The 576,716-nt window shown below is 43.6% G+C and overlaps 6 protein-coding genes, 1 long non-coding RNA gene and 2 other non-coding genes across 50 annotated transcripts in view; 5 read left to right on the top strand and 4 right to left on the bottom strand.

Moving 5' to 3' along the window:
- The window catches only part of SKA1 (spindle and kinetochore associated complex subunit 1), a 15,843-nt gene extending 5,805 nt beyond the window's left edge, over nt 1-10,038 (bottom strand). The window contains exons 1-5 of the mRNA XM_057504184.1: nt 9,909-10,038; nt 9,289-9,382; nt 3,026-3,150; nt 1,377-1,474; nt 387-524 (exon numbers count right to left, since the gene is read on the bottom strand). Coding sequence (XP_057360167.1) covers nt 387-524; nt 1,377-1,474; nt 3,026-3,150; nt 9,289-9,373 — 446 coding nt within the window. The 5' untranslated portion in view covers nt 9,374-9,382; nt 9,909-10,038. The remainder of the gene's footprint in view (nt 1-386; nt 525-1,376; nt 1,475-3,025; nt 3,151-9,288; nt 9,383-9,908) is intronic.
- Nucleotides 10,039-81,131: 71,093 nt separating this feature from the next.
- On the top strand, nt 81,132-86,593 carry CXXC1 (CXXC finger protein 1). Of its 4 annotated transcripts, none has more exons than XM_036918596.2 (15): nt 81,132-81,273; nt 82,096-82,214; nt 82,316-82,416; nt 82,702-82,937; nt 83,025-83,201; nt 83,609-83,635; nt 83,718-83,963; nt 84,128-84,235; nt 84,396-84,580; nt 84,831-85,038; nt 85,117-85,227; nt 85,342-85,391; nt 85,533-85,629; nt 85,930-86,082; nt 86,162-86,593. In XM_036918596.2, the coding sequence occupies exons 1-15, from the start codon at nt 81,271-81,273 to the stop codon at nt 86,306-86,308; spliced, it is 1,968 nt and encodes a 655-aa protein (XP_036774491.1). In that variant the 5' UTR covers nt 81,132-81,270; the 3' UTR covers nt 86,309-86,593. The 4 variants fall into 4 exon arrangements, with proteins under 4 accessions (XP_036774491.1, XP_036774490.1, XP_036774489.1 ...); XM_036918595.2 differs by having other exon boundaries at nt 81,143-81,273; nt 81,996-82,214; nt 84,399-84,580; XM_036918594.2 differs by having other exon boundaries at nt 81,143-81,273; nt 81,996-82,214.
- Nucleotides 86,594-88,113: 1,520 nt separating this feature from the next.
- MBD1 (methyl-CpG binding domain protein 1) lies at nt 88,114-101,536 on the top strand. Of its 38 annotated transcripts, none has more exons than XR_008998347.1 (18): nt 88,114-88,278; nt 89,602-89,736; nt 92,183-92,297; nt 92,394-92,560; nt 92,635-92,717; nt 92,893-92,933; nt 93,312-93,458; nt 93,554-93,682; nt 93,861-93,935; nt 94,064-94,180; nt 94,264-94,332; nt 94,930-95,097; nt 95,422-95,718; nt 95,807-95,944; nt 96,306-96,437; nt 96,523-96,584; nt 97,726-99,764; nt 101,262-101,536. XR_008998347.1 is itself a non-coding variant. In XM_036918602.2 (17 exons), the coding sequence occupies exons 2-17, from the start codon at nt 89,627-89,629 to the stop codon at nt 101,332-101,334; spliced, it is 1,926 nt and encodes a 641-aa protein (XP_036774497.2). In that variant the 5' UTR covers nt 88,114-88,278; nt 89,602-89,626; the 3' UTR covers nt 101,335-101,536. The 38 variants fall into 38 exon arrangements, 22 of the variants coding, with proteins under 22 accessions (XP_036774497.2, XP_057360157.1, XP_057360158.1 ...); XR_008998346.1 differs by having other exon boundaries at nt 88,115-88,278; nt 94,933-95,097; nt 95,419-95,718; XR_008998348.1 differs by having other exon boundaries at nt 88,115-88,278; nt 95,419-95,718; nt 95,852-95,944.
- Nucleotides 101,537-101,743: 207 nt separating this feature from the next.
- CFAP53 (cilia and flagella associated protein 53) lies at nt 101,744-159,530 on the top strand. Its single transcript, XM_036918613.2, has 8 exons — nt 101,744-102,674; nt 106,174-106,403; nt 106,869-107,042; nt 119,044-119,347; nt 122,918-123,136; nt 151,646-151,862; nt 153,554-153,656; nt 156,367-159,530. The coding sequence occupies exons 1-8, from the start codon at nt 102,606-102,608 to the stop codon at nt 156,593-156,595; spliced, it is 1,545 nt and encodes a 514-aa protein (XP_036774508.2). The 5' UTR covers nt 101,744-102,605; the 3' UTR covers nt 156,596-159,530.
- A 28,578-nt stretch (nt 159,531-188,108) lies between these two features.
- Nucleotides 188,109-538,555, top strand: MYO5B (myosin VB). Of its 2 annotated transcripts, XM_036918614.2 has the most exons (40): nt 188,109-188,519; nt 317,500-317,610; nt 327,444-327,615; nt 331,976-332,120; nt 374,276-374,432; nt 382,653-382,796; nt 384,284-384,365; nt 389,004-389,111; nt 392,952-393,061; nt 398,393-398,658; nt 407,369-407,450; nt 407,936-408,076; nt 415,277-415,399; nt 416,140-416,223; nt 428,275-428,430; nt 429,262-429,359; nt 443,259-443,345; nt 462,427-462,538; nt 466,483-466,694; nt 468,139-468,295; nt 470,104-470,343; nt 477,687-477,920; nt 486,122-486,206; nt 487,546-487,691; nt 489,156-489,275; nt 491,567-491,707; nt 495,192-495,257; nt 498,684-498,923; nt 499,681-499,781; nt 505,566-505,643; nt 508,351-508,549; nt 520,288-520,381; nt 520,634-520,777; nt 523,522-523,673; nt 525,385-525,474; nt 527,382-527,532; nt 528,961-529,246; nt 529,926-530,100; nt 531,664-531,744; nt 534,790-538,555. In XM_036918614.2, the coding sequence occupies exons 1-40, from the start codon at nt 188,493-188,495 to the stop codon at nt 534,940-534,942; spliced, it is 5,550 nt and encodes a 1,849-aa protein (XP_036774509.2). In that variant the 5' UTR covers nt 188,109-188,492; the 3' UTR covers nt 534,943-538,555. The 2 variants fall into 2 exon arrangements, with proteins under 2 accessions (XP_036774509.2, XP_057360151.1); XM_057504168.1 differs by lacking the exon at nt 505,566-505,643.
- A 5,031-nt stretch (nt 538,556-543,586) lies between these two features.
- Nucleotides 543,587-545,330, bottom strand: LOC130684150 (uncharacterized). The gene is made up of 2 exons (XR_008998344.1): nt 545,192-545,330; nt 543,587-544,209 (listed from the first exon to the last, which is right to left on the bottom strand). It is a non-coding gene; the product is annotated as an uncharacterized LOC130684150 (long non-coding RNA).
- On the bottom strand, nt 544,596-544,678 carry LOC118929013 (small Cajal body-specific RNA 18). Its single transcript, XR_005031439.2, has one exon. It is a non-coding gene; the product is annotated as a small Cajal body-specific RNA 18 (non-coding RNA).
- Nucleotides 544,745-544,874, bottom strand: LOC118929014 (small Cajal body-specific RNA 17). The gene has a single exon (XR_005031440.2). It is a non-coding gene; the product is annotated as a small Cajal body-specific RNA 17 (non-coding RNA).
- Nucleotides 545,144-567,163, top strand: ACAA2 (acetyl-CoA acyltransferase 2). The gene is made up of 10 exons (XM_036918615.2): nt 545,144-545,597; nt 549,944-550,110; nt 553,244-553,372; nt 554,206-554,322; nt 555,615-555,762; nt 557,809-557,984; nt 558,517-558,646; nt 563,304-563,374; nt 565,386-565,540; nt 566,793-567,163. The coding sequence occupies exons 1-10, from the start codon at nt 545,582-545,584 to the stop codon at nt 566,875-566,877; spliced, it is 1,194 nt and encodes a 397-aa protein (XP_036774510.1). The 5' UTR covers nt 545,144-545,581; the 3' UTR covers nt 566,878-567,163.
- The last annotated feature ends 9,553 nt before the right edge of the window (nt 567,164-576,716 follow it).

Here is a 576,716-nt window from a genome sequence, read left to right as displayed (position 1 = left end):
ATGGAAACCAAACAAACGAAGCATTCTCTAATTCTCAAATCTATACAACATGCCTTCTTTAACATTACAACAAAACTTAAGGCTACTTCTAAAAAGTAACTGGATAAATCTGTGTCACAGAATTGGTCCTGGAGAGGACTCAGCAATAAACGGTCCATCTCCAGATCACTCTATGGAAAGAGGTTTTACAACTAAATAAAAATTATGGCTTTAATCATCTTCAATAAACGACTTCCTACATTTTCATAATACAGTGTAAAACTATTTTAGAAGAGATCAATATTTGAACACAGCATATTATGAATATAATCAAGCTTTGTAATTTAAACAGTCATGTATGTTGATTATTAAAGAGTTGAACATTTAAAATTATCTTAAATACTTACGCAGGAATGCCATTAAACTCATCAGATGTTATAAACGGCATTTCTTTAATAGCTCTTTGTTCTTTTGGGGGCTTCTTTGTGGGTGGGGGTTCCTCACTTTTGCCTGGTTCTTCAGGGTCATGATCTGATACATTAACGCTACAGAATAGAGATGCACAGATGTCTAGGTAATCATCAGAATTTGCAGCATACTAGAAAGTTTTCCCAATTGAGTAAGTTTCAAACATATGACTCATCCTGTTATAATTTTACAGCCAGTATTTTTCTCTATATCTACCCTTTTTATTCAGGAAGATCTAAATAGTGAAGAGAATGATGAAAACTTAAGACCTTAAATTTTCAGTAATATAATTGTACTTACATACCCACAACATGGTGTACATAGTACATATGCTAATATCTTTGACACCTATCCCATTGGCTCCTCAAAGTCAGTATATATAAAGGTGAATTTATCTTAACCTCTGAACATCTTCTCTTCCTGACTTCCTATTTCTGGACATGGAAACATCAATCATTGTATACTTTTATTTTTCTAATTTATCTTTTGATTGACTATCAGTTCCTGTTTGTTGCAGACTCATTTTAGTTGCCGGCAATGAACACGGATCACCCTTGCCCAATTTTTGGAGTCAGCAGATAGATCAAGGATGCTACTAAATGTCCTCGTCTCCCAGCAAAAATGATCTGGCCTAAAACATCAATAGAGCTCAAGTTAACAAACTCTCCTCTAAGGGAAAGAAATGAGGAAAAGTGGGAAGAGAGCCTGACGGAGACTCACCCTTGGGAAAAAGGGGCTCCAAGGCAGTGGAGTAAGAAAACTGGTGAAGACAGGGAAACATTCTTTCTAGTGTAAGTGAAAAAAGAGTAATAAATACTAACATAATCACTAATAAAACTGCAAGTACCTGAAAAAGCAAAAAGATGTGAGGTGTTTGTCTTAATAGTTTTATAAATCCAGAAAGTAAGAATAATTAAAAATACACTTACAAATTCTGGGTTACTGTTACTTGAGGCAAATAGGTTGGAATGTTTTCTTTGAGATGTTCCACATCTTTATAATCTTCTTCAAGGGATTCATAGAGTTCCTAAAATTTTAAAAATGCTCAGAAATAAGCATAGGTCCAGGCTGTGTGTTTTTAAGATGTTATAAAGAGCATAGAAGACTATGAGTGTTCAGAATGCAGAAGGAGAGAAAAAGCACTGAAGGCAGTATTTTTAACAGTGCCCTTTGGTTTCTGGAGCTCTTTTTAGATGGCAATAGAGTATTTTTCTCCACTGGATTTTTTTCAGAGAGGAATTCTTATAATCACATTATAACAGACCAAGTTGACATTTGTCATTCTAAACTACTCTAACCTTGGGAAGCAACTTAAAAAGAAATACTGGAAGATTAATGTTTGTCACTCTTGTAAATTGCTTTTGTTGACTTAGCAAATACTCCTCCTCAGTGTTATTTGTATAACAGCACCAGAGTGATAATGCATGCCTAGAATGCAAGTATGAGATGCAGTTCGGAATGACTTCTATTGCTGACATGCATATATGCCAGTTTAATGAATATTTCCACTGGATCATAATTGCTTGTTTAGGTTTTACATTGTCTTAACTTTCACTAGAATTTCAGGCTATGAACTTATGCAAATTTAATAAGAAAAATATTGCACCTTTGAATTCTTGTCATCTGACTCTCAATTATAAAATGAACAAAAATTCCAAATAGCCTTCAATTCTGAGTTGAACATTCTCTAGGCCCACATCTAACCTTGGGCATTCTTGGGCAGGTTAGAATTGAAACCAATATTGGTTTCTATTTTGAATTTATATGATATCTTTCTTTTAAAGAGCTGAATGATGTTCACAGATAGTAATTTCAACTAATAGGATAGGCATAATCATGCTCATTCCTACAGTTGAAAAATCTTTACAGACTTCAAGGATTATAAGCCTGAAAGGGACAGTAGAAGTCACCTTGTCCAATCCCACTGAATACATCAATGGCGCTAACGGCACGAGTTAATTATGATACAGCCTGAGTTATTTTCCCAACAGGTAGTATACAAACTCTGCTATTAGCTGAATTCAATTAGAAGGCTTATTTAGAACAAAATGTGTGGGTGAATGAGGCTCATGTTTTTCTTTACTTGAGAATCCTTATATTGAATTTTATAGAAATAGAGAAATGCAGGAGACCTATGAAACAGTTCAGTGTGACCCAATGTTTTCCAAATGAGGATCTTGATACCCCAAGAAGTAAAATGACTTTCTCAAGGTAGCAGAGGGTACAAAGGGCAACCAGGGAGAGATTCCACATCTCCTCCCCCTAAAGCCAGTGTTCCCTCCACGCTGCTCTACCAGGATGTCATTTGTTTAAATTAAACCTTCCAAGAATTATTTAGGAGATCTTCCTTTTCAGTAAAAGTTAATTCCATTGGCTACCAGCATGAAGAAATATCTTTGGAGCTTTACAGTCCTTTATACTAAGAAAATAAAATGTAAATGGCACTATCTACCATTAATAATAATTTACAAAGCTAAGAACATTGTAAACTTAAAGAATCCTCAAGAATTCCCTGGGGATCATGGAGTTTGTATTTAATGCCTTTTTATTATTTTTCTTCACTATAGAAAAGCATTACCTTGAGAGAACTGTTGGTTTGTTCTTGATACTGAATTTCAAGTTCCAACTTATTTAGAAGGTCATTTACTACAATGATCTCATCTCCTATTTTATTTAATATAGTCTTCAAGGTAGGTTCTTGACCTATTAATAAACAAAGATGAAATGATAATTAAAATGTATAGAAAAGCAGTAATACATGTAGTCAACTGAACTCTTGGAACAGAGTGTTACCATAGAGGGACATCTGGGGGTGGAGAAAGGACTAGTGTTTCCACCCCTAGGACCTGACTTCATAGCTAATCTTAAGACCTCATTTCTAAATAGTATGGAAGAGAAGGGAGAGGTAAGTACAAAGTGTTTCTGGCAAATTCCACCTTTATATTAGAACACCTAGAAATGCTGGACAAAATAAACACCCTTCTGCATGCATAGCTGAGCTTTCATGAGAATAAGGTAAATCCCCAAGGGCTCAAACACGGAGAGAGAAGCACAGACCAGGCAGTACATGTAAACTGATGCTGCAGCAGCCCTCATCTGGGAGGTGGGGAGGAAAGCTAGACAGAGGAGGTGGTCAGTCTCAGCAACCTCAAGCATTTGGTGTTAATCGGGACAAGAGCCAAGGCTTTGAGACTTCAAATCACCAGGCATTGGAAGTGAGAATCCCAAATGAGGCCAAGACCCTTCTTTACCGGATGTATCTTCAGTGAAAGTGCAAACCTCAAAATTCCTAAAAATTGCCAGGGAGACAAGCTTATCTCTTGGATTGGTCCTCTGGTGTGGGTGTGAGGTGGGGGACAGTTCCCCTTCAGAATCTGTCTAACAGAAGTTTGGGATTCACCTGGGTTTAGGATTCATATTTATACTATCCACACTATTCATGATCCCTAAGCAGAAAAAAAGGTAACATAAAAAGTGGCAGGCTTGAGTTTCAAGATGGCGGCGCAAGAGGTGAGATGGAGAACTCCTCCCAAAACCACAAATAGTATGAAAATATAGTTAATTAACACAACTAACCCTAAAACAGCAACAAGAAAGAAAGCTGAACCAGACTGCATGTAGATCTCACTAAAGAGCAGACCTCATGAAACAGGGTAATGGACAAAAGCCTTAATCCAGTGGGACCCAGGCGCTTCCGCACCCCAGCTCACTGGCAGGAGGAAGAGAAACGGAGTGGGGAGGGAGTGGAAGCCTAGAACTGCTGAACACCTAGTGCTGGAGATTTGCTTTGTGAGCAGAAACTGATATTGTGTGGTGCTCTGGATGTTGGGGAGCTCAGATAGGTGGAGTGCTTGAGAGATTGAGATTCTGGCCGTTTGTGGGGGAATGGATCCACATCTGACCGCTCTGTGTCAGAGGAAAGGCAGGCAGTCTGAGAGGCTTCCTAGCACCAAGAGGGCTTGCTGCACAGGGGAGGGGAGTGCTGGACAAGGTTGTCTGGGTGTGCTCTGCACAGCTGGTAGGGAACTTTGAGGAGCTTCAGGTGCTCCAACCCCCTGGCTGCCTACTCAGCTCTGAGGCCCCCCACTGCGACACACAGCCTGCTGCGCCTTCCTCCTAGCCTGCTGGCACCAGGTCGCAAACCGGCAGTCACTGTGCTGGTGTCAGCTAGCCAGAGAGAGGCCCCACCTACAACAGCTAAGACGCAAAGCACAAAGGCTTACACCTGTGTGCTTGGTTCACTGGCTCTGACACTGGAGACAGGCAGTGCATACAGGACCCAGGAAACAGATCTTTCCTCCCCCCAGGCACCAGCTCTGCTCCCCTATGATCCCCAACCTCACTCTAGGGGCGGAGCAGCTCCAGAGACTGGAGCTTCTGGGCACTAGTGGGCACCACACAAAAATATGAAACGTCAAAAGAACATGGTTCAGACCAAAATCTCACAAACCCCAGAAAAAGGCCCAAATGAAACTGAACTCACCAATCTTCCTGAAAGATTTATTCCAGGGATGCAAGGATGGTAAAACATTCAAAAATCCATCAACATCATCCACCACATCAACAAAAAGAAAGACAAAAACCACATGATCATCTCCATAGATGCTGAAAAAGCATTTGTCAAAATTCAACATCCATTTATGATAAAAACTATCAATAAAATGGGTATAGAGGGCAAGTACCTCAACATAATAAAGGCCATATATGGCAAACCCACAGCCAACATTATACTTAACAGCAAGAAGCTGAAAGCTTTTTCTTTTAAGATCTGGAACAAGACAAGGATGCCCACTCTCCCCACTTCTATTCAACATAGTACTGGGGGTCCATAGTACTGTGACAAATTTGTTACGGCAATCAGACAAAACAAAGAAATACAAGGCATCCAGATTCGCAAGGAAGAAGTTAAACTGTCCCTGTTTGCAGATGACATGATATTGTACATAAAAAACCCTAAAGAATCCACTCCAAAACTACTAGATCTAATATCTGAATGCAGCAAAGTTGCAGGATACCAAATTAATACACAGAAATCTGCTGCAATGAACTAGCAGAAAGAGAAATCAGGAAAACAATTCCATTCACAATTGCATCAAAAAGAATAAAATACCTAGGAATAAACCTAACCAAGGAAGTGAAAGACCTATACCCTGAAAACTACAAGACGCTCTTAGGAGAAATTAAAGAGGACACTAATAAATGGAAATTCATTCCATGCTCTTGGCTAGGAAGAATTAATATTGTCAAAATGGCCATCCTGCCTAAAGCAATCTACACATTCAATGCAATCCCTATCAAAATACCGAAAGCATTCTTCAATGAACTGGAGCAAATAGTTCTAAAATTCTTATGGAACAACAAAAGACCCCAAATAGCCAAAGCAATCTTGAGAAGGAAGAATAAAGCAGGGGAAATTACGCTCCCTGACTTCAAGCTCTACTACAAAGTCACAGTAATCAAGACAATTTGGTACTGGTACAAGAACAGATCCATAGACCAGTGGAACAGAATAGAGAGCACAGATATAAACCCAAGCATATATGGTGAATTAATATACGATAAAGGAGCCATGGATATACAATGGGGAAATGACAGCCTCTTCACCAGCTGGTGTTGGCCAAACTGGACAGCTACATGTAAGAGAATGAAATTGGATTATTGTCTAACCCCATATACAAAAGTAAACTCAAAATGGATCAAAGACCTGAATGTAAGTCATGAAACCATTAAACTCTCAGAAAAAAATATAGGCAAAAATCTCTGGGACATAAACATGAGCAACTTCTTCATGAACATATCTCCCTGGGGCAAGGGAAACAAAAGCAAAAATGAACAAGTGGGACTATATTAAACTAAAAAGCTTCTGTACAGCAAAGGACAACATCAGTAGAACAAAAAGACATCCTACAGTATGGGAGAATATATTCATAAATGGCATATCCGATAAGGGGTTGACATCCAAATTATATAAAGAGCTCACACACCTCAACAAACAAAAAGTAAATAAGCCAATTAAAAAATGGGCAGAGCAGGTGAACAGACAGTTCCCCAAAGATGAAATTCAGATGGCCAACAGGCACATGAAAAGATGTTCCACATCACTAATCATCAGAGAAATGTAAATTAAAACCACAATGACATATCACCTCACACCAGTAAGGATGGCCACCGTCCAAAAGACAAACAACAACAAATGTTGGCAAAGATGTGGAAAAAGGGGAACCCTCCTACACTGCTGGTGGGAATGTAAACTAGTTTAGCCATTGTGGAAAGCAGTATGGAGGTTCCTCCAAAAACTCAAAATAGAAATACCATTTGACCCAGGAATTCCACTCCTAGGAATTTACCCTAAGAATGCAGCAGCCCAGTTTGAAAAAGACATATATATCCCTATGTTTATCACAGCACTATTTACAATAGCCAAGAAATGGAAGCAACCTAAGTGTCCATCAGTAGATGAATGGATAAAGAAGATGTGGTACATATACACAATAGAATATTATTCAGCCATAAGAAGAAAACAAATCCTACCATTTGCAACAACATGGATGGAGCTAGAGGGTATTATGCTAAGTGAAATAAGCCAGGTGGAGAAGGACAGGTATCAAATGATTTCACTCATCTGTGGAGTATAGGAACAAGGAAAAAACTGAAGGAACAAAACAGCAGCAGACTCACAGAACCCAAGAATGGACTAACAGTTACCAAAGGGAAATGGACTAGGGAGGATGGGTGGGAAGGGAGTGATAAGGGGGAAAAGGGGGCATTATGATTATCATACATAATGTAGTGGGGGGGGACACAGGAAAGGCAGTATATACAAAGAAGACAAGTAATGATTCTATAGCATCTTAGTATGCTGATGGACAGTGACTGCAATGGGGTATGTGGGGGGACTTGATAATAGGGGGAGTCTAGTAATCATAATGTTCAAGTAATTGTACATTAACGATATAAAAAAAAAAGTGACAGGCTTGTGATGACCCTGGGGTGCCTGACAGAAATGAACACAAGCAGCATGCTGTCATACTCCCAACCTCTCCTTCTGGAACCTCTCTTTAGCTTCAGAGATTTGAGGATGGGAAAACCAGTCTCCTCATCCTTAGAAAAAAAAATAATAATAATAAACAATATTCAAAGAGCAGTTCAAAAGCACAAATGAAAAACTAGCCTTCTCATCAAATCTTTCCATCTTCACTTCTAGTCACCAAACAATGAAATTACACATAAATAAAAGCACAGTTTGACCAAATCCACACATTGAAGAAGCTGTAGAGTGAAATGGCTAGAAGCTCCAGGCCTGCAGTCAGAGACACCACTACCTACCTCAAGGTTACCGGAATAAGTGAAAAAGTACATATAAATCGGGTTTAGCACTGTATCTGCAACACTGTAAAGCACTCAGTAAAGGCTACCTACTATTCAGCATCAAAATGAGAAGCTGTATATTAATTCTAACAGAGAATTGCTAATTGCATTTTCACTAAGTTAATAACAACTAAAACAAATTGATAAGTAAAAGAGAGTATTGCTATCTCTACTGAGATAAATTTCAGGGGGTTAAATAACTAGTACTAGATAACTGGCATCTCAAATAACTATTAGTCACCTAAATTTTAGGGTCTCGTTTGCTGACTTGTAGTAATATACTGACTTGTAGTAATATAATCAATTAAGCTAATCCACTACTTTTGATAGTAGGGATCTAGTAAATTACAGCAGCCATATGGCAAACAAATTACTGGGCTTTATGAAATAGGCTATGGAACCAGACAAATTATTATTGCCACATACAAATAAGTTACCCTATGTGCAGTAATCTAATAGGTCAGACTGCTTCAGGTAGACCTTCTGCTTTGGTGGGGTCATTTGAATTCACGGTTTGATAGTTTTACAGATCTCCAAATTATACCCGTGTATCCAACACTCATCATGCCCTCAGAAAGAGAATCTAACTAAGACTAATTATTAAAAATTTAAATGTCCTTTTAGTATTTATCAATAAAAGCGGCATAGAAGTAGTCCTAGACTGGAAATCAAGACAGAAAAACTGTAGTCCTAACTGATTACCTCTGAGCTGAGGGACCTGGGCAAACCACTTGACTTCTGAGAGTCATGGGTGAAATGTGGGGTCTGGAGAAGATGAACCCACATAAAGTTGAACCTTCAGCTTTAATTTTCTACAGAGAATGGGAGCCATGAACTACAAAATGTATGATGCTCCTTTATTAGAGGCTCTCAACAAGAGATGGGGAACACCAAAGTCCCTAGGAGGACATGTATAATTTGAAAGGGTATTCTAAGACTACAATTTCATATTTGAAAATTTTTTTAAAATGACTAATTCCTAACATAAACCACAGTAAAGTTCAACATGATCTTCCCAGAAAATGAAATTCTATCAATAAATCTTTAGCTCTGATACATAGGGCTGGGGAGCGCATCATTTTTGTAAACAACATTTTCCCAGACTTGATAAGGATCACCTATGTCTGTACTTTCATTGCATCATCTTCTTTTAGCACTTCAAAATATTTTGGAAGACAGTTATCTCTACAACCACAAGTGCCACATAACCATCAAATCTCACTATAGTGCCTTGTGTGTCTCTGAAAAACTTAAGTAAATAAATCTAACATTCTAGTTCATTGTTTAATGTAACTTACATTTTAGTATCCTCTGCACTATTCAAAATACTGATGCTGAAGTGCTTTAAAAATCACTATCAGAAACTTAAAGTTACCAACGGTACATTCACTTAACCAGGCATAAGGTATTCAAAGTGGAACAATAATCAAAATGCATTGCGTAGGTACAGTCGGTGGAATCTGTTCTACTTACCACAGTTTCTTAATGACAGCATTTTTTTAATATTGCCAATCTTTTCATTAATATGAGAGCATAATTGTTCTAGATCTGAGGACATCCTTTAAGCCTGTGAAGGAAAAGATACACACGCATTTACAAAAAAAGAAAAGCCAAATTTCAGTTCACTTTCAAAATTCAAGAATGCTTAATACCCAGTAAATCACATCTTGAAAGGAAAATACAAAAACTCAAGAGCAATTTCTTTTGATTGTACAAAATTCAGTTTGTAAGCAAAGTCCAGTACTGATTTGTTTTACAACTTCCTGTAGGCAGTGCATCCAAACCAGGCTGCAGGGGATAAGCCTGCGTCATTTCTTTATGGAAATAAATGAACTATTTATAAAGACATTGATATTTTCTTCAAACACGCAAAATACACTGACCTTTAAGGAAAAATACAATTTAAGTGCAAAGAAAGGGGGCCAGGTAAGCATTCTCCTATGCTGCGGGCGATTGGGGACTAGGGTGAGGAACGGGGCCGAGGTCTAAAGCACCCATTAAAGCCGACCGAGCGGAAGTTCCATCCCCGCTCCTCCGCCCCGCGCGGCCGCGCGCCCCCCTTCCCACCCAGGGCGGAATGCCCAACTCCGGACTTCAGCCTCGCGCGGGTCCGGGAGCACAGGGTCCACTCGTCTTCGACCGCCAGCCGTGGACACCAGCGTCTCGGCCGAAGGATGACGCGCGACTCTGTGAGCGAAATTCAAACCGCCCGCCAGGACTCAGCGCCGCGCAGGCGCACATCGTCACTCTTCGGCGACTGCGCGCGTCCCCGCGTTATCTGGGGCCTCGGCTGGGCGGAGCCGGGGCGGGGAAGAGGCCGGGCTCGGTGGGCTTGGGCTGGGAAATCTTCCGCGGCTGCTGGCAGTCCTGCTCCGGGTACCCGACCGCCGCTCAGCCGGAGTCAATGGCGCTCCCAGGATCCAATGGCGAGCTAAAACAGAGGGTATCCAAATTGGCTGCACATTGGAATCACCGAAGGCAGCTCTTACAGATTCCAGTGGCTAGACTGTACCCCGAATCGTTGAAATCAGCTACTCTGGACGTGGGGCCCAAGCCTTAATATTTTTAAAAACACCGCAGGTAGTTCCAGAAAGCAGCCAAGTTCTTGAACTAAAACACAGGAAATCATTCTTCGTGGAGTTTACAGCCTCTCTAAGGGAAAATGCAAATGGAGCTCCACAGTCATCAGGTATCCAGGTTTTTTCCTTCTTGTACTGCTGTCACATCAGGTATTCTTGTCTTCAGGTTGCCTGTGGTGGAAGATGACCCTGCCAGTGCCTGCCTAGTTTCTTTCCTAGTTTCTTGTAAAAATAAAACTTTATTGAATTCCTCTAGTAAGAACAAAGCCTTTCATTGTAGGACTAGATATAAGGCTTAAAATATAAATATTCTAGGAAAAATAATACAGTAACAGAAATTTACCCTGTAGCATCAAGGACAAACATTACAGATTATTTCGCTGAAAAAATACAAAGGAAGAAGAAAGCATAAAGGTACTGAATGCAAGAGCAAAGGGAGAAAATGTGGAAAAAAATATAAAAATCATCAATTAGATCACACTGCCTACTTTATATTATTCTCTAGGACTGGTTTATTTGTCAGGACTCCTTCAGTTGCAATGACAGGAACTCGATCCAAACTGACTTAAGGAAAAGGGACTTTATGTGGCTTATAAAACCGGTGTGTGTGTGTGTGTGTGGTCTTCAGGTACAACTGAACTAAGGTACTCAAACATACTATTAGGAAACCATCTCCATCTATGAGTTCTGCATTTCTCTGTGTTCATTACATCCTCAGGCAGGCTTAGCCCCATGGTGACCTCTGGTACCACCAGACTTAGACCATTAAGGGTAAGCAGTTCTCACTTTCCTAAGAGACTTAGCAAAAACCCTAGGATTACATCTCATTGGTCTGACTTGGGTGATCTGCCCATTCCTGAACCAATATTTACAGGGGTGGAATGGTCTGATTGGCTAGCCACCTTGGACCTGGGGGCCAGCCAGGTCAGCCATACCCAAAACATGAGCTCTGGGAGTAGGACGGAGGTGGTTTCTCAAGGGAAAATCTAGCTGCTTTTATGAGACAATGGGGAGAGGGAGATGTACTGGAGGCACATAAAAATGAAACAAAAACAAACTGATTCCTTTAGTGTTGCAACCACATATATACAAAAGTGAAAAGTACAAGATGTAAGAAATTGCTGAACTGTTCCTTGCAGAAGTACGAGCAAGAGTAAAAGTAAGATGAACTCTAGTCCTCAAGGAAAAATAGTAACAATAACACTTATTGAGGACTTACTCTAATTCAGGTGTTTTACTTAACCAGTTTAGTCTTTGTAGTAAACTGATGAATAGTTACTTACAATCATGATTTGCACTTTACAGAAGAAGAAACTGAAGCTTATAATTAAATTGCTCAAGCCAATAAATGACAAAGTGGGTCCCTGACCTCAGAGCCTGTCCTCTTTATCTTGATCCTCTGCCACCTCCTAGGATCAAGGAGTCATTTGCTCCCATGCTTTGTGTTTCTGAACCTAAAGAATTCTGAATTGTTTAATTCCTTCATGTCACATCTCCACAGAACAATTCTAGATTGTTTATGAATTCCAAGTTTTTGCTACCCAACTGACTTTGATAGAAAATACTCTATCCACACTTGTAGTACTTTTCTTTGTCTTCCGCTTGCAGCTGGGTGTCAAGTTTAGCTTCTGGATATACCCAAGTCAGTATTGACCAAGGGCCCTATTGTACAATAGGATCAGGATCTCTCTAATAGCAACAGGACTCTGCATTTCTGGACAGCTTCAGAAATAATTATTTCCGTGGTTTTTGTCCAATGACTAGTGGCCAGTTGGTCCAATAAGTTTGAGGATAGCTCCATAGCTTTCTGATGCTGACAGGTCTTCCTTTCAGAAAAGGGGAAGCCTATTCTAAGAGATGGAGCATATTCTGAGATGCCTCAATGATCATGTGGGATGGGTCTGACCCTTAGGGGAATTATCACATCCAAGGCAGATTATGTTTTTACATTTCCTACTAAATTACATTCCTTTGGCTTATTTTTAAAAGCCATTATCCAACTGACAAAATTAAAACCCAAGGCATTTACTTGTAGTACAATTCCCATAGGGATCACTTCTCAATTCTCATTAGCTGACACAGCAGCCAGGGGGAATCACCCAGAAAATGCAATCCTTTATTTTTACAATGTCCCATATCTAAAATGATTTACAGTTCTGGTGAATTTTTTAAAAACCAGTGAGGAGAGGGAAAAGAAAAAAGCCTTTACTTACCCCTTGTGTTCTTTCTTCATTTTACTGAGCCTTTATCCAGTGTGTACTTTTTTAGTGTTATAGTCAGATCCCCAATTTTATGCCACCAGGCTACCCTTAACAAAGGCCTAGAGGTAGGTAGTATGCCTAGAGGCAGGAAGGGAAGGTCCCCAAAATAAAGCGTACTCTCTCCCTCTCCCTCTCTCTTGTTCTCTGATATCTAAACCTCCACCCATTAGTGAGACAGAGGAAAATGGAAAAAAATACCAGGAGTCCTTTTTATAGTCCCATCCCAGTTATTAATTGGCTCTGTGAACTTAAAGTGGATGACTTATGAGAATGCTTCCAGCCCAAAGCATTAGGTTCTTTTCTTATGAAATTTATTTCCCCTTCCTGTAGCCTGCTTTTAAAATAAAATATGACCAGTAGCAGATAATAGACTTTTAAGTTAAAAAGGAGAATTAATACTGCCCCACAGATTTTCCCTTCCCCTACTTAACAAAAGTGCACCCAAAATAAGTATTTTTTTAAAAAACCCTCTCAAAAAAACTTACTAGTAATTGCCAGCATGGAAAGGAAGATAATGTAGGCTAATAAAACCTTAAAAACTGATGTCAAGGAGGAAAACAGAACTTCTTGGAGCAGAGAGTGGAAGAGCATAGCCTGTCTCCTAACCAGCTCACTGCCCCTGAAATCATATTGGAGAGACCAAAAATCTGAGAATTGAAGGAAATCTGAAATTTTCTGACTGAGGGATAGCCTTTCTTTTTTTACCCTACCCTTGGCCATGTCTCTTTCTCTCTGTCTAATTTGCCATTGAAAAATGACCTAGAGATTGAGAATATCCCCCAAAGAAATGGGCTACTCTTTGAAATTGTGAAAATCAGAACATTGGTTCAAGGCATTTAACAATCAAATAAAATGAAAGAAAAAAAAACTAGATAAAGGGAGGCAGGCAAGAAAGGAAGAAATTATGCAAAGATTAATAAGGAAAGTGACAGGAATACATAACTAAATGAATAGCAAGAAATTTTTCTACATGAATTATATATACATTAATTAAAAATGGGACCTCAAAAAAGGGAATAAAGAGAAACAGAAGACAGAGATAAAAGGAGAGCATCAGACCTAAATATATAAATTGATGGTCCAAACAACACCATTACAGAACAAATGCATTGAAGTACAAGTAAAAAGGAATAGAAAAGACACCATTGAAAATCAAATTAAAATAAAAGCTTAAAGTGATTATAGTACATGCAGTTGAGAAAAAAACCGCAAATACAGAGAAGCCCACAGAAACAGAAGATAGAAATGATCCAACATGAGCATAATTGGTCCTAAATGCAGAGTTCCCCAAAACTTACCAGAAGAATCCAGAAAATGTGACAAATGTGATTACCTAGAAAAAAATACTGAGCCTCTAGATGTGGGTGCATGTTGTATTCCAGGAAAATTCACTAAGAGACAGTCTACAACTAGAAATATCCAAGTTAAGTTATTCAATGTTGAGGATGAAGAAAGAAATCTTCAAGGATTCAGGTGAAAAGCAAATTGGCTATAATAAAGGAAAAAATTCAGGCTGTCTGGCCTGGCCTTAGACAACAGCACACAGCTTTTTCATATATAAAAATGGAAAGAGTTGAACAATAAAAACTCGCATACACTTCACTTAAATTCCTCAAATGTTAACATTTTGCAGTATTGTGCTTCCTATATATCTTTATGTATATAGTGGTGGGTTTAAAACTTCACAAATATTATAGTATATTGCAAATCTAGGGAAACCACTAAAATTTTAAAATGAGTATAATTGTTTACTAATAAAAAGTCCTCAACTGAAATCAGAGAGGATAGAAAAGAAGCCTCTGGCAACAAATAGAGGATAGTTACAAACATGGTTAATAGTAACCTAAAAATGTCAATTATTACTTTGAATGTGAGTCACTGATCACACAATTAAAAGACAAAGCTTGTCAAAGTGGATTAAAAAAAAAAGACCCTACTATGTGCTGTCTATAAGACCACTTTCAATATAAGGAATATGATTAAAAAGTAAAGAGGAGGGGATGGAGCCAAGATGGCGGCTTGAGTAGAGCAGCCGAAATCTCCTCCCAAAACCACATATATTTATGAAAATATAATAAAGACAACTCTTCCTAGAATAGAGACCAGAGGACACAGGACAATATCCAGACCACATCCACACCTGCGAGAACCCAGCGCCTCGCGAAGGGGGTAAGATACAAGCCCCGGCCCGGCGGGACCTGAGCGCCCCTCCCCCCAGCTCCCGGCGGGAAGAGAGGAGTTGAGGCAGGGAGGGAGACGGAGCCCAGGACTGGTGAACACCCAGCCCCAGCCATCCGGACCAGAGTGCAGACACAGTGCATGTGTGGGGTGCTCAAAACTAGGGAAACAGGACAGCAAGACCGGTGAGTGGGTCCCCAAGGTCGGCGCGGGGACAAAGAAAAGTGAGCGGCTTTTATTTTGTTGTTGTTGTTGCAAGTGCTTTTTGGAAGTTTTAAAGGGACAGGGACCCCAAAACCGGATGGAAGCGTCCCGGGACACTTAGTCTGGGGATCTCTGGGCACTCTAACCCCCTGGCAGCAGGGAGCATGGAGGCCCCTCACGGAGATAAATAGCCTCCCGGCCACTCCCCTTTCAACACGGCTCCACCATATCAGAGCAGAAGCCCGAGGCAAGCCACGCCCACAGCAACAGCGGAGATGAACTCCATACCAGCCGGGCAGGAATCAGAAGCCCTGTCTGTGCGCAGATGCCCAGCACAAGTCACTAGAGGTCGCTGTTCTCCCAGGAGAGGAGGGCCACAAACCAACAAGAAAGAAAGTTCTTCCAGCCATCACTTGTGCCAGCTCTGCAAACTATCTCTATCATCATGAAAAGGCAAAATTACAGGCAGACAAAGATCACAGAGTCAACACCTGAGAAGGAGACAGACCTAACCAGTCTTCCTGAAAAAAAATTCAAAATAAAAATCATAAACATGCTGACGGAGATGCAGAGAAATATGCAAGAGCTAAGGGATGAAGTCCAAGGGAGATCACAGATGCCAGGAAGGAGATTACAGAAGTGAAACAAACTCTGGAAGGATTTATAAGCAGAATGGATAAGATGCAAGAGGCCATTGATGGAATACAAACCAGAGAACAGGAACGCATAGAAGCTGATGCAGAGAGAGATAAAAGGATCTCCAGGAATGAAACAATATTAAGAGAACTGTGTGGCCAATCTAAAAGGAACAATATGCATATTATAGGGGTACCAGAAGAAGAAGAGAGAGAAGAAGGGATAGAAAGTGTCTTTGAAGAAATAATTGCTGAAAACTTCCCCAAACTGGGGGAGGAAATAATCGGACAGATCACGGAAATACACAGAACTCCCAACAGAAAGGACCCAAGGAGGACAACACCAAGACACATAATAATTAAAATGGCAAAGATCAAGGACAAGGAAAGAGTTTTAATGGCAGCTAGAGAGAAAAAGGTCACCTATAAAGGAAAACCCATCAGGCTATCATCAGACTTCTCGACAGAAACCTTACAGGCCAGAAGAGAATAGCATGATATATTTAATGCAATGAAACAGAAGGGCCTTGAACCAAGGATACTGTATCCAGCACGATTATCATTTAAGTATGATGGAGGGATTAAACAATTCCCAGACAAGCAAAAGTTGAGGGAATTTGCCTCCCACAAACCACCTCTACAGGGCATCTTACAGGGACTGCTCTAGATGGGAGCACTCCTAAAAAGAGCACAGAACAAAACACCCAACATATGAAGAATGGAGGAGGAGGAATAAGAAGGGAGAGAAGAAAAGAATCTCCAGACAGTGTATATAACAGCTCAATAGGCGAGCTAAGTTAGGCAGGAAGACTAAAGAGGCTAACCTTGAACCTTTGGTAACCACGAATCTAAAGCCTGCAATGGCAATAAGTACATATATTTCAATAGTCACCCTAAATGTAAATGGACTGAATACACCAATCAAAAGACACAGAGTAATAGAATGGATAAAAAAGCAAGACCCATCTATATGCTGCTTACAAGAAACTCACCTCAAACCCAAAGACATGCACAGACTAAAAGTCAAGGGATGGAAAAACATATTTCAGGCAAACAACAGAGAAGAAAGCAGGGGTTGCAGTACTAATATCAGACAAAATAGACTTCAAAACAAAGAAAGTTACAAGAGATAAAGAAGGACACTACATAATGATAAAGGGCTCAGTCCAAAAAGAGGATATAACCATCATAATTATATATGCACCCAACACAGGAGCACCAGCATATGTGAAATAAATACTAACAGAACTAAAGGAGGAAATAGAATGCAATGCATTCATTTTAGGTGACTTCACCACACCGTTCACTCCAAAGGACAGATCCACCAGACAGAAAATCAGTAAGGACACAGAGGCACTGAACAACACACTAGAACAGATGGACCTAATAGACATCTATAGAACTCTACATCCAAAAGCAACAGGATATACATTCTTCTCAAGTGCACATGGAACATTATCCAGAATAGACCACATACTAGCCCACAAAAAGAGCCTCAGTAAATTCCAAAATATTGAAATTCTACCAACCAACTTTTCAGACCACAAAGGTATAAAACTAGAAATAAATTCTACAAAGAAAACAAAAAGGCTCACAAACACATGGAGGCTTAACAACATACTCCTAAATAATCGATGGATCAATGAACAAATTAAAATAGAGATCATGGAATATATGGAAACAAACGACAACAACAACACAAAGCCCCAACTTCCATGGGACGCAGCGAAAGCAGTCTTAAGAGGAAAGTATATAGCGATCCAAGCACACTTGAAGAAGAAAGAACAATCCCAAATGAATAGTCTAACATCACAATTATCAAAACTGGAAAAAGAAGAACAAATGAGGCCTAAAGTCAGCAGAAGGAGGGACATAATAAAGATCAGAGAACAAAATTAACAAAATTGAGAAGAATAAAACAATAGCAAAAATCAATGAAACCAAGAACTGGTTCTTTGAGAAAATAAACAAAATAGATAAGCCTCTAGCCAAACTTATTAAGAGAAAAAGAAAATTAACACAAATCAACAGAATCAGAAATGAGAATGGAAAAATCACGACAGACACCACAGAAATACAAAGAATTATTAAAGACTACTATGAAAACCTATATGCCAACAAGCTGGAAAACCTAGAAGAAATGGACAACTTCCTAGAAAAATACAACCTTCCAAGACTGACCAAGGAAGAAAAACAAAAGTTAAACAAACCAATTATGAGCAAAGAAATTGAAACGGTAATAAAAAAACTACCCAAGAACAAAACCCCCAGGCCAGATGGATTTACCTCGGAATTTTATCAGACACACAGAGAAGACATAATACCCATTCTCCTTAAAGTTTTCCAAAAAATAGAAGAGGAGGGAATACTCCCAAACTCATTCTATGAAGCCAACATCACCCGAATACCAAAACCAGGCAAAGACCCCACCAAAAAAGAAAATTACAGACCAATATCCCTGATGAATGTAGATGCAAAAATACTCACTCAATAAAATATTAACAAACTGAATTCAAAAATATATCAAAAGGATCATACACCATGACCAAGTGGGATTCATACCAGGGATGCAAGGATGGTACAACATTCGAAAATCCATCACCATCATCCACCACATCAACAAAAAGAAAGACAAAAACCACATGATCATCTCCATAGATGCTGAAAAAGCATTTGACAAAATTCAACATCCATTCATGATAAAAACTCTCAGCAAAATGGGAATAGAGGGCAAGCACCTCAACATAATAAAGGCCATATATGATAAACCCACAGCCAACATTATACTGAACAGCGAGAAGCTGAAAGCTTTTCCTCTGAGATCGGGAACAAGACAGGGATGCGCACTGTCCCCACTGTTATTTAACATAGTACTGGAGGTCCTAGCCACGGCAATCAGACAAAACAAAGAAATACAAGGAATCCAGATTGGTAAAGAAGAAGTTAAACTGTCACTATTTGCAGATGACATGATACTGTACATAAAAAAAACCCTAAAAACTCCACTCCAAAACTACTAGAACTGATATCGGAATACAGCAAAGTTACAGGACACAAAATTAACACACAGAAATCTGTGGCTGTCCTATACACTAACAATGAACCAAAAAAAGAGAAATCAGGAAAACAACTCCATTCACAATTGCATCAAAAAGAATAAAATACCTAGGATTAAACCTAACCAAAGAAGTGAAAAACCTATACCCTGAAAACTACAAGTCACTCTTATGAGAAATTAAAGGGGACACTAACAAATGGAAACTCATCCCATGCTCATGGCTAGGAAGAATTAATATTGTCAAAATGGCCATCCTGCCCAAAGCAATATACAGATTTGATGCAATCCCTATCAAATTACCAGCAACATTCTTCAACGAACTGGAACAAATAGTTCAAAAATTCATATGGAAACACCAAAGACCCCGAATAGCCAAAGCAATCATGAGAAAGAAGAATAAAGTAGGGGGGATCTCACTCCCCAACTTCAAGCTCTACTACAGAGCCATAGTAATCAAGACAATTTGGTACTGTCACAAGAACAGAGCCACAGACCAGTGGAACAGATTAGAGACTCCAGACATTAACCCAAACATATATGGTCAATTAATATTTGATAAAGGAGCCATGGACATACAATGGCGAAATGACAGTCTCTTCAACAGGTGGTGCTGGCAAAACTGGACAGCTACATGTAGGAGAATGAAACTGGACCATTGTCTAACCCCATACACAAAAGTAAATTCAAAATGGATCAAAGAACTGAATGTAAGTCATGAAACCATTAAAGTCTTGGAAGAAAACATAGGCAAAAACCTCTTAGACATAAATATGAGTGATCTCTTCTTGAACATATCTCCCTGGGCAAGGAAAACAACAGCAAAAATGAATAAGTGGGACTATATTAAGCTGAAAAGCTTCTGTACAGCAAAAGACACCATCAATAGAACAAAAAGGATCCCTACAGTATGGGAGAATATATTTGAAAATGACACATCCGATAAAGGCTTGACGTCCAGAATATATAAGGAGCTCACACTCCTCAACAAACAAAAAACAAATAACCCAAGTAAAAAATGGGCAGAGGAACTGAACAGACAGTTCTCCAAAAAAGAAATACAGATGGCCAACAGACACATGAAAAGATGCTCCACATCGCTAATTATCAGAGAAATGCAAATTAAAACCACAATGAGGTATCACCTCACACCAGTAAGGATGGCGAACATCCAAAAGACAAACAACAACAAATGTTGGTGAGGCTGTGGAGAAAGGGGAACCCTCCTACACTGCTGGTGGGAATGTAAGCTAGTTCAACCATTGTGGAAAGCAGTATGGAGGTTCCTCAAAATGCTCAAAATAGACTTACCATTTGACCCAGGAATTCCACTCCTAGGAATTTACCCTAAGAATGCAGCACTCAAGTTTGAAAAAGACAGATGCACCCCTATGTTTATCATAGCACTATTTACAATAGCCAAGAATTGGAAGCAACCTAAGTATCCATCAGTAGATGAATGGATAAAGAAGATGTGGTACATATACACAATGGAATATTATTCACCCATAAGAAGGAAACAAATCCTACCATTTGCAGCAACATGGATGGAGCTAGAGAGTGTTATGCTCAGTGAAATAAGCCAAGCAGAGAAAGAGAAATACCAAATGATTCCACTCATCTGTGGAGTATAAGAACAAAGGAAAAACTGAAGGAACAAAACAGCAGCAGACTCACAGAACCCAAGAATGGACTAACAGGTACCAAAGGGAAAGGGACTGGGTAGGATGGGTGGGTAGGGAGGGATAAGGGGGGGGGAAGAAGAAAGGGGATATTATGATTAGTGTGCATAATGAGGGGGTGGGAGAAAGGGGAGGGCTGTACAACACAGAGAAGACAAGTAGTGATTATACAACATTTTGCTATGCTGATGGACAGTGACTGTAAGGGGGTTTGTGGGGGGGACCTGGTATAGGGGAGAGCCTAGTAAACATAGTGTTCTTCATGTAATTGTAGATTAATGATAAAAAAAAATAAAGAAATGGGGGAGTGTTCCCTGATAGGATAAAACTAACTGCAAATCACCAATTAATGCATGCTTTAAATATCCTTAATTTTGATCATTTAAAGGGTGTCAGATGATCAGCTATGGAAGTACATATTTCTGATAATATTCCTTTTTCTTAAAAAAAGAAAAAACAAAAAAAGGCAGTTCCTTTGTGGTGATCTCCAATAAGTTCTTCACAATGGTACAAAGGGCATATCAAAGTGTGGGCAGGGGGTTTGTTTGTGTTTATACAGAGGATTGAAGCCTAATTTGGCTACCCAGAAAATGAACTAAGATACGATATGAAAAGAACTTCCAACATCAACATTCTCTGGAAGAGTCATTCCAGAAGATGATCATCAAAAAACTTCAACAAAGATCCTGGTGCTGTTGCAGTTGTAGCTGCATTCATCCCACCGGTTCCTGGACTTGCCATTGGAATGAAGAAGGAGATATCTAAGCTGGCCTGTGCATACAGTAAAACAACAAATTTGACTGGATCTATACTGTTGGAACTCAACCAAGAATTAGGAGAAGTGCAAGTTGCAGCGCTCCAAAATCTTGCGACTACAGACTGTCTACTGTTAAAAGAACATATGGGATGTGAACAGTTCCCAGGAATATGTTGTTTTAATTTGTCTGATTTTTCTCAAAATATTCAAATTCAGTTAGACAATGTCCATCATATCACTGATAAGTTTTCACAAATGCCTAGGGTGCCTAACTGGTTTTCTTGGTTTCACTGGATATGGCTGGTAATTATAGGTCTGCTTTGGTTATGTAGGTGTATTTCTATTATGTTAATGTGTGCACGCAATTTAATTAGTAATTTAAAACCTATACATGCTTATGTTACACTACAAGAAGATATGTCAAAGAAATAATCAATCTTCCCATGTTTTCTTCCATCTGCTACTTCTATAGCTTCTCTTCTTCCTTCATAATTACAACCCCTAAGTAGAATTCGTGCCTCATATAGAAATTACCGAGTATCATAATTCTTCCAAGTGGTAAAGATACCTCAAGACAAATGCTGGGCATAGAAGCCACAGGGCATAAATCTGCAAAAAAGTAAAAAGCTAACCTTTTCAAACAATATTGCTTCTCTCTCATTTGCCAACTTTACATTTCCCTGTATGGCCCCGGAAGATGACTGGTTAGCCAGAGACGGGTAAGATTCCTCAAGGGAGGAACAACCTAAGACAGGCACAGTCGCAGGGGGGCCATCAGGTGAGAAATTGGGGACCAACAGAGGTGAGGCTTAGAACCTCACCCCCGCTGTTTTGAGAGAAATCTTCTGCATCAGTGGATGTTTTGTTGCCCTTGTCTAGCTTGGATTAATACTTAGTCTACAGGCACACACCTGATCATCTACATTTGCCCTCTTACAGCACTAAACTATGTTTTCTACCTTTATCTTGCATCTACCTACCACTTCAGCATTTTATTAAAAATAAAAATAATAATAATAATAATAAGGGAGAAATGTGGGATTCACATATAAATCAAGTATAAAAATCAAACAAATAATCATAATTGACCTGATTGTTTATAGTTCATGATGCGTGATCAAAACCCAAAGTTTCTGTGATGACTGCCCTTGCACTGTTCACCATGTAAGAACTTATTCAGTATGTAAGAACTTGTTCACCATGTAAAAACTTGTTCGTTATGCTTCGGAAGATTGGAGACTGTTGAGAATTAGGCATGGGGTTGATTAATGATTGTGCATTGAGTCCCCTATACAGAATTTTATTGTTGTTAACAACCATATGATCAATAAATATGAGAGAGGCCCTCAGAAGAAAAAAAAAAGTAAAGGGGAGAAAGATACACAGTGATAACACCTATGGGTCTTCTGCTGATAGCCTCTACTCCCATTGGCTGGATCCAACTTGAAGCCAGAAGGCAAAGGAGACTCTTGGTAGTCCATAAGGTCAGGCCTTCTGGGTCCAGGGCTGGATGGAAAACCGTTGAGAGTGGATCTTGAGAGGCAAGCAGAAGACATCACATAAACCTAGACTATGGCATTCACATAATGACATACTTTGTGAGATTGGTAAAATATTTCTTAGAACAGGCGTCCATACTTTATATATAAATATTTGAAATAAATTACTGTAAGTTACATAATGATCTTCTATTTGATTGAGACCTCTCCTGTAGCATTTAAGGTACTTGAAGCATGTTGGTCTTTACAAACTGAGAAGGTGTCCAGTTTTTGAGGCAAAGAAGAGTAAGGTTTGCCAAATTTTCCATAATCAGTTAATTGTGGAAACAACTACCAATCAGATCTTTGATAAAAGGTCACAGGAAAGCCAGAAAGGAGCATTTGTATATCATTTATATCAGTGTGCTAATTTTGCTGAATATATCCCAATTTCTTGGAACCCAGATCTTTTTCTTGCTTACCTTCTGAAAGTTCTCTTTCTTAAGGAAAACTTAGCAGTAAAGAGGAAAACTCAGAATTTAATTTTATTAACTGTCATTATGATGTCGAAGTCTATAAAATGAGGTAATTTCCATGCTTTGGAAAACCTCTGTGTGGACATGACCAAGCACACTGAAGTACATTCTGTATAAGAGAGTGCAGTTATAAATACTGTGCAAGCTTTATATGGTATAAAGCTAAATTGATAGTAACTCATATATTTCAAAGATGCTTATAATAAATTACAAGATTTCAGCTCTTTACATCATAGAGTTATCAAACATTAGAATACACTAAAGATTTCCCGCATTCCCCAAACCTCCAAATAAACTTCCCAGACAATCTAGGAAATGTCAAATTACATCAGGAAATCTCTCACATAATGTTGCAATGCTGTTACAGCAGAGGGGATAAACCCAAGCACAGCAGATTTACCTACCCAGTTGCTATTGATACTTGAAAGAAGCTGAGGCCTCCCAGAAGGAGTGTGAACTGCAGAAAGCTCTTCCTACCCCCCTCCCCACCATGAGCCTGGCCACACTCATAGGGAGCAGCCCAATCATGCCAGCTCATGTGCACCCATACCACTGTGGTGCGTAGAGCAGCAAGGCTCAGCCCCCATCCCCCACCCGACCATGTACAGCTTAGGGGTTGCATGCACATTCTGCAGTCGAGTGGCTCAGCTCTTCCTCACCAGACATCAGCGAAGCTGCTCCCAGGACCTTCATTAGCTCAGATTTCCCCTCTGCCTTTTCCCTTATACCCAGAATGGGTGCCTACACCCCACTGCCAGACCATGTACCTCCCCTCAATGCCTGGATGCACCTGTTCACCTCCCCTCCCTACTCCACACAGTGCATTTCTACATTATCTGTCCAGTTGTTTGTCTGACCTCCCCACCACCTATGGTGCTTCATGGGTCTTGCCCAGCTCCTGGTCCTGACCCTCCGTTCCAACCTGGCCCACTGCCATCCATGGCAGCTTTGAAGTTGGTAACAGCATCTTTCTTCCTGTTGATCAACTTACACTTGGTTACTGTTTGCCAAAGTAGAATCAGAATTGTGATTCAGCTGAGAGGAGGGCAGCCAATCAGGGAAGCAGGACAGAATGGTCAGGATTGAGCTCAGTGATCACCCTAAGTCTCAAGACTCCCTTTCTGAAATGCTGAAATTGATGCCCAGACCCCTTAGCATGATGCACAAGTCCACCCTTGACCTGGCCCAGCCTACCTCCTCAGCTTTATCTCCCAGTACCTCTTGCCTGGAAATTTATCCCAGCAGCCTGTAGGGATGACCCCTGCAAAGACACAAAAGCCCTGCCAGCCCATGCCTCTACATCTTTGTTCATGATGTTCTTCTGTCTTTATTCCTCTTTATTTTCCATCCCAGTCATTTCCATTCATTTTTCAAAATTCAGCCAATGAGTCTTCTCCCATTTGAAACTGTCCTTGGTTCCTCCTTCTTGGAGGTTTCCCTGCAAATTTCCTTCAGCAAATCTGATTCAGTTGGTTTAGGGGTGGGGCCCAGGATTAGAAATTTTTTTAATTCCTCAGAGAATTCTAATGCGCATCAACATTGAAAACTATTTGGGGGTCAAAAAAGGAAGATGGGAAGAAATAAGGAGGTAGGGTTTTGCAGGTGTCAACTTGAGGAGGACCAGTCTCTTTCTGATACGTAACCTCAGGAGGTATTATGGGTTGGATGGGCACTGCCTCCTCCCCTCCAATTAGTCAGTGGTAGTCCTCACCCCACTGCCTCAGAATGTGACCTTATTTGGAGATAGGATCTTTACAGAGGGAATCAAGGTAAACTTAGCTCATTAGGTGGGCACTAACCCAATGACTGGTGTCTTCATTAAAAGGGGAAATTAGGACACAGAGATACATATAAATGTAAGATGAGGTGAAGAGGCAGAGGTAGATGGCCATCCACAAGCCAAGGGGAGAGGCGTGGAACAGTTTCCTTTCTTCACATCTCTCAGGAAGAACTGATCCTGCCGACACCCTGATTTTGGACTTCTAGTCTCCAGAACTGAGACGGTAGAAGTCTGTTGCTTAAGCCACCCAGGCTGTGGCACTTTGTTATGGCAGCCTTAGCAAACTAATACAAGGTGTAACAGTAAGAAATGGCCACGTCATGTCCTGGATGTACTGATTAGCTACAACTAAGCCTGGGATCTTCCTAGTGATGGAGTTACTGTTTAGAAAGACCATGAGCTCTGAAGGAAAGGTGGTTGTGTTCAATATACTCTGTTTAAGAGAGAGGTAAGAATGTCCTTTTAATTTTTATGTACTTTCTTCAAAGAGAGTTAAGCTTTGAGTGGAGAAACTGCATACCTTGATGATGCCAAAAGGATGAGATATTACCATAAAACAAAATAGTTTATTTAAGTTTGATGTCAATAAGGCTCCAAGCAAATAAAAGTTTTACCTAGAACAGTGTATATTTGTTGTCTTATTCAAACGTGAAACAGATTTTTCTGTATTGAAATGCTGGTAGGAACGTTTCCTTGCCATATAGCCACTAGATGGCAGGTCAGCACCACTCTTCTTGATGGCAAACGCTAAAAAAAAAAAAACCTCAGGAATGTGTGGCCAGAGAGGAAGTCCACCTGCTCTAAAAGTTTTGAAGCTAAAGTGCACTGTCTTCTCTTTGAGTACTCACTTTTTCTATTATAAAATGAGCATAGTTGTTGGGGTCTGGGGGTTGCCGTTGAGGTCTTGGGGCGACACAAAGAGCAAAGAAGGCGGCGGGAGTCGTCATGGAAGGTGCTCACAAGAAGCCACTTTATTCTGCATAAAGCTGTACTTTTTATACTGCTATAGTGCTGATTCATGGTTGCACGCGTGTGGCCAGGTGTCTGCCTTTCAAAGCCCTTATCTAGCTCCTTACTCGTGTGTACAACATGCTGTTTTTTCAAGGTTTCATGGACAAGGCCAGACATATCTGTCTCCATACAAGGCCAGACATATCTGGAGTCAAGCAACAGATAGTGTCCTCATAGAACAGTAGGGAAAGTTGGGGGGCAGGGGGCTTCCCTACATCCCACCCCTTTCTATAGGACAGCAGCCATCTGCTTCTTCCTTGCACACAAAGTAGAGCTCTGTGCCCAGAGCCCACAGAAACAATATAAAGAGCAACAACAAGGAGGCCACATGCCCCAGTGGCCACTATGGTTAGGAACCACCGCCAAGTGGGACCAAGCTGTGACCACCAAGTAGACAGAGGGGTCTTGGGGTAAAGCTTGTATCTGAGGCACTTCATCATCCACTTCCTGGAGTGCAGCTTGTATTTGCTGCTGGTGGTTGGAGATATACACACAGCAGTCAATGTGCAGTAAAGCACAAGTGCCCACTTGTGCAGCTGTGAGTATAACCAGAGCCATTCTGTTTTTTTTCTTTTTTTGGGGGGGGTACCATTAATCTACAATTACATGAGGAATATTATGTTTACTAGACTCCCCCCATCAACAAGTTCCCCCCACATACCCCATTACAGTCACTGTCCTTCACTGTAGTAAGATGCTATAGAATCACTACTTGTCTTCTCTGTGTTGCACAGCCCTCCCTGTGCCCCCCCCCCACATTATGCATGCTAATCGTAACGCCCCCTTTCTTTTTACCCCCCCTTATCCCTCCCTTACCACACATCCTCTCCGGTCCCTTTCCCTTTGGTAACTGTTAGTCCATTCTTGGGTTCTGTGAGTCTGCTGCTGTTTTGCTCCTTCAGTTTTTTCTTTGTTCTTATACTCCACAGATGAGTGAAATTATTTGATACTTGTCTTTCTCCACCTGGCTTATTTCACTGAGCATAATACCCTCTAGCTCCATCAATGTTGTTGCAAATGGTAGGCTTTGTTTTCTTCTTATGGCTGAATAATATTCCATTGTGTATATATACCACATCTTCTTTATCCATTCATCTACTGATGGACACTTAGGTTGCTTTCATTTCTTGGCTATTGTAAATAGTGCTGTGATAAACATAGAGGTACATATGTCTTTTTCAAACTGGGCTGCTGCATTCTTAGGGTAAATTCCTAGGAGTGGAATTCCTGGGTCACATGGTATTTCTATTTTGAGTTTTTTCAGGAATCTCCATACTGCCTTCCACAATGGTTGAATTAATTCACATTCCCACCAGCAGTGTAGGAGGGTTCCCCTTTCTCCACAGCCTTGCCAACAACATTTGTTGTTTGTCTTTTGGATGGTGGCGATCCTTACTGGTGTGAGGTGATATCTCATTGTGGTTTTAATTTGCATTCCTCTTATAACTAGTGATGTGGAGCATCTTTTCATGTGTCTGTTGGCCATCTGAATTTCTTCTTTGGGGAAGTGTCTGTTCAGTTCCTCTGACCATTTTTTGATTGGGTTATTTGCTTTTTGTTTGTTGAGATGCATGATCTCTTTATATATTTTGGATGTCAATCCTTTATTGGATCTGTAATTTATGAATATATTCTCCCATACTGTAGGATGCCTTTTTGTTCTATTGGTGGTGTCCTTTGCTGTACAGAAGCTTTTCAGTTTGATGTAGTCCCACCTGTACATTTTTGCTTTTGTTTCCCTTGCCCGGGGAGATATGTTCATGAAGAAGTCACTCATGTTTATGTCCAAGAGATTTTTGCCTATGTTTTTTCTAAGAGCTTTATGGTTTCATGGCTTACATTCAGGTCTTTAATCCATTTCAAATTTACTTTTGTGTATGGTGTTAGACAATGATCCAGTTTCATTCTCTTACATGTAGCTGTCCAGTTTTGCCAGCACCATCTGTTGAAGAGGCTGTCATTTCCCCATTGTATGTCCATGGCTCCTTTATCATATATTAATTGACCGTATATGTGTGGGTTAATATCTGGACTCTCTATTCTGTTCCACGGGTCTGTGGCTCTGTTCTTTTGCCAGTACCAAATTGTCTTGATTACTGTGGCTTTGTAGTAGAGCTTGAAGTTTGGAAGCGAGATCCCCCCTGCTTTTTTCTTCCTTCTCAGGATTGCTGTGGCTATTCGGGGTCTTTTGCTGTTCCATATGAATTTTAAAACTATTTCTTCCAGTTCATTGAAGAATGCTGTTGGTATTTTGATAGGCATTGCATTGAATCTGTAAATTGCTTTAGGCAGGATGGCCATTTTGACAATATTAATTCTTCCTAGCCAAGAGCATGGGATGAGTTTCCATTTGTTAGTGCCCTCTTTAATTTCTCTCATGAGTGCCTTGTAGTTTTCAGAGTATAGGCCTTTTACTTCCTTTGTTAGGTTTATTTCTAGGTATTTTATTCTTTCTGATGCAATTGTGAATGGGATTTTTTCCCTGATTTCTCTGTTAGTTCATTGTTAGTGTATAGCAGAGCCATTCTGTTTTGTAAAAACCACCTTCTGCATTTGGGTGACTTCATCTAGCAATAAGGCCAGCAAGGACCTTGTTATATTCAAGGCATGAACAACATGCTGTGCCAGGGCTTCTATTTGTAATTCCTTATCTATAGTGCCAGCTCCTGGAAGGAAGATAGCCCAGGGGTAAAACCACCATTTGGGATGATGCCAACGGAAATATACAGCATCCCAATTATGTGTAGGCTATGGCAAGGTTTGTATTACCTGTCCTGATAAGTATGGGTGGTCCCAAGTACAACTGCCTGTCCAGTTTTCAGGGAGATAGGATCAGCCATATTCCCCACATATCCAAATGTTTTCTCCCAGCAGGGCGTCTGTTGGCACAATGCCCACATGGGCATGACCGTCCCACCAGTGCTGAGGGATGTGATTAACACTGACATTGACACACACATGGTTCTCTGAGTAACCAGCCAACCATGCGATTGCATATGGAAACCTGCTGTTCAGTGCAGAGCAGAGCTATGGTTTGCAAAGTTACACATCCATCCCCGCCCATTATACATGGTACCCCCCTTGGGTGGAGTGTGTACTGACTGTCAGATCAACTGCTTGGTTGCGCATTGTTTTGCTTCACCTTTGGCATCACCATGATTCCCCGTGCTCAAAGGCGTTCCCGTGTGGACAGGTTGGCAGGAGCAATTTTCGATGGCAATCCGTTAGTGATTCCAGTAGACAGCCCCATACACACCCAGCAGTGGGAGACATTATGTACGTGGGCAAAAGTATGGGCCCATGCCTCCATACTATTGCTCTCTATCAACCTCGGTGGAAAGACAGAGCAGACAAAGACACCATCAGTGGCAAGTCCAGGTTATCTGGGAGGATGCAATTGACCTTGTCATCTTGCAACAAAACAGGGGCTACCAGGGGTGGTTTTCCTGGACTGTCATAGTAGATCATAGCACCCAGAGACAGTGGCAGAGTATCAGGTTCAGCCTTCAACAGAAATTGTCATATTGGCCACATCTGCATGACCAGAGTCCCTGTCAATATGGCTGTTGCCCTCTCCGGCAAGGAGGCAGTCAGTTTAAAAGGCCACTCTCCTATCCATGGGGTAATGTGTAGCCCATGGGTCAGCCCCTCCGCCCATACCTCATACAATGTGATCCATGGATGTTCATGGCCACGCCCACTCCTCTGTGCAGCCAGGAGACAGCATACATGGAGCAGGAAGGAGCAATGTTTCTTCCAGCAACTGTGGCTGCAAGTCACCAGGCCTTGTTTTAAATACTTCAAGACATATGGATGAGACACCACCGACCTCTCTATGGGACTTTCCCCAGTTTTCCTTGGTTGCTCATTCAGCAAGCATACTGCTATGGGTAGTACTTCACCCCCTGCATCTATCCTAAATGTTTCAATTTGTCCTTTAACAGCCTGTTATACCTTTCTATAATTCCAGCCACTTGGGGTCGATATGGCACATGTAATTGCCATACAATGTCCTGTTGTCGAGCCCATTTTTGTATTTCCTGTTCTGTAAAGTGCCTCCCTCAGTCACTGTTGACTGTTAGCAGATGCCCATAAATGGCACATAAGTGCTCCAAGGCCAGTTTAGTAGCCTGTGGAGTAGCCTGGGTCATGGGATGGGCAAAACCCAATCCCATAACCATGTCCACTGCTGTTAACACATATTTTCATTCCTGATCACTAGGCAAGAGCCCTGTGTAATCTACTTGCCACACCTATAAGGGTTCTAGTGGGTGGGGGAGCTGTCCCTCTTGCATGAGTACCTGATGACGATGCAGGTAAAAGTGAGCACACTGAGCACATGCTTGCACTGCTTGTTTTGCATCAGCAAACATCAGCAGAATATGCCATGTCTGGGTGACTTTACACATGGTTCTAGGGCCTACATGCCCTAGTTTCTTTTTTTTTAATTTATTATTAAGGTATTATTGATATACACTCCTGTGAAGGTTTCACATGAAAAAACAATGTGGTTACTACATTTACCCTTATCATCAAGTCCCCACCCACACCCCAATGCAGTCACTGTCCATCAGTGCAGCAAGTTGCCAGAGATCCACTACGTGCCTTCTCTGTGCTGCACTGTTCTCCCCGTGATCCCCAACACCATGTGTACTAAACATAATACCCCTCAATCCCCTTCTCTCTCCCTCCCCACCCACCCTCCCACACCCCTCCCCTTTGGTAACCACTAGTCCCTTCTTGGAGTCTCTGAGTCTGCTGCTATTTTGTTCCTTCAGTTTTGCTTCATTGTTAATACTCCACAAATGAGGGAAATCATTTGGCACTTATCTTTCTCCGGCTGGCTTATGTCACTGAGCATAATGTCCTCCAGCTCCATCCATGTTGTTGCAAATGGTAGGATTTGTTTCTCTCTTATGGCTGAATATTATTCCATTGTGTACATGTACCACCTCTTCTTTATCCATTCATGTACTGATGGACACTTAGGTTGCTTCCATACCTTGGCTATTGTAAAAAGTGCTGCGATACACATAGGAGTCCATATGTCTTTTTGAATCTGAGAAGTTGTATTCTTTGGGTAAATTCCAAGGAGTCGGATTCCCGGGTCAAATGGTATTTCTATTTTGAGTTTTTTGAGGAACCTCCATATTGCTTTCCACAGTGGTTGAACTAGCTTACATTCCCACCAGCAGTGTAGGAGGGTTCCCCTTTCTCTGCATCCTTGCCAGCATTTGTTGTTCTTAGTCTTTTCGATTCTTTTACTGGTGTGAGGTGATATCTCATTGTTGTTTTAATTTGCATTTCCCTGATGATTAGTGATGTGGAGCATCTTTTCATCTGTCTGTTGGACATCTGAATTTCTTTTTGGAGAACTGTCTCTTCATGTCCTTTGCCCATTTGTTAATTGGGTTATTTGCTTTTTAGGTGTTGAGGCATGTAAGTTCTTTATATATTTTGGATGTTAATCCCTTGTCAAATATGTCATTTACAAATATATTCTCCCATAATGTAGGGTTCCTTTTTGTTCTGTTGATGGTGTCCTTTGCCATACAGAAACTTTTTAGTCTGATTTAGTCCCATTTTTGCTTTTGTTTCCCTTGCTCAAGGAGATGTGTTCAGGAAGAAGTTGCTCATGCTTATATTCAGGATATTTTTGCCTGTGTTGTCTTCTAAGAGTTTTATGGTTTCATGACTTACATTCATGTCTTTGATCCATTTTGAGTTTACTTTTGTGTATGGGGTTAAACAATAATCCAGTTTCATTCTCTTGCATGTAGCTGTCCAATGTTGCCTACACCAGCTGTTGAAGAGGCTGTCATTTCCCCATTGTATGTCCATGGATCCTTTATCATATATTAATTGACCATATATGGTTGGGTTTATATCAGGGCTCTCTAGTCTGTTCCATTGGTCTATGGGTCTGTTCTTGTGCCAGTACCAAATTGTCTTGATTACTGTGGCTTTGTAGTAGAGCTTGAAGTTGGGGAGCATAATCCCCCCAGCTTTATTCTTCCTTCTCAGGATTGCTTTGGCTATTTGGGGTCTTTTGTGGTTTCATATGAATTTTAGAACGATTTTCTCTAGTTTGTTGAAGAATGATGTTGGAATTTTGATAGGAATTGAATTGAATCTGTAGATTGCTTTGGGCAGGATGGCCATTTTGACAATATTAATTCTTCCTATCCTGACCATGGGATGTGTTACCATTTATTGGCATCTTCTGTAATTTCTCTCATGAGTGTCTTGTAATTTTCAGAGTATAGGTCTTTCACTTCCTTGGTTAAGTTTATTCCTAGGTATTTTATTCTTTTTGATGCAACTGTGAATGGAATTCTTTTCCTGATTTCTCTCTCTGTTAGTTAATTGTTAGTGTATAGGAATGCCACAGATATCTGCATATTAATTTTGTATCCTGCAACTTTGCTGAATTCAGATATTAGATCTACTAGTTCCAGAGTCGATTCTTTAGGGTTTTTTAATGTACAATATCATGTCATCTGCAAACAGGGACAGTTTGACTTCTTCCTTGCCAATCTGGATGCCTTTTATTTCTTTGTGTTGTCTGATTGCCGTGTGTAGGACCTCCAGTACTATGTTGAATAGAAGTGGGGAGAGTGGGCATCCTTGCTTGTTCCCGATCTTGAAGGAAAAGCTTTCAGCTTCTCACTGTTAAGTATAATGTTCGCTGTGGGTTTGTCATATATGGCCTTTGTCACGTTGAAGTACTTGCCTTCTATACCCATTCTGTTGAGAGTTTTTATCATGAATGGGTGTTGAATTTTGTCAAATGCTTTTTAAGCATCTATGGAGATAATCATGTTGTTTTTGTCTTTTTTGTTGATGTGGTGGATGATGTTGATGGATTTTCAAATGTTTTACCATTCTTGCGTCCCTGGAATAAATCCTGCTTGATCATGATGGATGATCTTTTTGATGTATTTTTGAATTCTGTTTGCTAATATTTTGTTGACTATTTTTGCATCTATGTTCATCAGGGATATTGGTCTGTAATTTTCTTTTTTTGTGGCGTCTTTGCCTGATTTTTGTATAAGAGTGATGCTGGCTTCATAAAATGAGTTTGGAAGTTTTCCCTCCTCTTCTATTCTTTGAAAAGTTCAAGGAGGATGGGTATTAGGTCTTCACTAAATGTTTGATAAAATTCAGCAGTGAAGCCATCTGGTCCAGTTGTTTTGTTCTTAGGTAGTTTTTTGGTTACCAATTCAATTTTATTGCTAGTATTTGGTCTATTCAGATTTATGTTTCATCCTGGATCAGCCTTGGAAGGTTGTATTTTTCTAGAAAGTTGTCCATTTCTTTTAGGTTATCCAGTTTGCATATAATTTGTCATAGTATTCTCTAATCATTGTTTGTATTTCTGTGGTGTCCATAGTGATTTTTCCTTTATGATTTCTGATTTTGTTTATGTGTGTAGACTCTCTTTTTATCTTGATACATCTGGCTAGGGGTTTATCTATTTTGTTTATTTTCTCAACGAACCAGCTCTTACTTTCATTGATTCTTTCTATTGTTTTATTCTTCTCAATTTTATTTTATTTTTTATTTATTTATTATTTTTAAATAATTATTTTTTATTGAAGGGTAGTTGACGCACAGTATTACATTACATTAGTTTCAAGTGTACAACACAGTGGTAGAACATTTATATACATAATTCTAGGTTCCAGCTATCACCCAACCAAGCTGTTACAATATCTTGACTATATTCCTTATGCTATACATTACATCCCGGTTACTTATTTGTTTTACCATTGGAAGTCTGTCCTTTTTTTTTTTTTTTTTTTGTGAGGGCATCTCTCATATTTATTGATCAAATAGTTGTTAACGACAATAAAATTCTGTATAGGGGAGTCAATGCTCAATGCACAATCATTAATCCACCCCAAGCCTAATTTTCGTCAGTCTCCAATCTTCTGAGGCAAAACAAACAAGTTCTTACATGGAGAACAAATTCTTACATAATGAATAAGTTACATAGTGAACAGTACAAGGGGAGTCATCACAGAAACTTTCGGTTTTGCTCATGCATTATGAACTCTAAACAGTCAGTTCAAATATGAATACTCATTTGGTTTTTATACTTGATTTATATGTGGATGCCACATTTCTCTCTTTATTATTATTATTTTTAATAAAATGCTGAAGTGGTAGGTAGATACAAGATAAAGGTAGAAAACATAGTTTAGTGTTGTAAGAGAGCAAATGTAGATGATCAGGTGTGTGCCTGCAGACTATGTGTTAATCCAAGCTAGACGAGGGCAATAAAACATCCACGGATGCAGATTTCTCTCAGAACAGTGGGGGTGAGGTTCTAAGCCTCACCTCTGTTGATCCCCAATTTCTCACCTGATGGCCCCCCTGCGACTGTGCCTGTCTTAGGTTGTTCCTCCCTTGAGGAATCTTACCCGTCTCTGGCTAACCAGTCATCTTCCGGAGCCATACAGGGAAATGTGAAGTTGGTAAGTGAGAGAGAAGCCTTATTGTTTGAAAAGGTTAGCTTTTTACTTCTTTGCATATTTATGCCCTATGGCTTCTATGCCCAGCATTTGTCTTGAGGTATCTTTACCACTTGGAGGAGTTATGATACTCAGTAAATTTGATATGAGGCACGAATTCTATTTAAGGGTTGTAATTAGGAAGGAAGAAGAAAAGCTATAGAAGTAGCAGACGGAAGAAAACATGGGAAGATTGATTATTTCTTTGACATATCTTCTTGTAGAGTAACTTCAGCATATATAGGTTTTAAGCTACTACTTAAATTGCACACACACATTAACATAATAGGAGTATAGTTACATAACCAAAGTATATCTGTAATTACCAGCCATCTCCAGTGAAACCACGAAAACCATTAAGGCACCTTAGGCATTTGTGAAAACTTATCTATGATATGGTGGATATTGTCCAACTGAACTTGAACAGTCTGAGAGAAATCAGACAAATTAAAACAACCCATTCCTGGGGACTGTTCACATGCCATATGTTCTTTTAACAGTAAATAGTCTGTAGTTGTAAGATTTTGGAGCGCTACAATTTGCACTTCTCCAAATTCTTGGTTGAGTTCCAACAGTATAGATCCAGTCAAATTTGTTGTTTTACTGTATGCACAGGCCAGCTTAGATATCTCCTTCCTCATTCCCATGGCAAGTGCAGGAACTAGTGGGATGAGTGCATCTACAGCTGTAGCAGTGCGTGGATCTTTGTTGGGGTTTTTTGATGATCATCTTCTGGCATGAGTCTTCCAGAGAGTGCAGATGTTGGAAGTTCTTTTTCATATCGTATCTTAGTTCATTTTCGGGGTAGCCCAATTAGGCTTTGATCCTCTGTATAAACACAAACAGACCCTTTGCTTACACTTTTATATGCCCTTTATACCCTTGTGTAGAACTCGTTGGAGGTTACCACACAGGAACTGCCCTTTTTTTTTTTTTTGCTTTGTTTTTGGTATCACTAATCTACACTTACATGACAAATATTATGTTTACTAGGCTCTCCCCTATACCAGGTCTCCCCTATAAACCCCTTTACAGTCACTGTCCATCAGCATAGCAAAATGTTGTAGAATCACTACTTGCCTTCTCTGTGTTGTACAGCCCTCCCTTTTCTCCTACCCCCCCATGTATGTTAATCTTAATACCCCCCTACTTCTCCCCCCCTTATCCCTCCCTACCCACCCATCCTCCCCAGTCCCTTTCCCTTTGGTACCTGTTAGTCCATTCTTGAGTTCTGTGATTCTGCTGCTGTTTTGTTCCTTCAGTTTTTCCTTTGTTCTTATATTCCACAGATAAGTGAAATCATTTGGTATTTCTCTTTCTCCGCTTGGCTTGTTTCACTGAGCATAATACCCTCCAGCTCCATCCATGTTGCTGCAAATGATTGGATTTGCCCTTTTCTTATGGCTGAGTAGTATTCCATTGTGTATATGTACCACATCTTCTTTATCCATTCATCTATTGATGGACATTTAGGTTGCTTCCAATTCTTGGCTATTGTAAATAGTGCTGCAATAAACATAGGGGTGCATCTGTCTTTCTCAAACTTGATTGCTGCGTTCTTAGGGTAAATTCCTAGGAGTGCAATTCCTGGGTCAAATGGTAAGTCTGTTTTGAGCATTTTGATATACCTCCATACTGCTTTCCACAATGGTTGAACTAGTTTACATTCCCACCAGCAGTGTAGGAGGGTTCCCCTTTCTCCACAGCCTCGCCAACATTTGTTGTTGTTTGTCTTTTGGATGGCAGCCATCCTTACTGGTGTGAGGTGATACCTCATTGTAGTTTTAATTTGCATTTCTCTGATAATTAGCGATGTGGAGCATCTTTTCATGTGTCTGTTGGCCATCTGTATTTCTTTTTTGGAGAACTGTCTGTTCAGTTCCTCTGCCCATTTTTTAATTGGGTTATTTGTTTTTTGTTTGTTGAGGCGTGTGAGCTCCTTATATATTCTGGACGTCAAGCCTTTATCGGATGTGTCATTTTCAAATATATTCTCCCATACTGTAGGGATCCTTCTTGTTCTATTGATGGTGTCTTTTGCTGTACAGAAGCTTTTCAGCTTAATATAGTCCCACTTACTCATTTTTGCTGTTGTTTTCCTTGCCCGGGGAGATATGTTCAAGAAGAGGTCACTCATGTTTATGTCTAAGAGGTTTTCGCCTATGTTTTCTTCCAAGAGTTTAATGGTTTCATGGCTTATATTCAGGTCTTTGATCCATTTTGAGTTTACTTTTGTATATGGGGTTAGACAATGGTCCAGTTTCATTCTCCTACATGTAGCTGTCCAGTTTTGCCAGCACCACCTGTTGAAGAGACTGTCATTTCGCCATTGTATGTCCATGGCTCCTTTATCAAATATTAATTGACCATATATGTCTGGGTTAATGTCTGGATTCTCTAGTCTGTTCCATTGGTCTGTGGCTCTGCTCTTGTGCCAGTACCAAATTGTCTTGATTACTATGGCTTTATAGTAGAGCTTGAAGTTGGGGAGTGAGATCCCCCCTACTTTATTCTTCTTTCTCAGGATTGCTTTGGCTATTCGGGGTCTTTGGTGTTTCCATATGAATTTTTGAATTATTTGTTCCAGTTCATTGAAGAATGTTGCTGGTAGTTTCATAGGGATTGCATCAAATCTGTATATTGCTTTGGGCAGGATGGCCATTTTAACGATATTAATTCTTCCTAGCCACGAGCATGGGATGAGTTTCCATCTGTTAGTGTCCCCTTTAATTTCTCTTAAGAGTGACTTGTAGTTTTCAGAGTATAAGTCTTTCACTTCTTTGGTTAGGTTTATTCCTAGGTATTTTATTTTTTTTGATGCAATTGTGAATGGAGTTGTTTTCCTGATTCCTCTTTCTGTTGGTTCATTGTTAGTATATAGGAAAGCCACAGATTTCTGTGTGTTGATTTTGTATCCTGCAACTTTGCTGTATTCCGATATCAGTTCTAGTAGTTTTGGGGTGGAGTCTTTAGGTTTTTTATGTACAGTATCATGTCATCTGTAAATAGTGACATTTTAACTTCTTCTTTACCAATCTGGATTCCTTGTATTTCTTTATTTTGTCTGATTGCCGTGGCTAGGACCTCCAGTACTATGTTAAATAACAGTGGGGAGAGTGGGCATCCCTGTCTAGTTCCCGATCTCAGAGGAAATGCTTTCAGCTTCTCGCTGTTCAATATAATGTTGGCTGTGGGTTTATCATAGATGGCCTTTATTATGTTGAGGTACTTGCCCTCTATTCCCATTTTGCTGAGAGTTTTTAACATGAATGGATGTTGAACTTTGTCAAATGCTTTTTCAGCATCTATGGAGATGATTATGTGGTTTTTGTCTTTCTTTTTGTTGATGTGGTGGATGATGTTGATGGACTTTCGAATGTTGTACCATCCTTGCATCCCTGGTATGAATCCCACTTGGTCATGGTGTATGATCCTTTTGATGTATTTTTGAATTCGGTTTGCTAATATTTTGTTGAGTATTTTTGCATCTACGTTCATCAGGGATATTGGTCTGTAGTTTTCTTTTTTGGTGGGGTCTTTGCCTGGTTTTGGTATTAGGGTGATGTTAGCTTCATAGAATGAGTTTGGGACTATCCCCTCCTCCTCTATTTTTTGGAAAACTTTAAGGAGAATGGGTATTATGTCTTCCCTGTATGTCTGATAAAATTCCGAGGTAAATCCATCTGGCCCGGGGGTTTTGTTCTTTGGTAGTTTTTTGATTACCGCTTCAATTTCGTTGCTGGTAATTGGTCTGTTTAGATTTTCTGTTTCTTCCTGGGTCAATCTTGGAAGGTTATATTTTTCTAGGAAGTTGTCCATTTCTCCTAGGTTTCCCATCTTGTTAGCATATAGGTTTTCATAGTATTCTCCAATAATTCTTTGCATTTCCGTGGGGTCCGTCGTGATTTTTCCTTTCTCGTTTCTGATACTGTTGATTTGTGTTGACTCTCTTTTCTTCTTAATAAGTCTGGCTAGAGGCTTTTCTATTTTGTTTATTTTCTCGAAGAACCAGTTCTTGGTTTCATTGATTTTTGCTATTGTTTTATTCTTCTCAATTTTATTTATTTCTTCTCTGATCTTTATTATGTCCCTCCTTCTGCTGACCTTAGGCCTCATCTGTTCTTCTTTTTCCAATTTCGATAATTGTGACATTAGACCATTCATTTGGGATTGCTCTTCCTTTTTTAAATATGCTTGGATTGCTATATACTTTCCTCTTAAGACTGCTTTTGCTGTGTCCCACAGAAGTTGGGGCTTAGTGTTGTTGTTGTCATTTGTTTCCATATATTGCTGGATCTCCATTTTGATTTGGTCATTGATCCATTGATTATTTAGGAGCGTGTTGTTAAGCCTCCATGTGTTTGTGAGCCTCTTTGCTTTCTTTGTACAGTTTATTTCTAGTTTTATGCCTTTGTGGTCTGAAAAGTTGGTTGGTAGGATTTCAATCTTTTCAAATTTTCTGAGGCTCTTTTTGTGGCCTAGTATGTGGTCTATTCTGGAGAATGTTCCATGTGCACTTGAGAAGAATGTATATCCCGCTGCTTTTGGATGTAGAGTTCTATAGATGTCTATTAGGTCCATCTGCTCTACTGTGTTGTTCAGTGCTTCCGTGTCCTTACTTATTTTCTGCCCGGTGGATCTATCCTTTGGGGTGAGTGGTGTGTTGAAGTCTCCTAGAATGAATGCATTGCAGTCTATATCCCCCTTTAGTTCTATTAGTATTTGTTTCACATATGCTGGTGCTCCTGTGTTCGGTGCATATATATTTAGAATGGTTATATCCTCTTGTTTGACTGAGCCCTTTATCATTATGTAGTGTCCTTCTTTATCTCTTGTTATTTTCTTTGTTTTGAAGTCTATTTTGTCTGATATTAGTACTGCAACCCCTGCTTTCTTCTCACTGTTGTTTGCTTGACATATGTTTTTCCATCCCTTGACTTTTAGTCTGTACATGTCTTTGGGTTTGAGGTGAGTTTCTTGTAAGCAGCATATAGATGGGTCTTGCTTTTTTATCCATTCTGTTACTCTGTGTCTTTTGATTGGTGCATTCAACCCATTAACATTTAGGGTGACTATTGAAAGATATGTACTTATTGCCATTGCAGTCTTTCAATTCGTGGTTACCAAAGGTTCAAGGTTAGCCTCTTTAGTATCTTACTGCCTAACTTAGCTCGCTTATTGAGCTGTTGTATACACTATCTGGAGATTCGTTTCTTCTCTCCCTTCTTGTTCCTCCTCCTCGATTCTTCATATGTTGGGTGTTTTGTGCTGTGCTCTTCCTAGGAGTGCTCCCATCTAGAGCAGTCCCTGTAAGATGTTCTGTAGAGGCGTTTGTGGAAAGCAAATTCCCTCAGCTTTTGTTTGTCTGGGAATTGTTTAATCCCACTGTCATATTTGAATGATAGTCGTGCTGGATACAGTATCCTTGGTTCAAGGCCCTTCTGTTTCACTGTATTAAATATATCATGCCATTCTCTTCTGGCCTGTAGGGTTTCTGTTGAGAAATCTGACGTTAGCCTGATGGGTTTCCCTTTATAGGTGACCTTTTTCTCTCTAGCTGCCTTTAACACTCTTTCTTTGTCCTTGATCTTTGCCATTTTAATTATTATGTGTCTTGGTGTTGCCCTTCTTGGATCCTTTCTGTTGGGGGTTCTGTGTATTTCTGTGGTCTGTTCGATACCTTCCTCCCCCAGTGTGGGGAAGTTTTCAGCAATTATTTCTTCTAAGATACTTTCCATCTCTTTTCCTCTCTCTTCTTCTTCTGGGACCCCTATAATACGGATATTGTTCCTTTTGGATTTGTCACACAGTTCTCTTAATATTGTTTCATTCCTGGAGATCCTTTTGTCTCTCTCTATGTCAGCTTCAATGCGTTCCTGTTCTCTGATTTCAATTCCATCAATGGCCTCTTGCATCCTATCCATTCTGCTTATAAACCCTTCCAGAGTTTGTTTCGTTTCTGTGATCTCCTTTCTGGCATCTGTGATCTCCCTCCGGACTTCATCCCATTTCTCTTGCGTATTTCTCTGCATCTCTGTCAGCATGTTTATGATTCTTATTTTGAATTCTTTTTCAGGGAGACTGGTTAGGTCTGTCTCCTTCTCTGGTGTTGTCTCTGTGATCTTTGTCTGCCTGTAGCTTTGCCTTTTCATGGTGATAGGAATAGTCTGCAGAACTGGGACGAGTGACGGCTGGAAGGACTTCCTTTCTTGTTGGTTTGTGGCCCTCCTCTCCTGGGAGAACAGCGGCCTCTAGTGGCTTGTGCTGCGCAGCTGTGCGCAGACAGGGTTTCTGCTTCCTGCCTGGCTGCTATGGAGTTAATCTCCGCTGTTGCTGTGGGCGTGGCCTGGCTCGGGCAGCTACTCCAAAATGGTGGAGTCGCGTTGGAGCAGGAGCTGCTGGGAGGCTATTTATCTCCGTAAGGGGCCTCCCTGCTCCCTGCAGCCCAGGGGTTAGGGTGCCCAGAGATCCCGGATTCCCTACCTCTGGATTAAGTGACCCGCCCTGCCCCTTTAAGACTTCCAAAAAGCACCTGCCAAAACAAAACAACGCCCACCAAAAAAAAAAAGAAAAAAAAATTTTTTTTAATTCAAAAAGAAAAAAAAATTTTTTTAATTAAAAAAAAAAAAAAAAAAAAGGTGGTCGTTCGTTTTTCTTTATTCTGCGGTGCCAGCCTCAGGCCTCTGCTCACCGGTCTTTCTGCCCTGTTTCCCTAGTATTGGGGTCCCTATCCCTTTAAGACTTCCAAAAAGCGCTCGCCAAAACAAAACAGCAAAAAAGCAAAAAAAAATGGTCGCGCGCTTTTCTTATGCCCTCTGTCGCCCAGCCTCCAGTGCCTGCTCACTGTTCTTGCTGCCCTGTTTTCCTAGTATCGAGCGCCCTGCACTCTGGCCCGGATGGCTGGGGCTGAGTGTTCGGCAGTCCTGGGCTCCGTCTACCTCCCGCTCTGCCTGCTCTTCTCCCTCCGGGAGCTGGGGGGGAGGGGCGCTCGGCTCCCGTGGGGCCGGGGCTTGTATCTTACCCCCTTCGCGAGGCGCTGGGTTCTCTCAGGTGTGGATGTGGTCTGGATATTGTCCTGTGTCCTCTGGTCTTTATTCTAGGAAGGGTTGTCTTTGTTATATTTTCATAGATATATGTTGTTTTGGGAGGAGATTTCCGCTGCTCTACTCACGCCGCCATCTTCTGCCCCTCCTCCGACTTCTCCCTTCTCAATTTTATTTATTTCTGCTCTAATCTTTATTATGTCTCTCCTTCTACTGACTTTGGGCCTCGTTTGTTCTTCTTTTTCTAATCTATCCTATCCTTCTATTTCTAATCTAGTCTGTGAGTTTAGACTGCTTATATGGGATTGTTCTTCTTTCCTGAGGTAGGCCTGTATTGCAATATACTTTTCTCTTAGCACGGCCTTCGCTGCTTCCCACAGATTTTGCGGTGTTGAATTATTGTTGTCATTTGTCTCCATACATTGCTTGATCTCTGTTTTTATTTGGTCATTGATCCATTGGTTATTTAGGAGCATATTGTGAAGCCTCCATGTGTTTGTGGGATTTTTCATTTTCTTTGTGTAATTTATTTCTAGTTTCATACCTTTGTGGTCTGAGAAACTGGTTGGTAAATTTCAATCTTTTTAAATTTACTGAGGCTCTTTTTATGGCCTAGTATATTATCTATTCTTGAAAATGTTCCATGTGCACTTGAGAAGAATGTGTATTCTGCTGCTTTTGGGTGTAGACTTCTGTAGATGTATGTTAGGTCCATCTGTTCTAATGTGTTGTTCAGTGCTTCTGTGTCCTTACTTATTTTCTTTCTGGTTGATATGTCCTTCAGAGTGAGTGGAGTGTTGAAATCTCCTAGAATGAAAGCATTGCATTCTATTTCTCCTTTTTTTAAATTTATTTTTTATTTTTTATATTCACTTTATTATCATTAATCTACAATTACATGAAGAACATTATAGTTACAAGACTCCACCCTTCACCAAGTCCTCCCCCACAAACCCCATTACAGTCACTGTCAATCAGCGTAATAAGATGCTGTAGACTCACTACTTGTCTTCTCTGTGTTGCACATCCCTCCCTATGCACCCCCCACATTATACATGCTAATTGTAATGACCCCTTTCTTTTTCCCTGCCCTAATCCCTCCCTTCCCGCCCCTCCTGCCCAGTCCCTTTCCCTTTGGTAACCATTAGTCCATTCTTGGGTTCTGTGAGTCTGCTGCTGTTTTGTTCCTTCAGTTTTTCTTTGTTCTTATACTCCACATATGAGTGAAATCATGCGGTACTTGTCTTTCTCTGCCTGGCTTATTTCACTGAGCATAATACCCTCTAGCTCCTTCCATGTTGTTGCAAATGGTAGAACCTGTTTTTTTCTTATGGCTGAGTAATATTCCATTGTGTATACATACCACATCTTCTTTATCTATTCATCTACTGATGGGCATTTAGGTTGCTTCCATTTCTTGGCTATTGTAAATAGTGCTGCGATAAACATAGGGGTGCACCTGTCTTTTTCAAACTGGAGTGCTGCATTCTTAGGGTAAATTCCTAGAAGTGGAATTCCCGGGTCAAATGGTATTTCTATTTTGAGCTTTTTGAGGAACCTCCATACTGCTTTCCACAATGGTTGAACTAATTTGGATTCCCACCAGCAGTGTAAGAGGGTTGCCCTTTCTCCACAACCTCACCAACATTTGTTGTTATTTTGGATGGTGGCAATCCTTACTGGTGTGAGGTGATATCTCATTGTGGTTTTAATTTGCATTTCTCTGATGACAAGTGATGTGGAGCATCTTTTCATGTGTCAGTTGGCCATCTGAATTTCTTCTTTGGAGAAGTGTCTGTTCAGCTTCTCTGTCCATTTTTTAATTGGATTATTTTCTTTTTGTTTGTTGAGGTGTGTGAGCTCTTTATATATTTTGGATGTCAACCCTTTATCGGATCTGTAATTTATAATATATTCTCCCATACTGTAGGATGCCTTTTTGTTCTGTTGGTGGTGTCCTTTGCTGTACAAAAGCTTTTCAGCCTGATATAGTCCCACTTGTTCATTTTTGCTTTTGTTTCTCTTGCCCAGGGAGATATGTTCATGAAGAAGTCGCTCATATTTATGTCCAAGAGATTTTTGCCTATGTTTTTTTTCTGAGAGTTTTATGGTTTCATGACTTACGTTCATGTCTTTGATCCATTTTGAATTTACTTTTGTGTATGGGGTTAGACAGTGATCCAGTTTCATTCTCTTACATGTAGCTGTCCAGTTTTGCCAGCACCATCTGTTGAAGAGACTGTCATTTCCCCATTGTATGCCCATGGCTCCTTTACCATATATTAATTGACCATAATTGTTTGGGTTAATATCTGGAGTCTCTATTCTGTTCCACTGGTCTGTGGCTCTGTTCTTGTGCCAGTAACAAACTGTCTTGATTAATGTGGCTTTGTAGTAGAGCTTGAAGTTGGGGAGTGAGATCCCACCCACTTTATTCTTCCTTCTCAGAGTTGCTTTGGCTATTCGGGGTCTTTGGTGGTCCCATATTAATTTTTGAACTATTTGTTCCAGTTCATTGAAGAATGCTGTTGGTAATTTGATAAGGATTGCATCAAATCTGTATATTGCTTTGGACAGGATGACCATTTTGACGATATTAATTCTTCCAAGCCAGGAGCATGGGACGCATTTCCATTTGTTAGTGTCCCCTTTAATTTCTCTTAAGAGTGACTTGTAGTTTTCAGTGTATAGGTCTTTCACTTCCTTGGTAAGGTGTATTCCTAGGTATTTTATTCTTTTTGATGCAATTGTGAATGGAGTTGTTTTCCTGATTTCTCTTTCTGTTGGTTCATTGTTAGTGTATAGGAAAGCCACAGATTTCTGTGTGTTAATTTTGTGTCCTGCAACTTTGCTGTATCCTGATATCAGTTCTAGTAGTTTTGGAGTGGAGTCTTTAGGGTTTTTTATGTACAATATCATGTCATCTGCAAATAGTGATAGTTTGACTTCTTCTTTACCAATCTGGATTCCTTGTATTTCTTTGTTTTATCTGATTGCCATGGCTAGGACCTCCAGTACTATGTTGAATAACAGTGGGGAGAGTGGGCATCCCTGTCTTGTTCCCGATCACAGAGGAAAAGTTTTCAGCTTTTCACTGTTCAATATGATGTTGGCTGTGGGTTTATCATATATGGCCTTTATTATGTTGTGGTACCTGCCCTCTATCCCCATTTTGTTGAGAGTTTTTATCATGAATGGATGTTGAATTTTGTCAGATGCCTTTTCAGCATCTATGGAGATGATCATGTGGTTTTTTTTTCCTTCTTTTTGTTTATGTGGTGGATGATTTTGATGGATTTTCAGATTTTGTACCATCCTTGCATCCCTGGGATGAATCCCACTTGGTCATGGTGTATGATCTTTTGATTTTGTTTTTGAATTTGCTTTGCTAATATTTTGTTGAGTATTTTTGCATCTACGTCTGTCAGGGATATTGGTCTGTAATTTTCTTTTTTGGTGGGGTCTTTGCCTGGTTTTGGTATTACAGTGATGTTGGCTTCATAGAATGAGTTTGGGAGTATTCCCTCCTCTTCTATTTTTTGGAAAACTTAAAGAAGAATGGGTATTATGTCTTCTCTGTATGTCAGGTAAAATTCTGAGGTAAATCCATCTGGCCCGGGGGTTTTGTTCTTGGGTAGTTTTTTGATTACCACTTCAATTTCTTTGCTGGTAATTGGTTTGTTTAGATTTTGTGTTTCTTCCTTGGTCAGTCTTGGAAGGTTGTATTTTTCTAGGAAGTTGTCCATTTCTTCTAGGTTTTCCAGCTTCTTAGCATATAGGTTTTCATAGTAGTCTCTAATAATTCTTTGTATTTCTGTTGGGTCCATTGTGATGTTTCCTTTCTCATTTCTGATTCTGTTGATGTGTGTTGATTCTCTTTTTCTCTTAATAAGTCTGGCTAGAGGCTTATCTATTTTGTTTATTTTCTCAAAGAACCAGCTCTTAGTTTCATTGATTTTTTTCTATTGTTTTATTCTTCTCACTTTTATTTATTTCTTCTCTGATCTTTATTATGTCCCTCCTTCTGCTGACTTTAGGCCTCATTTGTTTTTCTTTTTCCAATTTTGATTATTGTGATGTTAGACTATTCATTTGGGATTGTTCTTCCTTCTTTAAATATGCCTGGATTCCTATATACTTTCCTCTTAAGACTGCTTTCGCTGTGTCCCACAGAAGTTGGGGCTTTGTGTTGTTGTTTTCATTTATTTCCGTATATTTCTGGATCTCCATTTTAATTTGGTCATTGATCCATTGACTATTTAGGAGCGTGTTGTTAAGCCTCCATGTGTTTGTGAGCCTTATTACTTTCTTTGTACAATTTATTTCTAGTTTTATACCTTTGTAGTCTAAAAAGTTGGTTGGTAGAATTTCAATGTTTTTGAATTTACTGAGGCTCTTTTTGTGGCCTAGTATGTGGTCTATTCTGGAGAATGTTCCATGTGCACTTGAGAAGAGTGTGTTTCCTGTTGCTTTTGAGTGTAGAGTTCTATAGATGTCTATTAGGTCCATCTGTTCTAGTGTGTTGTTCAGTGCCTCTGTGTCCTTACTGATTTTCTGTCTGGTGGATCTGTCCTTTGGAGTGAACGGTGTGGTGAAGTCTCCTAAAATGAATGCATTGCATTCTATTTCCTCCTTTAGTTCTGTTAGTATTTATTTCACATATGCTGGTGCTCCTGTGTTGGGTGCATATATATTTATGATGGTTATATCCTCTTTTTGGACTGAGCCCTTTATCATTATGTAATGTCCTTCTTTATCTCTTGTTACTTTCTTTGTTTTGAAGTCTATTTTGTCTGATACTAGTACTGCAACACCTGGTTTTTTCTCCCTATTGTTTGCATGAAATATCTTTTTCCATCCCTTGACTTTTAGTGTGTGTATGTCTTTGGGTTTGAGGTGAGGCTCTTGTAAGCAGCATATAGATGGGTCTTGTTTTTTCATCAATTCTGTGACTCTATGTCTTTTGATTGGTGCATTCAGTCCATTTACATTTAGGGTTATTATCAATAGGTAAGTACTTATTGCCATTTCAGGCTTTAGATTCATGGTTACCAAAGGTTCCAGGTTACTTTCCTTACTATCTAAGAGTCTAACTTAACTCACTTATTATGCTGTTACAAACACAATCTAAAGGTTCTTTTCTATTTCTCCTACTTTTTCTTCCTCCTTCATTCTTTATATATTAGGCATCAAATTCTGTACTTTTTGTCTATCCTTTGATTGACTTTGAGGATAGTTAATTTAATTTTGCATTTGCTTCGTAATTAGCTGTTCTACTTTCTTCACTGTGGTTTTATTACCTCTGGTGACAGCTATTCAACCTTAGGAACACTTCCATCTATAGCAGTCCCTCCAAAATACACTGTAGAGATGGTTTGTGGGAGGTAAATTCTCTTAGCTTTTGCTTATCTGGAAATTGTTTAATCCCTCCTTCAAATTTAAATGATAATCTTGCTGGATAAAGTAATCTTGGTTCCAGGCCCTTCTGCTTCATGGCATTAAATACATCATGCCACTCCCTTCTGGCCTGTAAGGTGTCTTCTGAGAAGTCTGATGTTAACCTGATGGGCTTTCCTTTGTATGTGATCTTATTTCTCTCTGTGTCTGCTTTTAGCAGTCTGTCCTTATCCTTGATCTTTCCCATTTTAATTACTATGTGTCTTGGTGTTGTCTTCCTTGGGTCCCTTGTGTTGGGAGATCTGTGGATCTCCATGGCCTGAGAGACTATCTCCTTCCCCAGATTGGGGAAGTTTTCAGTAATTACCTCCTCAAAGACACTTTATATCCCTTTTTCTCTCTCTTCAGGTTCCCCTATAATGCAAATATTGTTTCATTTGGATTGGTCACACAGTTCTCTCAATATTCTTTCATTCTTAGCAATCCTTTTTTCTCTCTGTGCCTCAGCTTCTGTGTATTCCTCTTCTGTAGTTTCTATTTCATTTATCATCACCTCCACTGTATCTAATCTGCTTTTAATACCATCCATTGTGCTCTTCAATGATTGGATTTCTGACTGGAATTCATTCCTGAGTTCTTGAATATCTTTCCATACCTCCATGAGCATGTTAATGATTTTTATTTTGAACTCCCTTTCAGGAAGATACATGAAGTCAATGTCATCTTTCTCAGGAGTTGCATTAATAATTTTACTTTGAACCAGGTTCATTTGGTGTTTCATATTTGTATATGGTGCCCTCTAGTGTCCAGAAGCTCTACTCTCTGGAGCTGCTCAGCCTCTGAAGCAATGTTGGGGGTCGCAGGGGAGTAGTATTGGTGCCTGGGGGGAGGGAAGAGCTGTCTCGTGCTTCCCAGCTGCTATGCCTGTCTCCATTGCCTGAACCATTGGGCCAAGCACACAGGTATAAGCCTCTATGATTTGTGTCTGTAGTTGCTGTAGACAGATCTTCCCTCTGGCTGGCCTTACGCCAGGGTAGGGTTTGCTGGTTTGCGAGCCAGGTGGGGCTGGCTGGGAGAAAGGCGCAATAGGCTGCATATCACAGAGGGTGTCCTTGGAGTTGTGTAACCTGCCAGGGAGCTGGAGCACCTGAAAATCGTGAAAGCTCCCAACCTTCTCGGCAGAGTGCACCCGGACAATTTTGTCTACCTGTCCTTTCTCCTGAGCAGTAACCTCTGTGCAATTCTTTCCCCTTTAGCAGCTCTCTTCCTAAGGGCTTCCTTGTTAGGAATTCTCTCAGACTGCCCACCTTTCTTTTTTCCCAGAGCAGCCAGATCCCTGCTTTCCACAAGTGGCTGGAATCTCAGTCTCTCCTGGAATTCTGCCTGTCTTAGCTTTCCAACCCCCTAATCATGAGAGTCTCATGAAAGCACCATGAAATATAGGTTTGTGCTCCCAGAGCAGATCTCCAGAGTACGGTATTCAGCAGTGCCAGGCCTCCACTTCCTCCCCACTCTGTTTCTCTTCCTCCCGCCAGTGATCTGGGGTGGGGGAAGGGCTTGGGTCCTGCTGGGCCACAGCTTTGGTACGTTACCCTGTTCCATGAGGTCTGCTCTTTTCTCCAGGTATATGCAGTCTGGCCCAGTCCTCTTTCCTGTTGCTCTTTCAGGATTAGTTTTATTAATTATATTTGTGTATTGTATGTGGTTTTAGGAGGAAGCCTCTGTCTCACGTGTCATGCCGCCATCTTTAATCCCCTAGTTTCTTATACAACCATGGTCCCATGTCCATAGGAGGCAGCTCCTGATGCATACAAGCCCTGGACAGGGAGTTGGCCATGTGATTCCCAGGGCTTAATGCTGGGCAATGTCCTGAGATGTGATATATCAAGGCACCTTCCTTTAACTCACAATTCCAGTGGTCTTTCCATATCGTTTGTCCCCACAGTGGGCAATGGCTAGTTTCCCAGTCCTGTCTGTGCCCTGAGGCAACCAGACAGTGAGGCCATGAAACACAGCCCAGATATCAGTACAAATGGTTTTCTGACCTGATTCACTAGTCAAAACAAGCCATACTGCCTGTAATTCAGCCCATTGGCTGAATTGCCCTACCCCAGAGTCATACCAGAACTCTTCCTGTAAGGGCTGAGTGTCAGCTTGTCTGTGGGTGGCCCTTTGAGGATCCATCTGTATACCAGGCTTCTGCTGGTGATGTCCCTGACCCCTCCTCACAGGGGCTTACCGTTGGCACTTCCACACTTGGTAAGTTGGATGCAGATTCAACCACAAAGGTTAGTAGTCCCAAGACTTGTGCAATTCTTGTGAGAGAGGGCTTTTGGAGAATCTAGCCCATTGTTCTAAATAAGCTCCCCAGTTGGTTAGGGTGGGTGTCTGGGAAACCTCAGTTTGGGGACCTGTAGCCCAGACTCGCACCCACCCCTCAATCGGGAGGGCAGTAATGACCTGTACTGCTTGTATTCCTGTGATTCCTTCAGTAGTCAGTAAGGCGGCATACACTGCTGCCAGCTGTTTTTCCCACAACGAATAGCAAATCTCTGCTGCCTTCCACAACTGAGGCCAAAACCCTATTGGGACTTTACGGGCTCCATGCTTCTCCCATAATCCCCATCCAAACCCTTCCATGCTGACAGACACCATCAGCAGGAATGGTATAGAGGGGTCAGTGACTTGCAGTGTCTGGGCCTGAGCCACTGCTCTTTTTGTCTCAGCAAAAGCCCTTTCCACCTCTGGCCTCTAGTCCCATGTTTCCCCTCACTTTATAAGGTGATCCAGTGGTTTCACCAGCATGGCTGAATGAGGGATAAAAGTTCTCCAATACCCTAACAAGCCCACATATTTGTACCTGTTTAACAGTTTCTGGGCAGGGGTACTGTTCTATTTTATCAATAATTGCTTCAGGTAACACTTTTGTCTTACTTGACCAGACAACACCCAAGAACTTGACAGAATAACCAGGTCCCTGCACCTTGTCTTGGTTGATGGCCCATCCCTACCCCTGGTGGGCCTGGTGCAAAGTATGAGCCTCAGCTTCTAGGTCTGGAAGAAAATCAGACGTTAACAATATATAATTGATATAACGGAACACTGGAACCGAGGGCAGATGGGACCAGGTGGCCAGGTCACTAGGTACTAAGCCATCACACAAAGTAGGACTGTGCAAGTATCCTTGTGGGAGGACCACAAACTTCCATTGGCAACCCTCCCATGTGAAAGTGAATTGATCCTGGCTTTCCTGTGCAATGTCCATGGAAAAGAAGGCATTAGCCAAGTCCAACACAAAGTGATAAGTCCCCAAAGTCACAGTCAGTTTATCCAACAGGTCAGTAATGTTTGGTACTGCAGCATGCAGTGGGGGAGCCACTTTGTCCCTATAGTCCACTGTCATTCTCCAAGTGCTGTCTGGCTTCTTCACAGGCCACACAGGTAAATTAAAAGGGCTATGTGCCGGTGGATGATGTGTGCTTCCTCTAACTGCAAAATGGTTTGGCCAATTTCCTCCTGTCCACCAGGCAGCAGGTATTGTTTAATGTTCACTATACGATGGCTTGTGGCAACATCAAAGGTGTGTGGTGGGGGTGACTTCATCGCTCCATTTTCATGGCACACACATGCAACCAAAACTTCCCAAAACTTTGGCATCATTCAACCGTGCAGTACATCCACCCCTAGAATATATTCCGCTATCAGAGATACATAAACAGCATACTGATATGGGGGCAAGTATCCAGTTCCCAAAGTCAGAGTCACTTGCCACACCCACACTATTTGTCCACCATACCCCTCTATGACTAGAGAGGGGCCCTGGAACCTATCCAGGTTTCCATAAAGGAGAGTTGAGTCAGCACCTGTATCCCCAGCACCAACACCTGCTGTACATTCTGTGGGGAACAGTGACCAGCAAGTTCAACAAATGGCCTCCGGTCCTCCAGTGTCCCAATATGCTGGGTACCTCAGCCCCACCCCTAGTCAGGGAGGAAATCAGTCAGCGTGTAAGGCCCGAGTTCCTGGTCTGCCACAGTATTCACCTGCACCTGCTAAGGGGGCAGTGGGCAATATTGTTGGTCAGGATGCAACTGTTTCCATAACCCCATCAAGATCTCTAAAGGCTGTCCGTCAAGCTTTTCACGAGCCAAATCAGCAACCAAAGGGTTGGTTCATACCTGTCTGTGGCTTACTTTCAGTGGTCCAACTGTGGCCATCTCTGGTGCTGTTTTCGCTGCTGTCATTTTCTCTTTTCCCTTGTGCTTCTTCACTGTGGTAGTTCTCACCTTGGTCACTTGAGGTCACTTTACTTCTGCATCTCTCAAGCGAGCTAACGCCGACGCTGCTTTGTATATTGGGTGGTCAGCACACATGGCGCTAGCAATGCAGCGACAGTTATAAAGGTACCTGCAGGACTGTTGGCTAGGACAAGATCTTTCATACAAGACATTAACAGTTTTTCATCTGGACTACGGTTATGGGGAACAAACATCATCTGCCTCATACCCATTTCACGAAGTACGCACACCAACTCCAGATACGCGCTCCACTTTGTTATATGTTCTGGCATGTCCCCTGGGGTATCCCACACCACCTTTGCTGCAGTCATTAACTAATTTATCAAGGTCTTATTGTCAGCTGTGGGTATGTGCCCCTAGTGCACTGCAATATGCGTTGCATAGAGGGCACGACTGTTATGATGGCAAGTTGTGACACCTCAGAGGGTGAGAACTCAGTATTCTCAGTGCCTCATCCCACAGCTGCAACAGCCAAGCAAGCACAGATTCCCCCAAACGCTGCTTACACTGCTTGGCCAAATCCCGCAATTCCATGGCCATATATGTCGCTTACATTGTTTGCTGGGTAGCTATCAAGGGCCACCCAGCTGTCTCCCTGCAGCTATGGGTTCTTGTATCTCCACGTGTTGCTGCACATTGGGCGAGCATGCAAAACCAATGGTGATGTGCCACACTTGGGGCTTTCAGCCCGCAATGACAGGACAGTACTCACTGATCCCCATAATACGTTCAGCGGCCACCAGCCATTGCTCCAAGTCTTCTTCCTTCTATTGTAGACTCTGCATTTGCTGCTGCAGCTGCACAATTTCGCAGGCAGCATGGCAGAAGACCATCAGGAACATCCACACCACTCGCCCAGCCAATTCCCGGTGGGCCAGAGGAACTAGGGATTCTAGCGTCTCCAATGCCGTCAGTATAGCCTCTGGGATCAGCTGTATGGACTCCCAATCCCCCTGGCGCTGCCCAAGCGGTCAAATACATTGCCACCAGGTGCCAAATAGAGGCTGGGGGCCACATCTCTTCCACCAGCCCCTCCGTGTCCAGGGAAGCTGAAGGACCATTGCTCTCATGATCACCTACCTCATCTTGCTCGCAGCACCAAGTGTTGGGGTCCAGGGGTTGACATTGAGGTGTTGGGGCAACATGAAGAGCAAAGAAGGCGGTGGGAGTCATCATAGAGGGAGCTTAAAAGAAGCCACTTTATTCTGCATAAAGCTGTACTTTTTATACTGCTGTAGTGGTGATTCAAGGTTGCACAAGTATTGAAGACACACATGTGTGTGGCCAGGTTTCTGGCCTTCAAGGCCCCTACCTAGCTCCTTACTCATGGGTACAGCGAGCTGTGTTTTCAAGGTTTCATGGACAAGGCCAGACATATCTGTCTCCATACAAGGCCAGACATATCTGGAGTGAAGCAACGGACAGCTCTCCTCATAGAACAGTAAGGAAAGTTGGGGAGTGGGGAGCCTTCCCTACAATACTTTAATTGAACATTTGAGCAACATAGAAAAGTATAAAGAATAAATGAAAATTGTCATTGTTTTACTAGTCAGAAACAAACACAGGGCCCAAGTCCTACTCCTGAGGATAAAATGGCTAAGTGTGAACCATTTGCAGCATTCTCTGGAAACACCACCCACTCAGGGTCTCCTCCCCTCTCATTCACTATGAGTTTCACCCAAACCTAGCCCTAATCCCAACTCCAATCTAGTCCTACCCCAACCCATAATCTCCCTTTTTAAAATGTGTAGTGGCTGCTTTTTGAAATTTGTAACCACTCTTGATGACCATCACAGGGTTCACAGTGATCACCATGAATACCAAGTCTTGTGACACCTGCAGTCCAGTATAGGTAAAATTGATCAGCTCTGTCATTTTTAGAGATGGCTAGAACACTGACACCTGAAGAGACATCACAGAGGAATTAGATTTCAGTTAAAGAAACAAATATATGTCACCTTTGGTGGTCAGACATAGTGGGTTTACTTAAATTTTAATTTAATTGAAAAATGCATATTTTTCAATTAAGTTAAAATACAATAAAATAGACTTTTTACAGGTTTAACACAGGTACTGACTTGTGTAAATTCTATCACAGTCAAGATCCAGAAGTTGCATCACCCCAAAACAATTCTTTTGTCTCTGTCATCACACCCTAATGGCTAGTGATGTAGAGCATCAAGCATCTTTTCATGAGCATATTGGTGAAATATCTGCTCACATCTATTGCCTGTTTTTGAAATGGAGTTGTTTCATTTTCTTACTGTTGAGTTTTGAAAGTTCTCTGTATATTCTAAATAGTTGTCCTTTGTTGGATATGTTTTTCAAATATATTTTTCAGCGTTTATCTTGCCTTTTTATTCTTTAAACAGCGTCATTTACAGAGCAAATATTTTGGATTTTGATGAAGTCCAGTTAATTTTTTCTTTAGTGGATCTTACTGTTGATGTCATGTCTAAAGAACTCTGCTTAAATCCAGGTCATCAAAATTCTCTCCTTTGTTTTCTTCTAGAAGCTTCATAGTTCTATGTTTTACATTTAGATGTATGGTTCATTTTCAGTAACTGTGTAAGGTGTGAGGTTGGGTTGAGGTTCTTCTTTTTTCTTTTGCACATGGATCTCCAGCTGTTTTAACATAATTTGTTGAAAATACTATCCTTTGTCCATTGAGTTTCTTTGTTTCTTTGCAAAAAGTCAATTTTCTACATTTGAATGGGTCTGTTTTTGGACTTTCTATTATGTTGCCTTGATGTATATGCTTATCCCTTCACTAATACCCTACTGTCTTGATTACTATAGTTTTATGTCTTAAAACCAAGTCATGTGAATCCACCAAATTTCTTCTTCTCTTAAAAATTGTTTTGGCTATTCTAGTTCCTTTGTTTCCATATGAATTTTAAAATCAACTTGTGTGTATATACACCAAAATCCTGAGGATATTTTTACTGGAATTGTGTTAAATCTGTAGCTCAACTTGGGAATGATTTACATCTTAATATACTTAGTCATCCAATCCATGTACCTGACATGTCTCTCCATTTAAGTAGATCTTCTTTGATTTTTCTCATTGAAATCTTGTAGATTTCAGCATACCAATACAGCACATATTTTGGTAGATTTATACTTATGTGTTTCATTATTTTGAAGTTATTATATATGGTATTATTTAAAATTTTTTAGTTTCAAGTTGATATGATGTCCGTGTAAGTGTATAATTGATTTTGTGTGTTGACCCTTTATCCTGTGACATTACAAAGGTATTTAAAAGCTTTAGGAGCCTCTTTTAAAGAAGATTCCTTTGGATTCTCTATGTAGAAAATCATATTATTTGAAAATAGAGGACGTTTTATTTCTTCTTTTTCAATCTGTATGCCTTTTACTTCTTTCTATTGTCTCATTTTACTAAGTTGTAAGTATGATGTTGAACAGGAGTAGAGAGAGTAGATGTTAAGCAAATGGCACCCGTTACTTAGGAGCAACAATCCCAGGATGTCAACCTGGGTTTGCATGAAAATATTATCCTTTCTCCACTGCTGGTTTGCAGGTGTCAGAGTAGCCAAGAAAGACATGACTTATATAGACAATTGATAGAACAGTGCTTTACTTATGTGGAGAAGAAACAGAGCAAGAGCAGCTTCAATAGAGAGTGTCTATCTGTCATGGCCAGCAGGGCTTGAACCACAGCTGACACAGGATATGGTCTGCATGTACCACTCCTGTGCTGCAAAGACCCCATTACCTCCCTTCCAGGAGATATAGCAGTGGGGTTGGCTGGGTGCCATATGACACAAAACACTTAAGCAGAACAAAGAGGTACACATTAAGCCTGAAACAGGGAAAGATATTCCCAAAGACGTATGCCCAGCATACCTCTTTTTGCAAAATATATCTTTTTGCAAGGAAATATTAGAGATATTAGTGCTCAGTTTTATTTCCCTGTGATGTCTTTGTCTACTTTGGTATCAAGTCTGTTGGCCTCATAAAATGCGTTAATAAGTTGCTGTAGACTGAATGCTGTGTCATAGCCCATATTCATATGTTGAAACCTAATTCCCAATGTAATGGTATTTGGAGGTGGAGCCTTTGGGCAGTTATATCATGAAGGTGAAGCTTTCTGAATAGGATTAGTGTCCTTAGAAAGAGAATCTCAGGATCTCCCTTGTTCCTTCTGCTATGTGAGGACACAGTGGGGTGACAACCTTCTATGAACAAGGAATCAGCCTTTCACCAGACACAGAATCTCCTGGTGCCCTGATCTTGAGCTTCTTAGTTTCCAGAAATGTGAGAAATAAATATCTTGTTTATAAGCTACTAGGTCTGTGATATTCTGTTATAGTAGTTCATATAACCAAGAAGTGTTCACTCTTCAATTTTTGAAAAAGTTGGGAAAGAATTAATGTCAAATTTTTAACGTGTGGTAAAATTCACCAGTGAAACCATCTGGTCCTGGATTTTTCTTTGTTGGGAGTTTTATTTTTTTTTAAGAATTTTTAACTTGGGAAATATACTTCTTTGTGTGGTAAAATATGCATAACATACACTTTACCATGTCAACCAGTTTAAAATATATAGTTCAGTGGTGTTAAATACATACACATTTTTCTGTGACTATTACCATCATCCATCTCCAGAACTTTTCCATCTTTCTAAACTGAAACTCTACTCATGAAGAAACAACTCCCACTCATCTGTTTCCCCTGCCCCTGGCAACTACCTGGGAGATATTTTTCTTATTCATTCCATCTTTTTACTTGATATAGGTCTGTTTAGATTTTCTATTTCTTCTTGAGTCAGTTTTGGTAAATTTTGTGTTTCTAGGTGTTTGTTCATTTCATCTAGGTTATCTAATTTGTTGGTGTATAATTGTTTATAGTATTCTCTTAGAGTCCTTTTATGTCTGCAAGATTGGAGGTAAGGTCTCCACTTTCATTTATGATTTAGTTATTTGTGTCCTCTCTCTCACACACACACTCTTTCTCTCTCTCTCAGTCTACCTAAATTTTGTCAATTTGGTTGAACTTTTCTAAGAACTAATTTTTGTTTTTGGAGATTTTCTCTATTTTTCTATTCTCTATTTCATTTATCTCCACTCTAAGCTTGATGATGTCCTTCCTTCTGCTAACTGCAGGTTTAGTTTGCCCTTCTTTTTTCTGGTATGTTAAAATATAAAGTTAAGTTACTGTTTGAGGTTTTTTAAAATGTAGGCATTTATAACTATAAATTTCCCTTTGAGCCCTGCTTTTGCTGCATACCATAAGTTTTGGTATGCTGTATTTTCATTTTCAACTTACCTACAGAGGCACAAGGATAAGACTTCGACTAGACTTCTCTTCAGAAACTGTGCAAGCAGGAAGAGAGTGGAGTGAAATATTTAAGGTTTGAAAGAAAAATATTGCCAATCTATAATTTTGTATCCAGTGAAATGATTGTTCATTGTGAAGGATAAATAGTTTCTTAGACAAACAGAATTTAAGGAAATGTTTTGCCAGTAGACCTCCCTTGCAAGAAATGATAAAAGAAAGTTTGTCAGAAAGAAGGAAAATTACACAGGTTAAAAATTCATATCTATGCAAAGAAAGGAAGAGTAAATAATGTACATAAATAAATGAATGTAAAATAAAACTTATTTTTCTTATTCTTAATTGGTCTAACATAAATTTGTTCAAAATAAAAGAACAACAATGATGTATTTGGTAATTACAGCTTCTGCATAGGTGAAATGAATGATAACAATGTTATAGGGGTGGGGGGATTGGGATTATTTTGTTACTATAAGGCACTTGGCACTACCCATTAAGTGGCAGTGTGTTATTTGAAAGTGGACTTGGATTAGTTGTAACTTTATATTGCAAATTCAAGAGGAACCACCAGAAAAGAAACGTAATTGATACATAAAGAGAGAAGAGAAAGTACAATCATAACATTCTCACTTAAAACCAGAGAAAGCAGAAGAGTGGAAGATTTAAAAAAAAAGAAAGAACAAGGGCTACAAATAGAAAATAGCAACAAATATAGTCAATATTAGTCCAACTGTATCAATAATGACTTTAAATGGCAAGGGTCTAAATACACCAATGAAAAGACAGACACTATCAGAATGACTAGAGAACTGAGAACCAACTATATGTTGTCTTCAAGAAATCCACTTTAAATATAAGGAGATAGATTAAAAGTAAAGGGATGGAGATTTACTATGTGGACACTAATCAAAATAAAGCTATAGTAATTTCAGTCAGCAAACTTCAAAGCAAGGAAAATTATTATGGATAAAGGGGCATTGCATAATGATGAAAGTGTCATGAAGACATAACAATCCTTAGTGTGTACACATCTGCCACATGCTGTTGGTAGGAAGTACCTGGACCTTAAAGGCAAGAAGCTGGAGGAAAGGGAACCCTTGTTATGTCCTGGTTGAAATTAAAGCAAAATAGTTACCTGCCATCATGTGGAAAATAGGCATTTTAATCTAATGCAATGAGATGATTTAGTAAGGGGATTTTGAGATGCATTGCCAAAATCTTGTCCTCAGCCTTGCCAGATGACAAAGGCAAAATTAAGAAATGGCTTCTAAGTATATACCAAGTCCACAGTATTGTCAGAAAAACCTCCCCTAAAGTTGAATGCAGGTGCATGACTGTTGTAAACCCCTTTGTGATGACCTCAGGAATATTTAAGTTGATCCGCCCAAGAGACAAAAGCTTTTCTAGGAATCTCTTTAGGGTTTCCTAAACTCACTTCCAATGTTGGAGGGTCTCCCTCCCTTCTAACACCAAATGATTCTTGGGAAGCAACAGGGTGTGTTAGAATTCAACTCAATTCTGACACTGTCTACCTGGAGATAGCATCAGATTCCATAGGTTAATGTGTCAGTCCTGCAAAACTGCCCTGTTACCTGTCCTGCTACCTGTGCTTCTGACCAAGAGGCTACAGATTGGAGGTTCTAGTTATCTCCACCTTAGGTTCCATTAATTTTCTAGAGTGGCTCATGGAACTCAGGGAAACACTTACCTGTTTACCAGTTTATTAAAGGACATGGTAAGGATAAAAATCAAGAGCCAGATGAAGAGATAGAAAGGGCAAGGGCCTGAACAACAGAGCTTCTGTCCTCATGGAGCTTGGGGCATAGCTTGGAAGCATCCTCAAGCAGGAGAGTTGGGGGATGGTGGAGCTGTTCTCTTGGGTTTTTATAGGTGCTTCATTAGGTAGACATGATTGACTAAGTCACTGGCCATTGGTTGATTCAGTCTCTAGCCCCTCTCCCCTCCTCAGAGGTCAGGAGGTGGGGATGAAAGTTCCAACCATCTAATCACATGGTGGTAACCAGCCCTTGTCCTTGGGTAGAGTACACAAGTCACTATTAATAAAAAGACGCCCATTTCACCTTTATGAATCTGAAGCATTTTTAAGAACTTTGAATGAAGATCAAATATATTTCTTAAAAGTCATTATACTGCAGAATCTTAAGGGTATGGCTTGTAGGCCCTTTCTGTTAAACATTAGGTTTCAATGTCCCACAGCCCTCTTAAATGAAGCCCACAATGGAAAAGGGCTTATTGACAAGATTTGTGTTTGTAGCCTCTTTTCTAATGGAGGGAAGCCCAAAAATCCTAAAGTAATTGAATTAGTAATTGAATATGTACTATGATGATTTTCTTTTGCAATAGCAGTTAAAGTTAGTTACTGGAGTGAAGAGATACCACTTACAGAGCAATGTAAATTTTCATCATAGATTCTGTGATACAAATACATTTACCTTTAATAAAGATTTTCACACTTCATATATTCAATTGGGAGCCATTAAAATATTGTATAAATTGTCCATTCAATACAATTTTATCACTTCTCTTTCAGACAATGTAATTTTTCTTAAAACGTATGCATAGTCTTCATAAGTTTTTGAAACCAGATCTGGATTTAGGTTTTCTGTTCCTGATGACTCATATGCGTTCCTAGACGAGGGCCATGGGATGGAGTTTACATTCAGCAGCACCTTAATTTCATGCTTAAATTTTTCCAACTCTCTTGGACCCATTGGCAAGTAGGTCTCCATGCTATCTGGAAATGAGGAGCCATTGGCTTGCGGTTGGAACCCCTGAGTTTCTCTACAGAATATGATTTATATTAAGTACTCAACTGTCATGAAGATTTCAAACCCGAGGATCCTACCTGGCCTTCTAGCAATAGAGCTGAGTAAGGCCTGTTCTGTAGATTGTTGATGAGGAATCTGGCCCTGATCTCTGCCTGTCTCTCACCAGTCAGGCTTAGTTTAATTGACGATGATTTTATAACTTTTAACACTTCAAGTTGGGTTGCTTATATTTCTCCAATTTTGATTTGTTGGAATCTTTGTGGAAAATTCTAATTCTGGAGAGCTCAGATTTGAGAGCTTTTATTCTTATTTCCATGTTCATATTGAAACCGTGATGCTCCAAAGTGGGGAGTCAGAGCCCAGGAGAAGTGGGGCATCCAAGTTGTGGGAGAGATCCAGCATGGGGTGTCAGAGACCAAGTACAGTGAGAAGGGTGTCCACAAAGAGAATGACCCAGAATGGGGAATCAAACCCTGACCAGAGTGAGTAGGGCATCTGTGTGGAAGGACAGCCTAGCAGGGTCAGAACGTGAGTAGAGTTGGGAGTGATTTCCTTTGGGAACAGTGGCATATATGGAAGAGTGGTTACATACAACAGCTTGATGAAACGAACATAGTAAGGATAATAGGTATGAGTCTCCCAGTCAGAAAAGGGAACTACGAATATGGAAAGGGAAAAAAGTGGAATGACCTCATGATGTTGGGCTGAAGCTGGAGATATCTGTACGAACTCACAGTTTTTGAAAGGGTGACAGATACGTAAATAGATTTAGATTTTAATGTGTATATGTGTAAATACATACTATGTTTATGGGTAATAATCACGTATATACATACATAGTATTGCCAAACTCTTTCTGTGCCTGGGTGCTAGTATACCCCAGTTGCAATGAACACGTGTAACACCTAGATTTTGGCTTCCACATAGCATTTTCATTAAAAAGAGCCAGGACATATTGGAAAAGTGTCTGATTCTAAGGCTGCAGCAAGGCAAATGCAAGTAAAGCCTGTAACATTGTGTTGCCCCATAAAGCATTGTGTCCCTCCAACAATGGTGGGAATGTGTCAGAAGCACATGAAGCCATCTTAATAAGGGCCCCATTAGTCAAACTGGGAACAATTTGGACATCAAAATAAATAATAATAGATAATAACCCGTGAAGTAAAATACCATGGGTTTTTGCAAAACATTTTACATTCCCAGTATCAATGTTTGAGAGTTGCTTTTGCTTTTTGCATCCTCTTCAACACTTGATATTTCAGTCTTTCTATTTATTTCTATTCTAGTGAGTGTGTAGTGCTAGCTCATTGTGGATTAATTTTTATTTCCCTGATAAACTGACAAAATGTCTTTTCATGCACTTACTTGCTCTTTGAAAGCACATATTCCTTTATGAACTGTCTGTTCACATCTCTTGCCTATTTCTTTTATTGTTCTGTTCTTATTCTTGAATTGTAGCTTATCCTCTGAATGCAAGTGCTTTGTCAGACATATGTATTCCAAGTTTTCTCCTGGAGTGTGGTTTGCAGTTTCATCTTCTTAATAGGGTTGTTAAAAAATCAGGCTTTTCAAATTATGCTGATGTCTTTTTATCTATTTTTCCCTGTATGGCTCATGTTTATACTATCCTAAGATGTAAGATGTATTTGCCTGTTCTGAAGTCCCTAAAGCTATCTGCTATGTTTTCTTCTTGTAGTTTTATAATTTCAACGTTACATTTAGGTGTATACATTTTCAGCTCATGTTTGTGTATGGTTCAAAGGCCAAAGTTCTTTTCTTTTTTTCTTTTCTAATGGATAGTCAGTTGTTTCAGTATTATTTGTTGAAAAGACTTCTTTCTTTAATAAATAACTTTGGCATATTTACTGAAAACCACTTACCCATATATTTTAAAGTGTTTTTCTGGACTTTCTGTTCTCTTGATCTATGTCTAACCTTACACCAATATAGTCTTGAAGTCAGAGTTTGAAGAATTTTCTAATGTTCTTTTTAAAAAATGTCTTGGCTAGTCCGGGGTTTTTGTGTTCTCATAGAAAGATTAAAATCTGTTTGCTAACTCCCCTTTTTAAAAAGGCCTCCTGAGACTATGGACTGGACTTGTTTTCATTCTACATTTTAAAAATATTTGTTCACTCCCTTTCAACATCGGTTTTTTAATGAGAAGTAAGTAGTCATATAAATTGCCTTAATGCTATACAATGTGTCGTTTTTCTCTGGCAATGTTGAAGGTTTTCTGTTTGCTTTGGCACACTGACTATGATGTGCTGATGTGTGGCTTTTTAAATATATATATTTAGTTTGCTTTAGGATTGCCGAATTTCTTGAATCTCAATGTGTTTTTTCACCAAATTTGGGAAATTTTTGCCATTATTTTGTCAAATAGTGTTTTATGCTCTTATCTCTATCCTAGTTCCCCTTATAAAATTCCAGTTATATGTATATTTGACTCTTTGATATTGTTCTAAGGACTGTGGCTCTGTTCAGCTTTTAAAGATATTTTTGTTTTAAGATTGGATGATTTTTATTGCTCTAGTTTCAAACATCTTTTCATATTTTGAATTTTGCTACATATTCCCTTCAAGAAAACTTAAGATGAATGCAGAAATGAAAAAAATAGGATTAAAAAAATTGGTTACCAAGTTTTGGTTTTTGCTTCTGCAGCAGTGCTGATAGATCCATATTCAACAAGTTATTTAAAAATATTGCTGTGAGAATTAAATGAGTTAAATATGTACAGAGAGTTTAGAACAGTGCTTAGCATGGGCAAAGTGCCTGGAATACAGCAAGTGATTATTATTGAGAGGGTCACACCAAGCAATTTGAATACAATTCAAACACTTACTGGCTCAATTATTTAAGCAAGTTAATTTTCAGTGACTCAGTTACCTGATTCTTTTGTTGGATAACAATAGTACTTGTCTCATAAGATTTTTTTAGGGGTGAATTAATACGCTTCAGAGTTCAGAACTATAAACATTTAATAATGATTAAATTGTTATAGTTCATTATCAATTGCAATGTTTCAAATGTAAAAACTATATATGAAGCTGAGTTGAGTAAGATATAGTGGGATTAAATCCTGGTAAGGGCCATTATCTGTATAGAGAAAATTATTTTGTGGTATGACCAAATATGGGAACAGGCTGCAGCAGTCAGATTTCCCAGGAAATGTCTGCTCCAGGAAGCCTCAGGTCGCCTGCCTAAGGGGGCTGGTGACAGAGGTCCCTTGCTCCAGCCAACCCACAAGGAGGGTTTTCTCAGCCTCATGCTGTCCCTTGTGAACAGGACTCCAGAGGCTTGCTGTGCCCTTCCTGGCTTCCCTGAAATCAATCCCATTCCCACTGGGGGTGCCCCTTGTCCCACCTGTCCTCAAACCTGAACGGGCTGGGCCCAGGGCCCTGGCTCCATGCTCTGCCTCTCCCTTCCCGATGCGGAGGTGGAGGAGTCCTCCAGACATACCCGGGTTTCCTGATGAGAGCAAAAGGCAGCCGCTGGCTGGCTGCACACCCCAGCCTAGGAAGGCACACGGCCCCCACAGCACCCCAGGCTGTGGGCAGTACATAGGGGTCTCCCTGGGACACTGCTGGCTCAGGGACAGCCCAGCATCTCCTGTCGCTGAGTCAAGGCCCCTCCTGATCCTGGTGCGCCAACCGTCCAGGGATGCAGGATTTGCATTATGGAAACTTACTCGCCCAGGAGCAGGCTCAGAGGTTAGACAAACCTGCACACAGCCACTGACTCCACCTGGGACCAGATTTTTGGGGAGCTCCTCTGTGGGATGCAGAATTCATGGAGTGCCCACAGTCTCCGGGTGGGGTGCTCCCACTGATGCCATAATGGAGGCAATGACCTGCAGCACACTGGCCAGCGAACGGCAGGGCTACAGCTGCTAGGGTATCTGGGGGGACCATCGTGGCTGCCACCTTGACCTCCGCACGTTCCTGCCCGCTCCAATATGGCACTCCTGCCCACCTGCTCCCTTTAAAGCAGGTGCAATAAATAGCAAAACAACAAAAGCATCCTTGGGTGCGATGAAAGACTTTTCAACTAGATGCAATCTACCTAGGACTTTACAGTTATTGTAGTGTATAAATTGCAGGTTATAAAGGAATTGTGATTAGAGCCTCTACTTTTCTTTTTCTGGTTAAGAAAACTCTACCTGCCTTTGGTTGAAGTGATGGGAGGAACAAAAATAGTGCGAAGATTGCACAGACTCAGCACCTTCTGCAGGAGAAAATGTTACCAGTTCCTGTGTTCTTGGTTTCCATGGTGACAGGGCACCTTCCCTCTATGCCTAGCAGGATACACACATCATGGCAACCAGAACTTCATGTCATAGTGGCTCCCTTGGCCCCACAGGTTGCTTGGATTGTGGGATTGCCCCCTTCAGAGGGGACTTGGATAGCAGGCAGTGGGAGGCAAAGTGATGACTCCCTGTGTAGTGATCATGTTGTAGCACGTGTCTGGGACACTAAGAACCCCCACTCCCAGCCTATCCAGTCCAACTGGTCCCACAGTGAGAATTTCCCTACAAGAGCATGGCCTATAATGTCATGTTGAGGAAGAAGTAAGTATAATCCCTGCCTCCCCCCACCCACACACCACAAAATCTCCATGCAGCTCCATAATCTATATTTATGAGGATCTATATTGAGAGCTATATGAGATCTATATGTAAAGAATCAGGAGGAGGAGCCAAGATGGCGGCATGAGTAGGGCGGCAGCAATCTCCTCCCAAAACCATATATATTGTTGAAAATACAACAAATACAACTATGCCTAACAGAGAGACCAGAAGATATAGTACAATAAATAGCCAGACTACATCTACATCTGCAAGAACTCAGCATCCCACAAAAAGGGTAAGATACAAAGCCACGACCCGGTGGGACCTAAGCACTCCCTCCACCCCAGCTCACTGCCGGGAGGAAAGGAGTCAGAATGGGGAGTGAGTGGAAGCACAGAACTGCTAAATAACCAGCCCCAGTAATCTGCACCAGAAGCACAGACAAACATTGCATGGTGTGCAGGATATTAGAGAAACAGAAAAGTAAAATATGCGAGTAGGTCCCCACAGCAGGCTCCCCTGGGGCAAAAGAAAAGCAAGTGCTTTTTGAAAGTCTTAAAGGGACAGGGGCTTAACAGCTGGACGGAAGCATCCAGGCACACTCAGCCCAGCAGGCTGGGAATCCTGAGGAACTTTAGATGCCCTAACCCCCTGGGTGGCAACGCAGCTTTGAAGCCCCACATGGGGATAAGCAGCCTGCCATTTGTTCCCCTGGCTGTTGCTGCCCCACCACAGTGGCGGAGCAGCTGGAGAGTGGCCCAGCCCACAGCAACCACCCAGAGTCTCCTCCCAGCGTGCAGCTGCCTGGGCCAGACCCAGAGGCTGCCGCCGGCATGTAGGTGCCCGGCACAGACAGAGGAAGCCTGGGTAAGGCATGGAGGGGCGCTGTTCTTGCAGGAGAGCACACCTGGCATGCCTGCTGCTCCCCGCACAGGCTCTGGGCTACTCCAAGGGCTGTCCCACCCACAGCAGCTCAGGAGATTAACCTGGAGGCTGCTCCTTGTGTGTGGGTAACCCACACAGGCAGCAGAGAAAGGCGAGGTGACCAGCAAGCAGGAAGGGACTTTGTTCTCCCAGCTGAAACATGTACCCCTGCCTATGACTACCTCTATCACCATGAAAAGGCAGAAGAATCTGGTCCTGTCAAGAATCACCCAGACAACCCCAGAGAGAGGGCCTGGGGAGATAGAGACAACCAATCTTCCTGAAAAAGAATTCAAAATAAAGGTCATAATCATGCTGATGGATCTGCAGAGAAATATGCAAGAGCTAAGGGATGAAGTCAGGAGAGAGATTACAGAAATGAAACAATCTCTGGAAAGACGTAAGAGCAGAGTGGATAAGGTGCAAAAGACTGTTAATGGAATACAAATCAGGGAACAGGAATACAGAGAAGCTGAGGCAGAGAGAGATAAAAGGATTTCCAGGAATGAAAGAATATTAAGAGAACGGTGTGACCAATTGAAACGGAACAATATTCGCATTATAGGGTTACCAGAAGAAGAAGAGAGAGAAAAAGAGATAGGAAGTTTCTTTGAAGAAATAATTGCTGAAAACTTCCCTAAACTGGGGGAGGAAATAGTCTCTCAGACCATGGAAGCCCACAGATCTCCCAACACAAAGGACCCCAGGAGGACAACACCAAGACATATAATAATTAAAATGACAAAGATCAAAGACAAAGACAGAGTATTAAAGGCAGCTAGAGAGAGAAAAAAGATCACCTACAAAGGAAAACCCATCACGCTGTCATCAGACTTCTCAACAGAAACCTTACAGGCCAGAAGAGAATGGCATGATATACTTAATGCAATGAAACAGAAGGGCCTTGAACCAAGAATACTGTATCCAGCACGATTATCATTTAAATATGAAGGAGGGATTAAGCAATTCCCAGAAAAGCAAAAGTTGAGGGAATTTGCCTCCCACAAACCACCTCTACAGGATATTATAAAGGGAATGCTCTAGAGGGAAGCACTCCTAAGGCTAAATAGATGTCACCAGAGAAAATAAAACCACACCAAAGAAAGCAGACCAACCAAATACTAACTAAAGGCAAAAAATAAAATCAACTATTCATAAAAGCAGTCAAAGGAAACACAAAAGAGTATAGAATAAAACACCTAACATATAAAGAATGGAGGAGGAAGAATAAGAAGGGAGTGAAATAAAGATCATCAGCCTGTGTTTATAATAGCTTCATAAGTGAGTTAAGTTAGACAGTTAGATAGTAAAGAAGCTATCCTTGAACCTTTGGTAAACACGAATCTAAAGCCTGCAATGGCAAGAAGTACATATATCTCAATAATCAGATGTATAAAATAGCAAGACCCATCTATATGCTGATTACAAGAGACTCACCTCAAACCCAAAGACATACATAGACTAAAAGTGAAGGGATGGAAAAAGATATTTCATGCAAACAATTGGGAAAAAAAAGCAGGTGTTGCAGTACTTGTATCAGACAAAATATACTTCAAAACAAAGAAAGTAACAAGAGATAAAGAAGGACATTACATAATGATAAAGGGGTCAGTCCAACAATAGGATATAACCATTATAAATATATATGCACCCAATACAGGAGCACCGACATATGTGAAACAAATACTAACAGAATTAAAGGAGGAAATAGAATGCAATGCATTCATTCTAGGAGACTTCAACACACCACTGACTCCAAAGGACAGGTCCACTAGACAGAAAATAAGTAAGGACACAGAGGCACTGAACAATACACTAGAACAGATGGACCTAACAGACATCTACAGAAGTCTACACCCAAAAGCAGCAGGATACACATTCTTCTCAAGTGCACATGGAACATTTTCCAGAATAGATCACAACACATACTAGGCCACAAAAAGAGCCTCAGTAAATTCAAAAAGATTGAAATTCTACCAACCAGTTTCTCAGACCACAAAGGTATAAAGCTAGAAATAAATTGTACAAAGAAAAAAAAACACATGGAGGCTTAACAACACGCTCCTAAATAATCAATGGTTCAATGAACAAATTAAAACAGACATCAAGCAACATATGGAGACAATTGCCAACAGCAGCACCAAGCCCCAACTTCTGTGGGATGCAGTGAAGGCAGTTCTAAGGGGAAAGTATATAGCAATCCAGGTCTATTTAAAGAAGGAAGAACAATCCAAGAATAGTCTAAAGTCACAATTATTGAAATTGGAAAAAGAAGAACAAATAGGCCCAAAGTCAGCAGGAGGGACATAATAAAGATCAGAGGAAATAAATAAAATTGAGAAGAATTAAACAATAGAAAAAAATCAATGGAACCAAGAGCTGGTTCGTTGAGAAAACAAACAAAATAGATAAACTGCTAGCTATACTTAAGAGAATAAGAGAATATACACACATAAACAAAATCAGAAATGAGAAAGGAAAAATCAAAAAAAAAAAAAGAAAAGAAATACAAAGAATTATTAGAGAATACTATGAAAATCTATATGCTAACAAGCTGGAAAACCTAGAAGAAATGGACAACTTCCTAGAAAAATACAACCTTCCAAGACTGACCAAGGAAGATACAGAAAATCTAAACAGACCAATTACCAGCAACTAAATTAAATCGGTAATGAAAAAAATTACCCAAGAACAAAACCCCTAGGCTAGAAGGATTCACTGCTGAATTTTATCAGACATATAGAGAAGAGATAATACCCATTCTCCTTAAAGTTTTCCAAAAAATAGAAGAGGAGGGAATACTTCCAAACTCATTCTATGAAGCCAGCATCACTCTAATACCAAAACCAGGTGAAGACCCCACTAAAAAAGAAAACTACAGACCAATATCCCTGATGAACATAGATGCAAAAATACTCAACAAAATATTAGCAAACTGAATTCAAAAATACATTGAGGTTATACACCATGATGAAGTGGGATTCATCTCAGGGATGCAAGGATGGTACAACATTCAAAAATCTATCAACATCATCCACCACATCAACATAAAGAAGGACAAAAACCACATGATCACCTCCATAGATGCTGAAAAAGCATTCGACAAAATTCAACATCCATTCATGATAAAAACTCTCAACAAAATGGCTATAGAGGGCAAGTACCTCAACATAACAAAGGCCATATATGACAAACCCACAGCCAACATCATACTTAACAGCAAGAAACTGAAAGCCTTTCCTCTAAGATCGGGAACAAGACAGGGATGCCCACTCTCCCTACTGTTATTCAACATAGTTCTGGAGGTCCTACCCATGGCAATCAGACAAAACAAAGAAATATAAGGCATCCAGATTCATAAAGAAGAAGTCAAAACTGTCACTATTTGCAGATGACATGACATTGTACATAAAAAAACCTAAAGACTCCATTCCAAAACTACCAGAACCAAAATCTGAATTTAGCAAAGTTGCAGGATACCAAATTAATACACAGAAATCTGTTGCTTTCCTATAGACTAACAATGAACTAGCAGACAGAAATCAGGAAAGCAATTCCATTCACAATTGCATAAAAAAGAATAAAATACCTAGCAATAAAACTAATCAAGTAAGTGAAAGATCTGTACCCTGAAAACTATGAGACACTCTTAAAAGAAATTAAAGAGGACACTAACAAATGGAAACTCATCCCATGCTCTTGGCTAGGAAGAATTAATATTGTCAAAATGGTCATCCTGCCTAAAGCAATCTACAGATTCAGTGCAATCCCTATCAAAATACCAACAGCACTCTTCAACGAATGGGAACAAATAGTTCTAAAATACATATGGAACCACAAAAGACCCTGAATAGCCAAAGCAATCCTGAGAAAGAAGAATAATGTGGGGGGATCTCGCTCCCCAACTTCAAGCTCTACTACAAAGTCACAGTCAGTAATCAAGACAATTTGGTACTGGCACAAGAACAGACCCACAGACGAGTGGAACAGAATAGAGAGTCCAGGTATTAACCCAAACATATATGGTCAATTAATATATGATAAAGGAGCCATGGACATACAATGGGGAAATGACAGCCTCTTCAACAGCTGGTGTTGGCAAAATTGGACAGCTAAATATAAGAGAATGAAACTGATCATTGTCTAACCTCATACACAAAAGTAAATTCAAAGTGGATCAAAGACCTGAATGTAAGTCATGAAACCATAAAACTCTTAGAAAAAAACATAGGCAAAAATCTCTTGGACAGGCTGCTCTCTCTGCTCTCTCTGTTCTCTCTGTCTCTCTGTCCCCCTGCTCCCCACCCCTCTCTCTCTGTCTCTCTCTCTCTTCCTCTGTGGCAGCCACTTTCTCTTTCAGATAATAAAAACTCTTGCATGGGAAAAAAAAATCTCTTGGACATAAACACGAGCAATTTCTTCATGGACATATCTCCCCAGGCAAGGGAAACAAAAGCAAAACTGAACAAGTGGGACTATATAAAGCTGAAAAGCTTCTGTACAGCAAAGGACACATCAATAGAACAAAAAGGCATCCTACAGTATGGGAGAATATATTCATAAATGACATATCCGATAAAGAGTTGACATCCAAAATATGTAAAGAACTCACACACCTCAACAAACAAAAAGCAAATAATCCAATTAAAAAATGAGCACAGGATCTGAACAGACACTTCTCCAAAGAAGAAATTCAGATTGTTAGCAGGCACATGAAAAGATGCTCCACATCGCTAATCATCAGAGAAATGCAAATTAAAACCACAATAAGATATCATCTCACAGCAGTAAGGATTGGCACCGTCCAAAAGACAGACAACAACAAATGTTGGTGAGGTTGTGGAGAAAGGGGAACCCTTCTACACTGCTAGTGGGAATGTAAATTAGTTTAACCATAGTGAAAAGCAGTTTGGAGCTTCCTCCAAAAACTAAAAATAGAAATACCATGTGACCCAGGAATTCCACTCCTAGGAATTTACCCTAAGAATGCAGCAGTCCAGTTTGAAAAAGACATATGCACCCCTATGTTTATTGCAGCACTATTTACAATATTCAAGAAATGGAAGCAACCTAAGTGTCCATCAGTAGATGAATGGATAAAGAAGATGTGGTACATATACACAATGGAATGTTATTCAGCTGTAAGAAGAAAACAAATCCTACCATTTGCAACAGCGTGGATGGAGCTAGACGGTATTATGGACAGTGAAATAAGCCAAGTGGACAAAGACAAGTATCAAATGATTTCACTCATCTGTGGAATATAAGAACAAAGAAAAAACTGAAGGAACAAAACAGCAGCAGACTCACAGAACCCAAGAATGGACTAACAGTTACCAAAGGGAAAGGGACTGGGGAGGATGGGTGGGAAGGGAGGGATAAGGGGGGAAAAACGGGGGCATTACTATTAGCATACATAATGTGTGTGGGGGCATGGGGAGAGCTGTACAACACAGAGAAGACAAGTAGTGATTCTATAGCATCTTACTATGCTGATGGACAGTGACTGTAATGGGGTATGTTGGGGGGACTTGGTGATGAGGAGATTCTGGTAAACATAATGTTCCTCATGTAATTGTAGATTAATGATCCCCCCCCCAAAAGGATCATAACCTGAGCATCTTAAAGGTCCTTCACTCTAAGGTACACCTGGAAAGGCCTTGAGATGGGGAGCAGATGTCACCTGTGCTGGGTGAAGAGGTCTGGGTCCTGAGGAGATCTGGCCTTTATGCGCCTGTGTGATCTCTACTGTCCTGCACTTCCTGGAGCATCCTCTGTGGAAGGGATAGAGATGTGAATGTTTCTCAAGCCTTTTTCTGAGTTTGCTTGAATTTATTAACAAAAGCTGCGCAGAACTGTCCCTGCGGGCCTAGCAGTAGACAAAAGGTAAGTGCCTTGTGAGGACTGGGATGGTGGGAGGAGGATTGGGGAATGCTGATAGGAGGGGAACCAGATCAGGATGGTTTGAGACACAATGGCCAGGAGTAAGCTGGGTAATTGTGGCAGGACTCCGCACTTCCCTGACAAAAAGACCTTCAGGGCTCCCTTAGGAAAGCCCAGGTTCCTTCAAACCTTGGCAGAAGACCTACCTCACTAGTGTCAGCAACTAGCCCCAGTTCTCTGGCAGTTGATCTCACAGGAACAGCTGTGGTCGTTGCTGCTTGTGTGTGCCTCCCAACCCCACTCCACCTATCTACATGCTGTTTGAAAACTCTATGTATTTGTTCATGATATTCTTCTATCTAGAATATCTTTCAACCCATAAATTATTTTAGTCCTCTCTGAAAATTTCTGAATCATCTTTCAAAATTTAGCTCAATAATTACTTCTGCAAGAGATCTTCCTTGAGCCCTTCAGAATGGGTCAGATTTCCTGAAATTTGCATTCCTCTATTATTAATAGTGATTTTTTAAAATTACTGAAATTGTTAAGTTTATATCATCTAACTACATTGTGAGTTAGTTTCTCATGGGAAAGGATGAGGCATTCACCACAATCCATTGCCTGAGTCTCCACTTTCAGTCTAAACCAGAAAGCACGCAAAACCCGTAGACTGGGGGCGTGACCAATGAAGAGGCGAGGACTGCGCAGACTCAGCAATTCAACCCCAATAGGAAGTTGCGGATCTTGGCGTCTCCGGTTCCTACGGAGATATATTCTACTTCCGGTCTCTTACCACAAGAGTATCCCTTCCGATCGTGGGGCGCAGAAATGTATAAGGCCAGCTGTTTGACATCGCCGCGGGAGACTAAGAGTCTCAGTCCCAACACGGCCACCTAGGTAAAACGCAGGAGTTGGAGTACGCAAGATCCTGTGATTTCTTCGGCTTTCCCCGCCCCCAGGCCCAGCCCAGCTAGACTGCAGTCAGGGCTTTGCTTAAGAGGGGAGTGTGCTCTGGTGTAGTAAGGAGACTTGAGAGTGAGTTCACCACACTATCTCCAAGAAATATCCTCCACGCGTCAGCTTTAATATGTAAATTATGTCCCTGGAAAATTCTCTAAGACACACAGGAGGGCTGTCACCTTGTGATAGGGTATATATATCCCAAGAGAGACACAGGGCGGGGAAGCAGGAGATCTGGGCGATAAGCTGGCTGTCACCAGCCTGAAATCTGGAACTAGTTATGCATCTCATGGAGTGTGGTCAGTGGGATGACACTGAGAGTGTCACGCCCATGTCTCCTAGACTTCTATGGCTGCTTCAATGTGATCATTTCAACCCTGACAGCTGCTTAGCCGAACTGATTCTACAGAGCTAGAAACTGGAGGTAGGATAGATGACTGGAAGGACTGTGGTTGAAGGAAGAGACCAAGGGAATGCTGCTTGCCATAGAATATTGATAGGTCCAGCAGAGCACTGAAGACTGTTGGTATAAGCATCCGAATTCCTTTGTTTCTGTGTAGTCCATACAGTATACTTAAGAAACCCCTCCATCTGCACTTATGCAATTACAGAGATATTGATTTAGTCCTGTAGTATGTACAGCATAATGGAAAAAGCAGGTGGTTACAATTATCCTATACATTACTAGTGGAACTGTAAAATGATGTAGCCACTTTGGAAAACAGCCTTGCAGTTCAACAAAGGATTAAATATAGAGTTACCATTTGATCCAACAATTCCTTTCCCAGGTATATACCCAAAATAATGAAAAATATATCCATGTAAAAACATGTACACAAATGTTCTTAGCAGCATTATTTTTAATTGTCAAAAAAGTGGAAATGACCCAAATGTCTGTTAATGAATCAATGGATAAAATTTGGTATAAATTTAGTATATCTAAGAATGGAGTATTATTTGGCCATAAAAAAGATGAAGTACTAATACATGCTACCACCTGAATGAAGCTTGAAATTATGCTAAGAAACCAGGCACAAAAGACTACATATTTATTGTGTGATTCCATTAATAAGAAATATCCAGTCAAAACAAATCTATAGAAACAGAAGTAGATTTTGGATTGCCTAGAATTGGAGAGGTTGAAGGGAAATGAGGAGTGTCTACTAATGTACAGAATGTCTTTTTTGAGGTGATGGAAATGTTCTAAATTGATGGTGGTAATCATTGCACAATTCTATGAATATACTAAAAACCACTGATTTGTATGCTTTAAATGGATGAATTTTATGACATGCAAATTATATCTCAAAGTTTTTTTAAAATGAGACAGACAAAATACATTGCTGGTGAAACTGCTACAGCAACTTTTGAAAAGTTTGGCAGCTTAAAAATGTTAAACATATACTTACCATATCACCCTGCTATCCCATGTAGACATTTACTCAAAAAAAAGAGAAAATTTATATTCACCCCAAAAAATTTTAAGCAAATATTTACCGTAAATTTGTTCATAACCACCAAAACACGAAAACAACCTAAATGCCATTCAATAGATAAAACATGGTCCATCCTTACAGAGAATACCACAATTAAAACGAAGGAACTACTGATATATGCAGTAACTTGAATGAATTTCAAAAATATTAACCCATGTAAAAGTGGCCTACGTAAAGGGTTCCTTTTACATGACATTTTGGAAAAGGCAAAATTATAGGAAAAGAAAACAGTGGTTTCCCGGTGCTAAGGATTAAGGAAGAAGTTGACCACAATGAGGTAGCACAAGGGAGTTTCCTGGGGAAAGGAGAGTTCTGTGTCTTGTGGTGGTTGTTTTACAATTGTGTGCATTTATTAAAATTCATGGAACTGTACACTAGAAGGAGCAAATGTTATTGTATGTAAATTAAAATAAATGAACTAAAAATATATTTAGTTGGGAGTATGGGATAGTGCTCCCATCTTTGTAAATGAAGGGAAGCAGTTTAAGAGACACAACAAGGATTTGCAGTGTTACTTTCAATATAAGTACAGCTCATGGGCTGAAGAGTAGGGAGGGCTGGTAGAGAGCTAGGAAAATGAAATGTGAATTGGGGTCAAGTTGTCTGCTATCTCAGAATGTGGTCAATAAGGAAGAAGCAGGGACATCCTTGGGACCAAGATGTTGTCTTGTAAGCATGGTGCAGCAACTAGAGAGATGGGACGGTCACTGCATAGAAGAGGAAGCTACATTTTCAGAAATAGTAAGAGTTGAGTCTCAAGATATAATCACAACCAAGAAAAATGACATATTTTAAAAATCCAATTTATGAAGTGCAGAAGAACAAATTACAGTGGTCCTTTTCTCCTCTTTAAGACAAGAAGAAAAAATAAGTTCCAACTGTCCTCCCAAGAACCACCTGCATTGTCTCCATTGCCAGCATGAGGGAGATAGCTTAAAGCCAATTAACAAAGTGCCTGTAGGATCTCAGAATGTGGTCAGTGACAAGCTCGAGCTTTTAGCAGCTTTGCTCCTCTCCATGTGAGTAAAGCCTTGCTCTGTCCAGTGCTTTTGTGAGTCACAGCTGTATTAGTGACCCTGATTCTGACAAACTATGGAGTGTGTTGACATCCTGAGACTGCTACTGCTGCTGGTGAGCATTTTTGTGCTATATGCTGTCCTCCATGCAGTAGACTCTTCCTCTGGAAGTGGCAACAGATGCCATTTGCTTGACATCATCAGACTGTAGGACTCAAGGAGAGACTGGCTTTATGAGGGATAGAAGATTACCTACTCAGAGGCTTGACCATAGACTGGTTGCTAGGAATTGTGTGGCAATCAACAGTAACTCACGTCTTCCACTAAACCAGAGAAGCAGGCCTTTGTGCTTTTAGAGGAAGTAAGTAGAAAAAGAAGAGAAGATCAGAGTGAAAATTGATGAATCCACTCCTCCCCAGGAATCCAAATGTGATAAGAGGGTTGAGAGAGCTGGAGGCAAGGATGGGCATTTATGCAGGATACAAATTAAAATAACTACAAAGGTCATTTATGAAAGATCAACCCCATAAATGTTTTTAAATGACTGGTTCATGACACTTAGCAGCGTCTCTAAACATCTCAGGGAAACAGTAGTTCGAAAACATAGTATCTAAAGGAAAAAGATACTTGACCCCAAGACCACCCTTAGGTTCAATGATTTCAAGGACTCACTGAACACAGAAAAGCTGTTAAACTCACAGTTATGGCTTATTACAACTAAAGGATACAAATGAAAATCAGCAAAGACAAAAGGCCCATAGGGCAGAGTCCAGGAAGACCATGCTTCCAGTTGTCCTCATCCAGTGGATTCACATGCACAGTACTTAGGAGTGTCATAGGAGTCTTTGATAGAGACCTCTCCTGTTCTGCGGTCTCAGCTTGCACTGAGGCCCCGTACTTGGTTGCTCATTCCACGATGCTTGTTTCTCTAAGATCCTGATCCCTGGGGTCTAATCACCTGGACTCTGATCCATTTCCTGTCATAGATCGTCTGTGATTCTCAGCTTTCAGAACTCACTCCATTCTGTGGCTGTCTCCTCAGCCTTTTCATCTAGTTTTTCCCATCACGGTCCCTCAGGCTATGCCTATTTCAGCCCCCTGACAGCACTCAAAGTAGGGAGATTTTATTAATATATCAGTTCATTATTATTGACTGTGTGGCCCAGTGAGAAATTTAGGCTACTTGAGTCTTTAATTGCTTTCACTGTAAAGCGGGGCTAGTAATCCTTGCTTTCAGGGATTTAAAAAAATACTGAAATTACTTTAGGAATTAATTTAAAAATATTTAAAGACATGAAAAAGTATTCCTCAAAATATGTTGGATCAAAACATCAGAATATAGGGTTAGACATGCCATACAACCCTAAATCAATTTTTTAAAATGTTCATGTACATATATGTACACATGTAAATACATTAGCAAGTTAACCATGCTTATCTTTAATGATAGGATTATTGGTAATTTTTGTTTCATGTACTCAGATTTCCTAGATTTTCTGCAGCATATTAATGTCATAAGTAGAAAAGAAGCAAAGGTAAGTATCACAGATACTTTCTTTTCTTTATGTTTTAGGCCTTTGTGTCCAGTCCTTTGGTGGTTGGTGCAGTGCAGTGAGTGCACTCTTGATCAGCAGCTTAATTACAGTCAATTTCATTAGAGAATAGTCTCTTACGTTGACATCTACGTGAGTGACCAGATGATCTGATAAGCAGCTGCAGTTTGTATAATTCACAGTACCAAAAAAGAGTGTCCTACTTTGCCAGTTGGTACTCTTAATGGCAGAGCAACAGCCCAGGGATCAGTTAAAAAAAAAACCCCATAGGTTCATGAAGCAGGGAGTATTGACTGGGACTATGTGAATGGCTGGAGTTCCTTCCCACAAAGCACAACCAGCACACCTGCTTTTGATTTTTGTAGCTAACAGTGAGGTTTAACAGTGGTGGTAGAGTAGCTGGCACCCTTTCATGCAAAACCAAGATGACAATAAGAGTCGTCCAACTACACTCAGCAAGATCTGCTTATCTGACATGACACCCTCTCTCTGGGAAAGAGGGAGCAGTTTTTTCTTGACTGCCAGGTATATTAAGTAGTGTGAGCACATAAATCCCAAAATCTTAGCAAATAGTTCCCTGAATTTGGTTTATCAGCCATCCCAATGAGTAGTGGGATGATAATAGCTTTGGTCATTGACTTGCCGTTATCATCTAGTAACAGGTTGGATAATGGGGGACCCTTACTCCCCCATCATCTACCACTAAGACAAGAGCATTTGCTACTGGTTCCCAGGGAGTCTTAATGTTTGCTGTCCCAAACTGTCAACTGAACAAGCAGTTCCTAAGCAGTAATGTGGTGGCTAGTGAGGCTACATGTGTCATTATAACAGCTGTTCAGTTGGCTTACCATGCTTCCATAGACCTAGTTGGTTAGGAGACAAGCCCAATACATTGTTTATCACATTTAGCAAAGCAAGATCATCATGGTATCAATTTTTTTGCATCCCTTGTCCCCCATCCCCACCCCCCTCCACATACACAAAATAAGAGGAGCCATATGATGGGTATGACAGGTGGTGGTCACTCTTTTGCTGAAGATCAGCTCTAAGCTTCAATCAAGTGCTTCTATAACCTGCAGCCATATCCAAACTGGAGGTGAAGTGGAAAGTCTTACGCTGAACTTCAGTGCAGCTGGGGAGGTGGATGAGAGATGGTCTTTTGGCTATTTCTCATATGACTGTCTCTTTTTTCTCCTTGTTTCCACGGGAATCCAGGGTATTCCACCAAGACTCAGTATGACTGCAATTAAGCTTTGCTTAGTTGGCCTACATGGAGATGTATGAAGTAAACAGGGTGCCATGGTCTAACTATTCCCCTGCAGTATTTCAAATCTTAAACCAATCTTGCATTCCTCAGATCACTCCTGGCATAAATACACTTGCTCACAGCAATTTTATAAATTATCAAAGATTCAGTTTATTTGTATCTTCTTAAAGACTTTTGTATTTGTGCAGTAAAAAATTTAACTTTGCCCAAAGAGAGGTCTGGCCTTTGCCCTCCTTGGCTTCTGGGAGGTAATCTCTAAGTCCATTATCATTCCTGACAGGAGGGTCTTTGGGAGTCTTCAGTCACTGTATGAGCTAACAGTGTATTTAGAGCGAGGACTTCGTGTCACATGGTACTAGCTCCACCTCCTGAGGGGATAGATGAGCAGTCAGCAGTGCCTGCGTAATGGGGCTCCAATAAAGGCTGGACACCAAGGCTCAGGTAGGCTTCCCTGGTTGACAGTTCTTTGTGTGTATTGTTACATATTGTCACTGGAAACAGCAAACTCTGTCAATAATTCCTCAGAAGATACCTGGAAGCTCTGTATTTGGAACCCTTCTGGACTCTGTTCTATGGCTGGTTTAATCCGTGTCATCTCCTTTTTTATTTTTGAGAGGGCATCTCTCATATTTATTGATCAAATGGTTGTTAACAACAATAAAATTCTGTATAGGGGACTCAATGCACAATCATTAATCAACCCCAAGCCTAATTCTCAACAGTCTCCAATCTCCTGAAGCATAACGAACAAGTTCTTACATGGTGAACAAGTTCTTACATAGTGAGTAAGTTCTTACATGGTGAACAGTGCAAGGGCAGTCATCACAGAAACTTTCGGTTTTGATCACGCATCATGAACTATAAACAATCAAGTCAGATATGATTATTCATTTGATTTTTATACTTGATTTATATGTGAATCCCACATTTCTCCCTTATTTTTTTAATAAAATGCTGAAGTGGTAGGTAGATGCAAGATAAAGGTAGAAAACATAATTTAGTGCTGTAAGAGGGCAAATGTAGATGATCAGGTCTGTGCCTATAGACTAAGTATTAATCCAAGCTAGACAAGGGCAACAAAACATCCACGGATGCAGAAGATTTCTCTCAAAACAGGGGGGGTGAGGTTCTAAGCCTCACCTCTGTTGATCCCCAATTTCTCACCTGATGGCCCCCCTGCGACTGTGCCTGTCTTAGGTTGTTCCTCCCTTGAGGAATCTTACCCGTCTCTGGCTAACCAGTCATCTTCCGGGGCCATACAGGGAAATGTGAAGTTGGTAAGTGAGAGATAAGCCTTATTGTTTGAAATGGTTAGCTTTTTATTTCTTTGCATATTTATGCCCTGTGGCTTCTATGCCCAGCATTTGTCTTGAGGTATCTTTACCATCTGGAAGAATTATGATATTTGGTAATTTTCGATATGAGGCACGAATTCTACTAAAGGGTTGTAATTAGGAAGAAAGAAGAAAAGCTATAGAAGTAGCAGACAGAAGAAAACGGGAAGATTGATTATTTCTTTGACATAACTTCTTGTAGAGTAACATAAGCATGTATAGGTTTTAACAAACTACTAATTAAATTGCGTACACACATTAACAGAATAGGAATACAGATACTTAACAAAGGCAGCCGTGTTATCTCCTTTTAATAATTGTGAGTAATAACAGTTCTGTGAGTCCTTCTAGCAATTAGTTGTGGACCCCTGAACTTGCAATTGGTGTCAGAAGTTAAGCATGGTCTTGGGGACCCAGTTTACAGTGATGCCAGAAGTAAAGGTATTCTTTTGGAGATTCCCTTAAACTTTGCAGCATCTATGCTCATGGGCTATATTGGTCTAACATTTCCTTTTCTTGTAATGTTTTTGTCTGGTTTGGTATCAGGGAAGTGATTCCCAAAATGAATTGGGCAGTACTCTTCCTTCCTCTATTTTCCTGAAGACCATATAGAATTTTCTTTTTTCCTCCTTAAATATTTGACAGAATTTACTAGTGAAGCATCTGGGCTTGGAGCATTCTTTGTAAGAAAGTTTTTAATTGGAAATACAAATAACTATATAGCTATATATATAGCTGCTCAAATGTTCTATTTCTTCATGTGTTGTAAGTTGTCTTTTTCAAGGGATTTGTCCATTTTATTGAGGTAGGCAAATATATTGCATTAGGTTGGTATAAATGTGTGAACAATATTCTCTTTTTAACATTTGAACAGTCTGTACTGATGGCTCTTTTTTCATTCATGATGTGGGTAATTTGTGTTTTCTGGTTTTTAAAAATCATTTTTAATCTTTATTTTAAAATATAGTAATCGAATATAAATTTAGTTAAGTCAGTGTAATTATGTGACATTAAAATTTAGTTTAATGAGTTAAGGTGAATGTGAATTAAAATTTAAATGTTAAATTGTTGAGTGACCTGTATTACAACTAAATAAGATGTAATATAATAAACTAAAATTAAATGATACACAATGATATTGAATTTAATAGGTTACTAAATAATTATAAAACAAATTTAACAAGCCAAAAATCAATTATGTTGAAGTTAATTTGAGTAATTAAAGTTAAACTTGACTATATTCTCTTAAACTTGTTTTCATATATCAAATTGTAATCAAATTGAAATTGAATTATATATAAAATTCATTCATTGATGTTAAATTTAAGTACCCTATCAACATATTCAGTTAAACTAGTTAAATTAATACACTAAATAGAAAACTAAATTTAAAGGATTAAATTATGCTAACTAAAATAAATAACAATCAGATTAAGGTTAATTAAACATTAATATTAAAAACGAGGCAAGCCTTATCTGAAGGCCTGTTTCTGTTTTGTGGATTAAAAACCACTTTTAGGAGGAGAGGATCACAGAACTCATGTTTTGGCTCTTGTGTTTTAGTGTCTGTTACAGTGTGGAGGGCACTGGGAGTAAAAATATTTAGGAAAGGTATAAAGATCAGACCTGATAAACCAAGAGCAGCAGAATCACCAGTAACAGGTTGCCACTACATCCAAAGCCCAGAAATCTAGAAAAATTGTCAGCAGAGGGTTGAAATCTCATTTTTCCCAGGCCCCTCTCTGCAGCTCGAAATCAAGTCATTCTGTCTTTAAATGTGGACATGTGGACATTTACTACGGCCACGACTGCCCCATGGGGGCGGGGTGGGCACTGGCACGTTGTATCTCATTTGACTTCTGTGGTGGCCCAGGTTAGATCACTACCCGGAGAGGTCTAGCTGATCTGTACCTTGTTTTAATTGTACAAGACATACATTTAAAAAATAATTTTATAGGAAAGATTATTGAATATATATGAAACCAAATACGAGAACCAAAGTGGACATCACCAGGCACCGGGCAAAATCTACACTCTAGTGGTGGCGGGGTCGGGAAGACTGGAAACCGTTTGTGTCGCATTTCAAATCTTTGGTCCGGTAAAAATCTAATTTCCCACCGAAGACGGTCAGGCCACCATCCTCTATGGCCTTCCCTCGTTGTTGAGACTAATTCCGAGGTATGAGAGTGAGCGCTCCTGCCAAGGCCCGGAAGCTGAACCGTGCCAGGCCTGGCTGAGGAACTGCTCTGAGCGAAAGCGGGAAAGTGGTGGGCGGTGATGTCAGAGACATTACGGGGGGGTTGGTTTCCTTCACAGCGCCAAGCGCAGTCTGGCCGCACCACATTAAATACATGTGGAACAGAAAATGATTCTGTAGAAGAAGGAGCGGAACTTGATTCAAGCAGTGTTGCGGGAGCGACCGATTTCTCTTCCAACTTCTCTAAAGGTGTCGGCTTACGGAATGAGCCGTCAGGACGGCTGCACCTACGCGGAAACCGAAGTAGGACGCTGCCGTGCGTTGCCTGTGAACGTACGGACTCGGCCATCTTACGGAATCATATTCCAAGATGACGGCGTCTGCGTGGAAATCGCGCGGTAGGCGCAGCCATGTTGCTTGTAACGTCGAAACCGTACAAGTGGTCACCGTACAAAGTGGCGGCGCCCACGGGAGAGCAGCGACATAGGCGCGGCCATGTTTCCTGGAACTGTATGCATTGGGCCGCCGTACGGTCTCGGGAGTCAAGATGGCGGCACCTGGGAGAGTCGGAGCTCGGGAATATACGTATTTGCCGTGAAGCTGACGCATTGGGCCTGCGCAGTGGGAGTGTCCGGGAAGCGCGATTAGAAAGGGAAGTAGTTGCGGGCGCCTCACAACCGCCGCGGAGCCCCTGAGTGGTCTGTGTAGTTTCGCGGGTCGCTGGCGGGGCTTGCCAGGGCGTGCGCCGTGAGCAGAGAGATGGTGAGTAAGAGGTCTTGGAAGGGCGTCGGCGGCAGAGATCAGTGAGTTGGTCTTGGAGGGGTCTGTCTGCTGACGTTTGGCGGTCTGTGGTGAACCGTAACGGGACTTTGTGGGCGGAATGGTGGGGGGCTTGTTATGAGCTTTAACAGGGGGGTCTATGGGCAGAAAGATGGGGGTCTGATGAGCTGATTTTTTCTGATGTGCGAACCATCTGGGTGTTCCGTGATGGGCCATTATGGGGGTCCGTAGCGGAAGTTTGGTGGGGATCCCGGATAGCTGTTCCGTGGGTTCCGGATGGGGGCTTCTCTGGGCAGAGTGGTAAGGGGCTCGTGAGGAGCGGTACTGGGCAGTCCGTAGTGAGCCGTGTTCGGCCTGTTCGGGGGTTCCGTGGCGAACTGTGAGGGGGGCGGGGCTGTCTGTGGAGTTAAGAACGGGAATCTGTGGGGAACCGTGATGGGAAACTTGGGGAATAAATCACATGGTGTAAGTGAGAACCTGTGATGGGGGCCTGAGAGGAGCCATCATGTGGGCTGTGTTTGGTGAGTGGTAGAGTGTTTGTAATGAACCATTGTGTGTGTGAGAAATGATGGGAGGTCTGGGGCAGAGTGATGGGGATTTATAAACAGAGTACTGCGGTGTCCAGGGTGACTGATGAGGGGAGAGTCTGTGGGGACTGGAATGGAGAGATATATAAGGAGCCATGACGAGAGGTCTATTGGCAGAATATTGGGGTCTCTGGTGAGCCATGATGGGGTTGCAATGGAAAAATGAGGCACCATGACGGCGGTTCTCTGAGGAGCCATGATCGGGGGGATTCCACAGGAGGGGGATGGTTCAGACCTGGAGCCTCCAGATGCTGGGGAGGACAGCAAGTCGGAGAATGGGGAGAATGCACCCATCTACTGCATCTGCCGAAAGCCGGACATCAACTGCTTCATGATGTGAGCCGGGGAGAGGTGGCTGGGGCTGACACCTGGCAAGTTTGGATGAGGTGAATAGGCCCAGCCCCTCACATCTCCACCACTCACCCCATTCTCTGCAGCGGGTGTGACAACTGCAATGAGTGGTTCCATGGGGACTGCATCCGGATCACTGAGAAGATGGCCAAGGCCATCCGAGAGTGGTACTGTCGGGATTGTCGAGGTGAGGGGGATGGAATGGACATGGAGGCAGATGGGGCTTCGCAGGAGAAGGAACTAATGGGAGGTCGGGTCATGGGGAGAAGTTAAATATGTCTGTGGGCAGAGTGATTGTTGGTCTGTGGTGAGCTGACATAGAGAGTCCCACCAGAGAGGGCAGTTCTGCCCTGGAGTAGGGGGACAGAGGAGGTGGGTGCAACAGAAAAAGGAGAGAAGAGGAAGAAAGAGTTCTGGGACCATCCAAATTCCCCAGTGCCAACGCACCTCGGGCCCTCTTTCTGCCCCACAGAGAAAGACCCAAAGCTGGAGATCCGCTATCGGCACAAGAAGTCACGAGAGCGGGACAGCAATGAACGAGATGGCAGTGAACCCCGGGATGAGAGTGGAGGGCGCAAGCGACTGGCCCCGGATCCGGACCTGCAGCGCCGGGCAGGGTCAGGGACAGGGGTTGGGGCCATGCTTGCTCGGGGCTCTGCTTCACCCCACAAATCCTCTCCACAGCCCTTGGTGGCCACATCCAGCCAGGTGAGTGGCTGCAGTGGCCGGGAAGGCAAGGTGGCCCTATCTCGGGTCTGCTTGGTTCCTGATAGCTGTTTGGGTTCTTCGCCTCAGCATCACCAGCAGCAGCAGCAGATCAAACGGTCGGCCCGCATGTGTGGTGAGTGTGAGGCCTGCCGACGCACTGAGGACTGTGGCCACTGTGACTTCTGCCGGGACATGAAGAAATTTGGGGGCCCCAACAAGATCCGGCAGAAGTGCCGGCTACGCCAGTGCCAGCTTCGGGCTCGGGTGAGCATGGACAGAGCTGGGCAGGGTTGGTGTGGGGTGTGCCAGTGTGTCCAGAAAGAGCTGATTGAAGCTAGGATGGGTGGGCCAGGCAGGGCAGGGCCTAATTATATACAGTTGGGTGGGAAGGTGCCTGTCCTGTCCAGATGAATGGGGCATGACCAGGTGTGCTTGGCTAGCAGAGGAGCCCTCCAATCCCAGGTGGGCTGGGCAGGGCCAGAGGTTTCTAGATGGTCATGGGCAGGTGGAGAAGAGCTGAGCATGTCCTGGTGATGAGGGTGGGGGAGCAGGTGTGTCTGGGGACGCAAGGCTGGGCTCGTTGGTGGGACCAGGCACTTGAGGGAGGGGCTAGGGCAGGGCCACCCTCCATCCACCTGGGGCTGACCTGGGCCTTCCTCCTGCCGGCACAGGAATCGTACAAGTACTTCCCTTCCTCGGTGAGTCCAGTCCCCCAGGGCAGGGCGGGGTGGGGCATGCGGGCAGGATGGTCAGGGCCAGTCCTGAGATTCTGCCCCGCAGCTCTCGCCAGTGACGCCCTCAGAGTCCCTGCCAAGGCCTCGCAGGCCACTGCCCACCCAGCAGCAGCCACAGCCATCACAGAAGCTGGGGCGCATCCGTGACGACGAGGGGGCAATGGCATCTTCAGCAGTCAAGGAGCCACCTGAGGCTATGGCCACACCTGAGCCACTCTCAGATGAGGACCTACCACTGGACCCTGACCTGTACCAGGACTTCTGTGCAGGGGCTTTTGATGACCATGGCCTGGTGAGCAGGCAGAGTGTCCTCTAGTGGAAGGGTGGAGATTACAGCAGCAGAGAGGAGTATCCATAAAGAGAGAGAAGACAGAGTATGGAAGACTGACTTGGGCCTGAGTAGGTGGTGGGGAGTCATGAGCAGGGCGGGTAGGTCACTGTGTGTTTCACTTGCAGCCCTGGATGAGTGACACAGAGGAGTCCCCATTCCTGGACCCTGCACTGCGAAAGAGGGCAGTGAAAGTGAAACACGTGAAACGTCGGGAGAAGAAGTCTGAGAAGAAGGTGATAGAGAGTGAAATGGGTGTGGGAAAGCAGAGGGCAGGGTGGGGAAGAAGCCAAGATCGGGCTGAGCATGGCAAGAGCTAGAAGAGGGTGGAATGCAGGGGACATGGGTCTACGGCTGACTTCAGCTCCTCCTGATCTGACTTGCCTTGTCCCATAGAAGGAGGAGAGATACAAACGGCATCGACAGAAGCAGAAGCACAAGGACAAGTGGAAACACCCGGAGCGCGCTGATGCCAAGGACCCTGCATCACTACCACAGTGCCTGGGGCCTGGCTGCGTGCGCCCTGCCCAGCCCGGCTCCAAGTATTGCTCAGATGACTGTGGCATGAAACTGGCAGCCAAGTAAGTTCTTCCTAGAGGATTTATGGGTGTACAGGGTAAGGCATGACCAGAGCCCATTGTATATCCTGTATGACAGGACAGTCACCACCTGTTCACCACACACTCAACTAAGCACCCACCCACCCATTCATCTCTCGATCCCCTCATCCATCACCCATCCATTCTGCCATCCTTGGATCACCCCATTTAATCAATCATCTTATTGCTTGCCACCTTCCCTGCCTACACCTATCTCATTGCCTCCCTGCAGTCGCATCTACGAGATCCTCCCCCAGCGCATCCAGCAGTGGCAGCAGAGCCCCTGCATTGCTGAGGAGCACGGCAAGAAGCTGCTTGAACGCATTCGCCGTGAGCAGCAGAGTGCCCGCACCCGCCTTCAGGAGATGGAGCGCCGATTTCATGAGCTGGAGGCCATCATTCTGCGTGCCAAGCAGCAGGCTGTGCGCGAGGATGAGGAAGTAAGCTAGCGTGTGTGCAGTAGTGTGGGGCCCAGGACCTGGGCCTGCCCGGCTCATCTTTCCTTCCACCCCATGCAGAGCAATGAGGGTGACAGTGATGACACGGACCTGCAGATTTTCTGCGTCTCCTGTGGGCACCCCATCAACCCACGTGTTGCCTTACGCCACATGGAGCGCTGCTATGCCAAGGTCAGGGTGTCAGCCTGAGGGGGCGTTGGGCAACAAATGTGTTGTCTGGGTGTTGTCTTGGGAGGGCATGCAGCACACATCCACAGTTCCCTCCATTTGTGCTCTTCCCTCCAGTATGAGAGCCAGACGTCCTTTGGGTCCATGTACCCCACACGCATTGAAGGGTGAGTGTGCATGCTATGTGCAGTTAGAGCAGGGAGATTGAGGAGGAGTCAGAAGTGGAGTGCTGGGGCAGGATATGGTTATGGCTAAGGGTAAATGGGCTCCTCCTCTCCCTCCACTACCCTCTGTACTCCAAACCCCAGGGCCACACGACTTTTCTGTGATGTCTACAATCCTCAGAGCAAGACATACTGTAAACGGCTCCAGGTGCTGTGCCCTGAGCACTCACGGGACCCCAAAGTAAGGTTTTTTCCTCAATTCCCCCCATTCTGTCCTTCTCTTCCTCACTGCCCCACATTATTTCCTTCCATCCCATCTTTCCTGCCCCCTACCTGACCACTTCTGTACTCTCACTTCCCCTGCCTTCTCATCCTCCATTCCTTGCCTTTGTCCTGTCTCATCACCTCCTATTCTTCCCCTTTGCCATTCCTCTCCACTCTCCTCAGCTATCCATTTCTTGCCTCCTCCCTGACCACTCCCCATTCCCATCTTCCTTCCTGCCTCCGAACCCTTCTTCATCCCCATCTCTGGTCTCTGCAGGTGCCAGCTGATGAGGTATGTGGGTGCCCCCTTGTACGTGATGTCTTTGAGCTCACAGGTGACTTCTGCCGCCTGCCCAAGCGCCAGTGTAACCGCCATTACTGCTGGGAGAAGTTGAGGCGTGCTGAAGTGGACTTGGAGCGTGTGCGCGTGGTAGGTTTGGGTGCAGGATTGGGCCATGGTCAGGTGGATTCTGGAACCCTTTCTCATGGGTCTTTCTGCTCCCCTGCAGTGGTACAAGTTGGATGAGCTGTTTGAGCAGGAGCGCAATGTACGCACAGCCATGACAAACCGGGCAGGATTACTGGCCCTGATGCTGCACCAGACAATCCAGCACGATCCACTCACAACGGACCTGCGCTCCAGTGCTGACCGTTGAGTCTCACTTGCCCAAACATCCTCACACCCTGCATTCCAGGCTGGGGAGCTACCCTAAATCCCCAGTTTTTTTCATTTTGTCATTTATCTGTTTCTCTATTGGTTCCCGAATTCCTCCCTCTGCTCATCCACCATTTGACTGCCTGTCTGCCCTGGCAGAGGGTGTCAGAATTTTCTCCTGTCCTTCACTATTTCTCTGTGCCTGGTGGGAGTATGGAACCTGCTCAACCTTGTATTCTCCCTCACTGGTTTTGTTAATAAAATTTTGAAGAACCAAGAAAGATAACTACTAATGGTCTCCAAACTTCATCCAGTTGCAACTGCATTCCAAAACTCCTGAGGTAGATAAGAAGCTGTGGCACATCTGTATCCAGCAGTGGCTGTAGTACATGCATGGGTTTTGATTTAACAATTGGCTCCTGCTGTGTGGTCTGTAGTGCCTCCTCACCACTGCCACCACCATCCCCCTCCTTGGGCTGTGTGGATATGACCTGCTGAGGGTGATGTTGGAGTTCTCCTGAGCCTGATTTAAGGGCCAGGTTCCTGTCTTTGCTGTAATAGAGAATTCAGAGACAAAGGGCAATAAGCCAAGCAGCAAGGTTTTATTTAAAGTGAAAAGTACATACTCAGGAGTGCAGGCAATCTCAGAGGAGAGGTGTGTTTAAAGGTTTTAAGGTTTTTTTTATAGGGTCTTTTGAGTACAGGTCAGTATAAGGCAAGATTTATATTCATTTATATATTTGAAGTTTATATATTTATATACATTAATATTTGAAGTTTAGTATTAGTAGTCCAGGTGACCATGTTGATTACTGTCTTGGTGACCTTTATTCAATCAAAGTTGACACTCCAGAGATCTGTTCTTTATCCTGGATATAACATTAATTGGTTAATATGACAGGAAGAAGGAAAAACATTAAAGATCATGTTAACAAACTAGGCTTTTGTTCATAGGTCAAAAAATATTTTATAGTCAGCTGACGCTTGTCCCACATCCCTGCCTTTAACTCGACAGAAAGCCCAATAATTTACATTCTCAGCCTCATATTTTGAGACTGGGCATACAACCCGCACTCAGCATATGGCTGATACACCACTCCTGTGTGAGCATTAATCTCCAGAGCTGGAAAGATGTATTCAGTGTTGGACATAAGGCCCCCCTCTCCTCACAAGCCCCTCTTTTGGGACAGGAGCCCACTGAGTTAGTACCGGGAAACCCCAACCCGCCTTCCCTCAATGTCGGGTCCACTAGGCCCCCACGGCCTTTTCAGAAGTTCCCGCGGAAGGAGCTGGGCCAGCGCGCGGCATGACTTGTCTACGTGCGCTCCTGCCACTGTTCAGCAAGACGGAGAGCGGGACGTAATAGCTCTGGAGATATTCGGTAGAACAGCAGAGCACAGTCGGGATTTGGACAAGAAGTAGGACAAGAGTGCTCCGGCACAACTCCAGCCTTCCCTCCCCGCTACTCCTTGAGGAGACCGTCAAGAACATAGTACAGGACCAACCCCAACCCTCTACAGCCCCTTAGTCTGGGATTTGAGAGTGCCGGCGCAAACGAGGTGGGCGGAGTAGGGAGAACGCGTCGATTGGCGAAGCGAGGAGCTCTGGCGCTGCAGGTCTCCGGTTGAGCGTGAGCCGAAGTTGGATGTCAGCGCGCAAGCGCTGGTTCTCAACAAGGGGGGCGGGTAGCTGCGGTACTCAGCACGCAGGCGCGGGGTCCTCCCCACTAAGGGCAGGCGCCGGTGGGGTTTTAGCGCGCAGGCGTCTCTCGCCGGGGGCGGGGCCCGAGAGGCGGGCAGCGGATTTCCGATTCCGGGAGTAACGAACGGCCGCGGCGGCGACAGCTCTAGCTTCGGAGGAGCGGTTGCGGAGGAGGAAGAAGAGCAGGGAAAGGCGGGAGTCACAGGCGGGACCCCAGCCATGGGTCCGCGGATTTAGAGCAGCGGAAGCCACCGGCCCTGTGCCGAGCTGGTGAGACAGTCTTGGGGGTGGAAGTGAAGTGCGCTTAGACGGACTATGGGGAAGAATTGAGGCTCCGAACGCTGACGGAGAGGAATGAAGGGCCCTCAGGCCGATGAGTGGGAGGAATGGCGGCTTGGGAATATTGAAGGAGAGGAATGGGGAGGTTTAGGCGAAGGGCGGAGAGGAATGGGGCTCAGAACTCTGACAGGTGGAAGTGTCGGGATCCTGGACGTGGACGGAGAGGAATAGGGGAAGGTTCCAACGCCGAACGGAGACATCTTAGGCTAGAGAGAGAGTAACGGGGGTTCGGAAGGCCAAGGGGAAGACATGAGGGCCTTCAGGCTAACGACGGGGAGAAATGGGGGCGTTGGGGTGCTGGAAGGGAGGGGTGGGGAACTCACATGGAGGAGGAGAAATAGGGATGTCAGAACGGTGTTAAGTATGGCATGATACTGGGACGAGAACGGAGAGGAATGGGGGGTTCAGAATGCTGAGGGGAAAAATCAGGATCTCAGACTGCATAGAGGAATGCAAGATGAGGGTGCTGAAGGAAAGTAGTGAGGGAACTTTTAAGCTGCAGAGGAGAGGAATGGGGGAGTTTGGAGGCTGAGGTTGGTGAGGAATTATGGCTCAGAACACTGACAGGGAAAACAGGGGAAGGAGGCTTTCAGATTGAGGAATAGAATGAATGAGGGGCTGTTCAGGTCAAGGATATGAAGAGTTGAGGGTTCTTTGGGAAGAGGACACAGAAAATGGAGGCAGTAACACTGAGGTAGTAGGGTCCGAGGACATCAGACAAGGTAGGAATGAAAAAGTTGGACGACTGAAAGAAATTGGGGGGACTCCTGGGTCAAGGAAGGGAGTGAATGGGAGGTCAGAACTCTGAGGTAGAATACAGGGATCTTGGTCTGAGGATGAGTGGAATGGGGGCCTCTTGGGCTGATGGGAAGAATGAGGCCTCTCCAGCTGAGGCTGGGGAGTATAGAGGTCTCAGAGTGACAGGGGAGGAAAGGAGCCAACAGGTCAAAGACAGAGTGTCTCCTCCCCTCCTGAGGTGCAGAAGAATAGAAGAATAGAAGAGCGAGGACATGAGAATTCTTGGGTTGAGGATGGGGCTACCAGGTCAAAGAGGAGGAATTACAAGACTCTAGGCCCTGGACAAGGAAGAGTGGGGTGGGAATGGGGGTTTTTCTCTTCCTTATATCTGCCAGTTGCCTGTAGCTGGTCCCAGGTCTTGGATGAGCATTAATAGATAACAGTAGTTTGGGTGGCCTGGAGCACATGCCGACTCCTAGAGCTTCAGTTTCCCCCATTGTTTCTTCCCTGTGGCAGGCTGCTGTTCCTTCCTGTGGCCCCCATGGCTGAGGACTGGCTGGACTGCCCAGCCCTGGGCCCAGGCTGGAAGCGTCGTGAGGTCTTTCGAAAGTCAGGAGCCACCTGCGGACGCTCAGATACCTATTACCAAAGGTATTGCGTGGTTTATGGATAGAGTCAGGGATAGGGTTAAGCCGAGTTAGGCAGGGTGAAATCGGGGTGTGGTTAAATTTGTGGGTGGGGTTAAAATGCAGATACAGTTGACCTTCATTATAGATTCCATATTTGCAAATTCACCTACTCACTAAAATTTGTGCTACCAAAGTCATTACTCACTGTGCTTTCATTGTCAGTTGTGGACATATACAGAGCTGCAAAAAGTGTAAGTCACCTAATACACCCATTCCACCTGAGGTTGAATGAGACCTTCTTATTTCAGTTCTTGTATTATAAATAGTGTCCTTTTAGCAGTCTACTTAGTGTTTGGTGTTTTTTTTTGTATTTTTTGCAGATGTTTTTCACATTTTTGTACTTTCTATTGGTGATTTTGGTATTTACAGTGGCCTCCAAGCATTGTGCTGAAGTGCTGTCTAGCATTATAAGTGCAAGAAGTCTGTGGTGTGCCATATGGAGCAAATACATGTTAAATAAGCTTTGTTCAGGTGTGAGTTGCATTGTAGTTGGTTGTAATTTCAATGCTAATGAATCAAAAGTGCAGTACATCTAGAAAAATAAGAGGAAATTTGCCAATTTGTACATGAGGCTGCCCTGAAAAGTACTAAAGTAACATCTATAGTATGTGAGGAAACTAAGAAAAGGGTAGAAAAATGACTAAATTTGTGGGTTCGTGAAATGATGACCAATAAAGTGTAGTGGACAGCTTGTGAGGCTGAAAGCCAAGGACATTGATGGTTGTATTACCCAAAGTTAGGAAAAAGTTAAGCTTATCTCAACTAGTGCTGGCTGGCTCACACATTTCAAAAGGTGTTATATTGTGAAAAATGTTAAATTTGCATACAAGGCAGGTCATTCAGATAAAGAGTCTTCCAAGGGATCGTAAAGTATTTTCTAAGTGTTATATGGGAAAAAAGCTACATAGAAGAGTGGGTTTTCAATGTTGATGAGACTGGCTTATCTTTACAAGGACATTGACAAAGGAACCTATACACAGATGGCCTCCAAAGCTCCTGGCTTTGAACCATTCAAAGGCCATATACTTAATTACCTGTAAGAACAATATGTTAAGTAGGTTATCTTTAAAGAGAACCACCTGTAAAACAAGGTTGCATATTGATCATTTAACAAAAATGTCGTGACCAGAGGCTCTCAGGAACCTAATCTGTAGTTTCACTAGGAGCAGTAGTTCTGTATTTATTAGTTCAGTGTTCAGAGTAACTTTATAGAAAGTAACTACTGCAAATAACGAGAATCAACTCTAAATGTATAAATGTGTTTGTAAACAGCTTCCATTTAAAGCTTTAAGGTGTTATAGGGTATATTAGTGATACTACATTTTCTACACTCTTCCTGAATTTATCTTTTCCTAATTTGCTGTTTTTCTGGAGGCATATAGTAAAATTATAAATACAATGCATTTATTTATGTTTAGTTGTACACTTACATATTTACAACTTGTATAAAACTTCTAAAACTACTAGGGGTAATTATCAAGAACTCTAAAAGATCAGACTTTATCCTAATTAGGGAAGATAACAAGTGAGTATGTCACAGTTGTGAGGATGTTGTTAGGAGATATGAGACTCTTGGGTCAGAGATGAAAGACGGTTTATTACTCACAGCAGTAGCAGTATGGAGAATGTCATTTTTGTGCCAGCTCTCCCTGTGGCAATTCCCGCAGGGTGATGTGAAGAGGGTAAACTAGTACCCTCATATGCTCTTGGTTGTGTTGTAGGAAAGGAACCCAGAGCTTAAGGAATCCAATCTTTTATGTTAGGACAGTAAGGATGCCTTCCTTTTGCTCTGGAAGGAAACCCTATCTTTTATCTTCCAAGGCTGTTGGCTGTACAAACATCCTTGAAAAGATAGTTTATAACAAAGAACAATCAGTATGCCTCTTGCAAGACATGCAGAATTGCAAGAGATCTGTGGAGCATTGTCTTCCAACATTAGTTACTTTTATTTTATATGTAGTTGCATTTGCTAATTTACGCACATATTTGTACATGTTTGTATGTATATATGTACATTTTTAAATGTTTGGTTCTTATATAAGTTTTCTTTTTTGTGTATTTAGTATGTAATGGTAACACATTTATGTATTATTTAATGTATTTGTTTCTATTTGTGCTTATTTTCATTTCTATGGAATATCACTAGTAACATATAAATATGTGCATATCCCTTTATGTTTGGATTATTTACTAATGTTTGCATGCGTGCTGCTATTTATACACCTCTTATATTCTTACAACTCAGGGTTAGTTGGGCTAAGGCCTGATCAGGGCTCACAGGCCAGTCCCAGGGTGCCTCCTGTATCTCCCCAGCCCTGCAGGCCTGGTCACCAGCCCAGTAGGTGGATTCTGTGGGTGGAGTGGCAGTGGTTCCACCTGGGTACCAACCCATCCTGGCCCACCCTCAGCCCCACAGGAGATAGGATCCGAAGCAAAGTTGAACTGACCCGATACCTCGGCCCTGCGTGCGACCTCACCCTCTTCGACTTCAAACAAGGCATCTTGTGCTATCCAGCTCCCAAGGTACTACACAGTATGGGGTACCCAGGCAGGGATAGCTGAGCCACCTAACCCCCACCCACTGACCTATATTCTTCCTGCCATTACTCTCATCTTCAGACCAGTTCCTTGGCCATCCCCAGCAAGAAGCGTAAGAAGGCTTCAAGGCCAGCCAAGTCTCGGAAACGTCAGGTTGGATCCCCGAGGGATGAGATCAGGAAGGAGGCCCCAAAGGATGAAACCAAGGCTGATGCTGACACAGCCCCAGCTTCACTCCCTGCGCCTGGGTGAGTATTGTCCTAAAGTAAGCCAAGTGGTTGGGGGAGCACTCAGGGCCCCACACCCATGTTTCCCATCACAGGTGCTGTGAAAATTGTGGAATCAGCTTCTCAGGGGATGGTACCCAAAGGCAGCGGCTCAAGACACTCTGCAAGGACTGCCGAGGTCAGTGGCCTGTGGGGCACTGGGAGATAGTTGCTGGAGCAGGCCTGGAGTCAGGCTAGGACACTAGTGTTTGGCTGAAGGCTGAATGGTGGATGTCAGGGCAGAGGCAGTGAATGAGGTCCAGTATCTGATGCTCTCTTTCCACTTCTCTTTTTCTCTCTCTCCCTCCTCGCAGCACAGCGAATTGCTTTCAACCGGGAGCAGAGGATGTTTAAGGTAAGCATGACCTGCCTCCTCCACATAAGTGTGCGGTGGGAACAGGATGTGGTGGGGTCTGGTGGAAGGTCTAAAGAAATAGTGATGGATCCATAGGGTGTCAGTCGTCTTGTAGGGAGCCAGCTGTGGTCAGCAGACAGTAATGGGAGTTAATGGGGTATCAGGAGATACAGTGGTGAGGTTAACGGGGGCTAGTAGACATTTGTGATGGCCTCAGCGATGGTGGCTAATCAATAATTATCAGATATATTGATGAGGCAAATGAGGGACTAACAGACGTAGTGATGGGGACTAATGTGGGGTCAGCAGACGTGTGAGTGGCAGTACTCCTGGAGCCACTCTGCCTGGATCTCATCTTGCCCCATTCACTCCTGGCAGCGTGTGGGCTGCGGGGAGTGTACAGCCTGCCTGGTAACTGCGGACTGCGGAGCCTGTTCCACCTGCCTTCTGCAGCTGCCCCATGATGTGGCCTCGGGGCTGTTCTGCAAGTGTGAGAGGAGACGGTGCCTCCGGATTGTGGAAAGGGTGAGTCAGGCAGGTGGGGTGGTCCCAAGGCTCACTCTGGCCCCCTAATCCTCCTAGCCCTGTCTCCATGCGTCACACCTCCGGCTCCCCAACAGAGCCGAGGGTGTGGAGTATGCCGGGGCTGTCAGACCCGAGAGGACTGTGGCCGTTGCCGAGTCTGCCTTCGCCCTCCACGCCCTGGTCTCAGGCGCCAGTGGAAGTGTATCCAGCGGCGCTGCCTAAGGGTGAGTCAGGCTGAAGGGGCCAGTTCTGGCATAGCCAGGGCTGGGGCAGAGGTCATTCTGCTGTCAAAGTTGCTGTGGCTGCTGGTTCCTCCCAACCTGGCCTTGCCCAGCTCATGTCTTTTTTTCTCCCCCACACCATGCTCACCTTCCTGGCCTACGTACCTGCCCTGTCTGCCAGCACCTTGCCCACCGGCTTCGTCGCCACCATCAGCGATGTCAACGACACCCTCCCCTACCTGTGGCTCCCCCCGCTGTGAGTGCCCTATCCCACACTCTGCCTGCCTGTCTCATGCATGCTTTCTGCACTCTCTGGGAGTGACGGGGGAGCCTGCGTCTGTCTGATGCCACCAAGCATAAACTACCCTTTCGGCTGTCTCCCAGGGTAAACGTGGCCACCACAGGGGAGGCTGTGACACCAAGATGACTGCCAGGGAGCGTCCCCAAACCCAGCCCCCACCTCCAATTCCTCCATCGCAGCCTCCAGAGTCACCAGAGCTGGTGAGTCCCTGGTGGGCAGGGGGAAGGCACAACCCTAACCTTACCAGTACCTGCCCTGACCCCACCCCCATTTGCCTCTGCAGCACCCCAGAGCCCTGGCCCCCTCGCCACCTGCCGAGTTCATCTATTACTGTGTAGACGAGGACGAGCTAGTGAGTGGCCCTACCCTACCTGGATGATTATAGACTGTCCCAGAGCACTTGGTTGACCCCAAAGAAATAAATTCTGCAATGGGCCTAATAGGGGAACAGCAAGGCACAGTAATGAGTACTAGTATGAGATGAGCAGACAATGGGGGAAAGGCTAATATGGGATCAACAGGTGCAGTGGAAGTGCCTAAAGTCACATGAATGAACACTCTGGTGGGGCTAATAGAGGAAAAGCTGGCACAGTGACTGTAGTTCACATAGAATAAGGAGACATAGATGCAGTGATGGGAGGTAATAGAAGATTAGCAAAATCCTGCTAGAGGTGGGGGTCAAAGACATTGTCTTGGTAGCTAGTGGGAGACTAGCAGATAGGGTGGTGGATACTATGTTGGAGCAGCTACAATCCTAATGATATCCTAATGGTATACATCTGGTAAAATGATAGTGCCTGATGTTGGACTAGCAGACACTGAGGTGTGACTGGGGGCATTCAGGCTGACTGGTATGCAGCCAGTTCCCTGCAATGGGGCTAGTGGAGGAGCCAAAGGAAGAGCACTGTAATAGTTCCAGTGACCGCTCCCTATACCCCCTGTTGCCCAGCAGCCTTACACGAATCGCCGACAGAACCGCAAGTGTGGGGCCTGTGCAGCCTGCCTACGGCGGATGGACTGTGGCCACTGCGACTTCTGCTGTGACAAGCCCAAATTTGGGGGCAGCAACCAGAAGCGCCAGAAGTGTCGTTGGCGCCAGTGCCTGCAGTTTGCCATGGTGAGTGGGGCAGGAGGGGAATGTGAGTGGGATAAGTTGGGCCAGCCTCCCAGTGCCTGGAAGTGGTGGGCAGTCCTGATATGGGGTGGGTAGGGCATTGGGTTTGGCCACAGATTAACAGACATTGTACTGGGGTAAATGAAGAATTTGGGTGGCACTGGCATTGCTAACAGGAGACTGACAGACTCAGTGATGAGGGCCTCACATGTAAGTAGATTCTCTGCTAGGACTAATGGGGGATTTGTAGGCACATTGATCAGGGCAGTGTAGTGTGGTTGGTCATGGCACCAGGTGGCCATAAAACCCCGTCTTTTCTCACAGAAGCGGCTGCTGCCAAGTGTCCAGGCAGGGTCTGAGGAAGGGGCAGGGCCACCCCCACCTTGCCCTCATCGAAAGAGACCTGGCTCTACTCATCAGCTCCGTCTGGGCCAGACCCTGAAGCCCCCCTTGGCCACACCCACAGTCCTGCCAGACCATGCTCAGACTCCAGTGAAGCAGGAAACAGACAGTGGCTTTGTGCTGCCCCCACCTGGCACTGACCTTGTGTTTTTACGGGAAGGTGCAAGCAGTCCCGTGCAGGTGCCTGGCCCTGCCCCAGCTTCCACAGAAGCCCTGCTGCAGGTGAGGGCCCCATCTTATTCTGCCCCTCCCAACCCAGTCTCATGCCTAGAAGCTCGGACCAAGTCTGCTGCAATCCTCCTTCACACAGGAGGCGCAGTGCCCTGGCCTGACTTGGGTTGTGGCCTTACCTCAGGTGAAGCAAGAGAAGGCGGATGCCCAGGATGACTGGACACCGGGCACAGCCAGCCTGACTTCTCCTGTATTGCTGCCTGGCTGCCCCAGCAAGGTGGGGGTCAACGATGGGTGGTCTATGAGTGATGGTGAGCCATGACTGTGGTTCTTGAGCAGAACAGTAGGTGTGCTGATTGCAGCCTGTCCACAGAATTATGCTTCCTGTCTGTCAGATGCCTCACCTCCCAGGCAACTAGATTTACCTGCCTTGCTTGCAGCAGGGTTTACTTGCCCAACTAACAGAAAAAATGGAAATCTATGAGGAACAGGAAAGGTTTATAGGCAGAGAGATGGTTTTTCTGAGCTGACATGTGATAGAAGTGGGACTTGTCAGCACAGTGACAGGCTGGCTGATAGAGGCTCTTTTCTGGGCCAGCCATCCCTTCTGACTGCTGCCCATTTCCCACCTCTTCCAGGCAGTAAACCCAGGCCTGCCACCTGTGAAGCAAGAGCCACCTGACCCTGAGGAGGACAAGGAAGAGAGCAAGGATGACTCTGCCTCCGATTCAGCCCCAGAGGAGGAGGCAGGAGGGACTGGCACGCCTGTGGTCAGTGCTGGGGGACACCTCACCCTGCTCTGACCCTGCTTAGCCCCACAGGCCATGTTGATGCATGATGTTAATTCTTCTCCAGATCACGGAGATTTTCAGCCTGGGTGGAACCCGCCTCCGGGACACAGCAGTCTGGTTGCCAAGGTGGGCCCCGCACAGTGAGGGGTGGGGATGGGGTAGGTGCTGGTCAGAGTTTTGAAAGTACAACCAGCAAGTTGGCGTGGTGCAGTGGGAGGTAAAGACCCACACCACTGCGCTCATCATGATCAATGAGGGGGTGTGTATAGGACCCTAGAGATTTCTCCTGAGGTGCAGGTCAGGACCCCTCTCTCCTTGGGATGAGGTGGGGGGTAGGGTGCAGGGGGGAGGGGAAAGGACTTGGTGTCCTGTGTTGAGGTTTGAAAAAAAAAGGGTAGGAATGCCTGATCCCTATTCTAAGAAAATCCAGCAGGAGTCAGACATAAACTCTTACTTAGAGAAGCATCATTTGGGGTCTTGAAGGCCTTTGGTATCTCCAGGAGATGACCAGGTGGGCTGGGAAGTCGTGGGTGGGCAGGAAATCTCGGTGCTGAGATAGCGCTATGATCTGGGACTATACACAACTGTGATCCTGGGCTAGTGCTGCGCCTCCTGCATTATCCTTTGTGCAACGGGTTAGGGTGTGTTTCTTGAGCTTTTCCTGAGCCTTTTGAGGTTATTAACAGTTTCAGCTTTTGGACAGAATTGTCCCTGCAGGTCTGGCAGTAGGACAAAGGAGAGGTGCCCATAAGGACTCAGATATTGGGAGGAGAACAGAAATGCCATCTCCTGCAGAATGATGATGCGCTCTGCATAGAGCCTAAGGCATAGGCAACATTAACTATTAGCCTAAGCATCTGGATTCCTTTGTTCCTACAAACTAGTTTTCTGCAGGCCAGAAACTTGCATTTGCGTTTGGGCAATTACAGTGGTACTAATTGAGCCTCTACTGGGTACACTGCAGTGAGAGATTCAGTGGTTTGAATACAGTGAGCCTGGAAGGCTTCTGGAGACACAGGATTCCTACCTTCAGGGAACATGTCATCTAACTGGGGCAACAATTTTCCTATGTGTAAAATCATTACATATTAACTAAAAAGGTAATGATGTGCTTTGTTTTTTGTAATGGAACATTACAGGAGAGAGATAAGGGATAATTATGGGAAAGTGGATGGGGGACACAGAACAGTAGGAAATTGTTTTGTGATGCTCCATTTTGCACATAGTGAACCTCATTCAACATATAGACCTGCTCCCTCTTCTCTAGGTCCAAGGACCTTAAAAAACCTGGAGCTAGAAAGCAGTAGACTGGAGGCTTCTGCAGACTATAGGATTCAAGGTGATATTTACAGACCGGCTTTATGAGAGAACACTGATCTACTCAGAGGCTGGACCATAGATCCAGAGGCTTATGTAGGAGTCAGTAGGAACTGGGAAAACCTACCACCAAACCAGACAAGCAGTACTCTGATCAGTACTTTGAGCTTATAGAGGAAGTAAGCAGAAAAGGAAGAGAAAGAATAGAAATGTGGTGTATCTGCTCCAACTGGTCCAATCCCAAGGAGCTTGAGTGTGATAAGTGTGGACTTTAGGGGTGGGGGAGGGGACGTATTTAAAGCCCCAACAGAAGAGTCTAAACAAGCCATCTTCATAAATGATTTTAAATGGCTTCTGGATGAGACCTGGCAGTGTGTCTAGTCATTTTCTCAGGGAGACAGCAGTTGAAAATGTAATGTGAATAAATGAGGATCTGCTGTTTATTGAGTTCCTCCTATTGACTATTTAATCCTCAAAACAGTTTTTATAGGAGACATTGATTTTGCCCATTTTCACAGATGGGAAAACAGACTTAAAGACATTAAATAACTTGTCCATTGTCACACGGCTAGTATGGACAGAGCTTAGAATCAAACCCAAGTTGTAAAAACCTTTTCTTTAATCAGTCACTAAATTGTAAACTGTAATCTTGTATTCAATAATGTATAATAATATAGTAATAGAATTTTCCAGTGACCTTTTAAACAAGGTGGATTACTCTAAGCGATTCTTTACACTGCTGCCTATAGCATGGTTTAGGGAGGCCCAAGGATGGGGATGGGGTGGATGGGGTCACCTTATCAGAACACCTGTGCATCCAGAGAGTGGGTTCTTCCCAGACCTCTGGCCCTGTGTTAGGATTCCTCAAATCCTAAAGAGCATCCTTCTTTACTGGTTGCTGTCCATTTTGCTTGTTACCCTCCCTCCCTCCTCCTCAGCCAAAGTAGCCTGCAGAAGTAAAGCTGTTAGCCTAGCTCATCTTTGCTGACAACTTGTGTCCTCTGCCCCTTGATGACCCTTGTGCTTGGTTTCTGCTCTCAGCCCCTGTCTGCTAAGTCTGAGTTCTTGCTTCAGATCCTCCCAAAGGGCCGGTCATGGCCCAGCCCTCACATCCCAGTTCTTCTTAAAACGATTAAGACTTGTGATTCATTACTTAGCTATCTTTATAGGGCCTGGACTGAGTAGGTGCCTCCTTAAATCTTGTAGCCTATGTGCCTCCCTTGCCTTATGCTAGTCCTAGCTCTGCAGTTTTAGGTAATTCATATGTAGATTGGCCACTTCCTAACCATTAGTTCAATAGAGCCCTCTGCCACTTCCCCTGTCTTTTCTTTCGCCCTGTCCTACCTACTTCAGTTAAAGTCAAGACTGGTTAATTTTCTCATATTGTTTTGCTCCCCCCAGGATCCATCTACGCAACCCAAGTATTCTGTGATGTCCTAAGTGAAACTGATTGGCATTCTGATCCATGATAAGATCTGGTTCCTATGTGTATCAGGGTACAATCAGAAAAGCAGCATCACTATAAGATTATATATATATATATATGTATATGTATATGTATAGATGTGTGTATGTGTGTGTGTGTGTGTGTGTGTGTGTGTATTAAGGGATTTGTTATAGGGATTTGACTTAATGAAATTGTGGGAGCTGGTTAAACAGTCACTGTAAGGCTGTTGTCTTTGCATCTAATGCTGGAGCTTGAAGTCTGCAGGGCAGGCAATCGGGAAGGGAAGATGGATATAAAGTGTGGGAGACCGAGGATATGTTGGCGCCCAAGAGCACAAGCTGGAACCCACAAGGATGGCCTCGAACCCATGTCAGTCTCTCACCACCTTCAACTTCGATGATGTGGGTGTCCTGCAGAAGAAGCTGGTGCCCTTCATCACAGAGTTAAATATGCATCTGGCCCAGGAATTAGAGAAGATCCCGGGGAAGGTGGAGCAGCTGCAGGCCTGGCTGCAGGCCTGACTGCTGCCCCACACCAACGAGGTGAGCCAGCAGATAAGTGACAACATGTGTGACCTGCAACAGTGCCTGGTGCCCCTGCACCAATCTTCCAAGTGTAAAAACAATGTGCTGCTGCTTCACTTCTGCCCTCCAGTTATGACGCAGAATGTCTCTTGTGGCCCATTCCAGCCGGAATCATACGGGGAAGGGAGTTCTGGGAAACGTAGCCTAGTCAAGGGACACATAACAAAGCCACCCTGCCATGAATCAGCTCCCAAGGGTCTCACTACTCACCTGAGGATAACTTGATAAAGCTACGTTGCTGAAAATGCAAAGCTGAAGACCATGGATTTCATGGTGACCCCAGCAAGTACAGAAATTCTGACAAGCCTACCCAGAAAAAACTTGCTGGTCTCGGCTATTTTTGTGTCATTCATTCAAGTATTGAGAACCTGGCCCATGGTAGGCACTGTACTTAATACTGGGATACAGGAATGAAAAGAGATAGTCCATGCAATTTTATTAAATACATCAATATGTATTACAGATGGTGAATGGATTTCCAACTTTATCATGGAATTTAATGGTGAAAATAGAGAACTCAGGAACTATCGGGAGGACAGCCCTTGTGTGAGCCTTGTTGGGACACAATAGGAATTGGAAATAATATAAATAGTTTTTATCTCTAAGCTGTTCTATTTTAAAGTTATTTTAAAATGATTTTTATCGTCCCATTACTCATTCATATACTTAGTGTTTCTTTCGGGAGTGCCTTGATGGTGGTAACAATGTTGACCGTCTCCGAGAAAGTGAGGAAGTGGGTGGCAAGATCAAGGTCAGGTTCTGGACAAGGACCTTAGTCGAAATCACTTCTCTGTCGGGGGGCGGAAAGGGGCGGGGTGGGGAGGGGTGGCCGAAGGCGGGGGTTCACCGCGCTGGCGTCCTGGCATCGTCCCTCCAATACTCCGAGTAGGCCCGCCAGGGGGCGCCGAAACCGCGGTCATCCAACTGGGCTTGCGAGTCCCTGCACTTCGCCTTTGGCCTGGGCGGCCTGGGGCGTGGCCTCCGCCCGGCGGAGACGTCAGTCCGTGACTGGACGGGAGGAAAGCGTACTTTCTCCTTTGTGTAGTGGTAAAACAGGCAAAATGGAGCCGCAGTTAAATTACGGGGCTCGCCAGGGGTGAGGGCGAGGCACGACGAGCTCAGGACCGGCGCTGGGACGTTCGAGGGCAGCCGGGTGTCGCCAGGGGTCGGTTTACCCTGTCGTCAAACAGTTCAGCGGGACCCTACGGGCTGTACGACCTCCGGGGTCCCCGACGGGTGCTCCTGAATCTCAGAGGCTTTTCCCAAATCCCAAGCCTGACTGAGGGCTTTCTCATTGCCTCCCTTCTTCCCAAGGGGTGTGGTATGAGGGGTGGTTCCACCCGACCAACCGGCAGGCCAGGCACCCTTGGGACTCGAAGATCAAGGAACTGGCCCTCAGGACTGTCCAGGGAACTGGGACGACCATCTAATTTCTTTCTCTTTTGTTTGTTTCAGGCTACGTAAACTCTTAACAGTAAATGAAAATGAGTATTTTGCCGAACTGCAATTGAAAGAAGAAGCATTATAGGAGAAAAAAACAAAATAAGAGTTATTAAAAGAGATTATTAAAAGAGAAGAAAGAGACATTATTTTGTGGCTGAAAAGCTGAACCAGCAATTCAGGAAATGGAATCCAAATCTAGAAACTTAACACATACAAAACCCGAAGTGGGTGGATTACAAATGATTAAGGAATGCTACTTTACAGTAAATTGCGGCCTTAATGTGGTATACACAGTAGTTGTACTTTGGTTATTATTACAGTTTAGTTACTGACTAGGTACTGATTTTTTCCTTTGCTCTATATCGTGTTCTATGTTTGCCCCCCCACTTAAGGAGAGTACCAAAGTGTCATTATTAACTGGCTCTTATGTATTAACTACCACCTGGCTCTTGACTGGAAGTATAGCTGTGATCTACACCTGTGCTGAGGGCCCCTTCTAGGTTCCCTGATCTGTGTTGCCTGTTCCCTTGCCTGGGATCCAGATTCTCAGGGCCTTATCACCTACACTTATCTGTGTCCTGACCCTGGTCCACTGTGACCCTTGACTCAGACTCTTAGTCTTTATTTTGCCCAGCCAGATTGTGTCACTGCCCTACCAGCCCATCTGATCTGCCTCCACCCTAGGGTACCTCAAGTCAAAGCCCTAGTTTCTGCCCAGTGCAGTAGGAAGATTTTAACATTTATCATTCCTGGTTGGGTGGACTGACAAGGCACTTAGGCTGTCTGAGCCCTAATTGCCCCAGCTGTGAAACGAGGGTATTATCTGCCATTCTTCCACCTCTCTAATATATTTTGAGGTTCAAAGTTTTTATGTGATAGTATCTTGCAAACTATTGTAAAAGACTACACAGATACAAGGTCCTGTGATGATGATTACTGTCATTATCAAGATTAACCTAGAGATGGCCACAAAATTTAACTTTCCTTCAAAATGTCCACTAACCTTTCTCATTCTTTTAGACAAATTACAGGATATAAATGGCAAAGTCAGTTGGAATGTAATTAGATTCCCTTCACTTGTGGTTAAGGAGGCTTTTTTCTGCCATTGTGATGAACCCTAGAGGAAGGGAGTGAGGTCAGCTGGAGGCCTGAACAAGGGTGGGGTGAGGGCCGCGCAAGAGGAAGTCTCGAGTGCTGCGTCTACTGTCACCATGGTGACGGGACCAGCTTTGGCCCCACCCACCTGCCCCTTCGCACCATGGCAACCAGAACTCTGTAACGCACAAGCCTGTCTCACAGGTCGCCGCGGTTGAGCAACCGCGGTAGAGGCGTCCCCCGTCCCGAGGGGACTCGAAAATGTACAGCCAGCGGTTTGGCATCCTACAGCGGGAGGTTAAAGGCCCCACTCCCAAAGTGGTGATCGTGGTAAGCAAGGGATGTGTGTGCAGGCTCTACTGCTTTCGGTATTTCCCAGCACTGCAGGCCCAGTCGAGCCCATACTGGTACGCAACCTGTCCCCTGTTGGGGTTTTCTCAAAGGGAGCAGGTGCCTGATGCAGTGTGTTAAATTTTGAAAGAAGGAAGGATAGAGTTGCTCACCTAGCTCCCGTATTCTATTCCTCCAGCCCAGCCTTGCACAAGTTACAATACTTAGATTCTGTATTGGTGGGGAGGTGGGCAGGAAATCTGGGGTCTGGCCTGGCAGTGTTTCAGCTATGTGATCTTGGGCTGGTCCTGCAGTTTTAGAAAAATTGTATGTAGGCTGTGAGTGGTGCCAATTCAGTTTTAACAGAAAAGTTCCTGCAGGCCTGGAAATAGGACAGTTGGTTGCCTCTAAGCTGGGTTGGTGGTTTAGAATCCAGGGGAATGCTGTGTGCTGCAAAATTTGATGGGTCCTGCTCAGAACCCCAAGGCAGTTGGCCCATGTACTTCTACAGGCTAGAAAACCTCCCTGTGTCATTAGTGAATTACAGAGGTATTATGTGAACGTCTGCTGTGTGCACAGCACCATAGAAGATACAGGGATGAATACAATGACCCTGGGAGGTTTACTCTTCGTTAGAAGTCTGATCCCTACCTTCGAGTTGCTTATTATTTAACTGCAGAAGGATTTGCTTATGCATAAAACCATTAAAGATTAACGCAGTAGATAATTATGTGCTGTATTGTCTGTGATGCTACTTTATGGAAGAAAGATGAGGGGTAATGGGGGATCCAATTTTATTATGTTCAACGATGCACATAGCAATTCTTGGTCACCTTACAGACCAGCTCCCTCTTCTTTAGGATCTTCTGTAGGATCTGGGTCTGGAAATCAGTTGACTGGAGGCTTCTATACACTATAGGGTTCAAAGTGAATTACAGACATTTTTCATGAGGGACAGAAACCTGGGTATTTCGGGTTCTGTATCCAAACAGAGCTCAGGGGCTGGGATATTAGTTATGTGCCATTTCTTGTGTTGGGAACCAATAAGGAACAGGAGAAAAAAGTTACCACCAAGTCAGAGAGGCAGGCTTATTGAATAATTTGAGCTTCTAGAAGAATAAAGAGAAAAAGGGAAAGGTCAGAATTGGTGCATCTCAGATGTCAGAGTGTGATAAAAAGTGTGGATGTTAGAGGCTGCAGTATTGTGGTGGGGGAAGAATTAAAGCCACCAGAGATGAGACTTGTACTCTAAACAATTAGAAGGAAAAAATAAAAAATGTAATGTGCTAAGTAATGGAGAAGCAAAAGGAGCAGTTACTTGGTGAATGTTGCCTAGGGAACCAATTATATAATTCTCAAAATACTTTTTTTTAGGATATTTATTTTGCTCAGTTTGACAGGTGAGAAAACAGACTCAGAAGAGTCTGCTCAAGATCATATAGTTAGTAATGGGTAGAGGCCAGAATTAAACCTAGACTGTAAGACATTGTTCTTTAAGACATAAAAATTGTACAGTGTAGTTCTAGAAACTAATTTGAGACATTACAGTAACAAAAGCCTTCAGTGACCTTGAAAACACAAGGTAGTTATTAAATCCTGCATTCTCCTGCCTTTAGCATGGTTTAGAGTTGCGATGTCTAGTACGGTGACCACTAGCCACATATGGCTTTTGAGCACTTGAAATGTGCCTCGTCACATGTTGAAATGACAATATTTTGGATATATCAGCTAAATAAAATATATTATTAAAATTAATTCCCCCTGGTTCTTTTTACTTTGTAAAATGCAGCTACTAGAAAATGTTAAAATTACAGATCTGTTTTACATTCTATGTCTGTTAAATAGCCATTTTTGAGTAATGCTGTGACAGTGTGTGGATTGGCATCACCTTGTTAGAGAACTTCAGGTCAAGCCTTATTCATCCGGAGACTAGGTGCTTCCTGACAACAGAGTCCCACACAGGATGCTCTGTACCTTGAGGGGCTTCCTGACCCTCTGGCTACTGCTCAGGTTGTTCTCTTTACCCCATTCCCCTCTTCAGTCAAAACGTACCTCGGAGCCTGGTTCCTGCCCTGACAATACAAGACAATTGATTCTTGATGACCATGATGCTTGGCTTTTATTCTCAATCCATGTGTCTCCTAGGAGCCTATGTATCCTGCCTTCAGTGTAGTTTTGACTCTGTTCTGCTTCATTGCTGTTCATATTAAGAGAACAGTAGTTTGTTAATTAACTGGCTCTAGTCTCTAAATAATTCTGGCTTGGATTAGCTACTTCCCATGCTATAATCCCCAACGTCATCTATTTACAATCCACCTCAGCCCTGCCTTATCTTGTTCAACTAAATCTAGGTACCTGTATGTGTACACTGAACTCTGAATCTTTTCATCAAGCAATCTTTAAATATTGATTTTTCTTTACCCAGGAGACTCCTTTACCAAGAACCAACCCTAGTGTTCTGGTAATTGACTCAGTCACCTGAGTTAAGAGTTTTGTTACTGTGAATCAGCACCCTAGAGTCCCGCTCTTCACCTAAGGCTGACTTGATAAAAAACTGTCTGGAAATACAAAGGTCAAGACTATGGATTTCATGGCTGTTCCATGAGGAGCAGAAATTACATCAAGCCCACCCAAACACACTGTTTAATTTGTTAACTCATTCACTCATTAATACTGAGAAACTGACAGTGGTCAGCATTATGCTCAATATTAGGAATACAGAAATAAGATAGTCCATGTGATTTATTAAATGTATGAATATATATTCAAAATGGTGTATGCATTTCCACCTTTTTAGTGGAAGTTTGTATAAAAAGAATATGTTTACCAAAATTCAGGTTACCCTAAAATGTCAGGAGCACAGCCCTTGCCTTAAATTTCTGGGCACAATAGAGACAGGAATACAGTTTTACTATGAGTTTTCTTTCTCTTTTTTCCCTTTCTTTACCTCCATTCCATCCCTCCACCACCACTCTTCAACCCCCTCACCCCCCACCTTCTGTCTTCTTAGTAAAGGCTTTTTCATTGTCACAACTCATTATATATATCCTATACACTGAAATAGTAGCCTCTTTGAACTGAAAGTATTTTCCTGGGCATAACTATGCTAGTCTGCTCCTGAGAAACAATGTGGGATAGTGGGTGACAAGATAAAGGCCAGGAATTAGAATGCCTATAATTCTATCCAGGTCTCCCCTAAGTATTTCAAGCAGTTTGGACAAATCACTTAATATCTCCTGGTTTGATTGGGTAATCGCTATTGTTCCATTCATACTTTGAACTTTTATTCAAATGGCACAAGACAGATTTGGTAATATCTTGGTATAGGCTCAAAGAATCAACCTTAGGCACTAGACACCTAAAACATTTGCAGTTGTAACAGGATGTATTTGTTTCATATACCCAGTTTAATTAGCGTGAGTATTGGTGGAAGTCATGATTAATTGAAAATATGCAATTGATTCTGGGTCTATCATAAATGATAGTTACTTGTTTTCAGAGAGCCAAGACACCCAGAGGCCAAGGGGCTGAGCAACATCTGGAAAGAATCCAACACAGTGGTCAAAAACGTCATGCTATTTTGGCTTCCATTAAGTCAAAGGAGAGGGATTGCTTTAAGGTTGAGTGGGACCAGCACAATGACCGCAAGTTTATGGACAGTCTTGTGAAAGCAAGAATCAAGGATGCCATGCAAGGGTATATCATCAATACTGAAGAAAGACGAAATAAGTAAGACTCACAAACCTGAACTATGAAATATTACTAAAACCACAGCTTGAGAAATCAAGTGAACTCTTAATAGTAAGGATCATGGCTGAGATACTCATATTCCTATCAAATCAGTAGCTCTTGCTTGTTTATATTTGTACTTATGATAGCTCATGTTTGATAGAAAGCAAAAGAATATATTGGTTTGTATTTTGTTACTATAACTAAAATGTGTTCATTTTACTTCTTTTGTTGAAGAAATACATTATATATCTTATCTATATTTCATCAAATAAAATGTGGCACAGATCAGTTTATTGCTTTAAATGGTAACTAGACTTATTTTATAGAAGACTCTAATGATCTTTTTCTTGCAAAATTTATGATTAAACATGCTTCTGGAATTGAATATAACAAAATAAAAAATCACTTAGTAAAATGATGCATGTGGCATGACAAGTTTAATTATTTTTCATTTTGTTTTAGGCTACGTGAACTTCTAGCATCAGAGGAAAATGAGTATTTTACTGAAATGCAATTGAAAGAAGAAACAATTGAGGAGAAAATAGATAGAATGAGAGAGAAAACCAGATTATTAAAAGAGAAGAAAGAAAAAGAGAGACAGGATTTTGTGGCTGAAAAGCTAGAACAGCAATTCAGGTAATTATGTCAAAAACACACACAGAATCTGAAGTTGGGGTATGAAAAAAAGATTTAGGAATGCTAATTTACAGTAAAGTATAGCTTTAAAGGTATACACGGCAGTTGTAGCTTTAAGTCTTGTTCATTTTATATATATATATATATAATTGAATAATGTAGATAATGAGTTTTGTGGTAAGAATGCTGAAGGTCTACTATCTTAGCAAATTTCAAGTATACAATATAGTGTTATTGCTTATAGTTACCATACTGTACATTAGGCCTCCAGAACTTATTCATCTAAATAAAATTTTGTATCCTTTTATTAACATCTCTGTGTGAGGTCATATAGTATTTGTCTTTTTCTGGCTTACTTCATTTAGTATATTCCCCAGATTTATCCATATTATGGCAGTATTTCCTTCTTTTTTACACTGAATAATATTCCATTGTATATATGTATATAGCACATTTTCTTTAACCATTCATACATCACTGGAAACTAAGGTTGTTTCCATATCTTGGCTATTGTGAATAATGCTTCAGTGAACGTGGGAGTACAGATATCAAGATACTGAGTTCCTTTGGATGTATACCCAGAAATGGGATTGCTGGATTATATGGTAGTTCTATTTTTAACTTGTTGAGGAACCTCCATACTGTTTTAATGGCTACACCAATTCACATTCCCACCAATAGTGTACAGGGCTTCCTTTTCTCTGCATCTTTGCCATCTCTTGTCATTTGGATAATAACCATCCTAATAGGTAGTGATATCCCACTATAGTTTTGATTTGTATCTCTCTGATGATTAGTGATATTGAACACCTTTTCCTGTACTTGTTACCATTTGTATGTCTTCTTTGGAAAAATGTCTATTCAGGTCCTTTGTTCATTTTTTAATCGGATTATTTATTTTTTTGCTATTGAGCTGTATGAGTTCCTTATATATTTCAGATGTTAACTCTTCAATAGATATATGGTTTAAAAATATTCTGTAGGTTGTCTTTTCATTTTGTCAACTGTGTCCTTTGCTTTGCAGCAGTTTTTAAACATGATATTTTCCCACTTCTTTATTTTTGCTTTTGTTGCCTTTGTTTTTGATATCATATCCAAAAAGTCATCATCAAGACCAATGGCAAGGAGTTTTTCCCTATGTGTTTCTTCTATGTGTTTCACAGTTTCAGGTCTTATATTTAAGTCTTCAGTTCATCTTGAGTTAATTTTCATAAATGGTGTGTATAGACATCCAATTTCATTCTTTTTCAGGTGGATATCCAGTTTTCCTAAAACTATTGAAGAGACGATCCTCTCCCCATTGTGTGTCCTTGGCCTCCTTGTAAAAGATTAGTTGACCTTATATGTACAGGTTTACTTCTGGACCCTCTATTTCATTGCACTGGTCTATGCTTCTGTTTTCATGCCAGTATCATCTTTTTTGATTACTATAGCTTTGTAATATAGTTTGAAATCAAATCTGATGCTTCCAGCTTTGTTTTTCTTTCTCAAGATTGCTTTGGCTATTTGGAATCTTTTCTGGCTACATCTGAATTTTAGGATTGTTTTTCTATTTCTGTGAAAAATGCCATTGGAATTTTGAAGGGGATTGCATTGAATCTGTAGATCATTTCAGTTAGTATGGACATTTTAACAATATTAATTCCTTCAATTCAAGGACAAAGGATATCTTTCCACTTATTTGTCTTCAATTTCTTTCATTAGCATCTTATAGTTTTCAGTGTATGGACATTTAACCTCCCTGGTTAAGTTATTCCTATTTTATTGTTTTTGATGTTGTAAATAGGATTGTAAATAGGCTAAATTTAAACAGGATTGCTTTCTAATTTTTCTTTCAGATAGTTTTTAGTGTATAGAAATGCACCCGATTTCTGTGTGTGAATTTCATATCCTGCAATTTTACTGTATTTCTTGATTAGTTCTAACAGATTTTGGTAGAATCTTTAGGGTTTTCAGTATATAAGATCATGTCATGTGCAAGGACAGTTTTACTTCTTCTATTTTATCTTGGATGCCTTTTATTTCTTTTTCTTTCCTAACTACTCTGGCTAGAACTTCCAGTGCTATGTTGAATAAATGTGGTGAGAGTGGATGCCATTGTTTTGTTCCTGATTTTGGAGGAAAAGCCTTCAGCTTTCCACCATTAAGCATGATATGAGCTGTGGGCTTTTTCTATATGGCCTTTATTAAGGAGTTACGTTCCTTCTGTACCTAATTTGTTGAGATTTTTTACCATGAAAATGTGTTAAATTTTTGTCAAATGCTTTTTCTGCCTTTATCAAGATGATCATATAATTTGTATCATTCATTTTGTTAATGTGGTGTATCACATATATCCTTGTATCCCAGGAATAAATACCACTTGAATATGGTATAGGATCCTTTTAATGTGATGTTAAATTTGATTTGCTAATATTATTTGAGTATTTTTGCATCTGTGTTTATTAGGGATATAATTTTCTTGTACTGTCCTTGTCTGGCTTTGGTGTCAGGGTAATGCTAGCCTTGTAAAATAAGTTTGGAAGTGTTCTTTCTCCTTCAATTTTTTGTAAGCACTTGAGAAGGATTTGTATTATTTCTTCTTTTAATGTTTGGTAGAATTCACCAGTGAAGCAATCTAGTAATGGTAATTTCTTGTTGGGAGACTTTTTTATTGCTGATTCAACCTACTAACTCAAGATTGGTCTTTCTGATTTTGTATTTCTTTGTGATTCAGTCTTAGTAGGTTGTATGTGCCTAGGAATTTATCCATTTCTTCTAGGTTATCCAATATGTTGGCATATAATTGTTCATAGTAGTCTTTATGGTTCTTTGTATTTCTGCATATCAGTTGTAATGTCTCCCCTTTAATTTCTAATTTATTTAGTCTTCTCTCTTTTTTCCTTGTTAGTCCAGCTAAAGGTTTGCCAATTTCATCTTTTCAAGAAAGCAACTCTTAGTTTCATTGATCTGTGCTATTTTATTATGTTTCTTGTCTCTATTCATTTATTTCTGCCCTGACCTCTGTTATTTCCTTCCTTCTACCAAGTTTGGGCATGGTTTGTTCTTTTTCTAGTTCCTTGAGTTAAAGTTAGGTTGTTTGAAATCTTTCTTTTCTCTTAAAATGGGTGTTTTTTGCTGGGAAATTCCCTTTTAAAACTGCTTTTTTGCATCCCTTAAATCTGTATATGTTGTGTTTCCATTTTTATATGTTTCAATGTATTTTTTATTTCCTTTTTTATTTCTTTCTTGATCCATTAGTTGTTCAGGAGTGAGTTGTTTAATTTCTACATATTTGATAACTTTTCAGCTTTCTTTCTGTTATTGATTTCTAGTTCCATATCATTGTGGTTGGAAAAGATTCTTGATGTGATTTCAATCTTCTTAAATTTGTTAATCCTTCTTTTTTTTGTAACCTAACAGATGATCTGTCCTGGAGAATGTTTTTTGTGTGCTTGAGAAGAATATATATTCTGAGGCTATTGGATGGAATGTTCTGTGTATGTGTGTTAGGTACATTTGATCTAAAGTGTACTTCAAGTGCAGTGTTTCCTTATTGATTTTCTGTGTGGATTATCTGTGTACTCTTAAAAGTGGAGTATTGAAGTCCCTACTATTACTGCATTGCCATTTATTTATCCCTTCAGATATATTAATATTTGCTTAACATAGTTAGGTGCCCTGATGTTGGGTGCATATATTTTTGTAATTATTATATCCTCTCGATAACTTGTTCCCTTTATCATTAAATAAGGACCTTCTTTGTCTCTTATTACAGCTTTGGAGTTAGTCTGTTTTGTCTGATGGAAGTATATCTACCCCTGCTCTCTTTTGGTTTCCACTTGCATGGGGTATCTTTTTCTATCCCTTTACTTTCAGCCTATGTGTGTCCTTAAAGCCAAAGTGAATCTTTTGCAAGCAGCATATAGTTGGATACATATGGTTACTTGCAAATTTCCTATCTTTGAGTTCTAATATTTTTTCTTCCACTTCATCAACTCTGATGTTGATCCTCTCTCTTGTGCTTTTCATTTTCACTTAGTGTATTCTTTAGCTCCTGAATTTCTGTTTGGTTCTTTTAATGATTTCTAACTCTCTGTTGAATGTCTCATTTTGTTTATGGGTTGTTTTCCTTTTTTATTTAGTTATATATCTGTGTTCTCTTGTAGCTCACTGGCTTCATTAAAACAATTAATTTGGATTCTTTGTTAGGTAATTCATAGGTTTCCATTTCTTTAGGATCAGTAAATGGAAAATTACTGTATTCCTTTGGTGGTGTTATGTTTCTTTGATTTCTCATGTTCCTTGAAGTCTTACTTTACTTTCTTCCTATTCAAAGAAGCAATATCCTCCTCCAGTCTTTACTTCATGGCTTCAGGAAATAAATACCTCCACAAGTCAGCCCTCCTAGAAATTCTGAGGCTTTCTCAGACCTTTTTATGATGTGTCTCCCCACACTTCTTTTTTTCTTTTGAGGAGGGGATTCTTAAGATTGTATGCCTTCTCTTGGTCCTATAAAGCCAGACCAGATACTGAGAGCCTCCCATTCTTTTCCCTAGTGTGGTCCCTGAAATGTTCAAGTATGTGCCTTCTCCCAGTCACACAGTCAGGCCAGCTTTCCGTGCATTCTTGCTAGCCACCTGCAAAGGCTCACACACTCACTGTTCACTGGAGCACATGCAGGGAGCCAACCACAGGGCACATGATGTGGAGTGTTGGGCGTGCCTGTGTTCCAGCTGGCAGGTCTGCAGGCAAGGCATCCCCAGTGGCTCATGGGTGGGCTTTCTGATGGAGTCCATGCAGTTAGATGGATCCACAACCCTTGATGAGTACCAGTCCCTGGTTGCTGTGCTCCCAGCATCTTCCAACCCCTCAGCCACAAAGATCACCTCACTATTTTGGGTGGGGCAAGAAAGAAGTAGGCCACTTGGGAAGCTGGGGGAGCCCAATGCTCATTTATGTCACATTCTTTCACTTTCCTCCACGAAAGAGATCACAGGCCAAGGAAGTCTTTTTTGGCACTGAACTGTACCACTTTTGGGGCAGGATAAAGTGAAGCTGTTCTTACCCTCTTCAGTGTGTCTATTCTCAGATTTTTGCCTCCAATAATATACTGTAACTTCTTCACTGGACTCCTAGACCCCCACAAAGGTACTCTCATCCATGGGCAACTATCAAAATCAATGTTCCATGTCGGGGTAGATAATGGTAGAAAACTAGTCTGCCATATTGCTGATGTACACCCATGCAGGTACTGAGTTTGTGTGAATACTGTACTCTAATGTTCTGTGCTTGCCTCACAATTAGAATGCAAGTACCAAGTGAGATTCTGTTATGGAATTTTAGGTATTAACCTCAACCTTGCTGTGGAGAGCAAGTTCCTATCCCAAGACATCTTCGGTAGTGTTGGGTTCTGCCCTAGTGATACAGTCTCCACCTGGGCTCAGTGTGTGCTTGATTCTGTTCTTTATTTTTCCTCACCTGGTGTCCTGATCCTTGGATTCTGATCACCTGAACTTCTGATTCATTTCCCAGCCCAGAGCCATGGTGACTGTCAGTTTTCAGATTCCTGGTCTTTACTGTACTCAGTCCAGTCTTGGGGTTGCCTCCATCAGCACTTTTCATTTTATTTTTTCCATCTGGAGATATCCTGAGTCTGTGCTCTCACTTCAGTTCAATACGTGACTTACAAGAGAAAAGATTTGTATAGAAGTACCAAAGGGTGATCCTCTGTGATGATCTATAGGGTTACATCATCAAGAGTTTGGCAAATGTTTTTAATTTCACAAACTGTGAGGCATTTCTTACCTCTAAAGCAAAGGTATACTAAAGATTCTCGATGTGTTATATTCCTTCTTAGATCTATAATTCTTAAGAGCAAGAAAATATTTACATACTTATAATTTCATTATATATTTAATTCCTCAGTTACATTTTCAGTGTCTCTGTACTACTTTCTAAGAGTGTGAACATCAATAATGGCTATCATACATCTCAAGATAATTTGTTCCTTTTGCCCCTTTTTTTATTCATGTCTCTCAATGCAGTGATGGTCACATAATGTGACCCATGAAGTGCCCCAGATCATCTACCTTATCAGTCTCTTAGTTTTAGAGTACTGATTAAGATTTTTATCTTCAGAAGGGATTTTTAAAGTTAAAATATTACCTGGAAATGTTTAAAACATAGCCATTACATTTATTCATTCAATAAATATTGTTGAGCCCCGACTTGGTGCCAGACACTGTGACTGTTTAATAGATTGATTGGCTTAATAATAAAATGTCACTTAGGCTGTCAAGTCACCATGTGTGAGTGGGGTAGGTTGTCTAACGTGCCACTATGGATTCAAGAATATAATGGTCCAAGATAAAGTAAATGTAACCTCTGAGTTCAAGAGTACAGAAGGAATACAAGAGCTCATTTTTCAGTGTGTGAAATTTGAGTAGGTGAGAAATCCAAAGGTCAGCAGGTATGGGAAAGTGGTAAAACTGGACATGTGGAGGAAATAAGGCATGGTTCAGAGACAAAGCTTTTAACATCTCCTCTCTCTCTGCCATGAAGTTGCTATTCATCATATAGATTATCCTAGTAGAGACCCAAAGGAGAAGTATGCTAAAGAAGTTCATAAAGTAAGCAAAGTTTGTAAAGTTAACTAAAGAATTTTTCAGTGGGTAGTGCATACAAATTGTAGATACAGCTGCTACAAGAGTAAATTAAACTGCTAAAACTGGAGGGAATGGGAAGTTTCAGAGCTTGGGAGCTGCTGAAGGAGGACAGTAAAGAAAGCCAGTGTAGAATGCATATGGCCAGAAGGAACATGCCACTCTCCTCATCTTGCAGATGGGAAACTGGAGTTCCACAGATATTAATTTTCCTGGGTCTTCAAGCTTGTAGTAAGCAGGACAGGATTAGACTTGGATTTTTCTAGCCTATGTTAAGTAGAGCCTCACTCCTTTTCCCCATGAGGACTTGGACACTCCCTACTGGCTGCTAGTGAGAAGATGCTGTGAGGGGCAAAGGGGACACTAGCAAGTGAATTTCAATGGGCTGGTCATATATTTTCCACTCCATTTCCCAGTCAGCACAGTAAGAAATGTGAAGTTTAATAAGTGGTTTGTGCTCTTAAAATATTTAGTAACTTGGTAACATTTTACAGATTTCATAGATAAATTTCATATAACTGACTATCTTGTATAACTCATAGAGAAGTTGTAACTTGCTAGTTAGATGAATTGTTAGAAGCTTTGAAGAAACATATCTTACAGAAATATAATTAATCAGAACACAAATTGTTTTCAGTGTTTTTAATGCAATACTGCCAATTCTTCAATACAGAGCAGCAAACAGTTTTAATTCATTATGAAAGTCAAAGATTAGGGTTAAATACCAAGGATACTAAATCAGGCCCATTACTGAAAATACAGTTGAAGCTTTAATACATTTATAAAGCAGAATGAAATTATTTCTCCTCTTTCTCTTCCTCCCCCATTCCTTTTGGTATTCCATCGTATGTATATATCATAATGTATTTATTCTTTCTCCAGGTGATAGGCATTTCAGTTATCGCCAGTTTGGGATTCTTATGAATAAAACTGCTATGAATGTTCTCATACATGTCTTTTGGGGGACATATGCATTTACTTCTGTTAGGTATATACAGGATCACACCTAGAATATTTGATACCTGGAATTCATCATTTTTAGTGCTCCTAGTCCTCTAAAGAGCAAAATTACTTCCAGTAATGAAAATGAAGTGAAATGAATAATAATGACTGGATAGCCAGTGATTGCTATTTTTTCAATTTTTGATTTTTAGATAATTATATATTCACAGAAATTGCAAAAATAATACAGAGATCCCATGTACCCTTATCCAAGTTTCTTCCAATGGTTCTATTTCACATTAACTAGACTACAGTATTAAATAAGAAAGTTGACATTAGTACCATATGTATGGATAGTTCTGTGCCATTTTACCACATGTGTAGATCCATCTAACCCACCACGACAATCAAGATACAGAGTATTCCATCTCCACAAAGATTTCTCTCATGCTGCCCCTTATTTTCACAGCCACCACTCTCACCCCATCTTCTCTAACCTCTGGCAACCACTAATCTTTTCTCCATCTCCATAATTTCATCATTTCAAGAATGTTATGTAAATGGTGTCATACAGTATGGGATCTTGTGAGACTGGCTTTTTTCAGTCAGCCTGGTGCCTGTGAGGTCAATGCAAGTTGCTGCATACATCAGTCGTTTTTCCTTTGTATTGCATTGTATGGATGTACTTAAGTTTGTGAAAAGCGTTCACTCAATGAAGAACATACATGTCTAGTATTTAGCTATTACAAATGAATCTGATATGAACATTTGTGTATGGGTTTTTGTATGAACACAAATTTTCATTTCTCTACGGTAATTGTCATATGTTTGTGCTGGGTTTTGTATTTATGCTTCACTTTTATAGAAACTGCCAAATTGTTCTCCACTGTGGCTGTAATGTTTTATATTCCCACCAGTAATGCATAAGAAATCAGGTTTTTACTTATTCTTGCCAGACTTTGATATTGTCAGTATTAGCAGAGGTATGTAGTAGTATAATGGTCTTAATTGGCATTTCCCTAATGACTGGTGATGTTGAACATCTTTTCATGTGCTTTTTTGCCAGTTATATATCCTCTTTGGTGAAATGCCTCTTCTTGTCTTTTGCTTATTTTCTAATTGGATTAGCTGTTAAGTTTTAAGAGTTTTTTCAATATATTCTAGACATCAGTCCTTTGTGTAAGATACATGGTTTGGAAATAGTTTTTCCTAGTCTATAGCTTGTTTTCTTAAAATTCTTTTAACTGGCTTTTCACAGAGAAAAAATTTTTGAGTTTGATGATTCCAATTTATCAATACTTCTTTTATGGATCGTGCTTTGAAACATTGTGTAATTTCTTTTTAAGTGTCCTATATTTATACACAATTAATGATTTAATTCCAGATTAAGGTAGGCATTTTGGGACTTTATTTTGTTTTGGGGTGTTTTATTAAACAAATACCCTTGGATGTGTTGTCAGGACACTTGAGGGTAGTCTTGCCTCTGTCAATTTCTGGCAGAAGTGATACAATGAAGTACCAAAGAACCCAAACTCCAGGGCCAGACTTTGAGGTCTTCAATCCCAGCTCTACCACCTATGAGATATATGATCTTACCTAAGATGCTTAATGCTCTGTGCCTCCATTTTCTTATCTGAAAACTAGGAATAATGGTAAAAATGAACTTGCAATAATGCTCACTGCAACATCAGTTATTAAGAAGATTATAACATTTCATATATGTAAAGTGCTTAAATAGTGCCTGGCAAATAATAACCACTCAATAACTGTTGCTAATATTATTACTACTACTGGCTGTGTGTCTTGGGAAGACACTTAGGCCCCTTGAGTTTCAATCACTTTAATTTTAAAATGGGGATAATACTTGCTGCTCCATCCAAGTTATAAAATACTTGTGAGCATAAAATAAGATTTTATGTGTGAAAGTACCATGTAAAGTATTCACAAACAAGAAGCTTTTCTCTCATTAAAATTAATGTCAAATTATAAATCATTAAAATTAGATAGATGTTCTATCTATCTGTAGATAGAAAGGAGCACCCCTAAATTGAGAGTTCCTAAGGTCAAGTAATTAGGTGAATCATTAGGATATAGGGGGAAAATATTTGATATTTATTTTTTATCTCATCTTTAAAATTTTCACTTTTCCATATATTTAATAATTTACATGGTGTAGCAACATAGTAATAACTGCATACAATTTATAAATAATCATATTTGTTATTGGGTGCTGAGAACTTTTTGACTGAAAGGCATACATAATCAAAAAGTTTGAAGACTTACCAATGTAAAGAAATCTTGATGTGGGCACCCTCATGCTGTGTTAACTCAGGCCCTCTTGGCACCATGCATCATCATCTACCTTCACAACATTTCTGTATTCTGACTTTATATTAAGGAAGGGAATTATCTTAAGGAAATCATCAGAGATAAGTAGAAAAAGCTGTTTACTCATACTCATTGCAACATTATAATCAAAGTGAGAAGTAACCTATATGTTCATCAAGCAGGGAAATGTTTAAATAAACAGTGCTATATTTATAGGCTCTAGCCTCTATTACACAGATCAGTAAACTATAATAAAGTTTTGAAGTTAGGAATTATTTTTAAGAATATTCCACAAGGAAGAATTCCCAGTATGTTAGGTGGAAAAAATCAAGATATAAGGAGATATCTAAATAGATACATAGATATGAAAAATGACCCTAATTCTTATAAAAATGCACATGCACAGACTGAAAAGAAATACACTAATATTTCTGATAATTTCAGTTATCTCTTGCTAGTGGGAGTAAGCATATTTTCAGTGTCTTTATCCTTTTCTATATTTTCCAGTTTCTCTGCAATGAATATATATTAGTTTCATTATTAGGAAGAGTTTCTAATTTTTAAAGAAAAAAATGTCATAAGCCCTAATTGTTGTTATTTAGGTTTCAGACTTTCACTATTTGAAAAACTTTCCTAGAGTATAAACATAGTATTAGGAAAGACTTTAATAACTTTTCATGGCCAATTCTTGTAGAATTTCAGACAGATGAATTCATTTGTCAATGATAAAGTGTTTTGTTATGATAACCTAGAAATTTCAGTTTCTGTTATCTTTTTGAGCCTTCCACAGAATATGAGTAACTGCTGGTTGTTTATGTTGCTAATAAGCATGATTATAATAAATGAAAACAACATTATTTACTGGGCATTCTGTGGGTAGTATGGGGCAAATATTTCCGAGTCCCCACCCTCAAAGAGATTCCAGGTTAGGGAAATGAGACTAACCCTTGTCAAATGTTGAATAGTACTCAACAGTATTTGATAAATGTCAATTTGTGTGGTATTAACTACTCTTGAATAAGAGTTTAGACCTCACCCTTTCTTTCAGTTTCAACACCTAAAATTTCTTCAAATGTCCTCTTTTGAGCCCATTCTCAACATCAGCTTCTAGGTGCTGAATTTTATTTAGAAATCAAGAATACTTAATATTTATGAATATTGGCATCAGTTAGACGTTCTCAAATGTGACTGTATGCCACAATCTCCTGAGGAGCTCTGAAAAAATACAGTTGCCAGGGTCCTGCCCCCAGATATTCTGATTTAACTGGTCTGGTCTGGGAGTAGGGGAGGAAAGAAGTGGGAAATTGGAATTTGCAAATATCCCTAAGTAATTCAAAGTGCAGTCAGTGCTGACTATCAGAGCCCTGAAACTGAAAATGGGCTCAATGAAGAACTGTTGAAGAAATCTGAACTACTAAGACTTAGAAAGGATGAGGCCTAAACACTTACTGAAAGTGCACTTCTTTTTGAATGGTAACATAGGCCTGGGTGTGAAAAGGTAACAACAAGGGCTGTTTTCTCACCTCTGGCAGAAACACCTTCAGTGGACTTCTGCCCTGCCAGGAACCCAGGGGTAAAGGGAAGCTAGCTTTACCATGATTTGCTGACTCTACCCTTGGATCTTTCCTTGGATGTGCACGTAGGGTCCCTTCTTACCAAAGTCTTAATCCACTTTACTATCACAAGGACCTGTCTCTTGTCTATTTCCTTGTAACCATTTATTGAGCTCCTACTATCTGTCAGATATTTATATCCATTATCTCTAATCTTAACCAGAATCCTGAAAAATGGTTATTTTATAGATAAAGAAACAGGCTCAGATAGCCTGAGTTTTTGAATCCATGGTCACCCAGAAGTGTCAAAATCAAGATTCAAAGCCTGCTCGGACTGACTTCAGTGCCTTATCTTTTCTGTGACATCTTGGTGCTAGCCTCCCTGCTGCTCCCTCACATTTCCTTTGGCTCAGACAGCCTACATCCAAACCTTTTATTTTTCTCACTTCAGTGTCTGACTATGCAGATATGTGCCCAAATAGAGCAGTGTCTTATGAAAGGCTGGGTCTTGCCTTTTAAAAATTCTCCTTTTAGGGAATGCTGTGAGGAGCTCCGTGCTGAATTGTTCTGTATCCATCAGAAGAAAGTGTGCGAGGAGCGGAAAGCACAGATAGCATTTAATGAGGAGCTGAAAAGGCAAAAACTGGTGGAAGAGCAGATGTTCTCAAAGCTCTGGGAGGAAGACCGACTAGCCAAGGAAAAGCGAGAAGCCGAACAAGCAAAGAGACAGAAAGAGCTGGTGGAGAACACACGGCTGGGGCTGAATGCCCAGATCACCAGCATCTGGGCACAAAGGCAGGCCGCACAGCAGCTGAAGGAAGAGGAGGCGCGCTTTGTGGTAGGCTTTTTACAATGCTTGTCACAGGATGACCAACTCCATGGGTGTGGTGCACACTTTACAGGCTGGTTCCTGGGAAGTTTGCCTAATGGTCTGGCTGCTTCACACGTCAACAGAGCATGGTCAGAGCCTTGGATTTCAAGGCCCAGCTAACAGTGCTGTCCCATTGTATAGGGCAAATTATTTCACTACTGTGATTCAGTTTCTTCATCTGAAAAATGAGACAAAAGACACTTGTCTTTGTTGTGAAGATGGAATAGGATAACCATTGCCAGTGGCATGGAGGGCTAGTGACAGTTCGGCAACATCCCCCAATCTTTGATATGGAGAATTGACAGTTTCTACACCCTATGTAGAGTGCTAGACAACAGCTATAGTGGCCCCCCCTTCCTCTGCCCCAAGCCACCAACATCAGTAATTCTGTTCCAACAAGATCACTGTTCCTATTATGTAGAAATTATAGCTGTTGCTTGAAATGTGTGAAGGTACTCAAAACAGGAGCAATTTTATATGTATATAAAGATTTCAGCATCTGTTACTTTACTCCCACTAAATTTAGGAAAAAGGTATTGTTTTCCCAGGAAATCCCAAGTACTGAAACTTGGAGCCATAAGAAATGTTAAATGTAAGCTATTTCAGAACCCTAGAAACCCCTGGATTTATGACTGTTTTCTTGTGGGAAGTTTAGTAGAAGATATCTAAATATTTTGGCTCTTCTAAGAAAATAAAAATGGTGGCCTCTGCACTGCCTTATATATACCCATCCTCTGATGTAAGATACCTAATGAGCCATTTTTACTTAAACACAGCTGACACCAAGTGTGTGTGCTTTTTTCTCACATCGAACAATTCTCTGATTCTCTGTGGACACCCAACTTGATGAACAACAATTCAGTTCCAATCTGACACTAATTACCCAGAGATAGCCTCATTCTCCATGAGTTTAAAGCCTCCGTTTCACAGAACTGCCCAGACTTCAGATGCCAGTCAGTAACAGTGGGTCCCCAGGTTACCTACATTCTGTCCAACTTGGATGCCAAGTCAGAGGTTCACATGACCCCCCTCAGGTTCGATAATTCACTAAAACAACTTGTAGAACTCAGGAAAGTGCTTTACTTACTAATTTGTTGTAAAAGATGTGGTTCAGAACAGCCAAATGGAAGAGATGCATAGGGCAAGGTGTCGGGTGGCACCCAGAGCTTCCATGCCCTCTCTGGGTACATCATGTTCCCGGCACCTCAATGTGTTTACCATCCCTCAAGTTCTCCAAACCCTTAGGGTTTTTATGGCAGTTTCGTTATGTAGGCACGATTGATTAAATCTTGGGCATTACTGATTGAACTCAATCTCTGGCCCCTTTCCAGGGATAGAGCTGAAAGTTCCAACCCTTTAATCACATGGTTTGGTCTTTTTGGTTACCAACCCCATCCTGAAGCTACCTAGAGCAGCCAGCCACCAGTCGTCTCATTAGGATACAAAAGGTAGTCCTTTTACCTTGGATTCCAAGAGTTTTCAAAGCTCTGAACCAGGAGCTGAAGATAAAAACCGAATATGTATTTTATCATACCACACCTAGCCATCTCTGTTTCTACCTTCCTTTAAAAAAATATTTTGGAAATTAAAAAATAATGATTTTAGACTCACAAGAAGTTGCAAAAATAGTAGAGAGTTCCTGGTGCCCTTATATAACCAATATTATATATACTATAAAAACCAGGAAATTGACATTGGTGTTATACTTTCATCTAAACTTATTCCTTATGTAACTAAATTAACACCTCCTTTGGATTTCACCAGTTTTTATATGCACTCTTTTGGGGAAGGAGGGTATGATCTATGAAACTTTATCACATGTATAGATTTCTGTAACCAGTGCCAAAATCAGGATATAGAACTATTCCATCACCCAAAGAAACTCCTTCCAGCTATAATGTATAGTTATATTCTCCCTCAACCCTAGCCCCTGGTGGCCACTGGTATATTCTTTATCACTACTGTTTTGTAATTTTGAGAATGTTATGTAAATTCCACCCTTTTAAATGTTTTATTATGAACACTTTCAAATGCACAGAACTGGAGAGTACAGTGAACCTGTGTACCCATCCCCCGGTTTCAGCAGCTGTTACATTTTGCCATATTTATTTCCTCCATCCTCCCCCACTTCACTTCATTTTTATGTTTTAAAACAAATCCCAAAAATGTCATTTGCCCCTTAAATATATCTCAAGTATTCGTCTCAACAACATAATTGACATTTTCTTTCAAATGCCACTATCTAACCTAAAAAAATTAATGGTAATTCCTTTTTATCATAAAAAATCAGCATCTAATTTTCCATCACTGTCTAAATTATTTGATAGTTAAATCAGAATCCAAACATGATTATGAGTCTCTTAAATATGACTGTTTATTATCAAACCAGGGCACATTTGAGATTGAAAGGTATACAATAAATTCATTACATTAGCATAATAGGTATAAAATCAGAACTGTCTTGGTGAAACCAAGACATGGTAAGCTACTTTTAGGTCTCTTAATTTTGTACAGTTCTCCCCTGTACCATCTCTACTTATCTCACAGTCTGGATTTGGCTGATGTCTACCTTCTGGTGTAGTCAACCTTCCTTTTAAAGTATGACCTGATCTTTCACTAACTTTCATGTTTGATACCCATTGCTTTTCCTTAGATACTGCAGAGCATTTTCAACTTACACTATCTCATTTGACCCTCACAATTCAGGATTTACTGCTCATGACATTAATGGAAAAATCTAACACATAACTACCCTCTCACAAATCAGTAATCATGGTAATAATCATGGCTGATGTGAGTCTCGTTTAAATCAAGTCAATGGGGATTTATTCTGTGCTCACTATTGGCTATGTCATCTCCTGTTCCAGATGGGCAAGTACTTATCTCTCCAGGAGAGTTCAGCTGCCTCTAGCAGGAGAACTAATGCCCCAGTTTATACCATACCCAGATTTTCTACCAAACCCACAATGCCCAACAGCATTGGTGCCCCAGGAAAAACTGCTTAGTTGGCCACACGATTAAACTCAGCCAGGAGGGTCAGGAAGACAAGAAAATGAGAGGAATCAAGAATGCTTTTAAAGGAAAAAATGCTCAAAACGTTATTTTGTATATGTAGCTGATGTGCACATTTCTGCTTTGGGACTTAGTTGCTGCTTAACAATGTATCCAAATCTAGATGTGCAGCTGTGCATGAAGAGTGAAGTCTAGGAGGCCAATACACTGAAATGTTCTCAGTAGTAGGGGGTGATGGGTACTAGGAGTAAAGGTGATTTCTCTTTATACTTTTCTGCATTTTGAACTCCACAACTACTTATTTTATAGATACACACACACACACACACACACACACAAACAGCAATTTCACAAAGCCTTATTGCTGACTCAGGAATGAAAAGGCAAGTTTATTTCTTATAGTTCCTCTCAATTCAGGTCTGTGTATTCCCAAGAAATCCTTTATTCTCATCTCTTAAATGAAATGCATTAACTTGTTTTGTCTACCTATACTGGTGTTTTTTCTTTACAATTGTTTTTCCATAGGAAAATGAGAAAGCACAGGTGAAACTTGAGAATGAACAGGATAAGCTAAAGAAACAGAAAACAAAACAGGATATTAGGACCACTTTGCAAAAAGCCCTCCAAGAGAAGATAGAGCATATTCAGCAGGAATACAGAGAAGAGCAGGACTTAAACATGAAGCTTGTACAAAGGGCCCTTCAAGACTTACAGGAAGAGGCTGATAAAAAGAAGAAAAAAAGAGTAAGATGGTTATTCATTGCTTACTATGTGCTGAATGAGAACCTTTGTTGAGCTCTCAGTTTTTTTTTATTGAAGTATCATTGATGTACAATCTTATATTGGTTTCAAGTATACAACAGAGTGGTTCAACAATTACCCATATTATTAAATCCTCAACCCCACTAGTGCAGCTACTATCTGTGAACATAGCAAGATGTTACAGAATCATTGGCTATATTCTCCATACTGTACTACAATTCCAATGGCCAACTTACATTATAATTGAGAATTTTTGTGCCTTTTATTCCCCTCACCTTCCCCACCCACCCAACCTAACCTCTCCTCCATGGTAACTACCAACCACTTCTCAGTGTCTATGAATCTACTGCTGTTTTCTTCATTTTGGTTTTATATTCTACAAATAAGTAAATCATATGATACTTCTCTTTCTCTGCCTGGCCTATTTCACATAGCATAAGGCACTAGGTCCATCAATGTTGTTACAAATGTCAGGGTTTCTTTTTTATGGCTGAATAATATTCCACTGTGTATTTATCAATTCATCTATTGGTGGACACTTTGGTTGTTTCCATGTCTTGGCTATTGTAAATAATGTGATGATAAACATAGGTATGTGTATATCTTTTTGAGTCAGGGATTTTGTTTTCTTTGGATAAAGTCCTAAAAGTGGAATTACTGGGTCTTATGGTATTTCTATTTTTAGTTTTTTGAGTAAGCTCCATACAGCTTTCCATAGTGGCTGCACCAATTGACATTCCCATCAACAGTGAAGGAAGATTCCCTTTTCTCTACATTCTTGCCAACACTTGTTATTTCTTGTCTTTGGATAGTAGTCATTTTAACTGGTGTGAGGTGATATTTCATTATGGTTTTTATTTGCATTTCCCTGATTGTTAGCAATGTGGAGCATCTTTCCATATGCCTATTGGCCATCTGTATTCATTCCTTTTTTGGAGAAATATCTGTTCAGGTCCTCCACCTATTTTGTAATCATGTTATTTGTTTCTTTGGTGTTGAAGTGGATGAGGCCTTTATATATTTTGGATGTTAACTCCTTTTTGGATGAATTGTTTATGAATATATTCTCCCATACTATAGGTTGCCTTTTTGTGCTGCTGATTGCTGTACAGAAGCTTTTTGATTTGATGTAGTCCCACTTGTTGCTTTTTGATTTTGTTTCCCTTGCCTGAGATACATCCAGGAGAAAATTACTCATGCTTGTTATGTTCAAGAGATTTTTGTCTATGTCTTCTAAGAGTTTTATGGTTTCATATCTTGCATTTAGGTCTTTGATCCATTTTGAGTTTACTTTTGTGTATGGAGTTAGTAATCCAGTTTCATTCTCTTGCATGCAGCTGTCCAGATTCCCAACACCAGTTATTGAAGAGACTCTTTTACCCATTGTATATTCAGGGCTTCTTTATTGTATATAAATTGACCATATATACATGGGTTTACATCCAGGCTCTCTACTCTGTTTCATTGATCTATAGACCTGTTCTTGTGCCAGTACCATACTGTTTTGAGTACTGTACTTTTGTAATATACCTTGAGGTCAGGGAGCATGATACCCCCAGCTTTATTGTTCTTTCTCAGGATTGCTTTGGCTATTTGGGGTCTTTTGTAGTTCCATATGAATTTTAGGATTATTTTCTGTAGTTCATTGAAAAATGCCATTGGTATTTTGATAGAGATTACATTGACTCTCTAAATTGCTCTGGGCAGCATGGCCATTTTGACAGTATTTATTCCTTATTTATTCTCTGTCTGGCAGATTTATTGATGTAAGTGATGTGTTAAAGTCTTCTAATATATGAATGAGTTCCAGCCTATTTTTCTCTTTAATTCTGCTAGGATTTTACATATTTACATGCTCCTATGTTGGGTGCATAGATATTTATAATGGTTATATCCCCTTGTTGGACTGATCCCTTTTTCAATATGAAATGGCCTTCTTTGTCTCTTCTTTGTTTTGAAATCTATTTTGTCTGATATAAGTACTGCTACTCCTGCTTATTTCTCCTTATTGTTTGCATGAAATATCTTTTTCCATGCTTTCACTTTTAGTCTGTGTATGTATTTGGGTCTGAAATGAGTCTCGTATAGGCAGCATATAGATGAGTGTTGTTTTTTTATCCATTCTGCCACTCTATATCTCTTGATTGATGCATTCACATCAGTTACATTTAAGGTAATTATTGATAAGTAGTTAATACCATTTTTTATTAAGGTATTGCTGATATACAATCTTATGCTCAGGTTTCACATGAGCAACATTGTGGTTACTACATTCCCCCTGTTATCAAGTCCCCGCCACATACCCCATTACAGTCACTGTCCATCAGCATAGTAAGATGCTATAGAGTCACTACTTGTCTTCTCTGTGCTATACTTCCTTCCACTTGCCCCTCCTAAATTACATGTGCTAATCATAATAACCCTTAATCTCTTATCCCTCCCTTCCCACCCACCCTCCCCAGTCCATTTTCCTTTAGTAACTGTTAGTCCTTTCTTGGATCCTGTGAGTCTGCTGCCATTCTGTTCCTTCAGTTTTTGTTTTGTGGTTATACTCCATAAATGAGTGAATCATTTGGTATTTGTCTTTCTCCACCTGACTTATTTCATTGAGCATAATACCCTCTAGCTCCATCCATGTTGTTGCAAATGTTAGGATTTGTTTTCTTCTTATGGCTGAATAATATTCCATTGTGTATATGTACTACATCTTCTTTATCCATTCATTTACTAATTGACACTTAGGTTGCTTCCATATCTTGGCTGCTGTAAATAGTGCTGCTATAAACATAGGGGTGCATATGCCTTTTTGAATCTGGGATCCTGCATTCTTAGGGTAAATTCCTAGGAGTGGAATTGCTGGGTCAAACGGTATTTTTATTTTGAGTTTTTTGAGGAACATCCATTCTACTTTCCACAATGGTTGAACTAATTTACATTCCCACCAGCAGTGTAGGAGGGTTCCCCTTTCTCCACATCCTCGCCAACATTTGTTGTTGTCTGTCTTTTGGATGTTGGCCATCCTAACTGGTGTGAGGTGACATCTCATTGTGGTTTTAATTTGCATTTCCCTGATAGGTAGTGATGTGTAGTATCTTTTCATGTGCCTTCTGGCCATCTGACTTTCTTCTTTGGAGAAGTGTCTGTTCAGATCCTCTGCCCATTTTTTAATTGGATTATTTCCTTTTTGGTTGTTGAGGCATGTGAGCTCTTTATATATTTTGGATGTCAACCACTTATCAGATATGTCATTTATGAATATATTCCCCCATATGGTAGGATGCCTTTTTGTTCTACTTATGGTGTCTTTTGCCATACAGAAGCTTTTTAGTTTGATATAGTCACTCGTGTTCATTTTTGGTTTTGTTTCCCGTGCCTGAGGAGATATATTCATGAAAAAGTTGCTCATGTTTATGTTCAAGAGATTTTTGCCTATGTTTTCTTATAAGAATTTTATAGTTTCATGACTTACATTCAGGTCTTTGATACATTTTGAGTTTACTTTTGTGTATGGAGTTAGACAATAATCCAGGTTTATTCTCTTTAGTTTTGCCAACACCTGCTGGTGAAGAGGCTGTCATTTCTCCATTGTATGTCCATGGCTCCTTTATCATATATTAATTGGCCATATATGTGTGAGTTTATATCTGGGTTCTCTATTCTGTTCCATTGGTCTAGGAGTCTGTTCTTGTACCAGTACCAAATTGTGTTGATTACTGTGGCTTTGTAGTAGAGCTTGAAGTTGGGGAGCATAATCTCCCCTGCTTTATTCTCCCTTTTCAGGATTGCTTTGGCTATTCAGGTTCTATGGTTCCATATGAACTTTAGAACTATTTGTTCCAGTTCATTGAAGAATGCTTTAGGTATTTTGATATGGATTGCATTGAATCTGTAAATTGCTTTAGGCAGGATGGCCATTTTTACAATTCTTCCTACCCAAGAGCATGGGATGAATTTCCTACCCAAGAGCATGGGATGAATTTCCATTTATTAGTGTGCTCTTTAATTTCTTGTAGTTTTCAGGGTATAGGTCTTTCACTTCCTTGGTTAGGTTTATTCCTAGGTATTTTATTCCTTTTGATGCAATTGTGAATGGAATTGTTTTCCTGATTTCTCTGTCTGCTAGTTCATTGTTAATCTATAGGAAAGCAACAGATTTCTGTGTATTAATTTTGTATCCTGAAACTTTGCTGAATTCAGATATTAGTTCTAGTAGTTTTGGAGTGGAGTCTTTAGGGTTTTTTATGTATAATATCATGTCATCTGTAAATAGTGACAGTTTGACTTCTTTACCAATCTGGATGCCTTGTATATCTTTGTTTTGTCTGATTGCTGTGGCTAGGACCTCCAGTACTATGTTGAATAGCAGTGGGGAGAGTGGGCATCCCTGTCTTGTTCCTGATCTTAGAGGAAAAGCTTTCGGCTTCTCACTGTTAAGTATGATGTTGGCTGTGGGTTTGTCATATACAGCCTTTATTAGGTTGAGGTACATTCCCTCTATACCCATTTTGTTGAGAGTTTTTATCATGAATGGATGTTGAATTTTGTCAAGTGCTTTTTCAGCATTTATGGAGATGATCATGTGGTTTTTGTTCTTCTTTTTGTTGATGTGTTGGATGATGTTGATGTATTTTCAAATGTTGTACCATCCTTGCATCCCTGGAATAAATCCTACTTGATCATGATGGATGATCTTTTTGATGTATTTTTGAATTTGGTTTGCTAATATTTTGTTAAGTATTTTTGCATCTATTTTCATGAGGGATATTGGTCTGTAATTTTCTTTTTTTGTGGTGTCTTCACCTGATTTTGGTATTAGAGTGATGCTGGCTTCATAGAAGGAGTTTGGGAGTATTCCCACCACTTGTATTTTTTTGGAAATCTTTAAGGAGAATGGGTATTATGTCTTCACTAAATGTCTGATAAAATTCAGCAGTGAAGCTGTCTGTTCTGGGAGTTTTGTTCCTGTAGATTTTTGATTACCTATTCAATTTCATTCCTGGTAATTGGTCTGTTCAGATTTCCTGTTTCTTCCAGGGTCAGTCTTGGAAGGTTGTATTTTTCTAAAAAGTTGTCCATTTCTTCTAGGTTATTCAGTTTGTTAGCATATAATTTTTCATAGTATTCTGTAATAATTCTTTGTATTTCAGTGGTATCCGTAGTGATTTTTCCTTTCACATTTCTGATTCTGTTTATATGTGTAAATTCTCTTTTTTTCTTGATAAGTCTGGCTAGCAGTTTATCTATTTTGTTTATTTTCTCACAAAACCAGCTCTTGGTTTCATTAATTTTTTCTATTGTTTTATTCTACTTAGTTTTATTTATTTCTTCTCTGATCTTTATTATGTCCCTCCTTCTACTGACTTTGGGCCTCATTTGTTCTTCTTTCTCCAGTTTCTATAATTGTGAAGTTATACTGTTCATTTGGGATTTTTCTTCCTTCTCTCAAAAAGCCTGGATTGGTATATACTTTCCTCTTAGAAGTGCCTTCACTGCACCCACAGAAGTCGGGGCATTGAGGTGTTGTTTTAATTTGTCTCCATATATTGTTTGATCTTTGTTTTAATTTTGGTCATTGATCCATTGATTATTTAGGAGTATGTTGTTAAGCCTCCATGTGTTTGTGAGCCTTTTTGTTTTCTTTGTACAATTTATTTCTGGTTTCATACCTTTATGATCTGAGAAGTTGGTTGGTACAGTTTCAATCTTTTTGAATTTGCTGAGGCTCTTTTTGTGGCCTAGTATGTGTCTATTCTGGAAAATGTTCCATGTGCACTTGAGAAGAATGTGTATCCTGCTGCTTTTGGGTGAAGTGTTCTATAGATGTCTGTTAGGACCATCTTTTCTAATATGTTGTTCAGTGCCTCTGTCTCCTTACTTATTTTTTGTCTGGTTGATCTCTCGTTTAGAGTGAGCAGTGTATTGAAGTCTCCTAAAATGAATGCGTTGCATTCTATTTCCCTCTTTATTTCTGTTAGTATTTGTTTTACATATGTAGGTGCTCTTGTGTTGTGTGCATAGATATTTATAATGGTTATGTCCTCTTGTTGGAATGACCCCTTTATCATTATGTAATGTCCTTGTTTGTCTCTTGTTACTTTCTTTGTTTTGAGGTCTATTTTCTCCAATACAAGTACTTCAACTCCGGTTTTTTCTCCCTATTGTTTGCATGAAATATATTTTTCCATCCCTTTACTTTTAGTCCATGTATGTCTTTGGGTTTGAAGTGAGTGTCTTTTAGGGAGCATATAGGTGGCAGATGGGTCTTGCTTTTTTATCCATTCTGTAACTCTGTGTCTTTTGATTGACGCATGCAGTCCATTTACATTTAGGGTGATTATTGATAGGTATGTACTTATTGCCATTGCAGCCTTTCTATTCGTGGTCACTAAAGGTTCAAAGGAAGCTTCTTTACTAACAGTCTACCTTAACTCACTTATTATGCTATTATAAACAGTCTGAAGATTCTTTTTTCTCTCCCTTCTGTTTCTTCCCCCTCCACTCTTTATATGTTAGGTGTCATATTCTGTACTCTTTGTGTATCCCTTGACTGACCTGGTGGGTAGCTGATTTAATTTTGCATTTGGTTAGTATTTAGTTGGTCTACTTTCTTTGCTGTTGTTTTATTTTCTCTGATGACAGCTATTTAGCCTCAGGCATACTTCCATCTAGAGTAGTCCCTTTAAAATACACTGTAGAGATAGTTTGTGGGAGGTAAATTCCCTCAACTTTTGCTTATCTGGGAATTGTTTAATCCCTCCCTCAAATTTAAATGATTATCTTGCTGGGTAGATTATTCTTGCTTCAAGACCCTTCTGTTTCATTGCATTGACTATATCATGCCACTGCCTTCTGGCCTGGAAGGTTTCTGCTGAGAAATCTGATGATAGCTTGATAGGTTTTCCTTCATAGGGGATCTTTTTTTTCTCTGGCTGCCTTTAATGCTCTGTCATTGTCCTTGATCTTTGCCATTTAAATTATTGTATGTCTTAGTGTTGTCCTCTTTGGGTCCCTTGTGTTGGGAGATCTGTGGACTTCCATGGCCTGAGAGACTACTTCCTTTCCCAGATTGGGGAAGTTTTCAGCAATTATTTCTTCAAAGACATTTTACATCCCTTTTTCTCTCTTCTTCTTCTTCTGTTACCCCTATAATGAGAATATTGTTCTGTTTGGATTGGTCACACAGTTCTCTTAATATTCTTTCATTCCTAGAGATCCTTTTTTCTCTTTCTCAGCTTCTCTGTATTCCTGTTTTCTCATTTCAATTCTATTCACTCTCTCTTCTACCTTACCTAGTTTGGTTTTAAATTTCTCCATTGTTTGTTTCTTTTCAGTTATCTCTCCCTTAGCTCTTGAATATTTTTCTGTAGCTCCATGAGCATGCTTATGACTTTTATTTTGAATTCCTTTTCAGGAAAATTGGTGATTTCACTTTCACCATGCTCTCTTTCTCATGTTTGAGGGATTTTGGATTGAACAGGTTCTTCTGCCGTTTCATAGTCCTGGAGCAATGGGAGTGGTCACAGGAAAGTTGTGTGGGCATCAGCTGGGAGTGATGCTGGGGTTCTTGTTCATAGAATCAAAGAATCAACTTTGTAAAGACTCAAGATAGGAGAGCAAGTGACAGGCTTTTATTTAGGGATAAAGCAAGAGGACAGAGCCCCTGGCTTATGCCAGGAAGGGACAAGAGAGCCTCCAGGTGGTACATTGTCTAGGGGTTTTATAGATGGTTGAGAGACAACGCACTAGGAATGCAGACCTCGTAAGTGGTCCCAAAATGTTTATCTTTGAAGAGACATTAAGTTTCCTATTAGTCTTCCTGATTATTTACAAGAAATTTACTGCTCTATTTTCCTCCCAGGATAGCACCTTCCTAGTCTGGGAGCATATCACTCAAGACTGCCTGCTTTGCTCCCAAGGTGGGCTGAGTTATTGTTTGTGTGTTAAAGAGTACGTGAAGAAAGTTAGTTTTTAACAAATTGGGCTTTAAAATGCAATCTTATTTTCAAGATGGAATCCTTCATGTTTGTTTTGGGCTTGCTTGTTAAATTGCTCAGGTGGCAAATCAGTTGACTAGGGCTGGAGGAAGAAAAGCAACACTGGGTAAATTCAGAAAAATAAGCTGAGCCCTCCAGCAGGCCAAAGCAAATCCCACAATGGATTATCTTGCTTTGTTTTTCCCAGAGGCCCTCACCGTACTCTGTCTAAGCCCATGGTCTGTGTCTCAGGAGGAGAAAGTTCCTTCCCGCTTCCCGGTCACAGTGCCTGTCTCTGCTGTCTGTGCCAGTTAACCACACAGGGAATGGCCTCTGGGTTAATCTCCTAAACTTCTGTGGGTGGGGTGGCCCTAACGATGGCCTAGGTTGATGGCACGGGTCGCAGGCAAGCGGTGCGGGTTCTGCCTTGCGGACAAAGCCCTTTTGTGCTTCCCAGTTGCAGTGCCTGTCTCCACTGTCTGAGCTGGTTAGCCATGCTGCAGGGAGTGGCCTCTGCGTTAATCCTCTAAACTGCCATGGGCAGGGCTGCCCTCCTGCTGTCCTAGGAGATGGTGGCCATCCATCTAGCAATGCAGGTATTTGCAGGGAGGACAAAGCCCTTTCATGCTTCCTGGTTGCCATGCCTGTCTCTGCTGCCTGGGCCGGTTAGCTGCTTGAAGGGAGAAGCCTTTGCATTAAGTTGTGTAGTTGCTGTAGGTGGGGCTGCTCTCTGGCTGGTCTGCAGCTATGGCAGGGACAGTGGGTTTGTGCACAGGTACCGGCGGGGAGGAAGGCATGGTAGGGGGGAAGGAGCGGCAGGCTGCTTATTGTGGTGAGGGACCCTGGAGCTGCATTGCCAACCAGGCAAATAGGGTGCCTGAAGCTCCTGAAAGGTCCCAACCTGCTGGGCTGAGTGTGCCAGGACAATTTTGTCAACATGTTCTGTAAGAATGAGAATAAATTAGCATAAGAGTAGCCATCTTAAGGGCCTAGAAGCAGTTTTCTGAAGTTGTGACTTAAAAGAGAAAAAAAAAACTGGAACTGAGTAAGGCCTTGGAAAACAAGTTAATCATGAACACCGGGATGGGGGCAGCTGTGGCCTTCGGTCAGCTAACCTTGGTCAGTTAATCTTACATACTAAGCTTATCGTGCAGAACTTCTTTAACAATTGAAGAGTGGTCTTATCTTGCTCTCGCTTAACCCCAGGATGTATGTCTTGCAAAGATAATGTGCAGCTGTGGAAAATTACTAAGAGTTAAGTGTTTTGAAAATGCCATATAAACTCTTGGTTTTGAGTGCTCGGGGTCCTTGTTGAGACCCGCTGCGTCGGGCTAACTTGGACCCCAGCTAGCTGGTTCCTGAATAAATTCCTCTTGCTTGTTGCATCAAGAGACACTTTTCGTGAGTGATTTGGGGCGGCGTCCTCCTCTGGGAGAATCCAACATTTGGGGGCTCGTCCGGGATCTGCGCTCACCCCGCTTCACTCCCGAAGTCGCTCTTGGAGGAAGAGGTAAGATTAGTAGCGCCTTGGGTTGTCTGTGTTCTGTTTTCTGTTTTTCAGTGAGACCGGTCAGAATTCTGAAAGGGTACCCGTGGTCTGGCAGCTGTCTCGATCCCGTAAAGGGGTCGAGACTGCGGTCGGTAGACGTACTAGGAGCACCGCAGGCTGCAACCCTGGGGGATGCCTCGGGGAGGTTGGGGGTCCAGGAACGCCTGGTAGCCTCCCATCTGTTTTTCCGGCAAAGTGAACCTGATGAGATAGAATTGATTTTTGGGCGCCGAGAGTATCAACCCTCTGATTCCTTTTGGTTTCTGTTTGAGACTCTGAGGAGAACTAAACGCGGCCGCTGTGTGTCTAATTTGTGTGTGTCTTTGTTTTTTGTGTCTTTTACGTGTCTAATTATTGTTATACTGACAATGGGACAGGCAGTGACGACCCCCCTTAGCCTGACGTTAGATCATTGGACGGAAGTCAGAGCGAGGGCACATAACTTGTCAGTAGAAGTGAAAAAGGGACCTTGGCAGACTTTCTGTACCTCCGAATGGCCCACCTTCAATGTTGGGTGGCCCTCGGAGGGGACTTTTGATCTCCCCACTTTATTAGCAGTAAAAGCTGTTGTCTTCCAAGATTTGTCTCAAGGACACCCGCCCGGATCAGCAACCCTACATTGTAGTCTGGCAAGAGTTGGTAGAGAACCTCCCACCCTGAGTAAATCCCTGAGTACAAAAGAAAATGGGTCCTCGAGTTTTAACTGCCCAGACTCAACCTCAGAAAAAAGAAAAAGAAACTACCAAAGTTTACCCCGATACTCAAGATTTGCTTATAGTTGATGATCCCCCTCCCCCTCCTTACCCTCCCGCCCCTACAGCACCCCCGGCGCCCCCAGCCCTGGCACTCCCAGCACCGCCAGCCCTGGCACCCTCAGTCCCTGATGCTGAGGCAGTGGGGCCAGCTCCAGGACCTGCCCAGAGAACTCGGCGCCGCCGAGGGGCCACCTTAGACCCACCGGGTATTTTTCCTCTCCGGTCTTATAGAGTTCCCATCCTTGGGGAAGAAGGGGACCCGCCTTTCCAACCTCTGCAATATTAGCCCTTCTCCTCTGCTGATTTGTATAATTAGAAAGCTAACCACCCGCCCTTTTCAGAGGAACCGCAGAAACTAACTAGTCTGGTAGAGTCCCTGATGTTTTACCACCAGCCCACCTGGGATGACTGTCAGCAGCTTTTGCAGGTGCTCTTCACCATGGAAGAGAGAGAGAAGATTCTCCTGGAGGCACGAAGGAATGTGCCTGGAACCGACGGGCGACCTTCGCAACTCCCTCATGACATAGAGAGGGGGTTCCCGTTGACTAGACCCAACTGGGACTTTAATTCTCCAGAAAGTAGGGAGCAACTAACCATCTATCGTCAGGCTCTAGTGGCAGGTCTCCGTGGGGCTGCAAGACGCCCCACCAATTTAGCCAAAGTAAGAGAAGTCAGCCAGGGAGCCACTGAAGCACCTGCAGTATTCTTAGAGCGCCTGATAGAAGCCTTCAGGTGGTATACTCCCTTTGATCCCACTTCTGAGGGGCATAGTGCTTCAGTGGCCCTTGCTTTTATCGGACAGTCGGCACCCAACATTAGAAAAAAACTTCAGAGATTAGAAGGCTTACAAGATTTGTCGCTGAGAAATTTAGTGAAAGAAGCAGAGAAAGTTTATCATAAGAGAGAGACTGAGGAAGAAAAGGAGTTAAGGAAGGAAAAGGAAAGGGAAAGTAAAGAAGAAAAGAGGGATAGGAAGTATGAGAGAAATTTAACAAAAATCTTGGCCGCAGTAGTAAAAAGTAAAAGACGCCCGCCCTCTAGTAGTAAAACTAGTAAGGCAGGGTTCCTGGGCAACAGACCTCCTTTAGATAAAGATCAGTGTGCGTACTGCAAGGAGAAGGGGCATTGAGTGAAAGAATGCCCTAAGAAACCACCGCGGGGACCTCCAAAGAAGGTGTTGTCTCTGCTAGAAGATGAGGATTAGAGAAGACGGGGCTCGGAGCCCCTCCCCGAGCCTAGGGTAACTCTGAAAGTAGAGGGGCAACCCGTTGAGTTTCTGGTAGATACCGGTGCTCAACATTCAGTACTGACCCAAGCTAGAGGCCCCCTTTCTAGCAAGAAGTCTTGGGTGTTCGGGGCCACGGGTCAGAGACAATATGCATGGACTACCCAAAGAACAGTGGACTTAGGAGTGGGACAAGTAAACCACTCATTCCTTGTTATACCAGAATGCCCTACACCCTTGTTAAGAAGAGACATCTTGACCAAAGTCGAGGCCCAAATATCCTTTCAGGCTGAAGATACCCGAGTGACTGATAGAGAGAAGAAACCTTTGAGCCTAAGTATTCTGTCCATAAGATTAGAAGACGAGTACCGCCTTTTTAAAGAACCAGAACCCTCCCGAGTTAATCAAAGGTAGCTCAACCAGTTTTCAGGGGCCTGGGCGGAGACGGCAAGTATAGAGCTTGCTGTAAATCAGCCCCTGGTGGTCATAGAATTGAAAGCCTCAGCCTCACCAGTAACTGTGAGACAATATCCAATGAGTAAAGAAGCCAGAGATAGAATTAAGCCCCATATCCAGAGGCTCATAGAGCAGGGAATATTAGTAAAATGTAAATCCCCATAGAACACTCCCTTGCTGCCTGTAAAGAAAGCGGGAACAAGAGATTATCAACCAGTGCAAGATTTAAGAGAAGTTAATAAGAAAACACAGGACATTCATCCCACTGTGCCGAATCCTTATAACCTGCTAAGCTCTCTAGCCCCAGAAAACACTTGGTATACAGTCTTAGATTTAAAAGACGCCTTCTTTTGTTTGCGCCTGCACCAGAGTAGCCAACCGCTGTTTGCTTTTGAGTAGAAAGACCCCTCCACAAGAACTACTAGACAATTGACCTAGACTCGCTTGCCACAAAGATTCAAGAATTCACCTACCCTCTTCGACGAGGCTTTACACCAGGACTTGGCCTTTTACCGAGCCTCCAACCCACAGGTAACCTTGTTACAATATGTTGATGACTTGCTGATAGCCGCCCCTACACAAGAAGTCTGCCAAGAAGCCACTGAAGCCCTTTTGACTGAACTTGCTAAGCTGGGGTATAGAGCATCTGCCAAAAAAGCACAGATCTGCCAACAACAAGTGACTTATTTAGGGTATTCCCTGAGAGAAGAGAAAAAGTGGCTTACTGAAGCCCGGAAGCAGACTGTGACGCAGATCCCGGTCCCTACTACTCCGCGCCAAGTCCGCGAATTTCTGGGAACAGCAGGGTTCTGTAGATTATAGATACCCGGATATGCCACCTTAGCCGCCCCCCTGTACCCCCTAACCAAAGGGGCAGCCCCGTTTGTTTAGAGACCTGAACAGCAACAGGCCTTTGATGAGATCAAGAAAGCCCTCCTGTCGGCACCCGCTCTGGCCTTGCCAGCCATGACTAAGCCGTTCGTCCTTTTTGTAGATGAACGGAGTAGAGTGGCTCGGAGAGTGTTGACCCAGCAATGGAGACCTTAGAAGAGACCTGTCGCCTATTTGTCAAAAAAATTAGACCCAGTAAGTAGCGGATAGCCTGCCTGTTTGAGAGTAGTGGTGGCCGTGGCCCTCCTAGTTAAAGATTCTGACAAACTGACACTGGGACAGAAACTTACTGTAGTTGCTCCGCATGCATTGGAGAGTGTAATTTGGCAGCCACCCGAGAGATAGATGTCGAATGCCAGAATGACTCACTACCAAACCTTACTCCTGAATCGTGATCGTGTAGAGTTTGCCCCCCCTGCCATTCTAAACCCGGCCACTCTGCTTCCCGATTTGGGGAAGGAAGTGCTTCATACCTGCCAGAAAATCCTGGCTGAAGAGACAGGCACCCGCCAAGACTTGCAAGATCAGCCCTTAGAAAGACCGGGACTCCTGACTTAGTATACGGACGAGAGCAGTTACATCATAGATAGTAAGAGAATGACTAGAGCTGCAGTAGTAGATGATAACCGGATTATATGGGCCAGTAGACTCCCAACGGGCACCTCTGCACAGCGAGCAGAACTCATCGCCCTGACTCAGGCCCTAAAGATGGCAGAAAGTAAGAGACTTAACGTCTACACTGACAGCAGATACGCCTTTGCCACTGCTCATATACACGGGGCTATTTATAGCAGAGAGGGCTGTTAACTTCTGCCGAGAAAGATGTTAAAAACAAACAAGAGATTTTAGATTTGCTAGAAGCCATCCATAGGCCTAAAAAAGTAGCAATAATACATTGCCCTGGACATCAGAAAGATGACTCTCCAATAGCTCGAGGAAACCGGAGGGCAGACCAAGCCGCAAAGCAAGCGGCTCAGGGAATGAACATTTTGCCCCTCCAAGTGTGTCCGGAAGCCACCCACATTAAGAGCTTCCAGTATACACCTGAAGATCTCGTTTGTATAAACAAATTAGAGTTCAAAAATTTCTTGCCCCAAGAGATATACAAGTCTGAAGAAGGGAAAGTTGTCCTGCCCCAGAGAGAGGCAGAAGAATACTTAAGGCAATTACATCAATTGACACATCTGAGAGCAAAAAATCTAAAAACCTTAGTTCGAGACTCCCCTTATCATGTTATTAGATTTAAAAAATTGGCTGACGAGGTTGTAAAAAATTGTGTACCCTGTCAATTAGTAAACGTGAGCAAAAATCAAGCAATATCTAGAAAAAGACTTCGAAGAGATCGCCCAGGAGCTTATTGAGAAGTTGACTTCACTGAAATTAAGCCTGCTAAGTATAGATATAAGTACCTTCTAGTTTTCCTAGACACATTTTCAGGATGGACAGAGGCGTTCCCCACAAAAACTGAGACAGCCCAGACAGTGTCTAAAAAGATCCTTGAAAAGATATTTCCCAGATTTAAGATCCCAAAAGTAATCGGCTCCGACAACGGCCCTGCCTTTGTTGCCCAGGTAAGTCAGAGATTAGCCAAGATCCTAGGGACGGATTAGAAATTGCATTGTGCATACAGGCCCCAGAGCTCAAGACAGGTAGAAAAAATAAACAGAACTCTAAAAGAGACCTTGACTAAATTGTCCATAGAGACTGGCTTATGTAATTAGTTAGTCCTCCTTCCCTTTGCCCTGTTTAGAGTCAAGAACACTCCCGGCTGCTTTAAACTAACGCCTTTTGAAATAATGTTTAGGGCCCCGGCCCCGCTTCAGTCAGCACATCTTCATACATTCACTGAGTGTGCAACTAATAAGTTTTTGCTTGAAAAGTTACGAGCCTTAGAGGCTGTGCAGAAAGAGGTGTGGGCCTCCATCAAGGAAGCCTATCAGCCAGAAGACCTCTCAGTGCCTCACCAGTTCCAGGTGGGAGACCCCGTCTACGTGAGAAGACACCGGACAGGAAACCTCGAGCCACGGTAGAAGGGACCTTTCATCGTCCTCCTGACTACTCCCACAGCTGTGAAAGTAGACGGCGTCTCTTCCTGGATACACGCTTCACATCTAAAGAAGGCACCCCCGTCGGACTCGGACTGGCGAGTAACTCGGACTGATAATCCTCTTAAGCTTCGCTTGTGTAAAAAAAACTATGTTGTTAGTAATTCTAATGCTCCTGCTGTTTCCAACCCCCCAGAGCCTTAATCCTCATGTCCCTTATCTGCTTACCTAGAAAGTAAGAAATAGGCAGACCCAAGAAAAGTATAATCACACCACCCATATTGCCCCTTTGGGCACTTAGTTCCCGGACTTATATTTTAATTTAGATAAAGTAGCTGACATAGATGGGATAGAAGGAGGAGACTGGCAGAAAAAGCAATGCCGAGTCTCTGTAAGTAGGAATGGATTTTATGCATGCCCAGGGTTTCGGACGGGAGCAGAAAGACAGAAGTGTAGAGGAATTGAGTCCCTCTACTGTGCACAATAGAGCTGTGTCACTTCCAATGACGGAGAAAAAAAATGGGATGTGAGCCCGCAGCTTATCCACCTTTCCTTTGTTAGACCATGCACTCGAGTGAAGTACAGCCCCAATTGTAACTTACTTAGACTCAAATTTACAGAACAGGGAAAGAAAGACCCCCGATGGGGAACAGGAGAGTTGACTTGAGGACTGTATCTCCACCAGACACCCCCGAGTGGAATCCTTCTACGAGTGCGACTCAGCGTCCAGGCCCTCCCAGCCGCTCCGATAGGACCTAATACTGTCCTACGAGATCAGCTGCGTCTTCCAACCCCTACTCCAAAGCAGTATCCCATCATTACGACTACTCACTCCCAGCCCTCTGTATCCCCTCCTAACCAGGTGGTTCCTTTTATTGGTACCGGACAGCGCCTCCTCAACCTCGTCGAGGGGGCGTTCTTAGTTCTTAATGTCTCCAACCCTAAAGTTGCCGACTCCTGTTAGTTATGTTTTTCTTCTGGACCTCCTTATTATGAAGGGTTGGGACTGTCAGGAAGTTTCAATAATACAACTAGCCATGAAGTCTGTAGTTGGGGAAGCCACAAGAAGTTAACCCTAACTGAAGTAACTGGGAAAGGTAAATGTTTAGGAACAGTTCCCTCAACCCATAAGAGTTTGTGTAATGAAACCATACCCATAGTTTCCTCAGGTGAAAACAGATATCTAGTCCCTCCCCGTCAGGGATGGTGGGCTTGTAACACTGGACTAACCCCATGTGTTTCCACCTCTGCTTTTGATTCCTCCCATGATTTCTGTATTATGGTCCAACTAGTGCCTAGACTAATGTATCATGATGATCTCTCATTTGTAACCGAGTTCGACCCTAGACATAGGTATAAAAGAGAATTAGTCTCGTTGACTCTAGCCATGTTATTAGGAATAAGAGTTGCAGCAGGAGTAGGAACAGGGACAGCTGCCATCATCCAAGGGAACCAACACTATGAAGGACTGAGGGCAGCTATTGATGACGATTTAAGAACCATAGAACAATCCATTACCAAACTTGAAGAATCTCTGACTTCCCTTTCTGAAGTCGTCTTGCAGAATAGATGGGGGCTAGATCTGCTGTTCCTAAAAGAAGGAGGACTGTGTGCAGCTTTAAGAGAAGAATGCTGCTTTTATGCAGACCACTCCGGAATAGTAAGAGATTCAATGTCAAAGCTTAGGGAAAGGCTAGACCAGAGAAAGAGAGAGCGAGAGGCTGGCCAGGGTCTATTTGAGTCCTGGTTCACTAAGTCCCCATGGCTCACAGCTCTGATATCCACTTTAGCCGGACCCTTGCTCATTCTTGTTCTGCTTCTTACTTTTGGTCCCTGTGTTTTGAACCGGCTAATATCTTTTGTTAGAGAGAGAGTAAGTGCTGTTCAAGTACTAATGCTAAGACAACAGTATCACTCGCTCACACATCGAGAAAAAACAAACATTCCATGATTGGAATGCCCCAAAAAGAGAAGTGGGGAATGTAAGAATGAGAATAAGTTAGCATAAGAGTAGCCATCTTAAGGGCCTAGAAGCAGTTTTCTGAAGTTGTGACTTAAAAGAGAAAAAAAAAAACTGGAACTGAGTAAGGCCTTGGAAAACAAGTTAATCATGAACACCGGGATGGGGGCAGCTGTGGCCTTCGGTCAGCTAACCTTGGTCAGTTAATCCTACATACCAAGCTTATCGTGCAGAACCTCCCTAACAATTGAAGAGTGGTCTTATCTTGCTCTCGCTTAACCCCAGGATGTATGTCTTGCAAAGATAATGTGCAGCTGTGGAAAATTACTAAGAGTTAAGTGTTTTGAAAATGCCATATAAACCCTTGGTTTTGAGTGCTCGGGGTCCTTGTTGAGACCTGCTGCGTCAGGCTAACTTGGACCCCAGCTAGCTGGTTCCTGAATAAATTCCTCTTGCTTGTTGCATCAAGAGACGCCTTTCGTGAGTGATTTGGGGCGGCGTCCTCCTCTGGGAGAATCCAACAGTTCCTTCTCCTAAACTCTTGCTCTTTTAGCAGCCTTGTGACTGTTGAGAAGTCTTTTTAAATGCCTGCTGTTTTTTTGTCCCAGGGCAGCCGGTTGTGGGAACCTGTTCACAGTCTTAGTCTCTGACTTTGGTTTTCAGCCCCTCAAATCTCCAGAGCACCATGCAATGTGGGTCTGTGCTCCCGGGGTAGATTTTTAGGGCTGGGTATTTAGCAGTCCTATGCTTCTGCTCCCTCCCCACTCTGATTCTCTTCCTCCTGCCAGTGAGCTGAGGTGGGGGGAGTGCTCGAGTCCCACTGGGTCGTGGCTTTTCACTTTACCCTTTTCCGTGAGATGTTCACTTCTCTCAGATGTAGACTGGCTGGTGTACTCTTACTTCTGGTCACTCTTTTAGAAATAGTTGTATTTGCTGTATTTTCAAAACATATGTGGTTTTGGGAGATTTCCACCACACTTCTCATGCTGCTATCTTTTCCCTTCTCAGGTAATTATTGCCATTGTATTGTTTCCTGGTTGTTTTGTAGTTCCTCTCTGTTTCTTTCTTCCTCTCTTATGCTCTTCTTTTGTTATTTGATGTTTTTTTAAGTGTTGTGATTGGATTTCTCTCTTTCAATTTTTTGTGTATGTACTATAGGCTTTAGCTTTGTGGTCACCATAAGGTTCATAGATAGCTTCCTGACTATTTAACAGTCTATATTAAGTTGATGATTGCTCTGTTTCAAACACAATCTAAAATTACTTCCTATTTATTCTTCTTCCTCCTTCATAATTTATGTATTAGATGTCATAATCTGCATTTTGTATATAGTTGCCTTATCTGATTTTGTATATAGTTGGTTTTACTACTTTTGTTTTAATTTCATACTTGGTAAGTAATTGGTCTACATTTACTGTGGGTTTATTTTCACTGTTGAAAACTATTTAGGCTTAAGAACATTTCTATCTACAGAAGTCCTTTTTACATACCTGTAATGCCAGTTTAGTGGTTAAAAATTCCATCAGCCTTCGTTTATCTGGGAAACTTTTAATCCTTTCTTCAAATTGAAATGATAATCCTGCTGGGCAGAGGATTCTTGGTTGAAGGTCCTTCTTTTTCAATACATTAAATACTTCATGCCACTCCCTCTGGCTTGTAAAGTTTCTGCTGAGAAGTCTGCTGATAGCCTGAGGGTTTCCCTTATAAGTAATGTTTTGTCTCTCTCTGGCTGCTTTCAGTACCCTCCCTTACCCTTAGTCTTTGTCATTTTGGTGTTTGTAAGTCCGGGGAGAGGAAATCCCAGGGCAAAATACCTCTAAAAACCAAAATCAGTCAAAGGGAGAAATAATGTTTAAAACCCGTTTATTGCTCACAAACTGCAGTCCAGAGCCATCTCTCTCCTCTGCTCCTGAAAAAGCCCACAAGCCGGCCAGCCCCCTCCCCTTAACCTCTCAGGCTCAGATATGCCCTCAGTTGCCCAGGTAATTATCCATTGATATGGAGATGAACTTCTCTTCACCCCTGAGGATATGCAAATGCACTGAAGCCAGGCGAGATATTCTGGAAATGTTACAATTTTACCCACAGTGTCATCTTCCTGGGGTTCCTTTTGGTAGGGGTTCTCTGTACTTCCATGACCTGGCTGTCTATTTCCTTCCCCAAATTGGGGAAATTTTCAACCATTATTTCTTAAAAGAGACTTTCTATCCCTTTGTTTCTTCTTCTGGTACCCCCATCATGTGAATATTGTTTCATTTGGATTGGTCACACAGCTCTATTATCATTCTTTCATTCCTAGAAATTCTTTTTTCTCTCTGTTCCTCAGCTTCACTGTTTTCCTGTTCTCTAATTTCCATCTCATTGTCTCCAATCTATTGTTCATTCCCTCCATTGTATATTTCATTTCAGTTACTGTATTCTTCACCTCTGAGTGTCTCTTTTTCAACTTTTCTCTTTGTTGAAGTCATATCTGAGATTGTCAATACTTTTCCACAATGAGTGAGCATATTTATGACTGTTACTTTGAAATCTTTATCAAGAAGATTGGTGATCTCTATTTTTTGTTAGGAAACTCATCTGGGGAGGTCTGTCCCTGTACACTAGGTGAAACATCAACCTTGGACAGGGGAGGGTTCATGACTCTGATTGAGATAGAATTCTCAAACAGTTGAACAAGTGTATGTAAGGAAGGAATTCATTAAAGTGAGAGCATTAGTGAGCAGCAGCTGTGTAGGCTGCAGAGAGCAAGGAAGAACAGAGTGAGGAAAGGGAAGCTCATTGATCTCTGCTTGGCATAGGACAAATCTCTTGCCAACTCCTGAAGCCAGAGTCACCTGGAATCCAGTGTCCACTTGAATCTGCATGGCAGGGAACTAAGCCCCTACCACCCCAGGATTTGGGGGAACCATGGAACACTGAATGGAGTGAGACTATGTTCTGAGAATTTCCCAAAGCAAAGAAAGATTTTTGGGCAGGTTATTAAAGAGCATGATTGTACAGCTGCAGTCCTGTCTGGGTCACCCAGGTGTCAGGAACTTGCAAGCCCAAATCAGAGATCTCAGTAGCTCTTGACTAAAGTAGAACACACAGAGAGAAGACTAGTGCTTAAGTCTAGAAAATTGAATGGCATAGCAAACAAAGACACCACTGGAAGAATGCAGAGACAAAATGCAGTAAGTTGAGCAGTGAGAAGGCTTTATTTAAGGCAAAGTGGGCACTTGATGAAAGGGGAGTGTGGGCAAAGAGGAAGCATGCTTAAAGGCTTAGGATTCTGTTTTTGAAGAATTTCAGGGATGGGGCAAAGGGCCACAGATGGGGCATAGGCTTAACATGTGGTCTCATGATGTCTATCTCTGGTGACTGATGTTATGTCACCATCCATAGTCTTCTAGATATTCTATAAGATGAACTCAACACAATAAATTTCTTAATCCTGTTCTTCTCCAAGATAGTGGTTACCCTCAAGCAGTGGGAACATATTTAGGACTGCTTGCCCTGCCTTAAGACAGGGTCAGTTGTTGGCTTATTACCACAAAATATGTTAGGAACCTTACATCCTAACTCCTTGGTTTTTAAAATGAATCTTAGCCTTAAGATGGAGTCCCTCCTGTTCTTACTGTACTATTTATATCTTGGCATTTTTCATCATAGGCAGGAAAAGTTAATCATGATGCTTGTCCCATGTCCCTGCTCCACCTCAGTTTCATTTAGTCCTCTTTCTGGTGTCTTATACTATAGTTTTGTTTGGAACATATTCCTCTGACTCTTCATTTTGTTAGGATTTCTGTGTTTCTTCCTTTGTATTAGATGGATCTACTATGCTTCCTGGTCTAGAGAGTAATGACTTTACAAAGAAGGTGTCCTATAGTGTCCAGAAGCTCAGGACTCTGTATTCTCCAATTCCTGGTTCTCCCTTTCAGTGGAGCCCTAGTTGCTGTTGGTGGGCTATGGGTGGAGCTGCTTTTCCGTCTGTCTGCCAGCAATGGTCTATCACAGTCCACTATGGTCGGCAGTTTGCCTCAGCTGGTGTAGGCATAGCAGTGGCATGGCTCTGGGGAAGTTGCACAGCGGTGGAGGCATGTGTGGCACCAGGCTGGGTGGCTTGCAAGGAGGAAGGAGCACTTGGAGCTAGCTCCCTCAGGTGTCTCCTAAGTTGGGCTGAGACATGGCCAAGAAAGCTGGGAATACCTACCTCTGCCTACCAGACAGCAAAGTCTCCTTCTGGCTGCCAGGCAGTAAAGTCTGATATGCTGGGCTGAGCAGGCTTGGCGGGTACACAGGGAAGTGCCTCTAGGCTGAGCTTCCAGCAAAGGGAGATGGAGTGTTTGGGGCACCCATGAGTGCCCTACCTTTTGGGCTAAGATAGGGCTTGGGAAGTGTCATTCACCTGACCTTTCTCCTGTGGAGAACACTCCATCCATCCTTCACCTGCTGGCAAATCTTTCAAACTGCCCCTTCCGTTTTGGGTCTTAGTGGGCTAGGCAGAGCGTTGCCTGTCATCCACAAGTAGCTGGAGTCTCAGCCTCCCAGAGTGATCCAACTCTCTCTTGTGTCTAGCCCCACTAATCACCAAAACCCAGTGACCCCAGAGCAGATTCCCAGGGCCAGGTGTGCAAGAGTTCTGAGTGCCTATCCCCTCCTCCCTCCATTCTTCTTCTAACTGCCTGTGGACTGGGACTTGGAAAGGCTGGGGTCTTGACTGATCATGACTCTGCCACTTTACCCTTCTCTGTGTGGTCTTCTCTTCTTCACCAGGTGTAGGTGGTCTGTTTTTTATTCTTCAGGTCATTGTCAGGTCTAGTTGTATTTGCTGTAGTTGCTACCTTGGTGTGTGTGGGAGGAGGTTTCTTCCTTGCCTTCCTACTCTGCCATCTCTCCCCACCCAGCTCTCAGTCTGGGGCCAGCCGTATGTATAATAAATTGTAACAGTGTTATACTCTAAGTGTGGTCCACCAACCAGCAGCAGCAGCAGCATCTGGGAGGTTGTTAGAAAGTCTTAAGCTCCAAAACAGAATTTCCAAGTCTAGATCTTGGCACACACAAGAAATGTATGTTTTAGCATGCTCTCCCAGGTGATTCTGATGCTCGCTGAATTTTTAGAAATCTTATTCTATAACATTGTGTTAGTACTGTGATAGTAGGATGGGATCTCAGGAAATAGTGATAAACTATGCCTGGAAGTTGGTATAGGTACAATGTTTTTTTAAAAAAAAACACTTTATTTTTTAGAGTAGTTTTAGTTTCACAGAAAAACAGAGCAGAAGATACAGAAATTTCCTATATGCTTTCTGCCTCCCAGTGCATAGACTACCCCATTACCAATATCCCTACTAGAGTGGTATATTTATTACAGTTGATGAACCTACTTGACATATCATTATCCCCCAAAGTCCATAGTTTATATTAAGGCTCACTTTTGGTGATGTACATTCTATGGGCTTGCACAAATGTATAATGACATGTGTTTCCCATAAGAGTATCATACAGAGTAATTTTACCAGCCTAAAAGTCCACTGTACTCCACCTGGTCATTCCTGTCCCCCAACTCTAAACCCCTAGAAACCACTGATCTTTTTTACTGTCTCTATAGTTTTGTCATACAGTTGGAATCACATAGTATGTAGCCTTTCCAGATTGACTTATTTCGCTGATTCATATTCATTTAAGTTTCTTCCATATCTTTTCATGACTTGGTAGCTCATTTTCTATTAGTGCTGAATAATATTCCACTGTATGGCTATACCACAGTTTATTTATCCATTCACCTACTAAAGGACATCCTTGGTTGCTTCTGAGTTTTGGCAATTATGAATAAAGTTGCTGTACACATTCATGTGCAGGTTTTAGTGTGGCATAAGTTTTCAACTCATTTGGGTAAATACCAAGGAGTGTGACTGATAGATCATATGGTAAGAGTATATTTAGTTTTGTAAGAAATTGCCAAACTATCTTCCAAGGTGGCTATACCATTTTGCATTCCCACCAGTATGAATAAGAGTTCCTGTTGATCCATATCCTTGTCAGCATTTGGTGGTGTCAGTGTTTTGCTATTCTAGATGTAGTAATATCTTATTGTTTAAATTTTCATTTCCATGATGACATATGATGTGGAGCAGTAAGGGTTCTGAACCCAATTCCAGTGTGTGGAAGGGGAGTTTTCCCCTCACACCAGCAAGCAATGCTCAGGACACCCACCAGCTGGGCCTCCCACAATTCAACTCAATTCTGACACTTATCTATCCAGAGATAGCATCAGATTCCACAAGTAAAGGGCTCAGTCCCACAAGACTTCCCTGCATTTCAGACTCCAGTCATAAGCCCAGGTTGTTACCTGGGCTTCTGACCAAACCCCTACAAACTGGAGCTTCCAACAACACCCTCCAACTTGGGATGCCAATTACAAGTACAGGTTTTTACCTGCATTTTTGACCAACTGGTTATAAATCAGAGGTTCCCATGATTCTCTCCTTGGGTTCACTTAATTTGCTAGAGCAGCTTACAGTACTCAGGAAACCCAATTACTGGGTTACCAGTTTATTACAAAGGATATTAAAAGGTATGGATCCACAGCCAGATGAAGAGCTACATAGGTTAAAGGCCTTGAAAAAAGGAACTTTTGTCCTTGTGGAGTTTGGGACCTGGCACAGTAACAGAAAATTGTTCTGGTTCCCCAAACTGGAAGCTCTCCAAACCCTTTCCTTTTGGACTTTTACAGAGGCTTCATTACATAGATAATTGATTAAATAATTGGCCACTGGCGATTTATTCACCCTCCAGCCCCTCTCAGCTCCCCGAAAGTCAGGTGGATGGGACTAAAAGTACCAGCCTTCTAATCATACAGTTAGTTCTCCCTGTCAACCAGCCCCCAATTATACGTGCTGCCCAAAAGTCATCCATTAACATAACAAAAGAAACCATTGTCATTATTAGCATTTGGGAAAGTCTAAGGATTTTAGGAGCTCTGTGCCAGAAGTAGATAAAGACCAAGTCACAATATCACAGGCATTTTTTTCATGTGTTTATTTGCTGTCTTATCTGGTGAGGTTTTTGGCTCATTAAAAAAAATAATCAGGTTGTTTGTTTTCTTATTATCGAATATTAAGAGTTCTTTGTATGTTTTAGGTAACGATCCTTTATTAGGTATGTCTTAAAAATGTTTTCTCCTAATCTGTGGCTTGTCTTTTCATTCTCCTGATAATATCTTTTACAGAGCAAAATTTTTTAATTTTAATGAAGACCAGCTTATCAATTTCTTTTATGGATTATGCCTTTGGTGTTGTATCTAAAAACTCATCTCCAAACCCAAGGGCGTATAGATTTTCTCCTGTTATATTCCAAGAGTTTTTAATTTTGTGCTTTACATTTAGGTCTATGATCCAAGTTAATTTTTGTGAAGGATGTAAGGTCTATTCCTAGATTCATTTTTTTTTTCATGTTGATATAGAGCTGTGCCATCACCATTTGTTGAAGAGACCCTCTTAACTCCATTTGTTGTCTTTGCTTCTCTGTCAAAGATCAGTTGACTATATTTGTGTAGGTCTATTTCTGGGCTCTCTATTCTTTTCTATTGATCTATTATTTGTCTGTTTTTTTTACCAACACTATACTGTCTTGATTAATTTAGCTTTAAAGTAAGTCTTGGAGTTGGGTATGTCAGTCTTCTGACTTTGTTCTTGTCCTTCAATATTGAGTTGGCAATTCTGGGTCTTTTGCCTCTCCATATAAACTTTGGAATCATTTTGTCCACAAAATAACTTGCTGGGATTTTGTTTATAACCACAAAATAACTTGCTGGGATTTTAATTGTTATTGTACTTAATCTATAGATCAAGTTGGGAAGAACTGACATATTGACAATATTGAGTCTTCCTATCCATGAACATGGAACATCTCCCTATTCTGTAGTTCTTCAATTTTTTAAATCAGTTTTGTACTTCTCCTTATATAGCTCTAATATTATATAAATATAAAATTCATATAAATTTATAAACATAAATATTATATAAATCATAAATATTATATAAAATATATAAATATTATTTAAATCTAATATTTTATTAGATTTTCATGTATGTATTTCACTTTTGAGGGTACTAATGTAAATGGTACTGTGTTTTTAATTTCAAATGCCACTTTTTCATTGCTGGCATACAGAAGGGCAATAGACTTATATATTAACCTTGTATCCTGCAATCTTACTATAATTAGTAGTTCCAGGAGTTTCAGATTTTCTACATAGATAATTGTATTATTTTTTTAACAAAGATAATTGTATTTCTTTCTTCACAATAAATGTACCTTTTATTTCCTTTTCTTCTCTTATTGCATTAGTTATGACTTCCAGTACAATGTTAAAAAGGACTACTGAGAGGGGTCTTCCTTGCCTTATTCCTGATTTTAGTTGAAAAAGCTGCCAATTTCTTACCAGTAAGTATGATGTTAGTTGTAGGATTTTTGTAGCTATTTTTTGTCAAGTTGAGGAAGTTCCCCTCTTTTCCTAGTTCACTGAAAGTTTTTAACATGAATAGATGTTGGATTTTGTCAAATTTTTTTCTCCATCTATTGATATGACCTTATGATTTTTCTTCTTTAGCTGAATGTGATAGATTACATTAATTGATTTTTGAACGTTGAATCAGTCTTGCATATATAGATTAAATCCTACTTGGTTGTAATATATAATTCTTTGTATACATTGCTGGATTTGACTTACTATTTTGTTGAGGATTTTTGCATCTATGTTCACAAGAGATATTAGTATATCATTTTCTTGTAATGTCTTTGTCTTCTTTGGGTATTAAGATCATTTTGGCTTCCTAGAATGAGTTAGGATGTATTCCTTCTGCTTCTATCTTGGGAAAGAGATTACAGAGAATTGGAATAATTTCTTCCTTAAATGTTTTGTAGAATTCATCAGTGAACTCATCTGGACCTGTTTTTTTTTCCTGCTTGAGAAGATTATTAATTAATAATTAAGTTTATTTAATAATAAATATAAGCCTATTCAGATTATACTCTCCTTCTGGTGTGAATGTTGGCAGATTCTGTCTTTCAAAGAATTGGTCCATTTTCTCTGGGTTATTATTCTTATGAACATAATGTTGTTCACAGTATTTCTTCCTTATCCTTTTAATGTCAGTTGGATCTATAAGGGTGTCTCCTCTCTCATTTCTGATATTAGTGATTTTTGTCCCTCTCCCCTTCTTTTAGTCTAGTTAGAGGTTTACTGATATTTTTAAATAACTAACTTTTGTTTCCATTGATTTTCTCTTGATTTCCTGTTTTCAATTTCAGTGACTTCTGCTGCTATTTTAATTAATTAATTAATTTTTTGCTTGCTTTGGATTTAATTTGATCTTCTTTTTAAATTTCCCAAGCTGGAATTTTAGGTTATTTTATATCTTTGTTCTTTCCTTATATATGTTAGGAAATATACATATATTACATATATATTCACTGCTATAAATTTCCTTCTAAACATTGCTTTTGTTGTATATGGTATAAATTTGTCAAGTTAACACTTATTAAGTGTAGCACAGGGTGCTGAATGGTAAGCCTGTGGTTCAACAACACACCATAAGATAAATTGAAATAGAACAGTTTATTACTCACAGGCCCTGGGGGAGTATACGGTATGTCTCCAAGGGCCACACAGGGAAGTCAAGACAGAGTACAGACAAAGAGAGGCAGGACCTGGGCACATGCCTTTAATAGGATTCATGGATGAAGCTCTTTGGTTTCCCAGGCTAAGGCCAGATTTGTCAGTCTAAACCAAAAGAGCAGGGTTTTAGTAAGCTTCACGGGGGTTTTATCTAAGAAGCACATAAGGGGAAGGCATTGGGAGGTAGGGAAAACTATTGATCACAGGGGCTATTGGGGAAGTCATATCAGGAACTTATATTTGCTTATGACTGTGGTTGCTCTCTAGGGCATGAATGTGCATGAGAGGCCAGTGTCAATTTCAGGTCACTTCAGGCTCCTTGACCAAACCAAATGGATGCCAAGACAGCAACACTGTACAGTAGTTTAGCTAAACTCTTGACAATCTATCCTGTGATTCATCAGCATCAGGAATAGCAATCACTTGTATAGGGAATATGTTAAAGGCATAGGTATATTTACATATTAAATATATAGTTATTTACAAAGCTATTGTAAAGTGTATTTAACCAAAGCAATAATGATGAAGCCTGTAATGAATAGACTTACTATTGTTTGGAATCCAGTTCTTAGCCATTGCCCTCAAGTGCATGCCGAGAGTCAGGAAAAGAAAAGGTCAGATACCTTGGAGTGTGAGAATTTGTTGAAATACTTTAATTACAATTTGTGTGGTCTGTATCTCTTGAGATATCTTCTGGAGTTTGGACTGTGCCTGTCCTGAGTGTTAATGTACATGAAGTGAGAAGTGCCCTGTATAGAACAGATTGTACCCTGTTCAGTCAGTAGGAAATCTAACACCAGTCGACTATCCATTGCCATTTGTGCTAGTGAGTCATGCTGTTATTGTACCAGTTATGTGCTCTGGTGTGTTTCAGAGTGGTTCCTTTCCCCGTCTACCTTCTGGAACCATGAGCAGATTGTTCTCTGATACTCACTGTGGGAACCTGGTAGAGCTCCAGGAGGTAGAACTCATAGAAATGTGCCTCACTACCACCACCCCATGACTGGGCCTTTTTAGAGTTTTTGACTCTTAAGAGTTGTCCACACTGAACTTCCATCAATTTATTAATTTAAGTTCAGATTTTCCTGTACAGCACTGGTTCCCAATAAGTTTCTGCTCATGGGTTTCTACTATGGTAAATTGTGATTCTCTATATTCACCTGTCTGGCTCTACAACTCTGGGGTCTGTGGTTTGCCCTAAGACCTCACCTCTGTGGATCGAAGATAGTTGTTACTTTTTCAGATTGTTCATCTTCTTACTTATTATGACAGAGTAACAACTTCTAAGCCCCTTTCATGCCAGACTGGAAATCATAAGTCTGCTACTATGTTCTTTAATTAAATATTTTATTTTAGAATAACTGTAGATTCACATACAGTTGTAAGAAATAATACAGAGAGATCCCATGTGCCCTTCACTCAGCATCTCTCAATGACACCACCTTGCAAAATGATCATATAAATCAGAGCCAGGATGTTGACACTGATGCAGCCATGATACAGAACATATCCATCACTACAAGGATCCTTCATATTTCCCTTTTATAGACACACCAACTTTCCTCTTGTCCCTACCCTCTTCTTAACCCTTGGCAACAACTAATCTGTTCTCCATTTCTAAAATTGAGAACTGCCTTGAGAAACACTTTGGGAAAGTGGATTAACTTATTCAAAACTATACTATGAAACATTTCAACAGATCCAAAGAGTACATGAGTTCCCATGTGTCCATCACCTTGCCTCAATAGCCATCAACTAGTAACCATTTTTGTTTCATCTATACTCCCATTCATTCCATACCACCATACCTGAATATTTTGAAGTAAACTCTAGACATAGTATTTCATATGTAAAAGTTTCTGTATGTAGTTCTTAAAGACTGGGATTATAGCTCTAAAAGATTGTTTTTAAACCTCTCCATATCATTATCACACCTAGAAGTTATAACAATGTGAGGTAATTTTTATGTTATGTAGGAAGATTTGATAAGAGAACAGAAGATATATCGTCAGTATTTGGCACAACAATGGGAGGAAGAAAAAGCTCAGGAGAAAGAATTGGACAGAATATTAGAGGAAGAGAAGGAAAAGAAGTTGGCTGAGAAGGACAAGGAGCTGAGACTTGAAAAGGAGGCAAGGAAACAACTTGTGAATGAGGTCATGTGTACAAGAAAACTTCAAGTTCAAGAAAAGTGTAAGGAAATGCATTATAATTATATTATAGTTGGATCGTAATTCAACAAGTAGCAAACAAAATATTTATTAAGTTTATAATATTATGTGTGAAATAATGAGAGATATAAAAAAGATTAAGGCAAGATCCCCACTTGGCAGAACTTACATAATTGAGTATGAGACATATAAGCTTGAAGAGTTTTATATCCCAGCAGATTTGGTGCAGTCATGCAGGAGATGTTCTCAAGGTTAAAGGAACAGTATGTCCTTTGAACCATCTGTGAGCATTAGTGATTATAAAGGAGAGTGAGAAGATGTGACAGACACACATTTCCCCCCTCGTCCCTTTTATCTGTCCCTCTTTTCTTTCCGCAGGTATCTCTACACCTGCATACCTTTGCTAGGGTAGAACCTATGATGCTTTTGATCTTGAGAAATTCTGGACATCCTTTAAGCTAGCTCACATGTCTCCTTTCTTGTTCCCCTGTTCATAATAAATCTTCTTTCTGAGGCTTTCACTGTGGCTTGCTCACATATCTGTTAGCACACCATTGTATTCCCTCAGCTTCAAACAGTGTTTGGTCATAAAAGGAAATATTTGTTGAGGGGATGAACTGCCACCTCCAAGATTTCCACCATTCTATGTGTGGTCCAGTGAACTGAAGAGGCAATTGATTTATTATTAGGATACGGTTAGACTTCACACTAGTTGTCTTTGCAAGAGAAAGCTTAACTTGGTTCTATTGATTGATTCTCCACTCCAGGAATTATAACAGTAGTTGAAAATTGTCAAGTCATTATTAGATGAAGTTTTAAGAAAATGAGAAGAAAACTTACAAGCTAAAAAGATTTCTGTGTTAACCCACACAGATAAATATTTTAGAATATATTAAGAAAACATGGAAAATTTAAGTTTTGGAACTATTTGTAAACAAAGAAACTAAATGAACCATAATTCTAACCCCCAGGAATAGCTACTATTCACAACTTCATATATATCCTTCCAGTATTTTACTATGTACATAATTTCCCCTCACAAATTAGGATCATATTGTATACATTGTTTTACAGCCTGCATTTTCCACTTATCATAAACATTTTCCAGGTCATTTTTCTTCAGTTATAGGATTTGTAATGCTGTCTAAATGTCCATTATAAAAATGGACCATAATTTATTTCATCTAAACACAAGTAATGGAGTTTCAGATTGTTTTGAATATTTTTACTACTATTTTAGCATTGCAGATTACTATCTCTATAGCTATTATTTGGCTCATATATAATTGTTTAAATAAGTTCCTATAAATGGATTTTGGGACCAAAGATATGTACATTTCAGATGTATATTTCCCAGTTGTATTTATTCTTTTGTGAACTTAATTTTCTTTGTTATTTTTTTCTACTAGAATGCTTAAGTTCTCCTTATATAATTTATAAATACCTTCTATACTAATGCTTTTTCCAGTGTTTATTTTTTAATAAATAAACTCTTACTAACATAAAGTGTCAATAGAACTGTCCTCAAAAAGAGGAAGGTGAGAAGTGTTTTAATAGTGGTAATTTGGCTTGAAAACGGCCAATGATACATTGTCAATGCAAAATGACAAAGAGAAAATCTATGTCAATCACAGCACATAAGAACCTACAGCTTATTCTTTTCTGAATGGAGACGACTATATGACTAGTAAAAATAGCTTTTGTCTTTCTTAGTGCAGCGAAAAGCCAAAGAACAGGAAGAATGCTCTATGGAAAAGGAACGCATAAATGAAGGTCTTAAAGAGCTTAACCGTGAAGAGGAGGAGAATTTTGCAAGGTATGATATTGTTTTCTTTATTATTATTTACTAACTTAAAAAAAAAGAGATTTTTAACATTGAGAATAAGGTGTCATAATACATGCATTATTGAGATTATTTTATATCAGTACTACATTTGTCCTAAAAGCTCAAGTCAGTTTATAGAATTTCATATAAAAATGAGCACCAACCATCTTGGCAACATTAAATTCTATTGCTATTGTGTACGTTATGATTATACACAATAGGTATTAAACTGGACGAATGTCTTAGGAAATAAAACAAATTGGAAACAATTAAAAAAGATAGAGACCAACCCCACACCTTAATGAAATAACAAGACACTTTTATCCCTCATGAAATAAACTCTGAAATACAGTGTGGCCTGATTAGTTAGATTAGCAGGAACAGCTTAGGGGGATAGGAATTCTTGCAAGTGTCCTCTGGAGGATTTTTGCAGCTTCACTGGCCTGGAAAACTGAAATGCTCCGGGTGCTTTGGGAAATACCACCGCCTCTGTTGACAAGTGTTGCTCTGCTACCAGTCAGGCTTAGGCGGAGGAAATAGGCAGAACCCCTTTGCAGCCTTTCTCAGACCACAGCAGTCCCTTCTCACTTTCAGCCTTGATACCCAATTCAGGCAACTAGTGTGGTGGAGGAAGAGGATCTGGCTCCTCTAATTGCTGGTCACCCTCCCTGTCCCTGGTGCTTGTCCTTGACTCAGCCATACATTGTGCATAGAAATAAGTTCTTTTGTTTCTAGAAAGAGTATAGTTTAAGTGCCTGAGCCTAATGTCAGTTTGGGGTACTGACAACAGTAACTGGCCTACCCTACTGACTTCCTGCTACTGCTTCTTCTCTAGAGGTTTTTCCTTCCTACTTTTGAAAAGTCTGTTGTTGGAGATGTGAGTGGGATTTAATGAATAGCAACTCTCTTCCCTGCACTACTTCTAAATCAACTGAGAGATAAGCAAAACAAGTATGGGCAGCAGGTATTACAGTTACTTATTGATGCATAACAGAACATCAAGAATTTGTGATTTGAAGTGAGTTATGATGATTTCTCATGAGTCTATGGTTGACAAGGCTCAGCTGGATGGTTTTTGCTTGGGGTCTGTCACATGGTGCAAGTTGAATGTTGGCTGGGGCTACGTACATTCATCAGAAGGCTCAACTGGAGTGGGCACTTAAGATACCTGCTCATATATCTGGCAGTGTATGCTGACTGTAGCTGGGAACCTCATCTGATGCTATCACCTAGAACACCTACATGTGGCCTCACCATGTGGCTTGGGCTTCTCCCAATATGGTGGCTGGTCTGATCAGGGAAAGCTGCAATAGCAAACATTCCAAGGGACAGGAAAAGAAAGCTGCCAGGCAAGTTAAGGGCTATACCTACGACTGGCATAGCATCACTTTTGTCATACTCAGTTGATTATAATAGTCATCACCAGGCACATTCCAGATTCAAGGGGATGGAGAAATAAGTTCTACTTTTTGATAAGAGGAGTAGAGGTTCACATTGTAGAAAAGCATATGGGAGAGACAATATCACCATGGCCATCTTTGGAAAATAAAATCTGCCATAGAGGCACGTGCATGTTATAATCTTTCTTTCTAATAAAAGCTGATGTTGAGAATGTGGCCTATAGATTGTAAAGTGGTGCAACCACTATGGAAACCAGTAAGGAGTTTCTTCAAAAAATTGGGATCCAGCAGCCCCACTTCTGGGTATATGTCCAAAATGATTGAGAAGAGGACCTCAAAGAGATATTTGCACAGCTGTGCTCACAGCAGCACTATTCACAGGAGACAAGTGGGGGGAATGACCCAAATGTCCATCAGCAGATAAATGGATAAACAGAATGTGGTCTGTGCCTAGGATAGAATATTACTCAGCCTTAAAAAGGAAGGAAATCCTGTCAGTCGCCATGGCATGGATAAACTCTGAGCACATTATGCTAAATGAAATAAGCCAGTCATAGAATGACACTACTTAGATGAGGTACCTGGAATAGTCAGATGGGGTGGCAGGGAGCCAGAAAAGAGGTTTGCTGTTTAGCAGGTAATAGAGTTTCATATTTGCAAGATGACGAAGGCCTGGGGGTCTGTTTCACAACAGTGTGAATGTGCTTAACAGTCCTGAGCTGTACACTTAAAAATAGTTAAGATGGTAGATTGTACATTGTGTTTTTTACCACAGTAAAAACAATCACACTATAAATTTTAAAATGTGAGGAGTTATATATGGAGGAAATTGTCTGGTTAATACTGAGCAGAATGAGGCAAACTCACCTACCCAGCCACCAGCAGTGCTGGACCAGCGCAGGCCTCCCCTGCAGGGGCATGGCCCTTTGAAAGGGAGCAGAGTGGAAAACAGGCCGACTAGTCTGTTCCCGATGTTACAGAAAGATAAGTCACTTCCTCCTTGCACAGGAGTGAGAGAGGGGGATGGCGAGAGGCCAAGGATTGGCTCCACATCGCAGTAAATATTTAGAGTGGGGAGGAAGCATCCCTCTCTAAAAATCAATGTTTGTTTCTAAGATTATCTTAATTGTTTTTGTGTAATAAACACATTATTGAATTTTTCATCTGTTTCTTCCCCACTCACCCTGATTTTAATGGGCATTTTAATTTGACTTCAGAAATTACATTCTAACTGTAATTCACTAAATAAATCCAAATGCTCACTTTTATAATTTTATACTTTGACGTTTCTAATACTTCAGACGCTCAGGTTTAGCCCAGGAGTACAGGAAGCAACTACAGATGCAAATGTCCCACCAGCAGCAGGCCCGGGAAGCGGAGAAAAAAGAGGAACGCCGAGAATTTGAAGCAGGAATGGCAGCAAACAAGATTTGCCAGGACAAGATTCGGGAGATCCTGTCCACGCATCAAGTGCCACTCCGAAACATTCATCCCATGCGGAGGGCATGCTCTAATAAGCCTCCACCATAGTTCCATAAACTGCAATGCATACTTTTTCTTAGTCTTTTAATATTTTTAGCTATAGTATGCATCTAACTCATGGTTAAACTGTTTTGTTCTCTGAGTTTGTATAATTACACATAAATTTCTTCCTTCAAATTAAACTGTCCCTTTTTTAGACTTCATATACTTACAAATATGAATGACGTACTTCATCTAACAGTTATTTTCCTAACTTATCCCATTCCTCCTTTTCTTATTCACTTATTAATAGCTACACTACACTTTATTCCATTTCTTCTTGCCTCCTTTCTCTTCTATCATATATAATTCATAATATTAACAGGGCATTTTTGCAGATAGAGCTGGGACTATCATCCACTTTCATTAACTCACATATTCAGTCATTAAACAGATATTTACTGAGTGCCTCCCATTTGTTAGGTGCTAGTCTAGATCCTGAGACTTCAGCAACAACAAAATAAACCCCTGCTTTTGCAACACTTGATTACCTCCTGGTGGAATCAAGTGATAAGTGTTAAGTGCTATAAAGCAGGAAATGACTGGAGTGCTAGTTTATTTTTTATGTGATGGTCAGAAGAGAGTTCTTTGAGCAGACGATACTTGAATGAACTAGCCCTTCTACTAGTTATCTGGTTATCTGGAGGGAAAACTTCCTAGACAGAGGAAAGAGCCAGTACAATGGCCCTGGGGCAGAAATTTGCTTAGTGCATTTCAGAAATAGCATTTATGCTGGAGTGGAGTGAATAGGGAGAGATTAATCAGAAAGGCAGTGGGGGCCAGATGATGTAAGGCCTTGGAGTCATGGTAAAGACTGGCTTTCACTTGGCTGTAGGAAGCTGTTACAGAGTTTTGAGCAGAGGAGTAACATGATATGATATAATTGTTAGGATCGTCTTGTCTGTTTCTATAAAAATGTCTGCTGAGATTTTGATAGAGATTGTATTGAATCTACAGGTGCATTTGGGAGAACTGCCATCTTAACATTAGAATAATGAGTCCTCTAATCCATGAAAAGGGTCTATCTCTCCATTCACTTAGGTTGTCTTTAATTTTTCTCAGCAATGTTTTGTAGTTTTCAGTGTGCAGGACTTTTGCTTCTTTTGTTTAATTTCTTCTTAAGTATTTCTTTTTGGTGCTATCATGAATGTAATTGTTTTCTTAATTTCATTTTTGGATTATTCATTATTAATGTACAACAATATAATTATTTTTGCATATGGACCTTGTATCTTGTGTGGGACCTTACTAAACTTGCTTATTCTAGTAGGTTTTTTGTTTTTTGAGATTATGTAGGGTTTTCTGTATTCAGGATCATGTTGTTTGCAAATAAAGACAGTTTTAGTTCTTTCCAATCTGAATGCCTTTTCTTTCTTTTCTTGCCTTAATGCACTGGTCAGTGAAATATCCAATATGATATTGAAGAGAAGTGGTGAGAATAGACATTCATTAAGTGGAAACATTCATTCTTTAACCATTGATATTATCTATGCGTTTTCACATCTGCCCATTATCAATGTGAGGATGTCCCTTCTATCCCTAGTTTGTATAGGAAGAGGTGTTGGATATTATCAAATGCTTTTTCTGTACCTATTGAAATGTGGTTTCTGTTCTTTATTCTATCAATATAGTATGTTAAGTTACTGTAAGATACAAACTAACCTTGCATATATAGGATAAACACCACTTGGTCATGGTTTATATATATATATATTTTAATATGTTGCTGCATTCATTTGCTTTTTTTCCCCCACTATGTTGATCTTGGTCTATTGTGTATCTTGGATCTAGGTCTATTGTGATGTCTTTGTCTGGTAGCAGGATATTATTGGTCACATAAAATGAGTTAGAAGGTGTTTCTCCTCCGTTATTTTCTGGAAGAGTTTGTAAAAGATTGGTATTATTTCTTGCTTAAATGTTTGATAGACTTCATCAGAGATGCTGCCTGGGCTTTCTTTGTGGAAAGATTATTTTTTATTGATTATTTGATATTGTTATTGGCATAGATCTGTTCAGGTGTTCTGTTTCTTCTTGAGTTAGTTTTGGTACTTTGTGCCTTTCTAGGAATTTGTCCATTTCATCTGAGTTGTCTAATTTAAACACAGAAAATATTCATAAAATTTCCTTTCAATTATTTTAACTTATAAGGGGTCCATAGTAATGTACCTCTTTCATTCTTTTTGGAATTTGGGTGTTATTTTGGTATTCAATGTCTACAGAAGAACTGGAAATTGTGGCCTCTCCATCCAGTGTTCTTCCATGACCCCAGACATAAATAGCTCCCTACCAAGAATATGGTACTTGGAAGATTAAAGCAATTCTTAAAAACAAAAAGTAAAAACCACCTTATTGTTAAATTATACTATTCATCTTTTTCTTACTTATTTGTATGCAAAAGAAAGTAGCCTTTCATCATATGAATGCAAACATTTTTCATAGGTTTTCTGCCCTATTGATGACAGAGAAGGAAACTATAAAGGGCTTGGATTCCTGACATCTTATTATCTGATAGGGCTGATTTCACCTCTTTGGTCTTCTTTAAAAATTTTTTTTCATAGCTATATAACTATCATAAATTTTTCTCCAAATCAATATTAGCATAATTTGGTTATCTCACTAGTATTTTCATTCAGATGACATTATAGACTAGTTCAGGGATGCTGTCATCTTTATATTTATTTTGCCTATCCATAAAGCACAATGTGGCCTTATTCAGACTATTCATTGCCTACCAAATTCTCTGTTTTCTCTTCTCTCTCAAATTAACAGGACCTTGGTTTCTGTTGTGTGTAATGCGTATGTGTGCACAAATGTGTATAACTATGAACGAATGTGAGTTTGACTGAGCATGCTGCTGTATAAATAAAGATTACATCTCTTACATTCGCTTGCAAACAGTGTTTGTCCAGGTGCCTAAATTCTGGCCAAAGATATGTAAGTAGAAGGGTTATATGGGTTTTCTGGGAAGTATCCTTAAAGCAGGGAGGGAATTTGGGGAATGGTTGAGTAAGGAGCTCTGCAAATCTTCTTCCTGAAACACAATGATAAAATGGGAAACATTGCCCCAAACAGCCTTTAAGGACTCTGAAAAGGTATGTAACAAATTGAGAAGCATTTATTCAAGAAAATCTACTAAACTTTGGTAAGAATGGTGGAGTCTGTGGTATTTTGACCTGCGCTGCTTGCATATCCCATTCAGCTGCACGGAGCAGTAGTTCTACCAGGGAAACCTGCAGCCTCATTGCTAGAGGAAGCAGAATTGGAAAGTTGGGGCATTGTCAAGATGATAGTATTCTCAGTGGCAAGTGAGAAAGGCCAACATCACAGCTGAGGTTGTGATACTGGTTGGGGCAGACAGATCACATCTGAGTTGATGCCAAGTATTTATGCCAAGACACTGATGTATTTCCACTAATTTAACAGGAAGATTTGGGGAACATGAAAGCTATAATGGGCTTTGATAAACTCCAACATATTCTTCATGGTCTGGAAGTCTACATAGACATAAAGCTACATGCATGCTCATGAGAGACCTGAGCAGGCACTAGCAGTCTACCTCGGCCACATGTGAAGCCATGCACATGTAGAAGGTAAAGGCTGGGGCAGGTTTGCAAGTGACCTAAACTTTGAATGTGTTCCCTAATCCTCACACAGATCCATCAGCAAATGGTAGAAGCTTACTAGCTCAACCACTGACTGACCACTAAATTATGTTGACCTAGCCTAACTCCTAGGAAGCCAAGCTTAAACATTTTTAAATTAAGCAGGAATTTAAAAAATGGGCAAAGACATCAGTGTTATCTTGCTAGGTTCTAAAAGGGTCAAATGAAGTCAAGTATGTACAAATAATTTGATTAACAGTACATTTTCTATGTTTTTTTTATTGTTATTATCTAGTCCATCTACCCAGTGCAAGTATTCTCTTCAGCATCCCTAATTTGTGGCCACTTTTTCTCTCTGAACTTTTCCAGAGATAGGGAGATTCTTTATATCATACTGAAATCTATCTCTTCGAGAAGACGTTTGCAAAACATACATTTAGCAAAGGACTCATTTCCAGAATATATAAACAACTGCTACAATCAATAAGAAAAAGATAACCCAGTAGAAAAATGGACAAGAGATTTGTGCTGACACTTCACAAAAGAGAAAAGGAAAGTGGCCAATTGATAATCAGGTGAAGAGATTCTCAACATTTTTATTCATCATAGAAATGAAATTAAAACTACCATGCAATAACCCTGCACACTCACCAAATGGGTAAAGTAAAAAAGACAGGCAAACAAGTACTGGTGAGGATGTTGAGCAATTGGAACTCTCATAAACTGAAGGTAAGAATATGAATTTCAACAGTCACTCTGGGATACTATTAGGCAGTATCTACTAAAGTTGAAAATATGTATACCCTGTGATCCAGAAATTCCACTCCTAGGTATTTACACAACAGAAATATATATATATATGCAGTAAATGACATGGATAAGATTGTTCATTGCAGCACTATTCATAATAGTTCTAAATTAGATATAGTCCAAAGGCCCATGCAAAGTAGAATGGAAAATACTATATACAATGAGAATGAACTTTGCTACATGCAGTAGCATGGATGGGCCTCGAGGACATAATGATGAGAAAAATAAGTCATGAAACAATGTGTGCTATGAACTTCCACTTATGAAAAGCTCAAAAGCAGGTAAAACTACTTTTTGGTGTTAGCAGTCAGGTGATTATCCTTTTGTGGAGAGGGATGGGGCAGGGGGGACTTACTTTTGGGTGTTAATGTTCTATTTGGTTAGGTGGTGGTTATTCAGTGTATTGTTCACCTGGAGAAAATTATTTAAGCTGTACATTAGGATTTGTGTAATTTTCTGTATTTCTGTACGTGTGATGTATTTCCATTAAGAGCTTTTTTTTTTTTTTTTTAAATCAACCTTCTTGAAACAGCCACCATTGGACATGGTGTTGGGTTTCTGGGGCTTTACAGACTAAATCTGATATTTGAAGGCTACTGTGATGTCTCTAGCCATTTATTCTTCACATAACACCTCTAATTTCCATCTGCTCCACACCCTTCATCATCAGTTTGCCCTCTAGTGGTCATACCTCATTTTTCCAGGTTTGTGATAGAATGAGACAAAAGCAGTCCGGAAGAGGTCTGCAGAGTAGAATACCATGGGACCATCACCTCCTTTCATCAGTGCATTATACCTCATTTAATGCAACCCACAATTGAGTTCCCACTCTCCAATAACAGTTAAAAAAAATGTAGGCACAATTGTCCTGTCCTTGGCAGGCCCTACCTGCCTGTTGTAAACAAGACAAGGAAAAGCTAATACTGAAATGAACAAAGTAGTAACTAACTTTATCACCTCCTATTTGTATATAAGTTACTAGTGTGCTTATTACTGGTGACTCTACCTCATTATTAATGAAAACCTGGCAAGGTCTCTATCTGGCAACACTTTGTTAATTGGAATTAATTTTTATGCTTATAAACAGCACTGTTTCCGAAGTTATTCTGACTTTGCCCTGTTTTATGTTGACCTTTCCCTCTATTTTTCAGTCTAATGAAAAAGACCAACAATGGCAGCAAAACTTTATACAGGTACTTCATATAGTACTTAACAAGCACTAGCTACCACCCTGCTGCTTTTACTGTGTTTACTCATCTAATCCTCATGGCATCTCTTTGAGGGAAGTACTACTATCATACCCATTTTACAGCAGAGGAAGCCAAAGCATGACAGGTTAAGAAACTTGCCAAGGCACATGGTTAGCATGGTATAATAAATAGTTGGTTTGTGTTCTCAGTTACTGGCACAGAGCCTCTAAAATCCTTGGAATTTCCTGAGTGATGGGAGTGTCTTCTGTACCCCATAAGTATCCCCTTTTGAGCACACCTGAGTTTATGCTAATGAGGGGACTTGGGATGCGACTCCTTGATAGCTTCAAGATGGACCTGGTCCCCCAAAAGACCTAGTGATTTGAGGATTGGAACTTTCAGCATCACCCAGAAATGGCTGATGAAAGGGGCTCCAGAAAGGGGAGAGGCTGGAGATTAAGGTGTGTAACACTGCTTGAATAACAATGTTCAGAGAGCTCTGGCTGGTGAGTGCATAGAGGAGCTGGAAGGATGGTACCAGAGAGGGCATGGAAGCCCTGCCTCCCAAACTGTGCCCTAGGTACTGCTTCTGTTTGGCTGTTCCTTGCAACTTGTGGCTGACATTTGAAGTTGGGGGGCAGTCCTGTGGGACTGAGCCTTTAATCTGTATGGTCTGAGCTAGCTCCGGGTAGTGTCAGAACTGAATTGAATTGTTGAATGTTGGTATCTGTAATCACAGAATTGGTAGTTGGTGTTGGAAAACACCCCAGTTGATAAATGATGGTGCTGGCATTTGAACCGAGCCTGGCTATAGAGTTCATGCTTTTAGTCTCTCTGCTTTACTGCCTACATATAACAGGTAGTATGGGCAAAATCAATGAATTATAGATACTTAGAGCTGAAAGACCCATCACAAATATTTTCATTAGTTTGCTTTATTTTGAAGAAGAAACAGAAGCCCAAAGAAATATCCTGTCTCTTTGTTTAGCACATTCTCCATTACATAACATCATGATTTCTTAACCAAAATCCAATTTGTTATCAAAGCACACTCTTAACCAACCAATATGCCCTTTAAGGTTTGCTGTTCAGGAATATATAGCATGAGGCTATTTTCACTCCATTTCCATCACTTTGTGGTCTCTAGCCACACTTTTATGTTTGCTAACAGCATTTTGGTACAAATCCATCAAGTACACTTATTGGTACACATTCTATAAATTACACATGGGCGTGAATATTTTTCCTTCTATAAACCATCCTTCTGATGTTTTGAATAACTTATATAAACTGGGCGAACAGCCTTTCAGAATATAGATGAGAGTTTCATCTAATAAAAAAAATAGCTTCCTATATAGAGAAGCCCCTGAAATAACTGGAAAAGAGATTTTATCACATCTAGTGCAGGTCACGATAAAAAAATGTGGTTCTGTCTCCTGTGAAGCTGTTGGCTGGATGAGGGCTCTGGGAACCAAAATTGCCTTCAGATGTCAATTCTTTTCTGTAAAGTTATAAGATGGGTGTTTTGGATCAAGGCTGAGGGTTATTAGCCTAGTGCTTCCAAGCATCATGATAGGGGGCTTTTATTAGAAATGGCTTTGTTGATACAGTTCTGGGAAAGCTGACATAACAAGATAGTTTCACACGAGGCTCTTGCCCTGTGTGCCATTAACCAGCTGTGTGACCTTGAGCAGGACTTTCTGGGATTTACTTTTCTTGTCTAAAAACTCAGGTGTTTCTAGAGCTAGAGGGGACCAAGAAGGTTGCCTAGCCCAAATTCTGCACGTTAAGTCACTGGACAGGTGACTCGGAAGCAGAAGGGCAGGGTGGGCAGAGTTGAAGGGGAGGAGCCAGTACAAGAATGCCTTTAAGATGGTCACTGCTTTCCCCTCCGGGGGCCTAATGAGGAGCTGCATAGAAAGCTCACAGGTGTGTACCGCCCAAGGTGGGGGTGGGGTATTCATCACCCACTCCTGCCCACTTTGGTGGAGGGGTGCTTGTTGGGGCACTGGCTCCCCCACCATAGGTGAGAGGCTAAGGGGGCTGTGAGAAAGCCCTGGGCAGGGAAGCAGAGTGGTGCAGGGCATGTGCCTGAGGTGGACCCTGGTGCAATGGATAGAATCGTCCCTGGAATATGGGGGGCAGAGGGGAGCAATTTAACAGGGCCCTGCAAGGCCAGACAAACTCTGAGCACTTATGATTTGACCTGTGCTTGCTTTCTTCAGCATATTTTGTGTGTATGTGTGTGCTCTCCGACTAGGCACTGAGCTGATTAAAGCAGGTACCAAGTCTCAGACACTCTGACAATCTCAAGCTTCCAACACAAGGCCTTGCCAAGAGCAAGTCCACAGAAAATACCTCCCCATTTTTTTCTGGGGGAAACAAGAAAGAATCCATGGCCAGAGTGAAAGGGCAACCGTAGAGACTTCTTTCTGATTCGTTAGCACCCAGACTTAAGAGCGCCGAGCAAGGCTGAAATGAGGTAAGGCCAAGGTGAGAGACACAGGCTCAGAGTAGACCTGCAATGGCCAGCAGCAGGCTGGAGCTGGCCGTCAGGAGGCAGAGACCCCTAACAGTGAAGAGGCTGCATACGAAGGTCGCAGGCAGCTGGGCCAGGAGACGAGTCACCAGAGGCAGGGATCGTCACAGTTCCCAGTTCTGAGCAGGAAGTGTCTTGTAGCTCCAGTAGCCACAGGCGTTGGCAAAGAGCAAGTACAGGGCTCCCTATGGCAGTGTGATGTGTTTGCACTCTCTCCCCCTGCTGGGGAAGCTAGGATTTTCAGATTCTCATCACGACCGCACACCCACGGCACATGTCTGCTCTTGCTGCCCCTCTGGGTGCAGAAACCTAGAGTTCCAGGGCTTTCAGGTGAGAGACCACCCAGAGCTGGCAGCAGGTTAGGTTGGTGTGGAGAGCATGGGGTAAAGTGAAAGGCAATTTGCCCCTGTGTGTCTCTGGTCACCGAGTAAAGGCCCCTCCTTCAATGTCAGGTTTCCCTCTGCGTCTCTGCAGAGGTTCAGTGGATTTGGGGCTGATCAAGGAAGAATGAGATGGCCAGAGGTGGCAGGAGCTCACATGAGCTCCAACTGGTGATGCTTTCCAGGGTTGCAGGAGACTGAGACCTTTCAGAGGTTTGCTGGAGACGAAGGGTCTCTGGCAGGGGAGGAGGACAGGGGACCTCCTGGGGGAGGTGATGTTGCTCAACAGCATGGCAGGAAGTCTCTGGGTTAGAGAACTTAGCCTTATCACTGCAAGGCCTTAGCTTATAGATAGGTAACAGCTGTTGGGTGAGGTGTCCTAAGGTGTGGAGAGCTGGCAGCCTCTAAATGGCTAAACATTGGCATGTTTGACTATTTTAAAAATAACTGGATTTCAACAATTCGTCAGCTGCACAGAACTGACAGTCACCGCTTCCTTAACGGACACCTGTCCTTCCACACACACACGTTTCCGGCTGCTACACCTTCCTCAGCATTGCTCCAGAGTGTCCTGTGCCTGCTCCCACCTGCCCTGTGGAATTCCAGCCTTGCCTTACTGAGAGCTCTCCTCAAATGTCACCTCACCATCCGCACTCTTCCCAGACTCCTGAAGGGGCCCTGCCTCCCTGCTCACTCCCAGCCCTTTGTGTGTCTTTTCTATCACACACAGCAATTGAGCTGTGATCTGGCCTGTGTTGGCTGCTAGACTTTGAACTAATTGAGGGAAATAGCCTGCTATGAACAGGGTTGTGTCCCTCAAATTGTTAAAATATGTTAAATCCTTAACCCGCAATGTGACTATTTGGAGATAGGGCCTTTATGAGGTAATTAGGTTTAATGAGGCAGTAAGGGTGGTACCCTAACTGGATAGGGCTGGTATGCTTATAAGAAGAGGAAGGAACACCACAGACTGCTCTCTGCATGCACAGAGAAGAAGCCATGTGAGGGTGCAGTGAGAAGGTAATGACTGTCAAGCTAAAAAGGGAGGCCTCACCAGAAACCAACTGGTTCATTAGCACCTGGATCTCAGACTTGCAGCCTCCAGACTGAGAAAATGTCACCTGTTTAAGGCCCCCAGCCTGTGGTCTCTTGTTAACGGCAACCCGAGCCGACTAAGACAGAGCCCCATCTTATTCCCCTTACAATCTCTCACAGTACCTAGAACAGTGCTTCGCACATAGGTATCCCTCAACAAATGCTGAATTGAATTGTACTGCCTCAGAGAAGGACAGAGGCACCAGCGGTGCTGGGGGCACCCAGGGTCTAGATCTCTGAGAAGCTCGGAGGCCAGCCCTCCTCCATGTACACTGCAGAAGACAGACCAGCCCACCAACCTCATCTATAACTGCAAAATCCAGAAAGCTCCAAAACCAGAAATGTTGATGCTAAACCTTATTTAGCAGCAAAATCTGACCTAAACAAACATTAAAACTACTTAAAATTATCTCACTAGGTATTATTATAGAAAGATTATGTTTTTAATTACTGGGCACCGCCCCAGCTCTCCCTGAGGGTATTATCACATCTTTGGCTTAAGCATCTACTGTCTTTCTTTTTTAAAAATGTATTTTAATTAATTTTTTATTTTTTTATTAAGGTATCATTGATATACACTCTTATGAAGGTTTCACAAGAAAAACAATGTGGTTATTACATTCACCCTTATGATTGAGTCCCCACCACCACCCAATTACAGTCACTGTCCATCAGTGTAGTAAGATGCCACAGAGTCCCTATTTGTCTTCTCTGAGCTACACTGTCTTCCCCATGACCCCCACACACCATGTGCAGCAATCATGATCCCCTTCTCCCTCCCTCCCCACCCACCTTCCCTTACCCCTCCCCTTTAGTAACTGCTAGTGCCTTCTTGGAGTCTGTGAGTCTGCTGCTATTTTGTTCCTTCAGTTTTGCTTCCTTGTTAAACTCCACAAATAAGGGAAATCATTTGGTATTTGTCTTTCTCTGCCTGACTTATTTCACTGAACATAATACCTCTAGCTCCATCCATGTTGTTGCAAATTGTAGGATTTGTTTCTCTCTTGTGGCTGAATAGTATTCCATTGTGTATATGTACCACTTCTTCTTTATCCATTCATCTACTGATGGACACTTAGGTTGCTTCCATATCTTGGCTATTGTAAATAGTGCTGCAATAAACATAGGGTGCATATGTCTTTTTGAATCTGAGAAGTTGTTTTCTTTGGGTAAATTCCTAGGAGTGGAATTCCTGGGTCAAAACTAAAAATTTCTATTTTTAGCTTTTTGAGGAACCTCTGTATTGCTTTCCACAATGGTTGAACTATTTTACATTCCCACCAGCAGTGTAGGAGGGTTCCCCTTTCTCTGCATCCTTGCCAGCATTTGTTGCTGCTTGTCTTTTCTCTGTTGGCCATCCTAACTGGTCTGAGGTGATATCTCATTGTGGCTTTAATTTGCATTTCCCTGATAATTAACAATGTATAGCATCTTTTCATGTGCCTGTTGGTCATCTGAACTTCTTCTTTGGAGAAGTGTCTATTCATATCCTCTGCCTGTTTTTTAATAGGGTTATTTGCTTTTTGGGTGTTGACGCATGTGAGTTCTTTACATATTTTGGATGTTAACCCCTTGTTGGATATGTCATTTACAAATATATTTTCCCATACTGTAGGATGCCTTTTTGTTCTGCTGATGGTGTCCTTTGCTGTACAGAAGCTTTTCAGTTTGATGCAGTCCCATTTGCTCATTTTTTATTTTGTTTTCCTGGCCTGAGGAGATGTATTCAGGAAAAAGTTGCTCAAGTTTATATTCAAGAGATTTTTGCCTATGTTTTCTTCTAAGAGTTTTATGGTTTCATGACCTACACTCAGGTCTTTGATCCATTTTGAGTTTACTTTTGTGTATGGGGTTAAACAATAATCTAGTTTCATTCTTCTGCATTTAACTGTCCGGTTTTGCCAACACCAGCTGCTGAAGAGGCTGTCATTTCCCCATTGTATATCCATGGCTCCTTTATTTTGTATTAATTGACCATGTATGCTTGGGTTTATATCTGGGCTTTCTAGTCTGTTCCATTGGTACCAAATTGTCTTGATTACTGTGGCTTTATAATAGAGCTTGAAGTCGGGGAGCATAATCCCCCCTGCTTTATTCTTCCTTCTCAGGATTGCTTTGGCTATTCGGGGGTCTTTTGTGGTTCCACATGAATTTTATAACTTTTTGTTCCAGTTTGCTGAAGAATGCTGCCTGTATTTTAATAGGGATTGCACTGATACTGTAGATTGCTTTAGGCAGGATGTCCATTTTTACAACGTTAATTCTTCCTACCCAAGAGCATGGGATGAATTTCCATTTATTAGTGTTCTCTTTAATTTCTCTCATGAGTGCCTTGTAGTTTTCAGAGTATAGGCCTTTTACTTCCTTTGTTAGGTTTATTCCTAGGTATTTTATTCTTTTTGATGCAGTTGTGGATGGAATTGTTTTCCTGATTTCTCTTTTTGCTAGTTCATCTTTAGTGTATAGGAATGCAACAGATTTTATTAATTTTGTATCATGCAACTTTGCTGAATTCAGATATTAGATCTACTAGTTCCAGAGTCAATTCTTTAGGGTTTTTTATGTACAATATCATGTCATCTGCAAACAAGGACAGTTTAACTTCTTCCTTGCCAATCTGGATGCCTTATATTTTTTGTGTTGTCTGATTGCTGTGGCTAGGACCTCCAGTATTATGTTGAATAAAACTGGGGAGAGTGGGCATCCTTCTCTTGTTCCTGATCTTAGAGGAAAAGCTTTCAGCTTCTCACTGTTAAGTATGATGATGGCTGTGGGTTTGTCATATATGGCCTTTATTAGGTTGAGGTACTTTCCCTCTACACCCATTTTGTTGAGCGTTTTTATCATGAATGGATGTTGAATTTTGTCAAGTGCCTTTTCAGCATCTATGGAGATGATCATGTGGTCTTTGTTCTTCTTTTTGTTGATGTGGTGGATGATGTTGATGTATTTTCAAATGTTGTACCATCCTTGCATCCCTGGAATAAATCCTACTTGATCATGATGGATGATCTTTTTGATGTATTTTTGAATTTGGTTTGCTAATATTTTGTTAAGTATTTTTGCATCTATTTTCATGAGGGATATTGGTCTGTAATTTTCTTTTTTTGTGGTGTCTTTGCCTGTTTTTGGTATTAGAGTGATGCTGGCCTCGTAGAATGAGTTTGGGAGTACGCCCTCCTCTTCTACTTTTTGGAAAACTTTAAGGAGGATGAGTATAGGTCTTTACTAAATGTTTGATAAAATTCAGCAGTGAAACCATCCCATGCAGGGGTGTTGTTCTTAGGTAATTTTTTGATTACCATTTCAATTTCGTTGCTGGTAAATCGTCTATTCAGATTTTCTGTTTCACAGAAAAGCCTTGGAAGGTTGTATTTTTCTAGAAAGCTATCCATTTCTTCTAGTTTATCCAATTTGTTAGCACATAATTTTTTATAGTATTCTCTCATAATTCTTTGTATTTCTGTGGTGTCTGTAGTGATTTTTCCTTTCTCATTTCTGATTCTGTTTATGTGCGTAGACTCTCTTTTTTTCTTGATAAGTCTGGCTAGGGGTTTATCTATTTTGTTTATTTTCTCGAAGAACCAGTTCCTGCTTTCATTGATTCTTTCTATTGTTTTATTCTTATCGGTTTTATTTATTTATGCTCTGATCTTTATTATGTCCCTCCTTCTACTGACTTTGGGACTCACTTTTTCTTCTTTTTCGAGTTTTGTTAGTTGTGAGTTTAGACTGTTCATATGGGATTGTTCTTCTTTCCTTAGGTAGGCCTGTTATTACAATATACTTCCCTCGTAGCACAGCCTTCACTGTCTACCACAGAATTTGTGTTGTTGAATTACTGTTGTCATTTGTCTCCATATATTGCTTGATCTCTGTTTTTATTTGGTTATTGATCCATTGATTGTTTAGGAGAATGTTATTAAGCCTCCATGTGTTTTTGGGCTTTTTCATTTTCTTTGTGTAATTTATTTCTAGTTTCATACCTTTGTAGTCTGAGAAGCTGTTTTGTACAATTTCAATCCTTTTGAATTTACTGAGGTTCTTTTTGTGGCCTTGTATATGATCTATTCTTGAAAATGTTGCATGTGCACTTGAGAAGAATGTGTATCCTGTTGCTTTTGGATGGAGTGTTCTGTAGATGCCTATTAGGTCCATCTGTTCTAATATGTTGTTCAGTGCCTCTGTCTCCTTACTTATTTTCTGTCTGGTTGATCTGTCCTTTGGAGTGAGTGGTGTGTTGGAGTCTCCTAAAATGAATTCATTGCATTCTATTTTCCCCTTTAATTCTGTTAGTATTTGTTTCACATATGTAGGTGATCCTGTGTTGGGTGCATATATTTTTTATAATAGTTAAATCCTCTTGTTGGACTGACCCCTTTATCATTATATAATTTCCTTCTTTGTCTCTTGTGACTTTCTTTGTTTTGAAGTCCATTTTGTCTGATACATGTACTGCAACTCCTGCTTTTCTCTCCCTATTAGTTGCATGAAATATCTTTTTCCATCCCTTTACTTTCAGTCTGTGTATGTCTTTGGGTTTGAAGTGAGTCTCTTGTAGGCAGCATATAGATGGGTCTTGTTTTTTTATCCATTCAGTGACTCTATGTCTTTTGATTGGTGCATTCAGACCATTTGCATTTAGGGTGGTTATCAATAGGTATGTACTTATTGCCATTGCAGGCTTTAGATTCATGGTTACCAAAGGTTCAAGGGTAATTCCCTTACTATCTTACAGTCTTATTTAACTCACTTAGTATGCTATTACAAACACAACCTAAAAGTTCTTTTTTTCCTTCCTTTTTCTTCCTCCTCCATTCTTTATATATTAGGTTTCATATTCTGTACTCTTTGTCTATCCCTTGATTGACTTTGGGGGTAGTTGATTTGATTTCGCATCTGCTTAGTAATTAATTGTTTTACTTTCTTTACTGTGGTTTTATTTCCTCTGGTGACAGCTATTTAGCATTAGGAACACTTCCTTCTATAGCAGTCCCTCCACAATACACTGTAGAGGTGGTTTATGGGAGGTAAATTCCCTGTTTTTGCTTATCTGAAAATTGTGAATCCCTCCTTCAAGTTTAAATGATAATCTTGCTGGGTGGAGTATTCTTGGTTCAAGGCCCTTCTGCTTCATTGCATTAAATATATCATGCCAGTCCCTTTTGGCCTGTAAGGTTTCTGCTGAGAAGTCTGATGATAGCCTGATGGGTTTTCCTTTGTATGTGATCTTTTTTTCTCTCTGTAGCTGCTTTTAAAACTCTGTCCTTATCCTTGATCTTTGCCATTTTAATTATTATATGTCTTGATGTTGTCTTCCTTGGGTCCCTTGTGTTTGGAGATCTGTGCACCTCCATGGCCTGAGAAACTATCTCCTTCCCCAGATTGGGGAATTTTTCAGCAATTACCTCCACAAAGACACTTTCTATCCCTTTTTCTCCCTCTTCTTTTCTGGTACCCCTATAATGCAAATATTGTTTGGATTGATCACACACTTCTCTGAATATTCTTTCATTCCTAGAGATCCTTTTTTCTCTCTGTGCCTCTGCTTCTTTGTATTCCTCTTTTCTAATTTCTATTCCATTTACTGTCTCTTCTACTACATCTAATCTGCTTTTAAATCCCTCTGTTGTATGTTTCATTTCAGATATGGAATTTCTTAACAGTTGAATCTCCATCTTAAATTTGTCCCTGAGTTCTTGAATATTTTTCTGTACCTCCATGAGCATGTTTTTGATTTTTATTTTGAACTCTCTTTTGGGAAGATTGATGAGTTCAGTTTCACTTGGTCCTTTTTCTTTCATTTGTGAGATTTTGGTTTGAACCAGGCTCCTTTGACTTTTCATATTTGTATGTGTCCCCCTTTAGTGCCCAGAAGCTCTAGTCTCTGGAGTTGCTCAGCCCCCTGGAGTGATGTTGGGAGTCACAGGGGAGCAGTGCTGGTGCCGTTTTGTGAGGTCTGCTCTGTTCTCCAGGTGTATGCAGTCTGGTGCAGCCTTCTTTCCTGTTGCTCTTTTTGGATTAGTTGTATTAACTATATTTTCATACTGTATGTAGTTTTGGGTGCAGTTCTCTGTCTTACCTTTCATGCTGCCATCTTTAATTTTACCTTTCTAAAATCCAAAAAAATTCGGAATTTCAAGACATATCTGGTTCCAAGGGGTTTGGATAAAGCATTGTGGACTGTGCCACATAAGGGGTTAATACCAATCCCACAGCTATCAAACTTGAGGCAGACCTTTGGAAACATGAATTCGCTGGTAAGTAGATAAACTGCAATTGCTATCTGAACAGAATGAGAAATAATCCTAAACTGGGGAGATGCATGATTGGAATTAAAACATGTTTATTGACATACACACTACAGACCTCAGTATTGTCTTGAGCAGTTTATTTCATCAGTCTATAAACTGCTGAGAACAGTTTTTAAAGCTGTAATGAAAAAGTACAATATTACCTTGGAAAATAGCAGCAGTGCACTTTAAAGTCAAATTGGCTCTTTATAAATTGTGTTTAACAACTGGAGAAATCAATGAAAAATGCAATTATAAGAAGACTTACAATTATTTATTATGACTACCAGTGTTACTACTATAAATAATATGAAAAGAATTGGTTGAGTTTACAAAGTATAGTATGTTTTTAGCAGAACATCTCAAGATCTTTAGTAACTAGAGCTCTCTTGGCTATGTTAACCCTCTGCTAGACCCCACCAAGCAGACAAAATCAGACTGACACAACTTCTTTGAGCAGTTTACCGTCTGGTCAAAGATCAAGACCCAGAGACAAGAAATAATTGTGAACAATATGATGCAATATAAAATCAAGTGCTGTGTTAAATATAACCAAGTTATGCAGAACCAATTTACTATTGAGCCTTCTTTAAAGGCTCCAAAATTTCTACATAGCTATTGCTGAAAGGAGGCACATGACTGGAAGACAGGTGTAAAGAGCATGTCATGAAGGTGTATTGAAATAGCAGAACACAGTTTTTGTTTAGGCCTTAGGTTTATTTGGAGTAGCTTGGAGAAGGAGCTAGGTGACTAGGAGTAGGGCAGGGCTATTCAGGTCATTCTTTGGAGCCACAACCCTGCTGTTCAGAGTTTTTGGAAAAGGGAGAATTTATTATGGCTGCAGCTACCAATGAAGTCTTCTGGGGGCAAAGGTGGCACTTGAGCCAGACTTCAGATGGTCTCGAGAAGGAGAGTGAATTTGTTGGGGGCAGGTCGTAGAGAGAAGTGGACTCAATTGGAAAAATCTATCTTGGGAGCAGGAGGTGAGAACATTCTGGGACAGACCCAGAAATCCCATTTTCCCAATGAGAAAAAGGAAAATCTCCTAAGCCCTATCAGGTTTCAAGAGAAATTGCCTGCAGGATTTCAGTAACTGAAATCCCATCTCAGGCATGCTTCATGAGCAGACACCTTATCTCCTTTCTCACGAAGAGCACAGTTGTGATCCTTTGGTCAATGCTACTGGGTGGAATCATTTGGACTATTATCTCCAGGAAGAGGAAGGGGCACATTTGGTGACAGGCAACGGGGTACCTGCAAACCCTAGTAGCTCTGAGAGTTGGGGCCTGGGTGCTGGGCTGACTTTCCAGGCCAGTTGAGAGGTTGAAGAACTGAGGGCAGCAGGGGACAACCCCACTTTAACTGTTGGGTAATTGGGTAATTAAATGAGATGACACAGGCACAGGGGTAGCACTTAACAAATTCTGAGTGCTATAACTCAACATCAGAAACGTTAGACCATAATACGTATTGTCTCCTTCCAGTGAAACCAGGTAACTTCCCAGAAGCACTCAGTTTCTATTCCTAGTCAAGTTAGTTCTACTCTGGAACTACCTGGCTTTCTTTCTCAAGGAGCTAACATCTTTCTAACAAGTTACTGTTCCTTAACAATACAGTTCATAATATGTTTGATATTTTCCAAACATGTCTAGTTTCATTGGTCCTCACCATAGCCATCACTTGACAAGGATTTTTTTTCTTTTTGTAATTGAAGCATAATGTTCCAACAGTACAATGTGTAAAGGGCACAGTGCGATTAGTTTTCATGTTTGGTCCCTTCCACCCCAGATCAAGATTAGAATTTTTCCAGCTTCCTGGAGTTTTCTCATGCCCCTGCCCAGTCAATGCCCTCTCAGAAATAACCACTATTCTGACTTCTACCACCACCCATTACTTTTGCCTGATCTTGAACTTCATCCACATGGAATCTCATACAAAATATAGTCTTCTGTGTCTGGTTTCTTTCACTCAGCAATGTCTGTATGATCCATCCATGTGGCTGCATGTATCTAGTTTATCCTCATTATCGCTGGGTGGTATTTCATATACCAGAATTTAGTAATCCATTCTCTTGTAAGCAGAGATTATTAAACAAAATGTACAAATGAAGAAATCCAGGGCCATAGCTCTTTTTCTAAAGGACAAACTGCAGTCTTGCTGCAGCCTGGGTAAACAGCCAGGGTCTGGTACCTGATGGGGGGAGAGAAACTGGAGGGAGCTTAGAGTGATTTGTGGAAAACTGGGGCAGAGAAAATGGACCCAGAGAAGGATTTAGGGCAATTACACAAAACAACCAATCATTTCATTGTAAATGCCATAAATCAAATTCCAAGTCTGGAGGCAAGAACTGGAGAAATTTATGTGCAGCAAAAAGGCAAAGGAGGAAATCACTCAGGTTGAATGTGCTTTCTCAACAATGTGTGCTAAATACAGGCATCTGCACTGTCAAGAAGAGAGGAGGTGCTTCCATTACTTAGCAGAGAAATTGCATTGCATGCAAGAGGAGTCATATAAGCCACTCAGGTTACAATGGTAAAATGTACAAAAATCAAGTTTTATCTCTGGCAGTTCCTGTGTCTGCTTTCATAACCCCCCTTCCCTCCATTCCTTTGCCCTGCCACCTGCTCCAAACTTATGATGTTTGTCTCGCCTTCCAGCTCAGCACCCAGTGGACAGGATCTGACTCCATCACCCCCACCCCCATCTCTCATGCCTTTTGTATAAGAAGGTCACATAGCTGCCCACCCTCCCCCACCCATGACCAGTTCTTTTATCTCTCTTCTCCGACTCCACACTCACCCATTCTCAGTCCCATGTGTGTAGTACCCTACCCTTCCCAGAAACGGTTCTGTCAAACTAATCTCCAAGACTGCTAGGACCCAGGTTTGAATCAATATCTCCATGGACAAAACTCTTTAGGGCTTCATGCCATCAGGAGACTCCTGCAGATGGACTTTCATGTGGCTTCCAGTCTTTTGTTATTTAAAACCATGCTGCTGTGAATAAACTCATGAGAATATCCAGAAAGCCAGTTCCTAAAATGGAATTCCTGGGTGGAAGGGAATGTGCATTTTGATTTCTGGTTATTGCCAAGCAGCCTGCAGTAGCCCCATCCATGCTACAGAGTAACTTTGGAAGAGAAAAAAATGCTGTTTGATGGCTCCAGGCTCAATTATAGGAGGATGAACCTGACCCTGTCAGGTTTCTTCAACTTTTTTTTGTGTGTTTCAAACCATATTTACAATATCAGGATATTTGTTGCCACCGTCAGAGGTGATTACTGCAGCAGCCCAGTGCTTCATGTGTCTGTAAGGGCACCAAGCTAGCATCCTCTGTCCTGGATCTTCCATGTGTGTGTAGAGTGCTCGATTGTCCTGTCTGCATTCTCAGCCTAAAATGTGCCAGCAAACATGTTGCTCCATTTGTTACCTCTCAATCAAAGCAAATGGCTTCCTGTTCACAGAAGTGTGTATCTCCAGCCATAACAAAAATAAATTTTAAACTGTAATCATGATCTGGTGGTCCACTGGTAACAGTTCACAGTGCTACCTCTGTGTGCCAAGGGATCTAACTGACCCCTAAACCAGATGTCCCAGTGGGTGGCAGGAAGTCTGAGAAGGTCCCAGCAGTAGGTCACAGAAACCCTGACAGGTGGGTAAACACAGCATTGGGATTCTGAAAGCAAGATACAGGCAGGTTCAGGCATCCAGGAGGAAATGCTGCAAAAACTGGGCCAAAGTCATGAGTGCTGGGCTTAAAGATGGGGGCACAGATCCAGGGAAGATTATGGGGGGTAAGGCCAAGTCTTGTCCCTGTGACATAGGAAACCAGATAAAGATGAGGACACTAAACAAGCAGGATTCAGTTCCTGTTACCAGACTGTGTCAGAGGCTTGGTTGTAAGCAATAAAGCAGACACCTAATTACTAGAATTGGAATGTAGTTCAAGGGAAGATGAACATCAACACTGCTGGACAACTTACTGACTTTGGGCATCAAACCTGTTGCAACTCCAGGGGTGAAGAGTGGGAAGCCAGAAGCTGGGCAGTTACCTCCCCTCCTCTTGTGGAATACGTCAAGGACCAGCTTGAGCAAGAAAGGCAAAACACTTGAGTCAAAGACAACTTTGTATATGAGAAATTTACAGACTAATTTATGGAGTAACATATATCGAAACAGAAGTAGGCCGTAAACTTTTAGCTAGAGCATAAAAATGAAATCCTAAATGATATGCCTCCTCACACTCCAAAGCTGCCAAATCTGAGAATGCAAATATTATGGGAGGTGTGGCTGCTGAGGGACGGCTGCCTCCCGCTGCCCCCTGCCCCGCGTGGGCTTGCACGGGACAAGCCATGCCTTGCACGGGACAAGTTGGCCCAGCTGTTCCCCACCAGCCTGGGGGCTCCTTGGGGCATGGGGCTTGCCTTGTCATGCTTTTATCTTTAGTGTTTAGTGAATGCCTGGCTCTGTAAATGCTTGTTGAATAAATGAGTGAAGAAAGGAAGAAAGACTTGGTTTAGTGTGAATGATAGCACCTCCAGCTCCATGTCTTTGTCTTGGTGGGACGGAACTGCCACTGGACAAGGACATCCTGAGAGGTCACCTGTTATGGGTTGAATTATGTCCCTCCAAAAAGATATGTTGAAGTCCTAACCTCCAGTACCTCAGAATGTGACCTGATTTGGAAACAGGGTCATTGCAATGAGTATTTGGAGTTAGGAAGCGTGTAAAGGAGGGGTTGGAGGCCAGAGGAGAAGGAGGGAGGGTTCACACCTGGTGAGTCCTCAGAGTCCCAGGAGAATGGATGGTTAAACCCAGGCGAGAACAAGAGAGCAATACAACTCAGAAGCAAAGGCATTAAAATGAAAACGTTCATATCTGATGACTTTATTCAGGCATTTTCCCTTTAAGATGTTCATATTTTAATAAAGATATCTAGAAACACAAATCACCACTGAAAAAGGATGGACAGACCAGAGCCACAGGTTTACATCTCTTTATTAGCTCAAAGGCAGTGGTAAACATTGTCTTCTGCATGCCTGGGGAGTTTAAATGTAGCTAATTTGAATTATGCAAAGTTTGAATATTCTAGGTATTTTCTGCACTCTGACATGAGTGTAACTTGTCCACACTCTGTAAATAGCTCTTTAAATTGGTAAAATTGGAGAGCTAGAGGCTTCCTTATAGTATTCTGTCTGGATTTGTCACTGTGGGTCCTTTCAGCCTTTGGACCCCCAGCCGTGGAGGGTGGCTCAGAACCTGTACAGTAGAAGGAACCTCTCCTGCCTGCTCTTTCTGTCTATGCCCACCACGGTCTATGCCAGTCCCCAGGCAGCAGGTCGGTGCAGCATTGACTGAGCTTCTACTATGTGAGGGACGCCCCTCTGAGGTCTGGGAGTTGGGCAGTGGACAAGACAGACAAGGCTTCTGCTTTCATGGAGCTTCTATTGATTGGGAGAAAGGGATAGATGGAAACAACAAAATCATGAATGAGACTATTTCAGAGTGTGAAGTAGATGACATGGAAAGAGAAATGGGAGAGTGCAATTATAGATAGGTGGTGAGGGAAGGCCTTTCTTTGATGTTAGAAAATGAGAAGCAACAAGCCTGTTGGGTCAGGACCAGGACCAGGCTGAAGTGAGTCAGGCAACTAGCCTTGGGTGAGAAACCTATGGACATCAAAGAACTCAGTAATCAAGACAAACAATATTTGTAAAAATCAGAAATTCATTCTAAAAATCCACGAGGAATGAAATATCAAAATGCTTGACCATTTCAGAGCCTGAGGCCAAAGGAAAAAAATGTATCCCTATGTGCATGTTTTCATGTATTTCTTTAATGATTAATTTTTTTCCAGAAGTAGATTTTGAAAATATTACTGATGAGTTTTCCTCATTGAAGCCAAAGAACTAAAAATGATAATAAATTCTGTTTGGGGGATTATACTGTAAGAGTTAACTCAGCAGGACTGGATGTTCAAACCCTTCATGTTCCATAGAAAGGATTGGTCCTTGATCAGCTCCTGGGAGATAACCTATAAGTCCTTGGACTCCTGCCTAAGGGTGTCTTTTGTGTACCTGGCGCCCTGGGCCATACTGCATAGTTTATACACAGTGTGATTTATGGTGAATTCCTATTTTTGTTCATCTGGGGCCCTGGGCCATGCTGTACCAGTTTCACCTTGGGGGTGCAGGGAATAGAGACTGAACAATTAAGGTCAATCAGTGGGGACTCCGTGCCTATGTGAATCACCCGCAATAAAAACCCTGGAGGCTTGGGTGAGCTGCCTTGCTTGGTAATACTTTGTACATGTCACACATCATTGTTGGGAGAAGTAAGTACCATCCCTGTGACTCCACTGGGTAAGGACAACTGACAGCTTGTGCCTAGTCTCTCCTGGGCACCACCCTATGCACTTTTTTCCTTTGCTGATTTTAGATTGTATCCTTTCATTGTAATAAGCCAAATCCATGAATGTAACAGTTTTGCTGAGTCCTTCTAACAAATGATCAAACCTGAAGGTGGTCTTGGGGGGCCCCCAGTACAAATATAAATAAAGTATTTAAACTTCAATTAATGTGAGTTCAAACAGACTTACTTTACAATTTTTCAATGCTTTTCAACTCTGTTAATGTCCTGGGGAAAAATTAGCCTTTAAAAAATATATGAAAGCATGAATACAGGGGCAAAAATTTTTGCTTTTATCTCAAGCTCATGGCACTGTTGAATCCTGTCTTTATTTAAAATTTAGATATTTTGTTCACCATGGACTTCTTACATCAATTCTTTATACTATTGCATTAAAATATTGTCTTGATTACCAAGATACTTGATACCCCTTACATTTTAGGCCTTAGGGGAATGCCTCATGTCAGCATGTTCAAATGCACAAAACTGAGAACAAATTCAGTGCATTTTGGGAGCAGAAAGAAGGTTTGTGGCTGAAGAACATAGTCAAAGGAGAAGGGAAAAAAGAGGAAGGGGTCAGGTGTATGGTGAGGGATAGTAATAAGAATTACGGTGATCGCTTTGTAGTAGATGCAAGTATGGGATTATGATATTGTACACCTGAAACTAATATAAAGTTACATGCCAACTTTGAGCTCCAAAGCCTGAGATGGTCTCTTATGAATAAGATGAATTGATTATAATATCTATTTTAACTTTCATGAAATAAATTTTACTTTTTTTTTTTTTGCCTTAAAAAAAAGGAAGAAAAAAGGAAAGAAGAGATGAGATAAGCTAACAAAGTTGTTAGAAGTGAAAAAGACCAATCTGGTGGCTTTTGTTGTGTCCAGCAGGACATGGCTGGGGCTGCCTGAGGGCAGTGGTAGTAGAAATAGAGAGGGGGACAGATTTGGGGACTGATTTGGAGATTGGATCTCTAGGCCTTGCTGATGGATTAGTACTGAGAACTGAAGGAAAGGGAGGCAGCAAGAGTGACCTCTATCTAGGCTTTCGACTTGGTGGTAGATGGTGAAGTCACATGTCAATGCCAGTAAGATTTGGGGAAGAACATATGTAGCAGGTGAAAATCAAGACTTTTGTTTTGAACACATTAAATTAGAGATACCCTGAGACATACATGTAGAAAAGTCTGGTAGGCAGCTGGATGTTTGAGAACATTTTATTTTTCTCTCAACATCTACCACCTTGTAGGGTATCTGAAACATAGTGGGAGTTTAATGAATAATGTTCAGATCAATATTTTTAAAAAAGAAATAAACAAGACTCAGAGTTAGAAAACGATCTAGATTTGTGTGATCATATACCACAGTTAGGTTCTTTTTGGTAGAGAACAATACTTGTCTATGAAGCCTGCAGTGGTAGCTACAGTTTGTAAAGAAAGCAGTTCAGATCCAGATTCTGCCACACATACAGGCACTTCTTAAACAAGCCTTCACTGGCAAGTAGGCAGAGAAGTCATGTAACTGCCTTTGTAAGCTTCACAAAGTCCCACCTTTTAGGGGCTTGGACCATATCTGAAAGCAGGGTTGGTTGAGGTTCACCGGTATGAATGGTCTGTTTATTGCAACATTTCAGAGGCAGGATTTCCTGCCTTCTAGTGAGCATCATACAATCAGAAATCCCCCTAAACCATTGGCTGGACACTGGGCCAAATTGGGATCCAGGTTTGGGCGCCATCCCTAATGATGCACGTTACAGGACACTCAGAATCCTTGTTCTGGCTTGTTTTAGCAAGGGTGAGGAGTGTCTGTCCAGTCCAAAAGCCTTTGGACTTTAATCTCACTAGAGAGAGCCTCCTTTTAACACCCATCTTGCTACTTAAGAAGTCATCAGGTTCACCAATAAAAACTCACTTGGACATTTTGTATGCTCATTGACCAAGCCTTGGCTATTGATTGAGATGTGAATAGCAGAAGGACTTGTAGTGGGTGTGTATGGAATGGTCTTTTCTGATATGCCAGCTGACCCCATGGAATGAATATAAGTTCTTGATAGCATGTCACCTGGCTACCCCCAAGAATTAAAACTCAAAGTAATTTCTTGTACTGAACTATCTAAAAATATATTACAGATATTGTCAATCTCCTGTACTAAATAGAATAGATATATATCGATGTAGTACCTGAAGGCTTCATAGGAGAAGGTGGGCATGGGGTAGACTTAAAGGAGAGATTCTTGACCGACCTGGGCTCTGCTTGAGAATTGCCTGGGAGTCTTTAAAGACCATACACCAGAACAATTATGTTGGAGGTTCTGGAATGAGTTTCAGGGATCATCAGCCTTTCGACGTGATTCCCAGGTGATTCCAATGTGTAGTGAAGATGGAGATTCACCACCTCAACAGAGGGGTAGGATTTGGAAACAGACAGCATTTTTCAGGTAGATTCTAATGTAATTTATACAATCCCTGAGACCCATCCTCAGCCCAGCTTCTGGCTCTGATTCTTTCTCACTTCATCTCACATGGAATCAGGTAGAAACTTGGGCCCAACAGCAAGATCTCAGTTTAATGGCTCAATTCCGATCTATTAATGGTGATATGGAGTGAAGCATACACTTTCTGAGCAAGGCAGGTGGGGAGAAATTGTGAATGAAATTTTGTGTCCTCAAGCAGGCCCTATTGTTGAGCCACTATCAACTTCCTAGTTCTTCCCAGAAAATGTACAAGCCAAGAGCAGCTCAGCCACCAAACAGCTATGCGGCTTTGGGCAGGTCTCACCTCCTCTCAGCCTCAGTTTCTCACTTGTAAAATGAGAAGGTTGGACATTGATCTTTTTGAAGTCCTTCCAGTTATGACTTTACAAACATTAGGGAATTACGAAACACAGAAAATGAGAGAAGAGGCTAAATAAAACTGGCTGTTGGGAAGAGTGTCCAGAAGAGGGCGCAAGATGCTGGGGATAAGCTGTATGGTATCCTCGGCCTGCTGCAAAGGGATCCTGCCGCAGCTCAGGGAAGAGCGCGCGACAGTGAAGGGCAGTTTCCGCCGGTCAGAATTACCTTAGTGGGATTGTAGACCGAGGCACGCAGGGTACTTCGTTTGCATTTACTCCTCCTCTCTTCTCTACATCCATAGATTTGTCATTCTATTCTGGGGGGTCATTACAGTTATTTATACAATATCCCTTGGCCATGTGAAAAGTGTCTGTGAACAGAGATTTTGGAGATTCTGGAAAAGTGTAAACTCCACCCTTATCTCTCCCTCTTCCCCCAAGAAAAGAATCCAACCCTTTTGCAGCAGAGTCAGGATGCCTGGTAGGAAGCAAAGCCCTTCATTCCATTTAGGATTAATGTCAAGCTTTAAGTGAAATCCCCACTAAAGGGAGCAAAGGACTTACAGTCTTACTGACTTGCAAAGGGCTGACATCAAACCTTCAAGGGAGCAAGCTTTGAGAGGAGGGGTTTTCCTCCCTTGAGGTTATTAGGACAACATTTGTACAACTCTGAACTTTGTGGTGTCATGAGCCAGGTGTGTGGAGGGCAGCTAGTAAGCACAAGCATAGACTCAGTCCCACCACCCCAGCCCCCAGGGGCAGAATCTACAGCATCCTTGACAGTGAGAATCCAACCTCTGCTTGAATTCCTCTGGGGACAACAACCTCACTTCACAAGATGCCTGCTGCTCTCTTGAACAGTTTTCCTTATTAGAAGTTGTGTTTCTTCCTCATGGTTGTCCAGTATCTATCACCCTGAAACTTCCTTCCTGTGGGCTGGGTCTGGACTCCATTAAGCAGAATTAGCCTGGTCTTTCATATGACAGATTTTCAAGTATTTGGAAACAGTTATGACATCCCCATCTGTTGGGGGAGGTCGAGAGGACATGATCACTGGTTGACTTGTGAGCAGGACCCCTGAAATTGGAGGCTCCTCACCCCCTCCCCAACCTTGGAATGTGGGTTTCACTTGCCTTCCCTGCTCCTAGGGGCTGCCCCAAGAACATACCCTTGAGATAGTGATATGGTTGAGACCATCTGGATGATATATGTGACTGAATCTAGTACCAGCTTCTATATAAACTCCAAAGGTTCTGGCAGGCAGGGGCAGAAATCCACTCAGCCTGTAGCCATCTAAGATGATCTGGAGTTGACCTGCCACTTTATTTGGTCTCTCCTTGCTCTCTGTGAAGAGGGGGTAGGTGGGTGGTGGTTTCAGATTATACCAGGAAACTTCTGAGGACCAATATAATCTCTCTTGTTGGGGTCCCTAGACCCCACCATTCCTCAATCTCCAGAAATTTTTCTTTCCCAAACAAAACCAGGCTAGTTATCTTTTAACCATCCACACACATTAGGGCTTCCACACTCATCACCATTCGCCTCCAAGCTGTGGAGAAGGGCTGATGCAAAACCCAGGTTGGGGTCTGTATCAGGATCTCTCCCACACAAATAGTAACAGGAGTAACTGCTTAAACCCTCACAGGAGTGCTAACGTAGAACAGGTGAAAAATGAGTCGGCCTTGTCCCAAGAGAGACTTGGAGATGACCCCTGAATGACGTGCAAACATGGAAGTATCCTATGGCGTTAAGGCTATTAAAGCCACTTTAAGTCCTGAATTCCTAGTCCAGGCCTAATTTGGCAGGCCGTGGAAATGGCTGCTCTTTATTCTGTGGGCTGAAGACTTTCTTACTCTCAGACTCTCTAAAGGAATTTTGAAAAACCATGTATGTCTTCACACATTTTTGGTTAATGACTAAAATTATTTAAAAGTTGAAATAGTTGAAAAATATGTAATTTCTAGCACATTGTAGATACTCAGTTTAAGATAAAATAGTTGTATCATTCTTTTAAATGAACCCAATGGACTCTGCTATAGCAATATATCTTCCATCACCCATGTAAAAAAATATACAAGTGAATTCTTTAAAACATTCATTTCTTTATTTGCCTGAAGTTTGATTCCACTTCCCTACAGAAATTTAGCCTACATTTTTCTATTTTAGAAACTCTCTTAGCAGCCACCCTATAATACTTGTCAATGACAAAAAGATGTATATAATATAAAATTTTTCCAGTGGTCAAGTGTTAAAATTATTCCAAACTAAATTATTACAGATATTACATAACTTCAAAAATCTATTCCTATCTCTGTTATAGACATAAGCACTATATTTGCTTCCATAAAAAATAGATGGGAAAGGAAGTTTTGTCAAAACAGCATCCTCAGTTCTTTGAATTCCTTCTCAGTAGCCTCAACTTACATAGTGACCCAGCAAAAGATTATTTTTAATAATCCATCAGCTGATAACTGGATTAGTCTTTTTTCAATTTGGTGGATAACAAAACTGGGGCCCACCTGACCCGACCAGCATCTGTGGCTCCTTCATCAGAGTCACTCGCTTTCTCACCATCAGTTTCCCACTGTCCTTTTGTGTGGTGTCCTGGAGACTTTTGCTCTCCAAGCAAAGCACCGCCCTTCTGTTCAGGAGGATTAAGAAGTGTGCCTTTCTTTTGCAAAGTTTCAAAGCAGTGAGAAGGGAGGTCTGAGAACAAGCCTCCCACTGCTCCCCCAACTGCAGGCCTGGTTTTTTGCAAATCAGTGTTTAGATTTGCCAGTACCTGTGGATATTTAGGATCTGGAAATGGATTCCCTTCAAAAAAATTATGGAATAACAACTGTCTTGCCAAGGGGTTTCAGCCTCAGACAAGTGCACTATGGATTCAATGTGACTAAAGAAATGACAGCAGAACGTTCTTAGGGTGAAAGGGTTATACCCAGTTTTATTTCCATGGTGGCAGGTCAGTCACTAGAGTCCCATTCACTCAGAGCGAGTCTACATGTAGCAAGCCAGTCTCTGCCTCTGGGCCTCTGTACCCCCCACAGCCATCTCAGTGTTTGTCCTTGGTGCTGTCACCACTCCAGTCTCATCTCTGCTCTCCTGCAGCCGTGCTACCATGTCACACAGACCACTGGGTGGAGCTCTCCATAGTCAACAACAATGTATTGCCCACACGCGTGTAGTGAGCTAGCCAACCAGGGCCAGGTGAGAATCCTGATGACAGGAACCTTCCCTTTATCCACAACAACACTTTGAAAAGTCTTGGCATATGCCAGGGGGATCACAAACCCTAGTTAGAAGATGGCAGCCTTCACAGTATGGAGCATTTGGGAAACCTACCTGCCAGGAAGCAGGGGAGACAAATCGCTAGGATAAAGTTCTTAGCAGTTAGCCCATCATCACAGAACACTTTTTGTATGTGATTGTAGTGTCATCTATTGCTGAATAACAAATCACCCCCAAAACTTAGTGGCTTCAAACACACACATTTCAAACACCATCTCAGTTTCTGTGGGCCATAGATTTTAGTATCAGTGTCTTTAATTTAGACACAGCTTTTCTGAATCATTTGCTTCAGTGTGTTTCACATGGCTGCAATCAAAGTGTGAGCTGGGGCTGTGGTCTTCAAGCTGTGTCTGAAGGCTCCACTAGGGAAGAATCTGCGTCCAAGCTCATTCAGCTATTGAGAGAATTCAGCTCCTCGAGGGCAGCTGGCCCTGCACCACCTGGGGGTACTTATTAAACGTGCAGACTTGTGGACCACACGTGGAAACTGAATTAGCATCTCCTATTACCCCCTTAATTCTGATACACCCTAGTGTTCAAGAACCACTGGCGTAAAAAGCAAGTGCTAACGCTCTAGAATAAGATGGAGTGTAACTGAATACTGGCTATCTGACCTAGAACATCACTCCCACCCTATCACCCCCAGCAGCTCCTAGCCTCATTTTGATCATCTGTGAAATAAAATTATTCAAACCTCAACAGAGTGGCTCTGAGGCTCAGACAAGATCACAGAAGAAAAGCACTGGCCAGTTTCCTAGCACAAAGTAAAATTTAAAATGTCTTTATTATTATTCAAAGGAGGAAAAGACCATATCTGAGTGTGTGATTAGAAATTTACGAAGTTCTGGCCAAGAGTAGTCTCCTCGGGGATGTGATTCCATTCAGTCAGTATGAATTAAGATTTTATTTTATGCCATGTATGGTGGAAGCCAGAAAGTTGGAACCAGGTTGGGGGTGGGGAAGGATGGAAACAAATGAATTTTAGGTTGGTCTGAGGTCCTAGGGGGGTTTCTAGCATTGCCTATCTGGCAGGTGGAAAGGTAAATCTAAATTATGGTTAGAATTATATTTGAGAGTTAACATTGCAATAAGAGATGAGATAGGGGTGTGGATGAGAAGAAAGGCGACATTGGGGACATTCCAAAATTTGGACCAATTTTATTCAGGAACCAGAGCTAGAAAAGGACATTGAGAAGATGTGGAGAGGCTGGGAAAAGACAGGAGGAAAAATGATAGATGCTAAGGGAGGAGCTGGTTTAACGTTAAGTGGGAGTCAATTACAATCGCATGCTCCAGAAGAAGGCAAACTTGATAGGCTGGGGTTGAGTGGGAACCATCCATGTAGGAAGGAATTAAAGCAGCAACTCTCAGCCTTGTCATTAGAACCCTCTGGGAGCTCTTAACAATCCCTTTACCCAGGCACCACCCTAGACAAGTTTAATCGGAATTTCTTGGAGTGGGAGCCAAGCATTCGTTTTCGTAAAAGTGATTCCAATGTGCAGAAAGTGTTGAGAACCATTTAGAATTACGGAGGGACTGGGTGTAAGTGGAGCCAGCTGGCACAAGCTACAGCTTCAAGAACTTTAGCAGAAAGAGTTGCTGGTAGAGAGACAGGATCATCATGGGAGCTTGGTGGTGGAGAAGGAAGGGGATCTGGAGCCGAGGTGGGGACTGAGCCTCAGCAAGGGGGCATTCTTAAAGCAGGACAATACCCTGGAGAGGTGAAAACAGAGCTTGGTCCCACCCCCAGCATTTCTGATTCAGTAGGTCTGTGGTGAAGCCTGGTAATTTATATTTCTAAGTTCCTAGGTGATGCTGATAGTTGAGGGGAGTATCTTTCGAGAACTATCAGAATACAGAGAGGGAAAATGCAGACAGATTTTTGAGTGAGAGAGAAATGATGGAGCTGTTTCCTTTCTGCTCTTGCCAGTGATATGAAAAGTTCATTTCGGGTCTAGAGACAGCTGCCCAAGCTTTGGTCAACTGTATTTGTTAAGCCTGTAAGTACAATCCTTTAGAATTACAGAGGAGCTTAAAAAATTCAGATACTCAGGTCCCTTCAACAAATAAGGATTCCTGAGTGTGGGGCCCTTTCCTTAGAACTGTTGAAGCTCTCCATTGTCACTGAGGAGGCACAGTTGCAAAGAGCCTGCAGGTGAATTAAATGGGGATCCTTGTTCCACCTTCCACGTGGGAAGAGCTTAAGTGGGAAGGGTTTAAGGACCACCTTCCAGGAAGAGGGGCTCCAGCACAAATCCAAGAGGCGTAGATGGAGATACTAGCTGAGAACCACACTCAGAGGCTTTTCTTCGTTCAGGTACAAATAATGGCTTGAAAAAAAATTAAAGCTGTGTCTTTTCATACTTACTCTTCTTCCCACTCCTGTCAAGCCATTTTCCTTCTTGGCTGGAATTTCCACTTTTTGCCGCAAGTCGAAGAGGTACTGAAGCTGCTGTGGGCAGCTAAGGTGCCCCAGGCAGAAGGAACCACAGTAAACGAAGCAGGGAGCGGCCGAGTTATACGTGTGGGAGAGAGAAGAGGTGAGGCTGTCCGGAAGTAAACAATCCTCCCTGACTTGGGGTGGGGGGGCCGGGAGCCTCGTTAGAAGCTGTGGGTGAGCCGAGCAGACTCCCAACTTTCTGAGAAGCATTTCAGCGCAGGGACCGGCGGAGGTGGTTTTTGTTTTTGGCATACCCAGATCACCTTAACCTGCAACGTAACTGACCTTTACTAGTGAAAATGTTGAAGGAAGCTACCTAAAATCCCGAGGGAGATATGGGGGGGGGGGGTATCTCAGTTGGTATCATCTTTCCTTCTCAGCCCCGTCTCTGCTTACTCCTCCCTCCCTCCTGTCCCTGCTCCACCCCGGCCCAGCCCAGGGGCGCGGCCCACGGGCACGCAGCACGGCAGGTGTCGGTCCCGGAGCGCACCTGGGCGAGCGCGCGCTCGGTGTCCAGCAGGGGGCGGTCCGCGGCGGCTGCTCGCCCAGCCCCGCCCCGAGCCCAGCGGACCCCGCTGCGGCGGGGGCGCGGGAGGGCGCGTCCAGCCCGGCCTGGCAGAGCTCAAAGGTGGTGGCGGCAGCACCCCGGCCGGCCGCTCCGGTGCGCACCCGCCCTCTCCGGCCGGAGCCCGCGCCGCCTCCCATACCTGAGCGGGGAGCGGCGCCGCGGCCTCCTCCCCCACCGTCGCCTCCTGCCCGGCCTCAGCTGCGCCGCCGCCGCGGGAGTAAAGGTCGCGCCGGCAGAGAGCGAGCTGTCGCGGCGCCTCCAGGAAGCCGGTGGGGCAGGTCGGGGAAAAACGGACGAGAACCAAACTCTCAGCCCGCCCGGGAAGATGGCGCTGGGCGCGCCGGCCGCGGACTGAGCGCCGCCGAGGCGGCGAGGGGCCCGGACCCACCGCCCACTGGGGTACGAGTGAGGGCCCTCCGCCGGGTGCGGCTTCCGGGGCTCGGGCCCGGCCCGCAGGGTCATGTCGGTCAGCGAGCTCTACAGCCAGGTGAGCGCGGGCCGGGCGGGCGCAAGTGCGCGGGGCGGGGGCGGCGCGCTCCCGGCCGCCGAGGTGTCCTCGTGGGCGTCGCCGCCTGCAGCTCGGGGATGCGGGGGCAGCGGGAGGCGCTTCCCAGTCCCAGCGCCCCTAACTTAGGGTGGCAAAGAAAGTTTGGCTCTTCCGGGAGCGCCCAGCGCTGAGTGGCCGCGGCTCTGCTCCTGGCCGGGACTGTCGCTCCTTCTCCGCCCTCCCATCAGGTTCCGCGCCCGGTTTCGCGGTGGCTGTGCGCCCAGCCGGTCCGGCGCCCGGTGCGTGCGGCCAGAAGCCCGCGGTCGCACCCGGTGGACCCCGCCGCGGGCTCTCCGCAGCGCAGCCTCCCAAGGGCGCACATCTTAGGCTGGCTCTTCTCCTGGGCACGGAGGAAGGCGAGCCCTGACCTTGAGGGTGGGAGAAAGGGGGCTCAACCTGCTGTTGGGGGCTAAGGGGTCGTAGGTAAGCAGGGGGTAAAGCGAGAGGTGCTCGAGGGATCTCCGGCCCGCCTAGGGAAGGGTATTCTTAACCTGCCCCGTTGGGCATTTTGAGGAGGCACCTCGGGGTGGGTACCAGGAGGGCTTTAGTTATTTCGCGGAGGGAGTCGGAGTAACGCTGACCCGGGGGAAGTGTGGATTTTCAGCCTGCTTTCAAGGTCAATGTGCGGGGCTTGGTTCTCGGTAGGGAACAGGTGCGGTGGGCCGAGATGCTCCGCTTCCGCCGCAGTTGCTGTGGTTAAAGTTAGGGACCAAGCGCTGCTTCCCGGCGCGCCCATGGCCGTGCGCCAGCCCCCGAGCTCCCTCGGGTATCAACTTGGTACGGGAGCAGGGATCTTTACACACGTGCTTCTCGCTCTCCCGTTAAGTTTTGGATGTCCCAAAGCCGCTTTTGTCTATTCGTCTTTCCTGCGTCCCGCACAACTTGGACAGTGTCTGGCGCGCCCGTCTCCGTGCGTAGGGGGATGTGTGCACGCGCGCACGGGTGTGGGCGGGCGATTCCCGGGACTTCGGCTGGGCGGACAGGTCTGGGCGGGGAGGAAGAGTTACTTCCGCATCCTCACCTCGGGATTGCTTGCCGCTGCCCGGCGAGGGAGCGAGCCCTTGGGCTGGCTACTTTCCGTTGGACCGATTTTCTAATTTCTTACCAGAGGGGACAGGGCCGAGTTGGTAGGACCCTCCTCAGGGAGTAGTAGAGGCTGTAATCTGGGTGGGGGCGGGGCCGCAGCAGCCTCGGATCCATTCCTCCCCCACCGGAGTGTCTCGGGCAGTGGTCTGGGTTGGGCAGTAGCTTCTCGGAGAGAAAAAGACTGAGATTGAGAGCTGGGGAGTGAGATCTCTGGCACTTCTGCCTTTGGAGAAACACCGCAATTTGTTTTCCCATGGGGGTTTTGGGATGAGCCCTCAAACTTCCAGCTTTGTTTTTTTACCTGAAGTGGCTTACTGGAAACCCCGGGAGGCTGGAAACCTGTGAAGCAGGGAAAGATCTGAACTAGAGTGTAAACCACAGAACTGCACGAAAATATCGCTTGTACTTCTCAGTAAAAGGAGCGACTCAACCGACTATGTCTGCAATGTTCCATGAAGTATTCTCAGACAATAACTGATAGCTGTTACTATATGAAGATAATGGGCGAGTGAATAAGCCCTTAACTTTTGGAGCCCTGATTCTGAAAAACTATTAGCTTGCATTTAAAGAATACTTTTCAGGGGGACAAAACAATAGGATTTTTAGAAATGAGTAGTTTGTATATTCAGAGCCTTTACGTTTCAATGTACTACTTTGGGACTTGTGACCTTCTCCCAGTAAGAGTTTTGTCCATACCACAAGACCAAAAAAGTCTATTGGTGTGAGGGTTTGGCATAATTAATGCCAAAAAAAATACTAGAATGCTTCCCTAGCCTGGAGGCCTGTACCTCTGTTAGTGGATTTCTAGTTCTTAATCTCTTAAGCCTAATGAATCTGAAATTGAGATTTCTGTGGCCAACACAGATTGCATTTTGAGCACATCTTTCTGGCAGAGTTAAACAATTATGCTTTACTATGAGAAACAGGTGCATTTCCTAACCATCACCCCACTTGCTAGGCTGGGTTCTCCGTATGCATGAGTCACAAATTACACAAATGAATTGTGCATTCTACTCAGATTCATTGTTTCTTGGGATGATTTCATTTTAGTGTGTAATCAAAATGGCCAATGTTCCCTTATTTTTAACCTGCTAGTGGGCTTTTCTAATATGAATGCTAGATACAGGCATGTGCTTTACTGTATTATGTATAATGGAAATAATTGTCAACAGCATATATAAGTAATGGAAATTTTAAAGCCTTTATTATAATTTTTGGTTTTAGTGGCACAGAAGATGTCATTAGAATTAGACACATTGGAGTGCATAAATGAGCCTACATAGTTTTAGTTAAGAACTTGAGTCTATACAAGAAAAGACTTCCTTTCTCTCCAACTTAACTGTTTTGTCTTCTCCAACTGGTGATTCATATGCTATGTGAATATTTGTTTTGGAGTTGATTTTAGTGACTGACAAAGGGTACCCCCTGTAAACAAAGGCAGTCCTGTTTTCAGAAGACTCAGCACTTCAACTTAGAAAAATTGCTTTTGTAGTGGATGGGAAAAGAAAACCAGAGAAACTTGAGGGCAATATCAAAGTGAGTCAGTCTCCTCTCCTCTTAGAGAGGTGAGGTGATGATGCACTAGCTTCAAGTGGCACATGTAAGTGTTAGTACTTTGTTTCCGACCCCCATGGAGTGACAATGTGTGGGCTAATCTGATTCGTACATGTCCCAGGAAGATGTCCAGACATATGCAAGTATGGTGAGTACCATTTGATTATAACTGTGGAGAGTTTGATTTTTAAAAATACAACTTGGGCTGAAAAATACTTCTTTATAGAAGGCTTATTCTGAGTGAAAAACTTAAATACTACTTTTTCAACTAAGCCTTGTTGTCGCCTTTGATTCTAGCTAGTAGACTGGGAAATCATTGGGCTGAAACCAGCACCTTGAAATCATCCTGTTCCTGCTTGGTTTTAATTGGTAGGTGGTGTGTGAGCAGTGGACCATTGAGTACTGCTGGGTTGCTTTGCTGGTGGACACACCTGTGTATGTCAGTAATGTCTTGGAACACAGGGCCAATTTTTGGGGCCAATCCTTTGGAAAATAGAACCTAAGCTTTTGGGCTGGTGTCCTCTAACTGTCCTTTACTTATGTTTCAGGCAATGCAGGTTTCTCCCAAGTAACAGTCTGGAAGGCAGTGGAGCCTTCTGTATCCATCCACTGCCATTGGAGGGACTAGTTCTGCCTTCTACTATTGCTTCCCAAGTGGGGCTCTTTCAAAAAAAAAGGGGGGGATCTGGCAATCAATGGCAGCAGGTGCTGTTAAGTGTCCTTAGCTGCCCTTTGCTCCTGCACACTGCCTGGAGCTTGCTCACTCCCAGTAGTCAGCACTGGGGTCTCTCAAAGGCTCTTGGAGCCTGAGAATTGACATCCCCCAGGGACACAGTCCTTTAGCCAATGGGAGTATAGCAGCTGGAGCTTCCAATCCCCCCACCTTGGGAAGAGGATTGCTCTAAGGTGAGGCCACAGTTTCCAGAGCTCCAAAGTCTGCCAAAGTCTCTGTGCTGGGGGACCTCCCTGAATATCACACCCCTGCTTGGCTTCCTTCCCTGTCCTACTTCCCTGCTCCCCTTTCCCAGGAGGTCTGCCTAATGGCTCTTGAATGGGCTCTTCATCTTAGAGTCTGATTCTGCAGGCTCGCATGAACACAATCACGGCTTGGCTGAGTGGGCCTTGAGAAGCTCCTTGGGGCCCTGTGACCCTGGGCCGGCAGCATGATAGGGTCGTGTCGCACTCTGGCCTCCTGCCTTGCCTGGTCCTTTCCCATCCCAGAGCTCCCATTCCCTTTCCACTCTGCTCCCCTTTCTCAGCTGGGCCTGTAAACTCAGTGGGCCCTTCTTGCCCCTGCTGGAGACCATTAGAATCCCCAAATCTGCAAATTGTTAGCCATTTCACATGGCGTGTTGTTCCTTGTGTGCCCTAGACAAGTGTGCCTTGCCACCCTTGTTCATGTCACATTGCCCTAATTAGGCTGAGGGCATATCATATGTTTTAGGGAGCCTGTAGTGTGTCTAGTGTTTTGCCTTATGCATGGCAGGTACTTATTTTGGGTTATTAGGTGGTTTTGGGGAAGACTAGGGGACAGAGGATCCTGCTAGAACTTCCTTGTAGCTGTTGCTGACACCAGGTCTCTCCACTGAGGCCTCTTGAGGAAGGTTGCTTTTCAGCTGCTAGTTTCTCCGCATTTCCTCTTGGTTAATGTTTTTCTAATATTAGCTGCAAGATAGCCACCCATTAGAAGGCTTCTTGATGGATCCAGATCAGGAGTTCAGTAGAGAGATGGCGGCTTTTTCTGCTGATGGGACAAGGTACTTCTGAATGGAAACTAAATACACATTCTGAACTCTGGCAAGATTAAAAACACATTTTCTGTGGTAAGGGTCAGATGTAAACCAAACTGCTTACAATGTTTATGTCCAAATGCTGTCTTCCCTAAATGATGGTGTATTTGTCACTACACACAGAATTGCCAAGGTAAATCTGTTGATTTGAAATGGTAGTTGACCTGTTTTGTGATTCAGCTGGTTTCCAGAATCCACATTAAAAAACAGTCATTTAAAAGGGAACAGAACCTGTGTTCTGATGTGCTTGTCTACACAAACGCATTTTGCCTTGTCATTGGGCAGTAAAACCTAAACACAAAGCTAACTACAGCATTGCCCATGTGTCAGAGGAGTGTAGACAGTCTTAAGCATTTGTGGGAGTATTGTAGTCAGGTGGGCTGCAGAAGTGGGGAAAGACGACTTTGGTGACAATGAGACATGTGTTGGTCTTGAACAGAATTTGAGTTTGCTGGAGATTGAAAGGAGGGGCACTCTCAGGAGATGGTACACACAGGGACAGGGATGAGCTAAATACTCGGGGGTGGTAACCACAGTAATGCTTACAAACTGATTATGAAATAGTTTGACTTACAGAAAAGATACAAAATTAGCGTGGAGTTCCCATGTATATCTTTCTAAGTTCCCCTAATGTTAACTTATATAACCATAGTGCAGCTACTGAAACCAGGAAATTACACCACTGTTACTAACATTATGTTATTTTCGTACACTTCTATTGTCTACAGGCCTTCCTGGAATTTTTCCAGTTTTTCCAGTAAAGATCTTTTTCCTGGGCTAGGCTCTCAGTGGGGATTCTGTGTTAGGGAGCATCACAGCACCCTAAATCTCTTCCAGTTGGGGACAGTTTTTCAATTTATCTTTTACAACTTTGGCCTTTTGAGTATTGGTCCATTATTTTGTAGAGTGACCTTCAATTTGGACAACCCTAATATCTTCTCATGCTTAGATGGGGGTTAAGAATTTTTGGCAAGAACACATCCGAAGTGACGTGCATTTCTTAGTGCACCATATCAGGAGATGTGATAGCAATGTGTCGCATTACTGATGGAATCACTTTCATCTCTTGGTTAAGGTAATGTTCATTTACTTTTATTGAAGAGTCCTGTTTAAAAACGAAGATCTGGGTGCTAGGTGTGCTTACTGCTGCTTTTTATGGTCTTTTAGGGATTTTTGAGCCTTGACTCCAATAAATGTTGATCATGTAGGCAAGGGATTAAAAGTCGAATATGGCTTTGGAAGTTTCCCACTTGAGAGTAGACAGGTATGGTATGGGGCAAGGATAAAGCTGGACTTGTGACATGTTGAGTCTGGGGTACCAGTGGTTTGTCTAAGTGGAGTATCTTTTTTTATTAAGGTATTGATATACAATCTTATACAGTCTTTGCATGAACAACATTGTGGTTATTACATTCATCCATGTTATCAAATCCCCCCGCCCACCCCAGTGCAGTCACTGTCTATCAGTATAGTAAGATGTTAGAGTCACTACTTCTCTGTGCTATACTGCCTTCCCCATGACCCCCCCCTACATTGTGTGTTAATCATATTGCCCCTTAATCCCCTTCTCCCTCCCACCCTCCCCACTCCCTTCCCTTTGGTAACTGCTAGTCCCTTCTTGGAGTCTGTGAGTCTGCTGCGGTTTTGCTTTGTTATAGTCCACAAATGAGTAAAATCATTTGGTGTTTGTCAAAGTGGAGTATCTTTTAAGGATATGTGAATTTAAAGATACACATTTAAGGATAGATGAATAAACTTACAGGAGAAGTGTCAAGATCTGGGGTTGTTGCAAGTAAAACCCCTGGGATTTTCTTCAATGAGAAAGTGTGAGTCTCATAGCATGATTTTAACAATGATCTGGTTACAGCCTTGACGTGGGCAGTCCTGGTCTTTGGTCATGATCTCACCCTGGACTATTCTGGGTATTGTGGATAAACACTCTTAGCTCTGACATCTTGGGTAGGTACTTTCTGAGCCTTGAACCTTGATTTCTTGATCTGAAAAATTGGGATGGTACCGCATCGTATGTTCACTGATGGATTATGATATATCAAGTGCCTGCCTAGCACAGTGTCTGGCACACTGCATGGCAACTGGTCATCAGCTTGTTTCCCTTTCAGTCGTGGTACTGAGTGGTGGTCTTTTCTTGTAACCCTCCCCTGTTGTCCTGCAGAGGTATTGGTCATAAAGGGGAACTTGGTGCAAGAAGGGGAAGAACTGCTACAAGTATATAACTACTGTCCAGTAGACAACCAAGGCATAGGGGGAAAAATGGTTGCCACCACCCTCTGGGGAAGGAGCAAGAACTGTTTTAAAGTTTTTTTAAAATTTAAGCTGCACTTTCTGGGCTGCTTAAGGAAAGAAATTAGAGCTTTAAAGGAAAATTAAAAAGCATTTTTCACAAGGTTCCATTTTTTTCCTGTTAATACGAATGGTTATTGAAACAATTCATATAAGGCAGGAATGGCACAGGTTCTATAATTCTATTTCTAGAAACAGCTACTGTTAACCATTATATATAGTCTTTAGACGTGCACTCCAATAAGATAGTCACAGGCCGCCATGACCACTTGAAAGGAAGCTGGCCCAGAGATGAGCAGTAAGTGTAAAACATGTTTCCAAGACACAAATGAAAAATCTTTCATATACTTTATATTAAATGTTGAAATATTCATATACTGGGCTAAAGTATTTGCCTTAGCTACTTTTTTTTTTACTGAAGTATCATTGATACATAACCTTATATTGGTTTCTAATATACACCCCTGGTTGGACAGTCACCCATGTTAAAGCCTCACCCCCAGTAGTGCAGTTACTATCTGTCAACATAAGATGTTACTGAATCATTGGCTATATTCTCCGTGGTATACTATCCCCATGACCAATTTATATTATTGAGAATCTTTATGCTCTTTTATCCCCCTCACCTGCTGCACCCACCCACTCCTCTCCCCCTTCCCTCCCTCATGGTAACTACCAGTCACTTCTCAGTGTCTGAGTCTACTACTATCTTGTTCATTTTGTTTTTAGATTCCACAGATAAGTGAAATCATGTGTTTCTTTCTCTGTGTGGCTTATTTCATTTAACAATACCTTCTAGGTCCATCCATGTTGCAAATGGCAGGATTTGTTTTATGGCTGAGTAAGATTCCATTGTGTATATGTAGTACTTCTTTATATATTCATCCATTGATGGACACTGGTTGCTTCCATATCTTGGCTATTGTAAATAGTGTGGCAATAAGCATAGGAATGTGTATCTTTTCAAATAAGGGGTTTTGTTTTGTTTGGGTAAATTCCTAGAAGTGGAATTACTGGGCTGTAAGGTTTCTATTTTTAGTTTGAGGAACCTCCATATTGCTTTCCATAGTGGCTGCACGGATTTTGCCTTCCCATCACCAGTGTAGGAGGATTCCCTTTTCTCCAGATCCTCACCAGGACTTGTGTTTTCAGTAGTAGCCATTTTAACTGGTGTGAGGGGATATCTCATTGTGGTTTGGTTTGCAGCTCCCTGATGATTGAAGATGTGGAGCATCTTTTCATGTGTCTGTTGGCCATCTGTATTTCTTCCAAAAAATGCTTAGGTCCACCACTCATTTTTTACTCACGTTATTTTTTTTGGTGTTGAGACATATGAGTTCTTTACTAGATGTTAACCCCTTATGAGATAAATTGTTTACAAATATGTTCTCCCATACTATAGGTTGCCTTTTCTGCTGATGATGTCCTTTGCTGTGCAAAAGCTTTTCAGTTTGATGTAGTCCCACTTGTTCATTTTTGCTTTTGTTTGTCTTGCCTGAGGTGATATATCCAGGAAAGAATTACTCATGCTTTGAGATTTTTGCATGTTTTCTTCTTTCAAGTTTACTTTTGTGTGTGGAGTTCTGTTCCATTCTCTTGTATGTAGTTGTCCAGTTTTCCCAATGCCAGTAATTGAACAAACTATCTTTTCCCCATTGTATGTTCAGGGCTCCTTTATTATATATTGATTATATATGTGTGGGTTTATATCCAGGCTCTCTACTGTTCCAGTGATCTATGGGTCTGTTCTTATGCCAGTACCATACTGTTTTGAACACTGTAATTTTGTAGTTTAGCTTGAAGTTAGGGAGCATAATACCCCCACCTTTGTTCTTTCTCAGGATTGCTTTGGCTATTTGGGGTCCTCTGTGGTTCTGTATTAATTTTAGGATTATTTGCTCTAGTTCATTGAAAAATGTTACTGGTATTTTGATAGGATTGCATTGAATTTGTAAACTGTTCTGGGCAGGATGGCCATTGTGATGACATTCTATTCACGCGCATGGGATAAATTTCCACTGATCTGTGTCTTTAGTTTTTCTCATGTGTGTCTTCTTAGCTTTCAGAGCACAGGTCTTTCATCTCCTATTAGGTTTCTTCCTGGGTATTTTATTCTTTTTGATGCAATTGTAAATAGGATTGTTCTCTTGATTTCTTTCTGCTAGTTTGCTGTTAGTATGTAGGATTGCAACAGATTTGTGTATCAATTTTGTATCTTGCAACTTTGCTGAGCTCACTTTAGTTCTAATAGTTTTTTGTTGGAGTCTTTAGGGTTTTCTGTGTATATATCATCTGCAAGTAGTGACAGTTTAGCTTCTTCCTTACCAGTTTGGATGCCTTTTCTTTATACTGTCTGATTTCTCTGGCTAGGACTTCCAGTACTATGCTGAATAAAAAGTGAGAGTGGACATCTTTGTCTTGATCTTAGAGGAAAAGCTTTTAACTTTTTGCTATTGAGTATGATGTTAACTGGGGGTTTGTCATATATGGCTTTTATTATGTTGAGGTACATTCCCTCTATACCCATTTTTGCTGAGAGTTTTTTTATCATGAATACTGAATTTTGTGAAATGCTTTTTCAGCATTATTGAGATCATCATGTTTTTATATCTTTGGTTAATGTAGTGTATGACATTGATTTATGAATATTGTACCATCCTTGCATCCCTGGAATAAACCCCACTTGGTCATGATGGATGAATCTTTTGATGTATTTTGATTTTGGTTTGCTAATATTGAGGATTTTGCGTCTATGTTCATCAGGGATATTGGTCTATAATTTTGTTTTTTGTGTTGTCTTTGTCTGGTTTTGGTGTCAGAGTGACAGTGGATTCATAGAATGAATTTGGAAATATTGTTTCACCTTTTGGAATAATTTAAGAAGGATGGGTATTAGCTCTTTACATGTTAGGTAGAATTCAGCTGTGAAGCCCTCTGGTCCTGGACTTTTGTTTGTTGGGAGGTTTATGATTACCAGTTCAATTTTGTTACTGGTAATTGTTCAGATTTTGTTCCTGGGTCAGTTTTGAAAGGTGGTATTTTTCTAGGAATTTGTCCATTTCTTTAGGTTGTTCAACTTATTGGCATATAATTTTTCGTAGAATTCTTTTTTTGGTTTTGATTTTGTGTCTTGATAAGTCTGGCTAGGGATTTGTCTATTAAAGAACCAGCTCTTGGGTTGTTGGGTATTTTTTCCTATTACTTATTCTCTGTTATTTACTATGTCTCAACTTTGGGTTTTATTTGTTTTTCTAGTTTTTTGTAAGTTTAGACTGTTTACTTGGGCTTGTTTTTTCCTGAGGTAGGCCTGTACTGCTATGTACTTCCTCTTAGAACTGCTTTAGTGGTGTCCCACAAATTTTAGACTATTGTATTTTTGTTTTCATTTTTCTCCTTGTATTGCTTGAATTGGTTTGATGTGTTAATTGATCCATTGATTATTTAGGAGCATATTTAGCCTCCATATGTTTGTGGGCCTTTTTTTCTTGTTTCATACCACTGTGGACTGAGAAGTTGCTTGATACAACTTCAGTCTTTTTGAATGAGTCTCTTTGTGGCCTAGTCTGTGATCTCTTCTGGAGAATGTCCCATGTACACTTGAGGAAAAATGTGTATCCTGCTTTTGGGTGGAATGTATATATCAAGTCCATCAGATCTAATGCATTGTTCAGTGCCTCTGTTTCCTTATTTTCTGTCTGGTTATTGAGGTGAGTGGTGTGTTAGTCTACTTAAATGAATGTTTTGCAGTCTATTCCCCCTTGAATTCTGTTCAAAGCCATGCATTTTATCCTGAATCTAAATCTATGGCTCTTTATCATGTAAAGGTAATTTTACCATTTAATGGCTGTCTAATATGGCATTCTGTAGATCTTTGGTAATGTTTTCAACCATTCCCATTTTGATGAACATTTAATTTGTTCTAATTTTTTATAGAACATTCTTAGAAACTCCTAATTTCCTTTGGATAAGTTTCTAAAAGTGGAATTGCTGATCATGCACATTTATAATCTTAATATGACAAGTAGCCTGCAGAAAAGAACTGCTTGTTTTTCATCCCTCCCTAGCACTGGTCTTTTGATTTAAAGTTGATTTTCACTAGAGAGTTGAGCTTCCTTTCATATGCTTGGTGTGTTCATTTGTAGTTTCCATCATATTTGCTGTATTGACATTACTTATATAAAGTAGTATAATGAGCAAAAGTTTGTATGTTTAGAAAAGGTCATGGAAAGCAGAAGTACTCAGGATAAAATACACAAATTTTAAAGCACCTGGGCATCTGTTTTTACAATGATTTGTTCAGAGCTTGCACATCTGCACCCTGTCATTGGAAAGACACTAGTTATGAAAGCTAGTATTTATTGAGCTTTCATGTAAGCTCATGTTTAAGGCTTTTGAGCCAGGCCATTTAAGTGCTATGTATCAACTCATGTAACAACATTATGTAGGCACTGCTCTCATTTCTGCTCCCCCACTCCTGGACCCCCACCCCCATTTACAAATGAGGGACCTCAGGCTTGCCCAAATCGAATCCTCCTTACAGATAGTAGAACCTTACCTCGAGGAGTCTGGCTGAGGGCATGGTTTTAATCACTTTACCACCTTCCACAAGGTTCTGCCCACTAATGGTGGGTCTGGAACATTTGTGTATAAAAGAGGTCCTGACTTAGGGGTGGGGATGTATGTGGGGTGGGGGTGGGGTCCTTTGTACCTAGCACTTCCCTGCTTACCACCAGCACAGAGAGAGCTCCCCAAAGAGAAAGGAGAAAAGAGTTTCCATGAACAGGAGGGAAGGGCAGATGGTCTGGTCCTGAAGCTCTTTACTTTGGGAATCTGCTTTGCGTCCTCGGCCACCAGCTTAGCCCCACAGGTGTCCTGGTGCTTCCTAAAGCTGCCCCGAATGTAGGTGAAGCTTTGTTTTTGTCTTTCCTTAGGCCTTGTAGGCCCCCCAAAAGGTTAAGTTTCAAAAAAGGGTAATGAAATGAAGATGTAGGTAAAAGTCAAGCAGCATAAGATGATCTGATTATAAACTCAAGCAACCTTTCTATTCCCAAGCCCTTTGCCTGGCTCCATCTCCCCCTTAAAATCCTACAGTGAGAGCATTTTCTTTCCTTTCATGCTGACATTTAATGGGCATTTTTTCTCCTTTCCAAGCTATAAGCAGTGCATCAAGTATGATACTCAAGCCTGTCCTCTTCTTGTGCCCATTCAAATGTCTTCAGTCATGGGTGTGCCCTGCTCACTGCCTATTGTCTGGGTAGGTATTTGGAAAATGAGCTCCCCCCTTGTTGTTCAGGTTCAGTTTGGCCATCTTAGGCAAGGTCCCCTCCTGCAGCATCTGAGGAGCAAAACTTCTAAAAGGATACTCGGAATACAAACCGTTCTTCATTATAACTTTACCTGCTTATCAGGGACCTTGTCAAAACCATTCAGAAGCCGCCTCCCATCAGGGGCATTCTGGGTTGGACAGGGGGAGGAGGTCCTCACGCCTGGATCTTGGCATAGATGAACACTGGTAATATCTTGCTAATTTGCTATGCAAATGATCAAGCTTACATATCTGAGCTCCAAGTTAATGGCTCGTAATGCTCTTCTTAACATTTATTCACTGGTTCATAAGTATTGCCTCATTTGAGTAATTCTCATAGTGACACAGGCCCTGTAGGCTTTTCTTCTCTTTGCTGGATTTCACGGAGGACTAAAGAGGCCCATCATGAACAGTGAATGATTTTTCCCAGAGTTTTTGCCATTATAAAATTCAAATGTGTTGTGACATGTAATCCTAAAAGTAACGAGAACAGCCAGATGCCTTCTGCATGGAATTCAAAGACTGGGCTTACCTCTTTGGCACTAATGAGTTCTGGTGCCTGGCTTAGAGACCAGCTTCCACAAGGATACGAATACTGGGCCATAGAATGCCTGTTCCATTCATGTTGTGGCCTGGGTGCTGCTCATTTTTGGAGGAGGTGAAAAGTTACTTGAACTGCTAAATTGAACAATACTCAACTCTATGTACTCTGGCCATTCACTTTAGACTCGGGCTCAACTTTTGCTAACTGCCCACCCAGACCCCAGTACAGTCCCACCAATGTTATGCATGCTGAGAACGTATTGCCTGATTTTATATGCTGCCAGTATCATATAAAGCACTTCAGAGAATACATGCAAAAAGCTGCTTTTGAGTTTCTGAAATTAGCAAAATGAACACTATTGTTGAAGCCTATGCATGTGATAAAAAGTGAGGAAAATCCAGGGAAGGGGGAGGAAGGAAGAAAACTAGCCTAGTTTCCAGGGAGTGGGGATAGTGGGGGAGGGAGGGGGAGTGGGCATAGTGCTTGTTAGCAGTCTGCTAGATTGCATAGGAGTTCACAGGTATTAGTTTAATCACTATGCTTCATCAGTTATCAAAATAATGAGTCTGCTGGAAGTAGCATGAGCCACAAAGCTTTGACCTTATAGGTAACTTTGGGTTCCATCTTACGTGAGTGCAATTGATTGAATGTACATGTGCAAATTCACTGAAGTAAGTGGAATCTTATGCTCACATCCCTTAAAGTTCCCAAGGTACGGTTTTGCATATTGCAGAAACTCACATGCCATTGAACTGGCCTAAAGCCTGCCTGTGCTCCCTGTGTTCTAGGCCATGGCACTTTGAGGAAAGGTCTTCCCCAAGGAGCCACCTTTGTTGTAACATTTTCCGTCCTCCTGGCAGGGCTTTGGCTTAGGGTATGCAGTGGAAGGCCCGTTTCCTCTGGCACTTGCCTTAATGTATGGAATGTGGAGCCCCTGTCAGGAGATAAATGTTTTTCTCTTGTATTACTATACCCAAAGGCTTAGCACAAGGGGTGAATGTAGAAAAACAGTGAAGTAACATTTGTGAATGTGAGAGCTAATAGAACTGCCTCATTTTTCAATATTACAATTTTTTGCCTGATTTTTATCATCTTTTTGCCCTTATCTTCCTAAGGTTATGTATGCCTTACATTAAAAACATAATCTTTTACTTTTTCTTGAATAACTCATACAAGTTTTTATTAACTCATCAAGACTCATGGCTATTTGCATGAGTAGGTGGGGCAGATACAGATCTTCATCCTTTATGTGAGATGGAACAAAACCAGGTGGCCCTCAGAAAAGAGAGCAATGGATTGGGGAAGAAAAATTAGATTGAGTCTGTTTTAGTCATCTTGTGCCCCACAGGAGCAATAATGCTCCTCATAGTTCCAACAGAAGATTCAGACCCTTTTATAGTCTTCACTGAGCCACCAAGTGGAGAGAGTACCTTCTACCTGGATAGGATGTAAGCCACAGGCTGCTCATGAGCAGAACAAGAGCCCATCCCTGCAAAGTACTCCTTTGACCTTGAGTTCTCCCAGTCCACTGGTTCATTTATTTGTCAAACGAATAAGCCTGAAAGTGATATAAATACATTAAAGAGAGAAACGGCTTTATTTCTCATCAGACTTAATCATATTTTCAGTTTACCTATGCTCCCTGAAAAGGGCTAAGTTCATTGTAAACTGAGGGAAACGTCTCAGCCTAAAACCAGTGTTTGCTCTCAAGCTACTCTTTTGTCATTTTACTGTGTGTATGTGCATAACTATAACAAGCTGTGTGCGCTAAAGGAGAATGCCCTTAAAATGCAACTTCATGACCAGCATGTCAGATCCTACCCACCTGAATGCTGTTCTCTTCAGGCTGGCCTCTTTGGCAGGGGTACAGTGATACTGGAGCTCATCAATGCCTGTGAAACCGGCTTCAAATCTGATGCATTCTTTTTCGTTTTCTGGCAATATCTCTATGCCTTAAAAGTAGGCTTTTCTGGAAATGAGTTATTCAGTAGAACTTAGCTGGTTGACTAAGGTAGGGTTTCACTGACTTAGTTTCTACTGCACACACACACACACACACACACTCTCTTATAGACTGAGTGTGACTTTGAGGTACTGATGCCTGTTCTGTGTGGTCTCATATTAGCTGTCATCCTCAGGAACTGGGCTTCAAATGCTCTGTTATCCAATCAGTGTAGAGCCACCAGCCTGTCAGGAAAATACTCATTTAAATGCTGCATTTCTGGTTTGGCTAAAAATCTAAAGGTTCATTGAAATTTATAGAACACTGATATAGTCCTGTTTAAATACATGTATACTAATGTGATTAACAATATAGGCATATAATTGCCTCTGTTATGATAAGTATATAATAGCATTAATACTGACTGAAAAATCAGATGTAAAGCCCATTTTACCTAATTTCCTAAAAAGCTGTTTTGAAGGTAGATGGAAGGATGCTCTTTGTACCTTCTATATCCCTGTGTGTCAGGCAGGAGGCTAGCCACTGAATAGGAGAGGAGGGTAGAGCAGCAGTGTTCAAAATCTCCAAAAGGTGGAAGCAACCCTGGGTCCATGTATGAATGGGTAAGCAAAATGAGGTGCATCCATGCACTGGAATGTTCAGCCTTAGGATGTCTGACACATGCTAAACATTGATGAACCTTGACATTATGCTACATGAAATAAGCCAGTTATATAGTGGTAAATATTGTATAATTGCACTTATGAAAGATACCTATGGGAGTCAAATCCATAGACACAAAGAATGGTGGTTGCTGGAGGGACGGCATAATAGGGATTGTTTAATGGGTACAGAATTTTAGTTTTGCAAAATGAAAAGTTCTAGAAATGCACAGTGGTGATGGTTGCACAACAATGTGAGTTTCATGCCACTGAACGATGCACTTTTTGTCATCTTACCCATTTTTATTCTATCACAATGGAAAACCTCGGGTGGAGGTTGGGGAAGGGCAGGAAAGAGACTTATGAGAATAACCTTTAGACTGGATAGACGTGGGTTTTGAGGACTGGTTCCTCTGTTAACCAGCTGTGTGATCATAGGCAGTTGCTTAACCATTAGGCTTCAGTTTTCTGTGAAACAGGGTTAAGCTAGTACAACCCTCGGGGGCTTGTTGACAAGATAAAGTGAGAGCACATGAACCATATTCGTTGCTGCTGGTCCTGTTAGGAGGTCTTGTCCTCAGGAAGCCAGCGATCAGTGCAGCGTGAGAGCCTGCAGGCTGGGAGGCCTGCTCTGGGTGCTCTGGCATCAGCTCCTTTGGGTGGGGTGGCGAGCCCTGAACTGGGTCCTGTAACCTGGTGAAGTACCAGCACTGATGGAGAAGCCCTCGGGCCACCCATGTGCTTTTCCTTTTTCATGTGGGAAAAGAACAAAAGGAGTCTTAGGGTCCTGGCTTTGAGAACCACCTATTATGTCACATCATCTGCTCTAGGCCTAACTGTCCTGTGACTTTCAGTTGTGGGGCTTCCCCCAGATTGTACTGAGAAGAGGACCGCCTTGACCCCCCTGACCGGATGCCTCTATTAAGTCCTTCCTGGCACTTAGCATACTTGGCTCTTCTGGTTGTAAGATAACTCAAAGATGGAGGCTCTAGTTAAAGGATGCTTTCTGGAAACAAGGCTTAGGTGATCTGAGCAGCCTGGCCCACCAGGCCAGTGCTGGGGACCAGAAAGATGCTCCTGACGTCCAAGGCTTTGGGGACCAGGCTATTCTGTAGCAGGGAAGCTTTCCTCCCTGCTGGTGCCCTCAGTGCCCTCGATGTGACTGAGTTACTCTTTGCTCTGTCCACACCCCCAGCCACCCCCTGGTGTTCACTCTACTCTCTACCGTTGTTCCTGCGTCACTGGTGACAGAAATCTCCAAAGCTTTGGGAGAAAGCAGCTCCTCGCCTGGCTGCTTCTGGGGGAGGTACACCTGGTCCAGTGGCTCTGGCCTCTTAGGCCCACGGAACTTGCGAGGTGGCTCAGTCTCGGGAACTGTGTGCTTCCCTCAGAAGAGGCCGTGGATGTTGTGGGCGCTAGAATCATGGTGTTCCCACTGTGGGCTGCTTCAGAATGACCTGAAAGCTAGGACAAATGTGGGTGCTGCATCTCCCTGCTATGGAGTAGGACTTGGGAGATTGGTCTTGGGCTCATTTCTGTTTCTTGCTGGATAATGGCTATTGATGGCACTTGTACCCTTCTGCCTGGGTTTCTGAGCTGTGTTTTTTACCATCATCAATCCCTGCCTTGGATTCTGGTGGTGGCTCCATGTCTAACCTATTACACCCTAAAAACAATGCTGGCATTCGGGCTTTAATATCTGCTATTATAAATGGTGCAGCAAACATTTTGGATTTTGTCCTCTGCTTAGTGTTCTAGGTCCTTTTCCTCCAGTTGCTTCCTTCCTCCTCCCTGGTTTCATATTCCTTCACTTTCAGTAATCCATCCTTAATTAAGTCGCTAGGGAGTGCGCACTGTGGTAGTATCCCTGAAGTCTGACTGGCAGTGTGAAACCAAACCCCCTCCGCAGGCCGCTGGGGTTACACAACACTCAGCCGAGTAGAGCGCTCCTAGTGGGGCAGATGCTAAGGATATCGGTCTGAGCTGTGCTCAAGTCAATGTGAAGCATCGCAGAAATCAGATACTGCCTAATTGCTGGTCAAAGAATGAATAATGTCCAGCTCTGGAATTGTACCGTGAATCTAAGGTGACAGCTAAGTGCCAGCCAAATAGTTAGGCTAGAAGTCTTCCATTTTATCTCAGTAAGTCAACTGTTGGCTTAATACTGGAATTTAAAACCCCACCTTATGCCACTTGTGCTTTACCAAGGGGTCAGTGGTAGCATGTCCCTACTCAGCTATGTTTATGCATCTCGTTTTTGTTGTGCAAGGTGGACACCTTAAGAAATCAGTTATTCATGTACTAACTCACCGTGGTGATCAGTTGGTTAGTACTTGAGTTCATGGTATTGAGATAGGAAAGTCTGATCGTTCTTAGTCTTACACTTTCTGACTGAACAGTATTACACAGGTGAGAAGGAACATTGATTCCACTTCATGCCTGTTTAGGCTGTGAGCTCCGTGGTGAGTCTGAAGCTTTTTTCGGAGATGTCCATTTTCTGTTCAGTGTTTGTACCAGGCCTGCCCTCACCCCCAGATGCAGTGTCTTCTGCTTTCAGTCTCAATGGGTTAGTCAGTGTTGTATAATAGACAAAAGTATTTGAGAACCTTGATGTCAGGCACAGTGCTGATGTAAAAGGTACATAAGATAGTCCTTATTAAGGAGCCCTCAATTATATTCAACTTAATAGGTGTTATCTAGCAGTATGTCAACGAGGCATTTTGCTAAGAGATGGGATGTAGCTCCTGTCTAGTAGGAAATTGCTGAGGTTTCTCGGCTGTCACGAGAACCCCCTAGACAGGGATTTGGGAGAAGTTCTCGTCTCTTACTGCTCTTCCCAGCCCTTTAACATGCCTTTCTGTCTCCTGCCTCTGAGTGTTGAGGGCAGGTGAAGGTCAGTCACATCAGGGTGGACAGCTTCCAGCCTCCAGAGAAGTTTCCTCTGAATTGCTCAGAAGAGCTCAGTAGAATGGGAGCCCCATCTGGTCACCCAGAAAACTGCTTTTCCCTCTACCCTCGGGCTCAAGACTGTGTATAGGGGAGTGGGTGTAGGGGCAACAGCCTAGGGGGATGGGGCAGTGTGGGGCTGGAGCTTTGTCACAGCCCTTCAAGAAAGATGTCAAATAGTGATGTCAAAAAATGGTTCCCCTAAGTTTTTATTCCATATCAGTAGGAAGGCAATGAGAGTATATAGAAATCCAAACTAATATTTACAAGCTGTTGTTTATGCTTCTTAAATTGAGTTCCTCTACAGCATAAAAATAAAATATTACCCAAAGGATGGAAGGGTCTTTGCATGAATCTTTCCAAGGCTGCCCCCAATACACTGAGCTGTACCTTTCATCTTGCCATGAAGCACTTTGTTGGAACTCATTTTTGAGGAAAAACTAGCACCAAACTTTTTTTTGTAAGATGGCCTTGTTTCCGTAAAATTAGGGTTCTCTTGATTTATGTAATTGGTTTGATACTGTTTTAAACAAGGGTGTTATGACATTCTTGCAAAGCTTGATGTTCATAATCTCCCATATAAAGCAGCACTTTTTATCTTGAATGCGTTAGTAGCTGTGGTTTATCTGGTGCTTGGGCACTAACAAGACTTCAGGTGACTTCCAGTGTAACCAGAAATATATAGGCAAGAAATCTGTGCCAATAATCGGTTCACCTAGGATGAGAAATGACAATCCTAAGAGTGCACAGTTGTCTTCTGGGCATAAAAATTGTAGTTGTTTAAATTGTTGCAGCCTTCAGGAAAATGCAGTGCTATTGATTTTATGCACTGTAGTAAGACAGCTATCACATTAACCTCCTTATGACCTCTGCTTTATCCAGACAAAGATTTGCAAAAGTGAAACTTCAAAATGGAAGTTTTACCAAGTTCTTCAGGTGAACTGTGCCCAGTGGTGGCTATTGTTGGTCATTGTGACATATTGGCCTGGCTTGAGGACCAGGTGTGGAGCTGAGGTTGAACTTGACTGAAGGAAACAGACATCCTTTGAAGAGAACTAAGTAGTGGTGGCCCTGCCCTAAGCATGGGTAAATCAGGCTCATGGATGCATTTAAGTGTCAGGAATGCAGCTATATGTGCTGGGCAAAAGCTAATGGTCCCCAAGAAACCAACCAAAAAAAACAATCTAGTTGTGTAACAAATCACCTACTTGGTGAGACTATGGCCTGAGATAAGGGTGAGATGGAAGGACAGAAGGCATTTGCTTAGGCAGTTCCTGAGCCTCTGAAAGTGAGAGTATCTTGCTGTAACGATGGACTGTGTGAGGGATTTCCAAGGTAATTCTGGTGTGTGTAACTTTTCCTCTATTACTGACTTCAGAATGGAAGCTTTTTCCCCTGCCAAGATGTGACTACTCAGCTATGCTCTGTTGGACGCATTCAAGGGGATCTCAATAGATGGAGCTCAACCGGGATGTGTCTGGACACTCCAGCTTATGAGGAACAGCTGGGGACACAGGGCTTATAGCCCAGGGAAAAGATGCTATAATCCTAAAATGCTGTAGGGCTGCCCTGAGGAGTGTGTGTCCTGAGTTTTTTCAAGGATAAGTGATGAATAATGGGTATGTGTTCAGGAAGGCAGACTCAGCTTGGTGTGCAGGCCAGTCAGACCTGCGTCCCTGTCCCTGTCCCCAGCAAGGGAATGCGCTGTCTCTTGCCCGAGTGTGGGCTTCCTCTCTGTAGATGTCCCTGCAGGCTGGGCACCATCCTGCAGGGATGCCTGAGAATGGGATTCTGACGCCTCTGACCTTGACACTACTTGCCCACCTGAAAGGTGGCTGGAAATGACTGCTTGTTGGGAGGGAAAAATAAAATCAAGTCAAAAGATGAAGGAAGGAAGGAATAAACATTTTCTTGAGATTCTACTTATTCACTTGGAAACCTATTTCTCTAAGAAATAAAAACCAACTCGATTTATTCTAAGATCTTTTGGGATGAAGCCATGTGTAGGCTGAGAGTTTGGAGGCAGACAGGACAGGTGAGAATAAATGGAGATTAAAGGAGGGACCATCAAAGCAGAGCAGGAGAAAGTACAGACGTACGCACGGTGTAGGCTCTGCTACCACACAGGGCTGGCACTCCATGGACCACCTTGCACAAAATGTCCCAGTCAACCCTGTAAGAAGGGCTGTTGCAGTAAAGTGGGGTCACATCTTCTGAGAGGCAGGCTGGGACCTGGTTTTGGCCTGTAAGATGTTAGGTCCCCATAGCGCCCTGGAAGCTGATTTATCTCCAGGTCCAGCAACCAATCAGTGATCCCAGATGTGCTGATGTCCTGGCGTGGCTGGCCGCCTTCTGACTTCCCGGGGCCATCGCTGTGCTTGCTACTTCTAGGAGCCAGGAACAGATCCTGCTGTCCGAGGTCAGATGCCTTCGGAAGTTGTAGTATGTCTGTTTCGGGCAAATCACTAGCACTCTCTGTAAGGTATCTGTAACCAGATGAAAGAAAACTGGGCATTTTCCACTTCATGCATGTATATCAATGTCTGGGAGTATATTACTGCCCTGCCCCAATCCCCTAATCCTAGCCCTGTGGGAAGGGAGAGGTGGCCTTGAAGGAATACACAGTGGGTTGGCTTCTGCTTTTCCCCTTCAGAAAAGACCAGCACTTTATTCTCAGCAGTGATATCTCATACACAGTGTGCTTTCCAAGTTGTGCTCCTGTTTGTCACTTTTCTTGTTCATGAGAGCCCTCTGAGGGAAGATGGAGTGACGGCATTGAGCTGTTCAGTGACATGCTCAAACTCTGCAAGGTAGGAGCAATGCAGAACTTCATGCCCGAAGTCAGGGTTCTGGCACACGGCATGCTGGTGGTGGTCCTTTGGGAACTGAGGGCTGATGGAGTCGGGGAGTACCGTCTCCTGTGTACTTGGCTGTGTGTGTGTGTTCCTGGATGCTGAGTGGCTGGTTTGTACCTAAGGAGTTAAGTTCCATTTCAGTTCCATTACTGTTTATTTTCCAATTTCAGGCCTACGGGTGTATTCAGGCTGTGATACCAGAAATAAACGTTGATTTGCTATATATATATCATGACAAGTAGCATACAGACTGAGATTGGTGTAATGAAAAGAACACTGAGTTCTCTGCTTGGAGATTTTGATGGTAATGTGTTACATGACACTAATTTGACAGCATAGTAACACTAACCGGGGTAAGTCATTGTAACTCCATGAGCCTAAGTTTCCTTATTGTCTAACTGAAGGGAACAGGCCCAGGTCTCTTGGGTGCTTTCCATCTCTGGTTCTGTAAAAGTGTCACTTAATCTGAGTCACAATTTGTACACTTAAATATCAGTGCTGCCTCTTCCAGACGTTTTTTCTGATCGACTATGGAAAATGAAATGGTTCAACCTGAAGGAGTATACATTTCCAAAAGTCACTACCTCACAGTGAAAGATTCACTTAGAAGCGTGTGTTGCTATGGCTGTTTCTCCCCACATTCTCTGCATTTCAGTAAGTGGCATGACCCTCCTGGAGTTCATCCTTAACCTAGTTCAAGGCATCCTCCCCTAAATACCCAGTCTGCCTGCAAGTCCTGTTGCCTTGACTTGCAGCAACCCAAATCCTCTTGTCCTCGCTATGCTGACCTGTCCACCCCACCATGGTCTGGCCTGGGTAATGGCAGCTGTCTGCTAATTGGCTTCCTTTGTCTCCTTCTAGTCTGTTGTCCACACATGGCTAGAGCAATCATGTAAAGTGTCAGTCCCATTCTGTCCTCTGCTCTGAAACCATCAGCTGCTTCTCTTTGCTTTTAGAGGAAACCCATGTCCCTTCCTGCCCTGACCCATTAGTACCCCTGTCTGCCTCACCTGCTGGCTCCTGGCATGCTGGCTGCCTCCTAGCTCCTCCGGGGAGCCCTGTGGGCTTCCTGTTGCCTCAGTGCCTTTGCCCTGGTCCTTCTGTGTCTGTTCTCTTCCAGGTCTGCTCCAGTGACTTCCCGTCATTCCAGGCTTTGCTGAGTCATTTCCTTAAATCCTGCCTCTGCCTCCCACTCAATCCATCACCCTGTTTTATTTTTCTTATGCTTATCAATGCCTGGCACTTTTGTTCTCTTAACGAGCTTCTGGGGTCCATGAGAGCAGCAGTAGGCTTGTTCACTGCTGAACTCTCCAGTGCCTGGAACAAGTATAGCACATTGGAAGGGCTCAAAACATTTTTTCAAATGGATGACATTGCATTAAAAACTCAAGAGCAATGCTGCTATTGGCAGACTCCCTTAACCGTTTTACCCGTTACTCAGTAGTAGAGTGAGGGAGATACACCTACCTGAGTAGGAGAATCTTTCTTGGGTACTGAGCCAAACCAAAGTTCACTGTGATAGGACCTCACTATGTTGGGAATATACCGGGAATGACAGTTGCCCGGGCTTGAATGTCGCTGTACTTCCTCTTCTGGGCCATCTGTAAGAGATGAAAGGGTCTGGTCAATCTTTGTGCTCTTTCACTCGGGCACTAACATGTTGGATATCCTAGTGCAGTTTTGCACTAATAAGCCCCCAGTGGTCATTAGAATTAAGGTCTTTGCTTGTTCTACAGACTAAACGCCATTCTGGTTAATTCCCCTTAATCCATATTTTTTTTTTTTTTTTTTTTTTTTGGTAAATAAGCACAGGAGGAAGATCAATTGCTGAATGTCTAAATCTAGTTTTGGATTTGGCTGTTAGATGAGGGGCTGCCTCTGGCTTTTTAAGTCTTCTCTCTGGGTTTGTTCTAAGGGTGAAATAATGGGACAGTGCTTGATACTCACTAAACGGTAACCATTTGCGGTGGTCGATTTCCCATCCACGATCACCCCCACCTCCATTTTGACTTTCTGACAGAAGTTTGATAGAACCCCTCTGCTGTGCAGCCACGTGTCTGAGACTGAAACAACAGTAGAACTGCCCAGAATTCTGGACTTGTTACATGAGATTGACATGTCCTACTGTTCAAGCCAGTTTGAAGCCACTCCTGTAACCAGAGTATCGTGACTGATACACTGTCAGTTGATTGCTGCTTTGTGTTGACTCTTGCCCACTGGCAGAATTGGTCCGCTTATCTAAATGTTCCTTAAGCTTTTCTATGTCTGTGCTGTATCTACTTGGAATATTCTTTCCTGATCTGTTTCTAAGTCCATCCTTTTAGGACCAAGGTCAAATTTTAACTTTTCCTGCAAACCTTTCCTGACTACCTCAGCCTGAAGAAATCTATTCTCTGTGCTATGAAGCAGTAACTGTGGATAATGTCTGTCCATTCCTTGGTCTTGGCATTTGCTCACATCCTTCGATGCCTCTGCTCTTGTCATTGGCCTGCACTGGTGTTGGATGATTGCTCAACTTTCTGCATATTCGCCTTATCTCCTCAGCTTCTATGTGAGGGCAGAGACCATGCCAAAGGCCCAGCGCTGTGTCTTACGTAACAGGCACTTGGTACTTGCTAATCTGAGGAGCAGGCCTGCGTGGGGATTGGTGGCCAAGCATCTGAGATTCTGGTATTTCTGTGAAGTTTTAAAGGACCTGGAAGATCCTAGCTGAGGGGATGCTAGCTGTAAGAGTCTTGGGGTGCAGGTGTGTATTCACAGGGAACAGTACTTTACAGCTCCTGACTTCTGAAACAAATTGGAGCAAGAAAGATGGAGCATTGAATTTCTTGCACATTCTTCTCAGGGTAGATGAAACACATGTATCCGAAGCATGCTGTTGGGTTATGCATATCAGACACACAGCTGCTTCTCTGGGAAATACCTCTGAAGACCCCTGTCCTTCCTGCATTACATGTCCATCAGAGTCCTGCCTCTAACCCCGTTCTTCCTCCCCCATCAGCATGGCAGCTCACTGGGTTTTCAGGGAGATGGACCTACTATTGGATTTAGCCATGTCTTTTTTGACTGCCCATTGCTGCACCAAAACAGCTTCTCTGCAACCTTGTGCCTGGAGCAAATCTTAGCTTTTCTGTTATTTTTTGGTGTTCATTTTTTTTTTTTTTTTTCAATTAGCAATAGTGGGAAACTAGGAATGGAGTAGTAGTCTCCCACCTACTAAATATTAAACCCTACTATAGTGACTTGAACCATCAAGGGGCTTCTTTTCTGCTGCATAACAAATGTTGAAGTGGGCAGTCCAGGGTTGATAAAGCAGTTCTGTAGCTCCTATTTTACTGTTTCGTCCTTATCTGGGGACTTCATCGTCATGTCAGCAAGCCTGTGTTCCAGGCAGAAAGAAGGTGGAAGGGTGAAGAGCAAGAGTTGTCTGTTAATTTAAAGCAAAGTTTTGAAACCATTACAAACTTAAAAGTTGCAAGAATAATTTGAGGAGTTCTTGCATACCTTGAACTGGGTTCCTTGTTGTACCCGTTGATCCAGTAATATCCGTGGGGAATCCAATCCAGGATTACACATCACACCTGTTTGTCATCTCATTTCTTTTGATCTGGAACACTTGGACTTTCCTTGATGGTACTTCCTTTCCTGAACCTGGATGCTTTTGAAGGTTCTAACCCAGTCGCTCTTAGCTATGTTTTTGGCCCGATGCTGCAATGATCATTTCGACCGAGGTCTAACTTGTCCTGGTACTGGTGGTGGTAACTCATCACTTGAGATGATAGTGTCAGGTTTCTCCTTGGTAAAGTTGCTTTTTTTACCCCTTTTGTAAGATTTTGTGGGGAGATCTATGAAACGATATAAATTTCTATTTTGCCCCTGACTTTCATCTAGTATTAGCATCATTTGCTGCTTACCTGAATTTTTAATACATTGCCACATGGTGACCTATTACCATCATTCCTTCATTTATTGGCATTTATTGTAAGGATGCACTCTCTTCCTCATACATAGCCATTTATTCCCATAACTGTTTGGGCTCATGAGTTTGTGTTTTGTTCAATAGGTTATATGATTGTCACTTTGATGTTGAAGTCCCAGATCAGCTCGGTGGGCAGCCCTTTAAACCTACATCTCTGTCTTCTTGACATGACCTCATTTTTCACCACAACACAAGGTTCTAGACTCATCTTGTGTTTCTCTGCCCCAGCCCAGAATGATCCATTTCTCTAAGGATCCCTGGTTCTTTTTAGTGGAGAACAGAACTTGGAAACCAATTTCTGAGCATTACATGAGTGGTTGCTCCTGGGATATTGCTGCCCCAGCCCCTTGGAGCGGGCAGAACTAGGAAATGATTGTATACATATGTGTACTCCTACATGTACATATATACTTCGTTTTTAATACAGATATCAGTTTATACCAAAACCTTCAAATTTAGGCCAACCTCACTTTCCATATTTGGATCCCCCCCCCACCCCGGGGGTCCGGCTTCCATAGTCTCAACCTCCTATATGTGGCCAGTCTCCCAAGCTGACTGCAGGTTCCCACCCCAGTTGTTTGAACTCTGCCACCAGATCTCTATGGGGCCTCACCACCACTTGCTCCAGACCAACTTTTTCAAGCTTAGGGCTTAAAACAACAACAAAATACTGTTTTGAGAAAACTGCAGACTCACATATAGTCATAACAAATAGAGTGATCCCAGGTACCCTTTCCTCAGTTTTCCCAAATGGCAATATCTTGCAAAACTATAGTACAGTGTCCTAACCAGGATCTTGTCATTGATAGTCAAGAGCATTTCTGCCACCTCAAGGATACCTATTTCTCTTCTATAGCCATGCCCAACTCCTCCCACCCCCTTGAACCTCTAATACTATGTATTCTCCATTTGTGTTTTTTGTCAGCATGATATATATGGAATCGTAGGTATGTAACCTTTTGGAATTAGCTTTTTTCACTCCGTATAATTCCCTGGAGACCATGGCCACTGTGTGTATTGATAAGTTATTCCTTTTTATTCCTGAGTAGTATTTCATGGTTTGGATGTAGCAGTTTAACCACTCACCCACTGAAGAGTGTCTGGGCTGGTTCCAGTTAACTGCTGTTATGAATAAAGCTGCTGTAAGCGGTGGTACAGGTTTTTGTGTGAGTGTAAGTTCTCATTTTTGAGATAAATGCTTGGAAATGTACGTGCTGGGTTTTATGGTGGTTCATGTTCAGTTTTCTTAAGAAACTGCCCAATGTATGAGTGATTTGGTTTGTCCACATCCCTATTGGCATTTCCTGTTATTTTTCTAAAACTTAATTTTAGAATGGTTCTAGATTTACAGTAAAATAGCAGAGTTTCCATATACCCTAGGCCTAGTTACCCCTGTTAACAGCTTATATTAGAATGCTACATTTGTGGTAACAAACCAATATGAATACATTAACTAAAAGTCCATTCCTGATACTTCCTTTGTTTTCACTCACTATCCCAGAGTGTGGCTGGGGAGCTTGGAGTGGGGAGCCCCGGGTTGTCTGGGGGTGCAGTGGGAGGAGAGTTGGGAAGGCCCCTGCGGGGGGCTGCTGTTGCCTTCTGGTGTGGGAGACACAGGGAAGTCAGGCATGCTCAAGGCGGAGTCAGCCCATGGTCTAAAATGCCAGGTGTCTGAGCTCTCCCCCCTTTCCTCAGTCTTCTGGAGCTGCAGGTCGCTCATAGGACCTCAGGAAATCACCCTGTCACCAGATTTGCCACTTCCTTAGCTGTGTAGCATGGTGGTCTCCTAAGGATGGAAAGCCCTTTGGGGTGCTTTGGCAGTTTGAGGGAGGGAGGCAAAGACAAAGGTCTGCCTCTGATGCTGTTAGAGGGCTGAGATGATAGCTCTTAGCTGGGCCCTGCTTTAGGAGTTAACATTGTAATTAGCAATCTATCATTGCAGTGCTGAATAATTTTAGAATTAACAAAAAACAAGCCAAGACCCCATGTGGTACTTTGTGTGAGTGGAATATAAGTAGCATAGGCCCTTGTCCTAGGTGAGATTTACAGCTCTGTCTAATGGTGTATTTTGAGTTGGTTTAAGCCAGACTGTAAGCCCTCAGGGCAGCAGTGGCCTTTATGCTGAATACATAGGTTTCTACAAATGATGATGGTGTTTCTGCCTCACACATGGGGCCAGCTGGGCTTGGCTTTATTTTGGAGACTTGAATATTCAAGTTACATATATTGCTTTTAAAAATTGACAGAGGAGCCCCAGGCATAGGAGGTAATCTCTGGGCTATGGATCATTACCTGTCTCAGCTGGGGAAGCGGGGAGTGAGAGGGCTTCATGGAGGCTGATGGGTTTCAAACCAGATCCTAAAGAGCTAGTACGATTAAGGCTAGAGGACAGCAAGGAGGGGAAAGCATTTCTATGACTTTCCTGAGGTAATCCAGCTCTGAGGTGCACGGCTGTTTGCCTCCTATGACTTAGTTCTCATCTGCTGTAGGTCAGGTCTCTCGAGATTGGGACAGCTGATAATCTCCAGATTGAAGGGGGAGGCCGAATGGTAGGGAGCAGAATGTGGGACTAAGGGAGGTTGAAAAACATGATGGGGTCCTTTACATCCACCCCTTACATGACCTAAGTCCCCTCATTTCAGGAATCAGTAATAGAAAGTCTCATGTTTAAAAGCCTGTCCTCAGTACCTGGAGATGTGCAGTGACGCCATGGAAAGCACCCTGCACATTGCCTCGTATATGGTAGGTGCTCGGTAATGGTCTGTGAACTTTCAAATTGTGAATGCAGATTAGGAGACAAAGTGAGGGGGGGAACCTTGTGCCAAACACAAGGATTTTCCTAAGGAAGCATGAGAGGCTGGTCTTTGTTCAAACGATCCCACCTGGGGGTATGCTTGCCAGGGTGGCAGTTACTGAAAATGCGCTTGGGAGTCAGTAACTTGTGCAGGCTTTAATATCCTTTCCAGGATATTAGAATTCCAGGGAATTCTTCCTTTAAAACTTTCTCATCTTCTATATTCACTTATAAGATTGAAACCACTGATTCAGTATATGCTCATTCAAGATTGGCAGTTCTTCCCAAATGAGATAGAAACTGATGCCAGAGATATCTTTGTGCATATATTGTGCAGTAAAATCTTATACACTTGGTTTTGCTAAAGAGATGGAAACACAGTAGGTCATAGCCTTAGGGAAAACTCTACTGTCCCCTTTCCCCTGCCAGACAGTCAGGCCTTTAGGCCCCATCAGTGATGTTTTCTTATGAGACCTTCAACTCAACTTAATCTGATAAGTCTTATGAAATTAAAACTCAACTGGTGTGTGTTCTTGGTATTGCAGCTGGGAAATGAGAATAAGGAAATTTTACATTTTGTGTACAAAACAGTTCAAATTTTTTTTACAATGGGCTTATGCTTAACAAACTAGAGAAAATGCTTTAATAGCCAATAACTGAGACACACCAGTTTTTTAAACAGAACAGTTAATGAATTTGCGTGTGTCTGTCTTTGTCTTAATGTCTGGCCATTTCAGGAAATAATTTGGGCTTCTGCTAATGTTAATCATTGGTCAGATGAACTCACCTGGGGATCACTCATAAAATGCGTGGCCAATAAGTCCAGAGGCTAGTGTGCATTTTCGGAAAGGTAGGAGTAGCATGCTACCTGATACCTGGCATAAGCTGGTGATGCCTCTGTAACTGACGAGAGGCATGAATTGAGTTTAACTCTCACTTTGGGAAAGAATGTTTGGTTGTTGAACCATCCAAACTTTGGGGTATAGGAGCACCAGCCTTGTAGCTCAAGGGTACCATCTGACATCTTGCACCAAGCTGTATTGTTACTGAGGGAACAGATCCCTGAGAAGGAGACTGGCTGGCCCTGGTTTCCCAGGTTATTTTAAACATTAATCAGTGACACTCTGGTAGATGTATGTCTTTCTTGAGTTGGTCACCAGTTAGCTCTCCAGGTCTGTAAACCTGCAGCCAACCCCTGGTTCTTTGGTGATTTCCCCACAACCTGGGCATCATGCCCAACACACCAGGGATACTCCAGAACCCTGCCAGGTACCTGAGGAGTAGACTGCCCTGATAGAAGGGAGGTGGGGGACCTCCATAAAGCAATATGCTTCCTCGTATGTCAGTGCCCAGCTGACGCTGTCTTGGCATTTCTCAACCAACTTTAGCTCCAACAGGAAGAAGCATCTCTACTTGTCCCTGGACAGAAACTGTTTCTAAAAATCAAAATTTCAGAACTTTTTTTCCATTATATAGATCTAATTTCACTGAAGACAGTCACAGATTCATTGTATAACACATATGAATACCTTTCCCTTAAATGCAAGTACTGTTAAATGGTGGGGGACGGACCCTCACAAATGTCAATTAAGCTCCCTGTCTGTCACAGACTCCCTGATAGCGGGTGGACTGTGTTGACCATGGCTGTCATGGGCCAAGTGGGGATGTTAGGCTTTATTTCAATAGAATACCACCCATAATAAAGTGTAGACTTTAGGAGGCATGTTTGAGGCTTGAAAGAGAGGCTGAAAGTGAGACCTAAGTACTACATAAAGATCAATAAAGTACAAAGAATAATGTGGAAAGAGGTGCTGGGCTAGGAGGGGTGAGTCACCTGACAGCGTAGAATCAGGCTGGTGTGGGTGCTGCTGTGGGCTTTGGGTCCGTGTGAGGATCTGCTGACTACCTTGTCTGAGACCATCACTGAATAGCATCTGTGGTTTCAGGTAGAAGATACACCTAGTTTTCTTGAGGTTTTTCTTTGCTTGGAATGTTATCTAACAGCTTGAGCTCTTGTGTGATACTGTTTGTGTTAAAAATAGCCATGTAGGCTGAACAGAGAACCCTAAGAAATAAATTTATAGAATTTAGACATGGAAGGATGTTAGAGGTCATCTGTCTTTGGGATCTCAGAGCAAATTAGAGTTTACAGCACAGTTACGCCTCCTCTTTCCTATGAGCAAAGTAACCACCTAGAGTTGGGGCTGGCACGGGAGGGCCGGCTCTAGGTCATTCGTTTTTCCTGCTGCAGCTTGCATAACCCGAGTTGTGAAAGGTACCTGGTCTCTGCTGAATGAAGCTGTTTTTTGCCCAGCTAGTTTTTAGAACGAGCTGCCGACCAGACCTGTGATTGTGTTTTGTTAGGACTGAACACCTTTCCTATCAGAAGTGTGATGCAGAAAGTTTCCCACAGTATCAGGCACCTCTGGGCTGCTGGTGGTGCCTGAAGTCAGTGAAATGAGATAGGAGAAACTGAGATGATGTGCCCCAGGAGACATGTGTTACTGCCAGGGCTTCCCCTTCTCCCTTACATGACAGGTTGAAAAGTAGAACGGCCTTGCATATGAAATGTGCAGGACTGGGCTGAAGGTGTGGTGGAGGGGAAATCCAGAGCGTGAATGGGGCCCCTGTTGGTCAGTCTCCTGGGAGTGTGGAGGGCACCCAGAGGGGAGGCACCATGCTGAAATGCACGGGGCCAGGCTCTCTACCGCCTGCAGATTCAACATGCGGATGGATTCATTCCTAACCGTTACTTCCTCTTCTGGAAAGTAAAGAGGTAGTATGGGAAAAAAGCAAATACGTACGAGTGGGGTCTTGGTTGGACTTCTCATTCACCGAAGGCTGTTGACATAGGTCTGGAATCATCCTGTGTCTTGGAAAGCTGACAACCTGGGTAGCAGTTCGCTTTAGGAGATCTGCTCGTTGCACTGCTTTCCCTGAAGTCTTTTTTGTTATTAGCTACACTTGCACGAATACACAGAAAAGTCATTGATGGTTGCCTCAACCATTTAGTAAAAGGAGGTCACCTCCAAGGGCACACACCACTTTGCCCTTAGGTATTGCTGTTAGTACCTCAAAATGTGAGAGGGGGAGGCTGCCCTGACAGGGCTAGAAAGGACGAAGTGGGATCAGCTGTGAGATGCTGAAAAATATCTTATGATCTGGGCTATGCTGGCCTCTGGGTTGCAGGTGACGTCTCAGGTAACACCTCAAAAGATTTGGCACAGTGCAGGATTTAGGAATCTGGTTGCTCTGTGATCTGACCTGATGACCTTCAGTCTTAGTCCATGAAGGGGATGTGCTTAAGGACACAACGATGTGGTCGAGGGCTGAGGGGTCCCAATTTGGATTCTAGGATATGTCACAGATTTCCTGGTCTGACATTCTGGTTTATGCCATCTCTCATCCATTCTGGAGTCTGGCTGAGTATTGTTGGCAGTTGTATAGAAAATGTGTTCTTTAAAGGCAATGAATTCTTATGGAAAGGCTGATCTCACTGGTAGATCAGCATGGTGTTTCCAGATTGTTTAACAAAATATTAGGCATTCTCCTGCTATCCTTAACTTGTAGCATCAAAAACTGGGCACAGGGATTCCTATTTTGAGTGGTAATGACATTTCAACCATATGCTAGCATTTGGCAGGAACGTGCTTGGGGGTGGGGAGGTGAGGGGAGTGTTCTGAAGGTTTTCCTCACGCTGGTGCTCCTGGAGAATGTTAACATGCAGAAATAAGTTTTAGAACCTGATTCAAAGAATTTAGGCCAAGCAGAACAGTTTTAAAGATGGCCTTCCCCCACTGCCCCTGCAAGATGGAAGCACAGAGAAATTAAAACATATAGTGAAGTCTCCTTGCAAAATGGGCAACTTCTCTACCCTCTACTGGGAAATGCCACTACTGAAATGCATCAGCATCGCATGCAGACTGCCTTGCATTTAGTCATTTCCATAAAGCAAAAGAAAGATCAAAAAGCTGGTGTCCCTCCCTTGGCTAAGTTTAACCTTCCAGCTTTCAGAATTGGGACATCTTTGAATTCTTAAAATAACAATCTCCCACCCCCCACCCGCCCCAACACACACATACCTATCCTTTGTTTTTCCCCTAGAAATTTTCTCCCTCTGCCTTTGGTTTGGCAGTGGGGAGAGGACTCCTGCCTGCCCCAGGAGCTGTTTGACAATGGTTTGGACCCTGAAACACTTGGCTTTTTCCTCCTGGTTGTTCCATAATGGGGGCTTCAATCTAGAATTTGATTGTAAGGATGCTTTCTAGGGATCACCAATGTCCTCCTTTTAGGGATTGAGGGAAACAGGCATCTGGGCTGAAGCATGCAGGGTTAGAGCTGTATGTTCTGTATGCTGACTTTTTGAGAAGGCAGAATATGGTAAGGGCAGTGGCTCTTGTGTCTCCTGGGACACCAGTCCGTAGTACTGCCCCCTTCCTCTAAATCCCTTCAGAATCTGGGCAAGTCACACAGTTGTGTTGGGGTATATGCTTTATTTAGGGGGGGAGAGAGGAGGTAAGGTCCTATGACTATGGTCTCTGAATGGGTAACTCTTAGCTTGCTATACAGCCTTGCCTTCTGTAGATGGTTGCTAAACATAAGAGAAAAGGCGGCCACTTGCTTAAAGCAGAACAGTTGAATAGCAGTTGCTCTTGACTGATCCCACGGTAGGGATGTAGATAGACCCCAGCAGACCCCTTGTTTCTATTTCCATACTTATAATTGGATAATCTTGCTTGCCATTTCATTCTTCAGTAGGGAGTGTTGACCTTGGTGCATGTGCTTATTAACACGGGGTCCCATGACCGTGAGGGGGACCCTTCTCTTGTCCATGTATCTGGCTGCATCAATCCTGTTTACTTTGTGGCTCTCCAAAACCCAGATGCATTACAGTCATTCATTCATGTCTGCATGCTTGTCCTAGTTCTGCAAGCCTGAATGAACTTTGGGCAAAAGAGTCGTGCCACCTGAAGCTCGGGTTTGAATAGGTTAACAGCACCAGCAATATCAGGTAGAATGTGCAGGAGAAGATGAGTGAGTGCTGACGAGGGTTTGGAGGTTGTGGCCATTACAACCTGGAGTATTCTAGACAGTGGGACTTGCAAGACCTTGAAAACTGGACAGTGGGAAAAGGGAGATGGTTTCAGAGGTGTGGTGCTGGAGATGGAGGACAGTCGGAGTAGCAGGTTCCTCCTCCTGGAACCTTTAGGGGATAAGCCTGTGTGGGGGAGGTGGAGGAGCTGGGAGCTGATGCGGTACGGGCAGCGGGAGAAGCCCCCGTGAGTGTGAGAGCCAGGTGGTGCGATGGGGTGGGGACTGAGAGGAGCCTGGGCCCCGCTGCTGTCTGGTCGGGTGACTCCGGATGCCATGTAAGCTCCCGCAGCTTGTTTCCTGCGTTATAAGTTTGGGTCCAGCTTTGGAAGATGGTTGAGGGTCAGAGAAAATACTAAACATGTAAAAGCACCTTGGGAATGCCAGAGGGTTGGTGCATATGGGAAGTTTTCTGCCAGGATTGAGGCATTAAATGTCAGGGTCAGAAAGTGGAGGAAAGCATCTTTTCATAGGATGGGGAGTGGGGATCATGTGTTGCACCAAAAATTGTGCCTGATTTCTTGGGCCTCCGCAGGTCAGGGAGGTCTCCTTAGGGTTAGCTGTGGGTTTGGTTAACCTGACTTTGAGGCTGAATTGTATACCTTCTCAACTAGGGTCTGTTTATTTTTAGAAGTGACTGACAGCTATAGGCAAACCCGTCTGACAACTTTGGGAGTCTCCTGAGGATAATGACTTTAAATCTTTGTTTCTCATGGTTGTTAGTCTTCATGCATGAGAGGAGCTGTAGAATTTATGGTGCTTTGTGCAGCCAACTCTCCTTTCCAGCTCTCATGGTGCAGTGGGAATACTGGTGCAGGTTGGTTTAATCTGGTAACTTCCAGGTAATTCATACACATAATCATTCTTGCCCAGTCAGCATATGTTCAACAAGCTTCTACGTGTGTCAAGTTGATAACCATAGCTCCTTCCTCAGAACATATAATTAATCCTCAGGGAACTAATAACCAGGCAGGTTTTAGATTGGGAGTCAGGGAATGAACTTCCCCATTTTAGTGCTCTCTCAAAAAGAGACTCCAACCTTGGACAAATCATGTCACTTCCCTGGGTTTTCCCTTGAATATGAGAACTTCGGACCAGATCTGGAGGCATCTTCCCAGGTACTTTCCATATTATAGGAATCTATGATTGTCCATCCATATACAAAGATATTACATGATTAAATTATAATGCATGAACAATACAGATACTAAGAAGTAGGAATTCAGAGAGCTAGGAGAAACGTCATTGTGGGTCCCCATCGTGAGAAATGGCTTTGCCAAGAAGATAGAAATGGAAATGTCTAAATATCTACCAAAATAGGGTATTGCAGCTCACCTGCACATTTGAGGTATTTGGTATTGGAAGGACACATTTGGTTGGGAGGTCTGAGTTCTTGGCAATATCCATGTGTGGGCTACTTGATAGACCCCAGGATCTTTCTCTCTCCCTCCCTTTTTTGTACCATGAATATCTGAGTATTTGGTATGTATTGGACACTATTTCTGCTTTTGATACATGGCCCCAAGAAGGCCTTATCCTATAAGACTAATACAACTTACTGATGACTTTGGCTTCATTATTTGCTGGTCCCTATTACCAACTCATGTACTCAGGGAAATGGCTTTGTGTGTGTCTTTCCACATTAGACATGCCCCTACTGTCCTTTTTTCCTACCTATAAAAATGGCATTTGTTCAGTCAGTTGTCCTTTAATTCCTCCATTAAAAGCTTACTCTATACCAGGCACTGGCACTAGGTATGCATTTGTATAGAAAGCAGATGTGGTTTCTGTCCTCATAACTTCTTGTCTAGTGGGAGAGACGAACACTAAATCACTACAGATGAATATAAGATCAGCAATTGGAGGGGTGCTAGAGTGAATAGAATAGGATAGCACAAAACGGGGGCACCTATTTTAGATTTGAGATCAGGGGGTGACCTTTTTAAGAAAAAAAGGATAGTGAGAGGAAAGGGTTTGGTTGGAGTTGGGAAGAGGGAAAAGCCAGTGTGAAGGCCTAGAGGCAGGAAAAAGCTTTTAGCGTTTGAAAGGGTCATAGGATAGGTGATGGGGGGTGGGGGGGGGGTAGGCAGGAGGGTCTTGAGATATAAGGATAGGGGGACAGGCCAGGGTCATGTGGGGCCTCTTGATGAGGTAAGATTTTGGATTTTATCCTATATTCTAAGGAAATCAATTGTTGGATTTTAAAAAGGAGAGCAGTATAATTCAATGTAGAGTTAATCATTGTGGCTACATTGCGGAGAATGGAAGACAGGAGCTGAGATTCAGAGATTACCATTTATTAGGAGATCATTGTTGCTTAGAGGAAAGACAACAATGGCTTGAATTTGCATAGAAGTGGTGGAACTTGGTGGGGGATGGTGATGAGGGAAGGTATCAAGACTGGCTCCTAGCTTTTGGTTCTGTCATCAAAGTAAACATACACTAAGATGTAGTGTTGAATTTCTTTTCTAGAACGTATTGGGTTAGTTTTATACTTAAGTAAGTAAAGCTAAAGACATGTCTTTTTGTGGGTCATAGCATCTTGAACAAGAATTTTGCTATTATTCCATAGATGAAGATGACATAAATGTTCAACAATTCTGTACAAAATTGAACATATTCTTGCCGTGCAATCCAGCAGCTATGCTTCTTGGGATTTACCCAAATGAGCTGAAAATATATATCCATATAAAAACTTATACACTAGGTGTTTATCAGCTTTATTCATAATTGCCTAAACTTGGGACCAACTGAGATGAAGATGCTAGGTGAATGAGCATGTAAACTGTGGCACATCCAGGCAACAGTGGCACATCTCTGTTCAGTACTGAGTAATATTCCAATCTGTGAAAAGATGGGAAGGAACCTTAAATGTGTTTCTAAGGGAAATCAATCTGAAAAGCCCCATACAGTTACATGATTCTAACTATATGACATTCCAGAAAAGGCAAAGCTATGGAGATTGTAAAATCAGTGGCTGCCGGGGGTCGGGGGGATGAATAGGTGGAGCACAGGATTTTAGAGCAGTGAAGCTATTCTGTATGACTCTGTAATGGTGAATCCATGTTCATCACACATTGTCAAAACCTATGAAATATGCAACACCTAGAGTGAACTCAAATGTAAACTATGGACTTTGATAATCTATCCACAGAAATTCATCAGTTGTAACAAATGTACCACTCTTGAGAGGCATGTGAATAGTGGGGGAGGCTGTGCATGTGTGGGGACGGAACTATATGGGAACTCTTGTGCTTTATGCTCAATTTTGCTGTGAACCTAAAACTACTCTAAAAAGTCTATTTAAAAGGAGGCAAAGGATTGTGTTGAACGCATGCTGATACTAGATGTCCCCTAGAACATCACTAGTCATCGGGGAAACACAAATCAAAACAATGATATGTATCATCTCAGCTCTTTAAGAGGAATTGCTTTGTATGTAAGTGTAGACTGTGTCCAGGGAGGTGGTGAGTTCAGGGTATTCCTACACTGTCTCGGACTGCTGCCTCTAGAGATTTTATGGTAAGTTGGAAAAGTCTGAATGCTCTATGGTAGGCTGTGGTCCCAGAAAAGGTGGGACCTCACTGGACTTCACTGTGCATGACCATAGCAGATGCCCCCCTTTTCTCTTTATGATCTGAAAACTGGAAGTTGAGAGCTCTTCTAGTTCATTTTCTTGACCTTGACGTGTTGTAGGTCCTGGAGTTAACTTTTAAAAACACGTGAACTCATCTTAAAGTCATCTTGGTGACATGATGATCTTCCATATTTCATAAAGCATTTTTGAATCCTAGTTTATAGTGGTTTTTTTTGAAAATTCTCTAATGCTCAGGAAGTCCTAGTTACTCTAAATTGGTCAGTGTAGAAATAACTTTTCTGATGGTTAAAACAAATTGCCAAGTCTGTATAAGCAGACTTAGCTGTTTCAAACTCTTGCATCTGCTTTGATAGAGGCAATAGGATGAAACAACTCATTGTGCATATTGGGAGAGCTGGGTAAAGCAGTTTAATGACTCGACTGACTAATTTGGGAGCAGTCAGGCCTCTTTCATTAGCCTGTAGATCGTCCTGGAAGGTGGTTAGAAGTAGTGATGGGTGTATAACACTAGGAAGATTAACTCAAAACATTGAGAGTGACATGAAAAATCTTACTCAAGAGTTACCAAGATATGTACCTGGTTGACTATAAGCACTTGCTTTAAAAATCTTTCCCTTATGTGGGTCATATCTTAAGAGGCAGTGGTAAGAATACTGGCTAGTGACAATAAGCTCTACTGATGAAGGGCTGTATTTTAAAAGTATAACATAAAATATTACTCATAGTTCACTATGGCTACATGAAATGAGGTCTTGTTCGTGCCATGTGATTGCTTCCTGCCTAGAGTGATTGTAGCTACTGCTTATGGAGTTTCTGGCTCATGCCAGAAACTTTATAGTCACTGATCTATATAAATTTGTAAACAAGTTTTTAAACATTTCAGGTTATTTTGAATTAAAACCACCAGAAGACTTGCAATTGGGATTAAGGTCTGTCTCCTCCACAGCAGGTCTTTTTAGTTGGTTCTGCTACCTCTTACTGTGTTACATGCAAAGTACCTAGACGGCCGACTTGGGAGTGCAGGCCTAGTAAACTTAAGTCTACAACATGAGACAGTGTCCCTTGCTCTTGGAAAGTCTTCCTTATGACTAATTCTAGTCACTCCCACCTCAGTGTGGCCTGTCCCAATTAGAAGTGCTTGTTGAACAAGCTAATGGATTATTAATCAGCATTTTTTATTAAGTATGTTGTAATCAATGTCCTCATACTTCCAGGTAATAGGTAACAAATGTGAACTCAGCCTGTTTCTGTAGACTAGAAACTTATCATTGTGAGATGATTGAGGACTGTCTGCTCAAGCTGTTTGGCTTGACTTGACATTACTCCTTAAACTCTACCTGCCCTTCCCCGGTATGTTGGTGGGCTTAGAATTACCTTTACCAATCAAGGAAGGCATAGTGGAGCATTAAGTGTTCAAGTTTTTTAAATTAAAGGAGCCAGGCTCTGTGCAAAGAAGTACTCTTTGACCTCAGCATTGTGTGGTCATGGATTATCAAATGTTTTTGGTTGAGTTTTTTGGTAACCTCTTAAAAAAAAAAAGTCACAGAATTGATATGCTAATCTTGTAACAATTCAAACATGGAGCTCTAGGATAAGTGGGAGCCCCCATTCCCTCATCTCTTAGCAGTAGCCACTGCTCTCTAGGCACGTGCTGTCTGTATATACTTACATATATACAAGTGCAGACTTTGTATTTTTACACGAGTAGGGGAGGCTCTCCGAGGTGATCCATCTGTGGCACCCTGGGAAGGGCCCCACGTGATCAGTCTGGGAGAGCTCACCTTTGGGGTTCATTGGCATCCTGGTGGTGGTGGAGATTGCTCTGATGCTCCAGGGATTTGGGGGCAAGGACACCAAAGTCTCAGACACAGGCTTTATTCAAGTCCCTACTCGCAGGCTGACAGCTTTTATTTTGACAAAGAAAATGAGTTATTTCTCCAGGGGTCTTAAGCTGTTGTGTTCATAAGTTGCCAGAATGTTTTCCAAGTCCTGTGTCACTGTTAACATGATATCGTTCACAGGATCCCTCTTAGCTTGAGTCACTGGGTTGAAGTGAGCATTTGGCACATTACATCTCTTCAGTCTTCTGGACATGGACCATGACCATAACTGATATTAGTGTACAAAATACAAATGTGTTACATTATCCTATTGGGTAAGCTGGAACTTAACTTGGGTGACTAGTTTGTGTTACAGGACGCTGATACTCATGTGAAAGACCTGATGAGACACTCAGACTACTTTACAGCCATGACAATGAGAAGGCTGCTTCAAATCTGCATGAATATGCCAAGCAGTATCTTTGGTTTCCTGCATTTTTCACATGGAAATTCTGGTTGTTTGTCTAAGGGTGAAGTCAAGAATTCTTCAATGTGTGAACAAGGGGTTTGAATAATTTTCAGTGTGATTACTTTTTTTGCAGAATACACATTTTGATGAACACCAACTAATATGTAATAGTTTTGTCAACCACTGTGTGTAGGTTTTTAGAAACCAACATCAGAACTAAGGAAATGGTTATCTTAGCTTTCCTGAGTTTTAAAATCAAAGTATTGGTCAATCATAACATAAAAATAAAACAGGCAGGGTTCTTCAGTCACTTAGGCCTATGGGTGGCTTTGGGAGCAAGATGACCTGCAGCCATGTTGTGCTTCTTGCCTGGCAAAGCTTATGATGTCAACATCTGTGGTCGGTCTGTCTCTTAGTGATCAGGATAATGGAGGGTGCTTTGAAGCTCCCTCTGGTCCCAGTGCCTCATATTTCAGAAATTCTGAAATAAGGACAACTTTCTGGTGATTTCTAAGAGTCATGCTAAAAGCAATGGTGCCTCGCTTACTAGAATATACCTGTCATCTTTCATCTGTCTTAATAGAGGAGGGATGACTTTAGTTTCTTCACCCAAACTCATCATCCTAGAATATTCTCGGATTCTAGCCAGGGAGTGCCGAGTCTGGGGATCAAGCCCTTAAAAAGCCAAGGAAGGTTGTGCTGTACTGTGAGGCAGGTGGCTGTAACGAATGGCCTGCCTCTTCAGGAAACATGGACTGGAACACAGCACCAGGCTGTGCTTTCCATGAAGGCCTGAATAGTCGAACTTCTCTATAATGTATTGGTCTTCGGCTGAGGCATTGTGGTCTGCCAAGGATTTCTTTACGATGACTCAGCACTATTGTTCGCATAATTCTTTCCAGTTATGGCTCTCACCGTGCTGCTAGCCGTCTTTGATCAGTGGCAGGGGAGGCTCTGAACTGGTGCAGGTTCTCTTGGGACACAGGCTCTCTTGGGTTGCTGGTTTTGTACATCCCTGGAGCTGAAAGATAAGCTGAGAAAGCGGGAACCTGGGAATTGGGTTCAGGGTGGACCCTTCCCAGTAGAAATCGGGCAGACCACTATGATGCCACGTGCCCAGGCCAGGGCTGATCTCCCTCATACCACTCGAAAATAAAAGTATGTACTCCAGTGGCCCAAAGTGCTGATAAAACCCAGTCTTTGTTCTTTCCAGGCTTTTCTTTTTTTTTTTTTTCTTTACAAATCAGAGTTTTAAGAAAAGGGAAAATTGCATATGTTGAACTTTTACTAAAACTAGTTCTTACCTGCATAGTCTTAATTTGCAAGACAACTAAATGTTAGAGTTTATCCCAATTTTGTCAGTTATGGAGCCTGTCTATTCATTTGACAGTTTTCTTTTATTGGTCTTTGTGCATACATAGTTGTGGCTATGAAAAATAACAAATACATAGTACAAAAAAAGTAATGCATTAATACTTTTAAGTCACACTAATATCCTTATTTCACAGAAAGGAAAAGCAGCACATTGAATAGTCACAAAAGAGCGGGCCCAGGAGGTCCAGAGTGTGATTTGCCCATGGAACAGTAGCACAAGGTAACTCCAATGTGGAGCCTGAATTTGAAACTAGATCTGTCTGGCGTCAAGGCCCACCAGTTTTCCAGGAAGGCTTGATAATAGAATTTTATGATATTTTTGGAATCGTGATCTTTGGAATTCAGACCCTTGATGAGGGAGTGGCTGCCACAAGGCGATACCCTCTTCTAGTTGGTCACAAAGTTGGGCAAGAATTCGGTGGTGTCCAGTCCACTGTTCTCAGGAAGAATTCAGTGGGTCATAGTACAATGCAAATTCTTTATCCTTGGACTGTCAGCCTGGCATGCTCCCCCTCAACTAGGAATATCAGCCTGGTGTGCTCCCCCTCAACTAGGAATGTCAGCCTGGCATGGTGCCCCTGAACCACATCGGCAGGTTTATTTCCCAGAGCTGTTTTCAGTACAAGTTGGGGGTAGTGTGGGTGGAAGGTGAGGGCATAAGGGTAAGGCAAAAGCAGAACTGAACCCTGGAGTAAAAAGGCCAAGGTCTCTTTGAACCACACCTAGAACAAGACTAGAAGCTTGTTCTAAGTGACAGTATCTAAAGCAGGGTCCTGGAGTCTGGACCTGAAAAATTAACACATACACACATCAGATTTTAAAGTTAATGTCTGTGAGCCTGTTAGTGGCGGAGGCCAGGCTTTGTTTGGTATATCAGAGCCTGAAGCAGGTGTGTAGGGGGCAGACAGAACTGCTGGTGTAGCTTTATCTCTGGTTAAGTGCTGTGGCTTCTGCCCCGTTTTTCACATCTGTGTAGTGCTGATGACTGTTCTTTGCCTCTTACCTACCTCACAGGGTGGTAGGATTTGGAAACATTTATGGAGCCACAGGACCAGATCCTTTAATGTTTCATGTTTATGCTTCAGTGTGGCAGGCAGAGAGGAGAGATGAGGGTTAGAGTAGGGTTTTTTAACCAAGAAGTTTCTGATCTTGGGGAGAGAAAATCCACAAATACAGGACTGCAAAGTGCTGTGACACAGAGGCCTACACAGGGACTCTGAAATGTCTCAATGAATCATGTCATGGGAGGCTTCCTGGAAGAGGTGACACTGAAACAGACGTGGAGGACAAGGTAACTAGACAGAACAGGATATTCCGGGCAGTGGGGGCAGTGTGCACAGAAGTGTGAGAAAGCACTGTGTTCAGGGAACGAACTGGTCCAAAATGCCTAGAGTCTGCAGGATGGGGAGCAACAGATGGTGTTCAGGACATTACTGATGGTGATCAGTAGGGTGGTTGGGACTGGGTTTAGGAAAGGCCTTGTGTGCTACCTAAGATGTCTGGATCTTACCTGAAGCAATGGAGGTAGGGCATAAATCATTATTAAATTCAATTTTATCAGAATATAAGGTTGACGAGCACAGGGCAGTGTCTGGCTGCTGTTATGCTCAGGGCCTAGAATGTGCCTGGCACACAGTAGGTGCTCAGTGAGGAGTGAACAAACGTCATCAGCTTGCTGTGTTAAATACACCTATGTGCTGCCTGGTGGCAGGAGGTGGAAGTGCTGGATGCAGGAGGTCCCTGCAGTAATTTAGCTGACTCAGGTCAGTGGTGGTGAGAGGAGAAACCTGCTTTGAGAGAGGTTCCAGAAAGACCCCAGGCTGCCTGGGTGCAGCAGGTGAAGGGGGAGAACTGAGGATGATGCCCCGGATTCTGACTTGGATGTTTCAAAGGTGGGAACCTAGTGTGAGGAAGTCTAGGGAGGATGGAGAGGTCTGTCGGGGACACGCGGGACTGAGAAACATGTGGAATGGCTGGTGGTATTGACCTGCAAGCCTTTGGACATAGAGTTCGAGGGCCCGAGAAGGCATTTCAGGCTGGAAAATAGGGGTTTAGGGGTTTGTTAGGGATTGGGTAGAAATGGAAACTGTGTAAGCTGTCATTCCCCCTGAGTGTGTAGGAGACAGATGGCGCCCCCAGTGGAGCCCTGTGAAATCCTTAGGGGGCAGGGCAGGAGAAGTTGTGCAGGGAGCTGCTAGAGGGTAGTAAAACATGCTCTTGGTTAAGAATAAAGGTAGGGAATGGTATAAAGTCAAGTCTGTCCTTCCCCCTTCACGCTCCCCATCCCCCGAAGGTAGCTGCAGAAAGCATTTTGTCCTATATCATCCCAGCTGTCTTCTCTGCCTAGACAAGCCTAAATATGTATGCTCTTTATTTTTATCCAAATGGATTTGACTTTTATAATATCCCCTTCAACACTATGATTCTGATTCATAGAGAAAAACATTTAAAGAGATCCCATAAAAACACAGGTTGAGTCTTGGGGCTGAGTTAATTCAGACTTAATAGCCCTTGATGATGAGCGTACAGAATTGAAAAATGGTTACCCAAAACAGCAAGGGCGAGATTACTTGGTGTTTGTGCTTTTTTACTGAACACTTGTGGGTACAGGGTGGGGAGCACAGCCCTGCACTCCACTCCCTGGTTCCTTCCCACTCGCTGTGTGTGGCATGTGCTGCTTCGCTCTCCCAGCTGCACTGAATGGAAGCGGGCACGCATGCAGAGATTGCCAGGCAAGCCCTGTGTCCCCGCTGCACTGAACAGCAGCAGGCCCACCCAGCAGGACTCCAGAGGCAGCAAGGTCAGCTGAAGGCTGTCTCTGTGTCTGCCTCCAGCCACTCATGTCCCTGGTAAGGGCTTGGCAAAGCGCTTCTTCCTGGCCAGACAAGATTCTGACCTTCACTGGCTGTGTGACGTTGTGCAGGAGGCATCACCCCTCTGGGCTTCAGTTTTCCCATCTCTAAAATGAGGGGTTTGGGCTGACATCTCCAGCACTGTCTGGCACAAATATTCCTTGACTCCTGGCCCATCTACCTGCTGTGGGTTAAACTGAGTGAAGATAGAACATGAAAGTGTACCAAAAATGGGCTACATGCTACATAATTTGCTCTCAATAAATCATGATCAAACTGCTGTCTTACCTCACCTTGTCTACATTCTAGGGAGCGTATAATTTCTGTATTGGGAAGGGCTACCCCTTTAACTTACAAAACAAAGTTTAGAAAAAACCACGTAGTGTTTTGAAGTGTATTGGGTTTTGGTAAATGGTTTCTTCCATCAATGTCACAGGCACCAGTGAAGGAAGGCCAATGGCATAACAAGTTTGCAGATTTAATTAGAATGGCTTTTGAGTCTAAGACATCACCTTGGTAAAAAACTGTCCCCCACCCCCCCCATATGCCTCAATATCCTTCAGATGACATTGTTTCCTGGTTCGCGGATATCTTCTCTGGGACAGACAGTGGTAAATTCAATTCCAACCTTTTATGACTGGTAGGATAATTTTTTCAGAGATCCTGTTCTTAGAGTAGTTTTTGAACTAATGGAAAAATACACTTTTTATAATGAATGAAATACATTTCTAAAGCTTCATTAGCATTTCTTATTTATATATCTCACTTTTGGGGATGGTTCTGAGGAGATTTTTGCCCTTAAAACCTTTAAAGACACTTGGAAGTCAGTGACCTTGAAAGTCATTCTAGTTTTTGCATCCCAGCAGGAGCTTCGGCTTGCTTCTGTGCTAAGAAAGGACCTGAAAATTCGAGGCAGAAATTTTCTGAAGGAAGGTACTTAATTGCTGCCTCTCCTGGAACTCCCTGTTTTAGGGTAACTAGCAGATCAGTCAAAAATGTATGTATTCAGCCCTGGTATGTCCCTGAACTCGGAGGGATTTTAGGAAGTGTGGGTACAGTCCTGCCAGAAACTGCCTGCGACTTACACTCATCAGCCTGTGCATGTGAAGAGAAAGGATGGTCTTATGCCTGAAGGTCTGGCAGATGGGTGTGGTGTTGGTTTAAATGAACTGTGTGTATCTATTATATGCTATCTTAGGTGTGGCAAAGGGCCTTAGGAACTTAGAAGCCACATATACTTCTTGTAGACCCTTGTTGGTATCTAACTTACTGTTACACTTGGTTGAAATACTAGCATCTCCCTTCATCCCAAGCCATGCTGTGTATAAGTGAAGAATAAATTACTCTTCCCCTAATGTCTCTTGAGGGCATTTCCAGGTTTATTTGGCACTGTTCTACATGTATGTAGCTCATGGAGAGAGCATCTTCTAGAAGCTTCTCTTCTGTTCTTCACTTACGTCCTGCTTCTGGAGGGGAGAGTGAAGAGTGAGTGTCATGAGGGCCTGGTTCTCATAGACCTTCTGTCAGCTTCCTCACCATGAGACTTCGGGTGAGGAGGTGACAGTACTGTCTGAGTGGAGGATTGTTTATTGAATGCCTCCTGTGTGCTCAACTCTGAGCGAGACCCTGTGGGAACAGTGAAGGGACAGAAGGTACTGTGCTGGTCGCCAGAGGGATTCAGGCAGCTGCGTGAGGAATAGTAGGGCAGGTGTGTACAGATTCTCTCCATTGCTGCTAAGCTCTGGCCCGACATCCTGTTCTTCCCGTGGTGCTCTTCTGTTTGTGCTTAAGACCAAGAAGACCTTCAGGTGTTTTCTGGATCCAGTGCTAAAGTTCTAGGTCTTTCTCATTCTTGTAGCCTTCATGTAGCCAGAGAAATATTTATGTAGTTAGTTAGCTAGACTTCATAGACCCCTACAGGTCAGCCACTCCAACACTGCTTCCCAGGAGCTGGTGTTCTCCAGGCACTGCTTGACCCCTCCCAGTAGGCAGGGGGCCGTGGTGGTGAGCCTGTGGAGCACTCACAGTGATACCAGGTGGCTCTGCTCTCAGCTGAGGGCTTTCCCCCGAATCCCAGCTGTTGACTATTTTTGCCCTCCAGAGCTCAGGAGAATGCCTCCTGTGTCCCACATAACAGCTCTTCAGTTGTTTTCAGATAAAAACAACTCTCCCGAGGCCTCTCCAGGCTAGATAAACACACCAGACCCCCTCCACTGTTACTCACTGAACAGACCCTTACTGCCCTCTCCCTCCTATGAGTACTTGTCGGTTTGCTGATACGCAGTGCCCCAGGCTAGATGCTCTGCTACCTTGATGGACTGGAACAAGCAAACTAAAACCTAATAGAAACTTTAAATGTTTCTGTTAAGTTAAAACAGTCCAATACTGCAATTTCTGAATTCTCAGCTGGACAGAAGTCTGTGTGAAGAAGTGATAGTGTTTTAGTTTAGCTCATTCTGCATTGAGTTGGTAATTTATCAGGACTTTGTGATTCACCCCTTTTCTGTTCTTGAAAAGGTAATTTCATGCATCTTTTGATGGTTGTCTTCATGTGATTTTTTTTTTTTTAATTTTTATTTTGGTATCATTAATCTACAATTACATGAAGGACATTATGTTTACTAGGCTCCCCCCTTCACCAAGTCCCCCCCACATACCCGTGCACAGTCACTGTCCATCAACACAGTAAGATGCTGTAAAATCACTACTTGTCTTCTCTGTTGCACAGCCCTCCCCGTGCCCCCCCCCCACTATACATGTTAATTGTAATGCCCCCTTTCTTTTTTCCCCACCCTTATCCCTCCCTTCCCATGCATCCTCCCCAGTCCCTTTCCCTTTGGTAACTGTCCATTCTTGGGTTCTGTGCTTCTGCTGCTGTTTTGTTCCTTCAGTTTTCTTTTCTTACATTCCACATATGAGTGAAATCATTTGGTACTTTCTCCGCCTGGCTTATTTCACTGAGCATAATACCCTCTAGCTCCATCCATGTTGTTGCAAATGGTAGAATCTGTTTTTTTCTTACAGCTGAGTAATCTTCCATTGTGTATATGTACCACATCTTCTTTATCCATTCATCTACTGATGGACATTTAGGTTAATTCCATATCTTGGCTATTGTAAATAGTGCAGTGATAAACATAGCGGTGCATCTGTCTTTTTCAAACTGGAGTGCTGCATTCTTAGGGTAAATTCCTAGAAGTGGAATTCCTGGGTCAAATGGTATTTCTATTTTGAGCATTTTGAGGAGCCTCCATACTGCTTTCCACAATGGTTGAACTAAATTACATTTCCACCAGCAGTGTAGGAAGGTTCCCCTTTTCCACAACCTCGCCAACATTTGTTGTTGTCTTTTGGATGGTGGCCATCCTTACTGGTGTGAGGTGATATCTCATTGTGGTTTTAATTTGCATTTCTCTGATGACAAGCGATGTGGAGCATCTTTTCATGTGTCTGTTGGCCATTTGAATTTCTTCTTTTGAGAACTGTCTATTCAGTTCCTCTGCCCATTTTTAATTGGATTATTTGCTTTTTGTTTGTTGAGGTGTGTGAGCTCTTTATATATTTTGGATGTCAACCCTTTATTGGATCTGTCGTTTATGAATATATTCTCCCATACTGTAGGATACCTTTTTGTTCTATTGATGGTGTCCTTTGCTGTACAGAAGGTTTTCAGCTTGATATAGTTCCATTTGTTCATTTTTGCTTTTGTTTCCCTTGCCCGGGGAGATATGTTCAAGAAGAGGTCACTCATGTTTATGTCTAAGAGACTTTTGCCTATGTTTTTTTCTTAGAGTTTTATGGTTTCATGACTTACATTCAAGTCTTTGATCCATTTCGAATTTACTTTTGTGTATGGGGTTAGACAGTGATCCAGTTTCATTCTCTTACATGTAGCTGTCCAGTTTTGCCAGCACCATCTGTTGAAGAGACTGTCATTTCCCCATTGTATGTCCATGGCCCCTTTATCGAATATTAGTTGACCATATATGTTTGGGTTAATGTTTGGAGTCTCTATATGTTGTTCCATTGGTCTGTGGCTCTGTTCTTGTGCCAGTACCAAATTGTCTTGATTACTGTGGCTTTGTAGTAGAGCTTGAAGTTGGGGAGTGAGATCCCCCCCAATTTTTTCTTCCTTCTCAGGCTTGCTTTAGCTATTTGGGGTCTTTGGTGTTTCCATATGAATTTTTCAACTATTTGTTCCAGTTCATTGAAGAATGCTGTTGGTAGTTTGATAGGGATTGCATCAAATCTGTATATTGCTTTGGGCAGGATGGCCATTTTGATGATATTAATTCTTAGCCAGAAGCATGGGATGAGTTTCCATTTGTTAGTGACCTCTTTAATTTCTCTTAAGAGTGTCTTATAGTTTTCAGGGTATAAGTCTTTCACTTCCTTGGTTAGGTTTATTCCTAGGTATTTTATTCTTTTTCATGCTATTGTGAATGGAATTGTCTTCTGATTTCTCTATTAGTTTATTGTTAGTGTATAGGAAAGCCACAGATTTCTGTGTGTTAATTTTGTATCCTGCAACTTTGCTGAATTCCGATATTAACTCTAGTAGTTTCAGTGGAGTCTTTAGGGTTTTTTATGTACAATACCATGTCATCTGCAAATAGTGACAGTTTGACTTCTTCTTTACCAATCTGGATTCCTTGTATTTTTTTGTTTTGTCTAATTGCCATGGCTAGGACCTCCAGTACTATGTTGAATAACAGTGGTGAGAGTGGGCATCCCTGTCTTGTTCCTGATCACAGAGGAAAAGCTTTCAGCTTCTCGCTGTTCAGTATGATGTTGGCTGTGGGTTTATCATATATGGCCTTTATTATGTTGAGGTACTTGCCCTCTATGCCCATTTTGTTGAGAGTTTTTATCATGAATGGATGTTGAATTTTGTCAAATGCTTTTTCAGCATCTATGGAGATGATCATGTGGTTTTTGTCTTTCTTTTTGTTGATGTGGTGGATGATGTTAATGGACTTTTGAATGTTGTACCATCCTTGCATCCCTGGGATGAATCCCACTTGGTCATGGTGTATGATCCTTTTGATGTATTTTTGAATTCGGTTTGCTAATATTTTATTGAGTATTTTTGCATCTACGTTCATCAGGGATATTGGTCTGTAGTTTTCTTTTTTGGTGGGGTCTTTGCCTGGTTTTGGTATTAGGGTGATGTTAGCTTCATAGAATGAGTTTGGGAGTATCCCCTCCTCCTCTATTTTTTGGAAAACTTTAAGGAGAATGGATATTATGTTTTCTCTGTATGTCTGATAAAATTCCGAGGTAAATCCATCTGGCCCGGGGGTTTTGTTCTTTGGTAGTTTTTTGATTACCACTTCAATTTCATTGCTGGTAATTGGTCTGTTTAGATTTTCTGTTTCTTTCTGGGTCAGTCTTGGAAGGTTGTATTTTTCTAGGAAGTCCATTTCTGCTAGGTTTCCCAGCTTGTTAGCATATAGGTTTTCATAGTAGTCTCTAATAATTCTTTGTATTTCTGTTGGGTCTGTCGTGATGTTTCCTTTCTCATTTCTGATTCTGTTGATTTGTGTTGACTCTCTTTTCCTCTTAAGTCTGGCTAGAGGCTTACCTATTTTGTTTATTTTCTCAAAGAACCAGTTCTTGGTTTCATTGATTTTTGCTATTGTTTTATTCTTCTCAATTTTATTTATTTCTTCTCTGATCTTTATTATGTCCCTTCTTCTGCTGACCTTAGGCCTCATCTGTTCTTCTTTTTCCAATTTCGATAATTGTGACATTAGACCATTCATTTGGGATTGTTCTTCCTTCTTTAAATATGCTTGGATTGCTTTCCTCTTAAGACTGCTTTTGCTGTGTCCCACAGTAGTTGGGGCTTTGTGTTGTTGTCATTTGTTTCCATATATTGCTGGATCTTCATTTTAATTTGGTCATTGATCCATTGATTATTTAGGAGCATGTTGTTAAGCCTCCATGTGTTAGCCTTTTTGCTTTCTTTGTACAGTTTATTTCTAGTTTTATGCCTTTGTGGTCTGAAAAGTTGGTTGGTAGGATTTCAATCTTTTGGAATTTACTGAGGCCCTTTTTGTGTCCTAGTATGTGGTCTATTCTGGAGAATGTTCCATGTGCACTTGAGAAGAATGTGTATCCTGTTGCTTTTGGATGTAGAGTTCTATAGATGTCTATTAGGTCCATCTGTTCTAGTGTGTTGTTCAGTGCCTCTGTGTCCTTATTTTCTGTCTGGTGGATCTGTCCTTTGGACTGAGTGGTGTGTTGAAGTCTCCCAAAATGAATGCATTGCATTTTTCCTCCTTTAATTCCGTTAGTATTTGTTTCACATATGTTGGTGCTCTTGTATCGGGTGCGTATATATTTATAATGGTTATATCCTCTTGTTGGACTGAGCCCTTTATCATTATGTAATGACCTTCTTTATCTTTTTTTTGTAGATAATTATTTTTTATTGAAGGGTAGTTGACACACAGTATTACATTAGTTTCAGGTATACAACATAGTGATTCAACATTTATATACATGATAATTCTAGGTACCAGCTATCACCATACCAAGTTGTTACAATATTTTGACTATATTCCTTATGCTATACATTACATCCTGGTTACTTATTTATTTTACAATTGAAAGTGGTTTTTTTTTTGTTTTTTTTTTTGTTTGTGAGGGCATCTCTCATATTTATTGATCAAATGGTTGTTAACAACAATAAAATTCTGTATAGGGGAGTCAATGCTCAATGCACAATCATTAATCCACCCCAAGCCTAATTTTCGTCAGTCTCCAATCTTCTGAGGCATAACAAGTTCTTACATGGAGAACAAATTCTTACATAGTGAATAAGTTACATGGTGAACAGTACAAGGGCAGTCATCACAGAAACTTTCGGTTTTGCTCATGCATTATGAACTATAAACAGTTCAAATATGAATACTCATTTGATTTTTATACTTGATTTATATGTGGATACCACATTTCTCTCGATTATTTTTAATAAAATGCTGAAGTGGTAGGTAGATACAAGATAAAGTTAGAAAACATAGTTTAGTGTTGTAAGAGAGCAAATGTAGATGATCAGGTGTGTGCCTGTAGACTATGTGTTAATCCAAGCTAGACAAGGGCAATAAAACATCCACGGATGCAGAAGATTTCTCTCAGAACAGGGGGGTGACGTTCTATGCCTCACCTCTGTTGATCCCCAATTTCTCACCTGATGACCCCCCTGTGACTGTGCCTGTCTTAGGTTGTTCCTCCCTTGAGGAATCTTACCCGTCTCTGGCTAACCAGTCATCTTCCGGGGCCATACAGGGAAATGTAAAGTTGGTAAGTGAGAGGGAAGCCTTATTGTTTGAAATGGTTAGCTTTTTACTTCTTTGCATATTTATGCCCTGTAGCTTCTATGCCTAGCATTTGTCTTGAGGTATCTTTACCACTTGGAAGAATTATGATACTCGGTAAATTTGATATGAGGCACGAATTCTATTTAAGGGTTGTAATTAGGAAGGAAGAAGAAAAGCTATAGAAGTCGCAGGCGGAAGAAAACATGGGAAGATTGATTATTTCTTTGACATATCTTCTTGGAGAGTAACTTCAGCATGGATAGGTTTTAAGCTACTACTTAAATTGCACACACACATTAACATAATAGGAGTATAGTTACATAACCAAAGCATATCTGTAATTACCAGCCATCTCCAGTGAAACCAAGAAAACCAGTTAGGCACCTTAGGCATTTGTGAAAACTTATCTATGATATGGTGGATATTGTCCAACTGAACTTGAACAGTCTGAGAGAAATCAGACAGATTAAAACAACCCATTCCTGGGGAATGTTCACATCCCTTATGTTCTTTTAACAGTAAATAGTCTGTAGTTGTAAGATTTTGGAGCGCTACAATTTGCACTTCTCCTAATTCTTGATTGAGTTCCAACAGTATAGATCCAGTCAAATTTGTTGTTTTACTGTATGCACAGGCCAGCTTAGATATCTCCTTCCTTATTCCCATGGCAAGTCCAGGAACTGGTGGGATGAGTGCATCTACAGCTGTAGGAGTGCATGGATCTTTGTTGGGGTTTTTTGATGATCATCTTCTGGCATGAGTCTTCCAGAGAGTGCTGATGTTGGAAGTTCTTTTTCATATCGTATCTTAGTTCATTTTCGGGGTAGCCCAATTAGGCTTTGATCCTCTGTATAAACACAAACAGACCCTTTGCCTACACTTTGATATGCCCTTCTTTATCTTTTGTTTCTTTATTTTGAAGTCTATTTTGTCTGATACTAGTATTGCAACACCTGCTTTTTTCTCTGTTGTTTGCATGAAATATCTTTTTCCATCCCTTGACTTTAAGTCTGTGCATGTCTTTGGGTTTGAGATGAGTCTCTTGTAAGCAGCATATGGATGGGTCTTGCTTTTTTATCCATTCTGTTACTCTGTGTCTTTTGATTGGTGCATTCAGTCCATTTACATTTAGGGTGATTATTGAAAGGTATGTACTTATTGCCATTGCAGGCTTTAAGTTTGTGGTTACCAAAGGTTCAGGGTTAGCTTCTTTGCCATCTTACTGTCTAACTTAACTCGCTTATTGAGCTATTATAAACACGGTCTGATGATTCTTTATTTCTCTCCCTTCTTATTCCTCCTCCTCCCTTCTTCATATGTTGGGTGTTTTGTTCTGTGCTCTTTTTAGGAGTACTCCCATCTAGAGCAGTCCCTGTAAGATGCCCTGTAGAGGTGGTTTGTGGGAGGCAAATTCCCTCAACTTTTGCTTGTCTGGGAATTGTTTAATCCCTCCTTCATATTTAAATGATAATCGTGCTGGATGCAGTATTCTTGGTTTGAGGCCCTTCTGTTTCATTGCATTAAGTATATCATGCCATTCTCTTCTGGCCTATGAGGTTTCTGTTGAGAAGTCTGATGATAGCCTGATGGGTTTTCCTTTGTAGGTGACCTTTTTTTTCTCTCTAGCTGCCTTTAATACTTTGTCCTTGTCTTTGATCTTTGCCATTTTAATTATTATGTGTCTTGGTGTTGCCCTCCTTAGACCCCTTGTCATGGGAGTTCTGTGTACCTCTGTGGTCTGAGAGGCCATTTCCTCCCCTAGTTTGGGGAAGTTTTCAGCAATTACTTCTTCAAAGACACTTTCTATCCCTTTTTCTCTCTCTTCTTCTTCTGGTACCCCTATAATGCGGATATTATTCCATTTCGTTTGGTCACACAGTTCTCTTAATGTTCTTTCGTTCCTGGAGATCCTTTTATCTCTCTCTGCATCAGCTTCTCTGTGTTCCTGTTCTGTTTTCTAGTCCATTAATGGTCTCTTGCATCTCGTCCATTCTACTTTGATGTTCTTCCAGAGATTGTTTTATTTCTGAATTCTCCCTCCTTAGTTCTTGCATATTTCTCTGCAAGTCCATCAGCATGGTTATGACTTTTGTTTTGAATTTTTTTTCAGGAAGATTGGTAAAATCTATCTCCCCAGGTTCCTTCTCAGGGGAAGATGTAGAAGATGTCGAAGCTGTCTGGGTTAGTCTTGTCTGGATCAAATTTTTTTGCCTTTTCATGTTGATAGGTGCAATGGTGAGCTATTGACTCATCTGTCAGCTGGGAGAGTCAAGACTCTTTCCACTTGGTTCCTGGCCTTTCTTTACTGGGACAACTACGACCCCCTAGTGGCTTGTGTTGGGCAATTGCGTGTAGCCTGGGTCTCTGTATCTTGCCTGGCCGGTATGGAGGAAGCTCCCTTGCTGTGGGTGTGGACAGCCTCCGGCTGCTTCTCTGCTGTGGTGGGGCCCTGGAGGGGTAATGGACAGGGGACTGTTTGGCTCTTTATCTCCATGACGGGTCTTGGAGCTGTTGCCCAGGGGGTTAGTGTTCCTGGAGTTCCCTGGAATTTCCAGCTGCTGGACTGTGACCCGGGATGCTTCCGTCCAGCTGTGTGGTCCCTGTCCCTTTAAGACTGTCAAAAAGCACTCACTTTTCTTTGTCCCAGGGTCACCGGCTGCGGGACCCACTCACAGGTCTTACTGTCCTGCTTCCCTAGTTTCCAGCACCCCATGCATGCACTGTGTGTCTGTGCTCTGGTGTGGATGGCTGGGGCTGGGTGTTCAGCAGTCCTGGGCTCCCTCTCCCTCCCAGCTCTGACTCCTCTCCTCCCACTGGGAGCTGGTTGTGAGGGGCCTCGGGTCCCACTGGGCTGCGGCTTGTATCTTACCCCTTTCACCAGGTGCTGGGTTCTCACAGGTGTGGATGTAGTCTGGCTGTTGTCCTGTGTCTTCTGGTCTCTCTTTTAGGGATAGTTGTATTTGTTGTATTTTCAAAAATATATATTTTTGGGAGGAGATTCCCACTGTCCTACTCATGCTGCCATCTGGGCTCTGCCCCTTCATGTGATTTCTTATACTGTGGTTCAGTATAAATCAGTAACACCCGGCTTTGCAGATTAAGGCAAACCTGAGTGCATGTTGTTCCCAATAGACTCAGGTTACCCCGTAAGCTCAGAACAGTGCTGGCTCTTGTAGTGTCTTATGTTGGAATGGGCTTGGGTGAGGGGCTACTAACCTTCTCTGATGGAGACTTTGGAATTTGGGTGTTCACACTACAGAGCAAGACTGACATGCAACACTGAAACATTGAGCTTTGTAACTGTTCTGTTTTAGTATTTGAGCTCTGTAGAAAACATTCCCTTTGCCTTGGTTTTAAGGACTAAGCAGAAACTCCAAAATTCCTAATCTGAACCCTTTTACCTCCTGTCAGGGAACATGGATGAAGAGATTGTTGCTTTGGGAAATGGATGTGGTAGTGGTTTAGCTGCTTGCCCATACCTGGGGGTCATCCTCTTCTGACCATCTGGGGGAATCGTAGTTCTGCATCCACTTTTGAACTTGGGCTTGACCATAGGGTTTGGTTTGGCCAAGGAAGTGTAATTGGAAGTAATGTGTGACATTTCAGATGGCACATACTCTGCCAAGCCTTTTGTTCTCCCACTCCCTGCCCCCACCATGGTAACCAGCTCCATCCAGGTAGGAGCAGCTCCATCAACCTGAATTCCAGACTGAGGCTGATGCAGAGCAGAACCCCCAGCCAACTGATGATGAACCCAGAGCAGGCGCAAATGTTTGCTGTATGCCTGGGAGATTTCTGGGGTGGTTTGTGACCCCAGCAAACCTAGTCTGTCTTGGTGAATGGGTGCATTAGATGATCAGGCTTCTAGGTTAACCTCCGGAAAAGATAGCTGAAAAATTGGTGGAATCAGCAAACTAAATCCTGTTGGTCTTGGAAACAGTAGATTTCCCATGGAGAAATTATCCTTTCACAGAAGAAATGGCATATGGACATTTTTTTATATTAAGCTTCCAACTCATTGTCACTGCCTTGCGTTTTATCCTTCTTTACCCCTTTTAAAGGTGTGGTAGGGAAGGAGGTGGGCTGGCTTCAACACTAGGATGCTGACTCCTTCTTTCTGGACTGTCAGTGGGTCTGGATGTCTGACTTTATGCCTGGCAGAGCCATTGACACCTCCCATCCCCCAACCCTGACCTCTGTGTATTAAAAAAAAAAAAAAATGAACCTTGCCCCCAAAAGTGTCTGGGCTCTGTCATGGGCTAATGTGGTTTAGGGTAGGAGCTGGCCACCCCGTGGGGGGCCATGATGCAGAGGCCCACAATGTGATTTAGTTTAGGGGCTGTGGGCCATGCCCAAAGGGGCTGGAGACTGAGATCAGCCCTGTAGGCAGTTGTTCAGGAAGTTTTCCTTCACGCTAATATTCCCGCCACACTGAAAACACTAGATGCCAGATGCACAGGTTTCCACCCACTCCCTGCACACTAACCAGATACTAACTGATCCTTCACTTCAGTTCTGACATCAAAGACATGGATTTAGTGTCACATCCCACCAGTTAAGGTTCACTCTCATGAGGCGGCCCCCACTTCAGATGCTAATCACAAGTCCCAGGTTGTCACCTGTACTTCTGACTGCCTGTTAATTGGAGTTCCCATGACCACTGGTTAGGTTTGTTAAGTTGCTAGAGAGACTCTAGAACTTGGGAAAGCACTTACATTTACTGGCTTATTATAAAAGCTAACAAAGGGTACAGATGAAGAGCCAGATGAAGGGGTACACAGAAGGAGACCTGGCGGGGCCCTGAGCACAGTAGCCTAGAGCAAGTTCTGTAGAACTGGAGCACATCACCCTCCTGGCACATGGATGCGTTGAACTGTATGTTTTAGGGATTTTTACAGAGGCTTCATCATGTAGGTGTAACTCAGTTTCCAGCTCTTCCTTCCTTTCTGGGGAATAGGCAGTGGGGCTGGAAGTTCCCACCTTTTGTCACGATGTGGTCTTCCTGTTACCAGCCCCTATCCAGGAGCCCACCAAGGATTGCCTCAGAACAAAAGGTGTTCCTACCACCTAGGAAATTCAAGGGACTTAGAAATCCTATGTCAGACACTTCTGTGGTAATTCCAGGGGTTTTAGGAACTCTGTCAGGCGTTAGGGGTCAAAGCCCAAACACTAGCAGTAGTGGGGCACAGAAACCAACATACACATCTTTTTATTTCACAGCAGTTAGTCACGCCTACATAACGAGCCCCAGTAAAAACTGAACACTAAAGCTTGAACTTCCCAGGCTGACAGCGTACTGTGCGTGTTGTCACGTGGATGCCAGGAATGGAATGCAGTCAGTACTTCTCTGAGCTCTGCTGCTCATGTGTCTCTGGCTGATCTTAATCTGCAGCCTTTCCCTGTAAGAAACTGTGACAGGGAGGATAACAATTTGCAGTGATTTCTGCTAGTGAATTATTGAAACGGGGGACCTCTGAACTTGGGATAGGTATGATTGGTATGAAGTGGGGGCAGTGAGACCTGGCAGAGGGCTGGGCTGTGCACCCCTACCTGGGAAGTTGACCTGAGCTCTCAGCACCACCCTCTCTGCTTCAGGACTCTTCAGGAACTCCTTAGACCATCTTACTACCTCTCCTGAGCTGAGAGAGCCTGTTTCCATTCTGTTGGAGGCTGTTCTCTGCTTTGGTTGTAAATCCCCCAAATGAAGGGCTGAGTATTTTCCTATGGGCTTGGAGGGTTTCCATCATATAGGAGGTATGCCCACAGCTCTGGTTCTGACTGGAACCTGCAGCCCCGGATGGGAAACCGTGTCATCTCCACATAGCCCAGCAGCTCTGCTAACCAGAAACCTCTCATCAATCAAAAATATATTCCTGTGCCCTAAAACATCTCCCTTCTCTCCACCTAGCCTGTGTTTGGGGACAGTTGCTACCTTTTAGTTTGAAAAAGAAGATAAGGTGTGCTGCTTTTTTTGGGCATTTTGCAAAGAGTAAGCAAATAGTCATTGATTTTCCCCAAATAGTAACAAAGATAACCTAGAGCAAGCAGCGTAAAATTACTTTAAATGTTCTATCTAGGCCTAAACATGAAGCTTTGGGTTTTTTCCCAATTATAGTGAGTTTTAAAGAGTGACCTAAATGTTACACATAGCAAATTACAAAAGTATAAAATTATGCATCCAATAATCTGTGTTGATGCTGCCTTCTTAGCATTAAGCTGATTAGCTTTTAACAGTTTTTTTTTCCCTCTTTGGGATGCTTACAACTGAAAAATGAAATGTGCTGGATTATGCTTTTCTGATGTGCAGTTGAGCAATTCACTCCCATCAACTGTTTTAACAAGTCTATTAAACATATTTGCATAATAAACAGATTTATTTAGCTAGTTTAAGGGGGGCTGCAAAGAGAATGGGTCAAGTTGCCAGTGGGGAAGCGTGGTAGAGGTTGAGGAACTGAGGCCACACGCTTGAGTCACCTGCTTGCCTGGAGCTGTTGGGCTGAATCTCCTCAGGAACAGGGTGAGGACGCCTGTCATAGATGGGGCTAGTGTGGTAGTGCCATCCAGATGCATGGCCCTTGGTGCTGATGGTGCCTGGAGAGCAACTTGCCAGGCAACGTGGTTTCAGGAAATGCTGGCACCACTGTTCTTAAGGAGCTTTCTTTGCTCAACTGTTTCTTTTCTATTGACATCCTGTGACTTGGGTATACCTGGATCATGACCGTGAAGAAAACCAATTCTAAAAATGTTAGTAACTCTACAGCCAACACTCTTGGTTGTGTTTTAGAATTTCTTGGTTCTTAGAACAAAGTAAAGTTGGAATCATTTTGATGTTCATGGGTCCCTTTTGGGGACCCTAAGGAAGAAGTCTGTGATCTGCAAGGGCCCAGACCAAGGGCCTTTTTCTGGCCCCCAAATGAGCATCTCTTTCTAGTGTGGTTGGGTTATTTACTGCTCCGTATAAAGCTGGGAGAGGATCCTAGCTGCAGCATTGAGATTCCTCTACACGCTGCCCACCTTTGGAACTAACACAGTCTCCGAGAAGAATAACCAGATGAGAGGAATGTGGATCCTGAGGACTGACCCATGGACCTAAATATTTACTCTGGCCTGGCCAAAGTGCTGCTGAGAATTCTTCAAACTAGCTAAACATTTTACATTATTTGGGAAAGGTGAACTATGTATAAGCATGTATTAAGTTAACTTGCTTATTGGTTGAGAACAGGGTCCTGGGAAAATGGGCCTAGAAGGTGCCTGTTCAGGGCAAGAGGTGTGGATCTCCTTTGGGCTGGCCAATGTCTTGGGGATGGTGGCACAAAGCCCCCCTTCCCATGAGAACCTGGACCTTCCTCCTCCGAATTGGTATCCCAAGCCTCTTAGTACTTATGTCTTTGAGGGAGGATGGCTGGGTTCTGGTACTTAATAAAGTAAAAATATAGGGAAACTTTTCCTCTGAATCACCAGAAACTAGAATAATAGTTCCCTCCTTTTGTGGATAGATAAGAGTTTAACTGCTCAGGCACCGAAGTGCTTCATAAGCTTTATTTTGGGAGGATGTACCAAATATAGGCCACTGAGCATAATTTCACTTTACTTCCTTGATTCAGGAGTCATTAAAAAAAAAAAAAGGAACACCAGTATTTCAGTGTGGTTTAGCAGGAGTTTCCGTCAGGGTCTAATGAGATGGGCTGGGCCTTTTATGCCTCTTCTAAATGGAACCTGAGTAATTTAGCACTCTGTTCTCACGCTGTTCTTTAATTTTCTTTCGAGCTGCTCACTCCTTACGACTCTCTGTTCCTGCTCAAGGCAGCACGGCTCCCATTTGCTGCCTTCTCTCCCACAGTGGGCATACTTCACGTGCACGTTCCCTTTTGCTCGTAGCTTCTTGCCATAAATAATGCTTCCTGGGTGGAAAAGATGGAAGAAGGGAATGCTGAATACTGATATCTCTGTTGTGGGGATTGAAGTGACAATGATTCAACTGCATTTATAATAAAACATTCCTTCTAATGTTCATATATTAAGTTACTTAGAAATATACATTTATATTTTAGTATGTCTCCAGAGACAATTATACTAATCAACAGAGCTCCAAGTAGACCTTGGAGAAAATCTGTCCAACTTCATTTCAGCTGGGAGAACTGAGGCCCAGATGGAGATTGGCAGAACCAGGGTCTTGTCTGCTCCTTTGCTGTTTGTGTAATTTTCAGTTGATGTCCTATGACTCTGTTACTCTAGGGCTGCTCTGAAGGTGGGGGTCTGTCTTAATCACCTCTGGGATGTCCTAGGACCTTGCACAGTGCTGTCATAAAACTGGCCGTGAAATGTTCATTGAAAACATTAAATGGACTGTGGGTTTTCTCTTTTGGTAGACAGGACTGAGAATCTTCCACAGGAAGCAGGGGTGCATCAGTGGTATGTATACCTGCAAAACCTTTTGATTGGCAGACTGTCCTTGTGGCCACTGTTTTTCTTATAATTGTTCAAAACTTGTTTTCCTTGAATTAGCTCATCCCAAAATATCAGAGCCCCTTGTGATAAACAGCATCTTACAAGAGGCCATGAGAGATACAAATGTAAGAATTAACCCTCCTCCTAACTGCCCTCCCCCCACGCAAAAAAAAAACAAACTTTTTTTTCTCTATTTGGGCAGATAAATGGTTGACACCAGTTGCTGTAATACATGAGTACCTACAATGGGGCCTATGAAGGTTTGGGCAGTTGAAGATGGACAGATCATGGTGGAGTTGGGTGGGTAGTTAGGGGATGTTTCACAGAGCTAATAGCAATTTATTGAACACCTATGTGCAATGGACTGTTCTAGGAGTCTTATCCCATTATGTCTTCTGATTTTCACTATAATTCTCCAAAGTGGGAGGTGGTTTCCTTAAGTTTGAGAGAATTTTAAATAAGAGGATACTGCTTCCCCCAAAAGAGTCACTTAGTGGTAAGGTTGGGATTTGAACTCAGAAGTCTGAGGCGCTAAGGCCTGGGTTCCTTCCATTCTGTGCCCTACCTGCTCTGGTCACCTTTGCGCATGGCATGGGTGCACATGCCTCCTGGAAGTCAGTTTTGAGCTCAGCCTGAGAGAATGTTGATTTGAAGAGGTAAAAAATGGGTAAGTGCCTCCCAAGTAGTAGGGATGTCGGCACAAGCCTTTCTATTTGTCAGCTAATGTTTGTCTTATTTGGCAATATTATAATCACAACCTTATCTGATTCTATTACTAATTTGCATGCATGCAAAAATAGTTGGTGTGGTCCTTTGAGTCTAAAGGCAGGTTTTAGTAATAGGGATGTAAGACTTTCTTGACCTCCTACGTTGGGTATTGCAGCTGAAATGGTTACTCTAAATGGGAAGAACACATGAAGGCTTCACCATGGACATGCTGTGAGACTTTGGGAACATCACTGGGGTTACCAGTTCCATCCTCTGTGAAGCCCCCAAATTAGCTGATCTTGTAAGGTCACAGAGCTCCAAAGCTCTTTCCGTAAGAGGTGCTGTAGTGCAGTGGAAAAGCCTGAACATGGGCTCAGAGGATCTACACTTTCAAGCCATGTGACTCTGGGCAAGTTACTTTGCCTCTTGATTCCTCACCTGTCAAATGGGATAATAATGAACATTATCTCATGGGGTTTTTATATAGATGAAAAGAAGTAACATGAAAAGCACTTTGCAAATCCTAACATACTACAAAACTGTTAGACCACTTGCATGCATATGTCCTTAGCACCCAGCACTGCACCGTTTCCCCCCAAATCCATGGATGAGGAATCCCAGTTATTTCACAGCAGTTTCTAACAGTCTGACAGGATCTAGATGTTTAAGTCTCTTAAGACAGACAACTGCAAAGGATCTTTAACTTCGACATATGTTCAAGGAATAAACAGAAAATTACTTGTGACAAACAAATACACACTGCTCTGTGGGAATGATCTATCCAAATTGAACTTTTAACTTCATTTTTAATTTTTTCACTTGTTGAGCATGGGGAGATGGCTCTGGGGCAGTCTGGAATCCCTTCACCTAGGGGGTTCCTTCCAGACTGTTCAGAGGAAAGTGTGTGTAGAGATGTAGGTGGGAGCACAGCTTTAAAGTGGACTTCTGACTGGCAGAGACCTGTGTGGTTGATGCCTGTTGTAGCACCCATTCCCCTTTCCTCATGACACAGTTGAGATCTTGGAGCTGCTCCTGTGCTTTATGGGTTGTCTTCTGGACTACCTGCCAGCTATTGTGTCTTCAAAAATCCCAGCAGACCTCCTTGAAGAGAAGAGAGAAGTGAAATTGGAAGGAAATGTGGCTGTTTTGACCACTCCATGGAGTTAGGGGGATTGGCTATTGGAAGATGGTTCATGGAAATGAGGCAGAATGTGAATATGTGGGCAGAGTTTTGCCGGAAGCTTGGTCGTGAGGAATAAAGGCTTGTTCTCCTGCATGTTTCCAGGTTGGGATGTGGTTTTAAAGAGGAAAAGAGGGAGAGTATGTTCTCAGAGGAGTGTGTCTTATAACAATTTAAAGCAGCCTTTAACAGCTGCTAGGAACTTCATTCCAAAGCTCAGCATCTGTCTCTAAATCTACTGTCTTCTCTCATACAAGGAGATCCTGAGTAGGTGGCTCTAGGCATTGATGGACTCTAGGCATAAAGGGCAATTAAGGTGGTTGAGGAGTAGTCATTTCCTGAAGAGTTAAGAGTTCAAGTCAACAAGGTTGACTTGATAAAACTCAGGAAAAGACATTTGAGGTGTCTCCTGAGCAGCTACCAGGGTGCTGTTCCCCTTCGCTGGGGAGTGAACTGTCTCGTCTTGACTTCGGGAGCCCAGGAGGGGAGAACCCTGGGCCAAAGATAATGGGCTTGTGTGTAGGAAAGCCTGAAAACAACCCTTGAGGCTGCTCTTATTTATTCTTGAGTCACTGTTTTTACTTTGCTAATTGTATTGTCTCTTAAGCCCAAATCCTCTTTAATGTTTACAAATTTTTTAGGTACTGTATTGACATAATTCAAAATTCAAGAGAGTTGAAAGGAATGTGGTGATGTTTCCTGTCAACCTTTATTTCCCATTTGGGCATTAACACTTTCTGGAAGCAACCAGTGTTACCCATTTCTTGTGGATCTTTCTAGAGATACTTTATATATAGATAATAGATGTTATGTGTTAAATATAATGTCTGTTTTATATATTATACATAGAAAATAGACATACAATTTTATGTCTGTGTAGGTATTTGTATACAATTGCATGTATATATTTTCCCATCCCTATCCTTGAGCAATTTTTGTTTTCCCCTAGTTTTGAGATATGATTGACATATAACCTTGTCACTTTAAGGTGTGCAGAGTTACTTGATACTTACATATTGTAAAGTAATTAACACAATACTTGGTTAACACTTCCATCACCTCACATAATTACCATTTCCTTTTTCATGGTGAGAACACTGAAGATCTCTCTTAGCGACTTTCAGGTATAGCATGCAGTATTGTTATCTATAGTTCCCATACTATAAATTCCCCAGAACTGACCATATAACTGGAGGATATTTGGTATGATTTCAGCCTTCCTAAATTTGCTAAGACTTGCTTTTTGACCTCACATGTGATCTGTCATGGGGAATGTTCTGTGTGCACTTGAAGGGAATGCATGTTCTGCTGCTGTTGGATGGAATGTGATGTCTGTCAGGTCCATTTGTTCTAAAGTATGGTTCAAGTCCAACATTTCCTTGTTGACTTTTCTGTCCAGATCTGTCCATTGTTGAAAGTGGGTATTCCCACTAGTAGTATTGTCTTTTTCTCCCTTCAGATCTGTTGGTATTTGCTTAAACTATTGAGGTGCTCCAATGTTGGGTGCATATATACTTACATATCCTATTGATGAATTGATTCCTTTCTCATTACATAATGGCCACCTTGATCTCTTGCTACAGCTTTTGAGTTAAGTCTATTTTGTCTGAATCCAAGTATAGCTATCCTTGCTTTCTCAGTTTTCATTTGCATGGAATTTTTTTCCATCTCATCTCTTTGAGAGTATTTCTGTCCTTAAATTGGAGGGACTTTCTTGTAGGCTGCATATATTTGGATCTTCAGTTTTGTTTTATCCATTCCAGCCACTCCATGCCTTTATATTGAAGGACTTAATCCATTTACTTTTACAATAATTATTGGTATAGTAAGGTCTTACAAGTACTAGCTTACTGTTTTTAGCTGTTTTATAGTTCTCTTTTACTTTCTTTTGGGAGGTGATGATTTTCCAGAGTAATATGCTCTGATTCTCTTCTTTGTCTTTTTTGTGTATTGGTTTTTGCTTTATAGGGACCATGAGGCTTATGTGAAGTACCTTATTGATATAACAGTCTGTTTTCTGCTGGTAACAACTTTGATAGAAAAACTTCACCCTGTCCCTCCCTCCTTTTGTTGTCACACTTTACCCCTTTATATTGTGTATTCATTAAGTTATGGTAGCTGTAGTTATTAATACTTTAACACTTCAACCTTTTTACTGGAGTTAAGTGGCTAACAGACTACCTAATGACTGTATTAGAGTATTCTGAATTTTACTATATACTTTTACCAGTGTGTTGTATGTTTCCACATATTTTCATGTTTCTAATTAGCATCCTTTCATTTTTGCTTGAATAACTCCTTTCAGCATTTATCATAAGGCAGGTCCAGTAGCGATGAACTGAGAGCTTCTCTTTGGAAACATATTTCTTCCCTTCCTTTCTGAAGGCTAACTCTGCCAGCTGAAGGGCTGACCCTTGAACAATATGGGTTTGAACTGCATAGGTCCACTTACAGATTTTTTTTCCTCCAGTAAGTATATTGGGAAATTTTTGGAGATTTGCAACAATTTGAAAACTCACTTCTTTAGCTTACTTAATTGTAAGAAGACAGTCTAGTACACATAACATCAAAATGTGTTAATGAACTGTCGTCAGTAAGCCTTCTGCTGATGAGAAACCTATTCAGTTTTGGGGGAGTCGAAAGTTATATGTGGATTTTTTACTATGCCAGGAGTTGGTGCCTGTAGCCTCCCTGTGTTGTTCAAAGGTGAGCTGTATTTTTGGCTAACAATTTTTTCCTTTGAGTACTTGGAACAAATTACCCCACTTTCTCCCTAGCCTATAAGGTTTCTGCTGAGAAATCTGCTCGCCTTATAGGATTGCCTTGTAAGTGATAAGCTTCTTTTGCTGCTTTTAAGACTCTTTCGCTTTGATTTTTGACAGTTTTCTTACATTGTGTCTTGGAGAAGCTCTTTGAGTTGAATTTGGGAGCCTCTGAGCTTCATGAACTTGGATATCCAGATCTTTCCAGATTTAGGAAGTTCTCAGCCGTTACTTTTTTTTTTTTAGCCATTACTTCTTGAAATAAGCTCTCTGCCATCTTCCCTCTTTTCTCCAATATTTCAGATTTCTTCTCTTGATGGTATGGTATCCATTCATTCATGTAGGATTGCCTTTCATTCTGTTTACTTTGTTCTCCTCTGGATAACTGCAGAAGTTCTTTCTACTCCAGATGCTTTATTCTGCTTGGTCCATCATGTTGTGTGTGCTCAGTATTACATATTTTTCATTCTTCAGCTCCAGAATTTGGTGGTTCTTTGACTTCTCCTTGTCAAACTTCTCATTTTCATGTATTGTTTTGATACTGTCTGTTTTCTCGTAGCTCACTGAGCTTCCTTGGAAGTGGCTATTTTGAATTCTTTATCAGGTAAACCAGATTCATGTCTTTGGGGTTGGTTACCAGAAAATTACCGTGATCCTAGAAAATTACCATGTCACGTTTCCTTTTCTTCACCTTCCTTGAAGTCTTTTAAGTTGCTATTGTCACATTTGAAGTAGCAGTTACCTCCTTCAGTCTTTACTGACTAGAGACACATTATTTTCCATCAGCTTTGCTAGGGATTCTGAGTACTTTCACGTGGCTGTGGTGTCATATTTACCTGGCCCCAGTGATAAAAAATCGGTGGTGTTTGAAGCTGGACTCACACAGTAGGGCAGTGGTGGAGCGACTTATCCCATAGCTGCTTGGTTTGAGGAACAGAGTAAGTCGCTGTCCATTCTTGGACATTGTGTACAATTGTCTGCACCTGCCTCTGCTTCTGGGTCACGTGTCTGGGGTCAGCGGCATAAGAACTTTGAGCTCCTCCTCCTCCTCCTCCCCACTCCTGCCTATAAGTCTCATTCCCCATTGTCCAGGCTGCCTTTCCGAGCAGTGCCAAGGAGATGACCCTTGCTGTCCCCTACTGCTAATCAAACTCTCATTCCCAGGGTAGTAATCCCACATGGATTCTTTCGTGTCACATGGGGTGTAGAAAATAGAACAAGGAAGGCACGATGGCTTAAAAATTCTGGGAAACTCGGGAAGTGCGCTCACATGCAGAGGTACGGGCATTTCCTGAAGCTGAGCGCTTTGTTTCATCATCTTCAGTAACGATTCCGAGTTTACAGCCAGCTGCGGTGGCAGCGGCTGGGTGCCCCGCACACCGCCCCCTCTGGCTCCAGGGGCTCCGGGCCCTATGCAGGCACTGGGAATACCGCACGTGGGGTGGGAGGCTGGCCTGATGTGGGGCATGAAGGAAAGATGGTGCTCTTCCACCATCACTGAGTTGGACTTAGGATCTCAGAAGTTCTCTTGGTCTTTGAAATTTGCCTTTTCATTAAAGCCATCTCCTTTGTAATAACTGATAGGCAGGTACTTAAATTTCTAAAAGGCAAATGATGCAAATAGCTGAGCACAGACAAGGGTTTGCTCTCCCAAATTTCACAGTGAATGACCATATAGATGTCTGACACATTTTTTTCAGTGGTTTCTCAAAGATGTCTGAAGGTGATGACTGGTTCTATTGTAGATTCTTCCAATACTTTGGACAGAATTAAGATTCAAGCATTAGTCTCACAAAGCAGTAGGCATTCTCAAGAACTCCCTCATCTTGGCCTGTAGGATCTGTATTTTCTGTACTTTTTTTCACCTTTTTTCAATTGAGCCATAGAGAAAATAGAGAATAAAGAAGAGAGAACTTCTATCTGGGTGATAAATCTTTATGCCTAGGATGAGGTTGTGCATGTTGAAGTGCTTTAAAGGGGGTATGGATAGGGAATGACTTGAGATAGACTCCTCCTTGCTGATATTTTTGCTTCTATAGGAAGGAAACCAGATCTTGGACTAATTCTATCTTCAGCATAGACTGGTCTTGAGAAGTCACCTTTGAGTCTTCTCAGAAAGTAACTATGAATGCTAGTCTTTATAAATTAGTAGGGAACACCCTCAATATGTACACAAAATTGATTTAGGTTAAGAGTTTTAAATGCATTGGAGTGGTTGAACCCATAGATTTAACCAGGGTGCTGTGAGAAAAAGATGGAGGAAAGCGAATGATTTCAAGGGATTAAGAGATGTTTATGTATAGAATTCACTTGCTTTTCATGTTTAAGTAAAGGTGCTCAAAGTTCCTGAGTTTCATGTCCCTACTAAACTGTTTTTAAACCTTGAAGCGTAAACCACTGCCCATTTCCTCTTGACGTTTGCTTGGTGACAGCCACCATAATATGTTCCTGGCCACATTCGGAGCAGGCGGCCTGGCTCCCAAGAGGAGCGAGGGTAGAGAAGAAGGGGCACTTGGCAGAGATGAGCGTCTTACTGGGTTCAGTGGAGTGAGTGTTAAGTCTTGTCTTCCCAGGCTGTAGCAGACTGCTCTTGGCCAGGCCGGTTAGTCCTACAGCGAGTTTGCCAGCATTACTAATTGACATTGAAGCATTATAATGAATCATGTCCCGGTATCTGCCATATATATTAATCTCATATTCAATCCTTAAAACTGGAAGGAAGGAAGTTTCTCTTTATATGAGAAAACTGAAGGTAGAGAGGTTTAGTCACTTAGATAAGGTCACACCCTGGGAAGCAGCAGAATCAGGCTTGGAGCCTCTAATTCATAACCACTACATTCTGCTCCCCCAAGCATGTTGTGTTTACTGTGCTTAAATTTCTGGAGGATCCTCGAAGGACCACAACAGACAGTGTTTTAAAGCAAGAGAGCAGATGGTGGTTTGGGGGATAATTTTCTTTCCTTGATTTCTTGGGATAACATTCAGTCCTTGATAATATTCTTAAAGTGGGGAAGGTGGTGTTGGTATGCTCGAGAAGAGGAGAAAAAGAAATAAGGTATATTTTGCCAGTGCCCACTGTGGAAGTAAGAGCCTTTTTTCAATCAAGAATTTTGCAAATTATAACTTGTTGGGGAAATGGCACTGATGGGGAAAATGGCATGTACAAAGCTAGAAATGTCTTCACAGAAAGTTCAGCGCAGCTCTGATTGAGGACTGTGTTTGGTTTGGTATTTAGCCTGCTGAATAATTAGTGATTCATAGTTCATGCAGCGAATGTGTTTGGAACCCCAGCGTTGCTACAAATAATAGAGGGGAGGTGTTTTCCCCTGCTGTTTTGAAACTTGGGAAATGTCACATTATCACCTCCTGTCATGGTGACAAATAGGCTTTTGCACTGATCTCAGTACCCAGCTAAATGCTTTCAAAGTGCCTGTTGCCCCATAGGTTTTCAAGCTACAAATGCTTTTAAAGCACGGCTCAGCCTGCCTTGCTATGAAAAAATAATAGTTATGATGATTTAGCTCCAGGGAGTATAAAGCACTGTGCTAAGTGCCATGGCAGTATTTAGATGCTTGGGGCCACAGCCAGAAAGGCTTGTTTGGGCATTTAGAGGAGCTGGCAGGTGGGCAGGGGGCTCACCTATTGCTTTTCCATTGACTCTGATCTGAGATGTGGTTTGACTATTTCTGATAGGGATTTGACTGCTTGTCTTATCACCCTACTGATAATGTTCAAAGATGTTTGGTACAAATTGTACTTGAATGGAGTAAAATGTCTCTGGTAGCTAAAGCCTGGTGGAATTGCCAGGCAGGGAGTTCATCCACGGAGGGTTGGAGCTCAAATTCTGATTTCAACATTAATATATGTGATTGGTTATGAGGAATTGCTCAGGTAGTTTCTTTCCAGTAGTAATAGAGGAAAAAGTTTCTTCCATGACTGTGTATGTGTCTTAGTCAGTGTCATTCCTTTAACATATTTATGTACATTTTCGTATGCTCTCTTGAGAGGTTGTGAATGGGCTGGTGCTAGAACCAGCAGCTGGGAACAGCTCCGTCTGCACATGCCCGAGAGGGTGCGCCTCACGCTGTGAACCTCAGCGGGCATGGCCCTGTCCCTGGAGGCAGATGGTGCAAGCACTGCTCCAGAGGAGTTGGTATGCAGTTTTGTCCATCTCACTTGGGCTTAACGATCAGTGGTACATAGTGACATGAAAAAATAACTTTTTTTTTTTTTTTCCAGTAGAAAATATAGGAAGCATGATGAGAGGGTCTATCTTAAGCTGATGCTAAGGAGGAAAGTGAACATCTTTTCCTTTCCATGTGGTCAGCCAGGAGATCACAGGGCAGAAGTGCAGAGGGAGTGGGCAGAGGAGTCGTGGGGGACCTGATTAAGCTGAGACCCAGTTAGGCCTTCAGAGTGGAGCACCAGTCCTTGCCCAGCATCACATGGTGTTGTAAGAAAAATGGTCTTGGCTCTCAAACTTAGTTTAGATGATTAGATGAGATGCACATGCCAAGCGGTTACTGAGAACCGAGTGCTAAGTTATTAGTGGTGAATCAGAGTTGACAACAACTTCATGACAACACGAAGGCTCACTGCTGTGCCCACAGGCTGGGCTGTACGGGGTCAGACCCAAGACTCAGGGCGTAGGGGCTTGGGGTTACGTGCTGTAGAGACTGTGAGAGATGTTTCACTTGCCATGAAGGAGGGAAGTGCCTCCAGGAAACAACTGCGGGGTTGTTTGCCCTGAAATCTCCTGGAGGAGTGACAGTATTATCCAGATCTTCGAGTTTTCAGAACGGTTATCTTCAGCAATGTAGGTTCTCAGCCAAAAGGAAGGAAGGAGTTTGTGGTGAAAACGAAGATGGGGGATGGAAATCAGAAGACCTAGAAGTAATGCTTTGGGTGGGCACTGATAGGTGCATGCCATGCACTCCTCCCCAGGACCCTGGGAACTTACAGGCAGTGAGGACCCTGTCCAAGAGGTACTCCCTGAGATTTCTTGAGCTGGTAGCTGCCCCTGCAGGTGTTGACCTGTACTATTGATTCTTAGAAGCACTTTCCTCTTTGGGGAATTTATGAAAAAACATGTGGAATAAAGATGTTAACTCTGGAAACATTCCTTGTAATTGGGAATGTTAAGAGGAACCTAAAAAGAAACTTCAAAGATGAGAGTAGGAATTTCAAATCGTGACTTAGAATTCTGCAGAGCTGGCATTAGAAAGAACCTTACCACCCACCCACCCCCACCCCCACCCCTCCTTACAAATGAGGGTGGTGTTGCAGGCAAAGACGAAGTGATTTGCCTGAGGTCACAGAGCTGGTGACCCCTGGAGATGAGACAGGAAGCCAGGCTGACTCGTGGGGTCAGTGCCGTCTTCCACTTCTACTGTGGTCCTAGACTCTTGTTCCTACTCCTGTCACTGGGAGTGAAGTGGCAATGAGGACTCAAGGAAATGCTTGGGCCCTAGGGTGTGTGGGGCACTGCAGGGAGGAAACCATTAGCACATCTAAGCTGGAGGAGCTGGTGAGCCAATTGGCATGACTAAAGGAAGGCTGGGGCCAGTGGGAGGTGGGGAGAGGGATGCATCTGGGAATATGGTCCAATGATTTCCTGTGCGGCAGTGTAATGGGTAGGACACCATTCCCCAGGCTAAGTAGCTGGGTGCCTTTAAGAAAAGGACCTAATCAGTTAGTTAATATCAACATGTAAATTGGTTGACCATACCTTCATGTAACAATGACTTAAGAACTATTTGGATCTTAAGCTTTTTATAGAAATACCACATCATGTACCTTTTCTGTGTGTCACAGGCAAGTGTAGAAGGCCCGACTTTCACCTCTGATCCTTGGCACTGGGGATAACACACCCTGGGTATGCCTGTTACCTGGAGGGCACAGAGTCAGTTCTTTACCCAGAAGGTTAGATGTATTGGCAGGAGCATTTTAGATGTCACAAAGTGAAGTCTGCTGATGAAGGGGGCTCTCCAGAAGGATGGTGCTGAACATCCCTTTAGAACCCCTGTAACGGTTGGCTGTAGACAGGCACATCTGATTTCTTCCTTTGTATTTAAGATGAGAACTGGATTTCATTCATTGTGACGGTCTTTCTTCTCTATGCCGAGTTTTATTTATAAAGTGGTTTTAGCATTAGGACTTTCAGATCTGAGTTTCAAAAAACTCCATTCTATGATTGAATGCAGTCGATGTCTAACACTGGCCAGTATTGGGCTTTGATGTTTTTAAAGCACCATGACATACTACATCTCATTTGATTCTCAAAAAAAGCCCTGAGGCCTGAGCAGAACACAGTTTTGTCCAGTTGTCAGAAATGAGGGCTTGGGGGAGAGGTTTGTCCAACACTTCACAGCTGGAATGTGACGGGCCTGGCCAGAGCCCAGTGCTTCTGGTTGCCTGGCCAGAGTTCTTCCTTCCATGTGACTGTTCAGCTTGAAATAATGCCTAGACTTCTAGGGAAGTAGTGGGGATGCTGTGAGGCCACCAGGAGCAGAGAGACTAGGGCAGAGAAACCTAGTTGGGGTTCAGATGTCCTAGGGAAGCTACATTCAATCCTCCTAGAGACTAATTTTGGATTCCTGAAATGTTTTATATTAGCAAAGCATTATCACAGATCTTTATTAGACTAGTTTTTGCATGTGTGTGTGTGCATGCAGATAAACGATGTCCAGGGAAGGTTTGGTGGCATCCGGAGAGATGATTTTGTTCAGTTCATCTCTACCACTCTTCTGCCTTACTTAGAACAAACTCACCAATGGGCTTGGAGGGGTGACACACCCTGTGTGCTTCCCTAGGGCAGATGAGCCCTCCTAACTGTTCATGGCAAAAAGCATCCTGCTTGGAATTTCCTGATTCCTGTATCTGTGCCCACTGGGTGGGTGGGCACTGCTAGTTCTCATTCTTATCTCCGGAAAGAGGCTTTGCTGTGCTCAGTAAGACCTTCCGTAGCAGCCACAAAAATGAACTCTGATGGACCCCTATCAGGGTAACTTCCAGAAGCTATGGAGGATGTCCAGACCCAACTCCAGAAGTGTTAAAGATGTTTTCAGGCCTAAGCCATCTTTGTTGACTGCATATCCATCAGGTTCTACAGGATGATGGCAAATTTTTCCTCCTCCAAAAAAAGACTTGCTCACAAGTCCAAGTGCCTTTTGCAAGCTCATCATTAACCAACAGAGCTCTTTGCTGTGTTGACTGAGTTCTTAAAGTCACAAGGGTTTTTTTAAAGATGGTGCTGATGTATTTGAAACTGTCCTGCCAGCATTAACCACCGTCTCTAAATCAGGTCCCTGGGTAACTGATCGCTGAATCCAGCCCAGCCTGTTGGCAGCCGACCTGGCCCTCTGCCTGGCTGGGGTTGCAGTGGGCTTGCATTTGAGCAGCTAGTTTGGGTGCTGGCTGCTCTGGGCATGCTGAGTGTCCAGGTGGCCTGGAGCGCTCTGTGCTGCTCATCTCCTGGGGGATGCCTGGGAAGGGTTTAAAGGAGGGTCAGGATCACTCAGGGGACACGTTTGGTTTGGTTTGGTTTCTGTTTTTTCCACTGAAAGAGGTACATCATGTTCATTTTAGAAAATTCAGAGAAGTCAGGAGACAAAGCCAGTCCTCTGAGCTTTCCTGTGGGGCTCCTGTACAATTTGCCTCATTATGTGCCCTTCAGAGACTGTACCTTGACACTCTCAAGAAGGCCCAGAATTGTGAGCCAGATTCCCACCTGAGTTCACATCCCAGTCCTGCTCCTTACTAGTGACCCTGGGCAACTTGCCTCTTTAAGCTTGTTTCCTCATCTGCAAAATGGAGGTGATGTCTCAGAGGGCTGTGGGAATTTCAGGAGTGTATTCATGAAAGGCACTAGGACACAGAACCGAACACGTGCTAAGCTCTCTGACTGTAGCTGTGATTACGCTCCAGTATTAATCTGCTTGTGAGTTATCTGTCTGCCTTCCCTAAAGTTAAATGGAGGGCAATAGCTCCAATTGAGTTTTCTGCTTTGAGTTTGATATTTCCTATTTCCTTTCCTGTTCAGGCATGGAGTGTTTATGGTGTCTTTGTTACAGTGGTTATGCGTGATGGAGTTAATGTAGGTCTGGATCTTGCCCATGGCAGTTTCCTGGAGAGGAAGGGGCTGCCCTGGGTCTGCAGGGAGTGTGCTGTTTATGGGCAATGTTTGCCATGGCCTGTAGATTTGTAACTGGGGTTGAAGCCCCAGTTTGTAGGCCTGTTTTCTTGGAGGTCCTTGCCTTCTCCAGAGCCCTGTTCTGGCTAAGTGTCCTGTCCACCCCTCCCCACCCATCAGCATCCACCACCAGAGGGCAAGACCTCGGTGTTACCTGAAGCTTTGCTGACTCTTCCCTGCCCACCTGATCATACCTGAGGTGGCTATGACCTTCCTGGCCTTGGTATGGAAGGTAAGGGTGCTGGGTAGTGATTCGTGGCTGAAATTTCACAAGTTGTTGCTCTGTGACTTCAGTTAGGCCCTGGGTATATTTTATGGAAGTGCTTCTCTGCAGTTTTATCAGTAAAAGCTTGCTTTTCCAGCAGGCTGTGGTCTGATGTGATACTTCCAGACTTCACAGCAGGGCAGTTCCCACTGGTGCCTGCCGTCTCACCGGGCCACCTCCCGCTCTAATGTTCATGTGGGCCTGTGCTGAGGGCCGTAGGAAGTGGTGACTGATCTGAGATTTCAGGTGCCGGCAGGTGGCCGCCTTCCTGGGTGGTTTGGCCTTTACTTTGGGTGGGGGGTTGAGCAGCTCCCAGAGCTGTGGGTTACAACAAAGGGAGTGAGCCTCTTCTCTCAGAGGAGCAGATGTCCTGTCAGTCTACCCCTATGTTTCTCACTCCCTCTCTTTCTCCCCCACTTCCTTCCCTCTCCTCCCACCTGGATGAACACAGTGGCTATCTTGCTCCAGGCTTTTCTGTTATTACCATGTAAAGCTCTTACCATGCTCTTTACCCTTTTCTAAAATTCTGCTTTTTTGTGATAAATGAGATAAGACACTCTGGTTAGCTGCATGGAGGGTCACCTTTGGAACCCACCAGCTGTCCTCTGATTCCCTGGCTTGCCTCACAATCTCCATTCCTCTGTTAGTCCTCTTTCCGCCTTCAAAGCCACTTTCTTATAGCCATCTTTATTTGTTCCCACTTTCTTGCCTCTTTTCCTTCTGCTTCAGCTTTCTGGGAACTAACTTCCCTCTTCCTCTTTGTCAAGCCAGTGGTAGTGTACAGCCTGGGTTTTCCAGCAAAACAATCAGTAAGGGGGTGTTTGTGTGTGTGGAACTGGTTCATGAGATTATGGAGGCTGACAAGTGCCATGACCTGCTCCTCTTTGCAAGCTGGAGACCCAGGAGAGATGAGGGGCAGTCCTAGTCTGAGTACCAGGGCCTGAGAACTGGGGGAGCCAATGATTTAAGTTCCATTCCACAAGCCAGAATACTTTGAGATGGAGGAAGAGGCAATGCTCCAGGTTGAATGTAAAGGCAGGGAAGAGATGTCCCACCCAAAGGCAGTCAGGCAGAAGATAATCTCTTGCCCTTTTTGTTCTTTTTAGGACTTCAGCTGATTGCATAGGGCCCACCCACATCAGGGAGAGGGATCTTCTTTACTCAGTCTACCAATTCAGATGTTAATCTCATCTGAGACACCCTCACAGACACACCAGGATGTTTGACTAAAATATCGGGGCACTTCATGGCCTGGTCAAGTTGACAAAAACATTAACTATTAAAAGTAGCAGTCCTTAAATCCCCATTCAAATCCTCCTTTCTCTGCAGTGTTTCTCCTGAATGCATCAAGCGGCGCTTGCCTCAGCCTAGCTGGATTGCTTTTACTCTTGCTGATTGCCCCAGAGCTCAGCGGCTAGTGGCACCCTCCTCACTGTTGCTCTGATTATTTTTGCCAAGACTTCTCACTGCCGCCAGCAGGTCTGAAGGACAGACACTGAATTTTCTGTCACTTTTGTTTCTCCTGTGTGGCAGAATGCTCTATCTATAGGAGGTGCTTGGTAAAACCTTGTTATCTCAGCTCAGTTTCCCAAGAATGAAATAAAAGGTACTGAACTTGGCTGCTGGGATTACAGACGAAGCTGATGGGTTTTGAGAACCTGGGATCTTGCTTTGTACAGGCAGCCAGAGAAGAGGCAGCCAGTATTTGGTATATAATAAGTGGCCAAGTGATGTTGAGATGCTTGAAATTTTCATCAAATGCTTTTAGATTATTGTAGGTCCTATGGTGTGGTGGAGAGAGCAGTGGACTCCAACTAGCTATATAATTAATCTCAAGCAACTTTCTCTCTCTTTGCCACATTTCCTGTTTAATGGAGATGTCATTCCTGCCCCACCTGTTTCTTTGGTCTAAGGATGGAATAAGTACTCATGATAATAATTGCTAAATTTGCTTTTATATATGGCCAGCACTGTTCTTAAGATACTTTTCATGTGTCAGCTCATTTAATTTTTTAGCCCTGTGAAGTGTATAGTTTCCCATTTTGCAACTGAGGTTCAGAGAGAGTGAATAAGTTATTCCAGGTTACAAAGCCAGAGAGTGTTGGGATTGGAAGTCTGGTTCCACAGTGCACGCTCTTAACCAATGCAGCAAGCATGTTGTAACATTGTGCAGAAGGGCGTTGGAAGCTTGGAGAGTGCTGGCCGTGTGGAGACCCATTTCTGCAGCTCCTGGAGATAATTGATGCATGACTGCCATCCATGCGGGAATTTGCCAGGCCTGGGTCACGTATGAGTTGATTGCAGGAATGTGTGCAGACGTTTCTGACTCGTCAGTGTTGTTGTGCAGCAGAGTGACATGTTGGGTTCACTAGGGACGTTTGAAAGAGCACAGGCGGTTCTGCAGCTACCTCCGGTCTCCCTTCAGCTCCCGTGGTTTGCCCTCCTGGCTCTGATCTTCCCTCTTGGGGACCCTGCCTCAGTTGTAACTAAATGATCACTGATGTCCGCTCCCAGTGGAGCGCAGGCTCTGCCGGGGCAGGGCAGAGGCTGCTGTGGTTAGGCTGTGTTCCCAGGGTGCCATCAGGCCCGGGCTCCACATCTGGAAAACGAGGATTACAGTAGGACGCCTACCTAATGGAGCTGTTTTTGTTTCTACTGTGGTAAAATACACACAACAAAGTTACCGTCTTAACCATATTTTAACAATTTTTCATTCTATAGTTCTGTGGCCTTAACATACACATTGTTATACAACCATTACTGCCACCCACATCCAGAACTTTTTCTTTCCCAAATGGAAACTTTGCACCCATTAAATAATTCCCCATTCCCACTTCTCCCTTACCCCTGGCAACTCCCGTTCTGCTTTTTCTTTCTTAATTTATCTATTCTAGGCCCCTCATATAAGTGGAATATATAACATTTGTCCTTTTGTGTCGGCCTTATTTCACTTAGCATAGCGTCTTCAAGGTTCATTCATTTTGAAGCATGTGTCAGAATTTCCTTTTTAAGTTTGGATAATTTCCATTGTATGTATATATACCTCTTGCTATTATCCATTGCTACTTATCCATTTGTGGATATTTGGATTGCGTCTGTCTTGTGATTGTGACCAGTGCTGTTATGAACTTTGTGCAAGCATCTGTTTGAAATCTTCCTTTCAGTTCTGTGGGGTGTATACCTAGATGCTGAATATTAGGGTGGTTTAGAATATTAACCTACTATTGGTGAAGCTCTTAGAGTACTTCCTGGCACATAGCAAGCACTAAATATAAATATTTGCTAAATAAAAATAAAACCACATTTTTCCCAGCAGATCCCTTAATTCAGACAGTTTTTCAGTTTAATGTCTAGAAAGGTATATGGCATAGTACCCTTTGAGAAAGGGGATCTGTGAAGGTGGTTTTATGTTCCCTCTAAACCTCTCCCCTAAGTGACCAGGCATCCCCGGTGCCTATTCCTACAGGAAGGTGTTCAGAAGGGACACATTCTCTGACAGGCCCCTGCAACCTCCGAGCAAAAATGGCCTGGGAGCAGCCAGGTTGGCGGCTGGGGTGTGGGGGATGGGTTTCTGAAGGGTCCTGTTCCATCTGCTAATATCCGGTCCTTGATTTGAGTCTGGTTTCTGGGTGCTGCAGGCTCTTTATTAATCTTTGTAGTGTTGCCTCTGTTCTCTCTTGGGAAATTAAAGCAGGGCTTCTCCATTCTTACTTGGATGTGTGCAGTTTATCAAGGGCGGTATAACATTCTTGACGTTTACCTTAAATAGCATATACCATTCAAAATCAAGTGGCAGGTGAGATGTGCCAAAAGCAAACAGTGATGTGGAGTTAGTGATGGGAAGGTCACTCTAGTAAAGGCTCAACACTTTGCTCATGGATTATGTATTCTCTAAATTAGTAATATGCATAGGAATTCCTCATAGTTCATACCCACACCTTCCCTTTTGGTTCTAAAGCATTTTCTGGCTCCATGGTATTCCTATTCTTTGAAATATTTTTTTTTTCCTCTTTAATGTTCATTTTAAACCAGAGGTGAGGTAGAAAAACATTCACACTTTCCCTAAGCCTTTAACTAAAACATGATGATGGTTTCCATGATGGAAATGCTACTACCCCATGACTGAGAGCAAATGATGGGACTTTGGGGCTTGGGACAAGAGATACCAGTCTCCCCTATGGGAATGAGTGTCTAGTCAACTAAAGAAGATGCATTTTGATGAAAATACATTTTCCATGTCAGAAAACTCTTGAAGAATCTCATGGTTTTACAGTGAAGTCCGTCAAGCTCTGAGAACAGAATTGTAGTTGTTGGAACCCTCTCTCCTATCAAAGACCAGTTTCGGTAGGCTCTGTTATCAGAGGGTATATCTGGTATTTGGACACAGAATACATTCAGTGCTAATCATAGGCTATAGGGTGGCTTGCTGAATTTTGAGGTGGCAGTTCAGGTAAATCTGCTAAGTAGAGCAGAAGCACAAGGAGTGTGCTGTGGTCGAGTGGTCTGTCATGGATCTGCAGTCTATGGGCCTGGTAATGGCCACTCAAAAGACTGAGCTGCAAATGGAGAAAACCACGCCATATTCTGTGCATGGCACATAGATTCTCTGTGTTGTATATATGCACGAACAACCCCTATTGGATGATACAAATGATCCATTAGTTGATAAGATATGTGCAGGCAGGGATCAAATCAAGCCCAGTGTCTAGTATCTGGTAGGCTTCCAACAGGTGTTTGAGGAATGAACGAACAGACCCACTTGTATCCTACTTGTTGAAAATGAATCTTTTATCTTGTAGAACCTTTAAAAAAAGTTTGAGGTGGAAGTCACATAATGTACAGTTTACCACTTCATACAATTCAGTGGCATTCAGCATGTTCAGTGTGTGTGCAACAGCCACCTCCGGTTCCAGAATGTTTCTATCTGAGGAAGAGGCCCTGTACCCACTTTGCCCTCTTGCTGGCCCTGGGAACCACTAATCTGCTTTCTGTGTCTGGATTTGCCTATTCTGGATATTTCATATAAATGAAATCATAATATGACCTTTTGTGTCTAGCTTCTCATAAAGCACAACATTTTCTAGGTTCATCAACATCGTACCATGTGTCAGAACTTCATTTTTTTTTATTGCTGAATAGCCCATTGGACAGATTTACAACATTTTGTTGATCTATTACTTAGCCAATAGGCATTATGGTGGTTTCCACCTTTTTAGCCATTGTGATTAGTGCTGCTATAACATTGGAAAAGTATTTGGTACCTCTTTTCAGTTCTTTTGGGTTTATGCCTAGGAATGGAATTGCTGGATCATATGGTATTAGTATGTTGAAGGTTTTCAGGCAACACAAACCGTTTTCCATAGCACCTGCATCATCTTGCATTTGAATCAGCAATGTAGGAGGGTTCTGATTTCTGCCAACACTTCCTGTTTTTTTCTAGGCATCCTAGTGGGTGTGAAGTAGTATCTCATTGTGGATTTGATTTGCAGTTTGGGATTGATTTTAAATTAAGCAACACCAAGGAAGAACCACGTTTTACTTGGGGCAGACTCCAGGAAGGGGGTAACTTTTGAGGTGAATTATGTATGATCAGGAGACAGGTGGTTTGGTGACAAATTGCCATTAAGCAAATATGTGCTGTGCACTATGTTCTAGTGCTTTCTGCTCATTATATTCTCAAATCACCTTTTTACATGAGAAAAGACCCAGAGAGGCTTAATTATGTGCTTCAGGTTGCACAGCTGCTAGGGTGCACCTTTGGGGTTCAGTACAGGGCTGAAGTGCTGACTCCAAAAGCCCCGGAGAGCCAGGCTCTTGCTGTGGAGAGTTTGAATCCTGGAAGGAGGGAAAAGGAAACCCAACAGAGTGTGCTATTTCATGTCTGCAAAAAGCAAAACCTTCACAGACTGACAGAAAAGGACTGTTGGTGCTTGTTGCAGGTCATGGGAGTGTGAGGTGTCCGCCAGTATATCCGTGGGTGGAGCTTCGGCTGCTGGCGCATCCCTGGGCTAGTGGCTCTTGAAGAGGGTGCCTGTTTGTGGAGCTGCAGGGTCTTGTCTTGTCCAAATAACTCTTAGAGACTAACTGCCCTGAATGAGGTTGGAGAAGGCCAGGTGAGCCCCCACTATAGTGAGCTGAGGAACAACGTCTATCAGATGACAGGTGGTTTTCAGTAAGTGCTGGCTGAACTAAGTTGGGTGAAAGTTCCTGAAAAAATAAATATCAGGCTGAATCCTCCTCTAAGTGCATGGGAACCCGATATTTAAAGAGTCCTGTGGGGAAGCCTGTTTGTACTTAACCTTTTGGATGTATCCTTAGGTAAGTCTAACTTTTGCGTATTAAAATTGTTTAGCATGAGAAACACCAGCATGGGAAATCTGCTTAAAAAGATCTTTGACACTACAGCTCAGTTACCTGATTGTAGAGAGATCAGTTCATGTGTCCTAACAGTATTTATTAAACGTCTTTGGTAATTGACAGCAGGGATGAAGAAATGAGGCTCAAGATGTTTACATCTCTCTCCTCCATCTTGATTGATAAACTATAAAATAAAAACCAGGTAGTCATACTGGGGGTTCACACAGGGGACCTTCAGAGAAGGCTTCATGGAGGTGCTTGGAGGGAGGGAAAGGGAAAGAACTCTCAGGGCAAAGGCTTTGCAGAGAGACCCAAACAAAGCCTAGAGGAATTTGAAAAACTGGGAGAAGGGAAAACATTCCAGGCATGGGGAGGGGTGTGTGTGGAGGCCCAGAGGAGAGAATGTACAGCAACGTGACTGGTAAGTTGCTAGACTAGCTGGCTTTTGGCCTGGAGGGCAGGTTGGAGGTGAGCAGAATAGATCCTCTGCTGCTGAGTCTGGCCTAGCAGCTCCTGGAATGTGTTAAGGCTTTAAACAGAAGTGTAAGTTTTCACCATCTACCCGCTGCCCAGGAAGTAGCAGTGCTGATGAGCTCCTGCCTGAAGGTGGACCGATGCCAAGGTGTAAACTCACAGGGTGGGCTGCCCCATGAGCAGAGGCAGGCCCAGCAGGGACTTTCTCCTTGTAATGTATGAAGAAGTGAAGGCATGGGGGATGGGAGGGTGGGCAGGGACCTCCTGAAGGTCAAGTGGCTTCCTGGGAGGAGGTCTAAGGCTGGGCCCAGGGATGCCGACAGATCACACTGGGTGAGGAACAGTGGTGCAGTGGGTAGAACAGGGCTCCTGGCAGCTTTGACAGCTCCACTTCTCAGGAGGGCCTCCTTAGGATGGGGCCCACTGGGACCTCACACGGAATTCTGTGGGTCCCAGCCGCAGACCAGTGCTGCCCGGAGAGAGGAGGGGTCTTCCTCCTGCCCCATCTTCATTTCACGCACTCACTGAGTCAGGAGGGTTTCAGGAACCAAACTCCAGAAATCTAGAGAGGCTCTTCCTCATCGAGGCAAGACTGTTTCCAGGTATGAGGCTGGGGCGGGGGGTAGTGGTGGGTACATGAGACCTGCCTCAGGCCTCGCCTTCACATGTCGCTCGAGTTCCTCAAAAAGGTGGACTGTTGAAGGTCTGGAAGCTGACCAGTTTCAGACATTCTGCTCTGTCCCCAAAAGCAAATTACAATGAAAATCACTGAGGAGAGTGTTCCTTCTCAAAATCATAAAAGTTAAAATGGATTGCTTAGTGGAGAAGCTTGGAAAAATGCGTATGCATACCTGATAGAGTACACAGTGGGGGTTCTTTAATGCCTTAGAAGCTTAGAAAGTTAAATTAGTTCTTTGCAAACCCAGCATTCAACTTCAGAGCCATGAATAGGCTGCACCTTCCAGCCCCACCACGGTAGGCCACTTGGTAGGCCACTCTGTGGGCAGGGTTTGGTTAATTAGTTCATTTAAAATATTTGTGCCTCCTAGAAGGTATCCAAAGCAAACTAAGAATTTTTCCTTTGTTGGCAAGATCCCTTCTATTTTCTTTTACAATTTTCTAAGAAGCCCTGGAAAAGATTAGGAGTGGAGCTCAGTGATGTGCCTGACTTGAACAAGTTGAGTTGACTTCTTGGTGGGTTTCTTTTCCCTTTAATGCGTCCTCCCCTAGAGGGGAGAGGGACACAGGTACAAATACTTTAGCTAGAGTTCAAGAGAACTAGTTCTTTCCACTCACTCCTCTGGGACTTCATGCAAACCACTGCATCTCTGAATCATTCTCATCTTTAGAGCAAAGAGACAGTCCTTTCTGCCTGAGCTTCTCTCTGACCCTGATATGGAAACTGGGCGGGTCATTGAGCAGAAAACTTCTACAGCCCGTGAGATTATTTTCTGCAGTGACAGCAATCTCTAAATCCACAAAGTTTAGGGAGATGGAATGCAGCTGTTGGTGTAATGAGGAGAGAAAATAGAATTTGTTGATTTAAAAAAATATTAAGCTGAAAGATGTGAAAAGCCTGTGGCATAATTGCTACTTGGTTCTATGTTCATAACTGGTATAAATCCCATCTAAGGGCCCCTCATGTGAAAGGACAGTGCTACTCAGAGTGGTCCCGGCAGCAGCAGAACCCGCATCACCCAGGGCCTTGTTAGAATCCCCCTTTCTGTGCCCAGTTCAGACCTACTGAATCAGAGTAAGTGGAAAGGGGCCCAGGAGTCTTTTTTTTAAACTTCCAGGTGATTCTTCATGCTAAAGCTAGAGAAACACTGTTCTGGAAGCCAAGCATTTTAAGAGAAATAATGATCATGGACACTTTTATATGAAGAAACAAGCCCAGAGAGGCCTGTGGCTTCCCAGAAAGGTTCCTAGTTGACTCAAGTTTGGTCAGCAATACATGAGCTGTAGGCTAGGCCCTTACTGTTCCTATGCGGTCTGTGACCAGCGACATCAGTGGTACCTGGGAACTTGTTAGAAATGCAGGTGCATGAGTCCCAGGCCTGTGGATCAGAATCTCGGGGGAGTTAGCAAGCCCTCCAGGAGCTTTCTCAAACATTGGCATATATGTGAAGCACTAGCTTAGGCTCCCAGCTTTTAGCTGAGTGCTCCTCATGCTGAGAGATACTTATTTTAATAAAGGCTGTGATGATCCTTTCCTGAGACCTTTACTGGGATTCAGATTGGAAATAGGTGGTCCTATCTATAGATCTGTTTTCCTGTAGCAGCTGACTAGGATCTGCTGGTCAAAAGCCTACTGAGTGGAACTCATTTGACAAACGTTTTCTTGATTGCCTCGAGTGTAGGAGGCTGAGGCAGTAATAAAAAAGCCATTTTCATTAAGCTTGTGGTAATGTATGGCTGTCATCTGCTTGGATCCATTATCCTTTTCTTTGATCTCCATGGGAGTACAGGAGCACAGTTGTAGGGAGGAGCTGGGACGGCCAGCACTGATTTTTGTTTTGTACAGTAAGTGGTTACTATAAAATACTGGATTTGTGAGCCCCTGGCATGCTCACATGGCATGCATGTGGTGGGGCTGTTACAGAAGCTGGGAAGTCCTGTTCTTGTGAGTTCGGGGCCTGAGGCAGGGAGGGGTCCTAAAGAGGAAGGGATGTTTTCAGTAACAAATAGCTTCCATTTGTGAACTGAAGCTGGGAAGGTCTTTGGGCATTTGCTGAGTAGAGCTTTTCTTTCTCTCCTGCTCTGCTGGGTGGTACTGGGGCCCACAGATGGAGAATAATGGCCCTGTTTCCTTCACACACTTATTTTTTTCTGGGCTTTTTGGAGCATTTAAAGAGCAAGTAGGTATTGTTAATTCTCTTGTTTTATGGATTATAGGTTTTGGTTCTAGAGAAGAAGAAAATCAGATTCCCAGGGAGAAAGGGGCAATGGTATAGTGTATAGAAATATATAGTCCAAAGTTGTTTTGCAAATTGTGTAACATGTCTTCAGGAGCTGTTTCTTGTACCATGCTTTGAGATCAGGGAGACCTGATCCTAATCTCTGAATGGGGCTGGAGGTGCTATCTCAGGCCTTTGAAGACTGACTTTATGCAAAGGTATGGGGTATTGGATCTTCCTGCAAGACCCTTGAAGAAAAATCAGAGGGCGCCCCATTTTTTATGGGGTTAGAGGATTCCTCTCCAGACTTATTTGTAGAAATTTTCTACCATCCTTTTATAGGACCTTGGTCGCAATTGTCCTTACCTACGTTGCCTTTTTACTCCCAAATTGGGACCAAAGGATATATTCAAAATCTTGACAAAGGACATTTTTTAAATGAGTCACCAAAACACAAATACATACTCAGAAATTGCTTATTGTCAAAGAAGACAGAACTAATGTTAGCTTACCTCATAGCAAAGTAGCAATTGCTGGACGGCACTTAGCAGCACTTAGTAAGGCTTGTTGCAGTCAAGCATGTTACTGCTGCAAAGTCTGGGTAAGAGTAGCCTATGTATGAAATGAGTCCATGTCTAAAGGATGTCACAGACACTGATGCTCTGTATTGCTGACCTTCTGTGCTCTGGTTTTTGTACCTTAGCGGTTCTGAGATTTTGGTATGTACCAGAATCTCCCAGAGGGCTTGTTAAACACAGATTTCCAAGACCTACCCTCCCCACCCCAGTTTGATTGTTGGTCCAGGATGGGGTTGGGGAATGTGCAGTTCTAACAGGCTCCCAGGTGCACTGATGCTGTGGATCCAGGGACCACACTCTGAGAACCACTGCTCTGACTGGAGCAGGAGGTAAGCTCCTTGAGGTCAGGGACTGTCTTGTTTGCCATTTTGTCTTCCATTGTATTGACCACTTTACACATCAGCAAACTCGGTATATGCTGCAGTCTCGTTTTAGAGTCAGAGCTGAAACTCTCTTGCCTCAGAAGGGACAGATTCCAGGTTGGGTCAGTGATATCAAGCATATGTCATTTATTGGCAAACCTAACTCATGTCTGAGCTTTCCTTCTTGGGAAGCAAGCTTCATGTTCCCCATTTATTCATTTGGTAACAATGAGCTTCTTCTAAAGACTGGTTGTAGGGCACCTCGATGATTGACTTTTGACGAGAGGATAAATGAGGCCGCTCTGCCCTTGAAGCATTCCATCCATACAGCAGGGAGAGCCTGTCACAGGAATGAATCTGTCCACGTGTTACCCGGGGATTAAGAATGAAAGAAAATATCGTGTCTTTCCTCGAATGGTATCGGTTGCTGTATATTTGATAGCTGAGAACTTTGTGGTCTTCCAGGGCCATAGGAATTAATGGCATTATTCTAGGATTCTGTCTTAGACTTTCAATTTTTCCTAATTTGAGCCATTTTGTATCTGTTAGGAAAACATGAGCCTCCCTATTAGGGGAATCACTATTTTAATTCTGTGTCTAAGTCCTGCAGAGAATGGGGAACCTGTGTAGGGACAGGGTAGGAGATGGAAGGAGTGGTGACAATGTATTGTCTCGCTTGTCATCCATGATTAGTTGTAGCTGGGTACAGTCTCAGCCTGTTCTGTTTTCTTTCAAAAGTAGAAGGGGCGGGGGTAATTAACAGCTACCTTTTAAAAAGTAAAACTTGTAAGACATCACATGCTGCTTTACACGTGCTCCTTACCAAAAAATCTATTCACTGCTCTTAAAGCCCCCATAACACATAAAAGCAGATATCTGATCATGGGGATTTAAACATTGGAGTAGTTTTAGTGGTTCTAGAAGGTTCTGTAAGATTTTGAAGCCATGCTAGTGATCACACCTCCCATACTAAGTGGAACTAATGAGCTTCAGTAGTAAACCATCAGCTGAGAACTTTCGTCTTTTTTGGCCACTGTCTGGAGCCTGGCACAGGCCTGGCCATGGTAGGTGCTCAATACGTATTTGATAAATGGGGACTGGAAAGTCTCTTTGAAGGGAAGAGGTTATATAACTGACCACCTCCCTTACATAAAACTAATTGAGTCTGGCCTTAAGACTCAATTCCACAGACATTTTTTAAAGATTAGCCAAGGGCCTGCTCCAGTCTGAGTATTGTGGGGAGCATGGGGGAGAGGCCTGAAGGAGCGAGTACCTGCAGGGTTTGTGTGGAGCTGAGATGCAACAAGAGAGCAAGCCAGTCAGGCTCTTACCTCGGGATCAGGGGAGAGCTGTGGTCACTGATGGGATGGGATGCAAAGGACAAAGGTGCAGGTACGGAGTCCAGTGACCGTGGGCAGGTACAGACTGCCATGCAGTCAAGTGGGCCAGCGAATCAGAGGGGCCCTGATGGCGACGTTGGCTGTGCTGCCGTTCTGTACTGGTGAGGAATCTGGTTCAGCAGGAAAGTGACTGGTCTAAGATGAAACCACCTGTCAGTCGAAGAGCCCAGAGCAGAACCCAGGTCTTTCGGCTTTCCAGTTCTTTCCTGCATCTGTGACTTTAACATGCTCTGTGGAGTGGCTTGGAGCCTCCTGGGCAAGCGAAGGGGGCAGGGAGGTAGCCCTGTGTATCTTCCTGAAGGAGGCTTCTGTGGAGAAGATCTTGCCAAGCTGTGCATGGGCCTTGTGAGGAAGCCACCCAAGCACACAGTCTGCCTGTTACAGGGCTGGTCTCCCCAGAAATGGCTGACCGTCTGTTAGTGTTGCATTTTTGCTCCCAGATGCGCTGGCACTGGCCCCTCAGGTAGGGGGATGAGCTCTCATTTCTGCTCTGGTCCCTTTGGCTCTTTGTCAAGTTCCCTCCAGGGCAGTGTGAGTTAGGCTTTCGAAGCATCAGCTGACACTGGAACATGCTTGCCCAGCTCAGACAAATGTCTGGAATGGGACAGGGTTATGTAACTTCATTACATAAACCTGATTTTCCCAGAGGTCCCAGTTACCCCTTAATTGTAAGCCAGCTGCCTCAGAAGCCTCACTACCCCTCTGGGCTATTTGAAGAATATTTGGGCACTTTTCACATGAGTTTTCCTAAGTGAAACCTTAGTGACCTGGAGGAGTTCAGCTTTGGAAGGTGCCTGAGAAGTAAGGCAGTTCAATGTTGCTGTGATGTTCAAACACATTTCTAACGATTCACTTTCACTGTATTTTCCAAAAGCAACAGCCTGTGAGTTTGGAAATTTAATAGCCTTTCACCATAGTTTGAGGTTTAAGTCACCCAAAGCGTTCCTCTATATTACTAAATTGTACTAGTAGCTAACACAGCTCATGCTCTGTGTTAGGCTCTATGCTAACTGCTTTGGACACTTAATCCTGGTGATCTTGCTGCGAGGGTGAAATCCAATGTACTGGTTACTGGTATCCCAGTTTACAAATGTAGAATCTGGGCCCTGGACCCATAACCCACCCAGAGTCAAATGGGTAGGAAATAGCAGGGCAGGGGCTTGACCTCAGGTACCCCACCTGGAACCCCTGTGTGGCTGAGCATCTAGAGCCCTTCTGGGTCTGGCTGGAGGACTGCGGACCGTGCAGTTTTGTTTCCAGTTCCGGATCCCTGGACTCGTGGGGCCTTCTGCCAAGGACTAAGGTTTTGGGGAAAATAATCCCCTATGGAATGTGTTGTTGCAAGCACCCATCTTCAAAAGAGAAGCTGGCACACTTGGCCCTTCCTCCCGTCTGATGCCTGCACTGCGGCTCCCCCCACCACCCCTGTCAGTGCGTGGGCCAGCGGGACTGACCTGGTGAGAATGATTGGAAAATAGGCAGAAGGCCTCAAGGAGGCCTTAAGCTGAAGCTTTGGGTCATAGGTGAGACACAGGCTTCCTTTCTGTTTCTTTGGGCAGCTGTGACCTGACTTTTTGTGCATTCTCCAAATTCTACGTAATTTCAGTATTGTTTCTAAGAAGAACCAAGTTCTACCACCCTTTCCTTCTTATACTTGTGCCTCAGTTTACTCATCTGTAAATGGTGATAATGCCACCTGCCCATTGCTACTGCTTACTCCATAGGGCTGACATCAAGCCAAATAAAGAATCTGGTGTGCATGGTGTTTTAAATAGGAGGCAAAAGACCACAAGATCCAGCCCAGGTAGCAGATGGATTTTAATGCTGTAATGGAGCTGTGAGGTAGATGTGTGACCTTCTACAATCTGATCCCATTTTTTGGGTCTCAGGACTTGGGAAATCAATAAAATGAGTTAATTGTGTCTTTTTCATTGGTGTAGCAGCTCCTTAGGCTTTGGACAAAGGCTAAGCTCCCATGTACTTAAAGCTAAAATAGCATTTGAGATGCCGGGGAGATAAGAACAGCCTGAATTGCTCCTTGGAGGGATAACAATGAAAGCCGGTCTGGGGGACGCAGGGCTTGTAGGAGGCGCTCCCTGCTGGCGTCTGCCCGATGAAAGCCCTATGCCGACAGCAGTCTTCACAGCTGTGCGGTACCTTTTGCTCCATAGTTGATGCTCTTTTGGACATCTGTGTACAGAAATGCATTGCAGTTCCTGTCTGAGCCTGATCATTACAAGGCCACACTTGAGGTCCAGACCTAAAGAAAAGGAAACGGCTGCTCTCTGACTCCAATGATTAAACCATATCAGAGCCACATTCCTTGGCCCTGCCAAGGGCTTTCCTCTGGTAGTCCCTTATCCCTGATCTTATGCACAAACATAAAATGTAGTTACCTGCCTCCCGTCATGGTGAGCCCTGCAGTGAAGTGGGTAAAACTTGTCACAGCAGCAGGGAGACATCAGTGACTCTTGGAGCAGAGCAGGCTTCTGATTTCATGTCAGGGCACCACAGGGTTCCCCCCCCCCCCCCACTGTTCTATGCCCAGTACTTAGAACAATGCTGACCACACATAGAGGTGATGAGCAGTTATTTTTTGGAGAGAACGTATGGAAGCTCTAGAAAATACCTACTAAGATTCAGCGCCTTGGGTGGGAGAGGCCAGAAGGAGGAAGCCGGAGGCACAGTTGAAACAGATCTCTTCAGGAAACAACTGTTAAATCCTGGTGATGGGGGGCTTCCACTGGTACATTATTCATGAGCAGTCACTCAGTCTTCGTGTAACCTTAAATGAGACGATTTGAAAGTTTAATGTTGGTGATAGGACTGGGTGTCTGCGGTTGTGTTGCCTTAATAAATGCCTTACTGAAATAAGTGACCCAGTTTGTTTTAATACAAAACCTTGTAGGGGAAGTAAAAAGTTGCTGCACTGGGTATTATGCTGTTGGGAACTGGTTTATTTTCATCAGCATCTTGGCAGTAAGGATTGTATTGTCATTTGTCATTGTTTATTACCATCGGTGAAGCAGCTATTAACCGTCTGTATGCCAGTTCGGAAAGCTTCAGTGGGGAGGTAATTGCTGTGAGAGAAATTTGCCCATGGGGTAGTTGGGACCAGCAGGGCCTGAGTCTACTTGGGGCAGACACGGCTCCGCCACAGGGAGCAGCTATGTCATATATCGTGCACAGAAAGCGCCCTGGGGTTTCTGCACCCCAGGGGCCTGGGTGCTCCCGTCGCCTGGCTGCCTGTGGAACCTGTGTTGGTGGGAGTAGGTGACTGGCTGTCTCCATAGGAGCCCGTCTTTATCTCTTGATGGGACAGTGTCATGTGTTCATGCTGCACTTCCTGAGATGTGTCAATGCTGTCGTGTGTACAGATGCAGAGGACTCCAGGTTCACCCTATACCAGTGTTTCTCAAAGATGCTCTGGGGCACCTGTGACATGGTCACTTTTGGTTGTATATTATGCAAGTGGATTCCTGCACCCATCCCAGATCCTCTGGACAGGGGCGTCAGGCCTCTTTGGTATGCTTTCCCCCACTAATATTTACAGGCCTTGCTTATTTCTATCTTACCCTTCTCAGTCGTCACTTCCTAGGAGAGGCTGCCTTTGACGACTTTATCTAAAATACTACTCTTTGTTCCCTTGCTTGGGTTGTTTTCAAGTCCCTTAATATGCTTTTTATTTGTAGCAGGTATTTTGTCTGTCTCCTTTTGTCTGTCTCTAAGAAGGTGAGGTCCATCAGTACAGTGGCCCCAGATTTCCTTCTCTTGTACCCTGCTACCCGTAGCCTGTCTTAACAAATAGTTGATGCTCCATAAATGCATTTCATAAAGCTTCCCAGGGGACTGTTGTGTAACTCAGGTTACCTTCTAGGAAGAAGGTCTGAGTTGGTAAGAGGCAGCTCTTCAGTAGGTTAAAGAAATGAGCACAATGGCTGAAACTTAGAAATAGCACTCCTAATGTTCAGTCAGTAAACTTAGTTTTACCTTAATGAGAGAGCTTTGCCAGCATAAACTGCAGAGAACTTAGGAATCGTAACTACTGGTGGTAACTACAGAGAGATTCAGAAAGCAATAGAAGTAACAATAATGGTCATTATAGGTCTTAGTTATGACTGACCCCTTAAGGAAGTTAGGGTTTTAGCTGAGTTCTGGTTCATTTGAGTTATGTCTTAATTAACTTAGTCCAGAGAATAGGTATTTGAGTGAAAGATGCAACCAGCCCATCTGGAGAACTTGCTCCAGAGCTTGCAAAAAGGACAAGACCCTGAGGGTCTGTTCTTCTGCTTACTAAAATCATCTTGAAGTTGTTGGGTGCTTGTGTTTTAATCTATGATTAATAGCAAAATAATTTACTGCTCAATGCCCTTTGCAAGGTAGGGACTTGATGGTTTTATGAATAGAATTTGCTTCTGTAAGGTAACTTTTAAAATTTGGCTTCTCTAGCAAGAGATGCTACTCCTTACAAGTGATGGGTTTAGTGTTGGCCGCACTATGTACCTTTGACTTGGTACAGGTTAAACCCAGGTGCCAACAATATTGAGAATAGAAGGCACAGCTCAACTCTCTCTCTAGTAATCTTGGAGCTAATCTGAATATTTTTATGCCTTTTTATTATTTCTTTAATATGATCTCCACTAAAGAATCAAAACCTTAACAGAAAGTTTCCAGAGGGAATGTGTTACATAACCCTGAAAAGAAATCTCAATATTGTAGAAATCTTATTATTGTGACCATTTATTTTTTATTGGAATTTCAGATATAGTGACTTGGTAATTATTACTAAATGCTTGCCATGGAAAGTGTAGTTTCATACCAAGATACTATAATATTATAGGTTATATTATCTGTTGTACTACAATTTCTATGACTACTTTACTTTATAATTTGAAGTTTGTACCTCTTTGTCCCCTTCACCTATTATCACCCATTTCCCCACCACTATGGTAACCAACAGTCTGTTGTCAGTATTTCTGAGTCTATTTCTTGTTTTTGTTTAATTCCACATATTAGTGAAATGATATAAGATGGCTCTCACACCTGCTATCCTGTTTACAGTACATTATGATTGTTGTCTGGCCAGAATCACCAGGAGTTGCTGACCTGGTGATGCTGGGGTGACACCTAAACAAGTGACTCCATGGCTTTGTCTTTAATTCATGTGCCCCACCAGGCTACTTATCTGAATGGCCTATAAAAGGCCCTATGCTTTGATTACACTCAAACAGTGGTTTTCCTAACCTTTTGGGGGTTCCATATCCCTTTGAAATTGGATGAAACCTTTCCTCAGAAGAATGCACACTGTAAACAATTTTTAAAAATGTGTTTAACCTGGCAACTGCTGACCTGTTTTCCATCACCATAGTTTTGCTTTTCCAAAAATGTCATAAAAATCATACAGTTTGAGACTTTTTGAAAATGTCTCAGGTGTATGTTTTCCCATGTTTCTTGGATTCTGTGTAGATGGTCGAGAGCTCACAGGTTAAGGAGACATTGGTCCATAGCCACACTGTTCTGGTGGGTAGAAAAGAATGGATCAAGACTCAGGATTGTAATGACATCCTGGCTCCAACATCCGTCTCATCTTTGCAACTGAATCCCTCCAAGTTCTGTCATCCTGGCTGCTGATGCAGCTCTGGCATAGCCTGGAACCAGTTGCTTCTCAGCATGTAAGGCACTCTTGCTTATGCCCAACTGCTAGTGACTGGCCTTTGTCTTGTTTCTTCTTCCAGGCTCATCCTGGTCTGAATTTCTACCTTGTTATGACTTTTTTTTTATACCTCAGTCTGAGGGAAAGAGTTCTCCTATACCCCAGAAGCCAATTATTTACTTCCTGCTACCAGCTGTCCCTGTGTGACCTGTCGTCTTCCTGGTGGTCCCCACGTGCCCCACCCCAGTTCTTCGAGCTGAGCCCCAGCTGGCCCATGGGGTTGCTCCTCTGGCCTTCGCTGCTGTGCATGCCAGTGTTCACTATGCATCCCAGTAGGGCTCTTGCCCATCTGCTTCTAGTGTGAAGGTTCAGGGTAAGATGCTCTTTGTGTCCATATATGTGCATTCTCTGGTAAGAGTTGACCCCTGGCGCCCTGCAGAGGCCTGGAGTGCTGATACCATGACAGTCTGTCATCACATTGGCTTGATTTTCCCCCTCCCCATCTCCCCGACATCTCCATTGCCAGATAGCTCCATCTGCGCATGAGGTGCAGGCTTGAAACCCTGTCATCTGGACTGCCCTCTTCCCTCTTCTCTCTTTCCAAATCTTACATACCTTGCAAAGTCTGATACCTTCATCCTCTCCCTACTTCCTCATGGACCAGGTGCTCAGATGCCGCCTGGTTTCTGCAGTCATAAACTGCTAAGGTGCCTGCCCCTGTGATGGAGAGTTTGGAGCAGATTTCCCAGGTGATGCACCATAGAGTCGGAGGTGCTGCTGCTTGCGCTGGGGACTCTACCAGACAAGCCTGCTGTGGTGGGACGTCCTTCAGTTGGCTGTCCTTGCTCGAGTGTGCTGGCCTGCCACCATCCACCTCTACTCTTGGTCCCTGTCTGCCAGCGTGTGGTCCTCTGAGGCATACTGGTGCTGGGCGTCTCCTTCAGCCTCCATTCAGAAGTTTCAAACTACTTCTGTATCCTTAGCACTTTTTTCTGCTTGCAGCCTAGTTTCCAGAGAGACCAGAAGCAAGGTTATAAAGTAATTGCTGTGTGGAAAAGCAAATAAAGCAGACTTGAGTTGAGAGGAGATGGGAGAAGGGAGAGTAACCTGTCCATTCCCTTTCTGCCTTCCCAAAGCCCCACACTCTTACCTGTGGGCTCCTGATGGTTCCACACACCTGGGGAGAGTGGGTGTCTTAGCAGTCGAAGGCTATCTGTGTATGCACCTGCTCCCAGAGCCACACCTGTTTGCTAGGATTCTTGGAATATGTGCATGTGACACCGGGCAAAAAATGTCAAAACTCTAGTGTTAGGAAAATAAATCCAATCAAAGTGTGTGAGTTGTTGTTTTGGGGATATTCAAAATTTGGGGAAATTTTGGGGAATGGCTATGAAAGATTTGTATTTATTCATCTATAGCTTTAAAGAGCATGATCTGAAATGCATTGTTAACATTAATGTTATTAACAAGGAGCTGGTTCTGTTGTAGAAAACCTAAGAATGTTTTTTTTATTCCTGATGCTCACACTATTTGAGCATTGTTCTTAAAGACACCTGTTACAAAGGTGAACAATGTAATTACCCAATCTTTTATAGTGTGGTTCCCTAAACTAAGTCAAAACACTTTTTTTTGAACTGGTACTTTTAACTAAGGAGGAGATCCTCATTACATTTAATGTAACATGTAAACCATGTTCCAAAATGATGCTTCCTGGTTGCTCTGCCCACTTGAAACTTCATGCTCTTGACCAATAATTCTAACCAATAGTTAGAATCAACCAATTTCAAGAGTGATTTGGTATAATGTTAAAAAGAGTTGTTAGGAGTTTGACTGGAATCTTTATAAAGAAGAAACAAAGGGCTTGAGATTTGATCATCCCACACTAAGGATTATGAAGGGTGAGATGTTAGGACTAACTTCCAGGAGGGTTGGACTACAGTATCTTTGGCCGTCCCCACCCTACATGTCTGAGTGAAAAGAACATCCACAGAGACTAGTTAGAAATGGGGGTTAAAAGAATGGCATAAAGAGTAGCTAGGCAGAGCCCCCATTACCCTCCAATTCAGGGACCCTTGATAAACTGCTGAGGTCATGGCTTTGCTAATATGCCAAGATAGCTGAGCCCCCAGAGCAGGCCACTTGGTCTGCTAACCATGGGAGTCCGGAAGCCCAGGGTGAGTCTACAAGCCCTGAGAGTGGGCAGGCAGGAGGGGTAGGAAAAAGGGCAGAGCTTGTTTCAAAAGCATAATAACTCCACCTGCTGATCATATCTGATCCACTGGATTAGTTACACTTCCCCTCTGGGGGAGGAATGAGTTCAGGGTCAAGGAGGACTAAAGATGACATCCTCATTGCTTCCTGGAGAGGGCAGGAAAGTCTGTCTTAGGGGCTGAGGCAGAAAACGGGAAGGACAGGACTGAACAACATGGGGCTGGCTTAGGATCATGTAACTCTTTAGCCTTGATGGTTTGGGAAGAAGCTCAAACTTTAATGTGCAAGTAGAACATCAGGGGATATTTTTAAGTGGGATTCTCATTCAGTGGGTCTGGGTTGGAGATTCTGCATTTCTGACAAGCCCCCAGGTGCTATGCTCCTTGTCTATGGACCACACTTGGAATAGCTGGGTTCTGATCCTTTCTTCTGGGCCATGCTGGCTGGTGGGAGCAGCCTTTGCCATGTACAAAGGGCATTTACCAGTTAGACACTCCCTCTGGCTTAGTATGAATCTGGAGTCACCCTTACAACCCTAGCTTCTCAATGGGCCTCTGTGTTACCTGGCTTTTCTACATATTGCTGCATTCCTGCTGTGAGTTCTCCAAATGTTCTGTCTTCCTTTCCCCGGGGTTAAGATTTGGGGAGGGCTTTTTACAGTTTTTTGTTTTTTACCATAGTATGTGGCAATCAAGATTGCCTTAGGACTTAAGGTAAAGATTACATGCTGTGGAGAGGATACGGTCACCAATTTAAGAACACCTGACTACTTCCTCACTAAGGACCCCTCTTCCCTGGGGCCTCCTTAAACAGCAATTACCACACAGTATCCGAACTACCACTAGACTTTGGCCCCAAGCCCATTGCCTCCCAAAGCAGCTTTCTGGGGTTGGAGCATGGCTCTGTTCTCCAGCTCACCTTGGGCCACATCCATACCTAGATGTCTCACTAGTGCTCGTGGGGGGGAGAACAAAGAGGACCTGACAGCCTTTCACTCCAGTGCAGTTTGCTGATCCCTAGACCTGGAGGACAGAACGTGATGAGAAGAGAGAGGCACTGTGTGTGACCTTTGGACCCAGTGACCATGCTCTAGTACCAGTCAACATCCTGGACTCAAACCACCTTGCAGTATGTGCTTTGGGGGAAGAGAACAGAACTAGGTGGGGAAGGTAGCAGGCAGCCTTCATACCATGCGGCTGTTTCCTACTAGAACAGAATTGAAGGGCAACTCTGGCACGCAGCCAGGGTTTCCTTGTTGGCGGGCCTGTTGCTGCACTGTACTAGATGCTGCATAGATGCTCAGTGAAGCTGGGATTCCCATGTCTGAAAAGGCGTCCTTGCAAACTCTCACTTGAACAGCAGAATCAGCATGATGAATCACTGTCTTCCATGTGACAGCTCAGGAGGAAACAAGATCTGATTTAGCAGAAGTCATATAAAATACTTTGCTTTAACCATGACAGAGTGAAACTGTGAATTAGTCATCTGAGTATTTACTCTAGTGAGTATCCAAATGGATGTGCTGATGTAGAAGGAAAAAACCTGTTCCTTCCTTGCTGTCATTGGACCATGTCTACATGTGGTTTTAAACTCATCCTCCAGTTCCCAGCTAGGGTCTTGCTAAAATATTTGGGCCAAGAATCATGGCTTTGAGCTCGGAAGATGAACACTAGGTTATGGGATATAAATCCTTGCAGGTGGCTTAAGACACTGAGGTGGTGTGTGTGGACTAGGGAGCCGTGGCCCTGCATCTAGTGTATTCAACCAGCCCAGTGAGCTCATGGCAGGCACACTTGGCCCTGTTAAATGTTTGTCTGTATTTAGCCTGTCTGATAGAGGGTAAGATCACTGTGTCAAATTCTATATGCCCATTAGCATTTAAAGCTAGTTGGGTTGTAGAGGAAAAGTAATTGCAAGATACTTTACATTCCTTAGCTAGTGAGTCTGCAAATGCACATTGGGGCAGTTGCTGAGATGATGGCCACCTCCGTCCCTACTGCTTAAAAGCAGCTCAGAGCTCAATGAAAGATGTCTCCAGACCTTGCCAAATATCTTCTGAGGGTCAGGATAATCCCTGGTTGAGAACCTCTCACTTAGTAAGGCCGTTGTGTTCTTGGAGGTAAGAATCCCAAGAGTCAAGTCTATTTTACATACCCGAGAGGCAAGGCTACATCTAAGCCAGGCCTTTGAGGGTGGAAGGAACCACAGGCACTTTGTCAAACTTCTGATCTTTCATGTGCCCCCTGGTCTCTGCCATGTGTGTCACTGTTGCTGGACAATCCGACCTTAAGCACACTCCCTACACGTCACTGACGTGCCCTGGAGCCTCTCATGGCCTCCTGTGCTGAGCAGTCTCCGTAATCTGCCCTAATCTATCTGTTCAGCCCCATTTCATGACATGCATTTTGTTTGAGGTGGTCAAGAGGAAAAACCCTTCCTATTTCAATTTCAATCTTTTTATTTTTTTAGGAGTGCACAGTACAGGCTTTTATTTAGAAATAAAGTGAGAGAATAGAGCTCCTGGCTCACGCCAGGAGGGGACAAGAGAGCCCCTCCTATTTCAATTTTTATTCTGAGCAGCAGATATAGAAAATGACAAGATGTGTTTTAAGTTAGAAACATGCAACTTGAGAGTTCATTGAGGAACACAAGACTGAGACAGGCTGGGATACAAATTGTGTCCATGGTCAGAGAAGATGGATTAAGGGGAAACAAAATGGGAAACTTGTGCTTAAAGTCTAACAGCTTTTGCTAAGGGTTACTCTGTTCTTAGAGTTGTTCATATAGAGGCCACTGCTATCTGTTCAGATTCAGGGGAGGGTAAAGGTGCACATTGGCAATGGGCTGCATGCTGAGTGAGGTGCACAGGGAGGAGATGGCCTTGGCATCCTCAGGGTTTTCTTGAATCGCAGGGTTTGGGCTGGGTGGGTCAGAGGTCCCAAGGTCTGACCTCTCTGGTGAAGGTCTTGTCTCTGAGCTGCTGCTCAGTTGCTCTCTCTTGGTACTTGAGCCCCATGAGCAGGTAGGTCATTGACTGCATTGGTCATACAGGAGAGCTGACGACATTGTCTGCATTAACTTTGTCTTACATTAGTTCATTTCTGTATCTAAGCCAAAGGCCTTTCCTTGCCTTCTGTTTGAATCCCACCATCTCTGGCAGCCTTTGTAGTTGATCCAGCCCCTGAAGCTCCTGTGGGTCTTCTCTGTACCACACACTTGAACAAGCACTTAACTATTGTCAAAGCTGGGTTTAGTTAACAAGCAACTTGAAGAGAGGGCTGTATTTTTCCTTCCTCTGTATTTTTTTTGTGATGACAGCTACCTGGGAACTTAATGGATATGTCAGTATTGATTTTTTGTTTTGTTGAGTGATCTTTTTTTGTTAGTGTCATTAATATACAATCTTATGTTGGTTTCAAATGTATATCACAGTGGTTGAACAGTCCCCATAATCAACTTATATTATGATTTGAAATTATGTCCCTTTATCCCCCTCGTTCCCCTGCACCTGGCCCAGCCCCTCCCCCTTGGTAACCACTAGTCACTTCTCGGTGTCTGAGGCTTTCAGTATTGGTTTTGGTGGTGCTCTTTGGGACGTCCAATCTGAAAAAATTTAACTGGAATTCAGAGAACACTACGGTGCAACTAGGTACGGAGCCTGGAGCTCCAAAGTGACAATCGCCAGTTGACACCTTGGCCCTTGAGATAATTTGAGGAATATACCTATGAAATGACATGTTGCTTAGAATCAGTTGTTTGACAATAATTAATAGTCAGATTTGTGGAGATAAAGTACACCTCTAGGTAAATAAACAGATTGACTTGCTTGATGGAGAATGTTAGATGTAAGCGAATCACACTGTGGAGCCAGTGTTAAAGATTTTATTATACAGGGAGGGTCATTTACTCTGATCTTGAGAGGTGGTCTCTTGCCTGGAGCTGAGTGAGACTGGCCAGTTTTGTCCTTTCCTGACTCAGACCACTAGCCTCTTTGGCAAAACTCTGTGTTGTGTAGCTTCCCCTTTGTTAGGATGGAGTATCAATTTCCTGGCTGATGACTTTCCTTTGACAATCCCAAATCATGCTGACTTCAGTTTCCTCTATTTCCCTGCTCCCTCTTAGTTTCTCCTGAATCTTGATTTCACTGGGGTCTGTGATCTACCGGACTGGTTTCCTTATGAGCATCAGATCCTTTGGTGCCTACAGTGGGTTCGTGAGCCGTCAGAGGTTTTCCTGTAGACCTTACAAGGCTTAGGACACAGAGGCTTATTCTCCTTCCCTGCCCAATGGCTTGTGTCATTTGATGATGCCTTATTTGGAATTTAAAACTTTTTTGCCTGTGATGTCTATAAATCCATCATTTATTGCCTAGAAAATAAGCTGTACATTCTGCTCTAAAGTGATGAATGATTTTTGACAAACATACCTGAACTTACATGTCAAAATAAGCTTCACTGTTGAGTGAAATCACTTTAGAACTACCCTTACCACACTGCTGCTGTTGAAGAAATTGGAGCCTTAAAATTGTGTTCATGCTATTTTATGCTACACATGGACCAAACTCATTTCCTCTGTGCAATTAAGTAAGTCTTTGTTGAGCATTTTGGATGAGTCGGGGAGAACACTAGGTTTGGGAATCAAAAGAGTAGCTAAGTGTACTGGCATGTGACCCTGTAGTCTGGTTGAGGAACGTGTGTGAGTGACCCTAGGCCCAGCCTGGAGGCATCAGTGTGTCAGGGAAGCAAGACGGGTTGGAGAGTCATCGGTGTGGAATGGGTGTAGGAGGAAATCAGAGAAAGCTTAAGTCACAAAGAATGGGGGGGATTTCAAGAGGATGAGATAGGGGAGGGAGGAGACATTCCAGGAAGAGAGGCCCGTATTAGCAACACTATTTTGAAAATCTGGGGGCTTGCTCAGGAAACAAAGTAATACCATTTGACGGGCCTTCTGCACCCTGCACTGGGTTCCCTGTCACACAGGCCCCCTGGGGGCGGCTGCCAGGTGAGGCTGCAGGGTCTGTGCTAGCTCAGAGGGGGGCTTCCCAGGTAGCTGAGCACAGACTCATCAAGACAGCAGGTGTATTGTGGCCACACTGAGGAGCCATCATAGAATCCAGTGCTGGGCCCAGGGCTAGTGGGAAGTGTGAGACTGAGGCAGAGTTGGGAACAGGACAGGAAGGAATACAAGGCAGGTTGAGAGGATTAGATTTTTAAGGGTATTTGGTGAACGAGGCCAGTGGCAAAGGACTTTTACAGTGGACCCTCTGACCCCGTGGCAAGTGGGCGCATGTTAAAGGTCAGGCTGAAGGAGAGAGCGGCAACTGCGGAGTTTGAGGCCGGAGGGCCTTGAGACACAGGCCAGGAAGTCAGGCTTCCGGAGGGCTGGGAACCCCTGATCCTTCTTGAACAAGGAGTGACCAGGCCAGGCCTGTTTTCAGAAGGTAGATCTCCTCACTGTTAGTAAGGTGGCTTGGAGTGGGGAGACAGAAGGCAGGGAGCTTGTGGCGCTCGCCTGCCCCAGTCACAAGGCAGAGACCCAAACCAGTGTCTGAGCCAAATGACACAAGGGGCAGCCGGAGAGGTTGGAGTGGGAGGCCAGATGCGGAAGGGTTTAGTGATGGCTGGGGTGCTAGGTGACCACATGTCCTTGTTTGCCCCTGAAATGACTAGTTCATGCCTATTGACCTGGCATAGGTGAATTGTAATGAAGTTGCCCTTCATGGTAAAAAATGGTCAAATGTGACTATTTCATAGGGCTAATGTTAAAAGGGTTTCCTCTCACTCTCAGAAGTGTCCTGGTTTGGACAGTAAGTTAGTTGGTCATCCTACTTGTGGGGTGATGAGGCAGATCTTTTCCAAAGATCTCAGCTTGGTGATCAGGAGAATCACCTGGTGCCAGAAGTAGTTTAGGTTTGGAAGTGGGTGATACTGATCTGCCTAGTTCACTTGAATTTGGGGCAGACTCACACTTCATGTTCAGACAACTGAGAGTCTAGAACATAAAGCCTCTGACAGCAGGTCCTGTAGGAGCTGTGGGATGGCCGGCACTCAAGCTCTTGGGAGCTTGCTCTGAATGGCACGGCCCACATCTGGATCTGTAAGTTCTCTGGTGCCCATCTGAGCCCCTGTGCTGTGGACGTTGCTCTTTCAGATGGTAAGAGTAAGTGCCTGGTCAGCTTAGGCCTTGGAGTTCATTCACTTACCTGTGTTAGATGATTATAGATTCTCTTTCCCCAAACCCAGCCAGCCTCAAAGATGCTTGTCGTTACTCACAGCAGAGGCTGGACCTGGGTGTGTCTGTGGCTCAGGGCAGAACCCCAACCCCTGTGAAGGCTCCCCTCACTTGTGGGCCCTGTGCACATGTTTGCTTCATTCTGTAAGCAAGTACCAAGTGTCTCACGGAGAAGCTCATGCCGCTGTAAAAAAGCTGTTTTTAGTCTTTTCATGCATGAGCTCTTGCTTCAGTCCCATGATTTTCATGGGTTAACTGCAGGCATTGGATGTGCTGAGAAAGGAAATGCAGGTAATCACTCCTGCTTCTATTTCGTGGGTAGAATTATTAGCCATGCCAAGGCATCAGTCCCCAAAGAGGAAATGGCTTTGTTAGGCAAACTGCAACAGTAGAAAATAGTTTAGAGAGAGCACACTTTTTTGAAATGGGTACATTCAAGAGGGTCCTGCTGTGGGAATTTTAGTGTTGGATATTTAAAAAAATATATGGATTTTTATTACTGGGCAGGTCCACAAGCAATGAGTCCTAACTTCCATTTTTGGTGGCCTAATAGTTACAGAAAGAATTAGTACTGCATCAAGTGGTATTGTGTTATGTACCAAGTCTAGGGATGAAGAATTCTAAGAACAGAGGACTCGGTCTGTTAAATCTGGTAAAAGCAACACTGATCTGCATACAGTGTCCTTTTCGATCAATGTTCTCATGGGGCAGTAGTTGTAGAGTGTCAGTCATCTCTGCAGGTCCCCTAGATGGCTGGCTCCTTCCCGTCAGCATGAACTGTTTTTGATACCAAACTGTTTTCATTATGAAATCTTTAGTATTTTTAATTCCTTCTGACTACAAAAGAACACATGAGCCTTTTAGAAAATCAGGAAGATGCAAAAAAACAAAGTATCACCCATAATCTTGCCACTCTTAAAATATTTCCTTCTCCCTTCTAAACCCATCTACTCAGAGATAAGCTGTTACATATTGGTGTAAGCTTTCTGGCCTTTGGCATAACAAATCATGTGTCCACAGAGCAAGCCATTTTTAAAACAAAATAAGGATCATGCTATATATGTTTTGTCACTTGTTTTTCATTGAATATATACTCCGATTATCTTTCCAAACCATATGCATATATCTAGTACATGTTAATGACTTTTAAGATTTGCATGGATGACTGCAGGATGGAAATTTAGGCCAATTCTCAGTATTTACTGTAAACATGCTGCGGTTAACACCCCTATTTACTTTATTAGGTTAGTGCCTTTGCAGGAGAGAGTCCTAGAGTTGGCACCACTGGGTGCCTTCCATCCATTTTTCAGTTCTGTCGACAGGTGTGTCTGTTTCTTCACCTCTTGGAATTATTGGACTTCTAATTTTTTTGCAAAATGCACGGGTTAAGAAATTGTATCTCATTGTTCAGTGGTCATTTCTTGAATCATGAGTGAGGCCGACATCTTTTCATAGGTTGATTAGCTCTTGGTAGTTCTTGGAATTGTCTGCTTACCAACTGTTTGTATTTTGTCCGTGAATTTTTAGGAATTCAAAAACATTAAACCTTTCTCTGTGTGCTTGAATGTTCTCGTTTTATCATGTGTTTTTAAATTTGTAGAGAGTCTTTAAAAAAAATGAATGCGGTCAAATCTGTCAGTCTTCTTCCTTTATGGATTCTGAATTTCATGGTTAAGCTTTCAAGTTCTTGAAAACAGGGTTTCTGGAGCTCAACAGTCTTGGCATTTATTTAGTCATTCAGTAAGAAAACTAAGAGTATTAATGTGTTCTGTTCCTACTTCCACAGAATCATTTCCTCCCTCCTTTTATTCCATTTTGAGCTCCATCTACTATGTCACTGGCATTCATTCATGATGGTGGCTTTTTAGGAAATTGAATATCACCTTGTTGGAAAACCTGAAAGTTACAGTCCAGCTAAGCACTAGACCAGCCTCTGCCAGGTGCTGCATGGTTTCCTTGGCACCTTTATAACACCTTCAACCATCTTTGAGCAGATGAGGTGCTTTTTCTTTGAAACCTGATTCTTAGCCTAGGTCATGGGCTTCAAGAAATTCATCCTGCTTTACATGCCATCTAAAGTGGTACAGTGGTATGAATACATCCTAATACGCTGAGGTATATTAGCACAGTGCCCAGAAGCAGGAGCTCTCCACTCTGAGGCTCCCTTCCCCATTAGGTGAGTGACCTTAGGCTTGTCACTTACCCTTTCTAGGCTCCTCACTTTTAAAATTCAAGACCCAGACATCCATCATTGTAATGCCTCTCCCATCGCTGTTCAAGATTCTTCAGAATTCAGCCTGAGGCTGTGTCTGTTACTATGGCTTTCTTGCCTATTTTCCGTTTCTAATCTTTTCTTTCCATCTTTTGAGCCTCTTATTTGAAATCCCTTCAAGGCAGGCAGTTACTCATTTGGATTCTTCTTTGTTTCTGCAGGCCCTTAGATGTGTCTGCCTCATTTCCTGGACTGTCTTTGCAGCTGAAATTAGAAACCTGCAGAAGCATAACAGATGCTACAATCTCACAACAGGCTTGAAATAGCTCATGTCTACTGTTAGAGAGTTTGGTTATGGTTCCTTAGGATGAGGCTGGCCTGGCTAGGCGTCCTGCTTCTCAGACTTCTGAGGATTCCTGAGTGCATCAACCCTTGGCCAAACTTGTGCCTTTTTCTAGTCTCATTGCCCCCATTTTTCCTTTCAGTGGGTTTAAAGAGTGGGGAAAATTTCAGTACAAAATTGTATGTAAATGGGACTTTAAATCTACAGAAGCTGCAAGTAGATACTGAACAGAAGTTGAGGGTAGGAGTAGTGAGCTGCATAACAGGGTATGGTGGTAAGGTGGCTCTGGGGCATGCGGCTCATTTGATAAACAAATGGCTGCCTGGTATCCTGCCAGCCTTTTGCATGAGGAGAGAAACAGCCTGGAGCTGTGGACAGGTGGCAGAACAGTAGCCAGATCGGACTTGAGGTTTGGGGCTACCAGTTACTTTTTGTTTAAGGTACCTCCCTTAACTTCTGCATATACCTCCTCCTTGGGATGTTGTGAGGATTAAGGCATAAAATTCATGTATGCTGGATATTATGAAACACCATCTATAAATGGTACTGATAGCTATAGTACTTGCGGTGATTGAACAAGAATACGAGGGATGGGTATGAAGATAAATGATTTGCGTGAAACTTGGGCCTTAGGACACTTTTCAGATAGGGTGCTAAAGAGAAGAGCGTCTATCAATCTGGGTGTAGGAGGGGAATGTACAATATTTATATAGCTAAATACTCACTGACTGATCAAAGCTGCTGTGAGATGGGCTGCCAGAAACTTAAAAATTACTTTATAAAACTCCATTGTATTTGAATAATAGTAGAGGACTTTGCCCTGTTGCTTTTGAGCAGGTGGCGAGTGGCTACAATGGGCCATAAGCACAGGTGGGGCTGTGGTGCCTCCCTGTCTTCAGGCGGAGCTCCCACTAGGGAGATTCCCATGTGTGGGTGACACAGGGATCCCCAGGCACACACCTGCTGATGCGTTATTTGAAGTGCCCTAGAAATCTGTTTACTATATTTTAAGTATGTAGGATATGTGGGCTTTCTCGGGGAACCTGTCACTTCTAGGATGTTTCTATGGGAAAAGTGAATTCTGAGTTCTAGACTTAGAACCCAGCTTGTCTGAATACTAATAAAGGAAACCCTCACTTAATGCTGGGACTGTGTCCTAGGGGAAGTGGTAATACAATGAAGGTCCTTCTGAATGGATCCCAGAGGTGGTAGCTCCCTTGTATTGAACTGCAGTGCATGCCAGGTCAGTCGTAGGAAGATGCTGGAACATCAAACACTAGAGTGCTACTCTGCTTTGATTTGAAAAATTATATTTTGAAACCTTGGCTTAAGAAAAATCACCAAGAAGGGTGATGAAGGGGAAGGAGGGCAGCATCAGCATCCAGAACAGCAGGTGATTTCCTAGTTCTACATAAATGTTGTATGTAGAACATGGGAATGTGGTGGTTGAATTCCAGGTGGGTGTGGAAACTAACCTAACAAGGGATACTAGTCAACACCTATGGCTGCTATTGCCTGGAATCTTGTTTTAGTCCTTTAGGGGCTGCTGTAACAGCATACTGCAGACTGGTATATAAACAACAAATTTATTTTTCACAGTTATGGAGCCTGGTAAGTCTAAGATCAAGGTGAACGTAGGTGCAGCTGGTGAGAATGGTTTTCTCATTATGTTCTCACCCAGTGAAAAGGGGGTAAACCTGGCCCTTTCAGTCCTTAAAAGGGCACTGTTCCTATTCATAAGGGCTACTCCCTCATGAACTAATCACCTTCCAAAAGTCCCACCTCTGGTACCATCACACTGGGGATTAGGTTTCACCATGCAGAGCCTGGGGGATACACACATTCGGTGGACAGCACACTGTCAGTGAGCAATAGTTTCACTCAGGGGCAGACCTTGAAGTCTCTCTTTCATGAACAACCTGTTTCCCTCAGAGGTGAAATGATGGTTTACTTTTCACATTTCCAGCCCTTAAAGAAGGGCTCCTATGACTTGAATTTCAAATGATCTTAAAAATAATACTTAAAAAAGAGGTATCTGATGCTTATGGAAGGTTCCTTTTGCCCAATGACTGGCCAGGAATAATGGGTATTGTAGAGAATTTCTCCCACCCAGATGACATTACCAAGCCTGGGAGCAAGTGATCAACAGGGATCCGTCAGGCACCAGCATATGCTTTCTCCTGGACTCTTTTGAAAGAACCAAAGATGTATGATATACAACCCTTATTCCAAAGAAGTTTATAATATGGACAGGTAGGAAAGATATATATGCAAAACAGTGACTGGAAAAGACAGTATGAAATGAATTGCTTTGCTAGAAATCATTTTTGGAAGATGGGAGATATAAATTTCACATACATGAATACATGCATTTTAAGTGAGTGTGCTCAAATGCGTAATCCAGGTAGAGAAACTGGGTAATTTCTGAAGTACAGGCTTGAACTGGTCCTTGAAGGGGAGAGCAGCAAGAATACAGGTTTTACAAGAGGATATGTCAAATTTGTAGATTTAAGAAAAATGTCATTGCTCTGTTCTGTTCCTAATGAGCTATGCTGGAGTTAAACAGAGGGGAGCACGATTTGTTTTAAGGGTTTTAACATCACCTAAAAACTAATCTCTGTGGTTTCCCTAGTGTTGCCACCTGCATTTAAGCTGTGTCTGGGGTGGCTGTAAAAGGACTTCATACCCTGTCTGAGAACTGTCCCAATGGATACCTGCCAGGTGATGTTTCCCAAGCCTCAGTTCTGATCTCACCTTTATTTGGTCCTGGTTGCTTCCAGTAGCTTTCCTATAGCATGAAGTCTCCTCCTCTTAGCATGTCCTCGGGGTCCTCTTTGATTCACTATAATTTTGAGTTTCCAGCTTTATTTCCTTCTACCTTCTTTTGTACAGCAAACCCACAGCAGCCCCCACCTCCCAGCCCCTGCTGTGCATCCTGTGTGAGGACACTTTCTGGTACACCTGTTCGTTGTCTCTGCGTGTCCTTGAAAGCTTTGCTCAAATGTGACTACTTCCACAAAGCCACCTTTTATTTTTCCAGCTACGAATCTCTGCCACTGCTTCTGTGGCACCCAACCCCCACTGCTCTTGCGGCCCTTGGTACTTTCTCCTTCGTATTGTTGCTTTATGTGGAAGTTGTTTTCCTCGCTGCTGGGGAGAGGGCAGAGTGCCTAGGCCCTTCTCCTCCTGGTTTCCTGCGCCCACATCACCTGTGCGTTCCACACAGGAGGCCTTCCCTTCCACGGAGGCACGTCATGCATCAGAACCGCAGCCTCCAGGATGACTCTGGGCTTCATTACTCAGTCCTTCAGCCCTACCTAGTAAACACTTGGGCCTCTGTGCTACTTTTACAGGTTCATTTGGTGGGATTTGCTGATGTCTGCATAATTGGACATGGGCCAAAGAGCATAATTCTTCTAACATTGTGCTTTATAACAGGATCTCTAAGATGTTGTTTGATCCAGTGGTGTTTCCCAGAGCAGCAGAGGTTTGCTAACATCAAAATTGTGTCTTGTGTCTGGCTATAGTTTAAGGAAGGTGCTGTTCGGATGCTGGGAGGAAGCTGAACTACGAGGGGATGTTCGGGCCACGAGATGGGTGTTGGGTAATGCACGGTTGTGTAGTTCACAGTGGTCAGCACATCTGGTGCTTCGAGCACGTCTGTGTCTGGGTCTCTTGTGTGATTTGCTGTAGAAGGCTGTTGCTCCTAGTCAGTCTGATTGGGGGATATTGGTAGAGTGACTACCTGTCTCAGTTACCTGTTGCTGCATACAAACCACCCCAACATGAAGTAGTGTAAAAACAGCAGTCTGTTTTCATCTCTCATGTTTCTGTAGGTTGACTAGTCATGTGTTCCCTTGGCCAGTTCGGCTATTCTTAGGACTTCAGCCTCCACCTGTAAGCATAAGATCTCTAGGCTCTTAAGCCTTTGCTCCCTTCATGAGCTCTAGACATAAATAGCCAACTGACTGCTGGCATGGTCAGCGGAATTCCCCCAACTGTGCCATTTCTACAAGGGAGTTCTTCATGTCCCAGATGCAAGAATTACATAATTTCTTTTCAAGTCTCCAGTGCCTGTATAGTGTGTTTCACACATCGTAGATTCTGAGTAATACTTGAATTAGTGAATGAATACTTAAGGTCCACCAATAGGAGGGTGGATAAATTATGGATAAACATCAACACAATGGAATACTGAAATGAGTGAATCAGATCTATATGTATCAACAAGGGTAGATATCAGTGGCGAGTAGAAAAATAAAATTAAGGAATATATTGTGTATGCTACCATTTACCCAAAGTATACAGCCAGACAATACTGTGTATTTATGGAAGTGTGTTTATTTAGCCATGGTACACCAGTGTGGATGTGAGGGAGTCACTCCTCAGGTAACCAAATGACTATCTTCTGGGTAGAGGGAGGGCAAGGGTATAGGAAAGGGACTCGCAGCAGTAACTTCATATCTGCCTTTAAAAACCTAAAGCTCATAGTCATGGGCTATAAAATAAGTTAAAACTGTGTTGGGGATATGGATGTCTGCTCCAGCCTCTCTGTACCTAAAAACTAGCTTGCAATATTTCATAATTTTTTTTAAAGAGAAGTGATAGATCAAAGGTCAGAAGTAAATGCAGTGCAGCTTACTGAGAAATTAAGTAGGGACTTGATGAGAATCACATTTCTGAGCCAGAGACTAGAAACTAGGTGACAGGGCTTCCCACCAGGCCGATGACTCTTCAGTGTCATCCCATTATACTCAGACCTAGCATGTTTTGTGACATTATGTACCAGCTGCACTGATTGTGACTGCCTATTGCATGTGTTGTCAAGCTCTGTTCTGGGCACAGATAGTCAGATAATATTTAGGGCCTGGCACCTGCCACACTGGTGCTTAAATATTTATTTGAAATAATGGATCTGAGAATGTTTTATTAATATGGCATTGTTAATCAGGATGGGGATGGGACCTCCTCTGTGTGTATGCTGAGAGTAAAATACAACTCCCTAGGTTTTAAAAAGTAGTAACAAAGAGCCTGGAAGGAAAGTGCACCTGGAAGGAGTTTCCTGGAACCCTCTGTGGGAGGTTCCTTTGTTAGGAGACCTTGAAGTTCTGATCCGAGACCCCTGTGCTTGTGGTAGTGCCTGGCTGTTTGCCTCAGTTTACCAAGGGTGGGTAGGCATACCCCATTTCCTTTGCAAGTCATTAAGCAGACTTGGCTCACAGGGCTCCCCTCTTCTTTCCCGCCTGCATTGTGACAGGAAGCACTTCCCCATCAGCTCAAAACCAGCATCCGCAAGAGGTCTGGCAAGTAAAGACCACACTCCCATTTCTGGAGATGTTGCAGTTCGTGGGGCGGGAGAGGTAAGCTGATGAGGTAGTCGTGTCCTCTCGTTTCCCCGTTGTCTCTTCTGTGTTAACCACCAGAGTGGTCAAAGCTGAAAGAGGAAATACGGCATTTCAGAAATGAACTTAAACCAAGGCAGGTTTCTGTTGTGAGTGGTTGCCCTTCCCTGTGGGCAGTAGCTCTGTCATAAACAGCCTACATGTATTGAATGATCTTTGCACACTTTTATGAGTGATTACATCACTATGTACCTTAAAGTTGTAACCAATCTGATTATCTCAATTTCACATTATGTGTAATTTCAGGAAGGCAGTGATAGATGAATGGCTGGCATCCTTTGGAAAAGTAACTGCATATAATATTTTTTGTTTGGTCTGAGAGTGGAGACACTGGTTAATCATTGCTCTAGGTGTTACAGATTTAGAGTAGTTTTTATGAAGTCCTAAACAATATGTGAATGCTTTTCCTGTTACGTTTTTGTTTCCTAACTAAACTGATATGCTAAGCTGTTCATACGTTGGGAGAACTACCACTGACCATGCCTAATGAGCCATCTAGACAGAAGAAACAGGAAAGGCTGGGAGAACTGGTCATATTTCTCATTATATGCAGGGGTGACTTGGAAATTTCCTGGTTCTGAGCTGGGAGTGGGTGCAAATAGACTGGAGTTAGAACACTTGGGTTCCAGTCCTGACTCTGCAGTTTCATAGGAAAAGTGGGCAAAGTCACTTAAACCTGATGGACCCTGGCCCCAACCATTCATTTTGCAAGAGGTGGAATAATATCTAACTTGATTCTCAGAGGACTTGTGAGATTCCAACTAGATGAACTTTAAAGTCCTCTGAATGATATGCCAGTTGTGTTGTCCAAGCAAGCATCCAGACTGGAAGGTTAGATTTGGTCACAAGTCCCCAAAGGTAAGCACATAAAGAACACCGGAAGTCTCCAGCAGGGCAGACTTGGCTGTGTGAGTGATGAGTTCCCCAGCCCTGAGGGTATGTAAGCCCAAACTAGATAATCATTCTTCTGCCAGAGATTCTGAGGGAAGGGATCTGAAAGTGGGGTTGGCGTTTCCTTCACAGAGTCCTCCCCCACTCTCAGATAATGTGGTTTGGATTCCACAGTCATGTATCTACCAATCTACTGTGATGGTTAGAAAATATAGCAGTCCAGAGAGGACAGAAATGGTTAGCACACAAGTTTTGAAAAACTGAGTATAACCCAGAAAGTGGATAAATGCCTAAAAGGAACAGAGATGTTCTGTTTTTCTTTTTCCCCCCGTCATTTTACAGATGAGAAAATTGAGGCTCAAGTGGACATATGCCACTAAGTGCTAGTAACGGCTGCCAGGCATTGTTCTAAAAAGTTTGTATTATGTTATGGAATCATCCTACCCACTCTGCAGGAGAGACCAAATGTTAAACTGAGGCCCAGGGAGGTTATATAACTGGCCTGAGTCGCACAGCTACTGAGTGGCAGGCAGTTTGGCTTCAGAATCTGTGATGGTTCTACGGCAGTTCAGGGAAATGACAAAGTCATATTCTGTAATTTACTTTTATTTGTAAGCCTCCTTTGTAGTAAACTGGAGAGGGTGTCTGAGGATGAATGAGTGTGAAATTCCCAAATGATCTGGAGGATCAGGGTGGTGACTCTCACTGGAGGGTGTACCTCCCTTCACCCAGGGGTTTGTGGCCTTGGGGACCAGCCATGTAACTGAGCTCATACTTGCGGAACAGCCGGCTGGATAGAGGAAAGCCTTCCCAGACTGATTGCAAGTGAAGTTAATGTCCCTGAACATTTGCTGCTTTGAATCCACTGCTTTGTCCTGGCATCCCCAGTGCTCGGATGCTCATCACTACAGGCAGCGTGCTTGCTCAGCTGCCCCCTACCCATCAGATCTGGATGCCTTTCCATAGGGACAATAGCTTCCAGTTTTTAGCTAAAGTAAAACGAGCCTCAGTTACTAACAGTCTGTGCTCTTAGGAGGCACAGAAGTTTAGGTGGGCATCTGAGTGAAACTTGGGTCCTAATCCTATAGCTATAAAGCCAGTGTCTTGAGGTAGAAAGGGATTGGGGCTCAGAATAAGTTCTGGGTGGCATTAGCCTATTTCACCCATCTGCTCACCGTCCTCGCTTTAACATAGTAGTGGGGTTCTTGATCTGAATGGGTTTGAGTTTTCAAGAATGCATTTTACATGTAGGTAGCCCCTAATAATTCCAGTACATTGTGGTGAAAATTTCCTTGATGAGGTATTTGGAGTTTTAGGATGCAATTTCCTGACAGAAGTAGTCCTTTTGCAGGTGGCTATTTCTAGGCCCACCTCTGTGGTCCATAATACATTTGAGCTGTAATAGTCTCAGGGTGAGGCTGATGAGGCCTGGATCCTGGAGTCTGCTGACTGTGGTGTATGCGGGCTGGCTCGTGGTTTTGCGGGGATGGTGATGTCTGGCATTTTGTCTACCTCCTGTTACATTTGTTCCTGTTTTCAAACCACCTCCAGCCCTTTGTGCCTTCATGGGGCCCTGAGCTCCATTTTCCTTGAGGTTGTCTTGACCATGGGAAAAAGATGTTTTTGGGTAGTTGCTCTCAACTGTTTCTCTCCAAATGGCACTAAACTGAATTTCACAAGGGGGTGAATTGCCAATATACCACGTTCCTCTTAGAAGTGTATTTGCATTCTTGGAAAAGAATATTGTTAAACCGAATGAATCACTTTCTGATAAAATTTCAAGCTCTTTAACCAAGAATTTGGGGAATGTGAAATTTGAATTCATGGGGCAAAATGGGCCATTAGACAAGCCTTAAACCTCCCTTCCATGGCTGCTGCTTTGTATACAAGTGTGAATTTCTGGAATCTGGGTTTTCTAACAAAGCTTACACAACAGAGGGCGGATAGAAAGGACAATATTAAATGTCACTTGTACGAAAAAAGGTGCTCAGAAATAACACTTTTTCTTCATGTGAATTTTTATGTCCCAGGACACCTGACTTACGTATTCTGATCAAAAAGCGAAACCCCAAGCCAGTCTCAGAGAACAGCGACTCCGGTTTGGGAAAGAGCTTCTGAATTCTCTTACAGTGCAGGAATTGTACGACTTCACAGTGAGGATGTTTTTCTCACATGGTTCTTTCCCTCTTTCCACCACGTTCACAGCAACTGATGGATGAATCATCCGTGTGGAGTATGTGACCAGCTGGCAGCATCCTGAGCCATCAGTTAGCTTTTGTTGGCTGTGAACAGGTTCTTTAAAATAGCAGGTCTTTGTTTTTCCCAAGGGTTGATCCTCCCATTTGGGAGAATGGACTGGAGGGTCCCCTTAGGCCCTGGGGGTAGGTCATCCTCACCCAGCCCTGCCAGCCGCTACCCCGTGACTGCAGGTCCAGACAGAGCATCCCGAGGGCTGTTGGTCGCAGTGGCGGGAGCCCCTGAGGAGCTTGACCTAAATGAGCTGTTGACCCTGTTGGTCTGTTGAAAGGAGGGAGGTGGAGGGGGATGCAGGAAATGCTGGCAGAGCCACTTGAGAACACAGGGCAGATGCTTTTGCTTTTTTGGAAGGGAACTCATGACTCCCAAGTTTCGCTTGCTGAGATTGCATGAAAATGTTTTTCTTAGCTCCTGCCTCCTGGTCATCTTTTGGTTTAATCATCGTCAGTGTTTTAAGGAAATACCCAACTTGAAATGTAGGCCCTTGGACAGAGTGGGATGGGCAGACAAGTGACTCAGATGACCCAAGACCCCTAAGGCCCTGTCCTCCCTGCTGCAGGGCCACCTCGGCATGTTGGGTGGGAGGGTTTGGTGCCCGTGCGGGTCCCCGTTGCATGGGAATGTGGTCCATCTTGCACAGTGCTGCAAGTGTTCTGTAAGTCACTACTGTTTAGCACAACTCCAAGGAGGATTTTGATGAAGTAGCTTTTTAATTATGCTTTTCTTCCCATTGTCTTATTCTAACACCTAATATTTCAGGAGACTTCTGTTGAATGTGGTTGGCCTGTTAATGACATGTGGAGGTCTGCTGGCCTCTTGTCAAACCATGACTCCTGGGGGCAGCTGTGGGGCACGTCACCACTGGCTTCCCCACATACTTAACAAAAAATGTCTCCTGTGGAGTAATGTGCATGTAGAACATTGAAAGGATGGGTAGAGAATCTAGGAGCAGCTCTTTGGCAGGTTTGCTTGGCGGAAGGGAAAGGCCTGGATTGGGGCTGCCCTGGAGGTGAGGATTTCTCTCCTCCTTCCCTCCGCTCTTCACACATTTCCTCCTTGAGCTGAGCTGCAGAGCCATTGAGAAAGGTGGTGTCTTAGACCTTTCCAGCTGCTGTAACAATACCACAGACTGGGTCACTGAAACAGCCAACACTTCTCAGAATCCTGGAGGCTTGTAGGTCCAAGACTGAGAAAGCAGCAGCTTGGTGAGAGTCTATTCTCTGGGAATCAGACCAAGTGTGGGGCAAAGTGCCTTTTTCACCCTTGGGTAATGGCCCAGCTGGGGAGTCCCCAAAGGAATGCCTGCTCCCCATTCTGTCTGTGGGAGGGGACATTAGTGCGGACAGTACTGGTAGGAAGGAAAAGGGGAGTGTCTGAGCCTGACCCTACAGTGGTTTGATATCAGTGACAAGGTCAACTGGCTTAATTACTCACTTACCACCTACTATAGACTGGCTGTGTCCCCTTCAAAATTCATATATGAAGTCCTAACACCCAATTTGATGGTATTTGGAGGCAGGGCTTTTGGGAGGTACTTAGGACATGAGAGTAGAGCCCTCGTGAATGGGATTAGTGCCCGCATAGAAGACCTCGAGAGCTTCCTTGGCCCATCTATCACTTGAGGCCGCAGCAGGAAGACTGCTCACCAAGGAACAGGTCCACAGCCTCAGTATGGCATGTTTTCCTAGAATGTGAATTTTAATGAAACATTTTGGGGGATACTGAGTAATAAACTTGTTATTGAAGTAACACATTCAGACAAGTGTATAAACCATAAGTGTACAATGTGATATATAGTCACATACTGAACCCACCCCTGATCAAGGGACAGAGCTTAACAGCACACCAGAAGTTTGCCTGGCAGTCACTGAACCCCTTCCAGGGATAGGAAGGGTGGGGATGGATGTCTGGTTTGTCCCGAAAAGCTCGGGCAGCCGTCCTGTGGATGTGTCACACCTGTGCTTTGCTTTGCCCTCAGATGGTGGATGAATTGGGCCCTGTGGACGCCCCTTTCCCCTTCCCCCTTCCCCCTTCTCAATTTCCTTAGTGCAGAAGGCTGTTAACACCAATAAATGGATCTCTGAACCAATTCATTGTAATCTTGATCCATATTTATCAATTCTGAATAGAAAGGAGGTGATTGCTAGCTAGTACACTGTTGCTTGGAAACATACACTTCTCCCCACATTCTTTTACTTCTCTTTCTCCCTTTTCTCCCCTCCTGGCACCCCTTTCCCTCCTTCCTCTTTTTGCCTCCATCTGTACCTAGTATCTAGTGTCTCTTACTCTTAGGGTGTTGGGAGGGAACATGGCCTGTATGACTGCCCATTGCTGCCCCCTCAAGGGTGTAAGCTTGTAATTGGATTCACCTTCTGTTCAGTTCCCACAGCCAGGGGAGGCATCTTAGTGAATCTTAGGATCCTCACAGTTTCCCCTTAGTAGTGAATAAGCTCTGCTTCTGGCTGAAGATTGCTCTTTGCCACATCTTTTTCAGTTAAAAAAAAAAAAAAATTCCTGCCAAGCCTTCCTTCTTGCCCTCACAGCCATGGCTGCATTTGAGACTATTTCTCAAATAGAGCTCATCCAGGACATACCAGTAGAGGGTTAACATGGGTTATTGAGACATTCTCAGATTCAGATTGCAGTTTGCAGGCAGACTTGCTGAACCAAAGTCCAGCTCTTTGGATCATTCTTCAGTGTGGCATGCCCTGGCTTGGGGTGCATTTGCTGGTAGTGTTCATATTGCCCCTGATATTTATCTTTGGACACTGGGTGATGGTGGTGGAAGGAGAGCTGGGGGCTGGAAGTCACTGGCCCATGTTTGTAACCCCATCCTCCTGGTGGGGATGAAAGCTTGTCTATCCGAAATCCAAACTGGGTATCACAGCTTGTTTATAAGGGCTTCCTTGTTTATACTTGGGTTTCCTTCCTATAATTCTCCCTCTTAACGCCTACTTCTTCAATCCAAAATCCTAGGGCTCTTGATCTGCCTTGGGAAATGCAGTGTAGTACAGGTAGAAAGGGAAGGACCTCAAACTTACCAGGGTCCAGGCCTGCTCTGCCATTGCTGCATGGCCTTGGGCAGAGAAGGATGTGCCATCTGTGGGCTTTAGCTCCCAGCATTTTAGAAATGAGGGGTATAGCAACTTGGAAGAGTTATGAGGAAAAAATGACAATGGATAGAAAATGCCTGGTGTGATGACTGACTCATGGTGGTGCTCAAAAAAGTCTCTCTTTTTTAAACCTATGAGGAAGACATACGAGCTAATTCATGTTATGGAATTAATGATACTACTGTGTGTCAGCCTCTCACCCCCACCCTCTGCCCCAAACACACTCTTCACTATCTATTAGATGCTTAAAACTTGGTTCCTCAGTGTTGTTGTGCACCTGAGATACCTTCCTTCATTCTCTATCCTGCTTTTCTGTGAAGTCTCCCCGGATGTGTGGAATCCAGAGACCTTTCTCCCTACTGAACCTCAGCACTGGGGCAAGGGCAACTGTAATGCTTCCATAATAATATACCTGTAATATACATGGGCTGTTCTAGCTCCTCTTGGGTTCCTCTGCAAATACTTGAACACCCATCACGTATCAGGCACTGTTTACTGGAAGCAGAGGTGGAACAGTAGACCAGATAGATCTCTGAACTTCTAGAGCTTACATTTATGAGCCCAAGACAGGCAAAAGAAATGAAGACATTTCAGAAAAAAATCTATGAATAAAATATAATAGGGGGGCGCGGTAAAAAGTGACTAGTAGGACCTGTTAAATTAGTTGGTCTGTAAAGGCTGTCTAGGAAGGAGATAATGAAGCTGAGATTTATAGCAAAATCAGAGTCATGAGATGCTGGAGGAGGGTTTCAAATTCAAGGACCCCAGGGAAGGAAAAGGAGGCCTTTGTGACTGGGGTGTGATATGCTGGGGGGTGGAAGGGGATGGTGACAAGGACGTGCAGGATTTGACACCTTCCATGAGTTCAGATTTTTTTAATGCAGTGGAAGATTTAAGTAGGGGAGTGACATAATCTGATGTACTTTTTTCGAGAAAAACACACTGATTGCTATTTAAAGAATAATTGGTAGAGGTTGAGAGTAGAAGCGCACCGGGTAGGAGGGTGTAGGAACAGTCCAGGAGAGAGCGAAGGGGCAGAGTGAGTGGGAAGGTCTGAGCCAGGATATCTTTGGGAGGCAGAGCTAGTGGAATTGCTGATGGATTAAATGGGGAGGTGAGGGAAAGAAAGGAAGCCAGGACAACTTTTAGGCATTTGGCTTAGCAGCCAAATGGTCTAAGGTACTGCTTTCTGAGAGAGAATAGGAGAGAAACAGGTGAGGGGTAGGATAGGATTCAGGAGTTTGGGTTAGCCTTCTAAAATTCCAACAGATATATCAGATACCAACAGAAAAACATTACGTTGGGTATGTGGCTCTAGTTCTCAGTGGAAAGGTCAGGACTGTTCTACATAGTAGAATTAGCAACCACAAGATCACATCAGAGGTGTGTGTGTATGTATGCATACCTACGTGTATACAGGTTACATATATGGGGATATGTGCATCTATATCTGCATGAGGAGAGGAGCTTGACCTAAACAGTGAAGAAGTGGCCAGGAAAGGAGGAAGACCAGGCGTGTGGTCAAAAAGCCAAGTTCTGGAAAGCTGACTTCTAATGGGGCATTCGTGGAAGACATTAGGAAATTCCTTAAGAAGAAGGAAGACTTCATTCTAAACTCACATTGACTTGATTTCAGTTGCTTAGCTTCCAGAGGCCTTTGGCTTTCCTTATCTTTCCAGTTCCATCTGTGGGCAGAGTACTGTTAAGTGATTAAATTTATATAAATTACTCACTGGTCTATCTTTTAATGTTTTTATTCTGCCATCTGGTATCCTTTACACAGAGCCAGGCTTCAGTGTTATGTGCCAAGAATAGCAATGATAACAATTAGCATTTGTCTGCTGCTTGATAGCTGTACACATATTCTTATCCTCACCACCCAACTGCTCAGACTTTCTCTGGTTTCTCCTGGGTAAAGGATTAGATAAGAATCTCTTAGCTAGGAATTAAGTCCTCTATGACTCCAGCCTGCCCTTTGAACTTCTCTCCCACTACACCTGCCCACAGCCCCTGGCTTCAACCCAGCGGATGGCCTTGTACTTTCCTGCCTATAATATCAGCCCTTGTCCCATGCCTGCTGCTGGTCACAAGGGCAGTTCCTTCAGGAACTCCCTGGACTTGCAGCCAGAGTGAGCGTCCACTTCATCTCAGAGGGCTGGTTCCACACACACTAGATTTAATCCTGTGCTGATCTCTGGTAACTGCGTCCTGCCACTTCTAATTGATGACTAATGTTTCTGTTTCTGTGTTTTCTTTGCTCAACTCTGCTGTTCACTTCCCATGGGCAAAAATACGCCTTAGAAGATTTCTCACCACAGTGCCTGGCCGTGTCACTCTAGGCCCAAATGATGGTTTTAGCATCTGACTGGAACTGTTCTCCTTTGATGCTGCTGTGAGGTAGGTCAGGTCATGCCTACAAACTGAGGAAGGAAGTGGCCTTCATTAGGATGCAGTTGATCCGAGTCACACATCAGTCAGTGGCAGGGTAGGATCAGCGCTCAGAGCACCAGCTCCTATTTCCAGCATTTCTTGAGATCACGCTCCATGGACACAAAACCAGTCTGTGGTGGTGTCTCCTATGTAAATGGTGCTGCTTTTCTGCCAGTTTAGATGCTCAACAGACTTTGGAATGGTTCCCTGAACCTTGTAAGAACCTCAGCTGGACTGTGACCCTTTTCCTCTGTCCTCACAGGTCAAAGGGAAATGCTAAGCATAATCTGGCCCTTTTTTTCTCTCTCTTTAAATGGTTTCTAGTTATGTAAGCTACCAATGTATTCTAGCTACTTTTTGCCTGGGCAGTGAGAGTACCCCTCTTCTGTAGCATAAGCTCCCTCAGGGCTGAATGTCTTCTAGAGCCCAGGAGGTTTTGAGGTGAGTCCCTGCAGAGTTAACGGCCTGAGTGTGAAGGAGACCTCAGTTCTTTGTGTTTCCCTTTAGCCCAGTCCCTGTGGGGGTTGTTTGCTCCCAGGGATGGAAGACGGGTAGCCTGTATGACACAGTGTGTTCTGGAAGTCAACTGCTGATCTGTGCCTTGTTAACAGGGTGGGAGCCTGGGACTCTGGAGTATCTCTTGAATGCTCCCCTTTAACTGTTGGATCTGTGCTAAGTATCCTGTTCTCCGCATGCTTCTGCTTAGCTGTAGAGAATCACAAAATACTGCATTTATATGAATGCACCATGACATCAAAGCACTGTACATCTTAGGGACCCAGAAATTCCCATAGAACTGGGCATTCTGACGGGTAAGACCTAAGAAGGTGCAGGGGTCCTGGCTGTGGCTGACTCTGCAGAGGGAAGTGCAGCATCGTCAGATCTCCATGCAGGAGTCCGAAGGCAGCTGCTGTTCCTTGTGCCCAGAGGTTCTCAAGCTGGCAACAGCCCTGTGCTGATGGGTTGTTGAGATGGCACTATATTTAGCCTTTCTGGTGGGGGAGAGCTTGCAGTTTCTTGTTATGAAAAACAAGAATGTACGGTGGTACAGTGTGCCTGCGTCCATCCATTCAGCCAACACATTGAGATACTTTCCAGGCAGTATCCTATATGCATGGGACATAAAGATAGATGTTTTATTCCTATGCTGAGGGAAGGGAATCACCTGTACAAGCGAAGGTAGTATGATTAAAGGCTGCTGTAGTTAAAACACAGAGGGGAGAGGCCCCTCAGACCAGAAGGAACAAAAAGGCTCAACCAAGGAGATAATACTTAAGCTGGACTATGAAAAGCATAGGGCCCGGGAGAAGGAGGAGGAGGAGAGGAAGATGTTTGAGGCAGAGGAAAGAGGATGAGCAGAAGCTCATAGACAGGAAAGCTCATGAGGGATTCGAAAGCAGGAGGTTAGTGTGGTAGGAGTGTAGGAGTGGTGGGGGAGGCTCAGGGCTGTGGCCAGAAAAGTCATTTGGGTCAGATTGGGAATGACTATAAGTGACTGAGGGTTGTTTCCCTTTCTTCTTGGAAGCTCACTCTTAAACTTTCTCAACCTCAGCACTGCTGATACTGGGTGGGGGTGGGGGTGCTGTCCTATACATTACAGAATGTTCAGTGGCATACCTGGCCTCTACCTCTAGAAGCCAGTAGCACCCTCTTCTCTCTCACCCCAGTTGTGACAACTAAAAATGTCTCGAGACATTGCCAAATGTCCCCTTGGGGGCAATTTTGTCCCCAGCTCTGCAGTTCTTTCCTCACAGGTCAGAGATGTTCCTAAGTGCTGTTTGGCCTTTTTTCTGATTATTTAATGGTTTCTGGTTCTCTGTAAGCCTCCCCGACTCTGAGAACAACTGTTCCAGAAGCAAGCAGCCTAGAAAACTACTTGTGATAGGGAGAGCTTGGAGGCAGGAAGACCAATTTAGACTAGATTGTGATATTTCACATGGAAGATGAAGTCCTGAACTAAGGCAGCAGAGCAGGAATGGAGAGGAGGTCCTGAACCCAACGGAGATGCCAACACTATCTGCCATGTTCTAGGCCTGAATGAGTGGGGTTGACTCAGTCTTCAGGACTAATTGGAGTTAAGTTTTGAGTCCTGAGTAGGCCTTAGAGGGACTCTAGGAGCACTGTGTGGGGTCTGCTGTGTTTAGGGTCCATTCTCTTAAAAGGGCCTGAGTCTGCCAAGTCCCTCAACTTCCCTGGGTCTCTGTCTTTCATGTGTAAAATGTCTTAAGAACTTGCATGCTCCTATCTCCAGGGATCCTAAGACTTCCCATGTGGGGAGGCCCTTTGGAATCTGCGGTACACTTTCCAAGTGGACAGTGCTTTCCCAGCTGTACAAGGTGAGGAGTGAAGGCAGGGGGCATGAGGGAACACAAGATGGGGAGAGGGAGGACACTGCCAGGGGACAGAGGTCACTGCGCCCCACCCGGCCTTGGGCCAGTGGACAGCGAGGCTGCAACAGCGTTGAGCCTGTAGGAAGCCTTGCGTGTGGGATGGGGGCCGGGACTTGGCAGGGAGAGACCTGCTGGGGGTTGGGGGGTTGACAGCTCCGAGTGGTGGAACTCCGTAACAGCACGGTGCTGTTCTTCATCCTTCTGTCAGCAGTAACAACCATCTCTAGAGCTAAGCGTTAACCAAAATATGAAGGTGCTGTGGAAAACACAAGCAGATGGTAGATTAGGGAAAGGCCTTTAAACATCGAATTGTTTTTTACCAGAGAACTTGTTTCACCCATTCCCTACTGGTTCTCAGGACACTTTTTTTTTTTTTGTAACTCTAGAGAACTCTGTGCTCTTGGGCAAGGAGCTGACTTTCTAGAGGCCTTGTTTCCCTCACCTGCTAAATGAGGACAGAACCTTATTTACCCAAAGAACAGAACACTGAACTGTCTCTGTGATCAGAGAGGCCTTTCTGATGGTTGGAGCCACAAACTGTGACCTTTCCATGGATGTATTGGAGGTCAACATTAAAAGATTGTGGCCATAGGCAGCCCTCTTGGAAACGAGGAGGTGATTGGTGCAGACGTCGTGTTCAAAGCTGCCTTTAGTTCAGCCAAGGCCTGGGGAATCTGAGTTGCCCGAAGCAGTTGTCCTATTTGGATGCCAAGCCAGGTGCGTGCCCCTTTATAACCTGCCTCTCAGACCAACACGTCTTCCACGCCAAGATGCAGCTGCCTTTTGCTGGATGTTTCCAGCTCCGTGCTCTCAGTTGTCTTGGGAAGAACAAATAGGGCTCAGCTGGTGTCTAGGACTGGCGTGGTTGCTCTTCTTTGTCTTCTGTGCATTTTCAGTTTGGTGAAGGTGGGACTGCTTGGATCACTTACCTGTGCTGGAGGTGGTGTGGTGGTTCCATTGTGATATTTCCCCGGGCTCTTGCCTTTGCTATGCTGGGTATCCAGGAAGGCCCTGGAAGCGGGAAAGTGATGGCAGGAGTTCTGATGGAAATGACTGGGGAAGGCTAGAGCTGTAGACCTGGGGTGCATCCCTATTTTAATACCTAAATGCACCTGGAAAGAATACACTGTGACTTAGGCTTTGCCGAGAACGTGGATAACTGAACACCTTGGATATGCACCTATTAAAATAGGGAAGTAACATCTACCATTAATCCACTGATGCATTTGCTGTAAGCTTATTGGTTATCTGGTATGTAAGGCATTTGTATGAAAGTGAGAATTTTGGGTAATGGGACTTGACTCCTGTTTGTTTCTGACTACTCTGGATTTAAAATGCTCCCAGTTTAGAAGTGCTGATGGGTTGTTGAGATAGTACTATATTTAGCCTTCCTGGTGGGAGAGAGCTTGCAGTTTCTTGCTATGAAAAACAAGAATGGTGTACAGTGGTGTAGTGTGCCTGTGTCCATCCATTCAGCCAACACATTGAGATACTTTCCAGGCAGTATCCTATATGCATGGGACATAAAGATAGATGTTTTATTCCTATGCTGAGGGAAGGGAATCATCTGTACAAGTGAATGTAGTATGATTAAAGGCTGCTGTAGTTAAAACACAGTATTTATTGCAAACTGCAGACCCACTTTTCAGCTGGACCTGAGGAGGGATTTCAGCAGAAAACTACATCTGAATCCGTCTCTAACACACAATCATTTGGCATAGAAGAGACGGGTTGGCTGTGGTCATCTTAGAGAATCCATGGCTATCCAACAGCAAGTTTGTTTGACACGAACACTGGGTAGAAGTCTCCAGGGAATGATTCAAGTCCAAATAGGCAGGATGCATTACTGATCATGGCTGCTCCATAATTCCTGTCAGCACCAGGATGGAAATCAGAAGCACTGTTTTAAGGTCTGTGGTTAATGGTGATTTTAGCAGCACCCACCCAGTTACTTTCCTAGCTCTAAAGTCACTATCAGTTTCATGGCTGCTGTTCAGTGAGTATATATGTTGGTTCTGGAACATTTTTTTCCTCTCCCCTAAGGTCCCCAAATCTCAGATGCTATTATTGTACCTGTTTGCTAAGGTACCCAGATTGAACATTCCCTCTCTATTCTTAAAGTTAAACTTTCCCACTCAGCTCTCTAAAACTCCACATTGCAAAGTACAGGAGGGAGAAGTTTGAATACCTGCTTGAGGATGAGGTAATAAAAGAGGGTTGAAAAGCCACGTAAGAGTATCGCTGGAGAAGTGTGGTGGAAATGGCAGCTTAGCTGCCTGGAATGGTAAAGGACCAGATGAAGAAAGCGATAGGAATATTCAGGAGCAGAGTTGTGAAGACCATTTAATTGGGGGTAGGGGCAGGATAAAGCATGTCCTTGATTTTATTTCATTGTGAGTGCTCACAGGCTGGTGGCAGGGTGTGGAGCATGCACGTTGGAAGATGTAACTAACATTCATTCATTCATTCATGCTTATGAATGAAAATGAATGAAGAGTCCATGCTCTTTTCCCTTACACATTAATGTGTAAGTCCTAATCTTTTCATAATGCAATTTTGTCCATGTCCCTCTTCATGTTTAAAACCCACACATAAGTTTCCATTGACCATGGTATAATATAAAACCTGTTACATGGCTCCTAAGAAACTCCCACATCTCTCCCCAGAGTCATTTTGAGCTGTTCCCCTCTGTGTTGTGTCCTGCCCTTACTGGCTTGCTTTCAGTTCTTCAGTGAGCACTGCCCCTCCTGCCTAGGCTTTTCTCCTAGAAGACTCCTCCATCCCGACTGTGCCTGGCCAACTCCTGGTCTTTCTAGGTTTCAGCTGGAATCCTACTTTTTCAGCAAAGCCTTTTCTGACAACCTGGACTAGGTTAGGGCCCCTGTGATATGCTGTGAATGTCAGTGCTATTGAAGCAGTTATGACCATTGACATGGTTTAGTTGCATAATGTGGTCTGACATCCTTGCAGATGGAGACATGTTGTTTTCTCACTGTGTCCCAGCACCTTGCACAGTGCTTGTCATAGTAGGTGTTCAATAAATGCTTATGAATGAATGAAGAGTCCATGCTTCAGTTGGTGAGCCTTGTAGCTCATAGGGACATGCAATAGTTGGAGAGATTTCCTGAATGGTCTCAAAAATGAAGTGTATGGATACTGGGAGATGGGGAAGCTGGCATATTTAGTCCTGTAAGAGGAGGATTAAGAACTGACTTGAGACCCAAATGCAAGTATATAAGGCATTTAAGTTCTAAGTTGTGGTCTCTTAAAGATGAAGTAAGAGCAAATCAACATACTCATTTGTCCAGGTGCAAGGGGCAGTTCCCCCACATTTTTCCATAGAAGAAAGTGTCCATTTACATTCTCTCCTTTGGTTAGTTTTGATGAGTGCAGTTCTGTTTGCAGAAGATAGCTTAGCCCAGAGTGACTTCAGCCAGTGCTGGCTTTGGTTGCTTAGGTCGAATCATGAAACAAGTTTTAAATCTAAAAACTGGAAGCAAATATTTAACTCTGATTTGGCGAATATTTCTAGGGCTATAACTTTCTAGTCATATGGATCTGTTGTGACTGTAAATTGTTGAGACTGTTTCTTTGGAGAAAGCGATAGTGGTCTCTGGCAGTGGAGACCAGGAGTATATGCCTAGAGGACAGAAAGGAAAACAACCACCAGTGATGGCACCAGACACGGATTTAAAAAGGAGTCTCTCAGAGAGCTCAGGTGGAAACGAAGGTGGTGTGCTCTGGGAAACTGTCTTAAAAAGACTTAAAGATTTGTAATATGACTGTGGATTGCATAATTCACATTCTCTGTGTTCTGTACAGTTCACAGTCCAGGAGTGGTGGTCATGTCACTGGAAGTAGGATTTCAACAACACTTTAGCTTCTTGATAGGATCCAGACATGTATTTAATTGCATGAAGTGTACTTGCTTTGAGTAAATTTTCTTTTTTAGCTTCTTTGGCAAACAGATTAAATGGGTTTAACATCACAGCCTTACAGAACCAATTTGCTATCAACATACCCTTTTTAAACAGAGGGCTTGCAGTGACCAAAACTTCAAAACCCAACCCATTGCTTCATAGCTGTTTCTATGCCTGTGGTAGGTCTGTACCTCCATCAGCAAGTGTGCCGCTGGTGTCAACTGGCTGGATAAAATGACTCAGCAGTGTTCCCTGGACACCAGGCACTTCCCATCTTGGTGTCCATTTGTCATTTGAGGACATACTGCTGACTCTGTCAACATCTGCAAGGCAGTAAACAGGTTAAGGTCGGATTGTGACTGTGGTCAGGTATTGGAAAGAGTTGACTCTTTCCTCAAAAAAACTGAGTTTGAAACAACGTAGTGCTTTGAGCATGTAAGGCAGCAAACACCAAAAGTATGACAGTGATGACCAGGGCCAGAGGTGGGTGGAGGGACCTTCCTTTTGGTATATTAGACTTGTTTGATTTAAATGATCAGAAACATGGGGTTTTATTGTAACTTTGCTGTTTAACTATGTTGTTAATACAGATTGAAACTGTTTTCTGTTTTTTTTTTAATCCTCCTTTACACCAACAATGCTGAATGGCTTTCTGCAATCCCAGAGTCTATGCGTAAATTAAAATTCTTCCTGGCATTTAGATTATATCGGTTCTCTCATTTAGGAAAGAACATGGGGCAAGTTTGGAAGAGATCTGTGTTGGACCTCAGGAACCTCCTTGGTTGGCCCAGAAATCCTGTGTAGATGTTCACTTCTCTGTGTGTTACAGGGAGCTTTGCCCTGAAGAGTGTCTGGGGAAAAGGGAATGGGGTTATTGGTTGGGGAAGCCTTTAATGGGATGACTAAGCAGGGAAACTAGGGTGCTGGACTAGCTGCTGGAGGAGGAGGAGTTAACTTAGGAAAGACACTGGGAGGGATGCGCTTCGGTGTGCCCCTGACACTTACACTTACACTTACACACGTGGTTCTGTTGGGTCATCTGGTGTGGCTGTGTTCTCCTAAAAGGAGTTCTCCACCACCCCTTTACTCCCAGGACCTGAGTTCCTGCCACACCAATGGTAACCTCCCAGCACTTTGTGCCAGATGCTGTGCTAGATGTCCAGTATACATCATCCCCCTTAATCCTGATAGCAGTGCTACTGTGGAAGATACTTTCCCACTTTAAAGATAAGAAAACTGAGTCTGTGTCAGCAAAGGCTAGTACCTGATACCTGGATCTTCACCATCTTGCTCTACTCCTATCTACCCACCCACCCCCCCATAGTGGGAGCCCAGTGGATGAGAAGGGAAGATGCCCAGCAACACACTGGTGGGGATGTTGTGGACTCTGTCCCTGCTTGGGGGTCTAATCACCCCACTGGGTTCAGGATGCAGTTGGTATCTGGGCTCATGAACACGGTCCTTAGACCTCAGATGTGGAGAGGACTGTGGGAGGGTCTGCTTGGATGGGGCCAAAGCCTAGTCTTTGTCCTCCAGACTGTTATGCAGAAGAATGCAGGGTGACCCACTTCTTACTACAGCTTAGGTAAGGTGTTTTTGTATAACCTGGTGGTTCCTTGCTAGTAAGCCACTGAGAAAACTGCTATTGTGATGGTGCTAAATGAAACTATTGGCTTAGTTTGGAAATTTTTTCTTCCTTCCCCCTCCATAGAGCTGTTGCTTTAACAGGAACAGCTTCAAAATGGACACATTTACACCAAACAGGACTTCATTTATGACATTTTTTAAAAGTGTTTAAGGTATTTTCCTAATCTCACTAGAGAACAGAGCTGTGCATATCTCCATGTTTTATAAGGGGGTACAAGTTTCGGGGGGACTATAGGATTTTAGAGCTCTCTGGTTGTCCGCTGCCCCTTCTAGTGCCTTGTGCTCGGGCTCCAGGCGAGACTGGGGAAGCAGCTTGCTGTCCTTGTGCTGGGTGTGCTCCGTCCTGCCTGAGGCAGTATGAGTTCCGGGGGTCACCTCCCCGCCTTTCAACAATTTTGTTTTCCCATGAAACCCATTAGTCTATCCCCTTATTTCAGTGCTGGTGACTTTTCATTTGTTAATGGTACTCAGGGTGATGGATCTCAGCCCTGATCCCATATGGAGAAATGTGGTGGCTTCTGTGCTCCTTAAGGGATGGGAAGCTGACAAACTCTGTCTTGCATCTTCTCCAATGGTTTCTAGAACCAAATTATGTCCTGAGCAAATGTTACTGACTTCCTTTTATCAAAAGGACTCCCCTCCCATCCCCAGCCAGAGCCCTGATTTCAGTCATGAGCAGCAGGCAGCCTCAGTGCCTACTGAACCGTGGTATCATGTTAGTGCTAGGGGTACAGCCATGAGCAAATCGGGCAGTTTATCTGGTCAGCCACCAGGTTAGGCTGTGGGGTTCCCCCTTGTCCTTTCACAGGGGCCTATGCCCACCTGCCTTGCCTCAAGTCAAGGCTCTGTTGCAACCCAGACACTTGTCTGATTCTTAATTCTGAGGCTACCTAGTGGCTTAAGTTGGCCTGTCATTGTAAATGGATGTTTGCACTTATTTTCAAGGGTAATTACAAGACACTTTACCTGTACAAAATACATACTCTGTGTGGGACCTGGGCTGCTGTAAGAAAATCACTATTTCTCCATTAGAGGGAGACAGCAGAGGAGGTAGTCGGAAATCTTTTCTTTGTTTGCTGTGAATTCAGCCGTTCACTGAACTTGGGTGTAACTGTTCAGTGCTTCTTACCCTCAGGTTTCTTCTCTGTGAAATATTAATGATAACCCTACTCGTCTTCAATTTTAAAACAAAGCTGAAATGATTAAACTACTTAAGATTACTTATATTAGTGTAAGGTTATAGGGGTGGCATTATTAGTAATTCTAGGGAGTGAAAGTTTCCAGTGTGTCTGTTTGCTTTTTCCCGGAGTCCACTTGGTTCTGAGGCTCACTCTGAAACAGTGACTTTGACTCTGATGGTACATTCATCATTTGAGAAGCTTAAAAAAAAAAAGTACTTGGGTCCTACTTGCAGGTTTAAACAAGTGTGGGACATAGAATTTTTTTAAAGATAATTCCTGAATGCCAGCCAGCACTGAGAATTACTTTTCTCAAAGTTTTGCTGTTGAAGTAGACCAGTTCCAGGTATTGATTTAAGGCAAGGCATGGCTGCCTAGGTGCAGTGATTTCCAGGACATCCAGAGGATTCCAGGAACATGGAGCACCAGTTTTATTTTCCCCTTCACCAATCCTCTGCAAGATCCCATCAGAATCCTACCTTCTATAGTCCACAGCAGGTATGATAGCCATCAGTGCTTAAGTGCGCTGATACTATGAGATCTCATCTAATTCTTGGAACACATTATGGGGTAGGTCTAACTGTCACTCACGTTGTACTAATGCAGAAACCAAGGCTCAGACCCATTCTTCAACTTACTCATGCTAGTAAGTGGTGGGTGGGATTCTCACCCAGGCTGGCTGGCTCTAGAGCCATACACTGAACCACAGTGCTATACAGTGTGATTAGTATAAATGGATAAATGCTGTACTCTTTCCCATATTGTATGTACATTTTATCAGAGCCTTTCTGGAGATAGTGCTTTAGCTCAGGATAAAGGATCCTTGGGCTTAGATTTCATGAACAGCCATAGGCTGGTTGAGGGAGAGGTCTCTGGGCAGATGAGGGTCTTGGCACCCGGCAAATCAGTTACCAAATCAAACCACAAAGACTGCTGGTTCTCAAACTCTTTCACACTGGGTGCATCCAGGGAGCTTTAGAGAACTCTAGCTGGCTCCCACTTGCAGAGATTAATGTAATTGGTCTGAGGAGTTGCCTGGCATGGGAAGCTTTAAAAGCTCCCAAGTGATTTTAATGTGCAGCCAGGGCTGAGCTCTGTTGCTGTGGGCAGCCAGCCCCTCCAGCTGTGTATTCAGAAACCGCCTCTGCCGGCCCAGCAGAGGTAGAAGACATGAATGGGCCCTGGAGGCTAGCTCTTGGTGCTAATGCATCTTATTTCCCAGAGACCTCTGCTTTCTCCAGTTAATACACAGGGCTCTTCCCAAAAGAAAAATCAAGTCTTTCTTTGATAATTAGGTCAGTTAATTTATTTACTTTGGTATGATGGAATTAAGCATTGCTATAACAAATTGACTAGTACTGTAATGGGGTTATGTGAGTGAGCATGTCTTCTGACAATCCTCTCCCAGGAAAGCTGGCAGAGGTTGGATTTGTTTGAAAGAATTCCTTGAAGGTGAGAAGAAACATAGGCAACACAGAACCTTTGTTCTAGAAAGTTTCTGTCTGGCTCACAGAAGTGGTGCTTATTGCTTTCCCACAGATGAGAAATGAGAAACCCATGCCAGGACAGAGGGTACAGGATGCTGTTTGCATCATCTGTAACCAAAGTAGCTCTTACAGAATTGAGGTGAAATTCACCTAACATTAATTACTTAAAGCGAACAATTCGGTATGATCACCACCTCTGTGTAGTTACAAAACATTTTTGATCACTCTCAAGGAACCCTTCCCTCCAAATCCTTCCCATCACTGCAGTTCAGATCGTGTCTGTCTTCCTAAAGTCTTTGCTGGCATCTGCAGTGCTTGTCTCTCCCTTCTTCGTTTGCATGTCTGTTCTCTTGGCATTGATCATGTCTGCCTTCTACTGCAATAGAGGCAGTGGATCTTCCTTGGGTGGGTAGGTCTGGGGAGGGAATGGTGGGAGCTGTTTGCTAAGTCAGCATGTGAAGTGAAATGTGATTATAGTTAAAATTGTCCTTGGGAGTTGTATCAATTGCTCCTCAAGTGTGGCATGTGTGATGTTGGGTAAACAGCTCTGCTCAGTAATTTGTAGACGCTCTAAGCTGAGGATCCATGAAGTAGGATAAAGGTGAGGGGAGGTCTGCCTGCAGGTGTCACTCATCCTGTACCACCAACACTGCAGGGTTTACTTCATTCTGTTTTAGCAAAGAGCTGCTGTAATCAAAACATGTCCACATGTGTGTCTTTATTGTAGAGATGGAGAAAACATGACAACATCTAGCACAGAACAGACACTAAGTAGGTGCTCAGATGTTTACTGAATTTGAATCTGTATCTTGCTTGATCAGATCTGTAATATACACTATCCTTTTAAGTTACAGGAGAACTTGGCTGTCTATTTCCTGGTTGTGGTTGACTTTTGTTGCCTTCCCTTCTCTTGTCTTGCTAGCCCCAATCCAATAGCTGTTACTCTCCTTAGCAATTGGTCACATCACCCCTTAGGGTATATTTTTGTGTGGATTAGCTAGCCAACCAGATTCTGTGCTCCTTTAAATCAAAGTATATAGAGATCTCCATGTTTGAACTTGATTACATGGTGCTCTTCACAGTATGTTTCATGTATAAACCAGATGCTCCATAAATGCGCCTTCTGCATAACGACTCCTGTCTGAACAAACATGGAGCGTCTGCTATGTGCCAGGGATACAGAAATGCCCAATAGTGTGTTTGAAAGATCTTGAAATAGTGAGATAAAGCCAACATGACAGAAATGACTGAAAACCATCTAAAGAGTAGGTTTGATTGCAATAGCTCAAAGTTGGGAAGGGCTAACTCTGTAGGACACAGGGACAGCAGGATTCAGTGAGAAGATGATGCTGGAACTTGGAGTCCACATGGGTAAGTGAGGGAAGGTGGGCATTCTGGGCTGAGGAAACAGGATGGGCAGCGGTAGAGGGCAGGAGACCTTTTCTGCGAAGGGCCAGATAGTATTTTAGACTTTCAGACCACAGGAGCCACAGACAGTATATGAACGGAATGTGTGGTTGTGTTTTAGTAAAATTTTATGGACACCAAAATTTGACTTAGAATTTTCATGTTCTGTAAATATCATACTTTTGATTTTTTTCCCAGCCACTTAAACATTTAGATCATTCTTAACTCATGGGCTGTTCAAAACAAGTTGGCTACCATATTGGGTCCAGGGCTATAGTTTGCTGATCTGTGTACAAAGGCAGGGAAGTGCGAGATCACACTGCAGGAACAGAACAGCAAGGACCTAGGTCTGCACCTTTTCATGGGTGGGCATGGGTGCTGGCTGAGAAGCTGCATTTCTGATGAGCTCCTAGGTAACAAGCTGAGGGCCTTCACTGGAATAGCAATGAGCTAAAGGTCCCCTGGTGCCCCTGAGGCTGTGATGGGACCTGTGTATATAGGAAAATGCAGAAGACAATTTTGTCTGCCAGGTGTTTTCAGTCTATTCAGAGAAGCAAATAGAAGGATAAATGGACACTCCCAGAGCAAAAATTAAACAGAGGTAGAGCCAAGCAGTAAGATTCCCTAATGCTGGTGCAGTGAACTGTTCATTGAGGGGTACAAGGACAGTGGGGTTAAGGCTGGACAAGTCCCCGGGTGAGCTGGGACTTGTCTCCTTAACTTGCAGGATGCTGCATAGCTTGGTGATGTCCACACATCGCTTCCGCTCAGTTCCTGGTGGGATTTCCCCATTCTTCTATTTGTTGCTATGCTATCTTGAGCCATTCTGGACATTGTTTACAGTGAGTGGAGACTTTGTTTTGAATAAAATTTCTTGGGTGTGCTCTGCTCTCTCTGACTTAAGGGAAGCCCCAGGAGCATAACTCAGAGGGACAGAAGCTGTAGTGAGAAAGCTCAACTTTCCCTCCATGCTGAATTAGAGACAAGTGAAGCAGGGGCCAGGTTTTTAATTTTTTTTAAGGCAATTGATTACCTGAAGGAAAAAACTATAAAAAAGCAGGACCAGTATCCAACTGGCTGCTTGTGCCAGGCAACTGACGGGCTACAGGATCTCAGCGAGGAGCTGTCCCTCCAGGAGGGAGGGGGTTATGCTGACCCAGCCACACATTCTGGCTGGGCTTTTCGTCATAATAGCAGTTAGTTTCAGGTTTGCTAAGAATATTCTGTGGCCATGAAAACCATATGTGTGTGTGTGCATGCACACACGTGCACACAGCTTCTAAAGCACATAGGTCCTGTGGAAGACGCATTCCTATGAGACACAGATTCAGAAATTTGTCTTGACAGTTGAAAGGAGTGTGAGGCCAAGAGGGACAGCCAGTAGATTGGGAAGCTGCCATTCAGTGCATCAGACCTATGGTTCTTCCTGGTTGCGTGGTGCACTCACCTTGGGAGCTTTTATGTCACCTGAGATTCTGACAGTTTGGTCTGAGGTAGAACCCAGACTTGGTGTTTTCAAAGCTCCAGATGATGCTAATGTGCAATGAGAGCTGGAATCCCCACATTACATTGAGAGGGCTTTACGCCCTACCAAGGGATGTGTTCTTCCCTGCCAGGATGTGGCTCGCTTAATGACCTTGCACATCCGGAGAGATGCTGTGGGAGGTTAATATTTTTGGGTGTGCTTGTGGCTTAAAGAATGCACAAATAAATTGAGGTTGCTGACAATTTAGGAATATGGAAATACACTTTCGATGTGCTGACCACTTTATTTCACTTCTTCAGGAAAATGACTTTGTTGCTGAATGCAGAATATCAGAGCTATCCCAAGCTTGGAAGATGTGCTCTACTGTCTTGTTGGTTTTTGCATGTACTTTCGTTTACAGCACACTAAACACTCCTTCTGACATGGCTATTTTGTACCACCCTTGCAGATGATGGTGCAAAACTCTGATGGATGTAACCAGATGCAGGCTCGGCAGTCTAGCTGGTAGAATTCTAGTTTCAGTGATCTATGGCATTCTCTTAGGATCTAGAAGGTGCCCTCTTTGACCAATCCTGGGAAGTATTTACCTGTTTTCATGGTATTGTATCACCTTGTGTCTTGAGATGAGAAGGGAGGACACTTTGTTGAGATGGCTTTAAAAGCTCTCCCGAGGGCCCCTCCCAGGTAGCAACACATATTTAGATGCCTGGAAGTTTCATTTTGTTTCTAAGTTTCTCCTGTTTTAATCTTTCAGTACACAAGGGTCTGGATCCCTGACCTGGATGAAGTGTGGCGCTCAGCCGAATTAACCAAGGACTACAAGGAGGGAGAAAAGAGCCTCCAGCTCAGACTGGAAGATGAGACTGTAAGTGTGGGTCATGGGGGTGAGGGCGCAGGACTCAGTGGTCCATTGGGGTCTGGAGTGGTCTCTGAAGACTGGAGTTTCTGAACCCCTGGTGTCTTTTTTGCTGCTGTTGATGATGATGTACGTGAAAACACTAAGCCATGAAAGTGCTCTGTGGCTGTTGCATCACAAATTAGTTCCCATTGGTGTCAGCAGCAGAGAGATGACCAGTGGTGAAGGCAAGACTCTTCTCAGTGGAGTGGAGGGAGCAGAATGGCCCCTCCACGGGGCTGAGGCATCAATGGGAGGTGAGAGGGAGCTACTCTAGGAGGGTGTGGCACAGCGGCTGGGGCACCAGCTCAGGACTCAGCCTTCCTGGGTGGGGATCCTAGCCCAGCTCTTACTACCTCTGCACCCTCAGGCATGTCGGCAATCATTCTGTGCCTGTAACTTCATCTGTGATGTGGGAATGATGGTCGGTCTGGGTTGCTTCTGAGAATAAAATGAATTTCTATGTGATGTGTACTTAGAGTAGTGCTTAGCCCAGTAAGTACTCAACATGGGGGAGCTGCTGCATGACAAGTCTTTTTTATTAGTCAACTTTCAGGTGGGTGTTCTCAAAAGGAAGACAAGGGAGTAGCTGTGAAATCCTGTTCTCCCTAGAAGGTCTGACTCAGTTTTTGAGTTCACTCCTCTCGGTGAATTGTGTATTTCACAGATACTTGAATGCTTGCTCTTGCACTATGCTGGGTGGTGGGTGTGTATAGGCGAACAGCTGCGGCCCTGACATTTCGAGGAGCTCAGTGCTGGAGGGAGCAGTGGACCGAGCACAAGAGGTCGGCAAAGGGTCATGACACATTGAGGTGGGCATGGAGGCAGGTGGGGGCATAAAGGAGGGAACCTGGGGAGGGCCTTGAGGCAGGAGGGTCTTGGGCAAGGAGCCAACACTGGCGATTCCAGGTGTGATGGGCTGAGAGTGGAGTGTCCAGGCAGAGGTGGTGGGTGCCAAAGCCCTGAGGCCACAGTGTGTCCCCTTTAGGTGTGCTGAAGGAGAGGCCCATGTGCCTGGCAGCTGTTGGGAAAGGGGACAGATGGGCAGCCTAGGCTGAGGATGCAGCAGAGGTGGTTTGTGCAGGATTTACAGGGGGAGACTGGGAGGAAAACAGGTTTTGAATGGAGTAGCAGGAAGAAATGAAGAGCTGGCCCTGGTACTCGTAAAGTCTGAGGGACTGAAGAACAGGCGCTGCAGGGAGGGAGGGCTGGAGTGCTCATCGCCTCCCTCTCAACTGCAGTAGCTGCGAGTTTGCTCCCTGTCCTGTGCTGTCTTGTTCCCTTCAAGCACTTCGGTGTTTATAGATACGACCTTGGGAAATGGACCTGTTATGCTTACATAGTACCTACTAGTGCTGGTGATTAACTGATGAGTGGGAGGGTGGACCATCCTGCCCTTACTAACTTCTGATTGGTATCAGCTTGAGCATATCCTAGTGCTTGGTAACTAGAACCAGTAGATGTTTACACCAGGGTGTGTGCATCTCACCTTCCCCTTTCCTGGCAGGTGCACTTTGCTGACCTCCCTGTGGTTTTGAGCTGAAAAACAGAACTCCCAGCAGATGGGATCATGTTACTGTGTTGAATAACCTCCCACCCTAAGCCTGAAACAGGGTGAAATTCATTCACCCCCTTGAATGGTGTATCTTCTACTCAAACAGATTTCATTTTAGCTGGTCTTTTAAGTGGGTGGGTCTTTTTAAGGAGATGCATGGAGGTAGTGAGGAATGATCTGCTGTGTTGCTAAAGCAGCGCAGATGCTCACTTCCCCAGCTGAAAAGGAATTCTGCCCTGCGTGACTAATCCTGGCAGCTGCCCACGTGTCTGTCAGCCATCACCAGAAGGGATGCCTGGGGCTGCAGATTAGCAGCTCTCAAGAAATAATGGGCCCTGAACATCCAACTGCGTCCAGGTTGCTCGGGGGCTGTGGTTTGTCCACTGCTGGCTCCGAGCCATCATTAGGAGCCACTCAGCTGAGCTGTGGACCCAGAGGCAGAACAGAACTTAGATAGCTGGACTCTGAGAGCTTGAAGAGCATCTCCTCTGTAGCCGATACCATTCTTGATATATACCTGGCGGGATGGAAAATCCCCCCTGGCACTCTCCCAACCCCCAAGCCTAATAGTGTGGGTTTAACTGCAGCAGCAAAGATGAAAATAAATCTGGTTCTTTTCTAAGCGGCAATAATATTCTTAATCTCCGGCTTCTACTTTACTGCTCACCTGTGCACTGTTGTTCAAGGCACTCAAGCTCCTCAGTTGTTTCTTTTTCCCTTCTGCTTCCTTGCTTATTTTTATTGTGTTAAACATACATAACATCAAATTTAACATGTTAACCATTTTTAAGCACAGCTGAGTGGCGTAAAAGTGCACCCACAAGGTTTGGTAACCGTTGCTATCTTGGGTCTCCAGAACTCTTTATCTTGCAAAACTAGGGCTCTGTCCCCGTTGAACAACTACAACTACTCCCCATTGCCTTTCCTGCAGCCCCTGGTCATCTCTAGTCTGCTTTCTGAGTTTAATTCCTCTAGGTACCTCACAGAAGTGGAATCAGACAACATTTGTCCTATAGTGTCTGGTTCTCTCACTTGGTGCAGGGTAAATGTTCTCTATATAAGCCAACAGGAAGATGGGAAACTTCCTGGGGGAAAAAGCTGTGACAGGTACAGGCTATGTATGTGTACCAGCCGTTAGTACAGTAGAGTGTTTTTAAACTGCATCAAGCATCTCAGTGTACTGCAGACCTTGGCTATAAATGTAACTTTGTCCCTTCACCTACAGTGGAGTCTGGCAGGCCTGCTCCCCTGCCCCACCTCCTGTACCAGCTGCTGGATTCCTGCCCTCTAGTGGCAGGGAGAACTCCCCCCACCCCCATTTCCAGGGTATGCATTTAAATTTTTTCCAACCTGAGTTTGTGTCCAGTGGCCATCTTCATGGTGAGTACTTGCTACATGTGAGGCCCTGACTTAGTGTTCATGAGAAGAAGATGGGAATATGTGAGCTTTGAAAAGAGTAACATGTCTCGGCATATCCAAGCTCTCTAGGGCTTGTGGGGCTAGGGCAAGAGTATAGATGTAAATGTGTATCTGTTTAAATATTAAAAGCATATTTTGTCAAAATTAAGTAAATCTGACATTTCTAATTTTTGAAATTTAAAATGTGTAATACTTGAAAGATAGATTTGCAACTCTACTATTCAGTCTCCATCTAGTTGCCAGTATAAAGAACCGCTATCTTGCTTTAGGCATGTTATGCATATACCTATATATAAACAAATTTAAAAGTAATGTGAATTATTCGGTATTGCAAAGTGTTTCTCATGTTGCAGTGGCTACAAACAATATACTCTCTGGAATCTCAATTAGAACATGGGGAGAAGCAAGCAACTGGACCCTTGGTCTAACTGGGGAACGATACTTCATTACATGAACTTTCTTTGCACTTGTGCTATCTGAAAGAGGTATAAACGTGCTAATTTGTCTTTGCTTAGTTCCTCCCCAGCTCCGGAACAGTGTCTGTCTCTGACTTTGGCAACATCATAGCCTATGAACCTTCAAGGCACCTAGACACAGTTGGCCTATTGCAAGGACATGGGGCAAGAAGTGTGCAGAATCATTTCCCGCGGCCCTGAAGTTATTAGTCACCAGGTTTCAGATATCACTGTGTCAGCACTGAACACTGATCCCAAGTGACAGAGTCCCATTGTTCTTTAATAAGCTTATAACTTACGCTTGTGATATTGGGACCTTTTAAGATGCAGGGCTCAGGTCTAAAGATGGTACCAGGCCTACCAAGATAGCATAAGAAGAGATAGCAAACATGGTTCTTCAGGTCAAGAAGCAAGAGTCTCACTGAAGAAGTAGGACTACTGTCCTTGCACATGGGTTCCCTCAGACCCATGCCCCTGTAGAGTGCCCACAGAGCTCTGGCAAACCCAGTGCAGAGTAAATGCCGGCTGTGTGACATTTGGCAATCCTCTATGGTACCAGTAAAGCTTCTTAGTGCAGATGAGTTTGATTGCTTTTTTCTTTTTGTTTTACTAGTTTTTTCTGTTCTTATTTCAGTATTGGCTCATGGGTTACCTAGTAATTTTTTAAATCTTTATTTTGCTCTCAATTGACTGACAAGAAAAATATGGAGAAGTCAATATTTATCATATTTGTACATATGCAAAAAACATTTTCTTAAAGTTATAGTATAACATTGCATATAAAATCTAGTAATTAGTTACTACCTTAACCAATTTTAAGCATACAATTTAGTGGCACTGAGCACATTCACACTGTTGTGCAATCAGCACTGCCGCCCAGCTCCAGAGGTATCTCCATCTTCTTACTGTCATTGACCTCTGCCCCCGCTGTTGTCATGACCTTTTCCATCAGGATATTTTGCCTAGCTGCATCTGCTTAGAAAAGGCTGTGGCAGTGATTCTTTTTTTGCCTCCCAAGAGACATTTAGCAATGTCTAGGCACATTTTTGGTTGTGATGACTGAAGAGGGAGGTTTGCTACTGGGATCTAGTGGCTAGAGGGCAACGATGCTACTAAGCATCCCATAATGTGCAGCCTCTTTCCACTTTGACCCTGTCCCTTCAAGGAGAGAATTGTCCAGTCCTAAATGAAAATAGTGCCAAGGTTAAGAAGCCCAGCTTTATGCCTATAATATAGGCAGTGGTCTGAACTATTTGTTGCTAAAAGACAGCAAGTCAAAAGCTAAGCTGGAATACCCACGATGGTGGCAGAATGTGTAAGCTGTGTTCCTGCAATGACGTGAAATCAAAAGTTAACTTTGACTCCCTATTTTTACACTGCTATAATTTGTTTATAACTCAAATGTCTTGTTTGTTTTCATTTATGTCCTTCTTCCCTTAATTGCATCACCATTCATTCATTAAAAAGCATTATTGAACAGTTATTACATGCCAGGGTCTGGTTATACAGCAGTGAAAATGGCATGTCTCTACTTCTGGAGCTTTCATTCTAATTCACAATGAATGTAATACATATTGCAGACAGGATTTAAAATGTGAAAAGTTGAAGGTCAAGAGGCTTGAGAAATCTATCAGAAATATGGTGAGATACTTGACTGTACTGCACCACACCTTCCCTCCCTCTAATCTCCAACTCCATACTCTTTTTGAAACCTCCTTGGGCACCTGCCTCTGATTATTGCCAACTTCCCAAAGCAAGAACACGTACCGTGGCAGAGATGGTATCTACAGGCCCCCTTTCAGTTAGCTGGGACCCCATGATTTTACTTTTGCCCAGAGAGCTCTTGGTAGAATTGACAGATGTTACTTCAAGGCTGAAGCATAGAAAAGCTGCCTGGAGTTCACCATGCTCTGCTCTTCCTCTTCCTGGTGACTGTGGAGGCGGTGTGTTGATGGCTGAGGGACCTGTGGAACAGAGCTTCCAAACCAACCAGCCTTGACACCCGGCATGAGTAAGAGAAACGTTCGTGGTATTAAGCCACCAAGGTTTCAGGCTTAATTTATTTCCTAATAACTAACCATATCCTATTTAAGAAGTGCATATGAATCAGGGGATTTCATTTTTCAGGTAATTAGGTATCTGCTTTGAGCTTTAAGCCTGTGCTTAGTATGAGGGGGAGAATAAGAAGGTTCCTTTGAAGAAGCATGACCGTTTTGGGGACTAGAGAAGGAGGTAGACTTAACCAGAAGGGTTACAGAGTAAGACACAGGACACTTAATATTTGTACTTTTTGTACTTGTTTAGGACATAATGTAAAACAGCTTTTTAATACCTATTAAATGAATCTGGAGTCACACACTTGCTACTCCAGTGAGTGCAAGTGGTTTCAAGCTTTGAAGTCTTCTGTTATCCGGGAATGTAGTTCCCTTCACTTTGCTCTGCAGGATCCTGTTCTTAATTTCACAAGAGAACACCCCTACAACCGCCGAGCAAAGTTAGATACTTAAGGCCAACAGCACTGGAAGGGGTGCTCAAAGACTGTTGGAACCGGTCCTCTCGTCTTACAATTAGGGAAACTGCTGTCTACAGCCATGAAGGGATAGGCTCAAGGCCTCAGCTCCTCAGGTTCGGCTGCACATCAGAAACCCCTGGGGAGCTTAAAAAAAAATCACAGCCCAGATGGCTTATATCAGAATTTGAGGCTGGGCCATAGCAGAGTATCTTGAAGCTTCCCACAGGATTCCTAAGTACAGAAAAAGTTGAGCCACTGCTTTAGTCGATGGCCAGGACTTGAATATAGGATTTGATTCCTATATGAGTGCCATTTCCACCAGAGTATGATGCATGCAGCTCCTCAGGGTCAGTACCCCACTTTTACTAGCTTAGATTTTCCAGTTCTGTGGGTAGATAAGAAAGCCAATTCCTTTGCCATATATGCTTATTATCAGCTCCAAATCTTTGTGTTGGTAGTTGTCATGTTTATTCTCCAGCTGTAGTTCCATGTGTCATGGACACATTGAGGTATGGGAGAGGTCATACATAAGTCAGACATACCATTCAACTAATATTTTTTGAGTATGTGCCAAGTATTATAAAATTATAGACCCACAGAGTTCAGGGCAATCTAGACCAATGCTCCCCAACAGAACATTTTGCTACCGTGGGCTGTTCTCTATCAACCAGTATGGTGGTCACTAGCTCCAGGTAGCTAGTAGGCCCTTGAAACGTGGCTAGTGTGACTGAGAAGCTGAAGTTTAATTGTATTTAAAGAATTTAAATAGCTCCATGTGCTTCCCTATTGGAGACTGCAAGTATAGACTAATTCCCTTACCCTATTTCTCCCTCTAGTCTCAAGTGTCGTCTAGACCCAGTTGGTAGGTGGGGACTAATTAGAGGTACCCATGCATTCCAGGTCTTGGGTGGAGGCCACTCCAGGTGGGTGACTGCGCATTAATTTTATGATGAGTGTTGACATGCACCCTCTTTACTTCCAAAGGCCCATTTCTTATGTAGTGAAGTCTTTTATGATAGAAAATTCATGGTCCCTGATCACATCATAAATGCTTAAATTTCAAATAAAACCGTGTTAGCTTTAAATGTCCAACAGTAGCAGCAGTGTTAGAATCAAATTCCTTTTAAAGGCAAAAAAAAAAAAAAATTAAGTTTCTCATTTCCTCCTTCCCTCCAGATGTGCACACACCAGGACATCTGTAGCTTTGTTCAGCTTGCAGCTCCTACCTCTTCTGCTCTGGGCATTTTTAATCCTTATTCATTTTACTGTAACCAATACCCCTGGCTTACTTGTGGACTGTATTTTCACAACATTGCTTATGCATTTACCACTGTGTGTTTGGGGGAGAGTCTTTTGAGGGGAGATTCATCTGAGAGAAGATGGAATGCCAGCATTTCTGCCTGAGAGTTTAAAGACCCTGGGCTCAGGTCCTGGCTTTCTGATCTGGAAACTGAGGGGGTTGGGTTGGTCGAGCTCTGCGGTTCTGCACTGGCTGTCCCCTGTGCTGCTTACCAGGGTGGGTGGAGAGCCATGTGGGAAACGCCCTGCTGTGGGTGAGGTGCATCTCCAGGGGAAGTCTGCAGAAAGGCTTGGTGGGTGTGGGGGGTGAGAGGGCTGCTTAGAGTCCAGTGACCACTAGTAGCCAGAGATGATTGGGGCCATCAACTCTATAACTTAAACAAACCCAGCTCTCAACACTCTCCATTACCCCTTGTTTCCAACCACTTGGAAATTTTCTGTATCATGTTCATGATAGTTGTCGACTGGTCTTCTGTATTAGTGGGTTGGGTGTAAGAGTTTTTCACAGAAGGAAAGTGTCTTGATTAATATAAAATAGAACCAAAAACCAGATACTGTATGAAGAAGAAAACCTCACTAACACAGATAACCATTCATGTTTTGTGTCAAGGTCATTCCAGAAAGACTTCAATACTGTTTTAAAAGGAATCCTATCATATATTTCATTCTGGAACATGCCTTTATGTAAATTCAGTAGAATGGTGTGGGCAGCTGCCTGATGTTAAAGTACAGGTCTATGTCATGTTTTACTTAAGAGTTTCAGGGCGCCAACCTTTTCTCATTTGTAAGGTTGTCTCCTTAGGCCAAAGAATATGCTATTCCTTGAAAATTTCTGACTAGGGAAAAACTCTGACTAGGTGTTGTCAGCTGCCCTCCAGAAAGGTTAAATCAATCCGATCCCACACATAGTGGATCTGTTTGCCCACACCCTTCCTAGTTAGGGTCTTGTCAGTATACCTTTGCTTATCTGATGGATAATAGTGCTCATATTGCATCTCTTTGGTTAGTGGTCAAGTTGAATAGCTGTTCATATGCTGTAGTTCTTATTTAGTGACTTATATTCTGTGTACAATTTTCTGTTGGGGCATTAGTGTTTTCTTAAAACTCTTTGGATATTATTCTGTTATATAATATGAATTACTCACTTTGCTCTGCATATGATGTGTTTTGTGTGATGGTTTTAAAATTCTGTATTAAAAATACATATTTCTACCTAATTCTGGCTTTGGCATTCTTTGAAGTACTCCATTCCAAAACTTACAAATGCGTGGCCACATTTCTTTCCTGGTTTTGTTTTTCTTTCTGGCTTTATTTTGGACATTCATTCCATCTAACATGTATTTTGATATGAGGGAGTAAGAATAGAAGAACACTGGCTCACTTTTTTTTTTTTCCTAAATGGCTGCAAGCTTACCTCCCACTTTTTGAAAAAAATCCTTTTAACCATTTATTTACTACTTTGACATTATGAACAAATTTGCCATATGTGCTTGCATTTGTTTCTGGATCTGGTGCCATTTTGGCACCATTATTGTAGTACTTAAATTGCTGGCTTTAATAATATACTTTAAGATCTAGTAGTAAAAGTCCCTCTAAAAGTGGGAAAGGAGAAAGCACTGGTATTCATATTCACTTAAAAATTAACTGTTATCCCAGTAAATTTAGCTATGTCTATAGAAATTCCTGAAAGGCTTGTATAGAATAGTGATTCTTATGTCTGTAGGCCACCTATATCAGAACTACTTTAGGGATTATTTTTTTTAGTTTTAGTTTCTTGGGTCCCAGCCTAGAGCTCTCCTGAACATGAGTTGTGGGGGAAATTTTTTTCCCAAGCTCTCAGATGATTAAGAATGTCATAGAAACTTAACACTCAGATAAAACATAAGCAGCAGCCAAGTTCCTCCTGTTTAGAAAAAACAAACTTTTTATTAATTACATGTATATGTGTGTACATTTATTCATTTGCAAATATCCTGTAAAATATCTTTTTTGAGTACTTTTGTATTCCAAGTGCTCTAAGAATAAAGGATAACACCTTGCATTTGAGATTTGACCTTAAGATGTATAATCACACTGGTCACACACACATGCACACAGGGATCTCAAGCTCCTATTACACTTTAGGACAGAATAAAATTATGCCCTAGAGTAGCTGGCAGTCAGGTTGCACAAAAATACATGTACACCTTGAGGGCAGTTTGTTCACTGCAAGATAATCCAAATGAAAAGTGAGTATGTGAATTGGTGGGAGAGTAAAAACCAACCATAAATAGGGCAAACAAAGGAGGGTTCCTGGATGGGAGAAAGAAGTGCACTCCTACAGCAACTCCAATTAAAGACTTTTACCTTGATACCCTGGGATTATGTTATCAGTAATTTTTCTACCTGGGCTGGTCTCTAATGGCAGAGTTTGTTTTTTTTCCAGTTTGCACTTCTTTAAAACATTATTTTAATCACTTCTGATCATGTTAGGATAGTGATCCTAGCCGACAAGGCGTGACATTGAATATAGCCTAAACGCTTCATACCTCTGCCTATTTGTCTATTCCTTGCAATTCTTTAGATTCGGGAATACCCCATTGATGTCCAAAGCAACCAACTGCCTTTCTTGCGGAATCCAGATATCTTGGTTGGAGAAAATGACCTGACTGCCCTTAGCTATCTACACGAGCCTGCAGTTCTGCATAATTTAAAGGTCCGTTTCCTGGAGTCGAACCATATCTACACTTACTGTGGTAAGTTGGGGGCGGGGTGGGGGACATCTATTGGCTGCATGTTTGAAAGTGCTGATAATCTTTAGACTTGCCATGTTAAACTTCAGTGGTTAAGAATCCCATTTTCATTCTTATAAGTACCTCTCATTTGAGACCCTTGAAAGGTTTGCAATCAGTGTATGTGGCTTAATTAGGCTGCCCTGTGTCTCTGTGGGCTGATTGGTATTAATTAAGGCTCAACCAGGGAAGAAATGGGCCACAGCTTGCAGCTTGACTGGCTAAGGTGCAGTCCTGGGACCAATAGGACAGCAGTAAATATGTGCCAGTGCCCCAGCTCGGGCATCTGCCCTCACCACCAAGCACACTCCTGTAAATAAATGTATACTTGGCTTGTTTTTTCCTCCTTAAGAAAGGACTGGCTTTCTCTCTGATCCTCTCTCTTGCTCATGCACAAACATGAATATTGAACTCAGGAGCAGAAGCCACTGACAAATGCTTGCAACAAAAAGTCTTAGAATTCTCTCTTGGGATTGTCCTGAAATTTGTTCCCCACATGTCAAATTGTGGTTTCTCTTTTTTAGAGTATTGTTAAGTGGTATGATAAAAACAAAAGCACTATACGCTGTTGATTGAAGGGCAAACCAGTTTATCATCTAGTTGAGTCAGGCCGAGGGCTTTGGGGGTCTGTCCCCGGGTCATGCCTCAGAGCCCTGGTCTTGCTGTAGTCAGAGGGGGTGGCCTCAGGGTCGGGCTCTTTCCTCAGTGACACTCCACTTTGGTTTGGAATTGGCTGGCTGGCCACGAAGGTAAGGTGAGTTTCCTGCAGATTTTAGTACTTGAGGGGTGCTTTCCCAAAGCTCCTTCACCTCACCTTCTAGTGGGAATTTTATTTGGAAGAAACCATCAATTATCTGAGCCCTTCAATAAGTTTGTTTTTTCCAACAAGAATTTTAAAAAATCTCCCTTTTTCGAAGAAAGAGGTAAATGATCAGCTTCACTTTTTAAAGGCACCCCCTCTGGAGGGGTCATGGTGTCTCTCCACATGCCCCGCGGCTCCTCTGTTCCAGCTGTAATTGCTGTAGCTCCGAATCTTAAGTCATCAAGAGCACGCAGCTCTGCTCTGGAAGGACTGAGACCTTTTGGGAAAACGTGTGGCCTCAGAGCACGGTATCAAAAATTGAATTTAATGCTACAAAAAGTAGGGTGTTTTTTTTTTTTTAACAGCTCTAACAACGAGTAGAACATGTGAGGCTGTATTTAAGGCCAGAAACTTGGAGAATTCTCTTATTAAGTGGAGTTTACCAGAGTTCTGGGCCTTATTTTTCAGTCCAGATTGTCTTGTTAGGCAAACCTCCATCTGAAGAGGATAACTGAGTCTTTTTCCTCCCTTGGCCCTGTCCCTTTACTTGGAATAATCTGGTTGAGAACATTTCAGGTTTCCTGTCTCTCTTTCTCTCTCTGTCTGGTTTCCACCCCCAACCCTCCCCACTTTCAATAGACTTTACTTTTTATTTTTATTTTTATTTTTTTTTTTTATTGAAGGGTAGTTGACAACAGCATTGCATTACATTAGTTTCAGGTGTACAACACAGCGACTCAACATTTATATACATGATATTTCTAGGTACCAGGTATCACCATACCAAGTTGTTACAATATTTTGACTATATTCCTTATGCTATACATTACATCCCGGTTACTTATTTATTTTACAATTGGAAGTGTGTTATATATATATATATATATATATAGTGAGGGCATCTCTCATATTTATTGATCAAATAGTTGTTAACCACAACAAATCTCTGTATAGGGGGGTCAATACTCAGTGCACAATCATTAATCCACCCCAAGCCCAATTTTCGTCAGTCTCCAATCTTCTGATGCATAACAAACAAATTCTTACATGGAGTGCAAATTCTTACATAGTGAATAAGTTACATGGTGAACAGTGCAAGGGCAGTCATCACAGAAGCTTTCGGTTTTGTTAATGCATTATGAACTATACACAGTCAGTTCAAATATGAATATTCATTTGATTTTTAAACCTGATTTATATGTGGATACCACATTTCTCTATTATTATTTTTAATAAAATGCTGAAGTGGTAGGTAGATACGAGATAAAGGTAGAAAACAGTTTAGTGTTGTAAGAGAGCAAATGTAGATGATCAGGTGTGTGCTAGACTTTACTTTTTAAAGCAATTTTAGGTTCATAGCAAAATTGAATAGAAGGTAAAGAGATTTACCATATACCCACCTCCCCACTAGCCTCACCCACTGTCAACCTTCTGCTCAGGAGTGGCACATTTGTTAGAACTGATGAACCCACAATAACACATCATTGTCACCCAGTGTCCATAGTTTGCATTAAGGTTGGTCACCCTTGGTGGTGTTTGACATTCCTTGGGTTTGGGTAAATGTCTAATGACAGGTATTGACCATATGGTATAACTAAGTGGTTTCACTGCCCTAAAAAAGTCCCCTTTGCTCTGCCTATTCATCCCTCTCTCCTCCAAACTCCTGGCAACCTCTGCCTTTTACAGTGTCTCTAAAAGTTTGCCTTTTACAGCATCTTGTGATTGGAGTCATAGTATGAGGCCTTTTCAGACTGGCTTCTTCTACTTGGTAGTTTGCATTTAAGGTTCCTCCATATCTTTTCATATCTTGATGAATCATTTTTTTTGTAACACTAGTATTCCATTGTCTGGATATACCACAGTTTATCCACACACCTATTGAAGGACATCTTAATTGCTTCTAAGTTTTGGCAATTGTGAAGAAAGCTGTTATAAACACATAAGTGCAGGTTTTGTGTGGATATATTTTCAACTTTGGATAGATACCAGGGAGTATGAATCATATAGTCAGAGTATGTTTAGTTTTGTAAGAAACTGCCAAAGTGGCTGTGCATTTTGCATTCCCCCTAGCAATAGACTCTACTTTTTAAAGAAATTTTGGGTTCACAGCAAACAGTTAATCTCTTTACTGGATTGCTAGAGATTTACTTTGAGATTACTGGAAGGTAACGAGTTTCTTTTTTTCCACATCCCGTTAGCATTTGGTGTTATCAATGTTCTGAATTTTGGCGATACTAGTTTGTGTGTAATGGCTGCTCATTAATGTTTTAATTTACATTTCCCTAATGATATGTGATGCAAAGCATCTTTTCAGATGCCCATTTGCCATCTGGATATTTCTTCTTTGGTGAGGTGTCTGTTTAGGTCTTTTGCCCACGTTTTAATTGGGAGGTTCATTTCCTTAACGAGTTTTAAGAGTTCTTCATTTTGGATAGTAGTTCTTATCAGATGTTTTTTTGCAACTATTTCTCCCAGTCTGTGGTTTGGCTTATCATCCTCTTGATTGTGAGTCTTTTCAAACACCAAAGGATATACAGTGCAGGAGATCTCCGAATTTGACAATGACCCTTTCCTGCCATTTGTTCCCCAAATGGCTAGAAAAGCTCACATTTTTGTACCTTTGGACCCTCTTGAAATCCAGAACATGCTCTTATGTGAAAGAAAAATGCATGAATTTCTGTCTTATACTGAATATTGGATTTTCTTTTTCTTTTCCCATTCTCAAATATTAATTTGCCTTGCCCTTCCATGAAAGATGCTGACTCCTCATTTAACATGTACATTTATTGAGTCCATCATTGCAGTACATCCTTTTTGAGATATAAGATGAAAAAAAGAGTGAAATGAAAAATTATACATGATATAATGTAATGTGAGGTAATAAACAAGAGCCAACATTCAGTGCTTACTGTGCAAGGTGATGATGTAGTGTTCTTTCTCAATCGTTTTATTTTCAGGATAACCAGGTAAATGCAATTATTTGCATTGACAATCCAGCAAACTGAGGCACTTAGAAGTTAAAATATTTGCCACACAGTTAATAATTGACTGAGTCAAGATTTGACCTTAAAATGTGTAAATCATACTCCTTGTCCACCAGCTGTTTAGTTAAGCCATACACAAATGAAAAATTAATAGTCCCTTTCCTTGATGTTAATTCTGAGATGGCTTTTTAAGCCTAACACCTGTTGGCAGAGTTGAGCATCCTCTTCTCTCTACTCCTGCAACACTTTGCACATATCTATTTGATGAACTCAATTTGTGGAGCATTTGTGTGTGTTTATAGGTGCTTTTTCCATGCTCTAGGGTACTTGGAGGCCTAGCCTGTCATTCTTTTCTCCACCAGGGCCTAGTTTAGTGCCTGGTAAACACACAGAGGAGTCTTGATTTAGTTGAGTGATTGGTGAAGATTCACTGTGGAACACTCTCATTCATTAGTTTTGATGTATATGAACAGGGGCCCTGAAGCTGAGGCCAGGTGCCCATCCTGCTGCAGAATCTGACTGCATTGTCTGTTTGCAGGAATCGTGCTTGTTGCCATTAATCCTTACGAACAGTTGCCAATCTATGGTCAAGATGTTATCTATGCCTACAGCGGCCAAAACATGGGGGATATGGACCCCCACATCTTTGCGGTGGCAGATGAAGCCTACAAGCAGATGGCCAGGTAAGAATCACCTCAGCCCAGAAGTCTCCCTCGGTAGACAGTGGAGGGCAGAAAATGGAGTTTGTGCCCACCTTGGGTGATTTTGCTCAATGGTGGATTGGTGGTTCTGGGATTGAGAAAAAGCCTTGAAAACAAAATGAGCCTAGGTTGTGCTTTTTAACGTATTTCCTCGTGTCATCTTGTGAACCTGCACCTAGGAGAGCAGTGTCTCCTTAGCCTGACTTCATATTTTGAGCAATGAGGTAAATGAATGCCTTGGATTTCATCTCCCTTGACTTCCTTTTGTCCCCTTTCCTCCCCTCCTGGTGTGATGAAACCATTTTTTAGCATCACCATTCATTTTACTGTTCTCATTGAAGGCTCCCTTCTGAAGGAACCAGGACTCCTTGATACCTTCTTGAGATGTCGAGCATTTAGGGCAGAAATAGGAACCTCAAATTAGCTGCCAAGCATTGTGGTTTGGGGTATTTAACCTGGAAGTAGAATTGTGTTCAGGGATTTTAGTAGATCCACTCATTTTTGGTCTTTTTTAGCTTTAAAAGAGAGGTGCAGGTCAGTTTCATCAGAAAATGGGCTAGGTAGTTGTATAAAGGTCTTCCAGGGAAACAGAACCAATGTGGGGGTGGAGAGTGTGTGTGTATGAAGGGTAGGAGAGGGAGTTATTTTAAGGAATTGGCTTACAGTTGTGGAGGCTTGGAAAAATCCAAAATTTGCAGGGCAGGCTCTAGGCTGGAGACCCACAGAAGAGTTGATGCTGTGTTTCAGTCCTGAAGGCATTCTGCTGTCATAAGTCTCTTTTCTTTGGGGAAGGTCAAATTTTTTCCTCTTAGACCTTCAACTGATTGAGCAAGGCCCACCCACAATATGAAGAGTAATTTGCTTTACTCACAGTCTACTAATTTAAATGTTAAGCTCACCTAAAAATACCCTCACCAGCATTATCTTGACTAGTGTTTGACCAAGTATCTGGGTACCATAGCCTAGCCAAGTTGACACGTAAAGTTAATAACTACAGTGATTGTCTTGAACTACTTAGGCATAACATACAGAAATAATTTTACCAAAGCTTTGGTGGAAAAGCATATTCCTGTTAACACTAAAATGCTGAATCCTTTCAGCCAAATCTTTCTTGCCACCTCTAGAAAACACATTATGGAGTCTGTAGCAAATGTAGGAATGTGTTTTATAGGGAGGGAATCTGCTTAGGCTAATTCAGTGAGAAGAGAATTCCATTTAAGATGGTTTGTTACTTCAGTGGATTTTTTTTTTTTTTTTTTTTTTGAATGTTACCAGAAGTTTCACAGGGATTTATTTGAAATTACATTTTGACATTTATGCAAAAATAGGCAAATGTATTAAAATACAAAGTAAAACAAATAATACATTCTTTTGATTGTAGAGAGAGATAGAGTCAGAATCCAGAATTACAATTTAAATGGTTTGTCATAATATCTAAGCCCCTCAACTATTTTTTTTTTTTTTTTTTTTAATAATTATTTTTTATTGAAGGGTAGTTGACACACAGTATTACATTACATGAGTTTCAAGTGTACAACACAGTGGTAGAACATTTATATACATAATTCTAGGTTCCAGCTATCACCCTACCAGGCTGTTACAATATCTTGACTATATTCCTTATGCTATACATTACCTCCCGGTTACTAATTTATTTTACCATTGGAAGTCTGTCCTTCTTTTTTTTTTTTTTTTTTTTTTTTTTTTTTTTTGTGAAGGCATCTCTCATATTTATTGATCAAATGGTTGTTAACAACAATAAAATTCTGTATAGGGGAGTCAATGCTCAATGCACAATCATTAATCCATCCCAAGCCTAATTTTCGTCAGTCTCCAATCTTCTGAGGCATAACAAACAAGTTCTTACATGGAGAACAAATTCTTACATAGTGAATAAGTTACATAGTGAACAGTACAAGGGCAGTCATCACAGAAACTTTCGGTTTTGCTCATGCATTATGAACTATAAACAGTCAGTTCAAATATGAATACTCATTTGATTTTTATACTTAATTTATATGTGGATACCACATTTCTCTCTTTATTATTATTATTTTTAATAAAATGCTGAAGTGGTAGGTAGATACAAGATAAAGGTAGAAAATATAGTTTAGTGTTGTAAGAGAGCAAATGTAGATGATCAGGTGTGTGCCTGTAGACTATGTGTTAATCCAAGCTAGACCAGGGCAATAAAACATCCACGTATGCAGAAGATTTCTCTCAGAACGGGGGGGTGAGGTTCTAAGCCTCACCTCTGTTGATCCCCAATTTCTCACCTGATGGCCCCCCTGCGACTGTGCCTGTCTTAGGTTGTTCCTCCCTTGAGGAATCTTACCCGTCTCTGGCTAACCAGTCATCTTCCGGGGCCATACAGGGAAATGTGAAGTTGGTAAGTGAGAGAGAAGCCTTATTGTTTGAAAAAGTTAGCTTTTTACTTCTTTGCATATTTATGCCCTGTGGCTTCTATGCCCAGCATTTGTCTTGAGGTATCTTTACCACTTGGAAGAATTATGATACTCGGTAAATTTGATATGAGGCACGAATTCTATTTAAGGGTTGTAATTAGGAAGGAAGAAGAAAAGCTATAGAAGTAGCAGGCGGAAGAAAACATGGGAAGATTGATTATTTCTTTGATATATCTTCTTGTAGAGTAACTTCAGCATGTATAGGTTTTAAGCTACTACTTAAATTGCACACACACCTTAACATAATAGGAGTATAGTTACATAACCAAAGCATATCTGTAATTACCAGCCATCTGCAGTGAAACCAAGAAAACCAGTTAGGCACCTTAGGCATTTGTGAAAACTTATCTATGATATGGTGGATATTGTCCAAATGAACTTGAACAGTCTGAGAGAAATCAGACAAATTAAAACAACCCATTCCTGGGGACTGTTCACATGCCATATGTTCTTTTAACAATAAATAGTTTGTAGTTGTAAGACTTTGGAGCGCTACAATTTGCACTTCTCCAAATTCTTGGTTGAGTTCCAACAGTATAGATCCAGTCCAATTTTGTTGTTTTACTGTATGCACAGGCCAGCTTAGATATCTCCTTCCTCATTCCCATGGCAGGTCCAGGAACTGGTGGGATGAGTGCATCTACAGCTGTAGCAGTGCGTGGATCTTTGTTGGGGTTTTTTGATGATCATCTTCTGGCATGAGTCTTCCAGAGGGTGCAGATGTTGGAAGTTCTTTTTCATATCGTATCTTAGTTCATTTTCGGGGTAGCCCAATTAGGCTTTGATCCTCTGTATAAACACAAACAGACCCTTTGCCTACACTTTTATATGCCCTTTATACCCTTGTGTAGAACTCGTTGGAGGTTACCACACAGGAACTGCCCTTTTTTTTTTTTTTTTTTTTTTTTTTGCTATCACTAATCTACACTTACATGACGAATATTATGTTTACTAGGCTCTCCCCTATACCAGGTCTCCCCTATAAACCCCTTTACAGTCACTGTCCATCAGCATAGCAAAATGTTGTAGAATCACTACTTGCCTTCTCTGTGTTGTACAGCCCTCCCTTTTCTCCTACCCCCCCATGCATGTTAATCTTAATACCCCCCTACTTCTCCCCCCCTTATCCCTCCCTACCCACCCATCCTCCCCAGTCCCTTTCCCTTTGGTACCTGTTAGTCCATTCTTGAGTTCTGTGATTCTGCTGCTGTTTTGTTCCTTCAGTTTTTCCTTTGTTCTTATATTCCACAGATAAGTGAAATCATTTGGTATTTCTCTTTCTCCGCTTGGCTTGTTTCACTGAGCATAATACCCTCCAGCTCCATCCATGTTGCTGCAAATGATTGGATTTGCCCTTTTCTTATAGCTGAGTAGTATTCCATTGTGTATATGTACCACATCTTCTTTATCCATTCATCTATTGATGGACATTTAGGTTGCTTCCAATTCTTGGCTATTGTAAATAGTGCTGCAATAAACATAGGGGTGCATCTGTCTTTCTCAAACTTGATTGCTGCATTCTTAGGGTAAATTCCTAGGAGTGCAATTCCTGGGTCAAATGGTAAGTCTGTTTTGAGCATTTTGATGTACCTCCATACTGCTTTCCACAATGGTTGAACTAACTTACATTCCCACCAGCAGTGTAGGAGGGTTCCCCTTTCTCCACAGCCTCGCCAACATTTGTTGTTGTTTGTCTTTTGGATGGCAGCCATCCTTACTGGTGTGAGGTGATACCTCATTGTAGTTTTAATTTGCATTTCTCTGATAATTAGCGATGTGGAGCATCTTTTCATGTGTCTGTTGGCCATCTGTATTTCTTTTTTGGAGAACTGTCTGTTCAGTTCCTCTGCCCATTTTTTAATTGGGTTATTTGTTTTTTGTTTGTTGAGGCGTGAGAGCTCCTTATATATTCTGGACGTCAAGCCTTTATCGGATGTGTCATTTTCAAATATATTCTCCCATACTGTAGGGATCCTTCTTGTTCTATTGATGGTGTCTTTTGCTGTACAGAAGCTTTTCAGCTTAATATAGTCCCACTTACTCATTTTTGCTGTTGTTTTCCTTGCCCGGGGAGATATGTTCAAGAAGAGGTCACTCATGTTTATGTCTAAGAGGTTTTCGCCTATGTTTTCTTCCAGGAGTTTAATGGTTTCATGGCTTACATTCAGGTCTTTGATCCATTTTGAGTTTACTTTTGTATATGGGGTTAGACAATGGTCCAGTTTCATTCTCCTACATGTAGCTGTCCAGTTTTGCCAGCACCACCTGTTGAAGAGACTGTCATTTCGCCATTGTATGTCCATGGCTCCTTTATCAAATATTAATTGACCATACATGTCTGGGTTAATGCCTGGATTCTCCAGTCTGTTCCATTGGTCTGTGGCTCTGCTCTTGTGCCAGTACCAAATTGTCTTGATTACTATGGCTTTATAGTAGAGCTTGAAGTTGGGGAGTGAGATCCCCCCTACTTTATTCTTCTTTCTCAGGATTGCTTTGGCTATTCGGGGTCTTTGGTGTTTCCATATGAATTTTTGAATTATTTGTTCCAGTTCATTGAAGAATGTTGCTGGTAGTTTCATAGGGATTGCATCAAATCTGTATATTGCTTTGGGCAGGATGGCCATTTTAACGATATTAATTCTTCCTAGCCACGAGCATGGGATGAGTTTCCATCTGTTAGTGTCCCCTTTAATTTCTCTTAAGAGTGACTTGTAGTTTTCAGAGTATAAGTCTTTCACTTCTTTGGTTAGGTTTATTCCTAGGTATTTTATTTTTTTTGATGCAATTGTGAATGGAGTTGTTTTCCTGATTTCTCTCTCTGTTGGTTCATTGTTAGTATATAGGAAAGCCACAGATTTCTGTGTGTTGATTTTGTATCCTGCAACTTTGCTGTATTCCGATATCAGTTCTAGTAGTTTTGGGGTGGAGTCTTTAGGGTTTTTTATGTACAGTATCATGTCATCTGCAAATAGTGACAGTTTAACTTCTTCTTTACCAATCTGGATTCCTTGTATTTCTTTATTTTGTCTGATTGCCGTGGCTAGGACCTCCAGTACTATGTTAAATAACAGTGGAGAGAGTGGGCATCCCTGTCTAGTTCCCGATCTCAGAGGAAATGCTTTCAGCTTCTCGCTGTTCAATATAATGTTGGCTGTGGGTTTATCATAGATGGCCTTTATTATGTTGAGGTACTTGCCCTCTATTCCCATTTTGATGAGAGTTTTTAACATGAATGGATGTTGAACTTTGTCAAATGCTTTTTCAGCATCTATGGAGATGATCATGTGGTTTTTGTCTTTCTTTTTGTTGATGTGGTGGATGATGTTGATGGACTTTCGAATGTTGTACCATCCTTGCATCCCTGGAATGAATCCCACTTGGTCATGGTGTATGATCCTTTTGATGTATTTTTGAATTCGGTTTGCTAATATTTTGTTGAGTATTTTTGCATCTACGTTCATCAGGGATATTGGTCTGTAGTTTTCTTTTTTGGTGGGGTCTTTGCCTGGTTTTGGTATTAGGGTGATGTTAGCTTCATAGAATGAGTTTGGGAGTATCCCCTCCTCCTCTATTTTTTGGAAAACTTTAAGGAGAATGGGTATTATGTCTTCCCTGTATGTCTGATAAAATTCCGAGGTAAATCCATCTGGCCCGGGGGTTTTGTTCTTTGGTAGTTTTTTGATTACCTCTTCAATTTCGTTGCTGGTAATCGGTCTGTTTAGATTTTCTGTTTCTTCCTGGGTCAATCTTGGAAGGTTATATTTTTCTAGGAAGTTGTCCTTTTCTCCTAGGTTTCCCAGCTTGTTAGCATATAGGTTTTCATAGTATTCTCCAATAATTCTTTGCATTTCCGTGGGGTCCGTCGTGATTTTTCCTTTCTCGTTTCTGATACTGTTGATTTGTGTTGACTCTCTTTTCTTCTTAATAAGTCTGGCTAGAGGCTTATCTATTTTGTTTATTTTCTCGAAGAACCAGTTCTTGGTTTCATTGATTTTTGCTATTGTTTTATTCTTCTCAATATTATTTATTTCTTCTCTGATCTTTATTATGTCCCTCCTTCTGCTGACCTTAGGCCTCATCTGTTCTTCTTTTTCCAATTTCGATAATTGTGACATTAGACCATTCATTTGGGATTGCTCTTCCTTTTTTAAATATGCTTGGATTGCTATATACTTTCCTCTTAAGACTGCTTTTGCTGTGTCCCACAGAAGTTGGGGCTTAGTGTTGTTGTTGTCATTTGTTTCCATATATTGCTGGATCTCCATTTTGATTTGGTCATTGATCCATTGATTATTTAGGAGCATGTTGTTAAGCCTCCATGTGTTCGTGAGCCTCTTTGCTTTCTTTGTACAGTTTATTTCTAGTTTTATGCCTTTGTGGTCTGAAAAGTTGGTTGGTAGGATTTCAATCTTTTGGAATTTTCTGAGGCTCTTTTTGTGGCCTAGTATGTGGTCTATTCTGGAGAATGTTCCATGTGCACTTGAGAAGAATGTATATCCTGCTGCTTTTGGATGTAGAGTTCTATAGATGTCTATTAGGTCCATCTGCTCTACTGTGTTGTTCAGTGCTTCCGTGTCCTTACTTATTTTCTGCCCAGTGGATCTATCCTTTGGGGTGAGTGGTGTGTTGAAGTCTCCTAGAATGAATGCATTGCAGTCTATATCCCCCTTTAGTTCTGTTAGTATTTGTTTCACATATGCTGGTGCTCCTGTGTTGGGTGCATATATATTTAGAATGGTTATATCCTCTTGTTTGACTGAGCCCTTTATCATTATGTAGTGTCCTTCTTTATCTCTTGTTACTTTCTTTGTTTTGAAGTCTATTTTGTCTGATATTAGTACTGCAACCCCTGCTTTCTTCTCACTGTTGTTTGCTTGAAATATGTTTTTCCATCCCTTGACTTTTAGTCTGTACATGTCTTTGGGTTTGAGGTGAGTTTCTTGTAAGCAGCATATAGATGGGTCTTGCTTTTTTATCCATTCTGTTACTCTGTGTCTTTTGATTGGTGCATTCAACCCATTAACATTTAGGGTGACTATTGAAAGATATGTACTTATTGCCATTGCAGGCTTTAAATTCGTGGTTACCAAAGGTTCAAGGTTAGCCTCTTTAGTATCTCACTGCCTAACTTAGCTCGCTTATTGAGCTGTTATATACACTGTCTGGAGATTCTTTTCTTCTCTCCCTTCTTGTTCCTCCTCCTCGATTCTTCATATGTTGGGTGTTTTGTGCTGTGCTCTTTCTAGGAGTGCTCCCATCTAGAGCAGTCCCTGTAAGATGTTCTGTAGAGGTGGTTTGTGGAAAGCAAATTCCCTCAGCTTTTGTTTGTCTGGGAATTGTTTAATCCCACCGTCATATTTGAATGATAGTCGTGCTGGATACAGTATCCTTGGTTCAAGGCCCTTCTGTTTCATTGTATTAAATATATCATGCCATTCTCTTCTGGCCTGTAGGGTTTCTGTTGAGAAATCTGACGTTAGCCTGATGGGTTTCCCTTTATAGGTGACCTTTTTCTCTCTAGCTGCCTTTAACACTCTTTCCTTGTCCTTGATCTTTGCCATTTTAATTATTATGTGTCTTGGTGTTGCCCTTCTTGGATCCTTTCTGTTGGGGGTTCTGTGTATTTCCGTGGTCTGTTTGATTACTTCCTCCCCCAGTGTGGGGAAGTTTTCAGCAATTATTTCTTCTAAGATACTTTCCATCTCTTTGCCTCTCTCTTCTTCTTCTGGGACCCCTATAATACGGATATTGCTCCTTTTAGATTGGTCACACAGTTCTCTTAATATTGTTTCATTCCTGGAGATCCTTTTGTCTCTCTCTATGTCAGCTTCCATGTGTTCCTGTTCTCTGATTTCAATTCCATCAATGGCCTCTTGCATTCTATCCATTCTGCTTATAAACCCTTCCAGAGTTTGTTTCATTTCTGCGATCTCCTTTCTGGCATCTGTGATCTCTTTCCGGACTTCATCCCATTTTTCTTGCGTATTTCTCTGCATCTCTGTCAGCATGTTTATGATTCTTATTTTGAATTCTTTGTCAGGAAGACTGGTTAGGTCTGTCTCCTTCTCTGGTGTTGTCTCTGTGATCTTTGTCTGCCTGTAGCTTTGCCTTTTCATGGTGATAGGAATAGTCTGCAGAACTGGGACGAGTGACGGCTGGAAGGACTTCCTTTCTTGTTGGTTTGTGGCCCTCCTCTCCTGGGAGAACAGCGACCTCTAGTGGCTTGTGCTGCGCAGCTGCGCGCAGACAGGGTTTCTGCTTCCTGCCCGGCTGCTATGGAGTTAATCTCCGCTGTTGCTGTGGGCGTGGCCTGGCTCGGGCAGCTACTCCAAAATGGTGGAGTCGCGTTGGAGCAGGAGCTGCTGGGAGGCTATTTATCTCCGTAAGGGGCCTCCCCGCTCCCTTCAGCCCAGGGGTTAGGGTGCCCAGAGATCCCGGATTCCCTACCTCTGGATTAAGTGGCCCGCCCTGCCCCTTTAAGACTTCCAAAAAGCACCCGCCAAAAGAAAACAACGACCACAAAAAAAAACAAGAAAAAAAATTTTTTTAATTAAAAAAAAAAAAAAATTTTTAATTAAAAAAAAAAAGGTGGTCGTTCGTTTTTCTTTATTCTCCGGTGCCAGCCTCACGCCTCTGCTCACCGGTCTTTCTGCCCTGTTTCCCTAATATTGGGGTCCCTGTCCCTTTAAGACTTCCAAACAGCGCTCGCCAAAACAAAGCAGCAAAAAAGCAAAAAAAAAAAAATGGTCGCGCGCTTTTCTTATGTCCTCTGTCGCCCAGCCTCCAGTGCCTGCTCACTGTTCTTGCTGCCCTGTTTTCCCAGTATCGAGGGCCCTGCACTCTGGCCCGGATGGCTGGGGCTGGGTGTTCGGCAGCCCTGGGCTCCGTCTCCCTCCCGCTCTGCCTGCTCTTCTCCCGCCGGGAGCTGGGGGGAGGGGCGCTCGGCTCCCGCGGGGCCGGGGCTTGTATCTTACCCCCTTCGCGAGGCGCTGGGTTCTCTCAGGTGTGGATGTGGTCTGGATATTGTCCTGTGTCCTCTGGTCTTTATTCTAGGAAGGGTTGTCTTTGTTATATTTTCATAGATATATGTTGTTTTGGGAGGAGATTTCCGCTGCTCTACTCACGCCGCCATCTTCCGCCCCACCTACTTCAGTGGATTTTAGAGCATAATTTTCAGCCCAATGAAAGTTTCCATGAAGGAAGGCTGTTTTATAGACTTTCCCACTGATTTATAATATTGCTGGCTGTGAAGATCAGTATTTAAAAAGTCTGCTTCCTTAAAGATAGACAATGGCTGTATTCAAAACAAGCAGTGACTGGAGAACTGAGTGGTTTAATAAAAGGAATGATCTATAATCTAGTTCTCCAAAATGTGGTAAGAAACTGTAGAACTACAGTGGTTGTAATCTGTGATCTCACTTACACTGTTAGAAAGACCACACACTTTGTTGATTTGCTTTGGAGCTTCAGATTGGAAATCACTTAGCTTGGTAACTTACTGATCCAAACCTGCTAATTGTAGCTTGCAAGGACAGGTCACGTGGCAGGAAGAATGAGTGTTGGTGCGTTACAGCACACAGCCCTGCCCATGTACTACTGTTGGTGGTCAAGCGTATGGCACAGTAGAGAGATGTGGGTCTGGAAAGGCTTGCATGCCTTTGGAGAATCACTTAAGCCAAGTCCTGATTTGCTTCATATGGAGACAACTATTCCTCTTTTGGAGGCTGGCTTTTCTATGGTTCTAAAACAAGGTGAGTATGTTTTGGTTCTGAAGAGACTCCCCTGTGCCAAAAATTCTGACATGTCCTTCCATAGGTATCACTGACATGTGATTATTTTGTTTTGTTTTTTTCATCACATTCTCCTCTCTTAGCTAATTGCACCTAAATGTATTGGAAATTGCTATTGTTTATTAGACTTCTTGAGAATCTTTACCCACATCATAAATGCTCTTGACCAGATGCCTCCTTTCTTCCCTTCCATTCCTGAAGCTGGGCTCATGGCAATTCTACAGTTGATTCTACAATTTCACTTGTTTGGAGCCTTGTTCATACCCATTAGATGGAAGCGGATGTGCGTGTCCAGGGTGGTGGTGATTCAGTCTTCCCTAGAATAAAGCATTTAACAGTTAAGGGGTTTGGATGTTGAAGTTGGACCAGGAGTTGCTTCCTGAAGGGTTTTTTTTTTTTTAAGAGTTTAAGGTTTATACTCATTTTACCCACTGAGTCCAAATATTTTTGTAGGTGTAGCCAAAATTTTGCTGAAATTCTGATGCAGTTTTTGCTCATGAATGTTCATTAGAAGCATGAGACCAGCACGTGCTGCAGGAGAGCTATTTTTGAACGTTCATTCATTTGTCAGCAGCCCAGGGTTTGTTATTGATCTGAGAGGCACATTAGAAGCTCCAGCAGGAGCCCCATTGGTCAGAGGCAAGGAAAGTTTTGATGTATTGCTAGAGCAGGCTGCCTCTGTCCATTTAGAATTCTCAAATAAATTCCTTTAACCGTACTTGCCACCTGTGAGGTGTGCTCTTCCTGACTCATCAGTAGCTGAGATAATTGTGATTCAAGTAGCCATAGCCTGGCACAGTGTGAGTCTGAGCCTGCAACAGCTGGGTGAAATAAAGGGTCTAAGAAACTTAAGTTAATGACTTCAGTATTTGGAGATTATGACTCAGTTGGCCTTGAGCTCAGTATTCTGTCTCTTGATTCACTGGGAACTGGTTTTTTTTTCCTTGATGTAGCTCACACAGGGATTTTTCCATCTCTTGGTGCTGTGAGTGGGTGAGAGGATGCTGTCAAAGCTCAAAGGGATACAGGCCTCCATCCCCAGAGTGCCCACAGTGGTTCGCTGCCCACATCCCTGTTGAGTTCACCAAGGCCAGATTTGAGAGTACCTGGAGAGTTCCAGTGAAGAAAAAGGTTAAAGTAGTGTAAAACATCAAATTCAAGCATTCTGTCCCCTGCAAAAGAATCTACAGTTCCCTGTGAGAAAGGGAACTGACCTCCCTGCTTGCTTCCTTTCCTCCTCCCTCCCAGTCTGGGATCCAAAATGCCCTGTTTCATTTTTACCTGACCCCAGCCTCAGCTCCTGTGTTAAACTGTATCATGGAACATTTCTGAAGTGTCTGTGATCTGGTAGGTTACTTACTGACTGGACACTAAGAAATGTAAGACTTCTTAAGTTCACAATCTGGCTGGAGAGAGAAGACACCTTAGGCCAAATACTCTATAACCATGTAAAGAGATCATTTTAATTGAGTTTGGAGTCATGTTTGTCACAAATGGTTGAGAATACTGTAGGATTTACAGTGGATCTTGATGAAGGGTAGGACACATGTAGTGAGAAGCATCTCGGTGAGTGAAAGAGTGAGCATAACTTCTGAAGTGGGACATCAAAAGGTGTGGTCAGGAAACTACAGTGACATACTGCTTCTTACCCCCAAGGCTGTCTGTAATTGAAAGGACGTAAGTGTTGGCAAGGATGTGGAGAAACTACACTGCTTATACACTGCTAGTGGGAATGAAAGATGATGCAGCTGCTTTATAAAGTAGTCTGGCAGTTCTTCATGGACATGGTCACCACATGACCCAGGATTTCACTTTTACGTATATACTCAAGACAAAATGGAAACATACCTTCACACACAAACTTACCCACAAATGTTCATAGCATTATCCACAATAGCCAAAAAGTGGAAACAACTTAAATATCTGTCATCTGATGAGAAACAAAGTGTAGTATATCCATACAATGGAATATTACTTGTCCATGAAAAGGAATAAAATACTGATACATGCTACCTGATGGAGGAACCTTGAAAGAAGCCAGACCTAAGAGCACATATTCTGTGATTCCATTTATATGAAATGTCCAGAATAGGCAGATCTCTAGTGAGAAATAGATTAGTATTTCCCTGGGACGGGAGGTTTGAGGGGAAATGGAAGTGATTGCTGATGGGTATGGTATGTTTTTGGGGTGGGGAGAGTGATGAAAATGTTCTAAAATTGACTGATGAGTGCACAGCTTGCAAATGTACTAAAAGGCACTGCATTGTGTACTTAAAATGGGAGAACTGTGTGGTCTGTGGATTACATGTCAAAGCTATTATGAGCAAAAGGCATGGTCACACTACTGCTCCCAGGAATGTTGAACCTATGTGATGAGAGAGTCTGTAGAGCAGCTGTGGACTGTACGGTGAGACAGGGTGGGGCCAGACTGGCAGCCTGGGAAGGCTGAGGTGAACTTTGGGAGAAGAGTGTGTTCTATTGACAGAGAACAAAGCTGGTCAAATGAGTTCCGGAAGCCCTGGATTAATCAAATGAAACATCTTCCTTTAAGCCTGGGCTTCTCAGAGCAGTTTTGTTCCATGCAGTCTTAGTGTCCAAGCTGGGGATGTGTTATGCTGGGCTTGCAAATTGTATTTAGACATACAACTGCTTTTAAGGATTTCTCAAGGGACTGATGTTCTGTGCCCCACTCTTTGGGAAATGCTGACCTAGAGCAAGGAGACATTATAGAGCTTGTTGGGCAGGGAGATAATACAATACAAGGATGTTCAGAGAAAAATTTTTCTCTGGTGGGCCTGATTTCATTATCTTTTCCTTCCCCTATTCTTATACTATTTCCAAGGATAAGAACACCTTGTGAAAAGCTTAGATTCTTGTGGAAATAACTTACCTGTTGTTAACAATGTCTATATAATAAACAAGAGGTAATTATGAAGTTTGAGACTGTGGCATGGTATGATCTATTTCTTGAATCACTAGCACTTTACCCTAGGGAATGTGGTGTTCAAGGAAGAATAGAATCAGCACATTAATATGTTTAGTTCTCACAGCTGCCAAGTGAGATGAGCTCTCCCCACCATGCGGCTGAGGACAGAGACTTAAGGATGTTAAACAATTCTCCAAGGTCATGAAGATAGTAAATGGATGCAGTGGAAGACCCAGTCTGTTTGCTCCAAAGCCCCTGCATTAGCCGAGAAATGTTACTACCCCACCTCGATGGTGCCTACTGGCTGGTCCAGGTAGTCTTTCCAGAACAGCAGGCTCTGATCCTCAGGGCCCTGTGAGGGCCAGAAGATAGACCTTTCACCTTAATGGTTCAAAAGTGTTTAATTCCACAGTGAGACTAGAGTTTGGGTGCATTTTCTAGCTTTGTTGGTGGGAGTGGGCCATCGTACTGGGCTGGCCAGGTCTGGTACCTTTTCTGAGCTGTTGTGTTTCAAAAGACAGTGGGGCTACAGTACAGCAAATCCACTGCCCAGGTAGCCAAGGTAATTGAGTCACCGCATTGCAAAGCTGTGACTACCAGCAAAGGATGAAACTGCTGTCGTGGGCGGGGTCCTAGGGAGCGGGGAGCTGAGCTAGGCGCACCTGTGGCACAGGGTGAAGGTGGAGCATTCCTGGAGATGGGCAGGGGCTCTTTAAGAGAGAGCCCGTGTGCACTGGGGGAGGGAGTCTAATTTATAAGCCCTGGGTGGGTCTCCAGAGAAGGGTGCCTTGCTGGCTTTGGCTCCCACAAGTGTGAAAAGTTCAAGAATTTGAAGGCCTTCCAGGGGGAACAGTGTGCAAAAGAGTGTCCGCGGTGAAGAAGGTACTCCTCAAACCGGAAGCACTTGTTTGGTGAGCAGGAAGGGGAGAGCATAAGGACATAGGGGTAAAAGCAGAAGCGAGAGGCCGGCCCCTGTTGCTACGCGAGAGGAGCTGCAAGGCTGGCTCCTCAGGGCAGTGCGCCAGCCTCCTGCCCGGGGACGTGTCTGCAGAAGGGAGAGGAAGTGAGCAAGTGCTGCCTTTGCCATTTCTGGAAGTCAAAACAAAAATGGACTTGACAACTTTGTCTTCACAGCCGCGGGGGTAAAATAGTCTTGGATACACGGGAGTGGGCTCTGGACTTTCAGGATCCCTTGGGCTGCAAACTCAGTGGAGTTTGGATCTTTGGGAAAATAATTTTTAAGAAGAATTATATATAGGTGACCTAAATCCACACATTGCGATCAAGTTTTAAGTGGGATGATGTCAGTTTCTTCCTTTTGGATGTAAGGTGTTTTCTTCTGGGTGGTTGTGTGATTAGGGGAAAATTGGGGTGAAAGTACTTTGCTGGGTACTCGTGTTTTCCATGAGAAGAAGCCGTTGTAGTGATGACAGCAGAGCTGGGTGTTTTCTGTAAGCTGATTACAGTCCAGGAGTGTACAGAGGTGTGGTTTTGGTAGCATCGTCTTGCCCGCTTACTGTGTATCCGTGACAAACCCTTTGGCTTCTGTGGCTCTCAGTGTCCCTCCCCTTTAAGAGGACATTGTCCCTATCTCAGGGAGGTTATGAGGAATCTTGGAAAACCTTCAAGCACTGTAAAAAAAAAAAAAAAAATGGGGATATGGGTGTGACATCTGACAGTTTCACTGCCTATTGAATTGAGTAAAAGACGGAATCACCAGAAAGGTTGGTAATTAGGGAGCAATGTTGAATTTTTACGGTAAATTCTGCAACCATGATTTCAGTCAACCCCTGAGTTTTGAATAATGTTTTGTTTTCCTTCCTATTCATTGTGATTTTAAGTCAGGTTTAGTTGGGACTTGGTTGCTTTAAGATGAGGTAAAGGAGATGATCAAGAAGATGTCTGAACAGGAAGGGCTTTTAATTTCTTCCTTGGCATTCTCTTGTTTCTAGAACATTCCCTGAATAGCTCCTTGAGTTCAGTTCTTCCGGAGATGCCCTCCCCCGTGGGCTGTCCACCTTTCCTCTTCCTTGCTCATGGTAGCTGCCTTGTCTGTGCCCTCCTGCCGCCCTCCGCACACCTTCCTCCCCAAGTGATGCTGCAGCTTGAAGCTCTGTAGCATCATTTCAGTCCTTTATGATCTCTTAGATTGTGTAGTTCTTTATATTTCTACCTATTCTAGTATATCATTTATAAAGAGTGTAGAGAAAAGTAACTTTATTATGCAGTGAATGTGGCTAATAATATGCTAAAATAAATGGATGGTAAGTGTATATATATTTATACTTTTTTCTTGAGTTTAGGGAAAAATAGGGCTGAACCATGTCCTTTGTCTAACTTCCATGACATACAAAGATCATTAACATTATTAATAGGTGCTTGTCTGCAATGTACCCAGCACGCTTTGTCAGGTTAAGCCCCATATCCAAAATCTCATAGAGCTAAAAGATACTTCAGTGTATTGACCCATTATCTACATGGGCTGGCATAGCATGGTAGAAAGAGAACGTGCAGTCACCTGGCAGAAATTGGTTGTGCTGTAAAAATGCTGCAGACCGTGTCCTGGCAAAGGTCCTTTGGGTACTGCCTGAGCATCCCCATGACAGGTAACTGTCTTTCACTGGTTTTCTATACTTAACAGTTTTCATAGTCAGGAGTTCTCCATTACATGGTGCTCGACTGGGTGTCCACATGCTACCCGCCATGGGCCTCAGCTCTGTATGGGTCAATGGGCGTTTTCTTCCACATGGCCAACTCCGCCGTCATGTGCCCTTCTATCTCCCACTCTGTGCTGAACATCCACTCCTGCACATGGTGTGCAGACCCTCTACTGCTGTGGTCACCCCTGGACACCATCAGGTCTTCCTCTCTGATACCAGGGGTCTCTGGATGTGATCTGAATTTGTTAGATGAGCCTGCAATCACATTGACTATTGGCGGTCAGTCCATATTGTTGACATTGAATAAGTTTGTAAGCTGTTAAATTTCTGTCCACCCTGCCCGCATATTCAAAAGAACTATATTACACCTTTAATGAGATTTAATTGACTGGCAATAAACTGCATGTATTTGAAGTGCAGTTACTCATGTTAAATTGCACATACAATTTTGACATAGACACCTGTGAAGCTAATACCATGATCCAGATAGTGAACGTTTCCTTAATTTCCATTTACTTCTGCACCTTTGAAATCCACCCCTCTGCCCCTGTGTAACTGCTGATCTACTTTGTCACTATTAATTCAAACCTCTTTTAAGATAGGTTGCCCTCATTCTGTACTTGTACAATTGCTTTTTTAATGTATTGAGCAGTATTCTGCAGTTATCACATTAAATTTCATCTGTTGTACCTGTGTTCCACTTTTCTAGCAAATATATCTTTAGGAATTTTGATTTTTGCATCTGATATATTGGGTCTCTTCAGCTTGCATGCGTGTGCAAATTTAACAAATCTGTTGCCTCTATTTCTATCCATTAATTAAATGTTAATCTGTGTGGATTCCTATAATATACTGGGAGCAGTTCTTTAGGTACTAATAATCTAAAGAATTAGGTACTTACAAGTGTTTTTAAATATTGTTAAAGCCAGTACATACTGGGATGGCCCCATGTGATTTCAGGGTGCTCCCATCTGAGGAGGTGGGCTAGCACAGACCCCAGGCTGCGTCCAAGCCTCACTGCTTGCTTCCATGTTTTCTCCTGGCCAGTTCTCCCACTTGGGGCACCTCCGTTTCTTCAACTGAAACAATAGGATGCACGCATGTGCTTTCCTCTCAGGCCATTGTAAGAAAACACATTCGGGTGTGTGACAGCACAGGGTCCTGCGCTGGGCAGTGCCCCGGGGACACAGGTTCTCATGGTTACTGCACACTGTTCCAGTTGCACAGCCTTTCCCTGATGTCAAAGTCAGACTTGTCCCCGATTTGGGTTTCTTTTGTAATTCATAGCAATGGTGACATGCGAATAAGATTTAGTTCTTCAAAGTGTCCAAGATAATTTTCAGTGAAAAAACGCTAATAAAATGTGAAGGCTAGCAGGGTAAAATGGCATTTCTATTTACACTGTAGTAATGCCTTTCATGCCCTATTAACTCCTTTTTTGTTAACCGCATAGTTCTTCATTTACATTCTGGAAGACAGCATGGCTGCAAACCGTTTGCCAATGTGCCTGAGTGGAGTAGGGAAGGAAGATGGCATGAAGCGAGGTAGCTCGGTGTCCACGGTCACGACAGCCTGGGTTCTCAGAGCAAAGCTGTGTGGGCTTGGACGTTTCCCGAGCTCCCTTCCCTGTGCACTGGTGTATGCGTCTATACACGCACAGTGTCTAACTTCTAAGATTGTTAGAACTAAATGAGCTGATCCACGAAAAGTGCTTAGAATGATTTCTGGCACAGAGTAAGTGTTCACAAAGTGTCCGAGGGCAGTGATAATGCTGTGGTAAACATGTGATACCACAGTATCCGAAAGGAAAAGAAATGCCAGAAGGAAGACCAAAAGCTGAGCAGGATCCCTTTATAGGTTATGCTCAGAGAAAAAATTAGTCCCCTCAGGGCTGAGTAGTAGGAGGGTGGCCGTTCCATGTGATCAGCAAAGTTCTTTTGAGCTTCTCTATAGGGCTGTGTTTGGAATTAGTATTATAGAAGTTTATAGGTGGTTTCTGTCTGGTGAAAGGCAGTATAGCATCACCTGCACTGTGTTTAAACTTATTGTCATGTACAGAAATCCAGCCCCGCTCAGCTTTGGACTTGGAGCGAGGTTGCACTGTTGTTCCTGGCTGAGCAGCGCCTGGGAGAGTGTTAGGGTGTGGGCACCGCTGCCCTTCTGTTGATGCCTTCTGTAAGCCTAAGCAAAGGGAAAGTAACACATTGCACTGTGGCAATCGAACGATTAGTTGACTTTTACCTACAGTTGCTTGAAAAACAGCTGGCCAGATGCCACTGAGTGTGTGGTGGAGGCCAGAAAGCAGCTTGTGCCAGTCACCTTTGGTGCCCGCAGTGGTGAATCAGTTGGTCAGAGCGGTAGTTTTTGTGCTCCAGGGGTACGTCGGTCTTGGAAGATGACTCACTGGGCTGTGGGAAGAAAATGTTAACATTCCCGTAAGATTTAAGCTACCATTTTTGCATATTTTATAATGATCGTAGTATACTAACTAGTAAAGCAGCATAGAAAGTAATTTATAAATACATATTTTGGGGGTGCATGTTCAGTTTTCCTTAGTGACAAGAGCAAGTGTTAAAAAGGGATGACTAGTGTCCAGGGCAGTGTCCAAAGCCACAGTGGCAATGGTATTTGTGGTCTAGTTCCTGATCCACAGAGGAAAAGCTGTCCCCCAGCCACCTGTGGCTGTTCTTGCTGGTATGCTAGAGGGAAGAAGGTGAGAGAAGGCTGCTAGCTCTGTCTCCATCATAGGAGACGTGATGATGAGTGAGTGACCTTTGTTTATCAGTGTCATCTTTCTCTACTGGGTTAAAGAGCGTTGCCTTTTCTAGTAGCTCTTTGATTACATCAGGACATAGGTGTGCAACAATGGGCAGTGTTTTGGCTTTATAAAAAAGAAAGCCTTGGGGAGGTCATTTATCATGGAGCTAGGTAGAATTGAATCCCAGCATCTGACTGGATTTTGCCCATGGATGTAGTTTCCCTCAATGGCCCACATTGGAGTAGCGTAGGGAACCAGTGCCCATCCCCTTCCCTACCCACCTTAATGAATCAGAATCTCAAGGGAGTAACCAAGTCATCTGCATTTTTTTAAAGCTCTGCAAGTGGCTCAGAAAGGAGCAAGTCTGGACCAGTGTTTGGGAAACTTTTGGAATAGATGAGTGTTTGATTTCTGGGATTCAGAACTGATACTAACAACATGAATCCATGTCACAAGAGTTGGAGTCTAAAGATTAGACTATTGCTTAGTTCCTTTCCCCATTTCAGCATGAATTAGGGATCTGAGAGTGAGTTTTGATCAAGGAAAGAAGTTAAAGATTTGAAAGCCTGTTAGAAAGTAGAGGATTCTCCAAATTTAGTAGATGCCTAGCTGCCTGTGATTCTCAACCCTGGTTGCACGTGAGAGCCTCTGGGGAGGTTTCGAACTGCGCCTGCCTAGAACACTGCCAGGTGCTTATTTGAGTGAGGCAGAGTTGAGAACTTTGCTGGAATCACCTGTGTGACTCAGGTACTCCGCTAGGCCTCTGCCAACAGAAGAGCCTCGAGAAGTGTGAGAACTCGTGTGTGTGTGAGGAATGTTGCAGAAAGCCTGGGGGCAGTGCAGCATGTCTAGAGAAAGCCCAGCATTTAGGTCCTTTAGAACCACAGCGGACAGACTTCAATCAAATGCCCTCTGAGCCTGTCTGGCTCCTGCCCCCGTTATGGATCAATGACATTAGAAGCCAGGGGAGGGGCACCTATAGCCAAAAGATAATAGAAATTAATTAGAACTAGAGAATAAAATGCCTCATGATCGATGGCCTGTTTTAAAAGAGATGTCCTTTTTCATTTAAAAAGAAGAGCAAGTACCAAGAACATGTAGAATTATGGGATGTCCTTTTAGAAAACGCCTTGCACCTAGGAGCAGAGGAAGCAGGGGGAAATCCCAGCACCCAGCCGCTTCTCTGATTAGTCACCTTTACTAGCTAAGAATAGTGCTACCTCCAGCCTTGGCTTGTTGAGAGTTTATTGAGGACATATTAATATAGATGTGTGAACTATTTACAGTCTAGCTGCATTTTGTTTAAATGTGTGCTACTAATCTTCAGTTAGGATATATGTTCACTCCAGTTTGCTCTGCTTCCCCACTGGGTCATTGGGCCCTTAGAGTTTGATTCCACTTGCTGTTGCACGTATTGATCCATCATAATCACCTGTGTGTATGGACTCTAGCTCAGTGATCCAAAGCAGATTGTTCTCCCCATTTGTGTAAAGTTGTCATTTCTAAAGTTCTGTTCATTTTACTTCCTTACATTTGTAGAGCCCCTTATATTTCATATTGGAAGAGTATATGTTAATGAAATGTATAGATTCGGTCAAATCTTCTGGGATAGGAGTTCTTTTTTTTTTTTTCACCCCCAGCATCTCCAGTGTTTTGCCCAGTCTGAGCTGAAAACTTCTAGCCCCCTTAGGAGGCTGACATTCCACTGTTTGAAACTCAGAGGTGAACAGATGACTGCCTCCTGTCGCTCACTCATACCTTAGGGCCTGCCTCTCTCCTGGAGCGGCCACCAGAATGGACTGTTGTAGGAATGCTCAGCTAGCCTACTCTTCTCCAGGCTGAACTCTTCCTGGTCTGGCTACTGTTCCGCCTGTGACAGTTCACCACTCTGATTGACTTCCTCCGAATATATTACAGTTTTTCAGTGTAGCCCATGAAGTGTGGTATCTCTTATTTAGCTAGGAATCTAATTCTAGGCTGGCTATGGCTGTCTCCCATTCTTCTGGGATGTAAATACTTGGGGGCTGCATTAATACAAATTTACTAACAGTTTCTTGGTTGGATAGTTAATGAGTCAACCAAAATACTCCAGTGCTTCTTATCTGAAATAGTGTTAGCTGATAATCAGTTTGATGCAGTACCATTGTGAAGAATGTTGTGGGTGCTGTCCAGACCACACTGCTAAGCGGCCATGTCCATTTAGCACCCAGATTTTTCTATTCTCTTGTGCTCTTTGCTCTGAGTTGGGCCAATGATGCGATGTTCATAGAACTAATCAAATATGTCTTTACTGTCATGGTAGTAAATCACCAAAATGACTTTGTCACAAGACATTGTAGAACTTGTCACTTAGTGGATCTATAAGAAGAGAGTAAGTGGCTTACTCTTAAAGTTGTCTGGAAGACCCTTGTCAACATTAAGCAGCAGCAAATTTCATTTCCCATCAGTGCAGAGCCCCATGCTACGGGTCATCCGATGCCTCTTCCACCAGAACTGGTATGCCATCAGGCTTCAAAAAGACTAGCTGGATTTGGGCTTGCCCCTTGAGGCCTGCATTCTTCATTAGCTGGCCCACAGGGTCCTCCGAGGCAGGGGGTGGCAGGTGGAGGGCCTGCATTGGGAATAACGCCCCTTGCTTCCCTTACATCGCTTCCCCCAAGCTTCCTTTCCTGGCACCAGAAGCTCTCCTGGTGGGACTTCTGCACTTTACATCTTGAATTCTCTGCCCATGGCTTATAGTGGAACTGATGTTCACATCCCCCAGGCCTGTTCTTGCTTTCTGAATGGGAATTTAACAAACTTCAAAAAATTCATTCGTCCACAGCAGCAGGCAATTACTGCACCAGGAAGGCAAGAATCTTATTTTAATTGTCAAAAGCTGACCTTTGGCACTCTGCCTTTGTCTTTACCTTCCTGTTATGTAATCCTTCTCCTCCTGAGACAAATTAATGCCTTGAGTTGAAGGAGAATGCCATGTAAAAGAAAAGCATATTAATGCATCTCAAATATTTCCCTACTTGAGATGAATAATAACTGAGTGTTTCTAAGGTCTTAAGTGATGTATGAGAGTTACCAAGTTGTCGTTAAGCACTAACTCAATTGTATAGATTTGTCAGTGGAACCACCAAAGTCACACATCTTGGGTAAGGTACATAACTGGTAGTTGGCAGAGATTATATGAATCCTAACTCCAAACCCTGTACCCTTGACCACTTTGGTTCACTGCCTCCCCAGATAAGATGACCCCTGGATTGGTGGGTTGAGAAACTGAATAGAAGGAAGTTCTGTCAGCTGAGATCAGGAAGAGAGGGGAAGGGAGAAGCAGGGACTCTTTGGGGGTTGAGTTTATTTGGGAACTGTTTCATTTATGATCTCCCACTCCACTCTACCCTTGACATCCAAATATAGCTGTCTAGTAGGTGAATCCATGATGGAGCTGAGCAAGGTCTTGGCCTACAGGTGGTACTTAGACCCTTGGGAATGGGTTCATCCTGGGAGAGATTGGGAGAAAAGTTCCTAGATCAAAACACAAGGAAATCACCCCCCTTGTAGGTGATACAGGTGATACCTTCTTGGGAGTAATTGCAAATATGAGTAAGATTTTTGATTGACCCCAGTGGGGTGAGGTATGGAGCAGTGCTGCACTGATGGGGTTCCTGCCCTGACTGAGCCTGGCTTGGGAGCATGGACTGGGCTGCAATGTGCAGGGCAGTCCTGTGCATCTAAGAATTGCCTCCCATTGCTGCAATTCAAATGCCCAAAATGATCTTTAGCATCCTTTATAACTCTCATATTTATGCTGCCCTTTAGTTTTTAGGCCTTCGTCTCCCTTACATCATGCTCCTTGCTGAAACTCAAGGACTGTGGAAGGCGAGGCTATATTATATCCCTTATTGACAGCCGAGACCTCATGAGGCTTGACCAAAGCCCCTAAGCTTCTGAGTGGCAGTACTGGTGCTGGAACCGGTTCTCCTGTGCCCACTCCAGGGCTCTCACTGTTCTCTCCTCCTGTGTCTCTGTATGACTTGAATCTGGAGAAGCGGGGCTTCTACCTGGCCTCCCACAGCTGGGCTTGCACCAATTAACTTGCTCCCTCTGATGGGAAGTTTTTGTGGCTGCTGCCTGGCAGCCTCTGCCGGGAGGCTGTGTGGGCTGCCTTTGGGTACCTGGACGCTCCTACATGGAGGGCCGTAGAGCACAGGCTGCTTTGTCTTTGGCACATTTCCCACGTATGTACTCTTGAGTGCAAAGCCAGTGGTGGGTTTCAGTCAAATTCATTCTTTGCCTTTCCCTGTCCTTAGTGTCCCTCTGCACACTTGATTAGACCCCATCTGTGCGTATGCTGGTGACTTCTGGATGCATGTAAAGTGTGACTCCAGGAATGTGCTGAGGATCACATTTTCTGCCCTGGAGATCACAGCAGCCCTTTAAACTCTCAGTAGACAAGTAACTATATAATATTAAATGGTTGTCCAAATATACTCCTGCCTAAAAATAGCCATCTCTCTGGCCTATCACTTTATTTAAAGTTTTATCTACTCAGCTGTGAGTCAAAAACTATTAAAATACACATATCACCTGAGAGAAAATGTCGTATATGTCACACCTTTATGATGCTACTCGAGTCTATTGCCTCTGACTTCCACCAGCACCGCTTGAGTTTGGGGCCTCATCCTCCGTTTGGGTCACTGCTGCAGCCTCAGCGGGCCTCCATCTTGCCTGCGTTTCCTCTAACTCCCAAGTCTGTCTCCATGCTGCTGCTAAGAAGGAGGGGGTGTTTGTGTGTTTTAAAGTAAATTATTTCAGAGTGGAAGTGCTGACCCGAAGGAGCCAGCTGGGAGGGAGCAGATGGGAGCCAGTGGTATAACGTGGAGCGGGGTGCTGGGCTGGGGGTGGGATCTGGAGTTCAAGTGATGAACTTTACCTCCCTGAGAAGGTGTGCTTCTGTTAGAGAAGGGAGGAGGGGAGGCCAGGGCTGATGACAGAGGAAGGAGGGGGGCCAGGGCTGATGACAGGGAGGAGGGAGGCCAGGGCTGATGACAGAGGGAGGAGGGAGGCCAGGGCTGATGACAGAGGAAGGAGAGAGGCCAGGGCTGATGACAGGGAGGAGGGAGGCCAGGGCTGATGACAGAGGGAGGAGGGAGGCCAGGGCTGATGACACAAAGGTTGGTCAATGGGGAGGCAGGAGATGGCATAGCTGTTCCAGGTCTTTCGCTTCATTTGCTAAGATTCCTATCATGCCAGCATGTGGTAGATACTTACACATGGGATTTATAGTGTCTCTGAAAATGTAGACAACTTCCCAAAACTACCTGGGATGGGAAAGTGGTGTGTGTTTGGGGAGAGGGCGGTGCACCCACAGTGTTGCTGGGCTGGAGCGCTGGCTGCAATGGTGGGCAGCCGGCCAATGAGGTGACGGTGTCTCTAGCAAGACAGAGATGAGGTAGCTTGGTGCTGCAGCATTTTTCTAAGGCGCCTGTGGTGGGTGAACCTGGTGAGCTGCAGGGTGAAGACAGTGAGTGGTGTGATGACCTGTCTCCTCTGCCCTGGTCACTGGCCCGGCTCAGCCAGGTTCCCTTGCACTTGTCCCTAGTGGGGTGGACCACACAAGAAAGAAATGTCACTTTGACAGCTTCAGGGATCCTTAGACTTTTTTTTTGGTCTGACTTGTTTATTTTACAGAAGATGAACTTGAATACCAAGGAGGAGAGGGGTCTTGTCGGGTCCTACATTGAATCTGTGCTGAGGCCCCCAGTCCAGAGCTCCTCCTAACCTTCAGCGGAGAAGCCAGCTCTCTGGACCATGGCCGTACCCTGAGGTCTGCTCAGTGCGTGTCTTGATATGAGCTGAAGACCTCAGGCCAAGACTTCCTTGTGTCTTGGCCAAGATCGACCTCAGATTGAGTCATTCTGGTGAAATAGACAGTTTTCAAAGAAATGGTGAGCTGAGTGCTGGCCTCTAAGATGCTGGGCCACAGAACATGTTGTAGAGAGAGGGATCTAGAGCAGAAGGTCGTCCAGAGCAGAGGGGCATGTTTTCTAGAACATGAGAAGAGCAGGTGTGGCTGGATCTGTAATCTGGAATGAACAGGAGGGCAACAGAGGCGACCTGGAGCCCTGAGAATTGGTGCCCTCATTGTGGGCTCCAGCAACCTGTAGCCTATCTTCTAACTATTATAAAGTAAAATATTAAGAGCTGTGACTTCTGAAAGTTTATTTTGTATGATAGGTTAGAGTTCTACTACTTGAGAATACATTTTAAAGGTGGGTTTATGAACTTTTCCTTTTCCAAATGTCCGTCCAATTTTATTTGGTGGTCTGTTGTGTCTGTGTGTATTTGATTTACTGTCTCCTGTCCCAGGTGGAGAATAAATGATTCTGGAGTGTACTGTGGTTTCACATTTTTCTTCCTTTACACAAGTCAATGGTGCAAGCTGAGAGATCACAAAACTAGGTAGGTAGCTAGGCCATCCCAGCCAGTCAGAGAAAAGTGTGTTACGTTTTTAATTAGTTTGGGACACCTGTCTACCTGCTCCCCTCAGTCCCTTCCTCCCTTCCATGTCATTCTTTAAAAGCACTTCTTAAATCCGCCATTTATTAGCCTGAAATTGGTACTTGAAGTGGTTACACACACAAACCATCGTGAAACACGATGCCCTGCTACAGTAACAGCCCCGCCACCCCAGAAGCAGCAGCAAGGAGTGATGGTTGTGGGCGCTGGAGCCAGCCGCCGATCTCTCCTGCTGCCACGCACTAGCCGTGTGGCCTTAGGCAAGCATACTGCTGTTCATCAGTTACGTGAGGATAAGAATAGGACCTCATTCCGAGGAATGTTCTGAACACCGGTTGTTTGATAATGGAGAATGCCTGGCGTATGGAAGGTGCTACATGAGAACTATTATAATTTTTCTAAAGCTTTCCATAATTGACTATAATTCACTTTAAACAGTATCTTCACGTCGATATTTTAAAGATTTCAAGTACTTTAGACAAATTTTTACAGTGAGCTCTGTAGTGTACTGTAAGGACACATAAGAAATAAAGAAATGAACAATCTAAGTCAAGATCTTAATATCTCTTTAAAAATTAAGACTTATTTTTAGATTAGTTTTAGGGTCACTGCAAAACTGATGGAAAGGTAGAGATTTCCCACGTACGCCCTGCCCCCACATGTGTGTGGCCTACCTCATTATCTGCATCCCCTACCAGAGTGGACCATTTGTAACAATGGAGGAACCTCCACTGACACATCATAATGGCCAAAATCCATAGTTTACATTAGGGCTCATGCTTGGGTCATACTAGGGTACATTCTGTGGGTTTGAACAAATGTAAAATGCCATCATGATAGCATCCTTATGGTATCATACACAGTATTTTTACTGCCTGTCCTAAGAGTCCCCTGTGCTCTACCTGTTCAGCCCTCCGCACCAGCCCCAACTCCTGGCAACCACTGATCTTTCTTGTCTGTAGTTTGGTCTTTTCCAGAATGTCATATAGTTGGAATCATACAGCATGTAGCCTGTTCAGATTAGTTTCTTTCACTTAGTAATAGGCATTTGTCTCCTCCATGTCATTTCATGGCTTGCTTGCTCATTCATTTTTAGTACTGAGTATTTTGTTGTGTGGATATAACACAGTTTATCCATGCCCCTGCAAAAGGACATCTTGGTTGCTTCCACGTTTTGGCAATTGTGAATAAAGCTGCTCTTCACATCCATGTGCAGATTTTTGTGTGGAAACAGAATTTGCAGAAAATATACTTCATGCAAATGCAGTCCTTTACAGCATAAGGAAGGTAGAGTAAAAGGGTATATGTACCATCAAGCAAAAGGATATAAGCAAGGGAGGAAAAAACCCTACTCGTAAAGCAGCCCATTTGAACTCATGTTTGAGAGAAGATGCAAGAAACAGAAGATTGAAAACAATCAGATTGAAACCCCCCTATTGAGTTCTCTTTTAAAGAGATGCTTGAATTTTCTAACATTTTTCTAGGCAATTAATTAAAACTTCAGGTTAACTGGCATTTCTAAGAATCAGGGAAGTCAAACCAGTCTATTTGCAAAGTGGTGTCACAATGTAAATGTTTTATTTGATAACATTTGAAATAAAGGGAGTGCTATTTGATTTTTCAGATAAAGCACCTCAGTGTTAAGGGATTTCTTTTCTATCTTGGCTGAGAAAAATCAAACATAGCTTATTGAGGAATATAGGAACTGGCATTGTTCCTAAATATGTTTTGTCTCATCTTTTGCCATAAGTTAGATTTTTATAGACTCGAAGTAAAAGGGATTTTCAGTGCCTATCCTTCAAGAAAATTCACAAAGCTATTATAACCTAAGAACAGTTAAAGCATGTCCACATACACCCTGTACATGAATATTTATATGTACTCATAATGGCCCCAAATGTCCATCAACCAAAAAATGAATAAACAGAAGCAGCATATCCATATGATGGGATATTCTGTTACTCAGTCATAAAAAGGAATGAAGTACTGATAAATGCTACACCATGGATAAGCCTTGAAAATATAAGAGGCTAGTTGAAAGATCACATGATTTCACTCATGAAAGTACACTGTAGGGAAATCTATACAAAAGGTACCCTCGTGAATGCTTATGGTAGGGAGACTGATAAGCAGTGGGAAGTGGCTGATAATGGGCATGGAACTGCTTTTAGTTGTAATGAAAATGTTTTAAAATTGATTTTGGTGATGGTTGCACAACTCTGAACATACTAAAAACCATCAAATCATACACTTGAAGTGGGTGAATTGAATTACTGATCAGTAAAGCTGTTGCCTCCCAAAATAATAGGTAGTAGCAGATTTGGAGATGCTAATTTAGAGAAGGTGGATAGGAATTACATTTCTTACATGGTATCATTTGAGCCTAGACTTGGTAAAATAAGGTTGAGGCAGGTGGGATGATGGAAAGGAGGCAGGCATGAAGAATAATCTGTGGTAAAGAACCCTGTCCAAAAAGATTTGTGTTTTGGGAGGTATGGACTTCCTGGTGAAGAACTTGGTACTGCACGCACTAACCAATGTGCATATAAATATGCCTTATTTGTAAGAGAAAACATCTTCAAATCATAAGCCAGCCTTTTAAATTTAAGCTTCACTAAATGATTTTAAAAAACATTTAAGTCTTGAGTTTATATAGGATTAGATCCCGGGCTGATATATGTCTTGATTAAGTCAGGCACAGCAAGGAGGTGAAGCAGAGAGAATGGGATTAAAGAAAAACAACTGAACAGCCGGGTGGCAGTGCCCATTTTGAGCTCAAGGTTGCACAACCTTCTGGTCTTGCTCTCCTGAATTCTGAAGGCCTTATCCACTGACTGACACCTATCTTTGGCCCTTTGCCTATATCCCTTCTCTACCAGTCAGGAAACCAGAACATGGCTCAGCAAAATACACCACCGAATTGTGGTTGCTTAGCAGGTTGGCAAGATCAGCTCTGTCTTGGCATCTGTAGTATTCCAGTAGAGCAGGGCTGGAGATGACCAAGAATCTTAATGTGTCCAGATCAGTGTTTGACAAATATAAGACAGAGCGCAATTAACTTATCATCCTAGAGAGCACCTAGAAGGAAATTGCGCTGCTGAAAACAGGAGTAGTTTCCTTCAGCAGGTGGCTCTGATGGGTCTCCTGAAAGAGGTGCTTGCTCAAGTGGGAGGGGGGAACAAGAGGAAGCCTTGTGAGTGATGCCAGGAAGGGACTAGGAGATGAGGTAATACGGTGTGATTTCACGTATCCTCAAGGAAGACAGTAACTCCCAGGAAGCTCACTTCCCTTACCATGGGCCCACCTGTTCCAGAATATTTCTTACAATTAAAATTGATGAATGACACAAAACACTAAAAAATACCTAACCCTTTAGGATTTTGCAACTGATGGGGTTTGCAAAACCTTTCCAAGGAAGTGGTCAGTTTATCTGTATTGGAACAGTTCCTCTGCTCACAGGAAGCCATTGTTGAATTTTCCACACGGAAGTTTATTATGACAGAAGGGTTCTTTTCCCCCCAGAGGTCAAGTTAGTTATGTAATTGTTTGTACCCCCAAAATTGTCCTACAAGGAAAGACAGAAAAAATTCTCTAAGTCTTGGGCTCAGCTCACCAGTCCCTGTCCCATGAACCCCCTGCACAGCTAATTCCTATCTCTGCACTTTTCTGTCACTGCAAACTTCTGGCTCTCAATCAGCATCAACCTTAGGACTGTCCTGTCAACACTGACATTTAACGAGAACCTCTAGGGGACTTTCTCTAGGGTCACAGCCCTCTTGGGTCTCCCCTTTCCCCAAAGTCTCAGGCTGTTATACCTAGAAAGCTCAAGGCCTTACTTCATGTCGGTGGGCAGTAAAGAACTGCCATGTGATCGAGGGCAACTGAGTCCCCCTGTCATCTTGTCCTTTTTGATGCTGAGAGGTTTGCAGGCACTCAAGTAGATCTTGACCTCTTGGGTTCTTGTCCCTGTTAGTCCACCTGTACCCAAAGGTATCAGGGCTGAAACCTGTGGAAAGGACTCTGCCAAGTATCTTAGGCTTCTTGGCAATGGAGGGGCCCAGGGCACCCTGGACTCTGCCAAGGAAACCCTGGTTTTGGGTAAATCACTTACACTTTATACTGGTTATTGGGCCTCTAAAGTGGGGGAAGGAGTGTTATGTGATCTGTCTCACATTGCCACTGAATGGTAAACTGAAATTTTAGATGTGATCGCATAATAGGGTAGAACTGATATTGATGACTGTGAGTTCTGATTCTCTGTTCCCTAGGTCTCCTGTTTTCTTACTAACTCTTGGTCACTTTTATCTGTGCTATATAAAAAGGCACTTGATTGAGGGCAGGGAGGCAAGTAATCAATAGGAACTATTAAAACTAAAGTCTTGGTTACTCTCACCCAGCCCAGACAAAGGATCCTGTGATCCTCTCCACAGCCTATTTTTGACCTGAGATGGCTATTTAAGGAATTCAGGATTTGATAGAAGTGTAGTCTCTTCATCTGTTGAAATTGTTTTATTTGCCATCTTAAAATCTCAGCGTGTGGGTGCACATAGGGAGGATGTCTTGGCTGACCTTAGAGGACTCAGGAATATTGTGAGGAGTCTGTTTGGCATATTTAGACATTTAGCTAAGATTTCCCAGATGACACAGATCTAAGGCTGTGTCAGCCTGTATGGGCTGAGAGAAGGGAGGAGTATTCTCCAGTTTGTTTTGCTAGTGACGTTTCTGAGAGTCAGCAAGTCTTCCTGATCAAGCCTAATGGATGAGTCGCTTTCCATTATTAGGTCTTTTCCAGCCCATTAAAGTGAGACTTTCTTCAAATACCATATGATTTCACTTATATGTGGATTCTACACAAAACGGAAGTAGACTCATAAACACAGAACAAACTCGTGGTTGACATAGGAGGGGGTTGGGGGGTGAAACAGGTGAAAGGGAACAAATTTGGAATGTGTGGTAGCTTGATCTGGGTGATAGTCACATAATGTATACACCTGTCCAAATTGAGCTGTACGCTAAAAAAAAAAAAAACTGTATGCTAAGATTTGTGCATTTTGTATGTAACCCAGTAAAGATACAGTCTGTCTTTTGAGGAATCAGATGTGTTGACCTGATGGGTGTAATTCATTTGTATCCCAGGATCCACAGACTTAGGATGCTGTACCAAAGAGACCATGACTGTAAGGGGCTATTGATAAGTAACCAGAGCCACTGGCTGACGTGTTCTTGCTCTGAGTCCAACCATTAACATGAATTATCTGCGAAGCCATGAGCTTTGCTTGAATGCCTTCACACTGAAGCGGACTGTTTTACTAAGCAGCCTCTCCTGGGGCTAAATGTTGATGTGTTTGAAGGGCCCCTGCATGGGAGAAGGAAAGGAAGGGGCTCTGTGTACAGGGTGGCTTCAAGTCCTTCAGCTTCTTTGTCCTCAGTTTCTTTCATGGGGAGAAAAAGGTAGAGCACCTTCCAGCTGGGTTTTCAGGGTGTTTTCAGGGCAAGTTTCCTAGAAGATGGCCTTTGAACCAGCTCCAAACGGATAGATAGGATTTGCATGTGAAACCGGGGAAGGAGATGGAAAAGGAAGAATTCTACAAGAAGAAAATGACTGGAGGAAGTATGAATAGTTCTATTTGGTTGGAGCTGTTAGTTTTTGTATTACTTGGATCTGAAAGCAGCTTCCTTCTGATTTGTAGTTATTAATGCTAGTTCTGCCCAGATTAGGGGGTGAAGTTCACAGGGTCAGGCTTTTCCTCCCACCTCAGTTTCTCAGATCTTTGCAGCTTCACATTGAAACCCTTGGTTTCCTAATATCCCACCTCTCTCAGCTCCATGTCAGAGTCCATCTCAGTGTGGATCCCTGGTGAGGCTCGATGGCGCAGAGCACAGGGGGAATCCCACCTCAGGCGCAGCTCGTGGCAGCTCCCTGGGGCACCTGGAATGGAGTCAGCTGAGGAGGACCTTTGATCCGGTCAGGGGAGTCCCTTCCCTGTGCCGCCTTATCTTGCCCTCTGCTTCTGTGTTGTCTGGGCCATGCAAGTGAAGTGACAGCTAGAAGTAGAAGGTGTGGGGGTGGGAGGTAGGTAGTAGCTAGGAAATAGGATAGTGAGGCAGAATGCACAGAAAGCTCAAGAAGGAGCAAGCTGTTTTGTAATCATATGTGCAATCCATGCCCTATGATGTCAAAAGCAGATGCTGCCATTTATTCCCCAATTCTGTCATCCTTAAGAATCCTAAACACGTGCTTCTTCCTACCTAAAATCACTATTGAGGGGAGAAAAATGGAAGAGCCCTTGCCTTCCACATCTGTTAGCAGAGCATGGATACTGACCCAAGAACTTCCTTCTGCTAGCTCCCCAGTGCCGCTGATCCCTCTGCTAACTTTTATCCTTAGGAAAGGCACAAATCCTCTATCCTGTATCAAATCCCTCATCCACTATCTCTTGGAACCTTAGTTCTCCCTCCCCTGCATCTGAGGAAGCCTCTGAACCAGTTAGCTTTGTATTCTTACGGAAAGACTGAGAAGTCAAGCTGAAAATGCAGCTGCTCCTTGAACAATGCAGAGGTTAGGGGCACAGCCCCTTGTGCACTGGAAAATTTACCTATAACCTGACTCCCCTAAAACTTGTAATAGCCTACTGATGACCGGAAGCTTTACTGATAACATGAACAGTCTATTAACACATATTTTATGTATTATATATATTATATACTGTATTCTTACCATAAAGTGAGAAAAAAATTCAAATTGTTGGGAATATCTGAAAAACCTTTCAATACACTTATTGAAAAAAGTCCACGTATAAGTGTACCTGTGCAGTTCAAACCCATGTTGTTCAAGGGTCAACTGTACTTTTGACCTGAGCTTCCTGGTTTCCTTATCACATCTTTTCCTTAGAATCTTTTCAGCTGGTCCCAGTTAATGCTTAGGCTCCGGTGCATTGTAGTCAAATTCATACCTGCACATTCCCCTTCCTTTACCTACCTTGGGGGCTCTTTAGTTTACCGGCTGGAATATTGAGTCATGAGTGAGATTCCTATGGCAGTTCGCTTCCCTGTGTTTCAGGTCTGTGGATTTGTGTCTGGTAGTGACAGTCTAATTTTTTAAGCTGTATATGCACAACACTATGAAGGTTGAGCATTTATTTTTGTAATCGAATAAAGCTCAGAGCAGAATTAGTCTAACATGTTTAATGGTATTCATAATGTGTACATAATTTAGACATGTTAAATAGCTTACACAAATGACTGCATTTGGTAGTACCTTTCCATAGCTAAACTGCCTTTTGAGTTCTCTTTATTCATCTACAGTATCTATTCATTCATCATGAAATATATGTCTGCTAGTTACCAGAGTCTGGTTTATCCACAGTGTGTCCCCAGGGTCTTCAGTTCCTGACACTCCCCCAGTCCTTTTGAAGAGCAGAAGAAACAGTTTCTGGGCCAAGAGACTAGGGTTGCTTGCCTTTAGGGGTGAGAGGGTATGGAGAACGCTCAACCCAGTGAGAGTTTCTCTAGCCTCTAGATGGAGGCATGTGGAAGCCTTGTAGCACCAGAACAGAGGAGGGAATAGTCAACATATACTGTCTCTCTTGAGCCAGCCCCTTAGGATTTTGCAGCCAAGCAAGAGAATCATGAAATTTCAAAGCAGCAAAAAAGATGGAGAAATAATCTAGTCTAGTAATTGACTGTCCAGACTAGCCTCATTAACAACACCTGGGAACTTGTTGGAAAGTATTTGTGAAAACTACTTTATTCCCAAGGAACAATATTGGCCTACTGAGGGTAATGACATACAAACTACATGTATAAGTGTGTTGGCCTTCTGATAGGCTTCAATTTTGAGGTCTGAAAGTGTATATATACACCAACTGTGTGTGTGTGTGTATGTTTAAATGGTATATATATACTAACTTTATGGCATAAGCTGTAATGTTTTCCAGTGAAGAGAACCTTGCCCCACGACCTAGGGCTCTGTGAAATCTGCCCCCTACCTCCTCCAATATAGTTAATGGTGTTTCTCATTGGTCCCTGGAAAATACAGAAGGACGAATGAAGCATAAGCATGATCTAAAGTCACTGTCAGGAATGCTGTGTAAAGAGGTGTGGTTTTGCAGTCAGGCAAAGAAAACAGTCTTTGAAAAGAGGATCGGGGATTCTTAACCCTTTCTGTTCCATTTAACACTTAAATGTAACACCTATAATATGTACAGTTACAGTGGAAACTGATTAAATTGAAAGTTTTCAAGATATTTTAGGAGTGTCATACAGTAGCTATAAGGGATTGTTATGTTAGAGGCAGATCTAAGAACCATTTTGTATTAGAGTGTAAATATTGAAACCTGCAGCAACGGTACATTGTATGGTGTCAGTCATAGGTTCTAATTCTGTTTTTTGGCTATATTCTTAAGTGAAAGGAATGTTAAAGCGGTTAGAATTGACTAAAGTGCCTTTTATTCCCTCTAAGGTCATAGATCCCCTTGAATTCTATTCTCAGACCCGTTGGGAATTTGTGGGTCCAGGTTAAGAACCCTGGAATTAGAAGACTGTGAAACTTTCCCCCAACTACAGGCATTAGCAGGCAGCTACTTGTTCTTGTTACTACATATGCATGTGTGTCCTTCTAACATTCAAAGCTGACCAGTCTGCACTGTTACTTCAACTGTATGATTATCGACAGTGTAAATACAGTTAGAAAACTTTGATTTCTAGGTAATTTGTCATAAGCCATTAGACAGAGCTTGGAATTAAATGTAAAGGCTTCTCTTGTCTGCAGCTAGGTGAAGCAGTTACATCACAATTTAAGGACTCTGTTTAGCCTCCTAAGCTTATCTTTGTTACGTTGTGTTTGGCTAATATTGTCCATAAATAAGTTACAAGGTATTTGCCAGGAGCATCTAGGCATATTTATATAGTGACCCATTTAAAAGATGAATGGATTAGGCAATATCTATAAAGGAAATAGTGAAAGACCTTGTATCTTACTGGGAGCTTGGCAGAGAGACATTGTGGTATAGAGGAGGAGGATGGGTTTTCAACTGAGGTACTCAATGCACCTGGCTTCAGATACCAGCTGGACTAAACAACATAAGGCTATTTTACCTGAACTTAGAAGAATGTGTTCCTTCACTGAAAATAGTTTCTAGGAGCAAATGAAGTAGAGTTTGGAAAGAGATATTTCTTTGGTACTATAGGGTACAAATGTACATGTTCATCAGGGTTCACTCCGCTTATGACAACATTACCCAAAACAAGTCTATAAAGTATAAAATCACAGCAAACATTTGCTTCTGTTACTCACTCTCCCCTAAAACCACAAACTTCTGAGTTGCAAAGTGTTCCTGACATAACAGGTAGCTTTAGTTGAAGTGGAATGTATCACACAACTCCACTGTAACCGAGATCTGGAAGCACAGAAAGCAGCAGGAGGTCTTACGATCCTCTTCCAGCTCCTTATTTTAAGAGCAAAGAAGCTGGCACATTCCATTCACACCCAGGACCCCCTTAAGCAGTTGACAGTCTCACTCTGCCCCTGCTTGTCTGCCATGGAGGGCTGGGTTTGGCGGAGCTCCTGAGGTTTTTTTCTGCAATGCTATCACTTCCAAGAGAAGAGAGCCTCTTGGGAATAGTGAGTAAGTGGAAGAGGTGGATTCATTTTGCCTTTATCTCTATCACACTGCACCTAGGAGGTTTATAAATAGAACTTAGCACTCCGAGGGCCACTGTGAAACTGAAGTAGGAAAATGACACGTGGATATTAAATGCGCTAAGTACTTCTCTCCTCTACTGTCAGAGGTTCAATTTCATCTTACCAAGTAGACACTTAGAACTCTGACTGCTAAATACCAGTTAAGTTAAGCAGTTCCTGATGAATATTTACGCTGGCCTTCTGGAATGGCACACAGCCCACCTTGTGGAGGGGAGGACATGTGGCAGTATGGGACATCAGCTCCTCATGGCAGAGGTGCTCAGGATGCCCTTCTGCCACCCTTGCTCCTGGAACCCAGGGCCTGTGTGGGCCGCAAGGACCCCTCACAAAGCTGCCTCCCTCCTGGTGCCCAGGGTGGCTTTCTTCCTTCCCATGTGGAAGCCTGGCCTTCCTGTTGGAAGGGTTCATAGAATCTCTGTGCTTGGAGCTTTCTGGCCCAGCTTCTTATCACAGCAGAACATTCTCTCTAGTGCCCCCACCTTGAAAGGAAGCCGCTAACTATAGACCCACTGGAACTGGGTAGTTTCATTTTGAGCCTAAATCTGCCTCGCCGTGATTTTCTGCATCAGTCTCACCTAACTTAACCTCCATCATCACCTATCTCTATACGCCAAACTTGCACCTCCTGACAGAACCCAATTTTCTCCCCCAATCTGATTCTGCAGCCCACTTTTTATGTACCTAACATTCACACTCTAATACGGTCTTGATGTCATTTGGTTTTAATATAATTGTGCATTAGTATCCCTAAACGTTGTTGTTTCTCTTGAGTTTCTAAAGATGATATCAGTCTTGTCATGTTTCGTCAGCACTGCTCCTGAGATCCATTTAGCCTGTCTCCCAATTAACTCTGTCCATGGTCCTGACCCAAATCTTTGTTGAACAGAAATTCTTAATTAACAAATCTTTGTAGCCCCATTCTCTAGCTCAGTTTTTTTTTCTTAAACCATAGCTGATCTGTGTTGTGAGATGGTGTTGAAAATATAATTAGAAGCCAGACAGACATAGGCAAGAAACAGATTGATTATCCCATTAGTGAACAGAATATATTCTTCTGACAAACCCAGATTTTCAGATGATTTGTCACTAGAGGAGGAATCGATGGAGGGGCTTGTGATGTGTCCAGAGACGTGGCGTCCTTCTCCTATGCCTTAGCTGGGCTTCCCCTCCCTCCTGTTTTGCAACTGCAATCCATATCAGGCGGTTTATTACATGTTTTCCCACCTCTTCCTCTCTCAGGGAGTGCCCAGTTCAGGCAAATAATTGTATCTGTCTGAGGCTCAGGCCCTTGCAGTCCTCTTCCCGTGGATGAATGTTAGGGTGACCAAGCACAGGACAGGGACCACCAACTTCAGTTTTGTGGGTAGTAAATTGCACAACTCTAGGGGGTACCAGACCCTGGGCACAGCCTGTACAGACCACTGTATGTGATAGCCCTTGTTCAGGCTCCTCTTTTGACACAATCCCAGTGCTGGCCTGCCCATCCAAGCCTCTACATCTGAGATCAGCCATCATGGGATTTAATGTTCTGGTGGGGGAGACAAGGGTGAGAGGAATACTCAGTAGACAAACATTAGTAAATTGTCTAGTGAAGCTACAAAGGTGAAGTGGTCAGGGAAGGGCTTATGAAGAAGTGATATTTCAGCTGAGGAAGTGAGATTAAGCCAACCAGTACTAAGGACACCTGATGCATATCTAATCTCTTATATTGAGGCTAGATTTGTTAGGTTCATTAAGGAATGCTTTATTGTATAGGAAGGGGTGCCATACTAGAGACATCACAGCCCATTGGGAAAAAAAAGCCCGCGGCAGCAGGTGGAAGCCTGTGTTGAGTTTGGGATCTCACTTGCTGAGAACTTGAGACATATGACTTGGCCTTTCCAAACTTCAGTTTTATTTTCTTCAAAATGGGAAGCCTGGCACCCAGTAGGCTTATGAATCCCAAGCAAGGGATACACGACTTAGAGTTTTGTACACCACTCGAGCATGATGTAAATGGGTGGTTAATTAATTATACTGAAAAGTAATATAAGAACTGCCATAAGGTGGAATATGATTGAGTACCAGCCATTAAGAGTTGTGAGATCATAGAAGGGAAGATCACTTCAGGCTTCTGTAAAGTAGGAAGGAATTTTTTTTAAAGCCCTGTGTAGCTTGAACACAGTGAACAAGGGAACAGTGATGTGCAATAAAGCTGGAAAGACGTGCTGGCTCACACAGGGCCTTGAATGTAGTGGAGCTGGGATCTTAGCAGGCAGGGGGTGCTCGCGGAAGGCTTACAGCAGGGGGGAGAGGTAAGATCAGTGTTCATAGCCCATTGGGAAAGAAAAGCCCGCAAACAGGTAAGATCTGTTTGTCACCCATCAGAGGGGGTGATGGCTGGACCAAGGGCTACAGAGAGGGGAGCAGACTATATTGGGAGATGAATTCAGTAGGGAAAAGGACGAATCCACAGTGACTCCCAGGTTTCTGGCTGGAGTCGGCAAGTGCAGTCTGCTGCCTCTTACATGAAGAAGGCACAGGTGGGGCAAGCAGGAAGGGACACAGAGGCTGTGTGCCAGGAGCCCCGGACATTCAAGGTTAAAGTAAGTGCCTGCTCTCAGTTCAGTGGCTGGTATGGGCCCTGTGGCTGCTAGAGCTTGGGGTGCCAGGTGTGAAGATGGGGACACCACTGGTGCCACACGGACCCTGCCCATCACAGCTGACATTGTTGCTCTGGGTCTTCTCTCAGCAGAAGTCAGCTGGAGCATGTTTCCCTGGGGGTCCTGTGTACATATTGCTAATTGGGAGGCCCCAGGTGACAAGTTATTCTCTGCAGGAAACCTAAACAAGACAATACTTCAGAAGGATTCCTCAAAGCAAAGTTCCCCCAGCTGTGTCCCCAGCTGGTCAGCAGGGCTTTCCTTTTTCTAGCCAGGCACCTGCTCCACTCCCTCCCCAGGGCGCCCTGCCCAGAAGTGGGAGGGGGAGAGGGGCCTTCCCTGTTCAGGGAGCTCAGAGCCCTGCAGTGGGTTGGTGGGAAATGTTTGCCAGAGGAGGTGGTTTAGCAGCCATTCTTCCTCTCAGGTGACAGGGATCCGGAGGGAAGTGGGGAGCAGCTGTGTGGGCATGTGCTGGATGTCAGTGTGCTGCCTGGAAGCAGGAGGACGGCCAGGTTCCTCGGCACAGAATCCTTACGTTTGTCTGAGGCGCAGGCCTTCAAGGGCCTTGTCCTGTTTGGGGTACCACACACCTTCCTGAAGACAGCCCAGGCCTGAATAATGGCTGGGTACAAAATACCTTGGCCTTGGTTTTGTTTTTCTGAATAAAGGGGATTTATTGAAAAGCAAACTGACCCAAGTTTCCAGCTAAGTCTTGCTTGTAACTGGGCTGAATGGGTGGAGCCACACATGGGTTATATTTTTGAAGGACCTTGGGTAGAATGTCATGCTTTAAAATGTCTACTCCCACACTGGCCCTACATAACCAGAATTTGAAACTGAGCGCTCTCTTCCTCTGATAGTCCCTGTTAGGATTTTGGTCACATAGTCACCAAATGTCAGAGACAGGTCACTTGGGGAATCTAGTTCACAACCTTGTACTGTAGCGATAAAAAAAAGTGGCCAAAGCCACCCAGCAGGTGACACCACCAGGGCCTAACATCAGTATAAGGTGCAATGTGGCAACATCCTAAAAGTGGTACAAAGCAAATGATGTGGGACTTTAGAAGACAGAGATACAATTGCCTTCTGGGGTAGCTGGATCAGGAGTCAGGACAGAGTAGTTTGGACATGGGTAGGAACTCAGTAGGAGGGTAAATGATGGTGATTCCAGGTAGGGAAAGAACATAGATGGCAACAGTGGGAAAATACAGTGTCAGAGATTGACAGGTAGTGCCATTTGGCTGAATCACAACACCATCTTATAAGAAGGGTAGAGGTCATAATTTTGCAGCAAGTCCCGAAGATAGGGGCATCCTCTATAATCTGGTCAGGGCTTACAAAGAGCCTGCCAATGGCAGAACCAGGCCTCAGGCCACATCCTTAGACTAAAAGCCCAATGATCTTTTCAAGGCACCACAGTTTGCCACACTTGTGAAGGGATTTAGTGTTCAGGGTATGCATTTTAGGCAGTTTTAAATGTACAACTAAGGAGTCTCGACTGGATTCAGTAAGCAATGAGTAGTTTGGGGAACACATGCCTAGAGCTGTACTTTGGCCATTTAATGTGGCAGGAGTGTTAGGACAAATTGGACACCTAGGTACCTAGTTGAGGTGACCACTCTGAAGAGCACAAGCACAGAAGGGCATCATAGTCTAATCAGAGACTGGGCTGAATAACCTGAGGGTCGAATAAGCTAGCAACCTTGTCCAAGATCAGCTAGCTAACCAGCAGTACAGCTGATGGTCAAATTCAGGTTTGTTCTTACAGCCCACATTCTGGTTTCCAGCTCTCTAACTGAGTTGGAAGCAAAGCTAATGTAGAACAAGGTGAATTCTATTGCACAGCATCCCTTAAAGCCAGTTTGGGGCTGTTACAGAATCATGTATATATACTTATTTTGCACCTCGCTGTGTAACAGGCTCGGAGTTGGGCAGGTAGTGTGTGGAGAAGTGAACTGGAGCTAAATAAAAATCATCAATTTCTAAAAATATTTTAATTGGTCTAATGAAAGTTGTGACAAGTTTCTTGCTCGCCTAAGAAGAAGTCAATTGCCCTGATTTCAGCCTACATGTTAGCATCAGATCTAATATCCAGCAAATTAGGAGTTAGCATGAATGGCCACTGCCCATACTTCTTCATGCCCAAGAGCCTCTCATGCAAAGATTTCTAAAACTTGGGGATATTTATAATTCCTGATAACATCTTGGACATGTACATGAATTTTTATTAGAACAGCAAACTTTGCCTCCACATTCTGCCGGTTTTTTTGTTTCCCCGCCTTGATTCCTTTTTGCTATGAGTTCCTTTGGGATTTATTGTCACATAAACCAGCCTCCTCTTTTTGAATTCCTGGACACTCACCCTCAGAATAGCCTGCTTGCTTCTCAAACTTTTCTGACTCTTGTATGAGTCATTCTCTCTGGGGATCTAGTGAGTGATTTTTCAGTCATTTTGCAGCGATGCACAGGGCAATTCCCACCTTGACACTGCAAATGTCACCTGTCTGTGCCTTATTTGTCTAGACCAAATGTAATATGTTACCTGGGTCTCTCGCAGTCCAGTTTCCTATGTGTGCTGTGTTGCTGCAGGGAGCCTGGGGACCCTCACTCCCCCGGCCCCCACCTTTCCTGATCCATTTGCTCCTGGCATCTGTATGTCACCCCCAGGGATCTTTAAGTTCTTTCAACAGTACATACCTCTCCCTTTTACGGGGTCTTCTGCTAAGGACTGAGTCTCAGACACATCCTGTGCTCATCCATTTATTTTAGGCTAAACATACAGACTTTAGGCAAAACTACAAACTTTTGGGTGTGACTCCTGCATCCAGCTTTGCCTAATAGCAGATACAGAGAGGTTTTTAAAGATGGCATCAAACTTGTGTCTGTTGCAGAGGTCTAAAGCCTAGCTCATTATACTCTGCATTGGCTGGGATGGTTGTGCTTCTGAGCAGTTCTCTGTTGATTAGAAAGGGATAGAGAGGTGAGATGACACCCTGACATTATTCCCAGGGTCCAGTGGATGTCATATAAAATAAAAAAAATAGATGAGAGTGGGAAATACCAGGATCCACAGGCTTCTTTATAGGCCGCTTTTCAGTGTAAATATGTCTCAGAAACAAGGAGAGAAGAAACAGACAGTCAAGACGATATCCTAAAACCACAAGGAATATTAGAAAGGCACTTCTTAGTCCATCTTCCAAATACTAGGTAGGATTCTACGTGCCTTTTCAAGTACGGTAATTGGTTGTATAGCCAATATGAAAGATCTGGCTTTTTTTTTTTTTTCCATCTCATCTCTTGTGTCTGCCTGTCACTTGTATTCACTCAGATCCTCCTCCCCATTTGACGGTGGTTTGAGTGAGCTGAGGTCATACAGCTCTTTGCTGACCTTGGAGAATGGCTGAAGGTTAAGGTTTCTTCAGCCCAGCTACCATACCTGAACCTCCTCTCTGCTCCCATCCCCAGCCTGTCTTCTCTTTCTAGCCCATCTCTTGTTGACAGGGTGTTCATCACACCACTTTGCCAGCTTTTCAGCTGTTGGCCCAGATCAGAAGCAGTCCTAACATTCATTCATCTATGCTGGTAAGCCACGATCTGCCTGTGGTGATAATTAGCAAGGTGGGGCAGGCAACCTGTGATGGCTTCTTTGTCCATTCTTCTAAAGCCTGCTTCTCCTGGAAAGCCAGGGGCTGGTGTTAGGAGTATCAGGCTGGTGCCGGGACACTTGTGTTCAAACCTGTCTTCATACTTCTCAGTTTCCTTATATGGAAAAGAGGGGGTTAGCTGATCTCTTTGAGTACATATTTTGTGTCAGCCACTGTTAGAGGCAACGGGGATTGAAAGCAAATTGTCTGGCCTCCTGGCAGTGAATTTGTGAACTGGAGGTAGATGGCTGAGTATAGCCCTTGCCAGCAAACTCATTTCCTGAACCTGTGGCCCACATGTCTGTTCTCACTCCATGCTTGAACATCCATGTTTCTTGGGGACCTAATAGGTACTTCATTCCTTACCTACTTGTCTGTTTTTCTATTGTTTTAAAGGGAAACATATAGATACATTTTTATCTGAAGTTGAGTATCTTATTTCTGCCTTCCACTTAGTCTTATTGAAATCCCTTTTATTACAATTGAGAGCTGTTTTATCTAATTTCTGGGAAATTTGAAGCAAGATCAGTCTATTAGTTAATAGCATGCCTGTTGCAGTAATATATATGAACAACACCCCAGCATGTGTTGCTGGCATGCTAGGCTCAAATACAAGAGGGAAAGAGAAGATCCTTGTTTTTGACAAAATTATAACATACAGTGGCACAAGATGGGCATGTTTCTAGAAACAAAGGTAGGAATGCATACCTGAAAGGCTATATATGTAAATTCTGAGGGGGTGTGTGTGTGTAGTAATGATGGGGGTTACTGCATTCAGAGAATGAGGGAGGGTGACCAGCTGGCTCTCTCCCTTCCTGCAGGTCCTAAGGAAGGGTATGTGCTGTTTATAAGCCTTTTCTCAACTCCTTTCTTTCTCCTGCTTTCAGATCTTGTGCAAGAGGGAGGGCATGCTATTTTTAATGCTATCCCTCAAAGGAGACATGCTCCTGATTGGGCTCAGACCATTGTCAGCAGAGTCCCTGGAAGGCAGCAGAGCCTTTCTACAGCCATCAACTGACCGGAGCTTTTTCCCTTCCAGAGATGAGAAGAACCAATCCATCATAGTCAGCGGGGAGTCTGGAGCTGGCAAGACCGTGTCAGCCAAGTATGCCATTCGCTATTTTGCCACAGTTGGTGGCTCAGCCAGTGACACCAACATCGAAGAGAAGGTCTTGGCATCCAGTCCCATCATGGAGGTAAAGCCTTCCAAAGTCCTTGGTCTTTCTGGCTGGAGTTCTTTCCACTGGCAGCAAGACTGCTGGGTGTCGAACCTTGCATGGCTGATCACAAAAATCCTTGGAAGCAGTTCCCATGGTTAGCATTCACACCTTTTCGACACCCCATTGTCTACTGCTGAGGAAAAAAATTAGGAAGGTGTCCCTAAGACCACAGATGGGGGATGATCTAAGCTGGGAGCATCCTTCAGGTCCCCAGCATTGGGTGGCATGTCCTCTTCATGTTCTCCTTGTCCCTGGACTCTGCCGAATGTTGTAGGGAGGGTCCTTTGCAGACTACCCCTACCTCTGCTGCTATTCCCTTTCCTTTTGCTATAGTGGGTCAGCAAATCTGTGCTCCACCAGGACCGTTCAATGCTTTGAAGGCCCACTGAATCAGGAGGGCAGGTCTCGTGTGGGTGGAGAGGCCTAGGTAGAAGATTCCTTTTTTTCCCCAAAAAGCATTTGTACATTTTTCCTTTTTTAGGAAGAAGGTAGAGCTAAAAGCTATATGATAACAGAATCTGTCCAAGAGCCTAAGACTTACCAGGGATGGCATGAACCGGCCAAAGCAGGTCCTGTCAGCACGCCCCTGAGCTGGGTGGGCTCAGAGCAGTCAGCTCAAGTGCAGGGCCAGAAATAGTTCCTAAAACTTAGATCCTGCTCCAGCTAAGCATGTTTTAGGGTAAGAACTCCATTTCTCTTTACTCCCTTTCCCCTTTAAAACTTAATTCTGATAGAGTGGCTGCACAGTCTCTTGGCCAACTTTGGTATCCTGCCTTTGAAGCTGAGGCTCTTGATTACTGTCTGGGTTACAGTCTGGTAGGAGTAGCCTCTCTGCCAGCCTTGGGCAGCCCCTTTGTTTTTAAGAGGAAGAAATTCCATCGAAGCCAAAAGCTGCCAAGGTAGCATCAGATTATCTCTGCAGGGCCTTGAGCCCCATTGATTAAGACACAAGTCACCAAGGTGGTTGGCCTTTTAGACCGTTTCAGAGCTAGAGGAAACAAGAACCTGCCTGGACCTGACCAGGCCCCCTCTCTCTCCCTCTGCCTTTACCAAGTACAGGAATGAGTCCTGAGTCTCAATTCATAGGAATTCATTGATTATCTGGGCAAAATCTCCTGCCTACTGAGTTTATTATCTAAAGAACTTTCATTAAGTATCAAGAATTCTACAAAAGCAAGTTTCAGTATCTGTTCTTACATGAGTTGGGAAATGGCCAATACAGTTGAAGGCATTTTTAGCCAAACTTTTGTGCTATTAAAATAGTTCTTAAACTTGACTTTGCATCAGAATCAGCTGGAGGGCTTGTTAACTCCGATTGCGGGCCCTACCCGAGAGTTTCTGATTCAGAAGGTAGAGGGAGGGGCTGCAAAATGCGCACTACGTATATGCTTCTAAATGGTGATGATGATGCTGGGTAGCAGATTCTGAGAACCATTGACCTATGAAGAAGATAAGAGTTCATTGGAAAATGTGGAAGAATAAAGGAAATAATCCCCCAGTCTGGTACCTGCTGATAATTCAACATTTGGTATATTTCCTTCTAGTTTTTTCATTGAATATTATAGTATAAGCCTTATTTCCACATCACGAGCTTTTTTATGAACTGCCTTACTGGCTGCAAACATACATTCATACATGGTTTTTACCATAGCTTAACTCCCTATAGTCAGACATTTAGTTGGTAGCCCATTTGCTCACAGTATTTATTCTAAGCCCTCCGGCTAGGGCCTGGCCATGGCCTTGGCCTATCCTGGACTATCTGTGCCTAAATTCAGGCAGCTAAGACAGAACTCTAATTTGACATCATGTTTTATCTCAAATGAGAGTGAAACCAGCCTTTCAGCTTCTCCTCTACCCTGGAGTTTCAAAATTCAGTTCATCTTTTGGGTAGTAAGTTTGCAATGACACAAAATGCCTCTTCTTTTGGAAATATAGTAGTGATTCTGGGCAAAACAGAAGGGAAGAAACCTGTTTGCTCCCTGGTGATTGAACGAAGTAATTTTTAGTACAGATGACAATTAGTGAAGGCAGATCACCATATTATTAAATATGTATAAGACAGGGGGAATTATTTTTCTTTAGTTAGCTTTATTGTGGCTAAACATATATAACATAAGACTTACCATTTTAAGTGTACAATTGAATGACATTAAGTATATTCACAATGTTGTGCGATCACCATCATTTCCAGAACTTTTTCTTCATCCCAAACAAACTGTATCCATTAAACAATAATTGCCCACCCCACTTTCTCCCAGCCCCTAGTAACCTCTGTTCTACTTTGTCTCGATGGATTTGCCTGTTCTGGGTACCTCATTTAAGTGGAATCATACACTGTTTATCCTTCTTTGTCAGGCTTATTTCACTTGACATAATGTTTTTCAAAGTTCATCCATGTTGTAGAATGTTTCAGTAGTTTGTTCCTTTTTATGGTTGCATAATATTTTATTGCATTGGTGTATCACATTTCGTTTATCTATTCTTCTGTTGGACACTTAGGTTGTTTCTACCTTATTGATTAATGAGAATGATGCCACTGTGAACCCTGGCATGCAAGTGTCTGCTTGAGTCCCTGCTTTGGGCATGTTTTTAAAATAACAATGATCTAAAATGATCTAATATTTTCAGTATGCATTATGTTCTGAGTAGGCTGCTGGGGAGGGAAGGTACTTTGGCTTGGGAGAAATGTCAAGAGTGACATGCTCACCCAGTAATATACAAGATGTGGTTTAGCTGCTAAGACCTAAAGGAGTAGGAATGTATCCATGACCCAGCCTAATCTTGCATGATGTCATGTAAATAAATGCTATAGTGATTTGGGCTGAAAACACTGCATTTTCCACCTTGTGCAAATTGGTACTTTGGAAACTATATGATAAGTCCTTAGGGCTCATTCCAGCAAGTACAGTCTCTTGAGCTGTTACTATGTTGCATTTGAGAGAAATCTTGGCTGAAAACATGGAAAGGAAGAATCGTAGCCGGCAAAACTCTGGGGGGATTAGAAAGAGTGTTGCCAGGCTGAGGACAGCTGCTGTACTGCCCAAACACCACCTTTCACAAGATCTGAATCTGGCTGGGCCTCTTGCGTCAGGAAGCCCGCCAGCCTTGGGGCTCCTCAGAAGGCGATAATCAACACAAGGCATGTCTGGACAGCTGATGACCGATGACTGCGCCTGTCCCCAGCATTATGGCACCTCCCGATGAGGCAATCAGTGATGTTCATGTCGTCATCTCATTATTTCCACAGCTCAGCAACTGCAGACACCTCCTGGGGAGAGAGGGAGTTGAGGCGGGTTGAGGAGGTGGAATTCCCAGTGGGCTACACTAAGTGGCAGTTGTCTGAATTAAAGGCGAATTGAGGATGAATTGGGATTGGCTGGGGTGGTTTGGGATGATTTATTGTCTGTGCCAGAGCTCTCTGACCCCATTCTGTGTAAGAGCTTGTCAGCATCCTGGGAATGATTTGTTCACAAGTCAGCACTGATTAAAAGGATATTGGTAATCAAGAGACTGTTAGGAGTGGTGACAGAACAAAGTCCAGACTGGCGGGAGTCATTTGACTTTTTGGGGGTGATGGTGATCTGCAGGCATATAGCTCCAGGAGCCACAGACACTCCCCCATCCTGAGAAAGAGAATGGTGATGGGTACAATGAGCAAAGGCAATTATAACTGGAACTAAGACCAGTTATATGTAATTTATGGGATTTGACTTTTTTAAACTAAAGAAACAAGGCTACAACTACCAACCTATACATACAACAATCTGTCCCCAACATACCTTACGGAGCCTTTCTCCTCTGGTTCTCTCATGTTTCAACACCCGCTAGCCACTCCACACTCTCACATACCCTTTTGCTTTGCCCGCTCTCTCTTCATAAGTAGAATCCCTTCTTTTTCCCCACTAGTGCAGTTCTACTCAAGATCACTTCAGTTTTGACTTCTTCAAGCCTTTCGCATTCTGCTGGGCATGGCTAATTTCTCCCTTCTCTGTGCTTCCACGCTACTTGGTATGTACCTCATTATTGTGTCATTCCAATTACATAGAAATTATTCTAGTCCATTTTTGTTTTGCTACATATCTGTATGCATAAATAACAAGGTTGTTCTGTTACGCCTTATATAAATGGTATATATTCTGTCAATCATTTTACAATTTGCTTTGCACTCAACATTTTAAAAATTTATCCATGCATATGTCCTAGTTTACTTAAGAGCTTTATAGTATTCCATTGTATAAATATACTATATTTTTTACTTGTTGCCCTAGTAGTAGACAATATGTCGTGTTTTTTTTTAATTAAACACAGTTCTACATTGAACATTCTTGTGCATACCTGTTTGTACAGTTGCACTTTTCTAGGTATTATCTACAAGTAGAGTGATGAATTGTTAGGTGCATGCATTTCTGTTTTACTAGAAATGCCCAAGTATTCTTCAGAATGTTTGTTCCAGTTTACATCTGAACCATTGTATTTGAGTTCCTTTCTGCCCACATCTTCATCATTTCATAGAGTCATTGCTCTTATTACCACTCTGGACTGTCATTTTAGTTGTCATTACTCTGATTACTGCTGAGGTTAAGAATCTTTCCTTATGTTTACTGGTTCATGTGAGTTTCTTCTGTGTATTTCCTGCTTATACCATTTGTTCATTTTTAAAATTCTAACTACTTGTATCATACCTGCCTCTTCTGTTGGATTGTGGACTCAGCAGGAGTCAGAGCCCGGGTTTTAATTATCTCTAACGAGTAGACTTCCTTTCCTCATGCATCAAAGTGTTTCCTAAGTAACTGCTAACCAGAAAAATCTAGCAAAGGTTTAAAAGATAAAGAGCTACATGTTTCACACACACACAAACTGGATGTTCTCCATACCCAGAGTAGAGTTTATAGATTTAGTGATAGTAACACAAAGAACCACCTCCCTTAGTGAATACCATTATGTCTTTTTAAGTACTTATAGATCCATTATAGCACTTCTCAGAGCAGCCAAGTGAGATAAGGCAGATTTTTGGGCAGTGTGATCTTTAGACCCTGGGCAAGCTTTCCGTAAGCCATTGCAAGGAGTGCTCGCAGGTATGGCACAGGCTCTTGGTTGCCATTTTACAAATTAGAATTTGAGTATCTTTAAATTTTGAAATTGAAATTTATTTGTTGAAATTAGAGTGTCCTTCAGGGTTTTCCACAAACCAGTCTTTGCGTATCCCATCCTCATGTTAACATGTTTCTATGTCCCCTTCATTTTCTTGTAACAGGGAAGTAAAATTTAGAGGCTTGATGAGATTTGGGGTTGATTTATGTATTTTTTATGTATATAAAATATAAGAAATATTTATTTTTATATACATAAAAATATTTATATAAACTTATAAAAGAATCCTTTACAGGTGCTAGTGTATGTTCCCATTAAGAGGCACGGAATATCTGGCTGTCTTTTTGTGATATCAGCAGCTGTTGATTATTCCTAGACCTATTCTCAGGAGTTACCAAACAGCGATATTCTCATTGTATCTTTCCTCCTGTATTTATTAACTGGAATCAGCCTAGGGAGAGAAACTTCTCACCACCTAGTTATCCTGATAGTTTACACAGGAAAGCTGCGGTAGGTGTTTGATTCCTTACCAGTTCTCAGAGTATTGAGAATGAGGATGGTTCCCTACCATCCTCTGAGAGGCTCCCCCTGACACTTTTATCCTTAAAAAAAAGTACAGATTATGTTTTTGTCTTTATCCTTTGCTTTGACCTCGCTGTTTGAGATGTGAGTCATTTCTCCCATGTGTGGCCTCTCCTGCCTGGGGCTGAGTGGTGTGGAGATTTGGAGCCAGGGCTGTGAAGCCCGTGGAGTGAATACAAACTTTGGACTCAGGCGTGTCTGAATTGCTGTCTTCGAGTTGCCATTCCCAGCTGTGTGACTCAGGGCAAACCACTAAACCTTTCTGAGCCCAAGTTTTCCCACAAGTATATAATGAAAGTTAATAATTCCTGTTCCCTAGGGTTCTTGTCAGGATTGAGGAGACTGAAAGGGGCCCAGCCCAGGCCCTGGCTCATGGTGCAGGCCTGGCAAATGACCACTTTTACCAGCATTTTAGGGAATAGAGCCCTCCTTGCCATTTTTGGAAAAGAATTGGTTTACTAATGAGTGTTGGTGGCTTGTCCTGTACCTTGGAGGGTCAGAGAGCCACTGAAGAGAAATAGGTACGTGAAGGCCTCTGCTGAGCTGATGAGGTTGGTGGCTGCCGGGGGGACATGTGTCCCTGTCTCCCTTGATTGGAGGGTGCTCATGACATAAAATCCTCTGGTTATCTCTTCGACAGTCATTTCAGTTTGGCTAGATTCTAGCCTTGGCCTGACCTTGGGCATGTTCCATGCATGCTCTGAGATGCCCTCCAGAGCAACCCAGTGACCAAGCTTACCCTTCCCCCCATTTCTCTGCAGAAGTACACATTGTAAATGTGATCATGCCTTACACACTTAAACCCTAGAAGAGAAGAAAAAGTGTATGTTGCAACATTAATAAGGAATTTTTAGGGCCATAGAGTGGCAAGTCACCTTTGAGCACAAGGATTCCAAAACACTCATTTCACAGGCAAGAGAACCACAACCCAAGTTCATTTACACTTCCATTCACTCAAATTATTTTGAATGCCTGCTGTGCTGTTTATTGAGATCCCCTGCTGAAGCAGTCAGCCCCTACTTTTACTGAGACAGAGGGCAGTGTGTCCTGGAGACAGGGCGCAAAGAGGAACAAGATGGAAAGTGAGAGGTCTAGGAGAGCACACGGCAGGAAGAGCCCACCTAGCTTGTGAGGCTGGGGAAGGCCTTGCTGAAGAAGCCACACGCAAACTGAAACTGGAGGAAAGAGGAGTCAGCCGGGTAGAGGAAGCTGTGAGAAGAGTGTTCCCAGCAGAGGGAATGGTATTTGTGAAACTCGGGTGGAGGCGGGGGGACATCACGCTTTTAAGGAAGAAAGGGGTCAGGATTGTCCGAGTCTGGAGACCAAGGGCAAGACTGAGGAGAGGCCAGGCTGGGTCAGATCCTGCAGGGCCTCGTAAGCCATACTGAGGATTTAAAACTTCCTCTCTGAGGGCAGTGGAAACCATTTAGGCATTTTACACAAGGGAATGTAATACCCAGGTTGACATCTTAGAAGAAAGCCTGGTGGTCAAGTGGAGAATTGACAGGAGAGGCAAGAGTGGGGGGGTCAGAGCCCTGTTGTGGCCCCTAACAGACATTTTCATGAGCACTTATTTTAAGCCAGTTCTTGAACAGTAGTAATTTGCTTTCAGCTGGTCTGTTCACCTTGTGAATAGCAGAGGCCAGCTGAGCCTTGTGTAGTTTTGGGCTGTCTACAGGATGCTAATAGTTCTGTGGCTTGGCATTTGGGGGGAGGGGTAGAGGGTCAAATAGGACTTGGGATTAATTTCAACTTCTTCCTCAAATTTCCTAGACAACTGGAAACATAGTGGGTATTTTTCAAGTGTTTTAACCACCTAAAAATGTGAGCTTATGAAAGGGATTAAAGTAATACCTTCATTACCAATCTATTAGCAATGCCATGTTTTCTAGATAGTGAATAATAATGCAAGAAGACTAGTCGTGTAGCCACTCACTTTTTAAATTACTGTCTCGTGTTTCAAACTGCCCCTGAAGCTCTGTAAGGAATAGCGACTGGAGGGTGATGTCTTCCTGATTTTCCCCAGTGATGAGGTATGAAGGATGGGTGTTGATCTTTGGTGTCTTTCTAGCAAGTACTCTTCATTGGTTGGGAATGACATTTGACTGCTTAGTCATGGAGACCTGATCAGATTAAGCAGAGGAGCGTTTATTTTTCTCACAGGAAATTCAGAGCTGCTGTGTTCTGGTGTAGGTTTAGTGGCTCTAGGGTGTCAGAGTGGCAGTTTCTGTGATTGTCTAGACATTTCCCTCATGGTCCCAAGATGAGTGCCATAGCTGTAGCCATCACCTGTGCATTCCAGGTAGAAAATAAAAAAGAGAAGTTGAACAATGGGGTGCGCCTTTCAGCTGGTTAGTCCCTTTGAAAGAGCCCACCAATCAACTTACTACTCTCACTGGCCGTCCTTAGTAAAGGAGGCAGGAAAGTGAAGGCTAGCTCTGCCCAGGTGCTAGGATGCCCAAAACACTCCTGAAATCAAGCAAGCCCTCCCTGTTCTGCATACGTTTTGTTTGTTCTGTACAGGCCATTGGAAATGCCAAAACCACTCGTAATGACAATAGCAGCCGTTTTGGAAAGTATATCCAGATTGGTTTTGACAAAAGTCACCACATCATTGGGGCCAACGTGAGGACCTACCTGTTGGAGAAGTCCAGAGTGGCCTTTCAGGTAAGTGCTGGGACTTGGGCCTTGTCCTTTTTCCACAGATGATGCTCACTAGCCCCCGACTCCCTGTGCCAGAAAGCATCTCATCTTTTGAACCTGAAATTGGCTATACTTGTTCTTCTGGTTTTGTTGTCTTGATTCACTGAGTATTCATGCAAATGCTATAGGCATTGGGCCTGTGTATTGAGAAATCTTTTGCTTAGTATTGTTATTTTTAAGTAGATATTGTTTTTAGATTCAATTAACAAACAGATTCAAGTGCCTGTTATGGGCTAGCCCTGTGCTAGACGCCAAAGATACAGTGAAGAGTAAGACAGCCCTGTTCCTTGGGGACTTTAGGGCCTTATGATCAGGGGAATGTCATGCAGGGTCCATAGGTTTCAGCTTTCCCCAGAAACCTTCTTATTTCGTAGGTTGTATTCTAAAAAAACAAGAACATTCCTTGACCATGTAGTTTCCTTTTCAAATAAATGGAGCTCCCACTTCTCAACTGACAGTCCCTTGCTCTGTGCTCGCCTTTCCTTCTCGCTCCCGACTACTCCTTGGCCTGGCCTTTGCTGGTCAGTGTCGCTCACGACCTGAGAACAGCTCTCCTCCAGCCCCTCCCTCCGAGCCAAGGCGACGGTGGCTGAAACCCCTCCCCTAGATTGAGTGGCTTCCCTGCCCTGCCTTTAGCTGTCTTCAGGGGGGACATAAAAATGGCCTCAGGGTCTGTTTCTCAGTGAAGCCTGTCTCCATGCTGATCCTTGGCTTGAGCTAATGAAGTTTTTTAACCAGCTTTGTTATTCTTTCCCCTTTTTCTGCCCTGGCGCTCTCTCCACTTCCCAAGTTTGGTTTGCAACCCCACATCCTTCATTGCACTGCTGCAAAGCAGACAGCCTGCTGTGCGGGGTGCAGGTCTGATGCTGGCCGTGCCTCTGACTATGACGCCCCTGAACCTTCCCCTTCCTTCTCTGTGCTCAGGCCTCCTGAGGCCCTCCCATCAGCACTTTGCCAGGTTAAGGCAGGCCTAGCCCGAATGTCCACTGAAGTCCTGTCCCAGTCTCACACTTTTCCTGACCTTCCCAGCCTGGTGTGATGGGCAAGAGCATAGCTTCTACCTCATTCCAAGCTTCCCAGAGGAGAAAGGGAGCCCACTGCAGGCAGTGTACCATCTATGCAGCATTAGCCAGGCAGCACAGATCTCTGAACAAATGTTTGTTGATTGACCCACCATTTGTAGGATAGTAATGGTGTTCTGTCTGGGAAAAATAAGAAAATGCGTGTTTTTGCAGAAGTGAAAGAGGTAAAAATCCTCAGGTTCGAAGAAGGCCCTGTAATAGTGAATGGAAAATCTGGAGGTGGGGATTTTGAAGGTGGCAGAGATGTGGAGGAAAACATGAGCAAAAGTCTTGGCTTCTGTCACCCAGAGCATCCTAGGATTAGGGTGGATGAGGACATGATCTTGGAGGTCACTGCTCTAAAACTGCTTACCTTTTTTCCTCCTTCAGGCAGAGGATGAGAGGAATTACCACATCTTCTATCAGCTCTGTGCTGCTGCCAGCCTTCCCGAATTCAAGGAGCTCTCGCTAAGTAAGGGAGTGGGTATGTGCCCATCCTCTGGGGTGGACTGCTCTGTCAGCAGGGATGTCTGGGGCTCTGAGGGAAGAAAGGGTGGCCTGCTCAAAGCCCTCCATCACGGGTTCTCGTCTCAGCCCCGCCTCTCGTGGGCACATCCCCTAGACCTCTTTGAGCTTCACTGCTCAATTTATAAAATAGGGTTAATTGGACCCAGGCTGCCTGCCTGCCACAGAAAATGTTTGACAGGAGAAGAGGCAGGCGGTGGAACAGTGTTTTGCAGAGCAAAAAGGATTTCCATGGATAATTATTTTTAAAAATGTTTCCTCTTTAGCCACCTTAAGAAATGTGTCCCAATCATGAGGATGTAGAGGGTGAGCTAATGTGCATCACTTAATTGTGACCAGTGAGTTTTAAGTCTTATTTAAGAATTAAGACCAGAAAAGGGAGTAAGAGGATAAAGCAGGGATAAAGTGGGCATGACTTGAAAGGCAGATTGATAGAGCCTGGACCTCACCACAGAAGGGGGGTGCTGAGTGTTAGGGGGCAACAGTGCTCTGATTTCTACTGAACAGGTGGGAAGCTTATGGTCCAACCAGTCTGGAACACTGGAGGGGGGGAAATGGAGTAACCAGAAGTGCCTCTCAGCTGCAGCCAGTGGGAAGAGTCATCTTGTTGCTATTAAGTAAAAGGGAGCAGCCTTTCAGTGGCTCCAAATCACCCTTTGCTTCTGCTAATGCTGTTTCCTGCAGGGCATTAGCAAGTGCAGCTTGCCCTGACACTGCTGACTCAGAGCCAGCGGAGCCGAGAGCCGTGGCAAAGCAAGCAGAGTGCGTGCAGCTCTTGTTGCCAGATGACTGCAGCACTGCCCCTTGGGGCCTGGGGTCTGTCTTTTGGGGACGTATGGGGAGGTCTGGTACTACTGATGGTATCCTGTATCCAGTCCTAGCTCAGTGCCTAGACAGGTTGGTTGGGCTTCATGCAACTGAGAGAGAAACAGACTTGTGAGTCTTTGCTGTCCCTGCCCAAATCCTGGCCGTCTGAAGGGCCCTGCACCACATCTACCTCGGGCCGCTCCAGCCTGTGTCCCTGTGGCTCAAACATACATCCAGTGGTTCAGACCTATGGTCCACCCTCCTACCTCTCTGGTCTCCCTGCTTATGAACTCTTGGGCCTTGCTGCCTGGACCATGCAATGTAGTTCGTTCATTCATTCATCAAACCCTACAGCGGCAGTGTAGGCACTGGCAAGACAGCATTGAACGCAACAGTTGTGGATCTTCCCTGGCTCAGTGTACAGTCAGTTGTGATACAGAGTGAGAAGGGTGTGCTGAGGGAAGCCTATGGAGGTGGGTCAGAAGTTTCCCAACCGAAGTAAATTTAAATTGGGACCCAATGGAGGAAGCCCTGGATGGCAGATGTGATGCTAGTTTTGTACTGTACACTAGTTGTTCAATGCTTGCAAATCTGATTCTCCCCAATGAAATCACATACTTCATACAGACGCAGAGTGACTGTACAGACCTTGTTTGGTGAGCACTCCCCTGAGCTGGCATCCGGGGCTCTGATGTTGGCTTATGGTCGGAAGTAACCGGGAATGCAGGCCACGTTAAGGGCCAAGCCATCGTCCTCTTTCTTTCCCAGAGGTGGGGACACGGGTCCAGCTGCATTTGCAGGGCCAACCCCCAGGGAATGAAAATTATTTTCAAAGGTCGGTTTTAAAGAAAATGAACAAATACTGGCAAGATCCATCTACTGATTTTGGATCATTTTGTCCCAAACGTAACTTTAAGATAACAGGGAAGAAATTCTCCTATTTTTTTTTTCCATTTACAAAAATGTATTCAGGTGAGAAATAAGTTCTCCTTACATGTCTCACAAGGTGCCAGACCCCTTGGGCCCCTGCCTGGAGCAGTTGAAAAGTACCCAATTCAATGAACTTCTCGTGCTCTTTTACCTGCATGTGCCCTCTGAGAGCATCTCGGAGCGAAGTGAAGAGCCTCTGATAAGCTCTCGTGCTCCAGTATGAGGTTGTCTCTGGCCACATGGGTGCATTAGCTGTGAGCTTTGAAGCTGGACATTTAGTTCCACTGTTAACCCTGGTCTAGTGGCTGGAAAGATTAACTAAATGAAGGGCTAGCCAGTGGCTCCTTGTGAATAATTAGACTGCCTCGCCTCCTTCCCTCTTTACTTCACCTAAACTCTGCTGTTCAAGTGTACAGAAGTCTCTGCTAGACCCCTGGCACAGCAAGAGTTTTGTGCATTTATCTGCTAAGGGAGAAGATTTGCATCCAGCCATCCACATTTTCGTCTGCCTTGTTGTTGCTGGTCTACATTTTAATAATGACCTCAGGGTAAGATTTTTAAAAACAGAACAGTCCAATGAACAATTTGTTGCAGTGTGCATGCATGATCAAAAGAGCTGTAATGGGCCTGCATTGCTTAAATACAGCCTTGAGGTAATAAGGAGTAAATTCTCTTCTTTTTCACTTGGATAGATAGCCTCTCCTGCCTATGCACAGTTGGGAGCATAAGTCTGCGTGGGTGAAGTGCACGCCCTTGGCCGTGGTCTGGATGGGCCACCATTGTAACCATGGGTTTGTGCTGCTTCTGTGGTCCCTATAGTGCCTGACCCAATGTCTGCCTGTTGAGCCAGTTAATAGGGGATTTTATGGTATATTTCTCCTTGGAAATTCTAAGCAAAGAGAGATCTAAACTGGAGGACAAGAGGTGTTGTTCTGGAATGAGATGGACAGTGACAGCTTCACAGGTCTGAGGAGAGCTGAGATCCAGGCAGGCTAAGCAGATGGGAGAAAACTGAATCCCGCTTGGATGCCTGTCTTATCAAGAGGGTCTGTCCACAGAGGTGACTGCGAACGTTAAAGCAGATGGAAAGGAAATGATAACTTTGGGTTCCAACCATTTAGTAGAAAATGCTGTGACTGACCCAGGTGGTCCCCCACAATGGTGAGCCTCAGCTGAAGGAAGTTACTGAGCCGGGCCTGAGTTCAGGAACTGGAAGCAAGGAAGGTGGGGTGGTTTGTATGACTCTACTTCAGGCAGTAGGGCCCTGGCTGCTGACAGTGAAGGGTCTTCAGTAAATGCTGAAAATGCTTCCTTCCTTCAACATGGAAATCTGATGCCCACCTTTGGAGTCCAGGATGACTATATTTCTGGTGTGTCAGCTAATTATTTTGATAATGAGTTAGGTTATGTTTATGGCAAAATCACACCATCAACAACCATCTTCACAATAAGGGGATCAAGTAATGGGCTTCCAGGCCTGGCCAAACTCCAGGTGAGCCTGGGTAATCCTTTAAAGAACATCCCAAACTGGGTGTTCCTCAGTTTCCCTGTCTGAAAAAGAGGGGTCAATATGTTCAGTTGTCTCCCTGTGGGCACCGAAAGAACCATCAGATGAGGTGCTCTGCAAGGTGATTGTGAAAGGAAAGATGAATCGGTACTTTTATGAAGCTTTTGAAACTTACATTATTCTGTGCCAGAGCTTGCAGGGTGATTACATATGAAAAAGCTCAATACGCCATCTTCTGCAAGGACCTGGTGTGACTTCCTTTATAACAATGCCTTTTGCTGGAGGAGCTCTCCAAAGGGTTTTCAATACGGAGCAGTTTGAAGGTGAATTTGAAGGGACAGGAGCAGAAGCAGGGAGACTGGTTTAACGTCTTCTGCCACAGTCCCCAGGCTGAATGTCAGACCCAGAGCAGTGGCAGTCAGAATGGAGGAAGGAAAGCGATTCAGTTCTTAGGGGATCAGGTGGGAAGATCAGGGTGTTGCAGTGCATCTGCATCTAAACATGTTTAATTGATGTGCCTTCAGCTGTACACACGCAGGTCAGGGGAAAATAATTTAACTGATGTTTTCAGAAGAGAAAAACCAGACTGTCCAGTTTTGGCCTCTTGTCAAAATCAAACATTGTGCACTTAGAAACACCAAGTATTGGGCAGGGTTCTACCCTACAAAGGTCCTATATTTTGAGGAAATGTAATTTTCAAGGGTGATTTTGATTAGGCGCCATTGTTGCCTCAAATACTGACTTCCGAGGTCTGTAGTGCACCTTCCACCCAGGGCTCGTTCCGTTTTTGCCCTCCGCTAAGGTCAGCTCTGAATTCCCAGACAACCTGGGCCCCTCAACAGTTGTCTCCAAGGCCGTTACCAGAGGCCTGACTGAAAGGAATTAAGCTGGGGGTTGAGGGCCAACATAGGTCTTAGCCTGTCCCCTGGGCCCCTCGTTTGTGAAATGAGGGGGTCAGGTGAAGATTATCAACGGGGTCATTGAAGTCTGAATCCTAGGGTAGGTATACATTTTACTTGCATGTATGAGATCCCTTTTTAAAAAGTCTGTGGTTTTAAAAAATTTCCTACTGTAAATTGAACTATCCGTCACTTTTATGTTCACGTTTTTCATATGCCAAATACAGCAATGTATTCTGTCAGTACAGTGTAATTATTTGTCTTTTGTTACCCAGTTTTTTTCGTCTTTCCTTTGCCATTATCAGTTTAAGGGTTCCACATTTGGCTGGGAATAAAACTTGATCTGGGATGAGTAGACGTTCTCGTGGGTCATGATCAGTGGGTACACTGAGATGAAGCTTCTCTCTGACGCCTCTTGTCTTTACCTCCCTGCCTACCACAGCATGTGCGGAGGACTTTTTCTATACGTCACAAGGAGGAGACACATCCATCGAGGGCATGGATGATGCTAAGGACTTTGAGAAGACTCGACAAGCCTTCACACTCCTTGGTAAGGAGCTTCTGAATGGGGGGAAAGGCCCAGAGGGTTGGTTGAATGAAAAATAGGAAAACACCTCAGCGTCCCACTTTCCTTGCCAGCCTTCATAAGCTGATGGGAAACCTTCGTGAATTCATCTGTCTTATCCTGTCCCAGCCCTCAAGCTCCAAAGTTTAAGGTTTGGTGACTTGTTGAGCTTTCTTGAAAACCAGGATTTGAGAGTTGCGCTCTCAGACACTGTGAAGTATCCTTGTCCCTCTCTCAGGCCACTGATGATAGTGGAAGAGAGCCAAGAGGAGCCATCTTCCTGTGCTGTGGCCTGGGTTTTTAGGCGGTGTGTTCTAGCAGGAGAACATGGGACCAAACCACCCATGTACGACAATCACAGGGTCCGAGTTGGAAGCAGACTGTAGAGGTCTGGTAGCGCTGTCCTGTATGCGGTGTTATTTCCATTATCGCTGTTGCCATGTAGAGCTTAGCAGTGGAATCCTGCAAGATCTTTCTGTCCTTTTGGGCGTAAAGGGCAGTAGAGCTGGAGAAAACTGCACTTCTCCCCTGCCGTATTGTGGGGAGAAGAGCCCCAAGTGGTAAAGTGGAAGACCAGCCTTACTTAACAGGGAAATAGAAGTGGTAAATTCCTGGGACCTGCAGCCAGAAAAAGCAAAGCTTAGGAAGTCAGCCTGAAACCTACAAGTGGCTCCGGATGGCCCTTATGTTTGTCCCAGCCCCTTGTCTGACAGAGTTGGCTTCTGAGTCATGTGACTACCCCAGAGCAGCATCTCTTAGGTTCTTTGGTGGGAATCAGAGAAGCCTTACCCAGTGTCCAAACAGAACATGGCCAAGCAGGTCACACCCTAATGTCTATGTGGGGAGAAAACCAGGACGTCATGTGCTGAAATCTGAGTGCCATTCCCTTCTCTGGACAAGTGGTAGATACGGTTTGCCTTTATTACTCATGAAATAATGGTCAGGACACAGAAACCACAGTGGTTATCCAACAGAGAAAATTTAATATAAATTAACTAGAGTAGTAGTAGGTGATGAACTGTTAAGCTGGGTATAAGAGAACTTTAGGGGTCCAGAAGTAGCAGGTGCAAAAGAGCTGTTTTCTGTAGGGGGAGGAATAGCAGTCAATAAAGGAACCACAGACCAAGAGAATCCCCCACCCCTGTCCAGACCACTTCCAGGAGGATGTGGGCTCCAGATTAGGTGGCCACTGGGGGTAAAGAAACCTGCCAGAGGGTGTGTCTAAGCAGTCTGCAGTTGCCCCAGGGTATGGTGGGACCAGAATATCTCAGGAGCAGCTGCTGATGCAGGGGCAGGGCCTGAGGGCACAGCTGGGGTGTACCTGGGAGGCTTCCCAGCATGAATAATGGTAGCTGTGGAGGATCAGGAGCAAAAAATGTCATCCTTTTTGTTGCTTTGTACGGTCACCACAGTGCCCCCTATTGACCAGGCCGGATATGCCACCGGCAGGCAGAGGGGAACGTTCACAGAATCTAGCTCCAGTCCACAAAGCAGAGATCAGAAGGGCAGATTTGAAGCTGAGAGATACGTTGATAACTGGCACCCCCAACTTCCCCAGCATCATGTAGCTGTTTTGTTCTCCTGTGCTGGGGAACAGGTTTCGAGGAGACTTGATGCTGAGCAGGGTAGCCATCTGCCCAGCTTGTCCAGGGAAGGAGAAGGCCTCTGGCAGCTGCCCCTGAGGTGCTGCTGTGAGCAATGGGCTTGAGCTGAACCAAGGAGAAGGTGGTTCCCTCTGACGCTCTAAGGAGACTGGATACTTAAATTCTTGAAGCAATAGCTTTGAAAAATTATTTTAATAAATTTGTCTTCCCTACTCTTTGATAAACATGTCTTTTTTTTTTTTTTTTTTGGTACGCTAGAGGTTTGCTAAGAAAAGCAAACCCTTTAAGGGCAAGATTGTAAATATTTTGAGCTTCATGGGCTACATGGTTTCTGTAGTAGCTACTCAACTTTGCCATTATAGTGCGAAGTAACCAAAAACAAAATGTAAATGAACGGGCATGACTGTGTTCTAATAAAACTTTATTTACAAGAACAGGCCGTGGGATATGGGCCATAGATTGCAACCCCTGTTTTACTCAAATTATACTGTTCAATTTTTGTTTTGTTTTTGGCTTCTCATAGTGAAATACTACTTACAATTCTGTATTAAAAAAACTTTCTTGTCAGTACAGAGCGGGAATCGTATTGTTAGGATTCAGTGGTTATTCAATATCTGCTACTTAAATTCCTACCATGATAGGGCGGTTAGGTCTTCAGAAATTGGCCAGGTATTGGTTCCTAAGAGTAAGTGAAGGAGAGAGAAGCGATACATCCGTCCTGTGAGGGTCGCAGCGCTCACTGCCTAACTTGGACGGGTAACGGGACTTGCTGAGAGGAGGACCCTCCGAGCCCTGATTGGCCGCCTGGGCTGCAGCCCCACACGGGGGCACAGCTGTCCAGCCTCCTGCCTTGTCTGGGCCGTCAGCCTTGCGCTCTAACAGGTCTTCCTGTTTCTGGTTGTATTTGGTTATACTGAACCAGGATGTGTGCCTAAATTCTTTGGCCCCGGCTGGTTTTGGATTATTACATTAAATAAAACCAGATATTTGGATGATGCATACCCTTCTGTAGACATTTACAAGTATGTGCAATCTGGGTGACATATCATCGAGTCAGTCATTCCATTACTCATGTTTCTGAGCACCTACTATGTGCCAGGCACTGGGGAGATGATGAGGGAAGAACAGGGATTTGTTATATTGTTTACTTTGTATATTTTGAAATTTTTTGTTAAAAAAAAAAAGTAAATCCCTACTTCTATGAAATTTAAGTAGTGATGGTCATTTAACATTACTAAAGCCTAGAGTTAGTCTAGTTCACTCTTGGGTTGTTCACTTTGAGTAGTATTTGAGGAAAGTTTTTAATCCTAGTATGACATACCCTTACCTCCCACATACATAGGTGTCACTGACTTAGTGCTTTTTTAGCCTGAGCAAAGTATTGCCTTAAAATTAGTAACTACAGCTGGGGAGGAATATGGAGGCCACTTATATTTCTTAAACTGGTGGTAGGCTGACTGATGTTCATTATTTTATTCTGCAGCATTTTTTTTTGTAAGTCAAATATTTTATAATTCAAAAACAAATGGTAATGCTTTAGAGGTAGATATAAATTTTGGGAAATTATCCATGTCTTTGATAACTTAGGTGCACAAATAAATTTGACAGTAAATGTCTGCTGCCACAGTGGTTCCGCAGTAGGTATATGTGTCTGTAACTGTGAAAGAGCTTGGAGTGTGGTGGCCAGCCCCCATCTGGGAAAGGCCGAGAGCCAGCTGGCCATCTAGCTCCTGTAACAACACTCCCAGGAGAAGTTTCTCCTCCTCTTCCCCCCACTGGCACTTTGGATGTGTGTCACAGATGTTTGCAGGATATTATGTTGGGAGAAAAATGACCGCAGATGAATGACCATTCTTATTAAACTCATAAAAACATCCATAAAGTGTTTGGTTGAAATGAAGTCCAAAATGAGTCTGCATGATTGCTGCCTCTCCTTAGCTCTTGGAGAAGTTAAAATAGTACTGTGACCCATCTGGTTTGATCAGGACAATCAGAGTAAGGCTATTTCACTTTAGTCCAGGGAGCCCTGTTGCCCTCTGAGCTGTTGTTGTGAGTGGTAATTACTTGGTGAGGAGCCTAGATCATTTTAGGAGTCACTGGTCCAGAAAAAAAAATCAAACCTTATTTTTTAGAAAGTCCTTAAAAAAGGGTGAAGTGTCATTTCTGTCCTACCATGGATATTGAGTGTCATTCATTCTTTTTCTCCCCCCCACCCCCCCAGGAGTGAGAGAGTCCCATCAGATAAGCATTTTTAAGATAATTGCTTCTATCCTGCACCTTGGAAATGTGGAGATTCAAGCTGAGCGTGATGGTGATTCCTGTGGTATATCAGTAAGTTCATACCGACACCAGAGATAAAATATATACAATTTACTCTGTTCCTACAGTTTTATGCAACTGAAATGTGTCTTTTACATGTAAGGACACTCGTAGGTTATTTGTTAGCAGTAATGATTTCTGTTTCCTTGCTAATTTTTTAAAAGAATACATCTTTTTCAAATCAGCTGCTGTCAGATTTCTACCTCTGAGGGCAGGGAATTTAGTGGCTACTAAATAGATTATTTTTGGTGGATTGGTTTTTCCAGGTACCATGAGGTTCATGGAATCCTTACAAAGTGTTGTCAATCCTTGAATACTTTCTGAACTCCTGAGTCCACACTATAAAGGTATGAAGGAGCGTTGGATACCATACTTAGTGACTGTCTCCAAGGAGCTTACAATCTAATTGCATAGACAAAAGAGGTAACATTTGCCAAGATTGATTTATTAAGTATATTGGCAGAATGTTAAGTAAGACAGCTATGTGCCAGTATTACAAACTGCACAGTGCTCCAAAATGCTCATGATGACTGTTATTTTCCTGGCACCCAGCGTTGGACCTGATGAGTAGTAGATAAAATGTCTTGAGTTGCGTGGGTGTGGGGTGTGCTCTCTTCTGTGTCATCAGGCTGGGCTAAAACTGGTATTCTGACATTGAATAAATGAATGTGCACTTGTTCACTCTAGACCTTTTTTGTGCCCATTAATGGCTAAGTCCTGGGGAGGTATAAGATAGGAGGACTCTTGCTCCCAAGGACTTAGGATTGACATAACCGGACTGTGGGAGAAGCCTAAAGAGAATACGATGGAATATGAACATGGGCACAAGTCCTCGCCACTCACAAGCTAATGTTTTTCAATCGAGCAAACATTTCTTAAGCTTTGACTGTTTGCGTAGGGTTAGGGGTCATCAGAAATTAAAACTGGTGGCCCTGCCTTTGGGAGAGGGAGACCTGAAGTGTAGCTGGCGTCTGGCAGAGCTCATCACCCTCCCCTGGCCCCTGCCTCATGCTTTTTCCCTAAAAGCGATGCTCGTGGATTTGGGAGGTCCTCTGGGCCTGTCAGAGCTGCCTCCATACTTAGTACGGAGTCTGCAGCCTCATGAGAGCTTTGAGGCTCGCTGGCCTGGGCCCAGGCCCAGTGTGAGGGGAGGGAATGTTGGAGCTGGGCAGTGTTAGGTGCCCATGGACGTCAGGGTGCATGCGTGTGTGTGTGCGCGTGCACGTATAGCAGGGGAGTGAGGCTGGCAGTGGTAATGCCCTGAGAGCCCGGGCTGTGCAGAGGTGGTCCTGTGCCTGGGCAGGTGGTGGATGGGCCTCCATGGAGTGTGGGCCAAACGCTCCCCTCCTCTGAGTCCTCTGGGCGATGCAGTGCTGTCCCCACCGTCTTTTCCCTCAGAAAGGCAAAGATGGTCTGTACCTCCATTTGCCCTACAGCCCCATAAACGTCCCATGGTTCCTCAGGGCAGGTGAGATTAGGAGCATTTGCATTGAAAAACTCCTGCTCTACCACAGTAAGATTCAGGAAAGGTGACGATGTTCCCTGACCTCCAGCTCACCCAGCACCCCAGCCCTCCCCCACTCTGCTTCTCAGGGCCACTTCCAGGTCACATCCCCGTCTTGTCATGGGTGCTTAACAGCACCTGGACTATCCTCCATGGCGCTTAGAGTGGTTGTAACTTTGCATTTACCATGTGATTATTTGCCACATGTCCCTTTCATTCACAAGACTCCCAGGTCCACGAAGACAGGGCCTGTGTTGCTCAGCACCCAGCACGACCGGCCCTTGCTAGGCCCCTGGTACGAGGATGGCTAACTGGAGGCTCTCCAGGCCCAGGGGTGATGCAAGTGAGAGTAGAGTGAATGAGCAAATCCGACATCTTACTGGTGTAGCTGGTGTCTCTGGAACCAGGTCCGCTGAGCACCTGGCAGGTGGGGAGCTTATTGGGAAGTAAGGCTCGGGCTCCTGAGTGGACTCTCTCTGATCTCCCATCCCCAGCCTCTGGGGAGACCTTCATGTGAGAAGGAAAATGAAGGTGTCTTGGTATTATTTCATCAGTGCTTATGGCCCCCCCACTAAATTCTAGGGCCATGTGTGTGCTCATTATTCAGCCCTGAAACTCACTGGCACCCACTGAGTGTGTGTGTAAGGACTGTATGAAGGCGGGATAATCAGGACACACTTGGAAGAGTGGACAGAGGACACAGGTGGTGGTGAAGGGAGGAGGGGAGGGTGCCTGGCAGGTAGAGGTTTGGGTACCACCGGGCACACAGGCCCCAGCTCTTAGAATAGGAGGTCATGTTTCTGAGCCGTAGGTACATGGTCTAAGCTAGTCTTCTATTCTCTAATTCGAGACTGTGTAGAGAACTGAGAGTGAGAACTCTTGGGTCAGGACTGCCAGGGGTCAGATCCTTTTCTGCCACTTACTGATAGTTACTCAACATTTCTGTTTCCTCCTCTGCTGAGTGGGGGTGATATTCCTCACATGACTGAGTTCCTGACTGTTCTTGTCATTGTGAACTTACGAGCATCGTGATCTCTCTAGCATCACAGGGCTGGGAAAACTGAAGCCCAGAAAGAGGGAACTTTCTCCAAGGTCATAGTGACAGTTCCTGGAAAAGCCAGCGCAGGCCCCAGCAGTGTTCTTTCCCCTGCACCACTGCCAGCCGTGCCTTGTCCACGCGGCTGTGAGTCCCTCTTGCTGGGGCTGGCCTCCCTTTGCTGATGTCCTCCGCCAGTGCCTAGCCCCGTGCTGGGTGCTCAGCGTGTGCTCAAGAAATGCTCCACTACATCGTTGCTAGTGAAAGTCCCTCTCTCAAATGGATTTTGGTTTATTCCTTGGGTACATAGGGTGGGCCTCCTACTGGAAAGGTGGCTATCCATACGCAGTGTGCCTTCTGCTCAGTAGTTTTTATTTTAATTAAAGCATGAAAATGTGTTCCATGACTACCAGAGTTACCTTGGAAAATGCAACAGCATGCAATTACTTGGACACCAGAGGCAATTTGTTTCTGGGATTTGGCAATATGGGCCCACAAAACTAATCTACCTATGATGCTGGCTATTTTTAATGGATTTAGCATCATTTAATTAAATGTAAATGTAATTGCATGATGTTAAATCAGCTTCAGTTAGCACCTTTAATCAACAGTCAGAGGAGGTTAATAAGAGGGTCAAGCCACACCCCACTGCAGCCAATGGGAAGCTGTCCTGCAGTGATTATCAGACACTTCCAGAACTTGTCCTTTCTCCACTGCATTTACCTGGGAGGCACCAGGGAGGGACGGGAGCCTGTGGGCAGGCCCTGGGCAGTCATGTTTACCTCTAGCAGGATGTGTACCTGTCAGGGAATCCAGCTGCAGTGCTCTGCCTAGCAACTAAGAATTTCTTGGCAGTAGGTCAGACTAACAAACTGGACACTTGCCACCTTTGAACCTGTTGCCTGCCAGGATGTCCCTAGGCATGTAGCTACCACATACAGCTTTCTGTTTGGGGGAGTGGGTGGCAGGTGCGGGGAGCCACAGAGTGAAAGGCTGTCAGCTGGGAACCCCACCTGCTGAGCAAAGATGGGCTTGCCCACCCCCACCCAGCCCAGGCAGTTCTTCTCCCGGGCCAGGCCAGGAGCTCTGCACCAGAGTCAGGGAGCCTGGCTTTGCCTCATTTTTCTCATCTGAAAAATACAGGGGATTGGATTAGAATGATAGTTCCTGAGGTATTTTTCTGGGAAAGTTAACTCTAGACAATTTCTTAGGAAAATAAGGTTCTTTGGTCAATTAAGTTCAGGAAATGCTCTGTAAAATATCTATCTCTTGATGGTTATAGGGTGCATTAACAAACCAGCCCAGCAGTGTCTAGCCTGATGACATCCCTCTCCCCTTTTGTTAAGCCATTAATGCTGCTTTGTAACTATCGCTCCACAAACCGTACTTTGGAGAAAACTGGCCCTAATCATTTTTGGAGGTTCTTCTTACTCTGACATTCTATTATTTTGTAATTGTGTTTGTTTTGGGTAGATGGATTTTAAATATCTGTAGGGGTAAAAAAAAAAAAAAAAAAAAACGACCTGGGAAATGGTACAGTTACCTGTTAATCTTCATTGAACCAGCCCTCATTTAAATCCTGCAACACAGCCTCGTCATAAAATGAGTCCCACAAGCAACTTAGGGCCACTGGGAGGCGGCACATCATGTTCTATGGGATTCCCTCTCAGCCTCAGCATTGATAAGCTCACCAGCAGCCTCGTGGCTGGGTTCTCAGCTTTCCCAGGTGGGTTTAGACAAGGGAATGATAAACGGGGGAGAAGAACCTCCAAGGGAGAGCACGTTGTCTGTGGGATGTCCTGAGTGGGTGGCAAGGATTATCCTCATGCATTTGGGTGCAATAAGAAGACTCTGTAGGTGACTTCGTCGCTACCGGTGACTCAAAGGCCAGGTGGTATGATTGGTACCTTGGTAAATGGTGGCCAAGATCAGATGCAGCCAGGAGAGGCAGCTGGGCACCTGGGTGAGTGGCTGCACTTCTCTGGAAATCGGCTTCTTAGCTGCATAAAGTTCTTCAGCTGGAGGAATTCCTAGTTTTTTTCTAGCTCTCAACGTGTGATGTTATTGGTTACAGTATTCCAAGTGATCTTCTCAGGTCAAAATTTCCATATTTTGGCCATTTGTCCTAGCTTTCCATCTTGACTCACTTTTTTCCCCAAGCAGCAAGTGCTTTAAGAATATGAATAAGGCTTATGTGCGATTTCGTATCAGTGAGGCTGAGATGAAGCTTAGGCCAGTGAAGTGTCCACGCTGGAAGGGATGGTGGCCAGTTGGGGTCAACTCAGGGCTCATTTCCTAGGACGTGGCTTTAGACTGGCCACTAGTCAAAGGTAACACTTGTAAGTGAGGACTTTTTGGGGCTGTGTTAAGCACTGCATGTGGAACTCTGCAGATGAAAACTACATTCTGCCCCCTTCTGGCTCCTTATTCTCAGCGGGTTATCCATTCCTAAGCTGCCGATTCTCACTCTGCTCCCTTTACTTGGGGAATGCTCTCCTCCCAGTTACTCTACAGCTGGCTGGCAATGGAGGAGGAGACAGGGAAAGGGGAAAGAGGTTTTGTTTTTTAAAGCACTAATAATTTGGTCGTTAGCTGGTGTTGAAATGGTCAGTTTGAGCAACATCCTTTGGGCCCTAATTGTCATCTCCACTTAGCAGTGTGGCTAGGGGAGGAGTGGGCTTCTGGAGCCCTGGGGTGGCCTTAAGCTGGGCTCATTCTCTCCCTGGGCAGGAGGGGAGAGGGCATGGTGGTAGGCTTGTCCTCCACAGCCCTCCTGAACCCACCTCCCCAATGCGTCTTACAGCCCCAGGATGAGCACCTCAACAACTTCTGCCGACTGCTGGGGGTGGAGCACAGTCAGATGGAGCACTGGCTCTGCCATCGTAAGCTGGTCACCACCTCGGAGACCTACGTCAAGACCATGTCCCTGCAGCAGGTGATCAACGCACGCAACGCCCTGGCCAAGCACATCTACGCCCAGCTGTTCGGCTGGATTGTGGAGCATATCAACAAGGCCCTGCACACCTCTCTCAAGCAGCACTCCTTCATTGGGGTCCTGGACATCTACGGGTAGGCCCCCGCCCATCCTCCTGCCTTTCATTCCACCTGAGGACCCTTAGTGTCTTTCTGCTAGCGTTGGAGAGTCGGCAAGGGCTGTGGAGACCTCCCTGGAGGCTCTCGACCAGGGGAGTGTGAAATGTGGGATGGCCGGGGTCACTGCTGGCACCTAGTGGCCTGAGGCCAGGGATGCTAGTTGTCCTTCAATAGGGAGGTCAGTCCCAGGAATAATGGACCCCATCAAAACGCTAGTAGCTTCTGCTTTGAGAAACCCTATAGACATCCCCTTTTACAACTGAAAAACAGGGCCAGAGAGGGAAATGTCTTGCCCAACGTCAGACTGGAAGTTACCATGAACTTAAACTCAGGTTTTGTACCTCAGTTATATTTCTTTTAAGTCTACTATTTGACCTTGTTCACTGTATCACCAATCAAGCTGATTATTTTAATGGTTTTTCCCAGCACTATACAGATGGGTGTTGTCTGTGGTCTGTCTTGAGGTTTCTCTTGATTTCAGAATTCTAGCTTAATGGAAGGGACTTCAGTTATAGCAAAATTACAGCGTATTTTGCAGGAAGCGGCAACAGGGCACAGGGGCAAGTCTATTTGACGAGGCATCAGGAGACTGGTGTTTTAACTCGCTGCTGTCACCAGCTAGCTGAATGACTACAGATCACAGCCCTTTCTGGCCTTTAGTCTCCTTAGCTTGAAATAAAGTCCTGAGCCAGAGCCTCTGAGTTCTTTCAGATCCTCCTGGAGTTGCCTGAAATCGTATGTACTGGGTTGCAGCCTCCCTTGCATTTCTTTTATGATCAATGTCCTGCCACCTTTAAGCTGATAATAGGTTAAATCCTCCTGGCTCTTTATATCATAGAAGTCATGGTTTCTGTCTTAAAATAGCAGTTTGGACCCATAGAAGCACAGAGTTATAAGAACAGTGATGCTCTAGTGGAAACAAATGCTTGGTGGACTGATGAGCTGGGCCTCCCCTTCTGGTGAGGCTGTAGTAAAGGAGATCAAGGCAGCGGAAGATGCGCTTGCTGGTGTGGTCAGGGAAGCTGTGTGGGAAGGTGAGGTGTGAAGCGGATCTTCTAAAGGGATGCAATAGAATATGGGAGAGGGCAGGCGCTGTTGGGAATAGGAGCTCAGTCCAGAGGATAGGGAAAAGCAAAGTGTGAAAGGAAAGCTCCCAAGTGTTGGGATCAAACAGTGGAGAATCTCCCTGGAGTGAGAAGCAGGAGAATGCATGTACCCTCTCCAGCGCTCTCAGGGTGTTAGCGGGGAACCGTGTGCAAGCCTCTGCTCTCGTCGTCTGAGTGCCTGCTTTGTGCTCAGCTGTTGGAGAGCAGGGAACGGTCAGTGTACCTTGCTGTCAACGCTTAATTCTGTGGTGGTCATGCTGCTCAACTTCAGCTCATTGGGTTTCCAAAAACACCCACCTTTAAAATAACCTTCTGAAGTAAGACCCAAAGAGACTTAGCCTGTAGCATCTGACTCAACTCCCTTCATCTACCCGGGTAAGAATTCCTGAATTTTCAATTTGGGAAGATTAACATGCAGACTGGTTGTTAACAGCAGGCAAAAATATTTGGACCTCAGTGCTGCTGATACGTAACACACCATGCCTCAGTTCTCCTACAGCTGTATACCATCTTAGCAGTGCCCTGCGTTTAAATAGACGGGCTCCTCCCTTCCCAGGAATTCCCAGTGCAAGACTGCACACTGGTGGGGGCCTCTAAGTTGGGCTTGTAGTGCTGCTGAGTCTGGAGATATCTCTTGCAAGCTGGGACTTTGTGCTTATATTCGTCATTTAATTTTATAATTTAGTTTAATTTCTCTAAGGTCTGCCTAAAGGAGAGAGAGATTGCAGGGAAGTCTTGCCTATAGTTTGAAAGGTAGACTTCTCCATGGCTGGGTGGGGATCCTGAGGACTCGGTCTCCCATTTGTGGTGCCAGCTCCTGACGTGTGTGTGTCTCTGATCTGGGAGTGGCCATGTGTTCCTTGGAGAAGGTTTGACAGCTTTTCAGGCTCGGGCCACAGGGCCAAGCAATGTGGGCAACACGCGTGAGCACTCTTGGGCACCTTCCTGCACTTTACACTTCCTTCCAGGCTTACTTGGCTGTGCTCGCTTCTTCTTTAATCCTGCTCATTCTCAGAAGCTAATTTTCCTTATCAAACTGTGTCATAAAGTGGTCACATTCAGAAAGTGATTCATTCTCCTGGAGAGAGGCCACCCACCATTCCTCCTCCATATGCTCAGTGCAATGCCGAGTTCCCCCTCTTCAGCTAGAGTTGAAGGCAGCAAGTCAGATACAAGGTAGGTTCAGGGTCAACAGAGCTGGCTGGCTGGCTGGACCATTTGTTGCCATGAAAGCACTTGCATTCCCTGACCATACATACACACGCTCCCCAACAGTCCTGGGCTGCCGAGAAAATACTGTAGAAATCTGCCCTGACCTTGCCTTTCTTTTCTGGCCAAGAGGGTGTGTAAGGAACTTTAAAACCCCAAACATTGCAGGAAAGCAGGTGACTTGGATCTGGAGGTGCTGATTCTGATCTATCAGGGCAGTGGCAACCTTTTTTTTTTAGTCTGGGAGAAAATGACAACATAGGGAAATCTGGGATGACTTCTGTTGAGCTTTTTACTGTCCTCTCCCTTTCCCAATCGTCGTGTCTTTCTGCCTTATTTCCTTTAGACTTCAGAGGTCTTCCACGGAATCTTTTTTGCTGTGGCCATCCCTCAGTTATCTGGAAGGCATCCCACTTGATGCTCCACCTCTATTGCCCTCTCCAAGCATCTCCCTCTTGTATCAAACCAATCCCGATCCTTAGGCTGATAGTGTAACCATGGGGAAGAGAAGCATTTCATCCTCCAAGGCATTAGGAAAACTCCGGCCTTAGTTTTTGAGTCTTCTACACAAATCCCTGACACCTGACACTAGAGAATGAAGAACACCTCTCTGTTCTTACTGTTTCTCGGCCCCAGTATGGGAATACCCAAGTGCACATAGAAGATGCCCCTGGTATAACCGAATGTCTTTGTCACCTGTGAGCTACAGTGGCATGTGGAAGCTGGCGGGAATGGGAAGGTTGATAGGGATGTGTTTCTGTATGCATTAAATCCCATTCATTAGGAGGGAAGGAGCAAGGAGCTATCTCCCTCTCTGAATTAGGTTAGAAATGTGCAAAGCTAACAAAGAGGAGTGGAATTGCTATTGCCCCTCTTCCCAACAAGTAGACAGTAGTTACTTTAACTGGGTAACTATTCCCAGATGAACTCTAGTACCTATCTAGGGCATAATTGGCTCACCCAGTCGAGTTCATCCTAGAGACAACTGAAAACAGTTCTGAAGGGTGGATGAGCCGCTCCAGATTTTTCTACAAATGTTTAATGTTACTACAGAAGCAGCAGCCAGAGTGAATAAACACCCACTTCTACGTATTTAAGAGAGCAGTGCACAAGCCAGCATCAGACACATATGTCTCCCCTTATCATGATTTGCTAACTGGCAGTAGTTCAGACAGGAGAAAAGTCTGAATTCCTAAATAAGTAGCATGTGCCACAGTTGCTGGAGAGCCCCTGGCTTAGAGGCCTTTTTCCCCGGGCTCTCCTGAACATTTCTAGACACCCCGTGTCCTAGTAGAAGGGTGGCTTCCCTCCATCTTGCTCCCCTGCCCCGGCGCCAGAAAAGTGGGAAGCAAGCAACACCCAGGAGGGCAGTGTAGCCAACCTGGCCAAGTCCTTCCCTTGCCTAAGGATCTGTGAGGCTGCCTGCGGGGTGTTATCAGGCAGCGGATAGAAATGAATCGAGGAGAGTGCCAGGCAGCTTTTGGCAGGCGTTTCCTTTCCAGGTTGCATTAACCAGCGTTTGCCTCTACAGGCTTGATTAATCGCAATCATCATCCTTTCTTCCTCTCCCCTCCTCCAGGCAACAAGAAAGAAATGGCTTCAATTTGGGAAAAATACACTCACTTGTTGTTGAGCCTTCAAAATGACAGGGTAGCAGGGGGCTGTGGCCACGGCCAGCCTGTTCTTGATGAGAACAGTTGGCTTAGGAGACGTTCAGAGTAAGGCAGGGTATAGATTCATGACCGATGCTGAAGAACAGTGTGGGAGAGGGTGCAGAGGGAGGGTGGGGAAGTTTGGGCTCCTGGAAGCAGAAAATGGAATTTGCTGGGGTTTTTTTTTAAATCCTTCTCAGCCCTCTCTTACTTTCTATCTCTTACAGTACTTCCTAACTTTAAATTTGCATCCAACTCTACTTAGTGCTTTTTAATGAGGTATTTTTTAAATAATCATTTTAAATTGTGGTTAAAAAAAAGTTTACCAGCTGAACCATTTTAAGCATAGAGTTCAGTAGTGTTAAGTAAATCCACATTGTTGTGCAACTGATCTCCAGAGCTTTCCATGTTGGAAACTGAAACTACCTACTGAGCAGCTCCCATCGCCTCCCCCCAATTCCCGGGCAACCACCATTCTTGGTTTCTGTGAGTTTGACCACTTCAAATACCTCATGGAAGTGGGTCGTATAGTATTTGTCTTCTTGTACCTGGCTTATTTCATTTGGCATAAGGTCTTCAAGATTCACCCATGTTGTAGCATATAGACAGATTTCCTTCTTTATTTAAAGCTGAATAATCCATCATGTGTATGTGCCCCATTTATGCACTTACCCAGTGATGGGCATTTGGCCTGCTCTCATAGCTATGGTGAATAATGCTGTAATAAACAAGGGCATGCAGATACCCTTTTTAAAAAGTCTTTTAGACATATACACAGAAGGAGGAATTGCTGGATCATATGATAATTCTATTTTTCATTTTTTAAGGGAACTCCGTATTGTTTTCCATAGTAGCTGAGCATTTTACATTCTTTCCAATAGTGTATGAAGTTTCCAGTTTCTCCACATCCTTTCCTACTCTCTTTGCTGGTTTTTTGTTTTGTTTTTTGGGTTTTTTTGGTAGTAGCCATTCTAATAGATACCAGGTGATATCTCATTGATTGCGGTTTTGATTTGCATTTCTCTAATGATTAATGATGTAGATCATTTTCTCATATGCTTGACCATTCATATACCTTCTTGGTAGAAGTGTTCAAGTCCTTTGCCCATTTTTTAATCAAGAAGTTTTTTGTTGAGTTATTGGAATTTTTAAAATATATTCTGGATATGAATCCCCTATCAGAAATATGATTTGCAGATATTTTCTGCCATTCCACAAGTTGCCTTTAATAATATATTTTTAAATTCTTAGGCAAACTGTTTACCTTCATCATTTTGATGGAAATCATTCTTTGTTTTGTTTTCTTGGTCTCCTTCTTTAATATGGACTTACAGATAATTTTACAACATCCATTTAGTTATTCAGAGAAGACTACCCAACTCCTCTCTAGCCAGTATGAAAGGTTTCACAGAGCTTGGAGGGGGGAGAAGTCAGTGACTGAATTTACCTTCCAGCCTGTGAACAGGGATAGCCCATAAGGTCCCCACATGTGTCATCTTTGGGGTGGACATGCCTGGCTAGCCTCAGCCTTCTCAGATCTAGCAGATTGCCAAAGCCTTTGGGTTTGCCCTGGAGTCTCCAAGTCTCTCAGGAGAGCATTGTAAATCACAGTGTTCTAAAGCCAAGCTCAACCTTCCAGAGTTGCTCTGATGTAGCCCTTTCTTTGGAGTGTTCCTGGAGCCAGACACCCCTCTGTGCCCTTAAGGCTCAGATAAAGTCTCTGTGTCCATGCCAGAATCCACATGAACACACCCTTCTTCAAAATCCTGCCGCACATAAAATCTGCCTCCCCTGGGAGATCTCATCTACTGGTCTCCTCTTCCCAGTGGCTATTTTGGGCAGGGCCCATGACTTGCTCTTCTTTGCAGCTCTTCCAGCTCTTGGAACAGTTGACTGATGGATTGAGAGAGGATTACCACATGGTAGGCATTTTCCCGTTTCACATCAGAGTTCAGGCACAGAGGAGAGCCAGGAAGTGGACGTACTGCAAACTGAGTAGATGTACGTCCTGCAGAAGACTCACTGTTCTTGGCCTTGGGATGTCATCAGCACCTAGGGCTGTGCTTTCCCTGAAGGACAAGTCCTGCATGGGGACATAGAGGCACAGAGAGAAGCCGTGAGCAGAACTCAAGTCCTGCCATTCTAAGGTGTGGCCAGCATCCCAAGACTGTTCAGTAAATATATCAAGAGCCCTCCCCTTGTGAGGTTTCATGGGCTTCAGTCAGGGAAAGAGACGTTGAGAGGACTTGACTTAATAATCCTTCCCTTGAAGTCTGTCTCTTTATCTGACCTATACCCTATATCTTCTCATTCAACCTTTGGTAGAAGGGTAGGAAGTAGTCTGTGTAAAATAGACAAGGCTGAGCTAAGATATTCCAGCCCCTTTGACCCCCCATGCTCTAGGAAAAGAACTGTTTCCCAACCTTCAAAGCGGCTCACTGCCTCTGCTCTAGAGAGAGATTCATGGAGGTTAATAGCAGTTTCACTTTCCAGCAGATACGACCTTATTCTTAGAGGCATTTGTGGCCCTTAGCATACCCTGAAATTGGGGCAGAATGAGAAGGAAATTGTATACTATTCTAGTACACTTTGAAGATCGGAGGAAATTGACATAGGGATGACATTACCACCACACGGGCAAATCTCAGCCTTCAGCATCCAGTCTTATTCTAGGTTTTGACCTTCCTTACCTAAGGATTCTGGTCTAAATATTTTTGACATTGATTTTACAGGAGCAATCCAATCCCCTCTAGTATATAAATTTTTTGTGACATTTTAATATGGTGAACTATAAATTGATCCATTGTGTTTAAAAAGTCATCTCTGTTGATGGGAAGTATTACTGGAGATAATTCCACTGTAGAGGAGAAGTCATGCTATCTCCCCGACTCTGATTTTCTGAGTTCAGTCATCTTAGACATTTTCCAAGTTACCCAGGGCCCTCATTCATCTCTGACCCTCTGGCATTACAGTAATTACACTAGATGGCAGAGGAATTGTTATCAGATAATATCTTAGAAATAGGGAAATTATGAGCTAATTTCAGGCTATCTCAAATTAATGAGAATGTTCTTTGTGGAGTGCTACCAATGTAAACCTTCAAAAAATGACAAGTGGGAGATATTTAAATCTTTTATCTGTGGAACTCAGTATAAGCCCTGCAAGCACACCCAATCATCATTATCTAGCCAATTGCTAGGGTGGCTTTTTTGTCTTCCTTCTAGGCTTTATTAATTAAATCTCCTCTGGACTTGTCTGCCAGCAGCAGCGCCTCTTCGGGTGGTGGGAGAGGAAATGAGGTTCTAAGTGTAACTCGGTCTGCAGGACCACCCTCTGGGCTGAGAAGGCCCCCATCCAGGGTCATGACTGGCAGACACCGTTTCTCCCTCTGACCTGGTCTGGAGTGCAGGTCCTTCTTAGCGTCTTTGATCTTGTTTAATTAACCTAGAATTATTTCTCTTATGTGAGTCTGACCAAAGGCTTTCTTTAATGTATTCTTCTCTAAGCAGTTGACTCCTTTGATCTCAAGATGTCTTCCCCCTTCTCCATGTCTTACACTGTGGTGTGTTGGCGGGGTGGGGGTGAGCCCAGAGGAGGAGGAAGCAGCCTGATGTTTTCAGGCACTGACCCAGCCCTGTTGGGTGGCTGATGGCGTGTGCTCCTGCTGGGCCCTCTGCACAAGGGGCTGCCTCTCCACCCTTGCCAGGGGCAGCTCCAGCACCTCTCTGGGGGAGTGGTAATTGGCAACTGGGGAGTAAGTCTGTTTAGAAGAGCTGACTTAATTTTATATAAGATGGAGAAAATTCGGTTGTCCATACTGAAGAATGAGAGCTGAAGTGCCAGGTGATGAAGGCTGAAGCCTGAGCCTAGGTCCCTCATTGCCATGGCCACTCTCCTTGTGCTCAGATTCCTCCTCTATGGGAAGTTATCCTTCTTGTCCACAGCTCTTTTGAGCCATCTTCTCCTACTTTTCCTAATGAAACATTTACTCTTCTCTAAATGAAGAATGTTGTCTTAGAAATAGGGCTCTCTGGGTTCAAATACTGGCTCTTCTGCCTACTGACTCTGATTTGGGCAGGTTATTTAGTCTCCCTATGAAACACCCGGGGCCTAGCACCCTGTAGGGGCTGGGTACCAGGGCCACTGCCAGTTCATTCAGCCTGTTATAGGAATGAGAAAAAGGCACCTCTTCCTCCAAGATTTCTGCCCCTTTTCGCTACATCTTATTGTATATCAACTCTTAAACATGCACTAAATAAAACCTTCCTTAACCAATATTAGAGCAAGGTACTTTCATAGACTGGGAGTCTGGGATGGGGATGGGATGAAGACATAAATTGGTTCCACCTTTCTGGAAGTTAATTTGTGTCTACTTTTTAAGAATCCAGACTCTGACATGCTGATTCTCCAGGGTAGCATCCTATGGAAGGAATCTTGAATTCCGAGATGTACATGCAACGTTTGTCACAGCATTGGTAGCAGCTGAAAACCGGGAAAAGAACCCAAGTGTCCTGCACTAGGGGGCTGGCTAAATTATGACTCATCTGCGGGGGGGAACATGGCCTTTATGTGGAATGGAAAAAGGCACCTGCTCTGGCTGGTGAGGGATCTGTGCTGGAGCTCAGAGAAGAGCTGGATGAGAGCAGCCTGTGGACGTCCCAGCGAGTCCTTCGATAAAAGAGATGTCTCTTACTTTGTCCTCTCCTTTCCATTCTGCAGGTTTGAGACATTTGAGGTCAACAGCTTTGAGCAGTTCTGTATCAACTATGCGAATGAGAAGCTCCAGCAGCAGTTCAACTCGGTAGGCAGGGGTGTCAGGGTAGGGGAGACCATTCTGTCTTCCTGAGAGCAACAGCTGGACTACTTGCCTTCCATCCAGGGCCAGTGAGATCCAGCCTTGACCTTCTCTTGGTGTCTGGTGGTGCCCCAGATTTAGGAAATCACACGCTGCTGCTCAGGAGGAGGTCTGAATGGGGCAGCTGGGTTGGCAGGATAAGTGAGCTCCCCTTGGCTTTGACCCCCATGCTGCCTGATCCTGAGCTGCTAGGGTATTTGAGCAATTACAAGCCAGAGATGAGGTTTCTTACGATTGCTTGGGGTCTGACAATGCAGGACCACCTAACTGAACTCTTCTGCAGTCAAGACTGTGACTCAGTGCCCAAACCTTTTCTGGTGAGTGTATGTCATTCTCCAGGACTCCAGACTCACATAGCTGAAGCTCAGAGGAGATTAATATTAAGGTATGCCAGGCGTTCACTAATCTTGACCTTTCGCTTCTTACCCTAGCATGTTTTCAAACTAGAGCAAGAAGAATACATGAAGGAGCAGATACCTTGGACCTTGATTGATTTTTATGATAACCAACCTTGTATCGATCTCATAGAGGCGAAGCTGGGCATCTTGGACCTGTTGGATGAAGAATGTAAGGTAAAACTCATGAGCTCTCATTGAATTAGCTCAATTCTAGACTTAGGCTAGAGGGCAGAGATAGCTGTTGGGGTGAGGGAACATGTGAGATCTTAAAGCTGGAGTTTCTTCTGTGATCACTTGGCCTTAGTGTGCTGAGAGAAACATTGGTGTCCTGCAGACTAGGAGGTATGAGAACCTAACATGTGGAATGTGACTGGCAAGGACTGCTATGTTGTTGAACATGTGTCTCTTTTAGCAGAGACTGGGTGAGATGGATTGGCACAATAAAATGGTATGGATTTGATGCCCCAGATATCCTAGGTCCTGTGAAAAGGACCCCAAAATCTAGATAGGGATCCCCAGATTGTGAGGATAAGAGCCCAGGATCACGTTTGCCATGACAGGCAGAGTGATAGAGCTGCATGGCTGGGTAAGTGAGGTCCATAGATTTCCGCTGTCTAGCTTGTTGTGGACTCTACTTGGTAGACAGGAAGAATCCTAAATTGCCAGCTTGGAGAGAACTGGGCAGCCTTGGGCATGTGGGGTGGCAGACCTGGGTTTTACCAATCACCTAACTTTGACCTTTGGTTTCCCACTTGGGGCTGGTGGGGGTTCTTGTAGCTGATGATCTTCAAAATGCCTCCTGGGTTGGTGGGAAGAGGGTAAACGTACACCAGTTCCTCCAGTGACAGAAACTAATCCAAAAGTATAGAAATGAAGTGATTCTTAGTATTGAAGGGGGGAAAGCTGACTGCTTTTACTTTCCGGTATCCCACATCTTGCCTGTAAAGGACTGAGATTGGCCCCAGGGTTTGGGGCATGTCCCTTCCAGAAAGGCTCTTCTAGTTCTGTTGCCTGTGAAAATGGAAAGGAACAGTTAATAAAACAGTGGAAGACAGAGTGCAAATATGCTGAAATCCACAGCATGCACATTTTTACCTCCTACTGTTTGTCAGCATTTCTTCAGAGCTGCGGGCTCTGGAGTCACATCCAGGCAGGGGTATTTATTTCCTCAGTGTGGCAGGTGTGTGCCTGGGCTTGCTCAACCTGCAGGGCAGCACTAAGGTGATAGGGCAGTTGTCCCTGCACTGGGAGGCACTGGCCCTCCAGTTTCCCTTTAAATTCTCAGCGGGCCTGACTGCCTCCCCGGTCTTTGTGTGCTGCTGTCAGTACCCGTCTCCAGTTCCGCAGCCCTGGCCCTGCCTCCAGGAGGACTCCAGCTCTCACTCCCCTCCCCTGCGGTCAAAGGTCAGGGTGCTTCTCAGCTCCGAGGAACCCATAGGTGGGTGGTTTGTCTTGAACTGCTTTACCTGATTCTGTGATGAACTGGGAGAGGGGACACCCACTCACACTGATCAGCTTCATGAAGCCGCTCTGGTTTTGTTAGCTTCCTGTCCCCAGGGCTCTTACAAGGGTGGGTTTGAAGAAAGCCTGACTTCCTGCTAAGGACGCTGGTGTTGAGATGCACTGTAGCGCTGTGTGAGGGCATGTTTAAACTCACTGGTGGCTGAGGTCTGAGTGGAGCAGGGGAGGTAAGGTGAACCCCAGCTTAAGGAACAACCCAAAACCCCAATGTGGAACCCTTTCCTACCTGATTTGATTGCTCTGGGCATTCAGAATGATTCAGCGTAGTCTGATGCAGCTTCTAGAAAGGTAGTTTTTAAACCAGCAAGTGTTAATACATTTGTCAAAACTCCTGGAACTGTATTCTTTAAAAGGGTGCATTCTATATGGAAATGATATGGCAAGAAATATAACTTTAAAAAATGATGGTGGGGGGCCTGCTGCACCCCTCTGGAAGCGCCATGGCTCTAAGCCTGAGCAGGTTAGGAATTCCCGTGGAGTTGGTCTCATCAGGGCAGCTTGGCATCCCTCAGGACTGGTCCTGGTGGTCTGGGAGCTGCCTCAGGCACCTCCCTTTCCTCGGCAGTTACTCAGGAACTCTCTGCAGGTGGGAAAGAATAACAAGATTGCACTATGGAGAGCTGGATTCCGTGACCCCCCAACCATATGGCAGGACACAAAGCGGTATAAAAGCAGCCATTGGGAAAATCACTTATCCTGGAGAAAACCCACAGTTAGCAGGCAGGACCAGTGAGCTGGGGTTTAAATTAGAAATGAAGAGTCAGGGTGGCTGGCTGTGGATTTAAAGGGGTGGCACACAGGGCAGTTTCCTGAGCCTGTGATTCCTGTCTGAGCTGCAGGGGAGGCACATACTAAACCTCCCAAGGTTCCCTCAAGTGGAAAAGCCCTTCTTGCTGTCACGGATGTATAGTCAGACCCAGACAAGGCCACAAAGCACAGCTGCTCTGCAGTAACCAGTGGGCAGGAGAGAGCAGGTGTTTGTTTGCATCTCCAGGCTGTTGTTACCAGAATTCTGCCCAGCTATGTAGGGAGGGGGCTGCATGGTGTAAGCCATGCTGAGCAATGTATAAACCATATTCAGACAGGGCATTCCCTGCCCTGTGTCCCAGCCCTCAGTCCCCTCCCTCTTGGGGAAAAAACTAGTCAGGGCTGATGGCTTGGGAGAGTCAGTGCATGTCTCCTCATAAGTGACATATTTGCATTTGAACAGGAATTTTCCAGAAATGATATCTTGACCTCTGGAAGCTACTACAGGGAGTAAGAATACAGACGCTGTCTCAGTTTAGAGTGTCAGTGCTAGATAATAATGGCAGGGGAAGCAGGCTCTGCCCTGTGTGACTAGGAGCGTGTTTCATGGAGCTCAGTCTGAAGAACAGAGGAGGAGGGACCTTCCTATTTAATGTGCTATTTTGAGGCAGAATAAATAGCACTCTCAGAGCAGGCTAAAGAGAAGGGGAAGGTGGATGCCCTGCTGCTCCTTACCTGGGTGCAGCCTGCTGTCTCGAGAGTTTGCTGAGATCAAGGGTTTGAGGTTTCCTAAGAGCTCAGCCCAGAGGTCTCCTTGTCCAAATGTTTGTGAACAGGGCTGAGACCTGAGAGGCAGGGAGGCGCAGGGGCTTTCCCACGTCCGTTCACCCATCCACCTGGCACACCCCGTTCCTGCATTGCCGCCTGCCCTCTGCCCCACAGCCCACCCTTGGGGGGTCAGGCAGGCCCTGCAGTCACCCGTGATGACAGCTGGAAACACGGAGGAGGTGATGGAGAAGGAGGAAACCCCCGGGGAGGGCTGTTCACGCAGAGGAGTCAGATGGGGAGGCACGTTCTGGGCAAAGGGAAGGTAACGTTTGGGGAACCTGAAATGGTCTGGTGTGTCCAGAGCCTGTAGTGGCAGGAAGGCTGGAGCCGTCAGAGAATGGGAGGTGCTGCCTGCCTGGAGAAGGTGTGTGGACTTGACTCTGAAGGCTCTGGGGACGCAAGGGTGTGAAGCAGCGGGGATGGGATCAGGTGTGAATCGCTTCTCAGCAGAGCTCTCTGGAGACTGTGAAGGCTAAGCTGAGAGACTGGAGTGCGGAGAGCAGCCGGGCGGGAGGAGCAGAGGTTCAGGAAGGAGGTGAGCAGTCAGGGCCGCAGGGGCCGCTGCATGGCACAGCGAGGCTGCTGGTTAGAGCAGTTGCAAGGGAGTTGTCCGGGAGAGCCTCAGAGGCCAGGCAGTGGGGGTGGCCCGTTTGAATTCCCTCCCGGAAGCTTGGCCATGAAAAGGAGGAAGTGGGGGAGGAAAGTGGGGGGAGCGCGAGCAGCTGAGGATTCGGCGAGAGGGAAGACAGTGGACCGGGTCCTCAGGAGGCCGCGGAGGATGGGAGGGTCGGGTGCCTATAGATGCACCTGAGTTTCTGGACATAGAGCAGGAATTTGAGGTTTCCTGCTTGTTTCTCTGTGATGGAGGAAATGAGTCATCTGCTAAGAGGTGGCAGGGTTAGAAGCTTGCAGACAGGAGGAATGGCGCTCCTATAAACAGGGAAGAGAAACGCCAGGGTAGGTAGGCCTGTTGGCAGAAGCCAGAGACCATAAATTGAGATGTTGGTGTTACTGAGGTCAACTTCCAGCTTAGATCTGGACACAGTGTCTTACTCTGTAGAAGTGAACACTCATGGTGAAATTTTATTTTATTTTTGAGCAGTAATACAAAATTATCGGCAGGACTCGATTAAGGAGAGAAGAGTTGATGTGCGACCTTAGCCTGCCACCCCTGGAGGACAGGATGGGCAGTAAGGCTGGCCTAGAACGGGTGTTTTGCTGAGCACAAGGAGAGGTGTTTTGTGAGGGTGGGAAGTAAAGGCCTGGGACTGGCATTAGGGATGGCAACTGGGTGGTGGGGAGGGAAGGAGTCATCTCACCTAGAGAGCTGTTAGGATAGCAGGGTCCTGGGGTCCAGCAGCTTCTAGGATTGCAAGAAGGATGCAGAGGTATGTAGGGTGGCATGGTCATCGAAAGATCAGCCATGGTTGGAGTTATCAGGAGCCCACAGAGGTATGGGATGGAATGAGACAGTGAGTGACCAGGCAGGCGGTCATTGGTGGCAGTGGCCCAGGAAGATGGGTGAGAAGCAGAGATGAAATAACTGGCTCTGGGGTCCCTACCAGTCATCTCTTATCAGCTGTTGCATGTGACGGAAACAGTTTTTGGCCCCAAGTGCTGTCCCAGGCCAGTGACGGCAGCCATCTGTGACAGTACAACTTCTGCCCAGGGTTCCAGAGAGCACCTTGGAGAAAGTCGCCCTGGACCACAGGGTTTATACCCTAGGCTACTGGGCAAGTGCGGCTTAGTAAGCCCAGGACTCCCCTCCCCTTCTTTATTTTAGAATTCCACTAGCTGAGTAAAACCAGGTTTAATGTATTCAAAAGCTTTCCTGAGATGTAACTAACATGCCATACACTCTTTAAAATACACGATCCAGTGGTTTTTAATAATTCACAGAGTTATATAACCATCAATACAATCAATTTTAGAACATTTTCATCATCCCATAAAGAAACCCATTAGCGTTCACTCCCAGTCCCTCAGCAATCACTAATCTACTTCCTGCGTGTGTGGAGTTGCCTGACCCAGGCATTTCATACAGATGGGACCTTCACTTTCTGCTCTGACTGGTGGCCGCCACGGCAGGTCAGGGACTACGCCTCTGAGGGACTGTGCCCGCCCAGGGGAGGACAGAGCTGGGATCCAGGCTCCTGGTCCAGGACCCTCTTCACATTTCTTTGAGAAGAGAGTAAGGCCACTTGTACAAAGCCACACGTACCTCCTTTTTTAAAGGATTTGTTTCTGCATATTCCAGAGCTACTGAAAGCTGCAGTCCAGATTTTATCAAAATACAGGATGTGCTTTCTTTCTCCTACACTTGTTTCAAATCTACTTTTTTGGAGATGAGTGCCTTTCACCTAACCCTGCCCGCAGAACACCCTGTTGTCAGGCAGGACAGCACACGAGTGAGGAGCACCCGATCTGGAGCCAGAATATCCTGGTTTGAACCCCAGCTCTGCTACTTCTCAGCTGTGTGACTTTGGGCAAGTTACCTGACCTTACTCTCTCTCGGGGTTTTTTATCTGTAAAATGTGTATAAACATAGAGCTACTCCCATAGGATTATTGTGAGGATTAAATGAGTTGATCTAAAATGTAAAGAAACTGTCAAATAAGTGTTGTGGGCATTTGCTATTAGTATTATCTAAGGATTTTAATTGTTGTGAATTCCTGCTGGCCTTTACTTTTAGTTGAGGACTAGGGATAAGAAGACACACCCTTGTCAGTAACTACGTGCACACGTAATGTTTATTGTTGGCCTCCCTTGCTCCTTGATTCAGGCCAGTCGAATTAGTGGATATGTAGGATTATGGAGTCCTCCAACAAAAGTCAAAACAAGATGATTTTGATATTGGCAAACAGAAGTGTTGGCCCAGCAGGGGCTTCTCATCACCATCTTACCTTTCCTGTTGTCTGCCACGCTAACCCCTTTCTTTCCCTATACCTGGTGTTTCCAAACACAGGATGCTTAGAGACAAATATAAAATGGTATATAGAAAGTGCTGAATTAAATATATCTTGACTACCCAGCACAATTAATAGCCTCCTTCAAGACAAAGTTTTCTTGATTTATCTATAGTGCCTAGCACTGGATATTCAACACTAGTTAGACCAAGTTAAAGAAAAATCTGTTTGCTCAATATTTGAGAAATTTATTTTAGGTGTGTAAGCATTTTTCTTATGCCACAGATTATATTAATGTACTAAACAAAGCCCTTTTAAAATGGCTAATGCAAGGGTTATCTTCAGTCCTGCCTCATCCAAATGTACAACCTGAAGTAATGAAGGGCAAGCCAGTTAGTGACCCATGACTTGAACGGGAATGTGCGGTGGTGCTCAAGGGCGATGGAGGAGGGGGCACTTCCCAGTGGAAGAGTCACCACCATCCTCGACAGTTTGAATGGTGGTTACAGTGACTGTGTTATATTTTCAACAAAGCAAGATGTTTTTTCCTTTTGAAGCTATCTATTGACAAGGGCTGCCCTTCAGAATTCTTAATGTAGTGAAATCTCTAAATTTAAATATAGGGGAGGCAGAGATAGTATCATATAGCTCAATTACTGGGTACTTCATACATGGTGCATGGCCAGAACCCAATTCTAAGTTCTTTGAGGGAAGGAAAAAAACAGGCATACTCCTTGAACCCAGCAAGCTTACAGTTTGTAGCAAGACAATACACCAAGCTAACTGTGAACAATATTAGTGTATAAGAGTTTAACTGTGGGGAATTCCAAACTGAGATCAAGTGTGGTTGGGAAAGGCTTCAGAGAAAAGGATGGACTGGAGCCAAGCCTGGATGGTGGTATTTAAATGAGCTTAGAGAATTTGGGCCTTCCTGCTGCAGGCCGGGCTGGGTGAGCAGGAGTCTGGCCCTGGAGGCAGACCTGGCATGTTCATGACACTGAAGTCACCAGCCCAACTGGAGGAGCGAAGCATCTTCAGATTTGTTCTGACTCTGCTCCCGTGACCTTAGCCTCCATACCCATTCTTTGCCATCTTTTTCAGCATCGGCCAACCAACAGGTGCTTTGCAGCTTAGCACACTTCCCAGGCACCCCAGGAGCCAGCCCACATGGCATGTTTGTTGAGAGCCTGCCATGCTTGCTCCTAAGTGCCCAAGGTCAAATCTTGTTTTCCACATCCAATTAGGGTCCAGGTCTACAACAGAACCTAGCCTCCTTGGGGTCAACTTATGGATAGACTCCGTCCCTCTGCCATGACTCTGTGCTTCCCTTTTCCTCCTCACAAAGCACTCTGTCCTGTTTGCGTTTTTGTAGGTCCCCAAGGGGACTGATCAGAACTGGGCTCAGAAGCTCTACGACCGGCACTCCGGCAGCCAGCACTTCCAGAAGCCTCGGATGTCCAACACAGCCTTCATTGTCGTCCACTTTGCAGACAAGGTGGGTCTCCTTCCTGTGACAGACTCAGTGCCTGGGTTAACAGGGAGCATTCCCCTTGGGATTCAAGTGGCCCAGAGTCCCTTGGGGAGGGGCCCTTCTTTCCTGTCCCCATGCCATCTCTGCGGTATGCCACTGTCACTACATGGCAGAACCAGGGAGAAAGGGGTGTCATTACCCAGTCCTATGCTTAACAAATATTTATTCGGGGTCTCCTTCCTGGGAATCTAGTAGCATATAAAATAGTCCTAAGTCTACACAACTGGGGCTGGAGAGTGAAAGGGAAGGACAACACAGAGGTGCTCTCATTTGGGAGGCAACTTTCCCAGTTACTGACATATACATAGCATTTTTCTATAAGGATTTCTATTCTGTATGCAGTAGCCTTGTGCTTCTCAAATTTTCCTGTGCATGTAAGTCACCTGGGGTCCTGTTAAAATGCAGATTCTGATTCAGTAAGTCTGGGGTGTGGTTGCATTTGCAGCCCCCCAGGGGCCGGAGGCCATCTCCTGGGAGCTCCTCTTGAAGACGTGTTTGCCACACAGTGACTCCTGAATTCCCGCTATGTAAATCCAGCTCACATCCTGGTTTTGAATTTTAAGTGGGAACATCTGCAGGTTTCCTCCTTACCCACATAAAACACTACGTGGCTGAGGCGGCACTAGCCAGGTGCTCAGCAGCTGCAGGAGGAACCTGGTCAGGCCGAAGCACGCACTTCTGTTTGTTCCCCTCTGCGGCCCCAGGTGGAGTACCTGTCGGATGGTTTTCTGGAGAAGAACAGAGACACGGTCTATGAAGAGCAGATCAACATCCTGAAGGCCAGCAAGGTAAAGAGCATCCACAGCAGGGAACTTAGAGCCAGCATGTCTGTAGCCAGAGCCGGGCAAGGCTGGCAGGGGGGGCCCCACTCTGGAGTGTGTGAAGGCAGAGAGGTCGGCATGGGGAAGGGGAAAGGGTCTCTAGGTTATTTCTGTCTGATAGCATTTGGGCATGTTCTGCCAGAGGGAAGAAAGCAGGGGAGGAGGTAGAGGAGGGGCCACTGGGAAAGATACCAGCTAATGGAAGGGCACGACGGGGACACGAGAAGTGACAATCAGGAGGAGGGGCAACGGTGAGTGTAATGATCAAAACGTCCTTGGCTTCCGTTAAGTTATTTGTCCTCATCTCTCACCTGCAGATGTAAAATTACTTAAACCCTTCAAATCCTAGTACCAGTGCATTTAATTTCTGTTTAGCTTCTATGGATCCTCCCTATAAGCAAAAACTTAAAATAAGTGGAATCGGGATGCTTAACCTTATTATTCTTGGAATGTTACTTTATATTATCTCCAGAATTTCAGGTATTTCCTTCTTGGGAGCATAACCAAAAGATAGCAAATACCGTGTACATCCTACAGGTAGGAGAAACCAGGCACTGATTCACGTAAACAAATGTTTAATAAAAACCTTGGGAGGTACTGCCCTAAACACACCCTGTGGCACACAAAGGTGAATAAGCAGATTCCACCCTCGGGGGGGGATCACATCCTCGTGAGCCGTGAGTGGGCAGAAACACAAAGGAACGGGAAAGAGGGGGCCTGGGGTGTGGGGCGAGGGTCCTGCAGCCATGGTGGAGCCTGGGCCCCCCCCATGGCTCCCGAAGGCCAACCCACTGGTGCAGGAACTGTTGCCAGCTTCAGCCCTTCCCAGGGAACCCAGAAAAGGATTCTCGGGGATTTAGGAGGCTTTCTCCCAGACCATGTGATGCAGAACTCACTGCAGGGCCTGATAACACTAGAAATGGCGGATTAATGTCTCTTTGTGATAAGCTTCAGATGAATGCAATGGGGTGAGGTGATGGAAAGGAGACAATACACCCAGCAAAATGGACCCAAGGCCATAGAAGCAAGTAAACCCCATTAAACCACATGCCCCCAAGGAAGGGTTTAGGGAGGACACGAGCCAGAACCAGCATGCAGGCAGCCTGCCGCAGACCCCTGCCCCGTGTCGTGGCTGGATATCTGGAACATCGGGGAATTAGTCATCACTGAGACTAATTTGTGTGGAGTAAAAATGATGGAATTCAGCACAAGATTAACCTCTCAGCTTGCCAAGTTTCCAGCTCTCTAGTCCCTGGTTGTTCATATGACTTCTTTTGCAAAGGTTGGGGGTTGGGGGTGGGGCAGGGGGCACCACATTGTTTGCATAAACAGCTTAGACCACAGCCACAGAGAGAAGTAGATGGGTTGAGCATTGGGAGCACCTTTTCCCATCCTGTGTTTCTTAGAAGCTTAGAGGCCTGTGACCTCCTGTTAGTGTGGTAGCGGCCTTAGAGGGCTGAGAAACTTTCCTGTCTTATTATAAGTTTCTCCTTTCAGGTAGGAGCACAAACAAGGGGTGGGAGAGAGTCTGGTATTTTCTACTAAATAGAGTTTGGTTCTACCATTGTATTGCTTTTTGTCTTAATTTGAGTCTCCCTCAGGCATCCTAGAATCTAAACAAGAATCTCTCATAGGTAATGGTGTGAAGGTTTGGAAGGTGCTATGGAAGAGAGTAATAGGGTTTGTTGGCAGTCTCCAAGACCACCCCAAATTCAATCACTTGCTAAGAAGACTCAGAACTCAGCACAGTTGTTCTTGAGGCCACATCTTAGTAGAGCAAAAAGATGCAGAGCAAATCACAAAAGGAAAAGATACATGGTCCAGGGGAAGCCAGGTGTAAGCTTGCAAGAATGCTCTGCCAGCAGAGATGGAGTGTGCTCAGCACCCCCAGTGGGGAGTTGTGATGACACGTGTGGAGTATCCACCAGGGAAGTTCATCTGAGCCAAGGCACTTGGGGTTTTTATTGGGAGTCGTTCTGTAGGCACTCTTTGCCTAGCATGTACCAAAATTCCAGACTCCCAGGAGGAAAGCCGGTGTTCAGCACACACCACATTGTTTGCATGAACAGTTTAGACACAGTGAACTATTCTTATCAGGGATTGGTGAAAACCTTCCCCAAATCCAAGCTCCTGGACACCAGCCAGGGGGGGCAGCCTTGTAAGCAGGCCTTTCCAGGGATAGCAGTCTCAGACCTGCAAAGTTAGCTCTTTTCTGTACCGAGGTATCACTTTAGAAGGGGGTGCTGGGTTTTTATTACAAATAAAAGAGGCTTATAAAAGATTCAAATAGTACAGAAACACCAAGTATTCTTTCCCATTCCTTCATCCACTTTTCCACAAATTACCATTCTGCATATAGAAGGATATTGTATATCTTTAAGATTAAAATGAATCACATTATACATAGTCCTCTCTAATTTTTCACTTAGCTTTATAGCTTGGCCATCTTTCCACAGGAATGTGTATCAACCTCTTTTTTAAACAGCTGCTGGTATTTTGCTAATTCAAATAATGCTGCAGTGAATGTCCTTTGCACATATCTTTGCTTATACAATTATATCCGTCAGGCACATTTTTAGAAGTGTAATTGACGGTTCAAAGAGTACCCACATGAACAGTTTGTAAATACTGCTAAATTGGAGAGTAATATCGTCTGTGGTCTACCCTAAAAGGTAACTGAACCATTCTCTCCCCATCTCACCTGCCACACCTCTAGCTTTCCCCTTCACCAACTGATCCTTTTAAAGAGCCCTCAGAGGTGCTGGGATGGCGGCCAGCGGCACTGAGATGAACCAAGCGGGGCTCTAGGATCACTGGACCCCAGCAGGAGGGCTAAGAATCCTCCACTCTGAAACCCATTCCAGCCCACTTCAGACATCCCCAAAGACAGAAAGCAGAGATCGATGCTAGGTCACTATAAACCTGCAGGTGGGCTCTACACAGGCTGCAGCTATAAATCGGAAAGTGGTTCCAAGTGTGTTTTAAATCCTTTGGACAGATGGGCATCTCTGGCAGCATTTTTCATCGTTACATTGTTAAAGCTCATTGTTTACTGAGCCTCTAACATCATCTTTAAAATGCTTAGTCTTCACAGCAGTCCTATGAGGTTTTTGTTTCTCTAACTCCATGTCACAGAGAGAAAAATACAGACCTAGAAAGATACAAGGCCCTATGGCATAGAGTCAGTGCCTGGGTTTTGTTGTACATTTTCATCTCACTAAGCAGAGATAAATCTCAAATCCTACATATATAAATTCGTTATTTTACTTTAAGTATTTTTGTTGAGGGAGACCTATTAGCTTTTTTCTTTTGTGTGGCTCCCCTAATAAGAAATTAACAAATCATCGTGAATAATTAAGCAGTATGGGACGGAGGACCCTGTGTACCTTCCAGGCCACGGGGGTAGGTTTGAAGAACTCTCAGCAAGAGCAGTGACACAAACTACTCATGAGAATGTAATTAGTAAAGCCGGTGACACTGCTGAAGAGATTATAATGTAGCTAATTGCCTTCTTGGCTATCAGAGCTATTAAATAGAGACTTCAGTGAAGAAATGCCTCTTTAAAACAGGACCTCACGTTTTTTAACAGACTGATTTGTTTTAGATACTAAAGATGGAGATTCCCCACCCCACCCCCACTATTTATTATACCAAGCAGTATTTTATCAATCTGGAAAAAAATCTCGAGAGATTATTTTTCTGAAGCCTTCCTATTCCAGGGCGGCACTGAGTGTAGGTCTGAGGGACGAGCACTGGGTCCGGAGTTGATGCCAGTAAGCCTCTGGCAGGAAGGGCCATCCTGGGCAGGATTACTGGGCAGCCAGGCCTGATGCCGCCTCTCTGCTCCATCCCGACAGGAGGGATCTCGAAACCAAAGTAGTCCTGAGGCCAGGGGGACCGTATCAGCCCCCAGACGGCCTACGCCGGGCTGGGGCAATCCCGAAGGCCCAAGCGTCACAGTGGAGTAGCTCAGGTGGCGCCCCAGTGCACTCACGCCCCATCTCCTTTCTACATCTTTGGCCTGACTCCAAGTCCTCAAGGAATGACAGTTTGTGTCCATTGCTTCCCACACTGGTATGTTCCTTATAAGTTATACACATTCCACTTGGAGTGAAATTTGCTTTTTAAAAAATGTATCACTTAAACAATTTTTATGTAACAGCTTTATTGAGATATAATTGACATACTACAAAACACTTTTAAAAGTATACAGAGTGATTCCTGTTTAAAATCAGTTTGTGCTGGCAGTTAAAAACTTCTACCAATGTTTAGAATAAACAGGTCACTGTGTAGGAGAAAACTTTTTGGTCAGTAAAACAAGATCAGCATCCTCTTTCCAATATCGGAAAATTCACCTTTTTTCCTTAAAAAATGAAATGCTGAAACTATTCCTCCAAAGCCCATTTAAATACTTTCAGACAAACAACTACTTACTTGAAAGTTGGAGATACTTTTCCAGAGGGTAGCACTGACCATGGAAAAGAATTGATTGATAAGAAATGTATTTTTTTTATGTTTACAACCAGAGTTTTTAAAGATAGAATTTTTAGCTAGAGATTCCAATCAAATGGTTATTACAGCATGTCCTATTTTAGTTGTGTGTTTGTTTTAAAGGAAAAATACTTTATGTTCTTATAAACAAGTGAATAGGCAAGGTTTCCAAGGTAACACTTATGTATATAGTTATAAGGTTTTTAGAAAGTGTTTTCACACTTGTAGTCCCTTTTCAAATAGATTTGCCTCCAGCCTTAAAAATCTATATATAGACTTGAATAGCAGAGAATACTAAAGCCAGCACTTATAGACAGTTGGAAATAAGTGACAAACAGTATTAGCAAAGTATTAACTTTTTTGAAGGTATTATCTGAGTGTTTTCAAGATGACTGAGAACAAATTTCTAGCAAAGCCCAGGTGGAGGCTGTTCCCTAATACAGTTCCTAAGCTGAATTGTAGTAGTTCACTCACTGTTTGGTCAGCTTATAAACAGACTTTCCAATTGCTCTAAAAGCATAACCGGAGTTAGTCAATTAAAGAAAAAAATAGCTTTCTTTCTCTCACTCAGAGTGTACTCTTTTGCATGAATCCTCTGTTAAAAACTTGGTATAACCACTTTTTCTTTGAGACTTGGAGTTTGTTTATACTTGGGGACACTTCTGGGACAGGAGGTCCCTGTCCGGCCCAGCCCCTTTCTCCGATAATCATTGTTTCTGGCCTGGTCTTTTACCTTTGCCTACAGCCCATAAGGTTGAACATGTACCTCTTGGTCTTCTAGTCCTGTGGTCAGAATTAGATGTCTCTGTGTGTTCACTGAGATTATAAAACAAATTCTGAATAGAAGGTGAAGCCAACCCCTCCTTCCTAGTGTTAATATTGCAACAAACTCCCTTTGCTCTGCAGTCCAGAGATCCTACCACTTGCAAATGCAGTGTCATAGCAGGAACCTACAATTAAAACACAGCTTTTAAAGTAAAATGCAAATTCTCCAGACTAAACCTTGGTCATATTTGCTCCCAAATTGTCACACAATGCCATCATGGGTTAAACTCACTCTACCTTGAGCAGAAAAGTTTTTGCTTTCTGTTCTTAAGTTACAAATCCATCAAGTAAATAAAAGGCATAGCTTCACTAATTCAAGCAAGAGGAAAGGGGCTTACATTTATTGTAGAATCTGATTTCTTGTTGTGGAATCTCATTTCAGAGTTCCTTGTGTGGCTTTGATATATGCTCCAGACCTTAGAAGTTAATAGATTTTTCACAGAAAAGGCCACTTCTCATGATTTCTGTAATTAGCCCCCTCAAACAATATAATCATGCAGTTGGTAGCTTCTACCGATGCACTCAAACATCTTGGAAGTGCATTTCAAAAAACCTAGGAATTAGAATAGTATTTTCTTTAGACATGACAGGCTGAATCACTGATGTCTTTAAACGTGAACCTGCTTTCAGCCTCCATTTCCCTGTAGAAATTTCTTGGTGCCAATTTCTCGGTGCCAATCTGGTCACATGACCCTTTCTCACATGTGCTGCTCTGGCACCTTCTGCAGCACCCCCTATGCCTGGGCTGTCCTTTTCCCACCTTGTCCAGTCTCTTCTGTTCCTGCCCCTCCCCATGTTCCCAGTTAATATATGTAACAGTGGCTCTCTGCCATAGAGACAGTGCGGACCAACAGGTCCTTAACCAAGGGGTTACTGGGTAAGGTTTGTATTTAGAGAGAACACTGGCTCTCGGGTGGGCTATTTGGATGAAGGTGGGCCTGGAGGCAGGCACTCAAGTTTTAGGCAGCTGTGTTGACCCGGAAGAGGGCTTAGGCCTGGACCAGGGCAGCAGCATCGATTAAGAAAGCACTGCCGAAACATGACCCTGGACAGAATGTGATAATTACTGGGATGAGAAGTAGGGTGATGGCAGGATCTCTATCCCAGAATTGGGGAGACAGTGGGTGGAACATCCAGAGAATGGTACAGGGAGGAAGGTACTGGGCAGACAGCTGGAACTGTGGGTCATGGGGTGGAAAAGGGGCAAGACTGGGAGGCAGGCTGAAGCATGATAGTTAAAGCCATGGGCATGAATGAGGCTGGCCAGGGACTGAGTCTAAGAGAAAAGATAAAGGTGAGGATACAGTTCTGGGAAATGGCAACACAAAGGAGAGAAGTACAGGAAGATGGGCTGTGGAAGGTGCTGAAAAAGAGCAAAGAAGAAAGTAGCATTTGAGGACCATGGAGGTGCTGAGTCTGTGGGAGGAGGTCTTCAGAGACGAGGCACAGACCGAGGGTGTGGAGGCCTTCAAACATGTCAAGGATGGAACCACACCACTTCCCACACCTGGATATTGCACTTGGAGTCCCACATTGCTGTCGGGATTGGTTTCAGCAGCGCGGGGAGACCACAGACTGTGTGGTGGAGGCAGGGCTGCAAAGGGCTGAGCTGGAAAGCAGCGTCTGCAGACACCTACCTGGGATGGTGGCCTGGGGGGAGGGGGCCAGTGAAAGGAGAAAAGCTGAGCCAGGAAGCTTTTGATTGCAAAGGAAACTTGAACCGAGTTACGTGTTCAGGGAAGAAGCCAGTGAAAGGGGGAGAAAATGCAGGTGTCTAGGTCTGGGAATGATTTAAAGGAATCATCTCGTTCAATTCCCTCATTTTTATAGATGAGAAAGTTAAGTCACACAGCCAACTAAGTGGCAGAGTTGGGTGGAAAAGTCAGGTCTCCTGACCCAAGCTCAGCACCCTTTCTGCCGTACCCCTGTGCCTCCTAGGAACCTGCCGGGCCATAAGCCCTTCTCGCCAAGTCCTGAGCTCACGTAGCCACCTGTTCAGGCACCTGTCACAGGGCTTCACGTGCAGTGCGCTTCAGCCTTTGTCATGCTGCCGCCAGGTGGCCTTTCCCGAGAGAGCTCTGGCTAGTGCTCCCCAGTGCAGTATGTTGTTGCCTGGGCTGTCTGGGGCAAGTCCTGCCTTGACTGCCGACTTGCTCTGTGACCATGAGCGCTCTAAGTTTCCCCACCTGTAAAATGGCGTACGTTGTACTTACACCAAGTGGTGGCTGGCAGAATTAAGTGGGTTCACAGATGCCTGGCCCATTCTGAGTCCTCAATAAATGTTAGCTCCTACCCTTAATGACTTCCTATTACTTTAAAAATAAAGACCAAAATCTTCAGCCAAGCCCCTGCGTGAGCTGTCCCTCTTGCTTCCCCCTCCCTTTGTGTACCATTGCTGTACTGGCTTTATAGCAATTCCCTGAATGAGCAGGTTGCTCTACCCCATACCATGTTTCCTACTTGCTAAGTAACCAGCCAGCTCAAACATCTCTTCCAAAGAGAATCCTGTCCTGATTTCCCCTGCCCAAGGCCCCTGATTCAATATCCTTCAGCACGCTCATCTTGTCATTATGCTTTTAATTGTGCAGTTAATTGATTAGTGTTCACCTTCCGTGCTAGACCATAAACTCTGTGATGTGCAAGAGGCTGTTAGCTTTTGTGCTCCCAGTCCCCAGCACCGACTGTCTTTGTTGCATATCTGGCAGGCAGGCAGTGTTGGTGAGTGAATGAATGAACGACCATTCAGTCTACTTTCTTGACATTCAATGACCTAATATTTACTTTTCTTTGAAGGCACACGAATTGAGTACTAATGAAAGTCTGACTTTCCATGATGGTAGTACACACAAATTTTAGCCAGATTTTTACATCATACCTGAGTTGTCTTTATTCCTCCAGCAGCCTAGTTACCTTTGCTCTAAGCAGACAATATTTATGACTTTGAACTACCATGTGTTGAGAAAAGAGGAGGAAGATGAGCCATTTCAAAAACGCTGAGAATAGGAACAGGATTATCAGCTGGTAGCAGCTGAAATTGGGAAACCTCCTTAATGATCTCATTGGGGTGGCCCTCCATGCCACCTGCCTGACAGCGAGGCCCCAGAGCTGGGATTCAGGGATCACTTTACTCAGGAATATGTTTCTTATGCCTGTGGTGTCATGGTTGTCACCAGCCTGTCCCAGCCACAGTGTAGCCAGCGGTGAGGATGGACTCAAGCTGCCTACCAGAGGTGGTGATTGGCCTTGAGGTTATTATCTGGTGTTTTTAGACTGAACTTAAACCCCAGACCATGGAGTTAAGGACCCACAACTTTTATTTGTGTGCAGAAGGTGCTTCTGATGGCTGGTGTGTCTATGAACAAATGAAGAGTGCAAAGGAAGAATGGAACTTTGTAGCACATGTGAGCTGACTCCAGCATGCATGTGCACACAGTGATTTAGGTGTTTAATAACCCATGTGGTTAGCTCATGTGCAGTGGAAAATGAAATGCTGACTTGTGAGGTACAATTACTTTTGACTCTAAAATTGAAATCCTAAAAATGTAAATGGATAATACCTAAGGGTGAGGTAGGAGGAAGTAATTTGTATGTTCTGTTTTAGTTTAGAATGCAGAAGACACCCCCCTTGACTTGAACCAGCTGGTTTTGAGCACTAGTCAGCAGAACCCTGCACGCATGGGCGAGCACACTGGCCCTGCTTCTCTGTGACTGTGGAGGATCCCTGCCCGGGACCAGGCTTCAGCTTTGGTGAAGACGAGCGCTTTGAGCTGTGAATTCACACAAGTTAACCTTAATGTGCAAAGAATGCCAAGGGTCCCCACAGTGGGGGATGCTCAGTGAGCAACGCCTCTGCATCTCCCTGGCCTCTCACGGTGGATGCCTCACATTCTTGCCAGTGGTCCTATGTGTGTCCTGGGGAGGTCAGGTGGCAAAAGGGAGTAGGATGGTCACCATGTGTTTCATATCCCTAGTCACGTCACCCAGCAGCTCAAGCATCTTGCCTTTTGTTGCAGAAACTGCTTTTGCATGTACTCAGTCACCTGGATCTAACATCCAGGTTCTGAAGTTTTACTGTGTAACTAGCACCATCTTTTCTTTTGTCCAGACATCGTAACGTAGTAACATTGAGACGTCACAAGTTCTCAGTTAATGTTATAACTATGTAGTGTCAGGCATCTCTGGTGGCAGGAGGGGACAAGCCAGGGCCTACTGTAGATGGGAATATGAAAAAGCCCATATGTGATGCCTAAACCCTTGTTAGTTTCTAAGACTTTCTGAACACCCCTGAAATATTAATGTAAAGTGCTAATGGAGTATGCTGTTGAGTTATTTTGTGAATTTTGGACCTATCCCTTTATGATTCTTTTACTTTCCAAGCTATTGGCATGGTACACAGTAAATACCCAAAGTAGGACTGAATTTGTAGGTCTGGAAAGTTACATGTGGCACAGTATCAGAGCATAAGCTGACCATTGCCGCCATCAGAACCTGTGGCCTTACATGAAGGAATGTTGCACGTTAAGCTTTCCTTAGCTTAAGTCTCCTGCTCTGAATTTGACAATGTTGTCTGCCAGAGGAATGTCTCATGAAGTGTCCTTTGATGTGTTTAATGTTCCTTCTTTCATGATGACGAGGACCACGTTCCTACCTTCATGCCTGGGAGTGGATCACTTTCAAAGATCACGGGCTCCACCACACACCTCCCTGAAAGCTTCCTTAATAAGGCAGGAAACTGTGCAGATACCTTGGAGATAAAGAAATAGTTTATGACTTAAACCATTTGTATTTCCACTTCCTTGATGTTGCAGTGTCTAGGTCAGGGAATGGCCGGAATACCTTTGTGTACTGAAATAAGCTCTGACCTGGGCATGCAGAGGCTGGGCTTCCGGCCCTGTGTCGGCCGTTGCCAATGGCCCTGAGCTAGCTGATACTGACCAGGTGTGGTGCTGGGCAAACCAAGGCAGAAGCAGGATTCTGGGAGGACCCCTCTCCCCGAGCTCCCCTTGCCTTACCTGCCGCCTCAAGACTTGATCTTCGTCGCTTCTCCAGATCTGAAATTCCATGATTCTGACGTTCTCAGGCATCTGTACTTTTATAGTATAGACAGATTTTTCATGTATACACTCCTAAGAAAAATAAAACTACATAATGTTTGAGCACTGGTTATATGCTGGGCCCACTTCTGTATGCGTCTGTGGACTCTCTCTTTGAATCCTCTCCTCAGCCTGTGTGCAGGGGGAGGCTCGGAGGCCCAGCAAACGTGGCTCAGGGTGATCCTGGGGGAGGCAGATCCAGTAGGCAGTCTGGGACAGGGTTGTGGAGGATGCAGAGCTGGGCTCCGAGATGGGCTTCTCAGGAGCAGAGAGGAGGAAGGGTGGGGTGTCTCAGGTAAGAGCAGACTGAGCAGAGGTGAGGAGGTGGGAGTAATGAGCATGGCGGCTTAAGGGAGAGCAAAGCTGTTAACTTAATTGCTTTAAGAGGTGTCCTCGGAGAGGAGGGCAGGGTCAGATTGTGGAGCCCTTGGAGGTTAGACTGGGGCATTCGGCCATGGTGGTAGGATGGGGAGACATCTGTTCCAATGGGGGTTAAAGAAGAAGGGTGCAGGGGGCTGAGCAGGAGCAGAGCCTAGAGTCTGAGGCACTAGCGTTTGGCCTCTGTTCTTTTGGGATTGGAAGTGGCTCAGAGTAAGTGAATGGAGCTGCTCCCTTCCTTTTACCTACTCTCCTCTGATAAATGTGTAATACAGGCCTTACAGCCCTTTATTCTAGGCCCAGTCTTGACTTCCCCAAGGGAGGGGGCAGGGCTGAGTATCCCAAGGGCTGAGACTCCCTGTTCCACCAGCATCTCATACAAGGCCTGATGTTCATCCTGGTCCGCATGAAGCATGAACACAGACGCGTTATTTAGTCTCATAGCAACTCCATATAACGGGTACATTCTTATCCCTCTGTTACTGATGAAGAAATAATGACTGAGAGAAGTTAAATAACTTTACAAGATCCAATAACAACCGTGGGAAGATAGCCCTGTTAGAGCAAAATTCTCGCTACGGCAGTGCAAGGAGAGGAGATGCTGCCCACCTTTGTAGGTGAAGCCTGAGATTGGGGAAGTTACTTTCTTCTTTCCTTCCTTTAATCTGAGATCTATATCCTATACCAAAAAATCACCCTTTTAAAGCATACAATTCGGTGGTTTTTAGGGATGCTCGCCAGGTTGTGCAGCCATCACTGCTCTTAATTCTAGAACATGTTCATTACTCTAGAAAGAACCTCTGTGCCAATTTGCAGTCACGCCACTTGCCCCTCCCCCAGCCCATGGCAAACACTGACTTTCTGTTCCCTAGACGTCCATGTAAATGGAATCACATACTACATGGCCTTTTGTGTACAGCTTCTCTCCCTGTTTACCTGCGTTGCCTGTGTGGTAGCATGTGTGCACACTTCACACTTCATACTGTTGAGTAATATTCCATTGTATGGCTATGCTGTGTATCTACTTATAGGGATGTAGGGGTTGTTCCCACTTTGGGGCTATTATAAACAATGCTGCCATAGACCTTGGTGTACAAGGCCTTGTGTGGACATGTGTTTCTTGGTATGTGTTTCTCTGGAAAACACATATCCTGGAAAGCTACTTTGAAAGAGATGAAACATAAAATCAAAGAGATCCTGTTTTCAGTACTCCTCCTGTGTTTGTGTCTAGTTCCCACTAGTGGCTGACCTGTTTCATGATGACAGAGACCCTGTCCCTGCCACCACCACACCCGGGAAGGGCTCATCTTCAAAGATCCACGTTCGCTCTGCCAGGCCCCTGCTGAAAGCGCCCAACAAGGAGCACAAGAAAACCGTGGGCCACCAGGTCAGCCCAGGGCTCATGGCAGGAACCTGGGAGCTGTGGCTCATGTGGCAGGGCTAGCTGCAAGTCAGAGGGAAGCCACAGTGGCCTTGGCATCCACAGCTGCCCAGCCCAGTCTCTGTGCCCTCAGAGGAAGGGAACTGCAAAAACCTTCTCTACAGGGAGCAGACAGGAGCAAGGATGGGGGTGACTGTACCCCAAGCAGTGCTTTCAACCTCTGTGGTAGGACCCTGTCACAAGACCACAGACAGTTGAGGGGTCTAGATGTCTACAGGGTGGAGAGGGAGGGTTAAATAAGCCTGGGGAGCAGAAAACTAAAAAGCAGCTTCTGCTAAGGGATCTTCATGGGCTCTGACGTCCAGTGTGCCTCCTGAGGGAAGACGATGCCCACCGAGCCCCTGGCAACCACCTGCATTTCTGTTTCAGTGGATTTGCCTGCTCAGGACATGTCACACTAGTGTAATGATTTCCAGACTGCCCAGGCACCTGATGTCAAGGCTCAGTCAGTGGCCTCGGAAAAACAGGCCTCCAGTGACAGTGGTCATCTCTCACACCTCGTGGAATTACCTTTCATCTTCTGTGGTCCATGACACTGAGGCACATTAGGGGGAGTGGCTCCCCGTTTAGTCTGAGGAATCCTGATGCCAGGAGACAGGAGGGACTTGATTCTGGTCATACAGCAAGGCAGGAGTGTCGAGCTAGAAAGTGACCTCAGGTCTCTGAATTTCTATCCTCCCGGAGTAATGATAACCAAAATATTAACAGTCTAGAGGCATTTCTTTGTATTACACACCCACGAAGTGCTAACTAACTAGGCACTCCCTGTCTTCCCAGTTCCGCACCTCCCTGCACCTGCTCATGGAGACCCTGAACGCCACGACGCCACACTACGTGCGCTGCATCAAGCCCAACGACGAGAAGCTCCCCTTCCAGTAAGTACCTGTGTAGTCATTGCCAGGCTCCTCTCTCCCGGAACTGGGCTTTGTTAGAAGTTCAGGTGGCACAAGCAGGCCCAGCCTCGCAGGGGTCTGCTGTCTCTAGCAGGATGGATAGTTGGTCTTTCAGTTGGCAAATGGCTTATATGCCATATATGAGCCTGAAGACATGTACCAAGTTCCACCTGTCTGCTGTCCAGGAGAATTCAAGAAAATGAAAAGATACAGTTCCCCAATCCCACAGAGCTTACAATGGTGTAGAGAAATGTACATGCTTAGAGAGCCACCTAAAAATATGTCATTAAGTACAGATGTGTGTCTCACAGAGAATGTTTAATTCGGAGATGGGAGGACGGCCGAAGTGGTCAGAAAAGGCTTCTTCCGTTGAGGAAACTTGACCTCAGATAATGTGCCTAGTGGTAAGTCGAGGAGATGGCCCTGTCACTCATGTCCCCTCTCGCATTGAGCTTCCGGAGTTATCCACACTTGCTCACCTTCTCCTCATGCCTCAGCCTACTCTGATCACATTCTACCTCTACCTTGAAAATTTTTGTCCCATTCTGGGCCCCACATGGCTGACCCCACCCAGATCTACATAACAGTGACTCTTCAGTATCTGTGTACATCTCTGGTTTCTGCCAAATTCCAGACCAGAATTTCTGAATGCCTACTGCAGCTTCATTGGCCACCTCACATTCAACATTTCTGAAGCCAGACTCCTTCCCTGCCACCCCTGTGCCCCCAAGAACGGTTCTTCTTTGTTGGTCTGCCTTGTAGAAAATGACATAACCATCTCCTGACATCTCATCCACCCACCACACCCATTCTTCCAAACCGGAAACCCGAGGGTCCCTCTGGACTAATGCTTCCCAGTAGAACTTTCTGTGGTAATGGAACTGTTCTGTAATCTGCATTGTGCAACACAGTAGCCACAAGTCACAGGTGCTGCCGGGTGCTTGGCTAGTGTGATTAAGGAACTGAATTTTTAATTTCATTTGAATTATGTTCAAATATTTATAGGTGGCTTGTCTACCATATTGGAGAACATAATCCTTGATTCTTCCTTCCATTCTCCCCAGTGTCCAATCGTTGTCAAATCCCCAGGGAGTCTCCTTGAAAATTTCTCACCTTTCTCCCTTTTCCTTCTACTATCACCTTGTTTGAGACTCTTTCTTTCTTGCCTGGAACTCCTGTACGCCTTCTGAACATTCTCTCACTTAACCTCTGCAGCCGCTGCTTCCATTACCCTGAGTCTCCATCCACATGTGCTATTTCTGTTTCCTCTGGCCAGAGGAGGTATATTTTTAAATTTTTTTTTTTTTTTGTAGATAACTATTTTTTATTGAAGGGTAGTTGACACACAGTATTACATTAGTTTCAGGTGTACAATACAGTGATTCAACATTTATATACATGATAATTCTAGGTACCAGCTATCACCATACCAAGTTGTTACCATATTCTGACTATATTCCTTATGCTGTACATTACATCCCGGTTACTTACTTATTTTACAATTGGAAGTGTGTACTTTTTTTTTTTTTTCGTGAGGGCATCTCTCATATTTATTGATCAAATGGTTGTTAACAACAATAAAATTCTGTATAGGGGAGTCAATGCTCAATGCACAATCATTAATCCACCCCAAGCCTAATTTTCGTCAGTCTCCAATCTTCTGAAGCATAACGAACAAGTTCTTACATAGAGAACAAATTCTTACATAGTGAATAAGTTACATGGTGAACAGTGCAAGGGCAGTCATCACAGAAACTTTCGGTTTTGCTCATGCATTATGAACTATAAACAGTCAGTTCAAATATGAATACTCATTTGATTTTTATACTTGATTTATATGTGGATACCACATTTCTCTCTTTATTATTATTATTTTTAATAAAATGCTGAAGTGGTAGGTAGATACAAGATAAAGGTAGAAAACATAGTTTAGGGTTGTAAGAGAGCAAATGTAGATGATCAGGTGTGTGCCTGTAGACTATGTGTTAATCCAAGCTAGACAAGGGCCATAAAACATCTATGTATGCAGAAGATTTCTCTCAGAACAGGGGTGGGTGAGGTTCTAAGCCTCACCTCTGTTGATCCCCAATTTCTCACCTGATGGCCCCCCTGCGACTGTGCCTGTCTTACGTTGTTCCTCCCTTGAGGAATCTTACCCGTCTCTGGCTAACCAGTCATCTTCCGGGGCCATACAGGGAAATGTAAAGTTGGTAAGTGAGAGAGAAGCCTTATTGTTTGAAAAGGTTAGCTTTTTACTTCTTTGCATATTTATGCCCTGTGGCTTCTATGCCCAGCATTTGTCTTGAGGTATCTTTACCACTTGGAAGAATTATGATACTCAGTAAATTTGATATGAGGCACGAATTCTATTTAAGGTTTGTAATTAGGAAGGAAGAAGAAAAGCTATAGAAGTAGCAGGCGGAAGAAAACATGGGAAGGTTGATTTTTCTTTGACATATCTTCTTGGAGAGTAACTTCAGCATGTATAGGTTTTAAGCTACTATACTCAGTAAATTTGATATGAGGCACGAATTCTATTTAAGGGTTGTAATTAGGAAGGAAGAAGAAAAGCTATAGAAGTAGCAGGCGGAAGAAAACATGGGAAGATTGATTATTTCTTTGACATATCTTCTTGGAGAGTAACTTCAGCATGTATAGGTTTTAAGCTACTAATTAAATTGCGCACACACATTAACATAATAAGAGTATAGTTACATAGCCAAAGCATACCTGTAATTACCAGCCATCTCCAGTGAAACCAAGAAAACCAGTTAGGCACCTTAGGCATTTGTGAAAACTTATCTATGATATGGTGGATATTGTCCAACTAAACTTGAACAGTCTGAGAGAAATCAGACAAATTAAAACAACCCATTCCTGGGGAATGTTCACATCCCTTATGTTCTTTTAACAGTAAATAGTCTGTAGTTGTAAGATTTTGGAGTGCTACAATTTGCACTTCTCCTAATTCTTGGTTGTGTTCCAACAGTATGGATCCAGTCAAATTTGTTGTTTTACTGTATGCACAGGCCAGCTTAGATATCTCCTTCTTCATTCCCATGGCAAGTCCAGGAACTGGTGGGATGAGTGCATCTACACTTGTAGCAGTGTGTGGATCTTTGTTGGGGTTTTTTGATGATCATCTTCTGGCATGAGTCTTCCAGAGAGTGCTGATGTTGGAAGTTCTTTTTCATACCGTATCTTAGTTCATTTTCGGGGTAGCCAAATTAGGCTTTGATCCTCTGTATAAACACAAACAGACCCTTTGCCTACACTTTTATATGCCCTTTATACCATTGTGTAGAACTCATTGGAGGTCACCACACAGGAACTGCCCTTTTTTTTTTGGTATCACTAATCTACACTTACATGACAAATATTATGTTTGCTAGGCTCTCCCCTATACCAGGTCCCCCCTATAAACCCCTTTACAGTCACTGTCCATCAGCATAGCAAAATGTTGTAGAATCACTACTTGTCTTCTCTGTGTTGTACAGCCCTCCCCTTTCTTCCACCCCCCCATGCATGCTAATCTTAATACCCCCCTACTTCTCCCCCCCCTTATCCCTCCCTACCCACCCATCCTCCCCAGTCCCTTTCCCTTTGGTACCTGTTAGTCCATTCTTGAGTTCTGTGATTCTGCTGCTGTTTTGTTCCTTCAGTTTTTCCTTTTGTTCTTATACTCCACAGATGAGTGAAATCATTTGGTATTTCTCTTTCTCCGCTTGGCTTGTTTCACTGAACATAATACCCTCTAGCTCCATCCATGTTGCTGCAAATGGTAGGATTTGCCCTTTTCTTATGGCTGAGTAGTATTCCATTGTGTATATGTACCACATCTTCTTTATCCATTCATCTATCGATGGACATTTAGGTTGCTTCCAATTCTTGGCTATTGTAAATAGTGCTGCGATAAACATAGGGGTGCATTGGTCTTTCTCAAACTTGATTGCTGCATTCTTAGGGTAAATTCCTAGAAGTGCAATTTCTGGGTCAAATGGTAGGTCTGTTTTGAGCATTTTGATGTACCTCCATACTGCTTTCCACAATGGTTGAACTAACTTACATTCCCACCAGCAGTGTAGGAGGGTTCCCCTTTCTCCACAGCCTCGCCAACATTTGTTGTTCTCTGTCTTTTGGATGGCAGCCATCCTTACTGGTGTGAGGTGATACCTCATTGTAGTTTTAATTTGCATTTCTCTGATCATTAGCGATGTGGAGCATCTTTTCATGTGTCTGTTGGCCATCTGTATTTCTTTTTTGGAGAACCGTCTGTTCAGTTCCTCTGCCCATTTTTTAATTGGGTTATTTGGTTTTTGTTTGTTGAGGCGTGTGAGCTCTTTATATATTCTGGACGTCAAACCTTTATCAGATGTGTCATTTTCAAATATATTCTCCCATACCATAGGATTCCTTTTTGTTCTATTGATGGTGTCTTTTGCTGTATAGAAGCTTTTCAGCTTGTTCATTTTTGCTGTTGTTTTCCTTGCCCAGGGAGATATGTTCAAGAAGAGGTCACTCATGTTTATGTCTAAGAGGTTTTTGCCTATGTTTTCTTCCAAGAGTTTAATGGTTTCATGACTTACATTCAGATCTTTGATCCATTTTGAATTTACTTTTGTATATGGGGTTAGACAATGGTCCAGTTTCATTCTCCTACATGTAGCTGTCCAGTTTTGCCAGCACCATCTGTTGAAGAGACTGTCATTTCACCATTGTATGTCCATGGCTCCTTTATCAAATATTAATTCACCATATATGTCTGGGTTAATGTCTGGATTCTCTAGTCTGTTCCATTGGTCTGTGGCTCTGCTCTTGTGCCAGTACCAAATTGTCTTGATTACTATGGCTTTATAGTAGAGCTTGAAGTTGGGGAGTGAGATCCCCCCTACTTTATTCTTCTTTCTCAGGATTGCTTTGGCTATTCGGGGTCTTTGGTGTTTCCATATGAATTTTTGAATTATTTGTTCCAGTTCATTGAAGAATGTTGCTGGTAGTTTCATAGGGATTGCATCAGATCTGTATATTGCTTTGGGCAGGATGGCCATTTTGACGATATTAAGTCTTCCTAGCCATGAGCATGGGATGAGTTTCCATCTGTTAGTGTCCCCTTTAATTTCTCTTAAGAGTGACTTGTAGTTTTCAGAGTATAAGTCTTTCACTTCTTTGGTTAGGTTTATTCCTAGGTATTTTTTTTTTTTTGATGCAATTGTGAATGGAGTTGTTTTCCTGATTTCTCTTTCTGTTGGTTCATTGTTAGTGTATAGGAAAGCCACAGATTTCTGTGTGTTGATTTTGTATCCTGCAACTTTGCTGTATTCTGATATCAGTTCTAGTAGCTTTGGGGTGGAGTCTTTAGGGTTTTTTATGTACAGTATCATGTCATCTGCAAATAGTGACAGTTTAACTTCTTCTTTACCAATCTGGATTCCTTGTATTTCTTTGTTTTGTCTGATTGCCATGGCTAGGACCTCCAGTACTATGTTAAATAACAGTGGGGAGAGTGGGCATCCCTGTCTAGTTCCCGATCTCAGAGGAAATGCTTTCAGGTTCTCGCTGTTCAATATGTTGGCTGTGGGTTTATCATAGATGGCCTTTATTATGTTGAGGTACTTGCCCTCTATTCCCATTTTGCTCAGAGTTTTTATTATGAATGGATGTTGAACTTTGTCAAATGCTTTTTCAGCATCTATGGAGATGATCATGTGGTTTTTGTCTTTCTTTTTGTTGATGTGGTGGATGATGTTGATGGATTTTCGAATGTTGTACCATCCTTGCATCCCTGGTATGAATCCCACTTGGTCATGGTGTATGATCCTTTTGATGTATTTTTGAATTCGGTTTGCTAATATTTTGTTGAGTATTTTTGCATCTACGTTCATCAGGGATATTGGTCTGTAGTTTTCTTTTTTGGTGGGGTCTTTGCCTGGTTTTGGTATTAGGGTGATGTTGGATTCATAGACTGAGTTTGGGAGTATCCCCTCCTCTTCTATTTTTTGGAAAACTTTAAGGAGAATGGGTATTATGTCTTCCCTGTATGTCTGATATAATTCCGAGGTAAATCCATCTGGCCCGGGGGTTTTGTTCTTTGGTAGTTTTTTGATTACCACTTCAATTTCGTTGCTGGTAATTGGTCTGTTTAGATTTTCTGTTTCTTTCTGGGTCAGTCTTGGAAGGTTGTATTTTTCTAGGAAGTTGTCCATTTCTGCTAGGTTTCCCAGCTTGTTAGCATCTAGGTTTTCATAGTACTCTCTAATAATTCTTTGTATTTCTGTTGGGTCCATCATGATTTTTCCTTTCTCGTTTCTGATGCTGTTGATTTGTGTTGATTCTCTTTTCCTCTTAATAAGTCTGGCTAGAGGCTTATCTATTTTGTTTATTTTCTCGAACACCAGCTCTTGGTTTCATTGATTTTTGCTATTGTTTTATTCTTCTCAATTTTATTTATTTCTTCTCTGATGTTTATTATGTCCCTCCTTCTGCTGACCTTAGGCCTCATTTGTTCTTCTTTTTCCAATTTCGATAATTTTGACATTAGACCATTCATTTGGGATTGTTCTTCCTTTTTTAAATATGCTTGGATTGCTATATACTTTCCTCTTAAGACTGCTTTTGCTGTGTCCCACAGAAGTTGGGGCTTAGTGCTGTTGTTGTCATTTGTTTCCATATATTGCTGGATCTCCATTTTGATTTTGGTCATTGATCCATTGATTATTTAGGAGCGTGTTGTTTAGCCTCCATGTGTTTGTGAGCCTTTTTGCTTTCTTTGTACAGTTTATTTCTAGTTTTATGCCTTTGTGGTCTGAAAAGTTGGTTGGTAGGATTTCAGTCTTTTGGAATTTACTGAGGCTCTTTTTGGGGCCTAGTATGTGGTCTATTCTGGAGAATGTTCCATGTGCACTTGAGAAGAATGTGTATCCTGTTGCTTTTGGGTGTAGAGTTCTATAGATGTCTTTTAGTTCCATCTGTTCTAGTGTGTTGTTCAGTGCCTCTGTGTCCTTACTTATTTTCTGTCTGGTGGATCTGTCCTTTGGAGTGAGTGGTGTGTTGAAGTCTCCTAGAATGAATGCATTGCATTCTATTTCCTCCCTTAGTTCTGTTAATATTTGTTTCAGGTATGTTGGTGCTCCTGTGTTGGGTGCATATATATTTATAATGGTTATATCCTCTTGTTGGACTGAGCCCTTTGTCATTATGTAATGTCCTTCTTTGTCTTTGTTACTTTATTTTGAAGTCTGTTTTGTCTGATACCAGAATTGGAACACCTGCTTTCTTCTCTCTGTTGTTTGCATGAAATATCTTTTTCCATCCCTTGACTTTAAGTCTGTGCATGTCTTTGGGTTTGAGGTGAGTCTCTTGTAAGCAGCATATGGATGGATCTTGCTTTTTTATCCATTCTATTACTCTGTGTCTTTTGATTGGTGCATTCAGTCCATTTGCATTTAGTGTGATTATTGAAAGGTATGTACTTATTGCCATTGCAGGCTTTAAGTTTGTGGTTACCAAAGGTTCAGGGTTAGCTTCTTTGCCATCTTACTGTCTAACTTAACTCGCTTATTGAGCTATTATAAACACAGTCTGATGATTCTTTATTTCTCTCCCTTCTTATTCCTCCTCCTCCCTTCTTCATATGTTGGGTGTTTTGTTCTGTGCTCTTTTTAGGAGTGCTCCCATCTAGAGCAGTCCCTGTAGGATGCCCTGTAGAGGTGGTTTGTGGGAGGCAAATTCCCTCAACTTTGGCTTGTCTGGGAATTGTTTAATCCCTCCTTCATATTTAAATGATAATCATGCTGGATGCAGTATTCTTGGTTTGAGGCCCTTCTGTTTCATTGCATTAAGGATATCATGCCATTCTCTTCTGGCCTGTAGGGTTTCTGTTGAGAAGTCTGATGATAGCCTGATGGGTTTTCCTTTGTAGGTGACCTTTTTTTTCTCTCTGGCTGCCTTTAATACTTTGTCCTTGTCTTTGGTCTTTGCCCTTTTAATTATTATGTGTCTTGGTGTTGCCCTCCTTGGATCCCTTGTCATGGGAGTTCTGTGTACCTCTGTGTTCTGAGAGGCCATTTCTTCCCCTAGTTTGGGGAAGTTTTCAGCAATTATTTCTTCAAAGACACTTTCTATCCCTTTTTCTCTCTCTTTTTCTCCTGGTACCCCTATAATTCATATATTGTTCCTTTTCGATTGGTCACTCAGCTCTCTTAAAATTCTTTCATTCCTGGAGATCGTTTTATCTCTCTCTGCGTCAGCTTCTCTGCGTTCCTGTTCTCTGTTTTCTAGTCCATTAATGGTCTCTTGCATCTCGTCCATTCTGTTTTGAAGTCCTTCCAGAGCTTGTTTTATTTCTGTATTCTCCTTCCTTAGTTCTTGCATATTTCTCTGCAAGTCCATCAGCATGGTTATGACTTTTGTTTTGAATTCTTTTTCAGGAAGACTGGTTAAATCTATCTCCCCAGGTTCCTTCTCAGGGGAAGATGTAGCAGATGCTGAAGCTGTCTGGGTTAGTCTTGTCTGGATCACATTTTTTTGCCTTTTCATGTTGACAGGTGCTATTGACTGTCAGCTGGGAAGGCCAAACTTTTCACTTGCTACTGGCCTTTCTTTACTGGGACAACTGCGACCTGTAGTGGCTTGTGTTGGGTAATTGTGTGTAGACTGGGTCTTTGTGTCTTGCCCGGCCGGAATGGAGGGATCTCCCTTTCTGTGGGCGTAGTTTGCCTTAGGCTGTTTCTCTGCTTTCGCAGCGCCCGGAGGGGTAATGGACGGGGGGTGGGGCTGTTTGGCTGTTTACCTCCGTGAGGGGTCTCAGAGCTGTTGCCCAGGGGGTTAGTGTGCCCATTTTTCCCTGTAATTTCCAACCACTGGGCTGTGACCTGTGTTGTTTCCGTCTAGCTGTTAAGTCCCTGTCCCTTTAAGACTTTCAAAAAGCACTCGCTTTTCTTTGTCACAGGGGCTTCACCTTCAGAACCCGCTCAGAGGTCTTGCTGCCCTGTTTCCCTAGTTTCCAGCCCTCCACGCATGCTCTGTGCCTGCGCTCTGGTGCGGGTGGCTGGGGCTGGGTGTTTAGCAGTCCTGGGCTCCTGCTCCCTCCCGCTGGGAGCTGGGGGGAGGTGTGCTCGGGTCCCGCCAGGCCGGGGCTTGTATCTTACCCCTTTCACCAGGCGCTGGGCTCTCGCACGTGTGGATGTAGTCTGGCTGTTGTCCTGTGTCTTCTGGTCTCTCTTTTAGGATTAGTTGTATTTGTTGTATTCTCAAAAATATATATGTTTTTGGGAGGAGATTCCCACTGTCCTACTCAGGCTGCCATGTTGGCTCCGCCCCTTTTTAAATTTTTTAAACACTTTCTTCCCGTCTTTCTAATTTCTTTTTCAGTCTAGCAGAATTTCTTTCTGTGAAATAATTTATGTTGGCAACTCTAAGAATGAATATCTGAGCTCCACTCTGCCATTCCTATCATTTAATAAAGTGACTTCCACTCAGATGGGTCTTGTGCTGGAAAAGGTTAGGAAGACAGTATCGAATCAGCCTTTTTTGAAGCATGCTGACTGTTCACTCTTTTCCCCTCCTCCGAATTTCCAAGACATGCTTAGGAATCCGCCTCATGTGGCATCTGTTTACCAGCTGACTCCAGAAGAAAAGAGGCTGTTAGAAGAGCAGAGTGCGTGAAAGACTCAGATTGTGTGTGAAGGGCAGGAGCAGCGGGCCGGGCCCCAGAGAGAAGAGTTGAGGGATGGGTACCAGTTCTGCCCGCAGCCAGCTGTGACCTTGGGCACTTAGTTCATCCAAAGCTGGCACCTGCCATACAGCAGATTATCTTGCTTGGCCTCCCCTCCCAAATGAGAGAAAATGCTGGAGGCATTCAAAAGGACTCTCTAGTCCTAATATTCCATCTTTTAAGACCTTCCTTTGCCCTCTACCAAAATCTTCCTCCTAATAAAGTAGGGAGAATCCTGAACCAAGCCAGAACACCTGGACTCTAGTCCAGTCTCTGCTACCAATGGTTTGGCTAATCAAATACTCATCCTGTACTGTCGCACTTCTTCAGCTATTAATTATGGTTAAAAAATAATTATCCTGATGAAAGAATTCATGGAGATAATGGGAATTATTTGTAAGAAGTAAAAAAAATTTTATATGGTTAAAATGTATAATATTATTAACATTATTCTAGAAGAAAAGGGCTGTATCCCTCCTCCCATCCCTTAAGCCCTGGCCACCTCAACCTCAGCCCTCTTGACATTTGGGGCCAGGTAATTGTGGGAGGCAGTCCTATGCCTTTTAGTATGATAGTAGTATCCCCACCGTTGTGACAACTAAAAATATTTTAAGACATTGTCCCATTCCTTGAAGGACAAAATCACCCCCAGTGGAGAACTGACATCCTACACTAAACTCTTTGATAGCAGCAGTTGTATAAAGGTTGTCTTCCCTGTGCTGCTTCCTTTATTCAAAAACCATCCAGTATACCCCCTACTCACTGGATGGGGACTAGGACAGACAGAACGACGGTAAGATGTGCCCGTCATCCCTAAGGAATGGCCAGTCATAAATGACTGGTGACAGCATAGAAGTGACTGGGGGGCTGTGGGTGGTGGTCCTACACAAGTGCTGTGGAAACAGAGATGCGAGAGTGGTCAAGTGTCCAGGCGGCCCGGGCAAGTGTGCTGACCTGGGGTCACTTGTCGGGGGAATTCCCTGAAGGCTAGGCCACTGGTCTCAGAAGCAGGCAATCTTGAGAGTCTAGGGGTCCTGAAGTACAGCTGCAGAATGCGCAGAGCCTGAAGGAGTGGTTGAGAGCCTGCAGCCGGTGCAGAAATTGATTAAGTGTCTTGTGACTGCTGAGGCGAGCCCAGTTCTACCACCAGGGGTTCTTCCTCTGCATCCAGTAAGCTTCTGGCTCTGCGGAACCTGTACATTTTCTTGAGGTTGGGGGGAGTATGACCATGCACCTCAGCACTCTGACCCTGTACATGTTTGGTGACTTGTGGTTCAGAGTTAGGTGCTGTTCCTCCTCACCATGGTCCTCAAAGTTTAACAGGTGAAAGGGCTGGTTTCCACCCAGAGTCACCAGTAAGAAATTCAGGGAGGAAGATGGAGATATGCATTTGACAGGGAGTTTTATTATTGACGAGATAAGATGAAAATATAGAAGCCTGGCTGGCTTTCCGTGGCCCCTGGGGAGTGTGAACAAGGAAAGCTGATGGCAGTATCTCAGTATAGTGTCCGTGTGATTTTTCTAACACTTCCTGTCTTTTATACCACTGGTCAGTACCGCAAACCAATGGATTGTAGTCAGGCAGATAGTCTCAGCTCCTGTCAAGTAAGGAAAATGAGCTACAGCAAGGCTGTGTTTTGCCCAAGTGGCAGTAGTTGTTGGTGGCCAGATCAAGTCCTACTGCCCTTGCTCGTCTCCCCTCAACACACGGGAAGAGAACGTTGCCATCTCAGGAAGAAAGAGCACATATGAGCAGGGAAGTGATTTTGCTGAGGTATCGTGAAGCAGGGAAGAAAGTTAAAGCTGAGTTCAAAACTGATTAACCTTCCGTGGGCCCAGCCTGGTATGTGGGGTGAGTGATGCAGCTGCCCCCAACTTCCATCTGGGATTTACACCTACTTGCAGCAAGCTGCTTCCTGGGCAGTAGACAGGACCTAGTCCAGAGCTAAGATAACACCTGAGCTCAGACATGATACAGGGGTACTGGAGCAGGGAGAGATGGGGGTGCCAGGCAAGCGCATAGTCTCTCTGAGGGGGGAAGAGCTTGTCAGGGAGCACTGGCTCATTTTGTGCTGAGGGGAGTGCCTGGAGGAAGGAGGGATTGCAGCTGGACCCACAGGCCACGAAGGACCGCAGGTCGCAGGTGCCTGCCAGGCATTCTGCCCATCCCCACCGTGCAGTGGGATGAATTTGCCCCACAGAGGGGAGAAGCTGTTACCCTGGAGGACGGGTGCAGAATGCCACAGGGGAGAGTCTGCAGTGTGCAGAAAACCGCCTCTGAAGCTCAAGTGCATCCACCCTGCAATCGTAACTCAGGACCCAACTGACCACATTAGCCATGAGAGGGGCAGCACCTGTGAGCAGCAGAGCCTGCATCCCAAAGGCGGCCGCATATGGCTCAAGGCCACAGACAGCCTTCATGTCCCGCGGAGCTGCTTGGGAGACTCAGTGCTCCCGTACCACAGTGATTCCGGCGCTGCGCTGCATGCTGGGAGGCCTCAGAGCCTGCAAGCCGGTGGCATGGTGAAAGCTCAGCACGCGTGTGCCCTTTGTTTCTGGTTATCCTATAAGACCCTCCACTATGGGGCTTTGTCTCTACTTAAAAAGGTTAGGTTAACTCCTCTGAAGTAACCCCTTGCCCAGGACTGCAGCCTTCAGTGCTGGTTGGCCTTACACAACCGGGTGCCGTGGGTGCCTGGGACTGGAGGGATCACGGAGCCTCTGTGGAGGAGCTGGGTGCTTAAAGAGAGTAGGGGTGGGGCCGCTGAGGAAGTCTGAGTGAGCGCAGGCCTGGGGGAAGGTGGGTGACTCCTGGGACACTGCCCCAGGGCTGATGTGGAAGGCTAGGAGTTCCTGGCGTTAAGGTCAGCGTGGTGTCACTCAGAATGTGCCTGCTGACCCAGGCCATCTCAGGTCGCTGTCTGCCTTGATGGACTTTTGAGTCCCTGGCATAAGAAAGCAATGAGAACTAAAGGCTAAGCAGGTCACAGAGGAAAGATGGGAGGACAGAGTCTCCAATGGAGAGAGGCGAATGCGAGGCTGGCTGACTCCAGGCCAGATATCCTGCAGGGGTCAGACTCCTGCGTGGGCCCGGCTGCTGGGAGAAGAACAGCTGGGGTCGTCAGGAAGCGTGGCAAACAAGTGTGGTGACAGGTTGCCCGCTAGGATCCTAGGGGTAAAGAAGCTGCCATCTCTATTTATCCAACGTGGCAGGCCAGCTGCCCGGCTGCCCCACCAAGGTGTGTGCCAAAGCCAGCGTAATGCTCAGGACCTGGACTCAGCCTGTGGGCCTCACCCCTGCCCTCCCACTTTCCAGAGTGGAAGGAGCAGAAGAGGCACGGCCCCAGGCTTTAGCTGAGCTGCATGCCAGCCAGGACGAAGGGAAGCATTTATTCCTCCCCCATTTCTCCTGGAGAGGCGCAGTAGTCAGCAAATAGTAAATAGTGGTTAACTGTAGTTCAGCTTAATTCTGTCTCCATGAAGACGGCATGATTATTCCAGCCAACCCTGACATCTGCCCTGTGGTTTCTTTGCACACTTGTGTCACGTCCCTCACATGTCGCCTTGTAATGTGCTGCTGTGATGCACTTTAAGTGGGGACACTCTTAGAAGGCCCACCATGTCTGACTTTTTATTCTAGAGTCCTGCTCAGTATATATGTTGGAATAAATACTGGGTTTTCAGTGCCAACTTAGCATTTTAGGGCATATGTGTTGTTGAAGATATGGCTCATATCTCTAAGATGGGAAAATAAATTTCTTCATCTCTGATTCTTAACAGCCATTATAACAGCCAGCAATATGTGCGCCCAAGTGTTGTGCCAGGTGCTGTTCTAACTGCTTTTATGTGCCATTACATTTAATCTTCACACTAACCCCATAAAAAGGTGGGTGGAAATAATAAAGGAAGGCTCTGGAGAGGAAACAGGAATGAGTCTTGGAGGGTGGACAGGATTCAGGTAGGCAAAGAGGAGGATTACAAGTGAGAATGCAAATGTGCCTAGAACTGAGAGGCTGGCCTGGCTCACATGCCTGCCAGTAAGTGTCTCTCAGTCAGTGCTTGGCCCCTAACCTTGAGCTCAGTCGTGCATGATGGTCTGAACCTTGGTGCAGGAAGAGTTTGTCTTTCTCCTGTTCCATCACTCATTGCTCATCTTGTTGTTTTTGCAGCTTTGACCCAAAGAGAGCAGTGCAGCAGCTCAGAGCATGTGGGGTGTTGGAGACCATACGCATCAGTGCCGCCGGCTACCCATCCAGGTAAACCTGCCCACCTGGGCAGCAAGGGTTGGGCTCCACAGGGCACCCTTTTATGTGCTGTCAGCCACAGACAGATGCTCCCACACCCAAAAATGTTCCCAAACCCTGACGGCTGAGCAGGATGCTGACTGATGGGAGAATTTCAGTTTGGTTTGGGAAGTATGGGAGTCAACAGTGACATCCTCTTGGGCAGCTTTTCGAATTCAAATCGGGTGATGAGCTAGCTAGAGGCAGTTGCAAGAGAATTTCTCCTTTACTCCCACCTCGTCCGTGTTAGCTTTTGTGTGTGAGTGGTAAAATACAGATAATACTCTTAATCGTTTTAAGTGTACAGGAACCCCCTGTCCAAAGAAGTCCCGTATGTGTCAGGAGATGGAGCCAGATGGGGAGGAGGAGATGTTATCGGGCTCCCCACCTCCCTGCCATCTCACCTGGCACTTTGCCAGTGCAGTTGAGGAACCCTTTCATATGCAGTGGTTAATTACCCAGAAACAACCATCAATAGTTGCCAAATATTAGGCCTGGGAAGGAAGTTGCTGGAATTAGGAATTTGTATTTGACCCGGAAAGTACAAGAACTGTCACTAACCTGCAACCTCCAGGCAGCGTTTCAAAAGCCACAGGCTCAGGCACTGTTCAGAATGGTCTGCCCTAGCCGGGGCGGATGGCTGTTAGTTTTCCTCATCTGCACGTCTCCCCGCCGAGGGGAAAGGGAGCGTCCTGGAGCTCCATCTCGCTGTTGGGCCTTGTGGTCTGAACACAAATAGCTGACAACTTCGATTAATGAGGTTCTTAGATGAAGCCCTGCATTCCTTCTCCCTGTCTGCCTTGTGGTATCCACCGTCAGCCTTTTGATCGAGGGAATGGGGCTCAGGCCGTGGGTGCCAAGATTCGGCCTTAGGTCAAAGCACTGTAGTCTGGCCAGTCAGCCCTCCTTTCAGTGGCTGCTTTGAGCACAGGGTTCAGATCAGGCATAGCTCACTCAACTTTAGGGCTTGACAAGGACCTTAGGGAGCTGCCGAGCCACTGGTTTCCAGACTGTTCTACAGACAGGTGGGCTCCATGCCTGCTCCTGGCTCTTCTGTCTGCTGTGCTCAGGAAGTTTTCTGCAGTCTGCCATCTTTAGTCCAGTGTTTCTCAAAACTTCATCACAACCCATTTGTGGGTCAGGTTAGTTGTGACTAACATCTTGTTTGTTTAATGAGATAACTTGGGATGGAAAATATAGGGTGGCAGTTTTTGGTAAGAAGGTATTGTGGCATGCCCTTACTTCAGAGTTATATCTTGGCATAGATACGTCATTTCAATGCACTTTCACAAGTGAGGCCCTGCGAAGGAAGCCCATGGTCACCAGGTAGTTGGTGGTTGAGTCAGGACTAGACCCACCCTTCCTCCGCCCTGCTAGGTGGTGGTTGCCAGCCATCTCATTGTTGCCATCCAAACAGGTTTGTCAGAGAAATAAGGGTAGGGTAGGATCTCATGGTCTGACCCCCCTGGGGCTGGGCCCAGACCTGAGGCCTGGTGTCAAGCTGCTCCCTGCCCTGTCCAGCTTGGAAATCAAAGTCAAGACTGCATGGCTGCAGCCTGGACCAGAGGCAAAGGAGCCTTAGGCTTTGGAGTGAGGCCTGAGTTCCAGTGCCTGCCCCCATACTCCTTGGTTGGGTGACCTCAGGCAAGTTAGTTAATCGCTGAGCCTGGGTTCCCATATAGTTAAGTGGAATGATCATACTTACTTCATAGGCTGTTGCAATAAATGATAATGCATCTAAAGTCCTCAGCACAGTATGGTGACTTAAACACTTAATAAGATGCTTATTACTCATCCAGCATAAACTGCATATTATGAGCCTAATTATCTGGGTAGAACATGTCTATACTGGAAATTTTTAGCTTTGTTTTCATGATGTGTCCGGTCACCTCAAAAGAACAATTTAAAGTTCTTAAAACTCTCCAAGCAGTTAAAGAGATCAGTCTAAGAATTAAAGTTGCCAAACCAGGTGGAGCTGAGATGTCCCAAGTTAAGGGACATGTAAGATCCTTCTGCAAGAAACTCAGGGACTGAGTGCCTAGCAGTACCTGTGCTGAACAGGTAGAGGCTTGGAGGTGAGCAGAGAAACTGGGTGCTCATCTTGGCACATGACCAGTTGTGTGATTGGTGCTAATGGCGGGCCTGTCAAGTGGGAGGCATCAACATTGGGACTGTGCCAAGCAGGGAAGAAGAAACAAGGGAAGCGTTCTGAGGCAGAAGGAGCCTTGGCGACCCATCTCAGTATATAAAGGAACATCTGTTCCACAAACAACTCTCCAACAGACTGAATAATATTTGGACAAGTGACTTGGAGGCGGGGTGAACCTCTTTCCTTGGAGAATGTCAAGGAAAGGCTAGAAGGCTGTGGGTCTGGTACGGTTAATGTAGACCATGCTTCAGGCAGATCTCTGTGAAATCAGAGTGACAGTGTGTAAGTGTAAGCCACCCACACTTCCACTGGCTGCTGTACAGTAAAATCATGTTTCGGGAGGTGGAAGAGGTGGGGGAGAGGGCTTTACGTCCATGGCCTCCCATGAGCTTTTTGTAGGATGAGAGTTTCTCACCTTCATGGTATCTTGCTCTGCTGGTAATCTGTCCTCCTCCTCCTTGTCCCGTCCTGTATTTAGCATCCAGCTCTATGCTGGCTGCTGGGAGGATGTAAGTCGTGCCCACTGCCCACTAGCAGCTCACAGTCGAGGAGAGGTGATACAAGCTTAGAACAGAGAACAACATATCGGGGGCCAGTGTGAGAGGAAACTCGAAGGAGGTGAGGTCTGAGCTGGTGATTTAGCACATCTCTGCCAGCTCAGTCACCACCTACCATTCCATCCCCCAGCCAGAGCATGCCAGGTATGCCCTTTGCCTCATCCAGACAGCCTCTTCCTTAGCAACTGGAAGAATGCCTTCCCTTCAACTCCTTAGGCCCGTATGGAGAAAGGCGTCTCCTACTGCTCATTGCACCTGGCTGCAGTCAGAGCTGCCAGCAAAGTCAAGGTGCTCACTGATGTGCTGGCTTCTTAGGAGGCAGTGGATGCGTGTCTTCCCCTGCCTCCCTCATTATTTGAGACTTCTTTCTAGCAGAAAATTGCAAGAGCATCTGTACCTTTTGTTTTTATAATTGTAGGTATTGTGGAAATTTCAGGAAGGACAGAGAGGCTATTATTTTCTGGTATCACAAAAAATGGTACTTAATGCTGTGATATAAATGTTTGGACTTAGATCCAGGACACTGCCTTATATTTGCTGTCTTAGCCAAGTCTGCTGAAGGTTCAAAGAGAGGATTCCCTCCCCAAACTGCCATTTGAAATACTAACTTTCAGAAAGAGGCACCATAATTTTGTGGCACTTTTATTAGTACTGAGAGATGAAGTTGAATCATCCATATTATTTCATTTAGATCCTTAATTCTCTTTTATCTTACCACCTCTCCCTCAGCCAGGGCACCAAGGGTAGCATTTATTTGTAAGATGAGTGGTGGGAAGGAGGGCTGTGGGGCAAAGCTACCTGTAATAGGTAATAAAAGATTACACCTGTAATTTTACTCCACACTTTGCTTAACTGTCTGCACCTGCCAACCGTGGGAACCAGTGAGAGTGACCTCGCTGGTTAAAAAAAAAAAAAGTGCTACCTAAGCACTTCATCCAGGAGGTTGGTGTGTGTCTGCTGTAGCTGTGGTAAAGCAGGGGAGACTTTCCACATACTCTCTGTCCATCAGGATGTTAGCTATTGAAGGAAATACACTAGTAGCATCTGTGCTTATCTCACGGGGTAGAGTCAAGCAGTCATTTTGTTGACCTGACTTTGGGAGACCATCATAGGACCAGAGGGGCCTGAGCAGACTGGAGGTCCGCAGAAAGCAATCAGTTCCTTAACTGCTGAGACTCATCCAAGGGATTTCACTTGATTAGCATGTCCAGTAAGCACAACTTTGCACAGTTCTTTCCAAAGGAAACATCAGTGGCTTCTTTGATGAGGGGAACTTGCATTTCCCTACATTTCTCCCACTTAAGTGGCCAAAGGGCAAATAACACTTTACAGGGAAGCAAAGGGAAAGAGAATGCAGAGGCTTGTGACGAAGTGTCCAGAGGCCTCTTCTCCTGGGTGCAAGCAGAGGGCAGTCCTTTTCAGCTGGGCTTGCAGGCTGAGGTCCTTCAGCCAACCTGCTGATGCCCTGGCAGCAGAATTCTTAGCGCTGGTCTGAGGCTAATACATGTCAGTGCCCCCAGAGGCCAGCAAGCTGGAGAGCACAGATGCAAAGCTGCAGGCCCCCTGACCCCGCCCTCAGCTTCAGTACACCCATTTTCATCCTCCCTAAGAATTATGGCTCTCTTTGAGTCTGATTTAAAATGAAAATGTATCACTCAATTTGAAATGTGCTGCAGCAGCTAAGAAATATGTTCATTATCACATACATAAAACATTGTGATAAAGGCACCATCTGGGAGAAGCTCATCCACCTGTCACGTGGCTCCCCTTGATGTCTGTCAGGCCTGTCTCCCTCTTCGGCGTTCAGAGCAGCTTTGTATCCCAGGGGAATTGTGAAGCAAATTCCATTTAGCCAGAACAAAGTGTGTGGGGGACTACTGGAATATGCAATGTTTATATTTTTAAAACAGCTCATCATAAATCTTCATCTCATCATGTTCACTTTGGAAAAACTAAGTAGTGCTTGCTATTTTTTTTTTTTTTTTTGTAGATAATTGTTTTTTTATTGAAGGGTAGTTGACACACAGTATTACATTACATTAGTTTCAGGTGTACAACATAGTGATTCAACATTTATATACATGACAATTCTAGGTACCAGCTATCACCATACCAAGCTGTTACAATATCTTGACTATATTCATTACATCCCGGTTACTTATTATTTTACCATTGTAAGTGTATACTTTTTTTTTTTTTTGTGAGGGCATCTCTCATATTTATTGATCAAATGGTTGTTAACAACAATAAAATTCTGTATAGGGGAGTCAATGCTCAATGCACAATCATTAATCCACCCCAAGCCTAATTTTCATCAGTCTCCAATCTTCTGAGGCATAACAAACAAGTTCTTACATGGAGAACAAATTCTTACATAGTGAATAAGTTACATGGTGAACAGCACAAGGGCAGTCATCACAGAAACCTTCGGTTTTGCTCATGCATTATGAACTATAAACAGTCAGTTCAAATATGAATACTCATTTGATTTTTATACTTGATTTATATGTGGATACCACATTTCTCTCTTTATTATTATTATTTTTAATAAAATGCTGAAGTGGTAGGTAGATACAAGATAAAGGTAGAAAACATAGTTTAGTGTTGTAAGAGAGCAAATGTAGATGATCAGGTGTGTGCCTGTAGACTATGTGTTAATCCAAGATAGACAAGGGCCATAAAACATCCATGGATGCAGAAGATTTCTCTCAGAACAGGGGGGGTGAGGTTCTAAGCCTCACCTCTGTTGATCCCCCTTTTGCTCACCTGATGGCCCCCCTGCGACTGTGCCTGTCTTAGGTTGTTCCTCCCTTGAGGAATCTTACCCGTCTCTGGCTAACCAGTCATCTTCCGGGGCCATACAGGGAAATGTTAAGTTGGTAAGTGAGAGAGAAGCCTTATTGTTTGAAAAGGTTAGCTTTTTACTTCTTTGCATATTTATGTCCTGTGGCTTCTATGCCCAGCATTTGTCTTGAGGTATCTTTACCACTTGGAAGAATTATGATACTCGGTAAATTCGACATGTGGCACGAGTTCTATTTAAAGGTTGTGATTAGGTAGGAAGAAGAAAAGCTATAGAAGTAGCAGGCGGCAGAAAACATGGGAAGATTGATTATTTCTTTGACATATCTTCTTCTAGAGTAACTTCAGCATGTATAGGTTTTAAGCTACTACTTAAATTGCACACACACATTAACATAATAGGAGTATAGTTACATAACCAAAGCATACCTGTAATTACCATCCATCTCCAGTGAAACCAAGAAAACCAGTTAGGCACCTTAGGCATTTGTGAAAACTTATCTATGATATGGTGGATATTGTCCAACTGAACTTGAACAGTCTGAGAGAAATCAGACAAAGTAAACAACCCATTCCTGGGGAATGTTCACACCCCTTATGTTCTTTTAACAGTAAATAGTCTGTAGTTGTAAGATTTTGGAGTGCTACAATTTGCACTTCTCCTAATTCTTGATTGAGTTCCAACAGTATAGATCCAGTCAAATTTGTTGTTTTACTGTATGCACAGGCCAGCTTAGATATCTCCTTCCTCATTCCCATGGCAAGTCCAGGAACTGGTGGGATGAGTGCATCTACAGCTGTAGCAGTGTGTGGATCTTTGTTGGGGTTTTTTGATGATCATCTTCTGGCATGAGTCTTCCAGAGAGTGCTGATGTTGGAAGTTCTTTTTCATATCATATCTTAGTTCATTTTTGGGGTAGCCCAATTAGGCTTTGATCCTCTGTATAAACACAAACAGACCCTTTGCCTACACTTTTATATGCCTTTTATACCCTTGTGTAGAACTCATTGGAGGTTACCACACAGGAACTGCCCTTTTTTTTTTTTCTTGGTATCACTAATCTACACATAATGACGAATATTATGTTTACTAGGCTCTCCCCTATACCAGGTCCCCCCTATAAACCCCTTTACAGTCACTGTCCATCAGCATAGCAAAATGTTGTAGAATCACTACTTGTCTTCTCTGTGGTGAACAGCCCTCCCTTTTCTCCTACCCCCCAATGCATGCTAATCTTAATATCCCCCTACTTCTCCCCCACCTTCTCCCTCCCTACCCACCCATCCTCCTCAGTCCCTTTCCCTTTGGTACCTGTTAGTCCATTCTTGAGTTCTGTGATTCTGCTGCTGTTTTGTTCCTTCAGTTTTTCCTTTGTTCTTATATTCCACAGATAAGTAAAATCATTTGGTATTTCTCTTTCTCCGCTTGGCTTGTTTCACTGAGCATAATACCCTCCAGCTCCATCCATGTTGCTGCAAATGGTTGGATTCGCCCTTTTCTTATGGCTGAGTAGTATTCCATTGTGTATATGTACCACATCTTCTTTATCCATTCATCTATCGATGGACATTTAGGTTGCTTCCAATTCTTGGCTATTGTAAATAGTGCTGCGATAAACATAGGGGTGCACTGATCTTTCTCATACTTGATTGCTGCATTCTTAGGGTAAATTCCTAGGAGTGCAATTCCTGGGTCAAATGGTAGGTCTGTTTTGAGCATTTTGATGTACCTCCATACTGCTTTCCACAATGGTTGAACTAACTTACATTCCCACCAGCAGTGTAGGAGGGTTCCCCTTTCTCCACAGCCTCGCCAACATTTGTTGTTCTCTGTCTTTTGGATGGCAGCCATCCTTACTGGTGTGAGGTGATACCTCATTATAGTTTTAATTTGCATTTCTCTGATAATTAGCGATGTGGAGCATCTTTTCATGTGTCTGTTGGCCATCTGTATTTCTTTTTTGGAGAACTGTCTGTTCAGTTCCTCTGCCCATTTTTTAATTGGTTAATTTGTTTTTTGTTTGTTGAGGCGTGTGAGCTCTTTATATATTCTGGACGTCAAGCCTTTATCAGAGGTGTCATTTTCAAATATATTCTCCCATACTGTAGGGATCCTTTTTGTTTTATTGATGGTGTCTTTTGCTGTACAGAAGCCTTTCAGCTTAATATAGTCCCACTTACTCATTTTTGCTGTTGTTTTCCTTGCCCGGGGAGATATGTTCAAGAAGAGGTCACTCATGTTTATGTCTAAGAGGTTTTTGCCTATGTTTTCTTCCAAGAGTTTAATGGTTTCATGACTTACATTCAGGTCTTTGATCCATTTTGAGTTTACTTTTGTATATGGGGTTAGACAATGGTCCAGTTTCATTCTCCTACATGTAGCTGTCCAGTTTTGCCAGCACCATCTGTTGAAGAGACTGTCATTTCGCCATTGTATGTCCATGGCTCCTTTATCAAATATTAATTGACCATATATGTCTGGGTTAATGTCTGGATTCTCTAGTCTGTTCCATTGGTCTGTGGCTCTGCTCTTGTGCCAGTACCAAATTGTCTTGATTACTATGGCTTTATAGTAGAGCTTGAAGTTGGGGAGTGAGATCCCCCCTACTTTATTCTTCTTTCTCAGGATTGCTTTGGCTATTCGGGGTTTTTGGTGTTTCCATATGAATTTTTGAATTATTTGTTCCAGTTCATTGAAGAATGTTGCTGGTAGTTTCATAGGGATTGCATCAAATCTGTATATTGCTTTGGGCAGGATGGCCGTTTTGACGATATTAATTCTTCCTAGCCACAAGCATGGGATGAGTTTCCATCTGTTAGTGTCCCCTTTAATTTCTCTTAAGAGTGACTTGTAGTTTTCAGAGTATAAGGCTTTCACTTCCTTGGTTAGGTTTATTCCTAGGTATTTTATTTTTTTTGATGCAATTGTGAATGGAGTTGTTTTCCTGATTTCTCTTTCTGTTGGTTCATTGTTAGTGTATAGGAAAGCCAGAGATTTCTGTGTGTTGATTTTGTATCCTGCAACTTTGCTGTATTCTGATATCAGTTCTAGTAGTTTTGGAGTGGAGTCTTTAGGGTTTTTTTATGTACAGTATCATGTCTTCTGCAAATAGTGACAGTTTAACTTCTTCTTTACCAATCTGGATTCCTTGTATTTCTTCGTTTTGTCTGATTGCCATGGCTAGGACCTCCAGTACTATGTTAAATAACAGTGGAGAGAGTGGGCTTCCCTGTCTAGTTCCCGATCTCAGAGGAAATGCTTTCAGCTTCTCGCTGTTCAATATAATGTTGGCTGTGGGTTTATCATAGATGGCCTTTATTATGTTGAGGTACTTGCCCTCTATTCCCATTTTGCTGAGAGTTTTTATCATGAATGGATGTTGAACTTTGTCAAATGCTTTCTCAGCATCTATGGAGATGATCATGTGGTTTTTGTCTTTCTTTTTGTTGATGTGGTGGATGATGTTGATGGACTTTCGAATGTTGTACCATCCTTGCATCCCTGGGATGAATCCCACTTGGTCATGGTGTATGATCCTTTTGATGTATTTTTGAATTCAGTTTGCTAATATTTTGTTGAGTATTTTTGCATCTACGTTCATCAGGGATATTGGTCTGTAGTTTTCTTTTTTGGTGGGGTCTTTGCCTGGTTTTGGTATTAGGGTGATGTTGGATTCATAGACTGAGTTTGGGAGTATCCCCTCCTCTTCTATTTTTTGGAAAACTTTAAGGAGAATGGGTATTATGTCTTCCTTGTATGTCTGATATAATTCCGAGGTAAATCCTTCTGGCCCGGGGGTTTTGTTCTTTGGTAGTTTTTTGATTACCACTTCAATTTCGTTGCTTGTAATTGGTCTGTTTAGATTTTCTGTTTCTTCCTGGGTCAGTCTTGGAAGGTTGTATTTTTCTAGGAAGTTGTCCATTTCTGCTAGGTTTCCCAGCTTGTTAGCATATAGGTTTTCATAGTATTCTCTGATTATTCTTCGTATTTCTGTGGGGTCTGTCGTGATTTTTCCTTTCTCATTTCTGATACTGTTGATTTGTGTTGACTCTCTTTTCTTCTTAATAAGTCTGGCTAGAGGCTTATCTATTTTGTTTATTTTCTCGAAGAACCAGCTCTTGGTTTCATTGATTTTTGCTATTGTTTTATTCTTCTCAATTTTATTTATTTCTTCTCTGATCTTTATTATGTCCCTCCTTCTGCTGACCTTAGGCCTCATCTGTTCTTCTTTTTCCAGTTTCGATAATTGTGACATTAGATCATTCATTTGGGATTGTTCTTCTTTTTTTAAATATGCTTGGATTGCTATATACTTTCCTCTTAAGACTGCTTTTGCTGCATCCCACAGAAGTTGGGGCTTAGTGTTGTTGTTGTCATTTGTTTCCATATATTGCTGAATCTCCATTTTGATTTGGTCATTGATCCATTGATTATTTAGGAGCATGTTGTTAAGCCTCCATGTGTTTGTGAGCCTCTTTGCTTTCTTTGTACAGTTTATTTCTAGTTTTATGCCTTTGTGGTCTGAAAAGTTGGTTGGTAGGATTTCAATCTTTTAGAATTTTCTGAGGCTCTTTTTGTGGCCTAGTATGTGGTCTATTCTGGAGAATGTTCCATGTGCACTTGAGAAGAATGTATATCCTGTTGCTTTTGGATGTAGAGTTCTATAGATGTCTATTAGGTCCATCTGCTCTACTGTGTTGTTCAGTGCTTCCATGTCCTTACTTGTTTTCTGCCCAGTAGATCTATCCTTTGGGGTGAGTGGTGTGTTGAAGTCTCCTAGAATGAATGCATTGCAGTCTCTTTCCCCCTTTAGTTCTGTTAGTATTTGTTTCACATATGCTGGTGCTCCTGTGTTTGGTGCATATATATTTAGAATGGTTATATCCTCTTGTTGGATTGAGCCCTTTATCATTATGTAGTGTCCTTCTTTATCTCTTGTTACTTTCTTTGTTTTGAAGTCTATTTTGTCTGATATTAGTATTGCAACCCCTGCTTTCTTCTCGCTGTTGTTTGCTTGAAATATGTTTTCTATCCCTTGACTTTTAGTCTGTACATGTCTTTGGATTTGAGGTGAGTTTCTTGTAAGCAGCATATAGATGGGTCTTGCTTTTTTATCCATTCTATTACTCTATGTCTTTTGATTGGTGCATTCAGCCCATTAACATTTAGGGTGACTATTGAAAGATATGTACTTAATGCCATTGCAGGCTTTAAATTTGTGGTTACCAAAGGTTCAAGGTTAGCCTCTTTAGTATCTTACTGCCTAACTTAGCTCGCTTATTGAGCTGTTATATACACTGTCTGGAGATTCTTTTCTTCTCTCCCTTCTTATTCCTCCTCCTCGATTCTTCATATGTTGGGTGTTTTGTGCTGTGCTGTTTCTAGGAGTGCTCCCATCTAGAGCAGTCCCTGTAAGATGTTCTGTGGAGGTGGTTTGTGGGAAGCAAATTCCCTCAGCTTTTGTTTGTCTGGGAATTGTTTAATCCCACCATCATATTTGAATGATAGTCGTGCTGGATACAGTATCCTTGGTTCAAGGCCCTTCTGTTTCATTGTATTAAATATATCATGCCATTCTCTTCTGGCCTGTAGGGTTTCTGTCGAGAAGTCTAATGTTAGCCTGATGGGTTTTCCTTTATAGGTGACCTTTTTCTCTCTAGCTGCCTTTAAAACTCTTTCTTTGTCCTTGATCTTTGCCATTTTAATTATTATGTGTCTTGGTGTTGTCCTCCTTGGATCCTTTCTGTTGGGGGTTCTGTGTATTTCCGTAGTCTGTTTGATCATTTCCTCCCCCAGTTTGGGGAAGTTTTCAGCAAGTATTTCTTCTAAGATACTTTCCATCTCTTTTCCTCTCTCTTCTTCTTCTGGAAACCCTATAATATGGATATTGTTCCTTTTGGATTGGTCACACAGTTCTCTTAACATTGTTTCATTCCTGGAGATCCTTTTATCTCTCTCTCTCTCTATGTCAGCTTCTATGCGTTCCTTTTCTCTGGTTTCAATTCCATCAATGGCCTCTTGCATCCTATCCATTCTGCTTATAAACCCTTCCAGAGTCTGTTTCATTTCTGCGATCTCCTTTCTGGCATCTGTGATCTCCCTCCGGACTTCATCCCATTTCTCTTGCGTATTTCTCTGCATCTCTGTCAGCATGTTTATGATTCTTATTTTGAATTCTTTGTCAGGAAGACTGGTTAGGTCTGTCTCCTTCTCTGGTGTTGTCTCTGTGATCTTTGTCTGCCTGTAGCTTTGCCTTTTCATGGTGATAGGAATAGTTTGCAGAGCTGGGACGAGTGACGGCTGGAAGAACTTCTCTTCTCGTTGGTTTGTGGCCCTCCTCTCCTGGGAGAACAGCGACCTCTAGTGGCTTGTGCTGGGCAGCTGCGCGCAGACAGGGCTTCTGCTTCCTGCCCGGCTGCTATGGAGTTAATCTCCGCTGTTGCTGTGGGCGTGGCCTAGCTCGGGCAGCTACTCCAAAGTGGTGGAGTTGCTTTGGAGGGGGAGCTGCTGGGAGGCTATTTATCTCCGTAAGGGGCCTCCCTGCTCCCTGCAGCCCAGGGGTTAGGGTGCCCAGAGATCCCCGGATTCCCTACCTCTGGATTAAGTGTTCCACCCTGCCCCTTTAAGACTTCCAAAAAGCACGTGCCAATACAAAACGACGACTACAAAAAAAAAAAAATTAAATTAAAAAAAAAATTTTTTTTTAATTAAAAAAAAAAGTGGCTGCTTGTTTTTCTTTATTTTCCAGCACCAGCCCCAGGCATCTGCTCACTGGTCTTGCTGCCCTGTTTCCCTGGTATTGGGGGCCCTATCCCTTTAAGACTTCCAAAAAGCGCTCGCCAGAACAAAACAGCAAAAAAAAAAAAAAAATGGTCGCGCGCTCTTCTGATGTCCTCCGGCACCCGGCCACTGGTGCCCGCTCACTGTTCTTGCTGCCCTGTTTTCCTAGTATCGAGCGCCCTGCACTCTGGCCCGGATGGCGGGGACTGGGTGTTCGGCAGTCCTGGGCTCCGTCTCCCTCCCGCTCTGCCTGCTCTTCTCCCGCCGGGAGCCAGGGTGAGGGGCGCTCGGGTCCCGCCGGGCCGGGGCTTGTATCTTACCCCCTTCACGAGGCGCTGGGTTCTCTCAGGTGTGGATGTGGTCTGGATATTGTCCTGTGTCCTCTGGTCTTTATTCTAGGAGGGGTTGTCTTTGTTATATTTTCATAGATATATGTGGTTTTGGGAGGAGATTCCTGCTGCTCTGCTCACGCCGCCATCTTGGCTCCGCCTCCTAAGTAGTGCTTTCTGAAAAGATTTCTACTGCTTTACCAACTTCCAAACCTGGCCCCATATGGACTAAATAGTGTGGGATTGTAGAACTAGGTAGATGCTTGAGAAATTGCTTGGTTCACTTTTCTATTTAATCATAACTAAACAGACACACAATTACCTGCCTTGCTTTTAAAAATCTCCCTGAGAGAGAATAATGTAGAAGTTATTTTGGAGTGAATAATTCTTTATCTCGGGATCTTAAAGCCTTTAGTTCTGGCTCTTTAGTTGAGGATTTTCAACCAGGGCTGCACATCACAGTCATGTGAAAACGTTTAACCATTTCAGAAGCCAGGAGTCCACCTCAGACCTGAACATCTGCCTTTGACAAGGCTTCCCAGGTGATGTTGAGACGCCTTCTGCCTTGAAATGATTCCCTGGGGGACAAGTGCTAGTCACTGGTAACTGCAGCCCATTGGTCACTTTCCAGCAGCACATGGGCTGACAAACTTCTGTCTCCTGTGTGTGGTGACTCCGACTCAGGGCCAAGAGAAAGAATGAGGTTTCCTTCCCTCTGCAGCAAAGCTTAGCAACATCAGGCCTGGCACCTCTAGGTCTGAGCCTGCGTTTCCCTGCGAAGCCCAGGACATAGGTGGGGAATAACAGAGAAGGCAAATGGGTATCTGTTTGTGTGAGGGGCACAGTGAGCACCCTGCTGCCTTTGCACAAGGAGCCCCTCCATGAGTACCAGTGCTGAAATAATGACAAATCCTACATTTATGTATTATTACTTTACAAAGGCTACCCACAAATCTCATTTGATTTGTTTATCACATTGATTTTAAAATTGAGATATAATTCATGTACCATAAAATTCTTTTTAAAGTATGCATTTCAGTGATTTTTGTTACATTCCCAAAGTTGTACAACCGTCACTGCTATCTACTTTGGGAATATGTTCATCACTCCAGAAGGAATCCCTGTGGACCATTTAGCAGTCATGACCTCTTTCCCCCTCGTCCTAGCCCTGGCAAGCACTAACCTGCTTTCTCTTACAATGAGTTTGCCTGTTGTGGATATTTCATGTAAGGGGCCTTTCTGGCTCCTTTCATTTAGGATAATGTTCTCAAGGTTCATCTGTGTTGTAGTATGTGTCAGAATTTTATTCCTTTATACTGCTTAACATTATTTTATTGTAAGGGTATACCACATTGTATCCATTTATCAGTTGATGGACATCTGGGTTATTTCTGCTTTTTGGCAAGTTTAAATACTGCTATGAATATTTGTGTATGTATTTTTGTGTGGACATACATTTTTATTTCTCTAGGTTACATATCTAGGAGTGGGATTGCTGGGTCATATGGTAGTTCTGCTTAGCCTTTGAGGAACTGCTAAACCGTTTCCCAAGCAGCTATGCCATTTTACATTCTCACCAGCAATGGATGAGGCTTCCCATTTCTGTACATTCTTGCCAACACTTCTTCTTATTTATTACAGCCATCCTAGTGGGTGTCAAATGGCATCCCATGGTCATTTTGATTTGCATTTCCCTGATGGTTAATGATGTTGAACATCTTTCCATGTGCCTGGGGGCCATATGTATATCTTTGGTGAAATGTGTATTCAGATCCTTTGTCTATTTTTGAATTGGGCTGCCTTTTTCATGTTGAGTTAGGAGTTTTCATGTATTTTTTATACTAGATCCTTATATAACTTGCAAATACTTTCCCCCATTCTGTGGGCTGTTTCTTCACTTTCTTGATGGTGTCCTTTGAATCATAAAAGCTTTTAATTTAGGAAAAGTCCAACGGATGTATTTTTCCCTTTGGTTTGTGCTTCAGGTGACATATCTAAGAAACCATTGCCTAATCCACGGTCACAAAGATTTACACCTGCGTTTTTTTCTAAACGTTTTGCTATTGCATGTCTGCAATGCATTTAAGCTAATTTATGTATATGATGTGAAGTAGAGATCCAAGCTCATGCTTTTGCATACAGATTCCAGTTGTCCTGGCACCATTTGTTGACAAGATCACATTGACTCTTGAGGTAGGCAAGATACGAAGGTATCACCTCCATTTTAGGATGACAAAACAAATCTATAAAAGTTCAATGACCAGGGTGTCTTCACCCAGACAGGAAGAGGGGGACCCACCACAGTACATTTCCATGGGTCTACCCTCAGGCGTCTCCCACAAAGTGCCTCTCTTCTCTCTGACTTTGGCCTCTTCTGTCCCTTTGGGAATTTTGTCCATCCTTCATACAGTTCCAAGGAAAACCCTTGTATCCAACATGATTTATGTCTCTGCTGGTTTGTTTCTTCAAAAGCAAGAACAAGAGAAGTGTATGGTGCTGGGTGGCCATAGTAAAGATTATTTTCACAACTCAGTATCCAGAGGGAATCTCTTGGTCCTGATTGGTGGATGTCCCAGCATGGCTAACCACCTCTGCCCCCACAAGCTTCTGTTGGCCCATAGGTGAGATACTGTAGGGAATAAGGCCCCCACTGGGGCTCGCAGGCTCCTGAAGTTTCTCTCTCTAGCAGCAGAGAAGCCTGCCCTACAGTCCACACCAGCCCAGCCAACATCTTTGACCTAAGTGGAGTGTCACAGGGTAGCAAGGCGTCTGAAAGCACAGGCTGACCCACCTAATCCTGACCTGAAAAGCCCTGATGGTTCTTCATTCTCTAAGAGCCCTGTGGTAACCTGACATCTCCTACTCTGGGATTCTGACTTAGAGCCTCATACCCTGGTCTTACTGGAAGGACTCTGAGGGTGTCCAGTCCAGCCAGTCCCTGCATGAAAAAGAAGAGAAGTACAAGGGGTGGCCACCTGGGCCAACCTACCCATCTGCTCACACGGCCCATCAGGGGCCCCTCAGGAGGCAGTCTTCTGCAGTGTTCCCACGTGCAGATGGTTAAACTTAGTATTGGGCTCCAGATGGGAACTCAGCCCACCACCACATCCCCGCTTCATTTACTCCCCATTCACAGCGGCATATTCACCACTCACTGTCTTGGGGCCTGAGGAGCTTGTTACCAGGAAGCATCCTTCGAGACTGATGGGCTCTGCTGAATACTCACCCTGGCTCATCCCACATCAGCCGTGCCTGCTGCCTCTGGTCTCTCCATTCTCACCAGGAGTGGTCGTGAGGGAGAGCCCGCCCAAGCCCTTCTCAGTGGGTGGTCTGCTTTCTGTGGGCATCGTCCAGGCCCATTGGTTTCACCTTGATGCAGGTATCCAGGGAGGCCTTTCTAAGAAAAGGAAAGGGGGTTGGCAGGAATGGAGAGTAACTTAGACTTTCAGGAAGCTTTGTAACTTTCCCAACACTCCACATCCATGAGCTCATGAGCCACTGAAGCCTCACGAGGTACTTTGTGAGGTGGGGGATATTCTTTCCATTTTGCAGACGGGGAACTGAGCCATCGAGGCTGTGACCTGCCTAAGGTCACGCTGCCGGTCAGGGTCAGAACACACTTCACTATTCCGAGCTTGTTCTGCACTGGCCTCAATGTCTTGGATATCACATCTCCCTACTCATAATTTCCTTGAACCTGTTACCTCCCTGCATTATAGAACTGGCAGCACCAGGAGATTTTCAAATTGGAAACATTTAAGGTTTTCAGCCCAGCTAAATGCTGCTCTAATTATTTCCCCAGAGAAATTGCAAACTCACAGAAATAAGACGAGTACACAAATAACAGTAATGGAGGATGTGGGAAGTGCCCTTGAAGTTGCACACGAGGTGCTGAGCTGCTCTCAAGGACGAGCCCCACCCTACCGGGCGGACAGGAACAATTACAAGACATACTGACGGGCAGGTGTGGAGAATGAGGAGCCTCAGACTCTATGAAGCCCTTTTTATGTCTCTAGCATTCCATGTGATTCATGCCACAGCCCATCTTATCCTCAGGAGAGAGAATGGTCTGTTTAAAACTTGGGAGCAGCTCAGAAAGAGCCTGGGAGAAATCCAGTCGTGTTTTCATGTTTAAAAAGAAAATGCACATCTACTTTGCAGCTAATCGGCTCTAGCGCTCTGTTCCGAGGCCCCAGTAGTCAGACCAGTCAGGGCTTAGGAGTTTTCTTGGCGTTTATTGTACATAACGGAAATAATTGAAGCAACATATAGCTGGACAAAGAACTCTAAATGTTGCCATTTTTGAAGCCTCTTGTTTGAGGTGGCTGGTAATTCCGTGGGCTTGGTCCACAGTCCCTCTGTAATGGAGTGGGCATTGGGGGTGGGCAGGGAAACAGCTTCTGCTCAGTGACCAAGTGAAGGGCAAAGGGTAACAGAAACCCTTTATCAGGCCCTAAAACAGAAGCCTCAGGGGCTTCCAGTATCTCTGCCCAAATTCTGTAGAAACTCCACGCACATTGAACCTGTTGAGCAGGGAGATGTAAATAGCCAGCTCTGAGCAGAATAAATGCTGTCATTCCTCTTGGGCCATTGCATTTGTGACAGACCAGGTGAAAAGGTAAGGGGCATGGAGATCAATATATTAGTAGTTGCCAGGGTCTAAGGAGCAGGGAATGAGGAGTGACTATAATAGATATGGGGTTTATTTCTGGGGCGATGAAAATATTCTGGAACTCAGTGTTGGAAATAGTAGCCCAAGTTTGCAAATATACTAAAAACTATGGTACACTTTAAAAGGGTAAATTTTATGATATGTGAGTTACTTCAATAAAGCTGTTATTTTAAAAAAGGTAAGGCACAATCTCTAAGCAGCCATTTTACATAGGGAAAAAAATAAGGGGGGACAATGTCATTTTGCTATTTGCTCTTCTGTTTACTCTCTGAGACTTACAGCTGTGTTAGAAATCTTCCACCAAACCAAGATAAGTGTTTACAAAGCTGGGAGAACGGCAGTGAACTCAGTCTCCATTTTCTCCTCGTCCCAGGGAGCTGAGCTGAATGGCCTTGGGGGGCCGGAGCAGCACACTGGTCTAGACTGTGGGGGAAGGAGAGCAACTCTGAAGGCGCCGACTTCCCAAGCGTGCTGTGTCCACTCCCCCAATAGTGTCTGACATTCCCCAGTACTCAGCTCGGGAATAACTATCTAAAGGACCCTTTTTAAAGGTGAATGTGCTCCAGGAGACAGGATATATTTATTTACTCCCCATTAATACTTTAAATGTGAGGTTATCTGAGTAACTGGACAGTCTTTCAACAAGGCCACAGGTGATGGTAAATGGTGCATGCACAATCGCAAGGCAGCACCTAAGTGATTTCCACAGGTGCAGCAAGCCCAGCCCATGTACCTGGACACAGGGCATCCATAGCATCTCTTCTGAAGGGCTGAGCAGGGTGACTGTACACCTCCGCCAAGGATGCAGAATGAGTACATTTGGTGGGGGTGGATTCACCTCCAGAGGGTTTTACTCTGGAAATTCAATCTCCTTAGGGTAGGATTGTGCTGAATCAGAACACACGGTTGCATGAGGAGGTTGTGAGCACCCTGAAAACCGACAGGAGAGAGGGGTGCCAGAGTGAGCGTCTGCACGGACTGTGGTCACTTTCAGGAGAGAGGGGGCAGAGGCTGCCTAGAAAATGGTGAATTTGCTCATTGAAAATGCTGCATTTGTTTAAGTGGAGATCTCAGAGGCCAAGAGACAAATGTAAGGCCCTCTGCAAGATTCCTTTCCAGAACATCCCAAAACGGCACTTACTGAAAAGGTAGAATTGTAAGTGCTCTCTTTTTAGTCTGAATTGCTGGGCATTTTCTTTAAAGTGGGCCTGCATTACTCTTATGATTAAGAACAAATATGTAAGTAAAATCTACTTGGGAAAAATCGTTCCTTTTCAAATACACCAAAATGTGTGAACAGTATTATCTCTAGGGTTTAGGATGTGGCCTCTCTTTATCTGCTAATGTATACTTCTCTGCATTAAAAATAAAGGTTTCCAGTAAGGAATATATAAGAAGAAAAGCAACATTTAAAAACAAAGCTGCCTTCCAGGTAAGGCTCCTGCTTCAGCAGCAGTGGAGTGGAGCTCTGCTCTTGCTCAGACAGAAACCCCTGTGAATGGTTCAGCCTCTGGTCAGCCCTGCCAGGAGTGCCTCCAAAGCCCTCCCTTTCCCCTTCCACTCATGATTCTGTAACTCAACCACACACTCAAATTCTCAGAGGGCATTATGGGAGGACAGACCACGCCAGGAATGTTCTCTGCTACTCTGAGAAGAGTAGTACGCCAGGAGTATTGACCCCACGGGGCACTGTCTGAGATCACCCAGGGCCTCTGTGTGGCCAAAGGCAGGACATGTTGCCTGATGCACCTGCTTTCCCTCCAGGTGGGCCTACCACGATTTCTTCCATCGGTATCGAGTGCTGGTCAAGAAGAGCGAGCTCGCCAACACAGACAAAAAAGCCATCTGCAAGTCTGTCCTGGAGCGCCTCATCAAGGTGAGCTGGGCACAGCCCCAGACAGCCAGGGCTCCGTGAAAGGCTTACCCAGCATGCCCTGAGAATTGGGTTTGCAGGAGGTTAACTGCCTTTTTTGGTCATCATCCTCCTTATTGAAACTGTTTCTGAGATGTTACCTGTTTTCCTACACCAGCACCCGTAAAAGAAAAGCCCCTTCACGTATCAGGTACTTAGCCTTTCTCACATCTTGGCACACGTAGAAGATGAAGTTACTTGTATGACACTCTGGGGTTCGTGATAAGACCACTGCTAGCTGGGGATCCCTGGCTTCTTCAAAGCCCAAGGTCCCATGGTTCAGCCCACCTGCCTGCACACCTGCCTGGGAGCTCTGATCCAGAGCTGGGCACAGTCTGGAAGCCAATAGAGGGGAAAATAGCTGCACTTCTCATATTCTCTTCACTGCATAGCTGGCCTCAGGCCCTCGCCCAGATGCTTGTTTACATCAGACAACTGATTTTGTTTTAATTAAAACAACCTGAAATCGTACCTGACACTTAGACCAGAGATCTATAAAAATCAGCTGTTGGAGACCTCTTGTGAGGGGCACATCCTTGAACATTCTAGAGGATTCAGAGATTACAGCAGTATATGAAAATTAATGGTCTCAAAGGGATAAATTACTCAAAAATCTTCCTTTTAGGAAGGTAATGTAATAGAATTACATTAAATTTTAATTTTCAAGTATTATTCTGCCAGGAAAATTTAACTGGAGCAGCTTTTGGCCAAATGATCAGGATTTAAGGCCCTGTGTTATTTTGTAAAAGTGACCAAGTCTCTCTGAGCATCATCTTAGCTACTCAAGTCTGTGGCTGTAGCCAGTGCAGAGTATCATGCTACATAGTCAGAGGAGAGGGTGGCAGTCTTGTTCACTGAAAGCTGCAGTTGGTCACTTGGACTCTGGTTAATTGAGGTTTTTGCTGTGGTGCACCTATCAATGTCCACATTTTAACATCAGATTTTTTATGAATGAACACAATCTATGTTCAAAGTCAGCTGATTCCAGTCGACATGGAGTGTTGGGAGTCTTTCTCCTCTTGGTACCAGGAGCTGACCTCTGCGTGTGTGGTCAAGGCTCGCAAGTCACCCCTCAACTATGTGGCTGCCTCCTCCTTTGTCCAGGGTCATAGTCCCACTCTTCCTTTCCCTTCCCTGGATTTCTCCAAGTTTATCAGCACAACCTCTGCCTCCCAAACGGAGGGTACTCTGGAGCAGATCCAGGTCAGACTGGCTGGATCAGCCTCCACCACTCTGCTCCCCTCCGGCAACCAAGACCAAGTGCCGCTGGCTGGGACCTCCCTCCCTGATGGGCTCTGCCCACTGCCTCTCCTGTCCACTGAGGAGGAGCCTGCCAGCTTGTCAGTGCATGGCTTAAACGCCTCTTGCTTTCCTCAGTCCAGCACTTGGCTCTGATGCTTTGTGTCACTCTCAGCCTGCTGCATGGAGTCCTGCGTTCCAGATATTCTTTCTTACAGAGGACAGTCTTTGTGCTGACACCTTCCCCCTAGTTAGGAGTACAAGGCTGACACAGAAGGGACCCACCATACATTTAGAATGAACGACCAAGTAAATTACCTAAAGAATTATGTGAATCTGTGCTGTTTTCTCTGTCCAAAATGCTTTTTTTTCCTCTTCTACTTCTCCGGCTAGGTTCTACCCTCCTCCTAAACTGAGCTCTAAAATGCCTCCTGGTGTGTGAAGTCTGTTCCTGGCCTCCCAGGGACAGTTAGCAGCCCCATCTCCTGTTGGCCAGTAGTACCCAGCTTCTGCCTTCCACTGTTGCGTTTACCCATTTGTATTATAACTGAGGGTTGATTGTTTCACCAGACTGAACACCAAGTAGGAAGGGTCCTGTTGTCATTGTGTTCCTAGCACAGATATCCTTTGTCACAGGATCTCTGAGTTTGTGCAGGGGGCTGCCTGGGTGACAAGATGAGCATGTTGTGACTGGAAACCTGCCAATAATGGTCACGGCTCTTGAGCACTTGGAGTTAGACACTTTGCTAACTGCTTCACATACCTCATCTAATCCTCATATTGCCTGGGAGTCCTGGGCCTTGATATTGTCCATGAAACATTGAGCAAGTCACTTTACCCATCTAGGCTTCAGTCTTGTCATCTGAAATGAAAGGAGTGGCTTGGGATGGATCTGAGCTGCCTTCCACTCCCTCAGTCTGTGATTCTGGAAGGAGCGTTCTTAAAAGATGACCCCTGATCGATATGTGAATTATATGGTCAGTAAGTGCTAGGAGCTGGAGAGAGCAGTTCTGGGGCAGGAGGTGTGCTCAAGACATTGGGGCTGAGGAGAGCCAGGACTCAGGCCAGTGGTGACTGGCTGGAGCAGGTGTGACCTTCAGAAAATCCTTAGCTGTCAAAACAGTGTCTTTGCAGAGCAAGCCCTTCCTGGTTGTCCCCAAAATAGGGAGCAGAAAATGTGCTCCCATTCCTGAGTCACAGCAGACATCCCCCAACCCTGGCTCTGTTGAAATCGGAGCAGCCATGCTGGTCCTACTCCTCTTCCCCCGCCTTTTGCTTCCTGACCCCTCCTCACTGAGGGGCCTCCTCCTCCATCAGGACAGTGATGGAGGCAGCCTCAGATTTCTCAAAGCTTCCCAGCCCAATCCAGCCCCTGTCCCTCCCAACGTGCGCTGAGGGGCCACTTGGTATGTGGCCCTGAGCAGGTGTAGGGAAGAGAGCCTGACCCACACCTCATGCCTCCCAGCTTCACCAGCAGCCTGGCCATGGAGGGGACAGGAAGCGACAGTCTAGCTGGATGCTGCATCCCAGCTCAACCACAGCATAGGCAGCGCTGTCTTCCCATCCCATGTGTGGAACTGGGGTCCTTTTAACCATGTAGGGCCTAATCCACAAAGACTGGGGATTCAGCCTGATTTCACAGCCATTTGTCAACATGAAATATGTTCGTGTGTGTGTGTGTCCCTTAGACTTTGTCTCGTTGCTTATTATGGCCTTCATGCCAGTGAGCAAAATTCATATGGAATTTTCTTTGCAACCCAAGCTCAGTTAGCACAGCTAACTAGCAAGTGCTCTACCCCAGACTAGTCCTCATGACACTACTGGGTCATCTTTCCTTATCCACCAGGGTGAGTTCAGCGAAGGGTAATTAATTTCAACTTAAATAGATGTAATTAAGACAGTAATTATATGTCAAAAAAAGCTCATAGTCTGAAGCCAAATAAAATTTATTTGGGGAGTTATTTGCAGTCTGAAATTATGCACACCATTGCATGGCCATCTGAGGATAACCTTTCTTAAATGTCAACCAGATCAGGTCATTGCCTTGCTCAGAGCACCCCCAGTGACTTCCCATCCCTGTTCCAGGCTGCTGCCTGCAAAGTCTGTGGTGATAAGCTCCTCCTGCCACGTCCCCTCACTTCCCAGCTCTTAGCCAGCCTGGCTCTCCTGTTCCTCAAACATCCCAGCTTTGTGCCACCACAGGACATTTGCCTCAGCTCTGCTCTTCTCCCAGCACTCACCTCCCCCAGATTTCCCCGTGGCTGCCTACTTCAGTTCATTCAGGTCTTTGCTCAAATATCATCTCCATAGAAATGCCTTCCTTGATTATCCTATTTAAACATCCTCATTGCACCCTCCAGCCTCATCTTCATAATCCTCAGCACTGCCTGAATACAGACTGTCTTTGTTTGCTGAGCTGTCTGCTCTCACCCCAATGCTCAGTTGCTCCAGGGCAGGCACCTTGTTCACTGCCACGTCCTGACACCTAGCCCAGTGTCTCTTCCCCAGCAGGGACTTGGTGTCTGTTAAATGAATGTGGAGAGTGAGTGTATACTTAAAGAGCAGGGGTACAGGAGATCTGGCAAGAGAATTCTGCAGTGGAGGAAATAGGGTGGTGGCATATGTGACCTCCCTGGTAATGAACTAGCCTTCCTCCCTGCCTTGTAAAGGATCCTGACAAGTTCCAGTTTGGCCGCACCAAGATCTTCTTCAGGGCAGGCCAGGTGGCCTACCTGGAGAAGCTTCGGGCTGACAAGTTCCGGGCAGCCACCATCATGATCCAGAAAACTGTCCGGGGCTGGCTGCAGAAGGTGAAATACCGGAGACTGAAGAGAGCTACCTTAACTCTGCAGAGGTGCTGCCGAGGACACCTGGCCCGCAGGTGAGCCAAGCTGGGTCACATCTAGGGTAGCAGATGGGAGCAGGGGCTGGTGCTCTCAGCTGCTTAGCCTCTCTCAGCCTTTTTAATTAAGAGTGGCTCCAGCTAGGCCCTGTCTGCCCCCTAGCTTTCTCCCCAGCAGCTGGGCAGATCTACCCATCTCGCCTGATGGAGTAAGTCTAGTTCCAGGAGACTTGGTTCCCTCTGTCTGTCCCTGTCCCACAGCCCCAAAACCACCATTTTGCCCTTGCCTAGGTCCCAAAGTAAGATAATCTTTTAGAAAAAGAGGCAAACTCAGCCTTTCTGTCTCCGTTAACTTACCCTGAGCGTCACGACTTACACTGCCGATTTCAGAGTCCCACAAGAGTGTGATAAGCAGGACTGGGAAGGTCCTGGGGGGTCCCTCTTCTGAACTGCCACACGTAGCCAGCACGGAGGAGGAGTGGCTTGTCTATTCACAAGTGGCTCCCTCAGCAGAGCCTGGATGCCAGGCAGGCTCCCCTGCCGTACCCACCAGCATGCAGAAGAAGCTAAACATTCCTGTCCTAACGGTATCCTTGCGTGGGTGAAGCGCTAAAGTAGTATGAGCATCTCCACTGAGAGGGACACAGAGGGCGTGGCTTCCCCTAAGACCCATCCCCAGGCCTTTACACAAGCCATCAGAGTTTGGACCCAGCCCTGATTCAAAATCAGTGACCTCTCCAAATAGGGACTTCCTTGGAACTCTGTGATAATAACTGCCATGAAGTGTTGCATTTGGAAGCCAAAGCTCTACAAGTGGCTGATCCATCATCTCTGCTTGAATATAAAAAAGCCAGAGAGCCCCTGAGGTAAAGCCCAGGGCAGGTATCATGAAGGTAGACGTTGCTCCTGCTCACTCTCATGTCCTTGCCATAAGCTGTTGATCCAAGCATAACCAGAGAGGATAAATGGCATTATTTAACTCTAGACTATTGAGGGATGATCTCTGGAGCAAAAGCTATAGAAATAAGATCATCAGTACTATCGGCCCTGAGCAATCTGTGCCGACTCTCTGGTCATCATTGAGGACCTTGTATGTGGAACTTTGTCTCAGGCAGCAGATGGTGAGGTTATAAAACAGGTGGCCTGCATTCTCCCTGCAGAGAGCTTGTATTCCAGTGGGCATGCAGGGTCCACACCTGGAGAAAGTATTTATGGAGAGCTGAGCTTGGGGGTCAGACTCATTTCAGCAGCAGGGCAGGCTGGGTGGGCCACCTCCTCTGGGCTGTGTGACATGGTTTCTAAGGTCCTTTCTAGCTTTTAGTATTCTGAATCTCTGAGCACTTGCTGTGAGTCTGGCACCTACCAAAGCCCACAAATAAAGGCTTGGCCTGGGAGTGTCCAGGCAGGGCTCAGCAGAGGGAGGCTTGTGCCCCTGAGTGGCTCAGAGGCATCTGTCAGCATGTCCCACTCCCTCCCTCCCTAGGCTGGCCGAGCATCTGCGGAGGACCCGGGCAGCGGTGGTGCTCCAGAAGCAGTACCGAATGCAGAGGGCCCGCCTGGCCTACCAGAGGGTCCGCAGGGCTGTCCTTATCATCCAGGCCTTTGCTCGGGGCCTGTTCGTGCGGAGAATCTACCAGCAGGTGTGTAGCTACCCCAGGGAGGTTGGGTGGTGGGGGTGCAAACTCAGCAAAAGCAGCAGTGGATTGTCCACTGGATTGTCCACAGCGTGAATGGCTATTGGGTGCTCCTTTATTCTAAGCAAGTCCATATCTTTGCACCCATGAATCCTTTCCAAAGTCCTATGAGGTAGCATATTAGGGTTCTCCAGAGAAGCACCAGTAGGTGATACATATATGTACATGTATGTGTGTATGGAGACTTACTACAAGAAACTGGCTCTCGAAATTGTCCAGTCCCATGATCTGCCATCTTCAGGCCTGAGGCCCAGGAAGGCCAGTGGTGTCCTTCCATCTGAGGCCTGAGAACCAGGGGAGCCAACCGTGTAAATCCCAGCCTGAGGGCAGGAGATGAGGTGGTGTCCCAACTCATACAGGAAGGGAAAAAAGGGGTGAATTCCTCCTTTCTCTATCTTTGGTTCAGTTCAGGCCCCCAGGGGTTGTTGAATGATGCCCACCCACACTGGGGAGGACAGACCACCAGTTCAAATGCTTATCTCATCTAGAAACCTTCAGACACACCCAGAACCAGTGTTGAATCTGGGCACCTGCGGCCGGTCACATTGATACCTGAGATTAACCATCACAGGTAGGAAGGGCCCTTACCGTTCTACCCCTGTGACAGCTGAGATGCTTGGAGAAGCTGAGTCACCTGCCCAGGGGTCCTTAGACGGTGGCAGAGCCTGGTGACCCATCTGGGGCTCATTCAGCCTTGAGAGCAGGGGGTGATCTTGGGCGTCATCAGGCCTAGCCCTTCATTTAACGGTTGGGAACCTGAAGCCCAGTGAGGAGAGGCACCCTGACCTTCTCCCTGCCAGGCCATCAGTCCAGGGAAGCTGAAGTACCTGCTTCGTGGGTAGCCCCAAGTCATGACCCACCCATTCCACCAGATCACCCTGACACAACTGAAGCTTAGTGTAAGGTGAAAGATGGGTTGCAAGGAAATGTCTAAAATGTTCTTTTTTCCTAAAATGAACATCTGTCTCCTCTCTGCTCAGAGAAGGTGTGATTGTCTAAGTAATAAAACACACACTAAAGTGATAATGAAAAACATGATCAGATGCCAGGATGGAGCACACCCTGGTGTAATATGTGGAGAAACCCAGGCCAGTGGGAGAAGGTCCTGTCATTATTCCTGGGAGACTGGTGACATCTGTGTAATGTCACCATGGACAAGGAAGATCCATTTGGAAGGCACTAGGTTTAAACCTAGGCTGTGATGCTGTGCATGTTAGTTGCTCAGTATATTTGTTTATTTACTGATTTATTCCACAAACATTTATTTTGAGAGGTATTAGGGCAAGAACATTGATGATGCTTTAATTTTCAGGGAGGTTTTTAATCCTAAGCCAAGCTTGTAGTTATAAGCCGTTAGCTCACAGTGGCCTCTCACTGGAGAATCTCACTTCGTCTCTCTAGTTCACCATGATCAGAGCAGGATCTGAATCTATTGAATGGGAAGATATTAGCTCAGTAACATTTAGGCCCCTTCAACTTTGAGGTGTTTACGCTGTGGTCCCCAAACCAATAAAACAGAAAATCAAACTAAAATAAGTGTTTAACAGTTGATTCCCTGAAGGTATATAGGCTACAGAACTTAGTAAAAACTTGTCATAAAAGAAACAGCTGCCAAAGCCTTAAATCTTAAGGCATATTCTCTATCTCGTAAGTTGAGGCTGATGTCAGTGCTCAACTCTTCCAAGCAGTGCTTGAGCCTCCCTCATTCCCATCCTGCGGTGCCACCCACCACATGTGTATTTGTCCCCTGACAGGTCCTCGCTGAGCACAAGGCCACCATCATCCAGAAGCACGTACGGGGCTGCCTGGCACGCAGACACTTCCAGCAGCTGCGGGGCGCAGCCATTGTCATCCAGTGTGCCTTCCGGATGTTCAAAGCCAAGCAGGAGCTAAAGGCCCTCAAGATCGAGGCCCGATCCGCAGAGCACCTGAAACGCCTCAATGTGGGCATGGAGAACAAGGTGGTCCAGCTGCAGCGGAAGATCGATGACCAGGTCAGTGTGAGCACCCCACAGGGGTTGGGGGCCATGGTGGGGCACCAGGGGCATGTTTGAGAAGATTCACAGCTTCCTCGGGCAACTGCGTGTGCCAGAAGAAACCGGAGGGAGCTCGGCTCTCCTCAGGAGCAGGTGCTGACTGTGGCAGGCAGAATATTGGCCCCCAGAGATGTCCGTGTCCTACTCTGCAGAGCCTGAAATGTCACCTGTTGTGGCTAAAGGGGCTTTGCAGATGTGATTAACCTAAGGCTGTTGAGATGGGGAGATTCCCCTTGATTATTTGAGTGGGCCAGTATATTCACAAGGGTGCTCACTAGAGGCGGGCAGGAGAGTCGGATTCAGAAAAGGAGACTCAATAACAGAATCAGAGGTTGGAGTGATGTGCAGGGTCATGAGCCGGGAAAGGCAGGCAGCCTCTAGAACCTAGAAAAGGCAGCAAAACGGATTCTCCCCAGAGCCTCCAGGATCACAGCTCTGCTGACCCTCTGAGACTTCTAACCCCCCAGAATGTAAGATAATAGTGGCTTGAAACAATATAATTAACTTTTTGGTAATTTGTTACAGTAGCAAGAGGAAGCTGATACAGTAGCCCAAAGTCGAGCCCTTGCAGAGGCAGTGTGGTGTAATAGCAACAGCTGGCATTTGTGAGGGGTCACTGCATGCTGGGCACGGTCCTGGTGCTGCTTCTATAGTAGCTCGTTTAAACCTAGAAATAGCCCCATAAAGTTTCTTCCTTTATTTACCCCAAGTGAGGAAACGGAGAGGCCAAGTGACTTTCTCAAATCACGTAAGTGACAGTGGCGGGGCCAAGATTTGAACCCCTGCTGTCTAGCTCCAGGGCCCATGTTCTTCACCCCTTTGCTCTTTACCTCTGTTATGTTGTGTGGTGGGAAGAGCACTTGCTTTGGAATCAGAAAGAATCCAATGCAGAAGCAGGTCTGCTGCTTTAAAGTTGAGTGAGTGGCATGATCACTCTAAGCCTGTTTTCTAATCTGTAAAATAGGGCTGATCTGACATGTATGCGGGGCCTGGTACACAGTAGGAAACTCAGGAAATGCAACATCATCATGTTAAGCTGCTGCTTCTTCCTACCCTGGCCACCTTCCCTTGTCAGCCAGTTGCACAAGCGACAAGCCCTCGATCGGGTGTTGGGTACTGCACCAGGGTACTCTGAGGGGTCCACGTACACGGGATACTCATTGGCTTGGAAAGACAGGACACACACGCCTATACACCCACCAGGCAGTCTTTCTCATCCTTCTCTTCAGAACAACTTTATTTGGCACCTGTTTTCTGGTGCTTTGTTAGGCACAGTGAACCAAGGATGACCGCAGCACACACCAGCAACACCAGGAAGCAGTCATGCCAGTAGGGCCAGCAGCACCCACTTCCCTGCTGGTTTTCTGAGCACCTGCCACATGCTTGGCCCTGTGATAGGTGTTTTATGTTCAGTCTCATGCTCACATGACTTGTGGGGTCATTTTACAGATGAGGAGACTGTGAATCAGGGACATTAAGTACCTTGCCAAGGTCACAGAATCAGAAAATTCTAGAACGAGCCTTCTGACCCAGGTCTGTCTGATCCTACAGCCACAGTGAGGGTGCCACTAGTTTTTTTAACCCCAAAGATCCCTGAGTGCTGGTCCTTTCCTGGGTATTGTCATTGCCAAAATGGCTGTGGGTTCCCAGGGTTGAAAGCAGGCCCACTGTCACTTGCTCTTGCAGGGTATCAAGATGAGCATAGGGGCAGGCTTCTGCAATGCCCCCAGGGTGTGTCAGGTGCCTCCTGAGGAAGGAAGGGGGAAGGTGAGAGGGAGAGAACACACAGAATGTGCACAGTGTGGACAAAGAGAATTCGAGTTGGAGCTCCCAGACACTGCCTTGGAGGTCACTTGGTTTTATTGTACCTGTTCTATGCTAGGCTTTTTTAAAGCTTCTCATGACCCTAATAGGGCAAGAAGATAAATGAACCCTTTTACACCTAAACCAGCTGCCCCCAAACAAGAGCCCGAAAGCAGTGCACAGACAGCAGTACAATGTTCCTGTTTCCCTGCTCTTGCAAAAGGCCAGGCTTCCCACGAAGAGGCTACCACCCTGGATGTTTGTTCTCTGTGTGAGTTCCACAGGGCATCTTGTTTGGCTTGGCTCCTTAGTGGCAAAGCAAGATGGAAAGTTTGGTCTAGGGTGGAAGGCGCACAGTGCGTGCGCCTGGTCGGCCTGCAGTAACGGGCGTCGTCAGGGAGGAAGGCGCACCTGCTCAGGGGGATGGCAGTGCAGAGGAGAAGCTCTGGTCTCTGGAACTGGTCATTTGAAAAATGCAAGCACAAGGAGGACCCAGGGATTTTTATTGTTGATGTGGCTGTTGATGATGGGCTAGAGAAGATGTTTGCATCGTCAAATATTGCCAACTAACCTTCCAAACAAAGTGTAGTTCAGGGGACTAGTAGGCTTTGTTGGACCATTGCACTCTGTCAGGAGTCCTGTGTACCAAGCAGCTACCTCAGCCCTGGGTTTCCAGCCACAGGGCCCTGTGTTGGCATTGCTGATTTCTGAAGTTGGCTTGAAAGTTAAAAAATAAATCTGGTATTTTACAACCCGCACTTCGGAACATCAAAGAGAAGCAGATTTAAAAGGCCTATTTTTAAAAGAGTTTTTTGCCTTAAGCTTCTGCTTGGCAAACATCTGTGAGTGGTGGCAGGTGTTACCCACCCCAGGCAGGGTGCCCTGCATGCAAAGGATGATCAAAGGAGGTGGGAGGGATGGGGTAGATCTTGCTTTCTTGTACCCCTCCCATGTTTCCTATGTGCCAGGCACTATTCTCATATATTAACTCATTTAATCCTCACCACAACCCTAAGAGATAATATTATTTCCACTTAAACTGGGGCAAAGAGAAGTTAAGTCACCTGCCCAAGGTCACACAGCTGGCTGGGACTGAAATTTGACAGTCTGGTTCCAGAGAATGTTCTGCCACCTCCAACCAAATTATGGGATATCTGCACATTATGAGACTCTTAGGACATGTGAGAATTTCTCAGTCCAAGGAAAACTCTTAGCTTTGTTTTGGACTCATTCACATGGACAGCATCATCCTTGGACTGGCTGGCCTTCTACATACAGTGAGGTGTGTGACCCCCTATGAAAGAACACCCTCCGCTCTCTGTCATGAGAGGAGACATCAGCATAATCTATGACACCAGGTCTTTAGAGATTGTTACTTTATTGCAGCCTCCTACCAGATGGAGCTAGCTGTTTGGAAGTGAGTGGGTTTCTGTTCTTGCTGTAATGCCTGGAGACAGCGCAGGTGGCTGCTCCCAGGATGCAAGTTCTTAAGCCAGAAGGAGCGGACAGCTTGGTCCTTGTGGCAGAGCAAAGGCATCCCGAAGTATTTGTCAGAGCAGAGTGGGTGGGGTAGTGGACAGAGTTCCAGCCGGATGGAGACCTGAATTCTGTGTCAATTACACTGTAACCAGAGCTGACAGTTGGGATTATGGCCAAATCTCCAATGGGGCCTTGAGTTCTTCAGACGGAGTTGGCCTAAGATCTCTAATTCACTGATACCATTATGTTGCTAAAGTAGGGATTCCCAGCTCCAGGCTGCACTGTGGAATCTCCAGGGGAAGGTTTTCAAAGAAGTACCCCCACTGGGAAGAAGTCATCCAAGGAGGAAACAGATAAAACCCGGTAAGGTCAGCACCCAAAATTCAGGTCTAAGGTTTTGTGAATCCAACTGAAGAGACAAGACATGAAATTGGCAGATTCCCAAGGAAACGGAAAGAAAGAAATGGGTTCACCAGAGAGTTGGTGAAAGTGACAGTCATTCGGGAGGGCTGGAGCTGTCCCTGGTGCTGAGACTTTCTTAATGGGTTTTCATAATCTGTGATGTAATAAACCACATCCTTCACAGTGTCCTTCAGTAAATACAGTGACAGTTCCTGGGACCGTTTCTTACAGTGTCGCTGGTGTGGGCCTGTGGTGTAACATTTTTCAGCCAACATGATATAATCATTGGCTGTCTACTAGTCTAGCTTTATTCAAGCACAACATGCAGAGTGACTAGGCCAGTTGAGCCTACAGTTTTTTGTGTGTGGGAACCAAGTTTCTTAGACTTTTATGAGTATAAGGCTATATTTAAATATGTTTTATCTGAAAAATATATGACACACACATATGGATCCAGTTAGTAGTCATTTAAATCGATTTGGTTAGTACTTACTTACCCTCAGTCAATATGTTAATATTTTATGATTCATAAGAGTATCCATATACATTTGAAAAATAGTATAAGTCATGTATGGACATCTGTGCCTCAGGTTTCTCACCTGTGAAATGGGGACGTTAATCATCCTTACTACATAGGATTTCTGTGAGGAGTGAGTGAGTTAATATATGTGGATCATGTAGTACAGTGCCTGCCCTGTAGGAAGCACCCAGTAAGTGCTAGCACTCCATGTGAAACATGTTATTTTTCATCGTGCACACTACCTTGCAGTGATTTCTCCCCCGCCCCCCAGAGGGCTGTAGACCACTAATTGGGAACTACTTGGAGCCTCTTGTGTACAGGTGTGCAGGCTGTGCACTGTACAAAGGTAACTGGCTATGGGGACAAGAGGAACTGAAATCCAGCCCATGCTTTGCTCACCTATGAGCCCTGGTGCACTGCTGCCCTGAGGAAGGGGTGTCTGTTCCAAGATGTGCCTCTCCCACCCCCTCCAAGGTTGTGTCCACCCAGAGGTGCCATTCTGTGGCACTCATCCCCCTGGAGATGGGTGCCCTTTTTGGTTTACACAAACCTTCTATGGAGGGTAGCAAAGGGCTCAGGATCACTGACTGGACGAATAGGTGGATGTCAAAATGAGCTGCTAACAAAATAAATAGTCTCAAGTTACTTTCTCAGACAGGTTCCTTGTTGGCAGTTGAGGACAGATCTGCGCCCTTTAGCAGCAGGAGTAGCATGAACATCCTCTCAGGAGCCCAAGGAGAACAGGGGTCTGCCTGGAAATCCTTAGCCCCTGCTGTCAGGCAAAGGCCTTCAGTGTTTCAGGACAGAGCTGGCCAGGTCTCCAGGTCACACTGATAAAGGCAGCTTTAGGGAGCTTAGCCTGCCATCGTGGGGAGGGTTTCAGGGGGCAGTGAGGGAGCAAGTGCCCCATGTCACCCCCTGCACCAGGCCAGGCTGCACAACATGGGCACCCAATGAGGACCTCTGGCAGGAGGCGGCAGGAAACTGCTGGGTCTTCAGGGTCTCCCATTCTGAAATCATACCTCCAGAACATGAAGCAGGAGTCCCCCATGTCTGCCAGGGATGCTGCTGTTCTTCGTGAGTGCCCTGCCTGCACCCCAGGCAGCCAGCACAATTCAGAGCATCTCTCCAGGAGACTCCTAGAGACCTGAAGAATGAAAATAGTGCCACTGAGTTCTCAGTGGGCACCGGGCACCGGCGATGCACTCGGTCTCCCTGAATCTTGATAAAACCCCATAAGATGGGAGTTAATGTCATCCCCTTACACTTGAGGAAACCTGGGTACAGAGAGGAGGAATGGCCCGATCAGACATATGCAGCTGATCAAGGGTAGAGCTGGATCTGAGCACAGGTCTGTCCAGCTCCGGCCACTCCTACCTCCCTGACTTCCCTGAACCTCATCTCAGCCAAGGTGTCCCATCAGCAGAGAGCTGGCCTCGTAGACAGGTAGTCTTTGCATGAGGGTCCTGGGTGTCATCTTCATCCACTGCAGGATGTTGTCATCTGCTTACCCACAGAGCATAGTTCTCCCTGAGAATCAGGGTGGCAGCATGTGCCTGCACCCTCTGCCACCACCACATTTTTGTGCCTCTCCATGCTGCACACAGATCCCTCTAGAGACCCCCACACACACACCGAATAGCCCAGTCTTCCTTCCCACCATCCTAATTATCTGACCAAGTGATGCCACATGGAGGTGACAGTTGGGCTGAATCTTATTTCCAGCCCAGAGCAAAGGAAAGCTGAGGTGACTAGCCCAGCATGTTTGCTCTCAGGGCCCACTTCCTTTATGCAGAGACCCTGTGTCCCCGAGGGGAGACCCAGACCAGGTGGGCAGTAGATGGTACTTGGCTTTTTAAACAGATACTACCTAAATAGGTTTCTTATTTGTGATCAGTCAGCGAGGCTGACTACCAGCCATAGGGCATATCAGGTTGTAACTAGGAGATTTTCCCGGACTAGGGGAGGATCTTTTTTGCTATATCAGTCCAGGAAATCTACTGCTTGGATACTGACAGCAAGTCTCAGCCTTACGGCCCCACGGTGTGCCTGGCATTGTACTAGGTCCAACAGCTGGTCTTTTACTGCTCCTCACTGCTTTCCATGAAGGATAATTTCTGATGTGCATTCATAATTGATTCCTGCTGCTCCAGGTTATTGGTATTTTAGCCAATGGCTCTCTTCTACTTGGAGCTCCTGCAGAGAATAGCAGTGAAGAATAATCAATGACTCCTAGTTGCTTGATCATTTGGAGAACCCTACTTCTTCTTCTCTGTTCTCCCCACTGACCACTTTCAGCTGATACTGTCAACTCCTGCAGCACCAATTTTTGCCCATGTTTATGCTAGTGCTTGGCACTGGCCCTGACTTCGGTACCTCCTCCGTGTGAGCTCTTCTATTGTCTACTTCCCAGGCCCCCTGCATACCTGTGCCAGGCATGTGGGGGAATGCTTCTCACTTACCTATTGCTTGAGTGGGTATATGATTGGGCACCCAGTCTGCAGGGGTACAGCATGGATGGATTCTGCTAGGGCATCAGTTTCTGGAATCAGAGCCTTAGCTGGTAAGCTGACAGACAGCTGGTGGGAGGGACCCCTCGGCCCTGTGGAGGGCCTCCTTGGAAGAGAGGATGCTGAAGGGGTCCTTTGTCTCAGAGCCAGCGATTAGGTTGCAGCTCTTTGTGCCAACAAGTCCAAGGGCCAGAGGGCCGAGTGTGCTGGAGCAAGGGAAACCTGAAAAGCAAAGGCTACAGATCCAGGATGCCAGCTATGTTGTTCCCACAACTTAAAAAGCAGGTGCAAGATCTGTTCACCTGATCATAGGAGGCTGACTACTGTCAGCAGCTTCCAGCTTGGCCACTGCGCATAAATGCTCCTTGAACGTCAGTATTGATGTTTTTTCTTTTTTTATATTTCCCTTAGGTTCACAATAGACTTCTGTTAGGGAGATGCCAGGAAGGCACTCAAGCATGTGGTAGTTGTGAGATGTAATTCCACCTTGGAAGTTCCTTTTTTAATTGCCTTCGTGTTTTTCGTGCCCCAGTAACTTTGTTCTCCATCCCTTCCTCCCCTCTCCCTGTTTGCTGATGCTCTCACAGAACAAAGAATTCAAGACACTGTCAGAGCAGTTGTCGACAGTCACCAATGCGTACGCCATGGAGGTGGAGAAGCTGAAGGAGGAGCTGGCCCACTGCCAGCAGAGCCAAGATGGGGGTAGCAGCCCAAGGCTGCAGGAAGAGGTCGAGAGCCTGCAGACTGAGCTGCAGAGGGCCCACTCAGAGCGCAAGGTCCTGGAGGATGCCCACGCCAGGGAGACAGATGAGCTGAGAAAGGTATGTGCAGGCAGAAGGGGCAGCTTGGGGGTGGGCTGGCTGACAGAGCACTGTCCCCCACAAGGCGGTTTGTTCCTCCAGCTGTAGAGCTACCATGGGCTCTACTGGGGCTTGTGCCCAAGGTCAGCTATCTCTCTGCATTTAGGCAAATGTGCTTTGGGGGAACCCACACAAGTATGTGTCCATTCACCTAATCAAGTGTTGATTTTCTGTCATAGCTGAACATGACAATGTCCCCAAAAGGATGCACACATGTTCCCCTGGGCATGTTCCTTACAGACCAGAATCAGCCACTGTGTCAGCTTCCTGGCCTGAGCCCTTGCTGGGGAGAGAGATGGTACAGAGGTCGTGGCTTTTCTCCTTGACATCGCCTGCAGGGATTAGGGGCACCCTCTAGACATCCCTACCCATGATCATTGCGCTTCGGGGAATTTGTCCTAAGTTTTTGTTGATAGCTTCAGCCTGACTTGCCTACTCTAGCTGGGGTGCTCCATATTTTTATGTCCACCCCACAAAATAGAACTTTTTCAAATGTCAGGATGCAAAGATCACTTTCTGTACTCCCGAGAGAGCTGTTTATTCCAAGGAAGTCCCACAGGCCACTGGAGAGCCTTCCAGACTCGGGATGTCACTGCCCTCTCCTGCATCTCTGCAGTGACCCACAGGGAAGATAGCGCTCTGCCCACATGCTATTGCCCATCCGTCACTGGGAGTCACGGGGTGAGATTCTAAGAAGGGAGGGAGGGCTTCAGTGTTCCTAATGTTGGAATAACAACTTTTGGTGTTTAAAGCAGGGGCAGGCTAAATGCTGCCTCAGGCAGGGTCCTGGGGTAGACATCGGAATCTCCAGATTCTCATCCTTGGCATGGGCATTACCAAGTGCATGCAGGAAATCTCACTGGCCTTATTTCCCCCATCTGTTTTAAAAATAAAAGGTTGGTCTAGAAAATCTCCAAAGGCCCTTTCTGGACTTGCAACTGGCCAATTCCATGAGATGGTATTTGATGGCTTCTAGAAGGAAAAAGGACCCAGCCCTGCTCTATAGTGCCTCTCCCTTCCTCTGCCCTGTTACCTTCTGGGCTGAGCCCTCCGACACACTGGGAGACTGCCATTTGAGATGAAAGCCTGCAGAGCTGGCTCATGCTGGGCTGGCCAGTGTTTTTCTGTCCTAGGCAGAACTTGTGACCCCCAGCCACTGCTCTCCCCAGATCCCAGGGATTTCCCAGGCTCGCAGGTGGGAACACATGAGGATTCGGTGGCAAAGAAAGTGACACACAGGACTTCCTGGTACAGACAGCCTTGCACAAAGGCCGACAAAAACCTGTCATCCCCCAGGTGACCCATTGCCCAGGGTAACCAGTCCCATCCCCCAGGTGAACCAGCCAGCTCACCCACCATGAGACCTTAAGTGGACTGCACTCTTCGAGATAAAGCATGTGGTGCTAGGAAACTCCTGTTAAATGTAGTTACAAGCCTGTAACCTGTGAACCGTGCAATTCCACACTGTGGTGTATTGCCCCGTGAGGAGATCAGTAGCAACCCCTCTGTGTGATTAAAGCACAAGAAGGTAGAATCCCAAGGCAGAGAGAAAGAGGCCGGCACTAGAACTGGAGACTCTTGAGCCTGATGGCCCTGGGAGAAAGAGAAGGTTGGTGCAAGGACACGCCGGTCAGCTGAGCCCTGGGAGGTCTGTGACCCAGCAGATCCGGGGACTCTCCTGTCTCCAGCCCCTCCTCGACTCCCCAGCCTGCTTCCTCGCTTCCCCTTGGCCACGCACTGTGATGTGGGGACTCCATCTAAGTCTTCATCTAAGGGGGCCTAAATGTGTTTATAATATGAAACGCTTCCCCAGCAGACCAAAATAGAGTAGCATGCTCCTCCTCCACTCCTTAAATAAAATCGTTTCTATTTCCTAGGAGCACGTTGTCCTAGGTGTTAACTACTGTAAGAGCTTGGAGCTGACAAAAAAGTCAAGGACACTGCAAGAAGGCGAGTGGACAGGCTCAGAGGCAGAGCAAGAAAAGCACCTTCCGTGACTCCAAGCATAAGCAAATCCCAAGTTAGCAACATGAGAAACTAACTTAGGTGATTCATTAAGTGGATGTCCACCTCTTTCCAGGAAGAGAAAAAGTAGAAGCAAAATTTCCTCCCCCTCTTGGGTCTTCAAAACCTTTTTATTCTGGTGGCTGAGATGGGGTGGGCAGGTGGGAGCTGGCTTCTTTTTTTCCTTCATCTTCTGGGCCTAGTCAGGGTTTAATATTTATCAGAGGCACCATGTTCAATATTAACAAATGCTGAATAATCAGGCAATCAGTTTCCTCTCGGGCTTGTACAGGGGCCTGTTCCACCTTGAGCAAGACTGATGAGATGGGCAGAGCGTGGGGAGGGAAGCTGACTGCTGGTAGATATTTAATTAATGGATTTGACGTTTCTGGCAGTAAATGTTGTATTGGAACTGGCATCCTGGAAAATTTTGGGCTCCCCAACCCAACAGTATTCTTGCTGTCAGGTCATGTGGCTACACGGTATTGATCTGGTGAGGAAGGCCAGGTTTCCGTGGGGGCAGGAATGCACCACTGTGTCCACAGACCAGGCAGCCCCCACCAGCCCCCTAAGCTAGCTGACACCTTCCTGCTGAGGATCCACTGTTGCAGCCTCTCCCCAGAGCAATCATGCCTAGGCCTCGTGCTGCCTTTTAGCCTGCTTGTTGTGTGTGTTTTGTTCTTTTTTTTTAAGTGTTCAGTGATCCCCATGCTGACTGACTTGTGTGTCCATGATGGAAAAGCCGTGGCTTCCAGGGCCACCCTTGACCAGAGGCATGATTGTTACCCAGAATCTACCCAAAAGGTTGCTTGGTGGGGCTAGCCGATGCCTGGCTTGGTGCAGGGTTGTGGTGAGGAAGAGCTGCCCACAGCCAGGTGCTGGGCTCTCTCGAGAGCCCTTGACACTTGTGAGGGGGGGAAGAGCAGCCCGCAGACTCTGAGCATTTAGACTGGTGAGGTGGTGTGTTGTATCACGTTGTCACCAAACCACCACCTGCTGCTGATTGGCTACCTTGGGTAGTTCCAGTATAAAAGTTTCAGATTTTTCCAAACAAGTACAGAGCTCTGACTGGGGTGGGTGGGGTAGTGACGTTCTTATAGGGGGAGGCTTTGGGTCTTCTCCCCAGAGGCACAGAGCAGGATGTTTTTAGCATCTCCATGATTCCCAGCAGCTCCGTGGTTCCTAAGGAGGCTGACAGTTATTATAGAGAGGACCTCGCTCCATAGCTATGGAAAGACATTGTCTCATTGCAGAAATGGAAGTTCATGGCCTGCTATTCATTCAGCAGATGTTGATCGCCTGTACTTGTTAGGTACTGTTCTACATATGGGGACAACGGCAATTTTTAAGAGTCCTTTTTCTTTTGAAGTTTAAGTATTTGGAAGTTATGAGAGAATGTACAGATAAGAATTAAATACAAAGTATCCATCACATGCTATAAAAAAAAATTTAAGTGGGATGAAGGGGATAGAGGGGGCCTGAAGGGGAGCAAGAAGAGGTATGTTTCATTTATGAGACAGTCTCTCTGAGAAGACACCTGGATGAGGTGAGTGGTGAGCTGTGAGGATTTCTAGGGAACAGGTGACAAATGTAACAGCAGGTGCCCAGGCCCTGGGGGGTGGGAGTAGGCTGCGTGTGTTCAAGGACCGACAAGGAGGCCATTGGGCTGCAACCATGTGGGCAAGAAGGCGGGGGCAGGGGGTAGTGAGGACAGGGAGGCGGTGGGGACCTATCTGGAGGGATCTTCTCACCTTGAAGACATTAGCCATGAAATCTCCAGAGGGATGAACAGTCTTGGTCCCTGAAGCATACACCAGTTCCTCCTGCCCTCATCTCCCTGTAGTTCTTGCCCTGAGAGACAGTCATTCAAGGCCTGATCTAGGCCGCTGACACCACTGTTCTTCATGTGCTGTGTCAGCCTTCTGAATTGTCAGGACATAGGGTAGCACAGTGGTTAAGTGCCAGACCTTGGCCCAAGCCGCTCAGGGCACAGGCCAGCTGAACCCTGGCCTACCTGTGTGACCTGTAGCAGAGCTTTCTAACTTTCTGCTCCTTAGTTTCCTTTAAAGTGTTTTCTACTTCAAAGGTAGGTAGTCAATTTATAACAGTGCTGAGACATAGCAAGGGCTCAATAAATGTTAGCTAATTGTTCCCCCAACCATCCCATAACTTCATGGAAGTCATGAGCTCTGCCTTAACCCGTTTGGGCTCCATCCTCAGTCCTTGCCCCGTGTCTTGGCACAGTGATGCTGAATAGCAAATTAGCACTCGTGAGGCTGGGCTCTGGGCTCTGCCATACCTCTTCTCTGGGGTGCTTCTTTTAATGATGGGCAGACACTGCCTTCCCACCTGGGTTTCCTTTCTCTTCCTCGTGTATGTGCCTGATGCAGCCATGTGTCCAAGGGGAGTCCAGATTTTATCTCTGCACTGTCTACCCTTCCACTTCCCTCTTTTCTCTGCTTAGGTCCATTTCCCATTGATGAAATGACTTCCCATTCAGAGTATTCATGCTTACTTGCTTTACTTTCAAAGAACAGGCAAGAAACCCTTTCCAGAACTGTGCAGAATTAGATGTGTCTCTGCCAAGGGCTGTGCCTGTAACTTTCTCCTTGAAGGTAGGTGTGTGGCATCGAGGACAGAGGACTCAGGACACAGTGGTGGGCCAGGTATCATCCAATCCATTTGTCCCATGGTTTTCTGCTAGAAACCTTGCAATTGGCTCTTTTAAAGTATAAATACCCAACTTGGAAAAAATCAGACAAACCCAAAAGCCCAGAGATTTGTATCCCTAGAGATTAACTAGTAAAGGCAGTTCTTGAGCACGATGCTGGGGCATTTGTGTATCAGACTAAATTAGTCTGATAGTAAAAGTATTTACCCCAATGTTGGTTCTCATGAACTATCCTAAATGACCTTTCAGAAGGAAACCCTCCCAGTAATATTGCCAGCAAGAGTTAAGAGAACCCCCATACACCAAAAAAAATGGAGCTGGTATTTGAGTCCCCAGACCTAACACAGGTGTTATTTATCATGCTGAGAGGATGTACCTGCCTGACTGTGTTGGTGTGTCTCACTGCAGCCAGCAACCCTGACAGTTCACAAAAGGGAGGCCACTTGGCTGCAGGAGCTTGTCACCTGCTGTGTCTGCCAACGGCTCCCTACATGCTAGCTGGCAGGGAAGACTGCGGGTGGCCAGTACCTGGGGAATATGTTAGGAGAAGCAGTCTCTGCCCCACTGGCATGTGGAGCCATGTGTGCGACCTGTTCCTCCTCTGTTCACTGAAGAACAAGACCAGGCCTACCTCCAGAGTTCAGGAGAGGAAGAAAAACAGCTTCCAGGTGCCACTCTGATGTATGGCTTAGAATAACAAAGCTGAGCTCATCAGAGGCCTGCCTTTGTGAATGAAAGCTTTGGCAGGAGACGGATGGAGGGAAGAAACTAGGCTCAAACAAAGTAGAAGAATTCACCCATTTCAAGTATACCACTCAGTGGTTTTAAGAAAATATATTCACAGAGTTTCGCAACCATTACCACAGTCAAATTTCACAGCATTTTCATCACCCCCAAAAAACCTCTATACCTATTAGCAGTCAGACCCCATTCCCCCCCGCCAAGATTTCCCACCTCAGCCTTAGGCAGTCATGAACCTAGTTTCTGCCTCTATAGAGCTGTGTATTCTGGATGTTTATAGAAGCATCATTTCATGTGACTGGCCTGTCTCAGTGCATTTTCAAGATTCATCCATGTTATTGCTTTTTATTGCTAAGTATTTCACTATATGGACATACATTGTATCAGTTCATTAGCTGATGACATTTGAATTGTTTGCACTTTTTGGCTATTTTGAACAATGCTACAAACATTTGCATCCAAGTTTTTGTATGGACATAGGTTTTCATTTCTCTTGGGTATATACCTAGTAATGGAATTCCCATGTCACGCAAAATTAAAATGCATGTTTAACCTTTTGAGGAACTGCCCAACTATTTTTCCAAAGCTCCTGTACCAGTTTACATTACATCCCCAACGGCAGTATATGAGATATCTGATTTCTCAACATCCTCATCAGCACTTCTTTTTATAGCCACCCTAATGCATGTGAAGTAGTGTCTCATATGGTTGTGATTCAGTCTGTTCAAATCCTTTCCCATTTTTTGATTGGGTTCTTTTTTTTTTTTCTGAGTTCTTATTCGGGGTCCAAGTTCTACATCAGATAAATGATTTTCAAATATTCTCATACTGTGGGTTAGCTTTTGGATTTCTTGATAGTGTTCTTTGAAACACAAAGGTTCTAATTTTGTTGTAGTCCCATCTATTTTTTTCTTTAGTTGCTTGTGTTTTTGGTGTTGCATTGTAAGAACTATTGCCAAATCCAAAGATTTGCTTCTGTGTTTTTTCCCAAGAGTTTTATAGTTTCAACTCTGACATTTAGGTCTTTGACGCATTACAAGTTCATTTTTGTATATGGTGTGGAGTACATACCATTCTTTTTATGTGAAAGTCCAGTTGTCCCAGCCATTTGTTAAAAAGACTATTCTCTCCTCATTAAATTGTAATGTGAGGGTTTACTTCTGGATTTTCAATTCTATTCCATTGATCCATATGTTTATCCTTATGTTAGTATCACACTGTTAATTACTGTAGTTTTGTAGTAAATTTTTTAATTGAGTGATTCTTCCTACTTCATTCTTTTTCAAGATTATTTTCACTATTCTGGATTCCTAGATATTCCATATGAATTCTAGGACTAGCTTGTTGATTTCTGCAACAAGGCCAGCTGGAATCTTGATAAAGATTGCGTTTAATCTGCAAATCAATTTGAGGAGTATTACATCTTAGCAATACTGATTTTTCGGATCCATTCAGGATGGCTTTCCATTTATTTAAATCATTTTTAATTTCTTTCATCAATATTTTGTATGTTTTCAGAGTGTAAGTTTTGTACTTTTGTTCACTGTATTCCTAATTTGTTTTTCAGACTGTTCATTGCAATGTATAGAAATACAACCAGCTTTTGTAGCTTGGTCTTATACCTGGCAATCTGAAATCATTTATTCTAATAGTTTTTAAGTGGATTTCCTAGAATTTTTTACATCCAAGATCATGTTATCTGCAGCTAGAGATATTTTTACTACTTCCTTTCCGATCTGGGTGCTTTTTCACTTTCCTGATTTCCCTGGCTAGACCCCCGGTACAATGTTGAATAGTATTGGTGAGAGCAGGCATCCTTGTCTCCCTCCTGTTCTGGAGGGAAAGGCATTCAGTCTTTCACCAATCACTTGATGGCTTCCCGCAAAGTGAGCCTCCAAGGGTTGCAGAGGGAAAGTGCAAAGAGGGACCTGCTGAACGTCAACCCCCATGTTAGAAAGGAAATGACCCCTTTTCCGTCCTCCTCCATGACAACTATTAACTTCTAATTCCTTTGGAACACATCTGAATGGTCAAATTTTTAAATCTTTACAAATATTTGCTCCGGTAGTAAATAGCAAAAAATTTTCATCTTTTAAAAAGCTTGCCTCACGCTGCTCTAATTTTGCTTCCTCTGAACAGACCAGGATTTGTCTTTAATTAGTATTTACTTTGTTTTTTTCTTTTCTGTTTTTTAGCCATTTTCTTTTCAGTAGTAGTCATCTCACGTTTCCTTTGGCAGCAGCATCAGAAGCTAAACACTGGATGGGACAGTTGGATGTCAGTAGCAAGTCTCCTTCCTTCTCCCAGCATGTGGACTGTGCTGGTCCAGTGTGACAGGCAGGGAAGGTGGGGTGAAGGCCAGGATAATTCTTCACCCTGAGTTTCATGCTTTCTTGAGACTTGGATTTGAGAGCTCAGAATTTACCAAGACAAGCAACCATATGTAAGGAAGTGAAAGCCTGTTACTGTTGTTAAGTCCCTGAACACAAAGTGAGCTTGATGTAGACTTTTCATGAGGTTTCTGTGGGCGTTGGGAGACCACAAACAGTGGTGGGCTCATCTGTCTGGTTTTAATGGAACTATTTCTTTCAGCATATGGTTTTTCCCCTTGAAATGAAAGCAGCTTTGGCTGATTGGATTTTCTTAAATAGAAAGAGCACTTAAACATAACCAGCTGAAATTCAAACCCCACAAAAGGAGCCCTTCCAGCTTCCTAGGGAGACATTTTTCCCTATTGCTCTTTCAGCGAGTTGCAGACCTGGAGCAAGAAAATGCTCTCTTGAAAGATGAGAAAGAGCAGCTTAACAACCAAATCCTGTGCCAGTCGAAGGGTAAGTACCAAAGTGCTTGATTTTTCATTTTGGATTTTGATTTGTTTTCGACTCTGATTTCCCCCAAAGACGCCTAGCAGGATTACAGTCAGTCAAGATTCTGCAGTAGAGAAAAGGCTATAATAGAAGGGAGATGAAAAAGAAGGATGATCTTTAAGGTCCTGCTGTGACTTTTGTTCCAAGAGTTTCATGCAGTAAGACACACACATAATGGACAACATGATGCCTGGGATTTGAGTCAGGGAGACCTGCACTCGAAGAATGGCTCTCCCTTAACTATTGCATGGCGTTGAGCAGGTCCCTTAATTACTCGTCCTCGTTTTCTTCATCTGTGAAATGGGCATAAGACTACAGTCCTGAGAAGTGTGAAGCACTTAAGGTGGTGCTTGACACATAGTGAGCCCTTAGGAGCTGTCCTTACTGCTGTTTGTAAATTGACCTTGAGCGCCCTTAGTGCCTGCCATAGTTTCTTCCACCCAGTGGGTCATGTGGTAATGTTTGCTGAAGAGAGGGCCTTGGGTCAGATCCCAGTCACCTCTCTCTCAAGCACCCACTGACCCTGCTGGGCCCCCATCTGCCCCCATGAGCTGCCTGTCCAAGGAGGAGCAGTGCGAGGCCACTGACCCCAGTCCTTGCCTGGCTCAGTGTGGCCTTAAGCATATCACTCACCTTCTCCCATCCTTAGGTCTCACCCCAAAGAACCATGAGAAGTGAACCCCCTGACTGCACAGTCCCTCCCAGCATGAAATCTCACTGACAGCTTGAACTGTTTTCAGTTTCCCTTTAAAAATGCTTTCCACAGATTTGAAAAGATTTGGTGGGGGAAATGCCTATCCAAGTTACCTATTTGCCTTCTGTCCTTCCCCCAACCTAACCTGTGGCTTTATCCTCAAACCTCCTTTAATCTGCCGGCATGCCAAGAACCAGAGATCAGGAGCTGGGAGGGACTGCAGAGCGTAGCCCGGGCTCCCCCAGGAGCGCTGCCGGCAGGTGCCAGGGCTCCCCCAGGAGCGCTGCCAGCAGGTGCCGGCACAGTTGTCGCAAGAGATAGGAAGACAGGTGTGTTAACGGGAGTTGGCTTGGATGCCGCCTGCTTCTCGGCCGCACTTCACGACGAGCAGGGTGGCCTTTCTCCCCCTCTCTGAAGACGTCAGCCACAGGAACATGCTTCCTGTTGGTCTGCAGTGGGTGAGGAAGCTGAACAGACTCATCAAGTGTCTGTGTTAGGAGCTTGGCACGGGCGGCCTTTTAACAAGAGGTTATTCGGAAAGCATGAGTCAGTACTTGTGGGAGGAACCCAGTCAGCGGGCAAAAGCGCAGCTGTGTGTTTGCCTTCCAGGTGACTTTGCCCAGAGCTCTGCCAAGGAAGATCAGAGGGCGCAGGAGCTGGAGGAGGAACGCTCCCGTTACCAGAACCTCGTGAAGGAATATTCTCGGTTGGAGCAGAGATACGACAACCTTCGCGACGAGCTGACCATCATAAAGGCAAGGAGGGCGGTTCTGCCGCCCCAGTGCACAGACCCCACGTCTGGCTCCACAGCCCGCGTCCTTGGGCAGCTGCAGCCGCCGTACTGCTGTGCGACCCCCACCCCTCCCCGAGAGGCCCGGTAAACCTGTGCCACGTGAGCAGCGTTCCCCCGGCGCCTGCTCCTGCCATTCCTGTGGGGAGTTACCGCGCAAGCAAGCAGCCTCATGTCAGGGACAGCTCCTTCTCCCAACTCGGGGGCCTCACAAAGATCTCAGAAGGTTAAGGAAAATTCCACCCGAGTGTGTGTCATCTTTCTTGTTTCCTGTTCTGGGAAACTCCCTTGTTGGAACAATACTGGCACTGAGGAGTTAGGTCTCGGCTTCATTAGTCACACTGCAGAGAGGCCCCCGGGGGCCTGATGGTTTCTCCTAATCTGTGATGAAATGCAGCACGTAGAAACGTCATTTCAGGACTTGTCACTCTTCTTTACCCCGAATAAACATTCCCTCCAGAAATGCATATTTAATCAAGATTGTAAGTTAATTGCATAGAAACCAGGAAGAGAAGCTGAATAGGAACATACATAGAAATCTAAAATTTCCCTACCAAGACCAGATTTCACTCTCAAAGCAAATCAGATGCAAGGGGAGAAAAAGGGATATTTTTTAATGAATGGTATAAATGGTAACCTCTATTTCTAATATGCTTACTGTTTTCATAAACAAAATTAGTGGAGTGCAGGTTGAAGTTGGGAGCAGTTAAGAGCAGGTTTGTTAACATTCTTTTCAAGGGACAGGCCCATGGCAGGAGTGGTTTGTGCACTTTCAAAGTGAGACTGGAATATAAGGGTTGTCTCCCTAGGACTTCTCAGAGGGGTTGGCCTAACTAGGGAACTGATTTCATTAAGAGACTCATAGACACTGAGAAGGGACTGGTGGTTACCTAATGGAGGGGTTGGGGCAGGGGGTGAAATAGGAGATAAAGAGGCACAAAATCTCAATCATAATATAAATTGGTCACAGGGATGAAAGTACAGCATAGAAAATATAGTCAGTGGTTCTGTAATGTCTTTCTATATTGACAGTAACTACACTGTTGGGGTGAGGATTTAATAATGTATATAACTGGGGAAATCACTGTGTTGTATACTTGAAACCAATATACTGATGTATATCAACTGTACTTCAATAAAATAAATCCCCCCCACTGCCAAAAAAAAAAAAAAAAGATAAGGGAACCCAGTCCTCACCTTGGAGCTGAGCTCTCTTCTAATTGTCATTTTGATGACTAAGTAAATGGATGACTGCACTATGGGGAAATCTTTTGTGGTAATAGCCCTCTTTAGCCATAATCCCAAGAAACAGTAATACCTAGTCTTGTAGACATATGAGGCAGAAGTCCAACTCTGGAGCCTACTGCTTTTGAAAAGTCATGCTTAATAACATCGGCTCGTGAGTTTAAACATTTTTCTTTTTAAACAGCAAACCCCAGGCCACAGGCGGAACCCATCAAACCAAAGTAGCTTAGAATCGGACTCCAATTACCCCTCCATCTCCACATCTGAGGTCGGAGACACTGAAGATGCTCTCCAACAGGTGGAGGTGAGTACGGCAGGCTCTCGCGGCAGGCTCTCAGCCGTCTTTGTTCCAGAGGGCTGTTTTACCTGTGCGGAGCGCCCCATCAGAGGTTTACTATTCGGTTGCTAGTGATCAGAGTGCCTGGGGCTCATTCCTGATAGCAGTATTGCTGGACTACAGTGGCCTTTCAGATCATACTCTGGAGCTCACATTTACTGTGCAGAGCAATACACATTGTTAACCCTACCCATGATCCAGAAAGGAAGGAAGAAGGCAGATCCCTGCTTCCTCTTGCAAAGCTGAGACTCCATTGCACAGAGATGAAATGGCTGGTCTAGGAAGGAATAGCTTAGGATGTGATGTATCACCCCCATTTAGTATCACAGTACATACAGAATATCAATAAATGTGCAAGAAAATTGTCCTGACTTGGAAGCTGGGTAAAACTCAGAACAACAATTATTTGGAATATTTACAATAAACATTTGCCAAGTGACTGCACCTTTGTCAGTAATAGCCTCTCAGAGTCACTAAATAATGTACCACACAGTGGCCTTTATAGTCTTTGTGTCATTTTGTCAGAGGTACATAGAGTTTTTTCCTCTGGCCTTTGAGAAGAAGAAAATCACCAGCATGTAAAACTTATGAAGCATGTGAAGACAGACGTGGAGGAGAGATGGTTATAAAAACTAAAGTGCTTGGAGCATTTATTTGTGCCATGATTGCAGTGGGTACTGGAGAAACAACAGTGACTAAGCCAGAAAAGGTCCCTGCCCTCAGGGCGTTTGTCTGCTGATGGAGAGCTAGGCAGTAATCCGTTGATGGAGGAAGTGTATAATATAATTGCAGGAACTGCTCAGTACTATAAAGAAAAATAAAGGATAGTAAGAGAGAATGATGGAGTAAAGGGGGGAGCATAGAAAAGGCGGTCCTCTGGATAAGAGGTTTATCTAGTGTATAGCTTAGTGGATTCGCTACTTGCTGCATGCTCTTAGTAAGCATTTACTAAATGGTAGCATAAAGCTCATTTTAATCGCTGGAATTTGGGACTTGGGCACTTCAGTTGCACCACCCAGGCATTGGTATATGTGGCCATTTGTGTGCAGACATAAGCACTTCCATCCCAGGATTTATGTCCTCAAGGAAGCTGAGACCAGTTCTTGGTATTAGAGCAGCTAGCACGGTGCTCATTAAGCGTGAAGCACTCATTAAATGCCAACTAAAGCAAATTATATTGTCCCATATATACACACACATGTACTTTGAAAATCCACGTGGATCTGCTCATTCACTTACACGTTTGTACATGCACACCCACACATGACAACTCTGGAAGGCAAACCCAGGCATGAATATGAAGAAAAATCTGGAAAATCTATACTTTAAGATCTGTTGGACAAATGGGTTCATTGGCAGGGCAAGTATTAGTTCTGTGCAAGGTGCAACCAAGTGGTGTTGACAGCACATTTCCAGGGATTAGTAACTATACTGAATCTTCATCAGGAAGTGTTACATCCTGAGTTTTACAATTTCTCGGGTATGAGACATTTCCCAGAAATGAGCTCTTTTAACTTCCAATAACATGGCTGTATCTTTATCCATTTGTTCTTGGAATACAGGCATATCTCATTTTATTGCACTTGATTGTACTTCAAAGATACTACATTTTTTACAAATTGAAGGTCTGTGGCAACCCTGCATCAAGCAGGTCAGAGCCCCATTTTTCCAACAGCATTTGCTCACTTCGTGTTCCTGTCACATTTTGGCAATTCTCACAATACTTCAGACCTTTTCATTATTGTGATTTGTGATGAGTGCTTGTGACTTTTGAATGCCCAGATGTTGGTTAGCATTTTTAACAACAAAATATTTTTAAGCTAAGGTATGTGCATTGGTTTTTTTTAGACATAACACTATTACACACTTAATAGACTACAGCATAATATAAACATACGTCCCGGGAGACCGAAACACTCATTTGACTTGCATTATTGCTGTATTCTCTTTATTGTGGTGGTCTGGAAACCTGCAGTACCTCTGAGGTATACCTGTATGTGGTTGGTCATCTTAAGTGGCTCACACAAGAGGAATATAAATAGCCACAATTCAGATGTTATCTAGACAGAAAATGAGCCCAGAGCACCAGCTTTCATATGAGAAATCATGGTCTGTTGGCATTGGTTTGTATCTGAGGTGTGGATTGATGTTTAGAAGAGATGACAGACATCCAGTAAAGAGGTAGACAGAGAGGGGCTGTGTGTACCCTACGGCATTTATGCTGTTAAAACCTTCCCTGCACTTGTGTTCCGCTGAAGGAAATTGGTCTGGAGAAAGCAGCCATGGACATGACAGTCTTCCTGAAGCTGCAGAAGCGAGTGCGAGAGCTTGAGCAGGAGAGGAAGAAGCTGCAGGTGCAGCTGGAGAAGAGGGAGCAGCAGGACAGCAAGAAGGCACAGGTGTGTAAGGAGCACCCCCAGCCTGTGGGGCAGTGCCCTGCTGGTCCTGCCCCAGAGTGGTCCAGCTCACTCCTACTAGGGCACACGTGGCAGGGTGTGACCACGTGGGGTTGTGCCTGTGCTGGGTTTCGGACAAGAGCTTCCATCGTGTGTTAGCATCATACTGAGTCTTCTCTGCAAGGGCCCCAGATCAGCCCAGCTGGACAGGAGTTAGCTGCCCAAGTGCTCCCAGGACAAAGGATTTCCAGTACTGAAGCTAATGTATGAAGCCTGTGGCATCATCACCCACTTGCACAGAGGACTGGGGTGTGTAATTAAAGTATAAATACAAGAAGTCAAATTTTAGAAGAGAAATGTCATTGCCCTTTTGTATCTGGAATCTGGCATGGACTTAAGTTTAGGCCCTGGTGTCAGGGGCAGACCAAGTTTGCTGTCATTCACCCTTCTATCCCATGACTGTCCCCTCACCTCAGTCCAGATTATCATCAATATCTTGGGTCTTGAAAGGATATTGTTTGAAACCTTGTCCCTAGATATATCCTCTATCTCAAGGACCCATTGGGCATCTATGCTACACTCAGCACTATGCTAGTGCCAGGCTCGTAATAGGTATTCAAATGTTGATTAAATGAGAGGAAATAAAAATGTAAGAGAAATCCCCAGCCATTGAGGAATTTGTAATCTAGTTTGGGAGGCCCAGATATAACACAGATGAAAAATTGTAAATGATGTTGGTAGTGCTCAAAGACATGCAAGGCTGGGTACAGGCTGGTGCTGTAGGAATGAGAGCCCATTGCAGTTAGCAGTGATAAGGAATAAGAGCCACTCATTATTTCTTGGGAGGTATAAGGCCACTTCTAACGGGATGCAGGATGATTCTGATGTGGGTTGTATCATAAGCTGGCCTCAGAGTGGGTTTGTCAAAGGGCTTTGGTCTGTTCTCAGGCCTGAACTGCCCATCACGGGGTTTGAACCCTTCCTCGCATCCTCAGCCCTACCACCCCCACTCCCGCCTCTGTGCACGCTCTCCTTTTGTAACACCTGACCTCCCTTTCCAGTCAAATGTGATACAGACTCTGATATGTAATGCTAGTAAATTCTTGGGTTTTCCCCTCGGAACAGTAAGTGGGGAGGTATATCTTGCTGATGGACTTAAGTCTCTCTGGCGGATCAGATTCAGAATGGAGAGTGAAAGGATTAGGTTTGTAAGTGACTCGTTCAGTTACAGGAGAAGCCGCCCTGACAGGCAAGCACAAATCAAACGCATTCAGAGGTGCGCGTACAACACCAGACAGTGCCTGATGTCAAAGTCCCTGGCCCACACAGCCGCCCTGAAGAGCCATTCTCCAGGCTCCTCACCCCAGAAATGTCAAATAATTTTGAATTCTTGGCATTAGGACTTCTCTTTATCTTGATACCATAAGGGTATTTCTTTCCTTAGAAAAGGATCACTGAGCAAGCTTTAGAACTGTAGGCTTGGCCCATAGCCCCATTATGTGTATTGAGGATCGTCCTTTAAAGAGAATGACCTTATTTCTGACAGTTTAATAAGAATGGCAGGGCAGGGGAGAGCAAGGAATCCCTCTATAGCACCCTGAAACCAAGCTTTCAGAGACTGTGGTCTTGGATCTCCCCTTGGTCCCAGGAGGAATCCTGAGCCATCTGGGTCTTTATTCTGGCAAGATATGGCCCAGGGACTCGGCCGTAGAGAGAGGCTGTGCTCTGAATGAGGAATGACAGGGAAGTCTAAGATGTGCCATCAGTGTGGGAGTGACTGAGCTTGCCATGAGGATGGGGACTCTGTGACAGACAGACAGGCTGTTCTTGTGTTTGACTTTCCATCTATCCAGCAGCCTTTCCTTGGGCCTGGCAGTCACCTTGGCCACCAGGGTGATTCCAGTGGGCTGCCCACTTAAATACATAACTGCCAGTCCATCTAAATACCGACAGCTCCTCAGATTTGGGTAGATGATCCCCATTTTCCAAGATTTATGCATTCAACAGTTTTCCATGGTCATAGGGCAAGTCCATGCTATCCAGAACACAGCATGGGCCTCTGGGACAGCTGGTTAAGAGCTGACCCTGAACCATCCATCCCCTACCGTGGTTGGTGGGGAGAGGCAAAGCAGAGACTGGGGCCTCGGAGAAGTGCTTTCCCAGTTCACAGGGCTGAAATGAAACTGCAGTCAGAGCACCTGTCCTTGATCTAGAAGAGCTGTGGGAGGGGCTCAGATCCAGTCCTGGCCTCCCAGCCTGGGGCACGGCTAATCCATCCACGGCTAGTGGCCACCTCACCTTGGACTTGAGGCTGCTAGCACTGTACATGATCTAATTAAGCTCTGATTGGTTTTAGCTCCAAAAACCCATCTTATTCAGTGACTATCACCCACTCCTTAAAATCATGCCAGGCAGTTAACCATTCATGAAGGTATTTCTACCCCTTCTCATTGGGCAATTCAAGTCCAATAGTTGCCAAGTAATTATAGGAGCCATTGGCTTATCTGAGTCCTAATGAGCTAGTACTCCAGTTCTTGCCACCTACATCCAGCAGCTGTGGGATTTTAACATCTCACGGCATTTAGGGAGAAGCGTGGTGGCCAGCTGTCATACTACCTATTGTAGAGGGGCACAGAGGAAGCAGGCTTAGAGGGAATCAGTTGGGAAGACAGAACACACATGTGCACACACACACCCCATAAAACCTAAGAGCAGCTCATTAACCTCATTAATGAGTACATAATTATTACAGTAACTTTCTTAGTATGTCTTACAGTGCTCATTTCCTGGAACTCCTAAAACAAAGTACCACAAACTAGGCAGCCTAAATCTAAAATGTATTCTCTCATAGTTCTAGAAGCCTTGAGGCCAGGAATAAAAAATTACATGTCACAGGGCCATGGCTTTCGGGGAAATCTTTTCCACGCCTCGCTCTGAGCTTCTGGTGTTGATGGCAGTGCTTGTCATTCCTTGTTTGCAGCTGCGTAACTCCACTCTCTGCCTCGATCTTCACATAACACTCTCCCCTGTGTGTGTCTGTGTGTCCTCTTCTTCTGAGGACACCAAACATATTGAATGAAGACCCAGCCTAATGATCTCCTCTTGATCTGAATACATCTGCAAAGACCATGTTCCCAAATTAGGTCACATTCACAGGTACTGGGGGGAGGACTTCAGTGTAGGTTTTGAGAGGACGAACTCAACCCATAAGACAGTGTTATACCTGTTCAACCTGTAGGTGCCTGTGAGGATCATGTGAATGAAGTTATAGGAGGAAGGAAGACAGGAAGGAGTTATTAATGGAGAGCTTTGTGGTGGCCTGAGTAGCGAGCTGCGTTTTGGAGGTGGGGAGGAAGTTGGCGTATGGAGCAGGAAGTTCTGGGTGCTTGGGCAAGGTCAGAACAAGCATACTTTGACCGTGGTTGGGGTACTGTGGAATAGCTGCTCCTTAGTCCACGCCCACCTTTCTGTCTTTCTGTCTGTGCAGGAGGAACAACCAAAAAATGACCTAGATTTGGACCAGGATGCCGATCTAGCCTACAATAGTCTGAAGGTAAGATTCTCAGAAGACAGACTTCCTTGAGCTCGCGCACAGGGGAGGCTGGGTGACGAAGCTGGGCAGCAGGGTGAGTCCTAAGCTCTGGCCCATTCTAAAGGGAGCCAGAAGCACACAATTTCCCCTGCCCTAACTTTGTGTCTCCATCTGTGAAATAAAGGAAAATTTGTATTTAAGACAAGGAACTGTAACATATGCTAATAGGAAATGGTTCCCTGTATTCACAACACTTCTGACACAAATGCACAAGTTTTCCACACCAAACAATTCTCCAGTTTTCTGTGGACGCCAACTGGGTGTCACCTGGTGTTAGCACAGACCCCATGAGTTAGGGGCTCAAGCCCACAGGACTGTCCCCATTTCAGATGCCAGCCACACTGATGGGTCCCCAGGTCACCCACACTTATGACTGACTAGGCTACAGAACAGGTTCCCCCAACCCCACCTCAGGTTCAGTGATTTTTAGGATGGCTGACAGGACCCAGGTAAGCATTTTACTTCCTCTTCCTGGCTAGTTATAGAGGGCGTAATTGGGAAACAACCAAATGGAATATGTGCAAAGTATGTGTGAAGGGGCGCAGAGGCCCCCTGCCCTCTCCAGGTGCCACACTCTCAGCCCCTCCATGAGGCCACTGGCCCGACATCCCCCAAGCGCCATCGTTTAGGGTGCTCTCACCCAGGCATGATTGGTTCATCCTTTGGCCGCTGGTGTTTAACTCTGTCTCCAGCCCTGCTCTCCTTTCTGGAGGTCTGGCCACAGTTTGGTCCCTCCGGCAGCCAAACCCCTTGCCCAGGAGCCCCCGTCGGCATCGGCAGGGCATGGCTGAAAGAGGCTTCGGGGGAGAAGAGCTGCTCTCACCCATCAGGTTTTAGGAGCTCTGTGCCAGCAGCCAGAGACTAAGACCCAATATAACAGAAGGTGTTCCTCTTGCCTTTATCACTACGAGTTACAAGAGTTTTTGGAGCTTAGTTTGGGGAGCCAGGGCCAGAGACCACATCTGTGTTTGTGATTGTCACATAATATCTTAGCTACTTGGTAAGGTTTCAGTTAAAATGTGACCAATGAATTCACTTGGAAAAACCATCCAGACTTGCATGGTGTGAGAGGGAAGGCGGAGGGATCTCCCAGTGTCTCCAGGGCTGGCCCGGCCAGAGGTGGAGAGGTGCAGGCTGGAAGGCCTCAGGTCCACTGGCAGGAGCCTAGGTGCACTCAGAGATGGGAACAGGGCCCCATGGTAGGGAGGGGTGCACAGAGAAGAGGCATCGGAGCATTCCTGCTCCCCTTTTCCCATTCTTAAGACGTGGGAACTGGGAATTTAGTATTTATCCAGGGTCAGTCAGTCTGATCCCACATACAGGACCACACACAACTTGGGGAATGGCTTCGTAGCCCAGGACAACAGCTCTGAATCACGCCTGTGGCTTTTTGAACAACTAGGACCACACTGGTGGTATAAGAAGAGGAGGTTTGTAGGGTTTTCCTTCTTGAATTGTTGATTAGACTTAAAGATTTAAAACCCTCCGTGGGGTTGGTGTCGGGGGGCACCTTTCTCTTGACTTCATAATGCTGTGGAGCCAGACTTCTCTGTGCCGTTCTTCAGGTACCCTTCCTGAGGTGGGCTTAGCCCTGTGGAAGAAAATGAGCAAGTGAACGGGGCTATGAGGGCATCCATTGCACCCCTCAGTTAGAGCTGAGTAAGATGCCACAGCCAGTGGTTCTCCAGGAGCGGCACAGAGAGGACTTGGCAACACTTGTCGGGAAACCTCAGAACCCTGCAACCCCTCCATTCTGCCTCTGCCTGCCAGGATTCTGAGGGGACAAGACCTGGTTTTCCCTTCATTGTCCCTGGTGAAGCCTGAGTTAACCTGTGGGACTTATCACAGAGGCTGGTCCCGGGGACCCCCAGGTTTAAGGGAGGGTGGCTGGGGTGCTTCTCACTGAGCAGCCCCAGATCTCCATGGAAATAATAGAAATTGGACTTTATGCAAAACCCAGTCAGCCTGTACTTAGTGAGCCCCTGCGCTGTGGGTCTGGCTGAGAGCCTTCTGAGGGGCACCAAGGGGTGGCAATGTGCTCTGCCCTCCAAACACATAGCCTTCCTGGGCAGGTAGGACACACCTCTAGACAGATGATGAGTCTGCACATTGGGCTACTCAGCTCTGAGTCTTCTCCAGTCAGACTTCTACCAAATTGGATTTGAAAACCTGCCCACAAGCCCATGAGTGAGATGAGGCTACTCTGGGGGGAGCCCTTTGACAAGTAGCATCTTTTGCTTAAACTCTGGATCCCCCTGCCCACCGGGTCCTTCCATAATGTGTAACGTAGCCCCAGTCCTGGGGCAGAAGCACACCGTTTGGACACTGGGCTCAAAGATTAGGCATGCCACCTGTGGAGTGAGACCGGGTGGAAGGGTCCTGGGGCCAGTCACACCTGGCAGAGCATCGCCCAAGGAGGTCTGAAGCAACGGGACAGAGCTGACTGATGGGACTCCCTGGGCCCAGCGCCAGGAATCCTGGGCTCTAGTCCTGGTTCAGTCTCTAAACTCTGTGAGTGATTAGCTGTTATATATTATGTAGATTATACGCAGTGGTCTTCTGGCTCTGTGATCCTATAACTCTATAATAAAAGTATAACCAATGCCCACTTATCCACATTTTGGGGTTTTCTTTGAGATACTTTGAATCCCAGGTATCCTAGGGCCCTCCGTACCAGCAATGTATGTGTGATTATCAGACTTTATATGATCTGATTTCATCTCCAACTGACAGTTAAACATTATACCCAGAAAATTTAAGATACAATCCAAAATTGAACTTCAGTGGTCTGTTTGACTCTGTACACAGGTAGTTTTCTTCCACTGGCACTGGTGGTTGGTGGCTTTCATATGACCAAAACAATAACACAGTGTTCCTGAATGTTCTCCAAAACATTTGTCCATGAGATGCTCTTTGGAAAAAAGGGAGGGCTCTCTAGATAAATAAGTTTAGGAAATCCTGCATTCTATATCCTCTCTTGGAAAGTCATAAAGTGCATTAATGTATTCAGGTTCTAGGAAGTCCTATGTTAAAAGCATGTTGCTTACTATTAACCTGGCTTTTCTATAAGGTTGGGTTTCATGGCCAAATATGCTTAGAAATACAAACATTATTAAGTCACTTTAGGGAACACTTCCATAAGGCATCATGTCAGATGCTTCACACAAATAACTCAGGGCTGTGCTTTCAGATGCAGACCCCGGCTTTGACTGCTTGCTCACTCTAGCCAGAATTTTTACCATGTGTTTCATCGTTCAAGTGGAAAGGTTGCTCTTAGCTCCCCAGGAGGACAGGGCCAGTTGGTGAAGGAAGGTGGAGAAGAAGGCTTACATGGGGGAGTGCCCTGGATCCAGGGAGACCTGACGTGTGGCTGGGGCTGTCTTCCAGAGGCAAGAGCTGGAGTCAGAGAACAAGAAGCTGAAGAATGATCTGAATGAACTGAGGAAAGCTGTGGCCGACCAAGCCGCAGAGAGCAGCTCCACCCATGGCTCCCCGGACAGCTACAGCCTGCTGCTGAACCAGCTCAAGCTGGCCAACGAGGAGCTTGAGGTTCGCAAGGAGGAGGTGCTCATCCTGAGGACCCAGATAGTCAGCGCTGACCAACGCCGGCTTGCTGGAAAGAGCACGGTAACAAGATGGTGGCAGTGGTTGGGCTTGTTGGGGGCAGGCGCGCTGGTGTTTTCTTACATATTTGTTTGCATGAGGGTCTTAAACCTGAAAGAGCAGAATCTTCTGCTCTAGGGTCCCTTCTAAAGGCAGAGCAAGGTATTTGTCCTCTCGGCATGACCTTTCATGGGAGACTTTGCTGGAAGTTTCTAGAATCTTCTCTTGGCCTGGTATTTCACCTTATGCCTTGCCCCTTGCCCTTTACTTTGTTTCCGAGATGGAGAAGGTCTTTCCCCTTTCTCAGCCCTCCCAGGGTTGGAATGCCAGCTTAGCATTTGTTCCTAATGTTTTTACCTTCCAGGACAGATTGTGGAGCAGAAGGGAGGGGACACCTGGGTCACTCTGGGCTGTAAAAGGCTGGGTCACTTCTGGGCACGGGCCCTGGGGTGGTACAGGGTAGGGGTAAGTAGGTAGTAGTGATCATGAAGGATCCAAAACACACTGATTTCAGTCACATCCTCTAGACTTGGGGTGCTTTCCCCTCCAGAACACCATTGTCACCATCTTCCCCCCACCAGTGTACATGCAGTGTCTTTTACAGCCAGGCCTGGTCATTCTGTGTCTTTTAAAACTACCTTCCTGCCTGGGTTTAACTGCTGTTATCTGAGGTCATCCTGTCCTTAGTATGTTTCCAAAGGCTTGTTTTTATACCTTAATATGAAGTCATTTTATAAAATTATATATATAGCTAGTTTTTTTTTAATCTGGGACCTTCTAGGAGCCGAACATCAATGCCAGGACAAGTTGGCCTAACAGTGAAAAGCACGTAGATCAGGAAGATGCCATTGAGGCCTACCATGGGGTCTGCCAGACAAACAGGTAAGTTCCCCTCGTGCTAACAGCCACTGGAGGACGTGGTAGGAAAGGGGCCATGCCCAACCTGATAGGAGCCAGCCACTCCTCAGGCCCTGGCCATGCATCTGGGCAGCACTGACCATAGGAGATTAAACAAGAAGGAGCGGATGCAGTGGCCACGCCCTTGGGTGGCAGCCTACAGTTAACTCCATCAAGACTCTGTGGTGCACCTGGAGCATCCAGAATTCAGAAAGGGCGCTTCCCTGGGAGGATTGGCAGAAGGAAAGGGAGAGACTGGCTGAGAGGCCTTCTTGTTGGAGAGGGAAGCTGGCACGGGTGAGCCCAGCTGAAGAGTCAGAGGGAGCCTGCTCGGCTGTGTGTGGCAGGACATCTCCACTCAGGCACGGCAGCAGGCCCCACTCCCTAACATTTAAGAGACGAAATGCAAGCTAGGCACTGTAGAGGCTGGATGGGAGAATCTGACCATTACTATATTGGCTGAAATGAGATTTCCCTAGATCAGTTAACCCACCACCTCTGGTCCCTCATCAAGGATGAGCTAACCAGGGTTAAGGCAGAAGAGGGAGGCCGCAGGGCCCGGGATATAGAACAGAACAGAGACCCTAAGGTACGACTGAGCGCTTGAGAATGTGAACTCTGGAGTTCATGCATTTTACCAACTGCTGATTAATACCTACCTGCTCAGTGCCTGTGTTTCCTCATCTGTGAACTGGGGACAGTCACAGCAGCATACCTTATATGGTGACTGAGAGGAAGAGGCAAGTTAGTCCACATAAAGCGCTGGGCAGAGTGCCAGCTTGTGCTAAGCCCGCGTTAAAGGTTGGAGTTGTCACTGCCTGATTATTCCCTTTGCCTCCTCGTGCCTCAGTGGGCACTTGTAAAAATGGAGCTGGCCTCTTCCCTGGCTCCCTTTCTCTCTTACCTCAACTCATTGACTGTTGATCAATCACTAAGCATTTGTTCAGAATTGTTGAAAGTAGCAAGCCCATCCAGAAACTGTCAGTATGTGGCACTGGGGGTGTGACATGAAGCTGTTGGCAAAAATGTCGCAGAATGGCTTGAAGACGTCTTAGGGCTTTGATTTCGAGATCTTCTTATCTAGCCCCTCTTCAGATGAGGAAACTGAGGCCCGGAGGGTTGAGCTGCTCAGACACACAGCTGGCCTGACGCTCAAGGTGGGATCCAGAAGGCCTGGCTCCCAGGCTGGGTGGCTTCCAGCCTGCTGCTGGGTAGTCAGAGGGAAGAAGGTATTGTAGCAGGCCCCCAGGGGGAAAGCAGATTTATTTTGAGATACATAATCCTGTTCTCTAAGGAGGGAGAGAAGGAAATGAAGGTGAGTCTCTCAGTGCTAAGACTGGAGCCAAAATTTAGTCATTTGAAATTATCTCAGGTTAAAGATAAGAAATGAGATGAATAAGAAAAAAAGAACACAGGTGATATTTAAAATTTAAAGAAAAAGAAGGAAACAGGCTGGGTCCTTACAAGCGAAAGTGCATATCTTCCTGATCTTATCTCCCTTTTTGTTCACCCAAATCGTTGTCAGGGATCCAGTCCAGGTGCAGGTTTTCCCAGGGGCTGCTTAATACCCTGGATTTGGCTTCCTTTGCAGCAATTTAAAGATGTTGATAAAATAAAAATAGCTTTTCTTATATTTTAAAATAATCCCATTCCCAGCAAGCCCAGGGCACAATAGAGAACTAATAGCCTGTGGAACCAAGTTAAGTACAGAAGGAGCTGCTGCTGGGGGCGGGGAGGGGACATGAGGAGAACAGGTTCCCCAGGCCCGGCCACTGGGAAGTGGCACTGGTGGGTCTGTGTTCCAGTTTGGTGAATCCCGGCAGTGAGGGGGCACAGCGGTGGGCAGCTGGCAGGGCCGAGGGTGCTGACTGATTGCTGGCCCCTGGGCGGGTGGGGTGGGCATCGTGTCCCCGTAACAAAAGAGCTTTGAAGAGGGAGCTGCTTTTCTTTTCCTCCTGTTTTCCCATAATGGAGACTGGCTGGTTTAAATATAAGTTGTATTACACGGGGGCAACTAGGGGGTGTCCTCTCCCTAGAAAAACGTACACACTGAACTGTGCTTAGGTTTCTAAACACAGTTTTAGGGATTCTAGACACTGCCCTCCACGCCCAATCACAGCCCCTTTAAGGGTCCTGGTCCCCACGTCCAGAACTTTGTTCACCTGCTAGCTTACAGAGTCTCTGGAGTTCTGTTTTGATCTTTACACTGTGTCTTCCTGTTTTCAAATGTGGGGAGAGAAGCCAGTGCTGAGGGCCTGCTCTGGGAACAGCCCAGCAGTAGGTAATAGCACTTCTTCCAAAAAACGCTCGTTTCCATATCTTGGGAGCTAAGAGAGATCAACATCATCATTACCTCCTTACGTGTGGCAAAACCAGGGAAAGAGAGGGCTGGTCCTTGCCCCAGAGCAAGGCTGCGGACAGCGGGTGTCTGGAGAGTCTGGCTGCTCAGGTGTGTGGAGCCATGCCTGGAGGAGGTATCTGGGAGAGGGACGGGGCCGTGGGCTGGGAGAGCAGGGGACCGTGCTTGCGGCTCTCAGGCTGGCCTCACTTCCAGGCCTGCACTCCAGGTCATGAGCCAGGTTGGGGCAGGAGCATGGCCAGGGCTCACGTCTGGCTACAGACCCAGTGCCTCTATGGCCACTGGCTGTTTCCACTCAAGCTTTGCCAGGTCTGGAGAACTCCAGAGAGAGACTCGGGGTGCTTCACTGGACCTTTCCTCCGGTCCCAGAAAGCCTGCTGCAGCTCCTCCCCACCCAGCAGGTCCCAGGAAACAGGAGGCCCTCGGCACAGAATGCAGGCTTGCTTCTGCCACCTGGGCTTGGGCCGATAAACCTGGGTCACTTCTTGCCCTCCGGTGGGCCTGTCTGGAACAGTGGAGACCTTGTTTAACCAGGAAGAGGAGTGTGCAGCCTCCTTAGGGTGGGCTTGGAGTCTATGGCTCCTTTGACCTTGAGCCCCAGCTGCCACAGGATGGCTTGGTCAGAATGTCAAAGAAAGGGGAAGAGTCTGATTCTGCTCAGTTCCTGTCAAGCCCTCACTTTAACTACTGCTGCCTGGAAGCTCGCTGCTTCCTTCAAGGAGGTGATCATTCCCTTGTGTTTCCCAGAATTTGTTGGTCCTGAGCCATCAGCACCGTCTCTGCTGTAATTCAGTGGCATAGCCATATTCATCCACAAACCATTCATTCTTGAGAGGCCAGGCCTGTAGTTTCAGGTTTCTCTTGGTGATGGTCTTGGGGTTGCCACCTCCCACTTCTCAGAGTTCTGGGCACCTCCTGATCAGTTGGTAGAAAGTCCACATGTGAACCAGAGAAATAAGGACACCCATGGGGCTCAAAGTGGTCTTTTTACAAACAGGAAACTGACCATCTCCAAGCTGGTGGGAACCTTGTCTGTTTCTGTCCACAGGCAGGTCCTTAAGCCCCAGCAGAGGGATGGCTGTTTTTCTGTTCTCCACCAAGGGAAAATAAATATCATCCTAGGCCTTTTCTGGAGTATGACCTTTACAGTTAATGAGGGTATATAATTAAAGATCTAGAAGAAACCACTCAGATAATTCAGCCAAGCACTTTCACTTTTCCCATGAAGAAACAGGCCCAGGGCACGTAGGTGATTAGCCCACCTTGAGGTGCCTTTAGGGTGCCTGGTTCTCCAGTGGGTTTCCTAAACCGCTGTCTCTCGCTGCCTCCTGCAGCTGGAGACTCTCCCTGCTTACTCGTGTGCGTCTGTGGCCTCTGTAGGAACGGGGCGCAGCACAGTGACGTACAGACACGAGGTTCTCCTTGAACATTTGTCGATTATTTAATTGCCATCAAGTACTTAGGCTTTAAACATTCCCTTGAGCTGAATTGTTTGGGATTTTCTTTCTCCACCACGAGGTGGCGCTCCCTCCCAGCCCTTGCGTCAGCGGCGTGTGTGGAGGGGAGAGAGAATCTCCTCTGTGGATTTGGTTCTCTTTCATCAGGGAACAGAGGGCGGACCTGGAGTTTGTTGACTACTTTTTAATTTACTTGTGTTCCTGACTTCCTGAGCACTGGGGTGACTGGCCAGCGCAGGCCTCCACTTTTATCTTTGTGCACAATGCCTGGCATGTTACCGAATTCAGAATTCTGTGAGTGTCTGTCTGAGCAGGGATGAATGCTAACTTCCTCACTGTATAGCCCAGCTGCACACATGCAGCCCCCTGGAGGGCGAGCGGTTGGACTCAGTCCTCATGGGCGCGGTGGGAGTGTGGCGCCTGAGGGTCCTGGCAGCCCCTCCTGGGTGCCTGAGGGGCCAGCCACCGCCAGGCCAGGAAGGAGCTTGAGGCTAGGTTCAGGAGACCATGTGATTTCTAGCCCAGGGTGTCAGGTGAGTATCTCCACTTTGGGGTCTCTCCACAGTGGAAAAGGGGACGGTTGGAGTAAAGGATCTGTGTTCCCGAGTGGCAGTGATGCTGTCCCCAGGAATGCAGCTGTGCCCGGGAGTCTCCCCAGTGAGCAGCCCACGAGCCACCAAAAGGCTCTGCGGCAGTGTAAGTGTCAGGCCTGAGAAGGGACAGGTGCTAAGTTCTCAGCTCCCCATTGGCATGACCCAGGTCACCTTGGATTCGCTGGGATAAATGGAACACATAGGACAGTTAAGTGCTAAGCCAGGAGAGCCGGGGGGTGGGGATAGGCAAAAGTCTATAACCAGAGGCAGCTTCTGGGGAGGCCGGGCCTAGGGAAGAGCTCCAGACATTTGAGGACCAGTCTTCAACAGGAAAGGTCTCCAGGGTAAACTTGTTGGCAGTAATCCCCTTGCTGCCCCGCTGGAGGAAGAATAGCTGAGACAGTAGGGGTAGATCCAGGGAGGAGAAGCCTCAAAGTCACCCCAAGCTCTGCCTGCCACCCACCACCCAGTTCCACTGGTCTTTGAGGATCTTTTGTGTACCTAGGTCTGTGTGAGGCAGGGAGGTACATGGATGGGCAAGCGTGTGACATGGGCCTGATGCCCAGGAGCTGCCCTCTGGCATCTGGCAGACCCCAGGCAACTGGAGAGGGCAAAAGAATGTGCCAATGGAAGGCATCGGGCCACCTGCTTTCCACATTGAGTAAACAGAAGTAATGTACCCCAGTCCCAAAGTCAGGGGAGAAAATTCAGTTGTCGTCATGCTCCGAACAGTTTATTAGCAGTTTCTTTATGTAAGACTGCAGCAGGGACTGGAGTTGAGACTGGCTAATACTTTTGTGCCCTTTAGCAACAGAGATGAGAGACACATTGAGAAGCAGACAAAATATATAGTGACCTTCTCCCCCTCCCTGAGCTAGGTGTCCCCAGGGCACTGCCCCTGCTGCCCAGTGCGGTGCACAGGCAGTCTGCTCACCTCCTCCCTGCCCTGCTTGCCTCTCTCCTGGTTCTCCGTTTTCCTTTCTGAATCAACCCGGTAGAGGGCAGGGTGGCGTGTGAGCATGTACAGGCTTACGGGATCCCCGGGAGAAGGGCACCCCTTTGCGCTCTCTGTTCCATGACGTGGTTTCCAGCCCGTGGGATCAGTGAGCCCCTCGGGAGAGCACACGAGCCCACTTCTGATCCAGTAACTGGGCCATGGGAGACCTGGGGGAGAGGGTGTTCGCAGCCCCCCTGCACCCTGTGCTGGTGCCGGGAGAGGGTGAAGCTGGGCATTCTTGAGCCGTTCCCTTTCCTCACTTCCAAACCTTGGCTGGAATCACCTCGCTCCCCTGGGCTCTCTGCCTCCCTGTCTCTTTCCTCTACTCCGGACACCCTGTGTTTTTTTGTCCTTTATTTCTAGCAAGACTGAGGACTGGGGCTATTTGAATGAAGATGGAGAACTCGGCTTGGCCTACCAAGGCCTAAAGCAAGTTGCCAGGTCGAATACGTGCCTTACTCCCTGTGTCTGCTCTGTCTGCTCTGCCTGCTTGTGTCTACGCCTAACTGTCCTTCACTGGAGTGGATGCGAGGGCACAGGGCCCTGTTCAGGGGGAGCTGGTGGCCAGCCCCTTGGGGGGCCCATCTGGTACTTTGTGTCCAGGCTGTGTGGATGAGTCAGGGGAAGCTGCCTGTGTGGGTCAAGGTAATAGCGCTTGGTGGCTCAGAGGGACCCTCAGGAGGTGAGGACACCAAAGCGTGCCGGGTTTAGGATTAACTTGCTGCTCAAGTGGAAGATCCCAAATTTGAACCTGGTTCCATATGATACCAAAGTTTGAATCCATAAGCCACTGGGCTGCAGCCATAGGTGGAAAGGTGAGCAGGGGGATGAGGCAAGCCCGGAAACAGCACAATGTGATGGTCAGGTCATATATTGGTTGCCAGCAAGTGGCTTCTCAGGGCTGTGGCACAGCTTGCAGTGTGAACCTCCCAACAAAGGGTGGGATGATGGTCTTCAGAAGAGAAAACTGAGGCTGGACGAGGTGGAAGAAGTGCTGTTTGCACCCCTCTCAGCCCAGTGCTGGCAGAGCTGGAACAGGCGCCTGGCACCCTCATGCATCATTTCCAAAGTTCTGGCTGCCAGTGACAGAGAGAAGGGCTTAATTCAGAAATAAGAGCATCTCTTCTTGGAAAATGAAAGTCCAGGTGAGCTGGTTTTCAAAGCATTATGTCTCCTGGCTCTGGTTTCAAATGTAGCCACACCACCTGTAGGCAATGTGACATCTGTTTTTTTTCTCTGGTAGAATGTGGGTCAGAATTGAACGTGCCTCACTGATTATAGGAAATAGGGTTAACACGGTGAAGCACGTTGCTCATACCTGGCATGTAGCAAGCACAAAATAAATGTTAGCGGCCACTTCTATACTGGCTCTTATTCAGTAAGATCGGATTCCTGTCCTGCCCAGAGGTTTCACTGGAATGGGGAACCTACAAGTTAAGTCAGGTGATTGTGCATGGCTCTCTGTCAGCCGATCAGATGTTTTTAGTAGAAAAGTACTTGAATACATTAACAAAGAGAGAAAGCAGTACATGAATACATTAACAAAGAGAGAAAGCACGGGCCTATGCATCAGGAGACCTGGCTTCTAGACCTGGCTCTGCCATTGGCTGTGGCCATGGTCAGGTGAAGTGGAAGCCTGGCACTTGGGCAGGGGTTACTGGACTTCCACAGAGCCCTGGGCTAAGTTACCCAACTCTGTGTGGAGAGTAAAACAAAATGTGAGCAGTACATTCACAGCCCAGATCAGGAACTGATCCTTAAAGTAGAGTACCTAGAGCCCGGGTGTTCCTGTTCTCTCTGCCTCCCATTACATTTACAACTTACAGCCTTTAGTGTAGTGTAGCCAAGAACTGGGTGTTCTCTAGATACTGTACGTCCTCTAAAGTGCTGATTTAAATACTAACTATTCTCCACAATCCTCACATTATTACTGCTTTCCTGTGGTAATGCTGCCTATGGTGAGTGGACAAATCAGTCATTTCTCCATCATTTCTTCATTTGTGGAACTTTGTTGAGAAGCCACTGGAAGCCAAGCATTACATCCAATGCGTGGGCTACAAAAAAACATGGTTGCTTCCATCTGGGAGTTCACAGTGTAGACTTTCCCCTCTCTCTTAATCCAAACTAGAGGAGCCTCAAAATCAAGATACCTCTTCACGTCCCTGCTTTGAGAGCAGCCGTGGGACTCTAACAGCTGTGTCCCAGGCACCCCAGCTTCCTGACTGTGCCCAGCCTTCATTACAGTCTTTATCTGCATCCCAGGAAGAGATAGGGGTGAATTTTTAACCATGTGGACCATGGCAGGAAGCCTTTGGTTGTGTATTTTATGTAGAACCTCCTACCTTTCTTTCATGTGATTATTTACTTAATTTACTTGATTATTTACTGTGCTGAATCAGAAAGTTTGTTCCAGAAATTAAGTCCAAGAAGATAGCACCATAGTTCATAGTAAGAGTTAACTTCCTGGTAAGGAGGTGCTTAGGAAGCTTGGTTAATTCCTCACCTTCTGTTGTGGAACAGGGGACCCCAGAATCACCCAGGGAGCTTTCAGACTTGCAGTCTTCTGAGAGTTCTCCCCCAGCCTTCCCCAGATCCTCTGGGTCTGTTTGCTTCTTGTCATGATGCTGTTGATCTTAAACCTTCCCCCAGATCATTTGCAAATAGTCTTAGTTTCTCTTTTGACTAGGGAAGAAATTGTAAGGCCAAAGATAAAGTGGGGTGCCAATAAATAGTGGGGATGGAGATTAGCAAGAAGATTGTGAGCTTTGGGGCAGATGTGGATACTTTTATTTAAAAGATGTTGTAAGAAATTTATTTCCGCTGATGACATTTTGACATGGAGGCACTCTTTCAATCCCAAACCAACAGACTGCTCACAGAACGAGGAACAGGGGAATGAGGGGGGTCAAAAAAAGGCCTACGACCAGGGGTGCTGTGTTTGGCCCTGGTTGCCATCCTCCGCAAGCAGGGCAGGCTGGCCCACCTGCCTCATGAGCCCCATGGATCCGCTCCCCTTGGCGTCCGTCCCGCTGGGCTCATGCCATTGCTGATCACTGCCTGCTTGGCTGCTCCCCACCGCATGTCCATCTGTGGCCCCCACTGGCTCCCCCAAGCCCCACGGTCACCTGCCGCCCTCCCCCTGGTGCAGGTTGCTGGAGGCCCAGCTGCAGGCCCAGAGCCGTGAGCATGAGGAAGAGGTGGAAGGTCTCAAGGCCCAGGTGGAGACCCTGAAGGAGGAGCTGGAGAAGCAGCAGCAGACCTTCTGCCAGACGCTGCTGCTCTCCCCGGAGGCCCAGGTGGAATTTGGCGTCCAGCAGGAGATATCCCGGCTGACCAATGAGAACCTGGTGAGTAGCCATGCCCGGTGGATCCCACTCTGGGAAGTCATGTTCTGGAAGAAAATAGGACCAGGGATGGCCATGAGCCAAATGGACAAGGTTCATGTCATTAGCCCTGTAGCAGGAACAGAGAACCTAGCAACCTTGTCAGCAACTGGAACTCCATTATCTGTCAGTGTGGGACCAGCCCCGCCCACCGCCTTAACTTAGTGTTAATTCAGCGGCTCAACACAGCAACCACAATTGTGTGGGTCGGGAATTCAGGCAGGGCTCAGCGCTGACCCTTTGTCTCTGCTCCACGCAGTGCTGGTGTGGCTCACAGCCCCGTCCACGTGGTCCCTCTCCCTGTGCATGTGGTCTCTTCATTCATTGGCCCGCCCTGAACTGCTCTGCGTGGCAGCTGACCTCCAACAGGATGAAAGCGGGAGCTAGGAGGCCTCTCAAGACCTAGGCCCAGACCTGCCACATTCTATTGACCAAAACAGTCCATAGCTAGGCTGGATTTAGTGGGGGATAGACTCCTGTCACCGGGTAACAGGAGGAATGGGTGGTGGCCATCCTTGCAGACAGTCGTCAAAGGAGCCCTGGAAGACAGCCTCTGTCCTCAAAGAGCTTACAGGCTGGTAGGGAAAACAAGACGTAAAAAAGAAGAGAAAGAGGATGGCGGTTCAGAAAGCATGATTCTATCTGAGATTAACAAGAATTACAGAAAAAGAATTATGGGGGCCACTTTTGAGAGGAGCTGAGTCAGGAGCTGAGAAGGGGTTGTCAGGTGTGTGAATGGGCAGAGAGAGGAGCGTGGCCACAGGCGCTTGGCCAGAGTGGGGGCGGGCAGAAGACGGAGGAGCACAGGAGGGCCAGTGGCCTGTAACTGAGTGTGCCTGTGTGGGAGCAGCAGGAAGTGGCTGCAAACCTGCCCAGCAGGTGCGCACACAGCAGAGCTACCAAGCCAGCAGTGCAGTGTGGCTGCATTTCCCTTTACAGCTAAGTGACCCCATGGTTGCTATTGACTTACTCAATCCCAAGGGAAGAAGTGGGACCCTGGACCACAGGTCCCTGAATAGGACATGCATAAAGATGATCTGCCCTCCCCCTTCTGTTTCTCTCTCTCTGCATGTCACAAGTGTGCAAGCAGGGAGCTTTTTTTATTTCTTCAAAGAAATGTGCATATTAAATTGGGCCAGCTGCTACCAGGTAGAAGAGTTAGTGTGGGAAATGGCTTTGCCGGTCAGTGCTCCCTGGAGGGGCTATTGGTCAAGCCTTCCAGGAGGGCTGTGCTCCATGGAGGAAGCGCTTGGGAGTGAGTGGTCCATGGGGCCTGAGCAGGAGCCTGGCTTGCCGGGTGGGTGAAGGTGAAGATAACCAGCAGAGCTCCACCTTGCCACCTGCTGGGAGACTTCTGGAGTTTGGTCTGCTGTTTGCCCAGGCAGAGGCTGTGGCCCACAAGCAGACCAGCAGGGGGCTTCTTGATTTCTGTTCCCCTGCTGAGCAAGCATTAGTGCCTCCCACCTGCTGGCCAGCAAAGCTGCAAGACTGATGTCAGCAGGGATGGCAAGGCCCACCACAAGCACATGAGGGTGCCTCAGAGGTCAACTTTACAGGCATTCAGGAGGATGGCTTCCAGCTGGAATGACCAGGGAGGCCATGATGCTGTCACAGAATTGTGTAGGAGGAGGGATGTGATCATCTTTCCTGGTAGCAACTTGAAAAGTATAGAGATGTCATCAGACATGCCCATCTCTCAGTTTCCAAGGTCTTGCTTTCATAAGCCATCTGTAATTTTAGCCGCTGCCTTTGAGCCTCAGCAGCTCCACAAGTTGCCCACCCGGCATGTCCCACACTGATTTCCCTTTCATTTGTCTGAAGTTTGCTGACTTCAAGCTTTAAAGATCCCCAGGCAGCTCCAGTGTGCTGCAAAGTTTGGAAACCTCTGCTCTATACCATTCCTCAGGACATGTTAAGGAATTCAGCATCCCAGGACTTGAGGGAAAGGGCATAACGAGCTGGCAGGAGCTGAGCTGCGCTAAGCTGCCATTCAGAAGTGCAGTCTCCAACCCCCAGCTCCCCCACCCCATTGTGGTCTAGGGGGAATATTGTATTTCCTGGGCTCTCTCCCCAGAAGTTAGCTGAGATTTCCGATCTCCTGGAGACAGAAGATAATAGGATCCAAGGCCTGACTACCGGATTAATCTTTCCTTGTTAGAGTGCCTGGTGTTATAATTAGCTGCAAATAGGTATTAGAGCATTGATTTATTGTCTGACCACCTAGAATGTAGAAAAAAAATTTAAAGCAGGGGTAAAAAAAATTTTAAACGGTGTATTCAAAAAGAAAGAAGCACATTTTTTTTTTTAGATAATTATTTTTTATTGAAGGGTAGTTGATGCACAGTATTACATTACATTAGTTTCAAGTGTACAACACAGTGATAAAACATTTATATACATAATTCTAGGTTCCAGCTATCACCCTACCAAGCTGTTACAATATCTTGACTATATTCCTTATGCTATACATTACATCCCGGTTACTTATTTATTTTACCATTGGAAGTCTGTCCTGTTTTTTGTTTTTTTTTTTTTTTGTGAGGGCATCTCTCATATTTATTGATCAAATGGTTGTTAACGACAATAAAATTCTGTATAGGGGAGTCAATGCTCAATGCACAATCATTAATCCACCCCAAGCCTAATTTTTGTCAGTCTCCAATCTTCTGAGGCATAACACACAAGTTCTTACATGGAGAACAAATTCTTACATAATGAATAAGTTACATAGTGAACAGTACAAGGGCAGTCATCACAGAAACTTTCGGTTTTGCTCATGCATTATGAACTATAAACAGTCAGTTCAAATATGAATACTCATTTGGTTTTTATGTTTGATTTATATGTGGATACCACATTTCTCATTATTATTATTTTTAATAAAATGCTGAAGTGGTAGGTAGATACAAGATAAAGGTAGAAAACATAGTTTAGTGTTGTAAGAGAGCAAATATAGATGATCAGGTGTGTGCCTGTAGACTATGTGTTAATCCAAGCTAGACCAGGGCAATAAAACATCCACGTATGCAGAAGATTTCTCTCAGAACGGGGGGGTGAGGTTCTAAGCCTCACCTCTGTTGATCCCCAATTTCTCACCTGATGACCCCCCTGCGACTGTGCCTGTCTTAGGTTGTTCCTCCCTTGAGGAATCTTACCCGTCTCTGGCTAACCAGTCATCTTCCAGGGCCATACAGGGAAATGTAGAGTTGGTAAGTGAGAGAGAAGCCTTATTGTTTGAAAAGGTTAGCTTTTTACTTCTTTGCATATTTATGCCCTATGGCTTCTATGCCCAGCATTTGTCTTGAGGTATCTTTACCACTTGGAAGAATTATGATACTCGGTAAATTTGATATGAGGCACGAATTCTATTTAAGGGTTGTAATTAGGAAGAAAGAAGAAAAGCTATAGAAGTAGCAGGCAAAAGAAAACATGGGAAGATTGATTACTTCTTTGACATATCTTCTTGTAGAGTAACTTCAGCATGTATAGGTTTTAAGCTACTACTTAAATTGCGCACACACATTAACATAATAGGAGTATAGTTACATAACCAAAGCATACCTGTAATTACCAGCCATCTCCAGTGAAACCAAGAAAACCAGTTAGGCACCTTAGGCATTTGTGAAAACTTATCTATGATATGGTGGATATTGTCCAACTGAACTTCAACAGTCTGAGAGAAATCAGACAGATTAAAACAACCCATTCCTGGGGACTGTTCACATCCCTTATGTTCTTTTAACAGTAAATAGTCTGTAGTTGTAAGATTTTGGAGCGCTACAATTTGCACTTCTCCTAATTCTTGATTGAGTTCCAACAGTATAGATCCAGTCAAATTTGTTGTTTCACTGTATGCACAGGCCAGCTTAGATATCTCCTTCCTCATTCCCATGGCAAGTCCAGGAACTGGTGGGATGAGTGCATCTACAGCTGTAGCAGTGCGTGGATCTTTGTTGGGGTTTTTTGATGATCATCTTCTGGCATGAGTCTTCCAGAGAGTGCTGATGTTGCAAGTTCTTTTTCATATCGTATCTTAGTTCATTTTCGGGGTAGCCCAATTAGGCTTTGATCCTCTGTATAAACGCAAACAGACCCTCTGCCTACACTTTTATATGCCCTTTATACTCTTGTGTAGAACTCATTGGAGGTTACCACACAGGAACTGCCCTTTTTTTTTTTTCTTGGTATCACTAATCTACATTTACATGACGAATATTATGTTTACTAGGCTCTCCCCTATACCAGGTCCACCCTATAGACTCCTTTACAGTCACTGTCCATCAGCATAGCAAAATGTTGTAGAATCACTACTTGCCTTCTCTGTGTTGTACAGCCCTCCCTTTTCTCCTACCCCCCATGCATGTTAATCTTAATACCCCCCTACTTCTCCCCCCCACTATCCCTCCCTACCCACCCATCCTCCCCAGTCCCTTTCCCTTTGGTACCTGTTAGTCCATTCTTGAGTTCTGTGATTCGGCTGCTGTTTTGTTCCTTCAGTTTTTCCTTTGTTCTTATATTCCACAGATAAGTGAAATCATTTGGTATTTCTCTTTCTCCGCTTGGCTTGTTTCAGTGAGCATAATACCCTCCAGCTCCATCCATGTTGCTGCAAATGGTTGGATTCACCCTTTTCTTATGGCTGAGTAGTATTCCATTGTGTATATGTACCACATCTTCTTTATCCATTCATCTATCGATGGACATTTAGGTTGCTTCCAATTCTTGGCTATTGTAAATAGTGCTGCGATAAACATAGGGGTGCACTGATCTTTCTCATACTTGATTGCTGCATTCTTAGGGTAAATTCCTAGGAGTGCAATTCCTGGGTCAAATGGTAGGTCTGTTTTGAGCATTTTGATGTACCTCCATACTGCTTTCCACAATGGTTGAACTAACTTACATTCCCACCAGCAGTGTAGGAGGGTTCCCCTTTCTCCACAGCCTCGCCAACATTTGTTGTTGTTTGTCTTTTGGATGGCAGCCATCCTTACTGGTGTGAGGTGATACCTCATTGTAGTTTTAATTTGCATTTCTCTGATAATTAGCGATGTGGAGCATCTTTTCATGTGTCTGTTGGCCATCTGTATTTCTTTTTTGGAGAACCGTCTGTTCAGTTCCTCTGCCCATTTTTTAATTGGGTTATTTGGTTTTTGTTTGTTGAGGCGTGTGAGCTCTTTATATATTCTGGAAGTCAAACCTTTATCAGATGTGTCATTTTCAAATATATTCTCCCATACCGTAGGATTCCTTTTTGTTCTATTGATGGTGTCTTTTGCTGTACAGAAGCTTTTCAGCTTAATATAGTCCCACTTACTCATTTTTGCTGTTGTTTTCCTTGCCCGGGGAGATATGTTCAAGAAGAGGTCACTCATGTTTATGTCTAAGAGGTTTTTGCCTATGTTTTCTTCCAAGAGTTTAATGGTTTCATGACTTACATTCAGGTCTTTGATCCATTTTGAGTTTACTTTTGTATATGGGGTTAGACAATGGTCCAGTTTCATTCTCCTACATGTAGCTGTCCAGTTTTGCCAGCACCATCTGTTGAAGAGACTGTCATTTCGCCATTGTATGTCCATGGCTCCTTTATCAAATATTAATTGACCATGTATGTCTGGGTTAATGTCTGGATTGTCTAGTCTGTTCCATTAGTCTATGGCTCTGTTCTTGTGCCAGTACCAAATTGTCTTGATTACTATGGCTTTATAGTAGAGCTTGAAGTTGGGGAGTGAGATCCCCCCTACTTTATTCTTCTTTCTCAGGATTGCTTTGGCTATTCGGGGTCTTTGGTGTTTCCATATGAATTTTTGAATTATTTGTTCCAGTTCATTGAAGAATGTTGCTGGTAGTTTCATAGGGATTGCATCAAATCTGTATATTGCTTTGGGCAGGATGGCCATTTTGATGATATTAATTCTTCCTAGCCATGAGCATGGGATGAGTTTCCATCTGTTAGTGTCCCCTTTAATTTCTCTTAAGAGTGACTTGTAGTTTTCAGAGTATAAGTCTTTCACTTCTTTGGTTAGGTTTATTCCTAAGTATTTTATTTTTTTTGATGCAATTGTGAATGGAGTTGTTTTCCTGATTTCTCTTTCTGTTAGTTCATTGTTGGTGTATAGGAAAGCCACAGATTTCTGTGTGTTGATTTTGTATCCTGCAACTTTGCTGTATTCCGATATCAGTTCTAGTAGTTTTGGGGTGGAGTCTTTAGGGTTTTTTATGTACAGTATCATGTCATCTGCAAATAGTGACAGTTTAACTTCTTCTTTACCAATCTGGATTCCTTGTATTTCTTTGTTTTGTCTGATTGGCATGGCTAGGACCTCCAGTACTATGTTAAATAACAGTGGAGAGAGTGGGCATCCCTGTCTAGTTCCCGATCTCAGAGGAAAAGCTTTCAGCTTCTCGCTGTTCAATATAATGTTGGCTGTGGGTTTATCATAGATGGCCTTTATTATGTTGAGGTACTTGCCCTCTATTCCCATTTTGCTGAGAGTTTTTATCATGAATGGATGTTGAACTTTGTCAAATGCTTTTTCAGCATCTATGGAGATGATCATGTGGTTTTTGTCTTTCTTTTTGTTGATGTGGTGGATGATGTAGATGTACTTTCGAATGTTGTACCATCCTTGCATCTCTGGGATGAATCCCACTTGGTCATGGTGTATGATCCTTTTGATGTAGTTTTGAATTCGGTTTGCTAATATTTTGTTGAGTATTTTTGCATCTACGTTCATCAGGGATATTGGTCTGTAGTTTTCTTTTTTGGTGGGGTCTTTGCCTGGTTTTGGTATTAGGGTGATGTTAGCTTCATAGAATGAGTTTGGGAGTATCCCCTCCTCCTCTATTTTTTGGAAAACTTTAAGGAGAATGGGTATTATGTCTTCCCTGTATGTCTGATAAAATTCCGAGGTAAATCCATCTGGCCCAGGGGTTTTGTTTTTTTGTAGTTTTTTGATTACCGCTTCAATTTCGTTGCTGGTAATTGGTCTGTTTAGATTTTCTGTTTCTTTCTGGGTCAATCTTGGAAGGTTGTATTTTTCTAGGAAGTTGTCCATTTCTCCTAGGTTTCCCAGCTTGTTAGCATATAGGTTTTCATAGTATTCTCTAATATTTCTTTGTATTTCTGTGGGGTCCGTCGTGATTCTTCCTTTCTCGTTTCTGATACTGTTGATTTGTGTTGACTCTCTTTTCCTCTTAATAAGTCTGGCTAGAGGGTTATCTATTTTGTTTATTTTCTCGAAGAACCAGCTCTTGGTTTCATTGATTTTTGCTATTGTTTTATTCTTCTCAATTTTATTTATTTCTTCTCTGATCTTTATTATGTCCCTCCTTCTGCTGACCTTAGGCCTCATCTGTTCTTCTTTTTCCAATTTCGATAATTGTGACATTAGACCATTCATTTGGGATTGCTCTTCCTTTTTTAAATATGCTTGGATTGCTATATACTTTCCTCTTAAGACTGCTTTTGCTGTGTCCCACAGAAGTTGGGGCTTAGTGTTGTTGTTGTCATTTGTTTCCATATATTGCTGGATCTCCATTTTGATTTGGTCATTGATCCATTGATTATTTAGGAGCGTGTTGTTAAGCCTCCATGTGTTTGTGAGCCTCTTTGCTTTCTTTGTACAGTTTATTTCTAGTTTTATGCCTTCGTGGGCTGAAAAGTTGGTAGGATTTCAATCTTTTGGAATTTTCTGAGGCTCTTTTTGTGGCCTAGTATGTAGTCTATTCTGGAGAATGTTCCATGTGCCCTTGAGAAGAATGTATATCCCGCTGCTTTTGGATGTAGAGTTCTATAGATGTCTATTAGGTCCATCTGCTCTACTGTGTTGTTCAGTGCTTCCGTGTCCTTACTTATTTTCTGCCCGGTGGATCTATCCTTTGGGGTGAGTGGTGTGTTGAAGTCTCCTAGAATGAATGCATTGCAGTCTATTTCCCCGTTTAGTTCTGTTAGTATTTGTTTCACATATGCTGGTGCTCCTGTGTTGGGTGCATATATATTTAGAATGGTTATATCCTCTTGTTGGATTGAGCCCTTTATCATTATGTAGTGTCCTTCTTTATCTCTTGTTACTTTCTTTGTTTTGAAGTCTATTTTGTCTGATATTAGTACTGCAACCCCTGCTTTCTTCTCAGTGTTGTTTGCTTGAAATATGTTTTTCCATCCCTTGACTTTTGGTCTGTACATGTCTTTGGGTTTGAGGTGAGTTTCTTGTAAGCAGCATATAGATGGGTCTTGCTTTTTTATCCATTCTGTTACTCTGTGTCTTTTGATTGTCGCATTCAACCCATTAACATTTAGGGTGACTATTGAAAGATATGTACTTATTGCCATTGCAGGCTTTAAATTCGTGGTTACTAAAGGTTCAAGGTTAGCCTCTTTAGTATCTTACTGCCTAACTTAGCTCGCTTATTGAGCTGTTATATACACTGTCTGGAGATTCTTTTCTTCTCTCCCTTCTTGTTCCTCCTCCTCGATTCTTCATATGTTGGGTGTTTTGTGCTGTGCTCTTTCTAGGAGTGCTCCCATCTAGAGCAGTCCCTGTAAAATGTTCTGTAGAGGTGGTTTGTGGAAAGCAAATTCCCTCAGCTTTTGTTTGTCTGGGAATTGTTTAATCCCACCGTCATATTTGAATGATAGTCGTGCTGGATATAGTATCCTTGGTTCAAGGCCCTTCTGTTTCATTGTATTAAATATATCATGCCATTCTCTTCTGGCCTGTAGGGTTTCTGTTGAGAAATCTGATGTTAGCCTGATTGGTTTCCCTTTATAGGTGACCTTTTTCTCTCTAGCTGCCTTTAACACTCTTTCCTTGTCCTTGATCTTTGCCATTTTAATTATTATGTGTCTTGGTGTTGTCCTTCTTAGATCCTTTCTGTTGGGGGTTCTGTGTATTTCCGTGGTCTGTTCGATTATTTCCTCCCCCAGTGTGGGGAAGTTTTCAGCAATTATTTCTTCTAAGATACTTTCCATCTCTTTTCCTCTCTCTTCTTCTTCTGGGACCCCTATAATACAGATATTGTTCCTTTTGGATTGGTCACACAGTTCTCTTAATATTGTTTCATTCCTGGAGATCCTTTTGTCTCTCTCTATGTCAGCTTCTATGCGTTCCTGTTCTCTGATTTCAATTCCATCAATGGCCTCTTGCATCCTATCCATTCTGCTTATAAACCCTTCCAGAGTTTGTTTCATTTCTGCGATCTCCTTTCTGGCATCTGTGATCTTCCTCCGGACTTCATTCCATTTCTCTTGCGTATTTCTCTGCATCTCTGTCAGCATGTTTATGATTCTTATTTTGAATTCTTTTTCAGGGAGACTGGTTAGGTCTGTCTCCTTCTCTGGTGTTGTCTCTGTGATCTTTGTCTGCCTGTAGCTTTGCCATTTCACGGTGATAGGAATAGTCTGCAGAGCTGGGATGAGTGACGGCTGGAAGGACTTCCTTTCTTGTTGGTTTATGGCCCTCCTCTCCTGGGAGAACAGCGACCTCTAGTGGCTCGTGCAGCGCTGCTGCGCGCAGACAGGGCTTCTGCTTCCTGCCCGGCTGCTATGGAGTTAATCTCCGCTGTTGCTGTGGGCGTGGCCTGGCTCGGGCAGCTGCTCCAAAATGGTGGAGTCGCGTTGGAGCAGGAGCTGCTGGGAGGCTATTTATCTCCGTAAGGGGCCTCCCTGCTCCCTGCAGCCCAGGGGTTAGGGTGCCCAGAGATCCCCGGATTCCCTACCTCTGGATTAAGTGACCCGCCCTGCCCCTTTAAGACTTCCAAAAAGCACCCGTCAAAACAAAACAACGACCACAAAAAAAAAAAAAAAAATTTTTTTAATTAAAAAAAAAAAAGGTTGTCGCTGGTTTTTCTTTATTCTCCGGTGCTAGCCTCAGGCCTCTGCTCACCGGTCTTGCTGCCCTGTTTCCCTAGTATTGGGGTCCCTATCCCTTTAAGACTTCCAAAAAGCGCTCGCCAAAACAAAACAGCAAAAAAGCAAAAAAAAAATGGTCGCGCGCTTTTCTTATGTCCTCTGTCGCCCAGCCTCCAGTGCCTGCTCACTGTTCTTGCTGTCCTGTTTTCCTAGTATCCAGGGCCCTGCACTCTGGCCCGGATGGCTGGGGCTGGGTGTTCGGCAGCCCTGGGCTCCGTCTCCCTCCCGCTCTGCCTGCTCTTCTCCCTCCGGGAGCTGGGGGGAGGGGCGCTCGGCTCCCGCGGGGCCGGGGCTTGTATCTTACCCCCTTCGCGAGGCGCTGGGTTCTCTCAGGTGCGGGTGTGGTCTGGATATTGTCCTGTGTCCTCTGGTCTTTATTCTAGGAAGGGTCGTCTTTGTTATATTTTCATAGATATATGTTGTTTTGGGAGGAGATTTCCACTGCTCTACTCACGCCGCCATCTTCCGCCCCCCGGAAGCACATTTTTGTGTTTTGGTTTTGGTAGATTGCACAGGGGATGTGGAGAAAGGGTGGCAGTTACAGAAAGGGTCCCCTTCCTGACTGGTCTGGAGCAGCCCAGCGTGAGTTCCTCCTCCTGGGTGGGCCAAGTCATTTGCCTCCAACCATAGGTTCATCATTTGCAAGAGGAGGAGCCCTAGATAAGGATTCAGTGCAGCTGGAGGTGCAAAGCGTTGTGTGAGCGCAAGGTAGAGGTGAGGGTGGCACTTAGCAAAGCCCCAGAGCTGGGCAGACAGCCCAGGGAGCCACAGGGATATTGGCACAACTCAGGAAGGATGCTTAAGAATGAGATGGAGTTTGAGTACAACTGTGGGTTCATAGGCAGCCTTACTAACCCCACAGAGTCCTGCCTGACGTTCCTCAAGATGCCTAGGTCCTTTCTCCGGACTGACCCTATAGCTCAAGTGCACTCACTCCCTGGTCGGTATTTTATTCTGTGCTGCCCCTCCTGCCTTTTGAGCTGGGTTTTTACATACCTCTCAATTTTGAGAGCTTTTTAAAACTTGTGCTCTTTTACAAGATAAAGCAGCACAGTCCTTGACAAAGCTGTAACTAGCTTTGTAGCACACAGTGCCTTCACATTGCCGCTGAGCTTTGGGCTGGCTCGGTCTGTAGGCCAGACCTGAAAAACTGTCCCCCGGATGTCACCAAGGCTCCACGGAGGTGTGTTTGCTTCTGACTTCCACATTGCACCCAGTTACAGAGACTGTAATGGTGACGGAGCTCCCAGCCTCTCCGGCCACAGAGGACCACTGCCCAGCCAGACGGGGTTGACATTAATGCTGTTCCCAGTCCCAAGGGGCTGGTCTGCTCCCAGGGCGTCAGTTGCTAGGGACTGGGCAGCCACAGAGGGGCCCCTGGCTGAGGGCCTGGTTGGCTTCTGGGTAATCTCACTGGTCTGCTGGCTCTGCCAGCCTACTGCCTACCTCCTGACTTTCACCTCTACCTGTCCTTTCCTTTTCACCCATCTGGGGACCCCTCAAGGCTGAGTGTCTCTTAGGGGGTTGGCACAGCAACCTGAGGCGCTTGGCCAAGAGAACCATGTAGTTGAGCAGGCTGCCAGGCAGGCTGAGCTGGGGGGAGCTGCCATCATCTGGATAGGATGAACATGACCCATTTCCCACTTCCTGGGCTCAGACCAGGGAGTGGCAAGCTGCGTGGTGCCAGTCTCATCAGCTGGGTGACCAAACACCGCGCTGGGCCCTGGGATTCTACACCCTGCCCTCCAGAACAGTGTTCAGTCTATTCTCACACTACATCCTTCTGCTTTAGGACCTTAAAGAACTGGTAGAAAAGCTGGAAAAAAATGAGAGGAAGCTCAAAAAACAACTGAAGATTTACATGAAGAAAGTCCAGGACCTAGAAGGTAGGGTGCGTGTGACCATGTGTTTTATGAAGCCATGCCTGGGGAGGAGAGCTGCCTGCCTCCCTCTGCAAACTCCTTCTGCCTTTTTTAAGTTCTTGTGCCCATGCATAGTCCAGTCATGGGGTGGAATAAGGTCAGACTCCACGAGCTCAAACCTTCTGCTTAGCTAGACTGACCCCACCCGCCCGAGGGCCCCTCCCCATGCTCCTGCAGGCTGGAGGCTCCATGTGCCACTGTCTATCTCTTGCTCAGCTGCCCAGGCATTGGCTCAAAGTGAGAAGAAGCGCCATGAGCTCAACAGGCAGGTCACCGTCCAGCGGAAAGAGAAGGACTTCCAGGGCATGCTGGAGTACCACAAGGAAGATGAAGCCCTCCTCATCCGGAACCTGGTGACAGGTCGGGACCCTGCGTGGCCCCTCCTCCCATCCTCTGTCCTCGCTCCGCCTCTCCCTGCTCCACTGCCCACTGGGCATGTCCCAGCCCCACCCTCCCCTCTGCCCTCCACTCACCCACCCACCACGGTGAACGCCCCACCCTCTACCCCGCACACCCATCACCTCAAGCTTCTGCATTTCTAACACACTCCCATGCCACGCTGATGCTGTAGTTTGTGTGCAGGCTGCCCTCTGGGGGCCACATGCAGGGCTCTTGGGAGCTGCTTTCCACCAGCCTGGTTTGCCAACTGTACCAGCTCGCTCCCCACTGGTCTCAAGCCCCGTCTGACTTCACCACGCCCAACTTCCTGCTCTGTGCCGGCCAGGGGCAGCAGCACCTGCAGAGCCAGGGGGAAGCTGCTTAGAGGAGGGGGTCGGAAAGAAAAGAGGAAGAATCTCTGTGGTCCGATCCTCTGGGCCCTGAGCCTCTAGCTCCATTCTCTAGAGCCTTAGTTCTCCCGTCTGGAAAGTGGGGATGAGGATACTGACCCCCCACCAACCCTATCGAGTGAAATCTACCAAAGATGAAAGTGCTGTGTTAAAGCTACGAAAACCTCAAATGTGAGGAATTGGAACACGTAGTAGCTCTTGTAGGTATTTAAAATTCAAATAAGAGGTAAACATTATTTTGGAGAGATTTAAGTTTATTGAGGTCCCACGCTGCTGAGCACTGTGCCAAGGGGCACTGAAAGAATGGAGTGTGACTTTGGCTCAGCACGTGATTTTGCTCAGCGCTTTGCCTTGGGTATTTTTACCAGCTAAGTATTTCTCTTTTTATAAAGGTGAATTTCTCCTACAGTTGTCCAGCAATTAAGTGTGGTATAAGTCATCTCAAACTTTTCAAATGGGCTGTATCTTACCCAAATGCTGCTAGGAATGAGCCTTTAATTTCCGGTGAATGAAACTGACAGCATCAGACCGGCAGACAGCTGTCTCCTTCCCACTGTTCTTCCTCAGGCGGCCCAGGCAAGGGCACTGCCTGCTAAGCCGTCTGCACCAGCACAGTCACCTTCTCTCCGAAAGGCCTCATCTAAACAAATGCCAAGACTTTACTGACTGTCTCTTAGGAGCCCAGCACTGGCTAATCACTGCGGAAGATCCAAAAAAATGCAGAGCCATGATCCCTGCCCCTCAGGGCCAACATTTATACCAACAGGGAAACAGGACTGAAATCATGGTAGAACCTTCCAAGGCAGGACAAGCTGTTTATAATCTACACATGGGTTGAGCTTAAAGCAGCCCAGGCCTTAAAACACATTTTTCTGTGTAATGTTACTGGTATTAGAGTCAAGGACCAATCCATAGCCCTCTGTTGAGCCTGTGAGATGCCTGAATGCTAACCATGCCTGGAGTATTATGGCCTGTAGTCAGAATTTAGCTTGAAGGATAGGATGTAGCTGAGGGACAGTGGAAACTAAGTGCCAGTTGGAGCATCCCCAGCCCAACCTAGGACATTTGGGGATGTTGCCCCCTCCCCTCCCCTGGCCCACCTACAGGTGAGGGGAGGCAGCCCCCCGCACTGCCATGCCAAGCCTGAATATGGCTCATGAGATCTGGGCTGGGTGGAGGTTGGGGGTAGAGGTAATGGGAGTGAGGGGTGAGGGCTGGAGGTGCATCACTGGGGCCTTGTGTGCATCTTCCCTTTGCTCTGGGCTCTCCTCCCCCTCTGGGCTCCTATCACCACTCACTGCTCTAAGCCTGGTTTGTTCTAGAAGCTTCCTCTGACATGGAAAGTAATCTGACAGTTTCCCCCTGGCCCTCCAAGGGCTTTGGGCAGGGAAGGACCAACTGAAGACTCAGGATAGGAGTCTGCAGGCCGTGGAGAGATACTCGAGCTCCTTCCAGTCCTGCCAAGCAAACCTGGCACAGGTGTAGGCTGCAGACGAGGGCAGTTGTGGGGGTGGGGGGATGGGATAGTGGCTGTCCTGACTGTGGCCAAGTTAACACTGGCCAAGAGAGAGGCTGGTGAGATGCATGTCAAGTGGTCGCACTGGGGAGGGGAGAGAGTAACTGGGGCCGTCAGCTGCTTGGCCTGCTGGTTCTGAAGATGTCTGGGCAGGCCATACCAGGTGAATCAATTCCACACTGACAGCTAAATGGGCTAGAGGTTGCCCCAGCCTTCCCATCCCTGGCACACCGGCTCTGTCTTGGGGAGTGTGCAGTTAGTTTGCCAAGTTCTCCTGGGCCAGCCGTTGCAGTCTCACTGCCCAAGAGCCCATTTGCCTCCCGCAGGAAGTGCTGGTGCAGAGGGATGAGGAGTTCTGCCCTGTGTCCTGGCCAGTGGGTTCCTGTCATCAGCCGCCTCTGGCCACCAGGCCCCTTCTGGACATGACCGTGGCCTCTGGCCTCTGTGTAAACTCAGGCAGGGAGCAGCCTGTGGGCTCTTTTCCTCCAAGCTGTGAAGACAAGACATCAGGAACCTGTTCCGCTGCTGTAATCCAAACAATTAGGGATATGTTTTTGTTAGTTTGGGGATTTTAACTAGTTTCTGGAATTATTGGTAGTCAAGGTCAGAAGGCATTTGTGTATGAGGGTTAGCTTCTCCCCCGCCCCACACACACACACCCCTGCCCCAACCCCTCCACCATGAGAGGTCATTCTTAAATGAGATACACGAAAACCTTGAAAGTCTTTGTATTTCAGATCAGGATTCTACAACTCCAAGCATCTGCTATAAATCTAATTCTTGCTGTTTGTCGCTCTCAGACCTGAAGCCCCAGATGCTGGCAGGCACGGTGCCCTGTCTTCCTGCTTACATCCTCTACATGTGCATCAGGCACGCAGATTACATCAACAATGACCTCAAGGTGCACTCTTTGCTGACCTCCACCATCAATGGCATTAAGAAAGTCCTGAAGGTAAGCATCCCATGCCGAAGGTAGGGGTTTGCAGTGGATTGAGCGAAGCCAGCACCTCACCATTGCTCCTGTCTGGGTTTTGCAGTAGCAAGTTCTGCAAAGTCTCCAGTTCTGAGGGTAAATGATAGAAGCACAGAAGCAGCCTGTCTGTGTAAGTGGGATGCCCTGGGAAGCTCCCAGGGAATGCTCGCTTAGGCTCAGAGATGGTAGGAAACCCAGAAATATGGTGTAGGCCTCTAGGGAAACCTGGTGCTTCCAGAAACCTTGACCAGAGATGCTAGGAAGACATCCTGCCTCAGCCAAGGTTGGGCTGGCCTCGCCCTGGAGTGACATTCAGGGACACAACCTGAACACAGGCCCTCTCCCAGACCTTTCCACGGAGCCAGGTGCCTGCTGTCCAGGGCAACGGCATAGGAAGAGGTATAGACATTCATCAGCTTCCAAAGTGAGGCAGCCTGAGCCGTGAGAGGGCTGCCTACAGGCCCGGAAGCAGCTCAGAACTCCACCTGGAGGCTCAAGGTGGCTCTTGAATATAATGGCAGCCACTGTGGGCACAAGCTGGCCTGCAGGGAGGTGAGCCCTGGACCAGACGTCGGGAGTGAGATTGCTGAAGGGGACAAACCTCCTGGCAGGCCCCAGCCCCAAGGGGTGCTGCTCTTAGCAACCATCTTCAGTTCGCAAGCACACTGCCCCTTCAGGATGCACGCCACCCTCCAAAACAGAGTCCACACCAGTTCTGAGACGTGCTGAACCACTGTTGCCTGCCCCTCTTTCCCCTCCATGAGCTCTTCAGAGCCAGCCTTGAACTTCATGCCATGTTTGTATCTGTAGCCCCACTGCCTCCCCTGCCCACGGGCTCCATGGGCAGTTTTGTCCACCCCCAGATCTAGAGATGTTACCTGCGTGCTGCTGGCTCACACTGGTGTCTCCTGTCTTGACCTCTTTTGTGAGTTCCAGTTGGGGGCTTATGCCAGTCTAACTGAGTCTTCAACTGCTTTCAAATGTCACTTCCTCCAGGAAGCCTTTCCTAATCACAGGGCTCAGCTAGCATGCCCAGCCCCACCAATCACTTTCTGGTCATGTCCCTTGTGTTATTGTCATCGTAGCGCACACCTGTATATGACATGTAGGTGGTGGTGCACCTGCCTGACGGGATGCTCTCCCTGAAGGCGTTGGTCTATGTGCAGAAACTGCAACATAATGCTTTGGGGTGTTGAGCAGCCCTTTTCATTTAGTTAGAGTTCATAGCCCTTTTCCAGACACCTGACAGCTAGGTAAACAGTACCAGAATACATCACTGGTATGCTCCCTGCATCTCTTATGCTGGATCACTGATCGTTCAGAGCCTGCCAAGGCCAGCTTGCTCAGTGGTTAGAGGACAGCCCGTGGCTGCTGGCGGCATGCCTTGTCTGTTACCTGGCTTTGTATTCTTCAGCTGTAGAGGCAGCCTGTCTTCCGTGTATGTGCACATGTATTGGCACTGATCAGGGGACCAGGATGGAGGTCTGTGTACCATCTGCAGTGGAGGAATGCCAGTGTAGCCTCTTGGCAGTGGGTGTCATCTCTGTGACTGGCAAGTGCCTGCCCACCATCGGGTCTGCTTGGGGCATGCTGGGTAAGAGTGGAAACCATGGAAAGAGATGCACCAGGTAAGCATTTAACTGGATAGGAGCCACTACCCATAACTAGGGATGCCTTTCTCTCTTCGCAGAAGCACAATGATGACTTTGAGATGACATCGTTCTGGTTATCCAATACCTGCCGCCTCCTGCATTGTTTGAAGCAGTATAGCGGGGATGAGGTGAGTGCTAAAAAGAAGCCCAGTGCCCTAGGTGCACTTAGAAGCCACTCAAGTACCCCAAGTCCTTCAGCCAGGGCCTTTTGGCCTCAGACACAGCAATGTAGCATGTGTGTGCCACGTCAGAGCACCTCGGATCTCAGCTCAGAATGGAGTTGTTGATCACAGGAAGTGTCCCTGCTTCATCCAAATGTGGTTGTCCCCTCGAGAGAGGATGTCAGGCTTTTGGGGTGCCATCTGGGACCTCCAGCCGTGGGCATGCCTTACTACACCAGGTAGCTGGAAGCAGGAATAAAGCAGTGTATGGGAGACCTACCTCCAGGTGGCCTCAAAGATCCTGAGGCTTTCCAGAAAGCACCCAGATCAGATAAACAGGACTGATGGGGAAAGGAGTTTGCATAACCTATCTGCTGTCTGCAAGCCCCTGGACTCTCCAGGGAAATCTTTGTGACCTTAAATTGCTGAAGCATCCCTAGAAAGCCTCCCTTTCAGTGAATGCTGGAAGCCCAGTTTTCTGATGTGTCAGACCGTCTCCTAAGCTTACCCTAGTTTGTCCATTTTAATGCAGACAAAGATGGCCACAGAGAGAGGTGTAACATAATCGAACTACTCTTGAGGCCCAACTTCAGGCCTCTAACTTAATTTGATTCCTCAGCCAGGGGCCCAACTGACTGCATCATTTCATGTTCTGCTCTGGACCCCTAGAGCACAGCTTTATCTAGGACTCACCATTCCCAACACTGGGCCCCAAAGGGTCTTTTCCCATTCAGCCCAGTGACCTAGTGGCAGATGGCATGCTCCCACTCTGGTTTCTCCAGTAAGAATCCCAGCTCATCCCCGACACAGACTACATCCAGATCCCCAGAGGACTCCTTGGCTTTTTCTTATATCTCACTCTCTAACCTTCCCAAGGACATAAGTCACATGAGTCCTTTTGATATTAGCAATTCTTTTAACTTACATATTACTGCTTCTTGTTGATGTAGAAAACAGGACAGTGCTGTGGCTGTGGAATCATTTCAGTTCATCTGTGAATTCTGATACCCGATGATAGCATTCATATAATATTTCTCATTATAAGAACACACAATCTGACCCAGGGCCATTACCCCTTCAGGGGCTGTGTGTGACAACATTTTTGGGTAACTGACCTATTGGAAAGAGAATTGGACAAAGAATCAGGAAGCACGGGTCCCTCTTTCCTAGACCTGCTAGCAACCTGAGTTTTACTCTGTTAGGGAAATGACGTCACCTTAGGCATATGGACTAAATGATTGAGGCCTTTTTAATTAAGCAGTTCTAGCTGTTCTATCATGCTAAGATTTTTACACTGCCTTCAAATTCCAGGGCAATCAGTGAGGCCTCAAAGAACTCAGTGTCTTGTTAGAACATCATATAAATAGAGCCTGACAGAGAAAGACAAGTGCCAAATGATTTCCCTTATTTGTGGAGTATAACAATGAAGCAAAACTGAAGGAACAAAACAGCAGCAGACTCACAGACTCCAAGAAGGGAGTAGTGGTTACCAAAGGGGAGGGCGGGTGGGGAGGCAGGGAGAAGGGGATTGAGGGGTATTATGATTGGCACACATGGTGCGGGGGGGTCACGGGGAAGACAGTGTAGCTCAGAGAAGACAAGCAGTGACTCTGTGGCATCTTACTACGCTGATGGACAGTGATCTCAATCGGGTTGGGGTGGGGGGCACTTGATAATATGGGTGAATGCAGTAACCACAATGTTTTTCATGTGAAACCTTCATAAGAGTATATATCAATGATACCTTAATTTTTAAAAAAATAGGGCCAGATAGGACCCCACAAATAGGATATTGCAAAAGTGACCAGAAGGCCAAAGTCCTGCCAAGTCCGGGGGACTCAGAGCCTCAGGAAAACACGCCTCTCCCTCTGCAGGGCTTCATGACTCAGAACACGGCCAAGCAGAACGAACACTGTCTTAAGAACTTTGACCTCACTGAATACCGTCAGGTGCTGAGTGACCTCTCCATTCAGATCTACCAGCAGCTCATTAAAATCTCTGAGGGCACGTTGCAGCCTATGATAGGTAAGCCAGCAGCAGGAGATCGCCAGCGCTCACCAGGGTCGGACGTCAGGGTAGGCGCTGCCACCTTTAAGGTACTAGAGACCCTAGGCCTGGCCTCCAGAAAATCAGGACCTTCATTCACAAAGAAGGCAGCTGAGGGGGTGAGGTGTGTGCCATGTGCTCAAAAAGAGCTGTGAAATTCCCACCGCACCCCATCAAAATACATGATGCTTAGGCAGTGAAAATATCCATCATTTTTCCTTTACCTCTTTTTCTGTAGTATTTTATATTTTTTCCCAAAACAAATTTCTGTAGTTAATAAATACAAAAGGTACAAATGCATATACAGTGGAAAAATGAGATCATCTTGCCCACATACATACTTTATTCATGAAAAAAACAAAAGCATTAAGTGTGTCCATGTGCAAACACAGTAGTGAGCACTCACACAATAAAGATTGGACACTCTGGCCAAAGCAGTACATGCGGGCATTTAGCATGGAATCGGAATTGAAAAATAAGAGCAGTTATTTTTTAAAAGAAAAATGATACACATGCATCATTCACTGGGCACCATAAAGGCTGGGGAGGAAACTGTCCCCTCAGCCCATGTGTAATCCTTTCTCCAGGTACTTAAAAAGTAGGTTATAAGTGAATTCCAAGTACAACAGAATTCTTCATATCATCCAGAAACACATCCCTTGGGATAAGATTCATTCCAAATCCTTCTTCCTGCAAATCTTCCTAAGAGGCACCAGTTTATTCTCTCCAGATAAGGAGAGACCTGGAATACTGTATGACTCGGGATGGTGTGGTAATAGCACCCATTCCAGAGTCAAACAGGCCTGGGTTCTAATCTTGGCCCTGCCACTTCCTAGCAGTGTGACTTGAGAGAGTTACTAAAAAAAAAAATCTCTCCATGCCTCTGTTTCCTCATCAGTAAATGGCATTTGGAAGATTAAAAGAAACAGTGAACACTGAGTACCCAGCACATGGTAAATGCTGTGCAGTCAGTATGACAGACCAGCTAACTAGGATTCCTATGGTCAGGGGCTCATGCAGCAGAGCTGGAGGTAATCTCAGGGCCCAGGCCCAAGTCAGTTGGCTGGGCCAGGACTACACCCTGGTCATTCATGTCTCAAACCTTGGATTCTCAGCACAGAAGCCAGTACAGAATCATGTTGGTACCTGCCCATGGTCTTTGTCCCATTATCAATTTAAGGGAAAATTTGATCCACACATTTGGTCCAAGATTCCTATGTGGAAATCTTACCCCACATACGGACCAACACATTAGATATTGTATGCCAGTTGCTCTAAGTTCCTGAGCATGTCGATGCAGTATACCTCCAGTGGTGCGATTGCCACAGCCCTGAGTACTGTGTAATCTGGGTGCAAAACAGATCTCTGGGGAACATGCCAGCTTCTCTAGTCACGCTTTTCTTTCAGTTTCTGCCATGTTGGAAAATGAGAGCATTCAAGGTCTATCTGGTATGAAGCCAACGGGCTACCGGAAGCGCTCCTCCAGCATGGTGGACGGGGATAACTCGTACTGCCTGGAAGCTGTCATCCGCCAGATGAATTCCTTTCACACAGTCATGTGTGACCAGGGCCTGGACCCCGAGATCATCCTGCAGGTGTTCAAACAGCTCTTCTACATGATCAATGCGGTGACTCTCAACAATCTGCTCCTACGGAAGGACGTCTGCTCGTGGAGCACAGGCATGCAGCTCCGGTAGGAGAGCGGTGCTTCACCCTGGCCACATGGTTGGAGGGGCCGTGCATGCCAGTGGGAGTCAGGACATGGCATCTGTCTCTGACAATGAAATCCTCATGGGACTGACAATCCTTGTTGCACTCAGTATATGACTGAACTCCATCACCTTTTTATTTGTTGGTGAAATTCATAAAATACTGAGATGGCAACTTGGTAAACAAATGAGTTCAAAGCTTAAAGACATTGTATATAAACTATATTCCAATAAGAGATAAAATGTCAGAATGGAGAAGTAAAAAATAAGCTTTGATGTCTACATAGATTGGACATAGTGTGGATAGATCAAAGAAAAATCAATGAGCTAAGAGGCATAAAGGCTCACACAGAAATATAAATATGACTGTTGAATACAGGTTGTTTTAACTGAATATATTGAATGCCTCTTCTTTCCCATTAACTTATACAGATACTTCAGGTACTTTATCTTTGCTCAATTTTTAGCACCCATTCATTCATTTATTCATTTATTCATTTAATAAAACATTACCAAGCACCAGGCGCTTCTCAAGCTCGTGCCCAGGCGAGATCATTCAGGTGAAGGGAATAACCACACTAGAGGCAGCGAGGCTGCAGGTGTGCTGACTCCAGGGAATGAGGAGGACCAGGTTAACATGGCCCACTTTTGCCTGTGTCTAAGGTACAATATTAGTCAACTTGAGGAGTGGCTTCGGGGAAGAAACCTTCACCAGAGTGGAGCAGTTCAGACCATGGAACCTCTGATCCAAGCAGCCCAACTCCTGCAGTTAAAGAAGAAAACCCCAGAGGATGCTGAGGCCATCTGCTCTCTGTGCACCGCCCTCAGCACCCAGCAGGTATGGGCACTGGCTACCCCGTCACCAAGGGACACAGAGCAAGCCCAGCTCCCCTTTTCAGGTCTGTTCTTGCCAGCAAGTTTGGTAGTGTTGCATGTCAACTCAAGTGGCAGTTGAGGGGACTGCCTCTGGGTGAACCAAAGTCCAGTTTGGTGTGGGCCCCTCTTCTCCAGTATCTTTCTGGTCCCTCTTGCACACTTAGGAAGGAAGATAAGGTAGTAACCCATAAAATATCAGGCTCAGTGTGATTTTTAAACACAATGAATTCTGGAATGTTTCTCACCTAGAAATTTAAATTTTTTTTCAGAAATTGGCAGCATCAGGTATTTGGCATTAAATAAATTGCTTTCTTTGTGACTGTAACTTCATTATGTTCATGTTTTCACTTAGAATCCATTTACGTTATTTTAAATAAAAACATTAAGAACCTAGAAGCATTAAAGCCCTTCCTTTCCTAACCGCCATGCCAAAATTGTATTTATACTAGGACTCAGTCACAAAGATATTACCAGTCTATAAAAAGAAAGATAAATTGTCCACGTGCAGGGCAACCTTGTCCTCCATCGTGAGTGTGCTTGTTTAGAAACAGGCCACCACAAGGTGATCTCACAAAATGAAATACCAGACTCTTAAGAAAACTACTTCCTTCTATAAATGCACTGATGGTTTTCAAACTTTTTTCCCCTTTTAAATATATTTTGCTTTCATTGTCTAGAAGGCAACTGGCATGGCTTTGCATTTTAGGCAGGCTATTCCCACCAAAAGATTGATAGGCAGACCAAAGATTACCCTCTGTTCAAACAGCAAAATCAATCTATCCCTCCAGTGATCTGGGGGGTTAGTGGTAGGGAGGTGTGATTTAAACAAGGCCTTTGTTATCTAAGGTAAGATCCCCAGTATTCTCTTGAAGAAACCTTTAAATTACTAGTAGATAAGAGGCTGAGGTTTTCAAGCAACTGTTTCCTAAAATCCTCATTATCTTATAATCCATGGAGCATAGTGGGAGGAGCAGGGTGGGTATATTGGAGATATGAATGCAGAAAGAGGGCCCAGATCTATTAGTCAAAGCTCACAGACTCTAGTTTACTAAATATAGACTCCTGAACGTCACCCCAGCTCCCTCTGAGTTGTGGGTCCTGTCTAAAGAGGATCATATTCTTACATCTATGTCATATATTCTTTAAAATTCAACTCAGACACTGAGACATGGCTGGTGTTTACCATGGTGGAGGGGTTGGGTGGGCTGTGAAATAGGTAAAGGGGGATAAAGAGGCACAAAATCTCAATCACAGTATGAATTAATCACAGAGATGAAAGTACAACATAGAGAATATAGTTATTAGTTCTTTAACATCTTTCTATGTTGACGGACATAACTACACTGTTGGGGTGAGGATTTAATAGTGTATATAACTGTTAAATCACTATGCTGTATACTTGAAATGAATATAATATTGTGTATCAATTATACTTCAATAAAAAATATTCATTTGATGGAAAAAAATTCAAAATTTGTCTTATTTCTTTTAGCTCTGTGTTCAACTTTTGTTTTTATTCCAACAGATTGTCAAAATTTTAAACCTGTACACTCCCCTGAATGAATTTGAAGAACGGGTAACAGTGGCCTTTATACGAACTATCCAGGTGAGTTTTATTTTATAAAGCCCTGGTCTCAAACTAATAAAGGGAATTGAAAGTTTAGATTTTAACCTCGCTTCTTTTTATTAATAAAATGCTGGTTATATTAATGCTAAAAGACTTTATATTCTTAGGCTTTCACTCTAGGTAAAGATGAACCATATCATCCATGAAAAACTTAGACACACACACGTACTACCAAACTCTTATACAATGTCTGCCTCTCAGATGTTAGACGTAGTGTATTATTTCATTTGCCACTAGCATGTTACTGAACTACAGCACCAAATGGAATTAACAAAATGAGCAGAATATCAACCCAACCTATGAACTAAGAAATATTATTTTAAAAAATAACTGGGAGTTCTTAGATACTGCCTTATAATATTTGTCCTAAAGAATGTGCTTTAAAGAAAACATATTAGGGAAATAATTAAATCCATTTTAAGATATGGGAATTTTTTTACTTAAAGATAAGCTTACTAAAGCTGAGCCCTGGGTGATTTTTGGCTGAATGCCTGACCTTTAAGTGTAACTAGCTGACTGCATCTGAATGATGAGTCACATCAAGATTATTCACCCTGATTCAGAAAGATACATGCACCCCTGTTTATTGCCACATTATTACAAAATATGGAGGCAACCAAAGTGTCCATCAGTAAATGAATGGATAAAGATGTGGTACATATGCAAAATGGAATATTATTCAGCCATTAAAAAGAAAGCAAGCCTGCCATTTGCTATAACATGGATAGACCTAGAGGATATTAAGTGAAGTAAGCCAGACAGAAAAAACAAATACCATGTGATTTCACTTATTTGTGGAATATAAAAAGAAAATGAATAAAACAGCAGTAGACTCAGAGGCACTGAGAAATGACTGGTGGTTACCACGGGGGGAGAGGTTAGACTGGGTGGGTGGGGATGGTGAGGGGGATAAAGGCACAAAAATTTCACTTGTACTGTAAGTTGGTCACGGGGATGGATGTGCAGCACGAAGAATATAGCCAGTGGTTCTGTAACATCTTCCTGTGTTGACATGATCTCTGCACTAGTTGGGGTGAGGATTTAATAATGTAATGTTGAACCACTAATGTATACTTGTGTTCAATATAATGTATATCAGCTATAGTTCAATCTTAAAAAGCAAAAAAAAAAAAGATTATTCAAAAAAGCAATCTTTCTCCCAGTATTGTATATGGTGAACACCTTGAGGAGATTTAATTCTTTCTCAAACTTGTAAATAACCTCTTTAGCCAGTGAAGTGATGCCAACAGGAAAAAGGATAAAAAGAACAGGGGAAGCGCTCAGAGAAGGAGTGAGGAAAAGGGGACCCAAACTGAGGGTTTGTCAAAGACCAGTACCGAAGAACCTTGACAAAACATGGGGCCTTGGGGTAGAAGCTATTCTCTCTGACATATTCTGGGGGTTTTATTCAGAGTGCTTTGCAATGCCTCAGTGTAGAGAGAGAGCACTGAAGCTGTGGCAAAGACTAAATTTAGCATTGTGTCTAAGTAGAGAATAGAGGCTGAAGGTCAAGGGAGGGGTGCCAAGTCAGAGTAAAGGTTGTGTTCTCTTAAGGGCAGTTGGGAAAATGCAAAGGGTCATTAAATATATAGACTATAGACTGAAGCAGGCAGAGACTCACCAACACAGGTAACTCTGCTCCAAAGGCAGGGGGTGCTGACTGAAAGGTCAGGTTAGGCTGTATGTTGGTCTGATGCTCAATGGGGGAGGAGGAGTATGGTGACAGAAGAGAAGCTACTGCGGGATCTGACCCACTTCTGATTTTTATGGCAAGTTGATAATCTACACGCACCACAATGCTAAGGGTTTAGAAAGTCTCATGTGGTTTCATATACCTGAGATACCGAACAGAGGGAGAGCTGCAACTGCTTATAATTAAAACAGCACTTTTTACAAGAGAATTCAGGCCAAAGGTCAAAGAATATGTGCCAGGTCAGACTTCAGGATTCAATTAAGGACATAGGACAAAGGTAAGGAAGGCTGATCAGACATCCTCGGCAGACATGTAGGGTCAGTCTGAGTCTTCCTCAGCAGCCAGTTTCAGTATCTGGCAATGCTAAATACTAAAATATTCTTTTGGTTTTTTGCCAGCTACAGTTTTATGTTATTTCTCCCTAGAGAATGCTCAGGAGAAATGATGCAACAATCCACGCCATCCTCCTGCTTATCTTACGTGGGATAAGTTACAAGTTGCTTCTTAAAACCATTTGCTTGGGCAGCATAGAGAGAACACACCAACCTTTAAAAATATAAATCTGAGGGACTGTAAAACCCACCAAAGGAGCCGCAGGAGGAGTCCTGTGAAATGACTACCTTGTGAATTTTAAGTAATTAAACTATACAGACCTTTTGCTGCTGAATTGTAGTAATATAGGTATAATTAACTTTTTTTTGTCCCATTTTTATTCCCTCTACATCCTTCACAATTTCTTCAAACCCTTTAAAGAGTGGAAGCCAACTATAAGTAAGAGAAATAAAAGGACCTTATGTGCTATGAAAAAATTTAAGAGCTTTTTGCCATTTCACATTTTATGTATGTTTTCATGTGCTGTGTGATAGGCTTGTAATAATAAAACAGAGCTCAGAGAGCTGAGTGTTGGACTGTCAATCATCCTAGAGAGACCATTCTGCCAGAGTCAATCAAAGCTGTCATTTGGCATCTTAAGTTAGTAAGGCTGGTTGCTTATTCATCTCTAAATGGTTATTGTTTCAAACTACTTTTTCAAACTGTTAAAATTCCTTTAAAATTTTGGCCCATCTTTCAAGATGCCAAACATGGGTGTTTGTAAATTGGCACCTAGAACTCTAACAGTGTTTTCCACTCATTACCCAGGTTCATCCCTCTAGGTTCTGCTGCCACTATAGCATTTCTCTCCCTGCTTAAATAGCTGAGGGATAGAGACTACGTCTCCTCAAGTCCTGCCTAACAGTTCCAAGATACTTGCCAATTCACTTTTGTGAGTTCACATGCTGGCTATTTTTAGGTGCAGTAAGTATTATATGTGGTCTTATTCTTGCCCACAGGCACAACTGCAGGAGCGAAATGACCCTCAGCAGCTGCTTTTAGACTTCAAGCACATGTTTCCTGTTTTGTTTCCATTTAATCCATCATCTTTGACCATGGACTCCATCCACATCCCGGCGTGTCTCAGTCTGGAGTTCCTCAATGAAGTCTGAAAAGGCCCATGTCCAACGTTGGCTCCATTCCCAGTGAGAGCAAGAAGGAAGTATATACAGTAAAGTGAATTTGAGGATGTTAAATCTTAAAAGTGGGTCAAATCAGAGCTTGAGAACCTGTGCAGAGTGAACTATACAGAATAAGACACATCTGTCATTATTTTTTGTACCTACTGCTCAGAATAAAAGCACTTGAAATATGGAAGTTTTTTTTAAGTAGATGATTTTGATCTAAACAAATACACTTTATAATCTGCAGCACCAAGCAGTCCCCATGGCCATATAAAAGGTGCCAGTCTATAAAATGGAAACTGCCTAGTTTTGATCTTTGCATCTGAGTGGAGAATGTCCAAAGTGAAATACTAAAAATATATGTCACACAAATTAGCTTCAGAGGACTTTTAACAAATAGTGGTCCTAATAACTATGATACTGTCCTGCAGTGGGTGACATTTCCCCACACTGACAAACCATAGGTATAGTTGAGTTTGTGAGGAAATGTTCTGAGAAGTTTCCCAAAGGTATTTTTAATGCCTGATGGTGCAGAGACAATGGTGTAATTGAACTCCAGACCAAACATTTTGAGTATTTGTTTCTGAAGCAAAATTAGAAGGCTCAGTCCCTAACGTGCTCAAACCTTTTTGAGTCGTGTTGGGTTTATGGAAGAGTTACGCCAAAAATGCTGCTGTCCCAAACTTAAAATGTGAGCAAGATGGATATTTTTTGCACATATCCATGCACTTAAGTCACCAAAACTTTCACCAAAATCTATGTTTGAATAACAACTCTTGTTTTATTCACAGATTAAAAGTCAAGTCAGCATGAAAGCCTTTAATCCCTTAATGCCATTAAATGTCCAATAAGAACATCACATAATGTATTAGTAATTCCAGATAACCAAAATAAAGGAAAACAAACTTTAGATTAAGGGGTGAGATTATTTAAAAACCCTTTTTAAAAAATTAGTTCAAGGATTGTTAAATTATTACCCAAAGGGTTTTTGGGTTTGTGTGTTATGTGTATTCTTTTTAAAGAGATAGCTTATATCAACTTCTTTTTAGGTTATTTTCAACATTTTTCAAGTTTACCACATAAAAACCCTATTTCTGCTTTGAAATAGGATTTAAGGAATTTCAGTAATAACGTTACCAGATTTTATCTTTGCTGCTTTTACACATTTTTTCTTGCTTCTTCAAAAGCAGGCATTCAGTTACAATACCTTACATATTCCTTATGCCCTTTTTTTTAAACTGCATTTTTCATATTGGGGGAGATAACAGTATGCTATTCCCATCAATGGAACACATGGTGTTTGCAAATCATAGAAGAGCCTCTAAATTACATCCAGAAGATAAGAATGCTCCGTGAATCGCAAGTCGAACCCCACCCCACACCACCTCCTCCTTTCACTCAGCCGCTCAGCTGAACAGGTTCTGGGAGAGACAGCATGGTTCAAACACTGAACAGCCGCTGGGGCCGAAAGAGGCAGGACACCTGGGTGAAGACTGCTGACCGTCATGTCCAAACACATGTCATCAGCATTACCCCCTCTACCTCCACATCACACATCCTGGCTTCTCTTGGGGGTCCACACGGAGCGGTGCCTTTGCTGCTTCCTCAGTTACATAATCTGACATGTATGTCACCTTCAGCCCGCACACCGACTTCGTTTGGAAGGCCAGTCTAAACCAGTTAGGTCTGTGGCTGCCTCTTCTTAAAGTTGTTCATTAGGTATAATTTGCTTGTCACTGCACTTTAGTTTGAAATTGAGTTTCATGTAAGGACCATCCTTAATATTCAAGATAATGAAAAATGCCTCGTTAGAATGTTATGGAGTTTGAAAAGCAGTGACTCCATAAATGCAATGACTTATTGTCCTTACATACTGTCTTACACCCTCATTCTCTTGATCTCTTTGGGTCACTACCTCTCTGCCGTCACTGGCTAATCACCAGGTGCCAAGGACTCACTGAATAGCAGCTAAGCAATTAGAGTAAATATGGAAGGAGGAGACCTTAGGAAAAGTCCTCTACTTAGCCTAAGAAATGGCAGATATACTTTTCCTCTTCCAAAAAAAAATAATAATAAGGGTATTTCACTGGAACTTCACTTAATTTATAACTTTTAAAAACAGTTTTTATAGACCATTAATAATAGTGTAATTGGTCACTTAATGTTCAGATCTGCCCTATTTAACTTGACAATGAATACTAGGAGGAGAGCATCTTTAGGAAAATTGACCTTTGGTTAGCATTTTTTTATTTGCACATTTTTAAAGTTCAACTGAGACATTTCCCAACTTCATGAAATCAGTAACTTTTAAGTAACTTAATTAAATATTAAGGTTTGAAGTAGATATCTTTATTTTTTAATATTTAAAATTTAATTGACACTTCTCACTATGTGCCTTTAGCAGTTACTAAGATAACTGACTTACCAAATAAGTGTTGTGGGAAGAATTTTAAGGTTTAACATAACATCATGATAGAGTTTTGTCTTTTGAAACAAGCATTTTAAAAATTACCTAAGATTCAAATACTTATAGCTTAAAGAATTGTGAAGTGTTAGATGGGACCTGTTAACCAATAGCGATATACGTTATATACACAGTAATTGTTGCTGATGCTGACAAGCATACTACCTACATGCATTCTCCCTGCACCGTCACAGCTGCAGGTGGAATTCTGGTAGCTGGCAAGATTACACCCAAGGTGAATGGACTGTTTCTCCCCTTTCTGTGGAGCATGTCAATAGGAGTAATGTGTTCCTTGATTTTCCTATACTAAATGTTAAGTCTTTTGTAAAAACAAATGACAAAACTAGGAACTTGGAAAACAGAACAGGAACACTACTACCATCAATTCACAAATATTTACTTAGAGCCTGAATGCAGTAAGATTTTAGTAAATAGAGCCCATTTTTTTTGCATATAGTAAATTTAATTGTTTTTATACACTTGACCTAGTTCTAAGGCAGCAAGGGTATCCTAAACTGAAATCCTTGTATAATGCATACATGACTACCTGGTTTCGATAATGTGACGGCATGGGGCAGGACCCTGTAGTGTTTCTTCAGAGAATATTTCTCTGCAGTCAGTTTCTCAAGTTAATTTGCTGCATGAGCCCAACAGCCATAACTATTTGTACATATTGGTGTCATAATTAGAGAATTATGGGATATAGAAAATCAGAAGTTAGTGCCAACAAAATGACAAATACAAGACTGTTCTTTTTTCCCTTATTATAAAGGTCATTAGCCACTAAAGGTTTTTTCCTAAAGAAATTTCTAATCCTAATAAAGGGGATCAAGAAGAAGACTGAAGCTACTTTCTAAAGTAACGCTGTATTAGAATAATCCAGATTTGGATAATATTTTGCCACCAACTGATGTTTAGATAACGCACTGCTTCTCTGAAGAGGTTCACATCATATTCAGGGGTGAATCTAACATTGTAGAAGAAATACTGATAAAAATATTTTTCCATTTTGAACAAGTCTGTAAACACCTTTATAGAAAAATGCTTGTATTAGTCACTAATATTCAGCTATGGATAAATATTTGTGGAAATAAATACTTTTGGATGAATAAAGTGTGCCAAATTTAAAATTTTAAACTGCAGTTAACCATTGGCTGAAATGTTTATTTTTAATGCTTTCTTGAGAAACTACATTCTGGGACCTTAATTCAAACATGTATCACGATTGTTTAAACCAAAGGGTTGGCAAACTAGAGCCTGACAAGTGGGTGGAGGGAAACTTTCCCTGTTAAAGAGAACTTAACACAGCAATTACCTACAAGCTACAGAACTCAAGGCAACGTTGGTGTAGGAAAAAACTAGATCAATGGAATAGAACAGAGAACCCAGAACTAGACTCATTCATGTATGACCACATACATACTTGCATACAGATGTTATTAAAAATTAGTGGGAAAATATTAGCTCTATGGAAAAATTGATAAAATACAAGTAAAACAATGACATTAGAAAATTGGAGAAATATATCACATTCACGGATAACACTACCACAAAAATGTTGGTTGTCCCCAGGTTGATCTGTAGATTAAAAATCAAAATCTCAACACAGTTTTTGGTGAAAATTGACAAGCTAATTATGAGCCTTATTATGGAATTGCAAAGGCCCATGGGGGGTAAGGAAGATCTTCCTGAAGGAAAAGAATGAAAACTTTCTGTAACAGGTATCAAGACTTATTATAAAACGTAAGTAATTAAGATGCATGGACATGGCACAGAGATAGACAAACTGACCAGTGGAAGAGCTCAGAAACTGAACATCCATATGGAAACATGGGTAGACTGTTTCTTAGAGGAATGTACACCAAAATCACCTGGAAATCTTTTTCAAAATGCACATAACCACCTCCACCTAAATGTGGAATAAGACATCTCCAGGAATGGTGCCCTCAAACACCCACCATTAGGAACCACAATTGAAATGTTTCCTGACAGAAAAAATATTCACAATTTACCAATCAGTCTGGAACCCAACTTCCAACCTAAGGATCGACTCGCCTTTTTCTCCATGGCTGATGGAAGAATAACCTCTCCTTCAGGAAAGCCTTCCCCTCAGACCCAGAGAAGCCTAGGTTTCAAGGCCTCAACAGGAAAACCATCTCTGCAAACAGCCAAATTTCATACAAGATACACTAATAACATATGAGAAAGAAAAGCACAGCCTGACATCTGGGACCAGGCTGACACTTAGAGCTAAGCCAGGGTATTCTTTAGTACACGATCTTACAAGACACCGACATCAGACAGGGTCACTCTGTGACTGATGAAGTGAGACAATGCAAGGCCACTATAGTTCTGCTTGAGTGCAAAGATGAGATCACTATGCAAGTGACACAAAGCAAAACATCCCCTCTCCCAGCTAATCTGAGTGACTGCAGCTTCTTCACCAGTGGCAGCTTTAAATCCAATAGCTCTCATCTTTCCTCTTTCTAGATAGGATTATATTATCCAATCAAGACTTTGTCCCCACTTCTGGACAGCACCCAATCCAGAGTGAACCCCTGCTGCCCTGAACCCTCCCCACATCAAACCAAAGCCCAACACCTAACACCGTCTCACTGAGGTGCCCCTGAGTGCACCATCTCCCTTGTTGCTGCAAATACTAACCCCAACTTGTTGGAACACAAGTGCGTTCCAAGAATTTGGTTGAAGGGCCCTGACACAGTGTTGTCCCTTTCCCAACATTAGCATTTTGCAGAGTAAGCTTAGAATCAAGGAAGTACAGCGATTTGCCTACGGTTATATTACTAAATGAAATTCTAAGGCTTGGTAGGGATAAAGACATTGCAAACAGCTTTCAAAGAGAGGATAAAAACACAAATATACATCCTTCACCTAAGTTTCTAACAACGTCCTATGGCCTCTGGGAATGCACCAAGACTAGTGTAAACTTAAAATGGAGGATCCGGCAAATCGGTGTGTTTCTGCTCACATTTCACTTCTGAAGTGCTTCTTGGGCAACTTGAACTTTCTGAAGCAGGTATTGTAAGGACAAAAACCACACCTAAGCTAATAATTACCCTTTAATTATCAAAAGCTGTTACCAAAGCAGATTAACAGTGAGTAGTGCAAACATAATTGCCATACTCAAGATGAGCCAACTCACTGCATTCACTCAAATTCATATAATCATTTAAAACTGTCCTAGCCCCCTACGAACTTCACCAGCTTTCCCAGTATCCACAAATGAAACTGCTAAAGCCATTGTTGCTACCATCAATTTTGAGTGTTATGAAGAAGTTTAAGCGTAAGAAGATTATCCAGAAAATGTGGAGGGCAGATATTTCTGAAATCCTAATGAAACCTTAATGAAACTAGAATTTACATAATTACAATAGATTCACTGATTTCCAGTCTGATGCTAATGTCACTCTTTTTTTTCCAAAAAATAAGTACAGAAATAAATGATAATACATTTCTTTAAATACTGAAAGCTAAATGTCTAGGAGTAGAAAAGTAACTTTAATCTCATTAGAGGTTCCATGTCTAAACCAAATAAATCATTAATTGATACACAGTGTTGTACAATATATACTAGTTAATGTGGTTAAACATGAAAAGGCCTACATTTTTAGGAAAGAATTTATTTCGAGTCATTTTGTAGCTTTCATGAAAGATACTTTTCTTCTCAATTTATATTTTGAAAAAGTAAAAAATCTACAGAAGAGTTATAAAAATAGAACAATAAACAACCATAAACTCTTCATTTAGGTTCCCTAATTGGTAATATTTTGCCATATTTGCTTTTCCTCTTGCTCTGCCAGTGTATCTGTATGCATTATTTTTCTGAATCATTTGAGAATTACTTGCAGACATCACGACTCTTCACCTCTGAACATGTCGTTGGGTACCTGCTAAGAATAAAGGACAACCTCCCACATAACTACAATATAATTAACATAATCAGGAAAAGTAATGTCAATATGACTAGCTCATAACTTATCTTAAAGTTCTCCCAATTGTCCCAATTCTGATTTTCAAAATTGTTTTTAACCCAGGTTCCAACTGAAGATTCCACATTAAATTGTCATGTCTCTCGTCTCCTTTAATATACCATTCCCAAGCTTTTGTGTCACACATCAACATTTTTAAAGAGTTCAGGTCACTTATTTTGCAGAATGTCCCTCAATTTGGATTCTTCTGATTGTTTGCTTATTATATTCAAGTCAGACATTCTTTGAAAAGGCCCTTCAGAGGTGAAGTTGTGTCCTCAATGCATCAAGGGGGTACATGATGTCAGTTTGCCCAATTATTGGTGATGTTAAGCTTGACCATTTGACTAAGGTGGTAATACCCACAAGATTTCTCTGTAATAAAGCTATATCTCCTCTTCATACTTTCGAGACTGTATACAGTGCTGTGCAGTAACAAATTTGAGCAACAGCATGAACAGTGCCATGAGTCCAATGAGAGGACGCTGCTAAAGGAGAACTCTGGACAAGTAGTGCCAAAAGGGCAGAGCTCCAAATTCTCAACCATGAGCTAAAATGTGAAAGTCCAAATTCATCACAGCAATGTAGAGATATCAGTATGCAATATGAGAGCGTTCAGGGTATATCAAAGTCTACTAGGTAACTGCTATTAAAGGCCCTTCTGGCTGACGCTGATGGTCGGTCACCTACCCAAAAGCTTTTTCCAGCTTCCATCCTTATTGACTGAGTCCACTTTGCAAGATGGTAGCTGCAAAGACATCTGTTTTCCCAGTCACTTTTACAGTAATGGCTTATGCATGTAACTCAATTTTGGCAAGTGCAATTGGAGGAAAAGAGGTTTCTTCTCCATAAAATGAGGTGAGAAATATTCACCACCCTCTACCTGAACAGTTTCATGAAGACAGGATGCTTACAGCTGTAGCAACCAAAAGCCTGGGAGCTTGGTGACACTGTAGTATCTGAACTACTTACCTACAAACTTCTTGTTCTGTGAAATAAAAACTTATTGTTTAGGCCATTTGAAGTCAAGTCATCTGTTATTTGCAGCCCAAAGCATCCCGAGTGATAACTAGCCCTAAAGGAAAAAATAAGCCTTTAACAAAAGCAACTACACCAGGTAAAAAATAAATAAATACTGGAACTGGGTTACTAGCTTTCAAACACACATCAAGTACTAAGGCCCTAAAACATCCATTATACCTAATAACTCCTATGCATCTAACTGTGTGCCGTCTTTGAAAGAATTGAAAAAATAATCACTCAAATCGTTTTCTCTAGGAACCCTGGTTGAGAAGTCTGAGCTTCTGGTAGGGACACATTGTCTCACTTCTCCACCTACCTGAACCCACACTTTGTCTCACAGGCCCAGACACCCTCTGCCACCCCCACTAAAAAAAAAAGCAAATAAACCTTTGGAACCTAAGCCACCAAATACTGGCAAGTATAGAAAGTTATCCTTAGGAAGGTTTCTTCCCAAATACTTTATTGCTTCTTCCAAGGAAGATTAACTTTAACATTCACCTTCTTTCCTAATATACCTGTTTTTATACCCCCTTACACCTTACCCACCTCCCCTATGGTAACCAATCTGTTCTGTGTTTATGAGTCTATTTCAGTTTTGTTTGTTCATTCATTTTGTTTTATATCATACAGTATTCATCTTTCTCTGCCCAGCTTATTTCACTTGGCATAATACCAGCTAGGTCCATACATATTGTTGCAAATGGCGTGATTTCATTTTTCATGGTTGAGTGATATTTCATTATGTATGTGTACCACCTGTTTTTTATCCATTCATCTACGGATGGACATTTAGGTAGTTTCCATATTTTGGCTATTATAAATGATACTGTGATTAAACATAAGTGTGCATATATCTTTTTGGCTTAGTGGTTTCTTTTCTTTTGGTAGTGATTTTGTTTTCTTTTGGTAGTAATTTTGTCTTATTTCCCAGAAGTGGAATTGCTGGGTCATATTGTATTTCTACTTTTAGTTTTTTGAAGAACCTCCATACTGCTTTCCACAGTGGCTATACCAATTTGCAATCCCAGCAGCAGTATAAGAAGGTTCTTTTCTCCACAGCCTCTCCAACACTCATTTGTCTTCTTGATATTAGCCATCTGACTGGTGTGAGGTGTTATCTTGAGAGGGAGAGACTACATTCACATAATCATTATAATACTGTTAGAATTACTCTTGTTTTATTGTTAGTTATTATTAATCTCTTAATGTGACTAATTAATAAGTTAAACTTTATCACAAGTATATATGTATGGAAAAATCAGTGTATCGAGAGTTAGGTATGGTTTCAGGCATCCCCTTGAGGCAGGTGTTAGTCAGACACAGGCAGATAGAACTCAAGGTCCTTCCCAGTAAGGCTCAGGCACAAGGGAACTAGGGTCAAGGCTTTGAAGTAAAGAATCCTCATCCCTGACATCGGAGAAGATGCAGCCTGAGGAAAAAGGGAATTTTTCTTTTCCTTTGATCCTAGCTCTGCCATAGCAATAGGCCCTAGCAACAACTCCCAGCCACTTGTGGTTTACTCCATTTTTGTGTTTATAAACCCTAGACAGTGAAGCTCTAATGGCGTCCTCCCTTGGACGACCTCCTGATAAGCAGAAGCTTTCCTTTCTTTTTTCACTCCTCTATTGAACTTTCTGGTTGCTCCATACTCTTGTCTGCTGGCTTCATTTTTCATTGCCTCCAAGACACAATCCTGGGAAAAACAGCATCTCAGCTGGTAATTCCCCGGTGGCTGTTGGACCGTAATCTGCAGATAAGGGGGGACTGCTGTACTGAGGTCTGCATTAAAAAAAAATAAGGGTGTTAGATGGAAGAACAGATGGAGGGATGTGATATATAGCAAATACGGCAAAATGTTAACAACTGTAGAGTACAGGTGGTGGACATATGGGTGTTCACTGTGTTGTCTTTTTATTTTTCTGTATGTTCGTTAAGACAGGACACAATAAAAAAGCTGGACTCTGAACACACACATTGCCAGAGGGCCACCAAAGCGGTTGAAAAACAGGAGTCCAGGGCAGGCATTCCCTACTGGCTCACAGAAAAACCTCAAGGCCACCTACCATCCCTTCCCACCCACTCGAGCGACGGCCCAGGCTGCCTGGCAGCCTGCAAGCCCTGGCGCTGCGGACCTACCGCACCTCGGCCTGGGATGCCTGCTAGCCCGGTCTCAGTCCGTTCTCAAAACACACTCCATCACCTGGTTCCCAGAACTCAGATTGCGCAGTGGTCACGTCATCATCGACCAGGGCTGTTACGGCGGCAGAGGCCTCTCTGATCCTCCTTATCTCTAGCCTAACCTAATCTCCCCTCCCCCGGTCCCCAGACCCCACTTCGCCAGACACATTTTCATAATCCTCTCAGGTTCCGGGCAAGCGGAGACCTGATCATATAAGGAAAATACAGCAAGTTCATCGAGGGGGGCTGTATAGGGAACGCCTGACTACGACCCTCGCAGCACCCTCCGCCCGCCTACCTCCCTTCCTCTCCCCGGATCCCCGGATTCCCGGACATGCGGAGCCCCGGAGCCCCAGCTTCCCGCCAACCAACCGGTGCCGGCCTCTGCAGCTCCGCCCAGCACCCACCCCAACCCCGCGAGAGCTGTTCAGCCAATCCCCTCGCGCCGCCCTCCGCGCCCCGCCCGCCCGACTTCCGGTCCCGGCGCCCACTGGCCTGCCCCCCGTTTGTCTGAAGCCCTTTCCACGCTTTCGGCACCTAGTCGCGGTGCCTAGAGTGATGTGGGGAGGCGAACATTATTTACCTGTTGGAGGGGATTCATAGAGGCCAGGGACAAGGTGGAGACGGTAAACTCAAATCATTCCCTCAATGTGCAGATAAAAGTCTTTAAAAACAAGGGTGCGAGGGGGAAATCCGCTTGCAGGGATCTCCCTGTACGCCTAGGCCCGTCTTCTGGGGACAACTCCGGTCAAAGGTTCCCGCGGGAAGGCGCAACTAGGGCAGCGACCGGCCAAACGGCGAGGGGAGCCCCAGCAGTACGAGGCGACCATAGGCGGAGCCTGGGAAGTAGAGGACAGGGCAGGGGCGCGGCCTCGCGGGGCACCGCCCTCTCTCCCTTAAAGTCAGGGGGTGGGTGGCTGCCCTTTTGTGTCGCCGGAGGAGAAACCCGTCGCTGCCGTCCTCCGCCGCTGCCATGGCCCTTCTCCGAGGTGAGCATCGCGCCGCGAGCCTGCCTCTCCTGGCCTCTTGGTCTCGCTATCCCAGGCCAGGCCTCGCGTCCCGTTTCAGCGGAGCGTTGGTGGGGGTCTCATCAGCAATAAAGGGGACTTGATAAAGACCCAACCCAGAAGGACCGTTTGGGTTCAGAAGAAAACAAACTTGTAAGTTAGCACTAGCGACAATGATTTCGGTGACATTTCCATTTGAGATTTGAGACCACGGTTTGCTTGCATCGGACCTTGAAAGTCACTGCCCTTTTTCACGCAGAAGTGACCCTCCTTGTTCCAGGTCAGCTATTAGGAAAACGCGAGCGGCCCCATAAGCGCCACACGGCCTGGGGCAGAGCGGTGCGTCGCAGACAGCTCGCTGCTCCGCCTGCGTCAAGCGGTGGGCGGGGCTTTCAGAAAAGACTGATACTCTAGGATAGCCAGGAATTTCTGCCCGAATGACCTGCACCCCCGGAAGGCTTAGTGGCGTTCTGTTGGGAGACTAGACTTAACCCCTTTCCCTTCCATCCCTTTAGCTTGAATGACTCCAAGAAAGTGCAGTCACTAATAACTTGTTCTTAATTATATAAACTCCCTTCTCATAACAAATAGACACAGTCAATGGAGTTTTAATTTTAAAGAATATGAAGAAGCAATACCCCAGTTTTTTTATTAGCACCCATACCAGTGCTTGGTAGGAGGGTTGCACCCAACAAATAGTTGTCTTACTATTATTTAGCTTTGCTGGGAATATTTGTGTATCCCTTCAAGACAAGTAGCCGGGGCTACCAAATTACTTCAACCGTGAAACTGGAATGGATACAGTAGCCTCAGTTTTCCTTAATTTATCTTGGTTGCTCTCAGTAGTTGCCGTAATTAAATGAGTACTTACGTACCTAAAAATGTGATAGGAAGGTAGAGTTTCTGTTTCTCTTCTAGGGTCTTATACTAGAAGAGAACTAGTTTCTTTCTTACACTGTCACATCAGTGCCTGTTCCTGGGTCCGTTCTTGGCGTTTCAGACTCCCTGTGCTCTAGATTAATAGGTATTTCGTCTTTCAGTTTTTGGAAATCTTTAGCTTCTGGGTTTTCAGAGCCTTTTAAAATAAACAAGATTTTAGTTTGGCATTAAAGTTGTTAAGTTTAGACTTTTTAACAGCCTCATAAAATTGACGTCGGATCAGGTAATGACTGCCATAATACCCGGTTTGTGAAATTACAAGAAAAAAATCCTTTAGCCAGTCTTTGTACCTGCAAATCTGGTTTTTTAAAAAATACATTCAGTAGCATTTCCTCCATTCAAAATAGTTGTAATAGTTTAATGTTAGCCTTACTCAAGTTAACCTTTACAGTCTGGAAGCACCAACTAAGCAAAAGGTGATATAAGTCAAGGGGAAGTTATTGCTTGTGTTTTTATTTTCCCACACACACTCCTTTTGCAGATAACTCATATTTCACCATCAGCACTACTACACACAAAAATGCTTTCCCTAGATTGTAAACTATGGGGGAGAAACTCATGAAAAGAAAGTTATGGAAAAACATAAAATTAGCCCCTATTGTTTCTGATAAGTCAACAGTCATTTGAATCATTTCCGTGTATGCAGTATGTCATTTTTTCTAGCTTTTAAAGTTTTCACTTTATCTTTAGTTTCAGAAGTTTGACAGTGATATGCCAAGGTGAGTGACTGTGTGTGTGTGGCATTTACTCTGAGGTGTACTGAGCTTGAATTTGTAAATTTATGTCTTTTATCAAATTTGGGGGATTTTCAACTATTTCTTCAGATTTTTTTCTATACATTCTCTCCTCCTGTGACACTAGTTACGTCGTTGGTCTTTGGAGTTCTATCCATGTTTTTTTAATCTGCCTTTTTAAAAATTATTAAACACTTTTTTGAGCAGTTTTAGATTTATAGACAAAGTGAGCAGGAAGTACAGGGCATTCATATATGACCCCTACCTTGCCCTGGTATCCCTTTATTATTAATATCTTACATTCAAATGGTACATCTGGTACAATTGATGAGCCAATATTGGTACATTATTATTAACTAAAGTCTGTTGTTTACATTAAGGTTCACTCTTTGCGTTGTACAGTCTGTGGGTTTTGGCAAATGTATAATGACATGTTTCACTACCTAAAACTCCCCTGTGCTCCACCTACTCAATCCTCTTTCCCCTTCCCCAGCCCTTGGCAGCCACTGATATTGTTACTGTCTCTGTAATACTTCCTTTTCAGGATGTCATATAGTTGGAATCATACAGTGTGTAGCCTTTTCAGGTTGGCTTCTTTCACTTAGCATATGCTTTTAAGTTTACTCCATGTCTTCATGACTTGATAGCTCATATCTTTTTGTTGCTGAATAATATTCTTTTGCATGGATGTACCACAGTTTATTATCCATCACCTACTGAAAGATGTCTTTGTTGCTTCCAAATTTTGTCAATCATGAATAAAGCTGCTATAAACATCCACGTGCAGGCTTTGTGTGAGCATAGTTTTCAACTCCTGTGGGTAGACACCAAAGAATATAATTGCTGGATCACGGTTATGTGTGATTTTCATTCTATATGACTAAACTGTCTTCCAAAGAGGCTGTATTTTGCATTCCCAGCAGCAGTGAATAAAAAATAGTGAGCTAATTTTTATGGTGTTTTATAAAATCTAAATACTGTATCATGAAGAACTGATTGGATCTGTTCTAAATTATAGTTACATAAGCTGCTTCTAACATTCTTTTATACGTAAACTTCTTAAAGTAGGAATGAAAGGAGAAGCTGAGTTTTTTTTTTTTTAAGATGGGGTTTAATTTGTGCCTTGAAAAGAGATCACTAACACAAACAGAAAGACTCTACCTAAATACCAATAGCAGTAGAATGTTTGAATGGTCCCAGCAATAGGCCAATATCTTAGTACAAACCATTGTTAAAAGTCCCGTAATTTCTTGGCAGGATGTGGAAATAAGCTTGAATTGTTTTGGGGAGAATTAGTTAGCAGATGCAAAGCACTGAGCATGAAGTCTATCACATAGTGCCCTATATGTTCTCTGTAATATTTACCTTGGAGAATTGAGAAGATGAGATAATACATGAAAAGTGATCAGATATCTAGCTAGCACTCAGTAGGTGCCTAATAAGTGTACGTATGTGATGAAACTGCTGTAACCAGTGTGCAGCTTTTGCATTGCACAACACACATCATAGTCATTGTAGATGTGTGTAACCATAACAGAGTTTTTTATTTGGCAGGTGGTAGAACAGTGTCTTGGGAAGGGGCAATTTTTATTTGTTTGTTCCAGGACATTAGTTGAACTAACAGTGATGTTATAAATTTACAGTCTTAGTTTGCACTAATATGTGTGTAGATAATTCCCTGTATTCTTTGTAGTTAGATCAGGTGCAGGAAATTTTATTACACTCTGAGCAGTACATTTTAATAGGGTATGGGCAAACTAGTGTATCTAGAGGACAGCAACCAGAAGTAATATCAAGTAAAGAAGTGTTGAAAGAATGCATTTTATTTACCTAGGAAAAAAGTCATTAAATTTGAGGGATTTTATCAGCGAGCTGATTCCAGATATCAGAGGGGCTACCCATGTTAAAAGTGGCCTGTTTTGCCCATTTTATTTTAAGGGTAAAAATATCTTAATTATTATTATTTGAAATTTGTAATATACATTATAGTCACCCTGTGATACCAGAAGCAATGGCATATATAATTCAAAGCAGCATATATTCTGGAAACTGTTTGCCTAATCTGACATGGGGTACGTTTAGATAGAACTAAGACTGGTGGATGGAAAACTTGGTAAGCTGAGCCAGTTCAGTATAAGGAAAAATCATAATTTTATATGATCCATTCATGGGCACACTGCTTCAGAGTAAAGTGTGCCCTTTTACTACAAGTTTTCTAGCAAAGGTTCGAGAGAACCTCTTGTCAAGAACTTTCTATAGGGTGAATGGTTGACCTCAAACAATCTTCAGGGGACTTCTAGTTTGGAAAGTCTTTGATTCTATGACTAAGCAATATACTCCAGCCAATAGAAGAAGCATTTCAGTTTTGAACAAGTGTTTCTAGCATTCTAAATCTCTGAAGGACTAGAAAGTTGTCTGATCAGAATGGACTTACTTCGTAACATGCAGGGCATTTCTTGGCGCCAGCAAATAGATATTGATCAAACTGATAATTCTTAAGACTGCTTCTATGTGTGACCCACTCTGTATATTATTATGTGGCAAAATTTTCGGTTATCTAACTGAAAATTGCACTTTACAATAAGGTCTTAGATTTTTTTAAAGCATGTTAGGGACATTGGCTATCTGTAACTGCTTCTCTCCTCATTGCACCAGGTGTGTTCATCATTGCTGCTAAGCGAACACCCTTTGGAGCTTATGGAGGCCTTCTGAAAGACTTCACAGCTACTGACCTGGCTGAATTGGCTGCCAGGGCCGCCTTATCTGCTGGCAAAGTCTCACCTGAGACTATTGACAGCGTCATTGTAGGCAATGTCTTGCAGGTTAGTAGGGCGGAAGGGAAGTATTCTCCTTCCTGTTGCTTTACCAGTTTCTAAAAAATTTTACGTTTAACATGTTATAATGGTGAACTAGTTAATAATAGTTAAAGGTATATATAATCTGAGTAATCCTTTCTGACTCTAGAAGCAATGCATACATAATTCAAAGCAACATATGTTCTGGAAACTATATATCAATCTGACGGGTTACATTTCATTGCTTCTTAAATAGCAAGTGAATTTCCTTGACTTACTTTAAGTCAGACTTTCATTCTTCCTGTGTGTCACCTAAAGAGGGCAGCAGGACAGTTGTTGATAGTATGAGAGCTGAAACAAGGTAAAGTGTCCCTTTGTACATCGTCAGCTAGGGTAGTGCAGATAAGGCAACTAAAGTTTTCTCCACTCTGCACATATCTGTGAAAAACCACAAAAGCATCACAAATATTTATCTTGAGATTACAAAATCTTAGCACATAGGTGAGTTCGCAAGTCTGAATCCATGAATAATGAGAATTGACTATATTTTGACTTTATGTGTTTATGTCCTACCTATTTTGAGAGGTGTTAAAGGTACTAATGCATTCTGTTTTAAGAAATTCTAATATATGAAAATAGCTTTATTATAAGGAATAATTAATGGGTTAAGGAGGTCAGAAGACACAAACTTCCAGTTACAGAGTATATAAGTCTTGGCAGCACGGGGATATAATGTAGGGCATACCTAATAATACTGTATTCATATTTGGGAGTTGTGGAGAAGAGAGTAGGTCTTAAAAATTCTCATCACAAGAAAAACAAAATTTGTAACTATGTACAGCAACAGATGTTAACTAGACCCTTTGTGGTGATCATTTCACAATATATACACTTACAAATATCAAATCTTGTACATCTGAAATTAATGTTATGTGTCAGTTATACTGGTTAACCTTAAAAATAAAACTCAGTTATTGTACCAGCAAAAATGGGTTTATTTGGAAAGAGCAGAGAATTGCAATTTAGTGCCATAGGCAAGTCCCAAGAACAAAGCAGAGGAACACTGTTTTATAGAGGAGAGAGGGGGAGTTAGGAGGAGCTCTTATAAACAAAAAAATCTACTGGAGTAACCTGGGAGTTCGAAGTATAGGGGCCTTTCCTTGGCTCAGTTGTGAGTCTGTCCTTGGCTGGGCTGTTACTGGGACAGGAGGAAAACCTTCCTTCCTCTTGCTAGGTAGCTAAATCAGTTGTGTCTTGCAAGGTCCTCATCTTCCCCTTGGGTAAGGAATTGAAGGTGAATGGTAGGGAGCAAGAGCTCCCCATATTGGCCCCCGAGCCCATGTTAGTGAGGTTTCCCTTCATTAATTTTCACATACCTCTATTTTTTAAAAAAAGGAATAATAGAGAACTTTTTTAAAAAGATAAGTTCTGAGTAATATTTATGGAATGTTAAAGAGCAAAGGAAACCATAGAAATTTGATAGAATTCTAGGCTTCTCTCAACACATGCGGAAACCTCCAGAGAAGTTTGAAAGACTTGACCCGGGTAGTCTGTAACAGGCCTGGCCTAGAATGCAAATCTCCTGACTTCTAGTTCAGTGTTCTTCTGTACTAAATTCTTCCCACAAATCTTAGTATTAAAAGGGACTTAGACCTAATTTCCTGGGAGTGTGCAGAGAAGATATAACCAAAAAAAAATCAGTTACTTTGTGGAAAACAGTGGCCAAAGTAGAAGACATCTGGATTATATGCATCAGGTAGGACCACATTTAAAATACACATACAAGTAAAAGCTATCTTGCTAGTAAAGGTCTCCAGAAACTATCTTTAAATCAGTCAGACTAGGATTTAACAACTCAATAAAAATTACTCCACCCCATTTAGTTACACTTAAGAAGCCGTTTGCAGATGACTCTTCCAAATGAGGAACTTAGTTAGATAAACCAAAGTTCATACTGCTAGTGAATGACAGTCTAGTTTCCAATCCAAATCTCCAAACTCTTAACCTAATATATTTTCCATTACCCCAGACTACTGCTTGATTTTGTAAAACACCTATTCCAACACTCTGGACATTAGAGAGTATTAGGAGTGACTCCAAAACAAAAAACCCTGGGAAAAGAATATCTACAGATGAGCAGTCATCCTAACCAACAAATAAAATATTCAGTCAATGAATTATTTGATGTTCTATGGAGCTCCTCCCACTTCCATCTCCATTCAGAACCCCTACGCTGTGTATGTGCTGAATTTGTTGAGTGTTATTTTGAAAATTTTCAAACCTAGGCAAAACAAAAAATAATACAACGAACATCCTAAAATTCTTTTTACTTTGATGGATTCTTCACATTTTGTCAAATTTGCTTTAGCTCTATCTACAGTAAAAGTTTTGGTTGATAACTGTTTTCTTTTGAAAAGTCATTTCATCCCTCCTTATTCAGTGTGGTCCTTGGACCAGCAACATTGGCTGCAACAGGGAAGTCATTGGAAATACAGAATCTCAGGAAGTCCTAGACCTATTAATTGAGAGCTCACATTTTAAAGAGATGCCCCAGTAAAAATTTTAAAGTTTGGTAAGCAGTGGTCTAGTCCCACCCCTCACTCTCCTGACCCATTTATTTATCCCTCCCCTCCCTAGGTCAGCAGATGTCAGCCTCAGTTTCATTTTATCATCACCTGAGTGCTTTTAAAAGTATCTGCTGATGCCATGCCTGGCCTCCAGCCTTTCTGGTTTGCTTGGTTTGGTTAGGAGCTTGAGCATCAGTTTGTTAATGAAGCTTCCCTCCTTATTCCAGTGTGCAGGCAGGATTAGGAACCACAGCCCCAGATGTGTCCTCTGTTAAGGAATATACACTTTAACATGGCCCATTCCATTTTTAAACAGTTCAGATTGTTAAAAATTTCCATCTTATATTGAGGACTTAATATAAGGATTTCTCATGCTTAGTATGTTTAAAAACCAATTGACAAAGTTACAGTTTTTATTCAAACCATAAACACATGTATTATATAAAATAAGTGTAACTATATGCATTGTGTCCTACCTTAGAGCCATATAATAGTTTATAATTTTTTATAGATTGCCAACATTTCCGTATATTTGGTCCTTCTTAATTCCTAGATTTATAGAGGAAATTCTTTTTCTTTTCTCTCTGTTCTAGAGTTCTTCAGATGCTGCATACCTGGCCAGGCATGTTGGTTTACGTGTGGGAATCCCAAAAGAGACCCCAGCTTGCACAGTGAATAGGCTCTGTGGCTCTGGTTTCCAGTCCATTGTGAGTGGTTGTCAGGTATGGGCAACATCTTATTTAATTCTCTGAAAATGCATTAAAAGTTATTAGAGGAAATGCCCTGCCCCCACTTCAGTATAACACTTGGTTTTTATTTTACAGAGCTGATTAGGAGAGATCAGTGTTTGATTTTTCTTGGAAAAAAATTCACAGGAAAAAAATAGCTTCTTAAAAGCTAATAATGAACCTTGAAGACATTATGCAAAATGGAATAAGCCAGTCACAAAAGGACAAATACTGTGTGATTCCACTATATAAAGTACCTAAAGTAGTCAAATTTTTGGAGTCAGAAAGTACAATGATGGTTGCCAGGGCTCGGGGAGGAGAGAAAGGAATTATTGTTTAATGGGTACTGAATTTCAGTTTGGGAAGCCGAAAAGACCTCTAGAGGTAGACAGTGATTGCTTGCACAATATAACTGTATTTAATGAACTCTATGCTTAAAATTGGTTAAAACGGTGAGTTTTAAGTTAGGTGTATTTTGTGAATGGTGAAATAATAAAATGGAGTCACTTAGGTTAAGGGGTTTCAAGGGGCAATCTGTACATTTATACCAGATACTAATATCTGCTGATTTTCAAGATCTATAGTTGTAGGTAGCTTTTATTATTTATGCACAAATGCTGGAAGTCTGTTTTATTTTTGGTTTCCTGATGTCTTGGGAATAGATACTTCAGCATTTACTTTATAATTATTTTTAAAGCATTTCCTTTTGAGACACTGTAACCTGGGATACTTGTTAGATTTACTTTAATTTACTGTTTATACATACTTTTTAATACTCTGTCACAACAAAAGGTTTTTTTCTGTTGTTGCTCATTTTTTTTCAATAGGAAATTTGTGTTAAAGATGCTGAAATTGTCTTGTGTGGAGGAACCGAAAACATGAGCCAGGCTCCCTACTGTGTCAGAAATGCACGTTTTGGAACCAAGCTGGGATCAGATCTCAAGGTTGAAACATTAATATTTTGAAAATTTAATCCTCATGCAATTATAATAATTTTAGTAGCACCATTTTGGGGGAAAGCAAAGTAATTTTGAAAACAATTTTGCTAATAGGGATTGGCAAGATCTGAGTGATTTGAAACTTGTGAACTATTTCACAACCCTATTTCAGTTGTTAGTTTTGACATTTAAACCCACACAAAATTAGCCGTTATCTCAGCACACCTCTGGTAATGGAATTAATACCTGGCAAGATGGAGGAAAGGAAGAAACAAAAGTTGAATTAATCTCTATTGATTGGTAAAGCAAGTAACTTAAATCTTTATCATGATTTGTGGAAATTTATTTCTGGAGCAGTATCTATTGAATAGATATCTTCTTCATCACAAAAAAATATTCCCTTTGAATATGTTATATTGTCCCAAATCTGTCAGACAAAAAATTGTTACATCTCTTTGAGAGCTACAACATGAGAATGCTAATACTGATAAAGAATGATAGTATGCTGTCCTTCTCATATGAAAGGGCTAATGACATTTTGTATTTTTAGCATTTTCCAATAATAATGATTGATTTGCAGTGTTCACCCAGCCTTTGCACTGTTCACCTAGGTTTTTTTGGAAGTTGAAAGGAGTAAGACTTAGGAAATATAAGATAGTTTTTGGATATAAATATATTTGAAAAAAACCTTTGGAAAGATGGGTCAGTGACACAGAAGGTGATAAGGCAATCTAAAAGAAACAGATGGGGCACACTTTATTAGAGACTAATTGGGTAAATAACAACTCTTTCTGATACTGAAGGAGCCTGTCCCAGGTTCTTTTCAACCTGATGGTAACTGATAGACCCAGCTGTTGCTGTCACTGAAGGCATGGGGTGAAAAAGGAACACAGATAGAATCTTTCTACAGAGCTCCTAATTGGTTCACAAAGGTGGCCACAGGGACACATTGCGTGAGGACACAGTGTTAGGTCTCTATAAAATGTAACCTTGAGGGTTTAGTTTTTGATTGTGGAATAACTTCCTGTGTCCTCATCCTGCACATTTAGCACTGTTGGCTCCCTATAGAGCCCCAGATTTAGAAAGAGGGGAGAATGTGTGCAATGTATTATGACATTAGGTGCTTTTACAAAATGTTCCAGAACCAAATATGAACAGTATTACAGTAAATACTATCAGAAACTCTATTTCTACTTTGTTTGTTAGATCTCTTAATTACTTAAATTTGAAGAAATTACAGCATATTTCTTTCAAAATATATGCTTTAATAAATCATTATTATTAATGTCTTTTAATAGCTGGAAGATTCTTTGTGGTCAGGATTAACAGATCAGCACATCAAACTCCCCATGGCAATTACCGCAGAGAATCTTGCTGTGAAATATAATATAAGCAGAGAAGACTCTGACAAATATGCCCTGCAGACGCAGCAGAGGTGGAAAGCTGGTCAGTGAAATGGGATATTTTACATAGCTATAGAAAAAAAGCTATAGCAGGGTGAGGAGTGGGTGAAATGGATGAAAGGAGTCAGAAGATAAGAAACTTTCAGTTGTAAAATAAGTCATGGGGATGTAATGTACAGCACGGTGACTCTAGTTAATAATACTGCATTACATATTTGAAAGTTGCTAAGAGAGTAGATCTCATCATAAGAGGTTCTCATCATAAAAAAAACAAATTTTGTAACCGTTATGGTGACAGATGTTAACCAGACTTATTGTGGTGATCATTTCACAATAGAGTAGCTTCCCATGGTTTCAGTTACCCGCAATGATTCTCCTCCTGGCATATCATCATCAGGTCAGTAGTAGTCTAATGCTATGTCACAATGCCTGCCATTCCCCTCACTTCATCTCATCCCATAGGCGTTGTGTCATCTTATATCATCACAAGAAGAGTGAGTACAGCACAATAAGATGTTCTGAGAGAGAGAAACCACATTCATGTCATTTTTTACAGTATATTGTTATAATTGTTCTATTTTATTATTAGTTACTGTTAATCTCTTACTGTGCCTAATATATAAATTAAGCTTTATTATAGGTATGGTTTATAGGAAAAAGCAGTATATATATATATATATATATATATATAGGGTTCAGCACAATCCATGTTTGCAGGCCTGTGACTGCATACTGAGAGTTTGGGAACATAGTCCTCATGGGACCACTGTATTATACAAATAGCAAATAATTATGTTGTACACCTGAAACTACTATGTTATGTGTCAATTATACCTCAATTTTTTGAAAAGTTATTTTTGAAAAGGAAAGAGTTTTATCATTTCAGAGTACAATGATCATATAATAGTATTAGTTTAAAATTATACCTTTTGAAAACCACAGTTTTTTTTAATCATTCCTTTTTTTTTAGTTGATCAGATATTCTGTTAAGGATTGTAAAATTAACTAGGAATTTCTCTTTGGAAATAAACTAATGCTACTTAAAAAGTGGCCCTATCTGGACACCTGAATTTTGTCCCAAACTAGTCATGTTGCCAGTAGAACGCTCTGAGGATTAGAATACACTATCAGAGATGATGGTTTACTGGGGCTCCTGGGACAAAACGATTGTCCTCTGTGAGGTATGTCCTCTTCACAAGGAGGGGATGATGTGTTTGAAAAGACCCTTTGGTTACCCTTTGATACCCACCCCTCTATTCCTAATTGAGAATTGTTGCACCTGCTCAGCCTTTATACAACTCCTATGCCCTAGCTATGAGGCCCTTGTGTGACATTTCCCACTGCTACTGACCAATCCAAAATGAGCAATTTCAGTTGTTGTGAAAACCAAATAAGGAGTTAGCCTGCTGTAGTGATTTCAGAATTAAGGTGGTGTTATTCCTGACTTACCCTCTTTCTGACCCTTTGCATTACTATGGTCCAGTCCAGTCAGTGGAGGTAGAGTAGGTCAGCTGTTTTACTTAGAACTGGTTAGTGATAGCTAATATAATTTCTTCAGGTTGCTTATCATTAAATTTCAGTCATAGATTACTTGGTGACATAAACAACTTGGTAACTTCATTTTTCTTATTGTGGTAAGAGCACTTATGATGAGATCTACCCTCTTAACAAATTTTTTTTTAATTTGTACATTTAAATTTAAAAATGTACATCATTATTATAAAACTTGGTAACTTTTTGATTACTTCTTAGCTCACCCAGACAAGTTTAAAAAGGTCATTAAATCCAGTGCCATTACATCTGTAGCTAACAAATACTGCTAGCAGTCTAGTAGTACCTCATAAAAAAATTATTGTAAAAAAAATCAAAATTGTAATTTAATAAAGGTGCAGTACTCATAGATAGGTAGTAGTTTACTAAATCCTCCAATAGGCAAGGTAAGTTGTATAAGTAACAAAGGCTCATATTAAAATAGGCTATGAGGAAAGGGTAGACTAGAAATTAAATTGAAGAGTATGTTAAAGTTAGTTTCTTTTCTTGTTTATCTTCATTCTCTCCTATCCTTATGATAGTCTTTCTACTATTTCAGCTAATGATTCTGGCCACTTTAATAATGAGATGGTACCAGTTGAGGTGAAGACAAAGAAAGGAAAACAAACAGTGCAAGTAGATGAGCATGCTCGGCCCCAAACAACCCTGGAACAATTAAGCAAACTCCCTCCAGTATTCAAGAAAGATGGAACCGTCACTGCAGGGAATGCGTCGGTAGGTAGCACCACAGATTATCTTGAACCCTTCCTAATGTGTTCAGTGCAAAATAATCATGCAGCATATTTTACTAGTCTTTAGGTATTTAGCTTAAACTAGTAGTGTTCATCCTCTATTACTTTTGGTTTCCATAGTCCAAAACAAAATCTCTTTCCAGTACTTATATATAATGTTCTTCCAACTTCTTAGGCTTTTCAAAATGTTAGAAGGAAATCTACCTGGTTTATTACTTCAGTTTTCACACTTTTTTTCTTCTCATATATACAACTCATTAGATTTCTTCTTATATCTATCCAGATCTGGAAATAAGCTTTTCTTTGAATTTTTCCTGTTTTCCCTTAGTGAGATTGTATTTTGTGTCTAAAGCAATCTTTAATCCACCAGAGTACCACATTTACTATTTGTTGTATCCCAAATTATGCCACTGCTTTCAATGAATTGCCATAATCAAAATACTACTGTATTAGTTCAAACTTTGATTAACTGGATTCTTTTATCCTCTAGTTAATATTCTGCTTTTGTTTCCTAGGGGGTATCTGATGGTGCTGGAGCTGTTATCTTAGCTAGTGAAGATGCTGTTAAAAAACATAACTTCACACCGTTGGCAAGAGTTGTGGGCTATTTTGTGTCTGGATGTGATCCCACTATCATGGGTATTGGTAAGTTTGTAGTGAAACAAACTGGTTCTGTTACATTTCTGAAGATAATTATGTCTTCTTTGGTATTCAGATTCCTGAAATATTAACCAAATCAAGGTCACTTGTGGAGAAAAGTGGAGATTGGTTATCAGTCATTTAAACAACTAATCTTTATTAGAAACTATGCCAGGCATGATAGGAAAACCAGACTAGATAACCTTCTGTAGGCAGTAGTCATGGCTTACTGTTCATTTGGGATATTTAAAATTAACACACAAAAAATAGCAGAGAAAAATTACAAGGTACTGATAGGATAAACAAAAGTGAGAGATGAGAGAAATCATGGGGTGAGATAGAGAAATAGCCTGTAAGGAGAAGATCAATACCTTACTGAGGGCTTTACGTGTGGTCATTAATGTACCACATTTAACCTTCCCACAATTGTAGTAAATAAGACTTCTTTGTGAATGAGAAAATTGAGATTTAGGGAGGTTGTCTTATAAAGTTGAACCAGGAAGTGAGGGAGCTGGGGTGTGAATCCAGGTTCTCTAACTTCAGATGCTATTTTTACTGTGTTGTCTCAGGAAGTCAGAGTAATACTCACCCGGCTCAGCTGAGGCTTAATAGGAAAATGAATTACAAACAATATATCTCAAATGGCAATGTACCAGCAGGAGAAAGTTTGGAACTCCCTACAAACATGTATAGTGTTGGCTCAAAAAAAATCAATTAGAAGGACAACAAAAAGGTTTTTGCTGGATGTACTAGGAACTGCAGATGATGCTGAATTTTAATAGCTCCCTTTATCATTCTGTGGGGAAATGGAACTAATTAGGGGCCTCAATTACAAAGATAAGCTTGTGCCCAGAGGCTTTGATCTATCCCGTCTATACCCTCATTCCCCAAGGAAGAGTTTGCTCCCTAGGGTATATTCAGATTCTTGATATAGGTCCAAAGATTTTTCTATGAGCCTAGGTAGGCCTTTTTTGACTAAATTGGTTTTTGAAGTAGGTCCCAAGATAGAATGGGGAATGACCTGTAGCTGACCGGCCTTCTCAGACATCCTGGAGTGAAAGCCTCCAGGTCCTACTCAAAATACTACCATTAGTGCTGATTTGGGACTCAGTTCATACCCAACCATATTTCCTGCCATGCCTACAAAAAAGAGATCCCTATATGGAATCCGTTAGAAAGAAAGCTAGCATGTCCCTACCTTGTCATCTTTCACTGTGTTTCAAGTTATATCAACCAAAACTTCAAGCTATGTAAGCATCTGTTAAAAGCCCATTTTTTTCTAGGTTATATTCTTAAAAGCTTATTAGCTTTCTGCTACCCACTATCAGTAAAACACAGCTTTTATCTTAGAGATGGGAGGTAGCTTAAAAAGTAAAACATCTGTATATTGGCATAGCATTTGTCCTTTTGGTGTCTAGAGCAGTGGTTCCCCATCCAAATGATCATCAAAAGTCACCCATAACCCCACCCTGCAAGATTTTGTTTCATTAGGGCTAGGGTAGAACCTAGGGGTATGAGTTTGTATGTTTTTCAGTGTACCCAGAGGGATTTGGTGATCAATCAGACTTATCTGATATAGATAAGTAGTTACTTTATAGTTCTTTTTCAGTTTAACCTCATTTAATAGGGTCTGATACATTAACAAAGTCAGGGAACAAAGAAAATGTAGTTTTCCTTCCTTCTATTCCAGGGCATGGCTGTTTGCTCTGTGGTACAGTGAATGCCGTTGTGGAAGGATTGCCTCTTTCCTCAGGGTTGGAGCTGAGCTGTATGTGGCAAATGTCCCCTTCACCTAATCAGCTCATCTGTCCATTGTAGTACGAGATTAAACAAGGTGACTTCAAGAAGTGCACCAGATGACTAGCAAGAGAGAATAGGTTGTTGAGTGTCTCTGGTGGGGCTCGATTCACCGGTCCAGTTTCTAAGACAGTTACCAACATAGAGCAATCCTTATTCCTGCACAGCAGCTGCAGACCCAGAAAAAGGGGAAACCGGGACGTGAAGGGAGCAGTATGGCTCCGAGGAAGGACGCGCTGAGGAAGGACAGTGTGCCCAGGAAAGCCCCGGTTGGGCGAGATGCTGGGTGGAGCTCTGAACCTCTTCAGCTGTAGCAGCTCTGGTTTTATCTTTTATTGGGCTACATTTGTAGAAAGGATTCCAGTGCTTAAAAAGAAAAGCTCTGATGAGAAGCTTATAGCCCAAAAATGAGCCCAAGGCCACACAGCTATTCGTGGGGAGCCAGGACTAGAAACAAGGTGTCTTTTTCCCAATAAGAATACTGTACCTTTCTGAGTCCCTGTAAATAACTCCAATGATATGGAAACAGTCCTTTAAAAATCAAGTTGGTACTGAGTATCATAATTCTTCCAAGTGGTAAAGACACCTCAAGACAAACGCTGGGCATAGAAGCCACAGGGCATAAATATGCAAAGAAGTAAAAAGCTAACCTTTTCAAACAATAAGGCTTCTCTCTCACTTACCAACTTCACATTTCCCTGTATGGCCCCGGAAGATGACTGGTTAGCCAGAGACGGGTAAGATTCCTCAAGGGAGGAACAACCTAAGACAGGCACAGTCGCAGGGGGGCCATCAGGTGAGAAAATGGGGATCAACAGAGGTGAGGCTTAGAACCTCACCCCCCCGTTCTGAGAGAAATCTTCTGCATACGTGGATGTTTTATTGCCCTGGTCTAGCTTGGATTAACACATAGTCTACAGGCACACACCTGATCATCTACATTTGCTCTCTTACAACACTAAACTATGTTTTCTACCTTTATCTTGTATCTACCTACCACTTCAGCATTTTATTAAAAATAATAATAATAAAGAGAGAAATGTGGTATCCACATATAAATCAAGTATAAAAACCAAATGAGTATTCATATTTGAACTGACTGTTTATAGTTCATAATGCATGAGCAAAACCGAAAGTTTCTGTGATGACTGCCCTTGTACTGTTCACTATGTAACTTATTCATTATGTAAGAATTTGTTCTACATGTAAAAACTTGTTTGTTATGCCTCAGAAGATTGGAGACTGACAAAAATTAGGCTTGGGGTGGAATAATGATTGTGCATTGAGCATTGACTCCCCTATACAGAATTTTATTGTTAACAACCATTTGATCAATAAATATGAGAGATGCCCTCACAAAAAATATATATATATATATATATATATATACACACACACACTTCCAATTGTAAAATAAATAAGTAACCAGGATGTAATGTATAGCATAAGGAATATAGTCAAAATATTGTAACAACTTGGTATGGTGATAGCTGGTACCTAGAATTATCATGTATATAAATGTTGAATCACTGTGTTGTACACCTGAAACTAATGTAATACTGTGTGTCAACTACCCTTCAATAAAAAATAATTATCTAAAAAAAAAAAAAAAAATCAAGTTGGGCCTGACAGTTGACTGTAACAATTCTAAGTTAACGTGAACACAGTGAGTCCTGCCAAGGTTATGAACAGCAAAGCATGTTCAATGGTTTTACACCCTCAGCTTTTGTTCTGTGTCTCCTTCACCTCTGTGGGGTACTCCATCCTCTGACCATGCTGATAACTGATGCTCTACTGCTGACTCTCCATCTTACTTTCATGCCTTAGCGATACAAAGGTAATCTGGAACTAGATTCTCTATTAATCAGTAGTCAGCATAGAACTGGTGCTTTAAATTTTAAATCATTAATGGATTGCCCTAACCAATCAGTATACTATTGTCCAAAGAACATCTTAACTAGGCAAAAAATAATAATTACATTATTTTTAGATTTGCATTATGCTTTTCTTGATTGATTTCCCATTTTACCTTAGGTAAACTTGTTGCAGAACATTTGACTACTTGCTATCTTGTATTAACAGAATATAACACGTAATCTTCTTTTTAGACATTAATGGCAATTTCATTCTCTAAGAACAGAGAGAGAAACAGATAATCTTCTCTAATCAGGTTTTTTTTACCTTTTGGAAAAAAAATACCAGTATACTTGAAAATCATGAGTAATATTAAACTGTCATTGGTGATCATCAGAAATCTGGGAGCTAACGTTTCAGAAGACCTACAGTGGGGGTTGTTTTACTTCAATGCTCTGCCTACCATTGGAATTATAAGCATCTCTTTGCCTCAGTAATCATTCCCCTGAAGTGTGTTGTGGCTTCCTTCTTGCTGTGCCTCTGTGGAGAGATTGCTGCTATTTCTTGCCTTTTGTCCAAATGGTCTGAAAATTCAGAGTATAGCCACAAATCACTTCTCTACTAGGCACGCATATGATTTATATCCTGGAAGAATACTCATTCAGCCTTGCCATTTGGTATAAAATATCATCTATAAAGGATTACAAAATCCCATATGACTCCTTTGGTCAATGGTATGAACTCTTAAGGCCATTTATGGTAGAACTTTTCCATGGAAATTTGTCACCTGTAGTTTGATGCATTAACAGATTTCACCTTGGTGCTGTTTTCTGTTTCTTTATTGTCACTGTAGTGTGCTATCAAGATAGCAAGATTTGTGGTCACTGTGGTGTACTATCAAGGTAGCAAGATTTGTGTCGCATTATTTCCTCCTTATTTACCTATTTAGTAAAAAAGGAGAAATTTGATACTCAAATAAATAGAAGGTAAAATTGGTTTTGTTCTTATATAGGTCCTGTCCCTGCTATCAGTGGAGCACTGAAGAAAACAGGACAGAGTCTTAAGGACATGGATTTGATAGAGGTCAGTGTTCTGCTTTTAACAACACGAATAAACACCAACTCCTATAGCATAAATGGCTTTAATTTAATATGTTATAGCTCTATTGTTTTATTACTATTAGCCTTTCCAAATGGCGTGCATCTAAATAAGTATTACGTTCAGTACATGCCTGTGTTGGAGCTTTTCCCTACCTGATTAATGCTTTATTTATATTTGAGTAATTAAAACAGCCTGTTTCTTCTAAAGTATAAATTCCTGGAAATGTCTTAGGACCTTATAAAACTCTGTTATATTTTAGACTATTAATGTGCTTATTGAATTGAATATTATATAAGGTGGGTGACAAATAAGTACCTTTAACCTTATATTATGGATTGAAATGAAAAAATATGAATAAAGGAATTGACCTAATAGAAAAACAACATCTGGTACCAAATCTAGAAGTTTTCTGTCCTCCTTCACAATTAAACGCTCCCATTTCCCCCAGATTTACCTTTGGCTTTTACACCATAGTTATGGCTTGCTTTGGAATTTCATAATTGTTGGCCTTAGAAACTTAAATTTTTATTTTTTTATAAAAATAAAAAAATTTTTATTTTTAGTATTAGTTTAGAAAAAAGGCAACTTTGATATTACAGTACAATTAAAAGGAGTGCAGAAGAAAATACTTAAGGTATATATGTATACATTCTACATTTGAAGAGTAAAATTTTAAGGTAATTGAGCATATATAACTTGACATTGGGAAATAACTAATATAATAAAGGAATCTCTCTATTTAAATTGATAGAGAAGAGGCCTTTTCACTCTAGGCAAATGTGATTTCCTGTGATAATCTCTTACCCTTGAAACCATGGTTTCAGACAAATGGTTTATCCTTAAATCTCTTCCATTCTTAGGCAGTCACAGTTTAGAGCCTCAAGGGGACTATTTACTTATATCTTATTAGCAAATAGGTGCCACTAAATTTCTGGCTTTAGATTTCACATTTAAAATTCTATGGAAATATGTCAGCTCTGCAAGCTGTTCATAACCATTGACAGTTCTCAACACCCTGATGGGATTGTCTTTGGGACTTCTGATGATCAGGTTTTTCCTAGGTTCAGAAGCCTAGTTACATAACATTTTTAAGTCTCTTAGTACCTCCTTAAGCATGACTATATCAAATGGAAAAATAATGTTGGATCTAAGGACAAATAAAGCACCATCTTGGGAGAGCACAAAATATAGTAGAAAAGAACACAAGACTAGATTTTGATCCCATCTCTATAAAAAGTTACCTCTTAAAATTAGTTTTCTTCTCTATACAATTCCCTAACTAAGATCATATGAAAATGCAGTACTGCAAACTTGAAGTAATGTAATTCTCATAGCCAGCCTTTTTAGTATGATACAGTATGATACGCTTCAGATCTGCCACATTTCAACATGGTAACCATTCCTCTTCTGTTTCTGGCTCTGAAGGTTTAGTCTTTGTTGTCTATCAGCTTACTCTTAAAACTATGGCTAATAGTAATGGGTAATAATAATAATAGCAGTATTAAATTATGCAATTTAATAATTGCATTAAATACTTGCAATGTATTAAGTAATACAGTAGACACTTAATATCTGTAATTTCATTTAGCCTTAACAGTAACTCTTAGGATATACTACAGTCACATTTTACTGTTGAGGAAACTTGAGTGTCAAGAGAATTTAAAGAACATGCATGCAGCCAAGATCTGAGCCGTCCATGTAGCTCCAGAAACGATGGGCTTTCTACAGTCTCCCACTGCCTCTAGTAGGTATTCATTTATAATATTACTGAGGATTTCTTTTCTCTGAGGGAGGTATTTGACTAAAAGTATCATTTAGTAAAAACAACCATTTTCAAACCTGGTATCTTTACAAAGAATGATTGAAGATAAAATAACTTTTTAAGGTAATTTAAATAGAAAAAAACAATTAGCTATTGGTAGGACTGAACAATTCTCAGATTAAAATCAATTTGTGAATAAGGATTTTTATTAGTGTTCCAATTGTTTTTAAGGTGAATGAAGCTTTTGCTCCCCAGTACTTGGCAGTTGAGAAGAATCTGGGTCTTGACCCAAGTAAAACCAATGTGAATGGAGGAGCCATTGCTTTGGGTCACCCACTGGGAGGATCTGGAACAAGAATTACAGCACACCTGGTTCATGAATTAAGGTACTTGCTCAAAGTTGTTACATTTCAGATTTGCCATTTTTGGTAGAAATACATGGATTAGGTCTCCCCAGAATGGTCCGGTAATTCTCATGCTTCCTCATATCCCTCTGCACTGTTTCTCACCAGGAACAAGTTATCTGAGCACTCCTTTTCCGCTGACCCCATAGGTGACTCGGGCGACGTGTTGGTGGCTCTGCTGTGGATGTCTTGCTCTTCCTCACATTTGCTGTGTGCTTAGTGTGGCCACTCAGCACGTGTTCACTGACAGTGGCGTCTGGCCCCATCCCCGGTGCTGGTGCACAGCAGTGAGCAAAGGATGAGGCCCTGGGCCCTGTGGCACTTGCATTCTAGTGCCAGTTACAGGAGTAAAATAAAATTATTTAAGAAAACAAAAAAAAATACTGAGAGGATCCTGACCTAGATTGCATCATTCAAGAAATCTCAGCAAACTGAAATTTAGGTCTGAGCTAAGTTTTTCCTCACTGTTTCCAGGGTTCCAGGAGGAGCCTTCTTGTATTTGATAATTTTTAGTTTCTACAGAAGAGCCTCTCCTCTGGTACTGTGTATTTTGGGTCATTTTGCTCTGTTTGTAGGAAAGTTGCAAATGAAACCAACTGAGTCAGCCCAGAAAATGACTCTGGCTCCCAGTGAGGGTGAGGTCGGTGGGACTCATTTCACTTCATGATTCATTGAGTTGGAATGAGTAATTGACAGGCACAAAAATAATTCCTGGATGGTTTTTTCAAGGTCTTCTATCAGGACTGAGGAATGAGAACAGATGGTACTTTAAAGGAGTCTAATTTTTATGAAAGTGCCATTAAATGTTTCTGAAATGTTTGCCCTTTCACACAGACAGATTGTACATATTACATTTATTGTAAGGTGCCATAGAAATCTAAAACCATGTAAATCAAAGGCTGAATGTTCACTCCCACTTCCTCACCTTCCTGTTGAGGGCAGTGATCTCCTGTCCCCACTCCTTTCTCACAGCTCACTTAAGCTTGTGTACTTATTTCAGTCTCCCTCTTTTGTATTACTACTTTTTTCTAATAAAAATATTCAGCTTTATAAGTTCTTCCTCCTGATGTATCTATAAACCAATATTGAGGACTGGGGGGAAAAAATGAGATTATAAGCTGAATGAGAATGAATAATATATATGTGACTATTTGTAGTTCTGCTTAATTAATTATCTAATCAATTCTATTAATTCTTTATTTGAGTAAATTTCAGCCACTGCTTGCTTTCTTAGGCGTCGGGGTGGAAAATATGCTGTTGGGTCAGCTTGCATTGGAGGCGGCCAAGGTATTGCAGTCATCATTGAGAACACAGCGTGAGGAGAGCAAGGAGTTACATCGCCGGGCCAGAGAGGACCAGGTGACCTTTGGAGCAGCTGCTAAACCAGCCATGTGTGATCAACGGATAGTGAGCCAGGTGATTTATCATGAGTAAGAGCCCATGCTAGAATAAGCTCTCAAATTTGTACCAAAGGTGATACATTTCTGACCTAAAATCCAACTACAGAAGGTCTTAAATGGAATTGTTATATTTGCCAAATAACCACCATTTATGCCTTAGATAATATGATTTATAAGAAATCGAATAAATAGTGCCTTAACTTCAGCTACTCCTTTCTTGTATTTTTTTATTTTAATTTTTTGGTATTGTTAATGTACAATTACTTTAATAACATTATGGTTACTAGACTCCCCCTATTATCAAGTCCCTGCCACATACCCCATTATAGTCACTGTCCATCAGCGTAGTAAGATGCTATAGAATCACTACTTGTGTTCTCTGTATATACTGCCTTTCCCGTGTCCCCCCCCCCGCTACATTAGGTGTTCTAATCATAATGCCCCTTTTCCCCCCTTATCCCTCCCTTCCCACCCATCCTCCCCAGTCCCTTTCCCTTTGGTAACTGTTAGTTCATTCTTAGGTTCTGTGAGTCTGCTGCTGTTCTGTTCCTTCAGTTTTTTCTTTGTTCTTATACTCCACAGATGAGTGAGATCATTTGATACTTGTCTTTCTCCACCTGACTTATTTCACTGAGCATAATACCCTCTAGCTCCATCCATGTTGTTGCAAATGGTAGGATTTGTTTTCTTCTTATGGCTGAATAATATTCCATTGTGTATATGTACCACCTCTTCTTTATCCATTCATCTACTGATGAACACTTAGGTTGCTTCCATTTCTTGGCTATTGTAAATAGTGCTGCAATAGACATAGGGGTGCATATGTCTTTTTCAAACTGGGCTGCTGCATTCTTAGGGTAACTTCCTAGGAGTGGAATTCCTGGGTCAAATGGTATTTCTATTTTTAGTTTTTTGAGGAACCTCCATACTGCTTTCCACAATGGTTGAACTAGTTTACATTCCCACCAGTAGTGTAGGAGGGTTCCCCTTTCTCCACAACCTCACCAACATTTGTTGTTGTTTGTCTTTTGGATATTGGCCATTCTAACTGGTGTGAGGTGATATCTCATTGTGGTTTTAATTTGCATTTCCCTGATTAACGATGTGGAGCATCTTTTCATGTGCCTGTTGGCCATCTGAATTTCTTCTTTGGAGAAGTGTCGTTCAGCTCCTCTGCCCATTGTTAATTGGCTTATTTGCTTTTTGTTTGTTGAGGTGTTTGAGCTCTTTATATATTTGGATGTCAACCCCTTATGGAATATGTCATTTATGAATATATTCTCCCATACTGTAGGATGCCTTTTTGTTCTGCTAATGGTGTCCTTTGCTGTCCAGAAGCTTTTTAGTATGATGTAGTCCCATTTGTTCATTTTTGCTTTTGTTTCCCTTGCCCGAGCAGATGTGTTCAGGAAAAAGTTGCTCATGTTTATATTCAAGAGATTTTTGCCTATGTTTTCTTCTAAGAGTTTTATGGTTTCATGACTTACATTCAGGTCTTTGATCCATTTTGAGTTTACTTTTGTGTATGGGGTTAGACAATAATCCAGTTTCATTCTCTTGCATGTAGCTGTCCACTTTTGCCAACACCAGTTGTTGAAGAGGCTCTCATTTCCCCATTGTATATCCATTGCTCCTTTATTGTATATTAATTGACTCTATATATGCCTGGGTTTGTATCTGGGCTTTCTAATCTGTTCCACTGGTCTATGGTTCTGTTCTTGTGCCGCTACTAAATTGTCTTGATTACTGTGGCTTTGTAGTAGAGCTTGAAGTCGGGGAGGGTAATCCCTCCAGCTTTATTCTTCCTTCTCAGGATTGCTTTGGCTATTTCAGGTTTTTGTGCTTCCATATGAATTTTAGAACTATTTGCTCTAGTTCATTGAAGAATGCTGTTGGTATTTTGATAGGGATTGCATTGAATCTGTAGATTGCTTTAGGCAAGATGGCCATTTTGACAATATCAATTCTTCCTATCCATGAGCATGGGATATGTTTCCATTTATTGGTGTCTTCTTTCATTTGTGTGTCTTGTAGTTTTCAGAGTATAGGTCTTTCACTTTCTTAGTTGGGTTTATTCCTATGTATTTTATTCTTTTTGCTGCAATTGTGAATGGAATTGTTTTCCTTCATTTATTTTTATAACCTTTTTGCATTAGGGCTGGGACCTCTAATTCAATATTGGAATGGAAAAAAAGCTAAACCCTGGAGATGTTCATAGGTCACCATTCAGTGTGATCCTAACAATAGGTTTCAGGTACACTTTACCAAAGTAAGGATGTTTCCTTCTATTCCTAGTATTGGTAAGAAATGTATGAATAGTTCATTCCTCACAGCTCTCTAGCCTGGCCTTGCCTCTCCGCTTCACTGATCTTGCTGATGTCACCAAATACCTTTATGTTGCCAAATCTGGTGGTGACTTTCCTGACTTCATCTTATTTGACTTCTCCAAAACATGACACAGGTGACCCTCCTTTGGGTCGTCTCTTGCAGCTGTTTCCCTGATGAACCTCTGCTGTGAGTTTCTCAGGATGGTCCACTGGGTGTGTCTTCTCTCCCTGGTGATTCCATTCCCAGTCCCATGTACCTCATCACACTCCCACACTGATCCCTCCTCTAGCTCCGACTGCTATGTCTCACTGCCCTCTGGACATTTCTCTCGGGCATCTCCGTCTTACACGTGGCCCAAACAGTAACTGTTACTTCACCAAACCACCTCCTTCTAGCGCTTTCCTCCTCGGTTCCAGAGGCACCAGTCAGGAGTCTGGGAGTCTCCTCAATTCCACCCTCTCCCTCAGACCTTCCCTCTGTCTGGAATGCTGTTTCCTCTGCCTTCTGGGACAGGACCCTCCTCACCTTTCAGGTTTCAGATACCCCTCTTCAGTCAGATGTTCTGTGTTCCCCCAGGTTTCTCTCCCCATGACTCTACTGTACCACCCTGGCCTTCGTGGAACTCTTCTGAGCTTGTGTTCACTTATTAGACTGTTTATTGTCTTCATGTGCCTAGCACAGTGCCTGACACATGGCAGGTACACAGTAATGTTGAGAGAATGGGTGGATAGATGAGTGAGTGGGTGGATGGGGGGATAATGTTTGAAGAAATTGAAGCATGGGAATTTTGCTTAAAGTGGCATGTAGCAAGTAGCCACTCTCAAAAGCAATTTACCTGTTCTGTCTCCACAGAAGAGGATCCATCATGGAAGTGGCTGGGTACCTGTCTGTATTTTCAAGCAAGAAGGGATGGAGAATTGGGGGAGGTTCTAAAGGTGTTTGCTGTGGGGTACTAAGGATCACTAGAAAACAATAGAGTAGCCATGAGCAGTTTACTTTGAACCTCCCTACATGTGGTAGAGAAGAGTTGGAGGGAAAGTCAGATGTATTGGGTTCCCCTGTGATGGCCATAGAATTTATCATCCAAACCAGATCACCCTGAGAAGTGAAAGGGAACACTATTAATAATTACCCTGGAGCAACAAGTGTAAACTGGGACTGTGCTTGCCAAATAGGATGTGTAGGTACCCTATTCTTAACCAATGTACATTGCAGTGACCATCTCAAGTTCAAGAGAGCTGAGCAGGTACTGTTTGAGTGTGGATTTTTGGATTTGAAGATTATGCAGTAGTTGGTCAGTGTAGACCTCGCTGCGTGCTTCACAGTTGAGCAAACACTTGAGGGAGGTGATACCCACACAGTTATCTGGGAGAAGAGTAGGAGAATCAGCTAGTGTGTGGCTCTAGGCAAGAGTGTGCCTGTTGTGCAAGGAGGCCAGTGTGGCTGGGGCCAAGTGAGCAGGATGCAGAGTGGTTGGGGATGACTCAGCCAGGTACCCTGGGTGCCTATCACATAGGGCCTGTAGGACATTGAGGGTCTTGGGCTCTTATTCAGAGTGCAGTGGGGAGCCATTATGGCCTTAGCATTGAGGAGAGACACCGTCTGACTACACTGAAGGGTACCTTAGTCTGTCCTCCTGCATTGAACTGTAGAGGGACAAGTCGAAGCCGGGAGGCCAGTTAGGGTGCTCCTGCAGTGATCTAGGCCAAGAAATAGCATCTCAGGTCGAGAGTCAGCCAATGTGGTAGTGAGAGGTTTTGTCAGATTCTGATTATATTCTGAAGATAGAGCCTTGAGAGTTCCTTGTGGCTTGGCTGTTGGTTGCTGGAGAAAGCAGTCAGGAATGATGCCTGGTCTGTTTATCTCAGCCGCCGAGACGGGAAAGCTGCAGGTGAAGCAGGTTTGTGGGGACATTCCGCCGTCTAGACCTCCAAGCGGGAGCGCTGCGCAGGCACTTGGGTGAAGGAGTCTGGGCTTCAGGGTGGAGCTGGGCCTGAAGGTCAGTGACATTGAAGCAGGATCCGACCAAGAATTAGTGGCCCCTGTCCTAATTTAGGTGGATCCAAACAGGGAAAGAACCATTTTCTTTCTATTTAACACTATTAGGTTTTCATTTTCATGACTTAATGAAAAATGTAAATGAGAATAAGAATATATAAAACTAAGTCTATCTAGATTGCCCTTTTGGAGAGTGGTCTAATTCTTTTATAGGTTTTCTCACTTTACTTAATAAATGCCATCTCTGCCACTTTCACAGAAAAGACCTTTGTAAATTCCTTAAATGTAGGAATACTGTAAATGTAGGATGGGATTTTTAAAGGTACCCTGAAAATAATGTAAATAAGGAATGAAAGGTACTCACTTACCCCAAAATAATCGCAGATGAGAAATAGCTGAACTAATTTTTACACAGTGAACAATGTCTCTCCTTTCCCTTTCTCTCCATCTCCTTTGTTTGTTTTAAAGTGATTGCTAGATTTTCATAAATTGGGTTGACTTGCAGGGAGGCTGCTTGCAGCAGCATCAAGCCCAGGGACACGGCCTCCCCTAGGGGGCGCCACAGGCCTGTGCTGCCTCCGTCGCTGCCTCAGCCATATCTCAGAGGTGCTTCTCTCAACATATTTGCCTGAACTCTTGGTCCCTCTCACTTCCTAGGAATTGAGGAAGGGAGACAAGGAGCCAGCCGTAAAGAAACCTAGGGTGGCTGTGGGGACAAAAGTCCCTTCTGGCCAGTGCTCCAAGTCCCTCTGGCCAAGGACTCTGCCCCTTATTTCTCCACAGTGGAAACACAGCAAATGCAAAGCCCCAGAGCCAGGGGTCCATTGTTAGGCCCTGAGCTAGTAACAGACCGCAGACCCCCGCCACCAGGCACTGAGCCCCTAACCCTAGTCCTTACCAGCTAAGGGCATTGGAAGAGATGGCAAGGAACAGTCTGGAGCAGCAGCCATCAGTACTCCCCTCTCTTCACCCTGTGGACACTTGGAGCACAGAAAGGGGCTCCTCCCCATTCTGGACGCCAAAGTTGTTTCAAGGTCACAACCTGCCCCAACCTTTCACCTGCCGACAGAGCCAGGGCTGCAGGGAGCTGTGAGTATTCCCCCTCCACACTTCAGGGGACGTCAGCTGACTGGAGCCCCAAGCCAGTGGGATCTGAGGGCCATGGGAGCAGCTAGGACACGTGGACAGAGCAAAGACAAGTGCGGAGGCCTGTGTTCTGTGCCCTAACCTACTTCCCAGGGATGGGAACCCTGCCTGGGAGGCTATACGTGCCAGTCCTCTGGTATGAGAGCCTCAGTAAAGAGACCAGCATCTGACGGATGTCAGACTTTTCAGGAGCATGGACAGTGTGGCCAACAAGGGCCCGTCTGCCTATGCTCTGCAACGTCCACTCTCCCTGCAGTGCCACTGCAATCCAGCGGGTTAGAGCAAAGGAGGCTAAGGCGATGCAGTTCTCCCCAGCCAAGCCTTGGTCCTGTCTGCATAGCCAACACACAGACCCATTTGGGAGGCCTGAACCTGCTGTAGAAACTAGGAGCTCTGGCAGGAAAAGTAAAAGCCAGGCTTGCTCTTTGAACATGCAGTTCCTTGGAAGCCTTTCAGAAACAGAAGACAAGATAATATCAGGAACTCCATAATGAGGGAACATGCTGATACCAAGAGCAAGCTGTGCAGACTATTTACACACACAGTTATTCACACTGCATTTCTAGGTTGCAAAGAGAGACAAAGTTGCCAGGAGTTGAGGCCCAAAAGGCAAATGAAAGTTAATTCACAGCCCAGCCAGCCTTTAGATTTGTGCCTGGTTTGACCATGTGCCTGGTGCTGGGGTGTGGGGGTTGGACCCTCAATGAGACCACCCCCGGGGGCTCTGGGCCTACGGAGACAACCAGAAGCATCCAGCCACTAAACCCCATTGGCTGACTGTGTGCCCTGGTCATCACTCAGTCGGCTTGGTTCCTGCGTGCTGCTCAGAGCCTGAGACCATGCAGATTTACCCAGCCCTGAAAAGAGGCACTCTGCCACGTGGGAGAACTCTTCCATATGCTTCAGCGTGTCTTTCTTGGATATGAGCTGCTAAATGTGGGCCTGGGCTCACCAGTCTGTTCTCATTGCACATGGTAAGTAGAACAAACAAGACCTCCATCTGGAAGGATAATGGCTGAATGAGGATACCCAAGTTTTCAACGATACGGTTGTGTTTGGCCCCTGTGAAAGGCTTTCTAAGTGACAGTTTTAGAACAAATAGGAGGAAGTCTCCTTTGTATGAGTGCAGAACATCTCCAGGAACTTTTTTTCAAGGCATAGTCTAGGGTGAGAGTTAAAATATTCTTAAGACTAGAAGTGTTAAGTATAAAGAGACAAAGATCACTGTAAGCTAGAGTACACTGCTTTATAACTATGCTTAAAAACGTAAGCAGAGTAAATATAAGTAATTACATTAAAATGCTGATGGCATTTTTTCATATATAACAACAATAGTATTATACAGCAGTTTAACAGTATTATAACTCCTCTGGGGTTCCCAGACCTGATTCTGGTGTGTGTCGGGGAGGGGGGGGGTCTTCCCATACATAATACCAGGCAATTCTCAAACACCAGGAGGGTGTCCATGAACTCAACTCAATTCTGACCCTATCTGCCTAAAAACAGCACCAGATTCCCCAGGTTAAGGGTTCTGTCCTGCAAGACCTCCCTCCATACCCCATTCCAGGCACCAGTTGCAAGCCTCAGGCAGTTCCCTGTGCTTCTGACCTACCAGCTACAGATTGGAGGTTCCCACCACCTCCCCCTTAGGCTCAGTTAATTTGCTGGAGTGGCTCACAGAACTCAGGAAAACACTTAGGTTTACCAGTTTAATAAAGGATACTGTAAATGACACAAGTTAACAGCCATATGAAGAGATACACAGGGCAGGGTCCCAAATAAAGGAGCTTCTATCCTCTTGGAGCTTGGGGCCTGGCTCAGTGGCATGTGGAAGCTTTCTGGCTCCCCAAGCACAGAAGATCTCCCTGACTGAGAAGTAGGATCTAAGATAGCAAAAATCTCTCTCGGCGGGGGGGGGGGGGGGGGGGGGGGGGGGTTGTGAGGCCTTCATTGCATAGTCATGATTGACTAAATTATTGGCCATTGGCTGGTCCAACCTCCATCCCCACCCCTTTGGGTGAGGGTCCAAAAGTCTCATTAATATGACAAGACATCCCTTTCACCTTTAAGATTCTGCAGTGTCTTCAGGAACTGTGAATGAAGACCAAATATACCTGGGAGATAAATATTTGGTCATCTGAATGACCAAATATGTATTTCTCATAACTCACATCCCAAATGCTAATGGCATTCATATTCAGATGGTGGTATTATGAAATACATGCAGTGGAATACACAGTGAAAACAAACTACTGCTGGATACATGGGTGAATCTCACAGGCATCATGTAACTGCACATACTAAATGATCCCATTTATATGATGTTCAAAACCAGGCAAAACTAATCCATGGTGACAGAGGTCAGAATAGTGGTTACCTTTGAAAGGCGTATCTCCTGGAGGCACATGAGAGAGCATATGGGGGACCTGGCAATGTTCTACATTTTTATCTGGGTGGTGGTAACACAGATGTGACTTATGTAAAAATTCACTGAGCTGAGAGGGGCTGGGGCTGCATGGATTCCAGACTCACATCCCCAGCCTAGCTCTGTGGCCATCCCCATTTGTCCTATCTGGTGGAGCTCTCTCTTAACCACCCAGCCCAAGTGTCCTGGGAAGACCCAGAACATCCCGGTTGCCTGGCACTGCCCCTTGAAATCGTCAGTGACCACGGCCATGCTTCAGGGATCATATCCTATCTTGGAACCCATGGGAAAAGCCCCAAAATGATTAAATGAAAGATGATAGAGAATCATACATTATCTGGTCTTTACTGTGTGAGTCAGAGAAGAGTACCAGGCAAGCTGAGAACTAAGAAAAGGTTGCTGTGGGTTGTTTTGGGTTTTGGGTTTTTTTTAGAGCAGTGCCTGACCACCATGGTCTTTAAATCTTTATCTCCTGCTTAGGATGCTGTGCCCAACACAGCAGCTACAGGCTTCGCAGCCAGGCGCCTCACTGCAGCCTCACTCCGGAGCCTCCCCTCCTGCCTTGGCACTTTGGGCAGGTGCCCCTAGGCTGCCTCATCTCTAGCAGCCACCTTCTCCAGGCTTCAGGAGAGAAGAAATGCCCATGGCTTCAGTGCCCGCCTTAGGAAGAACCAGGAGAGGAGGCAGAATGCTCCAGAACACACAGGCCTGGTGATGGAAGGCCCCGTGCTCGCAGCAAGAGGAGCGAGCTCTGTGCTCGATCCAAGGCTGTTTCTCCAACACTAAATCTGACCCCCTGAGTTCTGAATATCTGCCAGGCCTCATTCCCCAAATACTTAGTGAGCATCTTCAAGTAACAATAAAAATGGGGAGAAGGGTAATTTTCAGTCATTAAGACTCATTCCTATTGAGTTTAGTTAATTCTAAAGAAAAAAAAATCAACAATGCCACACAAACGCAGAGGCTATGACAGGTCAGGAGGGGAGTGTTAGAGACCCCCTTCGTGGTCCACGTGGAATCCCAGCACTTGAAGCCTGGAAGGCCTAATCCCACCTTACCCGGAGACCCCGAGACCCCGAGAGGGAAATGGTCTGCCCCCATCATGGCTCCCGCCAGCAGCTGAGCTGGCAGGAAGCTGTGCCCTGACTTGCTGGCTGTGGGCGCGGTGGTCTCCTCAGCACTAGATGCCGTTCCGGAGGGCAAGCCCCACGCAGGATCATGCTTTATCCCTGTCTTTTGTCATTTGTAAATTCTCAAAGCTCATCTGTTGACCTCCCAGGATGTCTTTTACAGCTGAGTAAAATAAGCTAAAATATATAGGCCCAGAGGTTCCTAAAAGGAAATCCACAAAAACCTGACTCCCCAAACTTCCAAGATGCTCCTCCCAAAACGTTCCGACCCCGGGCACCTCTCTCCCAAAACATCCTGATTCTGGACTTGAGGCATGAAAAACTTTAACAAAGCCCCCAAGCCTGGTCCTGCTCGTCCCAGAAAAGTCACCAGATTTGTCGGGCCTGGGAAAACCGAGGCTTCTGCAGATTTCTCTGTGTGGTGTGGTGGCTATCTCAGGGCATGTTACATTCTGGACTCGAGGTGTCCCGACAGCTGTGCTAAAAGAGTCTCAAACAAGACCCCACCCCATTCCCAGAGACCCCACAGGAAGAGGGCGTTTGCCTTTATTACAAGGCCAGCCCCTCGGGGGCTGAGGGGAGTGTTGGGGTGGGACACTAGGCCTTAGGTTTCCAATGGGAGAGTAAGAGAGATGAGGAGAATAGGAGGTGAGGAAGGGGCTGAAGAGGTAGGAGGCTCGGAAGAGGGGGGTGGAGAGCGGAGGGAGGGAGTGGGGAGTTCTGTGGAGGCC

This window comes from Manis pentadactyla, chromosome 6, assembly GCF_030020395.1.
Source record: "Manis pentadactyla isolate mManPen7 chromosome 6, mManPen7.hap1, whole genome shotgun sequence".
NCBI lineage: Eukaryota > Metazoa > Chordata > Mammalia > Pholidota > Manidae > Manis > Manis pentadactyla.
Note: the sequence above shows the minus strand (reverse complement) of the source record. Positions and strands in the feature narration are given on the sequence as shown.

Bases quoted from the DNA above. Each gene is read 5' to 3' on its own strand.
- MYO5B (XM_036918614.2), top strand. From the start codon at position 188,493: ATGTCGGTCAGCGAGCTCTACAGCCAG. The intron at 429,360-443,258 runs GTAAGTACCTGT...TTGTTTTTGCAG, and splicing joins GACGAGAAGCTCCCCTTCCA to CTTTGACCCAAAGAGAGCAG. The intron at 477,921-486,121 runs GTATGTGCAGGC...TTGCTCTTTCAG, and splicing joins AGACAGATGAGCTGAGAAAG to CGAGTTGCAGACCTGGAGCA.
- ACAA2 (XM_036918615.2), top strand. The intron at 563,375-565,385 runs GTCAGTGTTCTG...ATTGTTTTTAAG, and splicing joins AGGACATGGATTTGATAGAG to GTGAATGAAGCTTTTGCTCC. The intron at 565,541-566,792 runs GTACTTGCTCAA...TTGCTTTCTTAG, and splicing joins CACCTGGTTCATGAATTAAG to GCGTCGGGGTGGAAAATATG.
- MBD1 (XM_036918598.2), top strand. From the start codon at position 89,627: ATGGCTGAGGACTGGCTGGACTGCCCAGCCCTGGGCCCAGGCTGGAAG. The intron at 92,298-92,393 runs GTACTACACAGT...TCTCATCTTCAG, and splicing joins TGTGCTATCCAGCTCCCAAG to ACCAGTTCCTTGGCCATCCC. The intron at 95,098-95,418 runs GTGAGTGGGGCA...CTTTTCTCACAG, and splicing joins AGTGCCTGCAGTTTGCCATG to AAGCGGCTGCTGCCAAGTGT.
- CFAP53 (XM_036918613.2), top strand. From the start codon at position 102,606: ATGTACAGCCAGCGGTTTGGCATCCTACAGCGGGAGGTTAAAGGCCCC. The intron at 102,675-106,173 runs GTAAGCAAGGGA...ACTTGTTTTCAG, and splicing joins CTCCCAAAGTGGTGATCGTG to AGAGCCAAGACACCCAGAGG. The intron at 123,137-151,645 runs GTAAGATGGTTA...TATGTTATGTAG, and splicing joins ATAAAAAGAAGAAAAAAAGA to GAAGATTTGATAAGAGAACA.
- CXXC1 (XM_036918594.2), top strand. From the start codon at position 82,075: ATGATCGGGGGGATTCCACAGGAGGGGGATGGTTCAGACCTGGAGCCT. The intron at 85,228-85,341 runs GTCAGGGTGTCA...TCTTCCCTCCAG, and splicing joins TGGAGCGCTGCTATGCCAAG to TATGAGAGCCAGACGTCCTT. The intron at 85,630-85,929 runs GTAAGGTTTTTT...TGGTCTCTGCAG, and splicing joins AGCACTCACGGGACCCCAAA to GTGCCAGCTGATGAGGTATG.